Consider the following 576,716-nt stretch of genomic DNA (forward strand, 5'->3'; position numbering starts at 1 on the left):
CAAGAAGGCAAACGATCTCTTATAAAACTTGCTCTCAGGGTATGGATGCCAAAAGTCCCACGTTTTGCCAGGACAGTCCCAACACCCCGGGCTATGTCCCAGTAAATATCCCATCAGTAGCGCCAAGAGCTCCACCTGCGCGGAAATCTGCATTTATGGATTAAAGTTGGGCCGGTCAGCGGAAGAACGTGTCATCATCCACGTAACGTGGCCATTGCGTTGAAACATGCCCCATGTTGCTGTTCAAAAGAAGACAAGTAATCAGCTTCTATGATTCTCAACTCTGTGCCAAGCCAAGAACTGGCTGAGGATCCTGGGATTTATAGTCCAAGTGTTGAATATTTATTCTTTGACTAATAAATAAACGAGGGTTAATTTGCCACTTGTACTTAACCCAATAATGTTTGCCGTAAGAAGGAAGCAGAAGGCGTCTATCTCACCAAGGGGTCTGGAACACTCACCGCTGTACAAACACACAGCCGCAGGGTGTGTAATCTTGTGCAAATACCCTACGCAAATCTCTTCTCATCTTACAGCACGGCTGTCGGAACACACGTCCGTACAACTGGAAGCAGATCCGGGTAAACTCAATGGGCGTCCTGCCGACAATTCGTGCCGGCACAGAAACGGCCATCTACGGGCAACGCGTTTCGCAATGTATTCCATTTCACGTAGATGCCATTTAACGCAATTCTCCGCTCTGTTGTCACTTACTGCCTGCGCCAACACGGCCAGCAGATCCAGCCAGACCCGTAAGAGCCCACGCACGCTATACATGTAATGCACACGCGATGAGTTATTAACCTCAGCCATGAAGATGAAATTAAATAACAGAGGTTTTAGAAGAACACTGGATCTTGCGGAGAGGGATGTAATGCGACGTCCATGACGCTTCTGGACAGCGCATTGCAAAGCATTTTATTGGACGCCAAAAAGGAATTCTGCAAAGTTAGAAAAGGGTTGCTGCGGTATAAACAGCGGTATATTCTGGTCTAAATCAACCAGGTTTCAGGTGGCAACAGCCCCTCTGCCACATAGCCGGGGGCCAATGGCGTTTTGCACCTGGAAACTCTTCAGAGAAATTGCCGCTTCCCAGGAATAGCATTTAGCTGACAAAGTGCGGCCCTCGGCGCAGGCAGAAGTCACTCTGACCCCTGCTCGCCCTTCACATTATCTAATTTGGAAAGGAAAAGGGAAGAACATCCAATTCTGATTTAAATCAAACAAAAGCAGAGCCGACGGAAATCTGGTTTCAACAGCAAAAAAAACAAAACACAATATCCCGATCCAAACTCAAACTTACCGCTATGTCCTGGATGGTGGAAACATGGCTCTAATAATTGTTTATTAAAAGGCTTCCCCATCAAAAGTGACGCAGCTAGAAACGTGGTTCCTTAAATCGGCCAGGATAGAGATGGCGGAGGGACCCCACGAATGTGATACGTTTAAAATACGTCGGCAGTCAGCAATGGATGGAGGGATCGACAGTCCTGGCTGTCGCAAGCTACATTGTTGCAGCACGTGGCCAGATATCAGACACAGGCCCACGAGGCATAAGCCCACTGTGCCCGATGGCCAGTTAGTGGCAGTGTCAGCCCAAATAGGAAGTCATAACAGTTCCTGGAAGGCACAGCATCGGCAGGCGGCATTGTGGGCCAGAAAGTAAGTTAAAACATATGCCAAGGTAGCAACTAGTGGTATCTGGGAATCACAAACCACATCCATTCAATGCATCTCTCAACCAACAAAGCACTTGGAAGGCGGTGGCAAATACAGAGCTTGGGTGGCCAGCTTTATGCCGCAACACTGGGGGAGGGCATAAACTGGTCTATTTGCCTTATGCCTGCACAGTCTCTATAGCACAGTATCCATACCACTTGTCCTTAAAAGTCTGAGTGACAACATATGATGTCATAGCAGGAAGGGCACTGGGACAGAGGTGGATGATGGGGGCGAGGGTGGGGTTGCTGCCCAAATGGAGAGTTAGGACATCTTCTACACAGAACAGGTTACATGACATCATAGGCCTCGCCTTCCATACGAGGTAAAGGGTGAAACCTTGACTGGGCACAAAGCCTCCTTCCATCTATAGAAGTTATAAACCACGACGACGGAATGCTGATGACAGAAGACTCCCTGAACGTCCGCAGAACATGCGGGACCTGCAAACACAAAGCGCCTCCTGCAGAACCTGAAAAGTGACATTTTCCCCCCCAACAGGTCCGTCGGTAGAACGCAAGTCCCCAACGAAGCAAAAGCGACATCACATCCACACCGTGTAAGCCGGCAACTCATTAAAGGAGCTGCCGGTTTTGTGAAGAGAATGAAAAAGGGTCATCAGAGGAGGTCATGGCTTCATATTGTAGACTCAACGATCCTGGAGGACAGGGACCACAGCTGTCTAATGATTGTACAGAAGGGCTGGTACTTTGTGGTCTAGAGTGGCAAGCAATGCACCAGACAACAATGGGCCAGCCCGGGAGGACAATTGCCCCCGTGGCCCTTTTGAATTCATCTGAAGCACAATCTTTAAAATAAAAAAAATACTTAAATCACAAGAGGCTACTGGTGTGACGTAGCAGGTCAGGAGACATTTGGTATGCGAGATCACATGATAGAGATTTGGTTTGCAAGAAAAGGCGATGTCACAAGATCCGCACGGCGTTTCTACCCCAACCCCACCGCCCTGCTGGGCTTTTTGGATGGGATTACAATGTATAAACCCCCATCAGCTGACGGACCCGACAGCCCCAGATCTCCTCGTGTGCATCGCATGAGTTACCACAGAACCGATAAGGAGGAGAAATCTGTCATTTTTAGGACTCTTTCGGCCCGTCTCGTCCGCCCGGACTATTAGCCGGCACTTTACAAACATTTAGAAAGAGAGCGTGAAATGTCTGCACAAACAGCGGTGCCGCGATACAGCGACGAGTTCACACCCGCTTCAAAGTCAACATTACGTGACTCATCTAGACTAAAGAAAAGCATCGCATTCGTGTCAAACCCAATTTTATCACCCATAATCATACCCAGGATCTCAGGGGCAGATTCTGGGGGTCACACAGTGTGGATCTGACTCCTTCCTATTCTTCCCCCCGCTGTCATCAGATACAAGACTCCCAATTGGTGCTTTTGCTCCCAGTACGTTATGGTTGATATCCCTGCTTGAACGCAGGTGACTCAATTCAGTGTATCCTTAAATAATGAGAAGTCAAGGTTTCCACAAGGTCATTAGACACATTTAGCGAGTCTACGTAGAACCGTCACAACGGGCTATTAAAGAGTTAATATTTCAGGGGTCGCAGGGTCCCCCAGGTACCGTCATATTGTTAAAGAGCCACGCGCACCGTTAAAATTACTTTGGCTCCTAGATTGTGAGCTCATTTGAGCCGAGCCCTCCTCACCTTTATTGTTACTAATATTCGCCCGTTCCTGTGTTCGGTTCGGGCGAATATTCGTGTACATTCTTCATGTTCGTCTATTAATTAGTTTTTTGTAGAAGGGGTTAATATCCAACTCCCCCCCCATAAACTCCCTTTATCTGCAGATCTGGAGGCCGCCATTGCTGTCAGTCATGTGATATTTTGGGTGACTTTCCCGGCTCAAACACCACACTGAGCTGATGCTTTATGGCGATGCTAATGAAGTCCGTTTCCCTATAATCTTCATCATTTTCGTCATCCATTGTACAGCTAGTGATTAAGACTGAGCCATTCTATCATTTCCCACAGACAGTATGATAAGGAGTCGGGGGGGGGGGTTGTCTAGTAGATCGGGGCTCAGATAACAGAGCGAGAATGCAAATGGCTGATACGCGGGAGTCCCACAGTCTTCCAGCAGGTGTCCAACCGGGCCGTTGCTGCTACACACTCCAGATGTCTCATGTGAGACGACAGCAAATATTCCAAAAATCCTCTCCCGGTCAGGATCATAAAACTCATGATTTGCACAAGGCATTGCAGCCGGAGGAGCGGGCGAGTAGACGGGGGCCGAGTGGGGCCGACGTGCCGGCATATTATATGTAGGTGAAAAATACCAAAATAAATAAATAAATTGGAATGGTGCAATTTATTGTTCGCAATAACCTGGAAAATCTGCCGCAACCAACCCGTGCATTAACCCTTTCATTACATACAAATATTATTAGTAATACTTGGGTCGTCGTTCAGATAATACGGAGATCTTCCGCTGGTAAAATAGGATTTTCTTTTATTACTTTTACATCTATTCATTTAGCGCCCATTTACAGAACTGCCAGAAACGTCACTTTTTTTATTTGTACTAATGCCGCATTTCTTTTGTGTACATAAAACCAAAATAATTATATTTTTCACGAAAAAAAAATAAAAATAACAATGGATGAACAAAAATATAAAAGAATAGTAGTAATTATTTCCAAAATGGGGGTAAAGCTTCAAAAATAGTGTTTATATATAATCTATACAGATTACATGAAATTCTATACAGGATATTAAACTCTGTTAAATGTTTCCTGAAACCGGATAACACCTTAAAGCCAGGAATTAAAAACACAGCCCTGCGACGCGCATTTGTGGATATTATTTCCGGCAGTAATTTTTTTATTTTATACGAGAAAATCCTACGGAGTAGGATGTGATTTGCAGTAAAACACCCCAAAACAGCCATTCCTTCTCACACCCCGACTTCTTTTCATACTGCCTGTGAGGATCAATAGAATGGCTCGGTTTTATTCAACCAGCCAGACACTCTGACTAATGCAAGTCTATGGAGGAAGGGACTTGATTAGCATTGCCATAAAGCATCAGTTCAGTGTGGTGCTTGAGCATGAAAGTCAGCCCAAAATATCACATGACTGACAGCAATGGCGGCCTCCAGGTCTGGAGATAAAGGGAGTTTATTTGAACAAAAAGCCATGAGGGGGGGGGGCTTCCGTAGCCGATCTGAACTCCATCCTATCCCCCACGGCCCTCATCACAAGTAATGAGCTCCCCACCCGCATCCCGTGACTGAACCCCCAGAGACGAAAACCCACAGCTGAAAGACGCCGTTTTTTATAATTAGACACTACTTGCTTAGAACTGGTGAAATAAACAGCCGCGTAGCCCGCGGGTGAACTTGCCAGTCCCGGCCTGCAGACTCCCCGTCGATCCCATTTGTATAATTAACGGCAATGGCTGCCCAGCCGCAGGGAGGAGTTTATCCGTAAATTCTATTCATTAAATAAAAATTAAAAAAAGAAGAGCGATATCTCCAGACTACTGGGTGCATCCGTCTTCAGTGCCAGAACGGGGAGGACTAAGCAGCCCTGGCCCTGGAACCTTGACCTGTCATTATCTAAAGATACACTTAATTGAATCACCTGCATTCAAGCAGAGATATCAACCATCACATGCTGGGAGTCTTAGATAGGAGAACATCGGGGGTAGAATAGGAAGGCGTCGATCCTGAGAATCTGCCCCGAGACCTTGAGATTGGGGCAAAAACCCTGAGACTCCGGGACAAACCCCGAGACTTACTGGGTATGGGGACACCTAACCTGCGAACATACGCTGCAGCACCCGGCTGGCCACTAGAATGGCAGCCAGCAGTCCACCCGGTGCACCAGATGGCTAGTCCGGGGCCCGGGCATCTTACTCTGTAATAATACCCCGCAGCGTTACTCGTTACTTTTCATTTACAGCACGAAGAACAGGCAGACTAGACTTTAAATTAACACAAGCGCCATCATATTCCGCAGCGCTGTACAACCGGCAAACGGGACACCGGAAAGCAGCGAATAACTACTCAGACTTACAGAACCCCCCCCGAAAAAAGTGCAAAACATCCCTTAACCATTTGTGGACCAGATAGCCTCAGCTACAATTCACATTGTAATGAGAGAGAGAGAATGAGAGAGAGAGAAAGAGAGAGAGAAAGAGAGAGAGAAAGAGAGAGAGAGAGAAAGAGAGAGAGAGAAAAAGAAAGAGAGAAAAAGAAAGAGAGAAAAAGAAAGAGAGAAAGAAAGAAAGAAAGAAAGAAAGAAAGAAAGAAAGAAAGAAAGAAAGAAAGAAAGAAAGAAAGAAAGAGAAAGAGAGAGAGAGAGAAAGATTTAGAAACTTAGAAACAAAGTACAGGAGGGACGTTTATTTATAGGGGGAAGAAATGTTGGAACGAGAGGTTATAATCTAGAACTAGAGGGTCAGAGGCTTAGATGTAATGTAAGGAAGTTTTAAATTTACTGAGCGGGTGGTATCTCCCCGCAGATCAGCCTCCCAGCAGAAGCGGTAGAGGCTAATACAGTGAGGGAATTGAAACATGCGTGGGACTGCATAAATTGTTGATATTAATAATAATAAATAATAAAACACCAATGGCTCCTGAATCTATTTTTTCCCCCCAATTGCTCCTATAAAGTGCCCTTAAAATTATAGAAACTCGTGTAAAAAACACAAAAATACAGAAAAAACACACAAGAAGCAAACATTTTATCTAGAATATGCAAAAAAAGTAAAATATAACATTGTAGCCAACTAATGTAAGTCTGTGCAAATTATTATTTTAATTATTTTTTTTTTTGCCTGGTTTTACTGGAGAAACGAAAATTCCTGGAATTATGAAGAAAACAAATGAGAGAGAAATGGTTACTTTTGAATATAATGTTACAGATAAAGCCCAAGGGGATAACAAATCCGCACTGTCAGAATATTATAACAACACACACTGCGACACAGTGTGACAACAACGCAACAACAACAATAGAGTTACACAATAGATTACCCTGTATAAAATACCTATAATCTAATACTTGGCCTAGTAGGTGGAGGTTATTTGGGACCCCATTTACCCCCCAGTATATATATATATATATATATGGGAATAGGAAATAGCTGGGGTAATAAGCACACAAGGGGTAATTATGAAACTTTCTGAAATTCCCAATCACTGGTGAAAGGGTTAAGGGTTAAATACCAGGTTTTACCCTTAACCTACTGAGATCAACAGCACACAGTCCACTGCAACCCAGGGGAATTGTGCTCTGCATTAACCCCTTGTTTTACATTATACCCACTATTGTGGGGTAGTTAGGAACTTACCTTCTGGGGAGGGGTGCCTATGGAAAGCTCCAGGTAATAGCCCCTACCAGAGTCCCCCTCCAGATTGTCAATCATAGCCAAGAAGTTGATTTTGCCAGTGGGGTCAGAGGCAAAGGACAGCCCCAGGAACTCGTTGGGGGTCTGGGGGGTCACAGGCACAGTGTTCCTAACCTCTGCAGGGGAGATCCTTAAAGGGAAAGTAAACTTGGAGGAGGCACAGACAGCCCCCAAGACCAGGAGCAGGGGCAGAGTCTGCAGGGGGACCCTCATCTTGCAGCTTGCCAAGGAGATCAGATCAGAAATGCAGGGGATCCACTGTCCACATGTCCACTCCTAGAGCCATGAGAGATCCAGCAGGAAGGTCTTATTCCTCCCCAGCCTCCCAGGGGCAATAACCGAAAGCCTCGGCTCTGAAAAGAGCTGCTAAAGTAAAACCCCAGCCAGAGCCCAGCACTGGCCCGGGGCTAAACAAAAGGGAGAGGGCAGGGAGGGGTTTGGGAAAAACTTTTACTACAAGTCTTAAAGGAACAAAGTGCTGAGCAGGGGGAGAGGAGGGACAGAGCCTGGGAGGGCGACGCGCGCCCCCTGCCGGCCAAAGCAGGAACAACAAAACATAAAAAATAAATAATAAAACAATGAAAATATATCTGTGTGTGTAAAGAGTTAATTTATTGAAACATACAGAACATAGTGGTCAATGGGTCAATGTTTTGGGTTTATACATACATATGCAAAAATGAGTATTGCCAGTTGTGGTAATGCTTATTATTTTTATAGACATAATATTTTTCTATTATTATATTTATTTATTTATTTTTATTTCTAATATATATATATAGTTTTGCTCATACTCGTAATCATAATGTAAGCTGCGTAGAATCACCAGGCTATATTAGACTGGCGGGGAGAAAACAGCCGAGTGCCATTTATTTATATAAGTCTATATATATAGATATATACCGGTATATATATATATGGCTTCAGCAGCAGTAAAGGAACAGTCATGTAAACAGTGTTTGCTCTCACAATACGTGTCTTTCAGTTAAATGCCATTTATTTACTAAGGGCTGCGCAGGCACAGTGGAGATACTGGGTGCGTGACCGCATATGTACACACACTGCCAAAACATTCTCCTCTAGCCACAGGCCAAAGGGCCACATCATGACGCAGGCAGGTTTAACTGACTCTGTAGAGGTTCACATAGGGGTTTATTCACTAAAGGGAGAGTTGAGGCTTCCGCTCTCTGACTTCACTATTCATTATGGTTCCTCCAGCAAGCTGTATAGTGTATAATACAATGAGTTTGGAGACTATGGGGGGGAAATCTGAATAATTTATACATTATACAGGGCCAGCCAAGCATTTCCTGCAGCAGACAAATTAAGAGCACAATAGATTTAAAACAAAAGTAAAGGATTGTTCTTCATTGCTGTATAAATTGCGTATAGGAAGTGAGGCTTGTGCCTGCGCCAATCCCGCTCCCCTCCCCCACAAGAGTTGGGGGAATTTTGGGTTTTTCTTGCCCATACTGGGGGAAGTTAAACATCCTGCGCGGCTAGACTAAGGAGACCGGGGCGAGGAAGACAATGGAACTAATCATTTGTGTAAAGGAATTCCTTCAACAAAAGAGACAACCCAATGAAGCGGGCGTGAAGTCCCTGTTAACAGAGTGAACAGATGGTCCATTCTCTCCACTGTCCTGAAGAGGTCTCGTGGGACATCTCTATACCTGGGGACTGTCTAAGATGACCCCAGAGGCTCCAATGATTATTGAAACTCCTTGTGCAGCTCATTCTTCTCTGGGCGAGTGTATGGGGGGCATTCCATCTTCCCTACCCCCATCCCCTTTGTGATCTGGAACGGTTCTAAAGGAAAAAAGGAGAGTTCGAGGGGAGCCAGTCTGAGAGCGTCTTGTGGATGGGAATGGAATCATCAATGGAAGGTGATAGCTTCATTAGGTCATCTAAGCTTTGGAGGCCTCAGATGTCTCTTTTTCTGATAGAGAGGTCTTTCTTCCATTTGAAGAAGCTCTAAGGCTGCCAAAGTGTATGATACTCAGCTTTTTATTTCTCTGCAGCCAATGCAGCGCTGAGAGACAGTCCAAATATTAGAGCGCTAGGACGACAATCTATGAGCCGCGGCGCCACGATCTTGGCTCCGGTCGGGAACGGCTGTTCACGTTGCGGATTTGCCGTATAATTACAGCAGGGGGAGCCGGACAATCAGGAATTAACTAACAGGCAAGAAAAGTGTCGGCGACAATCATATAGGATTATTTTATAGGGTTTCATGCAAAACGCCCTGAGATAATATACCGGAAACCCTAAATAAGTCGCAAGGTCCTATAAGGTTATCACAAATACATAATGCAATTAAATTGATTCACCTGTACCATGCATTTGGAATAACGTCACTCCTTCTATGCTGTGTCCATGTTTATAATGTGTTGCCACAGACCAGATGTAATTTTCTCCATATAGCTGGTTCATTATATATTATATACATATATATATTACTCCATATAGACGGAATACCGAATCACACACAGCGTTTGCATCTAACGGCCCCGAGAAGGAGGCAGGGTATTAGTGTGAGCGGTTGCCCGGCCGGAGTTGCCCTGGCAACCATGAAACGGTGTCCTTTTATAGAGGAGAGCGCTCGAGGGTCAGCCGAATGACGACGAAATTGCCCAGACTGTTAAATTGTGAATAAAAGCACATTAATATAAATGGATGGAGACAGAAGATGGAAAGGTTGCAGAAATACCACAGAAAGCAAATATATGTTTTTCCAGTTGTTTATTTAACGGCCGACCCTTACGGTGCAAGTTTATTTTGCCGTACGGTGAATATTTCATCGTAGAATTGATCGTTTTGATTATTTTGGTACAGATTTGAGTTCAGGGATGTCCTCAAAGGCCATGAATCCCATGGATTTCTGGAAGGTTTAGAACTGGTTGCCCGGTGATATTAATTTATTGGAGTTAATTAGTGAGAACATGCAATTCCAGCAGGCACTACCAAGTTTTTCACATCATTTTCAAGTATTAATACTTTTTATTAGAGGGGTTCCTTACTGAGCAAGCACTGGCTGGGGTCATGGCTGCTGAGGGTGGAGATGGGATGGAGATGGGGTGGAGATGGGGTGGAGATGAGGTGGAGATGGGGTGGAGATGAGGTGGAGATGAGGTGGAGATGGGGTGGAGATGAGGTGGAGATGGGGTGGAGATGAGGTGGAGATGGGATGGAGATGCGGTGGAGATGGGGTGGAGATGAGGTGGAGATGGGATGGAGATGGGGTGGAGATGAGGTGGAGATGGGGTGGAGATGGGGTTACTTCGCAGTAACGTACGGGGGAGGGCAATCTCTGGGAAACTGCACTCACAGGGGACCCCTAGTCGTCTCAGACCAAGGGTCCAATTCTAGACGCTGTGATTTGCACAAAATACAGTTTCCACACTACATTTGCGGACCTCCCTTTTGCCCAGGCAATCAGCCCCAAACTGGTGACCTAGGATGGCGGTCCGGAGCATTCGTGCATTTTATTCTTAAGAGGTTTCACGGATGCACATTAAGTACTTCAATGTGCGTTCTATGTTTGTGAGGCTTTACGGGGCGTCAGACTGTCCTTTTAAGAGATATTTCATGGCAGATCGGGCTACAAATGTCCACTTTTGGTTCACGTCTGTGTTATTGTATTCCATCTACCAATCTCCCCCCCCTGACATTTCTGTGATCTCTGAAAAGATGAATGGAGCTGTCGTTACTAGGCAACTGCAACCCAGTAATATTTAACATTTCAGATATGTTATTAGCGGTATTGTACCGGCACACATTAAAGTGCTTCAGACACATCAACGGCTACAGTTTGATTAGCGGAATTACAAAACGGCTGATTTCTTCTTTTTTTTTTTTCCTGGAATAAGAAACGCGGTAAATCAGTTTTCTTTTGGATGAGCCACACCACAACATCACACCAGATTCATTCATGAGTTTTAATATTTTTAGAGAATGATATACACCGTGTGTTTTCCAATCTTTTACCGCTGACATAATACAAAGCAAGCAGGACCAGACTGGGGGAAGAAAAGCAGACCCGGCACTTTAAGGCCAGCAGCCGCTATGTTATGTGCATGCGACCAATGGCTGGATACCCACGGCCACACTCAATGATCTTACACTCAGTGAACCACCCAGGCCCGCACTGGCCATGTGGCACTCAGGGCAAATGCCCAGCGCGCCCCCTGATTGATACCATCAAATATTCACCAAATATTACCGCTGCTCTAAAAGTGGCACCTGAATGTGCTAGGGCCACCCGGCCATCACCAGTCCAGGCCTGGAACCAACAGATTTGCTGGAGCGGTACTAAAAGTTACTGTGTGCGGCTTTGGCCACCGGCCCACAAGACACTTGCCCGGCCAAACAGGGCCTGAAGGCAAGTATGAGCCATAAAGGCTGGCTAGCTCTCTGTATAAAAGGTGCAATTATCAGTCTGGCCACTAGGTGGACATCCTCGCTCCAAGTGCATGAACTGAAAATTAAATGCCCTGATAACCGATTATTAAACACAAAAATGAAACTTTCCTCCATCCCGACAGCAGCCGTTCTAACAACTTCCAGGCCGTTATGAAATATTTTGTGTGATTTTGCATATCTCTAACAAGAATAACCCTGATGTGTCTGTATGTGATAATGTGTGTTTGTTGCCTATGTGTTTATTGTACAGCGCTGTGTAATTTGTTGACAATCAATAGGTAATAATAATAAAATGACTAGTAATAGTAATAAGTGTAAATTAGCATAAAAGCACAAACATTAATGAATTATTCAAAAATGTTCCTGTTTGTATATTTTCCTTTTATCAAAAAGTTTATACTTATTTATGCATCCTGGGTGTCCCTATTTAAGAGGTCCAGTCCCTCTTTTAGGCCCAAATTCCAGTGTTTCCTCTTTATCCCGATGTCCTTCTTTACTAGGATATCACAGGATTCTACAGCCATAAAAGCCACAGTAATGCAGAAAATGTGTTTCCAAAATATGTGTAGATAAAATACATTTAGATACTTTATTTAGTTACATTAATTAAACACCTACTAATAAACTAATGTCACAAAGTCACATAAAAAGTCTCAGTAAAGTAATTGGCCCTATCCTATAAAGTGTCACTTTAACCACAATTTGTTCATAGACGTGGTTATGAAGACCACCCCGTAAACCCCCCCCCCATAAAACTCACTGCCTAAGCCAAAAATGTACTCCAGAAATCAGGAGATCGAGATCCTGGAGCTCAGCCTTTAATCAAGACGAGAGACCGAAGACAATATTAGAGCAGCAACCCAGCGGAGAGACTTTAGCATATGTTCAGCAAAGGATTACCGGGAGATAACCCAAATGTGAACGCTAGATTATTACAGATTATGCTTGTGCTGCAGACAGAATCTACTCACTCGCAAAAAGGTTATTGGCGATAAAATGCCCCATGTGGGGATCAGCTGGGGGTATATTGCTTTTCAAACCCCAATAGTTTAAAGGAAGATTTTTGGGTTTGCGGCCCTGGAGGTCTTTATTCCCGATCAGCCGTCCTTGGCCTCTGTCTTTGATGCAGGAGTCATATGCCTATCCCATGCAATTCTCTCACTGTATTAGTCTCTACCACTTCTGCTGGGAGGCTGTTCCACTTATCTACCACCCCCTCAGTAAAGTTTAGAATTTAGAACACGTATCTACTCTCACCCTACACCTCCCAACCTCTATCCTACCACTGCACTACTGCCGCCGTCCCTGATCCCGGTGGCCCCGTCGAGCTGTACCTCTGCCCCAAAAAGCGAGACAGACGTAGAGCTCAGCAGGATAGAGTGGCAAAATCAGCACAGTCCCTCACAAAGCGGGACAGTTGGGTGGCGTAGAACCCTCAACCTGCCCCAGAGGCCTGACTAGCAGCTGCCTCCTAGGGCAAATCTGATAAGATCTAAACGGCCGCTGGGTGCTGATGCTGCCGGCCGGCGCTACTTTAATACTTTTTTTTTAAATGTAATATGGCAAGCCGGATCGGCTATTAAATGAAAAAAAAAATTGTATTAAAGCAGCGCCGGCCGGCGGCATCAGCACCCAGCGGCCGTATGCGATGGCCGCCAAGTGATGGGAGCAGCGTGAGGGGTGAAAGCTCCGCCCCCTCGCACTCACCTTTCACCCCTCACGCTGCTCCCATCACTATGCGGCCATCAGATTGTTGGAAGTCGAATCTAAACGGCCGCTGGGTGCTGATGCTGCCGGCCGGCGCTACTTTAATACTTTATTTATTTATTTTTAATATGGCAAGCCGATCCGGCGTATTAAATAAATAAAAAAAAGGATTAAAGTAGCTCCGGCTGGTGGCATCAGCACCCAGCGGCCGTTTAGATCAGTTTTCCAGCAGTCTGATGGGCGCATAGTGATGGGAGCAGCGTGAGGGGTGAAAGGTGAGTGCGAGGGAGCGGGGCCACTTCACGTGACTTGCCCCCAGGCCTTAGGCTGCCAGCCCTCCCCTGGATAAGACCCATGTATTCAAGGCGATGAACCCATAACCCATTTGGCCCTACCCTGCGTGGATCAACAGCGCACCCCCCCCCTTATATTATATAGTAACACAAAAAATGTATTAATTTGTTGAGTTCGTGACAGCTTAAGTCATAAAAAGTAAACCTTTTGTGTATTACCCTCCATCCTTCCGCATGAGATGGTGTTAATTATAAACCTCCCCCCCTCGCCCGTAAGGAATTATATTTTTTTTTCCATTTACATGTAGTTTGAACGGCGTTCTCCGCAGATCCCCTGCTAATCCATTCTCCCGCAGCACATTAGTAAACCGTGCTAATAATAAATTGCTTTATCTAATGCGAGACGCGGTAATAAAGTGTATGCCATTAGCAGGCAAAATAAGAAAAAAAAACACACAAAAGACAATTAATGACTATTTCTGGATTGCTTGGCGTCCCATGCGGAGTTAATTTGTGATTTTCTTTCCGCATAAAGTAACCTCAATCAACTTTATAAAAATTCCATCCCAGCTCTGTTTCGTGATCACGTTTATTCATCGGGCGCTAAGGCTGTTTAACTAACGGGGAAGAACAACAACTCTTGGTCCTGGAGAATTCGTTCTCCATGTTTGGGACGCCCGAGAATGTATACTGCGCATGATTGTGCGCATGCACTGTAACGCTGCCGGTTTGAGTGACACTCTACCTTTCGCCAAGGGCAGAAGTTGGGCGGCATGCCATAGTATACATAAAGTTAGGTTTTCATACATAACCCATAGGCTACTGCCCATAGGTAGGCAGGAGAAGACCCTCCACCACATTTTTTGCCATCCTGTGAAGGGCAACAATCCCGGAAGAATGGCCCAGATCTGCCCCTTGAGGTCCGTGTCCTGTAGGGCTTACAGTCTATGCTTTGCCTAGTTCCAGGTGTGAAGAGGTGGGGGATGGGCTTACACCTTATGAGTAGTTTAGGGGCATTGCCAGCGGGCGACCCATCATCTGTTGGGTACTTCTGGTTAGTAGAACTTGACAGATCAAACAGAAGGATACTTCAGACACTTCAGACATAACATGCACTTGATTAATGCATGTGATAGGTGTGGTCCTTCCTGCAGACTCTCCCCAAATACATTTGCCCCCTTTCTCCCCCCCTGCGAGATAAATGCCCCCGCAAGACATGCACTCTACCCACTGCGCATGTGTAAGGTCTTCCCATTCATTTCGATGAGAGCTAGTTACTGTCACAGATTGGCTTCTTTAGCTGTCAATCAGTTACATGAAAGCCCTCCCATTGATTTTAACGGGAGTACTTCCCTGCCTCTGACTGACAGCTTCAAGCAGCCAATCAGTGGCAAGAAAAGTCAGACCATGGAGGAAGAATGAAGATTTCGCAGCGTGGCTTTATTTTTTTGTTTATTTTGGACGGTTTCGGGTTACTCCGAGTACTTTAATATCCATTCTTTCATAGTGGGGGTGAAATTAGACTGTCCCTTTAAAGTAATACACATTTTTTAAGACATTTCTATAATATTTTTTGCACACTTTGGCCTGAAATCACAGCTACAGTTTAACTTTGACACAATACGACATCTGCCGTTGCCAGAATAGAGAGTCTTTCAATCGCAGACCCAAGGTCTCAGCGCTCCAGCGACACAAAGGGCTTTTCTAAAGACAGGTGGATCGGACACACTTTCTCTTCCATACGTTATTAATTGTCCTATCGGGCGCAGTTATTATTCCTTACAGAGAGACGAGGCTTTTCTTATCGAACAATACCGCGTTACGTGGCATTAATAGAAGGTCCTGTCCGTTGAGTTGGGTTCCGGGAGCTCTATGGGGACGGAGTTTTATTTAATAGTGTTTTTTGGAACATACAATCCAGCATTGAGTTTTATAGAACCGTCTGCCTTAAACAGACTATGTTCTTCCTGAAGAATGAGACATCGTTCATTCTGCGCGGATGTCCTTGAATACTGAATGAACAAAAACTTATTGACTTCCCCCAAAGCTTGGCTTCCAGAAAGCATTATGGCTAAGGTAGAACTATATAATAAAATAGTAACAAGGCTCTGCAAATGTAACCTTATTATTTCCTTTCCGCATAACACGTGCCAAGGGGGCCAGGAGTGAACTTGACGGGCACCTGTGTATGCCAGATACCCCAGCTTTCTGGGTGAAAAAGGATAAAACAGGTGATCCGAGCAGCTCTCCATTCAAATCTAATTTGGTCTCGTCTTATGCCTATCCCATGCATGTATAAATTCCCTTGCTGTATTAACTTCCACCACTACTGCTGGAAGGCAGTTCCATGTACCTACTACCCTCTCAGTAAAGTAAACCTTCCTTAACATTCCGCCTAAGCCTCTGGCGCTCTTGTTCTAACGTCTCTTCTCCTTGTTATACCCCTTTCTGTATTTAAACGTGTCTATCACCCCCCCCCGCTCTTCTCTCCTCCAAGCCAGACGTATTAAGATAATTTATATCCTGCAAATCACCAAAAACCACGATCCTCGGAAAAGGCTCCTGAATGTCAATATCCTTCTGGAGATGGGGGTCTCCAGGACGGTACCCAATGCTCTAGGTGGGGTCTAACCAGAGATCCGTAAAGGGTCATGATGCGGCTTTAGATTTGGACGCATCGTTGAGCTTTCATCCCCTCGTTAGTCGATTTAAGGATTATTTGGTCCCCTTTAGTTCACTAAAAATGGTAACGAAGGGATTAAAACCGTAGCAAGAAATGTAAATCGTAAGACTCCAATCAGATACAAGAATATAATCTACGGGAAAGGGCGCACCGTCACCCGGCGTAACCTATAGACATGTAAAGCAGTCGGTCGACTCGATTAAATACAATAGCATATTCTTGGTGGAAAGAAGGTATTTAAAACATTTAAACTCAACGCAAGGCAGAGGAGGAAAAACAACTGTGAAAGCAATCCAATAGAGCTGAGCTGGCAAGGGGGGCAATAAATATCCTCAAAGGGACGGCCACATCATCATATGGGTTCATTTAACGCATTGAAATATATGAAGCCCCCATATAACGCTGTTGGGTAACGGAAGTATAATAGATTGCAAGCTTTTGAGACTATCCGGGTCACTTCTTCTGGCATATCGTAACGTACATTATTGAAATGTATATTGTCTGAAGGAGAGACCTAGTTGGTTCTAAAAGCTTGCAATCTATTACCTTTATTGGTATAATAGATTGCAAGCTAGGGGGCACATATCCCAGAGCTTAATTCTAATAATAATATCTAATATCTAATACCAATCTCTAATAGTACGGTAGATTCCTTCTCCAGGATTCCTAGGCTTTGTGACGCCTTTCCTTCATATTCTTTGGTTTCAGCTACTTATTATATGCTTTATTTTATTTGAAGCTGGATCACTGGCTACATCTTGGTCCAAAGCTGAAGGCCGCCATATTGCTTGGCGGGTCATCAGCAGCCCTTGAAACGACTCATTGTGGTAAATAATAGAATGGCTCGGTCTTAATCGCCCAGTCGGACACGCTGACTAATGAAAGTCCATGGCGGGAATTAAATGCTGGCAGCAAAAGCACCAGTTGGGCGTCATATATGATCAAATCGGGGAGAGAATAGGAAGGAGTCAGCTACAGACTTTGTGACCCGGAGAATATGCCCCTTCACCCTGAGACCCTGATATTGGGGCAGAAACCCTGAGAGTTCCCAGATATGATTATGGCTATAATGCAAACTTCATGATGTTGTGGCCTAGAATTCATTTATTTCTAGAGCGCTGAGTAAGTTCGGACTGCAGCCGAGACGGGCTGTATCCGTGCCACAGCGTAATTAAACCCAACTCCTAGGGAGGACGCCGGAGGACAACAGTGGGGAGGAATCGAAATAATGACCACAAAAATCCACAGTAACGTAGGTCAGTATTTACAAAAACTTTATCTCATTTCATTCAATAAGCATCTATTCTGCCTACACCTCTATGGGTACACCTCTATGGTTACACCTCTACGGGTACACCTCTATGGTTGGCATAAGATTCAGCCAAACATTTAAACAGTAACCATCCGTGACTGGATCCTTTTTGTGCTCCCTTTGTACACTTTTCTGTCCTTTATGCCCCATTTATTTTTGTTTGCTGCATAGGCTGAGCCAGGGTGGTTTTAGAAAATGTGACCAGGGTGATACATTCTGGGGAAAAAGTGGTTTGGGAAAAAGTGGTGTGGTCAGCATTCTTCTCAACCACCCCTATCATTCCAAAAGTAAGCACCCCTATAATAAATACCCCACCGCCAACACCTTCCTTCACCTTTCCACCCAACCTCAGAATTCATTCCTATGGTCCACTGCAAACATTGTTCCTACCACAATCAGCAGGTTCTTCACCGCCATCTTGAAATCCCACCACCATAATCCCTATGCCTCACCATCTCACCTCTGGCTATGTATTAGATATACCGGCAGACTATCCAGACTTCTGTTATATTCAGTGATGTATTTATGAGTCTCCAGTCTTTCCAGCCATCATCCTTGGACCTACCTCAAGGAGGGTCTCTTACTTGTGATGAACATCCTCTGTTATGATCATCAAGCATGATGTCATATCCCTGCCTCAGAAGGACACGCAAGGTATGATGTATTATGGAGGTCTGTGCCAGCCTTCCGTAGCCGACCCATTGAGCTAAAGCCCATCTGGGAGCTCTGTTACCCAATTAAGTAATGTGGTAATGAGGCTGCCACCCCACTCGCCTTAGTCTGCCATCATTGGATCATTGGTCTAAGCCAGAATATGATGATGATAATAATAATAATTATTATTCTCATCAGACGATGATGATGATGATTATTATTATTATTCCTATGTTCCAGGCAGATACTTCTGCTGTTCTGAAAAGGGTTAGAATTTGAGGTTCCCGCTCATGGACCTTGTTCCTGCGCAACGCTGATCTCCATCTTCCGCTACCCGCAGACACAAGTTTTATGTTGTTTGCAAATTGTCTTTGCCGAGGGCCGCCTGATATGCTTTACACTCGCTACGCAGCTGGTGTAACAGATGTCTCGAAATGGATCAGACATTTATCCCTTGTCTATGCCATATGGTAATAGCTGGAAAGAGGGTCTGGATGTTAGAAATGGTATTGTTTCTATCAGTCCTCACAAAATGTTAAACAGAATGCTTTATTCCACACAATGTGACAAAATGATTAGCAATCCGCTAATTATGAAATCAGCGTTTTTGTTGCGTAGTTACATGGAGTTTGATGAGATTGAAGATACAAGGTTGGCATGGCAAGAATACCTGAGAGCTTCCAGGAGAGGCTACCCAGAGCTCTCCATCTTTTGGGGGAGTGGCTTTATGAGGGGGCAGGGCTATATACATGTGGAGGCCGGCCTAGCCGTGTGTGGGGAGGGGCTAGTCCTAGACACTGGAAGTAGAAGGGAGGAGTGGGTGGAGACTGGGTGTGGCCAAATGCCACTCTCCTGCCTGGTGAAAACAGAACAGTGCTGGCAGGGGAGGCTGTCTGAGCGTATCGGGGAGTAGGATGCAGGTCCCCTGCACCGCTGCGGGGGATCTGTATCCTGACCCTGCTGCCTGCCCGGCGCCCGGAACTGCATGTCCCGGGTGTCGGGCTCTAGACCCCGAATATAGGCCGCACCCCCACTTTAAAGACTTAAAGTGGGGGGAAAAAGTGCGGCCTATATCCGGGCCAATACGGTATGTGTCTAATATGGGGCATTTGCCTGAGGACCTTTTGGCACCCAATTTTTTGACATATTGCTGACCAGCCCAGATAAAGCCCTGCCCTGCAGCATGTGGGATGTATAGACTCACGGAGGAAAACCAATCGCTCAGTTATATTGGGCAAAATGTAAAAATGATATGTGGCCCGGAAAACAGGCCAAATTGATCACCCTACCCAAGACCCTGAGAACCAAAGCTTCTATGAGCACCTTTTACCGTATCACTTCTAACATCAACACTGCATTTACATAATGATGATGACCAATAGCATTAACAATCCAACCATTTAATTTCTTCTTCAAGTATCGCATGGTTCAGTGGAATATTGAGTATTAAAAATGTTAACTTCTCTATTAAAGGGACACCCCAGTGTCCCAGGCAGAATTGTCTACATAAATTGCATATTAAAGTACTTACAAAGTATTAAAAGGCATTCTTCCAGCTAAAAAAAAAGAAGATAGAAGTACTTACCTTGAGGGGAAGCCCCAGAGCTCAGAGCTCCAACATTTAATGCGGGGACCACATGGAAATTTAAAGGGACCAATCAGCTGTCATATGCATTATAGTCCTTATAATGGCTGGAGTGTCGCTTTAAATATAACTACGTACCGACGGAATTAAAGAAGATGGATTGTATAAGGAAAATTTGAATAGGTTTGACCATCACCAGCATCCTTAACAAAAAACATTAAATCCACCCCCCCTGTACAGTCTGAATATGAATATTTTAACCAAATGTTAGAAGTTGTTGAATTGAATAATCTGTTGCTAAATGGTTTCCAAGGGGCACGGAACGTGATATTTCTTCCCTGATCAATGTTTTTTTTTTATATTTTCACTCAACATGGAGTCCATCCCTACGTCAGAAACCCCGTTTTATTAGATCCAGCCTTAGATTCAACAGAACGCGGCTGAGGCAGTCACAGGTGGCCCCTAATGGACCAATAATGATTTCCCAACGATCAAAGCTAATTTTTTTTTAATTAAAGGACCTTGACAATGTGTTCGTTCTCTTCGCTCCTAAACAGGTTTGACACCATTTCATGTGATATACAAAGAGCAGACATCTTCCATCTCTTGGTTATAAGCAATTAACCCTACCTTCCAAAGCGTATAAAACAGCACATAACTGTTACCCGGTCGGTTAGCGTTTACTGTCTTGTTTGATGTATAGAATATCTAAACAGCAAATACAAGTTCTAATTAACATATGGAATAGATATCAAAATTCTGGTGCTTTGTGGTTTTGCCCTGATTTAGCTAGATTTAAAGTCAAGAACCTGTCTGGGTTCACATCTTATGAATTGATCTGTTTGAGCTTAATGGGCTTTACGTCCTGGAGTTCCTTGCAGACTTGTTTATGAACTGTCTACTTATTTAAAGGAGCTCCCAGACCCTGTTTACAGGGCATATTGGATATCGGAGACCATCTTGTATGGGGAAAAAAACTTGGAATGTTCTGGGTTTGACCTGGAGTCTCCAGATGAAGCCCTGTTACCTGGGGTCTCCTGGTCAGTTTCTTCTTTCTCTGGACAGGGAGGCGGTGTTTGGCTGCCCGCCCACTTTTCTTTCATTCTCCACCCACTAAAGGCTGTCTGGGGCTAGCCACACCCCTTCAGGTGACTATCCCTGCTCATGTGTGAGGCAGAAGAGGGAGAGCGTCAGGTAGGTTACGCTGGACCCCATTTCATTTTACTGCATGCACATAGGTGTGCAAAAAAGTGTAACAGACTGGAATGAATATAATGATGCTGAAACAATATGTATATGTAAAATCGTATGCATTTATATACAATAATACCACCTACAGTTGATCGTGGAATATCTAGCAGGGGTGAAATTTCACGAACGGACAAAAGTGACATCATATCAGGAATTTGTATAAACCAGCATTTATCTGCTCTCATAGAAGAGAATCATTTATCTTCTGGCATTTTTATTTCTCTTCAGTTATGTATTGATCTAAACATGAAAGTCCTATAAACGACATCAATGTTCGAATTTCATTGGCCATTTTTTCCAGGACACATATACATTTTTTGCATTATTGCTGACTATGTAGCGTGCTGCCCCCTACAGTATTTAAGGTGTATAACAGAGAAACTGATCTTCAGTGAGTTTATACCCCCCACACACTGCAGGGGGCAGCACTTTACATTTGCTTGTTAGTGACAATGTGAAACGGATTTGCCTCGGAAAATGGCTTATTTGTCTCCCCGATCTAGAGCCTGAATAACATCATAAAAATCATTAAACCTTGGGTTTAGCTCTAACCCTCTTGCGCTTACAGTATATCAACACAAAACCACCCAAATACACAACCCCCCCCCCTTAATACGGAAGGAAATAGCCAACATAAAGAAATAGTTCATCTATGCAAAGACACACAATAAAAATGAACAATAACAACAAAAAACACACACACAGCTTCCTCCCCCTCCATTCAGATACACAGTGCATCTGCTCACACAAAAGTACACATGGAAGCAGGTGCACCCAGCAAATACCCCCTCTCGCACATACACAAACACACAAAGCACAAGCGAGGCACTATCCTACCACCTGGCGCTGGGGCAGCTACTATAACCCTGCCCGAACATGAAGAGCTCACACAGTTCTAGAAACACTCATAGTGACACATGAATCATTGTTCATTGATCTGGTTTTTATATAGTCTTTGCTCCTCTGAGTTACATAGAAACATATCATTTGATGACAGATAAGAACAAATACGTCCATCTAGTCTGCCCTTTTTTTTTGTAGATGATACAAAGGTCTGCAACATTTCTGGTGGAGCAAGCAAAACGGCAAATTAGAAGAATGGTGGAGAGTGTGGCAGCTGCAGTTTAACGTTGATAAATGTAAAATAACGCACTTGGGACGTAAAAAATCCCAAGGCAGAATCTAGCATTGGGGAAGCCGTTCGGTCAGTGATAATGGGAGAGAGGCTCTTGGGAGTAATTATTCCCGAGGACTTAAAGGTAAGCAGACAATGCAATAAAGCATCAGAAAAAGCAAGCGGGGTGCTGGGTTGTATGGTTAGTGGCATTAGTTGCAGAAAGAGGTGGTGGTTCTGCCACTTTACAGATCCCTGGTCAGACCCCACCTTGAGTGTTGGGTACATTCTTGAGACCCCCATCTCCAGAAGGATATTGGTAGAGGAGGGTGACTAAAATGGTAGAAACGTTTATCTACTTAAAGGGATTTAACGAAGTACAGGAAAGGAGTTTGTTTCAAAGGAGGAGAAATATGAGAGCAAAAAGCCATAATCTTAAACTAGATAGGTTTAGATGGTAGAGGATGGTAGATTATGGAGCAGCCTTCCTGCTGAGGTAGCAGGGGCTATTGCGTGACGGCATTTAAACATGCATGGGATAGACATATCGCTCCTGAATCTAAGACGAGACAAAGACTGATGAAGGTTTAAGTCTGTTAGGAAAAAGGCAGGTTAGAGGGGCTGAAGGGTTCTTAGCAGCCACCAAATTCTATGTTTCCATCCTACACATTGGTGGATCATGCCTTGTGCTGCTTCATTAGGTTTGACTATACCACTTCTAGAAGAACCCTTCAACGGAAGGTACCCAAAATGAGCAGAACACATGCACTCAGGGGCTCATTCACACTCAAGCTGCTGGCAGGATGCAGTCAAGTTCCATTTTTGAGCTGGACCCCGTCCCCAATTAAATAAATAATGAAATAAATATCTAAAGAAATGTGGCTCCCATGAGCATCCTATTAACCAAAAGGAAGTGCGGGGTGCCCTTGTAATCAGTGCAGTTATACCGTGGAGGACTAAAGCGACTTTTCTGCACAAAAACGGAAGCGTGCTGCAAAATGAAGTTGAATCCCAGCTGTCTGTATAGTGAAGACTGGCAAAGTACCCCAACAGCAAGGCTGAGGGGTACCCCAACAGCAAAGCACCCCAACGGCAAGGCTGAGGGGTACCCCAACAGCAAAGTACCCCAACAGCAAGGCTGAGGGGTACCCCAACAGCAAAGTACCCCAACAGCAAAGTACCCCAACAGCAACGCTGAGGGGTACCCCAACAGCAAAGTACTCCAACAGCAAGGCTGAGGGGGTACCCCAACAGCAAAGTACCCCAACAGCAAGGCTGAGGAGTACCCAAACAGCAAAGTACCCCAACAGCAAGGCTGAGGGTGCTGCCGCTGGTCCATAAATACATCATTGATTATGTGGGTCCAAAGATGCGAATCAACAGGGATATGCAGAAAAATGTGAAAGAGCATGTGTGAACGCATTCGGCCAGGTCTTGAGATGGGGGTCTGGTCTCCGAGGGGTCCTTTCTTGTGAATGTATAGCATTCTTCTTCTTCTTCTTCTCTTGTACGTGTGGCCTACTGAGTGGGTATCGTCTGTGTTGTGTGTTGTAGAGGTGGCATTCACATAACGAGGGGTTCTATTATTTTATCACACTGTATCTGTGTCTTATTGTGTTAATGCTGCTCACAATGTAGGATACAGGCAGCCGCTGGGATATTTTGGGCAGGAACATGTTATTCTCATGGCATCACAGAAATGGAGCAAGCAAAAAAAAAATGAATATGAAGTCCTTGGCCGTAGAACTTCTTATTTCTATATTTTTCTAAGGATTTTTTTTTAAATTATTTTTATTTTTTTATTTATTTTCTTATTTATTTATTTTTTTTCGGAATACATCCAACCTTTGAATGCTATTTAAATCTTTGCGTTGCTGTTTGGCGGATTTGTTGGGGGAGAAAAAAAATATATTTATAAGATACGGTGCTGTTCCACCAATTCCAATAAAATAAATGTAACATTTTTGTTACTTAATGCAACATTCCTAGTGCCGAATGTCCCAACTCTTCTGAGAAAAGTAATTACTCTTTAATGTAACATTTGTAACCTTTTGTAACGAGTAACATTTTCAATCATCTATATTTTTAAAGGGAATGCTTAATTGTCATAAGACACAAAAAGCAAACATTAATAGAGAGTTTCCATAGAAACTGAAACGGCAGAGTGTGCTAGGGATGGACAGAGGGCTTTCTCCACTAAAGCATGCCCCGACGAGTGAGTTCAACTCAGTGTATTTGCTATGCATTATGAAGGGCCCCTTCCTGGCTTGTTTGTTTCTTTCTGCAAGACAGGGTGAGCCCTCCCTGCATAATGCATAGTTCAATCACTACTATGGCTTTCAAGAAATCTCACTGGCACACACCAGTCATCATATGCCCCTGAATGTGTATAATATGTGAGTGTCCATTTATAGATTGCCTTTTTTATATGGAGGTACATAGAGGCATTTATCAAACTAATCATGACCCCCCCATCTATTGATCGTGGCTGGCGATTATATTCCATTGATCAGCACAGCGCATGATCGGATACTCAGGCATCTTGTTGCAGAATTTAATGTTTAGTGAAGCCATACTTGGGAATTCTTCGAGTCGCGGGAGCGGCGTTGAGGAATACCCCACTCCCTTCCTACCACTTTCAATGTTTAAGCATCAGCAAACCACCAGCTAATGTCAACAGATCAACCCCACCGACAACTGACATCAGTAGACCACCCATTGACATCAGTAGACCCGTCCGCCCTCCCGCATCGAGAAAAGGGAGAGCTCCTTGTAGATGGAGCCTGAATGTTCTCAGGGATGCCAGTGACGTAACGGGCAACTCACGCCTTCCTGCTGAACAAACCCCAGAGAGAAAGCTGGTCTCCTGCAGCACCTTGGACAGCTTCCTCATGACCAATGATAACGCGATACAGCACCATGGAGAGTTCCTTATAGACAGCGAAGGAGGACTACTAATCTATGGGGAAACCAGAAGATAAACCAATCACAGGTTATACAGCCGATCCCTACGATCAGACTGAAATAAAAATGCCACTAATTACATCACCCCGACCAGTTTAGTCGGAATTTCCAGCCTCATATTCAAATGAACTTGAATCGCGTCCAGGTCCCCTCATTAGAATGGCATTCTCAGCCAATCAACCGCTGTCCATTCTAGTGATCACAGAGACATGATGTCATATCTTAGTGCTCCAGAAAACTGTAAAGGTTACCCAAACACACCTACTTGACGTCGTTATTTTACTTTCAAATGTTGATAATAATAATTTAGTGGGCTATAGCCTTAAAGAGTGCCAGGGACACATCGCCAGTCCGGCCCTGTTTCTTGTACCTCTTGGCATTTGAGATGGATTTATCCTTATCGATACACCTGGGAACGTTTCACCCAGAGACCCCAGGTGAAGCTAGGTTTCCCCCAGGTCATCAGGTCAGTCCTTCTGGATGGAGAAATGGGGTTTGACGACACCCATTCCCTGCCTACTCTTTAAAGGCTGGGGTTAGCCTCCGTGCATGGCTAGCCTCATCCATACACACAAATACCCATACCCCTCCATGAAGCCACTTCCGGTGGCCTACACTGGTAAGCTTACTAAACAGTATATTGGTAAGGAGAAGATACACATCAAATGCGTGAAAATTACAGACACACAGAAAAGCTTTTCTTTTTCTTCCCTCGATGGTACTAGTGGAAGAGCATGATGGCTACAAGCTTTCTATCAATAATATGGTAATTTGCGCGTCTCTCAGTAGGCTTCTGGAAACTGCACGCCGCCTTCACGGAAATGGCTCTGTAGAATGGGTCAGACGACTGTGATATATCACATTCCGTTAACCTTTACTAAGAGGTGCAAAGCCGCATTATGCCCCTCTGTAATGGAAGGGAAAAAACAGCCTTCATTCATAAGCATGTTGTATAGAGAGGCGAGACTCGCATTGGGTTCAGCTGGAACCATTTATAAATAAAATAAACAAAATAAAACAGCTGGAAGAGTGATCTTTTATGGGACATTTGCGTGGGTTCTTATCTGCCATGGTTTGCATAGCCCAAAGTTTGTTATACTGTCGGTGTCCTTGATCTTGGAAGATTGAAGATCTTGAACTCCTCATTGTAGCAGGAACCTATTCATATGTGGGACCTTCTTAGAGCTATGGGTTCTCCCTCTGTCCCTCATTATAGGCGGCGAGAACAATGTGTGGCCACAAGGAGACAATACTATCCCCAAATTGAGAGGCGCTGGAAGTGATGGGACCCTAGTTTCTTCTGTTGTAATTGTACCCTGCCACGGATGGCCTTCATTAGTTATGTTCAGTAATGCTACTGTAGTCCACTGCTGACGGTGAAAGCTTGACTTTTGTTAATTACCATCGTCAGCACTTGTTACTTCTCCTGGAAGATTGCAGTTGTCCCATCGCCGTTCTTCGTTGCTCAGACATTGGCTTGTATTTCTTGCCCTTGGGAGATTTAGTGAATGATGCCTGTTACTTACCACATCGCTCACCACCTTTCCCTCTGGACTTCAATGTAGACCACATTTCCAACACTACAGGAGCCAACTGCATCCATAAAGAGCAGGCACAGACTGGCGGTTTTTAAGGCAGAATAATAATAAGAAAAAACCTTTAGTGGATATTCAATGATATTATATGTTATTATATATTATAATATACAATATTGTGGAATGTCGTTATATATGGGAGAGCACGGCTCATAATCGGTTATAAGGGTGCTCTGCATTTGGTGAGAGAAGTTGGAGGCCTTCAAAACTTTCAGGAGAACTTTCCTTTTGAACCATCCCGTACCAGATATAAGCTAGGATAAACATGTCTGAGGGCATACTGTAGGTCGTGAACATGGTTGTAAGGAGCCGGACCATTAGTGTGGGCAAAGTAAAAAGTGTCTACACATCACTGTTGAAACCCAGCCATGTCATACATATCGATATTACGCTGGTTCAAGTCGTTACCTTTTAAAGTTGGAGTAGAGGTTTTATGTTTGTAGAAACTTCTAGAAGGTGTGTATTTATTTTCCTTTGTGTCAATCTGTATATTTCTTCTGGGATTTTGTAAAGCTTTTGTGTAGGTCTGCCTGCAGCTGCTTGTATGCGGAATAAACGTTCATACATTCAACAAAGTCTGGTGCTCATCACAAATTTTGATTTCCACAACATTATTAACAGCATTCAGGCATCAGTCCAAATGAGTACTTAAAAAAAAAACCCAAACCAGGCTATTTTATTCCAAACTCTGCTTTACAACCAGATACGGCTCAGCTTTAGTGTTAATTGTGTATTTTTATTCTGTTGTTCGCGTTACAAACCACTGACAGCTGGCTGACACAAAACCAAAATTATTTCAATGCTGTCAGATGACTGCTGATTTTCATGGGGTTTTAAAGACCAGTGATTACGTTGATTAGTGGTTATTCCAAGAAAGCAAAGTGCAGCATGCTCCAAAATCCGTCTGATGTCTTTGTCATATTATTACACACTTGTAGAATTTTGACCTAAAAAAAGGCTCTGTTCCATGTTGAATGAACTGTTCTGTGAGCAGTTATGTACATTACTATATCATCCGGAAACATGCCAACTGTTCACGTTAAAGGGACAACGGCTATGCACATTACTATATCATTGGGAAACATGCCAACTCTTCACATTAAAGGGACATCAGCTATGTACATTACTATAGCATTCGGAAACGTGCCAACTCTCCACGTTAAAGGGACATCAGCTATGTACATTACTATATAACATGGAAACGTGCCAACTCTTCACGTTAAAGAAAAAGCGGCTATGTACATTACTATATCATTTGGAAACGTGCCAACTGTTGACATTAAAGGGACAGCGGATATGTACATTACTATATCATTCGGAAACGTGCCAACTCTCCTCGTTAAAGGGACAGCGCCTATGTACTTTACTATATCATTCGGAAACGTGCCAACTCTTCACATTAAAGGGACAGTGGCTATGTACTTTACTATATCATTTGGAAATGTGCCAACTGTTGACGTTAAAGGGACAGCGGCTATGTACTTTACTATATCATTCAGAAACATGCCAACTGGTCACGTTAAAGGGACAGCGGCTATGTACATTACTATATCATTCAGTAACATGCCAACTGGTCACGTTAAAGGGACAGCGGCTCTGCACATTACTATATCATTCGGAAACGTGCCAAGGGACAATAACTCCAGCCACCATATGCTTTTATAATGCATGTGACAACTGAATAGTACCTTTATTGGAGGTCTCGCCAAATGTTTCCCCCTGGGAGGAAGGGACATTTTCAAAGATTTACTGTTGTTTTAACTGGAAATCCCGGGAAAAGTTTTTGTTTTACTCGTGGAAAACTATATATTGGACTTTAAGACTAATTGGAAGTTACGCTTTTCATCTGTAAGTGAATTTTGCAATCGTGGGGCAAGATATAAAGTCTTCAGCACAAAAAAATGACATATTTTCAGACTACTTTATCTTGATTCAAATACATTTTTTATTCCAAGTAAATAAATAAAAGTATATATTTCCCAAACTATCGCATCAAGAGCGATAACACAAGAGCCAATTTATCTTTTTTTATTATTATTATTATTAATGAAGGGCGTTACAAACAACTTTAAAATATAAGGGTTTTGTTTGCAGATATAGCATTGGGATATATGGTTATGTATCTCTCTAATATTGGCTCAACCAAGGAAAAAATACATCATATATGAATCGCCAAGGTCTCCTGAATAACCCAATACCACATTTGTTACATCATATAATCACCGGGTCACAAGATGACATCACACTTACCCTTCTATGTGGACCAGCACAGAAAAAGGGCAAATGCATATGGGGGTATTAAGCAAAATTACCCCATGCATTCGCAAAAAGAAACACCACGAAAACGGACCACACAGCTATCACAGGCATTAAGGTGCATATGATGGCCGGAGTCTCTTATTAATCAATAAAACCTAATATAAATGTCTATATCAATTCTCTTGTGCTTAGAACATTTTTCCAGCATGCTGTGACAGCGCTCTCCCCAGTAGCCGGTCATTCAGCATCTATTTTTATTTGTAACGCATTTCATTATTGGCAGAGAGTGAATACTCAATAATACTTTCCTTGGGAGGTAGATTGACATCGCAAAAATAAACTTGACCTTAATAAGTAGAGTGTAAAAATAGTGTATTGAAATAACAGGGACCCACTACGCGGCATAGACCTCCATAGTTTCCTTCCGCATGGCGCGTCCTTTAAATATGACATCATATCCTGCCGCCCAGTAGTAAGAGGAGCGGGGAGGTAGGCCTAGGGAAATACGCCACTGCCCTTGGGACATATGCTTGCACTCACTATTAGTGAATCGGTAACAGAAGTGATATCACAATTCCAAGTCGTTTCATTTACAAATAATTTATAACCTTAAGCCGGCCGCCCTTAAATCAGAACGTGCACCGAGAGCAATCTCCGAGCTGACAAAATCATGAATCATGTATTGGTATTTTGCTGTATCAACATAATTTGTTAAACAGCTTTATGCTAATGTCGACTTGGCACAGTGCACTCGGGAGAAAAAAAACTGTCAAAGAATTTTTAATAAAATGCGTATCTTTTGGATATGATAACAAAAAATCTTGAACGCACTTCAGATTGATACGGTGAGTAAAAAATAAGCAATAATAACAGATTTAATTTTTCACTTCTACTTATCATTTAAGAAAAGGACCCACGGGGCCGACGGTCGGACCTAGAATTCCACGGAAACTATCCAGAGGCAGAAAAGTTTTTAGTCGTATTTGACTCTACTCGCCATGTATTTTGGGTCAGGGATCTGCATTCTACAACTCCTACCGCACAATTTGGAATGTGATGGGTTCCACACGTGTAATATTTATAAAACAATCAAATGATCAAATGTTAGTATTGGAAATCTTGTCTGTGATTCGGCCGATAGGATGAAGTGTGATCTGGCCCCCTAGATATATTGATATAGTATAACCGGAAAATTGCATTAAAAAAAATAATAATAATAACATTTTTATTTGTCTATTGAGGTCTATAGGCTAATTTTCTTCCCATTTAAAAATGCAGCTCCTTAAAGGGACACTCCAAACATCATTAATGCACTTTAATGCATATGATAGCCAGTCAGGGTGGCCAAGCTGACCCCCGTCCACTGCCGAAAGCGCCTACAATGGGCAGGTGAGTATAAGAACGGGACCGTGGAGCGATGGAAGAAGGTGGCCGGTCTGATGAATCATATTTTTTTTTACTTCATGTGGATGGCCGGGTGCGTCGCTTACCGTGGAGGCCGCACCTCGCAACTTACAGGACATAAAGGATCTGCTGCTAACGTCTCGGTGCAGATCCCACAGCGCGCCTTCAGAGATCTAGTGGAGTCCATGCCTTGATGGGTCAGGGCAGTTTTGGTGGCCAGACAGAACCCTGAGATAAGAGGGATCGCTGGGTCAGGAGGAGGAAACGAGACAGACATAAAAACCTCGCTCTTCATGGATGATGTCATAATTTTCCGCACAGATCGCCGTTTGGTAAGATCACTCGTCCAGATGTACAGGCAAAGGTCAAGTCAGAGACCATGCACGTTCTCTCTTCCAACATGCTACCTTTCACCATCGCTACATGTCCTCATCAACATCCTGGGGGTTTACATTGGCAGAGATGATATGGCCCTGAAAAGCTGGGAAGGCAGACTGGGCAAGGTCATACAGAAGACTATGTAGCCTCAGAGACATTACCAGTGTGAGGAAAGTCACCATCACCAGGACTTATCTCCCCTTTATCTGGGGTTCCAAAATGGACAAGTAAAGCACACAGTCATGTACAAGAACCCTCCCAAGGGTGGCAACGCAGTGCCCAATATACCAAGTTTACTGAGGGCCTCCTTCGTATGGAACTGTGTGCGTAGGACCCTACAAATGAAGAACACCAGCTGGAGGGAGCTGAACCGGACTTGTGGTCCCCTAGGGTGATCTATAAACTTATCAGATCAGTTGATGTGTGCGTTCTACTGTGTCGTATATAATGTATGTTAAGTGCTTGGATAAAATTTAGTCAAATAAATATCTATCAATAAAGGTGATCAGATTGTTTTGCGATTGGTATCCTGGATGTTTTTTTGTTATTTGTCCACAGAATAGGGACCTAAGACATAATTGATTTCTTTCATTATGGATAAATGTTTTTTTTTATCCTACCAAATAATGTATACCTCTGCTTGTTGCAATAATTGCTATTATTATATTATTAATAATACTGCTACTCATATTAATAAGACTCTTTATACTATTATTACACTATTATTATACTATTTTTTTTATTATTATTATATTATTTTAATTATTATTATTTTTCTTCTTCTTCTTCATTAATATATATTTGTGCCTTGATTTGTCCCCGGCTTACACTGTTTGGCCATATATAAATTGGGAGGTTTGCTTTATTAACCCTAATTTTTTAAATAAATAATAAAATAAAATCACACAATAACCCGTATTAAAGAGCAGATCTGTTTTTATATACATGTTTATTACATGCAGTATATGTACATGTAGTGTGTGTGAAACAATAATCATAGGAACAGATGGCTAATACCCTTTGTAACATTAATAGGGCCTTAAAAGAGTTCAAAGCTGATCCCTAGGCCCTAAAAAAAAACAGAATTTATTCATATTTTGGTAATTTTACCATTTGTAAAGCTTATTCGAGTAATAACATGAAATGCATATGTGTATCAGTAGCGTCGAGGTTTATTGAAGCAGAAAATGCTGATTGTGGTCCCAATCCTTGTTTTGGATATTGTATTTGCAGCCTGTTACTATGTAATAACAATAATAATAATAATAAAAATATATTATTATTTATAAAAAAACTAAAAAAACACAGGAGCGGCAGTCCTGGCTGAGGTTGTGTATAAAAGTCACACAATTGTGTGAGATCAGAGGGCGAGACACACAATGAACACGTGTCACCTGGCTGCCGGGGGAAGGGGGGGGCGCCTCGACACAGACTGTCAGTCAAACGTAATTGGCTTACACCCCCCCCCCCCCGCGGCCAGAGAGACCCTCATCACTCTGCATATAGACTACCCTCATTAGACGTCTTCATTAGGACTGTTACAAAGTCAGGAGATGGGGTGGATTTCCAAATGTACATATTAAACGGGCATTTAGTGTGGCGGGATATTAAATATCGCTTGTGCGTCGGGGTCTCCACCCAATCTACCGAATTCCTCTTATTCTGTCAGTTCTGGTTTTGTCAGACCCTTTGAATGACTTGACCTCTGGCACACAAAATTAGCGACTTTGCTCTTTCATTTTTACCTAGTTTTGCTTTTTTTTTTAAAAAAAAATAAGAACAAAATAAACACATCCAGCAGGGCAGTGACATTTCTTAATCTGCTCCAATAGGATACATATTCCCCATAGCTGCCAACAGTCCTGAGCTTGCAATTACATATGTAATAAAAAAAATAAATAAAATACAATTAAAAAAAATAAAATACTGTTCTAATTTTAAGCTCATTTGAACAGGCCGACAAGTCCTGTCAGGTGACCCAGTAAAAAAAAATGGATTGCTCACTCATTACTCTAGGTTACCCCGGTGGTTATATGTGGTATTGCACGTAAACCCCCCCAAAAAGGCTACGGAAATGGCAACAAATCTGAAAATCAGAGCACTCCAGGGGGTAATTACCCACCTCGCCCCCCCCCATTGATCCTGGTTTTGTTAAATAATTCAGGGTCCATTTTGCCCTTTTGTGAGAAATTCTGCAGAGATGGTCCTTCGTGTTTATCAAAAATCCATTCCACGGTGAAGCACGTTATGTGTGGTGGTGGTAGATAAGTAGAAGAGCCTCCCGGCAGAAGTAGCAGAGGCCAAAACAGAGAATTGAAACATGCATGGGAGAAGCATTAAGTCATCCTCAATATAAGACAAGACCAAGGACTGATTAAGATCTAAGTCTTTAAAGAAGGGGGGAAATGGGCAGACGAGACGGGCCGAATGGGTCTGATCAAACTCTATGTTTTATATGTGTAACGCTGCCCTCTTTAGCGAAGAACATGTCAGACCTCCCTTTAATTTCAAAATACGCCAAAAAAAAACAAAACCCAAGATCCGCCGTCAGAAAATGCAAACAGAAACACTGATGCTTTGCGACAACTGACACAAAACATTATTGGAGGCATCAATTTACTGCAAAAAAAAAAAAGAAAAGAAAATCTCCCCCGGATGCGTTTTCCAAAGAGCCCCTCCAATTCCATCTCTCCGCGTCGGACCTCGGCATTTCCACCAATCACAGGAGCCAGAACCTGGTCAGCGCCCAATTAACACCAGCGAGATTACGGGTGACCCTCGTGTGCGTGACGTGTCCGCAGCTGAAATGTCATTTAAATTCAGGTCTTTCCACCCTCACCTCCTACATTTGTTCCTCGCTGCTGGAAAACGATTGTTTTTTTGTTTTTTTTTTTAAATGAAAAAAATATATATTTTAAATTAATATATGCCGACATTACCCAAAATTCAAAAACCACTCACTTACACTTAAACTATTTTCTCAAAATATGTATATGTAGAGACTGATATAAAATGTTATATTGTCACGTATCATATCGGCACCGTTCCACGTCGTATTTGCGCAATTATAAGTCAATTGTATTTTATTTTTAGAATTTTGGGGGGAATTAAAAAAAAAAAATGCAATGAAATTATTTATATGAATTCTGCCTCTGCCTTATAAAAAAAACAAAAAAAAAACCTGCAGCGTGTCGCACCAATAAAAACGGACTAAGGACGGAGGGGAGGAAAAAAAAATGGAAAAAAAAACGCCTTTTTTTTTACCAATTGGATTCGTACTGTAAGACCGTCGACATTTGCGGAAAGTTCAGGAATCGCACACCGATTTCTCGTGGCGCTTGGCACGCTATGGATATCTTGAAAGCCGACGAGAGCTGCCATTGACAGAGGCGTATGAAAGGGTTAATACTTTTTTTTTTTTTTTTTTTTTCCTCCTCTCCTCTCCCTGTGTTCTGCTCAGAGGCAGAGAAGGTTAGCAGGGAGATCAATGTGATTAAAGCTGTAGCAGAGAAAAGATGTGCCTGCCTGCTTGCCTGCTGCCTGGGTCTGGTGGTTGAAGGTTGTGTGCATGCATAGAGAAGGCTCGATTTCTAAGCAGAATTTTTATTTTTTTAATTTTTTTTTATAAATAAATTTAAGCCGGAGCTGGACTGGATGCAACCAGGGACGACGACGACGACAACAACGGCGGCGACGATGATGATGATGACATATTTTCATTTAAGGATTTTTCACCTGTGCACCTGACCCGACGGCTATTTCCACCGGCTAAGATCGCACCTGGGCTTTAAAGCATCCACCTCCCTATTATTATTTTTATTTTTTTTTGTCTTCTTCTTCTTCGCAAGCTGCATCTCTGGAACGGGAAGCAACCGTGTCACCGGAGAACACAAGAACAGAGCGATCGTTTGCTTTTAAGGACAATCAGACGTATTTCCCCAAGCAGCAACGTAGCTACCGGCAACAGAAGCTGATCGGCTCGGCTCGGAGCATTAACCTTGCAGCTGAGAAATATATATATATATATATAAAAAAACAGAAGAGATTGGGGGAGACGAAGCTGTTAGCTGGAGGGACTGAACGGATTAAGGGAATGTGGATATTGGCTATCTTCTTGTTCCAGAGCATCTTGAATGGTGAGCCATGCAGCAATATTTGTGATTCACGGGTACGGGGTACGGCAGAATACGGCAGCTTAATTACCTCTCCAATGATGTATAGGAAAGAAATACCCCCCCCCCTTGTACAGTACCGGCTATTACTGCCGTGCATTCAAATCTGCTCTGTAATCATTAAGACCATCCATGTGCACATATATAACTTGTACCGATTAACTGCTGCCGTACCTGTGTTCTGGTTTTTTTTCTGGCTGAGATTAATTGGGTGTGATTGAAGCAGCGATCAGGTGTATATGGCATATATATATATATATATATATACATATATATATATATATAAAATACATTGTATTTTTATGAAATGTCTATGTGTGGGTGCAGCAGCGATCAGGTGTATATGGCATATTCATATATATATAATACATTATATATTTATTAAATAGCTGTGTGGGTGTTTATATACATATATATATATATATATGTGTGTGAATGCATACATATATATAATGTGTGTGCGTGGGCAGGGGTGTTATATGGTCCTATAGCATTTGCTACACCTGGCCCGTCGGTGATTTTTTTTTTTTTTTACATCTATCTCTTACATTTTGTCACTTTTACTATAATAGCAGAAAATAGTCGCTCGTGACACAATCAAACAGTTTTTTGGTGACGTTAATCATACTCATTCAGGGGGGAGGAGAGAAGAGGGGGGTGTTGGACTAAGATGCAGAGGTGCATGTGGGGTCTTTAATAGCGAAAAACTGCAGTGAGGGCTACGGACCGCCGCTTTTTTTTTTTTTTTTTTGAGCATAGGTGCGTCCATGATACTGTGTGCTCTGCCAGCGAGGGTTCGGAATTGTTGCATTTGAATACATAAAGGGTTAATGATATATATTTTTTTTTTTGGTTTGTGTATATTTCCAAGATTTAACTAATCATAGCTTTGAATTAATTGCTTAATTAACATCAGCGTGGATACGCGAACGATCAGGTGGGGGTGGGGGCTGCCTATTAACCCTGAATCAGGAAACTGGGCTTCGGGATCAGGCAGGAGGAGGGTTAATTATGCCAAAACCCCACCTGTTCTTTTTTTCCCCCCCAAAAGTCCTTTTTTTATGATACTTTCGCAGTACCGTGTCACCTGCAGCTCGAGTCGCCATAACGCATTGCAGGAGACGGGCCTTGGAGGGCGGGGGGGCTGATTAGATGGGTCCTCAACCCCTACCGTTTATACCCATCGTAACTAAAACGATACGCCAACATTCTAACGCACACAAACGTGTATATTATATGATATATTTTTTTTTACATTTTTTATTGGAAATTAGTAATTTACTTAGTAAACCGTGCTTCGTTATACCAGAGCAACAAGTTTCTGCACACAAGCAGCCTAATTTGTTCTTAAGCCCTGTTCTCCGGGGGGGTGTTTGATTATGCCGCCTCTGGATGGGGGCTACTTCTTGAGGGGGGGGGACCTTACTTTAATCTTAAATCTTATAAGAAGGACACCGATGGGCCTCAGAACGTTGCAGGCCTCTGCATTCCATTCACGCGTCGGCCATTTCTCTAATTAAATATAAAAAATATATAATAATAATAATATTATAAATAAATTATCAATTGAAAAATCATATTCTTAAATAAAAATATATAAAGCCCCAGGGAGCTCTATTTGCTCGGATATACGTGTTCCAAACAACATGTATGTTTACGTCCTCATGCCTCGGAGGCAGTAACAAGTTCTAATTATCTCTACATAGACCAGACTCGCCGGTTTCTTGATGCATCCAAACCAGATCTTTTTAATGCAATTTACAGTTAGCGTAACTGTCGTAATAAATAGGTTTGTTTTAAATGTAAATCTGCGTTTTGTTTTTTTGTCTTTTCTGGTTTGATTAAATAATATTGATTAAGTCATTTTCTTCCAGAAAGCTAGAGCGAGCACTTTGTATGATTGTGAGATTAATGGAGAACAGACCCCCGACCGACGGCGGGCTCGGGGTTCGCAGAGCCCAAAGCGGGTCGTCCTGGTTTCGGGTCACGTACGCAACGCAGACTAAGAGAGAAGGAAAAAAAATGGCTGCACGCCACTGTAATAGAGATTTAAATGGAACCTAGGAGAATGGGATAATGTTAAAAAAGGATAGATTACCCTAAAACACAACAGCGTAGAATTCTAATCCCATATACAATATGTGTGTGTGTGTATATATCTATATAATACAATGGAATGCCTGGCGTGGCTTTATTTCAGGCCGATTTCATATTTCTGATTTTTTTATTAAAAATAAAAATAAAAAAAAATATTTCAGATATGTATGCTATTAAGAATGCTATTAAGAATATGGGTGTTTTGGGGGCTTCTATCGGTTGCTTTCTTAGTAGCTCTGCGCATGTCTGTGAATATAGCACGGAGCTGCCCCTTTATCTCCCTATTGTTCATTTTTCTCCTTTTTCCTTTTTTTTCGATCCGAGGGTCACCAATGTGGCTCTTGTCGCTCGGTGTCCTCGGTGACTACGTGGTATGATTGCTAATCACATTGCAAGGAACATATCAGTGGACATGAGGCTTTTAAACGTTTACGGTAAAGCATACTGAATAAATAGGATTTAAGGCTTGCAGGAGATCAGTGAAGGAGGGCCTTAAGTGCCAAAGCTTGGACCAATAATGGCGCTTTTAAAAATAATTTTAATCCCGGCTCCGTAAATGCCTATATTAACTCCCCACTCTGAAAATTATCTTGGCGTAAAAATATACCGTAAAGCGAGCACGCTAGGTCGATGGGTAGAGAGACTTCCCTGACTTACCTAGTAAGCTCCAAAAAAGCATTTAAATAATTCACAAGGGTCAGTATATTTTACTCTAGGTCCTGTATATATAATATATATATATATATATATATATATATATATATATATATATATATATATATATATATGTATATTAATTAAAGGTATCCTATGGAATAAGCATATTGGTGACACCAAATGAGCATTTCCTAGTTGGAACTATTTAATAAAATGTTATGGGAATTTTTTTTGTATTTTTTTGTATAATTATTTTGTACAATCTTTTCATATATTTTAATATATTTTTACTGATCTATGTAGATATATGGATTTTTTTTTGTAGCGTTGTAACTTTTTATTTTTTTTATATATAAAGCACTCTCCATATCTATAGAGCTTTTCGAAAATGAATGTTGCGGTTTGTGGTATATTTTATAATTGGCGCAGAAATGAGGAAGGAAAAGCAGGTGTAGTCAAGGACCCCTTAATACTTCTACTCTGAAAAGTGCTGCAAAGTTTCAAAGATTTCGCAAGAAATATGTAATTTTTCTGTCTTGTGATTTCAATAAAACGTTTAAATTGTTATTCCAAATTTACCTTTTTCAAAGAAATCCTATTTTAATTGATTTTATTACTATATATATATATATATATATATATATATATATATATATATATATATATATATACAGGAAAACAAAACCATAATTTTAAAGTAAGTAATCACATTTGTTTTTATTACATTATATTTCACTTTTATTATTTATTATATACATTTATTTTTTTCTTGCTCAGTTCCCATACCGGTCCATATATTGTGCTGATGTGATGTCTCCTAAGTCTTGACCTTAGAGGTCACATCAATATTTGTTTCTCGGTCAATCCTTGGATTGGAATTGAATGTTTATTTCGCCTTTAATTATTGTTCAGGAATCTTGGCTTCTTTTATTCTTTTCGTAAGGCAATCTAGCACAATGAGCCATGACACGACCCAAGATCGTCTTTAAGTAATAATAACAGTTAAAGGGGCATGTGGTCCCCAAAAATAGTTTTTAATGAATATTACAGTTTATTTTGCATGATCTCCAAGGAATTTTACTGCATTGCAAATCTCCCCATGTATTCTTCAGAACTTATTTAACTCCTCCCCTAGCTGTCACCACGGAAACCAGGAAGTGCATACTTAAGTACACTTCTTACACATGCTATGTAGCACTACAATTCCATCAGTGGTAATAGCTATGTTTTCATCCCTCCTTGTTTTCAGACGTTTGTACAAAGTAACAAATTTGGGAAATTTTGTTTAAAATGAAAATTCGTATGTAAAGTTCTGATGCGTCGTGTCTCTCTCTGCGTTGTTTAAACAGACCTCTAACTCTCGAGATTGTTGTATTCATGCCGTTCCTTTGTAAAGCTATTATCACAAATATCTTAAGGCAAGGCTGCCATTTTTGTGGCAAGATATGGCATTCTCATCAAGATGGCAGTTTCCACAAACATACCAGAAATCAACAGCGACAATTTGCATAATAATTCCTTAATGTAATCGGGTTCTATCTATGTCATGGGTGCTTCATGCACAGGACCCCCTATTCAGCCCCCTTTTACATGTACAACGTCTAATGAATGGGACATTTGTCTGGACAGCCTTGATATAACCCTTGTTGGCAGGACTGTTCTGACGGATCTGAGGTTGTTGGTAGCGATGCATTAGATAGCGCGGCCTAGAGCTTTCAGTACCCTAGGTGAACTACATCCCTGACTCTTCTCTCTGGTATGCATTTTCTTTGTAACGTACAAGAGACCCCAATGAGGCTGCCATTGGGTGGCTTTTTTTCTTCAACAGATATTAAGTTTCGATTCCCATTCTTGAGTTGTAACAATCTTCGGTGATGTCCGTCTAGATTGTAAGCTCTGTAGGGCCCTCCTCACCTGTTCTTTCTGCAAGTCAAATAGTTACTTTATATACTACTTATGTCCTGTCTACCCATTGTACAGCGCTATGGAATATGATGGCGCTATATAAAACAATATATAATTAATAAAGAAAATATTTTTTTAAAGGGATCCTCCAGGCTACCGGTGATCACCATGAATCGTGATTGCGTAATATTACATTTCTATTGGGTTTTTTAATCACTAGTCAACGATGTTTTATGTTTTTATTAGCTGATTGTTAGAATCAGTTACAGTTCCAAAAATTGAGGAATGAATTCCCTACGTTTGGTTATATTTGGAACTGAAGACGCAGCCAATTTTAAGATCACGTTAAAAATAATAATAAAAAAAGGTGTTCTGGCATCGTCAATAAGTATAAAAATGAAGCATCTGATCTGTGAGGAGTGAAGCCGTGTGTTCTGCGTATGTCTGCATTTTTATGAGGGATATTTTTGTATGTATTTCTGAAGCTGCGAAAATGTTTCTCTGACTTCTGAAGCGGCGACACGAAAGTAATGCAAATCAGCAACGGGAAAGCCTCGTCTCTGATCGGAATATTACCGGTGGCTGAAGAAGTCCGTTGTAGTCAGCAATGCCGAGAAATCCAGATATCATTTCTGGATAACTCCTGGGCTCCCGTGATTGGCTGCTAAACAGACTGACCCGAGACTCACTCCTAGAGCTCTGAATCTCCTGATTCAAACACACTTTGGAAATCTCCACCATATATATATATATATATATATATATATATATATATATAATAATATAATATAGAAGTTAGAAGCAGATAAGGACCATTCAGCCCGTCTACTCTGCCCGTTTCTCCTGCCATAAAGACCTTAATCAGTCGTTGGTCTCGTCTTAGATTCAGGAGCCGTATGTCCATCCCATGCATGTTTAATACCCTCACTGTATTACCCTCTACCACTTCTACTTGGAGGCTGCTTTACTTATCTACCACCCTCTCAGTAAAGTTAAGCTTCCTTCCATTCCATCTAAGCCTCTGGCCCTCTAGTTTTTGACTATGGCCTCTTGATCTAACATTTCTCCACCAAGCGCTCTAGTGCTGCCCTGGAGCTTCGCTCATCAGCTCTGATTCCCTGAGCCTCCAGGCCAAACTCTGGAAGGCTGATCCAAGATATTTAATATGAAATATTTCTCTTTGAGGAGGACTCAGTAACACAAATATGTAGTGTTCCTCAGGGATTTGCACTTTAGGGACCCTCGTTGATTGAGTCGTGTCAATGCAAATTAGCCTGAAGTCTTCCTGTGAATACAAAATGCCCTGATTTCTAGAATTTTACAAAAATATTATTGTGTTCTCTAAAAATAAAATATTTTTTTTTTTGGGGGGGGGGGGGAATAATGAAAATGTGTGCATTCGCTACTTCCATGAAACCATAGCTACCATGTCTGTATTTAATGCTAACGTTTCAGAGCTCAGACTATATATAAGGAACAGTTATGATTTATGTGAATATTTCAAGGATTTATTATTTGAAATTCAGAAAATATTTTATTTTATGCATATTCCTGTGTGCCGCCATCTCGGGATGTTTTGGGGAATTAACTGCCCCCTTTCGCTTCCCTGGACACCATTAACGAGGCACCTGTTTGTTTTTAAGGCAGGGAGTTTAATTGTATACAATGGTAAACGGGGAGAATTCTGTATCATTCTATATAATTTTAGTGATATTATCAGGAAGTTGAGATCTGCTGATTTTAATATATTCCCTGAATTTTAAACCAAAAATCGCTATAACGATTTGGCAGGTAACAAATGTACTTTTGATCTGTCATTTATCACAAATCCTAATTGTTACAGTTCCATATGTCAAATAATCCTATGTAGAATTTTTTCCGGATTAATATAATCCACTTTATGTATATACATGGGGACGGCCCGGGGCAGGCTGGCCTAAGGGGGCGGGCAGGCAATTGTCTTCCCCGGTCCCATCCAAGGTTCTTCACAAAAGGCAGGTCCGACCTGAAGCGAGCCACACACGGCAAGAATCCAGGGGAGTCGCGTGATGTGATGTTGCGTGACCCTGTAATAAAAGTATGTATGCTAGAGTGAGAGTATGTGTATGTGTAAGTACGTGCCGGCATGAATGTGTATGTGGAAGTGTGTGTTAGCATGAGGGTGTGTTAATGCTGGAGTGAGTATGTGGAAGTGTCAGTGTATGTCTATGTTAGCATGAGTATGTATGTGTGTGTGTAAGCGTGAGTGTGTAGTTTGTGTGTGTAAATATGTATGCCAGTGCATATGTGAGTAAGCGAAGGGATGCAAGAGGCGCCTTTGGGCCAATAATTAAAATTAAATAATGTTAAAATGACGTACCATTTTCTTTCATTTGTTCCCTCTGCTCTGACTGGCTGACAATTTCTGGGATCAGAGAAGGGGCGTTTGATTCGAAGGCCTTTTAGTTTAAAGGATACTGGGAGTGGTTGTAGAAGGCCAGACTGCTACGATGTAAAACATAGAGGAGATCTTTGGAAGAAAGACATCACTCTATTGCTAGGCAGCTCTAGTAGCTCAAAAACACCTGTTAATGACGTTAACGGAGACAGGGAGTGTGTTGCATTTGATGTTCGAAATCTTTGAAGATGTATTGAACGTGTTTGTGAAATGACCATTGTGTGTGTTCTTTGCAGACCAATCACACTATGGTTGTTGTAATGTCATTTAAAATGGTTTGCCATAGGCTGTCCATATGGCAGAGAGGAAGACTGTATGTAGCATGCTGTTTCATTTCCGTGATAACTCGACAGCCTGTCAGGGGCGTAACGTGCAATTTGTGTTCTTGAATGCCGAGTTGTAACGTTTTAGATAAATGCAAGCATTTATAAAGTGTCGTTAAATGATGGTAGGGGGGACACCACTGGACCCAGCAGCTGCGCCATTAAACCCCCCACTCCAACAAACAGCATGCGGTGGATCTCTAGCCGGTCAAACACTAATTTGATTTCTGTCGGTAGCGCTTGCTTTTTAGCTTGCCATCTTTGCACTGTTTGTACCAACGGCACGTCTCGCAGTCAGGTGGAGATCGCAATGCGTTTTAGATTTAGTGGTTTGTGAACGGCTTGCAGTGATTAGAGTGGGTTTGTATTTGGGAAAAACTATAGAAGTCTATAATTCATCTGTATTGAGTGTTTGCTGAACCATGGAGAAGTGCAGTACCTATATATTGAGAGTGGCCTATTCAAGATGGTAACCAAGACTGAAACTACCAGTAATGCCCCAAATATCAGGCAATAGACTGAAATAGCAAGGGGTAAAGTCTGAAACGGACCTTGGTCAACGAATAGGGAGATTTCCGGATTTGTCTAGAATGATAACATAAGATGACAGGGAGCAGCCATCACCAAAAACAAGGTAAAAAGGGTTATTGGCTACAAACACCTGACAACATGCAGGAGGAAGCTTTGGATAATGCGTATTTTGGATCAAGAAAAGGAAGGTTAGGTAGAAGGGTTGAACTTGATGGACTTAGGTCTTTTTCAACCTTATGAACTATGTAAGTATGTATTAACACGTCATACAACATCCAAAATGGCCAAAAAGGGACACTTGTCCGCATTCGACCATCTGGATCAACAGCTTCTCATGGAAGACACATTATATGAGTGTGGCAGTCAGTGAGGATATTATAATGCCAATCATATGAATGGAATAAAGTTTCCTTGTTATGTTTATTAATGATATTGATATTTATGGGCACTCACGGGACTGTTTGAGGGGCGCCTTAATGCACTGTCCCTCTGGCACTCGGGGCTTTGAGCCATGACGCTGTAAACATCTCTCCATGACATTTTTTTACCAGCTGTAATAGCTTTAAATCCTACAAAATCATATTAATTATTAACACACGTGGAGAAAAAAAAAATACATTTAAAGCCTATTTGTTAAAACCAGTTGACAAGGCTGAATAATCTCATAGTGATGAATCAATGTGGAGAGAAATGTCACGGTACCAGCCAATGTTACCCAGGAGCAAAAATGGGCTGGCTGCGGTGATATACGGCGGCTTTGATGCATTATACTAAACACACGTGCACACAGACACACACTCTAACACACATCATCAATTACAGGAAGCACAGGGGCAACCAACCAGAAGGAGCCACTGACTCCACCTTCCATATAACCATGTGAGCCAATGAATACGCTGCTCACAGTCGACAGGTGCAGACGCCCTACTAGGCTCAGCCTGGCATGCTATATTTTTCATAGCCCAAGGTGCCACAGAGTCCTTAGGGAGGTCCAACCCGTATTTCCGGTGGTGGGGTATAGTGGTTAGTAAGTGTACCCTTAAGCGACGCTTTTGTAACCTTGCCCTCCTCCATCCACCAGCACCTTTTTATTTTTTCTTTGTATGTTTTATTTTTTTTTTTACTTTTGAAAGCTTTTTTATTTAAATAAATGTATTTGATTAAGAGTATGATTAATTTTTGGTAAGATATGTTCCAGAAAGGCCACAGTGGAGTGCTTGTCCTTTCCACTGTCCCCTCTGCTTAATGACATTGGTGGTCCCCATTCTCAGAAGGGCTTAGGGGGATCTGGCCCTCCGGCCTCGCTGGGATGGGGAGGGCATGCGAGTCCCTTACGGCTGAACAGTAACGTGCGAGACTCCCACGTTTCCACCGTAATGGAATCTCTCATCTAAGAACGGAGGAAAACGTTTAAAAGACAACAAACAGTCACGTGTGTGATTCTAATCGCGTCCGAGGGCAGACTTCCAGGGCTTTTTAACAAGCAGTCCCAATCGCTATCAAACAACTTGTTTATGGCCGTATCGCTTAATAGCCTCGTTTATGCATCTTCCTTCCATTTCCAAATCACTGGTTTTTAAAGCACTGGACGTAATTACTCTGCTAATTGGTTGCGATCTAGATTTGGTTTGGCTCTGATTAAGGAATGATTTCTCCCTTCTCGAGATAAATGTTGCAAAACAAGGTGCTTCTCGGCCCATCAGTTATCGGTGGTTATTATTTAACCCTTTTGTATCGTAATGGATGGGGCAACAAAAAAGTACCCCATGTAAAATACTTCTCATATATACTGTATGGGAATGATGACTGTGACCTTATACATCTTAAGCATCTCTGGTAATTAATGCTTAAGCTTTGCTGGGTACCCTTATATAGGTACATACTTGCCAACGGTTCTCCGGGACAGTCCCAAGATTTGAGAGCTTGTCCTGATACTCCGGTGTCCTGGGACATGTCCCGGGAGAACAGCAGTTGTGGGTGTAGGGCTGGTCGGGGAGATCACGGATCTCCCTCTAACTGGCCTGAAATTAAGGTGAGAAGGTGGAGTGATATGGATAAAGAGAAAGCGAGGGGGGAAAGAGTACGTTGAAAAGTGCGTGTATGTATGTTTTGAAAGTGCGTGTATGTTAGTGCAAGTGTGTCTTGTAAGTGTGAGTGTGTGTGTTAGTGATTGGACACGTGTGTGGTAGTGTGAGTGTTTGGGGGTCTCGTAGTGTGAGTGCCCCTCCCCAGGTTAGCTTCTGGGCCACTCCTGCCGCTGCCTTCGATCCTTGCCGTAGTATCTGTAGTTCATCGGTGTCGTTTAAGACGATGCAGCTGCCTAACTCTGTTATTCAATTGAATTACTGTACTTATTTGTAACTTCTTTAGTATAGAATCAGTCTTATTTTAATATTTAATTCATTGTATTAACTAGTGATATGCTGGTAATGTCCCTCTAGGTTATTCTAGGTTATTATTTGCATCTGCCCCTCCCCCATGGCAACTGCACTCCGTCCCACACTGATTATCTATGATTAATTTATTATCAGTTTTACTTGAATGGATATAATAATGTAACATATATGTTTCTTTTTTGCCGTATCAGTTTTTTTTGTCATTTGTTAGTATAAGTATTGGGTCTGGTTATATATAATCACACCTGGGACGTTTTGGGCTCCGGCTACCCAAAGCCTCCCCTTGCGGGACGCGGCCACGACTGCCCGTCAACGAAAAAAGGAGTCTTTCGTGGCCTGGACCTGCCCCTTGATGGCACATTAGCCTGTTGAGGCCAGACCGTTGCCTACAGGGTTTATGGCCATTGCAAGTCACTGGGTGCAGGGGCAAGTCACTGGGTGCAGGGGCAAGTCACTGGGTGCAGGGGCAAGTCATTTTGTGCGCTTGGTGACATAATCCGCACCATAATAACTAGGTGGAGCTAAATTATGCTAATATGCAGAATGGGCGGGGCTTTGGGGTACGCCAAGTAAGTAAATGTTGGTGGTGCCACAAAGTGTCTATGGAATTTTTTTAGGTTTTTTTCTAATTTACCTTTTTATATCACAATTATAGTCCAGTAACGTTGCTTTAACGTTGAATGTAAGCTTATATTCCGTATAAAGAGAATAATGGAATCCACGGATTCCCTGAAGATCTATAGATCTCTCCGGCTTCTTCGCAATACCAATAATTAATGCCGATTAATTAACGACCATGGTATTTATTTCTGTTTAATTCATAGCCTTCGCTGCAGACGGAAAATAAGAATTAAGAGAAAAGCTTCAGTAATATTTTTAGAAAGCCATAATTTCTACTGAATGTTTGATTGACGGAGTCCTTCAGCTATAGGATGGTTCGGTGCAGCGAGAAACACAAAATAGAATGAACTGAATTTCTGTGGGGAGGAATAACCAGTTTTCTTATTGGTGAAAGAAAAAAACCCCTGAATTTAGCACATTATTTAAACTAAAGATAGCAAACACGCGCCATCATCATGATGAACGTCCACGAAGGTGAACCAGTAAATTGTAAAGGGTTAATGGTGTCCGTGCCAAATGAGATTTTACCCCGGGCTGCTTTCTGCAGGAACCTGGCGAGATGAAAATTAATGAGAGGAGCTAAGGGCAGCGTTTGATAAAGCCTCGTTACAGTCTTGCGGACGTGGTCTGCATTCCGTATAGCCGGGTCTGAGCTTATGTTCCATAAAGAAAAGCTGTCTCTCCGACAATATAAGGCTGGAAATATTCAAGATTTGGGGGTTTTTTTTCCTGTGCATGCGCACCTCGTGGATTCATTATTGCGATAAGCCTCTATGAAGACTAGAAAGCAATCTTGATGAGAAGTGCTGCATGTTCCCTCCTTGATATTTTTAGCTTGTGTCGAGTTGATGTTGCTTAATAACCATTTAAATCTTCTCGTCGATTGCCTGCCGGGGCTGACACATTCTGTGAAGAGAAGCCTGTCCGCGGGACATGAGAAAAAGCCATTAGAGAAAGAGAGAGGTCCCCGTTGAAAGCTTTTTTTTTGGGGGGGGTAGCTCTCCCTTGTGTGTTGTTTTTAACTCTTTACGGGGAGAGGCGTGAATAAAACTCTCGACGGTTCTGATTTTTCGGCAAGTTGCGTTGGTGCTCATTCAAAGGTCGCAAGTGACGTGAAATTATTCCCACCCTGTAAACACATCTCGCCGCGTTTCCTTCCATCCTTTAATGAAGTTCCTCCTGGTGGATTTCTCATTTTATTTAGGCTAATTAGCCAATTTTTCTGTCCAGAGCACACATAAATTTAGATAGGTGCCCGTTAGGGATCACGCGGGGTCACCTGTTCTTGGGTGTAGGAACCAGGGATAGGAGGGAACCCGTTCCTCTGAAATTACTCCACCATAAACCAGAAGCAGAACTTCCATCCCAAGTGTTTTACCTCAACGTGAGACAAACAGAATTCTCAGGAACCAGACAATTCTTCACAAACGAGACAAGGCCCAACCTCCAAAAGACCTAAGTCCTATATAGTATTTAATGGGCAAATTATATATGGGATGGCAGAGGGTAACGGTTGGCAGCCCAACGTGTTTGAGAAGACCAAGAAGCCTTCTCCTTTGGAAAATGTCTAGTATTGGAATGAGAAGTCTCACAATGTGTGCCACCTGAAGCCCGCCGGTTGCCATCCTTAACCATTAAATTTCCCATTTCATTTTTGATAACTGATTTGATAACAGGAGGGTTATTGAGGTTGGTAATAGCACAAGAAGGAGTGGACTGGCCATCTGGCACATGGGCATATGCCCAATGGGCTCCTGACCTAAAGCTCTCCAGCAGTAGATTGGGTGCTGCCGTGTGCGGGGAATGGCCGGATACGCCTGGGCACACGCCACGTGAGTAAAGTGCCAAAGGCCACCTCGCCATCCCCGGTCCGGCCACGAACACAACCACCACAAGCTGAACAAGCGCAGAATTCCGTGACCTTCTACTGGAACAGCCATTGCTTGTTGAGGAACATTAAGGTTCCGGATATGTCCAACACGATCACAGGTGACGGTACAAAGGAGTCAAAGTCTACGTTAAAGCTTATAACCCATAGGTTATCGTAAAAGGTTTAAGTAGTTGACCCGCTTACAGAAAACCCATTTGGAATCGTGAATTATTAGCCATTGTTATTGTTTTATTGCCTGTAAAATACTATTTATTTTTTTAAACTTCTGTTGCCTGCGCGGATTTGTGCTTTGATCCCGGAATGCATATGTCCCAATAAAACATTAAAAGTCTCTCTCTTTAAAACGGAGAAGCGGCAGAAACCTTTAGATCGTAACGCTTCCGGCGACGCGATCCTGGGGGATGCACCCGGTTGACGCTCTCAATCAGATACAGATTGATGTGCATTGGAAAGTCAATTGGAAAGGAATTTTAGTTGCGCATATCCCGTGTTGACATCTTCACATGCCACTGAACACGCCAGATGCTGGCTTTTACGTGAAAGGATGGCGCTTAGATAATGGAAATCCAACGGGGCTTTTATTTGTCAACCCCCCCCCCTCCAGCACTAAAAAAACCCAAATCAATTCAACTGAAAAAATACCCGGAATATAAACTCTTTTATATACGCTATTTGCCTGTTTATGACTCCTTTCGCGGTCATTTAGACCTTAATGCGATGTCTTTTATGAGCTTGGTTAGCAACAAGCGATACATTCTAAAAACCTATATCTAGGAATTCCGCAAGAATAAATCCGATAAGTGAATCTACACACGTATGTTACATTACGTTCTGCCGGAATCCACCGCCGCTTGAGCGTAAATCTTGTAGTTTTGTCTTTTAGTATTTGTTTTCATAAGTCTTGTGATGGCCCAATGTTGTGAGCATGCCCTGCCGGCACGGTAACATGAATATTTTATATGTCAGCCGTGGGCGTCCTTGGCTTTGATGATGGGTCCTCCCAAAAGCCCTAATGATCAGGGAACAGAATGGTTCTTTGTGGCTCAGACTTCACCCATTACAGCGATTTCCACCAACACAATAGTAACAACCTGCATGCTGGCGGCAGATCTGTTGGATGTCAGCATGCAGGAACACTTGTGCGATCCCTCTCCTTCTCGATCTTGAATCTCTGTTCTCCTGGGTTAAGGCTTTTCTCTTTTCCTTTCCCCCCCCGTACCCCTGGAGCTCGCTTTTCACCCTACCTCTAGATATTCGTTGCTGCTACACTGAATATAACTATGAAAACTTGGCGGAAGGCGCTCAAAGGGTTAAACGGCTAAAAAAAATACAAATCTTTGTTGTGTAAAAAATAAAAATCACAATAAATCACAATGTATTGTAATGTAGGTTTTGCGCTGTATATTTAAGGGGTTAATCCTGTGTAATTGTCTAGCTTGTAATTCACTTGTAATTGTAAAAAACTATTTTTTTTGGCCCGTTTCTGCCCGCCGCTCAGGGCGCGCCAACGTTTCTCCATCCTGCCGCTTTCCCCTCCAGCGATTATGCTAATGAATGTTTGATCAGATGATTAAATTATAATTCGATTAATCCTTAGTGCTAAACGCTTCGAGCGCGCGTCGCTCTGCCCGGCTGCCTCGTGTTTAAGGAGATTCGCTCGCAGGCCTTTCGTTCCCGCGCCGAGGGATTTCTTTTTACTATTTGTTTACGCTGGATGTTTCGTCATTAATCACACGCGGCGTTCGCGACTTCCGGTTTCACGTTTTTTTGGTTTTTTTAACCAACTGTCCCGCTTTCCGCGGTACAGTCCCGATGTTGTCATTCTATCCCGTTGTCCCACTGTGCTCTACTTCTGTAGAATTTAAAAAAAAAAAATAATTGAGTTAAATATTTCAATATTTGTTTTAACCCCTTCATATCCAAGTGTTAACATTCTTTAAAACATAGCTTGCAAAGGAGAATAGAATAATAATAATAAAATAAAATCATTACCGTTAGAGGATGATGGAAGATGTCGACACCAAAGCTCATTGGTCCATTAAAAAGTAATAATAATTTAAATAAATGTATCTGTGTGTTTTATTTATTACATGGGGGGAGAGGTATGAGTTGAAGGGTATTTGTGATGTCATTGATCCCTGTGGGTCAAGTTTAGTGAGCACCAGGATATGACATCATGCGTCATCGACTCATCGCTGTCATTTTAAGGCCAAATGATGATGGCTTCTTCTATTTTTACCTAATTCTCAACTTTTTCTCACAAAATTTGTGCCATCAAATTCCATAGTGCTGGATATATTATTATTATATTTTTCCCTAATAATAATCTTTATATATCATTAGTGCGGGAAGAGGCTGTGATGGACAGAGGCCCCAAATCCATTTTATATAAAGAATGTATTATTTTATGAGTTTTGGATATGTTTAGTTTAATTACCGTATTGGCTCGAATATAGGCCGCACTTTTTTCCCCCACTTTAAGTTTTTATAGTGGGGGTGCGGCCTATATTCGGGCTCTAGCGCCCGACGCCCGGGACATGCAGTCCCGGGCGCCGGGCAGGCAGCGGGGTTAAGATACAGATCCCCCGCAGCGGTGCAGGGGACCTGCATCCTTCTCCCCGATACGCTCAGACAGCCTCCCCTGCCAGCACTTCCCACGGGGGGGGGGTGCCGGCACGGGAGGTTATCTAAGCGTTTTACCTCTGCCCACCCCCGACTTACCGGAGCAGACTCCCGGGTGTCTTGCGGGGCCGGCGGGAGACATTTACGCAATACGCGCATGCAACTTCCGGTACCGGTACCGGAAGTTGCATACGCGTATTGCGTAGATGTCCCTCGCCGGCCCCGCAAGACACCCGGGAGTCTGCTCCGGTAAGTCGAGGAGGGGGGGGCAGAGGAGGACAGCGGCAGCGTATCGCGGGGAGGGAGGACAGCGGCAGCATATCGCGGGGAGGGAGGACAGCGGCAGCGTATCGCGGGGAGGGAGGACAGCGGCAGCGTATCTCGGGGAGGGAGGACAGTGGCAGCATATCTCGGGGAGGGAGGACAGTGGCAGCATATCTCGGGGAGGGAGGACAGTGGCAGCATATCTCGGGGGGGGACAGAGTGGCAGCATGTTTTTTTTGGTGCTTTTTTAAAGAAAAAAAACTTTTTCTTTAAAAAAGCACCAAACTTTTAGGATGCGGCCTATATACGGGGGCGGCCTATATCCGAGCCAATACGGTAATTGCTGTTTTTTATAGAAGACATAGAGGTGCAATTCTTTAATTGCCATCTGTGCATTTTCCGCCCACCGACCATGATGGAATTCTAGCTGTCTTCCGAACGTACGGTACAATGACGTCAATCAGAATTCAGCTTTTATTTCATATGGTTTTTATTCTGTGTTTCTCTCCCGTACTCTTTTACCATCAAAAGAAACAGGAGACCAATCCATAGATTGTAACATTTACATATTAACCCTTTCTGGGAGCTATCATACAACAAATGTGTACATTACAGGTCCCACTGCATTTCATGCTTTATATGTAAGTTAAAAAACCAAAACCCTAGGGCTGTATACAGTAATAGCCCCCAGCGCTGTATACAGTAATAGCCCCCAGCGCTGTATACAGCAATAACCCCCAGTGCTGTGTACAGTAATATAACCCCCAGCGCTGTATACAGTAATATAACCCCCAGCGCTGTATACAGTGATATAACCCCCAGCGATGTATACAGTAATATAACCCCCCAGCGCTGTATACAGTAATATAATCCCCAGCACTGTATACAGTAATATAACCCCCAGCGCTGTATACAGTAATATAACCCCCCAGTGCTGTATACAGTAATATAACCCCCCAGCGCTGTATACAGTAATATAATCCCCAGCACTGTATACAGTAATATAACCCCCAGCGCTGTATACAGTAATATAACCCCCCAGTGCTGTATACAGTAATATAACCCCCCAGCGCTGTATACAGTAATATAATCCCCAGCACTGTATACAGTAATATAACCCCCCAGCGCTGTATACAGTAATATAATCCCCAGCACTGTATACAGTAATATAACCCCCAGCGCTGTATACAGTAATATAACCCCCCAGTGCTGTATACAGTAATATAACCCCCAGAGCTGTATACAGTAATATAACCCCCAGCACTGTATACAGTAATAACCCCCAGTGCTGTATACAATAATAACCTCCCCAGCGCTGTATACAGTAATAACCCCCAGCGCTGTATACAGCAATAACCCCCAGCGCTGTATACAGTAATAACCCCCAGCGCTGTATACAGCAATAACCCCCAGCGCTGTATACAGCAATATAACCCCCAGCACTGTACACAGCAATAACCCCCAGCGCTGTATACAGTAATATAACCCCCAGCGCTGTATACAGTAATATAAGCCCCAGCCCTGTATACAGTAATAACCCCCCAGCCCTGTATACAGCAATAACCCCCATGCTGTAAACAGTAATATAACCCCCAGCCCTGTATACAGTAATAACCCCCAGAGCTGTATACAGTAATATAACACCCCCAGCACTGTATTTAGTAATAACCCCCAGTGCTGTATACAGTAATATAACCCCCAGTGCTGTATACAGTAATAACCCCCAGCGCTGTATACAGCAATAACCCCCAGTGCTGTATACAGTAATAAAACCCCCAACGCTGTATACAGTAATAACCCCCAGCGCTGTATACAGTAATGTCGGTCAGCATTGCCAAAAACTCCTTTTATCTGCCGATCTGGAGGCCGCCATTGCTGTCAGTCATGTGATATTCTGGATGGATTTCTCTGCTCAAACACAACACTGAGCTGATGCTTTATGCCAATGCTAATGAAGTCCGTTCCTCCATAGACTTTCATTAGTCGGAGAGTCCTGCTGGGATATTAAGACCAAGCCATTCTATTGTTTCCCATAGGCAATATGATAAGGAATCGGGGTGTTTTCCTAGTAGATTGGGGCAAGAACTCATACAAATGGCTAATATGCAGCTGCCATAAAAAATATTATGGGGCACAAAAACTGAGTGCTTCAAAAAAGGCATTCCCCCTTCATGAGTGACAGATATGCTAAGGTTTATTTGCCTGACATACTGTTTTCTCTAATTGGAGCAAAACCCCCTTAAAACGTTTTGATAACCATCACCTTCAAAAACCAAGTCAGGTCTCTGCCTTCATCGGTAAGAACCGGCAGAGCCAGGAATGCATATTTTCTGTATGATTACAGCATTTTAGGCTCCCTGGGTTTCTACGAGTTATCTTTGTGTCTGTTTTCTGCATTGTGTTCTTTAGATTGCTCTAAGTTATATGTCGGAAATAATTATCCGTTGTGCGAATAACGCTGCCGGAAGGAGAAGCTCCTCGTTTGGGCCGTGCGCTGGTGTACGTCTCATACCAAGCTGTACAGACTAGTGCGCGGCGACTTGTCACAACGCGCTACAGGCTTCACCGAGCAGCTCAGATCCAAACAAACAGCCGGAGAATAATCCGCGGCAGCCTCCGACGGAAACCACGGAACCCAAAATAAATCTGTGTCGTTATCAGATAAAACATAACGAAGCCAAGCTTTGGATTCATTCAGCAAATTACCTCAAAGGAAGAGAAATGTGTATGTCAAAAGACAAGCCTCGCTCGCATTGTCTGAAGGTCATGGCTTTTAGCGTGTGTGTGTGTGCGTGTGTGTGTGCATGTGTGTGTGTGTGTGTGTATGTATATATATATATATATAATATATAGGGACTGATGAGTCAAACAGCTTATCGATGCCATCCTAAACCCCCTAACAGCCTGTTTTTGCCACCTTTGCCCTCAGCTTATGAGTGACCCCAAACAGCTTATCTGTGCCATCATGGCCCTCAAACAGCTTATCTGTGCCATCAGTGCAGTCCAGGTGGGAAGGGCCCTTTCTAAACTATTTTGAATAGTATGAGGAGACAGGAACAAGGGGTCGCAGGGGTCACCCAAAGTCACTGCAACCCCTGTAGTTACTCCACTGTATACCTGATATACTAGGTTTAACCCTTCCAGTGTCACAGGTAATATCGGCATAACTGGGGAAGTGGCTTTGTGAAAGGGGGTGTCTACACATAGGGTAGGGGCAGCTGTGCATATGTGTAGGACTAGCCCCATATAGCTTTTACTGGCTCAGATGTGGAAGTAGAGGAGTAGTGGAGTGCGGCCAAACGCTGCTCCCCTGCACAAAGAATAAGGAAACTGATCCAGAGACACAGGAAAACTGAGCTTTACACGGACACTCGGGGTCAAACCCCGAGAGTCGACTGGTATGAATATTGGGGGGGGTAATCGAGGTACCTAGCGGGTTTACATAAGATACAGCAGTAGTAGTGGGGCAGATAATGTAAGAGGGGGAGCGAGGCAGTGCTGTGTGAGCTGCACTGAAGTTGGGAAAGAAGGAGGAAAGTGAGAGGGTGTGTGTGTGTGTGTGTGGGTGTCAGCATATGTTGTTAAGAGTGAGTGGGACGAGCCTATGGTTGGCGGCACATGGGATGGAGAGATAGCGAGTGTATGTGTTTGTGTATAGCTTCATGGTGTTAGAGGGACTGTGTGGGTGTGGATGTTAGTGTAGTGGGTACTGAATCCCACCAGGGCTGACAGTACTGTATAGGGAACTTAATGACACCAGCCTGTAAGGGGCAGACATCTTTTGCTGCCCTGTGGATAGAGAGAGAAAAGACAATTTATTTAAATGCATCTAAAGCAGAAATATTAAGGTCCCATCACACTATATGTCCATACATCGTTAAGCATGCCACTACGTCAAAGTACCCCTAGGCAATTCTGTATGTGTTGGTTATCATGGAGCTGAATCAGTGGGACTGCAGTAGCAATAAAAAATGTAATGCTTCATTTAGAGTATCTTGTGTGTTTAAATATTTATGTATGTGTGTGTATATGTATGTATGTATGTGTATATGTATGTATGTATATGTGTGTGTGTATATATATATATATATAAACGGACATACGAAAAAATGCTACATTTCTGTATTTCGATGAAAATAAAAACAATTTAAAGGCTTTTACATTTTTAAAACCAAATATTTATTATTTATCGCCTCTGCACCTTCCACAATGCTTGGCTACTCACAGTCCCCCTTCGAGGATGCTGGTTAGGGATCATGAGATTTGTAGTTCAGAGCCGCTGCCAAGCTTATCATTTAACCTTTAGTTTATCATTTAACCTCATTTAATTTGCATTACTGTCATTTTATGACCTTTCTGACCTTTTATGGCCTTCTTGAAACGCAAATTGTAGATCCCCCCCCCCCAGTTCCCAAACATTTGGTCACGGTCATTATAACCCTTTTCACTAAACGCTCTTTGTGTTTTATTGAAATCTACTGCTGATAAAAAAACATTCTAATGTAAGAGGTTCTGTGGATACAGGGAGGTGTCCAAAAATATCCTGTAATAGCCTTCCGAGGCTTCCGCAAACACGTTACTGAAAGGAACCTTCTTTACCACCTGCTCCGGCAGCAAGTTCTATGCGCCGTGTGAAAGGTATTTATTTACCTTGTAATCCCAGAGTATTATTACTCCATTGGCTTTGTTGAAAGCCCCTTATTCAGTTTAAAGGTTCTATTGCACGCGGCCGAGCCATCATCTGACTGCCCGGACACGTTAAATAAATAAACGGAGCAGGTCCGTCATTTAACAGGAAACCAAAGCCGGGCGTGTTTCTTTGTACCAGGCTACATCTGATCCTTTTGTAACGGAATTGTTTACTTATATTATTAAAGCCGATCTATTACTCATCCCGAAAAGGTATCGACTTTTTTTTCCGAGCATCTGCATGATTATCCCTCCTGCTGTTAAGTTGCTGGTTGTTGTTGATTGGTTAAGGCAGCCCCGGTAAGGGTGGGGAGAGGAAGAGGAGTTCGGGACAGGAAGTTGATAGTTACACTGATTGACACACAAAATGCACTAGATTTTGTATAGGTGGCGTTAGTAAATAACAGTTGTTGACTATAAGTCGTCTTTAAGACACAATGTGGTCCTTACAGGCAGCGTCGTATTTACCTTAGCCCCCCTCCATAGTCGCCGCCCTTGCTGATGATGTCATAGCCGGGCGCACATAGTCTATGGAGTCCATAACTGTGCCATTGAGCAGCGGGTTACTGGGCAATTAATCACCCAAGCAGGCAGTCTGCCCTCCCCCTTGTTTTGCAACGTGGGGACTGCTGCCCCCCCCCACTTCTACCCCTGGTGCATCAGGACACTTGGGAGGTATTACTGAAACTGGCAGCGCACAATTTGGGGCATGCCCTGCTGATGATATACGGGTGCTGTGTGTATGGTGGGTGCCGTATAACTGATATAAAGGGCTTTGCTTGGATTTTGCGGTACAAAATAAGGGCCCACATTTAATGGAGCTCCTACGAGACAGTTTTTGAGGAAATGAGCAATTGTCAGAAATCTCATAAATCCTTACATATAAATGTCTGATCTCTCCACCCATCGCACGCTCTCAAACCCATCCCCAGCAGGGATTGCAGCTAAATTATTGTCATTTGGTTCAATAAACGGTTAGCAAAGTACGGTAAGTGGATATATATATCTCCGGAGATCTAAGTCATGAAACATGTAAAACTCGCTCACCCGTCTCAGATTAAGTACAATGCCTCCTTCCACGACACACATGCCTTACTAAGCAACGTGCCAAGAGCCTTCTTAATTATAAATGGGAGAAGTAAATAATTTAAAGGTATCGCTTATTTGCGCTTGAATACTTCAAAGCAGAAGAAATTAGACCAATTAGACTTTTCAGCTTGGTTTAGCCTTCGAGGTTTTAAGGGAATGTTGTGGAATGAAACTCAATTAGGCAAACAAACTCCGCCAGTAAAATGTATTCTAATGTTATGTGTGAGCTGTTACAATGTTGCATTTTAACTCGAAAAATGATTATTCTGCAATCTTGTCTTTGGAATCTAGAAGTGGATTTTTTTTAAATTATTATTATTATTTTAATTTTTTTTTACTTCTCTAACGTATCCCCAAATTTATTGGAATTTTTGTCGAGATTGTTACCAATAACAGGAATGGATATTTTTTCCTTTGATTTCTCACATATGTTTTTTTTTTAAAATATAGATTTTTTTTTTCTTTTTGTATTTTGTTTTAATTCTCTAATGTATCACCAAATTTATTGGAATTCCTGTTGAGATAATTAAAAAATATATATATTGTTACCAATAACAGGAATAGATATTTTTTTCCTTTTTATTTCTCAAAGATGTTATTTTATTTTAATATAGATTTTTTTTTTCTTTTTCCTTTTTGTATTTTGTTTTAATTCTCTAATGTATCCCCAAATGTATTGGAATTCCTGTCGAGCTAATAAAAAATATATATTACCAATATCTAAATAACAGTTAATTTGCCATACTAATAATTGGTGTAGGAAGAGGCCTGAGCTTATATTGTAGAATTTAAAAAAAGGACAAAAAATTTACAGGAATGAATTTTTTTTTTTTCCTTTGATTTCTCAGATGTGTTATTTTTTTATATATATAGATTTTTTTCTTTTTGTATTTTGTTTTGATTCTCTAATTTTGAATCACCAAATTTATTGTAACTCCTGTTGAGATAATAAAAAAAATAAAATAAAATAAAATAAAATAAAAAATAAATAAATATATATAATAACCAATATCTGAATAACATTTAATTTGCCATACTACTAAGTTGGTGTAGCAAGAGGCGTGAACTTGCGTTCTAGAATGAAAAAATGGCAAAAAAATAAGAGGAATGGGTATTTTTTTCCTTTGATTTCTCAGATATGTTATTTTTTAATATATAGATTTTTAAATTATTTAATTATTTATTTTAGAATTTTTGACTACCAATCTACATGGAATATTTCCAAGGAGTTAATTATTGTTGAGGGATAATACTGACAACATATGGGTTTAGGGTTCATTTTAGTGGTTTGGGATTTCATTCAGAGACAGGGAAGTAGAGCAGAAAATCAATCCCACAGTGAACCATCATGTATGGCATTTTAAATGCAGGGATGGGACATCAATGCCAAGAGACGGAGATGCCAGGAGTTAAACTATTCCAACTCAACGATGCCAAGCAATGCAAATAGCTATATTTCCCTTGGAAGAGCTTAACCCTTCTTTTGCCCGCGAGGGATACTGCAATTCAACCTTCTAGTGCTAAAAGGGTTAAGGATTTACCCCTCCACTCCCCTTTATGGTACTTGTGCATGATGCTTTGCTAGGTGATCTGTTCGCACCTTTGATTATTAAATGAAATGTTGCTATTATAATTGCGAAATCACACTACGATGGCGATGAACAGCAGACATAACAATGTTACGGTTTATTTTAGCGCAGCGTTACAGTTAAGAAGCTCTAGGAGGCTGATGAGCTCCTAATGAGACCTTCTGCGTAGATCTGGGAAGAGGCCGACCAAGATGCGATGAACTAAGGAGCCTCCAGAGCTTCCTGACCTTATATACCACGTTCCTCTCGCTCTGTTATATTGGTCGAGATTTTTCATGGAAACCCTGACGTAATCTTGGTGTTGGGACACATTGAACAATCTGGTGATTGCTGTAAATACAGTACATTCTCCAAAATGTTCTCCGATTTTGCCTTGATACATTTGGCCTCCTGACCGTAAGAGGTACAGAGGTTCTCTTGCTTTCCTGAAGCCTCTCCAGCTGTTGTATCAATCCTCTGGGAGTATTGGCAATCGCACACCGCTTCGACAGTTACAGCCCGCTGGTTTGGCACAGACTGCCACGAATCACATGGCCGTGGGCTGTCCGTGGTCCTGAACATCAATGCTACACATGGTCTGCGTTCTAAGTGTTAAGGCCATGCAACATGGTATTTTTCTATCCCTGCATCGCCTGCGCAGAAAATATTAAATTAAATTAAAATTCATATGGGGGGTTCTGCAGAACCCCTACGTGCCTGTTCAAGAGGAACGGCAAATTAAAGGGACCACATAGTTATCAAATGCATTAAAGTAGATACGGTGGCTGAAGTGAAAGAATGTGACTTGTCATGTAAAAGGGGTATAGCCCTAGCTGTACCATAACTCCTATAACTCTCAGCAAGGCACAAATATCAGTTTGTTGTTGCCAATATACTAATGAATGTTCCATTGTGCAGCGCTGTAGACTATGACGGCGCCATATAAATCAATAAATAATTAATAACGCGTATAACTGAATCAGACATGGGATCTACTGTTGATTTGTAGAATTTTAAGGCAAATAGTGCGTAAATAATCATTTTTGGAATATGTGATGGTCTTAATATCACAAAAATAAAATATATGTTGGTTTTTCTAAACACAATGGGGGTTATGTATAAAAAAATATCCAGGTGCACATAGTAGAAAGTGGTCTTACCAGAAGAGCCAATAGGATGGCTCGCTTAGCAGAAATATTCTATTAGTTGCTATGGTGATAAAACCACTTTTTTATACTTTGCACCAAAAAACATTTTTATCCATAATCACTGATGTCTTGGTCTGGAAATACCAGGGGGCCTAGCTGTGTTATACCTGGGAACTTTCTATACCAGCTGACCTGAGACCCCTGAAACATTAACCCTTTAATAGCCCGTTGCAAAGATTCTACGTAGTGACTCACCAAATGTGTTCCTCAAATGGCTCTAATACCGGTCCTCGTGGAAACCTTGACTTATCATTATTTAACGATGCACTTCATTGAGTCACCTACATTCAAGCAGGGATATCAACCATAACATACTGGGAGCTACTGTGAGTAGTGGGGTAGACTAGGAAGGAGTCAGTTTTAGACTGTGTGACCCTAAGAATCTGCCCCTGAGATTGGGGCAAAAACCCAGGTATGGGTATGCGAGTGGAGTGACTTAGGGAACACTCTGATATTTCTAAATAAAAGGTCAGCTAAACACGTTTTATAAAACAAGGGTAAAATACATGCAAGAAAATATATAGTTAACAGAAAGTTTTGCCGTTTCAGTCCTGCCCGGTATGCAAATGAACCGCTACAATAGTGAATAATTAATTAGAATTTGCACGGCAGAAAAACAAAGCGAGTGGAAAAAAACTTTTTAAAGTGATTCCCATCCCCCCAATATATAAATCAATTTTTCTGCTATTAAAGGATAATGTTTGTGCTTTAATAACCAAATGAGCCAAGCGAGGACAGACTAAGGAGCTTGGGCCCCTGCTGCACAAAAAGGGCCGAACTATTTCTCCATGCCAACACAAATAAAAGTAATATAAAATAAAACCAGCTGGCACAAAAATATCATACGGAGCATAACAGAATATTACATACATCACAACACTGGGGTGGAAAAAAACATGGCACTAAAGCTCCGCTACACTGACCTAGAGCTGCTACTCTTCTCTTCTCCTGATGTCCCTCCTGTCTAATAGATCAAATAATATTTCTAACAATAAAAATAATAAGAATACTTGCGTTAAAAGATAATGCTATCATTTTTCATCCTCCGGTTTTGAAAGAGTTAAAATGTGTCGCTGTCCAATTATCTAAATAGTGTTATCGATAATAACGTGTTCCACTTCTTTATCATTTTTAATTGCTTGGTAATAATATTTTTATTATTATTATTATTATTATTATTATTTATTGTGTTAAACAATAACGCTATCATTTTTTGCATCCTCTGGTACTCAAAGGGTTAAAATGCATCCCCTTCCAATTATCTAAATACAGTGTTATATCTGATCCACTTTTTTTTTTCGTTTCCACATCTTTGGGGGTATTGATCATTATTATTATTAGTAAATATAATCAGAATGGTGTTAAAAGATAACGCTATGACTTTGGCGTCCTCCGGTTCTCAAAGGGTTAAAATGTATCCCACCCCAATGATCTAAATACAGTGTTTATCTATTAGAACGCGGCCCACTTCTTTTTCGTTCTTAATTTCTTGGTAAGTGGGTTAAATACTATAGAGTTTCTCAAGGGACCTGGGCTACTTAAATGTTCTACCCGACGCAGTCCGTAAGTAGCCCAAGGCTTTAGAGTAACGCTTTTTGGTTTTTTTTTATGAAAAGTATAATGAACTCGTTTTTATCCTATATTTCTTTTAGTTTTTCTCCTTTTTTGTTATCATTTATCGTGCACCGAAATGTTCACTTGCCTGGATGGAGAGGGCTGTGAGAGGAGGATAAAGTGGTGACACAAGGGGCAGTGGATAAATGGAATGGCCTCCCAGCAGAAGTGGTAGAGTCTTTACAGCAGGAGAAACGAGCGACTAGACAGGGGCCTGGATGGGGCCAATCTGCTGGCAGATTCTATGTTTCTATATTGGTACGCAGACTGTTTGCCAATCAGATACAGTAGTTTTTGTTGGAATATATATTTTTTTAGGTTTGATTTAATAAATAAATCTACTATACAGCGTGCAGGTTGGAAATTATTATTTATAGTTTTATATAACGCCATTGTATTCCGTAGCGCTGTACAATGGGTGGACAGGACACAACAAGTAGTTTATAACATAACAATTTGAGGAGGGCCCGGCTCAAAGAGCTTACAATCTAAGCAATCTATATGTATTGGACACGTGTATGTATAATAAGGGAGCAGTCATATTAACTTCCTGTTCTCAGGATCCGCAGGATTAGAATTTTTTTCTGTTGTGGCGCTTGATTGGTTCAGACAGTTTTAGTTCAGTGAATCGGGACATTGGGGGGCGGAGCTTGGGAGGTAAAGTGTCACTCAAACCGGCAACGCTACTGTGCGCGATTCTGTGCAATTCTGCGCTGGTGCAGTATGCATTCTCCGGTGTCTGGGACTGCGGCATCGCGATGGTACCTGGGAGCTCTTTAAAGCACGGAAGCGTACCCGGGAGCTCTGGATCAGTTTCTTCTTTCTTCGGGAGGGGGAGTGGCTGGCGGCCATTACAGTCCCCGCCCACATTCTGCCTACTCCCTCCCCCCCGACTCAGTTTTCTCATATTACAGCTGCCTGGCTCTATGTGCGGCTGGCTCCTCCCCTACAAGATGCCACTCCCCCTGAAGATGGAAAGCTCCCGGTGGCCTACCCCGCGTAATTCCCCGGTAATCATGCCATAGCTGGGCATCCCCTTTAAATTTTCATGTAGCCCCTCTTGGAAATGCATAGAATCCTCCCATATACATTTACCGTGATTTCAGTGTAAGCGCTTTCCTGTCACTGATAAGCTGCAGCCAATCAGAGTGATCGCGGAACAGACGTTCTTCTGCAGATCTGGAGCTGCAGCTTCTTCTAAAGCTAAGTCAGAGTCCTTTTAATATGCATTGTTCGTTAGTGAGGCCGGATTCGCTGGATTCTCACATTCATCAGATCTTTGCTTTCTCTCCGACGGCTTCTGGAATCTTTTTTTTCTTTGCCGAGTAACACAGAATATATTTCAATAAAACATATAATTTATCAGACAGCTTAAAGAAGAGGGCCGATCTCTCCCTGTCACCGAATGATTTGTCTTTTTTTTTGCTTTCCTTTGTTCTTTTACACTTTTTTAAAACAAGGCGATTAAAGTGTAAGCGTGAAGCGTTAATATCTACATGTCGGCCGGCTTTAAAATGCAAGGAATGTTAATAAATGTGTATTTTAAAATGGGATCTTTCACCTAAATAACACATTAAGCGATAACTACACCCACCGTATGTCTATACCAAAGGAGGGGTCATTTTAACCTCGTGCTCTAAGCACAATTATTCCTCCCCAATAAGTGCATTAAGTTTCCATGATGGCCACTAGCATATTAACTCAAGACTGGGCGTGCAGTGTCCTTTGCACCCCCCCAGCAAGACAAATGTCAAGGATAAGGATAAATCTAACATTATTAAGGTCTATGTGTACTGTACTAAGAGCCCTGGCCAAAAAAGATAAATGGAGGTAGATAAATGGAACGGCCTCCCAGCAGAAGTGGTAGAGTACAGACACAGAAGCATTATGTATACGTCTCCCCCACACGCAACTCCCTTTGACACCGAGGGGCCGCCGTCCCCTTTAATAGCGTATAATATGTTCTTTGAAAGCGCTAGGCGCCCATTAATAGAAGCCCTGTGCTGGTGACTCGCGGAGTGGACGTCCTTCCGGAAGGATGCGCCGAAGCGGTGTGAATTGCCCTTAATGTGTGACTTGCCTATAGCGTTAGTGGCTTAACCCATTGAGTACCAGAGAGTCTCCGACCTAAACAACCGAGACTCTTTGTGTCTCTGCTTTAGCCAGTTTTCTTTGTTATTTTTTTTGGAACCGCACCATCCCACTTAAAAAAATTATAAAAAAGCAAAAAAATTTTGTGTTATGCAGCCCCCGGTGTAAGACCTCCATGGATTCCATACTCACCCCCCGCAGCGCTTTGCTACCTGCATTTCTTTGCGTGATAATGTTAGGGATATTGGATTGGTTTCGGCTTGTGAAGGGAGCGTGGCCGTATGTAAACGAGCCGACCCCGAGACTCTTGGAATATTAACCCTCTAATAGCCCGTTGCAAAAATCCCTTTATATAGTGACTCACCAAGTGTGTTAACCAACTGGCTCTAATACCGGTCCTCGCGGGAACGTTGACTTTTCATTATTTAAAGATACACTTCATTGGGTCACCTGCATTCAAGCAGAGATATCAACCATAACATACTGGGAGCAAAACCACCAATGCAGAGTCTTATATCTGATCACCAAGGAGGGGGGGGATAGGAAGGAGTCTGTGACCCTGAGAATCTGCCCCTTCACCCTGACATTGGGGTAAAAACACTGAGACTATGGGCCAAACCCTGTGACTTCCCAGGTATGGACATGGCTGGTCTCGCAGTTGATGGCATGTCATTGGCATATTTTGGGTAAACCGCAACTCAGGGTTGAACCCCAACGTGATCTCCTGCATTGAGGGGGCTAGAAATGAAGTCCTACAGTGATGTTCCGAGGTAGAATATCTCAGTTCTTTCTTTTTATGCATTCGGAGAAGTGGATGACTTTTTCTTTCTTACAGGGATCTTCTTACATGCGATCGCAGCCTAGTGCCTGACCCACGGTGTCGATGAACCATCTTTGTTCAGAAGTATTCGTTCAGCTCTAAGAAGATGGAGACCGTGTGCCTAGATTTGTCTGTCATTCCAAATGGTCCAAGTGGGCTTTCTCGGCGCTCCAAGTTACGTGGATCAGTTTGGGGGACAAAGTGTGGCAGCCCTTTTTCCATGGCTAGCATGTGGCCATCAAATGGGGAAAATCTGCATGCCACACATACCCCTAGGCCCTGTGGCCAAAAGATGGGTAGTCTTGCCACCAAGACTACTAAATCTTAAGCGCCATTGCCACAAATAGATGATATCTATATATAGATATATATTTCAATTAAATTAAATTCCACATCCTTCTGTGCTATTTCTAAGATAAACAGGGGTTAATGCCCGCACCATCCTGAACTATGGGCGAGTACAGAGGCAAGTGCTCGCATATCATCTATTTGTGGCAATGGCGCTTAAGATTTAGTAGTCTTGGTGGCAAGACTACCCATCTTTTGGCCACAGGGCCTAGGGGTATGTGTGGCATGCAGATTTTCCCCATTAGATGGCCACATGCTAGCCATGGAAAAAGGGCTGCCACACTTTGTCCCCCAAACTGATCCACGTAACTTGGAGCGCCGAGAAAGCCCATTGGACCATTTGGAATGACAGACAAATCTAGGCACACGGTCTCCATCTTCTTAGAGCTGAACTAATACTTCTGAACAAAGATGGTTCATCGACACCGTGGGTCAGGCACTAGGCTGCGATCGCATGTAAGAAGATCCCTGTAAGAAAGAAACAGTTTGGCTCAATATACCTTTTATGACATGCTTACATCTAATAACCAACAAATCAATCAGAAGGGGGGACAAAGCCTTCTATAAATACGATTTCTTGGGGGTGTTTGGAACGAAACACTTTTGTGTTTTTTTTAACAAAAAATCCAAAATGACCTTGAAAACTCAAAGATCGACACAATTAGGGCTGTGTTGTGTCAGTTAGTCCCTTGTAAGAAGACGATCCTTCCTCCAAGAAGGTGCAGGTGCAGTCGCTCTGAGACGTCCAATTCATTAAAGGTCCCAACGAACCTATTTATTAGGGTCGCGCTCTTTGTTTTTCATTCGCCACGTGCATCTTCCACAACCCATGGCGATAAATAAAAAACCTCAATGGTCTCTTTGTAAGCGACAAAGTATAACATTAACATATATTAAATTGAAAAATAAACAGGGATAACGAGTCAAAGAACTGATCGTTCCATCCAAGTGCTAATGAACCACTTGTTTTTATCTCTTCAAATGTAAATTGGGAAGCCGGGCTTTAAAATATAAAAAAGTTAAAAAAAAAAAAAAGCTATTCATACCAGGACCGAGGGAAAGGAGCGCTCAATAGAAAAAAAAAGATGGATTTTTTAAAAAAAAATTGGGCTTGAACAAAAATAAAACTTTGTATTTCTGTAAAATGATGAACATTTTAATTTTAAAAAAACAGCTGTGTGGAGGTTTTCAAATCTCAGATAATCAGAGCTTTCTATCGGCTGTAATCTGCATTCCCTGCCAGTTGGAAAAATCACCAATGTAAATTAAATAATTTTCTTCAAAACTGCAACAATTTATAATAATAATTTACTTTTTTATTTAATTTTTTTTTTACGTTTTTTTTTTCTAGACCACTATTTAGTCGACGTATTATTTAAGTCCAATATTTACTAGAGAATACTCCGGTTTCATCGGAATAATGAGAATTAAAACTTGATTCCTAACCCAAAATCGTTGTCAAAGAGAGAGAGACAAAAAATAGATTCGAGCAAATGTATTATTCCCCAATTGTTGCTTTTTTCTCATCTAAAAATATTCATATTTTGTATTATTAAAAACAGCCCATTGTGAAACTTATATTATATTCAATTAAAACCTGTAGTTTTTTTGTAAAATATTTGCTATTGGCCCAAAGCGTGGCTTAATACACAGAATGACTGCATTCTGTCCCTATTCATCCCGTTTCCATGTTTTCCACAGAATCATTCCTGCTTCCCAAAGAATAACATTTTCACTGAATATTTATAGCATTAATTATCTAATTAACTCCCGGTGGGGATAAATATCATGTAATACGGTATATTCTAATGATTTAAACTCTCTGTACCACGTATTTTGTTTGAAGAGGTTGTTCCGCAGATATGAGAAAAATCATTTGTTTAGGTAAAAAAATAATAATAATAAAAATAAAAAAAATATCTTTTTTCCATATTTTTATTTATTTGTAATTGGGTCCCGTCTTCATATAGTTCCAAAAATGGATGGAATTACAGAGGAAAATGGTGCTAGATAGAGTCTTGTGTCTTAAAGAGATAGTAACGTTTTTGAAACGGGATACACAAAATACGATGGCGAAAGTGTCCCTTTAAAGAGAAAGTGTTGGCTTCCCACATGAGCTGAGTTATGATACCTTTTAATTTGCTTTATTTTTAATAAATAACAGAGCTCCCGTCTCCTATCTCCACAATGGGGCTACTGCTAGGCGACCATATTGTCCATCAGGGCTTGAGGTCCTCTTGGCACAAACCTTATGGATTATCCAGCACTTCATCCGTGTTCAAGCCCATTCCCCCCTGGAATGCAGTAATGTAGCTCATGTAAAGGTTGCTGCAGTTGTTACAAAGTTACAAACCCATGGAAAAGCAGGGCAAGTTCCTCTGGGCCAGGATCTGGGGTAGCAACTTGGCCAACTTAGTCTTCTGATGTCTTCCCAGGACCATAATCTATGTGTAATGAGAAATATGATATACAAAGTATCTAATAAGGGCTGAAATGACTTAAAACATGTCTTCTGGACATAGGAAGGACTAGCGTCTCCCGGAGAAGAAGTTCTACAAGGTCTCTCATCCTCCGACCCGTGCAGGTCTCTTTATACAGGCTGAGAATTCTTGGATCGTAGACGGCCTATCTTGCGGTACAGCTAATGCGGTGGGATGAAATTTTGGGTCTTCTGTCCCGGAAACAATTTATCCAATTGGAAAAAGAAAATATGGAGTCGTGTTATTTCTGTCCAAATTCTATTCTTGGGGAGGATTCAGGGAAAGAAAATTCTCCGCTTCTCTCGCCTTACCGCGATTGGGGGAGGGGAGGTTACAGATTGAAAGAATGGTCCCAGTTTACTTAACAGTTGCTGCTCATGTGGGATCGCAGACAAGTCAATGTTAGAATGCATTAGCAGTTTGCTAATAACACGTCGCAATTATTGAGAAATTGTGTTAGCTGTTTGCTAATTTTGTGAAGCCTTATTAGCAAACGCATCGTGTAGCGCAGCGTTTCATTACAGCGTCACGCGATGGGAATTCACGGGCCGGACCTTCTAATACTTAGAGGGGTGAACATAGCAAATGCACTTAAGTAAGGAAGAGAATGATTAATCACAACCCAGAATGTAACATAGAACCTGCCGGTAGTTCGGCCCCATTCGGCCCCCGTCTAGTCTCCCGTTTTCTCCTGCTGTAAAGACTCAGACCTTAATCAGTCGTTGGTCTCGTCTTAGATTCTGGATATTTCGGTTCTCGGGATATTGTACCCGTAACCCTCGACAACATTCACACTATTTAGCGACAGACACAATGCACCTTCCGAAGGACAAGTTATCCGAGGACACGAGGAAGGCTTCGCTATACAATGCCATCTCATTTTGCTGCGGGGAAAAGCTTGGTGTCAAAATGATCTCATATTCCGTTTGACGGGACAGCTGACCTCCTGGACAAATATTAGATCTTTGGGAAAATATTATTTCAAATAAATTACATTCTGTTTATACTATTAAGGCAGAATTTAAGTAAAAAGGGCTTTGGTTTGGCTTTTTAATATACACACAATGCATGCCTAGGGTCCCTATGGGGGGCCTGGCCCTGCTATCAGGGACATAAGCTAATCTGAATAGGCATATCTTTTCATATCGGTGGTATGTGCTCCACCACCTTAATACATAATAATAATAAAAATAATATATTTAATAATAATTATATATTTAATAATAATAATATAATACTAATAATATATTATTATTATTTATAGGTCAAACTTGCTTTCCATCTGTAGGATCCAAGCTATGCTTAGACGACAGGTTAAGTCAAGCCCATCATTTATGCACATTATTCCGCCCCACAGTGCGTGAACAATCCAGAATACCCTCACTGAAAGGAACATTAATAATTTAACCGGCATTATGGATTCCCTGCGTTACTACGATGCATTTTTGTTGCGGCTTGCGTGATCTTGCTTGTGTTTATGGACAGAGACATGTCACAAAGAGTAGAACCAAACACATCCCTTATTCCCTATAGATACCCCGGCACCGGTCAAACCCCCCCCCATCTCTCTTGTAGAAATGCTAAAACCATAATATACGATCCTCGCTACCTTGAATGATTCAGGAGCACCGATTTACTCGCTTATTCTCATGAAGGTATCCAGCATACTCTTGAGGACAATAAACCATAAATGTATATTTATATTTATATATATTTTTTATAGGTAATCTTGCTAGCCATCGACACCACTCTATATTTATATATGTCATTATATATATATATATATATAAATAATACAATATACAGATTCCTATGAAAACTCTAGAACCCATCAAAATAGTAGCCCTGCGACAGAAGACACTTTGCTGATAAGGTCTCCATATTGGCTTTCTGATTGCATTATGAGTCAGTCCTTAAGAAGAAGCAAAAATCACAATCTACGTGGCCGGCATCTGGGACCCCGTAATTAGGGTGACCATGCGAGCTATGTTCTGGGTCACCTATACAATGCATGCCTTGCCGACTGGCAGATGTAGCGTCCTGGTGCGGGGCGGGAAGGTCGTACCTGACGCTGTAAAACAAGGCTAAGGATAAAATAATTTTTAGGTTTTTACGGACTAAGGGGTCTGAATGGTTCTTATATGCCGTCTAATGTTGATGTGCTACCCCAAATTCGACAACCTCAGTATTTCCAATTGCTGCAGTTGCCAAAGGCAGCCATTTCTTTCTCCTAGGAGACTGGGGCAGTACGGCCATAAACACAGTTTATTATATATATATTATATTTTTATTGGTTTGATGTATAAGCCACAAGGTCAAAAACATATCATATTAACTCGTTATATATTTTTGACCATGTAGATTATACGTCAAATCAATAAGAAGTAGTGTTATCAGAAAGCAGGTTTGTAATGTGAGGCAAAAACAAAATGGCTGCTCCCTCAAACCTTACATAGATTTTTATATATAAAAAGAAGAAGAATGGCTCGAGGACGTCATTTCCACCTGTGTTTTTTTTTCTTATACATTTTAATTCCTGACAGTTTGGGTGACATATTTCCACCTATATGAACATTTAGTACATGTAAAAAAGTGCAATTTATTTAAATGCTACTTTAAATGATCCATTTATCTTATTTTATAGCAGCCAAGAAGAAGCCAGGAACATTCCTCTTTAGTGTTTTCCTATAGATGAAATGACAAAACCGAGGCTATGGGGGAAAGTCATTTTTTATTTCAAAGCGACATCTGCTGAGTTTATTTGCTAATCTATAAAGCCTTTTTTCGGCCAAAAAATATATAAAGTTTAAAAGTTTGGGGGTTACTTCGCTCTTTTCCTAGAAAACAAGGGCATTTCTGACTATAACATAATTGCAAAAGGGTTTTCTAACCATCAATTAGCCTTTTAAACTTGGATCAGCGAACACAGTGTGCCATTGGAACACAGGAGTGATGGGAGTGATAAAGGGCCATTGGAACACAGGAGTGATGGGAGTGATAAAGGGCCATTGGAACACAGGAGTGATGGGAGTGATAAAGGGCCATTGCAACACAGGAGTGATGGGAGTGATAAAGGGCCATTGGAACACAGGAGTGATGGGAGTGATAGAGGGCCTTTGTACGCCAATGAAGATATTCCATTAACAATCAGCCGTTTCTGGCTACAATAGTCATTTACAACATTAACCCTGTCTGTGCTGGATTTCTCATCCATTTCATGTTATTTTAATTGACAAAATTAGCTTTTCTTTCAAAAACAAGGAAAGTTCTAGGTGACCCCAAACTTTTGAATGATAGCGTTTCTGTGTGTGTATATAAACTATAACCCTGTGTCTTGAGACTGAGTTCTAAAGATGACTACGTTAAAAACCATTCCCTTTTTTGGGGAAAATGTTAATATTGTCATTGCCGGTGGCGAGGCATCTGACCCGCTGTGGCATCGAGTCCGTCGGATCAACAAAGACCCAACTGATCTGACAAGGCGGATCACAATCTCTAATTTCAGGAAGCAGGTTCCTTGCTCTGTGTTTATTGCTGTTATTAATGGCTCCCTTACAGACAACTTATCAGAGAAAAGGGTGGAGGGGAGGAAAAAAAACAGGATATTTGATAATCAGTAGACCTTCCGGATCTAGAACGTTTCTCCTTGCTTTTCTGTAAGGGGGTCTTGCATTCCGTTTGTATAACAATGTCCGGACTTGATGATTTTCTAGGACCCCAGAATGTTTGCGGAGTATGAGGGTATCACAGGGTTCTACAGCCCTAAAATGTACACTCTTGATTAAGCCCTGCTTCCCTGCCGTTCCTCTGACTGCACCTCCTAAATTGTACAGCGCTGTGTAATTTGTTGGCGCTGAATAACTAAAAGGTACTGATGATAATAATACATGTTCCCCTCATTTGGTGAGAAGATGTCATTAACCCCTTCAGTCCCCTATGGACGTACTGGTACATCCGTAAAAAGCATCTCGAGAAACCCTAATGGACGTACAGGTACGTCCTGGCCTTCTTGCAGTGGCAGGGACACATCCTTGGCTCCCCTCTGTAAAGAATGATGTATACCTTATAGTATGTTTCCTATAAGTGCTGGGAAATTATGGAAATTCTATATCAATTAGGTATTTCTGAAATCTGTTTTCTAATTTTTACAAGTTTTTACTAAATTTCTCATCCTAAATTTTCAGCTAATTATCTCACTATGGAATCAAAAGAAAGCTCTATCTTTCTTTAAAAAAAACCATATATAGTTTACATGGGTACACCGTTCACAGGGAAAGAGAATAATCGCTGGACCAACATACCGCAAAAATGACAAGGTACCAAAAAACCCCTGGGACTGAAGGAGTTAAATTGTATGGTTTCTAACCTAAAAGTAGAGGATTAGAGGCTCAGATGTAACATAAGGAAGTGTTACTTTCTGGAGATGCTGGTATATAAGTGGAACAGCCTCCCAGTAGAAGTGGTAGAGGCTAATACAGTGAGGGAATTTAAACATGCGCGGGGTAGACATATGGCTTTTTTTTTAGAGAACTTGGCCTGTTTCGCTATAAATCACTGCTACATTTAACCCTAATCTTTCTTTTTTCCCCCCAGTTTCCAGTGAAGATCTACATTCCAGCCTATATTTTATCAATGCATCTTTGCAAGAGGTAGTATTTGCAAGCACCACGGGGACACTGGTGCCCTGTCCGGCAGGAGGGATCCCCCCTGTGACGCTCAGATGGTACCTAGCAACGGGCGAGGAGATCTATGATGTCCCCGGGATCCGCCACGTCCACCCCAATGGCACTCTCCAAATTTTCCCCTTCCCTCCTTCAAGCTTTAATAACTTAATCCACGATAATACTTACTATTGCACAGCTGAAAATCCTTCAGGGAAAATCAGGAGCCAAGATGTCCACATCAAGGCCGGTGAGTGTTTTTGGAAAATATATTTAAAATAAATATAACAAAATGTAAAAAAATATATTTTTTTTATTTTATTTTATAGGCGCCAATAATTTTTTTAATTATTTTTTTTTCCAGATTTTATTTTAATATTGATTTAACTACAGAAAATGGACAACAATAAAAATAAAAAAGTTCAGTTGATCTACAGAATATTTTTTTTTAATGGTTAACTCCCCCAAAAATTTAAATACACTTTATTTTCATAAGAAATTAATTGAAAAAGACTGGAAATACCAAGTTTCGTAATTCCACCAAATGATTTAAACAGTAGCATCTGGAGAAGGCTTAAGAGGTGTTCTTATCTCCATAGCAACCCATGGTATAATTCCTTCTGATTGGACCATTTCAGTGGTTGCTTTGGCGATAAGACCACCTTTCAAACTTTACCCATGTCTAATACGGTATATAACGCTAAATATTTACAGCTGGAGCTTTGATTTCTTAGTAGTCACCCTCCATAAATACATATGATCAGACGGTAAACCATATACGATGCCAACCGCTGGATCTGCATTGAAATGTAGATTAAGTTAAAATCCCTACTATTTCTTAATAATTTCTTGATTGTTATTATTATAATTAAAATAATAATAATAATTAATAAAAACTGAATGTTTTGGTTTGTAATATTGGTTTTATTGATTTTTCAGTTATTTATTCAATAAACAGAATTTTATTGGATTTTAGTAATATTTGGAGACCACATGGACAGACCTTCCACCAAGCCTATAAATGTACATTATGCTGGTATATTAACTGGTAGCTGGTGTCTTTAATGGGAAAACTTGTGACCAATCAGCATGCAGATCCATAATGAGGTCATACATACTACTTAATCATGTGAAGCTCGATTAAATGTTACGTAGAACCGTATGTCACTTTATTCTTTCATCTGAAGGTTTAATTAATTAAAAATAATGTACAATTTTTTTAAGAGACTGATATGGCAACAGCCTATGGGTGTCTACGTTTGTCCCAGAAATTATGAACGAGACACAATTTCACTTGATTTAATAATTATTTCCGGGAAGGGTCTGGGCATTGAACAGAACCAAAAAATGCCACATTTACTTCCGGAAGAGTAAGTAGAACGGCATATTTAAGCCAGACCTAAATGCGGTTGATTTTGACGGTCAGATTTACTAAGTACATCTATGTTACAACTTAAAATATGTTAAAAAATGGACTTCTAGCTTCCTGCCATTTTTTCTTTTTTAATGAAAACTGTAAGCGGTGATAATTTGAGATTGGCTGTTTGGCCAGATTTCCATGTAAAATGCATTTTTTTATGTGTGTGGCCCACGATCTGATAAGATCCTGGATTCCCTGTGTACCTATTATTAAATTCCAAACGCCCCAACCCCATTAACAAGCCATGAACAAAAGTAGCTAGAATCCCACCCTGTTTGTGGAAAAAGAGGGATCATTCCATTTAAAACGGAGATAAAAAATCACAAACTGATAAAAAATAGATATATTGACGCGTAGAAGGTACAATAAAATTCTTAATTTCATGTAGTTTTCACAATAAATTTCTCAGCAGCTTTCAGTAACTCCCAATGTATTTAATGTAGGATCATGGCTGAAAAGAAGGTGTTTTAGGTGTTTTTTTGTGCCCACAATCCTCCAACCCCAAGCACTCCGACATTCCATGTCTTTCTGACTAATAAGACCTTCTAAAGACCTTCAGCCATGGTGACCTCTGCTGAGTGCCTACCATCACATCTGCCTCGCATCATATCTGCCGTAGATAGTCTAATCTTTCTTTCAACAATGTAAATGTATCATTCTAGTGCCAACATTCTGCTGTTTCTTTCACCCAGTTTTACGGGAAGCTTACACGGTCCGTGTGGAAGACCAGAAAGCCATGAGAGGCAATGCAGTAGTTTTCAAGTGCATTATTTCCTCCCCCGTGGAGGCCTATGTCTCATGGGAGAAAGACACAGTCTCACTCGTCTCAGGTAAGTGACTGCTTTCTTCCTTTCTTCTGAGGGTTTATATACCTAATGGACAAATAAATTGCTTTTATGAAAAATAAAATGACCAGATGTGACGTTTCCTACGTATCGCCCTTCACTGGCTGATGCTGTTGGAAATGCTGCATCGTGTGATTAATCCCTTGCGGTTCCTCCGGGTTCTTTTCAAAGGTCACTGATGTTCCCGGTAACGACTATTCCGTTCTCTATTTCTGCTGAGTGTCTTCTTTTTTTTTTCCCCCCATGGTTTTAAAATGTTTTCTTATGCTAATAAAACGTGAATAACGATAATTGTTACACGGAAATTGGAAAATACCCAAGGATCTTGACATTTGAAGAACGGGCATAACGTTATTTACCATGACAATTCTTGCGATAATGCGATATACATTTTAATAGTTATGGTAAATAAACTATGGAAAGAAAAAAATATATATCTGCACAGACAATTGGGATTTAAAATTTGGCATTTAATTTTTATTATTTTTACAAAAATTTCATACGATAAAAATAAAATGGGGAAAAAAAACATGATTATGGGTTACCACCACGTCAATGGTGGACTCCAAAGGGTAATGACTGCTGGTGCTTGAATATGTTGAAAATCAATAGCTTTTTTAAATTTTTTGGCTAAACTCTTCTAGTTACAGATCCGTTAAATGGGGCGTACAAATAGAAATTATCAATTTTAAAAACATTGTGTACGCCGCTGTACTCTACGGTGAGGGCATGCGCACCTAGACATATGTGTCGGTTGATTGTGTGTCGATAACATAGACTTAAAGGTAGATTAAGGTCGCATCGTCCCTGAAATAGGAGTCCCGTCGGCTAAATACACTGAAGCATTTTTAATGTTCTAACGAGGTTGGTTTCCGGGGAAGTGGTCCCTGGTGGTCTATGATTGGAAAGAATTCTCATTATCTCCTGAGGTCAGCGTGGTGGGTGCCCGAAGGTGGTAGGATACAATGTTGCTTACGCCTTTCGATTTCTGCTTTTGAGGTCCTTCTGGAGAAGACACATGTGACCCAATGTAGACACAGCCGATACATTGTATATATATTTGTAAATCCACCAGGAGCTCGTGTCTCCGTTACACATCTGCAGAGGGGAAAAAAATAATCTCTTTCCAGCTGAGACCCTCGTTGCTAATGAAGTAATTATGATCCATTGTTTGCCAGATGCGATAAGGGCCATGGAAAATTAGAGAAGATCTTTCTAAATTGGCAGAATAATCTGATGTTTTGTTCCTTTCAGAGCAATAATAGATTTGACCTGACATTGTCCTTAAAATTACACGTTATGCAAAAATGTATTATTGTTCCTTGCACGCAGCTGTAACCCGCAGAATTATAAGCGCTGGTGACTGTAATCCAATATGGAGACACCCCAACAAAAAAATAGTCTGGACGATGTAGACAAATAAAGTCAAAACAAAGAAGAGGGAGCTTTCCCGAAACAATGTGTTTTCTGTAAAATGCAGACTTTAACTTAGCGTAATGTATATCAGTGAGATGACTATAAAACATTACCTATGCATTATACGGGGCGGAATCTGAATCGGTTCTCGGATACTGACTTCCCTTCATAGAATATTCCATGGATTTATGAAGTTCAATCATACTTTGCATTGTGACACAGTTGGTAGAAACCACACACATGTATGTTAGGTACATAAATATAAGACTTTTACTTCTCATCCACCTGGTATTCTCATAAAAACACGGGTAATTACGTGCCAACCCAGCCAGGCGTCTCTGTCACCCCTTGGGGGGGCTTTATATGTTTTTATGTGGGTTCTGATCAGTGTAGAGGACCAATTGTGACTTCTTCACAGAGGAGGTTATTTATAACAAGCAGGTGCGATGCAAATCTTTAACGCAGTTAATGGGATGGTCCGCTAAGCGCTGGTCGCTCTCGTCATAAGCGTACCTGGGAACTCTTCAGGCCAAGTGGCGCTTCTCCTGGTCTCTGGGTCACCGCGGAGAAACTACAGGTCACGGCATTTCCCGCTCATCGTCCACTTCTAATGATGGCGTCCTCCAGCGTGTGGGACGACCCCCACATACAATGCCAGCAGGGACCACTTACCGACCCGACCCGACCCAACAGCATCCCAAAAAAACAGGGTAGCTCTAGCTTGGAAGCTCCCAGGTACGGTTATAAGACAGGCATAGAGTGCATGCAGCTCTCGAAAGCAAGACCAAAGAACAATTGCACCTAAGTAGGGCTGTAACCCGGCTCTGTGGGAGCGCTGTGGCCATTTGGAACTTGCCTGGCCGATAGCGCCAACACTTAGTTGATCTGCCCCTCTTGTGGCCACACGGATATCATTCGGTAATCTGCCTTCTCTATTCCCAGTCCGGCCCTGGCAGTGAACACCCTACAAACTGTGACAAATACAACCCTCTTATATATCCTGAATTTTTTTTTTTTTGGAGAAAAATAACAGGACATGTTTTGTACACCTAGTATTTGGGAAAAATAAATAGCTGTGTCCATACGGAACAGAGAAAGGAGCATCTTTTTATGAATACTCGAGGCTACTCTCGTCTGTGCTTTTTATACATTGAATTTCCCCAAAATAATGGGGAAAAAAATCAAAACACCCGGGATTTTCCCAGGATCCTTCTAAGAGCCTGTTTGGCAAGTACCCTAACGTAGTCAGCCCATAAGCACCGAAGCCCCCCGCAGGGACTGTCCGGGGACTAGGCGTTCGCATGACGGGGGGGAGGGGAGCGCGATCCACCGAGACCTGTCAGCAAAAGCAGGTCAGCGTGATTGAGCGACGAGGAAAATCAATAAATCTTTGAATTAATCATGCTGCTGCCAGAGAGAATTATGGGAGCCCGGAATGAAACGACTAGGTGTGTGTCCATAGTAACGAGTCTCCGTTCTTGGCCGTAAACTGTGGCTCGCTGGGACGGGGCGATTCTTAACCCTTTGAATGCTGGAGGGTATGAGCGCATGGTTGAGCTGCCCCTCTGGCTCTCGGGGAAGTTACCCCTCACCTCCCTGGGGCCGTTGGGTGACGATAGGAGATAAGACAACCTGACCCGGGCCATGCGGCTGCCTGAAAAACTGCTGGATTCCTTCCAGCTTTGGTAAAAATCCAGTTTCCTGTTGCGTGCCCAGAGCCGATGCCCAATTTTTAATCAGAAAATAACTTTAGCTGCCAAAAGTAATTAAAAGAGTCTAAATCAATTAAAAATCAGCTGCCATGAGTGCATTCTAAACAAAATGCACTAAATACATATACATTCACTATATATATATATATATATATATATATATATATATATATATATATATATATATATAGATATAATCTCTTTCTCTCTCTTGGCTTTTTAGTTATCTGACTCTAAAATTTTTTTTTTTTTTACAAATACAATGTAATTTAATAAATGATATAAATCGGTTCCTTAAAGTATAAGCTCTCCTTATTTATGGCTCTATGCGTTAGCGTAAACCCGTCACATTTTACAATTCCAATTTGGAATCTTGCCATTGGTGACGAAAAGGTTAAAAACAGGCTTTTATCAGTTTATAAATAAAAGAGGGGTCTTCTCCAGGTTTAACGGCTCTAAGTGCTCCTAAATGCTTTAAAGAGATATATTTTGTATGTAAATAACGCAATATCTTTGGGACAGATTGTTATTTTAATGAAAATTATGATTTATACTTTTTTTTTATCCAAAAGCTGCCTCACTAGGGGCAAGAAGGAAACTCATTGTATCCCTTTGTGGCATAATATGTATATTTTCTACGCTGTAGGGTATTAAGGAAAAGTTATCCAGAAATGGCCCAATTATGTCAAAATCCGGTTTGAAGTGCCTCTCAGGCTCTGTATAACTGTCATTTTCAACAAAAAGATCTAAAAACAAGAAAAACTAATATCTCTTCGATGCGTCCATTATTATTACTTGTAACCAAATGCTTTAATATCTTCATCAAATTTACTGCCTCGTTAATCTTAAAATGCCAGATAAATCCGTCGATTGATGTTCTCAGGGCGGATTGGGGATAACGAGGTGGCCCTGGCGCTTTAAGGCCGGCGGCTGCCTAATGGTGTAAGCGCGACTGACGGCTGTGTCTACGCTTGCCGTTCTGCTCATGCTCAGTATGCCTTCTCCGGTGTCCCAGGCAGGACGGAGTTAGAGCTCGGTGGGACAGCAGGCAAGAGTCGCAAAATCGGGACTGTCCCACCCAAAGCGAGACAGTTGGGTGGCATGCAATCTGCAGCTCGAGCAGCAGATTGGGTGTATAAGGAGGCCTGGATGTTTTACTTAAAAAAAAAATCAATATTACTCTTAATCCAAATTTAAGCAACAGAAAATCTGAAATGTAATCTTTTTTTATTATAAATATATATATATTTAGGCCATTGGTGGCTTTTTACTGAAGCTCCTTGGAGATATACGCACCTGTAGACCATAAACACCAGAAATCTGAACATGCTGGGGTTTTTTTTTATATTGCTGGGTAAATTGAGTTATTTATAGCTGGATTTCTGAATTTCGCTTTGGAAATTAATTATTAATAAACTCTTTTCGAACGGTATGTTAGCGCTAACAGCATAATTCCTTGTGGAAATTTAACGAATCCTGCATTTGCATACATAAGCGAAACGGGTTCCAGACGTGGCGGTTTGAGAGGAACTCAACGGCCACGAAGCTGCTGGCTGGCTACAGATACCATACCTCCCAACAGTCCTGGTTTTCTGGAGGACAGTCCCAGTTTTCAGACACTGAGCTGAGTCGTTGCCCACATACCATTTTAAATATTTGGCCACTTGTTAGTGGCTCCGAATACTTGTCCTTATTAAGCTAGACATGGATTGAGGTCTTTTTTCATGGTGTCCAGCTGTCTCAATGTCTGTAAGGGTGTTTTATATTGAGACGTATCTATGGGATTTATTCACTAAATGAAGAGTTTGCAGGGTAGTTGTGGTTGCAGCTCCTTGACGGCTTTACACGTTATGAAGGACCAACCCCGGCGAGCTTCTGCTGCAGTAAGAGCTTGGCTGGGCCTGTGTAATATATAGATAAATCCGTGCGCCCATTGAACTATACATTATACAGGGCCAGCTCAGCTCTTCTACCTGAAGGAAGCTACCTTTAAAATATAATCAATACTAAAGTGTTAGTTAAAGGCCCATTGGTCGCCTCATTTAAATGCATGACGTTTCTTGTAAGTCACCTTGTCGATTGAACTATACATTATGCGGGGCCAGCTCAGCCCTTCATGCAGGAAGACAAGAAGCCGGGGACGGGCTTTTGTAATGAATATTGAATGCAGAGAATTGAAACAATAACTCTCCTGCCAACTCCCGCTTTAGTGAATAAAACAGGGAGATATAAATATGTTATATATTTAAGTGGCCAAGAAGGGGATGTATTTCTAGAAATAAAAAAAAAGCCGGGCCAGCCATAAAAAATGTTATGAGCCGCTGTAGATTCGGGATTTGGACTCGTCTGTCTAAACTTATCCAAAATATTAAAAACAGATTTAGTGAATACGTTGCGCAATATTCTCATGGCTCGGCAATGTGAATTTAAGTATAGAAAACTGTGCTTTCCCTAACGCCAGTTACATTGGTGATTTATAACTGGAGCGCCAAGTTTATAAAGGAAAAAAATTACAAATATTTTTCTGATTTCTGTATTCTTTAATAATTATGTTTTAAATCATTTATTCTCATAGAAATGTTAATTTGTGACGCAGTGTATTTGCTGAGCTATTATAATGGGGCCTTCGGACGTACGCTATTATTATTATTGCTGGTTGTCTTGGAATGTAGAACCATTGGTAAGGGCCAAGTAGGGTTAAGTGAACTTCCTGTTTGCGGTAGGTGTGCTGCTTCAATAACAGGAAGTGCGGCCTTCCTGTTCATGGAGAGCGATGCCCACACTCTGGCTGACCGGAGCCTTCGCTCTTTGGTTAGCCTGATGTCATCGGTGGGCGATGTTGACATCATAGGGGGGTAGGGCTAATGCCGTCTATGGGCGGGTCTAGCCCCAACCGCTTTATATTTATGGGAGCGGGAAACGTATCTAAACACCGCTCCCACGACCAGGACATTTCAGGCTGTGACCAGCAACGCTTCACCTGGAGTCTCCGGGGCAAAACTCGGAGGGTTCCCAATTATGGTGATGTCACTTCCTGTACATAGCGTAAGATGGTTTTCTACACAATTAAAATGGCTGGTGGAGTCACATGATCAGAAAGTCACATGATTAAAAAAGGGGGTCACCTTATGGTCATCAGACTGTGTATTAATGCAGTTTTTTCCCAAAACCTAACAAAAAAGGAAATAAAATGTTTAAAGCTTAAAGGCTTTGTGAACAAGGCAGTGCCCCAAGTGCCCCAAGCCATGGTATCTCGGATGCAGAAATAGCAATTACCCCCCAGCGTTGATGTTTTTTTGTATAATTTAGATGACATTAGGAATAGGAGCAGAGAAAAGGGCAAAATACTAGAAACGTGGTTTAGTGGCATCGAGTTAACCCTGTCTTTATTCAGCGAACGCACCGCAGGAACTGCCTTCTTCAGGGCAATCACGTTAAAGTGCCTTTTTACGACATCTTTCCAGCTGGCTTCATCTCATACAAATTACATTCTATCCGTGTTTTTCGTGTGACGTGAACCATGCAGTTCTGAAGCGTGATCGTTTTCACACAGTTCTGTCGTGATTGGCACAACTTTGCAAACCGGTGGTAATAGGATTAATAATGCGTTTTGGTTACAGAAAGAAATGTCGCCGGATTCATACAGTTAATTAGTTAAAGGGACACTCCAGGGCCCCGGGCAGCCTCCTCAACAACGAATGCGTATATGCGGGTCCGAAACGCATCTCCCGCGCTGCAAATAGCGGAAAATAGTGGAAAAACGGGGTAAATGCATATAGAGGAATATGCGGGATAACCCTATGCATTTATAAGGGGGGGGCACCACAAAAAAAAAGCCACCATACAATGGTGAAGACATCGAAGAGCATACAATGGCTGGAGTGTCCCTTTAAATATCCTGAAAATTAGGCAATTAAGAGCATAAACTAATAATTTTACTTTTACATATCAAAGTATTATTATTATGGGTAAAATTATTATTTTTTTATTTTAAAAGCTCACTTTTCCTAAAACCCGTATTTAAGTCACAAAAAAGAGTGTTATAAATGTAAAAAAAAAATAAATTCAGATTTGTAAACAATATTTTTAAAAATATTTTTAATAAATCTTTTATAATTGGCGAGAAATCATACCGAGGTGTAAAGCTTACCTTTATGAGTAGTTTAAGTTGACTGACCAATAATAATAATAATAATAATAATTTTTCCGTCCTGACAAGGTGGGAACTCTCGCTTTCTTTGCGATGTAACCAAAACAGAAGCATTTTCGGCATTTTACGGACTGGCAATTTTGTTCTAATTAAGTCTCATAAATATGAAGATTTGTAGAGTATTCCCAAGGCACCCGTGGTTGGATTTCGCAATAAAATTCTGTCTAAATTCATTGCAGTCTATTAGACTGTCGGTTTTATTCAGCAGTAACACTCTGATGATGCCTCACTGTTTACCAGATTAACCCCTTCATGACAAAGCCATGTACGGGCTCACTATTCATGGTTTTTAATGGGTTTAAGGACAAACCCATTGTCCTTGAGGGGTTAAAGACACTCCAGTTCCTTGTGCACCCCCACCAATGAAGAATGTATATTAAAGTAATTTAATACTTTAATTGGCATTCTTTAGCAGTAAAAAAAAAATAGCTAAAATGAAAATATATACGCAGTTGTGCCAGGGCTTAAAATTTCAGAAAAAAAGGAAAAATATTTTTGGAAAGGGACAGTTTAATGTCCTTGGCAACCCTCTTATAAAAAACAGGAGTACAGCCATCAGCGATGGAGAATTTAGGAGCTTGTCTGTTTGTTAGAAGACCGTACAAGTCCAAAGATGGCGGCTAATCTGCTCGTGCGTGTGATTAACCCATGTCCTCTGATTCCGGGACCTTGCCAAGACCTTTTCTAGGGTTGGTTTAATAACTATTGACAGCCGTTACTATAATTTCATTGTATGTAAATAAAATGTCATACTTGACTTTTTGAGACCGGATCGTTATGGACCCAGTAAGGCAACATCCTTAATGAGACCTGAGCATAATTACTTAAAGCCAGACTGATGACTCGGAAATTACATTTGGCGCTAAGCTCCGGTCTGATAGATAAAATAAAGAAGCAGATACAACACAAACAGCTCACATTTAAATACTAAAATAATGGCACTCTATGTCAACTTGATGATCGCCATCGCCCTATTTTGCAATGGGGCTCGCTGGCACTCCTCTTCCCCTTGGCTAGGTTGGGGAGATCTCCTTTGTACCTGGCCCATGTACACTACGGAGTACTGTGTGTATAGTGACCTCACTGCATGTCACACATGCAGCGCACAGGGATATGATGTCATACGCCGGCGCTCAGCATGGTAGACGGTGTCACCCGAAGTGCTGGGGAGCGGCTGGGGCGCTGTCTTCGGCCAGGTCTGTGGCAATGGCCAGCCGAGCTACGTCTCTGTTGCCAACAGTGTAACGATTTGGGTCCTAGTGATCCCGAAGTGATGTCCGGAAATCCAGATGCACAGAACTGATGCAATCCGTAAGACAAGATTTGATGGAATTCAGGTCTTACGTTTCCATTACGTTTATTTATATACAGATTCCGTGGCGCTGTTGTGGTGCTCGTGGATCGTTCGTGGATGTGCAGCTACCTGTTTTGTACATGAGCGGTCCTAATGATTGTGAAACTAGCTGGGATAGCCATACTTAAGCCTGGTTGTCGGGAGTGTCCCAGATCATTTGAGACTGTTGACAGCAATGATTCTTTCTAGCAAATGCATGAGTTTGAGAGGGTTTTCTATGTCTTTCTTTCTCCCTGTGTCTTGCGATAGATGGATGGATAGATAGATAGATAGATAGATAGATAGATAGATAGATAGGTGATAGATAGATAGATGATAGATTGATAGATAGATAGATAGATCGATAGATGATAGATAGATAGATAGATTGATAGGTGATAGATAGATAGATAGATAGATGATAGACAGGTGAGCCATAATGGGCACAAACTTAATGTCTGGCTTGACTCAACTCGTGAGGCATGGAGGAACGTGGGTCACTACCGAGCAAACTCAAACTTTTCCTCTTGCTTAGTAATTTGGTTATTGTGAATCCCACTACGGACGTTCAAGAGGCCTTCTCTTGTGGGGCAACTGCATCTGCCCTGCACACCACACCTGGAAACTCTCCGGGTTGACCCACAAATCCTCTGGGTCGCAGGAGCGGGGTCCTCCTCATCGCCCATTTCACCCTTAAATGGGGGTGCACCCTGGGACGTCAGCGGGACCGCCACAACGTCGGGGGGGCTTGTCCCAAGGGGGGCTGCTGGTAGCCGGAGCCTTAAAATTCCCAGGTATGCTGCTCACTCGTCTCTGGATTGGTTGACGGAATTATAATCTCAACTAGTTTTGGTTGCGCTTGAACTTTTTCTCGCTGTATCCATGCCTGATTCATATTCTAAACATATGCAGACCCCCTAAGGCTGCATTACAGCGATGGTAGCCGGACAAAGCTCGAAGGACGCATCATACCCTAGAATTTCAAACGCTGAGAACATCCGACTTTAGAAACAAAAAGCCCACTTGCTCTGCGAAGTCCTTTCCCGCAGGACGGCGAAAGCCCGGATTCTTTTCAGCTCTCGCTAAATTCATGTGTTTTTTTTCCCCGACACTTTTATTCATACGAATAATCCTTTGGAGCCGCTTTGGCAGCTGTACGGGACAGATAGGGAAATGCTGGAACATCGCGGACCCTGACGTGGAGGGGGTACTTCTCCAGAGAGACGCTAAAATCAAATTATTCTTTGCATAATCTTTCAAGATTTACCCAATTCCTTTAAATCTGCTTAACGTAACATGAAGAGAAGAAATCTCCTTTTAAATAGGACTTTATACGTTGCTACCCTCCTTTTTTTTATATTCATTTGGTAGATTCGTTTATTTTTGCAGCTCGGTTTTAATTTGCTTTCCTGCAGACCTGTCAGTGCTGATGTATTGAACGGATAGCGAAGTGTTGGAGCCGAAACAGGGTAACCGAGAGTTCAGCCCAGAGATGATTTAAAGACCTGGCTCCTTTAAATGCTGAATATGGAATTATGGTAAATGAAGCCCCCCCCCCGGCAGGTCTCGGACCCCATTCTTCATCCATTCTCTCTTTCTATCTGCCCCTGCTTCCATTTGCCTGTCTGCGGCCCTTTTGCGAGGTGCGGTGGGGTATTCTTAGAAGATTTTAATGCTGTCTGAGTCGACTTCTTCATTATGGAAAGCTGTGAGGCCTTTTTCAAGGACATTCTTTTTGATGGTCCAAGCTAATGCTACCAGATCTATAGGGTTAAATATGGTATTGCAAGTATACATAACGCTTGTGAAAGAAGAGTCTGCTTTAAGCTTGATGACATTGTGTTCGGAATCCCTTTTTTTGGGGATAACCTTGGTCTTCTCTCAATATAACGGCGGTGCTGTGATGTATGACATTATACGGCAGGAGTTGTGATGTCATATATTAGTATTTCATTCTATTTTTTTTCTTTGCATGCATGATGCCCTCATTTGGACATTGTGTTCATATTATCCATTATTGGGGCTTTTAGGGCTGTAGAACCATGTGATACCCTCACATGGGTATTTGTGAACGTCGGGCTGTTCTACATAATCTGTTGAATTAAATAGGATATTTGATACAGTAATTCTTGGCATCCTTATTCCGTAGATCACTTGTTCTATTTGTTAACATATTTTTTTGGCTCCTCTAAAGATTTGTGTAGCTGGGAGAGCCGTGTCTGTTCTCTACTTTGTAGTATAGCAGAGCGAGTGTGATAAAAAGTCCAGGACGTGCGGTGCGCATGATCAAAGACAACAGAACAAAGAGGAACTTGATCAAACAGTCTGCGGACGATAAAAGGTGCCCAATTGGCCGGAGGAACTGCCTTTATGAGCGCGGTCTAAGATTCTACAAGAATAAAAATAACCTGAAAACTGTACATTAAATTCTGCTGAGAACAGAGGTCACATGCAGGGGTCAGCCCATGCGACAGCCTTCTGCAGACCAAGACGGTTTGGACAATGCTATGCCTCCAACTTTGTGGGAACAGTTTGGGGAAGACCCGTCTCTATTCCAACATAACTTTGCTCCAGCAAGCTCCATAAAGACATGATTGGATGAGTTTGGGGAGGAAGAACTTGACCGGTCGTATAGAGCCCCAACCTCAACCCCACCGGACACCTTTGGGATGAATTGAGATTGTGAGCCGGGCGTCTCGTCCGACATCAGTGCCTGACCTCACAAACGCTCTACTGGATGAATAGGCAGAAAATCCCAGAAACCCACACAAAATGTCGTGGAAAGCCTTCCCAGAAGAGATGTTATATCCACAAAGGGGGGACCAGCTTCATATTAATGTCTATGTAATACGAATGTGATGTCCCTGTTGGTGTAATGGTCAAGTGTCCCAATACTTTTGTCCATATAGTGTATGTAAGTGTGTGCATGGTTAGCCCACGCCCATATCATGGCCACGCCTCATTTTGCCTCCTATAAAGAGAAGGAGAAGGCACGCTCTGGGCAGTCGACTCTGAGAGGTTCCAAGGTATGGAACGCATGAAACGTATGTATTTATTTCCCTATATAATAGATTCCTCCAAGTAATAACATCCTCGCCACAAAATCCCGGCCTTGATCTTAAACACCTTCTTGGAAGCGCTCTTATACTTCAAAGACAGAAGAAAGATTTATCACAGCCGGTGTTTGTGCGGATTAACGCTCGCTGTCTCCCCGCATTTATTCTGCTCTAATATCTTGAACTAGCAACCAAAACCCATCATTTGTAAAATGTACCTTTTATAGGACAACTCATTTATACCTCTTTCCGTTTTTGTTTTCCTGTTTTCTATTTGTTGGCTCTTTTCCCCTTCTGATCTCTCTTTCTATCGTGTTTCTATCGTATTTAAATACATCTCAGTGGGGGTTTTGTATGAAAAGTGATTTGGGAGCAAAGGTTGACAACTGGGCTTATCACCATAGCAACCAATGGGATGTTACTGCTGATTGGTCTCTGTGGTGACATCAGCAGAATCACCTTTTTTTTCCAATATGGAGTGGCATATTCTGGCGTAGGCCGACAAGGCCTGTCCGGGGGAGACAGCAGTCCCTCTCCTGTAAAGCTAGGGGGGCCGAGCATCCTGCTTAGTGGGCTGATTACAAAGGGGCTGCCGAGCCAGCACAGCCTCCATAACATGCATTAAAGGTTAAAAAACGTCATGATGCACAGAATATGACATCATATCCCAGGACTCAGCTGTGAGGAGGTTGGCCATGGACGGGAAGCTTCCAACATGTCCGCATTGTGCTAGTATTTCCCATAAGCAGGTCGATCCCTATAATTCACACATCTCAAAGATGGAGGCCGACTGATCCACCTAGTCTTATGAAAAGGGACAGTTTAATGTCCCGGACACGTCTACTATAGTAGACACAGAAGTTGAAGCCATGCTGCAAAAGATGTCTTCTTCCTCCATGATGTGACATTGCTTGCCACTGATTGGCTGCTTAAAGCTGTCAATCATTAGCAGGAAACTACTCCCATTGAAATGGACACACAGCGCATTGACCCACAGCGATCAGCGGAGCCAGCGCTGGCGGTCCGTACTCCACGTGCAGGGAGATGTACCCCCTGCAGGGCATTTAGCTGGGTGGAGAATTTTTGGAGAATTCTGCAGAATCCAGAGCTACGAAGGGTCCAACCTTTTCACCGCCAGTTAATCTGTATATTTTCACACCTTCAGCACCATTTAATATTAACGATGTGCTAATTTTGTTGATGTTGGGGATGACGGATGAGTACACAAAACGCGGCTAGTTAGTTATGGTTGCCCAAAAGACTTGAGAGCGTGTAACAGCGGGCGACAGGTGGGATGAGGATAAACTTCAGAACTCTCAAATATTTATACCCTAAATTACATAGCGTGAAAAGTGAGATGACGCGTGCCACGTCCCGACACAACAAATCGACGAGGGGGGCGCGTTTCTGATTCTCTATTCTATTCTTGGTCTATTTACATCAGTAACAAATGATTATAGTCAAAAACCCTGTTAACGATCCGCTTCCAGCTTCATTAAAATACGTAATCCATACCTTGTCACTTGGTCACCATATAAATGCAATATCTTATTAACGATAAAAATACATCTATTTATATATGTACGGTACACTATATGGACAAAAGTATTGGGACACCTGACTATTACACCAACGGGAACTTTGATGACATTTTAAATATATATTTGATGACATCACATTTTTAATACATAGACTTTAATATGAAGTTGGTCCCTGCTTTGCAGCTATAACGGCTTCCGCTCTTCTGGGAAGGATTTCCATGAGATTTTGGGGGGGGGTTCTGTTGGAATTGTTACCCGTTCACCCAGTAGAGTGTTTGTGAGACACTGATGTTGGACAAGACGCCCGGCTCACAATCTCCGTTCCAGTTCATCCCAAACGAGTTTGATGGGGTTGAGCTCTATACAATAAATAATACCCCCCAGTGAACCCCCCAGTGCTGTATACAGTAATAACCCCCAGCGCTGTATACAGTAATATAACCCCCCAGTGCTGTATACAGTAATAACCCCCAGCGCTGTATATATTAATAAATAACCCCCCGTGCTGTATACAGTAATATAACCCCCCAGTGCTGTATACAGTAATATAACCCCCCAGTGCTGTATACAGTAATGTCGGTTGGTTTTGAAAAAAAATTGGTTTCATCTCATTTTGCTGCAATCAACTCCCTTGGCCATTGTCAACGTGTGATATTTTGGGTGACTTTCCCTCAAACACCACACTGAGCTGATGCTTTATGGCAATGCTAATGAAGTCCATTTCCCCATAGACTTTAATTAGCCAGAATGTCCAGCTGGGTGATTAAGACTGAGTCATTTTATTGAACAGAACACATAAATGGCTAAAATTCAGCTGCCTGAAAACATTAGATTATTCGAAACACAATTCTGGAAAAAGGAAAAACAGCCCTAATAAAAATACCCCAGGCAGAATTCTATCCGGTCCTCTTTGAACATTAAAATGCAAAACGCACCAGAGCAATGCGGCTTCGACGGATTCTGCAGAATTCTGCCCTCTGCGGAAAACACTAGAACAATAACCCTTTTTACATAAAAAAAAAAATTCTCTGACCTGAAACTGCATCAGTAGATTGAGTTTTATTTGGGGTAATAGGTGTTCGCTGCGGCCGTGTAACACGAAATTCCTTAATCAAACATTAAGTTTGTCATCAACATACATTAGCATGTATTGATTTATAGATCGCGCTGATGGCTTGGGTTTCAGGAGCGAAATATTACGCTGCAAATTCTCTGCGCCCACAGCGAGCCGCGAAAAATCAATACCCTGGGACTTATGCCAAAACTTCCGAGCGACGGCCAAGAGAAGCCCGCCCGTCTCTCCTGCCGTAAAGACTCAGACCTTAATCAGTCGTTGGTCTCGTCTTACATTCAGGAGCCGTATGACTATCCCATGCATGTTTAAATTCCCTCGCTGTATTAGCCTCTACCGTTTCTGCTGGGAGGCTGTTCCGCTTATCTACCACCCTCTCAGTAAAGTAAAACTTCCGCCCAAGCCTCGGACTCTCTAGCTTTAGACTCTGGTCTAACGTTTCTATTCCTTTGAAATACATTTCCCTCCTGTACCCATCTGTAATGTATTGACGTGCAGCATGTTCTTGAATAGTTTAAAGTGTTATGTGTTGGATTACGATCTCTGTTTAAATACAAGAAAAAAAAAAAAAGAAAAATAACAAGGAATTGGAAAAAAATATTTTTATTTTCATCTTTTATATTTTATATCCGTTAATGGTCTTCAGTGCAAAATTCTTAGTGGCCTTATTGCTTCTTTTATATATATATATATATATATATATATATATATATATATATATATATATATATATATATATATATATATATATATATATATAATATATATATATTATATATATATTATTATTAATATATTATTTATATTATATATATATATATTATCATATTACAGATATATATATATATATATATATATATATAATACAATATATATACACACACAAAGATGGGAGACTCTTTTTAATAATTTTTTTTAACTGAAAATGTGTTTTGAAATCTATCACATTTAATGGGAGGTGCAGCTTACTGGGGAGGAAAAATCACACAAACCCTAACAAAAACCATTAACATGGACCTCTTACGCTATAATGTAGATAATTAATAAATTATAATGAAATAATTAATTTCACAATCTTGTCAGCAGTTATTATTATTAAATTTAATTTATTAAGTGCTAACAAATTATGCAGCGCCGTACAATTAAATTGGGGCAGTTAACACATACATAAAGATACACCAGGAGATGAGAACCCTGCCCGTGGCAAGAATGGTGGCCATCTGAGGGCCCCTCTTTTGAGCTCTAATCCCCATCACTCTCAGCCAAAAACACATAGGCTGGACGTATTTCTAAGAGCTCCAGATGCTAAGGAGGCCTTTGGCTTTCTGATGAGGATTGGGTATTTTGCAGCCTAATTCTCCCGGCGGTATTATTACTGTTCAATCCGCTTTTCTTGTGCCGATTCTTGGTGCTTGTGCCGATCAGGGCAATCCATTGTCGCTGGTGAGGGTCCAGAATCCATCCGGCCCCCGCTTCTCAGTAGCCAGCCTGTCGGGCGGTCGGCGCCTGCATCCGACTGATAACCGCTCCTTTGTGAATACCGTGGACTGGGTTTCAATGGGCTTTGGCATGCGGGGCGGTGCGAACAATCACTTGTTTGCCATCGCTCATTGTGTGTCGGTGTACACTGCACGTATTGTTCATTTATGTCTTTATAGCGCCCTTTACATTGGGACGTGGTGTCGGTGTCTGTGTGATTGGAGCAGGACAGGGAGTTTCATCTCTCGTTGGCGGAATTTATTTCTGATTACACAGTTTCTATGAGTTTCCTTTAGTTTTAGTGAACCTGCCTGCACAGTTTTATCCTACGTGTGCGTGGTATTTCCAATGCATACGTCGCTGTATTTGTGTGCATGTGTATGTATGTATGTGTATTACGGAATATTATATGTACGGAATTTGATGGCGCTATATAAAACAATAAATAATAAAATAATAATATTTATTTTATTATTATTTATTTTCTTTATCTCTTCTTCCTCTCTTTCATCTGTCTTCCTTTCTCTCTCTTTCCTTTTCTCTCTCTCTTTTTTCTCTCTCCCTCTCTATTTCTTCTCTTTACACACAACACTCTCCAGCAGCCCTTCACCCCACTCCTTGCACACAACACTATTTAGATCCCCCCCCCACTCCACACACAACATTATTTGGAAGTCCTTGGCACACAGCACAATCTGGAAGCCCCTCTCCTCTCCACACAACACCATTAGACCTTGTGTCAGCATACAAATTCTTGGTTGCTCTGGGCATTCAGCGACGGTCCAATCATAGTGCATTTCTCTTTCCGCTCTGTCCAATGTCACCGACGATTCCCCCGGTGATAAGCCATTCCGATGTCCTGTTTATACGGTACAGGATGTCTGACAGATCATCATAAGGATCCAAATTATTTTTTTTGCACGCGTAGTATATTGGTTGGTACGCTCATTTGGGATTGTTATATTGTTGCTAAACCATCAAGTAGAAATCTGAGATGTGGGAAATTGGATCTTTACGGTCCATGTATTTATTATTTAACCCTTTAAGGACTACTGGTGCCAACCCCCCCTGGCAGTCAGATAATGAGCAAGCAGTAGAAATGCCAGCCATTGCGCATGGAGCGCCAGCCTTTTGAATAACGGTAAACGGGTTCGTTAGGATGAGCGGTTTTGCGAACGGAGTGTGTAGGAATTATTTCTAGAATCCGTATTCATCTCTAATATGCCCCAAGCTGTGGCTGACCTTGGCTCGTTACTCGGCTCCAAAGCATTGGTGAAATCAATGGGAAAATAACTTAAAATGTTCATTTTAGCCGGGGTGTCAAACACGAGTTTTTTTTAATTATAAGCATAATTAAATCAATTGTGTATTTATTTATTAATTTTTTCCATTTATTTGACATAATCCGGGCTTTTCGTACGAATCTGATTTCTAATAATACCGTATTTGCTCGATTATAAGACGAGGTTTTTTCCAGAGCAAATGCTCTGAAAAATACCCCTCGTCTTATAATCGGGGTCGTCTTCTAATCAGACCCCAAAAAAATGGCTGGGGCCATGCTGCTTAACGGTTGCGAGCAGCGTCTCTTCCGTTAGAAGCAGGAGGACAGGAAGCTTGTAGCTTCCTCACAGAACTCTATCTCCCCCTCCCTCCTCTGGGGGCGGGGCCAGAGAAGTTGGGGGTACAGCCAGTCCCCTGCAGAAGTCTTCGAGTGAGAGATCTGCAGTTCAGGTAAGGGGGTGGGGGAGGGTTTTTGGGTAAGTATGTGTGATTAATGTGTGAAGTATGTGTGATTAATGGAATGAATGAGTATTTAAATGTTTGTGAATGTGTGTTTGTGTGTGATAGCATGGATGTGTAAGGGGGGTGGGGGTTGTAGCATGGCATAGGGAGGCTGTAATCCCACTACTATCATCCCCAGGTTCCAGCATGTACTGGCTGCCTTGGCTTGATAGGAGTGTGATTGCTGTTAGCAGCAATCACACTCCTATCAAGCCAAGGCAGCCAGTACATGCTGGGTTAAAAGGCATATCATGGGCCTCCAGAAATGCATTTTAACCCCCTATATACCACTCAGCCCCATGATATGCATATTTACCTCCAGAAATGCATTTTAACCCCCTATATGCCACTCAGCCCCATGATATGCCTTTTAACCCCCTAAATGCCAGAGTGGCATATAGGGGTATAAGGCATATCATGGGGCAGAGTGGCAAATAGGGGGGGTATAAAGCATTTCTGGGGGCAGAGTGGCATAACTGGGGGGGGGCAGGTTGGCAAATAAAAGGAAATTTAAAAAATATATTTACATGAATTAATATTTACTGGTAAAACTTTTTTTCCTATAGGGTCGTCTTATATTCAGGCTTTTTGTTTTTTTCCTAAATTAATATTTTGATTTTGGGGGGTCGTCTTATAATCGGGGTCGTCTTATAATCGAGCAAATACGGTAGTTAGAATCCAGGATGCCCCCCCCCAGTTGGCCGTGATGTCATTATATTGACATCATAGCTAACAGGACTATCCAGGCCCTCGAATGCTCCTACGCACAGGTCATTTTCTGGGAGAAGATGGTAAATTTGTGATCTACGGTATTTATTAAGGGAGAGTTGTGGGTTTTTTTACATCTCTCTATACATTATGAAGGGTCAACCCCAGTGAGCTGCTGCAGCAGGAAGAGCTTGGCTGGCCCTGTGTAATGTATAGTTAAATCTCATCTCCCATTGAATTATACATTATGCAGGGCCAGCTCAGGTTTTGATGCTGTGTGTTGCCAGTGTTGGTCTTTAATAATGATTAGCGAAGCGAAGGAGCTGAAACCACAACTCTCCTGCATAAGACCCTTTATATGTGACATTGCGGGAACCCCCCATTTAAAGGGAAAATGGGCGGGGAGTGGGGCGTGTCAGGACCCCACCTGTGCGGCCCGGAGGATTCAGGTATTGACCCGGAGTGTTCCCAGGTATGGATACTGGTGCGGAAACAGAAGAAGCTCTTCCCAGTCTATTCTCTAGACCTTAAGAGAATAAAATGATTATTTTGTTTTGATTTCTATGACATCATTGTGATGCACAATTAATTTTTTTGTAAATCAGCCTTTTTTTTTTTTTTCTAAAGCACCCTATTTTCACCGACTCTATCACAAAGCGTGCCGGCGGCCCCGTGGATTGAGCCGCGTTCCTCTACCGGTGAAGCTTTACTAATCCGGTATATTGATGAGGGTGCAGATAGCGTGCGGGATTTTCTCTGACTTTGCAGCGAGGAAAGGTTACGGGCTTACCTTGAAGGGATAAAGCCCTCGGTCGCGCACGTGCCTGCGATGAGCCGAGCGCCGCTTCCCGATTATTGCATTCAGCAAATAGGTGACCGTGCTCCGTGATCACGTGTTTCTGGTGCTACATACAACTTGGTAAAGTCTGAGAAGTGTTAAAGGGACAATCACGTGTCCCGGGGAACCCTCTAACCCTTCAATGCAAATGCAAGTAATTACATAGGCATTGTTCTTAGGGAGAAGCTGCAGCTGCAGCCCCCCGCCTCCTTTCCCATTGAAATCAGGAGCACGTGAGGATTTGTCGAGTCAGCGCTGGAGCCGGTATAAGACGGGCAAGGAAAATAGCTGAGGACGTGCAGATTCCCTCCCATGCATTTGCAAGCGGGATAACATGTACATTTAAAGGGACCTCTCAGCGGTCACACGCGTGTGCTGATAGCTTGGCTAAAATGTAACCAGAACCCAACGTCTAATTCTCCCCCATAACAGACTATAGGACCCGGGGGACCTACAACTGCAATGCATACTACACCTATAGAAGGTTTTACTGATCCAAGAATCTAAATTATAATTTTTTGTTGTTTTTAACAATTTTACCATTTTGATTGGATTATATATGTTTTTTTTTTTTTTTTAAGAAAGAAAGACTTGCATAGAGGTGTCAAAAGGGGGCATATTCTTAAAACCAGGTATTTGCAGATTCGGTGAATTGGACAAGAAGAACGGGGGGGGGGCGCTGGATAGAGCATAAATCAAGGGTGTCCAACCTGCGGCCCTCCAGCTGCCGCAGGACTACATCTCCCATACTCCTCAGCCAGCCCCTTAGCTGAAAGAGCATTATGGGAGATGTAGTCCTGCATCAGCTGGTGGGCCGCAGGTTGGACACCCCTGGCATTAATCAACGAGACGACTTTTAAATATGTCAGCTCAGCCCCTTCTTACAGCACAAGCTCGTAATGCCGCAGAGTGAAGTCTAAGCTCTCCGTTTAGTGAATAGAGCCCGCGGTTTCAGTCTGTCTTAATCTTTCAACACGAGAATCGGAATACACGATGAAAGACGACCAGTAGAAAGTAATGTTCTGTTTTCTCGGCTTTCAGCATATATCTGAATATTTTATCACCGCAGTAAATGGATGCAGGAAATCTGGGATGTATAGAAAGCCGTCGTAAAGAATAAATAAGGCATCCATAGCGTAGAATATATTTTATCTGCCGTGCCCGGTCAGCATGTTTTTTTATGCCTAATTTAGAGCGAATAGGACTTTCAGTATCATAGCTTCAGGCCCCATTGCTTCCAAATGTAGGCTAAGTATCTTCATGTTAGGATCTGGCTGCGCGGATCACAGGCGCAGGAAGTCATTAACGCCTAAACGGTGCGCATGGTCGTACTTGGCGGCTTTTGTCTGCATGTATGAAGCATGATTAGTGAGCATGGAACGGAAGAATGAAGCGCAAAATAGAGAAATCTTTGATAATTCAGCAAAGGAACTCTATATCTGCGCAATTGCATTTATCTAAATGTAAATGTTTCCACGTGGCATGTAACGTATGGAGGAAACTTAGGGTTGCCATATCAGCCATTTTTTCTCTCCAGTACCCATTTAATTTTTCGATGACATCCATATCTGAATTCTATCTGTAATACTTTGTTTAAAGAGAGCTATTAATAATAAATAAAGTATAAGTATTTACTGCTTTGTTGCATATAGAATGTGTAGGCGATATGTATAGAGGAGATCTCTGGCTGAGAATGATGGGAGTAGCAGCAGGGTCGAGGTGTGGTGGGTGCATCTCACTCAGGCGCACTTGTAACCAAGATATTATGTGACCCTGCCGTGTCAGAGTGAGCGTGTGCGCTAATGTATGGTGTTAGAGTGTGTGCGTGCTCTAACGTATGGTGTTAGAGTGTGCGTGCTCTAATGTATGGTGTTAGAGTGAGTGTGTGCTCTAATGTATGGTGTTAGAGTGTGTGTGCTCTAATGTATGGTGTTAGAGTGAGTGTGTGCTCTAATGTATGGTGTTAGAGCGAGTGTGTGCTCTAATGTATGGTGTTAGAGTGTGTGTGCTCTAATGTATGGTGTTAGAGCGAGTGTGTGCTCTAATGTATGGTGTTAGAGTGTGTGTGCTCTAATGTATGGTGTTAGAGTGAGTGTGTTCTCTAATGTATGGTGTTAGAGTGAGTGTGTGCTCTAATGTATGGTGCTAGAGTGAGTGTGTGCTCTAATGTATGGTGTTAGAGTGAGTGTGTGCTCTAATGTATAGTGTTAGAGTGAGCGTGTGCTCTAATGTACGGTGTAAGAGTGAGTGTGTGCTCTAATGTACAGTGTAAGAGTGAGTGTGTGCTCTAATGTATGGTGTTAGAGTGAGTGTGTGTTAGTGTATGGTATACTTAAATGGCATCAACCTATCAGTGTTTGATTGTGTGTGTCACATGACAATCAATCAAGGGTTATGGCATCCAGTTATACATGGTAATAAATTTCTAATGCTTCATTAAGTATTAAATTCAGCAGAATAAAAGGAACAGCACCCTTTACATGCTGGGAATTGTGGTCTCGGGCTGAGAGTGATGGGAGGTCACAGCAGCCACGGTGCCAGAGATTACACGCTTTTCTTTTTTGGTTAATTGTAGTTTTATCGCTAATGATGACAGTTTCGCTGGAGAACATGGCTGGTTGAGCGTTCCGGAACCTCCGCTTGCTTCTCCTCTCCTGAAACATTTCATCTCTTGGAATTCTCAGAGCTGTGATTTCGTGGCTAATGTTAAACAAACTGCCTTCGCTCGAATTTATTGAGAAGTTACCGTCATTCCCCGACCTAAACAAATAACATTGGCAGAGAAAAACCAGCTGCCCCCCCCCCGGATCATCTGCCGCCTGGAAATTTCACCGATACAAACCCCTCCTAAGAAGATTTATCGCATAATCCATGTTGATTGTTACACAATTGGGTTGTCTTACAATTAAGCACAGATGGTTCGAAGCGGTAATTCAGATAAACAGAACCGCTTAGGTCTTGTTTAATTTCCGGGTAGGATTTTTACATTTTTTTTGTGTGTGTAATCCTTGCCCAAAGCACGCAAAATCTATTTCATCTTCCACTTAATTCTCTCTTTATCCGTAATCACCTCAATATGTTTGCAATCGGCCTCTCGGTAAAATAATACCTATTATAACGTTAGAGTATTATATAGATTTCATATCATAAAGAGTGGGATGAAGCACGAGGCGGCATGAGACGCCGATAAACAGATCCTGGCAAAATATATTGAAATTTCCATGAGAAAAAGGGGGGAAAAAAGCTATTAGAATATTATTTGCATATTTTTGCATATGGGACTGCATTCAGTCATTTGGAATCCGTCCCTATGTTGGATTTTTTTTTTAATATGCAATACAGAAATACCGTATTTGCTCGATTATAAGACGACCCTGATTATAAGACGACCCCCCAAAATCTGAATATTAACTTAGGAAAAAAGAAAAAGCCTGAATATAAGACGACCCTAAAGGAAAAAAGTTTTACCAGTAAATGTTAATTCATGTAAACTATTTTTTTTAATAAAAGCTATGATTGAGAAAAATATTTTTTTTTGTTTTTATTTCTTGTATTTTCCAACCTGTCCCCCAGTTACGCACATCTGCCCCCAGGCTTGCCACACCAATATGGCACTGTGGCCCATGATATGCCTTTTAACCCTCTATATGCCACTGTGCCCCATGGTATGCCTTTTGACCCCCTATGTGCCACTCTGCCTCCAGAAATGCCTTATACCCCTATATCCCATTCTGGCATTTAGGGGGTTAAAATGCATATTATGGGGCAGAGTGGCATATAGGGAGGTATAAGGCATTCCAGGAGGCAGAGTGGCATTAAGGGAGTTAAAAGGCATTATATAGAGCACTCTGCCTCCAGAAATGCCTTATACCCCTATATGCCACTCTGGCATTTAGGGGGTTAAAAGGCATATTATGGGGCAGAGTGGCATATAGGGAGGTATAAGGCATTTCAGGAGGCAGAGTGCACTATTAAATGCCCCCTTAACGCCACTCTGCCTCCTGAAATGCCTTATACCTCCCTATATGCCACTCTGCCCCATAATATGCCTTTTAACCCCCTAAGTGCCAGAGTGGCATATAGGGGTGTAAGGCATTCCAGAAATGCCCTACACACACACACACACACACACACACACACACACACACACACACACACACACACACACACTCTTACTTACTTACCGGTGCTTCCAATTTCCTGCTGTATTGCCGGGGCAGCGGGTTGACGTCTCATTCCGCGGCAGCCGGAAGGAGGTGGAGTTGGCAGCGGGGGTTTGTATGCGTCCGTCGCAAATACCTTCCCCGGCTGTCAGAGATCAGGAACTCTGGAACTCTGGTCTCTGACAGTCGGGGAAGGTATTTGCGACGGACGCATACAAACCCCCGCTGCCAACTTCACCTCCGGAAGCACCGGTAAGTGTGTGTGGGGGGGGGGCGACGACAGGAGGATCCAGGTCCCCTGCAGCGGTGCGGGGGATCTGGATCTTAGTCTCCTAATCAGACCTCTATTTGAGGTCTGATTAGAAGACGACCCCGATTATAAGACGAGGGGTATTTTTCAGAGCATTTGCTCTGAAAAAAACCTCGTCTTATAATCGAGCAAATACGGTAATGATTTAGGTGCCATCTTTTGTGTCACATGATCCTTAAGCATTCCCAATAAAAATGATGAAATGAGATAAAAAGTGGACGTGATTAAAGAATGATTTTTGAGAAGGGTTTGGGCGATTAACAATATTAGTAATTATGTTTTTAATGATGTGCCCATTTACAAAAGTTCCATTGCTTAGTATGGGAGGTTGAAGGGGTGGAGCCAGGTCGAGTGGGCATGGCTAGCCACACATGATAACTCATTGACATTACAAAAGGTGGGAGGGCAATGGGCAGGACCAAGTGTGAAGTGGGCGGGGCTACTCACCCTCACCTAGACAATAAAAAGCTGCTCCATGGAGCCTGTAATCACCAGCGTTACCCGCAGCCTCCGAGGCAAACCAGATGTTCCACTGATCTATTAAACATTTCACTACAATTTAAAATGAATGAATTTAACCCCTTAAGGACAATGGGCGGTCCCTAAACCATTGAAAACAATGCATTTTGAGCCTGTGCATGTACGGCGTTTGTCATTAAGGGGTTAAAATGAATGAATTTAAAAGCTAATGTTGGGTGCCAGCAGATGCCGCCATATTTGTGGGCAGAATCCATACCTGGGAACTATCTGGGTTTGACCTGGAGTCTCTGAGCAATGGGCGCATCCTTAGGAACTCAAGAGGGCGGATAATTGAAACATCTTCATCATCTAAGCTATGCCTTTGCTGGCAAATTGACTAACGTGATGTACAAGAGGACTTTCACCTTCTATAAAGAGCCGCCATGTTCTTCTCAATCATAGGCTGATTTTATGGATGAATTTACTTAGTGTAATTGTTTGTTTTTGGCGGGGTCCCTTTAAATGCGCTGCGCCTTTGAAAACACATTATTCGTGGAACATGCTGAGGTTTTTATGCTCTCCTCGGGAACGCCGGTCGAAGAGCTCTGGAAGAACGAGTGAACAGGATTGATGTCTTGAAATATTCAGCACTGTTCTTATAAAAATTAAATCAGCTCCGGCAGGTGTATCCTCAGGGCTTCCAGCTAAAATATAACTCGATAAAGGAGAGGAACTGTAAATAACATAATAATGTTATTTTAGACAGAGTCTGAAGATTTATTACGTTCCCAGGCAATCTCATATCCTACTCACGATGTCTACCCCCCGCCGTTAAAAAATGCAGATCCAACCAAAATATATTGCAAACGGCATGTGTCCAAGTGTGACTCTCATGCGTTGTGTGTATGTAGCCGAATGTGCTTGGTGTATATAGCTGCCAACAGGCCCTATTTTGCCACAACAGTCTAGACAACTGCACCCTATGTTGTCTGTCCAGACAAATTTCACATATCTTGGGGCCTTAAGAGTTTTGCATGTGAATAAGAGAGCAGATGCGGGGTATTCCATAGGCATGTCTTCACAATGTCCCACGTACAGGAATGGGGGACCTTTTACATGTTGGGGACTCCTGACTATAAAGATAAGAGTTCCATCAGGAGTCAAATCGTCTTAAATGCCTCGTCTCATTCAGATTAAAGCCCCCCCCCTAGTGTCTGTAGAGGATGAGTCCACGTCGGGCTTAGATTGTGATGTGCATGGTGATCCCGTCACTAAAGAACGATCCTCGCGAAGTATATGCAGCGTAATGCAGTATAATCTCCCGCAGTCCTGCCTATCAGTCCTGGCCATATGTAAGACTTACATAAATATGTGTCTGAATGTGTGTCAGAGTGAAACTGTGCATAAGAGTAAGTGTGTGCGTATGAATGAGTCTCAGAGTGTCCGCGTGCATATGAATGAGTGTCAGAGTGTAAGTGTGCATATAAGTGAATGTCAGTGTAAGCGTGCATATGAGTGAGTGTCAGTCAGAGTGTAAGTGTGCTAGTTTTTGGAACACGTTTTGATGTTATACTTTGCAGATAATCTTTTTTGTTGGATGTTGTAACAATTAGACAATGTTTTATGGCAAAAACATGTGGTTTTGTGTTTTCCCCCATAGGGTCATCTTATATTCTTTATATATTTTCGTTCAATGAAATCCAAAGTTTGGGGGATCATCTTAAAATCAAGCAAATGCGGTATAACCCTCTGGCTTGTGGTCTTCTGATATATCCACATGGTTATAGGACACTGGCCCGTACCAGGCCATTGCACCAGGCCATGCCAATTATTTTAATAAAAAAACAATACAAAATTTGGATGTACTCAGGTTCACTGAAAAAAATCTATTAATACAAAATGTTACAAAAAAAATACTTTTTTATGCTTCATACCAGAATATATATATGTATATGTGTGTGTATATATATATATATATATATATATATATATATATATATATAAATAATGTATGTGTGTGTGTATATATATATATATATATATCTATATATCTATCTATCTATATATATATATATATATATCTATAAAATTTATGTGTATATATATATATATATAAATGTATATATAATTTATTTTATCGTGTAAATACGTGGATCTCGTGTATGTGTCTACTAGACTGTGTTTAATTGGAATTGAACATGGATTCCAGATAAATTACCCAGATGATTACCGGCTTGACCCGAATCGGATAATCCCCTCGCCTGATGGATGCAAATAATCTGAGATGCTGTGGAGTGTGTACGCGGCGTTTAGTTAGTTAAAGATCGCCACCGTGCTAAAGCCCCGCAGGAAGAACAGGCCTGTCGGGCCCCGTGGGGAGGGCAGTAATTAAACTTGGAAGGGAAGCGCTGATGTTAAGCTAAACGCTCATCTTTAAATAGTAATACGCTTGCGATGTAGAGCGCCGGGCCCTCGGGTGTCTGTTGACTCAGCGTCAGAAACTGGCACAATTTGTCGGAGTGAAGAAAAAAAAAAAAAAAGGAAATTGAAGGAAATGTTATGAACTCATCTGCATAAAGCAATATGATTCTGCCTCAGGGCTCGTGCAACAGGGAGCGATTAGCAAAATGGCTTTTTTTTTTTCTTTTTTTGCTACTTCGTTGCTTTGCTAACATGCCGAGAAATTCCAGACACCATATGCCAACCTGCGTTCTCAGACTCCCCTCCCCCCGTGCTGATCCCGTGCTATACCTACAGTACATTAAAGAAATAATAAGGAACATTCATCTTTAGACCGATGATGGAAGATAAGATTTTTTTAAAAAATACAAATTCCAAACAACAACAACAAAAAAAATGTGCCTAATTATTAAAATGTTATTGTTTGTTTTGTTAAACGCCTTGTCTGGACAGAAGGGGCATGCTGGTGGGTACAAAGTCATTGCAAGATGTATTTTTGTGTCACGATTAAAGGGCACGTCTGATTATTATGCAAAGGAACATCCAGGATCCAGCTAGCCGTAGCTCTCCCATTTCGGGATCCGCGTAGGCGGTCCCCGTTCACATTTGTAGGCGTTCCCACAGGAAGACGCAGTGGTTGGAAGGGAAGAAGGTGGGAAGTGGGGCTTTTTGCAGCCGCGCTCCCGTGACTCAGTGTTTTTCCACGGTGACCCGAGAAGTGCTGCTTCACCCAGAGTCTCCGGGCCAAACCCGGTGCTCATTAGCCTACTGTAAACAATAGAAAAATCTAATCAAACTTGTGAAGTCTCGAATTATACGGGGTCTGCCACTAGCTGCTAATTTCTGGGCAAGATGGAAACAGGCTCGGGTACGAATGGGGTCAACACAGTGAAATTGATACATTAGGGAAAAAGAGCCTGGCTCACAAAGCTTACAATCCAGAGAGTCGCCTACACACACATATATATATATATATATATATATATATATATTATACACATTAATACAAAGACATTTCAGGGGAATATATAGGCAACATCATAAAGATGCATTCAGTCGTTTAATGGCTACCCGGAACTGTTAAATATTTCTTGAAAACTGAAATTGTATAAAATCTTTAAAAGGCTCCAGCTGTGGACTTAAAGGAAGATTCCCTTAATGCATTCAGCGTTCTATCATAGAGACCTAATCTTTCTTGGGCTCCGTCGGAAGCTCTTGAAATCATGTAAGGTTGGCCCTAGATTTTCGGCGTCCTTGGGGTCCCCTCGCCTGCATGCCATTTCTTGTTTTTTTTTTATTGTCTGGGGGCTTCTGTTTTTTTTTTCTTTTTAAATCCAACCCAAGGTCACTTCAGGAAATGTTAAAAGAGCAAAGAATAACAATCTCATTTGTAATAAAATCTATCTTGGTTTAGAGGGCACAGCTTTGTTTTATTATCAACGATACATGAAAGAAAAGGGACTTTCTTATCCTGAAATTCAGCCTCGGCTCAAATAAATGCGGCCTCCTTATCTTCCCTTTGTTTTTGGTTTTGTTTTTTTTGTCTCTTTTTTGTCCACTTGCTTTACCCTGTGATGGTAATTATTACTGAAAAGGACATCTCCAGCAAGGCTTTTAAATGGAGCTTTTATCTTCTCCAGCAGCAGGCAGAGCTGTGTGTAATGATATTTGACATCCGACTGCGAGTTTGGAGAAAAACAAACATTTTTAAAATTAATCATGAAATCAATAATTAATTAACTTAACCCATGGCTGGCTTGATGCTTGTTTACGTGTGTCATCTGGCTCTATAATTTCCTAATATACAATGGAATAAACCAGTTTAATTTCTGGCTAGTACAATGGGCCGCTTACCATCAGATTGTAAATGGAAGGTACTTCCGGGTTGCCCTGGCGTGATGGGTGGCATTTAGATCGGCCCACTACCTGCTATCATATGCCAAGAGCCGCTCATGAGGAACATCATCCTCAACATCCCTTGTGACCATACCTGGGACCTTTCAGGCTCGCTCCTTGTGGGATGCGGGTAGGTGGGCTTGCTGATGTCACGGACGGGGCTTGCCACAAACGCCATTGTTGGAGGGGAAGTGGACAGAAAGTGGGGGACATGCCACAACGTCGCTCCCGAGACCCAGAGTTTCCCCATGGTGACCCAGAGAAGTGCGTCTTACACAGATGGGAGCAGCCATCTTCAATTGTGTTCTCGGGACCTACATGATATTTTTTCCTCCCCATTGAGCTATCCTTGGCATGCTGTACTTGTAGAGAGCTTCAGAACAGGAAATTCATCGGAAAACGCTGGACTTGCCACTGGCTGCCACCAGTCACTGCTTCCATTATCTTTTTAACTAGTTTATCTCCAGAAGCAATTGCCACTGAGGACGAGCTCTGGGACATTTTAATAAATGCACTGTCACAGGCTGTGGGGGCGACCGGATGGGTGTGTGCGCCTTTAAATGGGTCATATTTGAAAAATCTAAAGTATTTTTTTTCAAGCTGTGGACTTCATTGTGTTTCCCGAATACTCCCAGCAATTTCCTGCTGCCTCGGAGATAGAAAATTACTGTTCTTCTTCTTCGGGGACTGTGATTTTAAAAGACAAACTGCCGTATTATTACTATGAGATTTCAAGGCGCTTCTTGAAAATTCTATCATAGAGAAGACAAAAAAAAAAAATCCTGTGACTTCATAATCAGCATTTTGCTAACGAAGCCCAGAGTCAGAAATGAAGGTTTTTATTCTACGTGCCATTTTTTTTTTTGCTTATTCATCAGAGCAGCCGTGTAATCACAGGTTCCATGCGCTTAAAAGAATGTATAAATGGCATAAGGACACGGCATTAGAGAGAATAATAATAATTCTGAAGCTAATATGCTAAACATACATGTATGACGTTGGTTACAACCGTGTGTTGCTGGCACTTTAAGGCAGCAGCTGCCCGATGACGAAAGTGCGGCCGACGGCTGGATATGTCATGTAACGAGCCGCCGGGGATATCCAGCCGCTGGCAGCACCCTGCGGCTCCCGATCTCAAGGGCCAGTCAAGAGCCACGGGGTAGCAGGAAGGAAGGTGAAGGTTTATGGTGCTTCATAGAAATCTGGGCCTTTTCCCTTATTTCAGTACAGCACTTACTTTGGTGGAGCCCATTGTATGCTTGTCTGCACCAGGCCTAGACTGGCCATTAGGCAAGCAGGGTAAATGCCCAATGGGCTGGTGACCAATGTTACCTGCTGAGTACCTTTATTGCCACTGGTGTATCTGTGTGTTGGTCATTTTATCGGCCTCTGGTCTTAAAGGGCCAGGTTTGGTTTTAAGCCCCAGATCGGCCGTGCTGTCTACATTTATATCTCACTGGCCATCATCCACACCAAGAAAGCAGGACCAAAGACGGTAGTAAAGAGGCGTCTCTCCTGACCTCCAGTAGAACGCAGATGATTGTAGCCTGCTTGTGCCAATCTAATCTAAAACTAGACCGTCGGAGGCTTAGGTGTAATGTAATATAAATTTTACTTTATTGAAAGGGTGGTAGATAAGGGGAACAGCCTCCCAGCAGAAACAGTAGAGGCTAAAAAAGGACGCGAATGTAAACATGCATGGGATAGGCGAATGGCTCCTGAATCAAAGACGCGACCTCATTCACAATCCTAAACATGAATGTGCGCCATGAATCCCGAGTATATTTTGCATGGTATGGATAATCCAAATTATTATTTCATATATATACGGTTATATATGAAATCCTATAAATCCAGCTAACTGAATCACGGCTTTCAGATCTCCAGCTGCCCCTTCCCTCTGCTTCTCATCCGGACGCCTATACGGTATGACACATCAGGATGCAGAGTTATCCTGTTTCCATGGCGATACCAATTGGCATTCTGCAGGTGCAGCCACCGCCACCGAGGCTGCAGACCGAAGGAAGAAGCCTCTTGAAAGGCTCCGTTTGCCTCGCGAGCTATTTTTGGCCTAAGGCTCCGCTGCTACATGCGCCGCCACAAGCCTCTAGCGCAGAGACCGGGGGCCGTCCGGGGAGGGGCGCGTAAAGCCTTTTCATTCAGCGCCTTGATCTTAACGGGGAGATTAATCATTCATGCAGAATACTTGTTGGTGGATTGCTTAATATTTAGCAGCGCTTGAGTATTCATTATCGGATTCAATTACAGTTTTGTTTTGAAAACGCCAGCTGGAAAGTGTAATCGTGAATGGCGGCGTTAGGACGGCGTGATGAATCTGCGTGCTAATATTTATTCCCCCCCGGCTATTACCGTCTCGTGCCCGCATATCTGTCACCTGCCTTGGGTTTTCAGAAAGAGTCCTGCTTTTTCAACATGTATTTGTCATTCTTTTTTTTTCCCGCCTATGCACCAAGTAAAAAACTCTATATTAGGTTTGAGGTCGGTTTAATATTTCTGATCTTTTTTAAATACCGTATTTATCGGCGTATAACACGCACTTTTGATAACTAAAATAAGAAGAAAAACCCTACCTGCGTGTTATACGCCGATTAAAAATTTGCAGCCACGTCTCCCTCGCTTCCGGTCCGGGCGGGGGTGCGTGTTATACCCCGGTGCATGGTATGCGCCGATAAATACGGTAATTATTAGGTATGAAACGCTGGGCCAGATCTTATTCTGACATTGTTTATTATTCTGTATTTTCCTGAGATAGGATTAAAGGACATAATTTTAGCTCTTTTTTAGTATGTTTAAGGTCAGAGGCCTGGATGTAATGTAATGAAGTTTTACTTTACTGAGAGGGTGGTAGATATGTGGAACAGCCCCCAAGGAAGTGGTAGAGGGTAATACAGTGAGGGAATGAATGTAAACATGCATGGGATAGGCGTATGGCTCCTGAATCTAAGAGGATACCAGCGATTGATTCAGATTTCAGATTCCGGGCAGACTAGACGGGCGAATGTGTCTAATTTGCCAGAAAATTCTCTGTTTCTCTTATAATGATCCACGGCACATAGCGGACATAATAAGTGTCGATAAACACTGTAATGCGGGATGTTTCCGAGTAGGGTCTATATGGTAAAGTGCACAATGCATAGACATTGATTACTTTGGATTATTGAAAACACTCTATCTATGTTATGTACGTTAGAGTGTGGTGTTAGTGGGTGTGTTAGTGTTAGAGTGAGTGTATGTTAGAGTGCAGTGTTTATGTGTGTTAGACTGTGCCGTGTGAGTGTATGTTACAGTGTGGTTTAAGCGTGTGTTAATCAGTGTGTATGCTATTGTTTGTGTTAATTGCGGGAGTCGGTGGGGGGCATTTGGTTCAACTTACCCCCCCAGCCAGAAGGTGCTAGTCCTCCCCTGAAATGTATAGCTGTAAGGATCAGATTCCTAACCAGAACTAAATTTCATTAATATCTACGCATTTAATGTTGGAATATTGCAAATGGCATGGCATAGAGAGAGGCTCCTTCTGGTCTGATGTTTTAAACTTGCCCCCCAAACCGAGACCGTCAGAGAAGCAAATACCCCCCTGGGGGTCTCTCTGCGCATGCCCTGGCGCAGTCTGACCCTGCTGTGAATCTGCAATGCATCAAGTGGCGGGGGACGCGTCGAAACATTCTACAGAGCTATTTGCGATCCATTGTAACGCGCGTTATTTCCATGGGTGATAAAGCAAAACTGTTGTGCCATTTAAACCGTTATCAAGCGCTTTCCATCTTGTTCACACCATTACATATTACCGACGGCCATTAAAATCCGCATCAGTGCAAGCTGCTTGGTTTTTATTACTTCGGTAAATACCGACGCATGCTAGATGAAGCAGGGCTGTGTTGTGCGAAACCAAACCGTTCCATTCAACACCAAAAGTAATCGTCAACGTTCCGTCGCAGCTACGGAAGGTGAGATCAAATCGTGGCTTATCGGTGTGGGATTAATTGCCCAAGGAAACATTTTTTGGGGGGACGGATTAGTCATTAACCACTATTTTTAGGTTTTGGGTTAATAGATGCGGCTCTTGTAGCCCATTGGTCTCCTGGTTGAGCATTTATTACTAATAATCATAGAAACATAGTATCTGCCGGCAGATCAGACCCATTCGGCCCCCGTCTGGTCGCCCCTTTTTCTTGCTGTAAAAACCTTAATCAGTCGTTGGTCTCGTCTTAGATTCAGGAGCCGTATGCCCATCCCATGTATGTTTAAATCCTCTCACTGTATTAGCCTCTACCACCTTTGCTGGGAGGTTGTTCCACTTTTCTACCAGTAATATAAAAAAAAGCCATCCAAAAAAAACCACTTACCTGAGGTAGAAGCTGCAGCTGCCCACCTCGTCCATGGTGCGACGGAAGCGCTCCTATTGGCTGGAGTTGACTGGCGGTGTACGTCTTTCACGTGGAGGGCTGAACACATCTTCTGCAGGGAAAGTAGCCAGGGGGGGCAACTTATGGGGAACGGGGCCAATTTTTTTTTTACAATTGCCTCCACAACACAAGATATAACAGGTAAAATAAAACAATTTGTTATCTTACAGTCCAATTAACTGTAACCAGCGAGCGCTATTATATTTATCACAGATATGTTTGTTCTTTTACTCCGTCCTGTGATTGGTTGAGATTTTAACTACCTTATTTTATTAATAATATTATTATTTATTGTAATATTTATTGTATTGTCATATTCCGCAGCTCTGTAGCTTCTTTTATATATTTACTTTATCTTAAAAGCTGATGATTTAGTTTATTTTTATTTGTGATAGATTGTGCCTGTTGTGGATTATATTCTTCTTATTTTTTTATATCTATAGCGCCATCATATTCCACAGCGCTGTACAATGGGATACATTAATTTACATTTTAACGTAGCTCGTTCTAATTAAGTATATGTATCGCGCTCTGTTAAATGTTATCTTTCAGAACGAAGGCTGGTTTGATTGATCAGCACAGGCGTAAATCTTTTTTTTTTCCTTTTTCCATCCTATTGATATATTTTTTTCCCCCCAGTGTTTGCTGCTTTTATTGTAGAAGATGCTCTTTTTCGTTATTATTCTGCTCGGAAAGCGACATGACAGGTACAGTACCCGAAAAACGTCGGGAGGCTGGGGTCTGACAAGTCTGCGAGGGAATTAGCATGTGCTTGCTTGCATATTCTGCCGTTTCATGTCAGTGACAAAAGACTCGGTTCTCTGTTGTCAGGATTTATGATAATTGGCTTCGTTTGGTAGCCTAGGCTGGCGGGTGATGTTGCTAGGGGATGTCACAGTTTGCTTGGATAGGATCTGTTAGTTAAATTGGCAGGGAATGCCCCCCCCTTCTAGGATTGGTTTCCTGGGACCTGGAGTAACATTAATTTCTGTGTCTGAACCATAGTTTTTAATGTAACCCCTTACCCTGTATAGGTATTAAAGCATACTTGGGAAGACTTGAGTTTGACCCAGAGTCTCGGGAGAAATGCTCGGGGCTAACCTGGAGTCTCTGGGAGAAATACGGCTTCCTCTGGTCAATTTTCTAGCCCTTTTTAAGGCTTCCTAGGGTTAGCTCCACCCCTATACACAGCCATCCCCACCTACATGTGTGGTTAGCCCCACCCTAGAAGAGCCACTTTCCCCAGAAGAGGGGGGGTCTCAGGGTATGGTTCCCAGGTATGGTGACAATATGTCTACATTGCCTTAAGTCTAAAGAAATATTTCTTTATAAACAACCTTTTGGGTTAAATACCCTTGCAATAGTTAATGGCATTCTAAAAATTCCCACCAGGCCCTTAAAAGCTTAAGCTTTGTGGAATCCTATAAAAAAAAGTGTGTTCCATTGTGGTCTCTGTATGTTTGGGAAATGTAATGCAGGGACCTCAGCCTGCCTGTTAGGTTAATGTGCCATTGGCACTGACTGGCTACCACGGGGGAAGCTCATTGAATTGGAGCTTGTTTAAAAAGATCTCCTGTAGTTTGGCCCTCATGTGCATCTCTATACCTCTATTGTGCAAGGCGTTCCAGGCAAGTCAGCCTTGGCTTACTCATGGCTCAACGAGAGACACCCAGGGTCTGGCTTGGCCTTGGCTAGGCTTGTGCCATACCAGGCCTGATATTCCAAAGTAAATATGGATGCCAGATAAGTCATCAAACTCCATTCATTACTACAAGGGGAGAGTTTGCCTCCTGACACCTCTGCGCATGTACCGTGCGCACCAGAGACTAGTGAGGGATTTATGTGTCCGTTGGGCTTAGAACAGGTCCCATCACTGCCATAGGATGAATTTACGCAGAAATGAAGATTTTTTTCTCTCTGACGTTGTTCTTCCTGGCAGTGGACCCAGGATTCCTGTCCCATAAGACAGCTGTCTGCAGTACAGCCTCTGAATTATTTACGATAATGAATTATCAGAATCTTTCAGCCGTGATGACGGAATAAACAAGCAATTAGGAAAAACAAGCCTCAAAATCATTAGCCTTTGAAGGATGAATTTTTTTGGCATCCATCAGCCACGTTCCTAGTTAATGTTTTCAGCCATAATCTGGCCCATAATGCAGCTCTGATAAACACTGTTTAAAGTCCATGTTAAAGGGATAGTCATACACAATACATTGTTTGTATATGACATCACATGCACCGCTTAAGCTACCTGGGCAGCAGCGTGATGTCATGCAGAATTTAGAGAATTGAATGTCTCATTACAGTACAGTTTCGGGACAGACCAGGACTTTTGGCAGCTATGTATTTCACGAGAGGTGCTTACATGGGTAAAAATCTCTTACCATGATGTATGATGGAAGCGAAAGCCAAATTGCTGATTTTTTTAAGGGTGCCTGTGAGGTCCAAACCTGATAAATTTCAGACAATCAAAATTTACATTTATTAATTTAAAATGCATTTAAACTGTTAAATGAGCAAGAGCAGTGGCCCCTTTCCCCCGAAATATCCAAAATACCAGCTTTCCAATGTCCATAATGTGCATTATCACACACGGTGCGCAGTGTTGCTTTATCATACTGCTACACCTGGTTGTCAGGACTGCCGTGCCTTGTTTGGTATTGTTGGCAGCTACGCAATGACTAACGCTCTCTCTGAAGGAAGAATACATGCTGATAATAAATACACCAGACGTGGCTTAGGAGGTTAGAGAAATCCTGGCCCATCAGTTAGCATTAAAAGCTAAAGTGACCGTTCGTTATGAGCTGAAGGCTTCGTCGATGTGGGTTTGCTTGACCACAATAATATTAGTGGTTCTACAATTAACGGGACCGCAGGCCTTTAGGATGTTTCTCCACTTACAGACCTTTATGTTCAGCGTTGTATAAATCCCAGGAGCCAGGTAGCCATGGCTTCCAAAATGTAGTTCTGGCATCTAAAAAAAAAATCAAACTGGCTTCTAAAATGATGACGGACTTATTCATATCCTATTGTACATCTCTGCGGAATATGATGGTGCTGTATGAAACAATAAATAATAATAGTATACATGTCCCGATTTGTTCTAGATCCATTAAAATACGGCACACGGTCACATTAGTTTCCTGTGAAGTTTGCAGGGCTAATTTAAAGTCACTTAAGAAACAATTACTCTGATGGTGGGCATGTATGAGCCAGAGATGTCGACAGTCCTGAAATTGCTGGGACAGTCTTGACAACTGGGCTTTTGTCAGCTGGGAGGTCAGCAAATCTAGTGCATCCTGGAAAAGGTGAGTTGGATGGGGGTTCGGTGTGCAGAGATCGGCTTCATCTACGTAAGGATGAGCATGGCATGACATCATAACTCTGCCTACTTATTGAGTGCCCCACCAGGTGGCCACACTTTGAAGCCAGTTTCTAAGGAAAGCCACTCTCCAGGCTAAGGAAAGCCACTCTCCAGGGTCCAACGGTTGTTGAAAGGGATCTTCTACAAGGAAATACTCTATACAGGCTTTCGTAGGAGTTTAGTTCAATAAACCAACTGTTGACCTGGGTGCTCATTTCATAGAATCCGAGCAGAGCTCCCTATGATCACCCCAAGAAGCTTGGGTTCTTTGTCTTTTCAGTATCTTGGGGATTAGTGGAACATCGGCAGTAACTTGTCAGTTCCAACCTGGGATCCTCTGAGCTGCCAAACTGTAGACAAAAAAGATTAAGGGATGATGAGAATGACGCGGCAAGTGCGTAACTACCAACTTTCCCACCAGGGTATACCAGTGAGCTTGTGACGTCTTACATGACTTCATACATGGCTTACGCCGGCATCACCACATCGCTTACCTCCTTCTTCTCCCCTTTTCTACCATGTACTCTTTATGCACTGTTACAGCTAAAATGCCAGCAATCCCAATAAAGTCCAGAATCTCGGGACTGTCGGTAGCTATGCATTCTTCTCAAATGTCCCTGATTATGATGGACAATCCCTCTAGTCTTGTGTATTTACCAGTAATTATCATCAGGGGCAGACGTCTTGAGTATTTAATAAGCCACTTAAAACACAGCCATTAAGTTTTAGCTTTCTATAACCCCTCATCCTATTAACATATCACACGTTATAAGGATCAATTTATCTCCTTAACGCTCTTCTTGTTCTTTAACGCTGGAAAATAAAGGCGTAAATTGGTTGTAGTTTTTTCAAAGGCGTTACCGATTGTTCCGTCTCTTCTCGTGCGATCCGAATTGATTGCATTGGCACCTCACTTTCATATTAAGATTCGGGTTTTTCTGAGCTTGTTTGGGTGGAATCTGTTAATTTATCTAACTGTTCGGAAATCTGTTATTATGAGTTTTTGATGACTGTAATAATTGGACACGTAATGTCATTTTGTAACAAGAATGGCTTTAATGTTTTAAGTGTTGCCTGCTGGCTTTATGGAGCGTGAAGAATTCGTATTATTATGAAAATAATAATAATTATTATTATTATTTTGACAAATTATCACTTTCTCTGTGGTGCAATTTGGCAGCGGTGTATTTGCCCCCAGCCACCCCATCTACGGCTGACATCTTCACTACTGGGATATGACATCATATGCAGGCACCAAGCGGGCAATTTAACCGCAGGTTTTGCAGCAGGGGGGATTATGGCCTGGGCCAGGATATGTCAATGCTAATTGGCTGTTTACAGCATCCAATCAGCAGCAGCGAAGACCCACCGCAATGTTCTACTAGCCAGAGCTAGAGCTGCCTGACCACGTGTCAAGAAATGTGTGTCCGGCTGAACGCATCTCTTACATGGCAGATACCTGGGGGGCGGTGGGAAAAAAGAGGCAAATACCTGGGTAGATTACACCGAATACCCCCATGTAAGGCATCATATGCGTTAAACTGGACATATGTTGAAATACAATAAACCAATAATAACTATTATTTAACTCATTCAGTGCCCCACCGGTGAGCTACCTACTTCACATTGAAAGGATGAACTGCATGATGGGAACAAAAACAATGCATACTCTTTGACGTGGCAGTTTCATGCCCTCCCGATTAATGAAAAGTTTGATCGCTTTAAGGCAAAATTCTTCGAGCCCTGCATCTTGCTCAGTCTGGCTGAACGTAGAGCCAAAGCTGAGCCAGTGGAAACGTCTCCTGGTTTTTCAGTGCATGCGCAAAGACTTTACTTACGCAGCAGGGACGTTTGGTTGAGTTCAGGTACGGTCGGCGAACCAACTCTTACTTAGAGGGTCTTAAGGGATGCTACCTTGGCTAAGAATGATCCGGCAGACATGAATATCCACACATTTCCATGTATAATAGCAGTTATTAACCCAACACATACAGCATCCAAAAATTCCGAAAAAATTCTGTACAGTAGCTTTACATCGCTTTTCAATTATATTCGATGAATTATTTCTCTTAGGGGCGAATGTTGCATGCACACGCACACACAAATGCCTCTCTAGAGCCTAAAGTCACACGCACACGCCTCTAGAGCCTAAAGTCACACACACACGTGCCTTTCTAGAGCCTAAAGTCACACTCACACGCCTCTCTAGAGCCTAAAGTCACACACACACACGCCTCTCTAGAGCCTAAAGCCAGCCACACACACACACGCACGCACATGCACCTCTCTAGAGCCTACGAGACAGACACTCACCTTGTGACAGGAAGCACTCCCTGCAGACTCTCCAAACAGGAAGTGCCCATGGAACACACCATTTTCAGTGAGGAGGAGGTTTAATAAATTCTCTGCAGTTTTACCCAACATAATGCAGTCTCAATGCCTCTATCCAGCAAGGTCATTGAAAGAAAATCAACAAGGAAAGGGGTAGCTGGATATGGGCCCCTGAGGAAGCTTAGGCCCTGGGCAGCTAAGGGTATATTTAGACAGTAATGATTAATAACAGCTTCACGTCTCTTTAACATTTAGTGCAGAAGCCGTAATCTGATCATGTCGGCAGAGTTAAAATTTGGGTCGCTTTGTTCAGTTTTACAAGAAACGAAAACTGGTGAATTCCGCCGGTTCCTCGTCTGGCAAGTGTCCTAAAGAACGTGAAATACTTAGGGTGTAATGGAGCAGTGAGAAGAAGGAGATCTTTCTCTCCTCTCCACGCAGTCAGTAGCAGAGTCTTTTTTGCCTGGAGGATAGAAGCGAGGAAGACTCTTCCACTTGAATAACGTTTTGTGAAGTCAAGGGTGCCGGCTGTCTATGGAGAATACAGAATACTACATCGGAATTCCCCATCTGTCGCAGCCTAATGTTCACTGAAACCATTTCTCACTTTAACTGATGTGGAAATAAACTCTGATCATTATACTAAATCACTCACTTGTTTGTGTTCAACATTTTGCAAATGTCAACAAAGCCCCTTTAATGAGTGATTTGCATGGTATGGATTTACAAGCAGTTTATCGCACATGGGGCCACAGCTTGATGTTATCTTTCCCCCCCTGGGCTAATGCGCATTAATAAAAATCATACAATGTGACGGAATCACTTAGCAGTTATTAAGTGGAATTTGTGGGGAAAAAAAGAAAAAATGCTTTACTTCATTTATCAAAGCACAGGACTATATATATATATATATATATATATATATATATATATATATATATATATATATATATATATATATATATATATATATATATATAGACCCTGAATGGCCATTTGGCAAAACAGGTAAATGCCCGGTTGGCCGTCAGTGCCCCGTACAGACAGATCGGACGCCACTATCCATATAAACGTAACGTACGGCTGCGCCTATTGAGCCAACGGCGGAACTTACGTCATTATGCAGCTGCCGGCCTTAAAGCGCCAGTACCACATTTTTCTTCTTTTCCGCTTCTCCAAAACTTCCACTAAAATCGGATTCCCTTTTGATGTAATTGAGGAAGGCTGAACGTATCCTCGGGGTCACCAGTAGCTAGGACTTTACGTATGCATCTGTTTTTTTTACTGATACCACCTCTAAGGTGTCCTAAATGATCATAAAAAACCCAAAACCAAACCAAAGACCAATTAAGGTTTTTATAGAAAATGGGCAGAGTGGATGAGCCGAATGGGCCTGATCTGCCATCAAATTCTATGTTTCTATGTCCATGAACCCGTATTGTGTTCACCATATCGTGTCTACCAGGAACGCCCCATCCAACATGTCTTTTTATCAGCCTAATAAAATGTAACGCAGTCGGATGTAGACAGATGTTTTTGTTTTTAAAGGTATCATCACAGCTTTCCCCATAATTAAGTCTTTACGATCACGCAAGCATGTTATTGTATATCATTAGGATGCTTAATACCCTTTTTTTACCTATTATCGTCTCTTCTTCGAGCTCACATCTGTCAGACGGAAGCTGCGTTTCCAGGTCGCTTGTTTGCTTGCTGACTTACACATAAAACTCGCAGGCAGTTGTGATAACATTTATAAATATACGCAATCGTGAACAACCCAGGGAATCAACACAGGTGCTTCAGTATGGATACATTTAAGAGAAAAAGGGAGAAAATTCTATACTGTTTGTATAGCGCTGTCTGGTGTAGTAATTATTTGTGTTATTATTTATTGTATTATATAGTTCCATCATATTCTGCAGCGTTGTAGAATGGGGTTATTTTTGCTGTTATGGGTTTTCCAAGCTTTCCTAAAAACTGTTGCTTTTCTGGAATAAATTCTTTTTTGATAATATATATGTAAAGGGACCCTTCATCCATCATATGCATTTATCTATGGTGCATCTATGGATGCTGTGCTAAGCCGGCACAGCCTCGTTAAAGTAAATAGGTTGGTTGGCGTGATCAAAGATGTCCCTTGTAACCGGCCCATTGTTTCGCCCAAGAAGGCGATCCCCCCCCCCCTGCCCCCACGGTTTTGTATCAGGGGGACTACCACCCCCTAGACCTGCCATTCTAGGCCTGGATGCCTCACTGCCACCAGTCACCTCCAGCACTGGCTCAGGGAAGGCTGCGGACGGGAGTCTGGGGGTACTTGAGACCCCCATGCGCATGTGTGAAATGCCCTTCCAACCAGTTCACGACTTTCCCATCACAGAGATCCCACCCCTCCGCTGTACTCGCATATATCTGTATAAAGTAGCGGACATATGTGAACGAGGGAGCAAAAAAGTGAGTTTTGGGTGAGCCGTGGGGATAAAATCTCTCCCCTCCCTCTACATTGTGGATCTGGTGGGTTTCTCCTGCAAAAACGATTAAATTGGCCCTGCGTATATAATTTGGTGTGCGGTCTTGGGCAGAATATACATGGCTGTGTAAGAGCTTGAATGCAACACTCAGCTGGCCTTAAAGTGCCGGCACCTATTTAAATCCCCACTACTTACCACGTTCAATGAGGGGGGGGGTCGGTTTATGCAGATGTTTCCAAGTTTTACCTTAGTAGTTGTATTCTTAAAGTGCATTCAAAATATTGAAAAAGGTGATGGTGGTTTTGCGTCATACTAGAGATAAAGTAACGCCTTGAATACCATTTACCGTTAACGCTTTCTTTGCTCGTGCCTACCAAATCGTCCATTTTTCAACAAAGGGGCGCCTGTGAGATCCAAACTTGTCTAGATTTCCTACACACAATCTGCCTGTCTATGTGACGGCTTTGTAAAGGTAACAAAATTATAAAGTTTCACGTTGGTTTCAGGTATTCACCATCCACGATCTTGAGATGTAACAGTCCCTTTAAGATTCACATTTCACCTTCAGATTCTACGATGTTCATTCATCGTAACCATGGAGCCCAACGCAGGTTTAATTGTAAGTAATTAGTACAGAAGGGACGCTGCTTGTGATGTTTTCTTTTATCCGACACCCTCGGAGAGAGACGTCGAACGTTCCTCCCCCAGCCAATAAGAAAGCATCCTCAAGTAGTGGAAGCATGGGAGGTTTAAAGGGTGACAGTTGCTTAGCAACAGAGACCGGCTGTCTGTAGTACCCCAATTCTGATAATCTATCCTATAATGACAGCATGGAGAGATTAATTGAGTAAAATTAAGGTAAAAAAAGGTTCAGCCGTGGCCAGGAAATTAAAAATGTAACTATGGAGAAGTCCTGGAATAAGCGGAAACAACACGTCTTCGTTATTTAACCTGACGACTTCTGGAGGCTTTAAAAGGTTTCACCTGTTGGGACATCACATTTATGTATATAATATATATTTAAATTGTGAGGTGTATTTAGGCTTAATTCAACAAATATGGAAAGCTATGAACGGGTTAATATGTAGGCAGATCACTCATACAGAAAGAGTGCTATATGGAGCAATCACCATGGAAACCAATAACAGCCCCTTGTACATATGGCTCATCGGGGGCTATGTATTAAAAGTGTTTCTGATGCAAAGTATGAAAAAGAAGTCTTTATCTCCATAGTGAGTGAAAGTTTTGTGCTGATTGGACCATTCTCATGGTTGCTATGGTAATAAAAACATTTTTTTTTTAATGTTGCTCTTTATAAATCACTCCCATTGTGTTTTTGGAAGGACAGAAATGTACCGGTAATTTTCCAAACAGTATCATAAATCATCTCCATCGTGCAGGATTCAGGTCTTTGTAGAAATCAGCTTTAGTAGGGTAACATTTGCTCTTTCCGTCCAAAGAACGCCATCCAGGGCCAGAGATTGGGGTTGGCACGTGGGTTTTGGATGCTGTCGGTGAGATGTGATTTTTTTTAAACCCAGGACCGGACTAGCGATGACGGGAGTGACCCTGGCACTTTAAGACCGACGGCTGGATATAGGTGGCCGCATTCTATGGCCATTCGCCTGGCGTGCCATATGGCCAGTCCATGGCTGGATATTTGGGGCATTCTGCTGTGTTTTTATGCTCCCAAAAGTTGATAAAAATGAGACAAACGCGTATTCGGCCACTGTTGGGAATTCTCTTTCTCATCCAAATCTTTTTTCTTTACATCCAATAGACACATAACAGAAGACACACAAACCTTGACCTTCTTTCAGAAGAAAGCCACTGGACTTGGCCATACATAGACCATGGTGACATGATGCACATTGACGTCACGAGTTTCACCTAGCCTACCAATGCACCATTTAGTGAATGAGCCCCAAGTTCATTTGGAAAAATTCAAGATAATTAAAGTCGTAAATGCACAGACAAATACAGGAGACTGCAGCCATGCAAGGACTAATATAATTTAAACACGGATCTTGGGTAAAATGGCCAGGCTTTCTGAATACTATTTGACCCCTGTTGACTTGTAATTACTGGAGTCCTTCTGTGCCTCCAGGGTCCTCCGCGAAGAGCAGCCCTCATATCTCTGTACGCGGCTCGATTTGCATGATCACAAGGAACGGGTCAAATCCTCCCTCCCAACCTAATAAATTGGGTTTGCGGTTTCAATCAACCAATCACATTTAATTATTAAAAGCAGTTCTTGTGCGTCGGACGAATCAAATCCAGGTGCTTTCGACTGGAAGGGCTGAGAGCGATTTTTTGTGATAGCCGATTATTTTTTTTAAATGTAAATAGCAGAAAAAAATATTTTTTTTTATTTGTGTGTTTACTTGGAACATCAAAAACGGAATCAAAAAGAACATGATAAAGCCATATTGGTCCAGGAAAAGGAGTCTTTAGTGAAAGTTTATACCTTACTATGTAATATATATATATATCATTATTTTTTTTATTTTTTTTACTTAATACTGGATTTAAGTGATCCATTACATTAAAGCACCTAGCCAAAGCCATAAACGTCTCTCTCTCTCTCTAATGGGTACAGATGGGTTACATTCAGCAGCGTAGACATACCTGGGGACTCTCCGGGGTTTGCCCAGAGTCTGCGGGGGAAGCACTGCTTACCTGGGTCTCTTTCTCTGGTCAGGGGAGCAATATTTGGTCAGGACCACTCCCCTTCCTACTCTCCGCCCAATTAAAATTGTCTGAGGCACCTTTAAACAGACTCTCCATCCACAGTAAAACCTTTAACCCCTTAACGACAATCCCCGTACATGTACGGGGTTGCCGTGCAACGGGTTAACGACAATGCCCGTACATGTACGGGCTGCTAAAACAGCTTAGGAAGCGATCTGAATCGCTTCCTAAGCATAAATGGTGTTACTGACATGCCTCGATATCGAGGCATGTCAGCAACGCTACCCCCCGACCCCCGATCGCCTTGTGATTGCTCCGAAGAGCAACCACAAGTGCCATCCTGTGAATGACGTTGCCGTCATTCACAGGATGGCATCAACAATAAATATGAGTTCATAGAGGGTCTATCCAGACCCTCTTGTGAACTCTCGAGCTCCTCCTGCAGGTTGAATGCAGGTACTGCATCCAACCATGCAAGGTCAATGGAGCCCAGCTCACTAATGAGTGATTAGTAAAAAAAAAATTAAAAAAATTAAAAAAAAAAAAATTAAAAAATGTTTAAAAAAAAGAAAAATAATATGGTAACATATAAAAATCCCCACTGTCACCAAAAAAAAAATAAAAAAAATTAATAAGCAAGTCCTAAAATTCTTTATCTTTACAAAAATTCCAGCATGGAAAGAGTTAAAATATTGGCATTACAAATGCCCATAGGGTGTCTCGTATTAAAAAATGCATGAGTGGATGGGATAAATTGAATTGGCCGGGTTCAAAGGTGTCCCAAATATGGGACATGGGGGCAGTAGGATCAGATGTCTAAATGGCCAAAAAATACACACCTCACAAAGGCGGCCTTTTACCTCCCAAATAACCCAACAAACCCATGCATGTGGGGTATCACTGCGCTCAGGAGATGTTACTGAACACATATTGGGGTGTTGTTTGACAGGGACATATACCAGGAGCGATAAATTTATACCTGAAGTACAACGTGTGTGAAAAAAATACAAAAAAATGTACTACCATAAAGTTTCACAAAGGCTGGTGGTAAAATTAGTGCATGGAAAGGGTTAAATTGCCAGCATGTGAAATACCTTGGGGTGTCTAGTTTTTAAAAATATATGACTTGATGGGGTAAATTTCATTGGCCGGCTTCAAAGATACCCGAAATGGCACATGGGGGGAAGAATTACCAGATTTGGAAAAAAAGGTTTGGAAATAGCAAAACGCTACCTGTACTTATTGCCCCATAACGTGCAGAAAAAAGCAAAAAAACATAAAAACATTGGGTATTTCTAAACTCAGGACAAATAGTAGAATCTATTTAGCAGGTTTTTTCATTCGTTTTTGCAGATGAGTAAAAGTTTTTTGTTTAAAAAGTGAGAAAAAGTAATTTTTTAACAAAAAATCCCCATATTTTATCATTTTTTTTATAGTAAATTAGATGATATGATAAAATTAATGGTATCTAAAGAAAGCCCTGTTTGTCCTGAAAAAAACAATATATAATATGTGTGGGAGCACGAAATGAGAAAGAAGAAAATCACAGCTAAACAGCAACACCGAAAAATGTTAAAATAGCCATTGTCCCACAATATACTACGAGTAAAAACCCCTATTGTCCTTAAGGGGTTAAATATTGTTATTATTATTATTATTGTTGTTGTTTTGCCTCCCCGTCAGTTGCATTGCAGGAACCTGATGAGAGCGCGCATGCTCAAAATCCCTCGCGTTAATTTAAATATATATATTCTATACATTAGACAAGTTTGAAAAAGTGCAAACGTGATGAAAAGTATCATTTATGAAATGTGACAAATCTTTCATTTCCAATGTACGGTATATCAGCGTGTTATGGTGAATCCGATTGCCATCCTAAAGAAAGTTTAGCCGCCGAGGAAGTAAGTTGGCAAAATGCAGTATAAAAAAAATGTGCTTTAGATTGGAAAATCCAATAATATTTAAGTAAAAATGTCTTTTTTTCCTTTGCCTTGCAGGATCTAGATTTATCATTACATCCACGGGAGCCTTGTATATTACAGATGTACAGAATGAAGACGGATTAAATAATTATCGATGTACCATACGGCACAAATACACCGGAGAAACGCGGCAGAGCAACAGCGCAAGGCTGACAGTATCAGGTACTGGAAGCGTCCCTTTCCCCATCTCATTAATTCTTCTATTTATAGCCGCCTCGTGAATTGAGGCTTCGTCGTTTTAATCGTGCGTCTGGTACACGAAATATTTGTTCTTTCTGCCTGTCAGAAGAGGCGGACCAAAAATATGTCCTTGATTGACCACGAATCAGCGACACACACACATACTGTGTGGTTTTATATAGTTTATATATATATATATATATATATATATATATATATATACACAGTGTGTATATATATATATATATATATATAAATATAGATAATATATATGTGGTATATATATATTATACACCATAGTTATCTGTGGTCACTGACCCATTTTTAGAACTTTGGCCCAGAAACGCTTTAAAAAAATAGTCTGTTGTATGTCAGCCCATTTATTATTATTATTATTTATTTTTTTATTATTATTTTTATTATTATTATTATTATTATTATTATCTTTTATTGATAATGCGTCAACAGACTAAGATGGTATCCCATGTACACAGCACAGATTTGTGTCTAGGCGTCTGGGATGGAAGTATGTCCTTGTTGATGATCGGGTCTTTTAATTTTGTAAGGAAAGGCGCATAATCAGTTAAAACAAATGTAAAGACAGCAAGAAATGCACGGCCACACTCTACGTTTTTATACCCACGGGCACAGTGCAGCCGCCGGCCGACTGGTGCGTTTGCCTGCTGTGCCAGACGGCCAGTCCGGGTCTGTTCAGTCCTCCAAGTCAGCAGGACTAGTGGTAGCCGGTTACATGGATGGTAGCCGAATAGTCATGTGAACATACTGCAGGTGCTAATAAACAATGCTTAGGAAGTGTACTTAAATATACTTCCTGTTGCACTTCCTGGTTTCAGTAGAGCCATCCAAAGGAGGAGTTACACGAGCAGGAAGTTCATTTTTTTAACTCATTAAATGCCTTTCACATGCAGTAAAATGCATTGCAAATAAACATTATTAAATGAGTATTAAACCGATACTGAAACAGTCAACAGGTTACATTTATTTATATAGGGCCATGTTAACATCATCTGCAATGGTACATTTACCAAATACTTACCCGCAGTGTTGGGTCCCTCTATATCTGCGTGTCATTTAAAATGATGCAATGACGATCACCGTTAATTTATACATATTCCGTGTATTAACCGGGGCTTTTGATTTAAAAGCGATCGATTTATAAAGGTTTTAAAGGCAGTGGTTAACCTGATTCTCTGGAGCCGCTGTGACCTGGAATAACCTTATTTCCCACACAATATCCGTTACCCCATGACCGATTCTCCTTTTTTTATGCGTGCTAACAATATCCCCAGCGTGATTCATAAAATTCACATTCGTATGTAATCTTTGCGGTGTGTCGATAACGAGGACCCTGTACGGCTGTATGTATTATCGAGGTGATTTGGGGATGTTATATTCTGCATTCTAGACTTATGGATGTTCCGTGATTTTGGAGTCATTTTTAAGCTACAGAAAACATGAAGTTTTAAGCCTCTTTCAAGTTGGATCCTGAATATTAACCCCTGAAGAACCAGGGCTATTTTACGCTACAGGACCGAGCAATTATCTTGTTGTGTCTTTCCCTCTTTCTTAATTAGTGAACTCACGCAAATTATTATTTTTTCAGGACAAGCAGGGCTTTTTTTAAAACTCTATTCATATATGTAAGACATTACTTTTTAAGAATAAAGTATAAAAAAGGAAAAATATTTATTCACAAGGTTTTTTTTTGTTTCTCACTGTTCTCTCTTCAGCTCATGACCACAGAGAGAAAGGTAGTGCTTACAAAGATTGCCTTTGCCATCTGACTGTATCGGCGCATGCCCTTGGCTTTAGGAGCCTGTCATGGTCATAGATCAGTCAGCAAGAGTCGTGACCCCGTGATCACTGTAATTGCGTCAACACAGGACCATTTTTAACTGATGATGTACTAGGTACGTCATTGGTCCTGTATGGGCATCTTTTCATGACATAGGTCATTGGTTGCAAAAAGAGGGAGAATATAAGAAAGCAGACAATGGTAGCACAATGTATAGGTGAAATTAGACAAGTCAGGACTGGGCCCGGCTAAACAGCGCTCTCCTGTCTGAAGAAAGACAGTGACCTGGAGACCCAAGGAAGCAGCGCTTTACCCGGAGACTTAATGTTATCCGTGGAGAGTTCCCAGGTATGAAGATTAGGCAGAGTGAACGCTCCATGTTTTAATAGCCAATATCTCACGTGTTACAGGACATGGTGATATAAGACATGCCTGTTACTCTTTCTGCTTCATTCGTCTCACACAACTTGAACTGCCAACTCCAGGCTGCCTCTTAATAGAATATCATGAGAATATCATGAGAATATCTTACTATTTTTGATTTAAATGAATTCTATCAAATACGTATTCTTTTTACTCAATTTTTCCCCCTTCTGTTTTCAGATCCCGTTAATTCCGCGCCCACCATAATAGATGGATTCGAGCATCGGAAAGCTATGGCCGGACAAAGAGTGGAGCTTCCTTGTAAAGCATCCGGACACCCTATACCAAAGTACCGCTGGCTAAAGGATAATGTCCTCCTTGAGCCAGACAGCCGATTTCAGCAAACAGTCATTGGTTTACTTATTGAAAACACACGACCTTCCGATTCTGGCAGCTATGTGTGCGAAGTGTGGAACAACTACGGGAATGCTGAAGTTATAGGATCGTTGTATGTAAAACGTAAGTCGAGTGGAAAACTTGTTATAGGCCATCTACCAAAACTAACTCCAAACTCTAGAACCGCGTGCAAGGTCAAGCAGCAGCTGTAAAGGCTGTAAAGTGTCTTCTAGTGGCTCCCTTGCAGAGACCCCTAATATATTTAACCCCATGGACATATCGGATAACAATACTTCACCCCACGTTCAAAGCAGATAACAATATGCCACTTTTTATAATTAGAGGAGACGGGGTTCCCAGTAAGGGCTGTAAAGTTCTAGAATCCACTAATCGTATGTATTCCAGGTACACATGACTTGTTGATTTAGAGATGAACGGCTTCTGTGTTGGTATTTATGGATCTCTTGATATGTGTTTTATAACCTTACTAATTATGTTACTCTTATTTCGTTATTCCAAACATCTGATACATTTTATAATTTTTATGTATTTTATATAAAAAAAACACATTTTAAATGAATGGAATTACTATTTGAAGCTGAATTCCCCCAAAAGCCCTCATTTCTCCTGTAGCGCACACCCTATACTCTTATGGATAAACATTTTGCTTCTGTATCTTCTAGAACCACTGAAGGTCACCATCAGCCCACGGAAAGTGAAGACCAGTGTTGGAAGCCAGGTTTCATTATCGTGTAGCGTGACGGGAACAGACGACCCTGATCTCTCGTGGTACAGTAACGGTGAAATCCTGGTCCCCGGGAGTAACGTCCGGATCACAGGAGTTAACCGGGAAACGCTCATAATGGACGCCATGGCGAAGAGTGACAGCGGCGCTTACCAGTGTTTCGTGCGCAAGGATAAGATGTCCGCGCAGGATTACGTTCAAGTGGTGCTTGAAGGTGGGTCACGCAGTAACTGATCATACCGTGAATAAATGAATATATTTTCTGTACAAAAGCACAAATTAGGCCAAAATGTTAATAAAATGTGAAGCTCATACGAATCCGAATGCACAAGTCTGGTTTCCACTGAGGCTCTACTACTACATGTCGCCTTTCTTCAGATGATCAGGGGAAGTACAAGATACCCCGGCCTTCTAGAAAAATGGCAAAGAAAAGCTATTTTACCCCGTATACCACCCTGAGACCCATTAATGCCTCAAAACATTGCTATATATTTTGGGCATGTAATAAATAAAGAAATAAACTTGAATAAAGACTATTTCTTTATTTTGGCGTATGGTGGACATTATCTTTCTTGGTCCGTACATTTATATGGGTTACCCCACTTTGCCTGTGCTCCCCTGACTATATATTTTATTATTTTTTGGTGTGGACGTCTATTATATTTTCTATTGGAATGACAGATACCCCTGCGCTGTGTATCTTCTATAAAGGACTCCTCGAGCATCTGCGGTTTTGGGGCTGATTGTTGATTTCTGTATCTGTAAAGAAGAGCCAGACATCAGGTGTTCCAAAAATATAATTGTGCGCATGTTGACGTATAGCCGTATTATAAATCTGTGTTTGTTCGGGTATTCCCCGTTGCTCGCTGCGCAGTAATTATAGCGAATATGACATGCGGTAAGCCTGCCAGCTGATGCTGTTTTTCCTTCAGTTAATTACACGGCATCCATTTGTATTTAAAGAATAAAACACTCCCTTTGAGTATTTGAGAAAACCACAGAAAACTAACATAATGATATCCTCCTTATCCATTATTGATGGATTTCTCATATTCAGTACGAGGAATGCCCGTCCCGTTATTAGAGAAAAAAAAAGGTATTATTTATGCTCGTCCATTATGAGGTATCAAAATTACACCATATGCAGAAAAAATATTTGTTACATGTCGGTTTCCACAACTATATGTATATATAATGTGTGTGTGTGTATGTATGTGTGTGTGTGTGTATATACGGTGTATATATATATATATATATATATATATATATATATATATATATATATATATATACACATGTATATACCGGTATATGTGTGTGTGTATGTATATATATATATATATATATATATATATATATATATATATATATATATATATAATTTTATTATTTATTTATTTTGTAAATAAAATGTTAACACGATCGGTTCTCAGGGTAGTTTGGGAATTATACTCAAATTGGGCAAAAAAGTGGTCCCCACGCCCTATTATGCTTTTTTAAAAATCTATATCGGAAAAGGCTGTTTTCTGCATAAATATAGCCATACAGATGTATTTTACATTCATTATCTGTTTTGATGCATGTTATATTTATTGAATTCTTTTTATAGTTTCATTATTATTAAATGAAAAAATATTTCATGAAGTAAAAAAAATCTATAGATTTTTTCCCCATCAGCCCATCTTTATACATTTTGAGAAAGCACTGCTGGCTGAATTAAAATTTCTGATTTCCCCTGCAATGTTTTTTTTTTTTGCATTTGGTTTTCCTAAAATTCTAGTTATCGGTTTGATTCTGCAAATCATTTTTCTGGGTCATTTTGCCTGAAAGGACAATCGCAGCCCGGAAGCCTTGATTTCTATAGTGTCGCGGCTTAATGAAGGTGTAGTAGAGGCACGGCGCGGTCACTATTTTTAGCCCGTTTTGTAGAAAATGAAGAGATTACCTGCCTGGCCACTGTTGCCATGGCAACCATCTCTAGCGAGTCAGATGGCCTGAGGAGCGTATTGATAATCTATACACACGATGCGAGAGTGAAGCTTTTTTAACCCCTTCAGGACCGGGATTTTTAAGCTAGGGTGTCGCTAAAGGACCGGAGCCGTTTTTATGTTTTTGCCATGTCTTTCTTCAACTGTAATTTTTCTCTTATCAAGTGGTGCACCCACACAAATCATATATTGTTTTTTTCAGCACAAGTAGGGCTTTCATTTGAAACCATATTAAGCTGGGTAGTACATTGTTTTATTTGAAATAAACTGGAAAAAGTGGGGAAAAAATGAAAAAAATGCATTTTTTTACAGTTTTGTATACATACAAATTGTACACACATTGAACCAATGGGAAAAAATTATCCCAAATATATTCATTAAGTTGTCCTGATTTGGAAACCACCCAACATGGCCAGGATTTTTATCTATTTTGACCAGTATAGGGGAAAATATTGCAAGGCATGCATTACGTTTTTGAAATGTAATTTTTTTCAAATTTGGCATGGTAGTCTAACTGCAATAGTTGTCACAGATACTGATTATCCCCCCAAAATTATATGTTTATGAACAGTAGATAAATCAAGGTGTACAACTAGGGTCATTTTGACACTTTTCAAACAGGGATTTTATCGCCAATTGCTGCCAAATTTTGAGGTATTTTTATATTTTTATTTTTTTTTTTTGCATATGTTGCAATGTTGCTTTAGATTTTATATTATATTTTGTATAGAATATATGCAACTGCAGAAAAAAACACCAAATTGTGTTCACCAACATCCCCCGGTTCCAACAAGGCCTCACATGCATGGTTCATGCAATTTTTGAGGAAGCTATGAGGGCAAAACTGGAACATGCGCATTTTCGTTTTCACATTTGGAATTTTCAGAAATTGGTTTCCTGGGCCCATATCCCATTTGGGAGATTTTGGAAGCCCCCGCTGTAAATTACCCCATAAAAGTATATATTTATGAACAGTAGACAAGTCAAGGTGTTCAACTAGGGTAGTTTTGACAGTTTTCAGTTAGCCATTTCTTCACTGATGTCTGCCAAACTTCACAGGGAAATTATTTTATTGCGTTTTTAACGCATACATTTCAATGTTGCACTGAATTTCTTGCACACCATAAGTGCAACAGTGGAAGAAAACACCACATTTTGTTCACCAACATCCCATGAGTCCAACAAGGCCTCACATGCATGGTTCATGCATTATTTGAGGAAGCTATGAGGGCAAAACTGGAACATGTGCATTTACATTTTTTTAAATATTTTTTATCAGATTACTTGTAAGTGACAGGTTTAGGCCGCTGACATCAATCAGGGAGACCGATCAATAATCAGCGACTTAAAATGTCACCGACAAGTGATCAGGTAATAATTATGATTTTTTCATTTATTAATAATTTGTTTTTTCATAATTACCCTAGATGACCCCTCTCTCTTTGTAGAGCAGGGTCATCCGTGGGCTGCCATAATGATCCGATCACTCCTATTGGCCAGGAGCAATCTGATCAGCCCAGCATTTGACCTGGAAGCACCCTGGACTTTCAGGTCAGTGCTGTTATTTTTTTTATTATTATTATTATTTTATTAATTTTTTTAAATTAATTTATTTTTTAAAAAAAATTTATTATTATTTTTTACATTTTTTTTTTTAACTCTTTCAATGCTGATGCTCCATTGAAGCACAGCATTGACTGGTATTTAGTCCCCACAAGCTTGTGGGGACTAATATTAACCCTTGCAATGCTGCGATGGGGGTCATACACAATCGCAGCATTGAAGGGGTTAATTGAGGAAGAGGAGGGTAGGGGTTAACTGAGGAAGGGTGAGGGTGGGGGGGCTGGTCTCCACACTCATGTGGAGACCAAAGAACCCTGTCTCCCTGTCCCTGAAGCTGCCTCTGGCAGCTGGGACACAATCTCCAACAGACTGGAGATTGTAGGGGAGGAGTCTCTCTGATCAGTCCTACAGGACTGATCAGAGGACTTCTGGGGGCTCGTTTTTGCTGTTGCTGGTCTGCCTGGGTTTCCAGGCAGACCACCAGCAGCAGAGCCCCCTACAAAACGGGAATTAACCCCTTCAATGCCGCGATCGCGGCATTCAATGCCGCGATCGCGGCATTGAAGGGGTTAACGCTGCACTGACGCTCTCATGGAGCGATCAGGCAGCAGGGGGGTGTTGGGTCAGGTCCCCACACTTGTGTGGGGACCTATTCAACACCCCCACCCCTTCCCTGAAGCTGCCTGTGGCAGCTGAAACCGCGATTGCAGATCTTTCTGCAATCGCTGTTTCTGCCTACAAAATCACTCCGTGGGAGTGATCGTAGGCATGGGGGCGGGCTTAGACAGGCTGTGCTGTCTGCCCAGGAGTCCTGGGCAGACAGTAGCAGCAGCGCCTCCACGATCACCGCGATCGTGGTGATGTGGGGGCGTTTTTTGGAGGAGACGTACCTGGTACGTCCCGGTCTACCGGTGACCAGTAACCAGGAAGTACCAGGTACGTCCCGGTGCTGAAGGGGTTAACATGAAAGATAAAAAATAAATAATAATAAAAAAACATCGGTTTCCAGGAAAGCACCAAAATCTCACCAAATGTTGCAACATTATTTAGGTTTAAATGTTTTATAAAAACATAAAATTTGGTTGCAGATACGAACCAATAGGCCACCTAATCTGCCTGTTTTTACTAATTTAACCATGTAAGGACCAGGGCTATGTCTCTATTCTCAATTAATGTATCCACACCAATAATTATATATATATATTGTTTTTTTAAGCACATATTTATAAATGAAAGACATTAGTTTGTATAAATAGCATTTTTAAAAATTGCAAAAAAAATTGCATCCCTCCCTTGAAGCCCCTCTTTTCTAGGAGCTTGGAATGTTTGCTGGGTATGAGGGTATCGCAGGGTTCTACAGCCCTAAAAGCCCCGATAATGTGTATAGAAACAATGTTTTTAGTAAATAAACTGTAAATAAAATACAATTATTTTTATTGTGTCTATATATATAGAAATAAATAAGCCACAATAATAAGGTAAAGCCTAAAAACGTCCGGTAAAGGCTTCTCGGGAAATGACTTCACCAAGGGGAGGGGCTAGGCCTAGACAGCGGGAAGTGAGCAGGGAGTAGGCGGGGAGTGGGTGTGGCCAGGCTACGCTCTCCTGACCCCCCAGGTATGTGTGTGAATGATGTCACAGGGGATGTTCTGCAAGTTAAAAAACTAAAGTTTCATCTAGAGCTAGATCTAGAACCATTTTTAACCCCTTAATGACAAAGCCCGTACATGTACGGGCTCAAAATGCATTGTTTTCAATGGGTTTAGGGACCGCCCATTGTCCTTAAGGGGTTAATATTCTAAGGTGTCTCTTCAGAGCGGTCATATTTATATCTTGTTATTTTTTTTTAGATGGAACGCCAAAAATTATTTCAGCATTTAGCGAGAAAGTGGTGAGCCCTGGAGAGCCCGTATCGCTCATGTGCAACGTGAAGGGTACCCCGCTTCCTACAATCACCTGGACGCTGGACGATGACCCCATTATAAAGAACGGAAACCATCGTATCAGTCAAATAATCACCTCCGAGGGCAACGTGCTTAGTTACCTGAACATCACCAACACTCAGGTCCGGGACGGGGGAGTCTACCGCTGCACTGCTAATAACTCTGCGGGAGTCGTCCTGTACCAGGCTCGAATAAACGTAAGAGGTGCTTGTCAAATCAGCTCCTCGAAAACAATATTACAAAAATTTCACGCAATTCTTTCTAGTTACCATGGTTTCTGCATGCAAACAGGTGTATCCCGCTCTCACTTTTCCTTTTGCATAGAATTTTTTTTTATCTAGCACTGTACACATTTTCTAATAGCAAATTTATGATTTTTTTAAATATTTATATTCTCGTGCAATATTCTTCTTATTATTTGTATTATTATTATTATTATTATTATTATTATTATTTCTTTAGTGGATTCACTCTTCTGGCTTTTCTTTTCCAAGAAAAACTCATTTAAATATTTATTACGAAGCTAGGATTAATATAAAAAAGTTGTTTTGTTGTTATTATTATTATTATTATTCATTTTTCGCAAGGCCAGTCACTACTAGGAAATAATTGCATCTATTACTAGGAATTCATAGTAATAACAGCAGATCGGCCCCATTCGGCCCCCGTCTAGTTGCCCGTTTTTTTCCTGCTATAAAGACTCAGACCTTAATCAGTCGTTGGTCTCGTCTTAGATTCAGGAGCCGTATGTCTATCCCAAGCATGTTTAATACCCTCACTGTATTGGCCTCTACCACTTCAGCTGGGAGGCTGTTCCACTTATCTACCCTCCTTTTAATAAAGAAGCATGCATTTTTGTTTTCATCCCTTTTCAAGACATTTAATATATTATCAATGAAAAAAGGGTATTTTTTTATGTTTTTAACTGGTTATTTCTGTGGACAAAACTGACTAATAGCACCAATGCCCATCCCATCTATACATTGCTATGGGTGATATATTGATATGGGTGCTCGCATTTTCCTACTGAGCTCTTATATACGGGAACATTAATGGCGGGTTTCTACAAGGAGCTGAGGATTAATTACCCGTAGGTTAGGTTTCGGTTCTATACACCGTTGTGCACTTTTATGTTAGAACACTTTTTACATAACGATACATTTTTACTCTTTTACGGTTGAATGAGTGAATTTTCTATAGTTTTTGTTTGAATCATTATTTGAATTAGTTACGTGAACGCGCGTTGAATGATCACGCAGGTATGCTGGAATTATATTGCGCTTTCCCTGTGCTCTCCGTAGGCCCGGCGAGTATTCGTCCGATGAAAAATATCACAGCAATAGCAGGACGGGACACGTATATCCACTGCCGCGTCATCGGGTACCCCTACTACTCCATCAAGTGGTACAAGAACTCGAACCTCCTTCCGTTCAACCATCGCCAGGTGGCTTTCGAAAACAACGGCACCTTGAAGCTGTCCGACGTGCAGAAGGACGTGGACGAGGGGGAGTACACGTGCAACGTCCTCGTACAACCGCAGCTATCGACGAGCCAAAGTGTCCATGTCACCGTGAAAGGTGGGTTCTTTTGTCAAAGTTACCTTCATCTCCAATGTTTAGGCTTGGTAAATACGTCGGAGGAGAGGCCAGGTTGCCCAATTTGTTGCAGGTCTTGTTTCTCATCAGCAAGTCATTTTACTGCTGGGGTCAAGAGAATTATCTTGGCTTTTTTTTTTACCCCATTGTGTTCAGGGTCGTTCTGGGGATAGCCAGGCCGTCCTGGCACTTTAAGACCAGTGGCCGGTAAATGACGTCAGTGTGGACGTCCGCTGGATATGTGCAGCCCCAACGTTATGCGGGTATCCAGCCGGTGATTTTTAAATATTTGTTTGCATGCAGATACACTACCGTTCAAAAGTTTGGGGTCACTTAAAAATGTCCTTATTTTTTTAAAGAAAAGCAAATCTAGTCCATAAAAATAGCATTAATGGATCAGAAATCCAGCGCAGACGGGGTTAATGTTGTAAATGACTATTGAAGCTGGAAATGTCTGTTTTTTTAATGGAGTATCTTTATAGGCACACAGAGGCCCCTTATCACTCCCATCACTCCTGTGTTCCAATGGCCCTTTATCACTCCCATCACTCCTGTGTTCTAATGGCCCTTTATCACTCCCATCACTCCTGTGTTCTAATGGCCCTTTATCACTCCCATCACTCCTGTGTTCTAATGGCCCTTTATCACTCCCATCACTCCTGTGTTCTAATGGCCCTTTATCACTCCCATCACTCCTGTGTTCTAATGGCCCTTTATCACTCCCATCACTCCTGTGTTCTAATGGCCCTTTATCACTCCCATCACTCCTGTGTTCCAATGGCCCTTTATCACTCCCATCACTCCTGTGTTCTAATGGCACGCTGTGTTCGCTGATCCAAGTTTAAGTTTAAAAGGCTAATTGATGGTTAGAAACCCTTTTGCAATTATGTTACAGCCAGAAATGCCATTAAAAGTGACCCCAAATCTTTGAACGGTGGTGTAATTCTGAAAGTTAATAATTTAAACAGGAGTAACTGGTTAATACCACTGAACCTGACACGTAAGACTTGCTTTCTTCCTTAAATTTGTTGAGGAACACTTTGTAGATGTATCTTTTTTTTTTTTTGCAGTTCCCCCATTCATTCAGCCATTTGAATCCCAGCGATTCTCCATCGGTCAAAGAGTATTCATACCCTGCGTGGTGGTCTCTGGGGACCTTCCAATCACAATCACCTGGCAGAAGGATGGGCGGCCAATCCCAGCCAGCCTTGGGGTGACCATCGATAACATAGACTTCACTAGTTCTTTAAGGATATCCAACCTGTCTCTCATGCACAATGGTAATTACACGTGTATAGCCCGGAACGATGCAGCAGCCGTGCAACACCAAAGCCAATTAATTGTAAGAGGTAAGCTCGTGTACCAAAAAAAAGATTAAAAATGATATGAAGATCTCAGATTTCCATAAAATTGTCCGATCATGTTCCCAGGACCCATATTGTTACTTACAGATTAAAATAACTTTCCAAACCAGCGAGTTTAGCCGTCTTAACCGCTTGGAACCAGGTGCGCAAGATGGCGGCTCACCTTTAGTGGAAATTGATTGGATCTGCTGTGTCTTGTGAACAGATGGACGATTATTTCAGGGCAGGCACATAGTAACAAAGTCATTTAGGTTGAAAAAAGTCACAAGTCCGTTGAGGTCAGCCTCCCTTTTGACCTACGAGAAGGCAGGAGCGGTAGAAGAAGAAGATCCATCGTAAGAGTGGTGCAATGGAGAAGGGGGAGCGTTAGCAAGGCGGGGTGGGGCACGGGTGAAAAACCTATAGAAATGTCTGTCATTGGACGTAAAAGGTTTTGGAGTAGATGAGGAAGTTGAGGTGGAACCATTAGGAGATATGTTACAGCATGAACATGGGGTTTGACCAAGTCAAGAAGATAAAGAAAGGTGGGATAAGGAGGAAGGGAGGGAGAGCGACACCCCAGGGTATGGTGGGAAGGTTAGTGACAGAGAATAAATCAATGGTTCTAGGCAGGTCATGTCTGTGATGGCCACATACACTAGTAATAAATCATTTTGAATAGACAGATAGTTTATTCTCGCTGCGGTTAAAGGTTTCCCGTTAATGCAGATCTGTGCTCCATACCGGTAGACGTTTAAACTGCAGATCTATTGTCAGAATCCCAACGTGAATATGTGGGTGTCAGTCAAAAATAAATGCTTCCATTCTGACACGTTAGCGCCCCCTAGTGATGTAGGAATTTCATTCTTTTATTCACTAAACTGCGAGTTTGCAGGTGAGTTCAAGAAACGCTTCCTGTTCACTTACCCAACTTTGCCTTCCGTGAGTATATATACCCCACATACTCCAGGGGGCAGCACTTTACACATTCTGCTTAGTGATAAATAAAATGTATATATCTCCTGGGGAAAATGACACTGTTTGCCTTGAACTAGGATTCTATAAGTAGCTTAACAGAAAACAAATTATATACCGGTATATATATATATATATATATATATATATATATATATATCTATTGCAAAAAGAAAACCAAAGGGTTAAAAGAAAATCTCAAAAAGGGCGGCATACCGGATCCCTGCACCATCAAACTTTACGAAAAAGAAACGCCTTAAATAAATAAATAAAAATTTGCCCCAAAAAATTGCAAAAAAAGACAGAAATATTCCGTAGAATAACATTCCGTGAGCGTCTCCCCCCTTTGTAGCCTTTGTATCTTTTTGGCTTGTGTTCTTTTTCTTCCGGAGGGTATGGAAAGGTCATTGCTAAACCCTAAGGGAGGGTAAGCCATCATGGAAATGAAACTGGTTGCTTGGAGACAGCCAACCTTAGCTGGCTTATTTTCGTCTTGCCGCGGACTCGTCCTGACTGTATATTTGAGGGAAAAAAAATCCTGCGGCATCCACCATGTGTTTTAACTCCGTACCGACCGCACTGCCAGCTAACGGCACTAAGACGAGTGATTACCCTGCTCTGTAAACCTAATGAGCATTAAAGGGACCCTCCAGCCATTATATGAAAGCTTAGGGGTCCCTTTAAATTGACATGGTGTCCCTTTTGCAAGTAGGAGGGTCACGCAAAATCCCCCCTATACGCATTTGTCCCTTCCCTTCCTGTGCCGGAGAAGTGTTCTGGTTTGTGATTGGCAGAATTTGCACACCTGATCAAAACCAGTATTAGTATAAAATAATAATAATAATAATAATAATATATTATTGAGGCACAGGGATTCGGGTAAAATTCATGTGAGAATATGTATATCGGTTAAGGGAGGTATGGAGGAGGGATGGGGTAATAAAATGAGTGCTCACAGAAGTACATCATATAGAGTAATCCAGTATGATATATAATAATAGTATAGTTATAATAAAAATGTGTATTTTTATGTGTATACGGGTAAAGCATGGCTTAGATGTACGTTACAGGCTTACAAGTTTGTTCCCTTAACAGTAGGTTGTAACACATTGGGGTTTATTCAGTAGAGAAGGAGCTTCCAACCTAATAATGCATTATGAAGGACCAGCCCCAGGGAGCTTCACCTGTAAGAAGGGCTGCACTGGCCCTGTGTAATGTATAATTAATGTAGGGAGATTTCTTGGGCCAATGTATAGATTTAACTACACATTACCAAGCTCAGCCCTGAAACAGTTCCCTCCGAAAAGGGGAAGCGCACACAGGGGGTTAACTATAGACTGCCCTAGATGGAAATGGGGGTACATTTAGCTCCTGATATCAGGGGGGACCCAGCCCCCGTTGTACACATCCCTACCTTGGATATCACTGCACTGTTATCAAGGTACGACCCTTGTAACAAATCATGGGGATGAGCTGAGCTTCTTTAAAATGGGGCACCCTGAAAAAAAAAAAGGCTTTTCTGCCAGGAGAGTACCCTGGGGGCTAACGTGATGCTCCATGATGGGGTATTATAGTTTATAAGGGACTCAAAAATGACTGATGGCAGCCCTGTGGCATGTGTTGGGGATTCAGGGTGGTGTGCAGGGTGGGTAGAGAGGGCCGCCAAGGGACCCAACGTGTATAAAAAGTATGCAGTAGGGGTTTATATACGCATAGTCTTTTGTATATCGACACATAGACTATAAAATCTTAATGTACTTAAGTTTGGAGAACTCTCAGTCGGGTTGAGGTATGTTTTATTCTTGGATAAGTATGACCTGAGGTGGAGTAGTAATGGTGTTTTTGTCTTTAGTGTTCATAGTGGGTTATAATTTAAGAAGTATTCTTTTTTGGGGGCTGTGAATGCTACTGAAACACTCCGATCTCTCAAGTTCCTCCTAGATTTGTCGTCCAGCCCACCGATCAAGATGGGATTTACGGGAAAGCTGTGATTCTGAACTGCTCGGCGGAGGGTTACCCCGTGCCCACGATAGTGTGGAAATATTCCAAAGGTAATTCTCTCTTATATTCTTATATTTGCTGTTTGTTCATTTGAAACATTTGTTACTGACCTCTAAAAACATTTTATGGTTCATAGTAACTCTACTGCGTATTTGGTATTGTGAACCTTGCCGTAAAGTTTGTTGCACCTGCGCCTTTGTATCCGTTTTCATGTTGGCAGCGACTACCGTGCCAATTAATCCGGTCCCTTAGGAAATGGAATAAAAAAAGCTACCTCTGTAAACACGTTCAATAATATTCTGAAAACAAGAAAATGAACACGCGGAATTCGTATAAACCGCCATCTTGCTGTGTGTTATTTTTATTAATACGTAAAATGTTACTTGATTTGCATTATAATCACACAACCTTAATAACTGCAACTTAAGCAGGACCAAGCGACTCTTCCTGGTCAAACAGCAAAGAAAGCGCAGGTCCTGCGTTTTGAGGACACTTTGACCCTAATTAGAAAGCAAGTACAATACACCATGTTCCAAATGTTCCGAAATATTTTCTACCTACGCTCGGGGGGGAGGGCCGTCTTTCTTCGATTAATGGAGAAACAAAATAATATTATAATGGCAAATATAATAAACTATACAAATAACAAAACCAAGAGTGGGGAGAGTTTTTAAAGGAAGTGTCTAGTCCACAAAATTGTATTTTTTTTTTAATGTATGTCGTTGGAACCCAGACATTCTACTGCATGCTGTGTCACCAAAGCTCCACTAGAGGGAAGCAGTGGGCACCTTGTAAATTTTTCATGATAAATGCAACTAAATTGGGTTTGCACATATGAATTGTACGCATACATAACTAAACCATATTAGCTGTACTATATTTGCACAGCTGTATGCATCAAAATAGCCACATTATGTTTTTAGTAGTAAAATGAATAATGCCTTTGGACAGAAATTTTGGGCATAAAAAAAACACACTGAATGACCACATCAGACATCTGAACGAAATGTGCCAATTTTGTCGGATTTTCGTTTGCATTTCATTTACTTTTTCAACCTCACTCTCACAGACACTCACGCTCTCTCTCCCTAACTTCTCCGCCAACCACTTCTGTGTCCCCATCTCTTGCGCAACTCCTCTTCGTCTCTTGCCTCTTCTTGCTCTTCTTTCTCCACCCGATGTTCCCCGCTATCAGCTCCTTTAACCACGGGAAATGCGGGAGAGGCTGTCCCTGCGGAAATACTGCGAGAGGCCAGAATAAAGCAGGTGGATCTGCGTTATTCTGACCTTCTGCAGAAGCTCCAACCTTTTGCGGACGTGCTCCCGGAGGCCTGGTCAATGGAGCAGATAGCAGGGAGAAGAGGACCAAAAAAGAAGACAAAAGAATGAGAGGGAATAGAAGAAGAAGCGGAGCTGCGGAAAAGGAGATGGCGACACTGAAGCGGATGGAGAGAAGGAAGGGAGACCTTGAGGGAGAGCGTGAGAACGTTAGTGTGCCAGAGAGTGTGAGTGAGGGTGAGCGACTACAAACTGTGTTTCCGATTTGAAAAGCCCTCCAAATTGTATTTGAATTGAAAGAGCAGGACATGAAATTTGTTGTCCGAAAACAAATGGACCAAAATCTCTAAATAAATATATCTAGCTCGTCTTAGTATAATGTTTGAAACGTCATCCGCAGCCAAGATCCTACCAAGCTGACTCTCCTGAAATCAACCTGAACCGTAATTACTCCTAACTGTGCCTGACAAAGAAATAAAGAGCCTGGAAAGCATGAAAAATATGGAATTCTGGAATAATCAACCATATTGAATTTCGATGATCCCTCAAACTTGCTTTAGTTGTTGAATTTATTATTTTCACCATTTTTTGGCCGGCATGGAGTAATGGTCACATTGTCTTTCAGGTGCCGGAGTCCCCCAGTTCCAACCTATTGCTTTAAACGGTCGTATACAGCTTCTCGGTAACGGCTCGTTACTCATTAAGCATGTCCTGGAGGAAGATAGCGGATACTATCTCTGCAAGGTCAGCAATGATGTGGGAGCGGATGTCAGCAAGTCCATGTATCTCACGGTTAAAAGTAAGAGTTAAAATCCTTTACTTCTCTCCAGGCATTCATTCTTGTTGGAAAGGATCATGGGAATGTTGGCTACTTCCTTGCTTTTCTTTGGTTTTCTATATTTTTTAAAGAACGATTGTAATAACCTCGTTTTTTTTCCTTGCAGTCATTTATTTTGATCATTATAGGTTGCACTTTAATAATCTCTGAACTGTTGGAACTATATTGAAACAGAATCAATATGATCCATAGAAGTTGTGGTTTATGTTAACACCCTAAAATTCAAATCAAACGTGCATTTATGTATAAAACACAACTTATTTTACAACGAAATAACTCATAAATAAATGTGTTTATTACATAACAAATGTATGTATGCAAATTATGAGTGGGCTTTTACTATTAACTTTTGAAATCTAGACTCAAAGCTAACAGAGGATTGAAAGTTAACCCCTTCGTGATGAAGGACGTAATAGTACATCCTCAAATCCCGCCAGTTGGCACCAAAGGACGTACAATTATGTCCTGTTGCTTTAAGCAGTGCTAAATCACTACAGTCACCGGGGATCCCTTTACTGTCACGGACCGTTAATACCCTGATCGAGTGCTCTATCTGCACTTTACTACCAGAGGGAAGCCTTTCTAGTGATATCATCATGACATCACACGAGGTTCCCTGAAATTACCCAATATGGGGTCTCTATCTGTAGTGCGCTGCTTTCTTCTGGAGACCAGGGCAAAAAATTTAATAATAATATTTAAAAAAAAATAAAAAATGAAAAAAATACAAAAAAATTATCACCTGAACTACCCTGTATCCCTCCCCTAAAAAAATAAAATAAAAAAACCTATGAAATATACTGCACCTCACAAACAAAAATAGATAATATTGGCCTGTAGCATCCCCAAAGCATGTCAAACATATGTGGAGTATCGCTGTACTCAAGGAATGTTGCAGAAAAAAAAACATGACACCTATAACTGCGAAAATAAATGAAAATCCTAGGCATGTTGGGTATATCCAAACTCAGAGATATCGCGATCAACTTTGGGTTTTTATTTCTCATTTGCACCTGAAGGGGTTAAAAATATAATAACAGTAAAAAATATGGTTTTAAAAATAACCCTTGCACCACTGGAACTATTTATTGTATATTGAAGTGCTAGATACGTGCTTTAATATGTATTATTTACCTGTAAATAAATAAGCTCTAGAGCGTTCTAACGGGGAAAGTTGGTTAATGTCTTCTCTGTTGTCCTTTGGCCACAGCTTTGGCTGCTTCAGTAGCCGGCATTGGGGGTCTCTACTTGGACCCCCTCTGGAAATCTCATACAAGCCAGTGCTGGAGTTGCCTGGTGGTGAGTATACTCCACGTGCGCAGCCGAGGAACTCTGGATGGGAAACCATGCAAGCCCATAAGAGTGGATTCTGATAAAGAACGCGATACGGCAGCGAGAAGGCAGCTCCAGCGCACACTACTATAGAACATAACAGTAAAAGTAAAAAAAAACAATGAATGTAACATGCATGGACCTACTTTGCACACTTAGCGAGTCTATGTGCTTCTTCTGCACGCTGATAATCTCATGTAGACAATGTTGGCGGCAGTAGACTTGGGGGTCTGTGGATCCCCTCTGGATGAGATGGGATTACGTAATCCAGCTCCGAAAACCCCAACACATTTATACAAACAACACGAAATCGGAAAACTATCAAGGAGCCAACATCGACCTGCAAATCCAATACTTTTCATTAAACGCGCTACCAAACGCAAGTAACCATCACAATGCATATATTAATACTTTAATCGCTTAACTTTATTTTTGTGCTAATGATCCAGTTATTACGGTTTATTCCCTGCCCATTCCTGAAACCGTCTCTGCAGGAACATGATGCTTCTCGCACCGAGGCTTCTCTCCCGCACCGAGGCTTCTCTCTCTCTCGCACCGAGGCTTCTCTCTCTCTCGCACCGAGGCTTCTCTCTCGCACCGAGGCTTCTCTCTCGCACCGAGGCTTCTCTCTCGCACCGAGGCTTCTCTCTTTCGCACCGAGGCTTCTCTCTCTCGCACCGAGGCTTCTCTCTTGCACCGAGGCTTCTCTCTCTCGCACCGAGGCTTCTCTCTCGCACCTAGGCTTCTCTCTCGCACCGAGGCTTCTCTCTCGCACCGAGGCTTCTCTCTTTCGCACCGAGGCTTCTCTCTCGCACTGAGGCTTCTCTCTGGCACTGGCGGCTTCTCTCTCGCACTGGCGGCTTCTCTCTCACACTGAGGCTTCTCTCTCGCACTGAGGCTTCTCTCTCGCACTGGCGGCTTCTGTCTCGCACTGAGGCTTCTCTCTCGCACTGGCGGCCTCTCTCTCGCACTGAGGCTTCTCTCTCGCACTGAGGCTTCTCTCTTTCGCACCGAGGCTTCTCTCTCGCACCAAGGCTTCTCTCGCACTGAGGCTTCTCTCTGGCACTGGCGGCTTCTCTCTCTCGCACTGGCGGCTTCTCTCTCGCACTGAGGCTTCTCTCTCGCACTGGCGGCCTCTCTCTCGCACTGAGGCTTCTCTCTCGCACTGGCGGCTTCTCTCTCGCACTGGCGGCTTCTCTCTCGCACTGGCGGCTTCTCTCTCGCACTGGCGGCCTCTCTCTCGCACTGAGGCTTCTCTCTCTCGCACTGGCGGCTTCTCTCTCTCGCACTGGCGGCTTCTCTCTCTCGCACTGGCGGCTTCTCTCTCGCACTGGCGGCCTCTCTCTCGCACTGAGGCTTCTCTCTCGCACTGGCGGCTTCTCTCTCGCACTGGCGGCTTCTCTCTCGCACTGGCGGCTTCTCTCTCGCACTGGCGGCCTCTCTCTCGCACTGAGGCTTCTCTCTCGCACTGGCAGCTTCTCTCTCGCACTGGCGGCTTCTCTCTCTCGCACTGGCGGCTTCTCTCTCTCGCACTGGCGGCTTCTCTCTCTCGCACTGGCAGCTTCTCTCTCTCGCACTAGCAGCTTCTCTCTCTCGCACTGAGGCTTCTCTCTCGCACTGAGGCTTCTCTCTCTCTCACACTGGCGGCTTCTCTCTCTCACACTAGCAGCTTCTCTCTCGCGCACTGAGGCTTCTCTCTCTCACACTAGCGGCTTCTCTCTCGCGCACTGAGGCTTCTCTCGCGCACTGAGGCTTCTCTCGCGCACTGAGGCTTCTCTCTCTCACACTAGCGGCTTCTCTCTCACGCACTGAGGCTTCTCTCGCCCACTGAGGCTTCTCTCGCGCACTGAGGTTTCTCTCTCGCACTGAGGTTTCTCTCTCTCGCACTGAGGCTTCTCTCTCACACTGGCAGCTTCTCTCTCGCACTGCGGCTTCTCTCTCGCACTGAGGCTTCTCTCTCGCACTGGCGGCTTCTCTCTCGCACTGGCGGCTTCTCTCTCTCGCACTGGCAGTTTCTCTCTCGCACTGAGGCTTCTCTCTCGCACTGGCAGCTGAAAGCCTGCAGCACTCTACTAGAGAATCTCCCTCTGGTAGCCTCTAATTGATCCTGAATACAGCAAACCGTGCTCCACAAGGTCACCCGATATATCATGAAAACAAACTGCATGAGGGTTTCTAGCAGACTGAAAAATCCCCCTGTCTCACCAAAAAGGTGTCTTTAAAATGTTTGCAGATAGTGTGCAGAGTCTAAATGGAGTCCAGCAAATTCATTCATTTCTCACAATGCTTTCAGAAAGAAAATCATCGATGAGGCTATTGTTATATTATTATAACCAGAGCGGGGTAAGGGGAGACACCACAGGAGAGCCTAAAATATTGCACCCCAAAAGTGAGGAGTTAGTGAGCTGGAGGGCAAATGTGGATTTTGGTTTTCCCCATATTTACTTGTAGATGCATTGGATGTCTATATTATCCTTGGTGGTCTGGTGGTAAGACAAGGGAATATGGACCTCTGTAACTCCAGATGCCTTCTTCTGTTTAATACCATGCTGTACACACGGGGGACGATTAAAAACATGAGATAATCTGGCCTGATAGAGGCTTTTGTACCTGCCAGTTCCACCTTTAGACTTACAAGGAAACATCTTTTGGGGCACGTCAATATCTGGGGTGCATTGGCTCCACCACCTGCAACCTCAAATGTTACCCCAGTGGACAAAAAACATACTTACCACGTGACAACGTCTCCAAGAATTAACAAATGGAGAATCAATAACCTACAAATGTACAGAAAACAAGAAGAGGGACCACCAAGAGGATCCATTCAAGGTATTTGTAATGACATATGGTAGATCTACTATCAAATAAACAACGTCTACAATTCCAAGGGTGCTCAACCGACAGAAAATGAAGGTCTTGGGCTGGCTGACTTCCTGGGACTGGCCCGTTGAGTGCTTCCATCCCCTGCTCCTAGTAGGAGTCGCGGGGCGCTATGTGGAGGCTGAGCTACTACTCAAAGGGGCGGAGCTAGTCATAAAGAAGGTGGGGCCTGGTAAACATCGCCCGCCCACGCAGACATTTAACCCAGACGTCCAGTCACCGTTGGGGTAAATTTGGACGCTCCACTCTATGGTTAACGTGGGTTCTTTGAGATTTTGTGATAATTACTCAATTTCCCTTTTTTTTTTTCTCTACAACCAGCACAGTGCCAGGATTAAAAGAACCTATTTGTACATTTCAGATTGTAAACCTCCTTTCGATTTTATCCTTTGCTGGATAATAAGCGGTAGAAAATGAAATTCCTGTCCTTCCGCGGATATGAAGGAGAAAGTCTTCATTTCCCTGTTCCACATACTTTTCTTCTAATTAATCAGCAGATGTTTTCCTGCGTGAATACAGAGCAGCTCGGCCTGGAACCCAAGCAAGGTCACCCATCTTTCATATTAAATATTTAACGAGGTTTAGCTAAACTGACTGCACTCACTGGCGAATAACACAACAAAGAGACGCTTTGAAGTGGGAAGGCTGAGAAATACCATATTTTTCATTTTATTTTTTCGTGGAAGAACCAAGATTTTGATATTCGAAGATGTTACTTGTGGATTCTGGGTTATGTGAAGCCAACTTGCTTTAATCTTTTTTTTTAATCTGTATATTGTCAATGTTAATGTTATTTTTATTGCCCCTTTATCGTAATAGTGCTACAGAAAACATACAAAACAATCTTTTTTAATGAAATCAGGAAAATCAGAAATAACTTTCATGGGGCAAGACGGGCAGATGTACTACAAGGTGAGGGGCACACTTCAGCCGCTCATCAGCAATGCCCCTATTCCGGCCTAGGCCAACTAGTCCTAGGGCGGTTGGTCCAGGGGGAGGCCCCCCAGTGGGATTGGGGATAATCCAGATTGATGGATCCACCATGGATCAACCATATTTCCTCTCACTGCCACTCTGAATTTAGTGAATAAACCCATTTCAATGCCTGGGGGCCAGCAACACATTGCCTTGGCATGCAGAGGGTTAAATCGGCACCCACAGAAATCTTGTGCAGTAAATTGGGGCTGCGAACCGCATCCCCGCTTTCTTGGTTTTCCCTTTCTGAGAATGATAGGAGTTGGAGTCTAAAGATTCTAAAGCGTTCCAGCTTGTCCTCTTTGGTCTTCATTTGCTCATCACCTGGAAAAGGCTTTTACCCTCAAAACTCTAAGCCCGGGACGTTAAGATTACTTTGTATCGCGATCCTTCTCTGCGATCATAGACCAGACTTTGTCTTCTTACCATTTTTTGATCGTTTCAAAGAAAATATCAGAAAGAAAAATCTAAGAGAAATTGATGTGAACGGTTTATCCTTCCGCTTTTTTACACTTTGTATCAAAAGCGGAGGGAAAATTCCAGCCGTTGCCATGGTGACTAAGCAACATTTACTTAGTGTCATAATTGCTCTGATATTATTTTTGGTGACAAAGCAATGTCTTCGTTGAAAAGGCAATTTTTTTTATTATTATTTGGATTACTTTGTGATCTGACAACCATTTTCTGATTCCGTACCAATCCGGTCCGCCCTTCATCCCATAAACTGGGGAGAATCGGGATGAAATCCAGTTTTCCAAAGGCTTTGATTAAAAAGGACCTGTTTGCTGAATTGAGATCGTTAAGAGGATACATTCATTTACGATAAGTTGATGAATAATGTAACTGACCATGGCCTGGGCCCATTGGGTATACTGTCCTCCAATCAGCTCCAGCGCTGGCTCAGTGAGGGTCCCTGGGGAGAACCCCTGTGTGCCTGATTGGCTGCTTCAAGCAGCCAACCAGCAGCGTCAAAACAGGACCACGGAGCGTGTGTCGGACTCCAGTTCTGGAGCTGCAGCTTCTCCTAGAGCTATATGATTTTATTATAATGAAGATCCGTCCTTGGTGCGGCTGCACGGGGCTCTTTTTAGGGCTGGGGCTGTAATTCCGCACATACGTGTTCCTGGCTTCGCTGAGCGGCGGTTGGTGCTCATTCTCTGCCTGCGATTTTATGGCTGTAAGCGTCTGTTTCCAGCCCCACGTCTCCATTGTCTACGTTGAGCCATAATCCGGTTGCTATTTATAACTCGAGCCTCCGATGGGGTAATTGCTTAACAACAGAAGCCACTTAGCAAATAGCGAAAATAATCATTTTAAAATTGTACGCGTGTTCAGTTTTCAGAGCGAACAGCAGAAAACAAGAACATTGTAATAGAAGAACTGACGAGATTATGTATATTTTCTCCCCTTTGGGTTTTGGGAAGGTTTGCTATACCAGAAGGTGGGATATACACTTAAATCAAGGATTTACACTTAAAGGGGAGACTCCAGTGTCCTAAACAAACAATGCATAGAAAAGTCATTTTTAGTAAAATTCCTTCACATTAAACGTACAATTCGTGGCAGGGAGTACAGAGGAACCCCAATAGCAAGTCGGTCACGCCTAAAAATAATCCAGGGACTGTCCTAAACAAAAGAAAAAAATTAACAAAATAAAGCCCGACGCACGTATTTTAATAGATTCCGATAAAAGTTATGTTTTTATATATACAGGATTCTAGATATATTGTTTGTAAAGTTATAGACAATTAAAGGGACGTGCCACCCTTCATATACTCTTTAATACTCATTAACCACTAAGTGGCCCCTTTAAATTTCCCTTTGGGTCACCATCGCAAACCCCCCATCATATGCATTTGCCTCTTTCCCTGCCCCCCCAGCTTCAGTGGGCGCAAGAGTCGCAGGTGGTTTCAGGTGGTACTTCCCTGTTGCTGATTGGCTGCTTCCACAGAGGGGGTGGTGCACTACAGCTCTGGAACTGCAGCTTCCTCCAAAGGCAGTTATTTTTTTATCTCTTTACAGGTTGCAGAATGGAAATTAAAGTACTTTAATATCAAGTGCCTTATTTATCATTTTTGTCGGGAACATTCAATTGTCATGTGACATAAAGGCAGAGACTGATAGGTTAAAGCCTCTGCAAAGTTTTTGTGTTTTAATGTGAAGGAAAGAATAAAAAGGCAGTTATTTGGCTTAATAAATTCGATTAAAGAGAAACATCTTTAAGACTCTAAAGCTCTTGAGAATAAGTCGAGAATATTCGTTGGAATATCCTATAAAAAAATGATTTTGGAATATTTTTGCATTCCACATCTCAAAAACCCCAGTTCATAATAAATAAAATACATAAATTTTAGATGAAATTAATAATTAAAATGCAAAATAGATCAGCCAGTCACATTTCAAAGCAAATAGGATATAAACCCCAAACGCTCGTCAACTTTTCCCCGACACGAAGATGTGTCTTTTAATGCTTTACATCAAACGAAGCTCCTTATAATCAAAATAACTTTATCTGAGTGCGGTAACCCAAAACTCAAGGCATACATTATATATTTATATATACATTATATATATATATATATATATATATATATACACATATATACACATATATATATAATGCCATTTTATAACCAGTCAGCATTTCAGTTTGGGCTCTCTCCACCTAATGTATCGGTTTTTGGTAGTCTGTCAATTGTCATCTTGTCAAACCCCTTGAATATATGGATTGTATTAAAAGCTGCGTAAATTGTTGGCGCTATATAAATAAAAGATAATAATAATAATAATAAAAAAGTTCTTACACATATAAAGTATTCAGTGTATTTGCAAACAAAATATCGGCGTTCCTTATTTGAGCAGTTATTAAGACTTTTTGTTCTTAAGACCCTCCATCACATACAAGTAAAAGGGAAACAATAAAAAAGAATTACTGTATGAAATATGTAAATAATATCTAGGTAAATGTCTTGATACGTAATGTCTTCATATTCATAGATTCTAAGTCTTAATGTGGGTTAAACTACTTATTTATTTATTATAAAGATTTTATTGAGGTTTTGGTCGAGCACAAAAGGAGCGTACATATGTAACCAAGTATATGTATGGGGTAATCCAAGAAGCAAAGAAGCAAAGAAAAAGTAAGCTCTCATGGTTCCAACTGTTCCAACTGTTACTGTTCCAACTGTTACTCAAAATTCAAACATTACATAATAACGCAAGAAGCTGTATTAGGAAGATAAGAGAACGTCAGAAAAGAATGAGAGAGAAAAGAAGAATGGAAGAAGAGAGAGAGAGAGGTAGGGCCGATAGTCTGACCCGTCGCCCGGTATCAGGTGGAACGAAAGTAGAGATCCCGACTGAGGATATCCATGGATCCATGGATCCCGTATAAGGATATGCCAGATTTTGGCATTGACGTGTTGTATGGTCAGAGTATCGCTTTAGGTTATAACATTTTTAACACTGTTGTTCGCTTCCCCTCTCCCCTTATTGTAATAGCGCTACGGAATCTCCTGGCGCTCTGTTAGTATGTTCTGTAATACATTGTAACAGCATGTGCGATCGAAAACCCGATGTGCTCCATTTTGGTAGCTGGAAGAGGACACTTTTTTTGGCAGATTCCCTTTCCTGAGACATGTAATACCAGCTACCTGTCCAACAGGTGCTCTAGACAGCAGGTGCAACAAAAGTGTTGTCCTTGGGTCAGGGGAAAATCGCATCATATTCAGAATGGCTATAAAGGCACCGTGGCACATAAAAATGTGCTTGATTTTCAATAAAATTGGGACTGGCCATCTCCCAGCTGACATTCAGCTTTTGCTTGGAGACTACATGCTACCCAGCCTTGCTATAAGCAATTAAACAAGATCCATATCTTCTGTGCTGCGCAAGCATCTGGATTTTAGCCAAGTCCAGTCTACAGGAATCCGGAATAGATGTATACACTGTATATATACAGGGGCAAGAAAAAGAAAGTGAATTTCTGGTATTCATGTATAAATGTGTCTTAAAATATGATATGATCTTCATCCAAGTTACAATAATGAATAAACACAATCTGTTTTAACTAATAAAACCTGAATTATTATTGTTTATGTACATAATGAATACATCATTTAAACCTTCACATAGTGGGTTGGGAAAAGTATGTGAACCCCTTAGGCTAATCACTTCAACAAAAGCTACTTGGAGTCAGGAGTCAGCAAACCTGGAGTCCAACCAATGAAACGGGATTGAACAGGCATCGTTCGTGACAGGACACCATGGAGGAAGCTGCTGCTCTCCAAAAAACCATCGCTGTTTGCCTGACGTTTGCCAAAGAGGACATTGACACTCCACGGGGCTACTGGGAAAATGTTTTGTGGACTGATGAATCCAGGGTTGAACTGTTTGAGAAGAACACGGAGCACTATGTAAAAAGAACACCACTTACTCATATGAAAGCATCATCCCATTGGTGCCTGGACAGCATGCCACCAGGGCCTGGACAGCATGCCATCATCAATGGGACATTGGATTCCCAAGTTTATCGAGGTATCGTACAGGATAATGTCAGGTTTGTAAAAGTTGTGTGATGCAGCAGGACAATGACCCAAAACATCAAAGTTTCAAAACAGAAAATCCGCTTTTTGGAGTGGCCCAGTTAGAGCCCAGACCTTAACCCATTAGAGATGCTGTGGAATGACCTCAAGAGAGCCGTTCCCACCAGACACCTTAAGAACATGGCTGAGCTTAAGCAGTTCCGTAAGGAAGAATGGTCTAAACTTCCTTCTGAACGTTGTGCAGGTCGGATCTGCGGCTACCGGAAGGGCTTGTTTGAGGTTATTGAGGTTTGCCCATTTAATAAATCCAAAGGGTTCACTTACTCTTTTCCACCAGCGCTGTGAATGTGTAATGGGTGCGTTCAATAGACATGAAAGAATATTATTGTTTGTGTGCTAGTAGGTTAAGCAGGTTTCGTTTACTTCTTCTGGTGCTCCCCACGTACCTATATTGCCGCTAGTAGCCTGCCGCTGTATGTATTCAGCTGGTGGTCGCATGTATGTAATCTTATCAGCCACTGGCCTTAAAGTGCCAGGGTGTTTTTTAATCCCCACTCCAACCCTGTCCTAGATGTTTTATTTTTTTTTATTTTTTGGGGAATAATGGTATCCCAGGGTTCGACATCCCAAAAAGGCACAATGATTCCACGTTGACATGCATTTCACGTCCTAAACTCAACCTGAAAAGGTTATGCCACCAACCATTAGCATTTCTTAACGGCAGTTTTATTAATAATCTTGAAAATGTATGCCCGTGAGAAAGCAGAGACAGGTCTCGCATCTCTGTGAGGTTTCTCTGACCACTCAAGGTTAAGCAGCTGGAATTCTCTCAACCCAATCGAGACAGCTGGCAGCTATTGCTATGACAGAGATATTTTGGATGAGCCAACTGATTCTAGTTAATCGAGATGCATTTTGAGTATTCTGTGTATGGTTTTGTGTCCTTCTTTCTTATTTATGGCATTGAGGACCTCCATAAAGTTGTCTCCGTTCTAACTTGTCTTCTGTCTGTAGTTCCAGCGATGATCACGTCCTACCCGAACACCACGTTGGCCACGCAAGGTCAGAAGAAAGAAATGAGCTGCACGGCCCATGGAGAGAAGCCCATCATAGTCCGCTGGGAGAAGGAGGATCGAATGATTAATGTTCCCGAAATGTCCCGCTACTTAGTTTCCACCAAAGATGTGGGGGAGGAGGTGGTCTCAACCTTGCAGGTACCATAAATGACTGATGTCGTAGCTGAGCGAAGTCTACATGGCATATATTTTATTTCTGTATCCTTGTTACATTTGAACAAGGATACATTGTTACATTTTAACAAGGATACATTAGAGTAAGGACTTTACTACCTGCTCTGGGATATTCTGCACTTATCTGACAAACTGGTCCTAGAGGTTGCGAAGTATACTCGTGATATTCTCTAGTGTCAATGGGGTAAAATACCGGTTTACATAAATTCTCGAAATTAGGATATTTTTCCAGCTATTTTTTGTTGTTTTCAGATTTTGCCCACTGTTCGTGAAGATTCCGGATTTTTTTCATGCCACGCAATAAATTCATTTGGAGAGGATCGAGGGATCATTCAGCTAACAGTCCAAGGTTAGTCAATTTTGTTCTCGCCGAGCAGCAGAAGCAGACGGACTCCTGGTTTCCTCTCCTCGAATTACCGGAGTTATACGGTCAGCACAGTTTGACCTCATAATTCTTCCCCCCCTTTGCAAAACATGATGTATGTTTGGTTTACTCCGTTTTGGAAGCCTGTAGGACACTTTTATACGCTATTCACGATTAGTGGTACTTATTATGGCAGAAAACTCCCAAGGACAAGGTTTGGAGGGACAGGAGGTTCCAAATAAGATGTCCGTTCTTATCAAAGGTCCGTTTAACGTAGGGCAAAAGAGACAACTGCCCCCCTTTTGAGGCTTACCATAGTTACCTACAACAGCTGTCCCACGGACCTCCCTGTTGTCTTTCCTCTCAACCACCAAATAGATTGTAAGCTAGGACTGTATTCTCAATCTATACCCGTATGTTTAAGTTGTGTCATTTAAAATATGAAATAGGGTGAATGTTGGAGTGGGGTGATGACAGCAGATCCAAATGGGGTTAGGTGGAACACGCTAGCTGGCCTAGGGCTCTTCACCATTAACAAAAGGACTATAAAGGAATAATTACACTATTAAAACTAGTTTCCAAAAAAGATCAAAAGCTCAGACAAGTGATTACAGACCTGTGAGCCTGACACCACTTTTTGAATGCTTATTAAGAGATAATAATCTGGAATACTTTTTGATCAATACAATCTCTTGGAGCAGTCAACAAGGTTCTAAACATTTGATAAAGTTCCAGCAAAAGATTTACTGTGCATGTTTAAAGCGATAGACTTGGGGAACGTTACTTGTACTTGGACTGAAAACTGGCTGAAAGATAGAGATCAGAGCATTGTTGTTAACGGTAGATTCTTCAGCCGGAGCAGTAAGTGGGGGTCTGGGTTCAGTCTTGGGCCCCCTGTTACTTAATGTCTTTATTAATGACCCGGCAGCGGGTATAGAAAGACACAAAGATAGGTAACCATGTAGAAAACCGGCAGATGGAACAGTTAGTGAACGTTTTAGACTTTTACCTAAAAGACAAACCCAGTAAAGGTTGTGTTCTTTCCAGCCTAACAATGAGGTACTGTGAAGTGCGCCAACCGAGAATTGTTTTCTCAAGCTGATCATTTATATATATGCGGACTATTGAGATGGCATTGAGATATCATTTTGTGGCACTCACTTTGATTATGTATACTAGTTTATGTATCTTTTTTTCCCCCCCAGAGCCGCCAGATCCTCCTGAAATAGAGATCCGCGAAGTCAGAGCTCGGAGCATCGCCCTGAGGTGGACGATGGGATTCGACGGCAACAGTCCAATCACGGGCTACGATATTGAATGCAAAAACAAAACAGGTACCAATTGTATTTAAAAGGCAAACATTGGTCTATTTAATAACCATAAAACATATATATATATATCATATAATACGCTCACAGTACATCAAAGCTATCAGAACTGAGCTTGTATTGTACTCAGTGATAGATAGTATTACTTTGGCCCTCTTGGAAATGTGGCTCCGGTGGTGGGTAGTGACTGCTCACCTTAACGGCGGGGTGTAGGGGGGATTTATGGGGTTAATGCTTGGCCTTCCAAGCAGAGAACTGACTAAGCAGCAGAGGTACTCGGATAGCCGCAAGGGACAGGCCGGTGTCAACGAAAGAACACAAGGTAAGCAGATATATTCCTGCAGTCAGCATCTAACCACGTCGGCGTGCTGCGGAAGAGCCATGCCTCACGATGAGGGAACATGCGAGTATTTAAGATGAGGACTTTAGGGGCTGTAAAGTATGTAAGCTGTGCGGTTAACACCGCGCGAAACCACAAACTCTTAAAAGAGCCCGATAAATAGCGCTCGGCTCCGTAGGATCACTCGCCCCATGTAGCCACGCAGCGTTTCTTACTGGTTTTCAATCAATATAAACCAGTGAGTAGGCTATAGGGTTCCCAGGGGAGATCCATTAACAAAGGTCGGATAGTGGTCGCAGATATAACCCTAATCCTTACAAAGAAATGATATCATAAAGAAACAAAATAACAAAGCAGTGTTTCGCTGGGGCGAGACCAGAATCTCGAATCTTGGTTTTTATCTGCAGAATCCTAGGTAATTGTCAATATAATATTATTATAATTCTCCTAGATTCATGGGATTCAGTCCAGAGAACCAAAGATGTCTCCCCTCAACTTAACCAGGCGACCATCATCGATCTCCACCCATCTTCAACTTATAACATCCGGATGTACGCAAAAAATCGCATCGGCAAAAGTGACGCCAGCAATGAGCTTACCATCACAACCGAGGAAGCAGGTACAGGCGCGGATGGCGATATTCCACTAATTGCACTCTGTAATGTGCTAGGAGAATACACCTTCTATAGACCATGTCTATAGAAAATCAGTGTCCGCTTTTGTGTCACATGACAATAAAGTGTGCCCAGCGGAAATATTTCTGAGAAGGGTTACAGATATTTAGCAATACCAGGAATGATGTTTCCAACACTGCAATTAGCTACAGAAGTGTTATAGCTAACAGAGTGAGTGGAACAGCACCTTTAAGACGGTGTTAAAAACTTGACAGTACTCTTGGATGAGAATTATAATTCATGTTTCTTTGATTTCTGGGGTATTTTAATGGGGCAGTATTATAGTAATATAGGGATTAGCGTTAAAATCATCAGAAACATTGGTTGCTATGGTGATAAAAGCAAACGTTGACACGCACTGCTGTATATAAAAGTTACCTTGGCTGGTTATTTATGAACAATTTTGAATGAAATACACTACTGTGGATACTAGGGTGAGTGTAAGCTCATCAGAACACCACTTATGTGCTGGTTGCCCATTGTACAGCGCTGCAGAATATGATGGTGCTATATATATATAAATAATCCGTACTTCTTAAAAAGTCACCAAAAAGGTTTGATTTGCGATGGGAAAATAAGAAAGTAAAATCTTGCTACCAAGAGGCCCATAATGAGTAAAGGTTCGTTAAGAAGCCACCTTTAGATCTCAGGCGTTATTTCCTGGGTGCTGTTTATCGTATTGGGGTAATGCCAGCGAAGATCTTCTTAAATCTATTACCCTGGCTATTATAATATGGGTGACTGGTGGTCAGCAGTCAGCGTGCGTCTTTTATTAACCATTTCATTTACTAGCAATTGCCACACATTTAATTTCTCTCCGTTAAGCTGCAGGCGTGTATTTATTCATAGAAGGCTTCGTCTTAAACAATAACCATTATTGCTCTATCGTTCCATTTCACACCGGTGCCCCCTAGTGGATACAGTGGGAAGCGCATAGATTATTACCGGTATTTAGATTTGTGTCATTCATATTACAAACTCGCTGTGTGTCACTATATCTTCACCAGGTATAAACCCAACGTCAGTATAGCAGCTGACATTAAACTAAATAACCAAAAGTATCGGCTAACTTTCTACACAGTACTGGTTATTTTTCTTCAATTACTTGCACTGCTTTAATATCGCTGAAAAACTCACAAGAATTGTTGAAGCCCCCGGATACCACCCTTATAGCGCCTACTGTGACATTATATGCCTAGAAAACAATGAGACTGTTTGCAGGGGCGCACATACCCAAAGGGGTGGAACATTCTAGTAAGAAGGACCCCTGTAGAAGTATCTGATCAAACCGAGCTGCACATTCACCCCAGACTTCTCTAGGCCTGTAGATGGCTGGCACCTTCCCATCTTAAAATAAAGACGTTGCATGGCAGGCAGTGGCAGATCTGGGTTTAAGGAGGGTGACGCATGATCAAAATTGTTTGGCGCTTGGGGAAATGGGAAATAAATATACTGCCGCCTGACAGCTGGGCTGAGCATCAGACCCAACAGAGCATTATGCCTGCAACACCATCTAAATGGGTTAGTAATTAAAAGCCAATTCATTGGTATTCAAAAAAATAAATAGGTACAGAAAAGTTAATTATACGTGTATCATGCACAGCTCTTGGCTTGCATGTCAGTGCTGTTTCCCTGTATATTTTCCATAATTACATTTGCTTTTACTGCCTCTCATATACCCCATTGTACAGCACTGCAGAATATGATGGAGCTATATAAAGTATAATTATATATATATATATATAATTAAATTATAATACAAACTATAATCATCTATAGGTTTCCATATTTGGGGTATTATGTCAATAGCTGCAATAAGGAGGTAATCGAGGGACATCTAGTGGCCACCGGTTGCATTGCATGTTCTTTAAAGTCCTACAGAAATGTGTAGATTTTTTTCCTCTTTGTAATGATTTCATGTTTGATTACTATGAATAATGTACTTCGACAGCAGGGAGGCTAGGAAATTTAAGGCAGGTGTAGGTAGGGGGGGTTACCTGTCAGTTGGTTGGCTTTCCTGAAGAAGTTGGCATTAAAAGTAAAGACCTCCCAACATTTTTCTTATTTCTAGTATCAGATTTAAAAGGGTTTTTTTTAAAAAAATATATATATTATATCATCATGGCGATCTTTAGTTAGAGAGGTCTCAATCCACATTGAAGAGCATCAGGTAGAGAGTTGGAAAGCCAGATATGTACAAGCAGTTTAGGAACGTGGAGGTGAGAAGTAGAGAGCTGGCACTGCAGTCTTACATAGTTACATAGTTATATAGGCTGAAAAAAAGACATGCGTCCATCAAGTTCAGCCTTTCCTATATCTGTTAATTTGTTGCTGTTGATCCAAAAGAAGGCAAAAAACCCCGGTTTCGCTCTTTCCAATTATGCACTAACCAGGGAAAAAAATTCCTTCTTGACCCCAAAACGGCAGTCAGATTCCTCCTTGGATCAATAAGCTGTTTCCCCATAATTAAAGATTATATCCCCGAATATTATGTTTTTCCAGGTATCCATCCAGTTGCAGTTTAAACGTCTGTACAGACTCTGATAAAACTACCTCTGCAGGCAGAGAATTCCACATCCTTACTGCCCTTACTGTAAAAAACCCCTTTCCTCATAAATCGGCAATAGGGAGTTAATGTCGCTCTCTCCTTTCTTCTTAGCTCCTGATGGACCACCCCAAGAAGTTCAACTCGATCCTGTTTCTTCTCAAAGCATCAGGGTAACCTGGAAGGTACAGGATACTGATATTTTTTGCATTAGATTTTTCCTTTTAAAAAAAAAATATACAGAAAAAATATACACAACCTAAAACAGCATAAAAGGCATACACATTCAGATTCCTGGGCTGCTGATAGAATAATAATGCCCGATAAATACAAAGCAATAATTCAGTGCATACCCACGAATACCATAAAAAACTAAGGCATAAATATATATAAAAGAAGAATATTTTGGTTGGGGGAATTTGCTTTTTTATCTTCTATAAATTAGTATGGAACCCACTTATATTGAGCAAATTTTCTCTTATACTTTTTGGCGGATCTGCTGACTATTTTCATTATTTATTTTTAGGTGTAAAGTTTAAATCATCACAAATCATATAAGTATGTGCGGGTGGGTGGTTGGGGGGGATATTTATCCTGTAAATGAATGGATAAGAATGGTCTCCCCTAAAGCACCGCTTTTTGCATGACTTTGCTTACAGTTTTCTTTTTTCTGCTCAGGCCCCCAAAAAACATCTTCAGAACGGCATAATCCGAGGTTACCAGATTGGATTCCGAGAATATAGCACAGGTGGCAATTACCAATTCAATATCATCACCGTTGACACCACAGGGGATAGTGAGATTTACACTCTTGATAACCTTAAAAAATTCACACAGTATGGAGTGGTGGTGCAGGCTTGTAACCGGGCAGGGACAGGGCCATCTTCTCAGGAAATCATCACCACCACACTAGAGGACGGTAAGTTGTCGTTTTTCCAGACTCGCGTCTCGCATTGTACACGCACACTATCGCTGGTGAACTTGTTATGTTTTCTTTGTTTCTTAACGATCTGATCATGAAATTTTATCCCGGAGGAACAGATTTTCACAAAATACCATGGCTGAATATCTTTAGCCTTTGCCATTAAAGGTATGCGTCAGCCGGAAGAGTGATCAAAGGGTCTTGGAAGGACTACAGAATGACTCCTGTGTCTGTTGCCCTTACCATAGATTAATTTTGACTTTTAGGTCAGGAATGGACTGGGAAGAAAATACCCGGTCTGTCCCTTTAAGGCCAGCAGCCACATTCACCCGCTGGATACGCATCTATTTGTATCACTGACACCTTTATAGTAAGTAGACGGGTATCCTGAGGGCACCTGTCTCCAGCTCCTGGGTCTCTGCGCTATCACAAGCCAGTCACCCGGGACAGTTTAAGGTATCCGGTAAGGAAGCCAAACCTAAAAGAAGGTCAGGACTAGGTAGTGTGGCAGGTCCAGGTGGAGTACCAGGCCAAGCAGGTCAGCCTGCGACATTACCACACAGAACAGATAACTTAAACGGGCACTATTACTTAAGGACTGGTAAAAGGGCTAGAATAGCAGGTACAAGAATGAGGGCTAATAGTCACACCAAATGGCTATGAGATGTTTAGCTGCCACCATCCAAGGTGCCTCAATACAGACATCTAATTAGACAGCAGGAAGACAAACACAGAGCAACATGGAGCAGTCCAAGTGAAACTGAACAAACAGAGCAGCTAGGCAGGTTAAATATTTGGGGGCAGGTTAAATACTGGGGGGCAGGCACTAGAGGGGAACGCAGAACACCAGAACAAGACCAAAGCAAACAAAAACAGAACACTAGAACAGGGCTGAAGCAAACCAATACAAAACACCAGAACAAGACCAACGCAAACGATCACAGAACACCAAAACAAGACAAACGCAAACGATCACAGAACACCAAAATAAGGCTAAAGCAGACGAGCACAGGGAACTGGGTAAAAAGCACTGGGCTATACTGGGAGCTGGAGTCGGGTTCTTTATCGCAATGTCATCTGATAAAATTCAGAAATGCAGCCTACATGCAGCTATATTGTTCTTTCTCCATCTTGACCGAAGCAGAAAGTTAACAGCATGCCGAACACTCCAATGTTGGAATGGAATTACATTATGTTATAATAAATTACATTATAATTTAGCTCCACTTAAATGAAGTATATAATATATATGTTACCGGAAGTAGTGACTCAGATACGTTTCCATTTCAGTTCCCAGTCGACCACCTGAGAACGTCCAGGCAATCGCGACTTCCCCAGAGACCATATCCATATCTTGGTCTACACCTTCCAAAGAAGCCCTCAACGGCATCCTTCAGGGCTTCAGAGTTATTTTCTGGGCAAATCTTTTGGATGGAGGTACGTGAAATATTTACAAACAAACCAGCAGACGGCTGTAAGTTTTACGGGGCCATCATGATGCTGGTTAGCTGTAATAACCTAAGTTGATTTTTATTTGAAAACTCTGGACATCCTAATCAGCAATTGCCCCCCAGGCCGCCCGAAATATAATCTAAACGGCCGCTGGGTGCTGATGCCGCCGGCCAGCCGGCGCTACTTTAATACTTTTAAAAAAAATGTAATATGGCAAGCCGGATCGGCTATTAAATGGAAAAAAAAAATAGTATTACAGCAGCGCCGGCCGGCGGCATCAGCACCCAGCGGCCGTATGCGATGGCCACCTAGTGATGGGAGCAGCGTGAGGGGTGAAAGCTCCGCCCCCTCACACTCACCTTTCACCCCTCACGCTGCTCCCATCACTATGCGGCCATCAGATTGTTGGAAATCGAATCTAAACGGCCACTGGGTGCTGATGCTGCCGGCCGGCGCTATTTTAATACTTTATTTATTTATTTTTAATATGGCAAGCCGATCCGGCGTATTAAATAAATTAAAAAAAAGGATTAAAGTAGCTCCGGCCGGTGGCATCAGCACCCAGCGGCCGTTTAGATAAGTTTTCCAGCAGTCTGAAAGGTGAGGGGTGAAAGGTGAGTGCGAGGGGGCGGAGCCACTTCACGTGACTTGCCCCCCAGGCCTTAGGCTGCCAGCCATCCCCTGAGTATCGCCTATAAGTCGGTCTGAACGTATAATGTGTTTGGATGGATTCAGTAATCTGCTCCTGTGGCTTCATGGATCAGATCCCCCCTGTCTTTAACCCAGGGCTCGACAAATCCCAGGCGCCAGGTCGCCATGGCGACTGATAATTTTTTCCTGGCGCCTAGGTGTTTGTGAGCCAAACCTATAATTGGGTTTAGGATCCAGATTCCCCGCGGCGTTGCAGGGGACTTGGATCCTCCTTTCCGGCAGCAGCGGGGGTCTGTGCAATGCAGACAACCCCGCAGCTGCAGGCGGCTCCGCCCACCCTCCTCACTGAACGGAGCTGGCACCTCCCACGAAGGTCACTGAGTCGCGCTGGCCATCTGACTCAATTCTATTTCGGATCAACGGGGACGGCTTATTAAAATGCTGCCCCTGTCGATTCGAAATAGAAGTGAGTCAGCCGGCGCCACTCAATAACTTTCGCGGGCGGCACCAGCGCTGCTCAGTGACCTTTGTGGGCGGTGCCAGCCCTGTTCAGTGAGGAGGGTGGAGCCGCCGGCAGCAGCAGCGGGAATCCAACAGAGTGCACATCGGGGTCAGGTAAGTGGAAGTAACTGGGGGCATGCTTGGCAGTGGGAGGCTGGGACAAAGATGGCTATGGGAGACTGGGGGCAAAGGCAAACTCTGTCCCCAATTTCCTATAGGCATCTTTGTCACTAACCATGGGACTATAGGAAGCTATTTAGTGACAAAGATGCCTATAGGAAATTGGGGACAGAATTTGCCTTTGCCCCCAGTCTCCCATAGGCATCTGTCACTAAACATGAGATTATGGGAAGCTAAGGCAAATTCTGTCCCCAGTTTCCCATAGGCATCTTTGTCACTAAACATGGGACTATGGGAAGCTATTTAGTTACAAAGATGCCTATGGGAAACTGGGGACATAGTTAATTAATGGGATTAATTAATAGTAATTAAAAGTATGCACTGGTGCTTTTTAGTGTGGGCAAAGTGCTGGGGCAAAGTGTGAGTGCTGGGGCAAAGTGCTGGGGCAAAGTGTGAGTGCTGGGGCAAAGTTCTGGGGTAAAGTGAGGGCTAGGGTAAAGTGTGAGACTGTGAGTGCTGGGCAAAGTGTGGGTGCAGGGGTGAGTGCTGGGGAAAAGTGTGAGTGTAGGGCAAAAAAAAGTCCTGGCTCCTAACTTTTTTAGCTGGCTCCTAGATTTAAAAAAATTTGTCAAGCCCTGCTTTAACCAACAATTTAATTGAACATTAAAATCCCTCACTACTATTGACACGCTGTTTTCACTTTCCTTTTTTTTTTCCATATTCAGTGAAGAGTCAGAAATTTTACTGTTTTATACATTTTTTCCTTGTGTTTTCTAGAGCTTGGTGAAATAAAGAACGTTACCACAACACAGCCCTCGCTGGAACTAGATGGGCTAGAGAAGTACACGAATTACAGCATCCAGGTGCTGGCGTTCACCCGCGCCGGGGATGGCGTGCGCAGCGAGCAAATCTTCACCAGAACCAAAGAGGATGGTAAGGAGCTGAAGGCTCTCACGTACACATCAACAGAGTATACAGGGCAGCATATGCCTTACAGCAGGGTACCCAGAGCACATGGTTTAGGGGTGGCTCCCGTACTCATCATTCACATCTAAACAATCATGTTTAAGACATTAAACCGCGCCCATCGCAGGGCTATCCACGGCCGCATATATGGCTAGCCCTGGTCTCTCACAAAGCTACCCCCTCAGAAGACATACCTGGGAAGTTCCCTGGTATGTTTGTAATATATATATATATATATATATATATATATATATATCTATATATAAGCTGGGAGTATGATTCATACCACCTAGAGTAACCACATTGCCCATGTTTTCCCAGACAGATATACATTTCACAGTTTTTGAGATTTATAACTCGCATAGTAATTAGCGTTTATACATTGGAGTTTATACATCATCAGCATTTAATAAGTGAAGCTTTTATAGCATAAGCTTATGCATATTATAAATGACATCGTGTAACTAACTGGTGCGAATTAGTCTTCATGCAGAGGGGCTTTCTCTATCTGGTCACCCGATTCCTATCGATGTATTTATGTTCTTACTCTCCGATTCAGTTCCAGGTCCCACGGCTGGAGTGAAAGCTGCCGCAGCCTCTGCTTCCATCGTGTATGTGTCCTGGCTCCCCCCGCTGAAGTTAAATGGGATCATCCGGAAATACACCGTATTTTGTTCTCATCCCTACCCCACAGTAAGTGGCACAAAAAAAAGGATCACCCATCTCTTTGGGGAGATACAGTGAAACGTTTCAAAAGTTGTCTTATGATCTTAACAGCCAGTGGAACGTTACTGCGAGTTACATAGTTATTTAGTTTGAAAAAAGGTGCAAGTCCATCAAGTTCAACCTTTGAAAGACATCTCTACTCTGCGTTCATAAACCCATGTATTTTTTTGTTTTTTCTTATACATACACATTTGTAATGTGACATTTAGGCTGTAGAACACTGTGAGACCAGCAGACATTTTTAGGGCCATCAGGGGAGGAAAGAGAGACAGAGAGGGATTTGGATCCCAAAGATAGGTCTCCTAAAGATGGATGTTCGGGAGGTAGGCTGGAAAAATGCGATGACGTCTTAAAATAAAAAAACGATGGCGTATCGTACAGAATATACACGGGGGGGTGCACTGTGTTCAGCTGGAATATTTAGCTATGTTTATGACCATTCCTTATACCGTATGAATTATTCACTAAACGCTGAAGTTATGTAGCCAAACCATGGTAAACGTTCCGGGTTGGACTGAGCCGAAGTAGACTTATCCAGCGTTAAGAGCAGCCGCTCTTTGAGATCACAAAGGTCTCTGCAATAAGGTACCATGACCCATTTAACAAACAAGAGCTTACAATCCAAAGGGATGTGGGAACCTGAAGCACTAATGATTTACTGAAGGGAGAGCTGGCCGGGGAGTTGAAGTTTCAACTATATCACTTAGGGCTGAGCTGGCCCCCGTGAAATGTTTAATTCAATGGGTCAGTATGCATTAAAGAAATCTCACTGATTTATCTATACATTATACAGATCCAGCCAACCTCTTCCCGAAGCAAAAGCTTCCTGGGGGTGAAACTTCATAATGTATAGTGAATTAAAGGAGGTGAAACTACAACTCTCCTGCATACTCTCCCTTTGGTGTAGAATATATAGAAAATGAGTTGAGCTGAAGGCTGAATATATATATATATATATATATATATGTATATATGTATACCTACTATATATATATAATGTGTGTATTTATGTGTGTGTGGCACCAGGGGGCAGTATAGTTCTTTTCTGCCTTTTTCCCCTGGAAACACTTGTCGCCTACGCGTTTCAGCTTCCATCCTCTCTAATTCGTTGTCTGGGATCGCAATACACACGACAGACTCCGATTTGTGGATCTCAGAATGTCTGTGGGGTATCGATTTTAGTCGCCTTGTCTCTGTAACAACTCGTTCCCTGAAAGGGGGCATTTCTAATGTAATTTGGAGGAACATTTTTCTTTCTTCTGGAAACACGGTGTCCCTTAACCCTCCTGTGCCTTGCAGATATTTTTGATGTCAGTAAAGCAGACTGAGGATGATGCGGTGGCGCCGGTACTTTAAGGCCAGTGGCCACCAAATGACATAAGAGGGCTGGGTATGCATTACGTTTTTATACTCGTGCAGACGGGCATAAGAGGTGGCTGAGGGAGGCGTAAAGCCTGCAAAGACCGGCTAAGGGGCGCAGCAAAATTACCGTCAAATGCTGCTCGCTTTACCAAAAGACAAGGATCAGCGAAGCAAACACGGCTTGCTACCTTTTCATTAAGCGGCTATTGGAAAAGCCCCCTCGGTACTTTCCCTTCGCTCGCTGTCCTGCCGGCACCATCGTAACCCTGCGTGGCGCTTAGTAGGGGGCAAGAGCTTCGGGACAGGGAGCCGGATAACGTTTTAACCTAATGAAGTGTATTAATGAGAAGCTTAACCCACTTTTAATTGCTGGTTCCTGGCGTACTCAGAGAACCCCGTCTTTATATTCATCCTTTACGTGCTGGGATCACAATATATACACATAACTATTGGGTTTTAATTGTATGGTATGTGTGTGTGTATATATCTCACACACAATGTGTCCATTTGGTATTATTGCTAATACTATCTGATAGCGTTGCGTACATTTTTGGCGCTATATAAATAAAAGATGATAATAATAATAACAGAGAATGCTTTCTTTTGCTTTCTCGTGGATGTTGTGGGGCTGGAGGGGTTAAACAGATTTTGCACAGCATAGCAAATTTTCCAGCCATAGGAGAAAATGTCCCACGTTACATCTTTACAGCAGCCAGAAAGCACTCCTGCCCCTCTAGCTGTGTCTTGTATTTGTAAAGGGGAATAACCCCTACCTATCATGATCTACAAGTCACATAAAACATTCCGTTTTTAGTTAACATAATATTTCCAGTGAATTAACAGCGTGGCGTTTCATGACCCGTACACAGAAGCCCGGAGTGGTTCGGTTCAGGAGAGCGGACGGGTGGGAGGACGGTGCCCTCGGGAGATAAGAGGCAATATCAAGAACGATTCATGAATATACAGATTCATGGGGGTATATCCACTAAGGGGAGAGCTGTGGGCTCCGCGCCTTCGCTTCACTGTCCAACCCAAGTGAGCTTCTGCTGCAGGAAGCGCTTGGCTGGCCCTGTATAATGTATAGATAAATCAGTGAGATTTCTTCCATATCTGGTTATACATTATACAGGACCCTCCCTGCTGAAGAAATCTACCCGTGTCGTCCCTTCTTAATGAATAGCGAGGGCGCAGATACCGCGATGTTCCTGCTGACTCTCCCTTCAGGGAATAAACCCCGTAGCCCGCATGGAATTATCGCTGTCGCAGATCGCTTGCACGAAAGGCCACCGCTTTCAGCTGCCACCTAAACAGCGATGTCAAGTATCTGAATTCTATATATATCTATAGATACACCATATATTTATATATATCATAGAAGCTCTCAGATACGATTCTGTTTGATTTATTCTCTTTAGCGGTCATTAAAATAGCAAAATGTGATAATTGTGAGATTCTTTATTGAGTTCTTTGTGATCTTAGCTTAAGTGAAGTTTTCTTCTTTTGGGTCTCGCCACAAACCCGAAGTCATCTCCCCCGTCTGTGCGATGGAACAGGTAGGAGAGGATTTAAGCCCTTTGCGGGCGCAAACCGACCGCAGATTCACAGACACGCTATACAAAGTTAAGCATGCGCGCCGCTGGGTACAATGCTATGTATCTACATGTGTCTGGCGTTGCCTCCTAGGTGATCCGTCCAGCGGGGGGGAACGACACAATCCAGCCATCATAAGGCAAAGTGGTCCCTTTATGTGATTATGCTAAATCCCCCCATATGCATTTGCCCCTTCTTTACCTGCCCCCTGGCTATTTGGCTTGTAAGACGTGTGTTCGGCTTATATAGTCACCCCTAGGCACCTGGCTCAGCAGGAGTTGGCAGGGGGTCCCCATAGATTTCGCACGCCGCCTTTTTCGGGGCTCTTTTCGCTTTGGAATAATTTGTTTTACAGGCAGGAATACGGCTGATTATTTTTTTTCCTACCTGTCAATATATCTGTTTTTTTTTCTTAGCAGAGTAAGTGAAGGTTGGGGTTTTTAGCTCAGAGACGCGGGGAATCGATTCCTCGGCCCTGGACGGCACCCAGGCTTTTCCAGTAACCTCGTGCTGACGGTTTGCGTAATGCGATATCCGCCATCACCCGGACTACCGCGGGCAGCGAGATCCGAGCCAACGGCTGGGAATATTAACGCAGCGACTACTACTTTCTAAGAAAACCAAATCGGACAATTAAATATATTTATTACCGCTTAATGACGCGCTAAAAGATCCGGCGGGACGGGGTAAGGAGGTTTATTTGAGAATTGTGAGGATAAGAGACTAGAATCTAAAGCTAGAGGCTGAGATGGAATGTAAGGAAGTTTTACTTTACTGAGAGGCCGGTAGATAAGTGGAACAACCTCCCAGCAGAAGTGGCATAGGTTATATATGGTATACGGCTCCTGAATCTAAGACGAGACCGACGACTGATTCTAAGATTTGAAGAACATTCATCTACCCGGTCCATGTTCTATGATGCGCTGTATGTTTTTATTGTTTTATCGCTGTGTTCTTTACTTAAAAAGTGCCTGCTTCCTACTTTCTCATCTCGGAACGGTCGTCGCCCGTAGGCCGGGGAGAGAAAATTACCGAAGCACCTGCGAATCATCCGTTCTCATAAAAGCCGACCGCGCGCAACGCGCTTCTGTTTGCCGTTTAATTGGACTTTCGCCGATTGTCAGCTACATCTCTTAATTGCTCGAGCCCGGGCCGGGATATAAAGAAACTAATCGAATACAAGAATTAAATTAGAAATGTTTGCGCAGCTGTGCAATTTAAATACAATTTGCCGAAGCATATGGGTTCTTGGAACGGCAAATTTCTTTTTTTTTTTCTTTCCCCCCTCTCTTTTAACCCTTTGAGTGCCGCGCAGGTACACATGGCGCGAGAGGCCTTTTTTAAAGGGGACAGTTTAATGTAACATGCAGTTAATATGTAACAAGAAATATATGGGAAGGAGCTTGGCAAATCAGACTCGCTGCTAAGAAACCCGGCTCTGCCCCGATAAATGCCACGCGTTGTGATAACGGGCGACCGCTGGCTTCCCGCTGCATCCTGGGCCCAAGACGTCCCGTTCCCAAAAATTAGCCCCCGCGCTACAGATCAAAGCGTCTTTCTGGTTGTAAAACGCTTAGATTAAAAGCGAGCCGTGTGTTTTAAGCACTGGAGTTAGAGACGGGGGAGGGGGGTTTAACGCAGACGCTCCGTACTCGTTGGCAGCAGAAAATCGTTGAATGTATTCTTTTGCTGAAATGTTACATTTCTGGTTTCTCTGTGCAGCCCCATATGCAAATGAGCCAGTGAAGTGCAATGTATATAAAACCTTCCTCAAAATACACGACATCTCCACAAAGAGCGGCTTCCACTCCATTGCATGCCTCCCAACTGTCCTGCTTTGTGTGACACAGTCCTGATTTCGCAAATCTATCCCGCTCTCCCTCTGAGCTCTACCGCTGTCCCGGAAGAGATCGGTGGGATTTGGGACTGCAATCTCGCGGTGCGGATTTTATTCTCCGATGTTTGGGACACCCGAGAACGCGTATTGCGCGTGCGCAGAATTATGTGCATGCTCAGTAGCGCTGGCAGTTTGAGTGACACTCTTCTTCCCAAGCCCCGCTCCCAGAATCCTGATTCGCCGAGGGTAGAAGGTGGAGGGTATTCTCCAGACAGATGAGCGAGTAGGAAGGCACACTTATTGTACTGGGATCACACAGGGGCTCCTACAGAAAAACGCAAGGGGAGATTTTGCAGAAACGTTTCCTTTCAGCTTCTTGACTTCTCTATACATTATGAAGGGCCAATTCTAATGAGACCTGTCTGCAGACATATAATGTATGGATAAATCAGAGAGGCTTCTCCTCGACCATTAATACATTATATAGGGCCGACTCAACCCTCACTTCTGGAGAAACCTGCCAGCGTTGGCCCTTCCCGGTGACGTGAGGGAGCTGAAACCATAGCTCTCCCGCAGACTCTCCGTTTAGTTATTAAACCCATCTGCAGACCCCCAAAAACTTTCTTTTTGAGGGTTCTGAAAAATCATCTAATAAGTAAATTGTCAAATGTATTTAGATAATATTATTTTCCTCCCTTTCCAATAATGACCTTTCCTTCTAAAACCAGAGAAGACCCCCTTGTAGCGTAATACACGGTGTTATCATCCTCCCCGTCTAAAAAGAAGACTCGCTATCGTCAGAACTGTAATTACCCCTTTATTCCAGTTTTATAATCCCACTTTTATTTCCTTGGATATTTTTTTCTCTCTAATGAGCTCTTGTCCTTGTAGTGGGAGCCATATTGCTGCGGGCTCACGCAGTCTAATAAAAAGTGCGTGTTATGAGCGGAAGTTGTGACGAGCGCCAGGTTTTATTTCTCTTTAAACGTATCCTTTGGAAGATGAGGAATTTCTTAATATTCTAGTTGGCGATGAGCAGATATTGTCAGGTAACGCGATGATCGGTGAAGTTCGTTGCCGTTCCGAAATGACCCTTATATAGTGTTATATTTTATCAGTGAGTGTAACGGTCTCGTAGGGATTGTCTTTAATATTTCGTAAGCGTTTCACCTTGGCGGACCCCCGCCTTGTGTCCTATTGTGCCTTTTGTTGGACATTATAGGACATTGGCGCATGCGGAAGCTTTGCATTTAGTGGTCAAAAACATAATGATTAGAATGGAATGTGAGGTAAGTATGACTCTGCCATGATGGAATATGACATCACGTATAAAGTGGAGGCATGATGTAAGAGTGAATCGCTGAGTTGAGACACGGTACGGCCCTTGGGAGAGGCATGTGTAAGTTGTGTGTATGGGTCACTGGGACAGGAGGTCGGACCAATGCTCCATTCCCACTCCCACTGAAAGCTCATACCAGATTTTCACTCTGACCTGGCCTCGTTCTCTTTGAGGGATCTTGAGCACAGTCCTCTTGGTCAGTAAGGTCCAGGAACACTGATTGGCAGCAAAAACTGTGTGTGTTGTTTATAAGCACAAATAAAAAGCCACCAAATGAAAATCATGAAATAGCCCAGCTCTAAATCGGCACCCAGTGTGGCTAATACTTTGCAGGACCAGGTTGGCCAGCCCAACTATTAACTGGCTACGCCACCAGACACCCTCCCTACCTATATTGCCACATTTGGCTCGGTGGTCTTCTTCGGGGACTCTCCTTGTCCTGGGAGCACAGAGCAACCTGTATCTGATGCAAGCCTCATAGGAATCCCGGACTGGATCCTTCAGACTTCTATTCTCTGGCATGAACTTTTACCGGGAGCGGGAATGGAGCGTTCCCCACCGTGGTCTCCCATATACACAATTTATACATCATCCGCGCATAAAATCCGCACGAAGCACCTCCCTGCGCAGGGTCACGATGTATATGGTACTTCTGTCTTAATTTGTTGTAATTATTGTAACCAGGCTTCTTAACATACTGGACATTTTTTTTGCAGGTAATCAGTGAATTTGAAGCAGCCCCAGACACCTTTTTCTACCGAATACCAAATCTGAGCCGAAACCGACAGTACAGCGTGTGGGTGGTGGCGGTGACAGCGGCAGGAAGAGGAAACAGCAGCGACATCATCACCGTAGAACCAGTGGCCAAAGGTACAAATGGGACAGAATGTTACCTAAAAACAATCCTTTTTGGCGGATTAGAATGACTGGGGGGGGGGGATGTGACTGGGAATAGGTAATCGGGTTAGGTTGTGAGGAAGAGAAATGTTAGGGAAAGTTAGTTTTGTAGAGATAGGGAGGAGACGTTGAAACTGTATGGAGGGCATGTCAGGAAGGGGTACACAGTGTGGGGTATGGACAGGGGTCCAGTGCAAAAATCCACCCCCCCACCAAGCAACAAACAGCTTGTCTGTGCCATTGTAGCCCCCAAACAGCTTGTCTGTGCCATTGTAGCCCCCAAATAGCTTGTCTGTGCCATTGTAGCCCCCAAACAGCTTGTCTGTGCCATGTTAGCCACCAAACAGCTTGTCTGTGCCATGTTAGCCACCAAACAGCTTGTCTGTGCCATGTTAGTCCCCAAACAGCTTGTCTGTGGGCTAAAATGGCACAGAAAAGCTGTTTGGGGGCTAACATGGCACAGACAAGCTTCCTCACAAATAGCTTGCATGTGTCTCTCTCCCTTCATGAGGTAAACACATGCAATTTCACTTACTACCTGCTGGGTCAGACAGCGTGCAGGGAGAGAGTGTGAGAGATCTGATCATTCGATCTATACACTCTCCATGCCGCCAACTGCAGGTATTACCAACAGCTAGCAACTTTTAATGGGGCAGTAACCATGATTATTACACCTCTGGGTGTGGCAGGGTATTAATATTAATACACGGACTGTTCTCCACCGCATCAGCCTCACTGACACAAAGTCACACGGACCACTCTTCAGATTTCATGCTGAGAACCCGCTCCCGAAACAGACAGCTCCCTTACTCTGCTGCGGCCGGCACCGTGCCCGTGCTGATGGCTGGGGTTCGGCTCCAAGCCATGCGCGAGTCTTCCCCAGAGCCCGACTTATCCCATATCCATCACCACCTGCTCATTTCCCAGCCGCCGCAACCGGTTCTCCCGATCCTCCTCCTCTCCCTAGGGCTTCTGACTTCCGATAATTTCTTCTATTTCCTTCCACACGTTCTAATCGCTGCTATTAAACATGCGCAGAGTTTCCCTAAATGAAATTTTTTAACACGCCAGCCGCGTGGGAATATTAAAGAATACATCAAACCCGAGGGGAAGCGCAACGCCGATCCCAGCCCACGATGCAAGATCGCATCGGAGCACGGCGCCATTAACCACGGCAAATGAGGTTTGACTGAAGCGTCTTAATTCAGAGTTTCCCGCGTGAGAAGAGAATCATTTGTAATCCCTGAAATCTATTAATCCCGTAACCCAATCCGAAAGTCTTCATGACGGCAAAATTAATTTATTCCGGATCTTCTTAAAATACCTAAACAGAGAGGCTTATTGAATAAACTGTGGTTAAGAAGGGCTGAGCTGGCCCTGCACACCACGTAGGTCAATCGGTGTGTACATTATCACGCCTCCCAAATGTCTCGGTGTTCGTGGGACAGTCCTGATTGTTAGGGGCACCGTCCATCGTAGCTGCCCCGCTGTCCTGCTTTTGTGATCATAGAGGGGTTGAAGAGGACATCTGATCTCTGCTGACCAGCCCAAGAAGATGTGAAATCAATGGAGGCCTGTACCCTTACAGCACGGAACTCCCTTGCAGCTCCCACATGACAAGTGTGATGGCTCATCAGGTGTGATGGGCTCATCAGGTGTGATGGGCAGGTGTGATGGGCAGGTGGTTACGCCCTTGACCGATTTGGATACCTGAAATACCTGAGTATGCATTATATAGGGGCAGCCCAGCCTTTTTTCGTAGGAGAAGCTCCCCCCGCATGGGTCATTCATGCCCACAGTATACACTGCTTTGTACCAATATACAGATGAACATAAGATACACCGCTCTGTGCAAACGTATAAGATGCCCACAGTATACACTGCTTTGTACCAATATACAGATGAACATATGATACACCTCTCTGTGCAAACGTATAAGATGCCCACAGTATACGCTGCTCAGTTCAGCTATATAATATGACTGCTTGATGTACTGCTCTGTACCAATATATATGATGAACACAATATACTCTGCTCTATGCAGATAAGATGCCCTCAGTATACACTTCCCTGTATTTATGGGACAATACCTTTTATTGGTGAAGGGCCCTCCATTATGTCCCCTATATCGGCACGCGGCTCGTTCTACCGATATACTCATCTCAGCGACACCTAACGGGCCGTGAACACGATTGTTAGTTTTACATTAAAATAGTTTTGCCTGGATGCTGCTGCGCTTATTTCTTCGCGTTTTACGTCCCCCCCCCCCCCCGTTTCCCATCCGTTTTCCTCTCTCGCGGCCTAGAATTTCTTAACGGATCCTGCGCTCCCTCCCGGGCATGTTCTCGGCTCGAATACAATTAAGATGTTCGGCCCTTCTGAGCGCAGCGTAGCCTAGAACTCACTGTGTGTGGTACTAAAGCAAAAAAAACCCCGCGTTTTCAATAAATAAAACAAGTAAATTATGTTTTAATATCCTCGTAAATTTTTTTCTAGTACCGGTAGCCAGAGGCTATTGAGAAAGGGAAGAAAAAACCTTAATTTTTTTTGTGTTCTAAGCACGAGTTGCTCCATTTAGCTGCGGTAGTGAATGCTTACGGCAGGGAGCCTGTCACTAACATCAAATTCTCATTATTACCCTCATTATTTCCTCAGAAGACTAAAAGAAAGCGACTTCGGCAGAATGAAAGCTGAAATTCTCCCAGAAATGATTTACGTTTTTACGCACAGCGCACCGGCTTATACGCCATCATTTGATCCAACGTTTGTGATTTGGAAGGTCGGAATAAATGGTGTCGCGACAAAAACAAAAATTTCGGGAAAGGTGTTTAAAGGGACCCTGAGCGAGCCAAAAATGAAAGACCAGGATAGTACCCGTGAAGGAGGGAAAGCTTGATCCCTTGGTCCTCAGGCCGGGTAGATCTTGGAGCCCAAAGTTTGATCCACCAAGGTTCTTGGCATATAAGGGCACCTAGGGCTGGTGGGTAGAGGGTGGTTAGAGGGTGGGCCACCCTTTCGATGCAGGGGGGTCCGGTCCTCGTTAGGCTTTGGCCAAGGACGGAAGGAAGGGGCTTCCGATCCCCGTACGGTGAGTGCAGCCCCAGAAGAAGGAAGATCTGCTCTCCGCTGTGCTGTGAGGCATCACTCACGACCAAAGAGAACCAGAAGAGATTTAGGAGCCATGTGCCTACCCCGCGCATGTTTAAATCCCCTCGCTGTATTCTGGTCCTTGCTGGGACACATACACGCGTCTCCTGGCGAATCTCTTCCCTGGTGTTATTGCCAGTCAGCAGGGAGTCTTAATGTGCGCAGTTCCATAGCAAGGCAGATTAATGGCTTCCGAAGCGCTCGTGTATCTGGATTCTTCCCAGCGATGGAATGCGGGAAGGGCAGAGAAGATTGATGACCCCGCCGGGTTCTCCACGACATTCTGCACCTTCAGCCTTAACGGCGCCGCTCGCGGGGATCCTGGACGCTCTCATTAAGCAAACGCGAAGTCTCTGAGATAATTACCCCGTGTTTTCCCATCTCCGGAGGCTGTATTTCAAACCATTTTTCAGCCGGCTTGCACATCGATACATATTTTTCTTCTTAATGCAAAAGGATAATTCTGACCTGTCAACGATCCTAAACCCGGAACGGAAGAACCTGCAAGGTTTGCCATCTCTAGCTAAACGCTAAAGCGGCCATGACTTCAGTGCAGCATTAAACCGGTTAATAGGGGCTATCCTTTCATTATGGGTCTTAAATAATTACGCCAAGAAACACCTGAACACAACGACAACAAGAAACTTGAATGAACGAAGTCACTTCTTCTGAGGGTAACTTTTTTATGATTTAATCGCAGCTACGTCAGATGGCCACCGTCACAATGTGACACTTTGCGGACAAACCTAAACCTGATTAAAATCTCAACTGCCTGAAAACTAGACTCTTTTTTTAAAACTAGACTTTCTTCACTAGTTTAACTGGTAGAGGACTAGACTCCTTTCTTCTCTAATTTAAGTGACGGAGATCTAAACTCCTTTCTTAATTGCCAGAGAACTTGACTCCTTTCTTCGCTAGTTTAATTGGAAGAGGACTAGACTCCTTTCTTTACTTGTTTGGGTGAGAACAAGTCTCTTTTCTTAACTAGCTTAACTGGCTGAAAACTAGTCTCTTTTCTTCCCTAATTTAAGTGACAGAGATCAAGACTCCTTTCTTAATTGCCAGAGAACTTGACTCCCTTCTTCACTAGTTTAACTTGCTGAGAACTAGACTCCTTTCTTCACTAGCCTAAGTGGCTGAGAAGTTTACTCATTATTAAAGTAATGTAAGCAAATTCTATATGACACTTTGAATTAGTTTTATGGAGACATTTTAATGTAATTATTTTGCGCAGAGGCTATACCATTTGCACGATTAAGATGTAATTAATTGGTTTAGTAACTTAAACATCTCTTGTGACACAGGACAGGTTCTAGACCACATGAATACTCTTGGGTATTCTAGATAAGCATTAGTGTTAGTATAGTACTTTGATTAAATTATTCTGTGTTTTTGAGAGGGTGGTAGATAAGTGGAACAGCCTTCCAGCAGAGGTTAATGCAGTGAGGGAATTTAAACATGCATGGGGTAGACATACGGCTCCTGAATCTAAGACGAGACCAACGACTGATTTAAGGTCTGAGTCTTTACAGCAGGAAAAACGGGTGGCTAGACGGGGGCCGAATGGGGCCGATCTGCCTGCACAGAACGTTCTGATCCCTGGGACTGGGGGCTCTCGCTACTTCCCACCTGTCTCCCCAGAAAGAATACCCCACTCCCCCTCGACCCCATGATTCGGATGCCCTAGGGGTTTCCGGTTCTGATCCAAAAGAACATTATTTCTTATTGTTTTTTCCCCCCCAGATTTTACCAAAACATCAAGTCAGGAGATTTATTTTCCGGTTGAGTTGTGTTGGGATAGAACGAGCATTTGCTTTCCTTCTTCCTGCCCTCAAGGACGTCCTCGCGCAGAAAATCACCCTCCGGATAATAAAAGCAAATTTGGGTTGAGATAAATAGCTTAATAACGCGCTCGAGGTGGTTTGGGAGAAGTAGATTTAAATTGCCCTTTTCCAGTGCCCTGGCACCAATTATTTTCCATTACAGATTTGTTAAAATATGTAGCTTTTTAACCATTTCTTTTCAGATTACTGAAGCCGACAAACATTTAAAGAGGGTCGGTCGCTAAAATACAACAAAATGAAAATAGGCAATACGTAGATGTATTAGAAGCCAGCTCATGTCTATACCAGTGGAGCAGCCATCTTTTCTCCTGCATGATTATTCCTCCCCATTGAGTTCTCCTGCAGTTACGCTGCTGACCGTAGCTGATTGGTTCGGGCAGCCTTTGTAAGGTTTGGGACAGAAGTATTCATTAATGTCTCTGCCGCTCTTCCAGCTCCAGCCCGTATTCTGACTTTCAGTGGAACGGTGACCACTCCGTGGATGAGGGACATCGTGCTGCCGTGCAAAGCCGTCGGAGACCCGTCTCCTACTGTGAAATGGATGAAGGAAAGGTAACCAGCAACTCGGGTAGTTTGCTCCAACCAGTCATTGGCTTGGTTAGTTAAGCTGTAATACCCCTTTAGCCAGTCAAATACCAGTTCACCCACTCATTACTCCTAAGCTATTAATCATGAGGTAAAAAATATTCAAAATCATTCATTTTACAGCAGGCTTCAGGAGAAGCGGGCGACTAGACGGCCGTATGGGTCTCATCTGCCGGCAGATACTATGTTTCTATGTTAAGAATATGTCTGTATGAAACTTTTTTTAGAACATGATAGCCAAAAGTAACTCCTTTTGCGCGTACGTCTTCTTTAAATCAGCTGCTACACAGATGGGGCGATTCATCTGTTCCAGAGGTACGCTGCTGGTGAAGAACGAATTAGCGGAGAAGATGGATGGGCCGCATATGGCCGCTCTCCAGTCCAACTGCTAAATTAACCGGATCACTTACTGTAGCGCCTCGGATAGAGAGGGTGATTGCGCGGAGTCATGAATATTTAGAACTTTCTAGGACAGAAACTCGAATAATCAAATATTTAATAACTCAAAGCATGGTTTTAAGGTTTACGGTTTGTTAACCCTTTACAGACGAGGCAGTGAAAGAGTACGTAGGTCCATTTACAAGCATTTACCATCTCAAATCAAATGACTTTAGATTTAATTTTAGGTTAGCAGCTACAGCCTCTCCTCTGGCTCGGTTTCCAGCTGGAAAGTCTGCTGTCCCTGGTGGCCACCAGTAATCCAAGGTTCTAGTAACAGCTGAACAGTTACTGGTTTGTTCCGATGGGATGAATCAATGTCTTCTGACTCGGAAAGGGATTGTCTTTAAACATAAAGGGTCCCAGGCCAAGCTCCCCGTGGGCTTGCCACGGCTTCACTGTTGAGGGCCTCTGTGGTCTGTGTGCCACCTGCTTCTGGGTGCCAATATATGAGGTCATACCCCAGCCCAACGATGGATAGACCAAGTTGCTTTATCTTTTACCATGTTCTATGGAATGAGACGGAGGAAGCGTTAGGGGAAGTCTGTGTCGATAGATGCCCAAACCTCCATCAGACTACCTTGGCTCCTGAGGGGGCCCAAGGGACAGCTGCAGTGGGCCACTAAGGTGACTATGGGCCCAGGGCAGCTGCCTTTTGCCCCTTGTTCTTCTTCTAGAATGTGAAGAGGCTTATAAATAATCCCCATATTCTTCATTGTATTTTGAGCTGTTTTTAATTGTTGCTAAAAATTTGTGAAGTAGATCAGGGTTCTTAAAGGGGCAGTTTGCGGGTTAGCTGTACATTAACTCCCTGACTTTGTATCGTGAAGGGCTGACCCAGGCTTATTTCTTCTGCAAGATGGGCTGAACTGACCCCGTGAGATGTATAGCTAATATAATGGGTGACTGGATACATGTTGCAGACTTCACTATGCATTATGCAGGGCCAACCCTTAATGTCTTCCCCCGTCCTTGACTAATTTCGATTGTAATTCCTTTAATTTATGACTTTTGTTTCCTGTGAGGTAGTAACGGGACGCCCAGTCTTGTGATGATTGACGGGCGGAGAAGCATCTACAGCAACGGAAGTTTTATCATCCGGACGGTTAAAGCCGAGGATTCGGGGTACTATAGCTGTATCGCCACCAACAGCTGGGGGTCGGATGAAATTGTGCTGAATCTGCAAGTCCAAGGTAAGTGATGGATGGGCCAAGCGGCTTTAGCTTTTACCATTTTCTATGTTTTTATGAAATTTTCAGGTTTTTCCCCCCAAATCCACCATAAAATGTACACTTTAGCAATTATATAAATCATTACTGGTTTTTATTTCACCCCAATCATGCAATCGGCTTGCGGATTAGCGATTTGCAGACTTTTAAACAGTAACATGAATTTTTTCCTTTGAAGTCCCTCAAAACAGCGAGCTCATTTATATGATAATTGGAGCAAACTCTTTCTTTAATTGGCATAAACGTTTGAAACTCCAGGAAAATGTTATCCTCGTTATTGCGTGTTTATGTTTTAATATATATTGTTTTGCCAAAAGGTCAAGTCTAAGTCTTCATAGAAAAAAATATATTTTTAAGGTTTATTAGCTGTTTTTCTATAATTCCATTTATGTGGAAGTAGATTCCGTTCCTAATAATAATGGGAACTTTCATTTCTAGTTAACTATATCTAGTTATCAATAATTCTCTTGGAATTTTTTTTAATGCCACCAACGGCTGTTTCTGTGGTTCTCCTGTAATAATGGAGGGCAATGGCTGGGCCGGGGACAGACACGATGTAGAACTCTTCGGGGGGGGGGCTCTGTTCCTAGGAATCTCTCAGGTCTGCCATGTTTGTTTGTTGAAGCCGGCAAGCCGAGTGTCTCCGAGGAGCGACAATGTTTCTAGAACAGGAGGCATTCTGTAATGCCGAAATATTGCCACGTTTGGGGCATTGTGTCATTTTATATAAAATAAAAGATTTTTATAAAATAAAAATAATATAAATATGTTATAAAAAAATATATATATATATGTATATACTGTATATATTGTAAACTAAAATATTCTTATTATTTATTGTTTTATATAGCAGCATCATATTCTGCAGGGCTAAATCACCTTGCTATACAGAGTGTTTTTTTTAAAAACTGTGTTATGACGAAGTCATATCCCCCTATCTGTCATTCAAACAAAGGTGAATTTGTTCATTATACCCTAGCAAATATACAATATGGTGTCTTAAATGCAATTGTGAGATGTGTATGAAGTTGTGAAAAACATAAAGGTTTTATAAATCATTTAATTTTTTATCTAGTACCTCCTGACCAGCCTAGACTCACCGTGTCCAAGACCACTTCTTCATCCATTACTCTTTCCTGGATACCCGGAGACAACGGGGGAAGCTCCATCAGAGGTACGCTGGCCTGGGGACTACTTCTCTCTTTTTTTCGAACAAAAATAACAGATTTTCTATGTATGTGGGTAGCCAAGGAGGGCCAGTGGGTAGCCAAGGGGATCCGCTAATAATCAGCTGTTTTCCCCCAGCACTATAAACACATAAGGTTGTGAAGATTCTGAAGCACCTCCAGTTCCTATCAGATTTACATGTCGCGCATGATGGGTACTTCTTATCATCACTTTGTGTTGACAAAGTTCTGCTCACTCCACCTGTCCTGCGCGTTCTGTCCTCAAGACCTTTAGGAGGGTTTAACATTTGTAAAGTATTAAACATGTTGCCTAGTTGGAAAGTGTATTATTCACATTTGACCCACGTCCAATTTCTTGAAGGCCACCCCTCTCTGGAGGAGGTTTCTTTTCTCTCCTTGGTTCTCTGGTGGGGGTTCTTGATCCGGTTTACCTGCTGTTCATTCCCAGTCCCATCACAGTAAAGTTTCCATCCCTGTTCCTATCGAGGAAGCCTTAGTTTGACCACCAACCAATACGGTTGAATGACAGAGTCATCCAGAAACAGCCAAGTGCGTTGTCTATCTGCCAGCTTATCATCGATCCCAAAGTGTCCAACAGCCATGCGTCGGACGAGCTTGATGAAGCTTGATGGAGAAGTTGGCTTATGGTAATGCCTGCTTGCCTGTTGGGTTATTCAGTCCGTGATGCAATCAAGGAAGCAATGGACTCAAACCCAACCGAGATGGCACTTGGGTTATCTCCAGTCCAGAGAACCAGTTGTGTGAAGGTTCCTTTTCTCTTTAATGAATTGAGATCAAGCCCTTCGTCGTTGAGGAGTTCTTTGTATTGATTCCCTACGGGAGAACAGGACAGGTCTGGCTGCTGCAAACAACATGAATAAAATCATTATAGCATTTTCTTGTTTATGTTTCCCCAAGATAAAGTTGTGTATTTTTAGAGTAGATGTATACGCTGCCGTTATTTTTGTCCCGTTTGTCATGAGATCGGGGATATGATTTACAAGAGCCAAGCAGCATCAAAAGGAATCAGCGGTTTAGCGCGTGGTTTAATCTTGATGTGCTGTCTTTGGAACGTCAAGGCGTTCTAGCTGTCGCCGGCGCGAAGACACTTCCGAGGAACCCTGTGACTCCGACGGATGACAGCAGCTCTTTGATCTTATCTCTTTATATCGAAGCGTCAGATGTTGTTAAGCCGGTTCTGTCATTCTGTTTTGTGAGATTCGGGGTAGCCGTATGAAGCAGATGCAGTCCCTGGGCGGCTGGTGGGGCTTTAAATGTCCGTTACCCGGCTGAGTGCCTATTATGTGGGTTGTGCGTGAAGCCAATCTGCCCCTCAGGTTAAAAGGATCCTCTGTGTCGCGTTGGACCTCCTTGGTGCCCACTCTCCTTACTGTGTAATGAAGATGTTACAAGAAATACGTAATTTGGGGGCGAGGTATATTTTTGAGGCACTTTTCTATTTTATTATTAAAAAGTTTTGATAAGACTCTGTGAACTGCATTATATTTAATGACTGGAGGATATTATGACCAGCCTCGGACTGGCCACCAGGCAAACCATGATGGGCTGTTGCCCAATGTATACACTATATATATAATATATATATAATCAGAAAAAGTATGAGTTCTCGTTCTGTTATCTGATCCCCAATCTACTAGACAAACACCCCTACTCCTTATCATACTGCCTGTGGGAAATGATAGAATGGCTCAGTCTTAATCACCCAGCCAGATACTCTGACTAATGAACGTTAGCATCAGCTCAGTGTGGTGTTTGAGGGGGAAAGTCACCCAAAATATCACATGACTGACAACAAAGGTGATCTTCAGGCCTGCAGAAAAAGGGAGTTTATTGGAAGAAAATGAGATAAAACCAGGTTTTTGGCAATGCTGACCACCGACATTACTGTATACAGTCTGGGGGGGGTGTTATTACTGTATACAGCGCTGGGGGTTATTACTGTATACAGCGCTGCGTGTTATATTACTGTATACAGAGCTGGGGGTGATTACTGTATACAGTCTGGGGGGGTGTTATTACTGTATACAGCGCTGGGAGTGATTACTGTATACAGTCTGGGGGGTTATATTACTGTATACAGCGCTGGGAGTGATTACTGTATACAGTCTGGGGGGTGTTATTACTGTATACAGCGCTGGGGGTTATTACTGTATACAGTCTGGGGGGGTGTTATTACTGTATACAGCTCTGGGGTTTATGCTTAGGGAAAACTAAATTTTATTATTCCAGGGAACTTTCTCATGGATAAAAAGTTGTGCTTAGCGAATACAAAGAGAATGTTACCACTTATCGAATGTTAATAACCAGTAAGCAGGAGGGTCTTAGCAAGGATATGGAGGGGAACACATGGAGAAACTGATAATAACCAAGATATTTCATTATATTACACCACTATCATGTTTGTCACATCAACATACAGTGTGTTGCACCAGAGTTGGGGTATCATTTAATCCATACTTGACTTTAGAAGGAGGCGTTCTAAGTCTTTACTGTTTCTGCTCCCAAAGCAATCTCATCCCGGTATTGTAAGTGAAGTCAACGTTGTAGCAAATATCAGTTCCAAGCTGTCGTTCTTCAGTCTTTGTCGTCTCGTTTTATTTCTTGCAGGGTATATATTACAGTACTCGGAAGATAACAGCGAGCAGTGGGGCAGTTTCCCCATCAGCCCCAGCGAGCGCTCGTACCGGCTGGAAAACCTTAAATGTGGGACTTGGTACAAATTCACGCTGACGGCCCAGAACGGCGTGGGTCCCGGACGCATCAGTGAGATCATAGAAGCTAAAACCCTTGGGAAAGGTACTGGAGTCTTGTCCTGCACATCCAAAGCAGGAAGTAATTACAAGTTATCACGTTCTTTTTATTTTATCTTTTATTTTTAAACCCAAATTTAGCGCTTGCATTCAGTAAACCGATGATCTTCTGTCTGGTGAAGGAGGCGTCAGGGAGTGGGAATTGAGGTTATAAGGAGTGTTTTTAGAACTTTCTGGCTCAAAATATAACTCCCCCCCCCAGCTGTCCTTGCCCTTTTCTTAAGAAAACAAAATGGGAATGATAACCCTTCTATGCCAGGTGACCAGGGCCAGACTGGAAATGGCAAGGTGGCCTCGTCACTTTAAGGCTGGGGGCCGCCAAATGACGTAAGCGCTGTTGGCCGCGCACTCCAGAACCCAACCTGCTGCTGCAATGGCAGACCGGGTGAGCGTGGAGCGGTGTAAGCCAGTGGCCCTCCAGGCACTTGCCCGATGTGCCAAATGGCCAGTCCGTGTCTGTAAATAACACAGTGGGCAGGGCACCAATGATTTCAAATGCAACCTAGGAATACACATTATTGTCGCTAAGACCATTATTGCCATCGTCTCATCCTGCCGCTCGTTAAGCTTCGCCACATTATACTTTTAGATAAGGCGCCTGCACTTCATTGGGGATAATTGGGGGGAATTTTAGAGGTTTATTTTTATTTTTACTTTTTTGCCAATGACCCTAACAGAGCAAATTGCCCTCTCCGTGGGTTCTCCGTCCCGCTGTTCCCTATCGCCCTTCATTGCATGCTGCTAATCCAAAGGCTTTGCGTTTAAGCCGCTGTACTGCAGGTTACGGGGCCGCGTGTTCCATTTAATTGCATGAACACCGATACCATGGGGCATTTATCCATATTCCGGGCATCTATTGTGTTATAGAAAACCCGTCCAGGTATAATAATTCAGGTCACCGCTGCGTTCGAGATACAGATTTCCTTTCTGATAGGACTCGTAGTCTATACTTGGAGCTTTCAGCCTTATAAATATTTATTCGTTAAAGCTGTGTTGTTTTTTTTAATATAAATTAAGTATAGCATGACTTTTATACAACATATAGACTAAAAGATCAAAAGTTTGGGGTCGCTTAGAAATGTCCTTGCTTTTGAAACAAGAAACCCTTTGAATGTATGGACGGTAAGAAGCGCTGGCTTTAGCCCCTGGGATCCGCTCGCTGGTTGTTTGGGATTGGATAAGCGCTAAGTCGGTCTCTGGGATCTATTCCCTAATGAGAGAGCTGACAGGAGAGCTGTGTTTCAGCTCATGAAGCTCCAGCCTCATTGAGCTTGGCTGGCCCTGTGCAATGCATAATTAAATCAGATCTCTCAAGTCTCCTCACCTCTTTGATTATACATTGTACAGGGCCAGCTCAGCCCTTTTTTGCTGGAGAAACCTGCTGGTATGATCCTTCATAATGAATAGAGAAGCGGGAGAGCTCAAACCACAACTCTCCCGCAAACTCTCCCTTTAGTGAATTAGCCCCTCTCAATATGTATTATATGGATTCATTGAAAACCATTTATAATTTCAGTTTTATCCTCTTTTTGTGTTTCTAAGCATTTTATTTATTCGTTATTTTTCCTGCTAAATTTTGCTGCTTTGTCCCATAAACCGTGTAGTATGAATCAATGGCGTATCCATTACTCTTAACACTCTCTATGCGTATATATTGCTTTTATATGTATAGATATATATATATTTATATAGTTATATATATTAATACATATATAAATAAATATATTATTATATAGTTATTTAGAAATATATAACTATAATATATATATTTAATCCATTCCTAATTCTCAATGTGTCATTGAATGTGTAAAAACATTTTAGAAATCAGTAATTCTTCGTGTAAGTACTGGATCAGTAATTCTTCGTGTGAGTACTGGACTTTATTAGTCTTAAGTGACAATTAATATCTCCGTAGAACCGCAGTTTTCCAAAGAGCAAGACCTGTTCGCGAGCATCAACACCACCCGCGTGCGGCTGAACCTGATTGGCTGGAACGACGGAGGCTGTCCAATCACGTCATTTAACTTGGAGTACAGACCCTTTGGCACCCCGGTGTGGACTCTGGCGCAGAGGACCTCATTGTCCAAGTCCTACATACTCTATGATCTCCAGGAGGCCGTGTGGTACGAGCTCCAGATGAGAGTCTGCAACAGCGCGGGCTGCGCGGAGAAGCAAGCGAACTTCGCCACCCTGAACTACGATGGAAGTAAGTGCCTCGCTGGTCGTATCCATAAATAATGTGAGAAGTGTTCCTTGACTCCTGCTCCACCACACGCGCAAGCATTACTAGAGATGCTGAAATGGTACCTACTTCTGGGGTGGAGCAAAAGTCGAGAAAACCATTTCTTTTATTTATTGGTTATTTTTAGAGTTTTTGCAGATCCTGCTAGTCCGTGTGTTGACGGTGGAACAGCTATAGCCATGTTAGCCCAAGAGGACATAGAATCTTTAGATGAAGTTGATATCTTGTATTGGGCCGACACTGGCGGGGGATAGGATGTAACGTAACATAAGCTTGCGGGATCTCAGAGTTCTCTTATTCAGATGGAGATTGAGGCAAAAACCCAGAGAGTTCCCAGGTCCGATAATTCCTAGCCAGCTATTTCTCTCCGCCATATTGGTTGGGGCATTTTTTATTTTCCCCCAAGTAAATTCAGAAAGAAGGGGCTTGATCAGGCCTGTGACGTACATTCGGGGCTATGGCGCACCATATACAAAGTTTTTTCCGTGCTCCGTGAATTTAGTTTTTACGTAACCAATGACAGGTCCGCTGCGTAAGTAAACTTTTATCCTTCAACTGTACTTAAGGCACAATTTCTATTTGAAATTACATTTGGAATCTGCCATCTGATTATTTACTTTGAGGCTAAAATAAACAGTTTCCATTTTTTTATATATTTTTTTATTTATTTTTTCCCCATAAATCATATCAAATAATTGTATTTTCTAAATACAATTGAAGCACTTCAGGTGGGACGCGCACTTTTGTGTATAACCTCAGGTGGCTCTCGAATTAGCGCCCCAACCCCCACCAATAAAAAAAAAAAAACCCCCGTTGGATGCGCTTTGCATTAAGTTTTATTTGGCTTGGATTTTGACAGCGGAACACGAAGATTTATGATCGTGATTACTCCGTTTGATGCTCTTGTAAGGCTAATGGAGATCTATGTCTCGGATACCGCGGGGAGACGTAGATTGGGAATAACATCCCGCCTTCCAGAGTCTCAGCATTTCTTCAAAGTGCCGGCGAATTAAGTTTTATTATTGTTCCTGTTGGCACTCGGAATGTCTTGGGCTGTGATTTTAAGTCTATTTAAAGGGACAGGACCCGGTTAACACAAAACCGTAATTGGGGTACTTAGAAGAAAAAAAAACAGCAAATAAACTCCAGCTCCTTTCATTATACAATGTGATATACAATTATTTCCGTTTTAAATCACTTACCTTTGGGGGGGGGGATGTCGGCAACTCTTAGTTTTAAGGAAAAATTCGTTTTTTTGGGGGGGCGTTTGAGAGCTCATTCGCTGTAGTCAGGTAATAAAAAAAATAAATAAAAAACTAATAAAAACACTAAAAAAAATTCTACTGATTGCTACTGTAATTACATTGTTTGCCGGGCACTAATGATAACTTGGAAGACTATAATTAAGAAAAATAGATATCGTTCTGGGTGAGCTGACTTTTTTAAAAAAAAATTTATTCTAAAATTGTGGAAATTATTATTATTTATATATACAGCAAAAAACTAACCATCTGCAGCTTGAAGCCACGAGACAGCTGGAAAGGAAGGAGATATGTTTCCGAGCTCCTTAGTGAATAAGAATCGATTGCGGGTGTTACTGTCCCTTTAATTCACCTGTGTTCAAGCCAAGGAAACTTTACATCTTGAATTAGCTATGGAAGGTCTTCTAGTATAATTCACAATCAGTAGAATTGCTTGCAAGCGTTATACAGTGTATAAGGGGATATAAAAAGAAATCACCCAGTGACCCACCATCTAAAAACCCTAAAATAAGGCAAAAACTGTTGGTTTTACCTTAATAATTTGTTTCGGAGCCACTAAACTAAACAAAGCAGCTCTATAAATGAAAGAAATTGTAGCTAAAGCTATCAAAAGGCTGTCACAAAGAGCTTCAGCACACGGACAGACCACAAATGATTTATTCATCGCGCCTCGTCCCGTCGCTAATGACCAATTAATTGCCTCATAGATAAAGGCGGCGGAACTATAACTCCGAGCCGGCCCGGCGCATTGTTTTCCCCGTGACAATTAAATTGCAAAATGTCCTTTCCTTCAGCCGTTCCCCGCAACATTTAACTTTATTCACCATAAATAGAGCATTTTTAACATCTTCATAACGAGTATTGATGGTTTTATGTAAGCTTCTCCAGCAGAGCCCCCCCGACCTTTCTGTTTCTGTCAGGTTGTTATGAGATCCACTATTTGTTATGTTCCTGTTTTTTTACCCGTTGTACAGCGCTGCGGAATATGACGACGCTATATAACTGACTCCTTTCTATCAGGACCAGCAGTTTGAGCTGCAGCAGCTCGTCTGTTGGATTTGACCAAACGGGCCGCCTCCCCGGTGTATCAATGAGCCGCGCATGACCCTGTCGCCGGTTCATCGCTTTTCATTCCTTGAACCACTTTTGATCGGTACCGACCACTGCAGACCGGGAGACCCCCACAAGATCTGCAGTTTTGGAGACACTCAGACCCAGTCGGCTCGCCATCACAATTTGGCCCCCAGACTCGCTCAGATCCTTACGCTGCGCCTTTTTTCTGCTTCTAACATCAACTTTTGAGGATGAAATGTTAACTCGCTGCCCGATATATCCCCCCACACTGACAGGAGCCATGATAATGAGATTATCCACGTTTTTTACTTCACCCGTCAGTGCGCACAACGTTATGGCTGATCCGTGTATGTACAGCATATATATACACACACACACACACACACACACACACACACACACACACACACACACACACACACACTAGAGTTCAAAAATTTGTAACTTTATTTTTTTTTCTTGTTTTTGAAAGAAAGGCACATTTTGTCCATTAAAATAACATGAAATGGATGAGAAATCCAGCACAAACGGGGTTAATGCTGTAAATGATTATTGTAGCTGGAAACAGCTGATTTTTAATGGAATCTCTTCATAGGTGCCCAGAAGCCCTTTATCACTCCTATCACTCCTGTGTCCCAATGGCCCTTTATCACTCCCATCACACCTGTGTCCCAATGGCCCTTTATCACTCCCATCACACCTGTGTTCCAATAGCCCTTTATCACTCCTGTGTCCCAATGGCCCTTTATCACTCCCATCACTCCTGCGTTCCAATTGCCCTTTATCACTCCCATCACTCCTGTGTTCCAATGGCCCTTTATCACGCCCATCACTCCTGTGTTCCAATGGCCCTTTATCACGCCCATCACTCCTGTGTTCCAATGGCCATTTATCACTCCCATCACTCCTGTGTTCCAGTGGCCCTTTATCACTCCCATCACTCCTGTGTTCCAATGGCCCTTTATCACTCCCATCACTCCTGTGTTCCAATGGCCCTTTATCACTCCCATCACTCCTGTGTTCCAGTGGCCCTTTATTACTCCCATCACTCCTGTGTTCCAATGGCCCTTTATCACTCCCATCACTCCTGTGTTACAATGTCCCTTTATCACTCCCATCACTCCTGTGTTCCAATGGCCCTTTATCACTCCCATCACTCCTGTGTTACAATGTCCCTTTATCACTCCCATCACTCCTGTGTTCCCATGGCACGTTGTGTTCGCTGATCCAAGTTTAAGTTTAAAAGTCTAATTGATGGTTAGAAAACCCTTTTGTAATTATGTTACACCCAGAAATGTCCTTGTTTTCCACGAGAACAGCTAAGTGACCCCAAACTTTTGAACAGATATATGGAATTCCATAATAGAAAAGTTTGTAAATGATCAATAAAGTTTACTACCAAACCGTCTTCAGTGAAAAGTTTTCTGAAACTCATCTTTTTTTCCTTGAATAAAAGTTCCCTATCCAGAAACCCTTTGCATGCTCCGTGGCTGGCCCCGTTACAGATGGCTCCGGGGCTGATTTAATACAATAAACTAATTAGTCTGGTCCGGGTGCCCGCGGAGCCCCTCGTTCCGTGCCAGTTTTCCGCTGTTTTCCATTTTTCGGTGTTGGCAGAATGTAGTAGGAAAGCAGCTACCGAACCATCGACTCCCCTAATGTGCAGACGCAGCGCAACATCACCGATTTAATAAGTAAATAGGGAGGCGGCACGGCCCAGCGGGCTCTCTCCATCTAACGGACCACCGGACCGATAACACTAAAAAAGCAAGTAAAAATTATACATCACCGTGTATTATTGAGCGGTGGGAAAAAAACTTGGCGGCTCTAGATGGGCAATTATTGTAAATGCCTCTGTGAAGCTGGGAGAACAAAGGCATACACGCTGTGTTGTACAGCGCTGCAGAGTATGATGGCGCTATATAATTCAATAAATAATAATAGTAATGCGCAGAGAAACCCTTAAGGCCAGACTCCTCTACCATATATGTGATGTATGCAGATTCCTGGGTCCCTGAGCAGGTAGGGGCCCCGACCACCACATTATCTACCACGTTATTATTATTATTTATTGTTTTATATAGCACCATCATATTCCGTAGCGCTGTACAGTGGGTGGAGAGGACAAAACAAGTAGTATGTAACATAACAATTTGAGTTACAGAGACAACAGGTGAGGAGGGCCCTGGTCACAGGAGCTTACAATCTTAGAATATATATATATGCAAGAGGCAAGCATCAGAAGGAACATATAGTTGAGGCAAATTGAGACATTATTAGTGTGGATACTAAGGGCCTGTCTAAGAGAAACCATTTTTTATTTTTTTTATATTCCCGGTTTAAGCGACGTATGACTGATAGAACCCCCAATGCAGACCACCCACTTATATGGCTTTTAACCCCTTAATGACAAAGCCCGTACATGTACGGGCTCAAAATGCATTGTTTTCAATGGGTTTTGGGACCGCCGATTGTCCTTAAGGGGTTAACTTAATGAAAACTACCTATTTTTCTCCAATTCCTATCATTTTATGGACTATTTTATCTCAGCACAGCTGAATTCGTTGGCCTGTCCTGGATGGGGTCTCTATTTCCATGTCCACCAAACTGAGTCATGTGACCAGTTACTAAGACGGCTGCCGGCGTCCGCGAAAGATGCCTTTCCACTGCATTTTAACGCGTTAGAACTAATATCAGGCACCCAGCCGTCACTCACACTACCTGAGTGACCATTATAACGCCAGATGTTCTTTTGGTGGTAAATTCAGCCACGATGGTGGACGCCACAATTTGGGGATATTGAGTGAAAGAAGAAGAACTTTGCAAACTCTTTCCCCTTTAAACAAAACACTTTGGTTAGAAAAGTTACTCGTAAAAGATTTAATTATCCCCCCCGCGAACCCTCAAAAACGAATGAATTGAGCAGCTGTCGGTGGAGTAGGCGCTCTATTTAAAACAACTTTATTGTTCCAATTTATCATCGCGGGAAGAACATTTTCCGCCTCTCTATGAAGCATCAGCTTCGGGTGAATTGTATTCCAGATCAGAAGACAAATTGTTGCGTTCCCCGCCATCCTTCTTCGCCCGTTTTCCGGATTGGGCTGGAATGCTGTGTTTTGTTTAATGTAAGAAAAGTCTACAGCAGTTACAAAGTATTACGTTTTGTTTTTTTTGATCTTTTTTTAATAACCTATTTTTCGTAGGATCCTTCCAATGAAATGGAACATGTAATAAATTAACAGCCCTGCTTTATAACTTCATTTATAATGCTACATTTTATGGAAAGAACAAACGTGTGTCCTTATAAAGATTGGAACACAGGAGTGATGGGAGTGATAAAGGGCCATTGGAACACAGGAGTGATGGGAGTGATAAAGGGCCATTGGAACACAGGAGTGATGGGAGTGATTAAGGACCATTGGAACACAGGAGTGATGGGAGTGATTAAGGACCATTGGAACACAGGAGTGATGGGAGTGATAAAGGGCCATTGGAACACAGGAGTGATGGGAGTGATAAAGGGCCATTGGAACACAGGAGTGATGGGTGTGATAAAGGGCCATTGGAACACAGGAGTGATGGGAGTGATAAAGGGCCATTGGAACACAGGAGTGATGGGAGTGATAAAGGGCCATTGGAACACAGGAGTGATGGGAGTGATAAAGGGCCATTGGAACACAGGAGTGATGGGAGTGATAAAGGGCCTCTGTACGCCTATGAAGAGATTCCATTAAAAATCAGCCGTTTCCAGCAACAATAGTCATTTACAACATTAACCCTGTCTGCGCTGGATTCCTGATACGTTTCATGTTATTTTAATGGACAAAAATGCGTTTTTCTTTCCAAAACAAGAAAAAGTGACCCCAAACGATTGAAAATTAGCGTATATATTTGGTTCCAAAGATTCTGGTTTGACCAAGGCCGTCCATATGCTTTGGTCTAGATTTAAAAGTATTATTAATCTAGATCAACAGAACGGGCCACAACATCAGCAAACCCAACTGTATGAAGAAAAGGCTGCTGAATGCTGTCTCCGGATGGGGAAATGCGGTTCTGTTATCTAAAATATATTTAAAAAAACCTTGGGTATATTCAGAAGACGCTCTATGGATTTGTTCCGCGCTCATCAAATGGACGTCAGCCTCAAATTGAGGCCTTTATTTGTTGGGTTTCTTTTTTAATGATTGTTATGAAAGGAAATAGAAGGAAGACGCGATGAGTTTGATGTGTTGTGTTTTGTCGTTCTTTGCAGTTGTGATGTAATGTGACATCGTGCCCCTGCAATTCATGCATTTGTGTTACTCTTATAGGTACGATCCCACCGCTGATAAAGCCCATAGCGACAAGCGAAGAAGGGCTTTCCACCAACCGCGGGATCAAAATGCTCGTCACGATCTCCTGCATCCTGATCGGCGTTCTGCTCCTCTTTGCTCTGCTGCTGATCGTACGAAGACGGCGGAGAGAGCAAAGGTTGAAAAGACTGAGAGGTAAGAGATTTTGGTGACAAATCATAGCATTTTTACTGTGAATAGCTGCAAGAGGGGTAGTTTCACTCCCTGGCAAATAAGGGTTAACTGCTGGCATCATTCCCCATCATAGTTATGGTTTATGTACTCAAAGAGCCAAAGAAGAAAGAAGAAACGTATTTCTACATTGTTGCATATTTTTGACACTCAACTTTATGACAAAGGGCTTATCACAATGCATTGTTTTTCATGGGTTTAAGGACAACCCATTGTCCTTAAGGGGTTAAGACAATTACTTTAATCAGGTGCCTCTTGTAGTTATAAATAGGTTTTCAAACATGTGCTGTTTTCTTTAAAAAAAAAAAAAAAAAAAGTTGTAGTTTTTGCCCCATAATATGTTTTCAGGCAGCTGCATGTTAGCCGTTTGTATGATTCTCGCTCCGTTATCTGATCCCCAATCTACTAAACACCGCGACTCTTTATCATACTGCCTGTGGGGAACAATAGAATGGCTAGTACTAGCTGTACAATGACTAATAAAAGACTGCGGAGGAATGGACTTCATTAGCATTAGCATAAAGCATCATCTCTGTGTGGTCACCCAAAATATCACATGATTGACAACAATGGCGCCTCTGGGTCTACAGATAAAGGGAGTTTATTGGAAAAAATTAGATAAAACCAGGTTTTTGGCAGAGCGACCGAAATTACTGTATACAGCGCTGGGGGTTATTACTGTATACGGTGCTGGGGGGGTCATTACTGGATCAGTGTGGGGGGTTATATTACTGTATACAGCGCTTGGTGTTTTTACTGTATACAGCGCAGGGGGGTTATATTACTGTATACAGCACTGGGGGGATATTACTGTATACAGCGCTGGGGTTTTATATTACTGTATACAGAGCTGGGGGTTATTACTGTATACAGCGCAGGGGGGTTATATTACTGTATACAGCGCTGGGTGTTATTACTGTATACAGCGCTGGGTGTTATAAGTGTATACAGCGTAGGGGAGGTTATATTACTGTATACAGTGCAGGGGGGTTATATTACTGTATACAGCGCTGGGTGTTATTACTGTATACAGCACTGGGGGGTCATTACTGGATACAGTGCTGGGGGGGTTATGTTACTGTATACAGCGCTGGGTGTTATTACTGTATACAGTGGGGGGGTTATTACTGTATACAGCGCTGGGTGTTATTACTGTATACAGCGCAGGGGGGGTTATATTACTGTATACAGTGCAGAATCCCCCATGCATTTGCAAGGGGGACACCATGCAAATTTAAAGGGACCTCTCAGCTGTCGCATGCGTATGAATTGCATAAAATGCAATGGGTAGTAATCTAAGTAGAATTGGAGTGCCCCCTTAAGTGTTACTTGGATTCCTGCCCGTTGCGTTGTGTCGCGCGCTGTTCATTGAGTAAGTGTTACCCTGAAGAAGGCAATGCTGGCGGGGAGAACAGTAGAAAGGTGTCTTTCTGGAGCTCGGCTCTGACATCTATTATTTACATGCCTCTAAAAGTAGCCCGCTGCGCTGTATCTCTTATCCTGTATCATTTTCACCTCTCCTGCCCGATCGCTGCTAGCGTTCTAATGGCCGTAATGCGCTCCTTTATACGTTATCACCAAACACATAATCACCGGCCCGTCATCTTGGAAGAATAGCGTTTGTTGGCGCTGGATATCTGTCTCCTGGTTAAAGGAATGTTTGATGTTATTGGCAATCGAGTGACTGTTTATCTCTAGTGCGTAAGTGTTGAGATATAAGCTGTGGAGCCCACTCCCTACGTGTGCTACGTTCAGGCATTAGCCCTCCCGTAACCAGTAGCCCCCTGAGGGCTATAACGTGGCATAAGAGGACTGAGGCACGGCAGCCTCGCAGAGCGTCTCGCACACAAATGCTCTGCAGAGGATGGAGAGGCTGCGGGTACTTTGATAGAAGTCATTCAATTCAAAAACATTTTGACACGACTTTTGACACGACTTTTGACTTATTGTATACAACGGCACCTTTTTGTTACTTCGTTGGAGGTGACGTATTTTAATGGACCAACGTAGAAAAAAGATGTAAAGTTACATCGGCTTTCTGGATCTCAAGGGTCTCTTCTTGAGAAGGAGACCTCCGAGGTCCCAAAAGCTTGTGTGATTTTACATCTTTTTCTATTATGGCCCTATAAAACCTATCCCGTTTCATTAAAGTCTCCACTTTCTCTTGGGCTGACGTGGCTGTGTGCGTTTTTTATTTCTGTCTTTGGGGGTCAGAGCCCTCACCTTTCTAATGCCAGATGTGACGCATGGCTGAAAAACTGGGCAAAAAGTGACATTTTGCTCCTGTGGGAGTTTCTGTAAATATTGCAGAATTTCCCCCTTTTCCCGGGTAACTCTGTGGGGTAGCGAATTCCACATCTTTACTGCTCTTACTGTAAAGAACCCTTTTCTCTGCTTTAAGTGAATATTCCTTTCTTCGAGTCTGAATGGATGACCTCCTGCGGAGTCCATTAATGAACACTTCATCAGAGAGCGGCTGGTGTTCTACCCCCGTAGGTATTTGTATGATGACATCATATCCTCTCTAAGACGCCTTCTTTTTCCTAATATAAACAAACTCCACTTTCCTCGCCTTTCTTCTTTACTAAGGTGCTCCTTTCCTCCTATTAACTTTGTTCCCTCCTCTGCACTTCATCAAGCTGTAGACGGTTAAATACTTGTTGAAATGACACTCTTGTAGAGTTCTGTGCACACATTTATCACAGTTGTGTTTATTGCCGGGGAGGAAGATGTTCTTCTTCTCTGTAGGAACATGTTGCTTTTTATTACGTTGTTGCAAAAAAGAAATTTCATTGCCTGCCCAACTGGCGCTATAATTTCTCATTAAATGGCCTTTTTTTGTTATCCTCGCCCCCGCATGCTCCTGAACGTTGTCTGATATCATCATCTTTTTTTCAAGTGATCGTTCCAAATTCCCGTATATTTTATTTTTTTTTACAGATCATTGCATTTTTTATTGATATTTTTTACAATATGTCAATAGTACGTTTGTTTATTCAATACAAGCGATCGGCGTTATGCAGTAGAAGAAGAGGTAGATACGGGCTTGGTTAAGACATAGGTTTGGATAGGTGTTCTGATAACACGTGGGTCAGGGAACTCTTCCACCTATTCATCTGAGGAAACTTCTACCTTTTCTTCTGTGGATGGGTGTTGACACGAAAAGAAGAGGAAAAAGGTATAGGAAAGAGGAAGAGAAAAAAAGAGAAAAAGAAAGTAAAGAGTGGAGGAGAGATGGGGAGTACTTAAGCATTTCTTTGGATTTTGTTTGTTGGGTGGGATCAGGGCGGCCCGACAATGGGCCCCAAGGAGGCAACAGCTCCAGGCAGCACTTTTGAAGGCCCTTTTTTTTATTTTATTTTTTTAAAGCGAAAGAGAGAGAAAGGGGCGCCGAGTGGCTTTCGCTTACCAAGCTGTCAGTACCCACTCGGCGCCCCTCTCTCTGAGTGCCGGAGGTAATCTTCCGGCACTCAGCATTACAAGCCGGCACTGCGGCGAGTCTCCCTGTTCGGTCTCAGTGCCGGCTTGTAATGCTGAGTGCCGGAAGATTACCTCATTTCCGGCGCTCAGCATTACAAGCCGGCACCGAGACCGAACAGGGAGACTCGCCGCAGGACTGCTGAAAGGTAAGTACAAGGGGGGGGTAAGGGTAGATAATAGGGAAGGAGGGAGAGGAAGGGTAGATAATGGGGGGGGCGGCAGGGGGGGTAGGGGGCGGCATTTTAAAATTCGCCCCAGGCGGCATTTTGCCTTGGGCCGGCCCTGGGTGGGATGGAGTTGGTGTGCTGATGGTGGAGCGTGAAGGGTTCTCCGGGGTGGTCACATCATTTTGTGTTGAGGGGTAGAGGTGTTTATGGCTGCGGTCATAGGTTCCATTTCCATGCTGTAATAAATCAATCACCTCTTGGTATTTTGTTGTCTTATTTGTGGCTTGGAGAGACTTTGTCTGTGAAAATGTGTAATAATAGGTTCACGATCCTCTCTGGAAGTAGCGCCAACAACGCTTGTTCCGGGTTAATGGGCTGTAACTTGGGGGCAATCTTCTCGATTTCTTACATGGTTTGTGACCACGAGGGTTTGACGTAAGAACAAGACCACCAAATATGAAACATTGCCGGGGTCCCGCAGCTTCTCCAGTACCAAGTACCACCCCGCTAAGTACTATCTTCTTGTTCAGCTCCATATGGTTTGTGCCTGACGAGAACTTCGGAAGTAGTTTCAGAGCCTTGGACACATCGCATCTTGGTGCGGACTCCCTCCTCATCCTCTTTTTTTCCTGCTGGATGATACGCGGCAATATCTCCGGCTCCACCGAGGCCGATATTCCATTGTCGAATACTGAATCATATTTGGGTCCGGTCGTTGGTTTAATTGGCCTAATGATTGAGATTTTAACGACGGCTTCTTTTGTCTCTCGCCATTGGTTAGTAAGGGTCTCAGTTGCCGATATCTATAAAAGTCCTTCTTCCAGAGGCAGATTTTGCCACAAGTGTCTCGAATGAGGCCGGGATTCCATTTGAAAGCAAGCCTTGTAATGTTTTGGTGCCGTTAGTCATCCAGCTCTGTAAGGTCAGGTCTGGTATCATTTCCATGATTGATTCCCACAGTAGCTGTTTTTTTTTGTTTTTTTTTTGCTTTTGCTCAAATTGCCTCATTTTTTGTGACGCTTAACCCTTTGCATGTGTGAAACCCCCCACATGTTTTGTTTAGGCTTATGAAGAGTTGAGGGCACCATCCAAATTTTTGTTTTAAGGAGTGTGGCTAAAGAGCGTAACCATTAGCATGGGGCTTTACAAAGAATGTATAGGGGTCTTTCTATAGGCGGATAATATATTTTATTTATGTTTAAGCTTCCTGCTGTTTTTATACACGTTATTGATCGCTAAAAAACCTTAAATTTTTTTATCGGAAGACGTCGGACCTTCGTTCTCGATGCTTTGGTCACCCCCCTTATATGAACAGGTCTAGCTGTTATAATGAAAGTACTTTCTGTAACGAGTCATACATACTTTTTGTTAAACTATACATTTTTATTAAATATAATAATAAATATTGCTTGTCGCTATTATTTCCGGGGGAGAGATATTCACGCCGCACGTTGTGTCAGCACTGAACAATTCAACGTCACGCGTGTTCTGAAATGACAATGATCGTCCGCGTGTGAAATTAATTCTAAATATTAATCATTCAGGTGTACGGTAACACTGTTACACCAAACGCCCTACCGTGCGAGTTTTTATGGATCACTATTAATCCTGATACGTTCGCCCTGCCGTGAAAACATTTATTTAAAGAGTTTTTTTAGTAACATCAAAAAAGTTATTTTTTGTTGTTGCTGCACTTTGTCCCTTTTGCTAAAATCAACAGAATTGCAGGTATAGTAAAAATGTAATGTATTTGCACTGTAAGGGGGTGTTTGGTGTTAATGCTCTTGTATAAGAATGTTTTTAAGAGTTTTTGGGCATGTTATTGGTCTATGAGGTCATCTGCTATTAATTGTGGAGGAACCACGGGAGAAATCAAATTAAACATTGATTTGAACCTTGTCGTTATTCTGATTGGCTCTTGGTCAGCCAACCAGATTATAGAGGAGAATTCCAAAACGGCCGAAGGAAGAAGACGAAGAAACCCTGACTAGGCAGAGCTTCCCTTTTAATGAGAAATATATTCCAATAATCAAAATATTATTTTTTTATTCAATTTTATTGCGTTCCTAATATAATTAACGAATGTGAAAAATATATTTATATTATTATAAATAACACAATTTTTTTTACATGCCCTAAAAAACATTATTATTATTATTCATAGAAATAATAATAATAATAATTAATAATATTTTCCAATTGGTTTTGAGCTTTGTTTAAGCCCTTGTGTGAGTGGAATACAATATTTATATTTTAAATCAATTTCCCTTATTTTATGTTTTGACAAATACGACACAAAATGTTGGTTCTCTGTCAACGCTGAATTAATACGGATTATTCATGTATTGTAAATTGTTTCATTTTATGTGTATTATTTTCCAAATCAGATGACGGAATTATTTTACTATTTGATTTTAAATGTCCTAATATGTGTATTTATTTTTTATATATCTATATATATTTTTTTTATTCCAGATGCAAAAAGTTTAGCCGAGATGCTCATGAGGTAAGCGTTTACGAGTTCTTTGTACCAAACCTTTGTAAAGTAGACAGAATTCTGGCCCGTTTTCCTTCAGTAGAATTTGTTGGAACTCGCGCATGTATTTTTTCCCCCCCGCTGTTAGACGCTGTGAAATATAAATGAAGGCTTTTGTTAAAATAATTATATTTTCCCTCAAGCTAGTTCAGCGAGAGGCAAACCAAACACCCCGTCATTTAGTTTTGGCCTAACTGACAAAATGATTATCCAGTATTTGGTATTTTTATCTGCTCTATAAAAGGGCCGTGAAACCCATTTTGTTTTAGAAACAAATAAAAACAATTTACGTTTTTGATTGATTTAATAGTTTTCATCGAATTCTATTCTAGCTTCCCGATTAAGGTACCCAAGCTGCGTACATCCCAACTGGCCAGGGCCGAATTAAAGCCCCCACGACCCTAAAGATTGAGCTCTGGGGCTCAGTTCTCGCCCGTTTAGATGTAAATATCATGTAAATGCATGTAAATATACATAGATTAAACTTAATGCAGCTTGTGCATAGCACTGTACATAGGTGGCAGTGAGTGCCAGCCTTGCTCCAAAACATCTTGTCACTTGCTAGGGCCATCTTTATCTAAAAACAGCTTATGGGTTACATATTTATACCCACACATCTTATCGGTGTTATCTTTGACCCCAAACACCTTGTCTTTGCCGTCTGCATGCAACCATTTTTAAGTTAAATTAGGGTAAAGAACTATAAAAAAAAATATTTGGGAAAAGTGACATCGTATCTTAAACCGCATTGGTATCTGTACAGAGAGCAGCGTGCCTGCGCCGTTAGAAGACACTCAGGAGATGTGTAATATGGGGAAATATTTTATTTACTATGAGAATCTGCAGAATTGATGGTCCGAAGCCCAGTATGTTGGCAGGTTCCCAGCGCTCCATCCCTTTCATCTTCGTGATCGTGTCGCGGCTGGAGGTAGTGGCTTCTGGAGGTGCTCATTTCAGCGGCGTTTAGAATAGAGGAGGGTATAAATGATGATTTCTAATGGTGTTCACGACTGACCTTCTCATGCTGTGCCCCGAGGGGACTTCTCTAACACTAAAGAAGATAAGTGGATGCCTCCTACTACTCATCTGCCATTTTCCAAATGATTATTTTTAGCAAGTATTTCGTCTTCCATGCAGAAAATCGAAGCTGTGCCAGGTTCATAGCCCAACACGCTGCCTAAAACATCTTTTGGAGCAGATCAGCCGCATCTCACGAGCCCTACACGTTATGACACTATATAATCCTATGTAATAAGTATTTATGGGATAAGCAATGTATGTATTAGAAACCCAGCTTATTTGAACAGCCGCCTTAAAGCGTCACTCCAGCCATCGCATGCGCTGTAGACCTGGGACTGGACGCGCGAGGGGCAGGACTAGCTGCATAAGGGGTGTGGTTAGGTCCGAACGACTGTAAATTAATTTGGTAGGATGAGGAATTGGGCGTGGTCAAACACTACCCACCCACCCAGAGACTCCGGGTCAAACCTGGAGCATTCCCAGGTATGCCGATTATGTCCTACCTTTTTTGTGTACATATTAAGCAGAATTCTCTCCATATTTCGGCGCTTTCTCCATTCTAGGTCCTTGGCTTGCAGGAGTTTGTGTGGCCGAACATATCTCCTACTCTCAGTACTCAAAGCAAGCCAGATTCCGTGCTGGTTTTGTTTCTTACAAGACCCCCCGCGTGTCTTGACAAAAAACATGCCCTTTACTAGAAAGCACAATTTACAGGCAGTGTGGGGCATGGAAAAAAGGCTCACCAGGTTCTAGTATTTTACACTGTAATATGCAATGTTTGTTGGTGGGGCTGTATGACACACTAACTGCCCCGGCACCTGCATTAACTTGCATATCCCCTATTGTTAAGTTGCTGATTGTTGTTGATTGCTTTGGGCAGCCTTTGTTGGGGGGAGGGGAGAAGAGAAAGACCTTCAGGATGGGATACTTAGCCTGCTTTTTGAGTGAGTATCATAAAAATCGCTGCAATAATTCCTCGGGCAAACCGTAGAAATGTAGTAGCGTGTATCCAGCAGGCGGCCGCACATTCGTCATTTATCAGCTGTTGGCCTTAAATTTCCAGGGCCGAATTAAGGCCCCCACTGACCCTGAATGATTAGCAAGCGAAAAGCATGCATTTAGCTGTGCAGAAGCCCCCACGACGAGCGCCATGGCTTGTAAAGCTCTGTGCAGACCTCATCAGCTCCAAGAAAATAAAGAACAGAAAGTTCTAAAAATCCTTCCAATCCATTATTCTTCGGCTGAAAGTTTCATTGCAGCCTCAGTACGGAAAATGTGATTATTATTGAACTATATATATGGAGCTCCCAAAGAGGAAGGCAAAACCGATATCAATTATTAGCCACAAGAGTGATCTGTCCTTTGTGTTTCGGTAATTGGAGATAGAGGAGCACGACCGCAGGGCTGCGAAACATCTCACTTATTGGAGCTTAACAACTGATTATGACTTCCGACAGAAATATATCCTGTAGACGCTACTAAAAAGTAGAGCTGTGTTTAGTATTTTGCGATCGTTATTCATTTTCACAGCTCAGTATATCCTATAAAAGCAACAAAAAATAAAGAACAGCAGAGTTTGGCTGGCGGGACGTCATTTTGAAAACGTATAGAAGGAACACAAATAGGGATTTTAATAGATTTTTTAGATCCTGAGAGAACTAAATGGGAGTCGTTTTATCCCCCCCCCCCAAAAAAAATGGCAAGTAATAAATCTCTCATTCCTGCGTTCTGATAATAATTTGTCCTAGAGATTGAGAAGTACCTAAAGGGGACGGGTAGACTAATGATTCCATTAAGAGCAGCTTCACGGGAGAATATGCTAGAAGAAAAAAGTTCTTATACACTTCTCTATTAACTTTAACACAGAGGGCTTGTGGGTACAACTCTCAAAATGCTCAGCAAGCCAAGTGTGTAGGACAGAGCGCATTGTGGCCTTTTCACAATGTACCCTGGTATATGATGTCATATCCCAGCGCTACTACCTCAGCAGGGGTAAGGTAGGTGCCCCCTAGCCTTGCCCATATCCATATGTTAAATTGGCCCTTTTATAGATGTCAAGGGGGAGTGGCTTAATGATAGTACCACCCAAGCTGCTTCCCATACCCCGCCCACCTTTGGCACAGCTCCTCCCAGTCCCCCCTTATCCTCTGACCCCAAACGCCCTCTTGTTCATTTTATTTTTTAGCTCATATGGTGGAGTCCAGTAGCCGCTATTCCTTAAGCCACTTGGAATTAAATCCGGTCCTGGTTTTTCCATGGGATATGTGTAACTCTTCGTACGTGAATGTTATAGTGCAATGTTTATTATAACTTCTTTTTGTAGATATATATATTTGGTCCCATATAATTGCTGAGTGAACAGTCTGTTAATTAAAAGCTTTTAGTATTTAACTGGCACGAAATATAATTTCCCTTTTTGCAATTCTTCATTGGAAATTCCTCCCTATGTAATGTTTATTAATAAGAATTAATTGGGTGGTTTGGATAAAAAAACCACAATAATTCCTTATCCAGCTAAATTCCAACCACGATAACCTGTGTTGTTACATAGTGGGGTATTAGGTAGTCCCAGAATACTCTCCGTGAACCATTCTTCTGGCCATTCAAAGAACGTCAGTTGAACCCTAAATAAAAATATATTTCATGGCGCCTTTGAGCCCTAAATCAAGTATTGAACTCTATTACTGGGACGGTTACTAATGAGGACACTTGTAGTAATTATCTAGACCTGTTTTTCTGTCCCGTAAATAAGAAAAATGGACATATTGGCCATATTGGTCCGTAAGAAGATAAAAAAGGCTTACGGCCAAGGTGTATTGGGCCAATGATTGGGCAATAAAAGGTATCACTTTTGATTGAAGACTCCATCTGTCCTCTTAACTCCTTACATGCCCCCGGGAATCCAATTATAATTCTTTCTTTCAATCATAAGAAAATGGCCATCCAAAGACATAACCCAACTGATCAATGATATTTGGCTTCAGTACCATGTTGAGCATCTAGTAGATGTTCTGAAGGGAGACCATAAAGGTTCCACCTGGGTCGTGTTTGCGATAGGGTTATACCAGATTTACAGCCCAGTATTCCGCTGTAACCGGAGAAAATCCTCTGTGTTCCATAGCCCGCCATCCGTGATCAAGCAGGGCACTCACCTCTACACAACCCTGATTGGTGGCCCAAGATCAGATGACCCCTTACTGAAATCGACCCTGAATGTGATGATCCCATTGGTTCCCATTGGAATAAAACCCTACAAGTTGATAATTTTAACCTCGGCTGTATTATCAGACCAAGCCAGGACTTTATACGCAGAGACTTATGTGCAATGTTCCAGGTCTAAGTCATAGCTGCATACAGTTTGTCTTTCGATTTCTTCTGCCGTCATCGACGTTCTCTGTTTAACTCCTGAAATTCCAGATTATGAAACATATAACGTGCACGTCACAATAATACAGTAGAAATCAGCATAATATTATTTGTGATGATTCCAAGCATTTTCCTTTTTCTGCAGTAAAAATACGCGAACGTCGGACACGTTGAACAAACAGCAGACTCTCCGGATGCACATAGATATTCCACGAGCGCAGCTCCTTATAGAAGAGCGAGATACGATGGAGACAATCGGTACGGATTTATACTTTCTGTGTTTTTTTGTTTTGTTTTTTTTTATTTAATTCAAATATATAGTTCTGGCTTTAATTTGTTTTTTACTTTATGCTCATGTTTTCTTTATAATTTATCTGGTTTGCGGAAACGGCTCTTACAATCCTTTGCCCCATGCCTTCAATCACACGCTAGAGCCAGACGTGGCAGCTCGTCCGCAGACAATCTTTGTCCCTTACACCGTGGGCTCTTACTAATATCACCGCCGCGTTTGTTCTTGACAAGACGATGTGATATTTGGCATGGGAGGAAAAAAATGTCCTATCCGTTTACTTCTGACATTTCAAAACGCTCGTGTTCTTTGTAGTCCGCGGAGGATATCGGAGATGCGTCAGACCACAGTCTGAAGTGGAGGTCAGAAATGGGGTACGAACCAGCTGTCTGTCTGCCCAGGGACAAGCTGGCAATGCTTTATGTGTAAGAAAGTACAAAAACAGCTACATCTGATGACATTTATTGACTAGTACCATCTGGCACTCGCCGAATAAGGCTGCATAGAAGGAGCATAAAAAGGCCCCCAGCTGGACGAGAAACAGCACGTTAACTTCTTAGTATGTATTTCCCTAAAGCAGTGGTTCCCAACCCTGTCCTCAGCTGTGCAGGTCTTATGAGTCTCCCCATGGGAACAGAACGGGGTTATTGTTAAATCCTGCCGTGAGGACTGGGTGGAGGACATACAGTATCCGTGCGAACCCCCCCAAAAGGAGGACATACAGTATCCGAAGGAACTTGGTGGCCACTCATGTCCAGTACCAAGCATTTTTTTTATGCGTCTTACACAGAAATAAGGAACTTGGCCCATCTACCCTGTCCTCCTTCTTCTGTAAGACCAGAACCCTTAGTGGGTCCTGGTTCAGGAAAGCTCTATCCTGTCTGCACTCGAGTTTCCTCTTCTAGATTATTCCGCGATCATTGTTTTGGGCCGTTGGCTCAGGTCAAGCCAAACATTCGCTTTCATCGTGAGGATTAAGGCATTGTCTGGCTGTGTTACTGCCAGACTGTTATCCTTGAGGGCTGCTTTGAGTACAACGTCTGTACCAACCCGGCCTTTTAATAGATAAAAAATTGGCATGCGTTTTTTTTTATTTTTTTTTAATCTAAAAAAAAAAAACAACATATAAAAGCCTACCTGTAACTTGCATCATCCCCATTATGGACTTTTCCTTTAATTTTTTTTATTGGATTTTTTTAATTTTTTTTTTTTTTTTTTTTGCACTCCTCTGTTTCTGTGCCAAAGAAGAGGATTATTTCCTCGTAATTAAGTTGATCCATTGCCATGGTGAGATTTGTTTTGGAAATAGAATTTGAAGACCTCTCACGGGGCAAAAATATTAACGAGAAAAAAAGGAAGAAAAAAAAAATAATAATAAAAATTTTGCTTTGGAAAAATATTGTTCCAAAAAAGTCATTGATCCCATAAACTATTTGCTTAATCTGCTGCCGCGTATTATGAATACACAGCTCTCTTCTTATCTCACCGAGCTTCTAATGTTCCACCATAAAATGATTCAATTTATCACTGTCAGCACTATATGGGTTTTTTTTTTAACTATTACATTTCTAGATGCAATTTTTATTTTTATTTTTCATCCTCTATATAAACGACTTTGTATCACGGATGGAATGTTAATGATCGGCCGCTATGTTAAGAAGTAGCAGCTACGGGGTTAACGGACCCTCTGTGAATTTTTATACATCTCTTTGGAAGAAGATCAGACTCCTAACCTGCGGGGGATTTAAGCGCATTCTGTCCCGCTGCCTTGTTTGGGCAAAAAATGTGCACAATATGTCTTTGGGGGTTTTTTTTTTTTCTCTCCTCTCCTTGAAAAGCTCCGCTTGTCAAATCTTAGAGCTTAATGGGGAAGAGGAAGGTTTCCAGCCCCTCCGGGAAGCAAATTCGCTTATAGTGTTTAACTAATGCTGACTGTTTCTCGAAATCCCTTTTTCTGTTCGCATGTTCCGTGTTCATCTGTGTCACGGGCACAGGACATGGTATTCTGTTTTATCTCACAAACTGATCTCGTTTGCTCCTTGCCTGTAATAAAGACCTTATTTGGTGCAGCAGCCGCCCTCGCTCGTTCTGCGCGGTGACCGGAGACTTTCACCTAGGGGCATCGATGCAGCTCTGGGCCAATTCCGATCTTTTTCTGATCCATTATAGTAGATGGATGCCGCTGTAGTAGAACTCATAGTAAAAAATTCCAAGGCAGAACTGGAATAGTTCCAATTGTTAATAAACAGGAACATTCCGACTGATGGAACAGGTTTCTTTTTACTCTAAAAAGGAGTGATTTGGCTTTGGTAAATATAACATGCTCGAAGAGGATGGACATCTGCTGAATAGTGTGTCCCGGCTGTAGAGTATCTCAGATTTTAGCTCTGTGCCATAAATTTTAGATCCGGCCATAAAGGCAGTCCAGAAGCGGAAGATAAGGCAACGTTCCTCTGCACGAGGAACCTCAGATTTGGTACATTTTGGACTCCATATCATGGTTTTGTCAGCGGGGTGCGGTTGGTATCCCTCAAGTCACGAATGAACAAGGAGGTACATGTCTGGGTTCACCTTTACACTTGGGATGGACCCCAAGAGATCCTCAAAGGCCGGAATCACATACACATATGTTTGCAACAACTCCACTGAAGTTGAGTCCAGAAGTGGACCTCCTTACTTAGCCTAGAGCCCACTGACAAGGCCTATGAAGGGCAAAATGTACGTCTGGGGTTTGTTGGTTCCCTTTTGGAGGGGAGATTTTCTTCTTTGTGGCAGCATCAGACTCATATGATGACGGAGATCTTTACTCTGTAATGGCACAAGAGAGCTAAAGCTCAAGATGCTCCCAAGTGGGACCCAAGTGCACCGTAGGGCGCGCTATAAGGCGGCTGGTATTATTCTCAAGACAAAGTATCGGCTCTATATCCAGAATTAGAGAAGCAGCCAACCCCAACTATAAACTGACCATCAACCCTGGGCCATGGAGTTTACCAGAGGCTGCGTCCCTGTGTTCTATATACATGGGCTATCTCTACTAAGTTGGGCTAAAACTAGATCCTTTCCTTTTAGCTTCATGTTCCTCTACCACGCCGTTGTGTAGTTCATTCATATATATTGCAGAATTTCAGTAAATCTGGGTTTTATACACTTTTTTAAATATAAATTCAAACACACATTGCTTTGCTCGCCTTCCTGGTGCTTGGAGGGTTAACCCTGTCTGCCCTTTCCTAATTTCTGCTTTGTAAGCATTCAGGGTTTTTAATCTCTGCGAATGCCCCGTAAATCTTTCTTATAACATTAAATCTTCTCTTTGTTCAAGATGACCGATCCACCGTGCTACTGACGGACGCTGATTTCGGGGAGTCATCAAAACAGAAATCATTGACGGTAACTCACACGGTGCATTACCAGTCCGTCTCGCAGGCAACAGGGCCTTTGGTGGATGTCTCCGACGCTCGGCCAGGAACAAGTAAGCAAAAATGAGATGATTACCTTTTTTCCTCCATTATTTAATTTACTTAAACAAAAATTAACCCAATAAATCCCTACTTTATACACCTCTGAGGTCATCAATCTCCCTCTAGGTTACTTTTGCGAATTCAAATGACTGCAAAAAAAAAAAATACCTGCTTTTAATAAATGAAATTCTTTAAAATTTAAATAACTAGATTATTTCTTTGGCACCCTCGCTCGCGCATGTACTGAAATAAACCACTCTTAAGCCACCGATTGTGCACACCCTCTTACTTTTAGGAGGTGCTGAAGTCTGCCCGCCAGCTTGCCGGCAGGCGGAGAAAAGTGCATGGACTCTTCTCGAAATTACTCGTCCGATGGAGGGTTAGCTTAACTAAAAATAGGGCTTAAAATCCAAAATAAATGTTAAATGGATCACATATGCTACTTTTACCCTCATATAAGCTAAACCAGTTACGTTTACTCACATAGCCTGTGTTTTTGGCATGTCCGTTCCTCTAATAAAACATGAGAACAAAGTTGTATGAAACTCTGATCTCATCTCTCTTGTTTTCTGTAGATTACATTAATTTGCTAATTTAAAGCCTAATGAATTATTTGCATTCCTGTAATCAAGTGGAATTGTTTTTAATAATGAATTGGTTTAATTTCTAAAGCTTTAACTGTATATATTTTTTTTTATGATTCATTGTTTAAGCTTTTAAAGAAAATCCTTGCTTCTGCGGAACTGAATCAGAATTCGGCTAATTTGTTGGCCTTTAGAGTAATAACAACGAGCCGACATTGTGTAAAGCGCCGGGTATTTCCGCAGCACTCCTCCAATTCTAGTCTTGTCATATCCCTTGAATACATGTATTGTAAGAAGCGCTGCGTAAATATAAATGAAAGATAATAATAATAATAATAATAATAGTTCTATACTATAATCCCTGTTAATGCCCTCCAAGCATAGATCAGTGTCTCCCCCCATTTGGCCACGGCACCCAAGGAGTCCACGAGCAAACCTGCTAATATTGAATATGTTATGTCCCCTGCATTTATTTTTGTATACATTACTTGCAGGCTCAGCACTTTAGAGCTATACGTAGAGATGTCATATGATATTATAACCGGATAGCTCATGGCCCCACATCCACCCGGATCTCATGTCTCCTAAGGCCAATCACGTTTCCAAAGAGCATACTCCATAAGAAGAGTACTCCATACACTATAAAACCGGATTGGCAAAGATTCATTCTACACCCTTTAGGCTAAAACAGGGGTGGCAATGGTTTGGAATTCAGTGCTCAAAATGCATACATATACTCTGCTCTTACAAATGCCTGCTAATAAACACACACGCATACTCACATACACACGCATACACACTCACATGTGCCCTTGCCTTTACACACACAAATCCTGACTTACCCTAGCCGTGGCAGCCACACACCTACTTGCCCTTAGACTGACTTGTAACATACAAATACTTTCAAATCACACACACTATCCCCTTTCTCATTATCTCTCCCCATTTTCTTTTTTCTCTTTATCTCTCCCCATCTCTTTATCTCTCCCCATCTCTCTATCGCTCCCCATCTCTCTATCGCTCCCCATCTCTCTATCGCTCCCCATCTCTCTATCGCTCCCCATCTCTCTATCTCTCCCCATCTCTTTATCTCTCCCCATCTCTTTATCTCTCCCCATCTCTCTATCGCTCCCCATCTCTCTATCTCTCCCCATCACTCTATCTCTCCCCATCTCTTTATCTCTCCCCATCTCTTTATCTCTCCCCATCTCTCTATTGCTCCCATCTCTCTATCTCTCCCCATCTCTTTATCGCTCCCCATCTCTCTATCTATCCCCATCTCTCTCATGTCTCATAATTTCTCCCACTTTCTCATCATCTCTCTCCTTTATCCCCATCTTCTCTCCTCTTTTTTAGCATCATCTATTACCTTTCTCCCTCTCCTTTCCTGTCTTCTTGATTCCCGTTTTAGGGGCTTGAGGTGTCTCGGCCACCTGGTACTCAGGCCGGCCCTGTAGGAATGAACGCCGTAGAGGTCTTGGCCTGATTTCCATAGGAGAAAAAAACTATTTTTTTTGAAAGATTTTTGAAGATATTTCTATAAATAGAACAGTAGGGGGTTACGAAGTAGGAAGACTAACAAAAGGTGCCGTCTATTCAGAGGTTTCAAAGAGAGCAACCCTGTCTAGCCAGACTAAAAATATCCGTCTCGGTAGCAGCTCTCTGACATTTAAGAAAAACCGTAAGGGAATTCTCCGATCCAGAGGAGAAAATACTGCAGGAAACGGGCTTCTAGAAAAGGTGAGAAATGATGAAAAGTGTGTAGGGCAGCAGAGAGGCAATAATACTCAGCCCGTCTCCTAGACACAAACACTCAAGGTGCTCTGACGTTCTTACTTCCAAGTCCAGGAGTATCCATCGAGAATCGAGACGATAAAAAAGGGAGAAACGCCATCTGTGTACATCGCTAATTTAGTGCTAAACATTACAAGAACGCAAAGCGGTCGCATTAAATGGAGGCTTTATGTACTTATTCAAGTCATTCTGATTTGGAATTTGGAAGTAACGTTCTTGTCTGAGGGAAGCTTGGTTGGGTTCTGATTATAGGCAACACATTAGCTTTACGATTAATAAGCTTAGAAGAGCCAGATTCTGGTTTTCAAGGGTCTCAACCAGGTGATATGACTTTGGTACTAAGGCTTATTATATTATAGATTTTATTCATTAGGCCGAGAGTTTGAACACTTTAACTTCTCTATGCAATATGATGGGTCAACCCCAGTAAGCTACTACAAGAAAGACTGAGCTGGCACCGTATAATATTATATATATATACCATATATATATATATATATATATATACACCATATAATATTTATTACCATATAATATTATATATATATATACCATATAATATTATTTATTGCCATATATTATATATATATATATATATATATATATATATATACACCATATAATATTATATATATATATATATATATAACATATATTATTTATTACCATATAATATTATATATATATATATATATATATATACCATATAATATTATTTATTACCATATAATCTTTATTACCATATAATATACCATATAATAATAAATATATTAATTAAAACTCATGATTTAACTATGCATTATACAGGGCCAGCTCAGCCCATCTTGCTTCATAACGCAGAGTAATGTTGCTATTCCAAAAGATCGTTAAAAGCCAATAAATCCTCTGTAGATGATGCATTTTTTCTTTGGTAAGATAAAGCAGGCCTGTCGTTGAACGGCGGATACCTTTTAATAACCCGCGTGATGCCGTATGTCGAGACTTTAGAATAACGGTCTTTTTGTACCGTTGATCCCACTTTCTTGCTACATTGAAAAATAATTTGGTAAATATACCGAATAGATATTTTATACCATCTCGATGCCGTAGTGAACATGCAGGTACCATGAGAGGCTCTTGAGGTGTAGCAGCCTTCGTTGGTCTGCGTTTCGGGATAGATTTATCAGTCTGAATTATCTCCGTAGCCCTGGAAATACGTTTCTCTGTTACGATGGGGAGCCGGGGATGAGTCACAATCTTTTTCTTTTATTATTTTTCTTTTATTTTTATATATATTTTCAAATGAGAGAATTTAAACTTCGTTCTCTTGCAACCAATATTTTTTTTATACGCATATCTTATTTGTTTACTTATTAAATATTCATCTTCAGCGAACGGCACTGCCGTTCACCGTATCAAGAGCACGGCTCTGTCTGCTGAGGGCTATTTAATGGGGGAAAAAATCCAGATATTTTAATGTTTAAACAAACTAAAAATGATTTAGCCCTTCGATGTGCACTATGGGCACTATTTCAATTATATCACAGACATTCTGTGAGTGGTTTCAAAATAAGTCACATAATAGACCATGTTACATACTTCTCGGCTAATATAGATAGTGTTATTATCTTCTGTAGCTTCTTCTTTCACAAACTCTACATGGAATGTTTTAGTGTAAAATTACGGTAAATACAATAATAAAACAGGATGGTAAAGGAGATTAGAGCGGATAGTTCTGAGAATACTATCCACCAACTATCACGCAGTCCTCATGGGCCATTAAAAGTTTTGGATTTTATGTCATGTGCGGTCCGTTGACAGGAGGACGCTCCAAGGTCTTTGTTTCCAATGGAGTGTATCTGTCTTTCTGCTCTGTATTTTCATCTCCAACAGTACTAATTGAGGACGCCACATTATCGTATCAAAGCACTTTTTTTAGTATGGGGACCGCGAGAAGTTCTGATCTCGCTTGAGACCATGGAGACAATTATCGACAAAAGAGGACCATGTGGCTAAAGCCTGTAGGCGCCACTCCATGCAACTCAACCCATGCACCTCAGCCCATGCACCTCAACCCATGCACTCTTATTCCTGAAATGTTACGATCATCCAGGCCTAGAACTCGAACTCCCAAGTTGTTTTTTCTCTTTGGTTGGGTCCGGACACATAATGATAGGTCTTATCCCTGAGCATCAATGGGTCTTCTGCCTGTCTGGCACTGGAGACCATTGAGCACCTTTCATTTTATCTGTATGCCAACCTAATTTCAATCCCCCCCCCTCCCCACCGCAACGATTCAGTCGTAGACTTCACTCGTCGGAATATTACTCCTTGCAGGAGAATTGTCCATTTCTGTAACTCAAGTAAAGTTGAGTTTTAAGCCACCGGCCTTTACTTCACCTCGCTTACAGATGGTGAGTTAGTAGGTTACCCATGCCAGCGTGCTACTAAAGTGTTTTCTTTTGCTTCTTTTTCATGTAAACAGATCCGACCACGAGAAAAAATGCCAAAGCTGGTCCGGCAGCTCGGAACAGGTATGCCAGCCAATGGACGCTTAATCGACCCCATCCCACCATATCTGCCCACACTTTAACCACAGACTGGAGACTCCCGACGCCGCGGGCCGCAGGATCAGTGGATAAAGAAAGTGACAGCTACAGTGTGAGCCCCTCGCAAGATACAGGTAATTTTTAATTTTTTAAGTTGTTTTTCCTCCCCATTTCAAACCTTTGAGGAACGTAGAATTATACAGTGTGTTCTCCACCACTCGATCCTTGTTACAGCGCTACGGAATATGATGGCGCTATATAAAACTATAAATAATAATAATAATAACTAAAGCTGCCGGAAACAGGCTGAGGAGCGTCAGACCTTAGAACCCGGTGGCTTTTTTTTTTTAGAAAATGACCTAAATTACCACCAAAAAAATACCAAATAATGTTTAAGGCTTTCATAGCAATAAAAAAAAGAGACTTGATGGCCCAAACGGTTCTCATCTGCCATTAAATTCTATGTTTCTTTACATTTCACTCAATCTGACTTTTTCTCTTCAGACTTGTTAACCCGATGTTACTGTCCTTCGGAGGCCACTCCATCCCATTAGCACGCGCGCGCTGGGCTCGTAGCGAACTTAGTTTGAGTGGCCCTAATGTGTCTCTCGTACGAGTTCTTTGTTACGGAAAAAGCAATCCGTCCGCCGACAGAAAATCAGAAACATTGTTGGGAGAGAAAAAAAAAATCATTTCTCATTTTCCCAGCGCACATAAATTCCAGTTATACTGCGGTTCCTATGGTAACCTCGTTTATCAAGGACCGTAACAAAAGTAGATTAGAAAGACTGTTACTGGGAGAGAGGAGATTATATTTATGTACCTGAATTGCTCTGTCCGCTGCATTTTACATTAAATATCGTGCGACCAAAAATAGCAGATTTAATCTTTTTTTTTTTCTTTCTTTAATGGAATGTCGTGCTAAAAATGGATATTATGTTTTGCCTGTCTTATCATTATTTAGATTTAAGTAGGTAATAGATTTAAAGGTAAGTTTCATACATTTAGGCCCGTTACTTAAATATTGCGGGTTTTACTTTTACCGAAAAGACGAGATCTTTAAAGATAAAGCTTTAAGATCCTTGGATAAGAAAAATCCACAAGCTATACATTTAACAACCTATATAATTGTTCAATTTTTTTTTATCATTCTGGTTTGTTTTAATGCTAGTTGTGAAATCTTTGTTAATTGAGGTGCTGTCCCACTTAGACAAAACATTAATTGCGCTCCCCGGCGTGTTAAGTAAATGCACTTTATCAGATCTGTCGTTTTCTGATGTCCTCTGAAGGTTTAATCTCATAAAACAACAACAACAACAACAACACGGAACCTTTTATGAAGCCTTTTTCAGTTTCTATGGCAACAGTCTATCAGCGCCTGCTTTTGTTTTACACGACAATTAAGCGTTCTCAACAAAAATGATGCAAAATGTAACGTGATTAAAGATTTTCAGGGTTTGGGCTTTGTACAGCGCTAGAAATGACGTTTCCAGCACTGCGTTCAGTTTCTACAAGTTTTTAACTTTTCGCAGAGTAAGTGGAACAGCACCGTTAACATGGTGGGATCGACAAGGGGCCCGGCTATAAAAAAAAAAACACTGCTTAATTCTCACTATTTCCGTTGAGAAATGTATCGATATACACTATTCTAGGTTTTTTTTTCTGCAATTTAGATGTCCCCTCCAGGCATCTCGTGGGCTCTTTCCCATGGGGCCGCGGTTTAATGCTAATAGGGGGTCTCCCTTTACGGTGTGCTGTTCACTGGGCGGGGCCTAACTGCTGAGTGACATGTCAGGTGTCCTATTATCTCCACGTTTTCATGGTGGAAGTGGAGGGCTGCCGGTCCTCCAGGACCCCTCACTAATATCTAAAGCGACTGGTGTTAATTTCCTCCCCTTCATTATACCCCTAGTAATGCCCATCGGTTACCGGGTCTCTCATTCGATGCTTGGCAGGTCTGGAAAAAAAACCTGTTGAGCTCCGTAATTTAGTCTCGGCCAACTCTAGACACAAAGTGAGGTCTCCGTGCCGTCACAATGGGGGGGCATTGAATATCCGAAAATGGCAGCCCACGGGCAATTTTGCGGTAGGCCAATTGAATGCCCAGAATATAACACCACATTTTAATGTCCAATTAAATAAAAGAAATGTAAAGCTTTATTTTGGCGGGTTCTGTGCTTTTCATGTGTGGCTTTCTCTGCACCTAGACCGAGCGCGGAGCAGCATGGTCTCCACGGAAAGTGCCTCTTCTACCTACGAGGAGCTCGCCAGGGCGTACGAGCACGCCAAGATGGAGGAACAGCTGAGGCACGCCAAATTCACCATCACAGAATGCTTCATATCAGACACGTCGTCAGAACAGCTCACCGCGGGGACCAACGAGTACACCGACAGCCTGACCTCCAGCACGCCGTCAGAGTCGGGAATATGCAGGTTCACCGCATCGCCCCCAAAACCACTGGACGGAGGAAAGGTGCAAACTATGGCGGCTCCAAAGGCGCACAGGCCAGGTAAGAGAGCGCGCCTCATAATGGAGACTCCGTGCGGACGTGTTAATTATTAACCCTGGTCTGTCACTCCATGTAAGGCTTTACAGTTCTATACACTTAATGATGTGTCATGAAAGAGCGACGTGGCATATGCCACGAGACCAGCCATAGTCCTGGATGCCGATCTGCATTACTACTCCTCCAAACTCTCTCTGTTGTTGGGTTGCTCGTTGCTTTTGATTGGTTCAGGCAGTCTTTGGTGGGTGTGGAGAAGGGAGAGAGCGTCAGGACAGACAATTGATTGGATAATGCTGGCTCTGCCACAGACTGTCACCCATCTCGGCTTCCATAAGGGGAACTTCTAAATGACTGATCATGTTTGTACGTTTTGTCTTAAGCGGACCACCATTTTTTTGCTGGACAGTCCCAGTTTTCAGCAGGCAGCGGGGATCAAGGGCCAGTTGGGGAGATCCTCATAGTAGATAACGTATAGAACATTCCTTCATAATCTGCTATGTCCTATATGGATGTAATACCAAGAAAAGTCGGTATTTTATTCAGCCGCACAGGAAGAACTTGTTTTTGCTTCTTTGATCTCCTGTGAGCTGTTATGTTATAACTCTCCCTCCGAAGCGCCGAGCAATATTTATGTAGTGTGGTCTTCTTTTTATACGCGTTAATAAAACGAGAATTTTTATTTGATTCTGGAGCTGAGTCATTCAATGTTTTGGTTTTTCTTTTTAACGCTTACTGCTACGTAAACACCTCTAAAATTCTCCTAGAAAAAGCAATACGGACTCCGGATATTTGAACTTTCTTTTAATATTATTACATTTTAGAGTCCCGCGGGAAAATTCACAATTAATTCCCAATTAATTGTGAAAGGAACTCGATTATTTGAATTTAACTATACGTCAAGATTTAATGCTTTTTGCCCATCTTATATTCTGATTTTTAATTTAAACAAATTATTATATTTTATCTATATAGCGCCAACAATTTACGCAGCACCTCTTTCACTATATATATATATATATATATATATATATATATATATATATTCAAGGGGTCTGACGAGACGAGAATTGACAGACTAAGACAAACCGATACGTTAGGTGGATCGGCTCGGCTCGCAAGCTTACAATCCTTGAGGGAATGGGGTGAGAAACATAAGGCACAGAGAAAGGGCGAGAGGTAGTGGGGTGACAAGGAGGTTCTAGCAGTTAAGATGGTGCGGTTTCTCTGAAGAAGTGGGTTTTGAGAAGTTTCTTGAATGTCGGGAGGGAGGGTGAAGGCTGAAGGTTGGGAGGAAGTAGATTCCAGAGATATGGGGGCAGCCCGAGTGAAATCTTGTAGACGGGAAAAGGAAGAGATAAGTGAGGAGGAGAGCTTTAGCCCATGGGAAGAACATAAGGATCGAGTAAGAGAGTATTTGCTTATGAGGGCAGAAATCTATGGAGGAGCAGTGTTATGGGGGGTATTATTGGGGGGCAGTGTTATGGAGGAGCAATGTTATGGTGGGTATTATTGGGGGGCAGTGTTATGGAGGAGCAATGTTATGGTGGGTATTATTGGGGGGCAGTGTTATGAGGGGAGCAGTGTTAAAGGTGGTATTATTGGGGGGCAGTGTTATGTGTTAATTTAATTCTAAAGGTAATTGGGAGCCAGTGGAGGGTTTCACAGAGTGGGGAAGCAGAAGAGGAGCGGCGTGCAAGGAAGATAAGCCTAGCAGCGGCATTTAGGACAGACTGCAAGCGCCAGGATCTGGCGAGGGACTGAAAATGAGGGATGAAGGAGAGGTTTGAGTCAGGGATGACCCCAAAGCATCGGGCCTGGTTAGTAGGAGAGATAGTCGTGTTGTGGTGATAGAGAATTCAGGCAGTGGAGTGGAGGGAAGATAATGAGTTCAGTTTTAGAAAGATTAAGTTTCAGGTAGCGTTGTGACATCCATGAAGGAATAGACGACCAGCAGTTGGTAATACGGGACATGAGAGATGGAGAGAGACCAAGAAAAGACAAATATGAAACCCTATACAACAGGAAGAAATGAGCAGACGAGATGGACCAAATGGTTCTTATCGGCCATCATATTCTGTTTCTATGTTACCTATCGCAATTAGTGACGGAACATGAAAGAGTTTGAGCATAAACACAAAATTGATTGCTTTATGCTCAAATAAACATTCTATTTAGATTTTATCTTTCCATGTTGATCGTTATCCTCGCTCCCATAAACACAACGCGGATTCTTGGGGCCTTTGCTTAAGATCATCTAAGTTACTGATACAACGGGATGTCAAAATTCGGCATGTTGAGTAGCTGCCGAACGCTTCTGGTATTGAGGTATTGCTTCTCGTTTCCTTTTTCTTCATCTCAAAATGATCGCGTTGCCTCTTAATGACACGTGGTGCAAATTACAGCGTACTATGGAGGTTGTGATGGCGAGGCACAGTCCTCCATTTTGTCTCTGTGCTGCTTACAAGGGAGATCTGTGATCTGACCAACTGCCCCGTGGAGCACCGGAGAGCCTGATAGCCCAATAGAATGATTGGTCCATTAAGTTCTCTCGACGTTTCATCCAGAAGCTTCCAAACAATGAAAATCTCCCCTTCCCTCGTGACAATTCCCTCGCTCTCCTTGATGATCAGATACCTCTACTGTCACCATGACAACAGGTCCATCTTCGCGGCAGTCGCCTTCTCCCCTTCGGAGCTGCCGCCAATAATGAAAATTCCCTTTTTTTTTTTCCCCCTCTTCATTTGTACGCAGATGCCAGATAACAAAAAAACAACTCCATTTCGCATTGAAACAAGCTATTGGCAATCATCGGGCACGCTGATCCGATTATTAAAATATATCATAACGCCACACAGCTGGCATCACATTATTAATAAATAAAATCCATTTCTATTGAATTTTAAAACTGTTTTCAATTCAAAACCGTGTGCCGGGGGGATCGCCACTTTTAGCCAGGCCTGGGGATGATAAGCGGCCCTGGCACTTTAAGGCCAGTAGCCGCCCGTAAGCAGCATTGTCATGGACCACGTTTTTGGCCGAAAAAACGCCTACATGTGCCCGCTTATCAAAAAATAAAAACTTACATTAAAAAGAAGCTTAGCTTTTACTTGAATTACAACGTCCTGGGTAGTAATTTTCCTATTATACTGCATTTAAGTAGTAATAAGGCAGCCTAAGGAAAGCTTTATATACTTATCTAATGTCAATGTCTAGTAAGGCTCTATGAAGTCATTTAGATGTTATTATAAACTCCCGAGGTGACCCGCTGCTTCGGCGAACAGAAAGGCAGCATGCGCACCTCTTCAGGATAATGTGCCTGGCTTCGGATGGAAGATTGTGTAACGGATATTGTCAGCTCTTCGATGGCGTCGGAGATCGGGCATTACGTTCACAATGCGGGTTCCGTAGTTAATTTGCGGTATCGTGAAAGGGCCTTTTCAAAAGGCGAAGGAGCAATCAAACCCAAATGTCAACCCTGTTCTTTTCTTTGGTGTTCGAATAGAGGAAGAAGAGCGTGAAGCCGATGCGCTTTACAACGGACCCCCGTTACAATGAATTACTCAGCCATGCCACAAAGCAAAGATATACAATCCGATAGTCACAACAATGTGTGGCTTCCAAGCAACTGGTCGGGTTAACATGTCAGGTTAATGTGTCTGGGTTCACTGTCCAGATGACGGATTGTATTGAGGGCTTCTCCCTCTTGCCTTCCTTACATGCCCCCCAGATAGACATGCATATGTTTCTATGCATATTTAGCATGATTTATTTACCTGTTATCACAAAACCCTGGGTTCCACCATATCGAATATCCATATCATGACCCTTCATGCTATATATTCAGTTAAAAATTGAAAGCTTTGATGATCGTAGTACGGTACAAAAGAGTGATGGGGCAGCCGGGAGGAAAAGAGATTCCCAGCTCGGTTCACCGTACTGATACATAATCAGGCGACAATCTCTATAATAAGTCAGACTTGGGTAACTAGGTGCGTAACGCAGTCATTGCATTGTTTTCAAACAGAAGTGCTAGGTTAGCTTTTTAAAGCCAAATAAACCGCAAAATAATATAATTGATAACCAGTATTAAAAAAAATATATATATATATTGTGTATATATTTTGTTTTTTCGCAATTCAGTGGGTCGAGGAAGCTGGAGCCGGCAGCAACTTCATCCAGTATACATAACATGAAATTTAAGGGGCGTTATGGTGAATTTGTTTAACTATTCCAAGTACCTGGCTGTGAAGCGGCCTGTTATACAGAACTCTGTGTGGAGTCCTTGGCTTGCAGGGTTCCATAAACTGTTTTATATATATATATATATATATATATATATATATACTTGTTTAAAATTATTTTGTTGGAGTTGTCTTAATTCTAGCAAATTTTTATCATTTTTTTCCAATCATATTTTAGTTTTTTGAGCTCGATAGAACCCGAAATACATCCCAACAATGCTGCTCCGCTTTGTTTAGCAGAACAAACGCTTTTTGACAAAATCTAGCGTTCCAAATGATTCAGTTTCTTTTTAATGTTTCAATCCGGATTTTTTTTTTTTTTTTTTAATCGTGTAAATTATCGTGGAGACTTCATAATTATAACGGTACTCAGCGGCACAAAGAAAACTCACTGAATGCGGCTGAAAAGCTCCCCTAGAACCAAAACACTTAAATGTATCTGCAGGATCAAAATGATAAGGAAAGACTAACGGGATCTCCGTGCGGCTCGGAGGGGAGAAGAGGAGAGAGGGAGAGACATTTAAATACATAAAGGGGGGGGGTGTTTATTTGAAAGGATGAGAGGCCGTAATTTAACACTAGAGGTTCAGTTTTAATTTACTGAGAGGGTGGTAGATAAGTGGAACAGCCTCCCAGCAGAAGTGGTAGAGGGTAATACAGCGAGGGTATTAAACATGTATGGGATAGACATACGGCTCCTGAATCCAAGACGAGATCAACGACTGAAGGAAAGGAGGAAAACTGGTAGACTTGATGGGCTGAAAGGTGTTTGAAAGCCATCAATCCCTCGGTAAAGCACCCTTTTGGTACAGAAGAGGTTAATTGTTACCAGCATGCCTTTAGGGTAGAGATATAGCTGTGTTCATGCGCATCCTGGCACAGCGCGTCGTGTTACATGCCCAATACAACCGACGGCAAAGGAAGAAAGAAATGATTGCGGTAATAGCGAGCGCAGAGTACATTTACAGTTCCATATCCTCTTTCCTAGAGCTTTACTTTCCCTATAAAGGGAAATCTTATAGTGTTTGTCTTGTTGTTTATTTTGTCATACCTGCCAACTGTCCCAGATTTGTTAACAATAACCTGCTATCTGGGTTATTCCGCTATCACTATCATGCTTCTCTGGTAAAAATGTGTCTATTTTCCACAATATTTTCTGCTGTAGGCTGATGTGCGACATCATAGCTGTCTCATGTGAGTCCTCGCGCGTCCCCGTGCTCCCAGGCCACGATGTATCCAAACCTGCAAGGGCCGGACTCAACGAACTCCTCGTCATAAAATCTATTCACAAAATCATTCCGCTCAGATTAGAAATTGCTTTTATATAATTAGTGCTGTAATTGTAGGGCTTTATTATGTTATTATGTTACCAGACGATTTACACGGAACGCTGGGGGTTAAACAACATTCTTTCCAAGTGCTCCCAGGCGCGGAGTGATGTTGAGTTGAGTTGCCCAGGCGCTGAGTGACGGCGAGTTGAGTTGCCCAGGCGCGGAGTGACGGCGAGTTGCCCAGGCCGGGCTGAAATATGTGGCACTGTGACTGTATATAAAAGTCGGTTTAGTCGCCCATTAGTCGAGATTTGACGCTGACTTGGTTGGGTTCACTGGCAGCGTGCAGCAAGTCACCGGGGAACTCGTCTGTTCACAGAAAGCTGACAGTCAGGTTGAGGATTGGTTTGAGCGTCACCCAAACAAAGACCAGCGAGACCCCTTTATGGAGAACTCACTCCAGAGTTATTTAACCCCAGTAGGACTCCTAGGCCTGGTCTGGAAATTGTCTGACTTTGTAGTAGGAATGGATGGAAGAGACGCGATAGCAGGTGGAGCATTAACCTCCTCCATTGTCTTCCCATGGTGCTGATAGAAAGCTGTGCTACAGATACACGCCTACAGATACATGCCTACAGATACATGCCAACAGATAGATACACGCCTACAGATACACCCCCACAGATACACGCCTACAGATACACGGCTACAGATACACCCCCACAGATACACGGCTACAGATACACGCTTACAGATACATGGCTACAGATACACCCCCACAGATACACGCCTACAGATACACCCCCACAGATACACGCCTACGGATACATGCCTACAGATATACACCGCTACATTTATACACCCCTACAGATATACAACCCTACAGATATACACCGCTACAGATATACACCGCTACAGATACACCCCTACAGATATAAACCGCTACAGATATACACCGCTACAGATACACCCCTACAGATATACACGCCTACAATAGATACATGCTACAGATACACCCCCACAGATACACGCCTACAGATGCTGCTTCTAGCATCAAGAAACAGTCCTGTTAAGATGATCAGATGCTGGCTGAGTGTGATAGGTTCACATGGAGGCCAGATTGAAACAAGAACAAAAAGGAATGTGTCATTTTTTTTGTTCCAGTCCAAATGTTTGCCTTTCTTCCATGCAAAAAATGCATCTTGAGTTATCGTTCCTCTGTTTCTGTGACATGTATGTAATAACTGTAATATCTGCTCATGTAATAACTGCTGATTAGGCCCCATAGCCGGTTTCCAATACTGGATCTTAGTGCCGTGTCCGTGTGGGGGGGGGGAATGTCTTCTACATCAAATAAAAATATTATCCTATTAAATATACGCTAGGTAACGGGTAGGAAATATTTAAGGCACGGCACCTTTCCTGAGATAATTATTAGACTTCAGCATCCGGAATGTCAGTTGGTTCTTTTCTTTTTCTTCAAAGAACATGTTGTCACAGAATTAAGATGGCATTCGTTCAGATACCCTGCGAGCCAATCGATTTCTGCCCGCACAGGCATTTGGCAAGCGGAGCCCTATTTTCAATACACAGGCCTTTTGTTCACATTTTCCACGCCTGGATGTGGCTTATGTTGTACTGTGCCTGAAAATATTTATTTTCTGTATTACTTAGGCCTGTTCCGATACGGGGGAGTTTAACCCGTATCTTCTGTATTAATCTTACGAGAGAAATCCTCCCGTTTAGCCAAATATAGTTTATAACGTGATTGGCACCTATAGGACTGACTGAAGCATCTCAATGTGTCCGGCTCGGAGGAGAGAAGGGAGAGGAGAGAAACAACCGGCCATCATCTAAAACTAGAGGGTCAGAGGCTGAGATGGAATGTAAGGAAGTTTTACTTTACTGAGAGGGTGGTAGATAAGTGGAACATCCTCCCAGCAGAAGTGGTAGAGATTAATACAGCGAGGGGATTTAAACATGCATGGGATAGGCATATGGTTCCTGAATCTAAGACGAGACCAACGACTGATTAAGGTCTGAGTCTTTACGGCAGGAGAAACGGGGAGACTAGACGGGCCGAAAGGGGCCGATCTGCAGGGAGAGTCTATGTTTCTGTATTTCAACACGAGGAATAATAAAGTTTCATAGAGAGCAAACATTTATATTATATGAATCTAAATGTTTAGATGGTAAAAAAAATCATCATTTATTGTTAGAAACATTGTGCTAGCAGGATGGCAGATGTATAGATCAAGAGACAGGTAGGTTTGAGAAACGTCTGTGTTGTCTATCATTTATGACATCATAACGCGGGCAAATTATATAAAATGGGTCGTACAATTTTCCTTCTCTATTTAGGTTTGATTTTTTTGCGGGGGGGGGGGGATTATCTTAAAATAACCTTTTTATATATCATATGGACAGATATGATATCTGTTGGAGCTGCTTGCAACCTACATATCCGGGATCCAGAGGCATATTGCTTCTGGATCCGGGACTCGGACATGTAGGTTGCAAGCAGCTCCTTGTAATGGAGTCTTTGGTTTTGTGCGGAGAGGAGTCAAGTGATCGTGTTTGTTTCTCATAACTCACTGATTAGTAAGAAGATCGTTATCTCACATCGTTAAAAATATATGAACAGGAGCCAAGGGTGGAAACCCAACGCCACCCCAACTCTTTGTTTCCATCGCCGCGTAATAATTAATTCACGACCGTTCCGTGTTGAGGTGCAGACCGCCGCTCGTCCTGTATCGGTTATCCGCGCGATAGAACGCTTTCTAGGGTAGCTGAAGGGATTATAAAATAATAAAGGCTGGAGACCTCAATTAAAACGGTTTTCAGGTCTTTTTGACCTATTGTAGAGTTTCAGAACACAATCTCTTCTATGGAGATTGTCAGACATCATCCTGGATTAAAAGGCCAACTCCAGCGCCATGAAACGTTCTTCGACCCGCATAGAATTCCAGGCAAAGCCCGGGGTTCTGGAAGACATTGTTAGCTCTGCAGCAGTTTCTATTCACTAGGAACATAAATTAATGACCGTGTCTACGGAACGGGAGCGTTAATAACGAGAGAGACGGAAGAGGTTAGGGTGACCTCTTGGTGGTGATGCGTAGGATTAATGGGAAACATTGTAAACTTTTAGGGAAAGAATATAAACCTAATGTCGTTGACCTTCTTCAACAATCATTTTTGGGAATTCCTACCGGCGCTGTTTATTCTTCTATATATACAATTTTACTGATACCCAGCAGCATATTCTGTGGCGGCCCCTCTGCTGTGTAATGACCGGGGCCCTTGTACCCGTTTGCCGAGTTCAGCGATACATTATAATTGTTTTCCTAATTTCAGTAATCGTGCAGATCCTGAGATCGGGATGTAAACATGGCGGCTCCCGTAGTATACACATAGGGTGTGTGATAATAGGTATATATTGCTTAAACACAACTATAGAGTGTATAGAGCTGTAAAATATGGGACGTGATACAGTGATGATCTGACTGGTTATTGCACGGTTGCTTTTGAGGACCTTGTTGCTTTTTAGCGCACAAACAACTGTTTTGATATTTCGAGTGCGTGCCCGGCAGTCCTGGAAGCCTTCCACGTGGAATTTGTTTCCGATCGCTTGGAATAATTCATTATCTGTTACAGCTTGCTGGCTCATTTACCCATCTGACACGCAGATCCTGAAATCCAACTAATCATAAACAGATCAAATGTATTCTTTGATAAAATCTCTGTCTTGTGTACTGTGCAATCCCTTGTTTGTATACTGAATTTTAGAGCCACAGCCATATTTTATATATATATATATATATATATATATATATATATATATACCATTCTACTATTGAATTTTGTCCAGCACTGATGGGGTTAATGTTGTAAATGACTATTGTAGCTGGAAACGGCAGATTTTTAATGGAATCTCTTCATAAGCGTACAGAGGCCCTTTATCACTCCCATCACTCCTGTGTTCCAATGGCCCTTTATCACTCCCATCACTCCTGTGTTCCAATGGCCCTTTATCACTCCCATCACTCCTGTGTTCCAATGGCCCTTTATCACTCCCATCACTCCTGTGTTCCAGTGGCCCTTTATCACTCCCATCACTCCTGTGTTCCAATGGCCCTTTATCACTCCCATCACTCCTGTGTTCCAATGGCCCTTTATCACTCCCATCACTCCTGTGTTCCAATGGCCCTTTATCACTCCCATCACTCCTGTGTTCCAGTGGCCCTTTATCACTCCCATCACTCCTGTGTTCCAATGGCCCTTTATCACTCCCATCACTCCTGTGTTCCAATGGCATGTTGTGTTCGCTGATCCAAGTTTAAGTTTAAAAGGGCAATTGATGGTTAGAGAACCCTTTTGTTACCGCTAGAAATTTCTAGTGGCCCTATGGGGCCTGATTGGCCAGTTGGGTAATAATCCTCCTGGGTATGTGTGCCTAGTCTCCCTTGGTGTTCATTATATCTGTTATTGGCACCAGATCTGGGGATTAAAATCTGCTCCGGCATTTTAAGGTGAACAGGCTTACACGTGTATGAAGTACACGGCTACATGTATGAAGTCTGTGTCCGAGTGCTATATAGGCGATAAAGGTATGTAAGAGGTGCTATTAGACAACAGCCCCGCCAGGCATTTGCCTGATGGCCGGTCCTGGCCCGCTTGGTGTAACAGGGCTACATCGTGGTGCAGGTCACTTATTCCAGGTCATACAGTCAGTGACAAATAACACCGAGCCACAGGAGAGAACCCAAAGCTTGTGTTTAATCTTTTCTGCATTAGAAGGAATTTTCCTTCATAAACAGCCAAACCGCATATTTTTCCCATCATTAATCCAAACCGTGGCTCAGGCTGACAGCAAATGAGTTTAGAGTAAAACCTTTTACATGATCTAAACTTACAGGAACGTTAAACATGTTAATATCAACACAAGAGAAATAATCCGACGCAAAGCCGCCCAAGCAGCCGTCACATGTAGGAATCACAGATACTCGTTACTGAATATCACGCGTGGACAGGATCAGTACCGGTGTGCGAGAAAACTATTTTCCTTGTTTTTTAAAAGAAAAGCAAATTTTGTCCAGTAAAATGGATCAGAAATCCAGCGCAGACGGGGTTAATGACTATTGTAGCTGGAAATGGCTGATTTTTTATGGAATCTCTTCATAGGTGCCCAGAGGCCCTTTATCACTCCCATCACTCCTGTGTCCCAACGGCCCTTTATCGCTCCCATCACTCCTGTGTTCCAATGGCCCTTTATCACTCCCATCACTCCTGTGTTCCAATGGCCCTTTATCACTCCCATCACTCCTGTGTCCCAATGGCCCTTTATCGCTCCCATCGCTCCTGTGTTCCAACGGCCCTTTATCACTCCCATCACTCCTGTGTTCCAATGGCCCTTTATCACTCCCATCACTCCTGGGTCCCAATGGCCCTTTATCACTCCCATCACTCCTGTGTTCCAACGGCCCTTTATCACTCCCATCACTCCTGTGTTCCAACGGCCCTTTATCACTTCCATCACTCCTGTGTTCCAATGGCCCTTTATCACTCCCATCACTCCTGTGTTCCAATGGCCCTTTATCACTCCCATCACTCCTGTGTTCCAATGGCCCTTTATCACTCCCATCACTCCTGGGTCCCAATGGCCCTTTATCACTCCCATCACTCCTGTGTTCCAATGGCCCTTTATCACTCCCATCACTCCTGTGCTCCAGTGGCCCTTTATCACTCCCATCACTCCTCTGCTCCAGTGGCCCTTTATCACTCCCATCACTCCTGTGTTCCAATCACCCTTTATCACTCCCATCACTCCTGTGTTCCAATGGCACGTTGTGTTCGCTGATCCAAGATTACATTTAAAAGGCTAATTGATGGTTAGAAACCCCTTTGTAATTATGTTGCAGCCAGAAATGTCCTTGTTTTCCATGAAAACAGCAAAGTAACCCCAAACTTTTAAACTCTCTCTCTCTATATATATATATTTATATATACACACAAATTTTTGTTGGTTTAAAAATATTAGGAAGCCTTAAAGTGTATCTTACATTTAGGATTTAGCAGCAACCCCCCCCATACACTCGCAAAAGCAACACCACAAAAAATTAAAGGGACCACACAGCTATCTAATGCATTAAAGCAGCAGAGATCCCGGACGGAAAAGCTCTTTTATCCTTCTTGTTGCTAATTTGTTTTTACTTTGTTTGTTTTTTTAAACACTTTAAATAATTTAAAGTTCTTTCAACGCAGAATTCAGACCGTTGATAAATTTAATCTCCTGTTAATAAGATGCCCACGATACGAAGAAAAAAAAAAGGTAATTAGAGCTCGGGGCCGATGAACCGTGCCACGCGCTGATTAACGTTCTGCAAGGAGAGCGACGTCGCTCAGCCTCATTGTGCTCTAACAAATTGGCGGCTGAAAGAGACAACAAAATCCCATTTTATTCCGGAAGACGAGAAGCGACTGGGAGCCGCCGTCCTTTCTTCTCTGCTTTCAACATCGACTGATACAATAAACCTCGTATTTTTTTTTTTCGGCACAAAAAAAAACACTTAATGGCACTTAAATGGAAATCCAATTGAAACGAGGAAGAAGTCATTTTCTGAGAATGTTTTATAGGTTATAAGACAAACAGTTTACCGGCTGGATCTGCAGCCAAGGTCACGGTAAAGTGCCTCGGGATGCGAAAATAACCGCTCTTACGGCGTGTGATGGATTACAGCTGTCTAAACAGTTATTTTAGGTTAAATGCTGCAAAAAAACTCACATCCAACATCTACAAGTAACGGTCATGTGGTACATAAGGTTAAAAATTAGGCTGGAGATGAGCATTTAATGACGGAGCAACCCAAATAATCCCAATATACCTCTATAAACACTCAATGCCACGACTAAAACATTCAGAACGGGCATTTGCCTAAATGTGGCTGATTGTAAGCTCTTGAGCCGAGCTCTCAATACCTAATGTATCGCTTCGTTTTAGTCTGTTCTGGTTTCGTCAGACCCTTTGAACGTAGGGACTGTAAGAAGCGGCACAGGAATTGTTGGCACTATATAAATAAAAGGAAATAATGTGGCATTGCCAGTTGGTACACAAAGGCTAGAGATTGCCCCAAAACAGGGAGATCTAAAAAAAAAAAAAAAAATGAAATTAAAAATGGTTTACTGTTCCTTTAAGATGAATTATAACTTTATTTAAATTGCGTGTTTGTCCACGAAATGATCCGATTCCTTACTCCGTTACATTTCAGTTGTCGCTAAATAAAACAAAAATCACTCAAAAAAAAAAATATATGGAAAAAATATATATTTAATTTATATGAGAAAGGAGAATAAGACCGCGCGTGCCTTTTGTTGACGGCTTTTAATACAAGACATGCCATTTTTTAGATATTTGAACGTTTCTGCCTAATTGTTGGCAAAACTTAATTTAAATTGCGGAAAGCGGGCGTTTGACATCATTTCCTGTTTCCTGCTACAGCAGCCAATCTGGAAGTGGAGCGGAGAACGCCATGCTGCTTCCCAACATAAGAGGATAAGGCAATTTTTTTTAAAAAATTGCAAAATATCTTACAAATTAAGTATTATTTAAAAAATAATTAGAATAAAGATAATTGCATTACTTTTGGTAATTTCATTTTTTTTCCCATTGTAATGCAGATGTGACAGAAAAAAATCATATTTTTGCAGGTTTTTCAGCATATTTTTTATGAAACCGTTTTGAATTCTGTTTATTTGCGGATAGATGCGATCACTTAAGTCATGTTTCAGAATTCACCCAAATTTTACAATTCTGAGGATCCTGAGATTTGCTGACCTCTTTGGAATTATACAAGGACATAAATCATACGTCGCTTATTACCCAGCCTCTTCTGTTTCTCAATCAAATAGATATGTGTATTTTTAACTGTAACTCGCTTTAACCGGACTCAGGAGTCCAAATCCATAGAAATATTGGGCTATTTTGTTCAGAATGATTGTGTTCCGTTTTAGCAGCAATTACCATTAACTCCAGCCGCACTTTACCGCATACAATAGCCGAGTATCCCCTTTACATTAAATCATCTCTCTCTGTGTACAAATGCACAGCGGGATTTATGTGCATTGACGCTCCTTCCCTGCCCCCGACGATTTGCGTCGCAGGAGGTGCATGCGCGCGTACTCACCCGCAGCCAGCTCCGACGCTGGTTAGTGTGAGCGTTTCAGGGGGTCTAATGAGATCCCCCACGTGCTGAAAGCCACAGCTGGCACAAAGAGTGCATGTAATAATGGCTGCTCTGCAGGTAAGTGGCTTCATGGATGCAGTTTAATACTGACTGGGAACCGAGGCTGCATCATTGATGATATTAATATAATGCTCCCTATCATAACAATAGGTTTGTTCAGCCACTGGTGGTATACTCAACGAGAGTATAAGAGCAGCCATTCATATCCAGCCATGGCTGCAAGTCCCATGGATGCGTTTCGGCCCCTATCAGGCCCTGCTAGACATGATCTGAGTAGTGGACATGCCCTTAGGCCTCTCATCAATGGAATACTTTTCATGTCTTGAATATAATTCTAACAATGTTTTATTTCCCCCCCTCCCCCATTGTCTTTTGAAGGTGATGTGATGAACTTGCCGCCGTATCTTAGGATGGACTTTTTATTAAACCGAGGTGCTTCAGGAACTAACAGAGACTTGGGATTAGGGCAGGCTTGCTTGGAACCTCAGAAAAGTCGAACCCTGAAGCGGCCAACGGTCATGGAACCGATACCCATGGAAAACCCATCGGCACGGGAAGTACAGTCATGGCAGCCTAGCGCCGTGGCGCCTTTACCTCCGCGGGAGGGAACAGAGCTAGGACAGGCAGCTAAAATAAGCAGTTCGCAAGAATCCCTGCTGGACTCCCGGGGTCATTTAAAAGGAAACAATCCATATACAAAATCATACACCCTGGTATAACAAAAAAAAAAGGTTGTAAATACTAACAACTAAAACAAAATGCAAATCAAAAGCTACCTTTTTCTACTGAATACCAACATTTATAATTTAAAGGAAAAAAAAATAAATAAAAGGATTGCCAAAACATTTAAAAAGAAGAATTTACAGACAGTGCAAAGACTCGACACTTTTTTTTTTTCTTTTGTTCAGCTATGAAATATTCATCTTCCTGGATGTCAAACTCTTAAAAAAAAAATAAAATAAAAAAATTCTGCCACATTTTTAATAATTTTCTACATAATGGTGCATGAGGACATATTACTTGAATTCCAGCACACCCAGGCAAGGAGTACAATTGATGCGGAATCGTAAAACGGCAGTTACCTGGAGAAGTTATCTTTGCACTTTTTTTTTTTTTTTTTCATTTTTTTTTTATTAATCATTTTGTGTCCTCTTCTTTTGTTACATAGAGCGCTATCAGAGAAGATAGACTGTTTCTATTTAATTTTTTTTTATTATTATTTTAAGTTATATTGATGACATACTGCATTTTGTCTATAAGAAATAAAGGGTCTTTTGCCTTCTGATGTGACGCCTGCTTTGATTTGCTGGCTCAGTTAGGTAGAAAATGCACTATACTGAGGCTTTAATGCTTTGATTTCCCCCCTCCCCCCCATGGTGCTCCAAATATTACACACACAAAAATAAAAACACGGATTAAATGTCCAATTTATTTTTTACATATTATCCATGAAGCTGTTTGAATAATACCTCCTTTTCATTTATCAGGTCTGATTACCAGCGCTGCTTTCAATGTGAAGTTAAGTATGAAATATGATAAGGGCTGTCTTTAAAAGAAAAAAAAAATGTCTCTTTTTAACCAAATTCCCCATGCTGGTTTTCTTTGGTATTCTACGTTGTGCGGGTTCAAATTGGTTCTTTACAATTTAATGGAAATTCATCATACCTGAACGCAAACGCTTTATCTGAAGTTAAAAATACTTTCTATGCATCCTCCATAACAAACTGTTAGGGTCATGTCTCACGTGTAACTATTTACCCCTTCCTCCTAGCCTTACTATGGGTAAAGGAGATGCCAAAAAATAAAAAACATAAAAAATAAAATTGAACAGTCCGACCCAAAAGATCCTACGATCATTCATTAATTAGCGCCTTAATAGAGACGCCCAATATATGTATGCTAAGCGCATACATCAGTTATTATATTACCTTAATTCCCCTACAGGTATTCGCAGCATTTCAAAGGAAGAAGAGTTCTTAAAATTAAAAAATATATATATTTTTTCTTAAAACAAGGTTATCTGGGCTAAAAATAGACTTACTGATAGAAATAATCCGTTCATGGCTTGATAAAGTTATAAATTATGTTTACAGAATATTTTGCGCTGACAAAGTTTAATGAACCAATAGGAGATGGAGCCTGTGCCCTGTGTCTATGCCATTGGCTGAACAGTGTTCTAATTTGGAATGCATATGCATATAAATGATATGTTAATAGACACATAACCTTTATGATACTATAGCCACAAAAACTATTTAAATTGTGTAAACATTGCAGTTGCCGCGTTGTATTGTGTGAATTTCCATTGAATTGACATACAAAAGATCGATTTTGGGGGGGAATGCCCTTGAATTCTTTAAGAGTGAAATGTGATTGTAAAGAATAATTATAGCCCCGATCAGATATTTTGGTGTCTGTACCAAAGTACAACTTAATACCTATAGCCCGGTTGGCCTAAGGTAAGATGGAGTACTCGGTGGATGGTGATACTCTTTGCTGGGCCAATGTAGAAGAAGATGGAAGCTTGTATCTGAAGAAGACTTCTCTTAAGGTCCCAGAAGCTCATGTCATTCTACATCATTGGTCCATCAAAAGCTATCACCGTGATCTTAAGGACAAGGAGTATTCCTTTGGCTCTGTAAGAATTAATAGTAACCGATGTAATATTGTGATATCTTATTACGAGGAGTCCCGGGTCAGTGATTGATTGGAATTGGAAAGTTCACCAAGAAAATTAGGGTTACCATCTTTATCCTGTTTTGAGTGATTGAAAACACCTGCCATGAATCTTAACTATGGACCTGTTGTAAAGAAGAAATATATAATTTGTGAGTTTTAATGTTTCTCTGTTGAACGCACCCAATAATACCTCTTCTCAGGAGAACATCCATTATGGAAGCCTCAATAATGGGTAACGGTGAATTTAAAGGGCTACACACCATGGCTGAGATGTAGTTTGTTGTACTAAATCCTTAAGCCCTCGAATGATGCATTGTTACCCCAAAAACAATTAAGCCCCGTAACTTTTATGGGGCAAGAAGGGGGCGGCTTCCCCAGGTGCTGCAAGCTGAAGGACACACATGATCTACACCTGGGGCAGGTAATCAAATGCTGCCCCGGGTGCCAAGAGCGCTAGTTACGGCTCTGAGGTCTGAATGCTATTTAGTGATTCAGACACAACTAACATGAATACCTTTTGAGTCTTCTGTGGGATGTTCTCATGAGCAGTTGTCGTGTTAATGCTTTCAAATATTGTGCTAGATCTACAAAAAGAGTTAATTATATTTATTGGTACCCTTTTACACAGTTTATATTATCAGTTTATTTTAATACGGGGAAAATTGGATGGCAAACCTTTTAAATGATTTGAGAAAACCATGAAATCCTCGATGGACATTAATAATATTTTTTTTTTCCAAAAAAAAATATTATTTTTTTCAACTAAACGGAACAATTATTTAAAATATATATATATATTTTATTCCATGTGATGTCACTTTTTTTCATACTTTAATTTTGCTGTAAAATGTAAAAAAAAAAAAAAAAAAAAGTTGTAGAATTACTGCATCCTTTAATATGACAATTAATGCTGTGAAATGAAATTATAATTCCCAAATTTCGACGTGAGAAATATCTTTGTAATGTCATCATATGCTGTATGATTGTATACAGATATATATATGTCGAGCCTTCGATTGTTTAACCCTTGGAGTGTTGGAGGGGTCCACAAAGTGGCATTAGAGGCCAAAACTCACGTTGGACTAAATATGGAGACAATATTTACTGTGATCTTTAGCGGAGTCTGTAGCGTTAATTATTGCTACTTTGTTTCATTAAGTGAAGTATATTTTTGTAGCCAAGTAGATTTCCAATTTATATTTTTTTCAGGGAAAAAAATAAACTTTTATTTCGAATATTGTCCCAGCAGAAAAAAAAAACCAAGATGAAATGTAGTCTGTTCCCATAGAAATGTGGTAAATATGTATGTCATACATTATATTATAATTATAAAATATTAATTATAAATAAAAGGTAATAATAATATTCCAGCACGGATAACATCTAAAAATCTTTAAAAAAAAATCTCTAAAGGCCCGCCATTATTCTTATATTCATTCCTTCCGTACGGGCCTCTAGGTAGCAATTTTACGGCCTATTTAAACAGAACTGGAGCATTGGTGTAGAGAGAACTAATATTAATAATTTTACAAGCAGGAATAAAAATTAAAAATGTATTCAAATTAAATTACGAGGGTTTTCTCCACCTTTGCTGTCTTAAAAAAAATTATATATATATATATCTATATATATATAAAAAATGGGGTTGATATTTGGGTTGAGCTCAATAGCCTTTTTTTCAACCTAAATTACTATAAATATAATTCACAAAATAATATTATTCACTAAACTCACAATATTCACTATTTTGGTAGCAGGCTGGGAAGACATTTGGTTAATTGTTTTACTTCCTTGTCACAAAATAAGTAAAGTACACCTAAGAGAAGTCTCTAGAAAAATAAGATTTTTAGAAAGTAAACACATTTTTAACTTTTATGTTACCAAACCCACATATTTTAATTTTTTTTTCGCTGTAGATTTTGAGTGCCACGGGATAAATGATAAAATGATTGCACCTTAGAAAATCATGACATTAAAAAAAATAAAGGGTTTATTTTATATTTTGAGTTAACCATTCGGACGTAAATTTTATTCCGCACTGTGTATCCGAATCCTTTTTCTTTTATTAAAATGGCGTCTGTGCCTGTTGGGAAATTACTTTTCTCCCTTAGAAATATCGGAATGGAATAAAACTGTGAGATAAGAATTGTACTCGACTATACACACGTCCTAGCTGTTAATCTGTCTGTTATTCACAATCCCGATCGCTGTTATCTTAGATTTGCACCGAAGATTTGAAATTCCTGTATGTTAACTTAATTTTTTGTGTTACGGGTAATATCAGAAATCCAGTTTAAATCCCAGTATAATCCCAGTATAATCCAAGCATCCATCATCAATGTTTAGTTCATTGGAGACTTTTATTTCACAATATTTGATGCCCCAACCATAGAAACATTGAATTTAAGGGCAAATTAGCCCGATTCAGCCCATCTAGTCTGGGGTAAAACCTTAATCAGTCCTTGGACTCGTTTTAGGCCCAAATGGACGGGTCTAATATCAGCCAGGCTTAAATATGGTGTTTGGCAAATAGGAGTCCTGCCCTGCTCCGGGGTTTGGGGTATGATCATGCTAATGCTAAAATTCAATAGTTTTGTTGTATTTTCCCATTTAAATGTAAATTTCTGGAAAAAAATAATAAAAAGACCTCAATTTAACTAAATTTTTTTAACCCACTGTATGTAAAGTACACCATTGCGTCAAGGTTTTAATAACCCATTTGGAGGGGGGTATGATTGACCTGTAACGATGACATCATGGATATTGTGCGGAACAAATAAGTGTACGTATATATATTTTTTTTTAATATGAAAATTGAATTTTCAGATTCTTTGCCTATTTATTTCTGTTCGAAAAACAAATGTGTTGTTAAAGAATGGTTTAAAGGTTGTGTGGGGAAGAAATACAAAAAAAGATGAGAATTGCCAAGTTTTTGTAAAAATACTGCACAATTAAAATAAAAAAAATCTGCTTTTTTTTATTATTTATGAGCAAATTATTGATTTTCTTTACATTGCTCAGAAATGAAAAAAAAAACCTTTTTGTTTTTAATGTTTTATTTTAAATTTCATGTATGACGGTACGCACCTGTCCCTGTATATTCCGTGATGTCATTCCGCCGCTGTTTGCTGTGAAGCCTTGTACTCTGTTGGGGCATCTGAAAAGTTGATGGTGATACCGAATTTAATGGCGGCAGAGAGAGCGCAAAGATGCCTTTTTCATGTTTCAATAATTTGTTTTAACCTTTTCAGGTTCAGGAGGGGAATGCCCTTCCCCCACTGGGATTTAACACTCACTATGCACTATACGCTTACAGATTTCTTTTTAAATATAGCAATTTATTATTGAAAAAACAGCCATCTCCCCCATAACGATATCTGCATTTTTATTTTTTTTGGGATTTTTATTATTACCCGTCACTGTGTGTTTGGATAATAGGTATTAGATGCGGCGGGGTGTGTAGGATGTTGGATTTTTGATATTTGATCTGATCCGGTGTTTCACTATAAACAAATTCTCACCCGTCTTTGCCTCGGTTTTTCCAGTTACGATTAAGTTAATAATTAAAAGATTCTCACTTGCACCATGTGTCCTGGCTTCTTATTTCCATATCATTTATTTTCTCGTGAATATTTGCAGGAATGATAAAATGTGCTGAAAAGTCCTACAAGTTTATGGGCGGCCTTGGACCTCAAAGCTCAGAAGTCTCGGGGAATCACAGGAGATTACAGAGCATCTGGGGCAATACTTTATTCTCTGGATGTGGGCAACAATATGGAGTCCCTTCACCCGCTTTGTGGCTTTCGACAGGATTTTGGGGGCTTTCTGTGGGATGTTTTGCCCGTTCATCCAGTAGAGCGTTTGTGAGGTCAGGTGCTGATATTGGACGAGTCGCCTGTCTCACAATCTCCGCTCCAGTTCATCCCAAAGGTGTTTGATGGGTTAAATGTCAGGGCTCTGTGAAATCTCCAGAGTCCAGGTGAGGTGGCTTTACCCCACTCCAGCCATCGCTTGGCATTGTGCACAGTGATCTTCAACTTGTGTGCAGCAGCTCAGCCATGGAAACCCATTTCATGAAGCTCCCGACGCACAGAGCTTGAGCCGATGTCTCTTCCGGAGGCAGTTTGGATCTCTGTATTGAGAGATGCTTTAGAGGACAGATTTTTACACACTCAACGGCCCCACTCAGTGAGTGTGTGTGACGTAATGCTCCTAGATACTTCCATCTTATAATAATAGCACTTACAGTGGACAGATCTAGAAGGGTAGAAACTTCACAAACTGACTTGTGGTAAAGGTGGCATCCAATGACGGCGCCGCGCTTAAAGCCACCAAGCTTATGGGTACGACCCGTTCTCCCACTAACATCTGCCTACGGGCAGTTTATATACCCCTGTTAGTAACGGGTACGGCTGAAACACCTAAACTACATAATCAGGACGGGGGTCCAGGATTTGTGTTTGGCTGAATGCATGTCCGGCAAGCCTAGGAACTGGGGAGGGGGGTAGGGTAAGTGCATGGGTAATTCTGCAGAATCCATATATCCATATTCAAGGGGTCAAAACTGTAATTTAAGGGGGACACAAATGTTTAAAGCCCAAAATTTTGAGAAGTGTTTTATATCTTCACCCACCGCATACAACTGATTAATACATCGTCCTATGAAGGCATCAAAGCTTACTTAAGACAGATACTTTGAGACCAGTCGGACAGTCGGGGCGATCACTCACTGCACTCCTGGAGCTTTTCTTGTAATTATAGGAATGTCTCCGTTCGGATGAATGTCTCCCTCGTCATTATTAAGTTTTCATGTATTCTGCAGAAGGATGCGGACAGGAGCTCAATATTTAAATAGGGCAGAACTAATACGTTTCAGTACGCGTGCGATAGCTGAGAATAAAAGCAGTAAAGTACATTTTTGTGCTTAAATAACTTGTTTTAATTAAATAATGTTAATCAAATCTCCTTCTCTATTAAACTGTCATTGTTTGAAGACGCAAGGAACATTATGTAAAAGTGATGTTATATCCACTCTACGGAATTTAAAGGTACGTTTTAATGCACATTTTAAGTTTTCAAGCAGCCAATCAGTGGCGAGAACTGTCAGACCACAGAGAAGGGCAGCTGCAGGGCTGCAGCTTCTACCTTGGGTAAGTGATTTTTTTTTTTATTTTTTGTAAAATGCATTGAACTGTCCCTTTAGCACTTCAACAGCAGCGTCATCATTCCTAAAACCCTTACCAGTAAAAATGTCTTTATACATTTTCATAAATGTGTCGCCATGTGACAAAAATTCAGTTTCTGATAGGTTGTTGACAGAAAAACAGAAAAGGCTTCTCAAAGGTTTCTGTATTTTTTATATGATAAAACACCCAGAGGTGGATTAAAACACCAGGTCTGCTATGGTTATTTTGCTTAACGTACTGATGAACTTAATTTTTTGCCCTATGTGGACAAACTTTAAATAAAAATAAATATATATTTTTTTTTAAAAAAAATTAAATATTTAAATAATATATTAAATATATATATATAAATATAATATTAAATACGGACACTTTGCCTCATCCCGGGGCATTTACTGAGCAAGCACTGGAGCAAGATGTCCCCAGCCTGGGGGGAGGGGAAAGAGGCAAATGCATATAGGGGGATTCTGCAGGATTGCAAGGGGGGGGACACCATGTAAAGTTAAAAGGACTTCTCCGCTTTTACCATGTAAAGTTAAAAGGACTTCTCCGCTTTTATTAAACTCCATTTGATGGCTGGAGTGTCCCTTTAATGATCAAAATCCAGAATATGACACATTTTTTTACCGAATCGTAAAACCGCTCAACCACGCATTTTGCAGTTTCTCTGTTCTGAATTAATAATCAACCTTATTTGTTTACAGTTATAAATGTGCCGCCTCGGCGGATCTGCTACCCTTCACGGACTAGTGACTTATTTTTTTTCCTGCCAGCTGGTACATCTAAGGGATATATTTCAGATATAGTCTGTACACTGTGTGTTTATTTATATGTCTTCACTACTAACCCTTATTTATGTTTCCTAAAGATCTACTATTTGAATTTATTAACGTCTTAATTTAAAAAAAATCTTTATATTACACGAAGCATATTGAAAAGCCCTGACGGACGGGCTATCGATCGCCGGCTGGCACTTAGGTGCGGTGACTCTAATGATCTTTTGCTATCACCGGCGATTGATGTTCAAATCAATAAAAACACGCTTCTTAATTTAGAGATAGCTGACTGCTTGCGATTTAACTTGAAAACAGCTGTCTGTGTACTTATTTCTAATTTAACCATTTTGGATCTCCGTGGATCTTATCCCCTTAAGGACAATGGGCGGTCCCTAAACCCAGTGAAAACGATGCATTTTGAGACTGTACATGTACGTGCTTTGTCATTAAGGGGTTATTCTCCCAAGGATCGACGTGATGTTTGTTTGTAGGTCCGTTTAGTTAAAACTCGACCACCAATATGTAAAAACTGAAAGAAATGATTCCATTCAAGTCGTATTACACCATAAAGACCGTGCGGCCATGTTTTTGGTCACAACCACCACTTGGACCTTCGCTGGTCTTCTACTTCATTAACGTGCCGATTGACGAAACGGCACAGAAGGGTTGCTGGCCAATAGCCCCTCCATAGTTACGAGATTTGCCGCTGGGGTCCTTCAGTGTGGGGGCCGCTGGCTGGATACAAGCCGCCATTGCCCTGCCGGTGTCTCTTGGTCATCCCTGGTAACATCCCATTGTTGTGTTAAATAATTGTATAAATGGTTTACGAGAGAATAATAATCATAGCAGTTGGTTGGTCAGTATCTGGTGGGGCCATTGGGGCCCCTTTGCCTCATTGTTGATGAGATAAAGTTCTCTAAAAAGTATATTTTGCTGAATTCGTAATGTAACGGTTATGAACGGGTTAATTGCTCCTGCTGAGTTGAAAGGGACTGAAGGGGTTAAGCACCATTACTAGGTTGGCTTGAATTCTCGGCTTATTCTGAGGCCCTGTGCGTTTTCGGCTTATTGATCTCCTGTCTGATAGCTCCCTGGCCCTTGAAGGCCAGTATTTGGACTTTCTGAGGCCCTCCATAAAAGTTCTGGCACCGCAGGCCTTGCCGCTGCCCCCATTATCCTCTTTTCCGCTGCCGAGGCTTTTGCTGGCCGTGTTATCCAATTAAGGTGGACAAAAAAAAGCTATTGACTGATTGGCCTTCATCAATACCTCTTCCGATCCAATATACTCTTGGATAATTAGTACTTTGTGAACATACAATTAGAAAGACCACTGCATTCTCTTTGCAATTCCCGCAAACACATAAATATCGCCCGGGAGCCGCCCGATCTAGAGAAACACACGGAAAAAGGAAGCAGAAACGCTGATAATGTTTCAGTCCGGCGAAGTTTATAGAGATCCTTGGTCAAAGGATTACGTTTGAAACTTTTAAGCTTAAAGGGACAATTTAAATGCCCCTGGTAGCCTCACCAAAAAATAATGCATATTATGAGTGCATATTATGAGCACTTCAAAAACACTTCATCAGGGAGAAGCTGCAGCTCCAGAGCCTCCTCTGTGGTTTGACGACTCAATCATCTTTATACCCCTTGTAATTTAGTCAATCCCTTTATAACTTTTTAAGGGAATGACGCCTCTTGTATCTTGGAATATTTTGCAGCCTCGGTTATTCCGGAGGGTGACTTTGTAGTCATTTTTCAGCTGTCAGGAATATAACCGAAACAAAGATAATTAGAATAGTGTTAGCGAGATAAGCATGTGCTGATCCTTGCAGCGAGTATCTACAGTCCTTGTGTTAAGAGAGATGGGGTTGTTAATCATTATGTTAATGTACAGTAAATACACGATGGACTGCTGACTCCAAGAATAATGTTGTTCTAGACGGCCATATTGCCCCCCCCCAACTAATTAGCTTTAAACAAAGTGAATGAATGTAAGAATATACTAAAGTTCTAAACTCGAATATGAGACTGGCATTAACCTCCGCCAGATCCTTTAGTTAGAAGAGGATGTGTCTGAAATTCCTGACTTATTTCTTGCGTCATGGACACATCGCGTGGATATAGACAGGGCCCGTCTTAGTTCCAGGCATTCTAGGCAGTTGTCTGGGGTGGCTGAATCTTGGGGGGGGCGCAGGTAGAGAAACCAGCCTGCGAGTGCATATTTGCTTCTACTTTCTTTCCAGCTCCACCCTTTTTTTCTGATTGACAGCTCTTTCCCACAGCAATTCCATCCCTAACTCATCCCCATCCATCTGCAGCGAGCACATCCTTCCCAGGTGGACTCCGCGTGTTATGCCGTCTCTCTCCTGTAGGGGGAGCCATGTAATGCCTGCTGCTCTGAGATAACGCCACGAAATCCCACCTTTTCAGGGAAGCCGGTCACCTGACGGATTACCTCCTTTCCTCTCACCTGCCTCTGCCTCACCTTTCCTAAACTCACTCTTGCTACATACGTCTAGATTTCTCATTTATTTTAATGTCTGGATTAGAATAAATCAATGATTAAATAATAACTTTTTAAGAAAGTTCAGATTATTGTCAATTAGTTTAAAGTTCACTCAAAGCAACTAAGATCCGGCTACGTTATTACGTTAATTCTCGTCTCATCTGCCCTCATTCCCTTTATCCATGAGAGTCGTGGTGGTCAGACTGGCAAAGATCTGGAACTCAAATGGTTAACACAACTTTATTTTATGCCCCAAAGGCAGAAAGCTCTAGACAAACGTATAACTCTAACGCAGCGTCTTGTAAATTATTCCAGAAGAAAAGATTAGATGGCTGTGCAGATAATGTACAAAACCGGAAAAAAAGCTCTAATTTTATAATAAGCTAGATATTTTTTAGGGAAAAAAACCCTACGTTAATGAATGCAAATGATCATCCGAGGAAAGCTAATTGCACATTCGGAATCGTCGCAATATGTCCCAGAAAGTAGATGTTGCACTTTCTACACACATCCGCGCATGACACGCAGATGCAACTCCCTGGGTGATATCTTCGGTGACGATCATTAGCGCTCGATAATAAAGATTTTTCGGGAAAGCAGCTTTTGCTTTTCTGGTAGAATTTTATGGGGAGTTGTACGAAAAAGGCACTTAACTTTCTTGGCATCTTCAAAATGATATTTGTGACCGCATACGGTTTGATGATTACGGTAGTTACAATATTTTTCTTCTAAATTAGAGTTGTTGTAATTTTGTGAATATAGAAGAAAGCAATACCCATATCGATCCGTTTCCTAACATAACATTTATCGTTCCACTTTGGTCCAATTTGTGTTTAGGCTACAAATTTCACTTCCTGCCATTTTGGTTCAGACAAATTTCATTAATTTTTCTCTCTATCTCTCTCCTTTTCTCTCTCCTTCTCCTCGTTCATTCTTCTTTCCTCTTTAGAGCGCTTCCCCAACACTCGAGGGAGAGATCGTCCCAGGGGTCTGCATGGAGGCTCTGAAGTGAGGGAATGATGCACACAGGGCAGCAGAGAAGAATGAAAAGTGTTGTGGAAGGTGGGGTGAGAGTGAATGAAAGAGGGAGAGCAAAGAATAACACATTTCTTAAGGAAATTCAGCGTGTCCTTTGTTTTTATTTGCTTTATGGGGGTCCCTCTTTGACAAAATTTCACGATTTTTTTAAATTTGTATGAATCCAGATCTATATATTTATATTATGATGTCTTGACTTTGTTTATAACTATCTTATAAGTTATTTATATATTAATGACATAACTCAATAAACAAATCTTCCATTCAAATTTATACGATGATATTAACAATGGTAGAAACAGCTTATGGCATTTAACCCCTTAATGACAAAGCCCGTACGGGCACTAAATGCATTGTTTTTAATGGGTTTAGGGACCGCCCATTGTTCTTAAGGGGTTAATGTAGAACAAAGCCCGATCTATTGCTCTGTATAGTGCTACAGAATTTGATGGCGCTATATTAAACAATAAATAATAATAATAATATTAGACAGAGGATGATCAGTGTTCTATTGTTACAATGTAATAGGAAATAAATTAATGTATAGACATTCTGGGGAGATCTGGGTGTTAAGTGTTTTTAACAGATATAAATCCGTCGCTGGATACATTTACTAAACAAATACACAGAAGGAGGGAAATAAAAGTATATATTTAAGCACCAGGGTTGTAATAACAGAGATATAGAAGAATACTATTGTTGGGGATCAGCCATTGACTTGCTGCTGATCTGGTGATTTTCCAACAATAACTAAACAGAGTAATCGCTAAAATGCATAATTTTTATGACCTCAGCGGCTGAACGTGGATCTCCATGTCGGGTAAATATGGCAAAGTTTGATGTTAATGACTGTTGTAGCTTCGATCTTCCGGGCTAGGCTTACTCCCCCCTTAAAAACCCCAATAATGACACCACACCATAGAATATGGATAAGAAAAGGCCACAGCCAATTTTATTTATTAGAGTCATTGTCACGCCAAAACCTGAAACAAAACATAGGTGCGTTAACAAGGACAATGACTCAAACACCAACATGTAAATATTTACAATAAACACTCAAGCTTGCCAAGCAATCCAGGTAGCATAACCCAATACCACTTAAGGAAGGGACATACCGAGATGCCCCCACCCTGACCTGAGGTTCCCAGCACTGACAGCCAAGAACCTACCACCAGATGTTACCAACCATTCACTTACCACCACATTAACCCCCTGGATACCTGGCAAGCTGCCGCCCCACAGGCTGTGACAAACGACACCAACCCACAAACAAAAGAAAAAAGGGGAGGGAGGGTGGGACACGCAACCAGGTAAGCTAACCACAAAAATGGTTCCTGAGCCCGGGAAAGCAGGCACTTATATAATCTACCCCTAACTCCACCCCCGAAATTCCCGCCAAAAAAGCCTACCCCTCCTCCGCACAACAGTCAAGGCCCACTATAGCCCATGCTGGCCCCCCCGTGGGCATCATTCTATGAGTTGCTGTTGCTTAGAGTTAGCCCAAATTCCATATAATTCTCTTCTTTATAACTAGATTTTTTTTAAAGTCCCTCCGATAGAAGGACCCCATAAATATTTTCCTATAATACTTACTGTATATCTCCATACGCATGTCCAAACGTGCCTGGGACCCTGGGGCAAATGGAGCTTTAATCCACCCATGGTTAATATTCTTTGAAGCTCGGTAACTAATATTTACCAAAATTAATTAATTAATTCTGAAAGTCTTTATAGTGGAAATTAAAAAGGCATATGGAAATATAATAAGGGTAACAAAAACTCCAAAAACTCACATGAACTAATCCGTTTTAAAGGCTCGTGTAGGAGTCTAATACCAAAAAAATTACTAAAGTGAAAGAAAACAATAACCCCCAAGGACTGAAATTAAAAATATTTTATAATGTGGGTAATTATGTGATAAACATATAACAATGGCTGAATAATTAACAGTCCTATCTGAGTCAGGTTTAGCTTTGGTGCTTCAGAATGTATACCTCATTGAGTCTAATGTATATTTTATTAACTGGCTTTTCATGTATATTTTATGTGCTCACTAATGAGTTTAACCCTTTGTGTAGCGCGCTCAGTGACCCGCACAGGGCTCTGGCGCGTGTCCTGCCGGACAGTTCTGATTTTCGTGGCGCTGCCCCGCGTAGCTGCCGCTTTTTTTGTGGTCAGTGGGGATCATGAGCTGGTTGGGGAGATCAGAAAACCGGGCTTTTGCATGAAAGGGACAAATAAACGCGTGAACAATGAAACAATCCAATGTAGGGTTTTCACGTTGTATATAGCCGCGTAAGATGCTTCTGGTAATCAGCCCAAAACGAACCTGCAGAGAAAATACATAACATTTTAAAAACATTGTCATGACCAATAGCCACCTATTTCTGTGTTGGCATGGTGACTGTAAAGGCTACTTGACCACTGAGGCTTATACTTATTGACACACCACACTCCCCGCCCATTTCCCTTTGAAATGGGGGTGTTTCCTGCGATATCAGCGGGCACACCCACTGACATCAGCGGGACCACCCACTGACGTCATCGGGCAGTCTTGGCCGCGTCCTGCAAGGCAAGGTTCCGGGTAGCCGGAGCTCAGAAGTTCCCAGGTATGGTAATGTGTCTATATAAAAAGTATCCTGCCCTCGCTCGCTGAGTATCCTGCCCTCGCTCGCTGAGTATCCTGCCCTCACTTGCTGAGTATCCTGCCCTCACTCGCTGATCTGCATCTGAAACGGGCATGTCACAAAGCAGACAGCCTTTCTAATACCTATGAGACGGATTTACACCCTGTCACAGGAAGCACTCCCTGCACACAGTCCAGACAGGAAGTGCCCATGGAACAAACCACTTAAGGTGTGTGGAGGTTGTAGCATCTATTCAGTTTAGGTTTACCTAATGTTCCCTGCAGTTTCTCTGCCTCTGTTTCCACCCTGACAGTGAATCAGGAAAGGGGAAGCTGCGTATGTGGCCCTAAGAATTTCTGGGCTCTGGTCAGCTTCCGCTATTGACCCCTGATAGAGGCGATCCTGGGCAAAAGGGGCAAAGGGAAAACCAGCGGAAATTCATGAAATTCAAGAGAAAAGCAAAAAAAAAATAGTTTGCTTTCTGCGTTGTTACCGTAAACACGTTTAGTAGACTGCCTACACTCCGCACTGCCCCATTAAACATTTATATATTAGAATGTTCTTAAAGAAATCATTACCTCCCGCTCCTATTTATGAGTTTAATAAGATTAGTGAGAGAAAATATTATTTCTTTTTAATTGTCTATTTCGCTCTCCTGCTGGAGAACATTTGTCACGTATGTAAGAGGTAATTTCATTCTCCCCCCGCTAATTGCAGCTTCGCGTTACACCCTCTCCCCGCGCAAGGGAGTCAAATTCAATTACTCCGTGCAAATAATATTATAGCGCTAGTTAAAGGGCACAAATTAACCAACATGAAATAGTTTGGACGTGATTTGTGTGCTTCGGTATTCACCAATATCATGAATTTCTGCTCTTAATTTCTAAATGGTAAATACCTGCATTGCGTTAAAGCGCCAATAATAGTCAGAGGCTTACTTTACTGAGAGGGTGGTAGATAAGTGGAACGGCCTCCCAGCGGAAGTTTTAGAGGTTAAAACAGTCGAGGGGATTTAAAAATGCATGGGATCGGCTTACGGCTCCTAAATCAAAGACGAGCCCAACGACTGATTAAGCAGGGAAAAGGTTGGACTAGATGGAGGGGAGCGGGGCTGATCTGCCATTGCATTCAGTGTTTCTTGATTCTATCGATTCTATGCACATGCCTAGCCTACCATTTGGAGAACCTGTCCATGGGGGTTTAATAAAACCGGGTTCTTTTTCTTTCATGCTTGTGGACACGACAGCGCATGTCATGGGGCCATCTTTTTGGGTGCCAATATCCTGATGGGGATTGTTCCACCTAAACATTTCAGTTGACGAGATCTTATCCGTGGCTAACGTGTGGCCTTCTGCAAGGGGTTACTAATAGGTAATAGGTATGATACTGAGCTGGGACCAGGGCCGGCGCCACCTTAAGGCAAAGTAGGCGTGGCTCGCGGTCACTATAGGGAGAGGTGGAGTATAAGTGGGTGTGGTAAAAGAGGAGGGGCTTGTGGGGGTGGAGCCAGGGGGCAAAATTATGTTTTGCCTAGGGTGGCAAAAATCCTTGCACCAGCCCACATGTGCTTATATATCATTAAAAGAAGGATCGCCTTAGAGGTCTTCTAAGCCCCCAAATCCAAACCAAATGTGGCGCGGGGGTTTAAGAATCACTCAACAGTAAAATTAATTTATATTAATTAATTAATTAATACAATCTGTGGCAGCCATGGGGTATGACTGACTCCAGCTTGCTTGCCTAAAATAAAAATGGCTTCTCATCTGAATACAATAAATGTAACCTCGAAAAAAATATGATATTTTGTGTGTTCAGAACACTGCGAAGTTTTAGTCACCCATCATTGTTCCCGGGAACCAGGTCATTTCCTCAGTTAATGGAACTGAATAATTAGTTCTAATTATCCCCGGGCTACTTTTATTTAGCCAAAAACTTTCCAATTATCCTACTGTGAAATTGTTACTTTGCTGCATTAGTTATAATGAGGTTTCTTTTTGCTTGTTTGGTGTTTATGCCTAAATCCAGCCACACGGACGCAACATACAATGACGTCTACCCTCCGCTTTGTCACGCTTACATATTAACACGAAGGTGTCTCGGATCTCTGACAGATCGGAACAAATAAAAAAAAAATACAAAAAAGTGGAGGAGAATTATTAAAAAATATTCTAAAATACAGTTTTTGATGAAAATGCTGACGGTGCAGATTTCTAAGGGGGGTGAGCAGTACATTAGTGAAGTTCACGATTTTAAATGGATCGTTCATGTGGACGACAAGGCGGGAAATAAAATTTATGTCTTGCGTTATCAAGAATTTGGCTTTTAACCTTGTCTGCAAAAAAGGGACAAAATGAAAATCCAAAAGGGTCTTACAGCTATTATTTGCATTAAAGAGCAGAATATGATAGGACGGCAGGTCCAGGGGGGCCAAAGTCTCCCTGCTGCATAACTAGGGGACAGATCGCCGTCTTGAGAGATCAGGACCACCAATGTCCTGCCGTTCAATGGGCCAGTTACAAGGGAGAACTTTGACCAGGCCAACCATCCCATTTACACAACGACCGTGCCAGCCTCTGCTGACTCCAGTAGAAGGTGCCGGGCGCCTTAAATACATGGACCCCATTCAGGGATGCCCACCAAAACATTTGGGTCTTCAGTTCCTTAGCCCCCTTCGTTGAACACATTTTATCAATGGCCTCGCTCTAGGGCTGGTTGTTGAGATCATCTGGAGAGATTTGATTAGTTTGCTTGTTTCTACAATCTCGCGATGACCGGTTTTCTTTGGCCAGGAGAATGACGGGAGAATTAATCGCTCCTTTGTGACAAAAACGAAAATGAAATAGAACCAAACTCAAACTGTTCCCTGCGTCCGTAAGCGTAGAGTGCAGAATCCATCATCCGGACCAAGCTTCTGGCAGGTGAAGTACTTTTCTGTATACATTTCTAAAGTAACTTCTCACCCCTTAGTTTTGATGTTGGGTTAATATAAAATAGTTTAACTTGGTATTTAAAAAAAATAATAATAATAATAATAATAATAAAAAAAAATATATATATATATAATAATAATAATAAATCTATATATATAAGTTTGGGGCCACTTAGAAATATCCTTGTTTCTACTTTGTCCATTAAAATAACATGAAATAGGTCAGAAATCCAGCACAGACGGGGTTAATGTTGTAAATAACTATTGTAGCTGTAGATAAATATTAATAAACAAACAGATAAACATGTTTTCTCTGTTAAATGAGAACATTTGGAAAAAAAATATCCGAGACCAGCAGAGTGGCGCGACGCCGTACTGTTATATCAGCGAAACGTTTTCCCGATGCCGGCGTTCTTCACCGTGGTCACGTGGCAGAACAGATGCTTCCTTTGTCCCAATTTTTTTTGTTAACACACAGGGTGTTTCTTCCTTTAAATCGGACAGGGCTTCTTGAAATGAAATAATCGCCTCCGCGAATCTGAATGCGGTAACAAGCAAAAGTCTGTAACCTTGGCCTCGCATCACACTTAACGGCCATCACTCCTGACAGCAGAACAAGATAATGGATCCACGGCAAAACTGAGCAGGCGATGGTAACCTTCCAAAAACAAGACACTCCAGTCATTTTCTACGTATTTAAGTGACAAGAGCAGTTAGTCTCTCCAATCTTTGCTGTTTTTACTTGTGACAGTAGAGAGGTCACCATAAAGGGGGGAAATATTGTGCCCCGAAGGGCAACTGCAAAAAGCCCACTAGTATATCAGAAAATAATATGACTATTCATAAAAAAAACTATAGAAAATATCCAGTTGTGCAGCCGCTCCAGGAACCCCCTGTGTCCAAAAGTGAAAATATCATATTTTTAACTATTGTGTAATAAACCCTAAATACCTCTAGATTGTAAGCTCTGTTGAGCAGGGCCCTCCTCGCCAAGAGCCAGTTTTTGGTACACTGAGGTCTGCAACTTTGGGGAAAGTTTAATGCAGAAAACGTAGCACAAAAGCATTCGCTATCACTGATGTAGAATATAAAAAGGGATATGTGTACGGGGTATTACTGTAATCAGGGAATGTCGCAGAAGGTAAATTGGGTCATTGTTCAGGGTTGTTGGCACCTACTGTGTAGAAGGATTCCTAGGCAGAATTGCAATTTCTTTTTTCTATTTCAGTAAAGGTTTCATAGTTATTACGTTTTGTGTGTTTTTTATAGCTTCAGATGAAAGCTCAACATGTTCTGGAAAAAAAAAAAGAACGTCTAATTGGTGTTGGTGAATCAAACAGGGGAAAGGGGAAGATTGATTAAACCAACATATGCTAAAAATGGCAAAACAATCTTGTATCTGTGGTACTAAAACACTAGGTAATGTGCAGGCTTAGTGTGTAACCAGGTATGTAGATCGCATGTAACCGGATAAAGGCATATTTTCCCCCGTTCTGTTACTTTGCTCTTGGGGCTTGGTATACACCGGGAAAAACCTTCCGGTGCTCAGTCATAGAAGCCCCCAGAGGAGATTACCAGAGAGGAGGATCCAGGTCCCCTGCAGCGCTCTTTTCATAGTCTTATAGTCAGACCTCTATTTGAGGAATGCTGTAGCATTAACATTACCCTTCGCTGGAACTAAGGGGACTTGTCCATCAGACTTCCAGAAAGTCTGTAGCCTGACTCACACTCACATGAACAAAGACTGTGGTTCTCCTTGTGTGAGTAGGCTGGTCCAAGTTGCCCGGTCCAGGCCGGTTTGAAACATTGTTGACTGGCCCAGAGGGCAATTGCCCCATGATCCCCGTGGCTAGTCTGCACCTGGAATTATCTGTTCCTGTAAAGAAGTGCTTGAGATGTTCCACACAGAGAATTGATTTCACCGCTTATTTTGTCTATAATAATGTTATTTTGTTAAATGGATAGACGTCACTGTACCTTCAGACGCTCTGTGTTTACATTACCGTGATTAAAGTTCATTGATCTTTATTCAAAGGAAGCCTTTGCTTAAATAACCACATTTCTCCCAAAATTGATTTTGCTTAATATAATTTACTTTGGCTACATTCATACATATTCATATAACCCATAGTTTTTTTGGGGGGGGACAGTAATGCAATAAGGTAATTGGAGCCAGACACGTAGCGTAGAATAATTTCCATTCAACATGAGGAATAGCTACAGCCATTACGGTCATAAGAATTCATAGCATAGCAAACAGAACATAAACGATTAAAAATAAACCATTACTAATGGAAATAAATAAAAAAATATGAAAAAATATTATATTTTTACTAGTTCAGTTAAGTGTTCAAACCCTTCCCAGAAATAATTCTTTATTTATTTAACATTTTGACTCACTCATAGTTTTTCAGGGAATGCTTAATTGTCATGTGATACAGAAGAAGGCAGTGATAGGCTGTTCCCATATAAACTAAAGGATAAAAGTTTTTTTTTATGTGTTTAAATCTTTAGAGGAAAGAAGCTGCTCTCTTGCATCTGTTTTTTTGCCCCATAGTATGTGAAATTAGAAGAAGCTCAGTCTACATTAATGGTGCCTCAAAAACTTACTTAAAGAAACAGAACTGAAAAAATTGCTAAAACATGTGAATGATTTAATGAAAAGAGGTCTTATTTTGAGTGAGAAAACATAAATATCTGTATATACATCTGTATAAATATCTATTTTATGAGATAGATAGTCAGTGGAGAATAGAAACACCCGGAAGTCTATAATTATTCTAATCCATAAAAATCGCAAAATAAGTGTCCTAAATATTTTTTGAGGGCAAGTTCTCCATAACTGAGGTCCTGAGAGCTCAAAGAACCAGGGATTAACCCCTTAAGGGTGTTGACGTGAGCAGTCATAAGACTGCTGTAGCGCTGTACAAAGGGGCAAACATGACATAACAAGTAGTAAATAACATTCAATTTACAGAAACGAGGGGTAAGGAGGTCCTTGCTCAAAGAGCTTACAATCTAGAAGGAGTTGGGGTGTATCGCACAATAGGTAAAAGTGCGACTGTTAGGGATGGACCAGCCACGCTAGTATAAGTATAGAGTCTCTTCCAAGAATCTGTCCATTCACCCTGAAACTCAATGGCTGACCCCAAAATTCCCCAAAAAATAAATATCATTTGTTTAGTGGGTTTTTTTTTATATATTAGTCAAATCTAATTTAAGATTGAATTCAGATGTTACCACTCCTGGATTATCTGCCAGAATCCAACATGCGGTTTTCTTTTTTTTTTTCTTTAAAGCCAATACCTCTAATTAATTATAAACAGGATATAATGTTGCTGAATGTGTCAGTTGAGGTTGATGAGAAAGTGTCAGACTACGACTTCAGTTAATGAAACAATTCTAACACTTCACCAAAATCACTTCCTGGCCTCTATTCTACCGCCAGACCCCTTCCACTCTCTTCGGAACGTCTCAATAGACACGGTTGACATTTTGGCGAGAGTTCAGAAACAGCGACTAAAATGATGAATGGTTTGCAGGATAAAAATGATCAGGAAAGGCCAAGAGATCTCAATATGTATAACTTGGAGGAGAGAAGAGAGAGTGCTGAAAAATAATGGTGGCCACACAAAATATTGACACTTTGGGCCCAGTTTGGACATTTCCACGTAGGGGTGTACTCACTTTTGTTGCCGAGGTGTTAGACCTTAATGGCTGTGTGTTGAGTTATTTTTTGGGGGTACAGTAAAGTTACTCTGTTATACAGGCTGTACACTCACTACTTTAGCAGAGCGTCATTTCTTCAGTGTTGTCTCGTGAAAAGATAATAAAATATCTACAAAAATGTGAGGGGTGCAGTGGCGGAACTACCGGGGTCGCAGGGGTCGCGACTGCGACCGGGCCCCGGCGGCAGGGGGGCTCAAGCCAAGGGGCCGCCCGAAATCGGGCAGGGGCGTCCAACATGCGGCCCGCGAGACCTCGAGGTGCGGCCCGCGTAAGATCGGCAGCCATGGCAACCGATCTTACGCGAGCCGCACCTCAAGCCCTGCTACTTACTTGTGGGAGGGTCTTCTGGACTGCACAGAGGAAGCGGAGTTCACGTGACATCCTACTTCCTCTGTGCTTTAACAGAGAAGGCAGAGGGAGGCCGCGCCCCCTGCTGAAGTCTGTGAGCGGCATCGAGGAGCTGCATAGCAGGTAAGAGGGTGGGGAGGGTGTTTGAATGAGTGTGTGTGATTGAGGGATTGAATCTGTGAATGAATGATTATATGAATAAATGAGTGTGTGTGTGTGATAGCATGGATGTGTAAGTGCTGGAACCTAGGCATGATGGGACTGTGATTGCTGTTAGCATTCACACTCCTATCATGCCAAGTCAGCCAGTACATGCTGAAACCTGGCCAGCTGCCCCCCTTGTGTAGTGATGCTGCCAGCAGTATGGGGTCTGCACTTACAGCCACCCTGTACCAGCATGTACTGGCTGACTTGGCATGATAGGAGTGTGATTGCTAACAGCAATCACAGTCCCATAATGCCTAGGTTCCAGCATTTACTGGATGGATGTGTAAGTGCTGGAACCTAGGCATGATGGGACTGTGATTGCTGTTAGCAATCACACCCCTATTATGCCAAGTCAGCCAGTACATGCTGAAACCTGGCTAGCTGCCCCCCTTGTGTATTGAGGCTGCCAACAGTATGGGGTCTGCACATCACTTACAGCCACTCTGTACCAGCGTGTATTGGCTGACTTGGCATGATAGGAGTGTGATTGCTAACAGCAATCACAGTCCCATCATGCCTAGGTTCCAGCATTTACTGAATGGATGTGTAAGTGCTGGAACCTAGGCATGATGGGACTGTGACTACTGTTAGCAATCACACTCCTATCATGCCAAGTTAGCCAGTACATGCTGAAACCTAGCTAGCTGCCCCCCTTGTGTAGTGATGCTGCCAGCAGTATGGGGTCTGCACATCACTTACAGCCACCCTGTACCAGCATGTACTGGCTGACTTGGCATGATAGGAGTGTGATTGCTAACAGCAATCACAGCGAGCACAGTCCCATCATGCCTAGGTACCAGCATTTACTGGTTGCCTGGGTATGATAGGAGTGTGATTGCTGTTAGCAATCACACTCCTATCATGCCAAGTCATATTGCTAATTTTGTCCAATTGTGTGTTACCTACTTTTATTAAAAATGTGAGTTTTTATTATTATTTTTAAAGGTGGGGGTCATTTTCGGTTTTGGCTAAGTGAACCCTGAATGTTTTGGTCCAGAATTTTCATTTTAGTTCATCCCTAGAATAAATCTAGGGAATCCTGAATTTGTAGTCGCAATACTTTCTAGGCCCAGAAATCAGTGAGAGGAAGAGTAAAGGTTTTGTGTCATTTTACTTTATTTTAATCTGCATATTTTATTAAAGGCCATATTTTTTGTCACAGTGAAAAATGAGTGCGGCCCGCGCACGTATACAATTCTGATGAAGTGGCCCACTGCAGAAAAAACTTGGACACCCCTGGATTATGCCCTTTGTACATGCGCCCCTTTTTCTTTGATTTTTTTACAGATATGATTCAATATGTAAATTGAATTTGTTGAAAAAAAATTGTTGGGTAAAAATCATGTTTTTTTGGGGGGGGTGAGGGGGTGGGGGGGCCCTTAACAGATTCTCGCACCCGGGCCCTGAGGCGTCTAGTTACGCCCCTGGAGGGGTGTACTCACTTTTGTGAGATACTGTGTATGTATGCATACTGAATCTAGCCCTATACATAATATATATGAGATGCCCCGCTATTATCACATCCTCAGCACTGCCTCAGTGTTCCATTGCGCTCTATTTGTTTTATTGCAAAGGATTCATTAAATAGATCACAAACCCTTATCTTATCTTATGCTTCTTTATGTTATTGTTAATTTTATACATTAAGTTGAATATTATTGTTTTTTTTATTCTCCCTTTATTGTAATGGTGCCAAGGTATCTGTTGGCACTCTATAAATAATATGTAATAATTGAAGAAGCTCCAGGTTTGATCACAATAACAAAACTCCCAGTTAGGGTGACCGGTGGTGTTTCACCAGGCACTAGCGAGGCCGATAACTCCTTTTTTCTATTTTTTATTTTAAAAATGCCCCTTCTGTGTATTCAACGTGTGCCCAACTCTTCAATGATCTGTTGCAGCAATCCTGTGATTTGCAGGCAGGATGATATCTTTCAGTTGTCTTTCTTCTCTTGAGAAATTGTGATGTCATTATCAAGCCTTTTCCAGTTTATGAAGGCTTCGTGTCTCCCCAGCTGGGCAACACATAGATAAGTGGGAACTTGTAAAAAGATGTGTTAATGAACAGATTAAAAATACTTTTTCAAAAATAACAGTTCTAGTTTTAGCAGAATATAATGTCAAGCAGCTGCATATTAGCCATTTGTCTTCTAGCGCCTTATAATATTTTAACTGCCTTGCAGTAAACAATAGAATGGCTCATTGTTATTCACCCAGTCAGACACGCTAACTAATGAAAGTCTATAGAGGAACAGACTTCATTGGTGTTGCCATAAAAAATCAGCTTAGTGTGGTGTTTAAGTAGGGAAAGTCGTCCAAAGCATCACATGGCTACAGCAATGGCAGCCTCCAAAGGGTGCCACCGGTTAAACAGAAAATAGTCACTTAGATTTGTAAGGACCCATACAGCAATGATCATCAAAGCCCTGGCTTTGGTATAAAAGGATTTTTTTTAAATGCAGTGGGGGTTGTAATTTTGTGAGTTACAGGAGAGGACATGTAAATACATTAAACTTGCATGCCCTCACATGTAACTTTAAAAAACATTAAACTCACATGCACTCGCATGCCCTCACAAGCAACCTGCAGAATAGTAGATCTCTAAAATGTTAAACATTTTTTGTAAAATATATATTTAAATACCAAGTGTATGCAAATCAGGGGTAAACAGGAGTAAGGAATCAAAAAGTGCCATACATGGTTTCCTTGTGTACATTTCCTAGACGTCCGTATTGGTGTAAGCCAATTTTATTTTGCTTGTTGTATCTGACATTAAAATCAAAACTCACCCAAAAAATGCCTTTATTAATAATGTGTAGATAAATTACAGAGTTAATGATCAGTAATGATAATATCTTTGTTGTTTGAGACAATAATAGCAAACTGAAGTGCCTAATGGTATTAATGTATATAAAAGACGGGAGAGCAGGTATTGGAGAAGTGCGAGCAGGAGCCGAGGCAGCCGGTACTCAGTATGGGATTTTGGTCCAGTTCAGCTTCAATGTAACTTTGAGCCATACCTAGTAATGTCAATCTATTATTTGCACATTTAGGTAATAATGCTTTAATAATCAAAAAACAAACCATGAATAGACTAGTCAGGAATCTGAATATCCCAAGAAGAATACACATAAAATCTGAAGATGTGAAACACGATAAAAATGACAAACAAATGAATTAGGCAAACAGTAAAAGTATGTCACCAGCAGGAGTATCAATAAAACATGAAGAAATAAAATAAAGCAAAAAAAAAATGACAATTAAAAATTGCATTAGGAAAACAAAAATTGTTCCCGGCACACAATAAAAATGAGAAATAAATTATTTGCACAAGAATGTGGAATAAAATAGAAAGAAAGAATCATGAAATAATATCTAAAGGTTCGTAGCTTAAATATATTGTAGTCCAACTGGTTCAGCTCCTCATGTATGATTGGAATCTGTGGATATAAGTATATTATTCACATTTAAATAAATACAAGTAATGTGCCCTGCGTTTTGGATCCCCTAACCGGAACTTTACTGCTTATTTGGATTGAGATTGTTGGGGCGGCCATATGGACCCCATCTGCTCGATATGCTGTGTGCCCTCCCTCTACCCCCCCCGGTCCCATTGGCATATCATCCTTGGGTTCCCATTTGCCTGGCACGGCTAGTGCCCCTTGACCCCTACCCTCTGTGGGCCTGTCTCTTGGTCCTTCCATTCTTATCTCAGATTTTATGCTCCATCAACATATTATCAATCCAATGTCAACGTCATTTCAGAATCAAGAAGACCGGACAGCTAGAAAACATTTGAGTCTATTGCAGTGTTGAAAGTTTGAACATTGGTTTCCATAAATCACATTTAACTCAACTGAAGAGTCGCAGTTAGAGTTCGTTATCCAGTGTCCGGGCGAGTTTTCAGTTTCGTGATCACACATTCGTGATCGCACTCACACTAAATCAAACATCAAACATTGGCAGGTCCTAAGGCTATAACCCAGGCCCGGACTGGGACAAAAAATAGGCCCGGGCATTTAAGCCCGAGCAGCCCATTTTTATTTATTTATTTATTTATTGTTAAAGCTCACCCTTCATGTACCATCTTTGCATTTACTCATTTACACATTCATTAATGCAGTCTCACAAATCATATAAGCAATTCATCCATACATGAATTCATTAATTGTCATATGCATTCACACTACCCCCTCTCCCCATCTTATCTGCCCCTTCTCACTATGTTCCCCCTTTTCACTATGTACCCCCTCTCCCCATTTCTCACTATCTAACCCCCCTCTGCCCCCTTCTCACTGCACCCCCCTCCCTCACCCTACTTACCTTGTTGCCGGAGCAAGCAGCAACTGCGGCCGGGCCCGCGGCAGGACCGGACTGACTGGGCCTCTGCGGCCTCTACGGCCGCATTAACGCAGGGCATAAGGGGTACCCGCCCCTTAAGCCCGCCGCAACTGCGACCGGGTCTGCCCCACCAGGGCCGGCCTTAGGGGTCTGCGGCCGCACAGGGCTTACATTAAAACATCGGGGTTTTTTTTTTTTAACTTTATTTAACATCCTCCATGTTAAATAAAGTTAACAAAAACTTTATTTAACATGGAGGATGTTAAATAAAGTAAAAAAAAAAACCCCGATGTTTTAATTTAAACCCTGTGCGGCCGCACACCCATAAAGCCGGCCCTGATGGGGTCTTCCCGACCCCTTAGAGTGGCGGACCCGGTCGCAGTTGCGGCAGGCTTAAGGGGCAGGTGCCCCTTATGCCCTGCGTTAATGCGGCCGTAGAGGCCGCATAGGCCCAGTCAGTTCGGTCCTGACTGGGCCTATTTTAAGGTAGGGGCCTGGAGCTGCAGCTCCATCAGCCCTTAAGTCAATCCGGCCCTGCCGTGGCCCAGCCCACCGGGCAAATGCCCGGTTTGCCCGATGGCCAGTCCGGGCCTGCTATAACCTCACACACATAACATGTTCAGGAAGCTATTGAAAATACCTAGACTTTCATTAGTCAGAGTGTCTGGCTGGTGATTAAGTCTGAGCCTTTCTATTGTTTACCACCATTATTAAAATATTTACTTAAAGATTGGCAAACGTTATTAATTCCTGCTTCTGTTTTTTTGTTACGTGAGACACTAAATTTCGATCTCACATGGAGAAGGACATAGTTTGGGGCTTATGAAATCAGATTGTGACGAGGAACTCTAACCTTATTCTATGTCTGAATGAGCCTGGCCAAGATTCCTATTACCGAAAATGCTGACACGTGCACTAACGTGATGCCATTCTCGCCTGCGATAACAAAATGCAAGCGGCAGCTGCTTGAAAGGCTCTGTCCCTTCAAATTCTTTTAACTCGTTGCCCTAAATTCACTTCAATCCCACTTCTCAGTAAAAAAAAAAAAAGATATCGCAATTACTTTTCGTATCTAATACTTTTGAAAAAAACCCAAAAACTAAATTTTTTTACATGAGATTTATAACATTATTTGCCATTTGAAAATCTTTTTTTTTTTTTGAGCAAATCGTGTATTTTCAGATATTCAGATTAGATTTACTGTATATTTAGGCTTTTGCTATAACGAATGATTGTTTAATCCCTTACCGGTTTTAACAATTTTTTTTTTAATAAAAACTAAAAAGAATATTTTTTATTCTATTGTTTTAGATTTAACTAAATATAACATTCCAGACAGCGTTCTGCGCATAATATCTCGATATTTGGCATCTTTCATATTTTCTAAGGGAATGCTCAATTATAGCCTGCAGTCATGTGAAGTAAAAAGAGGGCACTGATAGGCTGAAATTCTTTGTTGCCAAAGGAATGCAAATTCCAGTGTTGCTGTTTTTATTTTTTGTGTCTTTATATGAGAAAGGGAATGGTTTAAACAGCATCTAGCGGCTTTTTGATTTTTTTCCTTGGTGCGGGAAGCTTGAAATGACTCTACACTTGTTCCGGCAGTTAATTTAACGACATAATTAAGTTCCAGGTAAATGCCGTCTTCGTCTGATCTGTATCCCCGGCCGGTTAAATACCGAGCAGAAATGCTTCATGTGTTGTTTGTTTTAAGAATTGAAGACCCAGATCTACAGCCTGGAGCAGCCGTTAATCTAACTCTGTCTATTTAGCGTATTTTCATCAAGGAGCCGCAGGCTGGCTGGATTCAGAGAGCTTCAGTCCAAAAAGAACCTCTGCCAACAAACTACAAATCCCATGATTCTCAGGCAGACAATGCAGGGACAGAGTTGAGTTTGAAGCGCCATTGGGAAGATGCAAGAAACTAAAGCCAGGCTCCATATTTATTTTGGATGTCATTGAGCTCCAGGAGATCATGTGCCTAGCAAAGTCCCATGCTGTGTCTATGGGATCTTTTTACTGCCTACGATCAGTACTGTACCCGTTTCTGCTATTGGTAGTCCAGATACGTGGGACATTAGCCCAGTTGTAGGGACTGTTCTGGCAAATATAACACTGATTGGAGGTATGATAGTCTAGAGTGACCAGCGCCCGTCCACGCACTCCCAACTCATTCTGCCACAGTGTCTGGGTCATCACCGTCGTCCTGCTAATCAGGACTGGTGCACCATGGACAGGAGAGGTGCCAAGTATTTCTGCAAAGGTATATTCATATATTTTTATACACATTTTCATACCTGGGGGCTATCGGGAATGGCTTACCCTGAGATTCCTCCCCAAAAATGTGTTTGATATGGCCACATACTTAATGCATGTCATAAAACAATATTGATCGCCAGGGTATGGCATTAGACTGGCTGTGTATGTGTGCGTATTTATGTAAGTGTATGGTGTTAGAGTGGCTGTGTGTGCATCTATGTCTGAGGTGTTAGTGTGTGTGTGATTGTATGTATGTGTAAATGTAGAGCTGTCCCTCATCATCAAAATGCATTCTAGCCCCCCACACGTTATCCGCCAACCACTATCTTCATACCCCGCGCCATCATCACCATATTGATTTTCACCATCATTTCCATCCCCTACCATTATCAGCCCATTTTGCTCCCTAGTCATTCCCCTCCATTGTCATAACATAATCGGCTTGAAGAAAAGTGCTCAGCATGACCAACAATTCACACCCAGATCCAGTGTGATCTGTTGCATGTAGGTAGCACCTGGTGGATGGGTATGGTGTGGTGGGAGAGAGGACCTGCCAGGTAGGATTGTGGGGAGAGGGGGAGAGGAAAGGCCTGTCTGGTTTTGTGGCCTGCAGGGTTGTGTGGTTGGAGGGAATGGCTGCTGGACAGTATTTGATGTTTGTGTGTGTGTGGGGGAGAGGGGCTATTGTTGAAGGAGCATTAAAAAATAGGAAAGAAAGAGGAAAGTGAAAGAAGGGAAAAGAAAATGGAGAGAAAGTAAATAGAGAGAGAGGGAAAGAGAATAAAGAGAAAATAAATGTACATCATTTTAATGAGAAACGCACACACTTGTTCTGATCAATTTGTTTGGATTTCTTTGAATTTGTATAATCTGTTCTGCTGGACAAGTCTGGAGCCGCCAGTAGTGAATTAAATATTTTAAAATTCACAGATAATAAGAAGTGAAAATGTAAAAACTCCACTGGGTGCACAACAGAGTGTACGAAATGAAATTAACTCAAAAATATGCCATGTCTTTCTACCAAATTGACGATATATACAGTGTAATACCAAAGCAAAAATAACCTATTGAGTGATTAATTCAATATATGATATCATTTCTCCCCGATGCTTAGGTTTTGGGGAAGAAAACCTACTAATCTTTCCATTGTGAATTTTAAACTTGTCACATAGTAGATAAAATATATTTTAATCTAGCTTTTAACCCGGCTGTTGTTTGTGATTTTTATTAAATATTTTACATTTTTCTTATTTTTGTTCCATGCTAATTTTTTTTAGCTTTTAACTCGGCTGTTGTTTGTGATTTTTATTAAATATTTAAAATTTTTCTTATTTTTGTTCCATGCTAATTTTTTTAGCTTTTAACCCGGCTGTTGTTTGTGATTTTTATTAAATATTTTAAATTTTTCTTATTTTTGTTCCATGCTAATTTTTTTAGCTTTTAACCCAGCTGTTGTTTGTGATTTTTATTAAATATTTTAATTTTTTTTTATTTTTGTTCCATGCTAATTTTTTTAGCTTTTAACCCGGCTGTCGTTTGCGATTTTTATTCAAATATTTTCTAATTTTTCTTATTTTTGTTCCATGCTAATTTTTTTCCGTTTTCCATGATATCTATCTAACGATTGCACTAGAATCCTGCAGGAAAAAAAAATGAACTATTACTCTAAGCGTCGGATTGGAGATGGAATGAATTTCTTTTAAATATCTGCAGCACTCAGCAAAATCTTTTTTTACGAGTAAAACCCATTTAAATTTTGCAACGCTCTATTAAAGTTCCAAAAAAGATTGCCGAGATTGTATTGATTTTTCTTAGAGCTCTCAAGTTTAGAATTCTTTGGATTTTGACCAGTAACAAGTATCTTATAGATACGGTTAATTTTCATAATTAGTTTTTTTTTTTTTTAATAAAATTAAAAACACGGTGTTTTATTTAGCATATTAGCATGTTTTATTAGAACATCACATAAAATAGAAGGGTACGGGTCGAATGGGTTTCTGAGATAAACATACCGCAGACAGCAAAAACACTGAAGTTCTCATTGGTTATATATTTGCTTGACGAAGCTACGTATAATGGGAACCTCTGTACATGCATCCTAGATTTTCTTAGTTTCCTGATAAATCATTCTATATAATTATTATTGTTATTATTATGTTCAATCTGACAGTTATTCTATAGGAAGAGGTAGGCACTACGAGTCTTCTGTTGTTTGCTTTTTCTTCTGGAATTTTCTGAACTGGGATTGTATCGCCACGGCTGCCCGTTCTGTCTCTGGGGCATCCATGTCTATATCAAAGTCCTCTTGGACTTTCTTCTGGTCATCTGAGGAAAGAAACAAACAGTATAAGAACGGGTTAAAAAAATTAAAAAAAAAAAGCTAAAAAAGATCCACATAATCAGTTTCAATCTGCCGAGAGAACGATCACATTCACGCATGGAATTATTATAACGCAGACCTCATTCTATTACACAGAAGAGTTTGTTGTTACATTGTAACTCATTCTTTCTTCGCTCTGGTCTACCCAACCACAAAACGTGTGCAGAAAGACAGACGACGGGGCAGAAGACAGAAGAACCTGAATACGTATAACAGCGGTGTCGGAAGCAGGCAGAGGTTTGTATAGGCATAAGGCCTATTAAAGTTGACCACAGGCAGCTGTTTGGCCATATTATTCAAGAATTACATACTACCCCCCATTATTATCTTTATGGGGCGTCTCCGGTAAACCGGGCAAGCTAGCTACATCCCTCCTTTCTACATAGCCACTCCTTGCTGACTTTCCTGGGCGTCACAATATATATTAATTATCTGTTTGTGTTGGTAGCATACGTATGATTGGCTGCTGATTTACATGTGAGCTCAGCTACCATTGACTTCAATAGGAGTGCCACAGAGTGCTTACACGTCCTGGTCTCAGAAGAGACAGGCGGAGGACGAGTTTAATGAGACAGAAATCTAATTCCATGAAAAAAAAGACTCCAATGTGCATTAGAAAAATGAAAAAAAAATTATTTCTTCTAGACTATTCCTTTAGTTTTGACTGATTTGGTTGATACTCTGTTAAAGGGACATCTCCAGCCGCAATAACGCATAATGCAGTCTGTTTTCCAAACACATGGAGGGGGCTCTGCAGAATGCATTTCCCCCCCCACCCCAGCTAAATGCCCTGCATAAGGTGCATTTGGCCGAATACATCTCTCAAATGATGGCTCTGGCGAACGCCGGACTGCGCGTGTAAAGTTCTCCCATTGATTTCGATTGGAACGCTTTCCTGCCACTGAGCTTCAGCTGTACCGTACAACATCTAAACCAACTGCTTTGGGACCCCCTCGATATGTGGGTCTGCCATCAGTATAGGTTGAGGAGAGATCAGTGTGTGGATTTAGTATACACCGACATCACGCTAATGTCATCTGTTTTAAAACAACAAGCCGTAGCACTTGATTATACACTTGGTATATCATTACACGAGCGCTGCGTGTTTAGGATGCATACAGTGAATATGCGGTATTAAGAATGACTAAAATCTAGATTATCCCACAAAAAATATTCAGAATGAATAGTGTACCTAAAGCACCACAGAGATAAATACCTACGATTTAAACATATTTTTTACAAATTGATGTTTCTCTATAATCTTGCATATATCCACAATAATGAAACGTCTCATGCTGCCGTCTGCACTGCACCAGTAAAAAAATCATTCTTGAAAAAAATTACAGTCACCCAAGTGTTTTTCCTGCCCTGCTGATGTGAGAAGGATGAGAGGAACGCGCAATCCCCATCGGGCAACATGGCAACGTATTCCTAAATGAGGTTCCTCAAGGAACACAACTAACATACCCTAGTGTTAGGAGTGTCGGGGTGGGTCCAAAAAAATCTGAAGCTCAGGTCCTTTATCACAAATACACCATTCCTGAGTCCACACAACCATAACTGCTGTTAAAAAATAATAAATTCCAGTCTCAAAAGGTTTTCTGAATATAGAAGCGGCATAGAACCTCACCAAAGACCTTGGGTTCTAGGTATGCTTGGAGACCTCATCATTTTCCAGAGCTGATTGTTTATATAAAAATAAAGGAAAAAATATATAGATCGTTCTCTTTTATTCGTTCTTTTAACATTTTTTAACATTTTGTTGGGAAGTGTTCAGTAAGATTCCGGAGCTATTTCTTACACACGTCCTCCTAGAAACTCATGTGGCTTAGCATTTTCGCATTTAGAGTCAAAATGAACAATGACGCAGCAAGAGAATTCTGAACACAACAAAAAATATTTTGTTTAATTTGGCAAGGCTCTCGTGTGCTCCAAACCCCACCGTAAGGCCACAATTCCAAAGAATACACGCAGACATCTGACTGAATTTGTTGCCTTTTGCTTCAAACGTTTTTTTTGAAGATGGAACTATATATTTATGTTCTTCGGATGAGTGGTGGGTATGTAGAAGACCCCGGCACAGTAACGGATGTCGGGGGACTTATTTTTCTTATCTTAGATTTTGGATAGCTTTGTGCCTATGCCATGGTACCATTAAAAGAAGGGAAAATACTTGCAATTAACAATTGTTCATTGGATTTAATATTTCAAATGAAGAAAATGAAATACATTCAATTTAGCTTATTGTATATGGCGATCTACTCTCTCAAATCAAAAAACACTTTTATATAAAAGGAAATGCTCTTGTTCTGTTTAAAAATCTATTCCTATTTTTCTAATAATACTGCCTGCTGCCGTGTATACTCAGGAACTCCATAAGGACACAAGTATCGTGTGTCATCTTTTATTTTAGAACACAAAATACATTTTGTAAAGTTAAATATTTAGTCAGGTGAAGGTCAGTTCTAAATTATCGATGCTTTTCCATTTCAGTTCTTATTATTTTCTGGAAAGTGGAAAGATACACATTACAGGTGATTCATATCGCTTTGTTCTTGTTAACGTCACCTATTTTTTATTCGTTGTAAAAGTTGATGCACATACATCACCGCAAACAAAAAGGCTCTTTGAGCATTTTATTACTGAAAGTAGTGACTTGGCCTGGTCTGTGCCATCATTGCCCCCAAACAACTTGTCTGTGCCTTCTTTGCCCCTTGTCCCCCTTCCAACATGCATGCTGGCACATATATAGACACACTTACACAAATGACACTTACTCATTCTTACTAAAACACACGTACACATTCATTCTAACACACACTCCATCTCATCCCACTTACACATCCATGCTCACACACACAATTACACATCCATGCTCACACACACACATCTACACATTGTAGCTACAACGCCTGTAATTACGCCAGTGGCCCTGTATAATGCATAGATAACCTTGTTAGATGAAGAAATAACTTCCTATGAATAAGTGTCCTTTGAAGCAAGAAGCGCACATTTACAGCTGAACAAATAGTCTGATGGTATCCTTGGACTAGGTATGTTGTATGGCATGTTCTACCACCTCTGCCTTTTTTATTTGTTCTTTCGTTGAAGTGGTTTCTATAAGCCTCGATCTACTGATTGCTTTACATACCCGAGGGAAGGACAAGAGCTGCACCAAATGAAAGGCAACTATTAAGGAATCCATTGAGAAATAACTGTGCGTTATCCAAGGCCAGGACCCCCTGTCTAGTAGGAGAAATTCACACGCATTGGTCCTTCATAATACAACCAACAGCTGGTGAGCTGAAATATAGCAGATCCCCTGCAAACTGATGGTTTAGTGAATAATCCCAAATTAGCAGATTAAAAAAAAGGAATTTATGATCTATCCCAAGTAAGAAAATCTAACAACCGAGAGGAGTCCTATAATCAAGGGATAAAATTACTCTAGGATCACTACTTATAGAGATATTGGGTCATCCAGAGAGGTTATAGCTTTAGCCATTTCACCATTTAACTCCTGTATGACTGGAAAACCTCCCTGTAAAGCTCCCATCACCTGAAGCAGAAGGATCTGTAGTGAATGCCCAACTAGACCGTTAGACGTTTCCGTAAAGTAATGGACAATGTCGTCCAGAGAATACATTGTAACAGCTACAGGTAGGATCCAGGTCTGACACTGCTTCCAGCACCCCAGGAGAACCAGGTCATAGAACATAGAACGTGGAGTCGGTAACGGCCTCCTCAATGTCACTGGGGGTGCCTAGGTCACCCATATGGTAGCACCGATCGGACTTATTATTAGTATTTGTATCAGGTTTGTGGAACACACACAGCGTTAGAATGCTTTGGAAAAAAAACTACACAAATGATTTTAATCTTACATTTGATCCATGATTGGTTTGATAAATGATTTAAAATCTAATAATTCACTAATCACATGTCCCATGATCAATGATAAGGACCGAGATACTTTTTTACACTTTGTACATTAGCTAAACCTGTCGTTTGATTTAATGATTCAAAAAAAAAGGAATGTTTGAAGACATCTGGGGAAAAAAAATAAAAATGGGAAATGTTCCCGCTGGCGGTTGGACGATCAGTCTTCTATCATCCAGAGATGATGGATGCCAACATATAGCAATAAATTGGAAAAAAAAAAAGACTTTAGTTCGAAATTGATGGATATCCTTAAACAAGCGTGACAAGGGACCAAACACAAAACCAAGGCTCCGGGATATCAGAGGAAATGATGATAAATTAGGCAATAACCCAAATGCATCATGAGTTCCTCTCTTGTGATAATGATAGTTCATAAAGAATTTAATATTGCAATATTTTTTTTTAAATCCGCTCACAGAGGGATTAGCTCCAACAGAGACCCAAGTCCTAGGGGTCCAGCAGCACCACATCCTCCTATGACCCCTGTCTCTGAGCAAGAGAAGATCTGCTCTACATTGGACCACCAGGGACTTGGCGGCCGTAGACAGCAAGTCTGGAGTGGCCATTGTGCAAACCAGATGTTTTGCCCATTGGCCCAGTGCCATTAGCCAATACTGCCAATAGCACAATAGATGGTGGGTGGCCACTGGCTGAATACACTTGCCCACATGCTGCAAAAGTGCAAGAGCAAAGTGCGTGGCAAGGAGTATCCAGCAGGCGACCCCATGTTATCAGCCATACAGTGCCAGGGGCCAGGTCCCCAGTACAGACCTGCTAGACCTCTCTAGTTGTGTAGTAAGAATGTTTGCTTTTATATTTCTACTAATGGTATTCTTTATGCAGTAATACAAAAAAGTGCGTAGGTATGTGTGTTGTTGTGTGTATTAGTATATGTTTGTTAGTATGTTTGTTAGTGTGTTAATGTGTGTGTAAGTATGTTACTGTGTGTGTAAAATGTACTGTACGGTATGTGTATACAGCATATAGTTCATTATAGGTAAGAAATATATACATGAAATAAGGTATCTTTAAACAACAACACACAAAACAAGGTTATGTATTGATTGATTGCCGACGAAAATCAATCTCACCGTGACACTTCAACATATCTTCAAATATATCATTTCAACATATATATTACATTATGCACAAAACACACGATGCAAACTAACGCATTTAACTTATAAACCTTAGCTGGCTTAGTGTTTATATACACGGCCCAAACGCGGCCAATAACGAGAATTTACCGTATAGATTCCCCCAACCTCCACGCTTCTAAACTGCAACTTTCACAGATTTTGAAAGATTTTAATGGAAATGCACAAAAATTAGCTGAACTCGTGACACAATGTTGAAAACTTAGCAGGAACTTTCCATTTGTTGCTATGGTGACTGCATCGCATTTAACCCCAAACATACTTTTTGACACATAACTCCCCAAAACTACAACTACTCTTTATTATCTATATTGTTTTGCCTTTTTTTCCCATTAACATAGCCCTAGAAGTTGTTTTTCATTATGATCCATGACTTCCGTCACCTCCTATCGGACGCGTCTCTATGATACATAATATATCCGTAAGCTTTCTCCCCCGTATCCGTATTAATGCAGTCATTTAACTTCCTGATGTATTTAACAGCAGTTTGTGGCCAGCAACCTATCCGAGCTGTTGGATTATCGTAATAAAAGTCCTCTGGAAAGATCCATTACCCAATAAATTGATCATTTTAAATGAGTGATCTATTATTAATGCTCACATTTATATGCATTCCGTTACGTAGACTGGTTTATAAACTTGGTGCGGATGTGAAGGGGACCAGCCTCCCAAGCTAATCAGTATATATATATATATGTGTGTGTGTGTATATATACTGAATATATATATATAATAAATATATATATATATATATAATGTGTGTATATACTGAATATATATATATAATAAATATATATATATATATATATAATGTGTGTATATACTATATATATATATATATATGTGTGTATATGCTGAATATATATATATAATAAATATATATATATATATATAATGTGTGTATATACTGAATATATATATATAATAAATATATATATATATAAAATGTGTGTATATACTATATATATATATATGTGTGTGTATATACTGAATATATATATATAATAAATATATATATATATAATGTGTGTATATACTGAATATATATATATATATATCTTCAAGCACAGTACTAGTCTCCCAGACTTTTAAATATTTATATCACCGACGTGAGGCCATTTAATATTTTTTAATTTTTAATACATCCCTGGCCTATTTCCTCCTGCAACATGAAAACGTCCATAATTATCGGAACATTACGCTGACGGTTTTTATTTAAGATAATACTTGCGGCTCATCATTTGTTGAGAATCGCGTATTATCGAGGTTTATTTTCTGAGCTCCCGGCTAAATCAACGGCATTTTACTATAGAGATAATGTGTGTGTGAAGCTCAGCAGCTCGTGTTTCTCTCCGGCTAGACAAGTCTTGGTGCTTAAATCTTTTTAGTGGTATTTAGGGGAACGCGTTGTATGAGGCATGGCTCGAAAGTAAATATAAACTTTTAATGAAGGTTTAAGAGATAAGGATAATCTGCGTATTTTGTCAGAGTAAACCCATTTATTTAAATGTAGACGTTGTTAAGAGGTTATGTGCTTCGCCTACCTTCATTAAAGGTGCTCTTCCACCTACTTAACTAAATGCAGTGCTAGAGTCGTCACTCCTAGCTCTGTTGAATGTCTAGACCGTTCCAATAAATAGTTATTTAATCAAGTAAAATGTCACTTTTTTCTTAATTTCTGCCAGGAACACTTAATTGTAATGTGACGCAAACGCAGGCACTGATAGGCTGTTGCCATAGAAGCTGTAAAAGCTTCGCAGACCTGTTTGTGCTCTTTGTATGTGTTTAACATACCTGGGAACTTCCCCTTGTGAAGGGGGCAGGGTTAGCCACGCACAAGGGTGAGACGAGCCAATGGGAGTGGTGCGGTTAGCTGTGGGAGGGGCTGGGTGGGGAGCGGACGCTGCTCTCCTGCCCATAAGAAAGAAGAAAGTGACCCGAAGACCTGGGGACGCAGCGAGTCACCCGGAGACTCCGGATCTAACCCAGAGAGTTCCCAGATATGGTGAATAAACCTCCAAAGAATAAAATCCCTGATCCACTAAGACTTACTGATTTCATATATTGAGCCAAGAAGAACAAATTGAAGTAAGGGATTTAAAAATATTTTTTTTGCATTTCATGTCAACTAGCCAATGACGAAACGGAATTATTTCAACGCTGAAAGTAGCTTCTCCGGCACTGATTCGGAGCCTCCTGCAATTGCTGATCGTGTGAAAGAATTTGACGAACCAAGAAGGCAGAGAGCGGATTGCAGGAATGGGTAAAGAAATGAGGTCCAGGAAATCTTTCGGCTCTAACAGACATTAAACTTGCTCAGCAAGTCAGCCGTCTACTTGCGCACGCATGAAAAATATTCATTAAGGCGGGACGCTGGGATCCAAGCCAGTAAAGCGCATCAGGCTATGCAGAGCGAAGTCGTTTCCCCTTAAAGTTTAGAGGAAAAGAAAATGAGAGTATCTGGTTGTATGTGATTTCTTTGAGACATTAGTTCAATTGAAAGTACCCTTTTTAATATGTCGCAGAGGAGAAGAACAACTCTCATTGTGAACGGAATGAAGCCCATGGAGCAGCACAGCTTAGGCGGAGTGGGCCTTGACAGAGCTAGGTGGTGTGCAAAAAGGAATGATTTAATTTAATTGGTTCAGAGTTGTTATGGGTGGGGTTATTAATAAGGTATATAAGTGGCAACCATTTTGTAAACTGTCACTTAACTGCTTATCCAAATCCTGGTTGTCCCACCCTCCCTCCCTCCCTTTAAGGTGGGTTGTGGGGGGTGACTACCCCGTTTTGTCACAGCGGCGGGGATAGTTGGGGATTATTGCCTAATACGGTGTTCTGTTATGCGTTTTGGTTAATAATTTGACTTGGTTCAAGTTATTGGTGTAGGTTTCGAGCTGGCCTGTGGCTCAGAACCTGGGGTGGTGTAGGGGTGTCTCGGTATGCCCCTGCATTGGTGTGTGGTTAAATTGGTGGTGTGGGGGTGTCTCGGTATGCCCCTGCAGTGGTAGTTTGGTTAAATCGGTGGTGTAGGGGTGTCTCGGTATGCCCCTACATAGTTATAATTTGGTTAAACGGTCTGGTAGGGGTGTCTCGGTACATCCCTATTGTGGTCAATATGTTAATATGTTAATGTGGAGGCACCTGGTATGTGTTGGTGCCATTGTTATATGGTTAATTTATTGGTTATGTGAGGTCATTGTCAGTGTTAATAAGATGTAAACTGTTAATTATGTTAACCGGGGTGGCTGGGTTGACAATGACCTCTAAATATTGTATATATGTTAATAAAGCTGTGGACAAAATATTTTGCATCCAAATAAAGTGTCTGAGTTATTATTTGGGTATGGGGTACGGTCTTCCTGGGGCACAAACTCAACTATGTGCTTGTCATGTTCTTTTCTATGCGTTAGTGCCAAAAAAAGTAAAAGTGCATCTGGACAGAGGTAATAGATTTTAACGTATAGTTATTAAGGTTAATGCGGATATATTCTACTAAAAATGTATAAGAAAAACAAATGGAAACCATCCAGGTTCTTATAGAATTTGATGACAGCTAAGAACCATTTGGCTCATCTAGTTTGCCTGCTGCAAAGACTCGGTTCTCGATCTTGCCTTCAGGAGCCGTATGTCTATCCCACCAATGTTTAAACCCCCTCACTGATATTAGCCTCTACTACCTCGGTTGGGAGATTGCTCCATATATCTATCACCCTGTAGCAATTACACATTTAAAAAATGAAGAAAGAAGAGTTATGGATGTTTGCGTTGTCTTATGGGGCAGTTGGGTTTGTCCCTGTAGACTGCATCCTTTCAGAAAATAAATGGAAAAACTGTTTTCTTATATATATAAACTACGGGCCTAGTCCTGGACCTCATTAGCAAGGACAGATCTGCACAAGATGCCCTCATTGGTCCTCTTTGAAGTCTTTTGGATTCCATCAATATTCCATTTTTTCCCCCCAGCTGTTTATTTGGTTGTTAACTAATGGACTTGGGTTTAACATGTTTTAATCCATAGTGTTGCCAGCATGAAGACTTCATATTACTTTGGTAGGATGTAAAATCTCCAGAAAGGAGATAACCTCAACAAGATCTCATGAACTCAACGGTAAAAGCATTCCACCATACCATGGGGTCAACTCGGATTCAGTTATACTCGACTACAGCACCACAACGGACTTATGATAACGCAAAGTATTAATGACACCTCTAGCTCTTAATTGTGCACTTATAGCGTAAGGACATATGTCTCCTTGAGATTAGTTTGTCTCGCAGGTACCTGAAAGAAACAGATCTCTCTCTCAGAACGCTTACAGAACCCAAGTCCTTGCTTGAGCACATTCCTTTTCTATTCATAAGCATTGACTAGCGAACACAATACATAGGAAAAGACCTGTGGGTGAAACATTAATAACACAAGTAATAGCCTAGAACTTTGATTTCAGAACACGTACAAGTAACACCTAGCACATGCATAATTACTCCGCTATTGACTACATAATGATATATGCTGCAGAAGAAGCATTGTCTCCGATTGATTCTTCCAGCACCTCATTGGGAAAGATGCCAGTCCAGTTCTACATCTTCTCTGGTTGATCCCAGTCCAGGTCGCATGTCTCATTTAGTGATGATGGATGTTCTAAAGAGCTAAACTATTCTGCCACAACCATCACGGTTGTCCAAGGGAACTTGTGCTTAGCATTATATTTCGACTTCCAAAGGATCAGATTTTTTTTTAACCCTACAGTAATTTAATAAGACCATCACGGTTCCTTCCTTTTACAATCCTTTAGTCCCATTTAATTATTTATGGCTTTTAGTTTTTCACAAAAATAATGGGTCATCAATGAGAACGTTTGTCATGAACACACTTCGGTTGAAAGACTATTGTTTGCATCTTGATTGGCCGGTTCACTCCATCAATCCCACAATGGTCCATTTCAGCCTAAAAGGGACATTCCAGTCAAGCAGCCAACCAGTGATGGGATAGTGCTCCCATCCATCGTGTCCCCATGTAATTGTATTGATGGAAACCCATGCTTTAAATTGTCCTGGTCTGATACCATTATCAAGGTAAATACCCTTGGTGGTGCCACTAGGAAGACAGAAATGGTGTTTTCTATAACACATAATTTGACCATGGAAACGCAACTCATGATGTATAATATCTGGACTTCTATCTGCTGCAACAAGTAATTCAGTAACCAAACCTCTCATTAATAGAAGGCATTGTCATGTTTTGTTCATTTAGATGCTTAGATTAACCCCTTAAGGTCAATGGGCGGTCCCTAAACCCATTGAAAACAATGCATTTTGTCATTAAGGGGTTAATGTAAGGACATTTTACGTTACTCAGAGGGTGGTAGATAAGTGGGACAGCCCCCCCCCAGGAGAATTGGTAAATTATAACACACTAAGGGAATTTAAACATGTATGGGATAGACATACGGCTTCTGAATCTAAGACGAGACCAACGACTGATTAGGGTTTGAGTCTTTAAAGCATACAAAAGGGCAGACTAGACGGCCACATGGGTCTGATCTGCCGCGATATTCCATTTTTCTATTTGAAACCTGTTTTTCTATTATGAATTTGGTTCTTTTTTCCTCCCTTTGTGTCTCCGGTCCTCTCATCAGTAAGTTTCCCCATATTATTTAAGATCACCTCCTTACATGCGAAGAGTAAAAGGCATTACCTTGAACATTCTATGGAAGCGCTCGCTGATGTGATGTAGGTGTTAATAGGAAAACTCAAGTCTGTTTCGTGTACTGTATCTAACAATGGAGAGGAACATCGATTGTTCTCCTTCCAAGGTTAGAAAAGATCTTCTAATTCGCCAGAATGCCGACAATAATTGAATGGGACAGAAGTGACCTTGGGAGCTGAACTCAGTCCAAGCTCAGTACTAAAAGCAGGAAAGCAGATGAAATCATATCCCATGCGCTTACATCATAACCTTATATGTTACATTACAACAATACTGGATTTATTTTCTAAATAACACAGATGCCACGAAAAGCATTGTCTTAAAGGAACGTCTAGGTTTTAATTATAAACAACTCCTTTACCACCTGTTTACCAGGTAATTCACCAGGTACTTGAGTAATTTCTATTCCTGCCAGTAATACGGCCATATATCTCAGTAATAGCAAATCTCATCGTAACAGTATATCTCATTAATAGTGAATAGGGAATCTCGGGTGCTTGGGGTCATACAGTCTGATTTAATGATAACCGAGCATCCCAGATGGGTGTCACTGCTATAGTCAGGGAAGGGGACCTTCTGGCCGAGGGGGGGGCAGGTACAGCTGAGTGGCCCCTGGGCCACTTCCCCTAGTAACATGCACACGCTTATATACATACTCACTCTAATACACACACTTACACCTTAACACACACATATTCAATCACATTAGTGCACACATATGCACTCACATTAACACGCATACACACACATCCTCTCACACACACTAACACTAAAACCTACCCACACTTTACTTTGCCTTTGCTTGTGCAGTATGTGAGCAGCCATGATATTAGGGCAAGTTATGTCACCCACACCCCTACCATTGGGGCAGCTCAACTTTTGCTCCCCGAGCCATTCAACCCCTGGCGATAGCACAGCTTAGCTATAGGTGACTTAATTCAGAATATTTTTACTGTCTGACATAAGGACCATTATTAGATGGGTTTCCATTAGCAAGTCATTACAATAAGATCTTGCAAATGATGAATAAGTGCAACCATCATAATTACGTCCATGCGCATCATGAGCTGTTGTTATTTGTCATCTCATGAAAATAGCTTTTAAACAAGATAAGTCAACGGATGCTACATTTCTACATCACAAATACCAAGGGTTAGGGTTATTTTGAAAGCCAAGCTGGATCATTTAGAGGCAAATTGGGGTCTATCCGAGGTTTTTTTTTTTTTTAAAAACCCATAATTTTGTTTTTTCTCCTTCAAAGCATAAAGTTCCTCTTGTTTTGTGACATCTATGGATGAAAGTTATTTTATGTAACGATATATATGTTATGAGCAGCTATTCTTCTATATATATATATCAGAGGATAGAACAACAACTTACCATTCCCATCGGATTTCTTGTCCTTCCCGCTTGTTGCTCCAGAACTTTGTCTCTGGAATTGAAATAAAATAAGAAAAAACATAATGAGAAAAAAGTAAAACACAAGATGGACAGACGTACTTTTTAATTATTTTGTGAAAGAATACTATCATAGTTATATTATACATTGTTTACAAGGACACTATAAGCTTCTTTTTTTAAAAAAAATAAATTATACTATCTAAAGGAATAGCAAAACCATTTTTTGTACCTTTATTGCTTTTATCACAAGTCAAATTATTGTAGAGACTTCTAGATCAGCTTTAGATACATTGTTTAGAGTTATAGATTTAAGCTGTTTCTCAAAAACAAACACAACTCAATTTCATCCATATTTCTACACATTTCTTCACCGAAAACCTTATGCCTGTCTACTCATAATAAGATAAAACAATGACGTGTTTCCCTTCGCATTTCCCCTTTTGCAGGAAGACTTTTTCCTGTAGGCTCTATATTGTTTCATATCCATGCCACTCCGGGGAAGCAAGAACGTGTCTCAATTTACATACTTCATATCATACTTTAGTATAGTCAACACCAACGGCCCCGCACAATGCATGGTCAAATCAGGTGATAAGAAATCATGCGTAGATCAGCTCCAGAAATAACTTTAAAGGATAGAAGGGAGAGAGAGAAAAACCCCAAACTGAGATTTATCTATAAAGGCTCCCAAAATAAATAAATAAATAAATGCTCTCAAAGAGAAGAACGCAATGCAGCTTATAGTAGCACCAAAAACAGGTAGGGCTTCTACACAATGTATACATTCAACATTACGATTTATTAGTGAAACATAAATAGTACGATTGTTATAAAATGCAGTTATGGTTAAAACTTGATATTCAAAGTTTTTTTTAAATTCAGGTTTGTACACACTGATTGCAGATAACGCGTTTCGCCTGATGGCTTCTTCAGAGCTATATGTATAACATAGAAATGAACGTAAATTTTTTATACTTAAAACCCAATTAGATTTGATTTGATTTGTGTGAGCTCCAATTCCTAATTATCAATGTTTGTCACTCGCCGTGTCAGTTCAGCATGAATGATTTGAATTTATTTCAGCGATAAATCGTAACTCTGAACATATAGATTATATAGAAGTCCTACCTCATGACATCTACTTTGACTTTAAAGAAGTCTCCCTCCATGTTCTTCAACAATACGGAAAACCGTAGAGGAGCAAACACAGGACCGGCTCATCCTTTCTTGCGCGCGTTTTTACTAACAGCTCGTGCGATAAAAGATTCGGACTATTAGAAGAAAATATCGACTCCCCGCACTCCCGCGGTCTCGTGGAACGGTTTGTTTTTATTAATGGCTCAGAACTGAATGGCCTATTTTTACATTGACTTCAATTTGGAAAATCCATCTTCTGTATATAGCTGACTACACACAGTAACTGGGTAGTTGACTGTGAGGTGTTACCATGGCAACCAGGTTCAACAAGTGATTCAATAAGCAGTTCAACCAAGAATGTCTGAAATGCCTTCTTACTGTATATTCAAGTAAGTATATATTAAGATAAATATAATAGACAATAAGAAATACAAACCCCACTTCTGACTGGCGGATAGGAGTGCGTATAAACGTAATTTACTCACTTGGCACATAATTTACGTTATTAGTAATTACGCTCATTGGGATTTTGACTTTTAAAATATGCTTCTTGAGCGAATTAATACGACTGTCTCATGAGTGGATTTTATCTAAACATATTAAAGATTTTTTTTTTAATAGTTCAGACTATCTTTTTTTAAACTAAATACTTTTAAAAAAAAGAAGAGAAAAAGGGCAAAAAAATGAAAAAATTAAATAATTTTTTTTAATGTAAAAAGGAAAATATTTTTTTTTCTTCATTTATGTTCTTCTTATCCCTTTTATTCATAATACAATTAGGTCGTGAGACATAAAAAGTAGAAAAATATTTATAGGCCATATCTTTGATATGCCAAATATTAAAAGAAACTAAGACAGCCGCCCACTATATTGTAGGAGCGAATAAACCAAGTTTAAACACACATAAGTAACCCCACTGTGTACGGCACTGGTTTTCCGCAGTCCAATTGCATTTGGAGCCAGCATCGATGACGTATAATTGACAGGTTAATCTGAGTACCAGGTTTCCCGTGGGCCATATCAGGGACTTGTCTGCAGACCTGGAGGCCGCCATTGTTGTTAGTCATGTGATATTTTGATTGACTTTCCCGGCTCAAACACCACACTGAGCTGATGCTTTATGGCGATGCTAATGAAGTCCGTTCCTCCATAGACTTTCATCAGTCTGAAAGTCTGTCCGGGTGAATAAGACTAAGCCATTCTATTGTTTCCCACAGGCAGTATGATAAGGAGTCGGGGTGTTTAGTAGATCGGGGCTCAGATAACAGAGCGAGAAATCATACAAACGGCTGATATGCAGCTGCCTGAAAACATTATATTATGCATAAAATAATTATTTTTAATCTGATACTAGTAATAAAAAAATGGTTGGTGTTGTCTTTTAACAATAGCATACCCAGAACCCAGGAGGGATCAATGTTCAAAGGTTTGCACTTTTTCCATGCAGATATATCCAAAAACATGAGATGTCAACCAAAATACTTATATAACAGCAGCAAAACAGCAATTTATCTAGATAATGCTGTTTTTTCACAGTGCTGGTACTCTGTTTCAAGATAGGACCATCAAAATAAGTTATAGATACAATACGTCAGGATTCCCCGTTAAGGCGCCACGCTGCAGTAATAATGAGAATTTATGAAATCATGGATTGATAGGTATTCTCTTTCTCCAATCCCAAAGCACAAAAAGACGAAGAACATAAATGCGTTTATGGGGAATGAGGTGCAACTCACAGGATAAGTTAACCTGGCAGCAAGCTTCAATATTTAATGGTCTCTGTTCTGGTTTTATACATGTGAGTGAGGTAGGTAAGACTCAGGCTGAGTAAGGGAACACTACAGCACGAGGCAGGGCCGGACAGGAGCTGGCGCGGCAGCCCTGACACTTTAACCTGATGACATTGGTGCGGCCGACAGCTGGATACCCCCTGCTACATTTTTATGTTCACATAAACTACAGCCGGGCAAATCCAAGCGCTGGCCAGCAGCCCACCATGCATTTGCTTGGTGAGCCGGATAGCCCGTCCGGACCTGGCATGAGGTCCTACTAGAATTTATCTGACGTCCCACTAATCTCAAACCTAATAACTACTTTTTTTTTTTTATCCCAGCCTTTCTCCACTGTTTACAATTCTCCACATCCAACCTTTCCTCCCTTCTCTCTTCTTTTCTAAACTTTTAGCCTCTCTCTCACACTCTTGTTCCTTACTTCACAACCATCCCATGGCTGGGCTTTCTGGATTTTTCCTGTCTGTACCCATTTGCTTTTTTAATTCTTCTCTTATTAACACTTTGATTCTTCTCTTCTCGCTACTAACCCTATCCTTTCTCCCAAAGTGTGTAAGTAAGAGGTGGCTCCTTCCGGATGGTGCAGGGGGTGAAGCAACTGGAGATCTTCCACCACCTCCGATCTGAGTGACCTGCACCTGGTGCCCGGTGGAAGCCATTAATAAAACAAACTGAATCAGCCAAGGTTCTACAGATTTCTTTTGCAGAGTTCTAGGGAATTGCAGAAAGTTCACTTTAATGACACCAGACCACAAAAAGTTGATGTTCCACAAAAGTCCAAGATGGATGGAGATGTTCATTGTTGCAGTTGAACAGGAACCTTGTGATGTTATTTAGGTTTCTGGTAACCAAGCACTCTAGCTTTGCACTTTTATTCATATTATTGACTAGAAGGCAATCCATGGCTTAAGATTCATCAAATCATTTCTGGAGAGAGATGGAGCAACACTCCGACAGGTGTACGGAGGGTGGGCATCTGTGTTTGTATTCTTCCAAGGATCGTTTCAAACGCCAAGAAGAAACACAGCTCCCATTATGAAGACTGCCAATAGAAGTAATTTCCACAGGGGGCCGTTAGAAAAGGATAAACAGTGTTGTTGCTGTGTAGGAGGGGAGGCTTTGTGCGTTTCCTGCTTAGAGGCGTATTAATGTTTAATAGCGTGCTTTAACACAGTTTGAGAAGGTCCTGGAAAAAAATATGGAATCTACTAGTTTATTTTTAGAGTAGAGTGTTTGTTCTTTTATAAATAGATTCCTATCCAAATGTCATCTCTTTCTTCTATAACCCCAATAAATGTTGCGCAGAAGAAGAAGATTCTAAACAAGAGTATAAGGGAATGGATAGGAGCAAAGAGGGTCAATTCTTCTACGGTATTGGCCACCCCCGAAATATAACAAATGATATATAACAAATTGGTCCTGTAACTTTTACCATAAACGATACGTGAATCCATATTACTGTGGATCGTGTCCTCCAAGCTGTCTTATCTCACGATAACACGATTTTTAAACTTGGATTACAATCGCTAGTGGTCTGGCTGAATAAGAGATATCTAGCAGTGTTACTATATGACATCATAGCCTCATTACCTTCGATAGCAAGTAGGCGCGGAAGCATCTAGTAGCGTTGTAAAAAAGAAAAAAAGGAATGTAATAGGAGATCTGTCCACCAAGGCAAAGATGTGGGTTGCTTCTTCTTGACAAATGATGTTCTGTGACAAAGTATCAATTTAATGATCTTCGCAATTATCTAGGAATTGCATCCATTTATAAACCTCCTCTTTTCTGCATCATCCCTGGTGGCATCTCTTCTTTGCATGGGGGGGGCATAAAACTATCCTGAATCAGACAAGATCATCGACTTATTAAGGTTTGAGTCTTTACATCAGGAAAAATGAGCAACTAGACGAACGAATATCTCTAACCGGCTGTCAAAGTTCTACAATATAGGCAGACTGGGGCTCCGAACTGGTAGGGCTGCCGCCATGACGTTCTTCCCCATTTTAGCAAGAAATGGCTTGGCTAGAGCACCAAAAAAAGCTAAAAATCCTAGCGTTTGCCCTAACTAGAAGTACGGCAGCCAGTCTTAAGTCTTTTTGGAATAGATGCAATGGAGGACGGCATGCCACATTATTATTATTATCTTAAGCCTGGATGTAATGTATCTTTACCAACCTCAACGGGTGTCTTCTAGTGACACAACCAGTTCGAGAAGCACACTACCTGTATGTTTGGGACCGAATTTCACTCGAAAGCCGTAGTGTTAGGCTTATTTCCTGGCTTGTTGATATCTATTCAGGACTATTGATTATTGGTTTTCTCTTCTCAACTTTGAACCTGTGCTGCCTTATCCCAAAACTATACAAACTTTATATATTTGATCTCCTTTTATTACCCTGCCTTTGACATTGGTCATGGAGCATGTGACAGAAATATAATAATCCAACAACCTTTCCATTAGTTTTAATTGAACATATTTTAGCAGTGCAAAAAATTGCGACCGGTCCCCCTATAGAAGAAAGAACTGGGCCAATATTTCGAGTGGCTTTTTCCTAGAAAAATACAGAGGCGTTTAAAAAAGGTCTAAATATTAAAACAGCGATCGAGTTTAAAAAAAAGGTGAATTAGCCCAGAGAGCGCGGCTTTGGTTTTTCTCGCCGTGGGGCTGTGTTTAGTGTTCTGTATCATTGTTCTCATACTGTTTCCTTACATTTAGTTACAGCGGGAGGTGGCGTTTGTAATTTTAATACAAAGTTTTCTTTTTTTCACCGACTGGGTATACGAACGCTGATGCGTAGAGTATGTCAGAAGAATCCATGCTGCTGGATAATTTAGTATTATTGTGCATTTTTGTCGTATCCACGGGAAGCTACGACTTCCATTTGCCTGTTCTCAAACACTCTACAAGCACTTTAAATGATGAGGGCGTTCGCTAGCAGTCGGCATGTACAAAGAACCGAGGAACCGTGAAATTTGGCAATTAACTTTCCCGTGGCCAAGAAGAACTTGCAGTTCTCATATAATCTAAAAGAGATACAATGATACAGTCTGCCGTATTATTGCTAGGGGCATTTTGGGCACACAGCTAACCATCTAACCTATATGACGTTTTATTTAACCCATGAAAATATGTTGAGTGGTCCTGAAGTTTATTTGACAAATAGTTACCTGAATATACCTGTAGTACGAGGATACACGATATACATTATAATATATCCTTGTAGAATGGTGGAATATTATTTATTTAGTTAATGGCTATAAATTAATTATGTTTGCATGTTTTTTTCACCCCACGTCTTCGTAAACGGGAAAAAATTCAATAGCATAGTAAGTTTATTAACTAGAATTATGTTTGAATAAATCCTAAACCAGCATCTTCTACCTCCCAAGTGCAGAGCGCCCAAGTGTTCCTCTTTAGGAGGGATAGTCCCTCTTTTGGACTCAAATACCCCGTCCTTTTTTTCTCCGCTGATGCCCTTCTTTTCTAGGAGCTCAGAATGTCCGGTGGGTATGAGGGTATCACCGGGTTCTACAGACCTAAACGTAACAATAATGTGTATTAAACAGCAGGAAAGTGGGTTTTTAACTTAAATGGTATAAATTAAATACACTATTGTTCTTCTCAATGCCTCACTCAGAAGCCAGATCTGTAACAACACTTCCTAAAATGAAGGTGTCTTCTTTGGCCATTAGAGATGTTTGGAGGTATTCGAGTGTTCCAGTTTAAGAGGGAAAGTCCTGCCCTGGTTTCACTTTTTTTCCTGGGAGGTCGGACAAGGAAAAGCTGGGAAAGGGGGCAGAGAGCATCTGCCTGGGTTGAAGGTTTCCAATAGGGCTGGCCTGTGGATCAATAGGTGGCTCTGGCACTTTAAGGCCAACAGCGGTCAGCTGTAGTACATGACCTACTGCTGGAGTGGTGGGTTGGGTAAGTATGGGCTGCTAAGACCCAGAGGTCCACTAGTAGGGTTACCACCTTTTTTCCCCGAAAAATACCGACCATAGTTGTTGGCAGGTGAGGGTGGAGCCACAAAATGGGTGGGGCCTTAAAAGGGTGGAGCCACAAAAAGGGGCAGAGGTATAAAAGGGTGGAGCCACAAAAAATGGCAAAGCCCTTATCAATTCCCTTATCAATACAAATGCCCCAAAAACTCAAGGATCCCCCCCAAAAAGAATCAACGCCAGTAAACTACCATTTCATTTTACTCTCTAAGGTGCAATGAAAGACAGATATAGATAAATGAGGAATAAGCGTAATAACCATCCATAATTGTTCTCTGTCCTTTCAAGCTATAAACATTAAACCGAAATATAATTTGTAAGACAAGGACTCCGCAGTGAGTCCGCACCTGCTTATTATGGATAACAAGATTATTAATGCCTAAGCCTTGAAATACAAAATAGTTTTGTGCTAAGCATATTGATTACTAAACATCTCATGCAGCAAGATCTACCCTTGTGTATCTAAGCCGAAAGAAATGAGTTTCTATTTATATCCAAGCACACAGAGTAATAAATACCGAAAAAAACTGGAATTCCTACATTTGGATACCTTCTGTATTTTAAAGGGACACCCCCATCAATCCTATGCACTTTAATGCTTATGCTAGAAGAGAGGTTAGTAGCAGGGTTACAGAATATTGTTAAAAGAAGCTAAGATTTGTTTTTGGCTGGATGAAAGCATTTTTTTATTAGGTTGGTTACTTGCCTCCTTCTCTGCTGAGATCTCTTACAATTGGTGGCAGCAGTGGGATTGCAATTGGGTAGTAGGGGCTACATTAAGAAAATGAACATGGAGCAACTTCTGAAGACGTTCTAGCCCGTTATACCATCACACAACCCCACAGTATCCTTGGATAAGATGACAACAGCTAATCGGTTAATAATCTGTTGGCATTTGAGAAAGTGGCCGCTGGACACGGCTTGGCCACGCATCATTGGGCCCAGGCAGCTTGCCAAGCTCTCTCCATGGAGCAAGCGCTAGATTAGCATCAAGGCAGGGTCTGCAAGAACATTGAGTTTTAAAAGACTTGGTGCCCACTGAGCCATTGACTACTGTATTGAATCTATTCATGGGGACACTCTGTGTTACCCAACTGCCCCGATGACAGTGTTTCAATTGGCCCATACAGGGCCATAGGGACGGTACCTAGGCAGGGAAAAAACTACACAGAATATCGCTTCTTTTGGCCAGTGGTCTACTCTGTCACATAGCATTTTATTGCACTACTTTAACACGCGTTCTTCATTGGTGCAGCTGTATGGGGCATTAGCCTCCATAAACTGTAAGAGGAATAATATTATCATTCTTAGAATGTCTAACCCCCCCCCCCATTTACCTTTCAATAGATGTCAGCAACAAAAATTCTATACACAAGAAGTTAATAAATAAAAGAAGCTTCAAATCATGAATATCATCACGTCATTAATCTTCAGAGGTTAAAACATAAATCAGAAACAATACCAGACGCCCGATCGCACCCTCTCACTCACGGTAATGTAGCTGACGAGTGGAAGTCCTCATTTATCATGGTATTCCAGTACATTAATCACAGGGTGGCAGTGTTATTATATTAATCTGAGCAGGGCACACATTGTCGTTAAAACATTGCCTATTAACGGGAGTCAAACATATGCTTAACCAGACACTTCCATTAGGAAAATCACTCATTTCTGAGAATCCCGATGATGAATCGTTCACCCGCAGAGGCAAGCGTTCCAAGTTTTTCACTAGTTAGACAACTTCTTCTGTGTGACGCTACACATACTACTCAACATTTCAGGGACACTTTTGTTTGGAGAGCATGGTTAGAGGGTCAGGACCACCTTGTGGTGCATTTCAGGAGGCCATGTGGGTTAGGGTCAGAAAAATTATCATAAGTGCTGGATTAGTATCTTATCTCTGACCAGCGCCCTCAGAATTTGGCACACCAAAAGCCTAGGGCTAGTGGAGCCCGAGTGAAATATTTATTTGATGTCCCCATTCCCCCACCCATAATCATAAAACTCGCACATATCATATGGGCCTGTCTGCATATGGGCCTGTGGAGGAGATCAAAACATTGAGCAGGACACCAGGGGGCCTGATCGCCCAGGAGGCCTAGATGGCCTAGGCAAGGACACGTCACACACACACACACACTCATGCTAACACCATACATTAACATATACACCATATAGTAACATGCATACACATGCTTTTAGTATACACTCATACATGCTAACACCATATACACGCTCCAATACCTTACATTAACTCATGCCAACAGCATATACATACACGTTCTCTCTAACACCGTACACTTACACATACTGTTCATACACACACACACTCCCTCTCTAATTATCCATGCAGCTCGCACTCTCTGCGTGAGCTTCTGCCACCCTACTACAGCGTGGTCATGTCACACACGTTACTCGACCTCTGGTAGATCTAATGAAGCAATAACTTCCGAAATGTTGCCATATTGATAGTTTTGAACAAATTTAATTTTAAATCTTATTCACAGATATTCTTTACTAAGTTTGCATAGAACAATTGCTTAGTTAGTTAGTTTCTTCACTAAAGGGTGAGTATGCAGAGAAGCTGAAGCTTCAACTTGCCAACCTCATTATGAAGTAAGAGGTCCCACCTCTGCCAAGTCTCTCCTTCAAGGAACGGTAGCCATACCTACTACACCAGGCATCTGTATGGTAAGTTTTAAGAACTATCATTTATATAACTATGCATTATACAGGGCCACCCAAACTCTTCCTGCAGGAGATGTTCACTGGGGTCGGCCCTTTGTAATGAATAGTGAAGTCAGGGAGTGGAAAAGTTCAACGCTCCCACAATCTTCCAGTTCATTTGACCATTAATAAAATGACTTTCTGAAAACCCTGACCTCGAGACTCAAATATTAACCCTTTAGTCCATTGTATTGTAGTGACCGGCTAATGAAAATAACATCGCTTTTGAAAACCATGACTTGGCAGGAGGTAAAGATATTCTGAATATGATAAAGCATTGAGGAAAGCATCATGGAATACTCCAGACACCATTAACCCCTTAAGGACAATGAGCGGTCCCTAAACCCATTGAAAACAATGCATTTAGGGGTTAAACCCGAGTAGAATATGAAGTGGCCAGGTCCTTGAGAATTCACTCATTCATCTGAGATTGGGGTAAAAATCCTTGGTTTTAGAGTCAGACCCTGGTGGTTCCAAGGAGTGATAGTAAACATGCGCCAGTCATCGTATGTGGTCCTGAAATCAATAATTCAAAAGGCCGTTTTGGTCAGAAACAGGCAAATCTTAAAAGGTGGCTTCCAGAACGTCCTCATCACTCAAAGCCATATCAGCCAAGACCAAACAAATAATACTCAAACCTGCCTCTGTCTAAATAACACTATTTTTATCCTTTTCACAAAATATTGTAAAATCCCCCCCCCCACTCTACGGACAACAATAGATACAACTGTTTGTATCTAGTGAGCTTATAAACAATGTCATAGAATCCAGAAGCTTTTGAAGATGTCACTAGCAAATTAACTAATTTGTTATATATATATAATAAAAGGGGGACTCCCGAAAGCTTGTCAATTATTTTAAATACTGTTAGTCCAATAAAAAAAAGGTATTACAAGATGCTGCAATATTCTGTTTTTTGGAATTCTTATATTTATATATATTATTATTATTATTATATTATTATCTCATTATCTGTATGAATAAGAACTGAACGCTGATAATACTCCGTGAAGCCCATTCCCCGTTACTCCCACTCCCCTAAGCCGACAGCTGTCACATAGCAGCTCTTAAGGGACATTGGGCCACTCCGACCGGAACCGCGTCTTTACTCTGCACTAAACAGGATTAGCCGAGCCAAATCTCACCACGGGCATTTGTTATCCTCCCACAAATTATTAACAAAAGACAATGGTATTAATCAATTCGGCTTAAAGACTTTCCATGTGCTGTATTGATTGTTATTATTAATACCGATAAAATCTTTTTTCTTGCTTGCCTACTTTTGATCATTTTAACTCTACGCATCACGTGCCATAATATAATTCACCAGGACGCACTTGTACTGCTTCTGCTTCTGATTGGCTGCTCACATGGCTATTATTTAAAGGGACTCTGTACATTGTATATATATTATAAATATATATATAATATATACATTGTATCAGAAAAGCAAAAAAATATGTAGATCAAAATAAAAATGGGTTTGATGTTATTCCTCATTAATGGCGTTCCCATTAAAAATTAATTAATGAAATGGAGGTTAATCAATCTTTATATTATGCACCATCGTGATGCTACAAATGTAACCATTCCCCCCCCCCGATTTATTATTTTATACAAATCTGTTTGCAACTCAGCTACAGAACTGTAAAGATTGTCTGTACAACATCAAGATGACCTTTCAAATAATGTCTGATAAATACTCAAGGATTGCACGGGGAACACGAGTAACAGTAAAAATACTTAAAAAAACAAACAAACAAAAAATAGTCATATATTGCTGCTGAAGACACAATTGCTCTTAAAAAAAAGTTTAATCTAATGTAAATTCATCCCAAAACCATATTTTATTTGTTGCAAAACATATTTACATTTAAGGTTTCCAAGCCAACTCTTCTTGCGCAGGTGAGGGCATGCAAGGAACGTCAACTCTCTCCCCCGTCCGTGCTGAATGTCGTCCCACCCGCCATGAATGTCATCCCTCTGCTAAGGACCTGATAAGTGCTGCAATAAGCTGCTCCACGTCTCCAAAGGCTGCCTATTGTCTTGTGGAACGCGGACTCGCGTGGCCTCTGGCCTGGCTTTTCCTGGGAGATAAACCTGTAAGCCCAGGTCTTACCTCTTTATTCCAGGTTTCACTTGGACATTTGGCAGCGATACTGGGGGGGGGGGAGACCTTGTAAGGTCCCATGTAGGCTTTTCATCATGGCAACCAGTGGAACGTTCTTGCTAATTCGCCTATTCCCTTGGTTGCCATGTCCTGGTTGCACCAGAATGACTTCTACAATTTTGGCTCAAATGACTTAAAAGTAGTCAAGTATCACAGTAACACCATGTCATGAAATGAGAGCAACTGTCACAAAACTGGTGTCTACCAACACTTTCTAAGGCCACCACACGTAATCAATATTTGAGTTCCACTCACAAAAGAGAAGAAGTGTTCCCAAAATATGCTCGGTGCAATATACATTTATGGTGAAATATGGCACAATGACATCATATACTTCATATGACGCAAAAACGCCAGAACAACAACGCAGAACAGCAGAAAAGTAGACACAACATGAGATCCCTCAAGGTTTCGGAAGCTTATGGTCCATTTCTTGTTTTGTGCCCCAGTCTATGTTCACGCAGAATCTGCCGGCAGATCGGCCCCAGTCGGCCCCCTTCTAGTCGGCTCGTATCTCCTGCTGTAAAGACCAGTCGTTGGTCTCGTCTTGGATTCAGGAGCCGTATGTCTATCCCGCGCATCTTTAAACCCCCTCGCTGTATCCACCTCTCCACACATTGTAATACTCCAAATTGCTTAGCCGGGGAAGATGTATTTGTGATTAAATGTTCGGTATCATTACCGTAATGTGTAATTAGTTGATTGATCTCCTCATCGGATAAATAGCAGTTCAAGCTCTCTCCTAAATGACTGCCCCGATGTAGGCGCACGTCCCCACTTCAACGTCTACCTAATCTAGTTAAATATGAATTATATCCGTACCGCTTGGCACGTCCTCTGACATCACGTTCTACCTAATTACTCGGAAATGCTGTGGTAGGCTTGGATGTATATCACTGACGAGTCTAGTAATTCATTCTACGTGAAATAAATCATTCCACTCCATTCCATATTCGATACGTCAGGAGGGAGAAGGATACGTCATTGAGGGATAGAAACATAGAGTATGATGGCAGGTTAGACCCATATGGTCCATCTAGATTCAGGAGCCATATGCCTATCCCATGTATGTTTAAATTCCCTCGTTGTATTAACCTCTACTGCTTGTGCTGGGAGGCTGTTCCACTTATCTACTGCCCTCTCAGTAAAGTTCAAAATGGCCCCTGAGGGTAAAAGACATTTCCCTGGAAGCAGCACCACTACTCAACATGAGCTTCCATGTTCCACAAGGTGTCATAACCGGTAATGGTCTACAATATGTCCTCTTTTGTTGATGCCGGAGGAACGGAACTTGACTCTGTTTTGATGAACTCAGTCTTTGAGATTAAAAGTTATTTTTATCCCAGTAAATAACGGTGACCTCCGTATAAAGATTTTCCATCACCGTCTGCTTTGTTTGTGGAGATGCAGAGAAGCCACCGCGGCCCAGGGACGTGGGTACAGAATCATGAAGGTGACCGCGACCTTAGATGAAATGAGGATTTGAGAAGAATAGTGTCCAAGTAAAATACTAAGTGAGTGATGTAATAGATTACATTCAACTGGAAACATGACATCAAATGCGATGTATTCAAGGTATCCCTAAATGGATTTAGATGGGAAAAAAAAACCTTTTACGTAAATGACATTAAATTAATTATTAGCAGAGACAATAATCCCTGGAAGAAACTGATTAAATTAGGATGTGTACCCCCCTCCTCCCCCCAAATTATCTTTCTTTACTTAAAAAAAACTATCCAGGCTATAAGGTCTAAAAGCCTCCACAAGACAAAAAGGTCCATCCATTTGAAGTAATTTCCAGAACTTATTTATATTTATTATTAATATGTCTAACATTAAATGCCTAACTAATATTAATTGGATATTTTAATTAAATCGTATAAGTAATGTACATTCTTGGATACACAGAAGTGGTGTATTTTTGCATCACGCTCCGCCCACATTACTTAATAATTCCAAACCGCAAAATATTTTAATATTATCATTATTACTAATATTTTTGGAATCCTCTGAATTTAGAAACTGATTCTTTTTTTCCATAATGTCTCTATCTATATTTTTTTTAGATTTTTTATCTACTTTTATCCTTTCGGTCTTCCTGGTTTAGTGTTGTTTCTGTATAATATGCTTTTTGTTTGTTTTTTTTTAACAAAAAGTGACTCAGATGTAATTTTTTTTGTTTGTCTTCATATGGATTTTAAGGATCTTCTCTTCAAAGGGTCAAATGACAGTCATTTTTTTTTTTTGGTGTTTCAGGTTTTACACTAAAAACCTGTATATTTTAGAAAAGTGGGAACTCAACCCCAAGTTTTCCATTGTATCAAATTCTTAGATGTGATGTAAGGAAGTTTTACTTAGGGTGGCAGATAAGTGGAACAGCCTCCAAGCAGAAGTGGTAGAGGTCAATACAGTAAGGGAATTTAACCATTTAAAGACGAGACCAATGACTGATTACGGTTTGAGACTTTACAGCAGGAAAAACAGGCAACTAGACGGGGGCCGAATGGAGCTGATTCTGTCTTTAAGACTGATGTTGCTATAGGATGCTATTGCATGTTAGCAAAAAAGCACTATATATATATATTTTTTTATATATATATATATATTTTTTTTTATTATTTTTTTTTTATTTTTTTTTATTTTTATTTTTTATTTTTTTTTTATTTTTTTTATTTTTTTTTTGTAAATGATGAGCTCCCAGCAAACTAGCAGGAATACCCACTGGTGAAAAATGTCTTGCTTTGTCTTGAAATATTCCACTGATAATCTTGACAGTTTTTCCCCTTGAAGAATAGCACAATAAACCCAGACCGTGCCTCGCGTTGACGGATTGCTACAGTATGGAAAATGCTATGGAAATGACATTCAAGAGTTTCCAAAAATCCACAGACGCTAATTGAATTTTATGGAAATGGCTTCGGCTGATTTGAATAAAGCACTTTTTATATTCAAAACAAAATTTGCATTGGAAATGCTTGAAGGATTAATAGCTGTATCTAAAAATATTTCTGTAGCTTTCTGCAGACTCCTTACCTACAGGAGGTGTCGGGGTTTTTTTTTATGCCCTATGATTTTATTTGAATTTTTTGTTTCATTTCCACCACTTATTAAAGAAACCTTTAATTATTAAGCTTCATTTTGTCAATCTGTTGTCAGGCTACTATGTGCCAGAAAATAATTGGATTTATTGTGCCATAATTTCGCGTTTCCCATAATTTATCATCGTAAAGCCCGGCTGGGTGACAACCAGGGGTTGGTCAGTAACATTCTTTGGGAAGGGCATTTGATTAAATGCCCCATAAGCAACAATGACTTTCACAAGCCTTGTCACGGACACCGGTGTCTGGGTATGGACACTTGGGGACAATTTTTGAGGTTTCTTCACATGGGTTGATGGGTCGATCAACGTCCCCAACATTCTAAATAAACCACCTATAGACACACAAGGAGATCCTTAAAAACTCTACTGTTGGGTGTACTTGAGGATAGATCTTAGGGAACTCTGTCTTCATCTAGGACATGAAGGTAGCCTGAGAGTTGGATCTAGGGATCATGTCAATGAAATATGGATGCCCACACTCTGGTAGATCCCAAATAGTGACGAATAATGCCTTCTATTAACAGATCTGCCTGCATCTGTTGCCTAGGTTCCTTCAAATAGACCCTGAAACCCATAGGGATGGGAGTTGGCGAGAATCGGTTACCTAGAGAGCATAATTACCAATGATTCCCAAAAGGTTCCACCAGAAATCAACAGGATTTCATATCCATGTCCCTAATTTGGGTATTAAATATTGCATTTGCTGTATGGATGATACATGTAACCCATTATTCACAAGAAGTATATGTCTAGACATGTGGCAGACAGTCCAAAGAGTTAAATAAGTGAAACGGATAATTTACTGTTACTGTGGCTACCAGATATTTCAAATAAATGTGATTTCCAGGATATTTATGTGTTTTACATCTACAGTATAGTCAATTACCATATAAGGCTTGCAATGCTGTGTTCCAAGTTAATGACATCACATATTAAGGCATTAATGGGAATGTATGGCAAACATATGCCCAGAGGGGTAATTGACATTCTGTAGCCTCTGAAGCAGAAAATAAACTCATTAATTTCCAGCAGTCCCCTGCGAAATGATTAAATATTCATAATGAACTGTGTTTTGTACCTATTTATGAAAAATACTTGATACCTGTAGGTGACACGGCTGTTATTAGTAAATATTTACACATCAAATTTACACATCTCCTATGTAATAAGCGCTGTGTAAATTGCTGGCGCTATATAATGACATGATATTAATAATAATAATAATAATGTATACAGCAGATGCTGAAAAATCACATGCTTATATTTTTTATTATTATTTTCTTTTTTTTTTAACTTTTTCATCAAACTGTTAAATGCATCTTTTTAAGTACCACAAGGCTAAGATCAAGAAATTTTAATTGATACATCGCCTACCATCTGTTTTCTAGACTAGATCAACACACAATCAACAATAGCACCCCTAGGAGAAAATGACACTAGCGCTATATAAAAATATACATCTGCTTTATATCATAGACTGGAGAGTTAAGTAAAAATGTATGGTCCTCCCTATGCACAGGAATTTGTCAGCATGATGTTTTTGCCATAGTTTTAGACCCTTGCAATTGTAAAAATAATCATTCTTCATCATTCATCCCATACAATGTAGCAGACTCAGACTGGAGCACCCACTCACCTCACTCATAGTTTTGCTTTGAGATGGCAATCCTCTGGTCTTTACTTCCTTTTGCACAGGAGGATTTACACAAACACAGATCTAAAGTACTAAGCTTTTCTCTTTAAAGGGGGCTACCCTGTGGCATCACTATCACAGTGAGCCAATAGGAACCCTGCAGCTCCCAAACATTTTAGCATCAGCAGCATAACATTCTAGGGTAGGTAGAGACACCTACTGGCCAACTAGGGAACTGCACATGGGAAAGAACATAAGGATTTTTTTTGGAACTGCATTAGACATTCCCTTAGAGACATAATTATTATAATATAATAATAAATCTTAATTACATATAAGAGGGACAATCACACTTTAATGCATATGATAGCTGCGCGGTCCCTTTAAATTTTAGTGATGTCTCCTTTGCAAACGCATGGAGGATTCTGCAGAATGCCCCCCATAGGCATTTTCCCCTTTACCCACCAACTATATGTTTTCTGTGTTCCGGCGTACGTGCGCACGTGTAGAAAGTGCTCCCAATTATTTCAATAAAGTGTGTCTTTAACGCTCAAGTTCCATCTAGGTCATCTGTACAGCACACGGTTCTTTTGACCTAGGGGCTCAGCTTTGGACAACTTGAGATGATGGTATAGCCCGTGGCTACCCGCATTATGGGGTATGTATGGCTGACGGCAGGATATGCGCGGCTGCACGTTACATTTTTATGTCCACAGATGGCCAATTTGGTCCTGTATCTATGTCCTAGACTGGAGAAAAGAGTGTTGTTGTCTTCCATTTTTTTTTAGGTAAAAACCCCGGTATGTAAAGGTGACCAGTGGTCAATAAAACGTGCTTCTGGTGCTAATAACATATTGAGATCAGCATTCTATGGACTTCCATTCCAATGAGCTGCAGCTGCCACCAAACTCATTCACCTAATGGTTGGCCTCAGGTGCTGGAATGCTGGGTTTGCATATCCTATTCCAACATGTAGTAAGAGTAGTTTGCATGTCCAGCCACAGACTGCATTTCGTTTAAGAGGCTTACTGTCAGTCTCGGGTATCATTATGATATGGAAAACTTGTCGTAGGTACCTATGACATCATCATGTGTATAAGTATTAGGGGTGGAATAAGACGTGAAATATGCAGCGTACAATGACTGAGAACTGCCTTACTGAGCTATCGATTTACTTAAAAATGCCAAAATTATGGGGAAAAGTAAAACGTGTGCGGTAAGGGTGGGACGGCTCACCTATCTTACCCAAAGAGCCAGCTTGTGGCATTGGTTGGTTGGATGCGGCCAGGTGTGCCAGATAGCCAGTCCGGGCCTGTTACGAGGTTACCGCTCAGAATCAGGGTTTATTCACCTTTAGTGAATCACTAACCACTAACATTTCACCAGTAAAGCCACTTTTACTGCTGCGATGCCCGATGTGCCGCTGGCCATTGGCGCCCATTCTCTCCCACTCCAGGGGCAGATCGGGTGCTGCGTTGTGTGGCTGGTGGCTGGATATGCCCAAAAAATCCAACGTGTGACCGAGCATTTCCAGCCCTTGTCATCAAGTGGCCGACGGCCTTAAAGTGCCTGCGTTGCCTCGCCGTCGCCGCACACTATGTAAATTTTGTACCTTCTATATTTTTTTTTCTGTACAATATGATCTTTATGTTTCCCAATAGAGTCATAGCCCTTTTCAAAATGGATTTTCTAGAAAGTAGACTTGATGAATGTAAAATGACCCTGTTTTTGGCAAGACTCGTCCGCTATATCAATGTGTGCTCGATAAGACCGTGCCAAGAAATACTTCAAAGAATTGCATTACTTACACTTTTTTTTCCCCTTTATGCCTGAATAGTTTCTTTTTGCTGCTCATGCATAAAGCGGCCAATATGTAAATCACCTTCCTGAAGAGGCATACACTGTATTTTATATTGATTGATTTTTTTATTTTTTTATTTTTTTCGTACGCCTAAATTTGCTCACTACAGAGAAAAGAATGACAAGCTTTCTTTTTTTTTAAGTAAGGCTAAATAAAACCTATCATATTCTACAGCCCTGAATAAAAGGCATAGGTGTGACGTCTGGCACGGAGCCGCTTTAATCTGTTTTATATCATTAGCGTGAAAAGTACTTCAATGGCACTTGGAATGTGTCCACCTTCGATACCATCTCTCATGTCAATGATTAAAAAAGGATTTTTTTCCCACTCTAATTAAAGGAATTCTATGGTTTTAAAGACACACTTTTAATATATTACTCTTTAAAAACAATACCGTCTCGTGGCTGGTCCAGTGAGTTATTGTGGCCTAGGCTGACAACGCCAAGATGGCAGATCCAGAGGGAGCAGGTTCATTTTAAGTCACAGAGCACCAGGATATGATGTCCATACCCTATGGCGCTTCACAGTAAAAATGGCGGCCATGATGGGGATGGCTAAGCTGCTCTGGGCCAAGCCTAGGGCAGCGCCATAGGTACTATATACACGTCACTGGACCTGTCAGTGAGTTGTGGATGGTATCCCCTAGGCACAATGAGCAATGAGGTCTATCTAGGGTTGGGCCCAGAGTTTCGGGTGCCCTAGGGGCCAAGGAGTGAGATGGAGTCCTGTAAGATGCCCACATAGACCAGGGCCGGTTGGGTTTTTTTCCCCACCCTAATTTTTTTCTGACATTTTTACTATATTTGGTGCCACTGATAAAAAAGAACAAACCCTGATTTACAGTCAATAATGTAACAATAACAATATTCCCCAATTAGAAAAAATCTCTTTTTTTTTTTTAATAAGGGAGAAAACCACTCCTTTATATAATACATTATTTTCTGCTACTTTTTTACTTTCAGGTTGTGAGGCAAGATTAATTTTTTTTAATTTATATTTCTTTATTACTTATTTTAAAATCTTAAAGCTTCTTTTTATTTATAATTTTTTTAAACATTTTGTGGAGAGTTGGTCTCAAAAATAAGGCCTCTCTAGGCATGGACGTATTCAAAGTGCTCTTACGCACAAAAACTTCAAATTTACAAAATAAATGAGCTTGCGAGACACATATGCCGACAGTAAGGGGGCATCACAAGCTAATTGGGGTATAAATTGAAGATTTGCATGTAATTACGTTCACTCACAACCATTGATAAGTTGTCCTGTTAAAAAAAACACCCCAGTATAACATTACACATCAATCTAATTATATATTCGTTTTGACATCACCTATAGCTTTTACAATCATAAAATAAATTATAAAAAAAGCAATTAGCCTTTATAAATCGTTTTTAAAACATACCGATTCTCAGAAATTCCCCAAAGTCTTTTCTTTCCGCTCCAAACGCCAAAGTAACATTAACCGAATCCATTTTCTAGACGCAGGTCAACCTATACGTTGATACATACATCCTGAAACGTGAATGCTGGAAAACATATGACCATTCCAATCATCATAAAGCACTTACACGGTAACATTATAGCATAGAACTTTAACCCTTTATACAAGCCCCACGTGTTCCGCTAACTATAAAACGTATTAAATCATTATTTACATTTGGTCTTACTTTAAGCGGTCTCCTTAACCACTGTATATATATATATATATATATATATATATATATATATATATATATACAGTACATATAAATATATACATATACATACATACATACATATATATCATTAAAACGTAGTGCTTGCAGAAGTCCTCGTGTGCCCATTTTAATCAGCAATTGCCTTAAAACTTGAGAGAAGGCTTTCCAAGGTCACTGGCATTCAGTTTCGAAATCTCTAAAATATTAAAGTACTTTAGGATTTAAAGTTTCAGCATCTGAAATGTTAATGTTGTTATAAAATTTCATGTAGATGGCATTTCGTGATATTCAAGATGAGTGTTTGATGACATCCACTTTATTCATGGAAGTGCGGTAACATGTTGACACGGTCCTTTAGTGCAAATTGTCATTAATTATATATATATATATATATATACGGTCTTACAGATTTACGCAACTTTATATCTTCCGGGGAAATGTTACAAATGGCTCACCTTCAAATCTGTTTAGATAACGAGGCGCTAAGTAAAAAAAAAAATATGAAACTTTGTGAGTTTTCTTTTTCTGGAAGGTTTATCAGTGACCTGAAGACCTCCTCATCATGGAACTAATGACTCCTTTTCCAGGTATGGTTATAACCATGAATGGATTCCAGGGCCTACGTTCTAACTTTGTCCTTGTTCGGTTGCATGATGAGATCCTCGATCTGTAAGAACCCGGGTTATTCTTTTGCCCTAGTGGCAACTAAAATAGATGTAGGCAGATGTGACACCCTTTCGAGGGGTTGTCTGGGTCTAAACTAATAATATTCCGTGTGCATGGGTGCCGGGACTCGCGTGTGCACTCTCAAATGACGCACATGGCGTGTCTACGGTTCCAGATCAGCGTGGGGAGATCCCATAGGTCCCCAGGGATCAGCCAATCACACGCTCCCTCAACAATGGGGGCGTTCCTGGCTACTATGGCCTTTAAAGCCCAGACAGACCATTGATTCCATGCTTTTATTCTCCCACCTTGTACACAGAGACGAACCATTCTAACCCTGCTCCTGTTACCCATATAATCGGACTCCCTGGCTTTTTACCCTTGGCTTCCTCTCCTGACCTGGCATCTCTGCTGCCTACCCTGACCTCGGATTGGACTGGCCACGATTTTCCTTACGCCAGGGGCGTCCAACCTGCGGCCCTCCAGCTGCTGCAGGACTACATCTCCCATCCTCCTCGGCCAGCCCCTTAGCTGAAAGAGCATTATGGGAGATGTAGTCCTGCAGCAGCTGGAGGGCCGCAGGTTGGACGCCCCTGCCTTACGCCCTTGTCTGTTACCGCGTTCCGGACTTTATTATTTATTTGGTTCTCTGCCACTCGGTTTCCACTCCTAGAGGAGCCTCCTCTTCCCATTACGTGGGCTTAATTTAACAAAAACATGGGGGAGGTGTTCAAAAACGCATTCTGATTTTGAATTCTCATATCCAATTATTTTTATTAGTATTGTTGTAATATTTCTAAAAATTAAACAAAAAATATTCACTTGGAACTGAATAGTAGCTGTTTCATTATTTTACCCCCGACTTCAGGGGAGGGCTGGCAGCCTAAGGCCTGGGGGGGCAAGTCACGTGAAGTGGCTCCGCCCCCTCGCACTCACCTTTCACCCCTCACCTTTCAGACTACTGGAAAACTTATCTAAACGGCCGCTGGGTGCTGATGCCACCGGTTGGAGCTACTTTAATCCTTTTATTTAATATGCCGGATCGGCTTGCCATATTAAAAATAAATAAATAAAGTATTAAAATAGCGCCGGCCGGCAGCATCAGCACCCAGCGGCCGTTTAGATTTGATTTCCAACAATCTGATGGCCGCATAGTGATGGGAGCAGCGTGAGGGGTGAAAGGTGAGTGCGAGGAGGCGGAGCTTTCACCCCTCACGCTGCTCCCATCACTTGGCGGCCATCGCATACGGCCGCTGGGTGCTGATGCCGCCGGCCGGCGCTGCTTTAATACTATTTTTTTTTTCCATTTAATAGCCGATCCGGCTTGCCATATTAAATTTAAATTTTTTTTTTAAAAAAAGCATTAAAGTAGCGCCGGCTGGCAGCATCAGCACCCAGTGGCCGTTTAGATTATATTGCCCCCCTGCCCCCCGGCCCAGCCCGCCCCTGCCCGACTTAATGACTGGCTCAGCGAAGCACCACAAAATGGAAAGCCCACAAAATTCAATGGTATTGGATCGGTACTGGCTTCCCGTCTCTATAAAGGATATTTTCAGCAATACTTTCATATTTCAATCACGCCGTGTTGTAATATTTTCGGGAAACCCTTCCTAAAAGTTTGCTCCGCGTATCATGAGCTCTGAACAGACGCGATAAACAACCCTCAACAAGGTCATGTCAGCTGACACGCCGCCAACACCTCCAGTCTCCGATCCTTTCTCTAGCTATCTGTCCTCAGTGATACTTTTAATGAGTTAAAAGATAATACTGTCGTATGAATCATTATTTTTTATGACCGTGATTTATACAACTTTGTACTTTGTTGTAGGTGCCAAGAAAAGTTGGCGAAGGAAGCGCAATATAATGAAAAAAGAATTATTAGATCGTGTTTTATTGTTTGGACACAAAAATCTGGAGTTATTCACGTAACGTTATTGGTTTGCTGTTAAATTATTGTAAGATAATATACCGCAGATGGTTATACCCAGAGCTTGGTCCAAGGCATTTCTGCTGATGTTATAATTAATGAACAGTTTTCTTAGGCGCTATAAGCAGGTTTATAGTTAACGATATAATAAAACGCACAAAGGGTTCATTTTTATAATAAGTCAGGTTTATGGCATTCAAGCACCTTCTCCATCCGTATAAATGGGTTTTTTTTTCTTGGATTGGTTTATTGCGTGTTTTGGTGGGAAAAAGTTTCTTAAATTAACTACTTTGTGACGAAGGATGTTCAATGTCGTGTTGACCGAACCTCTGTCAAATAAAATGGCCCCTTTGATATCCAACCCCTCATCTGACACACATTGTATGTATTAGACTGTGTACTTTTATCTTACTCTTGGGAATTTTTTGGAGGTTTTGGTGATTGAGTCGAGAGGCCATAGTCTTAGGTTGACGTTACTTCCAAGGGGTTAGAGAGGCTCCTGCCTCAAGGCGCTCTTGAGATATCTGGGGGAATGCCATGATTATTGTCACTGAGCTCTTCTCTACGACCCGCACAGACTGCCAATGTCTGCCTATGGAGATGGCTGCCTATGTGCTTAGCTTTATACACCTGTTGGTAATGGTTGTGGCTGAAGACATGGCCTTTCCTACGAGCAGGGTCCCAACAGCGAGCTGGGCTGAAAGTCCGATCCACCTACGGTAAATTATGGCTTGTGGGCAGTGTCCGTACATCTCTAACCGATCCTGGAGTGGGGACTAGATGTGGTATCAAGTTAAATAACAAAAGCAGAATTGCGTGTAACTTCCTCATGGTTATCTTAAGGAATGAGGAAAGTCAGTTTTTACATATAGTTGCGTGAAGTGGTGGGTGTCACATGTCATAAAGTTGAACATGTATTTAAATTGTGTGTGTGATATCGAATGAGTGCTGTGGCCCTTCCAAAAGTTGTGCCTGGAGTCTTATTTTGGAGGAAGAGGGATTGTTTGAAGGTATTGATCAGTTGACTATCTATTCATCCATCTTTTTATCTGTCTGCCTGTCGAGCCATCTGTAGCATCAATACAGCAAATCCCCATTTCTTTTTTATCACGTGTACACACCAATTCAGGTTAATGCATAATGCATTTAGTTGGCTTAGGCGTACATTACACATGGTGGAAACACTATACATGCGGCACACCGGCGTAAGATCACGCTACATAATGAAGATCAATCCATAATATGATACTTGTTAGAACATCCAGCAGATGAATGTGTGTCAGACGTATCAGATGGAAACGCGATGGGTGCCTCTGTGGAATGAATACTCCAGTGTCTTATTTGGGGTAGACTGCTAACCATTTTACAATATGTTTCCTGCTGTGTATCTACAATAAGTTTGTGACTGCTAATTTATTTATTTATTTATTTAATTTTCAACCTTAATTTTAATAAAAAAAAGAGTAGATGTGTTTGCAATGCATTACCCTTCTACTTGGTATTCATAGAATTCAATTCAGGTTATTTTACGTTTGAGTAATCCTGAATTTTACATTTTGGTTAAAAAGCTGTATGTCCTCTTATTAAACAAGGCAAGGGGGGGGAGTTTTTTTGAATAAATAACTTGAGAGAAAAATGGTTATAAACCAATGATCATCATTAAACAGGGCTAATAATAAAAAAAACCCCAACTAATTAGGTTGTAAGACTTTACAGGATGGAATCATGTTAGAGTTGCCTTTACAGAGGCTTTGGCTGCAAATTATCTTGGGCTCCCCTTGTGGCGATACTTGGAAATGCATGGATGAACACTAAAATGCTGAAGTTTCTTTTTTTTTTCTTCTTTTCCTTCTCTTGTGAGCTCACCAATGTCTTTCATTTTTTTTCAGAGAATGAGCGTCAGGGAATATAATAACTGCTACTCCTGACTTTTTGGTTCTGTTAGGCTGTGATACTCTAGGCTTAGGCTCAGCAGACCCTGCAAATTGACCCAGAAATGTTCTCTGGGGAAAGCACAAAATAGACTAGCCAGAAATTGTTTTCGGACAATTAATTCCGCGTTCAGCCCATTTATTAAGGACGAAAATTGGGGTGGCACAGAATTTGTTGTCCAACTCTCACATTTACTCTCCAGTTGGGGGAGAGGACGTCACCAGCAGCTCTGTCATTTTGACAGAAGTTCCCCGGGAGATTATCTTAGGGTAAATGGTGGTACTTCCGGTGACATCCTCTCCCACAACCCTCCAATCGCCAGGCGGTCATGTCAGCGAAGATGATGCAGAAGTGGACCTGCGAGACACGGAAGCAGGAGTGTGACAGAAAGAGAGTGAATGTGGGAGTGAAAGAATGTGGATGAGAGTGGGAGTGAGAGAACCAGTGAATTTCTGATGAAAATTGTGAGCTTTTTGCTTTGTTTTCGTCAATTTTGAGGGAGGTCTGGCCCTCATTTTCAGAGATTCGTAGGAATAGCCTGAAAAACACACATTTAATGGGGAAGACGTAAGACCACCTGGTATACATGCTACATACATGATCTTTTTCTTGGTATACTTCTTGTTTATTTTGTAAATAAACTAATATCCACAACCTTTTAAGTACAATCATCCTAACAGTTTGGTAGAGAAATGTCTGCCTTATGTTTCCTTTTATTATCTGCACCCTGGTTACACATTATTATTTTGTAAAATAAAAGTAAAAATGAATGTTTTATGGCACTTTACAGATCTCTGGTCAGACCTCTCCTAGTTCCGAAGACTCCATCTCCAGAAGAATATTGAGATTTTGGAGGGCAACAAAAAGGATGAATGGTTTGCAGGATCAAAATTCAGGAAGGGCAAAAGGATCTCGATATGTACGACTTGGAGGAGAGAGCAGAGAGAATGTGATGAAAACACTTAGGATTTAACAAAGTAAAGGAGGGAGGTTAATTTTAAAGGAGAAGAAATGTTGGAACAAGAAATCATAATCTAAAACTAGAGTCAGAGGCTTAGACGTAATATAAGGAATTTTTACTTTACTGAGAGGGTGGTAGATAAGTACAACAGCCTCCCAGCAAAAGTGGCAGAGGATAATAGAGTGAAGGAATCTAAACATGCATGGGATAGACACACGGCTCCTGAATCTAAGACGAGACCAACGACTGTTTGAGCAGGAGAAACGGGCGACTAGACGGGGGCCGAATGGGCCTTATCTGTCACGATAATGAGTCATGAACAGGTATTTAAGAAAAAAACACAACTGAAGCAGGAATCCATGGCACACTTTTTGAAGCTGTGTAAACACGCAGAATCCAATTTTCCCCTGCACCGTTGGTTTTTGAAGCTATATACCCTCAGGGGGTTCGATGAGTTGCCCACACTCGCAGCTAAATCCAAATTCTTCAGAACAAAGTAACAGCAGGCTTAAGGATCTCAGGAAACCAATTTAGCCTTTTTTTCTCTCAAAAGAAATCTTAAAGGCCGTTTTTCACCTTCACATGTTTTTAATGAACACAAGATTTCTGTTATGCAACATAAACGGAGAAACTGGAGAAACGGTAACTGTGATTATAGTTGTTAAGTAAATGTTTTCATAATCAGGGGGAAAAAAAGGTTGGTTTTATCCAAATTTTGTCCACGCCATGCAGTTTTAATTATTATTTACAAAGTTCCAACATATTCCTAATTAAGGAAACTGTAAAATGAATTGTAAAACCATACACGACATTAACATTTTTAATAATCACAATTATTACTCATTTCTTTGCTCAGCAGGTCCAGAGGGGGGGCAGCACTTGTGCCACATAACAGGGAGCCTGGTTGCCCTATTGGACCATCAGGCTCTCTATAACCCCACTAGTCAATGGGCCAGTTAAAGTGGAGATGTCAGGATCAAGGTGAGGAAAGGTACTGTATTGATATAGGATATCACCAGGAAGTAAAGGCAGTAGTCTCTAGGCAGGATGCCCACTGGCAGGGCTGACGGTTACGGAGGCCCACTGGGTGGGCTAACAGCAGGAAGCCCACTGGCAGGGCTGACTGGTACGGAGGCCCACTGGGTGGGCTGACGGCAGGAAGCCCACTGGCAGGGCTGACGGGTACGGAGGCCCACTGGGTGGGCTGACGGCAGGAAGCTCAGGTACAAGACACGGGTAGCTCACGGTACAGGGCCAAAGCAGAGCGGTCCATGCACTTCAATGCAAAGGCCCTGACTACAGGGCAGGGCAGGTTAATAAAGGCCAGGTACTACTCAGGTGATCAGACCCAGCTGACCTGGTAATCTGATCCTGAGCACTCCAGAGAGAGGGAGAGGGTGGCCACTAGTGGTAGCAGCCGGACGTAACGGCAAAAATAATCATACATGGTCCGGGCTAGCAGGGTGGAATCCTGACAGGAGATCACCATACCTGGGAACTTTTTAGCCTCGGCTACCTGGAGCCCCCCTTGCAGGTCCTGCTGATTTCGGTGGGCGGTTCTGCTGATGTTGCGGGGCAATTCCGCTGACGTTGCGGGGCAATTTCACTGACATTGCGGGCGATTCAGCCGATGTCAGTAGGCGGTCACAATGACGTCGCCTATGGCAGCGCGGCAGGCCATCCCATAGCACTCACACTTTTTGGGTCTATTCACTAAAATGTTGAGTGGTCAGTCAAGTTAATGGTCAACTTGGCTGCCCAGACATGACTGAGGTTGCAAAACAACTTGCATATTCACTAAAAAAAATTTGCGAGTGCAAGTGCTTGTGGCTGAATTTTACGAGTTGCTGGTGAGGGGATGCGAGTTGAATGAAAACTTTCATATCTTACCAAATTTGACTTGCCAAAAACATCAACAACCCCTCCTGCAATACATTAAAATATTTGTTTAAAAAAGTAAGAGAAAGAAAGAAAGAGAACGAACGACCGGACTCCCTATTACATGGGAAAGCAGAGGTTAACAAATCTGGAAGATGCTTGCTTTTTTTCCAACTCAAATTGGATCTCCCCTATCTCCCCTCTACCACCCCCACACAAATCATGGATGGCTTTAATATCTCAAACAACAAGCACTCTTCTCCTGCTGCCAATAAACTGTTCTCTTTCGCATGCTGAACCCACTAATAATTACGGCTACAATGGAGCTACTACACCCTCTTTTCACCCCTCCTTTTGTTTCAACTACCCCTACGGCTCCCTTAGATTGTAAGCTCACAATAGGGGGGCCCTTATCGCCAAGAACGTTGTGTAAAAGTACCATAAAGCTAGATGGCAACCTCACCGGCAGGGTTCTCCACACCCAATGTGTCTGTATGTTTTTGTGTATATGTGTTACGTAAGCGTTAACTGCCCCACTTAAATTGTACAGCGCTGCGTAATTTGTTAGTGCCTAATAAATAAAAGGTAACAATAACGATAGAAATAATATTCCCTCACCTTCTCGTTTAATCTCTTGCAGTGGGCCACCTCCCAACGACTGAGGAAAATTGGGTAATAATACAGCAATTTAATAACGGAAAAATAAAATAAAGGTTCCGCCTCGTTTTGACATTGACACGGAATGTGATGAGAGAGACACATTTGAAGGTACGATCTCCAGAGGAAGAACGAGTTTAATTTGAGCTTCTGGCATTTTCTGACAGGAAGTTCACAGAGAGCTGGATGTGCTTACTGTAGCTGTTTACTTCTGCCGAATCTATTTCAAATCCGTGTCCCATATCGCAAGCAAAAAAACCCTTTGCTTGTAAATATAGATCTTGGTCCCTTGTCGTATTCTGTCAAAGTCTTTCATATCATCTTTGGTGGCCTGTAGACGATCGAGAAGCATTCTACTTCCAGCTCAGCGTCAGTATTTCTGTGTTCCTATTTAATTGCTTGTGTAAGGGTAAGTGTGTGTGTGTGTGCAGTATGCGTAACTTGACAGGCTATTGATTAATACTGTTTTGGGCCTAGAAATAATATAATGATTAATTACCTATAATTATTATTTAACATTGTTTTAAATAATGTCCCAGATGAACCATTTCCATGCCTATCCCTGGTCGTAAAGCTCAAGTGCTTGTGACGCCTAGAAGATTCCACGCTGCACCGTTTCTAATGTTGTTGGTCACGTGACACTGCGCTGCAGGTTGCTTAAATAATTTTTCGAGGGGGCATTAGGTGCGGTAGGTACACCACTGGCGGTAATAATTCACAAGCATAGAATAGTGCAAGTGCTGGGGTTATATAGGCTCAGGAGGTGAGGGCCCCACCTCCCATGGCTGTCCCTGCCTCCCTGTGGGGGGAGCAAGGCTCAGTAACCAATAGGGAGGCAGCTTTGGGCAAGAAGATGCCCCTCCCCCCTGCTGGCAGGAGAGCAGTGCCGCTGTAGTCCTCGCTCCCATTAAAATCCCTATAATTGTGACCCCAAATTCTTACCCTACATGTTATCCATGTGTAAATGGGAATATTGTGTTTTATATATACAGTTGCCATTATAGGCATATTATTGAGGGACACATAAACATATATGTAAACTTCTCCGGGTCACAAAGGGGAAGATGAGACCAACGACTGATTCAGGTGACATCAGGCTGATTCAGCTGTTTCTATTTGATTGGCCACTTTTCGGCCAGCTGTGGTCATCTCAACCCTCCTAGCAGATGGAGTTCTTGGGGTTGAACCTCTAATAATGAAGAGTGAAGATGGTGAGTTTTAAGAATTTCAGCCAACCTGCAAACTCACACCTTAGTGAATAAAGCCTGCACTTGTGCGGTGATATTAATTTTCCTGTGTACCTCTTGTTTGGAGAATGTAAATTCTTTTACGAATGGCTTCATTAGACTGATATATGGCCTATATTACTGGAAATAACAGCCTGAAAATCGTCACGCCATGGCCATTTATAAGGTTACAGAGGCTGACGAACATTGCGTAGACCTGGCAGCTTTTCGTGACTCAGAGAGTGACTATAATATTCCAAACGAAGAAGGATATTGCCTCATAAAATATTAAAGTGCCACAAAATTTCGATTGCGCTCATTTTTCCTGTTTTTACCTTAGATCAAGTGGCGCTGCAAATTATTTTTCTTTCATACTCTATATGAGTTTTTTTATTAATATAATTTTTAAGAACTACTACTAAATTTTTGGAGTGGGAAATCTTACATTTGCTCCATAAAAGACGTTCAAGTATATTTTATTAATTGGTGTTCTCATTACTAATAGCAAAATAGAAGAAAAAATAGAAAAAAAGAAGAGTTGAAGGCGTTATAGCCACAGAAGGGTATGATGGTCAGGTGTCCACATACTTTTGGTCATCAATATATTATTATTATATGTTTATTTGCTCTACAGAACTGTAAAATGTTTAATAGAGAACATGGAAAAACTGACAGATCCGCTCTAATTAAACAAAGGCTAAGGAATATCCCATTTTAATGACTAAAATTTGTTTAACCCCTTAAGGGCAATGGGCGGTCCCTAAACCCATTGAAAACAATACATTTTGAGTCCGTACATGTACGGGCTTTGTCATTAAGGGGTTAAAAACAGACACCAGGAGTTACAGAACAAAGCAATATATTTTCTTTTCGTTAGTTTTTCTTTAGGGCATTTCACAAACGACATGCTTTATGGATTTGTAGTTTTTTTTTTCGGTGGAAACAATGCAAAGAATTGTCGATTGTGGTCTGGGTATTAAATATTCTTTGGCTAAGTTGCTTATTTGATTTTTTTCTACGAAATGACCTTTTTACGTGAAAAGCGGGAGATGACAGGAGAACACAACAGAGAATTCACTCACGGGGTCTGGCTGACCATCTCAAAATATAATCCTTGTGACTAAAACACACGCGATTTAGTCGAGATAAAAACTGGTATTTCCATAGCTTTTTTGACTGTAACATGAAAATGTTTATTTCACACCCAAAAAAGACCTAAATATAATATTGATAAAGAGGTTTATAAGGTCTAATTAAAATATTAATTCAAGGTGTTTCTATAAATAATAATTATAAATAATGCTAAATATTTCTATCCCAGGACAGAATTTGATAACAATTGGAAATAACGTGCATTTCAACACAGAAAAATGTTATGCTTTGCATTTGGGGAGAAAAACAAGCATGCGTAATTATATATTGAACGTCTGCTTATTGGAGAAATCCTGTTAATAGCCTTTCCAAGGCAGTTGCTGCGAACGTTATCCTGTCTTAAAAGGCAAAATAATGTAAAGGGCGAGAAATAAAAAATTGCCTTTTTCTATATATTTGATAAAAAAAATACTTTGAATATGCAGTTTGGTTTTGGGAACCAATTTGTAAAAAAAACGAATTATCGGTGGCCTTAAATGTATCTAACGCTGCACTTCTTGCTTATTTGGTTTCCAACTTTATAGGTGTTCTTAAATAACATAACTTTTAATAACATAATTCCACTTTAACCCCTTAAGAACAATGGGCGGTCCCTAAACCCATTGAAAGCCATGCATTTTGAGCCCGTACATGTACGGGCTTTGTCATTAAGGGGTTAAGGTTTTGAAGACAGGTATAAATAGATGATAAATGAGTCCATCCCTGGTCCAAGGCATTATTGTGTTAAAAGAAAATGAAGCACAATAGATGCATCGCGCAGTCATTATTTATCATCAACCGACAGGCTGAAGTCATTAGAAAATGCTTAAACCTTAATAAATATCTGACCTTGTTTTGAAAGATTTCCAGTAGGACTTTTTTTTTTTCCTTTCTATCAGCCAGAATTAGTAATTAACTTTTAACTGCTTTTGCGGTCTGAGAGCCAACGTGTTCAGCTATTTGATGCTAAAATATTTAACCATTTTCCATTGTATGAAATTAAATCTTGATTTATTTAATTATTGAACTTTCCTCGTCAGCGAAAACTTGAGAGTGACTTGAAATGCTGCCGTAAAAGTGTTATTGTTTAAAGGGGGGGTTACCCCAAAAAAAGCTTTAGTGGTTTTTTTCTTTAAATTTTACATCCTAGTATCCAAATTTAACCGTTTTCACTGTCAACAATGAACATGGTAGGTGGCTGGCAAGGTGCAACCAGAATGCCAACCATGTATATTATCTTTTGTATGGTTTATATACAAAATACTAAAATGAATGTGTTTTGCCTTTTATAAAAACCACTTCTGTTGTTGTTATGGTAATATAGATCTTCCAAATGTTAAATTGCATTTTGACAAATGCTGCCTCAGCCCTAAAATATTTGCGATTAGATGTTATAAAAGAAAAGCAACATTTGAAACAATGTGTCAGCTTAGAGGTTTATATATTTTCTTTCTTTATTATTGAAAATGCGATGGTCTAAAGTCTCCAGCTCCACTTCTGGGGGTCACAGTCAGCAAAAGGGATAATCAACAATTTCTTTTCCTCCCTGACCAAAGGACCCAAAGAAGGGCCAGATCTTTTTGGTCGGGGGGGGGGGGCTTGTATATAGTGTCATTAAAGAATGGAGAATTATGGAAGTTTCCATGCTTGTGTCTTTTGAGGTTGTATGTCAGGTATATTCACACCATTTCTGGTTAAGGATACTTCTTTCCATGTTTAAATAACTAATGAATGGATCTCTATTTACAATGGTCCTGACCATGTCCATGGTGGTCCTGCGCGTCCTACATGTGTCCTAGAACTTCCTATTTTGGCTGATGAGATCCCAATCTCGCCTTCTTTAAGGAATCATGGCATATATTTGAAAATTTGCACAGAAAAAGAAAAAATATCATAGGCTAAGTCAAAATTTGTTAAATGTACATATTGACCATTTTAGCAGCATCACAAAAGCTATATATATTGTTCTGCTTGCAAGGTAAGCACAGAACAGCCCTGGAATTAAGAGTTCATGTCAGGACGGCATGACGGTGAATGGAATGGTCATTAATTATGTGTAGCCAGTTATTAGTTTTAGGACAGGAGACATTAGAGTAGAGCTTACAAGGTAGACTTCAATAAAAATCTGTATCGGTGCACCGTAGGATAGACAGTGTGAGGAGCAGGCAGGCACGAAGCTTAGAACAGCCCAGTAAGCAGCATTAATAAAGGGCATTATTGTATCTGAATTATTTCCAGGTAAGTGTGATGTTTCTGGGTAGGTAGAACTTGTGTATGGCATTAAACGGCCCAGGAGGTAGCATTAACAGGTCGGCTTGGAGGATGGGAATCCATTAAGAAACAGAGTCAAAGGTTCAGGGAGTTTTTGGGGCACTAGAGTTTGGATCATAGCCAATCATTCAGCATTAGCAAGGGGGGCTTGACTGGACATGGTATATCATTTACATCGATAGTGCCCAGGGTTCAGGACAGTGTGGAGCTGGACAAGCATATGTTACCCTCGCTCCTTTCTTTTATTATTATTATTTGTTGTTTTATATAGCGCCATCAAATTCCGTAGCGCTGGAATTTCGGGTCAAAATCTGCACCGGCAGGGTCCCTGACGACCGGCATCAGTGTATAACTTTAGGTGGCACTAACACTAGTAACAAGACTAGCCGTGGGCTGAATCCCTAGTGAGTGTCGACCATGCGGGAGATGTTACCTCTAGTTGAGTACTCTCTGAGACCCCAACCCGTCTTCAAGATCAGTTATCAAGTTATCTTACATGTTCTCGTCATTAATAAAGGAGAACCTCAGTGGGTTTGAAGGGACTGGTTCTTCTACATGGAAGGCAATGCAGTCATATTAGGATTAAATGTGACTCACCGCAATTAGGGTACTTGTCATTGTGTGCTAAGCAATATACGGTCATACAGAGTGACCGAATCCCCAGGGTTTTTTAATAGCATTTATAGAATTCGCTTTTCCTACATAGTATTTACACTGTCTGTACTAATTCCCCATTTTGTAGTAATTATTGGTTATTTTAGCAGCACGACCAAAACATTTTTTTTTATGTCATTGGTGAATATCAGAGCTGGAAAATATAACTCTCAATAATTTTCATTATTAAATTAACTTAAACACATTGATGTAAGAACACAGTTAAATGATATGTACTACATGTACTACTATACCATGATGCTACATAAATGGCAGCCGTATCGCTAGGGCAATTTCAATATTTTTAATTCATTATTTTAATCAAATTTCCACAAATTCTATTTTGGATGTTAATGTTTGTGCGATAATTTCCAAGACTATTTAATGTTGGGTGATCTACACTATATAGACAAAAGTATTGGGACACCTGACTATTAAACCAACTGGGACTTTGGTGACATCGCATTTAAAATTGGTGTATTGGTCAGGTGTCCCAATACTTTTGTCCAGTTAGTGGATATCACTATTCAAAAAACCCATGCTACTGCACTTAAAGATTAATAATATAAATATTTATTGCCATATTAATAATTTAAACCATACATAAAAGACATACAGTACAGCTGATAATGTAAATTTATATTTGTAAAGAAATACAATATTTACAACATTATTATTAAACTATACATTTCTTTGAGCTGGTATTTTTTTAAAAAAAAAAACATTTAAAATTAGAAATAATTGTATTCTTCTGACACCCATACAGACATATCCATGCAAATCCATGTGGGCTATAAGTACATATAATATATAGAACATTCACAGGATTAAAATTATCATAATATAAAAAAATATTACTAGTGAAATATTGATATTATTTATTTTATCTGCATTGAATTATTATTACATTCTTTATACAATTCTAAAGTATGTGAATAGAAAAATAAATTCCTTCTTTAATCTAAAATAAACTCAAATACAATCATATCATATTATTATCATATTATTAACTTAAATCAGTACCCCTAGAGAAAGATGGTGTTAAGTATTTTTAGCCAAAATGTTTGTTTTAAATATTGATTGAGTGTGGATGTGTTTTTTTTTTTTGAATAATTTATTAAATGCAAAAACTCTACAAATTATAAATGCAACCAAAAGTAATGTATTTATGAGTGTAAAAAGTGTTCCATCTATTTATACTACAGTTTATCAAAGTCTTCCACTGCATGTTAATTCATGCATTTTTAATATGCAATTTTCAACATAACTTGGTGTCTAAAGCAACATTTATAAAAAAATCTATTTCGAATTTTTCTATACATATTGAATTAATATTTTTTTTCTTCAATACCTATCTGAAAATGTGATTTCTGTCCTAGTTATTTAAATGCCATTTGTAGTGATTATGTGTGCTCTGATCCTCAAAATATGGGCTATAATAAGATTTGGGTTCTGATGAAGGTTTGTTGCTTGTTATTGCTGCTAGGAAAGAAACAAAAACCTTTGGATTGCATTAAAACCTGTAACATATTAAAAATGATAATGTGTTTGAGATTTATTAACCCCTTAAGGGCAATGGGCGGTCCCTAAACCCATTGAAAACAATGCATTTTGAGCCTGTACATGTATGGGCTTTGTCATTAAGGGGTTAATAAATTCCCCAATATGTATTATACATCTCAGGATCTCAGTTACAATAAAGAAGTAACATATTATCCAAAGTTGAAATCCTTCAGTTCTATTTACATCTGAAATAACTCTTTTTTTTTAAAGATATCCATTAAAGAACCAAGTGTTGGTTTCTTTCAGCCAAGTCAAATGGCTTAGAACATGTTTTATAGACATTTTGCTACCAGTGCACTGTTGACGTCCAACTCTGCTCACAAACGTTGACTGTTTAGAAGGAGCATAGAAGGAATCTGTTAATAGTGAAAAGACTTCCCAGTGTTCTTATTCCACTCGACCCCCAGTGGCCATATGTGGAACTGCAAACAGAACACAAAAAATAGTCTTCTTATTGGAGCATCACTGGAACCTCAGTCTTCTGGTGTTCCCTTTGTTGGGTGATGGCTAAGGTTCACAATATCCATGGTATTTCAAAGTCAACTAGACATGTGTTACATGCCTGATCTTCCTAGAAATTGTATCAGTTTGCCCTTGTACAGGAACCTGAAGAAAAGATAAATTCAAATCCCTATTAGAAGCAGACTCTTTTATTTGTTTGTGTGTATATATGTGTGTGTGTATATATATATGTATATATATATATATATATATATATATATATATATATATATATATATAGTTTTCAAATATTAATTTAATAAAACTGTTCTACATTTAAAAAAAAATATATTTATTACTAATATTTACATAGATAAATAGAATAATTAATGGCTCCTCTCAGAAGCTCTGCAGAAGTAATCTCATAAACTCAGACCTGTTCAGGTGATATGAAGATTCCAGTCATCAAAAAACTTTTAACAAAACTATAAACTTTAAGTCTTGTTCTTCTGATACCAATTCGTTTACGCTACAGACCAGGATACATAAATTCAGGATCTTTGTTTCTAATTAAGGTTCGTCTTTTATATACATGAGAAATTACCTGTGCCGTAGACGTCCTGTTGGATATTGTGTCTGAATCAAACGAGTTGTTCCATTTAGAAGAAACTCCTGGTGAAAAACATATTATTTATAAAGTCATTTATGCAACGAAGTCATCTGCAAGCTAAGAGTTTCCATCGTAATAATCAAGCATAATTTTTACATCAGAAATCAAAAGATTAAAGCAGTTTATAATTTGCATTCTGGGATTTACTAAAACAAAAACGCTTTAGTGTAACTATAAGCAAATTATTTAGTAAATTGTAAATGAAGAAATGCTTGTTAAACTTTAATTAGGAGTGATTTTTGAAAGCAAGCAAGCAGTGTCATTGTTGGTATGGATAGGGTTGTCAGATAAACCCTGAGATTGTCCTTGTTATTGATAGTTTGAAGTCATCTTAGAGTTTGAAGATAATTTGAAAATGAACATCCAGATGATTGATCCTTTCCAATAAAAAAACAGTGGGCTTAGCAACTAAACATTAGTCACCAGAACATAAAAATGTTTGATTAATTAATACAGTTAAGGACTTATATTTTCTTGTTGGAGTGTCGTATTTGTTTTGCTTGATATTTTATCTTCTGGGGATCTCTTACTCCAAGTGAAAAGGTGGATCCAGATGTGGACCTCCTTGATCTCTGGTGCCTAGAGGAATACCACCCGTGCCCCACTAATGAGGCCAATGAAGGCCAAAACGTACATCTGGGGTTTGTTGGTTCCCTCGTGCAGAGGACTTTGGCCTCATGTTTTGGATCTGGACTGCCCTTTGGGCAGGATCACTCTGATATGATGGAGATTTTTACTCTGTAACGGCACAAGAGAGCTAAGAGTCGAGATTCTTCCAAGCGGGGACCCACCATAGGAGAGGCTATGATTCTTGGATGAGCTTCTTATATTTGTTTTGCTTGATAAAGATTATTTTTTATAAATATTTTATATATAAACGTTATATATATATATATATATATATATATATATATATATATATACATATGGCATTACCAGTCCAGTGGATACAATGTTATCACTTGATAACATTCATATGGCTTCATTTTAGCATTTCGGCTTACGGGAAAATTTAGTTGGAAAATCATTTATACTTTGGTGTAATCACAATTTTGTATGTTTTTTCCCCCTGTTTTGCGCATGTGGTGTCTTTATACACAACCCCTGTGTCTGCATAGGTTTGTGTGAACTTCTGGACAGGGAATGAGGAAGGGAATTCACAGCATTCTTGAAATCCTAAGCTATGTCAAGATCGGCCCGGCTGGAGGAGCTTCGTAGGGCCCCAAGGAACACGGTGGACATTCTTAGGCAATCATAAGGGATTTTAAGGAAGGCAAATGAATGAAGTGAGGTTCCAAATATTATATAGTTAACCAGCGTTGTTAAAAACAGTACTTTACCCAAAAGACAACATCAATGCCCAACAAGAATGAACAAATATAATTGTTACAGAAAAATCTTACTTGGCACAGGCGGAGGATCTGGCAGATAGGCCAAGTTACTTTCCCCATTACTCCTTATCCCCGTAGTTCTCAAATATTCATCTGACTTTATTGATGTATTCCTAGAAATGGAAAATTGGTAAAATAAGAACAATAAAAGGGACACTTCTTAAACATATTCTCAATATTTCACCGTATTGTTTGTAGTACAATTAGAGGCACAGTGACGATTATTATTATTATTATTATTATTATTACTATTATCTGTCCTATGAGGCCATGATTGCATTGATTCTTATGAATGTGAGGCTAGTATTACAATGTATCAGACCAACATTGGGTTAATTGCAAATTTCAAGTAGGATCATTGCGTTCTGTGAATAAATGTATTTGGAATAGAACTGAAGTATATTGATTTGATTTCGAGGGTCAGTTTAATGTCCTTGATAGCCCCAGTAAAAAAAAAATAAAGCAAATAAAAAGTACTTTATGGAAATAAAAATTCTGTCATCCAACGCTTCTTGCCACTGATTGGGTGCCACAATGGCTCGGGAACCAAATGTGTTGCCTGAAAATCAACGCGGCAAAAAAGGAAACAAATTTTTTTTCCAAACCGATTTTGCTCGCCGTGCACAAGTCTACTTTAAACACATGGGCACGCGGGATGTGAACATTTAAATCGACCTGGCTAGAGAGCCCCTTTAAACTCGTGTCTCATACAATTTTGGCAATAAATAGTTATTCGATTACATGATTTCTCTTTTTACAAACTTGAAGTTTGACTTACTGTGTTTTACTTTGATACCTGGGGCCTAGAAAAAACAAAACAAAACAAAAAAAACCAGAAGACGTGAATGAATGATCATAATTCATAGACATGACATAGTTCTAAAAAAATGGGTGAGCATGATAGGGATTAAAGCCCAACTACATCTGTAAGCCACCGTTGTAATACCTCTATTGATGATGTATCCCAGCATGCACCTGAACCCATCCTTCCTGATATTTTTATCTAATTTAATAGAATTTTAAATATTTATCGTGTTTTCTAACAGGGAGAAGAAAGGCTTGGATGAGCGTCAAGGTGCTTATTAAGCAAAAAAGTATAGAAATCTCTTTTTCCCAAAAAATTATAATAAAAGCTGCTATATTTTTATTAGTTAACACGACATATAGGCATTTTATTTTTTTTTTGCGATCTCTTGATTCATGTCCATTTTATGTTTAGCGATTTACTTTAATTGTGCCTTGAGAACACAAAAATGATTAATAAAAGTCATCAAGGGCACAAACATTCGAGCAGCGTCCTTGTTTAAAGTATTATTTCCGTGTGGTATGAAAGTGCCTCTTTATGTCCCTCCTCGGCTCCTGCGCTGTAATGAATTTTACGGTATGAATTTTGCATGAAAGCCTCTGTTCCATTACAGCTAATGGATTTCCCAAAATAATCCTCCAAATTTGATCGCGGGATCGAAATCCCTAGAATATAATGATATCGTCCGCCAAACGAACGTTCGCCCGTACCTTTTTTCTTCTTTTTGCAACAGCACACCACAACGACAACGATAATAATCAGAAGGAGCAAGCAGCCGACGGACACGGTAACCGCGATAATTATAATCTTTGTGTTATCCGTTTTGGCTCCTAATGGGGGAAAAACAAAGTAAAAATATGTTACACAAAAATCATTAACACACACACACTGTAGAAACATTATATCCTGTTGATATATATTTTTTTGTGTAAAATATAAGATTTCAGGGAGGCAAAGAGGCCATTGTCGCACAATGAGGACAATTAGAGCATGACGAGAAGATACTACAGGAGCCCTGTACAAAGTATGGCTGGGGGGACAGAACGCTCCTAAATACTTTACTGATGGGAGCAGCAATCTTAACTTCCTGTTCCCAAGTCACTGCTCTTTTGCTGGCAGCTGATTGGCTGTGGTTGCTTTAAGGGATGAGGCTGGAAAAGGGAGATAGGAGAACGACAGGTGCTGTTTTCAATGGCGTATTTTCCTTGAGTATATGATGTTATACCCCACCGATACTTGTCTTAAAGTTGTAATGGAGGGTGTGCGTAAATGGACTGGTTGGGGAGATCTGGTTTGTAACTGACCCAATGAGCAGTGGCAGAGTGGAGAGGGGTGACCCGTCACTCTTTTTTAGTTAGTTTATTGCATGCATAGAATTGTGACATGTTGAGTTTGAGAAAAATGATGGAAAGAAAGAAGGAGAGAGAAGGAGAGAGAGAGGGAAAAGAGAGAGGGAGGAAAGAGAGAGAGAGAGAAAATAGAGAGGGAAAGAGAGAGAGGGAAGAAAGAGGGGGAGAGAGAGAGAGAGAGAGAGAGGGAAAAAGAAAGAGGGGGAAGAGAGAGAGGGGGAGAGAGAGAGAGAGAAAAGAGAGAGACAGAAAAGAGAGAGGGGGAAAGAGAGAGAGGGAAAGAGAGAGAGAGAGAAGGAGAGAGGGAAAAGAGAGAGAGGGAAAAGAGAGGGGGGAGAGATAGAGAGAGAGAGGGGGAGAGAGAGAGGGAAAAGAGAAAAAGTGAAAAAGAAGGAAGGGAGGAAGGAAAAGAGAGAAAGAAAGAGAAAAAAGAAAGAAAGACATATAAAGAAAGTGGCTGAAATATTCACCTGAAATATTTTCCTTTACAACTATTTCCACGGATGTAGATTGGGGTTTGGGTAGCGTTTCTATGCTCGCTAAACAGGTTACAGTCACTTTATCCTGAGGACGCAGTGTCAAGACACTCGTTCCATTGACTAACCCATCCTTCCCAGTGACAAAGTCAACCACGTAGTCCAAGCTACTTGCTAAAGTATTGTTTATCTCCCAGGTGATGCGAGGCATTGGATACCACTTCAGGAATGTACAGAAAAGGTCTATGGTGATATTCGATGGCACTGTGAGGCTGCCATTGGTTATCTTCAATGATCCATTAACTGTGGAAAGAACAACCACATACTACATCAATGAAATCCTATATATATATATATATATACAGATTATAGGAAATTATACTTTTATGCTAATTTTTATGGCTACTCTATAATTATGACAAGTAATATTTTAGTTAAAGTCCTTTTAAAATGTAATTCTTATAATAATTAAAAACCCAAGCATTTGTCTTTATTTGCAGAAAATGTCAGCCTCCCCTAGGGGCAGATCGAGTACTCCTGTGTACTTCAATGTGCGGCGGCCCACTGGATATGCCTGGTCGCATGCTATGTGAGCCACATGTGGCCTCGTAACCAGCCATAACAAGTCATTTGGCGGCAGCTGGCCTTAAAGTGCCAGAGCAGCCTAATCCTCCCCAGCTCGACCCTATTTATAGATATATAAATGTATATTTTAATTGTTTCTTGACACCTATCTACAGTTGAGAAGCAATTGTGAAACAATGTATCAATAGTTGTCACTTTTTTCTTGCCATACAGATCACCAGAATAAAACCTTTATGTTGTGAGCATCATTTAAAGATATTACAGACCTTGTACGGATAGAAAGGCTTCTTTAGGCTCTGAAGATAAGCTTTGGCACTGGACCATCCCCGAGTTACTGTAATTGACGTTTCGAACGGTCATCTCGGACGTGAATTCCCCCGTAATTATGTTTGTGCTGTTTCGCACCGTAATTTGGTTGCTGTCCACAACGGCCCCAGACGTGGATGTGATACTGACGGCAAAAACTCCATTAAAAATCCAGGAGAGACTCTTCCAGCCGGCAGCCACGGTGCAAAGAAAGCTGGCGTCGGAACCTGTGAGCGCCGTGACGTTACTGGGGCCTTCTACGATAACCGAGCATGATCCACAACCTGTTACAGATGAACTGGAAATAGTAAGAATGACATCACATACCTGCCAGCGAGAGGTCCTGGTAATACCTGGGGACCTTCTAACCGAACCGACCCCAAGACTCTCGAAATATTAACCCTTAACTAGCCCATCATGAAGATTTTATTTAGCTCTAATTCCCGGTCCTTATGGAAAGTGGTCATTTCTTAACCCCTTAAGGACAATGGGCGGCCCCTAGACCCATTGAAAACAATGCATTTTGAGCCCGTACATGTAGGGTCTTTGTCATTAAGGGGTTAAAGATGACGCTTAATTGAGCGAATTGTTTTCAAGCAGGAACATACTGGTAGGAAAAACACCAACTGGGGGTATTTACAGCATTCTTTTAGAATTACAAATTTGAATTCAATCAAATAATAATTTTTAATGAGTTTGAAAAAATATATATTTAATGGAAAACTAACAGATATTATGAAAACTAAAATATCTAGGTATAAACTGCTTTATAATGCACTGCAACACAAACTTTGAATGTTAATGCAATATTATTGCCCTGAATTTCCAAACTTTTTTTGTTTAATTTCTATTTTCTTTATCAATTCGTGCATTGGTGATATACATTTTCCTATTATTTGATAAAAAAATGTAATTTTTCTTTTTCTTTTTTTTTTTTTTTTAAGCTAGAACTCTGAGTTTTATCACAATGTCATTTCATTGCTAGCTAGAGGGAAGCTTGCAGTGTATTCAGAGCAAATACATCAATGTCACACCAAAAAAAAAATACTAATGGGGTTTAAAGCACCGAAAGTTATTACTATTCATGAAACTTTAACCCCAAATAGCTCATCTCCAGTCCAGCAAACAAAACACCCGACGATATACGTAGAGATGGTTTTAAACCAATAGTTATTGATTTCCTTCCGGAAATGTGAAATATTTTTATCTGTCAAAAAAAGTTTTAGAGACAGCCCCACTCCGCCAGTGCTGCTCAATGGGACTTTTTGGAAGGTTAACCCTTTAATAGCCAATCGTGCGGAATCTAAATAGTGTCTCCCTAAATGTGTTACCCAACCGACTGTAATACCAGTCCTCGTAGAAGCCTTTGCTTGTCATTATTTAAAGATACACTTAATTGAGTCACCTGTATTCAAGCAGGGATGTATTAGTCATAATGTACTGGCAGCAGAAGCACCCGTCGGAAGTCTTATAAATGATCACAACAGGGTAAAATAGGAAGGAGTCAGCTCCAGACTGTGTGACCCTGAAAATCTGCTGGCCAAGTTGCGGCACCAGGATTTTAAAAGTCTGTTCGAGCGACTCTATTGGTTGCCAGCAGGGGGCTCGTCTGCCATCAACCAATGAAGTACAGGTGTACTTCATTGGTTGATGGCAGAGGAGGGTTGATGCAGGCGACCAATAGCGTTGCTCGTACGGACATTTAAACTCCTGGCGCCAAAGCTGCTGCATAGTCTGTACCGCGTTAACCCCGTATTAACCCCTTCTACAAAAATCAGTTCTTATCTGCCGTCAAACTCTATGTTTCTATGTATGGGCATATCACTCTCATGTCATGCCTATGTGTATTCAGGGTTCATTGCATCTTATTCTTGTTTTTGTTTACAGAAACTCACAATATCTTGGAATTTTTAAAAAAATGCACATTATACACAATGGTTTCGCATTATTTGTCCATGACGCGAGAGGGAACTGTACGAGGACAGAATGAGGTCCAAAGGTTCATCTGTTTAGGGAAGTCTACGGGCGGTCGAGCCAGTAACAAAGTATCGATGACCTACACAATCATTAACCCTTTCTACTGTGCATTTCACGTACAGAGCAATATCAGAAACCTTAAGAAAGAAAATAACAAAATGAAGAATATTCTTTTCATTTTATGACGTAGATTGCGACAGATTTAATGTATGGAAAGAAAAAAAGTGGTGAAAAATTGAAAGGAATTTTAGCAATTCAAATACCGGTAGTTACTGATTTACCTAATTATGGGCTTCGTTCTGATTATAAGATGATTTATAAAGTACAAACTTAGTTCAGCGGACAGAATTACTTTACAATTACTTTACAAGACACACATTACGCGTGGTAGAACTAAAGGTGAGCTCTGGGTTGTAAAATCTTTGTTTGATCCTAAACTACTACACACTATTCATTTCTATGGAAGCTCTATCCTGCCTTTGATTGGCTGCTTCAAGCACCCTAACCTATCGGTTCCTGGCTGTGCGTCACATGATTAGAGTCCCCAGTAAAAAATTATAATTAATTAATAATTCAATTTTAAATGATTAAAAAGTCTTATTTCTGGGAAGGTGTTCCCAGCAGAGTAGATGATCAGCATACATGTTAAACGGCTAATAACCGGTTATTAATGGCTTACAGAGCAGGAAATAAATTGAAGCCACATATAATACGAAGGGCCGTCTGTCTCCTTCCATGAGCTTGAGTCTGACCCGTTGGTTCTGAAACAAACAAAAAAAAAAAGCTTTTAATGGGTTTTCTATTATGATTATAGATAACATACCGTACTTGCCTGCGTATAACACGCACCCTCCGCAGGACCGGAAGTGAGGGAGACGTCGCTGCAAATCGTGAAGCTCTAGGATTTATCGGCGTATAACACGCAGGTAGGGTTTTAACTTCGTATTTTGGTTTAAAAAGTGCGTGTTATACGCCGATAAATACGGTACTTATAGTCCAGTATAGGGAAATATTTAAGGACACAATACCTATAACATTGCCCAGAGCTCTACTTTATTTAGGATGCCACGAGAGACGGGTTCACGTTGCCAATGACCAGTCGAGTTGCTAATGACACAAACATTTTCAGGTACTGTTACCCCCTCCAACAAATGGGCGGCATGTCTGGGCCACACTGTGGGGGGCAGCCTGACATTTTTTGAAAGGGTAGTAGGGACAAGCAGGGCTATTCATATACAGGGGATGGCCCTCTGGACCCCCTGTTTTTGTTAGAAGACACCAGAGGCAAAGCAGTTAAGCTGACCAGTGGCAACCTTTCACAAATCCCACCCTCCCCCTTTTTTCCTTCTTTCTTTTTTCTTTTTTTCCTTTTTCTTCCTTTTTTCCTCATGGCTGCTGTCATTTGCCGGGTTTTCTGGTTAGAGGAAGGGCGATCGTTGCTTTGGTGGAGAGGTCATCGATGGATGAGAGGCAGCGGTCTGGCGCGTGTATAATGTTTGGTGATGTTGCCCAGGGGCAGGCTGGTTTATGTTGGGAGCACTATTTATATATTGTTTATTTTACGTTAAATAATGTTATATAACAGGTTTATGACGAGTTTAGAATGCTTGACAATTCGTGTCATGTGGTTTTACATTGTTGGCGTGTCTTTATTTGAAGCAAATCCATTAAGTAGTGCACGGTCCAAGTGGTGGTAAAGGGCAGCATGTTCTATGGCCCCAGAGGAAGGTTTGGCAGAGGGGCAAATTACTCTGCTATTATCTGATTAAGGATCATTCTTTTACTTTTTACATATAGCCACCAGGGCTATCACAAGTGAAACAAGGGCTGCAGGCAGCATTTACACCCTGACTGTATCCTTTGTATGCTCTCTTTCTGCTGTCTATTTTGACAAACATGCATTGGGCAGGGCATTATTGTGCACATTGAGGGTTGTTACCCTTGGCGTTAGCAACCAAACATTTTTTAATCCTCTATTATTGGGCCTCTGACTTTGGTTTGCCCCCTGGGCTGAATGGTGCCGGTCCTATAGCCACAGTCCTCACTGCAGGGCCGGACTGGGACTGAAAAGCAGCCCTGGAAAAATTTGGAGACCAGCCCAATATAGTTTATCTCACGGTCGCGCTCTTTAACCACACGCACCCCTTATACACACCCGAGTCACACTATGTGCCATTCTTTTTATCTCATTATTTGTATTAAAATGCCAGAAAGCAAAAGTGTTAAAAGGCCCTAATAAATGAAATACATTACACATAATGAGATCAAAACATTTACTACTGCGAACATTTTTAGATGAAAAAGTTCAGTGGAACAAAACAGTGATCACATTATTCTTCACGATATTCTGGTAAGAAACTTTTATTTCTTTATTAATTTATGTAGACTATTTTTTTCCATATTTAATATAAGCTATGATTGAGACATGTTTGTTTTTTTTCCTTTTATTTGCCAACCTACCCCCGAGTTATGCACATCTGCCCCCAGGCTTAACACTCTGCCCCCCTGATATGCCTTCTAACCCCCTATATGCCACTCTGCCTCCAGAAATGCCTTATACCCCCTATATGCCACTCTGTCCCATGATATGCCTTTTAACCCCCTGTATGCCACTCTGCCATATAGGGGTCAAAAGGCATATCATGGGACAGAGCGGCATATAGGGGGTATAAGGCATTCCTGGAGGCAGAGTGGCATAAAGGGGGTTAAAAGGCATATCATGGGGCACTCTGCCTCCAGAAAAGCCTTATGCCCTCCTATATGCCACTCTGCCTCCCCGATATGCTTTATACCCTCCTATATGCCACTCTGCCCCATGATATGCCTTTTAATCCCCTATATGCCACTCTGCCTCCCTGATATGCCTCAATGCTCCTATATGCCCCTCTGCCCCGTGATATGCCTTTTAACCCCCCTTTTGCCACTATACCTCCAGATATGCCTTTTGACCTCCTATATGTCACTCTGCCTCCAGAAATGCCTTATACCCCTATATGCCACTCTGTCTCATGATATGCTTTCTAACCTCCTATATGCCACTCTGCCATATAGGGGGTTAAAAGGCATATCATGGGACAGAGTGGCATATAGGGGGGTATAAGGCATTTCTGGAGGCAGAGTGGCATAAAGGGGGTTAAAAGGCATATCATGGGGCACTCTGCCTCCAGAAAAGCCTTATGCCTCCCTATATGCCACTCTGTCCCATGATATGCCTTTTAACCCCCATATGCCACTCTGCCTCCCTGATATGCCTAAACCCTCCTATATGCCCCTCTGCCCCGTGATATGCCTTTAACCCCCTTTTTGCCACTATACCTCCAGATATGCCTTTTGACCTCCTATATGTCACTCTGCATCCAGAAATGCCTTATACCCCTATATGCCACTCTGTCCCATGATATGCCTTTTAACCCCCTATATGGCAGAGTGGCATATAGGGGGTTAGAAGGCATATCTGCACTCTGCCTCCAAAAAAGCCTTATGTTCCCCTATATGCCACTCTGTCCCATCATATGCCTTTTAATCCCCTATATGTCACTCTGCATCCAGAAATGCCTTATACCCATATATGCCACTCTGGCATATAGGGGGTTAAAAGGCATGTCATGGGACAGAGTGGCATATAGGGGGCTAAAAGGCATTTCTGGAGGCAGAGTGGCATATAGGGGGACACACTTACATACACACACATGCTGATTTTTTTGTTTTTAACACATTCAAAAAAATATTATACATTTTGTACAAAAAAATACATTACTTTACTCACCTTCTACTTCTCTTGACTTCCGTCCTCTGGTAGCTGCACACTGTTCTCCTCTATGCTGACAGGATGTCACTGACCTGACATCCGGTGCTGCAGCAGTCTGAGTGCGAGGGGGCGGAGCTTCCACCCCTCACGCTGCTCCCATCACTATGCAGCCATCAGACTGCTGGGAATGTAATCTGAACGGCCGGTGCGTGCTGATGCCGCCGGCCGGAGCTACGTTAACACTTTTTATTTAATTTATATGGTAAGCTGGATCGGCTCGCCATATAAAGTAAAAAAAAAGTATTAAAGCAGAGCCGGCCGGCGGCATCAGCACGCATCGGCCGTTCAGATTACATTCCCAGCAATCTGACGGCCGCATAGTGATGGGAGCAGCGTGAGGGGTGAAAGATCAGTGCGAGGGGGCGGAGCTTTCACCCCTCACGCTGCTCCCATCACTAGGCGGCCATCGCACGCGGCTGCTGGGTGCCGATGCGGCCGGCCGGCGATACTGTAATACATTTTTAAAATTTAATATGGCAAGCCGGACCAGCTTGCCATATTAAATTAAGAAAAAAGTATTATAGTAGCGCCGGCCGGCCCCATCAGCACCCAGCGGCCGCTCAGATTACCGTATTTGCTCGATTATAAGACGAGGTTTTTTTCAGAGCAAATGCTCTGAAAAATACCCCTCGTCTTCTAATCGGGGTCGTCTTCTAATCAGACCTCAAATAGATTAAAGATGCAGATCCCCCGCACCGCTGCAGGGGACCTGGATCCTCCTGTCTAATCCACCCCCCCCCATCATACACACACTTACCGGTGCTTCCTGCTGTGTTGCCGGGGCAGCGGGTTGACGTCTACGCGATCTGCGTAGACAACGTCCGCTGCAGCCGGAAGGAGGTGTGGCTAGCAGCGGGGGTTGTCTGCGTCCGTCGCGTAGACCTTCCCCGACTGTCAAGAGATCAGAGCTCCCCGCACCGGTGCGGGGAACTCTGATCTCTGACAGCCGGGGAAAGTATACGCGACGGACGCATACAAACCCCCGCTGCCAACTCCACCTCCTTCCGGCTGCCGCGGAAGGCGACGTCAACCCGCTACCCCGGCTGGAAGCACCGGTAAGAGAGGGCTGAGAGGGGAGAGAGAGGGGTGAGAGAGAGAGAGTGTGTGTGTTAGTTAAATGGGGGGTATAGGGTGTGTGTGTGTGTGTGTTAAATGGGGGCATAGGGCATTTCTGGAGTGGCGTTAAGGGGGCATTTAATAGAGCACTCTGCCTCCTGAAATGCCTTTTAACCCCCTAAATGCCAGAGTGGCATATAGGGGTATAAGGCATTTCTGGAGGCAGATTGCTCTATACAATGCCTTTTAACTCCCTTAATGCCACTCTGCCTCCTGAAATGCCTTATACCTCCCTATATTCCACTCTGCCCCATAAAATGCATTTTAACCCCCTGAATGCCAGAATGGGATATAGGGGTATAAGGCATTTCTGGAGGCAGAGTAGCACATAGGGGGTCAAAAGGCATACCATGGGGCACAGTGGCATATAGAGGGTTAAAAGGCATATCATGGGCCACAGTGCCATATTGGAGTGGCAAGCCTGGGGGCAGATGTGCGTAACTGGGGGACAGGTTGGAAAATACAAGATATAAAAACAAAAAAAATATTTTTCTCAATCATAGCTTTTATTAAAAAAAATAGTTTACATGAATTAACATTTACTGGTAAAACTTTTTTCCTTTGGGGTCGTCTTATATTCAGGTTTTTTCTTTTTTTCCTAAGTTAATATTCAGATTTTGGGGAATCGTCTTATAATCAGGGTCGTCTTATAATCGAGCAAATACGGTAGATTTCGGGCAGCCTGGGGGGCAATTGCCCCCCTGCCCAGCCCGCCCCTGGTCCCAGCCCACGGACCTGCCGGCCCACCGGGAAATTTCCCGGTATCCCGGTGGGCCAGTCCAGCCCTGCCTCACTACTATCTCAGTGACCGGTGTGGTGGTAGCCATGAGGTATACCTGGCCGAGTTACATTAATATTGGCCCTTAGGAGGAGTGTTGCAGGTCCAATAAGGGTTTTTATGGAAAGCCTAGAGTCATTGTGATCGGTAGTTGGAGGATATTATAAACTCAAACTGACAAAAGTGATAAAAGAAATGCAGGAACCGTGCTGGGTGTGAAGAGTTAATAAAGCCGAATACTAAGATTTCAGCTTCAATCTAGTTACCTATCAGAACATGATTGATCAGAGTCACATTTAAGACATTACATACAGCTTGTTGATTCATCCTTGGTCAATAACTATTAAGAACTCTACCGTTCCATTGAATGATGCGACCCTCATTAACACCTAGTTACTCTTCAGACCCATTCACTGTCCACGTATTACGCTAACTTTTTTCTTGAGGGACTGTAGATGTGCTTGTTTCTTCCGCATTGCGATCTGCCGTCCTAAAATAATCAATACTTTGTGATATTTGGAGTAAGATTGAATGCAAAAAAAAAAAATAACCGAAGAATTCTCCGACAGAATCGCACTTTTAAGCGTTCTGTCATCTCTGATCAGTTATGAGTTTTCTGTCCCTGAAACACTGGCTGTGAAAGTGACCTTCCCGAGATCACAGACCCAATGCTGGGCTTTGATCCAAGGTCTTGAGCTTCAAAGAATAGCGCAGGGTAATTGGTTCCTTCGTGCTAACACCGCAATAGTAATGGCGACAGCGAGCGACGATAGCGGTCACTTGTTTGCGGCTGAATTCATTCAATAGCATTGAGAGACAATAAAGGTGAACAGAAAAGAAAGATGCCTTTTTTTTGTTTTGATAATCCTTAAAAAATTAATTAATAATACATTATTTTTATATAGAAAAGTGAGAGTGCGGAGTAAGCCAGAAAAAATAAAATCTAAGGATTGATTTTTACAGTAAAGTCTGGTATTATTATAATGCATTGTTAAGGCTGGTGAAATTCTCAGTTTTAGAAAGTCTCAACGGTGACTTTGGCAACAAATTCTGTTTCTTAAGAAATTTGCTAGAACGATACAGACTGGGACTGGCCTTTGGGCAGTCCACATAATCCCCCCCCCCAGGTAAGAAGAGCCGCCATGAGAAGTTCACATGTCCAGGTCCATGGTGCCCTCTGTGCTAACCCCCCCCAAAAAAAAAGATACCCCACCCAAAAAGTAAAAAGTACCCTTTCTGCTCTACTTGTTCCAGACACATCGGTACACTAATGGGCTTATAAGAAGAGAAAATGACAGATTTTAACCCCTTAATGACAAAGCCCGTACATGTACGGGCTCAAAATGCATTGTTTTCAATGGGTTTAGGGACCGCCCATTGTCCTTAAGGGGTTAATATTTGTGTTAGTTTAGCTTGTGTGATTAAAATGATTATATGTGTTATATGTATTATTATTATATGTATAAGTGTTGCCAAAGGGAGTATTGGAGCACAGAGCCATCTAGTGGGAATAACGGATTGAGATTTAATAAACTATACTCCAGGTGTTCACCAAAAACACTGAAATAGATGGTGTCCAAAAGTGGAGCTGCAAGCAAATGTTATATTCTACAAATCAGAGGAGTTATTGCCAGCTTTTCTTCTGGAATTATAATTTGGACTAAATCAACCCCAAATGGGGTCTGTTTTCCTCCGCAGTATGCAAAAGTATTTTAATTTATCAAACCATCGCAACGTATTGGATGGAGGATGAAGAATGCAGATATACGTACCTAAGACTCAGAGAATTCTATATGACAGAAAGGGCATTAACGTCACATTAAAGGAACTTTGTGCTCCGTATATTATGTTATATGCTTGTTATGTCCTTCCTACCCATTGTGTAGAGCTACGGAATATAATGGCACTATATAATAATACTTATAATATAATAATAATAATAATAATAATAATAAATAAAATAAATAATATATGTATATGAATAATAATATAAAAAATAACACTAAAAAAAAAGTAAAAAAAAAATAAAAATAAAAGTTTTTTTGAGGGACTCTGGAAATCATGGCCATTTTGAAATTGCTTAAGAACCAACCTCGAAGACATCTGTCAGCCTGTTCTAAAACATTTATATACCAGCTAATTCTCATCTTATCAGCCAGTGAATACTCTGTAAACATGTAAATATTTGTATCCTTCGGTTATTCTGTTCTATTGACACAATTCAACGATTTTGCAGAAGTTCTAATATCTTTTTTTCTCCCCTGATTCCCGTAGCACATATTTTTGCATAGACTTCCCCTGTTTTCTAACGTACCAGACTTGAACAAGTTCATTTTTATTAAATTATTTGGACCTCCGGGTCCTTCCGCAACCAGAAGCTCATTGAGATGTTCAAGATATGATTTCAAAAGCAGGGTTGGAACAATAGGGGTGCAGCTGGTGAGGGAGATCATAGGATCTCCATTTAATGGCCCCACTTGGGTAACAAAGATCCCTGTGTCCCAGGGGCCCACTGTCAAGTGGGGCCCCCCAGCACCAGCGCTCAACCCCCCCTCCTGCCGGGCCAGGCATAATGTAACAGTAATGCGCGAAGGACAATGAGAGAGCTGTCAGCAAAGGTAAGGATGTGTGGATGTATGTTAGCGTGTGTATGTAAGTATATTAGCGTGTGTGTGTATGAAAGTATGTAAAATAAGATAAGTTAAAAAAAAGAATATGTATACAAATAGATACAAATTTTCATGTGAACGGGATTAAAGGTGTGTTTTTATATGTGTGTATATATGTGAGTATGTCTGTATGTGTGTGTCTGATTGTGTATATTAGAAGGAGTGTGTAGATACATGTAAGTGTATAAAATAATGTAAGCAAGTGTAAAAAAAAATCATATTGGGGCTGGGGGGCAATACAGGGTCTGAGGGGACAATGCTTGTTCAATGTTTATAACTTATTTTTTAATTAAATAAATTGCATTTGTATTTGTTGTTTAATCTCATTTATTTATAATTGTGTTTATTGCAAAAAAAATTAAAAAAATTGGGAGAGGGTACACGCTATCTTGCACCAGGGCCCTTAGTTCACCAATTTTGCCATTTTTTTTCTCCAAAAACGTAGCTATTTTAAAACTATATTTTTCCAATTTTTTTTTTTTTGACAAAGGGTATCGTTTTGCGAAACAAATATTTGCGTGCAAATGAAGAATCATGAGCTATAAAAGAAAAACACTCTTAGAATCTGATGAATCTCTGAACAACTGCACAAAATTCATATTCAAGTAATAGAAAAAATAGCATTTTTATGGAAATGTAAAGATAGTCAATTTCACAGTTTCATTTTCAGCATTTTTAAAGCATTTCATTGTCAAACTATATGAGATTTATGTATTAAACTTTGGGTTAGCTGAACTATTTGAAATAGTCGACTTTTAAACTCTAGTACATGGTTACATGCTACATATTAGAAGCTTCGTGTCACGTTAAGGCTGTCCTTCATGTGGCAGATAAAGAAGAAACCACCGGCCACCACGGCCACAGGTCACTGACCAACATGTCACAGAGTGAACTTTTCAGAGGCTTAGAACTTGTCCAGCTAACACTCATGCGTTGATACCACCTGCAAAGATGTATGAGACTGACTAACATCGATGTGTCGGCAATAAATAGTTTGTTGTACGCTCATCTGGACAAGTCTCCAATTGTTGCCCACTTTAGCCGTCACAAGAGAAAAGTCATTATAGTCAACATCATTCCCAACAAGAACAATGGTCGATTCTATTCTTGAAATAGGTTTTGTATCTGACCTAGGACGGCGTCCTCAGAGCTACTGTGATGTCATACACCGCATTAGGTGACAACGAAGGCTTTCTGCACAAACCTCTGCAGGATAATTGGCTTGTTTGAGGGAAGATCTCCCCAAATGGCCCATTGAGACATATGGCACTCTAGGGAGACTAACCGCCTAATAGGGGCCGACTCGGTTCCTAGTTTTTCTTGCCCAGGACTGTTTCTATCTCTGAAGATGCTCAGCCAATAGGCCAACTCGGTTCCTAGTAATTTGGCCCAGGGCTGTTTCTATCTCTGAAGACGCTCGGCCAATAGGCCGACTCGGTTAATAGTGATTCGGACCAGGGCTGTTTTTATCTCTGAAGATACTCAGCCAATAGGCCGACTCGGTTCCTAGTGATTCGGCCCAGGGCTGTTTCTATCTCTGAAGATGCCTATGACTTATTAGCTTAGCATAGAAGACCACAAATGTAGTTCCTTTGTCCTCATATGAATGTATTGTAGGTTCCCTTGATTGATTTGCCATTATTTACAGTAGAGAGATAACAAAGGAATCTCCCTATTTTTCCCAGCAATACCGTTTCTACCTATATCTGGGCAAAATATTTCCCCTTACACCAAAATTAGGTAGTCCCGTCCAGCATCCCTTTAAAACTCTAACAATTATTTTTCTGCTGGTTTCCAAGCAGTTTCCCAGGTGTTTGCTTTCCCGTGGGAAGGAACAAAGTCGCAAATAACATTACATTTCAGGAATTTAACATTTTAACAAATCAGGCTTATAAAATATCATTTTTTCCACCTGAAAGTTCTCGCTAAACAATACAAAATTAATAAAATACTCTTGCAAAATTAACTGTATGATTTTTTTACAGTAACCCTTAACACCAGCAGTTCTTTCATGCCAAATACGATAATTTTTGAGATAACACAACTTTAAAGCACAAACATATAGAAATAAAGTATTTCAATTGAGATACAGAACCAAAAATAATCCTGCTTTTGGTTCATTGTATCCGTTTAATCAGAAAGTGTTAAAATCTTGCCCGGCTTACCATGTGAAAGGGTTTCCGATTGCTATTTCAACAGGACGGAAGCGCTGAACATTCATATTTTCCCCGAAACTCTCCAGGTAGCCGATTGATTCTTTTCATACTATCTTTCGGACCATAAATTGTACATTTTTTTTAAAAAAAAACAAAAAACGTAATTAATCCAGGAAATATTTTTCTGATCTTTCAAGCGAGTCGGTGAACTTGGCCGTTCTGTGTTGACTACCTAGTTAGATAAGGGTAGAGTCCACAGCTTTTTGCACTCAACAATCATTAACCTATGGAGAGAGAACACGTATCTAAGGGCGTTGCTTCACACAGTATCGACGGTCTTTATTCTCAGACCTATAGTCTGTATAAACTAGGTGCGGAATATGATTAGATATTTTTAGAGCTCAAATGTAATAGGTATTGGCCTCTTAAGAGTTTTAACACATTCAGGATCAAGGGTTATTATTCCCTAAAACCAGGTTTTTTTGGTGATATTTACTGCATGTTTGTTAAATCATGATTCCCCTTTTCAGATAACATATCATAAAAGTGATCATTTACCATAAAAGTGAATAAATGAAATGCTGCGCAATCTTCAATAAAATGAATATATCCATTGTTTCAATGTAACACTAATGTGAATAAAGTTAATTGAAAAAAAAAAACTTAAATTCAAATTGTGTCTTCTGAGAGACAAATGAATTAGGGGTAACGACAAATGAGAAAGATTTGGGAATTGTTATAGACAACAAACTAGGCCTCAATGTGCAATGTCAGTCAGCAGTGGCTAAGGCCAGTAAGGTGTTGTCGTGTATAAAAAGGGGCATCCATTCGCGGGATAAAAATATAATTTTGCCTCTGTATAAATCAATGGTAAGGCCGCACCTTGAATATGCTGTGCAATTTTGGGCACCTATTCTAAAGCAGGATATCATAGCACTAGAGAGGGTGCAGAGGCGGGCTACAAAATTAACAAAAGGAATGGAGCACTATAGTTATGAAGAAAGGTTAACTAATTTAAATCTGTTTAGTTTAGAGAAACGTCGCCTCAGAGGGGATATGATAACGTTATATAAATATATTCGGGGCCAATACAAACCATTGTGTGGAAATCTGTTCATAAACAGGACTATGCATAGGACACGTGGTCATGCATTTAGACTGGAAGAAAGGAGATTTCGTCTAAAGCAGAGGAAAGGGTTTTTTACAGTAAGGGCAGTAAGGATGTGGAATTCTCTGCCTTCAGAGGTAGTTTTATCGGAGTCTGTACAGACGTTTAAACAGCAACTGGATGGATACTTGGAAAAACATAATATTCGGGGACATAATCTTTAATTATGGGGAAACGGCTTATTGATCCAAGGAGAAATCTGACTGAAATTCCCTGGTTAGAGCCAAACTGGGGGGTTTTGCCTTCTTTTGGATCAACAGCAACAAATTAACAGCTATAGGAAAGGCTGAACTTGATGGACGCGTGTCTTTTGTCAGCCTATATAACTATGTAACGACCCAGTTTGTTCAAACTGAAAAACGTTTTTTAAAGTAACAGAAAGTTCGATGTAATCTCCGCTGTTTGTGGCATCCACATCCTCTGACAAAAGGGTTCCGTTCAGTTTTGTGATAGCTTCTTCATGAGCATCAGCTCAGGATATACAGGAATCGAATAGAAGAGGAGATGTTTTAACGATTTATTAAAAAATAGAAAACAATATGCTCGCATAGATCATCGGCGTTCAAAGCTCTGTCTGTGTAGTCCGTGCTACTTCCAGGTGGGCATAACGCGTTTCGCCCAATCAGACTTCCTCCGTATATATATATATACAGGGCTGGTTGTAGCGTCAGGTGAGTCAGGCTGCTGCCAGGACCATTGAGCTGCCACTCACCCCAGAAAGTGCTCCCAAAGGTAGATGTCAAACTGGAACCTGACAAGGGTGCAATGGAAGCCTCCACAATGCATGGGCGACGGGCGCATCTTTCACTCTGTTCTGAAGATGGGGCAATGAAAGGTGCAGATAAACATTGAGACAGTTGAAAAGGTGTACTTGGTCAACTGATATGCAGACAAAACATTTCAGCTCAATGTAAACTTTCTAAAAACATCCAACCAGGTTTTTAATAAAAATGCATTAATAGTCAATGCTTTCATCTTCAACAATGTGCATTATAGTTTGTGGACACTAGATGGCAGTAACTAGTAAAAAATATAGTAACCATATTTATAGTGGTTACCTTGAGGCGTTAGAACTCAATGTTCTTTACCCCTTAAGGACCAGACTGTTTTTTTTTTTACCTTTTGTACCCTTTGGGACCGAGGCTGTTTTAAACTTCTTACTCACAATAAAATATATATTACATAATATATTCCATACATTCACCATTCCCTATTATTTTAACAGAGGAGGGCAGGTAATTATTACTGGGTAACTACAACATGTGAGGCCTGTTCTCTCAGATCTACCTTCTACTTGAGATCTTCAGATCACCTTTTTCCCACTAAAAAAACCTCTCTCCCGCCAGTGTTTTTACTTTACAGTAGGGGATAATCCCTGCTTGTCCTCCAGAAAGAAAGTGAGGTGTGTGATGTGCCATTGCTTGCACAGACTTCCATATAACAGTTAACATATAACATATACAAGTTTCTAAGAAGACCTAACAAATGAGTGACAAACATTACAAATTAAGTACTGGCTAAGCAGCTAAAGACACTATAAACTAAAAAAAAATCTGATATTATAATCAGGAGTCACCATAACATTGTTCTCTTTTTATTTAAGCATTTGCATATATAGTGGTGTTGCCATGTCGACTCATGATTATATCTACCATATGAACCAGACACTGACTGTGGTATAGCATGACACCTATCACTATATACTGAGCCAGGCAGTGACGGTGGTACAGCATAATGCCTATCACTCTATACTGAGACAGACATTGACGGTGGTGCAGCTTAAGTAATTTCATTATATATTGAGGCAAACATTACAGTGAAACAGCATAACTCCTATCACTATACACTGAGCCAGATACTACAGTGGAACAGCATAACACCTATCACTATAACTGAGCCAGATATTGATGATGGTACAGCATAACCGCTATCTTTATATACTGAGCTAGACACTTATAGTAGTACAACATAACTATCATTATACACTGAGGCAGACATTGACAGTTGTGCAGCACAACTGCTATCATTATATACTGAGACACGCGCTGACAGTAGTACAACATAACTGTTTCCATTATATACTGAGGCACGCGCTGACGGTGGTACAACATAACTGTTAATATATACTGAGGCCCACATTGCCGGTGATACAGGATAACACCTATCACTTTATAGTGAGCACACATTGACGGTGGGGCAGCGTAATCCATATCACTATACACTGAGCCTGACATTTACAATAATGCAGCATAACCCATATCACTATATACAAAGCCATTGATGTGGTGTAGGCCTACCACTTCAGTGTCTGGCTTAGTATATAGTGGTAGGGGTTATGCTGCATTATTGTAAATGTCTAGATCGATGTATAGTGATAGGGATTATGTTGTACTGCCCTCAACTGCAGATCAGGGGAAGACTGTGAGAGTCAGTACAGCCTTCCCTTCTTCTGACTGCACCGTGACATTGGGAGGTCCTCTCCCCGTAATCATCCCCAGAGTCCATTTGTCCCCTACGTCACTAAACCACAACTCTCTTTTAATTACTCCCTGTAGTTCAGGTATAGATCAAATAAACAACACATGGAAACAGCACGTGCAACTGAATAAGACATAAATATCCTGTATTTACAGGTATACATAAATAATGTATGGAAACATAGCATTGCAGGTATAAATCAACAGAACACACAAACCCAGCATTGCAGGTATAGATCAACTGGAAATCACTCAGCACTGAAGGTATAGATCAAATAAACAACACATGGAAACAGCACCCCAGGTATTGATCAACTGAATAAGACATACAAATCCTGTATTTGCTGGTAAACATAAATAATGTATAGAAACATAGCATAGCAGATATAGACCAACACATTAACACACAAACCCAGCTTTTCAGGTATTGATCAATTGGAATTCACATAAAAACTCAGCATTAAAGTTATAGATAAAACACCCTAAATTACAGGCATAGATCACAGATTGCACACCCCAAAGCCAGCGTCCACATTGCCCACATAGAACCTGACCAGCACCCTGCGGTGGGGGTGCAAGGCCTCTGTCTCCCAGCATTGCCACTGTACGGAACAGTATAGAGTGATGGGAGTTATGATGTACTTTAGAGCATAATTATAATGAAAAAGACATTGGAAATGGTACAGCATAACACCCATCACTCTCACACATTTACCAATCAACACTTACCAATCCACAGATTCCACACATACCAATCCACAGATTCCACACATACCAATCCACAGATTCCACACATACTAATCCACACATATACCAATCCACACATATACCAATCCACAGATTCCACACATACCAATCCACTCTCACTGTCACTCAGTCTTAATGAATGATTTCCTACCTTCTTTTCTACTTCTTTTCTTCTTACAGCAGTCTTATCTTTTTACAGCAGTCTTCCTCTTCGCTCCTCTTCTTCTGTCTTCTTCCGGGTCAGAGGGCACTGTGGGCGCGGCTTCAGTGCCGCCGGGGTTTGTTGTCAGATCCCGGCGGCACTGAAGCCGCGCCCACAGTGCCCTCTTCAAGGGAACCGGCTTAAAATCACTCAAGGGAGCCGGAAGTCTGTTAAAGACCTCCGATACCGCTCTCTTGCGAGCCTGCTCCTCCAGCGGCGGACATTACTGTCCGTCTCTGGAGGGGTGCCGGGTGCCGGCAAGTTGGCACCCTCCTGATGAGCGGCACCCGGTGCGGACCGCCCCCTCCGCCCCCCGCTAGGTACGCTACTGCATATAACAGCACTGTTCACTCATGTGGGTTGGTTGGAGACTTCTGTCTTCTTAAATACATACTCTGAAGCATGCCGCCTAGTGGCACCTACCGTAAGTGCAATGAATCCAGTAATTTAACTTACAAAGTTATGTATTCTGACCTAGGACTAGGGTGGAGGTACCTCTACCCCAAAACTGGAACTGCTGCTTAATGAGCTAGTTACCAGGAGGATCTCTGATGAGCATATTAAGGAGACACGTATCTCTATGTTAATCTGACCTTTTTGTGACTACACCTACACAGAACACAGGTGAGAAAGCTTATAAATAATGCATCTAAGGATCCAAGAAAAACAAGTTATATGGCCTCTTCTTCTCCTCCTCCTCAGAAAACTAGTGTTTTGGTCAGGTTTTGCAAATCTAAACAAATAAAGGAGTAGGATACACAAGTTGACCAAAAATGTAGATTTAGATTCATGCTGAGCTTATTTAGTTACCTGCGTCATAGGATGCCATCACTGATCTTTAACGGCAATTAATCTAGAAATGTAGAACGATTGGCCCATCTAGTCTTTGCATTAATCTTATTTTCTGTGAGTTTATTCATCAAACATACTGTAGGGGGCAACACGTTGTTAGTCTTGGTTATACCTACCCCATGTGATTTGACGGCTTTGTTACTTTATTTACATTGTTGGCATTAATGTTCTGCGCTGATTTATTAATCTCTATTCAGAATAAACAGGGCAGATAGCTGACTTGTGTACAGTAGTAATTCATGCATTAAAAAAGTGGTAAAATTAATCCTTACAATGTTTTTCTTTACTTTACAACTGGTTTTATGATGAGAGGGATTTAGAGCAGGCAGTCCCATTAAATAATGATTAAACCCACAATAGGAGAACATAGTTTAACCCCTAACAGTTCATAAATTAGCTTTTTAGACACCTTAATCGCATGGACATACTTTTTGTTACTCTATTAGTAATGGTTATACGTTATAAGCTGCCTTTTTGTTCTTCGGGACATGAGATTTGGTAAAATAAAAACAGCAAGATTCTAAAATCCTAGCGTGAGTATACTTGTCATTAACCCTTTAAGGACAGAGCTGTTTTTTAAAAAAAGATGTGTAACCTTCGTGACAATGGCTGTTTTTAACATTTCTGTGGTGCTCGTGCTTAGCTGTAATTTTCTTCTTTCCCGTTTACTGAACCCACACAAGTTATATATTGTTTTCCACAGGACAAGAAGGGCTACCATCTTTTTTTTTTATCATATCACCTAATTTAAAAAAATATATAAAATCTGGTGAAAAAAATTTGACTTGTATTTTTAGTTTTTTTTGCACATTATATTACAAGCAGTGTTTTGCTATTTCAAAATCATTCTTTTCAAAACTGGTCATTCTGCCCCATGTCCTATTTGGGACATCTTTGAAGTCGGTGAGTTCAAATTACCCCCATCAAACCATTTATGCTTGAATGCTAGACACCCCCAGGGTATTTCATATGTAAGTGTTTTAGCTCTTTCAGTGATACCAAACATCATGCATAGATTTGTCAGGATGTTAGGGGGCCAAAGGGCCACATTTGGAAGATCTGCATATTTTTTTGGAATTTTGAAACTTAATAGCTTATTTTGGAAATGCTCATAAAAGTTATGACTTTTTATAAAAACATAAAAACAATCTGACAGCAGATAAAAAGTTAATTCTGACAATCTTGCCTTCCAGTGTTTCTATTTGGCCTTGTGAGATGCCCAGGTCAGACAACCAATGTATGCTTGACTTCCCTCACTATATTTACCCTATTTTCCTCCCACCCTATTATTTCCTTACTAGTATCAAAACAAGTTTCTGATGCCTTTTAGGGGGTAGACATTCAGATAAGACTACACATAAGCTTCCACCTGAAGAAGGGACCTCTAAGGTTTTTTATTATTATTGACAAATAATGGGCAATTTTAATTATACCATTTTATATACATTTTTGCATTTTCGTTTTGTAAATATTGTCAATTTCATTGACAATTTTTTTTAAAAAAAATAGCATGATACTTATTTATGAACAGTGGGCATTCGTCTGATGCCATATTAGTCACGGCATCGGGAAAGTTTCCCAATTAACTGTTTAGTTGTGTAGAGATCCATAACATCAGGGTGAAACAAACTCATATTGTTTTCTTTGCCAACTATTATTCCTGCTTAACCAACTAATCATTTCAAATGGCAGGACTTTGAAACTATAAATTCCAAAGGAATAAGATTATAAAGTATATCAACGTGGGAGGCAGAGACGGTCTGGGTACCACATCCCTTGGACAAGCCCCAAAGTATGACTACAAAAGACATCAATTTTCAATATAAATAAATCTGCATTTAATATGAATACTGCTGCTTATCCTACTGGTTGCCATGGGCCACAAATAAGCACCTGGTGTACCGCCAATGGCACAGTGCTGTATTAGACAAACACCTTGATTCCCCTTTATAATGCTCTGTGAAGTATGGCCTAGTCTTAATCACCCAGCTGGACACAAGTTTTTTGGTTCGTTTTTGACCCATTCGTTTTTTTTTTTGAAAATTAAATTCCATTTTCTGCCCGTTGGTTTCGGATACAAAATTGGGTGCCTATTTTACTTTGGGGAAAAAAAATTGTTGTCTGCTGTCCGCATTTACTCTCAGTCACTCACTCAGACTCTCATTCTCTCACATTTTCATTTTCGTTCACTCTCTCAAGCTCTCTTAATGTCTACCTACCTTCTCTTCAGCCGACCACTTCAACTTCCGTGTCGGGAGAGAGAAGATAGAAGAGAGAAGAACAAGAAGATGCGAGACATGGAAACGGAAGTGGTCGGCAGAGAATATAGGGAGACATTCAGAGAGTGTGAGTGAATGAGACTGCAAATTTCAGACAAATTCTTTTTTGCTTCATTTTCGGAGAGTTCGTACAAATTGATGAAATACGAAAACAAAAGTCTATCTATTAGCATTGCCAGAAAAATCCACTTAGTATGGAAAGTCACCCAAAATATGATTGATAACAGTGGCGGTCTCCAGGTCCTCCAGGAAGTTTATTGGAGCAGAATGAGATAACATCAGGTTTCTCTCATCCAGCGCTGGAGTTTATTCTCAAGGACAGAAATACTTTATTCCATGGGACTTCACGTTTAAACAGAGAAATGAATTCCTCACTGAGGGTTACAGCAGGTACTGTGAAGGTTTTTAAGAATTACCCGGACTCTGACAAGGAAGGGATTTGCGGGTACATATTTTATTTTAATGTTGTTGATTCAGGTATTTTTCTTACCTATGGATTTTTTTTTATATATATATATATTGTGACAAACCACCGCGAAGACTGACGTGGCGTCTGGTATTTTGATTTAGCCGCAGATGCTTGTTTTATTTGCACACTCCTTGACATGGTTACATAAACACAAATAAACAAATTAAAAAGAAATTCCTGCTCTTCTTAGCACTTACTTCACGCTGTTGTTTTTCAAGGCAAGCCAGTCTAGCCGGCTCTTTATAGCCCTTAATAGGCCACAGGTGGCCCCAATCAAATTTCCAGCTACCTTAGTCACAGTCCAACTGTGCTCTTCTGGATACTCCACCCCAGGAACCCAAATTATTACTATACAGGGCAGAAAAGGTAATATTCCGGGTCCTAAATACACACCGCACCTCTCAATCTATCACAATATATATATATATGTGTCAGGGTCCACTCTCTGCCGCCTGAACCATGGCTGAATTATACTTCAGGCTAATACATCTGCTTCCACTAGTGGCCACCCTCCACCCTCTGGAGTGATCTGAACCTGATTATCAGGAACAGCTGCGCCTCATGAACTGAGTGTAGCCCTGCCTTTAAAAGACCTGCCCTGCCCTTCAGTCAGGGCCTTGGCATTGACGTAAGGACTGCTTTGCTCTGAGCCGCTACCGAACCCGTGCCTGAACCCGTGCCCGTGCCTGAACCCGTGCCCGTGCCTGAACCCGTGCCCGAACCCGTGCCCGAACCCGTGCCTGAGCCGTTCCCGTCCGCCCTGCCAGTGGGCCTCCGTTCCCGTCCGCCCTGCCAGTGGGCCTCCGTTCCCGTCCGCCCTGCCAGTGGGCCTCCGTTCCCGTCCGCCCTGCCAGTGGGCCTCCGTTCCCATCCGCCCTGCCAGTGGGCCTTGCCAGTGCCTGAACCTATACCTGGACCCGTACCTGAACCTGCCTGTGGGCTTACCTGCCAGTGGGCCCGCACCCGAGCCTGGACCCGTACCTGAACTTGCCTGTGGGCTTACCTGCCAGTGGGCCCGCACCCAAGCCTGTACCTGTGCCTGAACCTGCCTGTGGGCTTACCTGCCAGTGGGCGCGCACCCGAGCCTGTACTTGTACCTGCACCCGAGCCTGTACCTGCACCCGAGCCTGTACCTGCACCCGAGCCTGTACCTGCCTCAGCTCCCGTCTCTCTGCCTCAACTCCCGAGCCTGTACCTGCCTCAGCTCCCGTCTCTCTGCCTCAGCTCCCGAGCCTGTACCTGCCTCAGCTCCTGTCTCTCTGCCCCAGCTCCCGAGCCTGTACCTGCCTCAGCTCCTGTCTCTCGTCCTTTCCAGTCCTGCTACTCTGTCTGTACCAATCTCAGTGTCACCATGCATAAAGGGGTACAGACAGAGTTTCCCGTATCCCCTGCACATGGACTCCTACCTGACCTGCTCGCCCGGGTCCTGACAGAATGCCAAGGCCATACAAAGGAGTCCGCGGGGATGACTGCAGTTCTTGAGGTACTGGCGGAGTGTGTTCTGCAGCTGTGCTTATCTGTGAGGTCTGTGTTGGAAAGCGATCGCACTAAACAAAAGCCTATGACCAAGACCAAGGGCAAGAAAGCTCCACAGAAGAGCTGTAAGCGCGAGCCTCTCACCAAAGAAGAGAAACAAAAACGGCGAGAGGACAGCTTGTGTTATTATTGCGGTGAGACCGGTCATAGGATAACATATTGTCCGTGGAAACCTGCTAAGCCACCCGCAACCCACACAGACCAACCCCGTGCCCAGGAACCAGTATATGACACCAGCAACCTGTCACAGCTGGAGCACACCCCGTCTCCTCAGCCCGGTGAACCTGAGGCTTCTCATGTCACAGCACCAGGAGAACCTACTCCATCTGAAGCTATGTCAGAGGATCTCCAGACCATGTCGGACGACCCTGACTGGTCTGACATGGACGACGTTTCGTCTGAAGCTGATATGGCATACACATCCGAGCTCAAAAACGCCACGGGTGTTTGTGCGGTTGGAACCACCACTCCCATCACTCCTAGGAATAAGAACAAGGAACCCCAAACTGCAAGACACTCCCTTGGGGCTCCCGGTAATGTCCTGGCATCCGATGGGACAATTGTGCACAGGAAAGACCTTAACCGGTACAAACAACTTCTCCACGATCAGAGATCTGGTACGCTTTCCTCCGTTCCTGCCTCCACCCAGTCCAGTCCCGGTATTAGCCAACACCTCTCAGAGGGACTCTGTGTACAGGGGGAATTCCTATCCCCTGGCGAATGCAGAAATCGGACAAGGCAAACACTTACCGGGACAGTCACATCTGTGCAACCAGTGCTAACGTCCATAACACCCAGGCCAGTGCACCTAAGGCCATGTCATCAGAGTGTGTGGTGGCGTCTAATGGGGGACATACTAAAACGAATGACAAAATGGAATGCCCATAGACTATAATGGGGAGGAATGCCCATAGACTATAAGGGAAGGGAAAAGAATAATTGATTTTGAAATAAAAGCTTAAGAAATAGCATTTAGATCTTTGGCACACATACTCCCCTAGCACACACATGTGATCTAAAACTCAGATTACATTGGATTATAGCTGTTTTCTATGGAATGACAGGTGAATGACAGTATTGATGGAATGCCCATAGGATATAATGGGAGAAAAATCAAACCTGTTTTTCAGACAAAACCCTCTGAAATATCATATAGATCTTTGGCACACATACTCCTCTAGTACAGAGACAGGATCTAAAACTCATATTATGTGGGATTATAGCTGTTTTCTATGGAATGACAGGTGAATGGCAGTATTGATGGAATGCCCATAGGATATAATGGGAGAAAAATCAAACTTGTTTTTTAGAGAAAACCCTCTGACATATCATATAGATCTTTGTCATGTATACTCCCCTAGTACAGTTATAGGTTCCAAACCTCATATTAAGTGGAATTATAGCTGTGTTCTATGCAGTGGCGACTCTAGAAACAATATATAGGGGGGGCACACAAGATACCACAGTCAAACTGGGGGGCATTAATAATTTCCACCATTAAATCATACCACTGAAAAAACACACATATAAATATATTGCCAAAAGTAATGTGCTATGGAATGATACTTTTGTTATTGGACAATACAATACTTGATCATTTAACATGGGAAGCCTGAAGCCACAATTTAGTACGACTAATCCTTGAAATCCTTTAAACAACACAATACCTTAACTTTTGCACTAAATGATTTCAGGTCCTAATATTAGATCCTGCTGCTGATATATATATATATATATATATTAGCCCCTGCTGCCCATATATATTAATATTAGCCCCAGTTGCCGATATATATTAATATTAGTCCCTGCTGACGATATATATATATATATAAATATATATATATAAATATTAGACCCTGCTGCCGATAGCAGGTATAGATCAACACATTAACACACAAACCCAGCTTTGCATGTATAGATCAATTTAAATTCACTTGTGATCTCAGCACTGAAGGTATATATCAAATAAACAGAATCAGACATACAAATCCTGTATTTGCAGGTATACAATAATAATATATGAAACGTAGCATCGCAGGTATAGATCAAATAAATACATGGAAACAGCATTGCAGGTATTAATCAACTGAACAAGACATACAAACCCTGTATTTGCAGGTATACATAAATAATGTATGGAAACATAGCATACCAGATATGGATCTACAGAATAACACAGAAACCCAGCTTTGCAGGTACAGATCAATTGGAATTCACATAAAAACACAGCATTAAAGGTATATTTAAAACCCCCTAAATTACAGGTATAGATCACAGGTTGCACACCCCAAAGTAAGCCCTGGCATCCACACTGCCCACATAGAACCTGGCCAGCACCCAGATAACACACATACGATTTGCCATCTTTGTCCCATATACACCAGGCCTGTGCCATCTCGGTCCCCAAGGCTCAAACATCCTGCTAGTGCCATCTTTGCCCTTCCACAATTATACATCTATGATAAACACAAACACATTAACTCATGCTCTCCCTCATTCAGACAATTCATCCACACATTAACTCATGCTCTCCCTCAGTCAGACAATTCATCCATTTTAAGAAACTACGCCCCTTGGAGCTTCAAATGAGGGGCTACATGTATTTCTAGGACAAAAGTTGAGTGCACAAATAATGATGGAATATGTCGCTTTGGCTAGAAAATGTTTTTTCTATCCATAGCGACATGTTCATTTGTTTCTAGCGCACTCCAGGTTTGTACTAGAAACACATACAGCCCCTCATTTGATGCGCCAAGGGGTGTAGTTCTTGCAAATGTGTACTTTTTGTGCCATAATTTAACTTCCTACATGAGCAGTAATGCCACGTCAAGGCTTCAACCCTAATTACTGATCATTCACACGCCTTTCATATCTCCACTCACTCGCAGAAGCACACACCATACTTTCCATACATTCACTCACAGAAGCACACACACCATTCTTTCCCCTTACAATCCCAAAGAAATCATGGTAAAGGGAGAAAAAAAATCACTTTTACAGCAAAAATAAGTTTTGCAGTAAAAATGCAAGGCGCTGCAGGGATGAGATGGTTACTCACGTACAGCACAGGCTAAATGGCTGATTTTAATAATATTTGCAGTTCATCAGGATTTCAAAAATTGCCTCCCTCTACCGTTGGCTAAATTTAACCCCATGATCAAAGAAATCATGGGATTAAAAATTAGTATCGGCCATTTTTAAAAAGGGAATGTGACTTTTTATAGCTATATGATCGCTGTGGTAACATTGGCTACCACAGTGATCATTTAGCTAGAATACTTAAAACTTTTTTTTTTTTTTTTTTAAAGTTTAACTACTTAATGTTTAAATCATTTTGTTTTACATATTTTTAACGTAATTTTTTTAAATTCTTTACAAGCTATATACCGTTGGAAAGGTGAGATAATTACGTTTCAAACGGTATATGTTGGAGGTCTGTAGCTGCTTAGATGCCTAAGATACAGGCATCTAAGCAGCATGCCCCCATACCGCTTTAACTGACAATTGTCAGTTATTAATAAAGTTGCGCGGTGACGTCATCGCGTCATTGCGCGTGCCGTCACCGGCCGGATCGGGTGGCCCCGGTGATGCCCTTCAGTGTGAGGGGCAGATCGCCGGGGTAGGTGGTGATGGGGGTCCACAGACCTCCATCAAGGTAAGATAGTGCTAGTGACGGCATGGTGCCGTCGTTAGCACCCGACTGGGACTGCTAGCGACGGCACCATGCCGTTGTTAGCAGTCAAGGGGACTGTCCTGGGTGGCTCCAAATTCGGCGGGGGGGGGCAACAGGGGGGGCAAGGAATATCCTAGGGGGGCAATTGCCCCCCCTTGCCCCCCTGTAGCGACGCCACTGGTTCTATGGAATGACAGGTGAATGGCAGTATTGATGGAATGCCCATAGGATATAATGGGAGAAAGATCAAACCTGTTTTTCAGACAAAACCCTCAGACATATCATATACATCTTTGTCATGTATACTCCCCTAGTACAGAGACAGGATCTAAAACTCATATTATGTGGGATTATAGCTGTTTTCTATGGAATGACAGGTGAATGACAGTAGTGATGGAGAAATCCATCTGACATATCATATAGATTTTTGTCATTTTGAACACTGGTGACACTTGTAATATGTTGGTCACCAGAATGAGGAATCTGCACACACACCAAAGGATCTCTGGTGCTTAACTGTGCCAGGAAGGGCCAGCTCCCCAGTAGATCAAAATAAATAAAGGCTCCAGGCACTCAAGGGTTCCAGCTCAGGCAGATTGATGAAAGGAAGACAGCAACAACGTTTCAACCTTACAATGAGGTCTTTATCAATTTGATAAAACTGTTATTTTGTTGAATTGAGTCCTCACACAAGTATGCCTTCCACTCTTCTCTGATAAATCATAAGTTTGCCAGTTGGTAACAAGCAGCTGCAATAGACAATAATCTGTCACAATTTTCTTTTGCTCTTTCTTTTTCCTTCATGGAATCTATGACTATCACCTCCCTGGTATTAAAAAGGACTACACCAAGGCACCAGTGCTGTCCGGAGCCCCAGGAATCCGTGTTAAAAGGAACCAACAAAACGTCTTTGTTTAAGGCGACATTTTCCCCCAAGAAGCTGTAGAAAATGTCTGCTCTTCCTCGCACCAAACTTTGGTAAATGTAGGTGGGGCACATCAAATTTTTTTTCTGTAAGATTTCTCTGGCAGATGAAGTTGCTTATGGCTTCTTCAATAGCTTCATCGCAAAGCCATTGTCCGGGATCCAGTGTTTTCAAAATCTGTTCTTTTACTGTTTCTAGCAATTTGTTATCTGAATCTGTTGGTGGCAGGTTCCAGGGGGTTAAGTCATCCCATGCAACGAGTTCATTCATTTCATGCCCATCCTTCTTTGGCGTTGAGTGTTTAGGCAGTTGGCCCAAGGATTTGATGGAAATAACAAACTCAATTATGGCTATATGACTATGTGGCCAGTATAACTGAGCTGCAAAAGCAAATTCTGCATTTCTCACCACTAACTAAAGTAAACCATCTCATACTTACAGGCAATAGGAAGCAACTTCGAATAAAGTAAACATTGCCCTAATAAATTAGATAAATGGTTTAAATGTTATAATGAGGCTTAAAGTGATATTTATTAATTAAAATAAACTGAGATAGTGGATTCTATCCAATTATGTGAGATAAATCAGTTATTGTTTTTTTGACTAAATAGGTTGTATTTCCGTCTATGGTATTCAATGAGCTGAGATAGATTAATTTAAGCCTCTGAATAGAGCTGGATATTTCAATATGCTGATTTAGACATGTGTTAAGATAGACCAAACTAGGCTTATTCGGCTGTTAAAACATTTCAAAATTAGCCCAGCATAATACATAATTAAATTGGTAACATTTATTTAAAGGATGTGATTAACCCCAGCGTCTATTTTACAATGCTTTCCAAAAAACTACCAGATAAATTTCCACCTTTATTCATCTATAATTTCCTACCAACTCATTCAGTGCATCCCCACAAATTATATATTGAGTTTTTAGAGGACAAGTAGGATCTTATATACACAAACCATTTAATATTGAAAACAAATTCGAAAAAATAACATTCTTTTCACAGTTGCTTCTATTAAAAAATATACATAGCCAGTGTAAAGTAAGTAGAATAAAAAATCTAACTTTATTTAGGTATTTACCTTGATTTTGGAAACACCTCCTATGCCTAATATTTATATTTATTTTGGTAGTTACTGGGCAAAATATGAAAGATGTGCATCACTGTTTTCAAACATATATATATATATTATAGTTTGGCCCCAAAAGTATAGAAAAAGCTATGTTTCCATTGATAGTTTACATTTTTTAGTACATCTGGGTGACTTGGAATAGGAAGTTGTTCAACCATGACTTCCTGTTTCACAGGGGTATAAATATTAGGTAACACATAGGCCAAATTCCCTTAGTCATTGATCATAATGGGTAAAACCAAAAAATATGGCTGTGATGTGGGGCAAAAGATTGTTGAGCTTCACAAAATGGGAAATATTTTTTATTAGTGATATTGTGGATGGAAAGGGATGTCTTTTTGCAGATGACAAAAGTTTGCAACAGGGTTTATGTTCCTGGAGGGATAAGCCAAATGGCAAATGATTTAGATAAACTGGAAAAATGGTCAGAGCTGTGGCATTGATAAATGCAAAGTAATGCACCAGTGCAAAACAACCCAAGGGCAGAGTATAGAATATTTGATACGGTCCTAACCTCAACGTGTGAGGAAAGGGATTTAGGGGTAATTATTTCAGAGGATATGATTTAAGTTTTTAAATACTTAAAGGGAGTTTATTTAAAAGGAGAAACATCAGAAAATATTTCTTAACTGAAAGGGTAGTGACTTCATGGAAGAGCCTTCCATCAGAAGTGGTAGATGTTAATACAGAGAAGGTGTTTAAGAAAGCATAGGATAGGCATAAGGTTAAGCTAGATATAAGATAAGGCCAGGTACTAAGGAAAGTTTTAAGATGTTGGGCAGACTGGATGAGGCGAATGGTTGTTATCTGCCGTCACTTTCTATAAGTGGCTTTAAGAAAATGGCAAAAGCACTGAAAATGCCTACTTCCACCACCAGTGAAATAATTAAGGAGTTCCAGTCAACTGGAAATGTTATGAATTAAGGAACCTGGAAGGAAGAGTATGTGTGTCTATATTGTCTCAAAGCACTGTGAAGAGGATGGTTCTAGTCGCAAAAAAAATCTCCAAGGATCACAGCTGAAGAATTGCAGAAATAAGTTGTGTCTTGGGGTCAGAAAATCTTCAAAACTACAATCCAACGTCACCTACATCACCACAAGTTGTTTGAAAAAAGTTTCTACTCTCATCCAAAAACAAACTCAACTGGCTTCAGTTCGCCAGACACTACTACAACTTCAGATAGGATCGGGTTCTATGGTTGTGTGAAACCAAGAAGAGTTTTCTTGCCAATAAACACCAGTAGTGGGTTTAGCGCACACAGAGAGGTAGCCATATGGAAAAGGACCACATGCCCACAGTTAAATATGGTGGTAGCTTTTTAATGTTTTGGGGCTGATAAAATCCACGTCCTACTATGGCCATCGCTGTCCCCTGATTTGAACTCCGTAGAAAACATGTGGACAGTCCACTAGCATCGACCTTGAAATTTAAAAGATGGGGAGAGATTTTGTATGGAGGAATCTGAGATCCCTCGCCATGTATTCTCCAACCTCATCGGGCATTATAGAAGACTTAGAGCTGTTATCTTGGCAAAGGGAGGTAAGCACAAAGTATTAACTAAAAGGGTGCCGATAATTCTGCCACACATATATTTCATTTTTATTTTTATTTTTTTTAAAAACCTGTGTTTGCAATTGTTTGATATCCATGATAGCAGAGCATTTCTGTGGGTTATTTGAAGAAAAGATGAAAGGGTTAAACAATAAAGACAAATTTTCACAGCATTTTTAGCTCATTTTAAACCAAGGGTGCCTATGTTCGTGGAGGGCACTGTATACCTTTATACAGCAGTATAGCTTTTTCTGGCCACTTTTGTGGGTTAAATATTATATATATATCCCAGTAACCCAGTTTAGCCCAGTAACTACCAAAATAAATACCAGCCATATGAGGTGTTTCCAAAATCAAGGCAAATACCTAAATACAAGATCCTACTTGTCTTCTAAAAACACAATGTATAATTTGTAGGGATGGACTGAGTTGGCAGGAAATGGAGTTGGCAGGAAATCATAGTTGAATAAAGATGGAAATGTATCTGATATTTTTTTGGAAAGCATTGAAAAAAAAAAAAACCTGGTCATTAACCGGTTTAAATAGCCTTAAATAAATGTTACCAATTTAATTATGTATTATGCTGGGCTAATTTGGAAATGTTTTAACAGCCGAATAAGCCTAGTTTGGTCTATCTTAACACATGTCTAAATCAGCATATTGAAATATCCAGCTCTATTCAGAGGCTTAAATTAATCTATCTCAGCTCATTGAATACCATAGACGGAAATACAACCTATTTAGTCAAAAAAACAATAACTGATTTATCTCACATAATTGGATAGAACCCACTATCTCAGTTTATTTTAATTAATAAATATCACTTTAAGCCTCATTATAACATTTAAACCATTTATCTAATTTATTAGGGCAATGTTTACTTTATTCGAAGTTGCTTCCTATTGCCTGTAAGTATGAGTTGGTTTACTTTAGTTAGTGGTGAGAAATGCAGAATTTGCTTTTGCAGCTCAGTTATACTGGCCACATAGTCATATAGCCATAATTGAGTTTGTTATTTCCATCAAATCCTTGGGCCAACTGCCTAAACACTCAACGCCAAAGAAGGATGGGCATGAAATGAATGAACTTGTTGCATGGGATGACTTAACCCCCTGGAACCTGCCACCAACAGATTCAGATAACAAATTGCTAGAAACAGTAAAAGAACAGATTTTGAAAACACTGGATCACGGACAATGGCTTTGCGATGAAGCTATTGAAGAAGCCATAAGCAACTTCGTCTGCCAGAGAAATCTTACAGAAAAGATTTTGATGTGCCCCACCTGCATTTACCAAAGTTTGGTGCGAGGAAGAGCAGACATTTTCTACAGCTTCTTGGGGGAAAATGTCGCCTTAAGCAAAGACGTTTTGTTGGTTCCTTTTAACACGGATTCCTGGGGCTCCGGACAGCACTGGTGCCTTGGTGTAGTCCTTTTTAATACCAGGGAGGTGATAGTCATAGATTCCATGAAGGAAAAAGAAAGAGCAAAAGAAAATTGTGACAGATTATTGTCTATTGCAGCTGCTTGTTACCAACTGGCAAACTTATGTTTTATCATAGAAGAGTGGAAGGCATACTTGTGTGAGGACTCAATTCAACAAAATAACAGTTTTATCAACTTGATAAAGACCTCATTGTAAGGTTGAAACGTTGTTGCTGTCTTCCTTTAATAAATCTGCCTGAGCTGGAACCCTTGAGTGCCTGGAGCCTTTATTTATTTTGATCTACTGGGGAGCTGGCCCTTCCTGGCACAGTTAAGCACCAGAGTTCCTTTGGTGTGTGTGCAGATTCCTCATTCTGGTGACCAACATATTACAAGTGTCACCAGTGTTCAAAATGACAAAAATCTATATGATATGTCAGATGGATTTCTCTGATTTTCCTCCCATTATATCCTATGGGCATTCCATCAATGCCGTCATTCACCTGTCATTCCATAGAAAACCGCTATAATTCCACATAATATGAGGTTTAGAACCTATACCTGTACTAGACGAGTATGTGTGCCAAAGATCGATATGATATTTCAGAGGGTTTTGTCTGAAGAACAGGTTTGAATTTTCTCCCATTATATCCTATGGGCATTCCATCACTACTGTCATTCACCTGTCATTCCATAGAAAACAGCTATAATCCAACATAATATGAGTTTTAGATCCTGCCTCTGTACTAGGGGAGTATATGTGCCAAAGATCTATATGATATGTCAGAGGGTTTTCTCTAAAAAACAAGTTTCATTTTTCTCCCATTATATCCTATGGGCATTCCCTCAAAACTGTCATTCACCTGTCATTCCATAGAACACAGCTATAATTCCACTTAATATGAGGTTTGGAACCTATAACTGTACTAGGGGAGTATACATGACAAAGATCTATATGATATGTCTGAGGGTTTTGTCTGAAAAACAGGTTTGATTTTTCTCCCATTATATCCTATGGGCATTCCATCAATACTGCCATTCACCTGTCATTCCATAGAAAACAGCTATAATCCCACATAATAGGAGTTTTAGATCCTGTCTCTGTACCAGGGGAGTATATGTGCCAAAGATCGATATGATATTTCAGAGGGTTTTGTCTGAAAAACAGGTTTGATTTTTCTCCCATTATATCCTATGGGCATTGCATCAATACTGTCATTCCATAGAAAACAGCTATAAACCCACTTAATATGAGGTTTGGAACCTATAACTGAACTAGAGGAGTATACATGACAAAGATCTATATGATATGTCACAGGGTTTTCTCTAAAAAACAAGTTTAATTTTTCTCCCATTATATCCTATGGGCATTCACTCAAAACTGTCATTCACCTGTCATTCCATAGAAAACAGCTATAATCTCACATAATATGAGTTTTAGATCCTGCCTCTGTACTAGGGGAGTATATGTGCCAAAGATCTATATGATATTTCAGAGGGTTTTGTCTGAAAAACAGGTTTGGTTTTTCTCCCATTATATCCTATGGGCATTCCATCAATACTGCCATTCACCTGTCATTCCATAGAAAACAGCTATAATCCCACTATGGGCATTCCTCCCCATTAAAGTCTATGGGCATTCCATTTTGTCATTCGTTTTAGTATGTCCCGTCTAATGGGACTGTCGTACGTCGTGGTGACCTGCAGGTTTTTGAAAACGTTCTACGTGCGAGAAGAGCTTTCAGCACCATTGGCTACTGCCACGCCACTATCCTAGGAACGCCCGGAGGCCGCTCCTTGAGGGGGGGGCACTGTCAGGGTCCACTCTCTGCCGCCTGAGCCATGGCTGAATTATACTTCAGGCTAATACATCTGCTTCCACTAGTGGCCACCCTCATGGGAGGGCTGGCAGCCTAAGGCCTGGGGGGCAAGTCAAGTCAAGTGGCCCTTTGCACCACCGAATCAGCCCACCATACATGTCCATCTTTTCCTGATTTTCTAACGCATATTGATGTAATAAAGCAAGACGAATGTGGTTTAACATATTTAAATTTAACACTCAAGCTACCTACAACACTAGGCCACCAAATAAATAACCAAATTAGACAGCGTTTTTCATAGTTAAACTGCATTCGAAAATTTTAATACTTAGATCACACATGTGAAGTATAAAAATAAAGCATTTAATAAATCTTGAAGTATTAAATAGAAACAATAAATGCAATCAATGCAACTAAAACATACAACAAACCCATAAAAAAGGGGGAGATAGACATTGATGGTGGTATAACTCTCATCATTACATTGTGAGCAAGACACTGACTTGTGTACAGTATAACTCCCACCATTATAGACTGAGCCAGAGACACATGGTGGTACAGCATAATTCCCATCATCATTATACCGTGAGCCAAACACTGACAGTACAGCATTACTCCTATCATTATAGACTGAGTCAGACACAAACAGTAGTACAGCATAAATATCTAGTGAGCCAGACAAATGCAGTAGAGTTTGCAGTGTAACTTCCAATACATACTGCTGCAATGGACTGCACTCCATAATACAAAGCCAGCATCATGAAAGACTTGGCTGGCTGGGCATAAAGAGGTCTGCAGTCAATACCAGATGAACATGGTGACTTCAAGTCCCATTATGCTCAGGCAGGAAAGTCTCCCATTTTGCCAGATGAGCATCATGGGAAGTGTGGTCAAATAGCAGTAGGAAGGTATTTACTTTTTTAAAAAAAATCAGCCATAAGTAATAACATAGCAATAACATAGCAAAGCTGCCATCGCTATACAGAGTATAGGCCTCCCCATCACTATACATACACAGCAATGTGGACTACACTCCCCAAGATGCTCAGCCAGCATTATTTACATTTTTTGGTGAATGTTTATCATGGGAGATGTAGGTCACAGCTAACATTCACAGCTGTCACATTCCAAATATAAATTCCATGGAAGGGCTGACTGGGGACAGAGGTGGCACTGGGGAGCTGAATGTGGACAGTAATGACATGGGGGGCTGAATGGGGACAGAGGTGACACTGGAGAGCTGAATGGTGACAGTAATGACATGGGGGGCTGAATGGGGACAGAGGTGACACTGGAAGGGGCGGATTGGGGACAGAGGTGACACTGGAGAGCTGAATGGGGACAGTAATGACATGGAGGGGCTGATTGGGGACAGAGGTGACACTGGTTGGGGCTGATGGTGGGGGACATCAATGATATGGGGAGCTGAAAGGGGACAGAGGTGACACTGGAAGGTTCTGATTGGGGACAGAGGTGACACTACCGTTTTTTTTTTTTGCTTTTTTTAACGAATACAAAAAAATATTTTATAATGTACAAAAATACATTTGTTTAATGACCTTGTACTTTGTTCCACTTTTTCGTGTAGACCTCCGTCCCCTGGTAGCTGCAGACTGCCGTTTTCCACGTTGTCTCACTGACATCCGGTTCCCCAGCAGTCTGAGTGCGAGGGGGCGGAGCTTTCACCCCTGACGCTGCTAGCCTGCTCCAATCACTATGCGGCCAATCTAATCTAAACGGCCGATGCGTGCTGCTGATGCCGCGGCCGGAGCCAATCCGGCTTGCCATATTAAATTTTAAAAAAAAATAAAGTATCGCCGGCCGGCGGCATCAGCAGCACGCATCGGCCGTTTAGATTGGATTGGCCGCATTGTGATGGGAGCAGGCTAGCAGCGTCAGGGGTGAAAGCTCCGTGCGAGGAGGCGGAGCTTTCACCCCTCATGCTGGCACTGCTCCCATCACTAGGCGGCCATCGCACACGGCCGCTGGGTGCTGATTCTGCCGCTGCTTTCATACTTTTTTTAAATGTAAGTAAAAAAAAAAAAAAGTATGATAGTAGCGCCGGCCGGCGGCATCAGCACCCAGCGGCCGTTTAGAATAGATTTCGGGCGGCCTGGGGGGCAATTGCCCCCTGCCCCCCGGCCCAGCCCGCCCCTGGCCACCCTCTACCCTCTGGAGTGATCTGAACCTGATTATCAGGAACAGCTGCGCCTCATGAACTGAGTGTAGCCCTGCCTTTAAAAGACCTGCCCTGCCCTTCAGTCAGGGCCTTGGCATTGACGTAAGGACTGCTTTGCTCTGAGCCGCTACCGAACCCGTGCCCGTGCCCGTGCCTGTGCCTGAACCCGTACCTGTGCCTGAACCCGTGCCTGTGCCTGAACCCCTGCCTGTGCCTGAACCCGTGCCTGTGCCCGAACCCGTGCCTGTGCCCGAACCGTGCCTGTGCCTGAACCGTGCCTGTGCCTGAACCCGTGCCTGTGCCCGAACCGTGTCTGTGCCTGAACCCGTGCCTGTGCCCGAACCCGTGCCTGTGCCTGGATCCGTGCCGTGCCCGAACCCGTGCCTGAGCCGTTCCCGTCCGCCCTGCCAGTGGGCCTCCGTTCCCGTCCGCTTTGCCAGTGGGCCTCCGTTCCCGTCCGCCCTGCCAGTGGGCCTCCGTTCCCGTCCGCCCTGCCAGTGGGCCTCCGTTCCCGTCCGCCCTGCCAGTGGGCCTCCGTTCCCATCCGCCCTGCCAGTGGGCCTTGCCTGTACCTGAACCTGCCTGTGGGCTAACCTGCCAGTGGGCCCGCACCCGAGCCTGGACCCGTACCTGAACTTGCCTGTGGGCTTACCTGCCAGTGGGCCCGCACCCAAGCCTGTACCTGTGCCTGAACCTGCCTGTGGGCTTACCTGCCAGTGGGCCCGCACCCGAGCCTGTACTTGTACCTGCACCCGAGCCTGTACCTGCACCCGAGCCTGTACCTGCACCCGAGCCTGTACCTGCACCCGAGCCTGTACCTGCCTCAGCTCCCGTCTCTCTGCCTCAACTCCCGAGCCTGTACCTGCCTCAGCTCCCGTCTCTCTGCCTCAGCTCCCGAGCCTGTACCTGCCTCAGCTCCTGTCTCTCTGCCCCAGCTCCCGAGCCTGTACCTGCCTCAGCTCCTGTCTCTCGTCCTTTCCAGTCCTGCTACTCTGTCTGTACCTATCTCAGTGTCGCCATGCGTAAAGGGGTACAGACAGAGTTCCCCGTATCCCCTGCACATGGACTCCTACCCGACCTGCTCGCCCGGGTCCTGACAATATATGTCTTGTCAATATAAACTGTATCTGCCAAGACGTGTGATGTATGCAGATATATGTGTGAGCATGTACCTGCATCGTACGTGTATGTGTGCGTGAGGATGTATATGTATGTGTCTGTGTATGAGTATGTATGTGTATGTGTGTGTATATGTGAGCATGTATGTGTATATGAATGTGTGTGTGTGTGAGGATGTATGTGTGTGTGTATGAGCATGTATGTGTGTATGAGCATGTATGTGTATGAGCATGTATGTGTGTATATGTGAGCATGTATGTGTTTCTTGCTCTAACTGAAACCTGGCTAACCTCTTCTAACACTGCTTCTCCTGCTGCTCTCTCCTATGGTGGTCTACACCTCACCCACACTCCCAGACCTGATGACAAGAAGGGTGGAGGGGTAGGCTTCCTACTCTCCCCTACTTGTACTTTTCAACCTATTCCCTCTGCCCCATCACTCTCTTTCTCCTCATTTGAAGTCCATGCTATCCAACTATTTCATCCCATCTCCATACGCATTGCTGTTATATATCGCCCCCCTGGCCCAGCTAACATCTTTCTTGATCACTTCTCCTCATGGCTCCATCTCTTCCTCTCCTCTGATGTTCCTTCTGTTGATTTTAACATCTCAGTTGACACCCCATTGAGTCCCATGGCTTCAAAATTTATTTCTATCATCTCCTCTTTTGATCCCCAACAACATATTAACTCCCCTACTCATGATGATGGTAACCTTATTTTTTCTAGCATGTGCTCTCTCACTAACCTTTCTATTTCCCCTTTCCCCCTCTCTGACCACCACTTCCTTTCCTGCTCTCTAATCTTGCCTCATACTCGCCCCCTTGCACCCCAACTCCGCCTAACCAGAGACCTCCGCTCTATTAACCTTCAGGACTTCTCAATCAATTTACTCCCTCTCCTCTCTCCAATCTCAAACATGTCATGCCCTAACAACGCTACCTCTGTCTATAACTCCACTCTCACATCTGCTCTTGAGCACGTAGCACCAGCTACTACTACCCACTGACCTCTTCTCCCCTCACTACATTAACTCATTTCTCTGCTGTCACTGAAGATGTACATGCTCTTCTTTACTCTTGTCCAACCACATGCCCCCTTGACCCCATCCCTTCCCATCTCACCCAGTCTCTTTCATCTACCCTTGTCCCTACTCTAACTCATATCTTCAACCTCTCCCTCAAGACCCACTTCTCTAAGGATGCGTACAACATAGCACACTAACGCCCTCCCATATTCCTTTAGCTCATCTTTCCTACTGCCTCTCCTGCGATACTTTTACTAGTGTGGCTGTTCCGTCCCTAACAACAGCACTTTTACCTATTGCGTAATACAACCCAACTCCCTCTAGAGTGTAAGCTCGTTTGATCAGGGCCCTCCTCACCTGTTGTCTCTGTTAGTCAATTTGTAATGTTATATACTACTTGTTATGTCCTGTCCACCCATTGTACAGCGCTACGGAATTTGATGGTGCTATATAAAACAATAAATAATAATAATAATAATGCCAGGCAGGAACATTCTACTGGAGTAAATCCTGCTTTGATCTTCATATCAGAAAATTAAATTGGACTTGTGTATAACCGTGTGCTCTACTGCCCACTCGTCCTCATTATCGTAATCTGCCACCAATTTAATCTCAGACTGGGAGCTCTGCTGAAATATTAAACTGGCACGTCGATGGGGTTTTGTGTTTAATGACTTTGATGTTAAAGATAATAAGAAAAAAAAAGGAGAAAAAAAAAAAATTCATGCCAAAACCCAATTAGCAAATAACCTCCTGGTAACCTTTACAATTTTCATTAAAAATGATACGCCTGTAACCAAATGTTCACTGGACGAGCCCGGGAAAAGTTAATTAACTGCAAAACTCTACAGGCAACTAAGGCAATAGTGACTTAAATGAGCCAGATCTTCTTTTTGCGTTCTGGTTTTAGGTTTGGTGGGTGACAAGGCTCCCAAGTGACCCTCTTTAGGCTAAAGAGTCCCAATTTTGGACAGGACTCCCTAGGTTCCTCTTTCCTCCGCTGATGCCCCTCTGTTCTAGGAGCTCGGAATGTTTGCTGGGTACGAGGGTATCACCGGGTTCTACAGCCCTAAAAGCCCTTATAATGTCTGTAGAAACAGCATTAATGGGTTTATTTACATTAAATTATTTAAAATGTAGCAATTTCATGATACATTATGAATGTCCAACAGTGGTGAACTTTTGCTTCGAGGAGAGCTTGGTTGGCCCCATACAGCTAAATCAGTGAGACTTCTTGAAAGTCACCTTACTTATTGAACTATACATTGTGCTCAGCCTTTTTGTCCCATTTGCAGGAGCATCTTGCTAGTGATTAAGACCGAGCCATTCTATATTTTACCACAAGGCCTTATGAGAAGGAGTTGGGGTGTTTATCTAGTAGTGCAACCTAGGAGGCCACCAAAATGAGTCTGAAAAGCAGGTCATACTCAATATAGAATTCTATTATTAAAAAATGCATTTTTACAAACAATATATTCATGATTATTTACTCTACATCACCTTTATGGGTTTTACTTAGAAAATGATGTAAATAATTTAAATTTGGTTTCTTACGAACAATAATATATCATTTATGTTTTTACTTCCAATTATTTTTATAAAAAAAAAATGCTAAAAACTCCAAATCGCCTAATTTTTTTTCTCTGTCCACACAAGCAAGTTGAAAAACATATGTCTAAATTTAACAATTTGTGTCCATTGGTGTAATGCCCAAAATATGTTGATCTAGATATGTATTAAGATTGAACAGGGTAACCACTACAGGATACAAAGTAATGATAGATTTTTGATTAAATTTAAAATACTTAGAGTAGTGAGATCACAAAAGACATTATGCATGGTAGAATCTGAGCGTAAACAGAGGTAGAGGGCAAATTTAATAATTATATTACAGTTTCATAATTAAATTGAGAAAATGAAATCATAAAATCAAGACATCTTATCCAGTCAGTTTTTAAATTATTTTGTAAGCAAAGAAAAAGAGAAAAAAAAATATTATTAAAATGTATTTACCGTTATGTATAATACAATATAAAAATATATCATTTTTTTCCTTCCCCGTGTAATAATACATTCATATCAATACAATTAGAAATATATAAAAATGTTACAATTTCCTTATGTTTCACCCCAGAACCAGCCTATCGTATTGTCGGATTAAAAAAAAGTAATATAAAGGATATGAAAAAGCGATGTCTCATTTTTGGGGTATATATGCCTTAATCAATAACCCAACTTACCCCATCTTACCCAGTTAACCTGAAACAGCACAAAAAGGCAACAGTGGTTCAAGAAAAAAGTACTTGAATACTTCGTTCTAATGCTGGATCAAGACATTCATAGTTAAATAAAATTACATTTTTGTACTACTCTTCATAGTTAGTGAAATACATGGGAGTGTACGTGGCCTTCTCAGACGGTGTCAGACAGCTGACAGCCTGTAACGGTCCACACTGCATACCTTCCAAAAGTCCCTGTTTAGGGGGACAGTCCCTCGTTATAGCCATACCTGGGAACTTTTGGGCTCTGGCTACCCGGGGCCTACCCTTGTGGGACGCGGACATTGGTGGAATGTCCCGATGACGAGGGGGCTGTTCCTGATGATGTCAGAGGGCATTCTAAAGCTGGTATGGTAGGAAAGAAGAATTAACCCATGACTATACCCGCTCAGCTCCACATGACAATATAGTGCATACGTCTAGTAGTATGGAGGGTTGAGGAGGAATGAGTACCCGTCCCTTCCTATACCCTTCCTATAGAGGTATGTCCAGGGCATGACTGGGGATGACATACGTGTGACCACGACCACAAATTACATTTTTATGCTCTTCCAGTGTGCACCTTTTTTAAAAGGATAAACGTGTTCCTGGTTTGACTTTGCAAAGAGAAGGGTGTTTTCTACTAGTCTAATCTCCCCTCTAACAGTAGATGAGGCATAGCTGGCTCCTTGCTGTCAGACACAATGTATCAGCTCACACAGGGCAGGCAGCCTCCCCTCCCAGCAGAACAGACACATAATGTAGCAGTTGATACATTGTAACTAACACTCCCAGCACCGCTAAACAGTAACCTCTCCTGGTTAAGCCTGCCCCTGTACTCTGGAGTAAGCTGGAGTGCGAGAACACAAACGACGTGTGCCAGATTGATGGGTGGATGTGTGGCACCATGGCTGCGATGTAGCTTGTTTTTATTACTTTAATAGTAGGTCTCAGAGTAGATCCTTGGCTTCTGATGATCTGCCAAGGCATTTCTGCTCCATCAGCAGCTAATAACGTACATAGGCGTGCTATTTATTACAGTGTCTTCTTCTTCTATTTATATTTTGAGCATTTTTATATTAAGTAAGTATGAGGCCCTACTGGCCATCGGCACCCCTTCGTTTTTTTTAACCCCATTATACATAATGACAATCTTGACTGGCCACAATATTAAAAGATAGCCCTGCATACCTTTTAAAAGAAAAAAAAAGACACATTTATAAAAAAAAAAACCCAAATCATAGAAAACCAACGTTTTGACACCTTGTATAATGGACAATAAAAAATAATAGTGGCCTTGACCCTATTACACAAAAAGGTCCAAATGTCAATGCTGTGTGGGCTAGTTGTTTTTTTTTTTAAAACCACAGAGTTTTTCTTATGAATTAGTTTATTAGTTTATTATTATTAGTTTTTTATTATTATTTTTAACCATCCCAGTCATCTTAGGATGCATATCCAGCCATGGCTGAAAGTAATGGAGAGTTCTTTACAAGTAGAACGATTACCTAGCTAAGCTTACATGTGTCAAATCATGGCACATTAAAGGTGCAGTTCCACCTACCCTGCTTAGTTTAACACTTTTGTAACATTGGAAGTGTAGCATTGCAGGCATAACTGCTTGCGCTGTTGAATGTCCAGAACCCTCTAATAAATAATTTGTTAATCATGTGAAAATGTGTCTCATTCCTAGTTTTTGCCAGGAACACTTAATTGTCACGTGACACATAAGCCGGTACTGCTAAACTTTCAGTGGAAAAAAAATAATGCTAATGATTATTTGTTGACATACTACAGAGATAGAGAGAAAGCTAATTTGGTGAAGATGATACCGTTATTGGCTAACTGACGTATAATAGATTGCAAGCTTTTGAGACGATCTAGGTCTCTTCTTCAGGCATATTATCAGGTATATTATTGATTGAAGAGACCTAGAGAGTAAGGGCAGGAAAACGACAGAAATCTCAATGTATCCTTGCTAGTGAAATACTTAATTAATAAATAAACCATTTCAGAAATGTAGCAATCAGTCTCTTTGATCCTTCTCCACGCTGTGGTGGTATCCGTTTTCAACAATCTGTGGTTGAATGGAAGGAAATCATCGTGCGTACTGCAAAGACCACGCTTTCACAATGAACTCACGATATAAAACGGCTCAAAAAAAAGTATGAAGGAAGGCGGGTATGGGTCCCTCCTACCGACAATGGCCGTCACCGAATTGCAAACACCCCCCCCCCCAGATACTACACATGTGAAAATATCAGACGACTTGCAGTACACGCTATGCTTTCCCCACATTAACCCACATATTGCGAAAACGGATACTGTTACCATCGCCGTGCGGAGGACGATCAAACAGACCGATTGCTGCATTTTGAAATGATTTAACGACTGTTAGGCGGTTGCCTTACCGCATCTCATCCACCTGCTTACTGTTTAACTATTTAATATCATATTAGATCTTTGTCGTGCGATTTATGGGGTCACGGGTATTTTTTGCTGCAGCGACATTACTTTTATTTCCCCCTCTGTAGTGTAATGGATTGCAAGCTTTCAACACTAAGTCTCTTCAATCAATAATATTCCTGATAATATATAATTTTCTGTGATATATTTGTTGCCACTTTTTTTTTCCAATTCATGTCCCTTGAGTTTTTCTCCCCAGTTCTTTTTTTTTTGGGGGGGGCATCATAATTTTCTAATGATATTTTAAGTCGAACAGTTCCAGCATTGTGTGGCAAAAAAAGCCAAACCTCAATAATATCCAATGGAGGCTGTTCTCGTTCTCATTTTCTGTTAATTCCCCCCGAAAGCTATCGTATGGGCCTTATTAAAAGTCTCGTTGTTACTGCAGAAGGCTGATTTTTTTATTATTATTATTATTAGCATTTTTCACCTTTTGACCTCTCCAGGCCTTCCCAATAAATAACCATCTCGGTGGGACTTACTCCGTGTGACGTTACAATGCTTTGATATCCGCACACCGAGAAAGGCTTTTTCCACGGGAAAAAAGTTTGTTGCGTGTGAAGCTCCTGTACAGTTATTTGAAGTTTGTCCAAACACAACCCTACGTAGACATCCTCCAGTTTGAAGAACGGGACAGAATCCATGATATCGTGGATCTTCAGGGCGACGTCTACAGAGAAGACGTACCCAGTCCCGGAACAAAATGGCGGATAGTCCTCGGCCGGGTATTCACTTTGGCTTATGTACCATTTGCTAAATGAATTCCGTACGGGGTGATCGTTCATTTTTAGGAAACCAGTAAAGAAGTCTGAGGTTACATTTTTTTGGATAAGTAAATCGACGAGATAGGGCGTGTTGACAAACACGTCCGTGTCAGTTTTCATCGCAAAGCTCGTCTGCGGGCAAAAATGGTGGATCCACTCGATGCCCATGAGTGTTTTAATGGTTAGGTTGTAGTATACGTCTCTGAAGCTTCCCTGAATAATGTCTTTATAAACGTTACTTTCCTCCATAAGGCTGGCTTGTCCCGCCTTGTCTTCTTTTTGACTCGCGCCCAGAAGGAATAAGGTCTCCACGCGTTTGCCTTTTATCATTCCAGCTTTGCCCCACGTGTTTCGGATCGCCATGCGGGCAACTTTTTGGTTATGGGTGGTCGTTACCAGCAGCAGCAAGAAAGGAGGGCTTTCCTGGCAGTTTATTTTTGGCAAAACGATAATTGAATTGTTTGTTTGATTGAGTGGGGGGGTAAATGATACTTCTCTCGGGTAGCAAAAAGTACAAAACTGCAAGAACTGCACCTCTATGAAAATCCCCAAAACTCCCATGCAGGCGAGAAATAACCCCGTTCCTACAATCACTTTTTGTCTTGTCGTCTGAAAAAAAAAAATAAAACGAAAAAAATATATATTAAGATTTAATATAGAATAAATACAAATAGGGTGGAGCTGGCAAGAGGGGCAAGGGGGCAATTGCCTCCTGGACTGCTTTGATTTGCAGATTTTGGACCAGAGGTATCTGTGTTTAAATTGTAATTCACCATATAGCCACTAGGATTTCTATCTTAACAGGGGCTTCAGACAGAGGTTACACTACAACTGGATCCTTACTGGCTTATTTTTTTATGATTTTCTTTTTCTGGGCTGCATGCGGCCCCTGCTACTCTACTCATCACACCCGGAGGAATCACGGTATTTACTCCCTACCCACAAACTTTATCCTCATTGCTACAATAAAAAAAAAGACAAGAAACCATTTTTCTTGCTATGCGATTTTATTAATTTTATAATTACGTTATACTCACCATTTTTAATGAAGGATATACTTCCAATACTGGCTGGACCACAGTGTATGCCTGTATGTAAGTAAATACATAAATAAATACATTAAATAAATAAGCAAGCAAACAGATAAACCTAAAATATAAATAAATATTAATAATATAAAGCGATGCCAAAGTCCAACATTTAGTATGAATACTGCATGAAAATGCTTTATTTTATTTATTTTACTATCATAAAGGTCCCCAGATCAGTTCAGTTAACGAAAATGCCAAAAAATATGTCAATGTAAGTGTCTTGAATGTCAAAAACCCCAACATGCATAGGTTTTGTTGTTTTTTTTTGGAAGTTACGGGACACAAAATGGAACATGCCTGTTCTCTTATCCAAACTCTTCAAATTTTGTTACTGCAACGCCTATGTTTCATTTCAGACTGTTTAGCAGCCCACCAGCACAAAATACACACTCAAAAGTATATATTTTTAGAAAGAAGTGTTTCACTAGGAGCATTTGGACACGAATCGTGCACCAATCCCTGACAACGAGAGCACTAACGTTGATTTTTGTTGCTTTTTTCCACCAATCTTTTATTTTATTTTTTAACGTTTCTTTACTTTTTTTATGGCATAGTAGCAGGCAGCCATTGTGCCCGTTCCGTGCAATGATCGCAGCACGTGGCTGTGCATTTGGTCTTGTGGCCGCACGTCCAACAGGCGGCCGCTGGCCTTAAAGTGACAGGGCCGCTTGATATTCCCCAGTCCGGCCCTGCCGTACGGTCAAGTCCATGACATTTCCTTGTTCCATTCTATCGGCTTGAATCTAATTGAGGGTCATTATCTCTAGTTCCACTGAATTTGGGTAAATAGAGAGGGACCTGAACTAAAAATCAGCATAATAAGTGCGGTGAAAGCTGAGGGGGAGAAAAGGAAGACGACTCCTGCCATAAAGTATTTCCCATACTGTGCTTCTTAAGGAAATTCTTAAAAAGTTACTTTTTAATTGTTTTTTTTTTGTATTCCACGTTACGCTGTATCATTTTATCTACTATGTATGAGAGAGGTTCCTCAAACATTTCACCTAGACCCTAAAAGACACCTAGATGCCTCCAGCAAGGGTTGACGGCATGAAGGCTGTTTCTCTTTATCCGTCTGGTTGTTTCCATAGCAACTGGCGTAACGATGTCTGCATTTCCCAAAGCGCATTCCTCCGGGGCAGACGGGCGATGTTTATATGAGCGCATTACATGTAACGTTGACGTTCATACCTCTCACTCCATGGAGGATTCAAAAGGAAGAGATGTCCTTGGAACATTATTTATCGCTGGTAAAACTTCCAGTCCGGGCGTCGGTAATGGTTTCCGTATCCATCTCGGTCTTCGGAAGCTGAAGTGATTTACGAGAATCTATCCGAGAGATCAAAAGAGAAATAACTGGAAGATAAAATATAGAAATAATAATAATAACTACAAGGCTTGGCCCTTTCGAAAACCACTGCAATATATAATCCAGTTACTCTAAGACTCTAGAGTAGCGCTCTAATACCTAAGTGGAAACCTCATGGAAACCTTGACTTGTCTTAAACGAGTCACCTGCGTTCAAGCAGGGATATCAACCATAACATACTAGTGGCAAAAGCACCCATTGGGAGTCTTAAATATGATCACAGCGGTGTAGAATGTGAAGGAGTCCGCTCCACACTGTGTGACTCTTCTCTATCCATTACCCATTTTCATTTCCATTTTTTTGCTTTACTACGCGGATAGACCCATTATTACTCAGTAGTGTAGTTACTACGTAACACAAAAACATAAATACAGTAGCACTGTATATATATATATATGTATTATTCCCCCTTCACAACCCGTGGAAAACACCCACATTGAAATACTAGCCCAATCGGTCTGCTGTTTATTATTTATTATTCCACCTCCAACCTGCATACTGCATACTTAGGACACTAAAAATGATTGTACCATGTACCAACAAGTGTGAAAAAAAGTGTTTTGCATCTCACTGCAACTGAAAATGTTTCTGTACATTAATTATACAATGTCAGCCTTTACTCCTTTTCTCTTGTTTTTCTTACTCCTTTCTTCTTGTTTACAGGATAGTATTGTTTTCTCATTCTACAGCTACAGCTACTATTCCCATAGCAACCGACTAGCAATGTTGGATGCTCACCATCATGGGAGTTGCAGTCAATAAAGGTTAATGTTGTGTAGTGTAGCATTCTAAGGGGATTACAAAAAGAGGGCAGTAAAAAGGGGAACCAGAAAGGGACACTTGGTAGTTTTGCAGATTTGTGGCTAATATTTGGCACTCGTTTCTCATCATGTTCAGCCAACCAAATGGATGGTCCACAAATTCTCGTGATGCTTAACATACCAGACTGGCTGAGAGTCATGGAAAATGTAGTCTCAACAGCTGGCGTATGAACTCAGCCTAGCTGTAACGCATGTTTGAAATAATTCACCTTGTGCCTGCAGCCTGCAAACTGTGTCTCTGCCCAGGCGGGGACTCTGTGCCTGTGGAGGAGCAGCTGCCAGAGCGAAGGGAAGGAGACCAGCTAGAAGGAGAGGAATAGTGCAAATGAATATATTTAGTGTTACTCGTTGCACCTTCTATCTTGTTTTATCAAGAATTTATCAAAATGTCTTGATCTAAATAGTTGCCCCCGCTTTTATTTGAAGTCATTCTCTAGAAGTAAACATTCCTAAGTGCACCTTAATCTTGCATAGTGGAAAAAAGACAAAGGCCATCAAATTCATAGAAACATAGAATTTGATAGCACATCAGATGAATTTGACCCAAATTAGTCCTTGACCTTAATTAGTCCTTGGTCTTGTCTTTGATTCAGGATAATGTAATACCTGTCCCATTACAGCTTCTCAAGATATTCCAAATTCAATTCATCCCATGAAGGAACAAAAAAAACCTTTAACCTCAATCCAATTTTTCCCAGAAAGTAAAAAAAAAAACAAAAAACATATATCAATCCATGGACAGTAATAACAAATCAACAATAAAACCACATTAAAGCCATTTCAAATTGTGCCCTAAAAAAATCCCTCTTATCTCCTTAGCATATAAATCCCATTGTCTTGCCAATACATTTTATCGGACCTTCCCCCAGTAACGTTTCCTAAACAATATAACAACGCTGAAATTCGACGGTTCCCTACTAGAGACGCTCATATTTCATTATTTTGAAAAATCCATGACATTGATACCTAGCAACATAAAGCTTACAAAAGTCCACAAACCTTGCCCCCCCCCCAAAAAAAAACAGAAGCCACAAAAGAAACGACTTAAAAGGAGGCATGGAATGGATCACGCATGAAAATATTTTAGGTGTGGAGTTACAGTATTTAGTTTGAATGAGACGAGCGTAACAATAAACTTCTCCTTATGAGTTTATACTTCGCATTTCTGGGCTCTTGTTAAAAGGTCGGACCACCCAGGTCAGCGTGCAGTGGTATTTATCACCGTCTCTTTCTTCAGGACAATGTTCTTCAAATAGATTAGAACGGTGGCTCCAAAAAGAGGTTTTTTTTTTTTTTTTCGGTGACTGACAGCGAAGCCAAAGCCATATTCTACCCATTGTACAGCACTATGGAATTTGATGGCGCTATATAAAACAATAAATAATAATAATAATTCTGGAGACTGCTAAGGGGGGCTACATCTGAAGCCATGGCTTCCGCACGATACACCTGCATACATGCACGGGCTATGATAGAATCTGTATGATGGATTAACAGATGCTTCACAGTCCTGGAGACAGTAATTTAGCAAAAAGGAAAAGAAGTAACTTAAATGGAGAGGAACATTCATGCAGATCCGGAAAAGAAAATATTATCTGGGACCGAAAAAAACAAAAATGCATTAAATGGTAAGATGAAGCAATAGAATCATTTCTTCAAAAGTATTGGTACTGTAGACAGAGATAGGACAAGGACAACACTGTCCGTGGCAAGGTATATATATATATATATATATATATATATATATATACACAGTATATATACACACACATCTAAATGTGGGTATATATATATGTATATATATTTACTTATTTACTCACTATATATATATATATATATATATATATATATATACACATCTGCACAAAAGTATTGGGACACCTGACCATTAGGAAAGGTCACCCACACCAAATTAAATAAAAATGCTATACTTAACCAATGCAATGCCAGAGATACTGAAAAAGCATATTTCAGATCACTCTAAAATTAAACTTTTTAATTGTACCTGATGGTGCAAAGATGAGGAAACGTAAAGAAGGACTGTTCCGCGGTCCTCAAGTTATTTCTACTGGGAGGCTGTTCCACTTCCCCTGTGTTGTTTTTTTGTATGGAGGGTTACACTGTCTCGCATACTGACCCCCCTCCTCCCCGCTCCCTCTCAGCCTGGTCTCTGGAGATAAGAAGATGATAAGTGAGCAGACGAGGGGGTCAGATCCAAGACAGGGGGAAGCTGCATGGTCACAGACAGCCCTAGAGGACAGAGAGAGAGATGTCTTTTTGGCTCCATTGTTTCCGAGTTAATAAAAGCCCCAGAATGTTTTCAAATGAGTAAAAACACAAAAAGAAAAAATTGTCCGAAATGATTTTGGAACTCATGCACAAGTCTATTATCTACCTTAATGTCTAATGACATCGACACATTCTAAAACAACTCTAGATTAAGAATAACTTCTCCGTTGGATAATGCGCCCATATGGCTGTATTCACTACTCCAGGTGTTAGGGAACCTTTTCGGACCCTTTCTCCACATTATTCTACAGGGATCAGGACAGGCAGGGCGGCTTAAGCTTTGTTATAAATAGCTGCCCGATGCTGATCCCAGGGACACCTGCTGGGTACCTGCACTCCAGAAAGCCCCAGGGGCCAAAAATGAACAGAGGGGCTGCATGACCGGGGCAAGCCGAAGTGAACAGCCCATCCTTAAAAACCGTGTGGTGTAGTGGAGGCAGGGAATGGGTAACAGGAAGGGTTGGTACAAAGGGATTATTATATAAGCAGGACGCCCTCCCTCTGTTCCTGGCACTTTGTTGGTGGTCAGCAGGAGTGGTATGCCTCAGTAAGTTGGTGTATTGTTTTCCCTAGGGCAGGGTGATGTGATTTACGGCGGTCCGCCTGCTAGTGTAGGGTCACGGCAGGCGGGAGTAATGTCGCCATTGGTTACAGTGGCTTGTTGCCGTATGTCTTATGAATATTTTAAGGCGGTCTTAGGACCAAAAGTTTATTGTTGTTTACAAGGTGTATTGCTTGACATAGATAGCGTCAGGCGGTGTTTGACGAGTATTAACATTTTGAATGCCGTTTTGTCACAGTGTGCAATAAAAGATCCATGACACAGAATTCCACTTATTGTGTTTATGAAAAATACTTCAAGCTTATGTTGTTGCTCTTTTCGATCGGTGTAACCATTAATGCTGCAAGAAATACCGTATTTGCCCGAATATAGGCCGCACTTTTTTTCCCCGCTTTAAGTCTTTAAAGTGGGGGTGCGGCCTATATTCGAGGTTTAGCGCCCGACGCTCGGGACATGCAGTTCTGGGCGCCGGGCAGGCAGCGGGGTTAGGATACAGATCCCCCGCAGCGGTGCAGGGGACCTGCATCCTACTCTCCGATACGCTGAGACAGCCTCCCCTGCCAGCACTTTCAATGGGGGGAGTGCCGGCACGGGAGATTGTCTAAGCGCATCGTGCAGACGTGCCAGCAGGGAGAAGTTGTTAACGCTTGCATCGCCGTAGCCGGTGAACGTCTGCGCGATGTACGCTAACAATCTTCCTTGCCGGCACTTCCCACGGCGGAAGTGCCAGCACCGGAAGTTGAATACACGTAGCTGTCCCCCGCCGGCCCTGCAAGACCCCGGGGAGTCTGCACCGGTAAGTCTGGGGGGGGGCCTCTTGGGGGCAGAGTGGCAGCATATCTCAGGGGGGATAGAGTGGCAACATATCTCGGGGGGGCAGAGTGGCAGCATGTCTGGGGAGGGCAGAGTGGCAGTATATCTGTTCCACTAAGTGTTTTTTTTTTTACTAAGAAATTTTTTTCTTTAAAAAAGCACCTAACTTTTAGGGTGCGGCCTATATTCGGGTGCGGCCTATATCCGAGCCAATCCGGTATTAGCATTATCGAGTAAAAAGAAGGCAATTGTTTGAATGTATAATTTCATATTTTTTTGGTTCAGAAGCTCCCCAAAAAAGGAAGTTAAATGCCTCTAAGGGGCCTGGTGAGACCCCTGCGGTCTCTTCTTCCCGTCTCTTTGTACCGGTTCAAACCGCACCGATCAGGTAGGAAAGATCCTTTCTAAACTAGTTTGAACCGGCACAGGGTGTCACAGGGGGCCCAAATCTAGCAAATACCATCACATTGAGTTATTTAGAGAAATAAACTAATATTGGCATATCCGATATATATATATATATATATATATATATGTATGTGTGTGTGTGTGTGAGTATGGATGTGTAATTGTGTAAGTGGGGTGAGATGTAGTGTGTTAGTAAGTAGGAGTAAGTGTGTGTGATTTGTGTAAGTGTGTTTAAATATGTTGTATGTTGTATGTTGTATGGGGGCAAAGAAGGCACAGACTAGTTGCGTGGGGGCGATAATGGCACAGAATAGCTGTTGAAGTTGAGGGGCCCGAGCAATTTTTTGCACCAGGGCCCCATGGTTTCTAGTTACACCCCTGTCATATATATGTATAGACATTGCTCTTCGAGTGGGGTAAGGTTGTATAATATCCTGCTCTCCATCTGCCTTTTCAGAATACTGTAACTGGGAACTTTCTAAATGAGCTCCTAAAATATTAACCCTTTAACACCCCATGGTGAAGATACTTTGTAGTGTCTCAATCGGAATCGCTTCCTAAGCATAAACTGTCTTCCTGACATGCCTCAGTATCGAGGCATGCCAGTAACACTTCCCCCCCTACCCCGATTGCCTTGTGATTGCTCCGAGGAGCAACCACAAGTGCCATCCTGTGAATGACGTTGCCGTCATTCACAGGATGGCATTAACAATAGATCTGAGTTCACAGAGGGTCTATCCAGACCCTCTTGAGAACTCTCGAGCTCCTCCTGCAGGTTGAATGCAGGTACTGCATCCAACCATGCAAGGTCAATGGAGCCCAGCTCACTAATGAGAGTGACTAGTAATAAAAAAATAAATAAATAAAAAATGGTCAAAAACGTTTAAAAATTTTTTAAAAAAATATGGTAACATGTAAAAATCCCCACTGTCACCAAAAAAAAAAAAAGTTTTTAATAAGCAAGTCCTAAAATTCTTTATCTTTACAAAAATTCCAGCATGGAAAGAGTTAAAATATTGGCATTACAAATGCCCATAGGGTGTCTAGTATTAAAAAATATATGAGTTGATGAGGTAAATTGAATTGGCCGGGTTCAAAGATGTCCCAAATATGGGACATGGGGCAGATGTCTAAATGGCAAAAAAATACACACCTCACAAAGGCGGCATTTTACCTCCCAAATAACCCTACAAACCCATGCATGGGGGATATCACTGCGCTCAGGAGATGTTACTGAACACATATTGGGGTGTCGTTTGACACGGACATACACCAGGAGCGATAAATTTATACCTAAAGTACAACATGTGTGAAAAAAATACAAAAACAATTTACTACCATAAAGTTTCACTAAGTGTGGTGGTAAAATTAGTGCATGGAAAGGGTTAAAATACCAGCATTTCAGATACCTTTGGGTGTCTAGTTTTTAAAAATATATGATTTGATGGGGTAAATTGCATTGGCTGGCTTCAAAGATACCCGAAATGGCACATGGGGGGAAGAATTACCAGATTTGGAAAAAAAGGTTTTGAAATGGCAAAACACTACCTGTACTTATTGCCCCATAACGTGCAGAAAAAAGCAAAAAAACATAAAAACACTGGGTATTTCTAAACTCAGGACAAATAGTAGAATCTATTTAGCAGGTTTTTTCATTAGTTTTTGCAGATGAGTAAAAGTTTTCTGTTTAAAAAGTGAGAAAAGGTAATTTTTTAACAAAAAATCCCCATATTTTTTCATTTTTTTTATAGTAAATTAGATGATATGATAAAATGAATGGTATCTAAAGAAAGCCCTGTTAGTCCTGGAAAAAACAATATATAATATGTGTGGAAGCACGAAATGAGAAAGAAGAAAATCACAGCTAAACAGTAACACTGAAAAACGTTAAAAGAGCCATTGTCCCGCAATATACTACGAGTAAAAACCCCTATTGTCCTTAAGGGGTTAAGGAAGCTATAGGCTTTCCCTATACAATAACAGAAGCAGCTTTTTGTACAGAGCACTATGTACTGTGTACGGTATCCATGTGAATTGGGTGTATCTTCCCTTGTGGCTATACATTATCTCTCTCTTTTAACACTCTGCTGGGCCCTTCTCACCTGTTAAGTCAAATTGTTATGTTATATACTACTTATTATACCCCTTGTACAGCGCTACAGAATATGCTGGCGCTATATAAAACAATAAGTAATAATAATAATATACAATGCATTTCATTAAACTCTCCATACGTCCCAGCGATTATCACGCATCCAGATGTCCAAATACAGATAGATGCATGCGGGGTCTTGTCACAACAATTCTTCCATATAAATGTGCCCCCCATATCACCTTACATCAATATCATATACCCTATACCAGGGGCGTCCAACCTGCGGCCCTCCAGCTGCTGCAAGACTACATCTCCCATCCTCCTCAGCCAGCCCCTTAGCTGAAAGAGCAATATGGGAGATGTAGTCCGGAAGCAGCTGGAGGGCCGCAGGTTGGACGCCCCTGCCCTATACCATATACACAAGTAACACAACCCACACAAAAATACTTACGTTACATCGGAGGCTTAAATGTAACGCAATGAAGTTTTAATTCTACTGAGAGGGTAGAACTGCCTCCCAGCAGAAGTGGTAGAGGTGAGGAAATTTAAACATGCGTGGGACTGAATCTAAGACAGGACCGACGACTGATTAAATTCCTTGGGTCATGATAGACTAGATGTCCCCCATGGTTCTTATCTGCTGTTACATTCTCTTTTTGGTGTTTGTATGAATAAAAATGAATGGGAAAAAAACAAAGTATCCAATAGAGAAAAGTTAGTTTTTTTTCTGAGATATAAACATAACTGATCTAACCGACTCAATATTATTATATTTAAGGTATTAATCAAGGTATTCAATAAAAAAAAAAACATGGCTGTTGTGATTTTTTTATTATACCATTTACTCCTGTAAAACAATAAACAAGGCTGATAAGGGACTACTGTATGTAGTAGATTATCCTGAACCAAGACCTAGATAGGCTACAAGGTAAATAAATAATAATAATAAAAAAATAATAATAAAATATATATATATATATTGTAGCAGGATCGCCCGATCAAAACAAGAAACTCCGAACACCAGCAGAATAAAAGCAAGATGTGGTTTATTGCAGATTTGTACAGTCCACAGCGATGCACTTCATAGTGTAAATAAACCAAAACAAATCCTTTTGATACAGTCTGAGGGCCTCTGGCTTGCCTGCCTCTCACCCTATTTCCAGACAACTAATGCCTCTAACGGCCGCCCCTTTAAGCACAGGTTAATTGGTGCAGGTTAATTGGCTCCACCTTGCTGACCTCCAGCAATTAACCCTCCCCATGCTGGGAATAATGAGCGTTCCAATCTGCCACTTATGTAGACAGACTCCATTATTTTGCCACATACCCTCCCCCTCAGCTTAACACAGGTGTGTGAAGCGGCCTTCGACAAGAAACTGTGCACCCTAGACAATGCATCTGCATTGGCATGCAATAGCCCAGCCCTATGCTTCACAACAAATTTAAACCGTTGCAAAGAGAGGAACCAACGTGTGACTTTAGTATTCTTGTCTTTGTTGTTCCGCATCCATTGTAGTGGAGCATGGATCTGCCCAACAAATAATATTTTAATGTTTCAGTTGCCCACTTAATGGGCAAACATTCCTTCTCTACAGTAGCATACTTCTGCTCCCTTGGCAACAACTTACGACTTAAAAACAACACAGGATGTTCTTCCTCTCCTATCATCTGAGATAATACCGCCCCCAGGCCCACATCAGAAGCATCAGTTTGCAAAAAGAAATGTTCCTTAAAACCCGGGGCTACTAAAACAGGGTGCCTGCATAAAGCTGTACGCAAGTCTGCAAAAGCTTTTTCTGCATCATCATTCCATCTCACTGTATCTGGTGCCTTTGCTTTAATCAAATCAGTGAGAGGTGCAGCTCGAGTGGCAAAGTGGGGTATGAAGCGTCTATAATAGCCAACTATTCCTAGGAAAGCTTTGGCCTATTTCTTTCTTAGAGGGCGTGGCCAATGTTCAATAGCCTCAGGTTTTACCAGACCTCTCCCTACAGTATAACCAAGATATTTGGCTTCCATACATCCAATAGAACATTTGGCAGGATTAGCAGTAAGACCAGCTTTCCGAATACTATTTAAAACCGCTTCTGCCTTTCCCAAATGGGAGTCCCAGTCTCGGCTATAGACGACTACATCATCTAAGTATGCCGAAGCATAATTGGAGTGAGGTCTTAGAAGTTTATTCATTAACCTCTGAAAGGTTGCTGGGGCTCCATGAAGCCCAAATGGCAAAACTGTATATTGGTACAGGCCTTCAGGGGTCACAAATGCAGTTTTTTCTTTAGCGGTTTCTGTCAATGGGATCTGCCAATAACCCTTTGTAAGGTCTAATACACTTAGGAATCTGGCCTGTGCCAGTTTTTCAATGAGTTCATCAATACTTGAAGCAATTCTTTCGCTATGGTTTTGGAGGCAGTATTGCGGAGGGGAATAGCTTCTGGGTAGCGTGTAGCATAATCCAATATGACCAGAATATATTGATTACCCTTAGCCGATTTTTCTATTGGTCCCATCAAATCCATAGCAATTCGCTCAAAAGGGGTTTCAATAATTGGCAATGGGATTAGGGGTGCTCTTAGATGAGGTTTTGGGGTCGCTAGCTGGCAGTCTGGGCATGAGGCACAGTACCGCTTTACCTCTTCATATACCCCAGGCCAAAAAAAATCGCCTTAAAACCCTTTCCTGAGTTTTTTCTACCCCCAAATGTCCCCCAAACAAATGAGAATGGGCCAATTCCAACACCTTCCTCCTGAAGGACCTTGGTACTAAGAGCTGTTCAAGTTCTTGCCCCTCCTCTGTGATCACTCTATAAAGTAAGTCATTTCTAAGAATGAAATGAGGATACCTGTCTCTGGATTGCCCATCGACCATGGTCCCATTAACTTCTACAATTTGGTTACGGGCATTTTGCAATGTTAAATCATTGACTTGGAACCAACGTGTGACTTTAGTATTCTTGTCTTTGTTGTTCTGCATCCATTGTAGTGGAGCATGGTCAGTGATGAGGGTAAAAGATCTGCCCAACAAATAATATTTTAATGTTTCAGTTGCCCACTTAATGGCCAAACATTCCTTCTCTACAGTAGCATACTTCTGCTCCCTTGGCAACAACTTACGACTTAAAAACAACACAGGATGTTCTTCCTCTCCTATCATCTGAGATAATACCGCCCCCAGGCCCACATCAGAAGCATCAGTTTGCAAAAAGAAATGTTCCTTAAAATCCGGGGCTACTAAAACAGGGGGCCTGCATAAAGCTGTACGCAAGTCTGCAAAAGCTTTTTCTGCATCATCATTCCATCTCACTGTATCTGGTGCCTTTGCTTTAATCAAATCAGTGAGAGGTGCAGCTCGAGTGGCAAAGTGGGGTATGAAGCGTCTATAATAGCCAACCATTCCTAGGAAAGCTTTGACCTGTTTCTTTCTTAGAGGGCGTGGCCAATGTTCATTAGCCTCGGGTTTTACCAGACCTCTCCCTACAGTATAACCAAGATATTTGGCTTCCATACATCCAATAGAACATTTGGCAGGATTAGCAGTAAGACCAGCTTTCCGAATACTATTTAAAACCGCTTCTACCTTTCCCAAATGGGAGTTCCAGTCTCGGCTATAGACGACTACATCATCTAAGTATGCAGAAGCATAATTGGAGTGAGGTCTTAGAAGTTTATTCATTAACCTCTGAAAGGTTGCTGGGGCTCCATGAAGCCCAAATGGCAAAACTGTATATTGGTACAGGCCTTCAGGGGTCACAAATGCAGTTTTTTTCTTTAGCGGTTTCTGTCAATGGGATCTGCCAATAACCCTTTGTAAGGTCTAATACACTTAGGAATCTGGCCTGGGCCAGTTTCTCAATGAGTTCATCAACCCGAGGCATAGGATATGCATCAAATTTAGAGCATTCATTAAGTTTTCTAAAATCATTGCAAAAACGAACTGACCCATCTGGCTTAGGTACTAGAACTATGGGGCTAGACCATTGGCTATGTGATTCCTCAATGACTCCCAGTTCTAACATTTTTGCTACTTCTGTTTGTATTGCACTCCTTTTTGCCTCGGGAACTCTATAGGGCTTTACTTTTACTGTAACTCCTGGTTCTGTGATAATATCATGGCAGATTTCACTAGTTCTGCCAGGAATACTAGAAAAGACATCTTTATGTCTTGATATCATTTCTTTAACTTCCTTCTGCTGTTCAGGGGTGAGATCAGCAGATATTTTAACATCTGGGTCTGGGGATTTATCTATAGCAACCATACTACTTTCTCTATCCTTCCAGGGTTTTAGCAGGTTTATATGGTAAATCTGTTCGACTTTCCTGCGATCAGGCTGTCGAACTTTATAGTTTACAGGGCCTACTTGTTCAATAATCTCATATGGGCCCTGCCAATGAGACAAGAGTTTGCTTTCGGCAGTGGGAACAAGGACCATAACTCGGTCCCCAGGTTGGAAAGAACGTACTGCTGCCTGGCGGTTGTAAATAACCTGTTGGCTTCTTTGAGCTTCCTCCAGATATTGTCTGACCAGGGCCGGCCTTTGGGGTGTGCGACCTGTGCGACCGCACAGGGCGCCACACTCCAGGGGGCGCCGCCGCAGGGTCCGCCGCCGCCGCGGAGTCCTCCTCCGCCGCGGCTGCCGCCGCTGCCACGGGGTCCTCCTCCGCTGCCGCCGCCGCGGGGTCCGCTGCCGCCCCTTCTGTACCTAAATCCCGGGCAGGGGCGCCGAGCGGTTGCTCGTGAAGTTCTCAGCAACCGCTCGATGCCCCTTACTCTCCGTGACTCCGTCGCGGTGCCGGGATCTCATGTTGAGCGCCGGACTATTCCGACGCTCAACATGAAATGCCGGAAGGACTCCTCAAGGTAAGTTAGGATAAGGAGGGGGGGGATATTTTGAAGGAAGGGGCAGAGGGGGGGGGGGTAGTTTGAAGGGGCAGAGGGGGGGTAGTTTGAAGGGGCAGAGGGGGGGTAGTTTGAAGGGGCAGATGGGGGGTAGTTTGAAGGGGCAGAGGGGGGGTAGTTTAAAGGGGCAGGGGGGTAGTTTGAAGGGGCAGAGGGGGGTAGTTTGAAGGGACAGGGGGGGTAGTCTGAAGAGGCAGAGGGGGGTAGTTTGAAGGGGCAGGGGGGGTAGCTTGAAGGGGCGGGGGGGTAGTTTGAAGGGGCAGGGGGGGTAGTTTGAAGGGGCAGGGGGGGTAGTTTCAAGGGCTAGAGGGGGGTAGTTTGAAGGCACAGGGGGGTAGTTTGAAGGGGCAGAGGGGGGTTAGTGAGGGGGGGCGCCAGAGGAGTAGTTCGCACAGGGCGCCGGAACACCTAAGGCCGGCTCTGTGTCTGACTATGGGAGAAATTTGTGTAATGCACCCCTTGAGTTGCTCCACATATTGAATGACATTCTGTCCTGGTACCGTTTGTTCTTCCCACTCCTCCTTCGCTATATCTAATAAACCTCTTGGATGCCTACCATAAAGGAGCTCAAAAGGTGAAAACCCTACAGAAGATTGGGGAACCTCCCGAATAGCAAACAGTAAGTACGGTAGGAGAGTGTCCCAATTTTTCCCATCTCTATCAACCACTTTACGTAACATGTGTTTCAGGGTCCTATTGAATCTTTCAACTAACCCATCTGTTTGAGGATGGTACACAGATGTCCTCAAAGCTTTTATTTGTAACAAATGACACAACTCTTTCATTAGTCGGGACATAAAAGGGGTACCTTGGTCAGTTAAAATTTCTTTTGGTAACCCTACCCGAGAAAATACTTGAAGCAATTCTTTCGCTATGGTTTTGGAGGCAGTATTGCGGAGGGGAATAGCTTCTGGGTAGCGTGTAGCATATTCCAATATGACCAGAATATATTGATTACCCTTAGCCGATTTTTCTATTGGTCCCACCAAATCCATAGCAATTCGCTCAAAAGGGGTTTCAATAATTGGCAATGGGATTAGGGGTGCTCTTAGACGAGGTTTTGGGGTCGCTAGCTGGCAGTCTGGGCATGAGGCACAGTACCGCTTTACCTCTTCATATACCCCAGGCCAAAAAAAGCAAAAGGTCACTTCTCCATTACTATTGGATCTTTCTGCTGCTTTTGATACTGTTGATCACCACCTTCTTCTTCTTGACTCGCTTGCTTCTACTGGGGTAGATACAGCTCTCTCCTGGATCTCCTCATATCTGTCTAACCGTTCCTTCTCTGTCAGCTTCTCTTGCAAGACATCATCACCCCTTCCACTTTCCGTTGGACTCCCCCAAGGTTCAGTCCTTGGCCCTCTGCTGTTCTCGCTTTATACTGTTTTCTCGCTTTATACTTCATCTCTTGGCCCGATGCCTTGTGGTCATCCCTGACTCAAACCTCTCCTTCATCCGTCACATTCAGTCCCTTGCCAGATCCTGCCGCTTGCACCTAAAAAACATCTCTCGCATCCGCCCATTCCTCACCCAAAAATCAACAAAAACTCTGGTTCATTCACTTATCATTTCCCATCTGGACTACTGCAACACTCTTCTGGTTGGTATTCCACTGTCTCTGCTCTAAGAACACCACGGGAAAGGCTTCTAGAGTACAAAAAAGGGATAACACAAGCAGGATCCCTCTGGTGGTTACCTACAACCCAACTCTTGAAGAAATACACAAAATTATTAAAGAACTACAGCCAGTACTCTCAGAGGACCGCATAGTGAAAAAAATATTCCCTCAGCCCCCGATACTGGCATTTAAACAACCACCAAACTTGAGGAAAAGATTGGTCAGCAACAAACTGGCCCCAGAACAGGAACATACACAGAATGGCACTGTACCATGCAACAAATCCCGCTGGAATCTTTGTCAACATATATGTGACAGCAACACAGCCAGTGACAACAACAAAACATACATCATCAAAGATTCATACTCATGTACATCTGCAAACGTGGTGTACATGATACAATGTTCTGCATGTGACAAAGGGTGCTACACTGGGGGAAACGGGGACTTAAGCTGCAGCTGCACCGAATGAACCTAGAATAGTCACTCTATCCAAAACCTGAAAATTAAAATACTCAAGGGGAATTTTAAAGGCTCTCAGGAAAGGACATATTTGAGATAAAAACGATAACGTATTTCAACACCATAAAAGAGGTTCTTAATGTGGATTCTGGTTTCCTGACACTACCAGAACGTCATATGACATTCATCTTAATGTCCAAGCTCTGTCTAATTGTTGTTATGTATTTAATTGCTGTAATGTCTCTGGTGTGTTAATGTGTTTGTTTCCCTAGGTTTATTTGTTCTGTCCTTTGGTTATCTCTCTCCCTCTCTGCATTTTTCACCTCCTGGCTAATTATTTATGACCCCACTCAACCCCCCCCCACACCTTGTTTTAAGTTATAACCTATGAAACCTAAGAAAGGATAACTCTCAAAAGCTTGTCTTTTAAATATTATGTTAGTCCAATGAAAAAAGGTATCACCGCATACTCTGCAATACTGTTTTTTTTGACATTGTGTCTGCTGGACTATTTATATATATCCCCTAGGTTAGGTGTTAGGTGTAAAATAAATGCTACTACTGTATAGTATAAATATATATTATATTGTTGAATGGCAAAAGACGTTTGTATATATGTGTAAGCATATGTGAAAATAAAGGCCATGTGATGGATTGGAAAATGTTCCACTAATACAAAAAATATTTGCATACCCGGTTTATATTTGCAAAAAAAAAAAGACATAATACATTATGTCTATCTAATGAGGACTGGGTGGAAAAACAGAGTAACTGTTGTTCTAATGCCACTTTCTGGTCGTCATGAAAAGGGTTAAAACCCACAGAACAGAGTAAGAAGTCTCAGCATATGACAATGTGCTTTTTTTTCTCTTCTTATTACCTAGTATTATAAGCAGTTATCCAAACCCTAAAGTTCAACATATGGCATGAATGAAAATAAATAAATAAATAAATAAATAAAAAGAATAAAAGGAAAAAAAATACACATTAAAAATATTAAAAGAAAAAAGAAATACATATCACTTAGCATAGCACATGGTATGGATACCTAAACAACTTCACGAAAGGGTATTCGTTTTTGAGGCATATCATTCACTCGCAATTACATGTAGGGGAATGACATAGCAAAATCATTCACAAGCTATCACAATGATTCTTATTTTATTTTAATATTTAATGTATGAATTAATCCTGGAGTATAATGTCAGTTGGCAGGATCACACAACACACAGCAGCAGGCATGAGACCAGCCTGTACTGTTTCTGATGATCACAGACATCTCTGTTACATTGAAAACAATCTTTAAACTGTATTTTTGTGAGATATTGGTACTCTAGCTGTATAGCTCATAGGGACATCCCAGTGAGCACCTGTTAAGGCAGCAGATTGATACAGTATCACTGAATGACATGCTGCTTTATCTACTGTAATGTTTATAAATAGAATGTACCTTTCAGATCTGGTTGATTCCAAGTAGATCTAGTAAGATGCTGCCCTTGGTGTGGATTTGATCATCAGAAGAACAATAAATAAAATAAAGGAGCAAAGCTTGCTGGAGGAGACACAGTTCCAGGTACAGTGAATGGGCAGCACAGAGCTGCTGGTGTAAGGAGGAGAAAAAGGGGATGGTCTGAAAAGTGTCAATCAATGAGAAAGGTACCGCCCAGAGAAGGGAGTGGGAGATTCTGCCTTCAGCACCACAATGGCATTCATAGGCAATGCAGGGAGCTGATCACAGATGCTCTTTTTTTCTTCCATCACTTCTTTCTTTCTTTCTTTTTCTTGGATCATTATTCTCTTCCATCTGAAGAAGAGACTTCTGAGGTCATCTAAACATTTGTAGCTTTACATTTCTTTCTGTGTTGGTCCAATAAATGTCTATGCATTTGTTCTTCATAGTGGGGGGACACTGACTTAACCCATTGTTGGTAAAGTTGCAGGCAGTGGGTTAGTTGGATAGAAGTGCTTATGAACTCCAGGGGAATTCTACTATTTAGCATTTTAACGTCTCTGTTTTTTCTTTAGTGAGGTGAGAATAGATTTTTTCAATGGTTTCCCGGTCTCATAAGCCTTTGAGGTAGTTAAAAGCTTTATAAAAAATATAAAAATGGGCGACCATGGACAGGCTGACCCTGGGCATACAAAATGTGTCACAAAGAAGAGGCAGGGACACCGCAGGAGGCAATTTTGTGACCCCGCAAGAATAGTGAGGATGTTTGCTAGAAAGAATGCTCTGGGCAAAACAAAGGGGTAAGGGATTGAGGGAGCATTAGGGTGTAAGGGAGTGTATATGTATGAATAAAATACATGTTAGAGTAAGTGTGTATGGGTGTGTTAGTGTGAGTATGTGTGTGTGCGTGTGTATGTTTTCTAGCAGGAGTGTGTACACTTGTGTAAGTGTGTGCAAATATGTGTCCCAGTGTTAGTTAAGGGGGCTTATAGACCTCTGGGTTTCTTTTGTCCCCAGGGACAGAAGATACCAGCCCTTCCTTGGGGCGATTTAAGTTTTTTGGGGGCCCAATCTATGGCTCCCCATCCTAAAAAACGAATTCTCCCATTGATGCTTAAGGATCACCGCTTTCTTATTGGCTAGCACCCTCTGTCCTTGTATCACCGTGGGCAGTAAGGTACCCTTTGCTGCAGTGAATCGATGGCAAATGAACATTACAATTACCTGCTTGAAACCTTGGAAATAGGGGGAGATATTCTATAAGCATCCATAATACAAAAAAAAATCCCAAAACCTTTCCCCACTATCCTCCAATCAGTGTAAACCAAATAATCAAGAAAACGAAAAAAAGAATAAATATGTTTTATTATCATCCTTAGTTAAGTGCATCACATATTAACGGTTCTACTGATATCCTGCCCCCATGATGACCCTTTGTAGGGGACAGTGCATATTACCCCATTAAAAAAAGAATAATAGTAACCTGCAGTATATATCAGATTTCACCCACATAACATATATTTGTCCATCTCCGTCTCCAGTTCGGAAATCCCATTCGTCTGTCCGGTTGCCATGGAAAACAAGAAATAAATGCGTAGAAGAAGTTGAATTAAAGGACAACTGCAGTGGGTGTGTGTGTGGGGTGTTTCTTTAAATCCTTTAAACTTTAATTACATCCGAGCTGCTGCCAAACTCACCCGCTCAGCTGTATGTATCTAAGATTCAATTAAAAACATGGGTGCCGGTGCAATTTATGGAGGTGCAAAGCGGGTGCAGTGGCAAGTCCATGGTTTTGCAATATGGGTGCAAAGTGGGTGCAATGCCAAGTCATTTTTTTCATTATGGGTGCAGTCCAATGTTGCATTCATTCATTATTTGGGCGAATGGACGGAACGGTAAAATTCGGCACGAAGACACAGTTTGGGCAAAAGAAATTTACATATTATTGTATTTTAAATGAAAGGAATGTCATTTATCTGTATCTCACGTTATGGTAAAGTCATTTAACTATTGTCATGTCTATGAGAGAGCAAATCACGTCGTCATGCTTTATTGCCCTCTTCTTTTTTAACCATAAAGAGGGTTTTATGGAGACCGGGGGAACATTTACAGGCAAGCCGTGCAAATATTTCCTTATATAACTTTATGGAATTGTTGCACAAGTTGTTATATAGATGGCGTATGCGCCAACTGATGGATGCTTTAAAGGGGATTTGTAGGATTGTAGCAAAACTGGTGACACTTCTTTCAGTAGCTAGAAGATAGAAAGCCCCCCCCCATCACAGGGTCTTAACCTAGGGCAGCGCCATCCGCATATGACATCAAATGAATCCTGTGGAGACTATGCCGATTCGGAATGGCCGTCCATAACGTACATCTAATGGGCCAGTTGAGGAGAAACCCAAGAGAACGATCTCCCCCCTGGCCCGTGGCTGTATAGATGTGTTAAATGCTACATGACATATAAAAATACTAATAAACTATACAAGGACATCTCTTACCATTTGCAGAATAGATGCAACCCCTTTGAGAAAATGTGGTCAAGGTGGTCTTATTATTCTGCCTATAGGGGGGGTGTGAGGGGACTCCATCTAATGTGGGATTCAATCATTTCATAACACACACCTTTCATAACACACACCTTTCCTAACACACACCTTTGGATGTATATTTGTTCCCCATATGATTCATAAACAACTTCATATGTTTATTGGTTACTGCGATCTCATTGTCAAGGCCATTTATATTTACTCTTATGATGTCACAGATACATTATGGAACTTCCTGTTTACTTTTCTTTTACTCATATCTTTACCTGATGTTGTCATATGTGATTTGAACAAACATATATTAGTAAAACATTAATTAAAATCCATAATTAAACATTTGCATCAGCATATATATATATAGTAAGAGTCAAGGGCACTTGAATTTCTAATTGTTTTGAAACTTCCCATATTCCGTTAAAGATTAAGAGAGAATTTCTTTTTTTTTTTACTCAAACCTTAAATGTGTTCAGCAAAGAGTTATTGGAACGCTCACACCTATTTCTTGTGTGCCTACTTCTTAGTCTTCCATGTTTTGTATGTAAAATACTCTGAGCTACTGCTAACCCTTATAAATGGCCCATAGAGCAGGGGCAGACTGATAGTCTAAGAAAGCAATCTGTCCCCCCCTAAATTGGACCTGCCGCTCTAAATCGTTGGGCCACTGGGTTCTCCTCAGTTTGCTTTAGTGATCCCTGGAAAAAAAGTCACGAGTGTTCCTTTTTAGTTTTGCTTTAAACCCATAAATACATTGCAATGTAATATAATTTATGATTATATCCGTTTTTAGGGGGTGGAAGGGGCTTTTGGGCCACACTAGAGCTACTATATGCTTCTGCCACCGGTTCCCGTCCTGTTGCACCGGTAATAACTCTCAGATCAGTATGATGGCTGGGGACATGGCTGGGACTCCTTGATAAAGCCCCTCTTCTTTTTAAAGTGGTTCAGAAAGCATCTATTCAGCGTGGTCAGTTGGGCATACCCCTCAGGTGCCGAAATGAGGACATCTGTGTGGACACCCAGCAACCTTATGTAAAAAGCCACCTAGCGGGCACTCAGCTTCAGAGCGCTGTGAGGAGGCCACATGGAAGCTGCAATGGAGGTCGCAGATATCAACAACACAGACTCAACACTCAATTGATTTCAGACGTCCCCGGGCCGGTCACGGGAGTGCAGAGGATCTCACCAACCAGCCCATGATCCTCACTGCCAGGCCAATGCCCTAAAATGGGGACATCTTGGGGAGTCATCTCTAGAATGTGTGATATAAACAGTCCTGCCATTCAACCAGAGGTCTACCGGGGGCATATTCTGTTTTGTGGGACAAGGGAAAACTCTGATTTCCCCAACTGGCCCCTTTACAATATGGAGGACTGCACACAGGATGACCTACTTGTGGACATTTGTATTTTCTACCTATATTTGGTTTCGCCAGCATGGTTATTGAATTTAACCCCTTCCTATGTGTGCCTAAACCAATTTAAGATGTGTCACCTACATCGGCTGCATGTGCAATCTACTTATATCTACGGTTGAAACCTGTAACGCTTCACCATGCGCTGGCTGGACTTGTTTATTCTTTGCCTTATTCATTTCATGTTTCCAGCCACTAGTGGCAGCCCTTGCCATTCAGAACCTCTCAGACTAATTATCAGGTCCAGCTGCAGTTGATCTCATGATCAAGTCAGCCTTTATAAACCTGCCCAGCCCTGCAGTCTGGGCCTTGTCATTGAAGTTGGAGGACTACCTGTTTGGTTCCTGATTTGTTCCAGTACCTTGCCTTGTTCCAGTACCTTGCCTTGTTCCAGTACCTTGCCTTGTTCCAGTACCTTGCCTTGTTCCAGTACCTTGCCTTGTTCCAGTACCTTGCCTTGTTCCAGTACCTTGCCTTGTTCCAGTACCTTGCCTTGTTCCAGTACCTTGCCTTGTTCCAGTACCTTGCCTTGTTCCAGTACCTTGCCTTGTTCCAGTACCTTGCCTTGTTCCAGTACCTTGCCTTGTTCCTGAGTTGCGGCCAGCGCCCCACTAGTGGACTCCCAAGAGGAGTGCCCTGCATTGCGACTCCCAGGATGACTGCCCACTAGCGGACTACCCTGGTTGAGTGCCCTGCAAGTGGGCAACCTGCCGTGTGCCCTGCAAGTGGGCAATCTGCCGTGTTCCTGAGTTGCGGCCAGCGCCCCACTAAGTGGACTCCAAAGCTGAGTGCCCTGCAAGTGGGCAACCTGCCGTGTGCCCTGCAAGTGGGCAACCTGCCGTGTGCCCTGCAAGTGGGCAACCTGCCGTGTGCCCTGCAAGTGGGCAACCTGCCGTGTGCCCTGCAAGTGGGCAACCTGCCGTGTGCCCTGCAAGTGGGCAACCTGCCGTGTGCCCTGCAAGTGGGCAACCTGCCGTGTTCCTGAGTTGCGGCCAGCGCCCCACTAAGTGGACTCCAAAGCTGAGTACCCTGCAAGTGGGCAACCTGCCGTGTGCCCTGCAAGTGGGCAATCTGCCGTGTTCCTGAGTTGCGGCCTGCGCCCCACTAAGTGGACTCCCAAGTAGAGTACCCTGCAATTGGGCTTCCTGCCGTGTGCCCTGCAATTGGGCTTCCTGCCGTGTGCCCTGCAATTGGGCTTCCTGCCGTGTGCCCTGCAATTGGGCTTCCTGCCGTGTGCCCTGCAATAGGGCTTCCAGCCAAGAGACATTCCTTGCTTAAGTTCTGCTTCCCTTATGAGGTTTGCCCCATCCGGTAGTCCAAAGGTATGTCTCTGTGTTATGATTACATGTCTGGCTTGTTCCGTATCTCTGTCATGCAGGGATTAGCGTTAGGACCCACCGTCATTGGAGTACTTTGGCGTAGTGGTGGGCTAAGCATACTATGGCCATAAGATGTGACGGAATCTCCAATAATTATCAATAGTCCTAGGCTAGTTTCTGTATAGTGTGTCCTGTCTTGTTCATATATGTTGTATCCCCTGCACCTGGGCTCCTTATCAACCTGTGTCCTCGGTTCGTGACAAAACCAAACCACTGTTTATTCCAGTGATGGCGAACCTATGACACGCGTGTCAGTGCTGACACGCATAGCCATTTGGGGTGACGCGCAGGATTTCATCCTCGGCTCCTGCACGGCCGCCGAGGATGAAATAATCTGTGCTGGAGGAACGGGGGGGGGGGCGGGACGTGCAGTAGCGTACCTAGCGGGGGAGCGGTCCGCACCGGGTGCCGCTCATCAGGGGGGTGCCAACTTGCCGGCACCCCTCCAGAGACAGACAGTAATGTCCGCCGCTGGAGGAGCAGGCTCGCAAGGGAGCGGTATCGGAGGTCTTTAACAGACCACCGGCTCCCTTGAGTGATTTTAAGCCGGTTCAAGGATCTCCCTTGAACCCGGCTTAAAATCACTCAAGGGAGCCGGAGGTCTGTTAAAGACCTCCGATACCGCTCCCTTGCGATCCGCGCGGCAACAGCTGTTGTGCGCCGGGGTTTGTTGTCAGATCCCGGCGCACAGCACTGAAGCCGCGCCCACCGCTGTCCGTGCCCTCTGAACCCCGTGCCCTCGGAAGAAGAACTGAAGAAGAAGAGGAGCGAAGAGCAGGAAAAGGAGCTGTAAGGAGGAAAGGTAGGAAAGCATACAGTGAGAGTGGATTGGTGTATGTGTGTGTGGATTGGTGTGTGTGTGTGTGGATTGGTGTGTGTGTGTGTGTGTGTGTGGATTGGGGTGTGTGTGTGTGGATTGGTGTATGTGTGTGGATTGGTATATCAAGGGCAACATACGAAATCGACTGATGAACAAAGAAGTTACTAAGCAGGTATGTTAAATTTGTTTTTGGTTTATTAAATACAATTATATATTGCAATTATACATTTTTGTAGTTTAAACTATAAATTGCGCAAAATTATGTATTTTTTTGTCGAAGTGACACACCACGCGAGTAATGCTGTTTTTTTTTTTGACGCACCACGCCAAAAAGGTTGCCCATCACTGGTTTATTCCATTTCTGTTACTATTTGGTTTGGATTTGTGATATGATGATATTTGTCTCTAATTGCATGTAGACGGTTTCAGCCAGTTGAAAGTGGCAGCGGTTTTGTTGAATTACCAGCAGTTTTGGCTAAAGCATAGTGTTATTTCCTGCCTTCTATTGTAAAGCGTGTATAAGCATTTCATAAGGAGGAGTAAAGCAGAGATCATGTTATACATCCTGTCTGTGCATCTGATTTCTCTCAAACCGCTCGATGAAGATATCTATATACCGTATTTGCTCGATTATAAGACGACCCTGATTATAAGACGACCCCCCAAAATCTGAATATTAACTTAGGAAAAAAAGAAAAAGCCTGAATATAAGACGACCCTAAAGGAAAAAAGTTTTACCAATAAATGTTAATTCATCTAAACTATGTGAACGATTGTTTGTTAATAAAAGCTATGATTGAGAAAAATATTTTTTTTTTGTTTTTATTTCTTTTATATTTTCTATTGTATTTTCCAACCTGTCCCCCAGTTACGCACATCTGCCCCCAGGCTTGCCACACCAATATGGCACTGTGGCCCATGATATGCCTTTTAACCCTCTATATGCCACTGTGCCCCATGGTATGCCTTTTGACCCCCTATGTGCCACTCTGCCTCCAGAAATGCCTTATACCCCTATATCCCATTCTGGCATTTAGGGGGTTAAAATGCATATTATGGGGCAGAGTGGCATATAGGGATGTATAAGGCATTCCAGGAGGCAGAGTGGCATTAAGGGAGTTAAAAGGCATTATATAGAGCACTCTGCCTCCAGAAATGCCTTATACCCCTATATGCCACTCTGGCATTTAGGGGGTTAAAAGGCATATTATGGGGCAGAGTGGCATATAGGGAGGTATAAGGCATTTCAGGAGGCAGAGTGCACTATTAAATGCCCCCTTAACGCCACTCTGCCTCCTGAAATGCCTTATACCTCCCTATATGCCACTCTGCCCCATAATATGCCTTTTAACCCCCTAAGTGCCAGAGTGGCATATAGGGGTGTAAGGCATTCCAGAAATGCCCTACACACACACACACACACACACACTTACTTACTTACCGGTGCTTCCAATTTCCTGGTGTATTGCCGGGGCAGCGGGTTGACGTCTCATTCCGCGGCAGCCGGAAGGAGGTGGAGTTGGCAGCGGGGGTTTGTATGCGTCCGTCGCAAATACCTTCCCCGGCTGTCAGAGATCAGGAACTCTGGAACAATGATCTCTGACAGTCGGGGAAGGTATTTGCGACGGACGCATACAAACCCCCGCTGCCAACTTCACCTCCGGAAGCACCGGTAAGTGTGTGTGTGTGTGTGTGGGGGGGGCGATGACAGGAGGATCCAGGTCCCCTGCAGCGGTGCGGGGGATCTGGATCTTAGTCTCCTAATCAGACCTCTATTTGAGGTCTGATTAGAAGACGACCCCGATTATAAGACGAGGGGTATTTTTCAGAGCATTTGCTCTGAAAAAAACCTCGTCTTATAATCGAGCAAATACGGTAATTTGGAGCCCCAAGGTATAGAAGTTCTCGGAAGTTCTCCGACACACGTGCACATTCATTCTAACATATAGTCCATCTCACGCCGCTTACACGTCCATGCTCACACACAGAATTACACGTCCATGCTCACACACCCACACAGAATTACACGTCCATGCTCACACACCCACACAGAATTACACGTCCATGCTCACACACACACACACGTGCATATCCATGCTTTCTTACACACTCACAATTACACATCCATTCTCACACACACATGTACATATCCATACTCACACATACAGTTATACATCCATGCTCACATACATATATACAAACACATATCCATACATTACCACCTCCCGGCCACCTCTGCTTACCTAGCTCTAGCCGCTTGCCCTCCGGCTGTCCTCCGCGGGGGTCACATGATGTAATGTTATTAGGGAAATTCAGTCCTGCTCCACAGGTCCAGTGCCCTATTACTGCGGCACCTCTTTGACCGCCCTTACTCCAAGGAAATATTTTTTTTTGTAACTTTCTATAAAGGGGAGTCCAGAAGGTGTAATGGACATCTCTTTGAGAAGGCCCCCCACGAATGTCGTTCCGAATCAAAAAAGGTCTCCAAATTTCATCAGAAACCAACGGCTGAGAAACGAAATTTGTTGTCCGAGAACGTCGGAACAGCTCTGGAGTTGCAGCTTCCTCTAAAGTCGAGTCATTTTTGAATACAGGTTAAATAATGCACACTAAACAAGTTTAATATTCATTGCCCATTGTTGGGGTTGTATGGGATACAAACTCTCTCTCTTTGAGAGTTTGCAAGAATAATTTGTGTTTTTTTTTTTTAGATGTCAATGTTATCTTTTTTTTTTTTTTTTTTTTTTGTGGCATTTTAAAATTAATTGCATGAGAACAGGCGACTGCTATTTATACACAGATACGGTAAACTAAACGTTCATCTGGCAAATCCTTTATGTAAACTCTCTTAATATCATAAACAAATTAAGCAGTAGGCATCCTATTTCCTTGCCTTCGGATTATGACCATGAAGAATGCGTGCAGGATTTGAGCTGACCAGATTTTTATTTTAAATGAAATCTATGATCAGATTTTTAAAAAAATTTCCAGCAAGTTATAGGCAAAAAGGAGCGGGGTGAGGCACGGCTTAAGGATCCCGTTTAAGGATGTTCCGGGTTTGTCCCTTTTCTAGGAATTTGAAATCTGCGCTCCTTTATCCTCATGACGTGACTGCAAAGTTAGGGAAGGAGGTTGAATTGGGGCGAAAAAGTATTGACAAAAAAGCAGGAGAGGGGCTAGGAAAGGCGAGCTTGTGGTAGACGGGAAGAAGGGAGTTAATGTGTATGTTTATAGGCATGAAACTTATACAATTGTAGGAGGCAGGGCCGGCCTTAGGGGTGTGTGCGACCTGTGTGGCTGCACAGGGCGCCATGGCAGCAGGGGCGCCTGCCCGGGACTTAAATTAAAACATGTTTTTTTTTAAAAAAAAAAAAAAACTTTATTTAACATCCTTCATGTTAAATAAAGTTTAAAAAAAAAACCAATGCTTTAATTCAAGTCTCGGGCAGGGGCGCCGAACGGCAGGGTCTTTTCAGCAGATACTGGAATGTTCCAGCATATGAATGTTCCAGCACATTCTTTAGCGTATACGGTATGTAACTGCCGCTATATACATGAAACTGCCCATATGTGCAAATAGGGAAGCCTGAGCTTTTTAAGATAAAGATAGAAATGGTTCAAGAAAAGGTTTATGTTTACAGCCTGCATATCACTGGTATGTTAGCTGCACGTTCTCTTTGCGAATGAATGTTCTTCCTCTTTTACCAAAAGTTCACTCATCGTCTATCGCACTTTATTACGGAACGAGGAGTCAGACAGTTTTGCGAACACAAGCACAGAGGAGCGCACAACCTAAAAAACATAAAAGGCCTAACAATTCTGAATTCTGAGTTGCTTCTAAATTAATAAATGACCGATAAGTATCCAGACTGAAGCAGGTCAAGTACAGAGTACGAGTCAAGGAACTTAGTTGGTTGTGTATACAAGTCATTGAAGAAGTTTGGAGGCGAGGAGAAGTAGAGAGATGGGAATTGAAAGCGCAAGCTGCCTAAGCGGCGCGCTAATTGTCCATTGCTGGACAATTAGTTATATAATTAGGGTCACTAAAAGGTCAGGATAGTTAAGGCATAAAGTTTTGGCGGGCTAGGCTAGCTAAATCTAATTCTAGGTTACTGGGCAGACAGTTTATTTAGCGCAGCTGATTGGTTTATCAGCTGTGCTGCAGCACGAGGTTTTATTGGGCATTCTGTGCGGCGGGAAAAATAAGCACAGCTGATTGGTGCAGTCAGCTGTGCTTACAGCGTGAGGCAACTGTAAAATAAATAGCTGCGCGCAGGGAGATTAAATTCACCTCAAGAAAAATCTTCAAGGAGCTGTTGCTGAGCAAGCGTCCCACCCCCCCTCCCTTTTGTTTTAAATGTAAGGTATGTAATATGTTATATTGTCGTAGTTTTATAAGGGGTAAAGGTCGCCTCTGTGTTGAGGTGGACAGAGGCTTGGTGTTACACAATCTGGCTGAGAAAGGGGCGGATTGTATTTGATGTATTATTTATAAGAAGTTATTTGGTTATTACGTTAAATGGTTTGTGTTGTTAATGCCTCTTATACCCTTTTAAATAAAGCTACGGCCAATTTTATCCAATTTACAATTCTGTGTCTGTGGTTATTTTATTGATTTGTTAGAGGTTAATATGTACATGCAATGGACAAGTAGTTGGACAGATTGGTGGGGTCCAGGGGTGACTTTTTTTGACATGATAGCATATTTTTGGAGTATGGGATGTATCCAGTAGAAAAAGTAGAGATTAACTAGATGTGATTTAGTGTAGGGACAAGAGTAGATGAGAGAGACTAGGTAGGATGAGTGGGTATAGGATTGTGTGTCTTTACTGACAAGAAAGAACTGGTTTAATATAGAAGAGGAAGAAGAGTTCAGTGTATGGGAGAGCAGAGGTAGGAGGGGGTGGCAAAGCCAGAGACAATAAAGTTAGTGGAAGGGTAGTTGTGACAGAGCGAAGAAGGGAATTGAAAGTATTGATAAGGTGTTTAGGTGTTTGTGTCAAGGAAGAGATAAGGGAGGTGAAATATAATTTCTTAGCAAGGGTGAGCGTAGAATAATAAGACCGTTGCAGGAAATCAGTCGTTAGCCAACCATGTTCAGCAGTATGGGACGTCAGGTTAGTGCCAGGGTCAGAAGTGTGAGCTTCTCTCTTTTCTCCCCCCCCTTTGTTTTTTTTTTTTGCTCTTCTCTACTTCCCTTTTTTCTCTCCTTTAGCTCTTACCATTCTCATCAACTATCTCTCTTTTCTGCTGTAGTTTCTATTTGTCTCCTCTCTTCCTTTTCTCTCCATTCCAACATTATCCTTTCTCTTGTTGCATTTATTTTGTCATCTGTCTTTCTCCTTTATTTTCTTACGCCTCTTAAAGGGGCAGCCATGCCTCGCTGTCTGTAGGACTCTAGGTGATGCCCGACATCCTCTCTGCTCTCCCCTTCTTTCCCTTATTTGTCTCATTTGGTCCATTCAACGCTTTGCCTTTTCTGCCCTTCGTTATCCTCTCTCTCCTTACATTGCACTTGTGTATCCCCTGTCCCTTCTCTTTCCTCTTTCCAGTCTTTTCTGTCTTCTGTCCTTTCTCTCTACTAAACATTTTAGCCGCAATCGATGCCCATGGTCAGTATAAAAAACAAATGCATAGAGAGTTACCGGACCATCCACACGCTGGATGAGTATTATGGGAGCTGCAAAGGTAAAAGTGAAATGTAAGCTGCAGAGCTGGCCTACCTGCATTATTTGCCTCATGAGCCTGACTGCCAAAATCCTAGATCCATCAATCCAGGAATTATATTTATGAGCCAAGTTGGCCTAAAACAATCACAACAAGGGAACGTTCTTTGCCTTAGGCCAGTGATGGACAACCTTTTTGGCGTGGTGTGTCAAAAATCGGCAAAAAATCGAGCATAACTCGCGTGGTGTGTCACTTCGACAAAAAAACATAATTTTGCGCAATTTATAGTTTAAACTACAAAAATGTATAATTGCAATATATAATTGTATTTAATAAACCAAAAACAAATTATTTAACATACCTGCTTAGTAACTACTTACCTTTCAGGAGTCCTGCGGTGGGGGTGCAAGGCCTCTGTCTCCCAGCTCTGCCACTGTATGGAACAGTATAGAGTGATGGGAGTTATGATGTACTTTAGAGCATAATTAGATCATGAAAAATACATTGGAAATGGTACAGCATAACACCCATGACTCTCACACACTTACCAATCCACACATATATACCAATCCACACGTATACCAATCCACACGTATACCAATCCACACACATACACCAATCCACACACATACACCAATCCACACACACATACCAATCCACACACACATACCAATCCACACACATACCAATCCACACACACACCAATCCACACACACACCAATCCACACACACACCAATCCACACACATACCAATCCACACACACATACCAATCCACACACACATACCAATCCACACACACATACCAATCCACACACACACACACCAATCCACACACACCAATCCACACACACACACCAATCCACACACACACACCAATCCACACACACACACACCAATCCACACACACCAATCCACACACATACACCAATCCACACACATACACTAATCCACACACATACACCAATCCACTCTCACTGTATGCTTTCCTACCTTTCCTCTTTTCTCCTTACAGCTCCTTTTCCTGCTCTTCGCTCCTCTTCTTCTTCAGTTCTTCTTCCGAGGGCACGGGGGTCAGAGGGCACGGACAGCGGTGGGCGCGGCTTCAGTGTTGTGCGCCGGGATCTGACAACAAACCCCGGCGCACAACAGCTGTTGCCGCGCGGATCGCAAGGGAGCGGTATCGGAGGTCCTTGAACCGGCTTAAAATCACTCAAGGGAGCCGGTGGTCTGTTAAAGACCTCCGATACCGCTCCCTTGCGAGCCTGCTCCTCCACCTCCCCGCCCCCCGCTAGGTACGCTACGGCACGTTCCGCCCCCCCTTTTTTGGGGGGTGACACGCGCAGGATTTCCTGCGATTCATCCTCGGCTCCTGCACGGCCGCCATAAAAAACGCCAAGGCAATAAACCCACATGGCTTTTTCAGGCTTGGTTTCCATTGGGTTTTTTTTTTGCTAAAAACGCCTATAAAAACGCCAATAGCGCCACCTGGCGTTTTTTTGTGAAAAACGCATGCAGCCAGATGTTAGCTGTAATTCAATAGGAAATCGCAAAATGCCATTTCCACTTGGCGTTTTTCTGTTTGGCGTTTTTTCAGTCCTCTTTGGCGTTTTTCTGCTTTTTTGGGCTCTGTGGCAGTTTTTCAAAACTGCAGCATGTTGACACTCTGGCGTTTTTTGCAAGAAATCTTGGCTTTTTTTCTCCAATAGAAGTCTATGGGAGAGAAAAAACGCCATGAAAAAGCCATGTGGGTTTATTGCCTTGGCGTTTTTTATGGCGTTTTTTCCACAGTTACAATGCAGAGGATGGACCCAGTATCTGTGTGTCCTACGAGAAATAGGCTGAAAACAAACAGTTTCACACAAAACAAAGTCCTGGACTGGTTCATATTGAATTTTACACCATTTGGAACAAACATGCCATTACAAACAAACATACGCGACCGGATCCTGCGTGCCAAAAGCAACAGCAAACAATTTGCACCATCATTTGGGGCCAATCTTCCCAGAGGAGCAGACATTCGAAATAAAGCATGCCTTACAAACCACAGAAAAGAGACAAAAGGGTCTACCAAGTAAATGACATCAGGAGAGGGCAGATACTTGCCATTTATCCTAATCCCTTTTAGCTGGGTGAAACTTCTAACTTGTAAAGGCTGGAAAAACTGCCTAAGGTCAAAAAAAGCAATTTCCACAGAAAGGCTAAAACGCCAGAAAAAACTGCAGAAAAAATGCCAAAACGCAGGTAAATGCAGTGGCAGTTTTCTTGGCAGTTTTCCTGGCGTTTTTCATCAAGAAAAAAACGCCGGACAAAAACCCAAGTGGAAACCTAGCCTCATGGCGTTTTTTCTCTCCCATAGACTTCTATTGGAGAAAAAAAGCCAAGATTTCTTGCAAAAAACGCCAGAGTGTCAACATGCTGCAGTTTTGAAAAACTGCCACAGAGCCCAAAAAAGCAGAAAAACGCCAAAGAGGACTGAAAAAACGCCAAACAGAAAAACGCCAAGTGGAAATGGCATTTTGCGATTTCCCATTGAATTACAGCTAACATCTGGCTGCATGCGTTTTTCACAAAAAAACGCCAGGTGGCGCTATTGGCGTTTTTATAGGCGTTTTTAGCAAAAAAAAACCCAATGGAAACCAAGCCTAAGGCTAGGTTTCCACTTGGGTTTTTGTCCGGCGTTTTTTTCTTGATGAAAAACGCCAGGAAAACTGCCAAGAAAACTGCCACTGCATTTACCTGCGTTTTGGCGTTTTTTCTGCAGTTTTTTCTGGCGTTTTAGCCTTTCTGTGGAAATTGCTTTTTTTGACCTTAGGCAGTTTTTCCAGCCTTTACAAGTTAGAAGTTTCACCCAGCTAAAAGGGATTAGGATAAATGGCAAGTATCTGCCCTCTCCTGATGTCATTTACTTGGTAGACCCTTTTGTCTCTTTTCTGTGGTTTGTAAGGCATGCTTTATTTCGAATGTCTGCTCCTCTGGGAAGATTGGCCCCAAATGATGGTGCAAATTGTTTGCTGTTGCTTTTGGCACGCAGGATCCGGTCGCGTATGTTTGTTTGTAATGGCATGTTTGTTCCAAATGGTGTAAAATTCAATATGAACTAGTCCAGGACTTTGTTTTGTGTGAAACTGTTTGTTTTCAGCCTATTTCTCGTAGGACACACAGATACTGGGTCCATCCTCTGCATTGTAACTGTGGAAAAAACGCCATAAAAAACGCCAAGGCAATAAACCCACATGGCTTTTTCATGGCGTTTTTTCTCTCCCATAGACTTCTATTGGAGAAAAAAAGCCAAGATTTCTTGCAAAAAACGCCAGAGTGTCAACATGCTGCAGTTTTGAAAAACTGCCACAGAGCCCAAAAAAGCAGAAAAACGCCAAAGAGGACTGAAAAAACGCCAGACAGAAAAACGCCAAGTGGATATTGCATTTTGCGATTTCCTATTGAATTACAGCTAACATCTGGCTGCAGGCGTTTTTCACAAAAAAACGCCAGGTGGCGCTATTGGCGTTTTTATAGGCGTTTTTAGCAAAAAAAACCCCAATGGAAACCAAGCCTAAGGCTAGATTTCCACTTGTTTTTTTTTTTGCTAAAAACGCCTATAAAAACGCCAATAGCGCCACCTGGCGTTTTTTGTGTGAAAAACGGCTGCAGCCAGATGTTAGCTGTTCTTCAATAGGAAATCGCAAAATGCCATTTCCACTTGGCGTTTTTTCAGTCCTCTTTGGCGTTTTTCTGCTTTTTTGGGCTCTGTGGCAGTTTTTCAAAATCGCAGCATGTTCACACTCTGGCGTTTTTTGCAAGAAATCTTGGCGTTTTTTCTCCAATAGAAGTCTATGGGAGAGAAAAAACGCCATGAAAAAGCCATGTGGGTTTATTGCCTTGGCGTTTTTTATGGTGTTTTTTTCCACAGTTACAATGCAGAGGATGGACCCAGTATCTGTGTGTCCTACGAGAAATAGGCTGAAAACAAACAGTTTCACACAAAACAAAGTCCTGGATTGGTTCATATTGAATTTTACACCATTTGGAACAAACATGCCATTACAAACAAACATACCCAACGCATCAACTGGATCCTGCGTGCCAAAAGCAACAGCAAACAATTTGCACCATCATTTGGGGCCAATCTTCCCAGAGGAGCAGACATTCGGAATAAAGCATGCCTTAGGCTAGGTTTCCACTTGGGTTTTTGTCCGGCGTTTTTTTCTTGATGAAAAACGCCAGGAAAACTGCCAGGAAAACTGCCAAGAAAACTGCCGCTGCATTTACCTGCGTTTTGGCGTTTTTTCTGCAGTTTTTTCTGGCGTTTTAGCATTTCTGTGGAAATTGCTTTTTTTGACCTTAGGCAGTTTTTCCAGCCTTTACAAGTTAGAAGTTTCACCCAGCTAAAAGGGATTAGGATAAATGGCAAGTATCTGCCCCCTCCTGATGTCATTTACTTGGTAGACCCTTTTGTCTCTTTTCTGTGGTTTGTAAGGCATGCTTTATTCTGAATGTCTGCTCCTCTAGGAAGATTGGCCCCAAATGATGGTGCAAATTGTTTGCTGTTGCTTTTGGCACGCAGAATCCAGTTGGGTATGTTTGTTTGTAATGGCATGTTTGTTCCAAATGGTGTAAAATTCAATATGAACCAGTCCAGGACTTTGTTTTGTGTGAAACTGTTTGTTTTCAGCCTATTTCTCGTAGGACACACAGATACTGGGTCCATCCTCTGCATTGTAACTGTGGAAAAAACGCCATAAAAAACGCCAAGGCAATAAACCCACATGGCTTTTTCATGGCGTCTTTTCTCTCCCATAGACTTCTATTGGAGAAAAACGCCAAGATTTCCTTGCAAAAAACGCCAGAGTGTCAACATGCTGCGATTTTGAAAAACTGCCACAGAGCCCAAAAAAGCAGAAAAACGCCAAAGAGGACTGAAAAAACGCCAAACAGAAAAACTCCAAGTGGAAATGGCATTTTGCGATTTCCTATTGAATTACAGCTAACATCTGGCTGCAGCCGTTTTTCACAAAACAAACGCCAGTTGGCGCTATTGGCGTTTTTATGGGCGTTTTTAGCAAAAAAAAAACCAAGTGGAAACCTAGCCTCATGGCGTTTTTTCTCTCCCATAGACTTCTATTGGAGGAAAAACGCCAAGATTTCTTGCAAAAAACTTGGTTTTTTTTTGCTAAAAACGCCCATAAAAACGCCAATAGCGCCACCTAGCGTTTTTTTTGTGAAAAACGGCTGCAGCCAGATGTTAGCTGTTCTTCAATAGGAAATCGCAAAATGCCATTTCCACTTGGCGTTTTTCTGTCTGGCGTTTTTCTGTCTGGCGTTTTTCTGTCTGGCGTTTTTTCAGTCCTCTTTGGCGTTTTTCTGCTTTTTTGGGCTCTGTGGCAGTTTTTCAAAATCGCAGCATGTTGACACTCTGGCGTTTTTTGCAAGAAATCTTGGCGTTTTTCTCCAATAGAAGTCTATGGGAGAGAAAAAACGCCATGAAAAAGCCATGTGGGTTTATTGCCTTGGCGTTTTTTATGGCGTTTTTTCCACAGTTACAATGCAGAGGATGGACCCAGTATCTGTGTGTCCTACGAGAAATAGGCTGGAAACAAACAGTTTCACACAAAACAAAGTCCTGGACTGGTTCATATTGAATTTTACACCATTTGGAACAAACATGCCATTACAAACAAACATACCCGACGCATCAACTGGATCCTGCGTGCCAAAAGCAACAGCAAACAATTTGCACCATCATTTGGGGCCAATCTTCCCAGAGGAGCAGACATTCGGAATAAAGCATGCCTTACAAACCACAGAAAAGAGACAAAAGGGTCTACCAAGTAAATGACATCAGGAGAGGGCAGATACTTGCCATTTATCCTAATCCCTTTTAGCTGGGTGAAACTTCTAACTTGTAAAGGCTGGAAAAACTGCCTAAGGTCAAAAAAAGCAATTTCCACAGAAAGGCTAAAACGCCAGAAAAAACTGCAGAAAAAACGCCAAAACGCAGGTAAATGCAGTGGCAGTTTTCTTGGCAGTTTTCCTGGCGTTTTTCATCAAGAAAAAACCGCCGGACAAAAACCCAAGTGGAAACCTAGCCTAATGTGTTTAAGAGTTCCGTTAAAAGACAGATGCCTCATGTTTACTCTGAAACACGAGGCTCCATCTGGGGAGAACAGACACCTGATGATCCACCTGTGTTGCACGGTTTGCCCTGTATCCGTGAACATCTTATCTTGTCCTGGAAAAAAAACAATATAAGTTTCCTTAGTTAAGTTATTTCAAAGTTATCACCTAACGATAGCAAAAAATACTAAAAATTTTCCAGCTTGCCAAGGTGAGGCATTTAAAAGGTTAAAGTCCAAAAAGAAAACTCGGTTCAGGAAATATAGTGTAAATAAACGTCAATTAACTCGCAAATCTAATTCGGTGCGTCACAATTTTTCACGAGAAAGGTAAAGTAAATCAACATTTTTGTCCCATTCTGTAACCTTTGTCGAGATAACCAAATAGTGCAAATACAAAGCCATATCGTGAAATAAGAGAACTGGTTATCAGTGAAGGCCTGAAAGGGGAACTGACCTCTGAATATTTTGCTAACAATTTCACATATGTTTTAATTTTTCTTCATTCCTTTGTAAGATAACACATAGGGGCTTGGCCAGAAACCACGGGGCCCTGGTGTAAAAATTGCCCCGGGCCCCCCCAACTTCAACAGCTAGTCTGTGCTATCACTGCCCCTACACCACTGGTCTGTGCCTTTTTTTTTTGCTCCTTGCCCCCCCCCCCCCTCCCATTTTCGGGATGGTTGCCAGTAATTACAAGATGTTACTTTTTCTGGGTCAGACAGGGTTAAACAAGTTATTGTCAGGAAACAATCAGGATGCAAGAGGTTACATACAGCAAAAAATAAAAAAAGAAGAAGCTGTAGTTAACCATTACAATACCAGAGATATCACTACTGAAAAAAAACTCCTACATCATTTCACTCTCAAACTAAGCTTTTAATAATTTCGCTGCGTAAATTGTTGGCGCTATATCAATAAAAGATAATAATAAATAATAATAAAAATCTCAAATTAGATGCAAAGGTAAGGAAAATAAAAATCTCTGCGGACCTCAAGCTACTTCTGCTGGGAGACTGTTCTACATACCCACCACCTCTCAGTAAGGTAAATCTTCTTTGCGTTGAGTAAGGCTTTATTTCATGAAATAAAGGTGCAAATATCCGCGGGGTCCTGTGGACCTCAAACTTCTTCTGCTGGTAGGCTGTTACACATATCCACCACACCGTTCCACCTATTTTTGTCTCTGCACTGCCCTCTACAGTATCAGAGAGTTACTAGCCATGTCCGTACGAATGTATGCCAATGCCGATGCATCATGTAGTGCCAATGCGGAGATGGAATGTAGGTCGCTGGTCCTGTTGGACCTGTTTTGTATGCCGTACCTGGTTTGGCACCAGCTTCAAATGGGCTACGTTACTTTAGAAACAGAATATGGTAACTTAGCTTATAGCAGCCAAACTTTCCTGACCATTGTTTCAAAAAAAGACATATCTGTGGTGTTTACAATAAATTATGACTCTGGTGAATAAATGAGTATAGATGGCAATAATGAGATTATCACTAAAATATACTCCATAAATGGTTCATTTGGCATAGGAAGCTGACACAATATTGTTAATGACATCATTATGCAGAACATGGAGAAGGTTTGATGTTTTCTAATCTATACAACAACAATGGCTGACAAGTAAAGGGACAAGTAAAGTAAAGCTCAGCGGCCCCCTGGCACCTTGTAAAGCTCAGTGGCCCCTCATGCCCCCAGGTAAATGACATACACACTTACACAAGCACCTACATAAAAAATCTATAAACAGACCCCAGTGATGTGAACTCATAAGAGGAAACCGCCTGGTTCTCTGAGGTCTTTAAAGGGATCTGCAGTCAAAAAAAGTGTAAAAAGTAACATTAATAATAAATATATAAAAAAGGGATAAAAAAATTTAAAATGTAAAAAAAAAAATGGTGCCCACAAAACCTATAACCTTCCTACTAGGAAATAGAAATGTAAAAAAATCTCTTCCCTGCCCCCAAACCCTAAAATTAAAAAAATAAGAAATAATACCGTAGTACATAATGAACCATTTTATTTCTATCTTATCAAATTATTTATTATTTCATAACATATATATTACCTTATTTTAAATATTTAAGTAAAATTGACAATAAATTAATCATATATATTCAATATGGTAGGGAGTGAAGTTTGCCCAAATATACACTATGCATATATTTTTTCCAGTAGAATCAGGGCTTCCATTTGAAACCACATACATCCATATTATACAATATTTATTGGCACAAATATATGTACATTGGGAATTTTGCTTCAAATTTAGAAATACCCAATTTATGGTGAGCAATGGTGAGCCTGCTTTTTTATTATTATGTGTTTTAATGTTACTATTTAGTCCCTAAATTGTATCAAATCTGTTACCGGTGTTAGAAAATTAGACTTCTGGTTCATTTAAATCCTCGTCTGGCTGAAAGCATTAGTATCAAACTTTTTGCACTAAGTAGCGCTTCCCCCACTAGTCACAAAGGCAGCAGCCAATCAGAGCTAAACTAGCAATGCATGAGTGTTCTCAAAGCATTCATGTGATTGGCTGGTGTCATTCACATTGACTAGAATAGGAATTCTACATTTAGGACTACATGAAATTGGCCTACCATTGGGGGGAAAAGTCCCCATACTCAAAGGGTTAAATAACACAGTATAGGTAATGGAGATTAAAAACTCAGCCTCTTTGTATCAATTTGTATCAATTCTCATATTTAGTTTCACATTTGTACCACTAGAGGCCGCTGTATGCCCGCGCACAGAGCCCCGGACAGACAGGGCATTCAGTTATACATCAGGATGCCCAGGAATGAGAAGATGCCAAGGAACCATCAAACTTCATAAATTGGATAACATTTCCCTAAAAAAAATTGCAGTTCTTGACGATTCTGATGCTTTAGTAATAAACTTGAAGATATCGTCTATTTCTCTTCTAGGAGTCTGTGGTCGCCGGTAACTCTTACAAGGTCATACGAGGGTTGATAATCTAAAACAAAAGGTGCCATCGCTTACCGCCGAGTTGGCTTTGGGCCCTGCGTGCTCACTGGTATTCCAGGTACTGGCGATGACGAGGCGACCCTGGCGCTTTAAGGCCAGCAGCCACTTAATGATGTAAGAGTGCAACGGCTGGATATGCGCAACACTTTTATGCTCACACAGTATGCAGCTGGGCTACCGGGGCTGAAAATCCGCTTTGGATATATAACTATAAATTTGTTTTCACTCTCAATACAGAAGCACGCCTTAAAGCGATCCTTTATCGATAGCGATCAGAAGCCCCCTCTCTTTGGACCAGAAATTACCCACCCCTAACACATTAAATGAACTTTACAAGAAATAAAACACAGGGAGCTCCGTTTTACTATAATAGTTTCCATTTTTTTCTTTTTGGAAAAAGAATATTTAGATGTTTGTAGGTCTGACATGGAATCCGCAGCACACAGCCCATCACAGGGGGGGTGTTATAATAACTTCCCCACCAGAAATGATAGAAAGTGACCAGGTTCTTAAAAGGAGATAAAACCTGAACTGGATCCAGTGTCTAAAACCTTCTTATTATTTTTTTATATATATTTAATATTTTTATTTAATGTGTGGTATTTTTTAAGCAAATAATCAGTATATTATTCCGATTTATTGCCAGGGTTTATTATGGAAATATTAAATCCAGGCTGTAGACTCACCTGCTCCAGCAGAAGATCAGCTCGGGAGGTCCTCTTCTCCCACCTTTTCCCGTTCCAAGCCGTCCTCAACACTGAGGCTGGACTAACCTTTCTCTGTTACCGTTCCTCATCAGCCACTCCAATCGCTCCACTGGCTCCCCATACCCTCCAGAATCAAATTCAAACTTCTTACCCTGACCTACAGAGGTACCAACTCTGCACCCCCATATATCTCTACCCTACCCTACCACAAAAAAGCGCACACTGCAGTATGACATGTTATACCACAATTAGGAGATTAGAGCTTGGGGTTCCAACTAAGATTGTAGTCCATGACAAGCCTGGCATCTCCATACTTGGCAGGTTGGCATGCTTCTATTACAGTTCTACGTGTGTGTGTCTGGCAAAGAGTTTTGAAGATTAATGAGCATTATGTCCCCGAGTCATCAAATCCCAACGAGATTCTTCTTCTCGTGGTTTGTTATTCTTGAACTTTACAATGGTTTAAAAGCCTCAGCAAGCCAATGCATGGAAAACTCTTATAGATACACTGACATATGGACTAATGGTGCTCGAAGAACAAGTTTGGTATAGAAGATGTCAGTTTTGTATATTGTCAGTTTTAATGTTATTGTTAATGCTATGGAATCTGCTTGCACTCTGTAAATAAAATGTAATCTATCATTATATTGTGCAGCATAATAATCTCTATATCCTATGCGATGGATACTGTCAGGAACAGTACCCTCGTCACCAAAAGGAAGCTCCGGGACTGCTGAAATATCCCATGGAGCTGTCACCCCTACCTGTTTGTAACACACCTGAGTATTCTGGGTCATTGTTGAGGCATTGTCGTCCTAGAACTTCCTTGTTGGTTCCTGGTTGCTTGAGATTATTTCATCCTGATTCTAAACCTTGGCTTTGGAATTTTTACTTGCCCTATTTATAACTTGCCTCAACCTGCTTGAATATCTGGTCTTATACCCGGTTTGGACTTTGACTTGATTGCTGTTTGCTCCCTTGGTGCCTTATTTTGATCTATGGTTATCCGTCTCTTAAGCTTGGACCATACTTTCTTTATGCTGTGCCTTATCGTCTATTGCCGTGTTGTAGCCAGATTGCGTATGACTGTCCTGAACCTGATTTGTCTGCCACAGACCTCCGGTCATCTGCGAGATCTCTCCTCAGTCTCTTATTTGCTCTTGGCCTTGTCTGTAGATGGAGCCCAAAAAAAGAAGACAAAGGCTGCAGTAGACAGCTGTCTGCAGAGACTCCAGAATCAGAAACCACCTGAACCAGCACCATCAATGGTGACACGTTCACTGGCCACACAATTAGTCACAATTATTGGAGGGTGGTTTCATGATAAGGTCCCCAAAGAAAACAGTAAAGACCATAACTAGTACCCATCTCCCACCTTTGAAGTCCTTCTATCTCTAAACACTTCATCTCCTGTAAGAATGGATGAATGCTGTGCCCTGATCAATGCCTTCTCCATAAAGGACGGTCTCATCATTACCAAGTTCTACAGCCATCAATGGAGGGATCCAATGGATGTGAACAGCATTGTGTGGGGCATAGAATGTTGGAGATGAGCTGTGTGATCGTGGTATGTCCGAGGCCTCTCATAAGGTCTCCTTTTAATGCTTATTTACTATAATCATGTTTGTCAATGGCTGCTTTTCCCAGGGAAATAATAACCCGGGCAAAAGGGGCTTCTTTATCATTTCAAGCGAAATTAAGATCTAAAGTGGGTTTATTTGCCACATGAGCCAAAAAAGTGTACTTTGTAATATGTATCGTTGGTATTCTCATTGTAAAGACACCAAGGGATATCTCCTCAGAGGCAGACTTAAAAAGAATACAATGTTTATTTCCAACTTTCTTACAAACTGTGTACACAATATGCTGTTTGGAACGGATCCTACTGAAATGCAGTGCAAGGTCAAACCCGCACGTGAAGACCTCTTCTTGGGGGCAGAAGTACCAAAAAAAGAGACAGCTGAGAATAATTCGTAGTCCTTCAGTAGCAAATCGTCCTTAAGAATTGTGGAGAATAATTGCAATGAGGTGACTTAGTGCAGTTCATTTGTGTGGCAAGAATCACGTTCTGGAAACCTAGGAAAGGAAAAGAAAAAAAAGGATTAGAAATCGTAGCGAGGGGAACAATACTTGAAACTTAACTTGGGAGGTAGGGCCACCTTCGTAATGTTCTCCAAATATAAATTTATATAGAATGCATATTCAAGCGCTTAAAAAGTAGGTTAATATTCAATCTTCATTGGTGGGGCAGCGGCCAACGACACATCCTACGTACCTTCATCGCTGTTTGTGCAGCCGATCCCATCCTTAACTGTGTGGCCATCAGCCCAGCACTGATGTAGAATATGAAATACCCCAGCAAGCGCTTGATTGATTTTATATATATATATTTTAAATAGTCACATTTTGTATATTAGTAAAATATAAAGGTTTCTGGACTTTCTAATATGTCAGCACAACATTCAGAAAGCATCCACTATGTAGAGGACGATGCAATTTCTGTAGCAGCCACACGAGGGCAGTCTTACCCCCGACACTATATCCCGTGGCAATTGTTATCTGAAACCGGTGTAATCTATTAAAGGTTCCCAACAGACACAATGTACAGTTTCTTATAACCACTCCTTTCTCCAAATAGCTTTTTTATTCGCTGATTCTAGTAGTACATGATGATGTTCCATCAGCAGTTAAAGCAGCATGGCGTTACCCACTAACATTGCAAGTGTTCAAGTTAACTCCTGTCATGGGGGTGGCAACAGGTGGGCTACCAGTTGACCTCCATTGATCACACAGCTCCCTGCATAAGATCCTCTCCAACTAGCCCATGATCCGCACTGCCCGCAAAAGTGGGACAATGGGGCAACTTCCGAAGACAATGAAACAGTAAGGGCTGTCCCATAAAAACCTGAAAAGCTGGGAGGCATGGGTAAGCAAGTAGGTAAACAGTTATCCAATCCACCTCTTCCCTACCAGGGGCATGGGCGTAGGAACCCCTAAAAATCTGGGGGGGATAGCATTTTACTGGTAGGGTATACCTGACCATTTCACCAACAGGGACTTTATGACATCACATTATAAATACATAGACATTAATATGTAGTTGGTCCCCCTTTGCATCAATAACGGCTTCCACTCTTCTGGGAACGATTTCCACAAGATTTTGGAGAGTTTCTGTGGGGAATTTTTGCAACCATGCCTTTATGGACGTGGTTTTGTACACTGGGGCACAGTCATGATGGAATAGAAAAGGACCGTCCCCAAAACTGTTCCCACAAAGTTAGAAGCATAGTGCTGTCCAAAAAGGTATATCACCTTCACCTCATAAAACGTTCTACTAGATGAATGGGAGAAAATTCCCACAGAAACAGAAAAATCTTACAACCACAGATGGACCGCACTGGACACAGCCACAGAGACTACTATGATGTATTGAAGGATCCATCTAAGACTCCTAACACGTCATGCACACAGGAACATATCCACACACTTAAACACTTGAATAACATACACACACACACAATAATACACCCCAAAACATTCCCACCCTAATATACCTAAACACATGCCCACTATAACACACCTGGAAACAGACTAACATACCCATAAAAACAGATGTGCACAATAACAGACCCACAAACATACGCTATCACACCCAGACACGCATTCAAACACATCCTTCACTTACTAACACGTGGCGCTTTGTATTAGTGATGCCCTAGACCAAGTGTCCAAATGCTACATACAGTGACACACACTCATTTTAAACAGAAATAGGCCTGGATTTAACCCTAGGTGCCCCTGAGTTAAACATGTGTTACAGGGAATCATTCTCTTCCCTTTAAGTACGACATGCCTGCTCATACACACACACATATGCACTGCTCTTACGCATGCCTGCCCACAAAAACACACGTATACGCTGCAATTGCCTGCACATACACACTTGCCAGTACTCACACATATGCACTACCCTTATACACGCCTGCCCAAACATACATAAACTGCTCACACACACACACACAAATGCCTCCCCATAAATATACACTGCCCTTGCACATACTTACAGACGTATACACTATAAGACAAATACACTCCTTATATACACACATATACACTGCCCATACAGACGTACACATATACACTGCCCATACAGACGTACACATATACACTGCCCATACACACACATATACACTGCCCATACAGACGTACACATATACACTGCCCATACACACACACATATACACTGCCCATACAGACGTACACATATACACTGCCCATACACACACACATATACACTGCCCATACAGACGTACACATATACACTGCCCATACACACACACATATACACTGCCCATACAGACGTACACATATACACTGCCCATACACACACACATATACACTGCCCATACAGACGTACACATATACACTGCCCATACACACACACATATACACTGCCCATACACACACACATATACACTGCCCATACAGACGTACACATATACACTGCCCATACACACACACATATACACTGCCCATACACACGTACGCATATACATTGCCCATACACACGTACACATATACACTGCCCATACACACGTACACATATACACTGCCCATACACACACACATATACACTGCCCATACACACACACATATACACTGCCCATACACACACACATATACACTGCCCATACACACACACATATACACTGCCCATACACACACATATATGCACATCAGACCCCCCCTCCGTTTTGCACATCAGACCCCCCCCTCCGTTTTGCACATCAGACCCCCCCCCTCCGTTTTGCACATCAGACCCCCCCCCCTCCGTTTTGCACATCAGACCCCCCCTCCGTTTTGTACATCAGACCCCCCCTCCGTTTTGCACATCAGACCCCCCCCTCCGTTTTGCACATCAGACCCCCCCCCTCCGTTTTGCACATCAGACCCCCCCCCTCCGTTTTGCACATCAGACCCCCCCTCCGTTTTGCACATCAGACCCCCCCCCTCCGTTTTGCACATCAGACCCCCCCTCCGTTTTGCACATCAGACCCCCCCTCCGTTTTGCACATCAGACCCCCCCCCTCCGTTTTGCACATCAGACCCCCCCCCTCCGTTTTGCACATCAGACCCCCCCCTCCGTTTTGCACATCAGACCCCCCCCTCCGTTTTGCACATCAGACCCCCCCCCCTCCGTTTTGCACATCAGACCCCCCCCTCCGTTTTGCACATCAGACCCCCCCCCCCTCCGTTTTGCACATCAGACCCCCCCCTCCGTTTTGCACATCAGACCCCCCCCCCCTCCGTTTTGCACATCAGACCCCCCCCTCCGTTTTGCACATCAGACCCCCCCCCTCCGTTTTGCACATCAGACCCCCCCCCCTCCGTTTTGCACATCAGACCCCCCCCCCTCCGTTTTGCACATCAGACCCCCCCCCCTCCGTTTTGCACATCAGACCCCCCCCCCTCCGTTTTGCACATCAGACCCCCCCCTCCGTTTTGCACATCAGACCCCCCCCTCGTTTTGCACATCAGACCCCCCCCCCGTTTTGCACATCAGACCCCCCCCTCCGTTTTGCACATCAGACCCCCCCCTCCGTTTTGCACATCTCTTACCTTTCTCTTCCTCCTTTCCCTCTGGTTTGCCGCTGAATCTCAATGCAGTGCGGCTGCGCACAGCTGTTTCTGCTGAGCGCCGGGGCTGGGATATAAACGTCATATCCCATCGCCCGGCGCTCAGACAGTGACAGAGAGCACACCGGTAAGTGTTGGACTGGTTAGGGAAATCCGTGATCTCCCCAACCAGTCCTGCACGCTGCAGCTGCTGATCGGGCAGCTGTGCACCGAGGGCACTCAACTCACACAGCCCTGGGGGGGATTTCTCTATTATCGGTCCCCCCCACATGATTTCCTGGGGGGGATCCATCCCCCCCGTCCCCCCCGGTTCCTACGCCCCTGACCAGGGGTAATCATTTTACCCTTTTGATCATAATTGAGTATTATCCAACCGACTATTCCTTAGGGATGGTCTAAGCTTCTATACTGAAGGGGTTGTACAACTATAACAATTATTTGCCAGTTGGCATCATTAGTGAACTTTATTGACTTTGGCTTCATTGATGCTTCGTTCTTTCCCCAATGCTGTGTTTTTGATTGGATAATGCTGAATTCCCACAACGCCAAAATAAACCTATAGATGATCTCTTTCAAATAAGCCCACAAAGGCTAACCAATGTATAACGTGATCTGGCATGGGTACCTCTGTGATAACACATCAGATCCCTAGGACTCTTCCTCCTCCTCTGCTTCCTCTTCAGCTTCTTCTTCCTCTGCACCTTCTTCTTCTTCCCCTTCTTCCTTGGCTGCTTCTTCTTCATTTACTGCCTCTGCTTCCTCCTGACCAAAAGGGAGAAATCATGAGCTGATATTTTTGTGTGTGCGAGAGAGAAACTATGAAGAGGCCCCTAAAATCATATGTGCCTAGGGACCCTTAAGGGACCTAATCTTGCACTGGCAACTGATAAAAAGTTTCCTTCTGAATCTTCTACTTTTATGAATTACACCAGGCTTTGTAAACAACGAAAGAAAAAATCTTACATTATTATGACATCATGCGAAAGCAGTGTCATCAAATTAACGAGAGGTACAAGAAATGTTATTGACTTGACTCATAAACGTACCGAGTGCACAGTTCGGTTCTATAATGTGCACCGGGGACACAGCGGGATGCTTGACATTTTTTGTTTACCAGATTCCATTGCTTTTATTAGATAAATGCATTAAATTGTTATTCCACCTGCTACAAAAATAGACAATGAGCAAGCCTGGCTTTTCCATTGTGCGGATGAAACATATCTGTGTTGCCAATCAATTTATTCACTAAAGGGATAATTGTCAGGAGATTAGCGGTTTTAACTCTCCAACACCAGGAGGCTCCCCCAGTGAGCTGGCCCTGGGCCACACTGGCAATGATGAGGGGGCCCTGGCACTTTAAGGTCAGCATCTGCCTGATGATGAGTCCCGTCGGCAGCTGGATATGTGCGGCCACGCAATAGGTTTTTAATGCTTACGCAGTCCGTGGCCAGGCATATCAAGCCACTGACCACTCACACTACATCACCTGATCTGCTACTAGAGCCAGAGGTCCACTGGGCAAGACTCAGTGGGTCAGGAGACTTTCAAGAGACCTCACTGATTTACAATAACTATACAGAGCGTGCCAAGCTCTTCTTACAGCAGAAGCTCACTGAGTAGGACGTTCACAAAGCCGACAAAATCCAAAGGCGAGAAGGGGAACACCTGCCATGGCTGATATTGACCCACCACTCTTTAGATACGGGTCCCTCATGTATCATGTCATTTTGCAAAATGGGAGATTATATCAGAATACAAAACTATAATGTTAGCTCTGCTGTATTTCATCACAAGCCCCAGCTACCCTCGGGTGAAATAGTCAATTGCGGTTAAATCCAATTGTTTCAAAACACTTAAAAAAAAATAAAAAATATAAAAAAGCTCATAAAGGAATTTAGTTCCACCGGAAGCTGTAAAGGCGGCCATTCCCCTTTAAACGGTAGAAGTTGTGGGTTTTATTACACTAGTAAAAAGGTGGCTATGATGTCATTATACAACTACATACAGGGAAAGCACCCTGTTCATTAATAGGACCTGGAAAGAAAAAGAGGTCATCATCTATTTTGGAGTCAAGATACATATTTACGGCTTTTGGAAATCGGCTCAACATGGGAGGCTTTTTTTTGTCTTCAACACCAAGGTTGAACTTGATGGACAGGTCTTTTAACCCTTAATTACTATGACGTCCAGAAACTACACCAGCATTAATTAATCTCCAAAATTTGCCCTGAAGCTCTTGAAGTCTGTTACGCAGACATAAAATCACTGTCATTATTTATTAAAGTTATTAAATTATTAGCTCCTTTCAGACCCCATGCACCCCAAGATGGCCAAACCTGCTTTTCTTCAGCGGAAGTTACTCCTTCTTCCTGGTTTTCATCCAAAGTGTCTTTTTCTTCAGTTACTGGAGCGCTATCGCTGACCTAATCAAAGAAAAATCTGGATTAGTAGCTGTATAGCCTGTTTTTACACAAAAAGACCAAATAGGACACGATGTCTACTGTACTGATATCGTTTTGGGTGGTCTATGATATGACAGACACGTGAGGTTCTGCGGGGGAGCCCAAGCTAAGGAAGCACGCGATGAGATACAGGCCTGCAATCACCCGCACCGATCGCTGCTCTGTGAGGCTCTGCCGGAGGGATCACAGATAGAGACTAGTGACGTACCTTATATACATATGGAGAGACAGCAGATAGAGAGAGTTGAAAACACAAGTTTCTAGCAAACTCTCCTGCCAACCCCTACTTTAATGAATAAGCAGATCCTACATGCAGATGGAAAGACCAACCCTGGACACATACATTTAATTATATTATTATTTTTAACTAACAATCCAATTTCGCTTGTGGTTAATTTCCATACACCGGTAGATAGTGTGAGTAGATAATGTTATTAAAATAAAAAGTTGGGGTTTTTTTTGGTAAATACATAAGCACATTTTTTAGCAAATCCATTCGGACAATTTTTTAAATTAATAAAAATGGGAGTGCCAGGTATTCTTCAAGTGGTGAGGTTTGCGTCGCAGCTTGGCGTGACACATAAGGAAACCATTAGACGGGCACAGCTGTGTATCATAAAAATAATTAGCTCATGTAATCGGAGCCCGGAGAAGTTCCGTTGTAGGTTCTAGAATCTGGGTGTAAGCGTGTGGTCATTCTTCTCCGATACACAGAGCGACACTCCACAAAGAAACTTAAAAAACAAATAGACGTATATATTTAACTTTCTTCTCTGTGTGTGTATATATTGTAACATAATGTATGGCATTTTCTTTTATGAGTAAATTGTGTATTTTGGGTCTCTGGAGTGGAGCGTTTGGAGAGTAGGGAGAGCCAGTGCAAGAGAGGAGTCCAGTCCAGAAGTTCCAATGGTTTCTAATTTTGCTCACCTGCATCTACTAATTAATGGAGGGTAGTTGTGAACTAAGGTAGGCAGATCATTCTGTCCCCTTAGAACACAAGGGGAGAGCGGCGAGAGCGGGGAGAGCATGGGGAGAGAGAGAGAGAGAGAGAGCATGGGGAGAGAGAATGGGAAGAGCGGAGAGAGAGAGCATGGGGAGAGGGGGGAGAGACAGCATGGGGAGAGCACGGGTAGAGATGGGGAGAGCACATGGAGAGCACGGGTAGAGCGTGGGGAGAGAGCAGGGAGAGCACGGGGAGAGCGCGGGGAGAGCAACCCTAAACCAACATCAGAATTCTTTTACCCGATTCATTTAATCAAGAAATGTGTCCATTCATTATATGAGTATATTAATCAGATCTATTATTCTATGCTTTAATTAATGTACGTCCATGAATATAGGACATAAGAAATGTATGGATCAAAAACATTAAAACTTAAAATAGTCACGTCTCGTAATAATAATTTATAATTTAATCTGGAGATTATACTCATCAACATAGATATAATATCTGGTGGTTAGATCAGATTCCTCACATTATTGGGCTTTGAGAAATGATTTGCCCATTACGTGAGATATTGGTAACATTCCAAGAAACACACATAGCAACCAATTAGATTATTGCGTGTTAATATCACACTCTTATTGGTTCGTAGTCACATGACGACTCTGGGATTTATTCACTAAAGCAGGAGTTTGTAGAAAATGTGCACATTTAAACATTTTGGAGTTAGTCAGTAAAGGGGGAGTTCCCAGGAGAGTTCTTGCTTTACTTTTCTCATTCACTTTTTTCATAATAGAAATAGGTTTCTCTAGCAAAAGACCCTGTATAATGTATAAGTGAAAGAATGAAGCAAACTCGTTGATTTAACTATACATTACACAGGACCAGCCCCTGACCCTGTCCTCAAAAAGACCTGGTCCAGCTTCAACCAGCCCACTCACGGAGGTGGGAATGCAGTGGCTTCACTTAACGAGATGTTAACGAGCTGTGGGTAAATGAGTGAGTGAGAGAGTAAGAGAGTTAGAGTGTTAGGGAGTTAGTATGTATGTATGTGTGTGTATGTTTATATGTGAGAATGTTTGTGTAAGTGTGTGTTAGCATGAGTGTGTACCTGTGAGTGTGTGTGTTAGAATATATGTATAATGGATGTATATGTGTAAGTGTGTGTTATATGAGGGAGTGTGTGTTAATGTGCCTGTTAGTGTGAGAGTGAGTGTAAGTATGTGTAAGTATGTGTGCCAGTGCGTATGTTAGTTACCTGGAGGGGCAAGGGGCCGATGGGGCCACTTGGCTTTACCTGCCCCCTGGGCCAGAAGGTGCCAGCCCTCTTCTGAACACAACCCTCCTGCAAACTCTCCTGACAACTCTCCCTTTAGTGAATAGGCCCCTTTAACGATGCATTTCACAGCACACGCTCAGCTTTCTTGCAGAACATATATAATTATAATGTATAGTGAAGTCAGCTGGAACTTTCAATTCTCCCGCAAACTCATGCTTTAGTAGACCCTAATATTAGCGTAACCGTTTCGGATGGAAACCATCTCAATATCTACGGCGTGTAAGTATGCAAACTGAAACCCGGTTCCGATTTGTGGGTTAAAGAAAACAGGTTAGGCATTAAAAACGTATTTCCCCCATAATTACATCGTTCTCTTCCGCTGGAACTTCACCATTTTGAAGATCAGAGGGTATCTCCGATTCCTGCACCAAAGTCAAGAGATGTGACTTAAAAGGGATCACCTTGGGTGAATTTTAAGCAGGGCAAACCTGAGATCCTGCCCCTTCAATACAACTCAAGCCAAGCGTAGTTTATAGTATTCCTTCTAAAGGGACCCTTCCAGTACTGAAACAGTTAAATAGAAGACTTCTCAAAAAAACATTTGCTGAGTAAGCAACCTATTTACTACTTTTTAAAACTGATGCACAAAGGCGTAATTGCCGCTAAGGCAAAAGATTATAATGCTGGAAGCACATTGGTCAGAGCTGAGCCAATCAGACCACATGACGGCGTCCATCTGTTCGCACAGACACACGCACTAACATCTAGCATGTCTATGGATCTTATATCCTATTCCTACACATTCCGAAATCCTCCCTAATACTTTTTTTATGTTTTTTTTTTTTTTGAAAATGAATTTATTCTCATATTTTGCCATTTTATGACAATCAGACTAGATTGTAAGCCTGAGAGCCGGGCCCTCCTCACCTAATTTGTCAGCTCATCTTCCATCTTCCAATTCTATTTTTCTCAGACTCTTCGAACTAAGTTAAATTTGTGCGTCTCAAGAAAAATTTGTGTCTGTTACGTCGTTATTCTAAAAAGCCCAGCGATCATAACTGATATCCCCCAGGCTGGTGGTGACTCCCAGTCCCCTCTCCCTTCCAGCCAGCTGGCACCGACAGTTATTTGGGTCATATTACACAAATAGAGCGCCGACACACCCTCGGGTTCTCCGATAAGACAAGTGACTGATCCATACAATCCCGACTCACTGGGAATCAGGCGTAAGGTATTTACAGCCAACCACATGAAGATTATGGAGATCTGTAGGACGTTCACGGCAAGCTGAACTGCGGAAAACGTGCATCGAACCCATTACACGATGAAGAATTATTTGAATAGTGTGCCTTCTGGCTTATTTATCAAAGATTTAACTATATGTGACCTCAATTCCAAGATGTCCAACGAGCCTTCCCTGTATCCCATGTAACGTTGGTCTTGGGATTGAGGCTCGCTTTATGTTGAGGCCATAGTCCTACATCTCCACCCGAGCAGACGTTTTTCCTGTTCGGTGAGTGCTAGTGAATCTCTTGAAGTTTGTCCAGGAGTCACATGTGTTTTTGTGTTTTGGGGCTTCTATATTAAGGGGACATTTGAAGTGCAACTAAGCTGAAAGTCACAAGATGTCCCTTGCTGCGTGACATCCATACCTTTGAGGTCGGTGGTGAGGCCAGCCCAAGAAACACATAAATTTCATTTCCTTCTTTCGCATTAAAAAACGAATCAAAGTCCTGGGGGGAAAAAAATAATAATATGTAAAATACATTTTTTTTTCTCAATTAATAAGGACTCATTTTTCAAGCCAGCTGAAATTAACATTTCTTAATCAAAAATTCAGATTAGTTATTTAACTATAAGAGATACATCACAGGTGTCCCTCAGTCTGTCCTTATATGTCTGTCCTTATCAGTATGGCACAAATGTGACCATGTGACTGCTTCTTCAACTTAAGTGTATTCATATACACTTCAGCCATTATATGCGCTTAAAAGAATATGCTAGCTGAGAGGTCCTTTTAAATGTACATGGTGCAGAAGGTCCCCATATGCATTTGGCCCTGTTCCTGCTCACTTGGCTATTTTCCATGTAGGCATCTGCATGGAGGGGTGATGTCTTACGAGTGGACATGTGCAGAAAGTGCTTCCATTAACTTTAATGGGGGTGCCTTCATGCCATTGATTGGCAGCTTGAAGCAGCCAATCGGAGATGAGAGTCGTTGGGCCACAGAAGAGACAGGGGGTGCAGCTTCTCCCAAAGATAAGCCTTTTATTTATTTTAACATAAGTTAACTTTCTAAGTTGTGATTAGAGGTGAGGCAAGGGGCAAAGCTTTATAAAAAGCTACTTATGTAATTAAAGTTTTTTTAAGAAGAATTGATTTTATTTGCACAATTTAATTCTTAAACACAATTTCTGCTTTCTATACACATTTGTACCTCCCACCATTTCAAACGGGAGAGACACTTTTGCTTCACGTGGTATGGTTGGACTTTCCATGTCATGACCTACTGACTGGGCTAAATAAGTAGTGTTTAAGAAAAATCATGTATTTTCCTTACAAAATATAATATCTAGACACATTTTCTTTTGTTTATATACATATTATTGTGAGTCTTAGGGCTATACAAGACTCATATCCACCAAATATTTGGAGCTCCTAGAAAACAGGGACATGAGGTCAACAAAGGGTGCCAGAGGGATTTGAGGCCCAAAGAGGACCTGTCCATCCTTAAAAGGGACACTTGGGAAGTATATACATGTTTGTGGGTTATACCCTCATATCCTCCTACAAAGGAGGAACATCAAAGGAGGAAAGAGAGGCAATGGAATCTAATAGGGACTGTCTCACCAAAAAAGGGACGCTTGTGAGGAATGGGGGAGCCCCACAAAAGTTGGTTATTGGGAATTTTATGATGTAGCGGTTTTGAAGTTCCACGGTGAGTTGGAGAATCGAAATGTTTCTCCTCTTTCCAAACAAATCTTAAAGTGATTTTACTGCACAGATATGCGGAGGGTAAATTATTTGTTTTATAGAACAGTAGAGTTGATATTCCTCCCCTTACCCCGCAGTACTGCTCCTCGTTGAAGATCTGGGGAGGAAGAGGGATCCCATTTTGTGGCTTTTTCTCCCCGGGAACATTGTCCCTCATCCATTGCCGATTGTCTTCATTGCAAGCAATGTCTTTTTCTTCAAAGTCAATCCTATTGGCTTCCAGAAATCCAACCACCTCCTGTTGTTTCTTTTTTATCTGTTCATAGGGGAAAAACATGTATAAGAGTAACATTTTTATTTGTTTCTATGGACACTGCTAACATTTTCTGCTGAATTTGTGCTATATATATATATATATTTATAGTCTATCATTTAATATGTGAATTAAAAAATAATTATTTGGGAGGTTCCCAAATAATTCGCTTGGCTTATTATGGCAAACAGACATCTGACGAAATGGATATTTTTTTGCATAGACTGATTTTTTTTGACTGGTAATCAAGGAATGGGAAAAAATGTATTAATCATCCTGGTAATTTTTCCCAGACCAGTATCAGCAGGAAAACCAAGTAAATCACATTTACATAAGTGTTCTGATATTATGTGAAAACCCAGTCTGGCGTTAAAAAAACTAACATGCCTGGAAGTAAAGATATCCTAACCTGAATTACCTTTTCCAAGTAGATTTCTCATTACATTCCTCTCACCTAAAGGACCATCCTTATACCATAGTATACAACACTCGTTGACAGTATTTAACAGCATTGCCAAGACATGGACCTAGAGATCTTGGTAAATCTCCCTGTGACCACAAGGTCATGGTCCTTTTCGTGTTATCATTTTCCATCTTTTTGCCCACATTAGCCTAAATTTTCCCTCCTGCGTCTGCAGGTCAGATGGCAAAGAATCTAGAGCAAGGAATCAGGTTAAGAGAGGGGCACGCCATTGCTTTAATTTACCATTTAAATCTTGAATATGGTAGGGGCACAAGGCCCAGGAGGTAAAGCTTAGGTTGGGTTGCCAAATTCAAAAACCAAAGAACTGTCCACAACCCAGCATTAGCGCCCCAGCACCCTGCATCCCAGCCATGGTTCCACTTAACCACTTATAAGTTTGGTACATTGATGACATTATGCCCTCACACCCATAGGTCTACGGTTCAGTATTGAAGAGGTTAAATAGGCACAGACGTTATGCAATCCCACACAGCAAAGGTTAACTACATGAAGTGTTGCACTCCGGAAGTTATGTGGTTAACTACCCACACATGAAAATGGCACTTCAGCTCTAGAGACGTTAAGGACAAGTATATGCAGGTTTAGGACTCCTGACTTAAAAGTTAACCACAAAGAGGAACAGACTGAAAAGGCAGAGCTTCTGCTCAGTAACTAACTGCAGGGGTTAGTTACAAAGCATTTGTTACATTGTGTCCAGCCTGCTGGGAGGCTGCCTGCCCTGTGTGAGCTGATACATTGCGTCTGACAGCAAGGAGCCAGCTATGCATTTTCTAATGTCAGTGAGGGGACCAGGCTATCATAAAATATAATTCTCACTGCAAAAACTGTCTCTTGAATGAGACTGGTCAAACCAGTCAAATATTAGCCACTTGGCAACATTACTTGTCGGCCCTTAAATATAAGGATAGAAGGATAGCTGTAAACCACAATATCCCCAGACAGTCCATAGAGAAATAGATGTCATGACTGGATGAGAGTTTCCGGGTGACGGCAGGCAGGAGGACAGTGCTGCTGAGGAGGTAGTGCCCCCCGTGGGTTCCTGCTACCCAGACCAATGCTCGTGATGGCTGAGTGCAGTGCACATCCATGCACCATGAGCGGGGGTGTAGGTAGCAGGGCGCTGAGTAGGGCAGGTTGGGGAAATCTCAGTCTCCCTGGCCCAACATTAAGGAGCGTGCAGGTCTGTCACTTCAGACCTCACTTCTGTGCTCCCTAATCACTGCAGGAAATGAATGCAGAGTGCCGGGATATGACATCATATATATTTATCACTAGGCCACTAGATCAAAATTCTTGCTAAAGCCCTTTCCCTTAGTATACCTATTTTACAGACTACTTATGGGTAGAAATAAGTGACTTTAGGTGAAGCGCTAAACAAACGTCATAAGTGCTGCTGAATGCCACTCTGGCATATAGGGGGTTAAAAGGCATAACATGGGACATTGTGGCATATAGGGGGTTAAAAGGAATAACATGGGGCAAAGTGGCATATAGGGGGACACTTACACACCCAGACACTAATATACCCACTTACATACCCACTCTGACACTTACATACCCAGACCCTAATATACACTCAAGCAACTAAGGCACTTCACTCACTGTGATGCCTCAGCAGGCGCTTACTGCAGCTCCCACGGGATCACACACAATGACGCTGTGTGACCCCACTAGGCCCTGCCTCCTCCAGAAAATTACCGGATCCGCCGATGACTTTGGGACGGCCAGTGGGTCTCTCCGACCAGCTCTGCTTCCCCGGCAGTGGGTGGGCTATCCCGGCAGTGAGAAGGTACGCACATATGCAACCTCCGCTGCTGTCCGCGCTTTCGCCGGCGCTCGGTAATAGCCGGTGGAAGTGCCGGCAGCAGCTGAGGTTATCAGACAGGAGGATCCAGGTCCCCTGCAGCGCTGCAGGGGGTCTGGATCTTAGTCTCATAGTCAGACCTCTATTTGAGGTCTGATTAGAAGACGACCCCGATTATAAGACGAGGGGTATTTTTCAGAGCAAATACGGTACTTTCTTTTCCCCGCTCCTCTTCTCTCCCAGGAACCAAAACCTAAGCTGACAACCGGACCCTCTTACTTATAAAAACCAGTGGATGGAGTGCATATCTATGTTTTAGTTACCAATTCAGATGAAAAAATACCGTGGGCTCCCTAGGCATTAAAGGGACATCCCAATACCAACATTTTTATATCCTCAATTGGCCCCATCAATGTCAAATGAACTGAATTAGCCGTAGCATTTACCAAACCGGGGGCTAATCAGACAAAGACAGATTTGTGATCTCTGGTCCTACAGCCGCTTGTTAAAAATGAAAAGAACAATTTGGGAAACCGGTGAACGTCTCAGCAGATATTGCAGTTGCAAAAGAGAAAGAAAAACCAACATTATGGTATTTAGATGCTAGGAAGTATAGAGAGAGACATATTGAGAAATAACTTAATGTTGATTTTCTTTTAATAAAAGTATTGAAACTTGGAATGCTAGAAAGTTGCAGTAATAATTTCAAATCAGGGCTGGAAAAAGTTATATTTTTGCAGTTTTGCCTCTGAAAGCAAAGCGAAGAGAATTACACAGAATTGCACAGAGAATTCTCTGGCAGGAGTGCAGGGAGGTCCAGCTCAGAGACCGTAACATCTGCCGTCTCCAGGCTGAGGAGACATCATGGTGACCGCGCAGCCAAAAGGACTTCCCAGTCTGCAGTAGACGTTACCTGGAATGTTACTTACAAAAGTATACAAATATAGGAAGTTACCTTTTGTCACATTGTTATACTGAGCAATACATGTGCAGGCAACCTGTATTTTGTAGCTTTTGAGGAGAAGGATCAGATAGAGTCCATTATTTGACTTGGAGGACCAAGTTGAGAGTAAATTGGAACCAAGCTGGCTAAATGTCCCCCCTTACAGTTTTGAGTATTCTTGTGTGTCTGAAAAGATTTCAGCATCTGGACATCTTATGCCCTAACAGAAACAAAGTATAGCGATAGGGGGTCACAAGGTAAACATATAGCAGGAGAAGCAGGGGTGTCCATCTTGCGGCCCTCCAGCTGCTGCAGGACTACATCCCCCATAATGCTCTTTCAGCTAAGGGGCTGGCTGAGGAGTATGGGAGATGTAGTCCTGCAGCAACTGGAGGGCCGCAGGTTGGACACCCCTGAGGAGAAGTCTACAGGCAATGGTCCAGCTGGGGGGAAGGTTGTAGGGGGCCCAGTGCATTGCTTTGCCCAGGGCTTATAATGGTGTTAAGGCAGCCCTTAACATACTACCATACTTACACACGCTAACACAGTAGCACAATTACACATACAGTATATTTGCATACACATTAACATACTAAGACACACATACCTTTCTTGGCTCAGGTGACAGCTTTCTGCTCCCTCACCGTCCTCACACGCTGCTTTGGCTGAGTGCTGGGAAATAATGTCATAACCTGGCACTCAGACTCTGGGGGAGGTTGGAGGAGCTGACGGACAGGGGCCCCTACAATGTGGGGGCTGTGGAAGGCCTCTGTTACACCAATGTATTTGTTGGTGCTATCTTAATAAAATATAATAATGATGATAACTGCATAAACCTCATCTAAATTTAGCTTGTTGTTTCACACAAACTTTCTCTGATTTTGAAACTCAAATTTTGGTAAATCAGCACTAAAAAAAAAAAAATAACCACAAGAGTAAAAAAATGTGGGGCAGAAATAGAATCTTCTACATTTATTTAATCTTGTAATAGAATTTGAGGGAGTTTTTTAAGACAAATTCTGTTGTCAATCTGAAAAAGGACCTTATTGACAATGACCCAAATGACCCAATCAGCAGGGACATAACATTGGTTGCCATGATGATAAGGTTCCATCAACAACATTCAAGCTTGAAAAAAAGGTCTTATCACCATAGCAACCAATGAAATATCTCAGCTGATTGCACCCTCGCCATGGTGACAAGACCACTTCTCAAACTTTTTATGTGCGCCTTTAACGCGTCTCAGGCACGTCTATCCATCTTACATTGTTTGCGCGTCCTGTGCAATGTATGGATCAAATTCAAAGATTCACACTTCACAAGTAATTATAAGATCTGTGAAAATGCTACCATATACTTTTCTTCAAAATATTCTCATTAGCTATAGTCAAACAGGTTTTTTTTTTACTAACCATGCCAAATGTATAAAAATATCAAATAAAACAACTTCTTTTTTAAAAAAATGTGCTGTATTAACAAAAATGATTAGCAAAAACTGACTATAATGCCAAAACCAGACAATTTTTTCCAGGTACCAAATAATTGAAATCCCATATTTTTTGTCTATTTTAATTTAGTCTGTGAATGTTTATCACGCAACCTAAAAAGTGAAATGTAGTCATTTTTAATAATTAACCAAATCAAATTGAATTTGAGCAGTCTTCGTTCAGATTGAGTGGAAGTCGGTATCTGGAACTTTCGTTAAGGTTCCTGGCATTCTTGCAGTACCATCTAAACAAGATAAGAACGATCTTTGGTACTTGTCAGATACAAGGCTCTAATTCAACTGAGATCATCTGTCACCCAGGGATATATAAAGAAACTCTCTCCCGTCTCCCATCCCCCTTCCACCCAGTCCACTTAACGTACCATAAATATTAACTACATATATTCTCCTGCGAGTTTCTCCTAAGTCTCTTTTCAGGGGTTTGTTATTATTTGTATGAAATAATCAAAAAGCACATACGACGTGTCTAATTTTAAATACTAAAAAAAAAAATACATTACTACCCATTTAAGAACTTGAGTTGCTAAAAATCACACATACAACAGAAAATTGGGATGTCAAATCACACAACCACATACATATATTTAGAACCCCCAAATTCCCAAATGAAAGTAAATTTTAAAATAGTGTGCGATGTAGAAATTTGTATATATATATATTTTTTGGAAATGCAGCTTTTTGATAAAGAATTTTTTTTAAACTTACCGCGGTGGACCCTGCAACGGTGGCTACGAAAACTTTAATAACCATTTCGGCTGCAGAAAAGGGGAGAACCCTATTAATACGTAACAGGGATCCAGAGTGCGTTTCGAGCAGACGGTAACCCAACACACTGCCTGTAAGCCTCTAAAGCACTCAGGGCCATGCACGTTGCAACCTAATCATTGGATCCAAGATATTTTGGGAACTGGCAGCTGACAAAATCATTGGTCCTCGAAGACATCTGTTGTGACCACGCTAGTAGCTACATGCTATCAGTTTAGGTTGGCCCTGGTAATCCCTAAAAGGCAAAGTATAACAATAGACCAATCAGAATGCTTCTAAAACTAACTATTGCTTTATCTTTGAACCCTGCTTTGTGCACTGGGGTGAAGTCAAGCTGAGGCAGGAAAGGGTCTTCCCCACACTGTTGCCAGTTCCGGTGAAGGTTAATGTTATAGATATTGTAGGCAATTGTATGCTTCCAACTTTGTGGCCCCAGTTTGGGGAAGACCCTTTCCTGTCCCAGCTTGGCTTTGCCCCAGTGCACAAAGAAACCTCCATAAAGACATGGTTGGATGAGTTTGGTTTGGAACAGGGGAGGGCTGGCAGCCTAAGGCCTGGGGGGCAAGTCTAGTAAACTGGCCCATTGCACCATCAAAGCGGCTGCGAGCGACATTGAAAGCGGCCGTCGTGCGGCAGTCACTCCACCAGTGCCTAATGAAATTAAAGTGGCCGGCGTGCAAACACCGCATGCCTCAGCTCTTCATCACACCCCTTTTAAGACGTGGGAAGAGGAGCTGAGGCATGGCCATTGGGTCTGACAGCCGTATGATGCAGGGGCGTACCTAGAGTATTTGGCACCTGTGGCAGACCCTGTATGTGGCACCCCCCCCATACACACTTTAAAACTGCATAGTTTCTATGGTTAGGCAAACATTGACAGGGGTCAGAGCCGGCCTTAGGCGTTGTGGCGCCCTGTGCGGACTACTCCTCTGGCGCCCCCCCCTCACTACCCCCCCTCTCTGCCCCTTCAAACTACCCGCCCTCTCTGCCCCTTTAAACTACCCCCCCTCAAACTACCCCTCCCCTCTGCCCCTTCAAACTACCCCTCCCCTCTGCCCCTTCAAACTACCCCCCCTCTGCCCCTTCAAACTACCCCCCCCTCTGCCCCTTCAAACTACCCCCCCCTCTGCCCCTTCAAACTACCCCCCCCACTTACCTTGTTGCCGGAGTCCTGCGGTAAGAGCGGGAGGCATCCGTCTTCTCGCTCTGCCGGCATTTCATGTTGAGCGCCGGTATAGTCCGGTGCTCAACATGAGATGCTGGCACCGCGACGGAGTCACGGAGAGTAAGGGGCGCCGAGCGGTTGCCGAGAGCTTCACGAGCAACCGCTCGGCGCCCCTGACCGGGACTTAGATTAAAGCATCGTTTTTTTTTTTAAACTTTATTTAACATCAATGATGTTAAATAAAGTTTAAAAAAAAAACCGATGCTTTAATCTAAGTCCCGGTCAGGCGCCCCTGCAACCATGGCGCCCTGTGCGGTCGCACAGGTCGCACACCCCTAAGGCCGGCCCTGACAGGGGTACAGCATATTTGTTATCATTATATGCTTAGTGATTATGCGGTACCACCGTCAATGTGTGCCTATACACGGAGCCAGACACCGACAACCCCTATCACTATATACTAAGCCAAACATTGATGTGGTGTAGGTTTACCACTTTAGTGACTGGCATAGTATATAGTAGGGATGCACCGAAATGAAAATTCTGGACTGAAACTAAAAATTCAGCATTCACTTGGCCAAAACTGAAAAAAAAAACAAAAAAAAAACTTTAAAATACTTTATTAAAAGTAACACCAAAATTAGACAAAAAAATCAACAATAATATTAACACACACATATATATATATATATATATATATATATACACATATACATATATATAACAACAATCGAAATCCTATCATGCCCAGGTTCTAGCATGTGCTGGCTGACTTAGCATGATAGGAGTGTGATTGCTGTTTGCAATTATATATATCAATATATATATATATATATATATATATATATATATAATACTGTCATTGAATTATTCTGTCCAATAAAAGTGTTAACACACCGAAGTTGGACCAAAAAATAATTTATAACAGCAATCACACTCCTATCATGCATAGGCAGCCACTACATGCTGGAATCTGGGCATGAAAGGAATGCCCACCCCCCTCCCTCCCCCGCCAGGTACGCATGATGGCCGCATTCAATCCTGCTCGCGGCTGCTTAGTTTTTAACTTTGCGGCCGCAGCCGCATTGAATGCCTGTCTGCCGGTCGTCTGTCCGGCCCACCGGCCCGGATTTAGGGCGGCCTGGGGGGCAATTGCCCCCCTGCCCCCCGGCCCAGCCCGCCCCTGGTTTGGAGGATCTCCAAGTGACCTGCGCAGAGCCCTGACCTCAAGCCCGTCGAACACCTTTGGAATTAATTGAACACAAACAAGACTTTTCTCGTCCAACATCAATGCCTGACTTCACAAATGCTCTTTGACACAAATTCCCACAGATACACTCCAAAATATTGTGGAAAGCCTTCCTAGGAGAGTGGATGCTGTAATAGCCACAACGGGAAGGCCAACTCTATATTAATGCCCGTGGTTTGGGAATGGGATGCCCAACAAGCTCACATAGGTGTGATGGTCAGGTGTCCACATACTTTTGGTCATATTATGTATGTTGAATTGGTTTTTGAAGCATAACTATGTAACTTTGTAACTATGTTCAATAGTCATTTGTCAAACTGAGAGCAAGTATTTGTAGTAGTCAACCCTGTTGGCAGCAAGAAGTGACTCCTTCTCAGGCTACTTCAATGTATTTTGTCTCAGAGACTGGACTATCTAAAATTCTTATCGGCAAGCCTCTGTTGTCGGGCCCCACACATATGTTTTATGCATTTATTATTATTTATTGTTTTATATAGCGCCATGTGCTATATAATGGGCTTGAGGGGCTAATACATGCCCATGTGGTGGCATTTATAGGGAAACCCAGTCTCATTAATATTAAGGCAAGTATACTGCCTCCATTTGTACATTAAATAAAGGTAGCCTCTCCAGTGCCTTTGAGGATATCATGCCCTGTAGCTTATTAGATCATGTATGGACCCTTGGAAGCTGCCGCTTTTGTCCTACTGACTGTAGACCTACGGACTGTTAGGGGCCTATACTGCCAACACAACCAATGATTAAATTAGGGTAGGCTACAGTGGCGTATTCTGGCCTAGGCCGACGAGTTCCAGGTGATGGCACCCTGTCTGTCCCATAATCGATGACGATTGCCCTATTGATCAGTGATCAATCTCCTTTGTGCACCACTGCTCCATGGGCCTTTTGAGATCAGAGATCCTTCATTGTGAACTTCACTCCACGAAACGCAAAGCACCAGGATATGATGTCGTTTCCTAGCATTCCCTATAGAAAATGGTGGACACGGAGGTAAGTGGTGAGGGGTAAATGGGGTGCTGCCCAGCCAAATTACAGATCTCTGGGCAGGCCTCACCTAGAGTATCGTGACCTCATCTCCAGAAGGATACTGACATTATGGAAAGAGTTCAGAGGAAGGCAACTAAAATGGTGAATGGTTTTGAGGATAACAATGATCAGGAAAGACTAAAGAATCTCAGTATGTACGGCTTGGAGGAAAAGAGAGAGAGGATGCGATAGAAACATTTAAATACAAAGTACAGGAAGAAGATACATTGACAAGAGGTCATCACCAAAAGATTGAACCTACCGCATCCATTTTTGAGCATAAACTACCAAATCTCAACTATAATGTGCCCACAAAAATAATAATTTTACTTTTTGTTTGAGGGAGTGTCGCTCGTGGCAGCTGAGGATGGATAAGAAATTCCAGACAAGTTTGCAATTTCTGTTTATTTGCTAATTTACACATGCGCAAAACGGGATACATGGATGGAGAAGGGGTCCTCAACACAGCTTTGCAGGGGTGCAGCGGTATTTTGTGCTACGTCATTGAATCAGTCTTGAATCCACCTGAAATCAGCATCTTAATTTTATTTGGGTGGAATGTACAAAAGCTAAATGAAGAGACGCACTGCTTATATTATAGACAGATAACAATGATAGTATCGGAGGAATTCAAATTACTCACCGTGTTTACGTTAAATATATATGATAATGTGGCAAAACCTTTACCCAAGCCACTGGGCAATAGCATCTCCTAGTGGAAACTATGGAGATTGACCTCATTTATATTGTTTTGACATTGTTTTTCAAAAACTCATTCAATCACAAGCTTCTCAGAATGAAGAATCCAATCTCCTTCATAAATCAGTTGATTCAAATGATAAAAGACGATAAAAGGTGGATTTCAGTATTATGCAAATCAAGGCCGGACTAGCGATGGAGGGACCTTCCTGGCACTTTAAGGCCAAGAGCCACCTGGTGACAGCATGTTTTTATGATCCTGTAACATGTGGCCCTGCCCTGGGTACAACATGGTTGGCCCGCATCCCACCGCCCATTTGCCCTGTGTGCAAGATCAGCAGTCCAGGTCTGCAAATTAGATTTCAACTAACAGATCTTTGGCCACTTCTCTGACCTGTCTGTTTATGGATCCCTCTGGTCTTACTTAAATCAAATTTGTTACTTGCCCATATATTACTATATATGTCCATGTAATCTTTACGCTCTCTTTCTTCTCTCCTCTCTCATTTTCATTTTTTCTCTATCGCTCCCCCAACACACAACACTATCCAGCAGCTCCACCCTCTGCACATTAAACTCTATCCAAAAGACTTATACATCTGGATTTGTGTGAGTGTCATTTTAACAAATGTTGCCGAATTCACGTGTTGGTACGGAACTCTGAAAACGAGGAGGGACCAGCAATGAAACAAATGAAAACGAACGTTAAACCTCTGAATTTCCGTTAGAATTTGTTCATTCTTTTGTCCGATTAGACGTCATTCTAATCCGTAGGTATAAATAAATATTTCACTGGCCATCTGTCACAAGCTTGCAAACCCAGTGATGTTGGAAATATGCACCTGCTAGTAATGAATAGTAAAAAGCTATAAATGGTTCATTCATTCACCTTACAAATTGAGAGTTCCTGCTAACAATTCTAACAAGCTTCACTGTTATTACTGTTTATGAGTCGAGCATCTCTATTCATTAGGAGAGGGCGACCAAACCTAACCTTTAACTTGGACAATATAAAATGCATCATCATAGAAACCATTCGGCCCCATCTAGTCTCCCTAATTTTCCTGCTGTAAAGACTCAGACATTAATCAGGCTTTGGACTCATTTTAGGGGCCATAAACCTAACTCTGTGCATTTTTTAAATACCCTTACCGCAGGGCTTGACAAATTTGTTGTGAATCTAGGCGCCAGGTAAAAAAGTTAGGAGCCAGGATTTTTTTAAACTAACAGTTGGTCAGGAGGGATCCGATCATCATCAGCCCACTTACTAAACTCACAGCGTTTGACCTGGAAGCACCCTGGACTTTCAGGTCAGTGCTGTTTGGTTTTTTTTTTAATTAATTTTTTTCATTTTTTTAACTCTTTCGGTGCTGATGTTCCATTGGAGCACAGCATTGACAGATATTTAGTCCCCACAAGCTTGTGGGGACAAATGTTAACCCCTGCAATGCCACGAATGTGTCATACACAATTGTGGCATTGAAGGGGTTAACGCTGCACTGTCGCTCTCATGGAGCGATCAGGCAGCAGGGGGGTGTTGGGGCTGGTCTCCACACTCATGTGGAGACCGAAGAACCCTCTCACCCTGTCCCTGAAGCTGCCTCTGGCAGCTGGGACTCAATTGCTGGTCTATGGACCAGCCATTGCAGAGGGAGTCTCTTTGATGACTGCTGTAGGCTTCCATACCTACAGGAGTCATCAAAGGGCTTGTGGGGGCTCGTTTTTGCTGTTGCTGGTCTGCCTGGGCTTCCAGGCAGACCACCAGCAGCAAAGCCCCCAAAACGGGAATTAACCCCTAAATGCCGCGATCGCGTCATTGAAGGGGTTAACGGTGCGCTGTCGCTCCCATGGAGCGATCAGGCAGCTGGGGGGTGTTGGGTGAGGTCCCCAGACTTGTGTGGGGACCCAATCAACACACAAACCCCTTTCCTGAGGCTGCCTGTGGCAGCTGAAAACACGAGTGCTGCTTTTCCAGCAACCGCGTTTTCAGCCTACAGGATCACTCCGTGGGAGTGATCTCAGGCTCGGGGGCGGGCTCGGAGTGGCTGTGCTGTCTGCCCAGACTCCTGGGCAGACAGCTGCAGTGCCCCCGTGTGGTGACTCAGCCTCTTACATCCACAATTTTTTCTGGATGCAAGAGGATGACAAAACCTAGGCGCCAGGGCAAAATTCTCTGTCGCCATGGCGACCTGGCGCCTGGGATTTGTCGAGCCCTGCCTTACCGTATTAACCTCTACCACCTCGGCTGGGAGGCTGTTCCATTTATCGACCATCTCAATAAAGTAAAACATCCTTACATTACAACTAAGTCCCTAACTTTCTGGTTTTACATAATAAATTCTTGTCCTGATATCCCCCCCCTTTGAAATATACCTCCCTCCTGTACTTTGTTAACCCTTCATGATCAAGAGTCTTCCTGTCTTAAAGACCTGAGATTTGTTTAGGTGGGGTTGCCTTTTTTTACCATTTTTTATTATGAAATCATGGCTTCTGTTTTCCATGTTTTAATACTTTCAGGTTTGAAGGCAGCATTTTTTGTTCCTAATTTTCTGCTTTTAGTACTTCTAGTAGCAGGAGAACAGGATATTGGGGCACATTTTTATAGATTTTGTTGCTTTATTTTTTTTATTTCCCCTCTCTATTGTATCTTATGGGTTCTAATAAGTACGACTTTTTTCTTATATTATTTTTTATTATTATTATATTATAATTTTTTTTACATTTTAACTGCATTTATTGGAGTTTATTACAATGTTTTTGTTTTCGTATTTTTTTCATCTATGATCTCCGTTGTACTGATCACACGAAGCAGGGCTCAATAGGCCTGAATTGCTGGTTGCAGTACCTATGATCAGCCAGCAGGGGTCTTTTCAGTTTTTCCTGTCCGTGTCCTGTGCAGACGCGGGGGACTCCAGTCTCTCTACAATAAGCCAGAGATATCTCAATGTATGTGGGGACAACCACTCCGTCCTATTGTCTTGTCTCTAGTGAATCTGAAGGAAAGCCGTGGCCCCAGAGGCACAGATATCAAGTATCCAGCATAGGGGCTCCAGGGATTACTGTCAATACATAACTAAGCAATGGGGGGTCCTTGTTCGACTGTAATTTCCCTCTTTCTCATTAAGCGTACCCACACAAATTTTATACTGGGGGCTTTTTTAAAACCATATAAGACTATATATATATATGATTTGATGTGAAAGAATGTACTTAAAAATTGGAATATTTTGGGGAGAAAACATCATTTTATGGTTTTACTTGTCATAAATTGTAGGCAGGTAGTCCAAAAGAGAGATTATGCATGTGCTGAGTTTGGATACCCCTCATACGCCTAGGATTTTCCTTTATTTTGGCAATCGTAGGATAAATATTTAAAGACGCGCAACATTTTTTTTCAAATTGGGTATTTTGAGTCTCTAGCTTCAATAGCGCCCAGAGATCTAAAAACCCAGAAAAGTGAAAAATGAAAAGTAGACAAGCCAGGGTATCACACTATGATAATTCTGACCTATTCCATGCACCCATTCCCCCAAAATTGGGGAAATATTCCCCGAGTACAGCGATGCCCCACATGCCTAGGTTCGGCATGTTTTGGTGGAGCTACTGGGCCAGAATTGGAACCTATACCCATTTTTTTTTTGTAGCGAGGGGCAGTATTTTTTTTAACAGTTTTTATTTTTTAAGGGGGAGGGGCACAGGGTGGTGCAGGGGATTATTTTTGTGGGGGTTTTTTACACTTTTTATTTTTTTCAAACTTTTTAAAATATGTTCTTTTCAAATAAATATTTATTTTCTTTTAATATTTTTCCATTTTTTTTTACAATACAAGGGCTGGGGGTCCATTACAGGGGCTGTAGGAGACAATACAGGGGCTGGGGAGCAATACGACAAGGGGCCTGAAGGACAGGCTTATGACAAGGGGTAGGGTATCTGAGAGCAAGGTGGGATTTTTTCATGAGACTGGGTATATGACAGGGGCAAGTGATTTAATGGGGGGGGGTAAAGGGCATTGATGGGAACAAAAAAGGGGGGCAGCAGTTTACATGTGCTGGTCACATGTGAAATGTACGTGTCCTGGGAAAAAATGGCCGATGTGGTCACCCTACCTCAAAAAAAAAATAAAATATATAATATCGCATATATATATGATCGCAAAATCCAAATAAAACATGTCCCTGTGGTTCTACAATATCGTTATACAATATACATTAAATACTTAAAGGGAAGAGAGTTTATTTAAAATAAGAATTATTACCATAACAAGAGCTAGAGGAGCAAAGGTTTAAAAGTAATATCAGGAAATATTACTTTCAGGAGTAGTGGATGTGGGGAATGGTCTTCCAGCAGAAGTGGCAGAGGTTAATACATTGAAGGAGTTTAAGCAAGCATGGGATAGACATAAGGCTAAGCTAGATATAGGAGAAGGCCAGGGACTAAGGAGTGCAAAAAATAAAAGTGCCTCTATGGCGCAATACTTTTGAAAACTTGATACCTGTAATTCAAAAAATGACCTGAGTTGCCCATTAGTTACCTTTCTTGGAAGACGATCCCATGGAAAGGACATGCCAATGTTACAATGACACTTTAGAAAAGAAATCCAGGTGGTAGATGCACAGATCAGCCTCCCATCAGATTTGGTAGAGGCTAATACGGTGAGGGTATTTGAACATACATGGGTTAGGTAAATGGCTCCTGAATCTAAGGCGAGAGCAAAAGGCTACTTTAAGTAGAAACCGGTTGCCGTGTGCTGGAGTAAAATGCCCGTGACCTGAGATTTAATGAAATAAAAGTTTTCAAAGCGAAAAAACAAACACGAAACAAAATTTCCGGACACGCTGAATGCAAATAGTCTCAGCTTTTATGCAAATACATGAAACGCAAGCGAATGATGTAATGCAGGCCTCAGCATGAATTGCGCTGTGTTACTCCAAAATATATCATATATAATAATATATAATATCACGCGTGCAATGACGTGTCCAGACACAGAGTCATTAAGGACCAAAACGAGGTACGTACACGGTGGGGGCATGTGTTGTGTGTGAGTGGCCATCCTAGTACAGAGGGGGTCACATAACGTGGCCTCCCGTCTCTGCAAGATGGCCACGCTGACCTTCTTTGAAGAAGTTTGGACCAGCCTGCAGGGTAATTGCCCCCCTGGGTCAGACTGCCACTGCCCACGACCAAGTGGAAACCAGTCCATCTTCACAGCAAAGTCATAAAGCAACCCAAACACATTTCTAAGACAACACGACATGCCCACGATGTCCATTATCCGGACGCATGCAGATATAGTTTAAGAAAGAGTATATAAACCCAGAGAAACACAGAAAGGATCCAGTCCCCATATAAATACTACCCAATGTGTTCAGATAGTGGCCAAAAATCTTTCATTCAAAGCTGTCCAGGGGGCAATTGCCCCTGTCCCCCTTTACCAGCCATCCTCTCTCTCTCTCTCTCTATATATATATATATATATATATCCTTTCATTGACCAGCAGCACATATCCAGCTGTCGGCCGGACTGACGCTATCAGGCCTTAAAGTGCCATGATCAAGGCACTAGATACATTTGTGGGTCATGTGGAGAGTGTATGTTCAATAAATAACGACAGACACCAAATTGGATTTTGAAAGGCCACAGTTTTATTTATGAAATACTGTGACACGTAAAAAACTTTATTCAAACTTTAAAACATACATTTTCTTAAACTTGTGTAACCTCCAACATTAGCGTACGAACCGCCAGACTTAACCCTTTAGAATCAAGGAGGTTACAACCACCAACCGTGCGACAACTAAGTGCTTAACATCGATACCTCAACACAGGTAACTCACACCAACATGTTGCCGCGTACACCAACCACAAGCCGTAAAGCTGCACTAGCTCGTGGTGTAAACTAAGGCCCTCCCTTTCCCATGGGACCCTGCCCGTGGAAAAAAGGCCCACCATAACTCACAATAACCACGGATTCCATACCTCGGATGAAAACCGCGACAATTTCACCCCGTACCATGAATAAACCGACCATAAAACCTGACGGGAACCTCAGTTCCCCGCCACACCAAAAACCTTCAGAAAAACACAAGGGAGGGTGGGAGGGAAACGCTTCTCACTGCCTCTCCTTCCTGTTAAAAGAAAATGGTAGAGGGTCAGAGAAAACAGCCACTTTTAAAGACCCCTAATCCCACCCCCACCATAAACTTTTGACCTATGGCAACCTAGCCATGAGGTGATCATGCCCCCCTAGCATGATCCAGGCCTGATCATGCGGCCCCTTCTTTGATGTTTGTGTCTCCGGGGCCCACTGTTCCACTACTTAATTCAAACTGCGCGATGTCCGCACGATCGCTGTGCTTATAAACTTTATTTTATAAAATAATCTAGCATTTTCCAATCGCAGCCTTTGTCCCGCTTTGTGCTGTTGAATTGCGATCATTCCCTGCTACAGAATTTCGACTGCCGTGAAGGAAACTCTCGTGATTCCAATATACCTTCCACCCCTTTACTGTTATGAAAAGTCTAGCACCCATAAAATTGGGTTATAAATTCCCCTGTGTAATCTGACGGATAGAACATATTCCGACGCCACACGAAAAACCCTAAATAAAAATGTAACACACAAAAAAAAAAACTAAAAAGTCACTAAGTCTCCAACATTCTGCATTAATGTACAAAAAACACGTCCCTCCTAGCGGCTTAAATTGGCACATAGGAAGAAGCAATAAGGTATCAGCAACAGTAATTATGATAGGAAGGTAATTAGGCTCGGATTCAGCCTTCCATCCTAGAGACACTTTTATTTTTAGCAGGGTATAATCGCGTTCCATGCCGTAGGCGAGAGGGACAGCTCTTGTCTTTTCGGTGCAATAGAGAGAGAGTGTCTGTATTACATTTCCAGCACTAGAAATGATTTCTGGCCCATGAAGGATGATCTGAAATCCCGTTATGATTCGCTGCGGCCGGATCGCGTCGGTTTAGAACGGAGCAATTTTTCAATGTTTGTTCTCTGTCGTTGGCTGGAACAGACTCCACATGACACCATGATGTCTTTGCCTGTAAAAAAAAAAACTAACACTGGTGCAATGCAGATTTTGGGTTTATCCTTCTTTTCTATTTTTTTTTTATTCATCAGACACAGGTAACATTACATGATAACGCAGCCACATTGCCAGGACCAAGACGTGCGTGAAATCAATTTTGCAATATATATATATATACACACACAGTCGTGTAAAAAAGAAAGTACACCGTCCTTGAATTCTATAGGTTCACATATCAGGATATAATATCAATAATCTTTTCCTTAGCAGATCTAAAAAATAGGTAAATACAACCTCAGATGAACAACACATGACATATTATACCGTGTCATGATTTATTCAACAAAGATAAAGCCAAAATGGAGAAGCCATGTGTGAAAATCTAAGTATATCTTATGATTCAATAGCTGGTAGAACCACCTTTAGCAGTAATAACTTGTAGTAATTGTATTTTGTATGACTTTATCAGTCTCTCACTTTTTGGCCCACTCTGCTTTACAACGTTGCTTCAGTTCATTGAGGTTTGCGGGCAGCTCTCTTAAGGTCCCACTACAGCATTTCAATCGTGTTGAGGTCTGGTCTTTGACCAGGCCATTGGAACACCTTCATTCTTTTCTTTTTCAGCCATTCTGTTGTACATTTGCCGGTGTGCTTGCGATCATTGTCCTGCTGCATGACCCAATTTCGGCCAAGCTGTCGGTATACAGAGGGGTTCGTGGTTGACTCAATGACTGCAAGGTTCTCAGGTCCTGTGGCTGCAAAACAAGCCCGAATCATCACCCCTCCAACACCGTGCTTGATAGTTGGTATGAGGTGTTTGTGCTGAGATGCTGTGCTTGGTTTTCGCCAAACATGGCGCTGGGCATTATGGCCAAACATCTCCACTTTGGTCTCGTCTCTCCATAGGACATTATTCCAGAAGTCTTGTGGTTTGTTCAGATAAAACTTTGCAAAACTAAGCTGTGCTGCCATGTTCTTTTTAGAGAGGAGAGGCGTTCTCCTGGCAACCCTTTTAAACAAACCATACTTGCTCAGTCTTTTTCTAATTCTACTGTCTTGAACTTTAACATTTAACATGCTAACTGAGGCCTGTAGAGTCTGAGGGGCGCACTCAGTCCACTCCTGTGAAGATTGGAAACTGTCTTGAATGTTTTCCACTTTTGAACAATCTTTCTTATTGTAGAATGCTGGACTTAACATTAGTAGAAAGTTTTTCACATGTGGCTTCTCCATTTTGGCTTTATTTTTGTTGAATAAATCATGACACGTGTTTTTGTTCATCTGAGGTTCTATTTACCTATTTTTAGACTTGCTAAGTCTAAATATATATATATATATATATATATATATTGTAGAAATTGGTTTTATACATGTCTTTTCCTGGCAATGAGGTTGTGTTGTGTTATCCCATCATGTAATGTTACCTGTATCTGATGAATATGAAAAAAATAGAAAAGAATGAAAATCTCCATTGCACCAGTGTAGAACTTGGTGTCTGGAGAAGGATCCAAGTAGATTTGGGTTAATATCAGCACCACACAGTTTATAACAAGTATCCAATTTTAGCCAGTTTCATTTATTTATTATCTTTTATTTATATAACAACTTACGCAGAGCTTAATACAAAATATATATTCAAGGGGTCTGACAAGACGACAATTGACAGACTAAGACAAACTGTCACGGTCCGCGTCACGGACCGCAACGTAGCAGTTCCCCCGAGTACCCGCGGCTAGCGGGTACTCGAAACTCACCTCTCCCGCAGCTCCGGGACCTTGCTTCGAGGTGCCAGCAGCCAGCAAGCACCCGGGGCAGGTCCTGCAAGATATCCCCATCGCAAATGATGGGCGGTACGTACGGGGGCGAACCACGCCCCCTCTCTTATAGCTTGCCTCCCTGGAGACGACGTAACGTAACTAACGTTACGTCACCTGCTGGGGGCGGAGCCTGGTCTGAGCGGCAGATTCAAAAGCCGAGCACTGACTTCTATTCAGTGCTCGGTTATTGTTCCTGCTGAGTAGTTGTTAAGAAGTTATACTTACCTGATTGCCTCTCCGTTGCTGACCTGTGCCTGTTCTTGACTTTGCTGCCTTCTATACTCCTACCCGGCTTGTATGATAACCATCTCCGTTGCTGACCTGTGCCTGTTCCTGACTTCGATACCTTCTCCACTCCTGACCTGGCTTGTTTGACGATTCTTGATACTTCTGTGCCTTCCTGCATTCTGGGTTCCTCACACAAGAACTTTGTGACACAAACCGATACAGAGAAAGGGTGAGAGTTAGTGTGGTGGTTGTATCATTGACAAGGAGGTTATGGCGCGGTTTCTCTGAAGAAGTGGGTTTTGAGAAGTTTCTTGAATGTCGGGAGGGAGGGTGAAGGCTGAAGGTTCCTTGGGAGTAGATTCCAGAGATATGGGGGCAGCTCAAGTGAAATCTTGTAGACGGGAAAAGGGAGAGGTGATGAGTGAGGAGGAGAGCCTTAGGCCATGGGAAGAACGTAGGGATTGAGTAGGAGAGTATTTGCTTATGGCAGAAATGTATGGGGGGAGCAGTGTTATGGAGGGGGGAGCAGTGTTATGGGGGGTATTATTGGGGGGCAGTGTTATGGAGGGCCTTATATGTTAGTAGCAGGATTTTAAATGTAATTCTAAAGGTAATTGGGAGCCAGTGGAGGGTTTCACAGAGGGGGAAGCAGAAGAGGAGGGACGTGCAGGGAAGATAAGCCTAGCAGCGGCATTTAGGACAGACTGTAGAGGAGAGTCGAGACAGTGGAATGCCAACCAGAAGAGTGTTGCAGTAGTCCATACGGGAAATGAAAGTTTTTTTGGATTCTTGGGCGAGGAATGGGCGGATGCGAGAGATGTTTTTTAGGTGCAAGCGGCAGGATCTGGCGAGGAACTGAATGTGAGGGATGAAGGAGAGGTTTGAGTCAGGGATGACCCCAAGGCATCGGGCCTGGTCAGTAGGAGAGATAGTCGTGTTGTGGTGATAGAGAATTCAGGCAGTGGAGTGGAGGGAAGATAATGAGTTCAGTTTTATAAAGATTACGTTTCAGGTAGCGTTGTGACATCCTGTCTGATTTACAAAAAAATAAGTGGATGTCACTATTCGGCTGCAAAATGATTATTATTCATCCTCCAAGCCTAAAGGTAAAATATATCACAAAATCAACTTTATCTCATATTTTAGTTGGGCAAGCTGCAAGTATGGCTTTTCCCATAGAGTTTTTATAATGGGGAAGAATACACTCTGTAGCTCTATTACAATTACACTAATTAATTAATGTAAATTAACAATAATAACACTAACATGAGACATACCGGTTCAGAAGGAATAACTCCTCTTTTTGTGAGCTTACAGTCTATTATGATGAGACAGAAGGTAAGAGACTGCTTGGCCGAGGATGATTTGATTGTAACGAAGGTGGGGGAACAGATGGTTTCTCTCCAGAATACAGGACATGGGGTAATAAAATGATTCTGCGAACAGGTGGAATTTTACTGAGCTTTGAAAGGCAGAATAAATAGAGAAGAGCCTAAGAGAACGAGGTAGGGGGTTTCAGAGAAGAAGTAGGATGGGGGAAATCATGGAGGTGGTAGCAGGAAGAAGTGAGAACAGTTAAGAGAATGACGCCGTAAGAAGAGACCCAAGTTGAGGGAAGAGTAAGAATGGGGCAAGAAGAGCATTTAGAGATAAGAGCAAAGATATAGGAGGGACCTGTGAGTAAGGATCAGGAGCGTAACGTTTAGTATGGAGTGTATGGGGAGCCAGTGGAGGACCTGGCAAAGTCTCCAGAGGTGAATCCAGGGCAAGTCTGGCAATGACAGGATGGCCCTGGCACTTTAAGGCCAGTGGCCACCTGATGATGAAGATTTGCCACAAGACGTGCTGGGAGCCAAAATGTACGACCGCTTCTCCTACCAAAAAGATGAACCTTCTGGGATCAGGGTCCAATCTATGGCATTTTCAGTGTCAGTGTCGGCAGATATGGTGCATCCAAAAAAAAATCACACGAAAAAAGGATTTTCCTCCTCCGCCAGCCAAGAAGGCCTAGGGGTAGGTGAAAAAAGTAGTGATGGTCATAGTGCTTCCAGTACGCTTACCAGCAGCCGCGTAGCTGTTTATATAACCAAGGAAGGCATTTAGAAGTTTTATTTACCTAATTTAATTTACACAGCCACATTGCTTCTATCCACAAGTTTTGGGGCCATAAACCCATGTGATACCCTCATACCCAGCAAGCTTTCTCCTAGAAAAGAGGGATGTCAGGGTAAGAGTGATTTTGGTCCCAAAGAGGGACTGTCCCTTTAACAGAGGGACAATTGGGAGGAATTCTATGTAAGTTGGTGAAAGGTGATTGGTTCCTGTTGTTTGTAAAGACGAGGATACCAGCATAGTTCTAGTTCTGCCCCTTTTTGCCACGGAGCTTATCTTCCTGGATGTAGATATGGGTAAAATAGATCTTTACTATTAAATGAAATATCTGCCAAATATTGATTTATGCCCGCTGGCCTTAAAGTGCCGGGGCTGCCATGTGATCGCCAGAGATCCCCAGGAGATCCAGAGTGACCACAAACCTCTTTAACTTGGGAGGCATTGCTACACTACACCAGGGCAGATTTTCAAAAGTGGAAATCTTTACCCCCCCCCCACCTCTGTGGCAAATATCTTCAGCTACCTACTATTTATATATATATATATATATATATATATATATATATATATATACGGACATTTCTGCACCCAACAGAATCCTTCTGCAGATAATGAAGACAACCATTTTGTTCTCAGGACACTGGAATTGTTGCCAGGAAGTAGCGATAACAAAGATTATGATGTCAGAGGAATCCCTTCTTGATACAATGAAGATGTGTAGTATGTGGGATACAATGTTAATATATTATTAATTGTATCATTTCCTATACAAATAATCCCGTAGGAAACTTTTTCTTTTTTTTTTTTCTTCTAAAGGTAAATCGGGAGCAGCGGAAATGCTTAAACGTGAATAAAATATGGGTCACTTGGAGAAATCAGACCATCGGATCTCCGTTGGCTATTGTTCTGGAGCGGGATCCGAGGCTACATCTGCCAGCAATACACAAAATTGCCTTATTAACCCCTCCTTGGCTAAAACCGTAGGGCACGGCGACACACACACACACACCGTGGAATCTATTTGTCTTAATTCTGATGAACTGCGGAATGTGCAAAAAGAGAGCCAGTTGCCTTGCGCCGTGCCACGGGCCGTTAGATTTAACCCTTTGACCAAGATGACTAGTTATTTCTCTTTAAAGTTAACATTATACGTGATTTAAGAAAATTGCAATAAAATAGAAAAAAAACCATATTGCAAATATTGTTTTATTTTTTTATCACTGCTAAAGCCACAGATGGATCTTTTTTTTGGAGGGGGGGGAGGGGGTGTCAGACTCAAATGCAAAAAAAACCACACGCGTACACACTAAACAGCTGCTAGGTTTCAGCTGTGTTTTATTCCTGCATTTTGTGTCTGTGTATCTCCCGAGCCTCTAATGAGAACAGCGCCGAGCCCCCCCCCTTCCTTTCCGCCAATTGGCGGATCCATTGTGTGTGTGTTTAACTGTTCCCTGGAAGCCTCGCAATCCCGGCTTTAAAATGGACGTTTGGAAAAAAAGAAGAAGAAGAAGAAAAAAAAAAAAAGAAAAGAAAAGAAAGAAAAGAGCCGGTACATTATGATAATCAGAAATGGCAAGCCAGTTTAATGTACCGGCTCCATGAAACGGCTATGAAGCTTTAGTGTAGGTTTTGTTAACCGTTCTCTGCAAAATATTACGAATTTATATCAAGGACCCTTTCTGGATTTATTTATTTTTTTAAGATTTCATATTCATGCGCATCTGTAATTTTAACAATCGCTATTTGCCACATTCCGTAGCCAAACACTTTCACGCATTCTACGGTCCTTCTGTTTTTCAGTTTTCTTTTTTTTTTTTTTTCAATTTTCAATCCAAAGCTTAATTTCTCTGGAAACGTACCATACAATAGCACACTTTGGACATAAAACATTTGTTCATTTTACGGCACTTGTGTTGGTGTGCCCCCCCCACAAGAAAACGCTTGTTCTGTTTTTGTAACTCTCACCATTTGTGGTCTACGGTCTTTATCCAATTTTACCATTTGTCGTGTCCTTGTCTTGTTAATTGCATTTATCCGGAAGGACGAACCCTCTAACAGACCGATTAGGCTTTTTTTTTTCTTCTTCTTCATGAATTGGAAGGTTTATATGAACAGATTTCACACAAAAAAATAAAAAATATAAAAAAAATCCTAAAAGAAAAGTATAGAATTAAGGAAACAGATAATAATCATATCACAGTACAGATTTTTATAGAATTCTAGCTGATTCCGCAGTGCTATTACAAGAACTAACGCATGATAAAGAATACCGGTGCAGAAGGAGAAGAGGGCCCGGCTCCCACAAGCTTACAATCTATTAGATGTTATTATTAATAACCTTTAAGTGTGATCGGAAGGATCTTAATGGTTCCTTTGCAGCTGGATCTAGAGTTAAGAATGAGTGTGATTTATTCGGGATATAAATGAAAAGACAGCGTCTGAAAAGAAATCTGCATTCCTGAAATGTTCCAAAATCATTTATATTACCATACGGATGGATGTCTGCACGTCGGAGCAATCACGCCTGTCAGCGATTCTGAAGAGTGCATCCTTTAGTTTAGAAAAAGGCAGTAGTGCTACAATGTATCTTTAAAAACGGTTTACGTCAATGGTTATCGGTGTTTTCTTTGTGATTTTTCAGTGTTGTCGGAATATTTTGCTCTCGGACATCTATCTAATCTCTTCTTGCACTTCAGGATTCAATTGAAAAGCCCGACTCCCACCTACAAAGCTCTCCACAGCGGTTCCTCTACCTACATCTTCTCACTTGCCGCCAAATACACTCCTAGCCGGTCCCGCCGCTCGTCTGATGATCTCTGCCTGTCCACTGTTCTGATTTCTACGTCTCATACAAGCCTACAAGACCTGTCCCTGTCCTTTGGAACGCCTGGTCCTTGCCTACACGCCTGTCTACAGTCCTTCAAAAATACCTTTCTCCCAGCTACCTCCGCCTCACCTTTCCTAGCCTTATTCACCTAAAAGTGGCAATTTCCCCCCGATCTCCTTCTAGACGGCTCTCAGGTGTCTAATTTTCACCGTGGCGGCCGGTAATGGGAACAGGGAGGTATATAAAGTAATGTAACCAGCTATACATTAGCAAGCTATTTTAGCGAAACACATATAGATCTTAGATACGGGACTTGCTTTAAATATGTAGATGTTCTAAAGTCATGATAAACACATTATTTAGCAGAGAACGCCGTCTGTTTTCATAAAAATAATAAAATAATAAAATAGCCAAAAATGGAGTCTTTAGCTAAGCGGATACTTTTTATTGGGCCAGCATGAAGTTACATAGGTTTTTGGAACCTCAGTTCTTTTCTCCAGATGGATTCCAAATAATCGATCCAGATTAGCTTTATGCAGGGTCCTTACACGCAGATGTCGTCTCATAACGCCCATCTTCTCCTTTTTGTACCAGCTTGTTATTGTATGCGACTTTAAATGATCCCACTGCGCTACAGAATCTGCAGGCGCTATATAAATAAATGTAATGTACGTAATGTAAATAATGCGGAAAGATTAGTTGTAAGCTCGTTTGAGCCGGGCCCTCCTCACCTGTTGTCTCTGTAAGTCAATTTGTTATGTTACATACTACTTGTTATGTCCTGCCCACCCATTGTACAGCGCTATGGAATTTGATGGCGCTATATAAAACAATAAATAATAATAATTAGCTAAAACTCTCCTTCAAACTTTAGAATCAGGGAATACACCCGAAGATACACATATTCATCGAACTGATGATAGCCGAGGCTCTGACCAGAGGACTCATCTACAGTTCACAGACACCCACTGCTGCCTTCACGGAGTATATTATTATTAGGGTAATGATGTAAATACATATATGAGACATTATTTTATGCCCTACCAAACTCACCAGGCGGATGAGCAGGAAAGATTTTCTAAATGTCAGTGAAGTTGTCAAAATCATTCTCACACTAAACTTAACTGGGAGCAAAAATAATACTTAATACTTAATACAGTCCCTGGCAATGTGCTGTCTCTGTCACCACTCTCTCTTATTAGAGAGTGCATATTTATATTATTGCGCGGATTCATCCAAATTGCAAATTTACCGAATTTGGGTAAATTCTGCCATTCGTGTGAAGCCCCGAAAATGAGGCCAGATCCCCACGAATCGGACGAAAACTAAGCAAAAAGCTCAGAATTTACATCCGAAATGCATGAGTCCACATTCACTCACACTCTCATTCCCTCTCACACTCTCTAAATGTTTCCCTACCTTCTCTGCCGACCAATTCCGCATCTGCATCTTCTTCTATCTTCTCCCTTCTATCTTCAATCCTTATTTCTTCGCCCACATCTCCGCAGACCTAAACGGGCAACTTCTGCCAAAATGGCGGCGCCGCGTCATATTGCCGCCATATTGCCCTCAGCTCAACAGAGAGAAGAGAAGGGAGAAAATGCGGAAGCGGTCGAGCTGAAGAGTGTGAGTGAATGTGGGCACGGAGCAACGAATTTTGTTCCTGAATTAAAAATGCTCCCGAATTTTCCGCCGAACCGAACGGGCAGGGTCCGAAAACCGTTGCCTTAAAACAAATGGACCAAAAACGAACCGAAAAATTTGTCTGGTTTTTGGCCCAGTGGCACGTGTCAAATATATATATATATACGTTATATTGTCAGTGTAACTGTGAAAAGGCAAGTAGCTAACGTTAAATACCCTTCATATGGCAAATTAAAATATACATTTATCACCAAAAACAGGAAATAAAAAATAAAGATTTTGCCCAAAGATGCAGTAATACAGATAATGTAATATGAATGTGCGATCCTTTTTTTTGTGTTGCCGATACACACTTTCACTTATGGATTATTATAAAGAGAGGGGCAGCGGACCCCACTAAATGAGTAACAGGAATAGTTTACGTTTTAAAAAAACAAAAAAAAACCATTGAGCTTTGGAATATCCATGCGCTAATTTAATTCACGCACACAAAACATGCATATAATATTCACTTGATGACGAGATCTAAACAGCGCTGATTTTCTCAGCTATCTAGTGTATTTATCGCATCGCAGGCCTCAGATTCCTTTAATCCATTTAAATAAATAACAAATAATGTAAACAAAGTGTAAAGCAGCTGCTTGCTACATCGTCGCGTTCTGACCGCATGCGCGGGGCTGCGTTCATGGAATGTCGCGTTGTCAGCGCGTCGTCCATCTTAACTGATAGGATAGAGCATGATAGCCACAACTTTGTTGCAAACTACGAGCCAACACGTGATTCCGACACCACCTGGAACGAGAAAATGTTACATTTAATAGAACGATTCGGGAAAATGTTTTATTTTCTCTCTAAATTTTACACAATCACTGTTTATTCTGTGGGATAATATATTTCCTCTTAAATTATCTACTATATGGTAGTTATTTATGAAACAGATTCGGCATATTATCAAACTTCTAAACTAACTATACTCTGCCTACTACTTCGAAGAATTCCAGGACGCTCAGCATGCTTCGTTTAAAATGGGTCATAATTAAGAAAGAAAATAGAGATAACTAAGGAAACACTGAAACTGTAGTAGAACATCCAAAAACATACTAGGAGATATTTTAAAACCTTCATATGCAAGAGAAATGAGACATAACAGAATCCTGTAAGTACATTAGGGAATAGAAAACATTCAAAAGAAAAAGAAATACCCTTAAAAAGTTTGGGGTCACTTATAAACTCCCTTGTTTTTGAAGGAAAAGCACATTTTGTCCATTAAAATAACATGAAATAGATCACAAATCCAGCGCAAACAGGGTTAATGTACATAACTATTGTAGCTGGAATCGGCTGATTTTTAGTTCCAATGGCCCTTTATCACTCCCATCTCTCCTGTGTCCCAATGGCCCTTTATCACTCCCATCATTCCTGTGTTCCAATGGCCCTTTATCACTCCCATCACTCCTGTGTTCCAATGGCCCTTTATCACTCCCATCACTCCTGTGTTCCAATGGCCCTTTATCACTCCCATCAATCCCATCACTCCTGTGTCCCAATGGCCCTTTATCACTCCCATCTCTCCTGTGTTCCAATGGCCCTTTATCACTCCCATCACTCCTGGGTTCCAATGGCCCTTTATCACTCCCATCACTCCTGGGTTCCAATGGCCCTTTATCACTCCCATCTCTCCTGTGTTCCAATGGCCCTTTATCACTCCCATCACTCCTGGGTTCCAATGGCCCTTTATCACTCCCATCACTCCTGTGTCCCAATGGCCCTTTATCACTCCCATCGCTCCTGGGTTCCAATGGCCCTTTATCACTCCCATCGCTCCTGGGTTCCAATGGCCCTTTATCACTCCCATCGCTCCTGGGTTCCAATGGCACGGTGTGTTCGCTGATCCAAGTTTAAGTTTAAAAGGCTAATGAATTGTTAGAAAACCCCTTTGCAATTATGTTACAGCCAGAAATCTCCTTGTTTTCCATGAAAACAGCTAAACGACCCCAAACTTTTGAACGTATATCAAATTAAAGTTTAGACTGATAGGGCATTGAAGATATGGCTTTTTGGACACCCACTAGAAGACTGTCAAACACTTCAAAAATAGTGCACTGTTCTTTTTTCCGATGGGCGTAAAATATTCCAAAAATGAATATCCGGTCACTCTAGAAAAGCGGCCCGGGCATTTTAAAGTTAGCAGCCCCTGAATGATGTACGGGGGACCCCCCAGTGGGCGGGTGATGTGCCACTTCCCAGGGTCTCTGGGTCATCGCTGAGAAACTCTGGCTCGTGGGAGAGGCAGCACTCCCCACTCCTTGCCCACGTTCCCTGCAACCGCGGCCAGCCTTCCTGCGTGAGGGGCCAGCCCCGCAGGCAACGTCAGTGCGACAGAGGGCCACAAACCTACTGGAGTCACCAATCTCCTGTCATACTATTATCTCCCTGGTCATCAAAGTTCATCACTGAGCGTCACGTTACTTATCGCTGTAAATTAAAGGCAGGATCGGACTGTGCTTGATTCATCAGGAGACGACGTTAGTTATACAATATATTATTAGATCACACCTTTAGTTGTATGCTAATGTATGACATCAATAAGAATAGAAGAAGAATAGAAGAAGGTATTAGACCACACCGATTCTCAAAGTTTAAGCTTAATTGCATTATAACTACCGTATTTGCTCGATTATAAGACGACCCCGATTATAAGACGACCCCCCAAAATCAAAATATTAATTTAGGAAAAAAACAAAAAGCCTGAATATAAGACGACCCTATAGGAAAAAAGTTTTACCAGTAAATATTAATTCATGTAAATTATTTTTTCATGTTTAATAAAAGCTATGATTGAGAAAAATATATTTTTTAAATTTCCTTTTATTTGCCAACCTGCCCCCCCCAGTTATGCCACTCTGCCCCCAGAAATGCTTTATACCCCCCTATTTGCCACTCTGCCCCATGATATGCCTTATACCCCTATATGCCACTCTGGCATATAGGGGGTTAAAAGGCATATCATGGGGCTGAGTGGCATATAGGGGGTTAAAATGCATTTCTGGAGGTATATAGGCATATCATGGGGCTGAGTGGCATATAGGGGGTTAAAATGCATTTCTGGAGGTCCAGAAATGCATTTTAACCCCCTATATGCCACTCAGCCCCATGATATGCCTTTTAACCCAGCATGTACTGGCTGCCTTGGCTTGATAGGAGTGTGATTGCTGTTAGCAGTTTGATATAGATATATATACCGTATTGGCTCGGATATAGGCCGCCCCCGTATATAGGCCGCACCCTAAAAGTTTGGTGCTTTTTTAAAGAAAAAGTTTTTTTTCTTTAAAAAAGCACCAAAAAAAACATGCTGCCACTCTGTCTCCCCCCCCCGAGATACGCTGCCGCTGTCCTCCCTCCCCGCGATACGCTGCCCTCCCTCCCCGCGATACGCTGCCGCTGTCCTCCCTCCCCGAGATCCGCTGCCGCTGTCCTCCCTCCCCGAGATCCGCTGCCGCTGTCCTCCCTCACCGCGATCCGCTGTCCTCCCTCACCGCGATCCGCTGCCGCTGTCCTCCCTCCCCGCGATCCGCTGCCGCTGTCCTCCCTCCCCGCGATCCGCTGCCGCTGTCCTCCCTCCCCGCGATCCGCTGCCGCTGTCCTCCTCTGCCCCCCCTCCTCGACTTACCGGAGCAGACTCCCGGGTGTCTTGCGGGGCCGGCGAGGGACATCTACGCAATACGCGTATGCAACTTCCGGTACCGGAAGTTGCATGCGCGTATTGCGTAAATGTCTCCCGCCGGCCCCGCAAGACACCCGGGAGTCTGCTCCGGTAAGTCGGGGGTGGGCAGAGGTAAAACGCTTAGATAACCTCCCGTGCCGGCACCCCCCCCGTGGGAAGTGCTGGCAGGGGAGGCTGTCTGAGCGTATCGGGGAGAAGGATGCAGGTCCCCTGCACCGCTGCGGGGGATCTGTATCTTAACCCCGCTGCCTGCCCGGCGCCCGGGACTGCATGTCCCGGGCGTCGGGCGCTAGAGCCCGAATATAGGCCGCACCCCCACTTTAAAAACTTAAAGTGGGGGAAAAAAGTGCGGCCTATATTCGAGCCAATACGGTATATATATATCTATATCAAACTGCTAACAGCAATTACACTCCTATCAAGCCAAGGCAGCCAGTACATGCTGGAACCTGGGGATGATAGTAGTGGGATTACAGCCTCCCTATGCCATGCTACAACCCCCACCCCCCTTACACATCCATGCTATCACACACAAACACATTTAAATACTCATTCATTCCATTAATCACACATACTTCACACATTAAACACACATTAATCACACATACTTACCCAAAAACCCTCCCCCACCCCCTTACCTGAACTGCAGATCTCTCACTCGAAGACTTCTGCAGGGGACCGGCTGTAGAGCAACTTCTCTGGCCCCGCCCCCAGAGGAGGGAGGGGGAGATAGAGCTCTGTGAGGACGCTGCAAGCTTCCTGTCCTCCTGCTTCTAACAGAAGAGACGCTGTTCGCGACCGGTAAGCAGCATGGCCCCAGCAGACATTTTTTGGGGGGTCTGAGAAGACGACCCCGATTATAAGACGAGGGGTATTTTTCAGAGCATTTGCTCTGGAAAAAACCTCGTCTTATAATCGAGCAAATACGGTATATGTAAACGGTTGAAACTTCAGGTGACTAACAATGATATATTTTTATTTTATTATATATATCATGATGCGGCTAAATAACTCTGATGATGCAGCTCTGCCCTTCCTGCAGGGGACACTTTGGAAGGTCCTTCATAATGCATTGTTGGAACTGCAACTGTCCTACAAAGCCCCTGGTACCCCATTCACTATTCCGTAGGAATGGGATCTCTGTATTTTAGGATTGGTATTATCCTCAGCATCGTCTTGGAATCCCAGTTGCATAATTTAGTATCGGTGTTTATTAGAATTGCTCTCCGGAAGGCCTGGTTAACAGAGGAGCGGAAGATGAAAGAAGACAGCAGAAAGAAGAGGCGAGACAAGGAGCGGAGCTGCGGAGAAGTAGACGGGGACATGGGAGCGGTTGGAGGAGAATGAAGAGATTTTTTATTTTATTTTTTGTTTTGATTTTTTCGCATACCCACACTGAATAACATTAAAGCCATAATTTGGCTGTTATTAACCTTACCTGCAATCCCTGTTGGAAAGGCTACCAGACGCTCCAAAGGTGCGATCCATTTACTGGGTAGCACAGTCACCGGTTCAGAGTAATACTTCCATATTAAAGAGATCATCAAGACCGCCTGGAAAAATCAAAAGCACAAGATATCTTGTATAAACGTCTGCCATCTGGGGTTTCACATTGCTCCCGGTCATACATACAGAGCCCTGAACAATAATTCAACCAATAAGGCGATAAATGACATTGGTTGGATACACAGAGTCCCTCAACATCACCAAGCAAGGCAAAGGTGGCCCCGCCCTTCCTTTGCCCCAAACTGGTTGTGAGCGTCTTTGGCCCAAGCAGTTTATCCAAGCCATTCTAACCCCCCAAACAGGACTGTGCCATCTCTACCCCAGTTTGTCAATGCCTCCAAACAGCTTACCTGTGCCATCCTTGCCCTAAACAGCTTACCTGTGCCATCCTTGCCTCGAAACAAATTGTCTGTGTCTTCTTTGCCCCTTGGCCCTCCTGTCAACATACACTCTGGTACACATATGTAGACACACTTACACAAGTGACACACACTTACACATTCATTCTAACACTCCATCTCACCCCACTTATACATCTATGCGCGCACACTAACACCTACACATCCATGCTCATTCACACTCACACAATTACACATTCATGCTCACACACACAATTACACATCCGTGCTCTCACGCACACACAATTATACATCCATGTTCACACACACACAATTATACATCCATGTTCACACACACACAATTATACATCCATGTTCACACACACACAATTATACATCCATGCTCACACACACAATTATACATCCATGCTCACACACACAATTATCTCTCACCACTATAGCAGCTTTCTCTTCGATATGTTCCTGTCTCCCTGTGCTGGTTCAAAATAGTTTATAAAGTGCCCTTCCGACCTGGACTGGTGCGGTCTAAGTCAGAAGGCCCCTTTCTATACAATTCTGAACCGGTTAGAGAAGACAGGAAGAAGGGGTCGCAGGGGTCGCCGGCTACAACCCCTCTAGTTACGCCACTGCATACACTACACTCTTGTTTGTGGCTGTGTGCGTTCAGACTAAAGGAGCAGATCTGCTGCTCAGTCTTAATCACCCAGTCGGACACTCTGACTAATGAAAGTCTATGGAGGAACTGACTTTGTTAGCACTGCCATAAAGCATCAGCTCAGTGTGGTGTTTGAGCCGGAAAAGTCGCTCAAAATATCACATGACTGACAACAATGGCCGCCTCCAGGTCTGCAGATAAAGGGAGTTTATTGGAGCAAAATAAAATAAACCTCATTTTTCTTTAGGACTAAACTATATCACAGTACACTTAGGTTTCATGTCATCACAAAAGTAATCAGCTTTAAAGGGTTGCTGAAGGGTTAATGCTAAAACAAAAATCTGCATCTTTCCACAGGACTTTAGTATTTGTTTCCTCTCCTCTGTGTACTCGGAGAGGGAATAATGTTTTTAGTTTTTGTAATCGAACTCCCAAGATCGCATCTTATTTTTCAGTCCGGCCGACGTCATGCACTTAAGCAAAGAAAAGTCTCCAAGGTGATCACCGTAAGAAGGGGTCATGCACCACTCACCCCTTAAAGTGGGACTGCCGTCTACATAGCTTTTAGCCTCAATGAATTTATTTATCAAAAAGAAACAACTATAGTCTGAGCTTTTTGCCCTTTAATTCGTCTTCTTGTTACTTTATTTCCACTCAAGATAAATTCCGCCTTAAATTCAACAAACGGCCGATGTTTCCTCTGCTGCATCTCGTGATGAATGATTAAGTAAAGCTAGTATTCACCTTCTGGCGTTACCCGGTGAGGAAATTCCACTGGGTGTAAACAATTGGCAAGGCGGCGAACCATATTGTATAAATACCTCCATTAACCCCTAATGTGCCGGTACGGCGAACCCCTAATGTGCCAGTACGGCGAACCCCTAATGTGCCAGTACGGCGAACCCCTAATGTGCCAGTAGGGCGAACCATTAATGTGCCAGTAGGGGGAACCCCTTATGTGCCAGTAGGGGGAACCCCTACTGTGCCAGTACGGCGAGCCCCTAATGTGCCAGTACGGCGAACCCCTAATGTGCCAGATGGGGGGGAACCATTAATGTGCCAGTAGGGGGAACCCCTTATGTGCCAGTAGGGGGAACCCCTAATGTGCCAGTAGGGCGAACCATTAATGTGCCAGTAGGGGGAACCCCTTATGTGCCAGTAGGGGGAAACCCTAATGTGCCAGTAGGGCGAACCCCTAATGTGCCAGTAGGGGAAACCCCTTATATGTCAGTAGGGGGAACCTCTAATGTGCCAGTAGGGGGAACCCCTAATGTGCCAGGATGAACCCTTAATGTGCCAGTAGGACGAACCCCTAATGTGCCGATAGGGAGAACCCCTAATATGCCGGTAGGATGAACTCCTAAATTGCGGAGGACTTTTTCTTCTGGTGAAAACGCAGCACTTTTTTAAAAAATTTATTTTTATTTTATTTATTTTTTTGGGCGATACTACGAAGGTCTTAAACGAAATTGTGAACTTGAGGTTTTAAAAAATGCAGGTGTGTGTCTATACCAAGAATGTAAAGAAATGAAACCTTGGCATGAAATGCTCAGACTCCACCAACGGAACAGAAGAAGTCTGAAAGCCAGGTTTCGCCGGGGGCAAAAATCTCAACCGCCTTTTTTTTTTCCTGCTCGAATTATTTAACATTAGGGAGGGGCAGAAGCCTGAGCATACGCTTCAATACAGCGAGGGAAATATATGCGATATCCTCCGCGTACAAACAAACACGCTGGGTGTGACAGCGCTAGCATGACAACACTAGAATAGACAGACTAAGGTAAAGAGCTTACAATCTAGAGCGCATAAGGTATTCGAATGCCCTTGAAATTATGTTTATATATTACATCAGAGGATGACTTAATAAAATAACTGGTAACGTTAACAGATCGTTTCCATGGAAACCGAATACAAACCAAACAGACTGTGAGAGGTGTAGCCCCACATCCATGCCTACTCCTTAGGAGCGCATTTACACGAGAATGTGATCTTTATTTTTAAAGTAGCATAGTAATTTGGGTATTTAATAATAATAATAATTTATATAATTAATATAAAATATAATAAGTAATATAATATATTTAATGTTATATGTTTTATATATCTTGTGCGCTACAAGAAGCAGGGTTCCAACATTTTTATAATTTTTATTAATAAATTTGATTATTATATATTTTTATAATTACACACACAGCAGAAAACGATTGATAGCCACCAATTCACTATATGGGCATTTTGGGCACTCACGATATCCTGTTATCAGGCTACATTTATTTTAAAAAGGGATGAAGCAGACAGCCAAGAAGATAAGGACGGGTAAATGTTGAGGGATCAAAATACAAGAAAACGTGAGCTGCTCTGAGATCTCGTAATTTCTAAAGTAATAAAAAAAAAAATATATGAACAATTTTCATGCTGTGCTGGATAATTAATGCTTGTACTTTATAAAAACTAATGTTTGCCTTACTCTGTCAGTTCTGGTTTAGTCAGACCCCTTGTATATTGGTATTGTAAGAAGCGCTGCGTAAATCGATGGCGCTATATAAATAAAGGATAATAATACCGGTATTAATGATAATAATAATATTATTATTATTATTGGCGTTTCAGAATATGATGTCACTACATAAAAAATAATAATATTATTGTTGATAATAATAATTCAAACTAAAACGTTTGGGGAAAAAATGTACTTTTCAAGTTCCATCTTATTTTCGGTCGCCGAATGTCTAAGAGGTGTGATGGCGTCCACCACCTCCACACTCAAACACAAATTTCTCGGTTTCTGACTTCCAATCTATAAATCACCAATCAAGCCAATAGTCAAAGACTGATTTTGAGTGAGCAGCAGCGTGTAACATACATTTTGGGTAAAGAAGCTATGGCGGGCAGCTGCATCCATTATGTTCTATAAGTGGCAAAGGGGTTCGGTTTGGAGACCATATATGAGGGCATCATGGCTTATGATGGAGAAGTTAGAGCTTTGGTTCCATCTTGTCTGGTAAGGGACACATGGAAAATTTTTTTTTGCTAAGTAGGCTGGATGTGGAGAATGAACGAGACTTGGGACTAATTATGTCCGTTCTTCTTCAATCAGAGGCCAGGCATCCACTCATAGAGGAGAGGCATTCCATGACATAGTCCACAGGTGCAGCAGAAAGATTGGAAGAAGAAAAGTCCGTCGATGGCATACCTTTATTACCGGAGTACAAAGGGCACTGAAATCTAATTTACTCTTTTTATTTTATTTTCTCAGTTTGCCATATGAACCAATGTAAAACTGAATACAAAGCGGAGGACTCGGAACGGAACCTTGTGGAACACTAACTAAAAGAAGGAGAACAAGGGCCAAACTTATGAATAAGGTGGAATGGAAGTGGGTGGTCGGAGGTTACATACTACTAAATACTCGGATTTCATAGAACAAAACCTGCGAGATCTGCAGAAAGTAACTGTGGTCAGGTCATTGTGGGTATAGACAAGAACAGGGGTTAGACTAATCAATTAAAAAATTAGGCGACAACAACATTTTGAGAGCCACAAAGGGCAACATTCATAAAGATTAATATCAACATTCATAAAACGTAAGGTGCAAGCTAAAAAAATTACAGGAGTCATGGCTACCTGGCTCTTGAGATTTATTAGCTTCTGGGCAACACACTAGGGATCCCTGGAAGCAAAGGGGAGGACATAAATGTTGAGCCCAAAGGAGGCTTTGTTAAGTAATGATCAAACAAGAGTGGTTCAAAGAGACCAAATGAGACTCAACCGAAACGACAAGCGAGGAGTGGGAGCTTTAAGGGAGTCAGAAAGCTCCTCATTTGTAACGAACATCTCCGTAGACAAAGTGACCGTATGGCACACATTGGATGAATGTGACAAGATATCCTGCCTTTTTACATCAAAATTGACTTTTATTACAGTATTATCTGGGGAGTAACAAAATTATATAAACAGCGGTCAAAATATTCCTCCCAGCTACGGCTGCCTCGGAATGAAATCTTTGTAGGCAGTGAGTTTGGGGTTTATGATAACCAAATCTTAGCAAGTCAGGTGTGTGTGTGAGCAGCTCCAAAGAAGGCTCTGGGAAAAGGTACGAGGTAAAGGAATTAGGGAGGGGGAATGAGAGGGTAAGGGAGTCAGGTAGGATTGAGCATGCACATATGTGTGTATGTATGTATGTATGTATGTTCAAATGAGTGTGTATGTGTTAATGTGTATGTATGTATGTTAGAATGAGTGTGTATGTACTAGCATAAATGTGTATGTGTTAGCATGAGTATATGTGTTAGCATGAGTGTATAAGTGTTAGCATGAGTGTGTATGTGTTAGCATGAGTGTGTATGTGTTAGCATGAGTGTGTGTGTGTTAGCATGAGTGTGTGTGTGTTAGCATGAGTGAGTGTGTGTGTGTTAGCATGAGTGTATATGTGTTAGCATGAGTGTATAAGTGTTAGCATGAGTGTGTAGCGCAATTGTATGTTAGTGTGAGTGTTTATATGTGGTAGCATAAGTGTGTACGTTTGTATGAGTGAGTGTGTATGTTAGTTACTAGAGGGTTAAAGGGGTCAATGGGGCCACTTTGCCAGAAGGTGCCAGCACTCCCTGCATACATACATATGCTTAATAGGCTCAATCCTATGCATTCATACACAGATATCCCCACATAAAAGCATACACACCTGCATATACAGTGGAAAGAAAAAGTAAGTGAACCTTTTGGAATTACCGGCATTTATGTATAAATTTGTCTTAAAATATGGTATGATCTTCAAAGTTACAATAATGAAAAAAACATAATATCTAATAACACACAAATGATTGTATTGTTCTTGTCCATATTGAATGCATCATTCAAACATACAGTGGGTTGGAGAAAGTAGGCGAACATCTATCACTTCAACAAAAGCTAATTGGAGTCAGGAGTCAGCAAACCTGGAGTCCAACCAATGAAACAGGATTGGAGGTGTCTTTAGAGCTACTTTGACATAAAAAAACACAAACAAAAACATTTTTTGTTTGCTATTCTCAAGAAGCATTGGCTGATGTGAACCACACCTCGCAAAAAAAAGAAACCTCAGCAGACCTACAATCAAGAATTGCTGACTTGCATAAAGCTACAAAGTAATCTCAAAGAGTTTACATATTCATTAGTCCACAGTTACACAAATTGTTCATAAATAGAGACGGTTCAGTGCTGTGGCTACTCTCCCTAGAAGTAAGGCGCCCAGCCATGATGACTCAAAGGCACAACGCAGAATGCTGAATGAGGTGAAAAAAAGAACCCTAGAGTAACAGCTAAAGTCTTGAAGGAATCATTGGAGCCGGTTAACATCTCTGTTCACGAGTCAACCACAACATCGAACAGGCATAGAGTTCATGACAGGACACCACGGAGGAAGCCGCTGCTCTTTCCTTTTACTCATCAATTATTTTGTAGATAAAAAGGGGCTTAAAAGGGGCTATTTTACCTTAATGAAGCTGGGTTGTGTGACAGTTGGGGGCAAAACCCAAATATCTAATTGCCACCCTGCCCTGACCTTATGTCCATTCCAACCAACAAAGCGGAGGAGTAACTTAATGGGACGAATAACCATTCTTGCCGAACTCTTCCTCTGTTCTGATTTTCAGGACTCTAACTCCCAATCTCCACGCCACGGCATCCCACCATTTACATTATGGAGGATACCGTGAAAGCAACTGCGTGCCTTTATGACACGTAGCGCAGGGATATGACATCATATACGATCGCTATACGGTGATGATGGCAGCCGAGGAGGAGCCCCTTTGGATGATACGCAAAGGGACAGTTTAATGTAAATGAACTTTGACGCCCCTAACTATCTCTTCTTCTGCTATTGACATGCTATGTGGAGTGTTTCTCCACGAAAGGCTCTGCAGCACTTCTTGGGTATGCCCCTTCATCTATGGCAGGGGTGTCCAACCGGTGGCCCTCCAGCTGCTGCGGGACTACATCTCCCATCCTCCTCAGTCAGCCCCTTAGCTGAAAGAGCATTATGGGAGATGTAGTCCTGCAGCAGCTGGAGGGCCGCAGGTTGGGTAACAATATTTGCTTCAAAGATTCCAAATTGGGGAATACAAAATAAACAGACATGACGGACGCTCTTAGGGGGATCTATTAAGAGCATTTCAGCCCCCCAATCGGTACCTTTTTAAACAGGGATATTGTGATTCGATTAGCCAGCCGAGTGTTATATTTTGATGTCATAAAACATTACAGGCAGGTGTAGATAATTCCCTCCCCACCCCACATGCCCCAAAACTGTTTAGAACACAGAATTCACTTACCTGTAGAACATAAAATACAATGCTGACGACCCACTTGATTTTCGCAAGCTGAGCAGTTCTGGCCTTAACTGTAAAAGAAATCCCGGTTAGTGAACAAGAAGGGGAGGTAAGTAAAGAGTTAAACTGGTTAGACCGTACGACTAATGCAGAGCAAAAGCAAAGTCAAAGACTGAGCAGTCTCTGTGCGTCCGGAGAGGGCTAGATGCTTAGATGATACGTAAAGAAGTTTTACTTTAATGGGTGGGTGGGTGGTAGATAAGTGGAACAGCCTCCCAGCAGAAGTGGTAGAGGGTAATACAGTGAGGAAAAACAACTACTTTACAAGCATAAAAACATTACTTTAATAGTCAATGTTGTTGTAAAAAACAAGCATATAAAAATGAAGAATTGTACGGTTCCGATGACATATATGACGGTTTGTATGTCTCTGAATTTATTATGTTCCGGCACCAAAATAAATGGTGTTGCGGATGACCCGACGCGTTTCACCGATTCCGGCTTCTTCACAGGTAAGCGGTTGTCCAATGGAACGTAAAGAGACTTTCTTGTTTAATAGATAAGTCTATCGCTGTGTGGCCCTGGGACGCTCCCGATATGATTAAAAACGATAGTTGTCGGTTCTGATGTAAAATGCGTTGGCAGAACAGCGCGGAGGATGATTCCCGAGGGGCGGGATGAGTGATTAGCTTGTTAGGGACGCTGGAAGCGAATATTAAAATTGTTTTTATACTACCGCTGTTCATTAGTTAAACTAGCGCTCACTCCAACACACCACTACTATCCCTCCTCTTAGTTTCTTCTTGGAATGGGGTGGGGGGGTTTGTAAGGGGCTTTGAGTGCTGGGTTATGATGTCATAATACATTTAATGACGTAAAAAAAAACAACCCATAAAAAATCTTGTTAAAAATTCTACTTATAGGCACATTGCCAAAGCATACACACGTTTATTGCAGCAACCACGGGTGGCTTAACCACTTCAGGAAAAAATGTGTAACCGCCAAATTGGGGGCAGAAGCCATTCCCACCCTCACCCTCGCTATGGTAATTAAAAAAAAAAGCTTAACTTGGATCTGATTGGTGGGAAACTTTGCAAATTTGCTATAATCAAGGGCAGAGATCAGGCCTGGCTGCAAATTGAAAGACTTTGTTAAAATGACACGTGTGAATAAAGCCAAAATCTGCACCTTGGAGTTGCAAGTAGGAGACCCTAAAATATCTGGGACGCCTATGGCCATTAAGGCCAAATATTACAGCACTGATATATCTATATATACACCGTGTGTATATATATATATATATATATACTGTATATAGACACTGTATATAGACACTGTATATAGACACTGTATATAGACCTCAACCCCATCGAACACCTCTGGGATGACCTGGAGCGTAGCTTGTGAGCCGGGCGTCTCGTCCAACATCAGTGCCGGACCAAACAAACGCTCTACTGGATGAACGGGTAACAATTCCAACAGAAACCCCCCAAAATCTCCTGGAAATCCTTATATATATATAATATATATATATATACACACACACACTCACATATATAATATTGATGAATTGTCTTGTTTTATGTCATGGTTGGCTGTATAAGAGTTTAATCTCGGAAGATTAGAGTGCTGTAAGACCTAGCGATAAGTAGACAGATTTGTGTGTCTGTCACCGATTAACCCCTTAGTAACCAGGGGGTTTCCGCATCCTTACATCAGCTATCCTTAAGATGGGGGACGTCTCGGCAATGGGCGCCGGGGTAGAAACCCTCCTGCCGAAAACCGGACGAGGGGTATTTTTTTTTTCTCTTCTCTCTCCCACGATGTTTTTTTTATAATTTTTATGTAAAAGGACGTCGCCCCTCCCCTCGTTGCGCTTGGTATAATACAAATGTTTCTTTTTGAACATAAACCCATCTTTTTCTCTAGCCTGAGGATTTCCCTCTAATAATCCCTAATTTCCTAACGAGCACCTAAATACAGATTTCGGGGTGCTGCTGACGTGACCAATATCTGCATACAACCAGGTGAGGAACCAGGGAACAGCCAGAAAATCCTATTTAACCCCTTCATGACAAAGCCCGTATTTGTACGGGCTCACAACGCGTGGCCCCCTTTAAATTCTGGTGATACCGCAGAAGCCCCCCATATGCATTTTCTCCACCCCTCGGCTATTTTCCGTGCAGGTGATGTGTTTGGCTGAACAAATCTCCGTGCGCGCAATATACGCACACCCCCCCCCGCGCCAGCGACGGCATGCGCGGAAAACGCTCCCATTGATTTCAGGTAGGAGGCAAGTATCTTCTCATGGAGGAGGAGGGCAGCTTAATCTGTCACGTGACAAATTTAGTGCCTAAACCGTAGCAATACATAATATTTAAGAAATAAACTAATAAATATAATAAATAAATAGATGTGAACGGAATAAACGGAATCTCATATTTTTCAACTGAAAAAACGCGCACCTTTAACGTATATTAATGTGTGCCCGTCATTTCAACATATTATAAAAATACTAAAAAATATTTGGACGTGCTTTCAAAATTTCGGAAAAGTTTAAAAATATTTGGACACAAAACATGCAAATTATGCAGGATTCCTTTAATAAAGGAATATTTTATTATTTTCCCCCAAATATACCATATTTTACAGAAGAAAAAAAAAAAATCCTCCGAGCCCTTCAGCCGCTTACTGCAGCCCCCCGGACATATTATACATGCGCTCGCCTGCACTCAAAGACATGCCAACATGCAAATCTTTGTGGACTACATATCCCATGATCCTCGGTACAAGATTTTGCACGCCTATGGATTAAATGACCACTCCACATTACTAACCCCACCAGTTCTACCCCCTACACTATTGTACATAAATGTCTTTACCCCATAGGCTCGTCTTATATTGAGGCCTTTTTTACCCCTCTTTCTTTGACTAAAAACCTGTGTGTTACAGCTAAATATACGGTAAAAATTGACCTTTTTTTCTTTGTGATGATGCTCCTGTACCTTTAATAGAAAGAAGTCGTCCAAGCGATTGGTGGAATTTACATTTTGTGGATATAACGCGTCAGTAACCAGAGGTGGAAGTCAGACTAAACAAACAAACACTCAATTTCGTGCGTATGGTTGGAGCCGGGGTAAACGCCAGCTTAGCTGCCCCGTTTAGAAATTCCATTATGGTGCTAATGGCCTCCATCGGCCTTTTGGATCTAGGAAGTGAGGGAGGAACCCGCAGGTCTTGCATTTGATTACTGGAAACCGGTTAGTCCGTCTGGAGATAACGGAGTTAAGGTGTTTTATGCGGGGTGCCTTTCAAAATTTTGGGGTCACTAAGCTGTTTTTCATGGAAAACAAGGACATTTCTGCCTGTAACATAATTGTAAAAGGGTTTCTAACCATCAATTCGCCTTTGAAACTTAAACTTGGATCAGTGAACACAACGTGCCATTGGGACACAGGAGTGATGGGAGTGATAAAGGGCCATTGGAACACAGGAGTAATGGGAGTGATAAAGGGCTGTTGGAGCACAGGAGTGATGGGAGTGATAAAGGGCCATTGGGACACAGGAGTGATGGGAGTGATAAAGGGCCATTGGAACACAGGAGTGATGGGAGTGATAAAGGGCCATTGGAACACAGGAGTGATGGGAGTGATAAAGGGCCATTGGGACACAGGAGTGATGGGAGTGATAAAGGACCATTGGAACACAGGAGTGATGGGAGTGATAAAGGGCCATTGGAACACAGGAGTGATGGGAGTGATAAAGGGCCATTGGAACCCAGGAGTGATGGGAGTGATAAAGAGCCTCTGTACGCCTATGAAGAGATTCCATTAAAAATCAGCCTTTTCCGGCCACAATAGTCATTTAACCCCGTCTGTGTTGGATTTCTGATCCATTTCATGTTATCTTAATGGACAAAATGTGCTCCCCCCCAACAAGGAAATGTCTAAGTGACCCCAAACTTTTGATTCATCTTCAGTTGGAGAAGGGCTGTTTATTTACTTTTATCACGTAATCTAAATGCAAAAGTGGCGAGATAATAACGGACCCCCGGTGTGTCGCCCGCCCCGCTTCGTATGCATTTACATGAGCAAAGAGAGAACCGCGTGTAGCCGTTTAGTTTCATGCATGTGAATGTCTTTGTCCCCAGCGACCAAACACCTACAGAAAGCAAACGGATAACAAAGCTGGGTTTTCGGGGCTCCTGCTAGGCTGCCTCATCCATCTGAAAAAGACCGTTTACACCTACGGCCGAGCCATTGATAAAGATGAAGGCGCCCTGCTGCGCAGGTACATCCCCGCGAGACCCACCGCACAGAAAAACATGAATAAACACAAACATACATCAAATAAAAGCATAGAAACCATGGCGCAATCAATGGGCGCAATCAACGGCACACGGTGTGTTCACTCCATGCTTGTTACGCTGGCCGCCATCGCACATCGTCATCTTTTTTTGTCCAGCAATTAACCATCTCAACAAAGAACAGTGATATTTTAGTGAGAAAAGATAAAAACACAGAATTGGACAGCAGATAAGAACCATTCGCTCTGCCTGTCCGTCTATACCTTAATCAGTTGTCGGTCTCATCTTGGATTCAGGAGCCATATGCCTATCCTGTGCATGTTTAAAGACCCTCTACCACATCTGCTGGGAGCTGCGCCATTTATCTACCACCCTTTCAGTAAAGTAGAACTTCCTTACATTACATCTAATGTCCCTCTAGTTTAGATTCATTCTGGACTAGCCCGGCAGGCCCGGGAGGCAGCAATCTGGGGAGATCAGACTCCCCGGTGTCATGCTGCTCGACGGGCCGGTTAGAAGGGAGATCTTTGATCTCCCCAACCGGCCCATTTACACCATGGAGGCTGTGCCGTTACAGCGCAGCCCCCCGTAGGCTGCATTAGAAGGTGCCGCGTGGCGTTTAGACGCCAAGTGCCCAGATATGACGTCTTACGCTGGGGCTCCGTGTCTTAAAGTCTCAATCTCCTGGAAGACCCTATATAATGCATAGCTAAATCCCCCCCCCATTGCCTTCCGTTAATTTAATCAGGTTCAATAAACCAGCTCGTGCATAAATCTATGTATAAACCGATAAACCCCCCACTGACCCGCTGACATGACCCCTAAAGACCCACCACCTTATGCAGAACATCCTGGTGACTATCGCTCGATGGCGTCCTTCAAAGCCTGGACTTCCATAACTCGGGGAAATAAATATCTCAGCAGCCATTATTTTTTCTCACTGATCCCTACATGGAGCAAATTTACAAAATATTGACGTATAGATCAAAAAGCGACAATAGAGCTAAAGGGGGGTAGAGGACGTCACGTATGGGTTTTTTAGGGCGGAATTACCAGCCTTAATTATTGAGAGCTGTGCCTACTGATGACATCGACACAAGAATGACTAATATGGCTGAAGGTGGGCAGCACACGACCCCCGCAGCGTGACGATCGCGGGTACACGTTGCCCATCGAGCAGCCATATTTGCAGTTTGGCTCCGAACCATTGCGGCCATACATTTCCTAGCCAATCGGCTAGAGCGACGTATCGGTAACGTGGCCTTTAAAGCGCCATCATGAATCGTTTTTTTGGGGGGGTTTTCGATGAGAGGCACCTAGATGTATCCGGCCAGCGAAGCTTGCAATCGTTACCGTGGGTTTTGAGCTTGTCCGTCATCTTGTTGATTTTGCGCTCCAGTCTGGCGTATCTGGCAAACTCGTCCATCATGCTGATGTTGGAGAGCTCCTGCCTCATCCCCTGGATCTCAGACCTCATCTGATATTCCTGCTCCGCATCCGTCTGCAACAAGCGAGACAGCTGAAGAAATGAAAGAAAAAGGGAAAAAAAAAAAAAAGGAATTTATTTATTTATTCCCTCCATCCACAGCAACCTCTGGCTCTCCCGCTGCTTAGGAGATGCAGCCCACAGGTGCTAGAAGGGCGAGGAGGTGATAACGGGTGATACCTAAACAAGAAGCTTTCACGGTCCGTGTATCTCGTAACGTGGCCCTTGACTGCCTTTTGAAAAATCAATCATATCGACAATAAAAATAATATGAGCTTGCGCGGTATTTTGTGTAGACGCTCTAGATTGCAAGCTCTTTAGGGCCCTCCTCGCCTGTTGTGTCTGAAAGTCAAATTGTTATATAGTATTTGTCCTGTTTACACATTGTACTGCGCTGTGGAGTATGATGGCGCTGTATAATACGATAAATAATAATAATGGTGCCTGGGGGTAAAGAGGTTTTAGTGCTTTTCATGTGAAATCACTCCTATCACACGGACGCATGCCCAACAAAGGAAGGTAGCCATGGCTCCCAAAAATGTAACTTAGCCTGATCAGTAATGATCGCTGACACATATCGGCACATATACGGTATATATAATAATATACATATATACAGTATGTAGTATGTATACTGTTAGTCAGTGTGTGTGTGTATGTATATATATATATATATATATATAGTATGTATACTGTTAGTCAGTGTGTGTATATATATATATATATATATATACAGTATATAGTAAGTATAGAGTTAGCCAGTGTATATATTATATATATATATATATATATATATATATATATATAGTGTATGTATAGTGTTAGTCAGCATATATATATATATATATATATATATATATACAGTATATAGTATTAGTGTATATATATATATATATATATACAATATATAGTATGTATAGTGTTAGTATATATATATCTACACACAATATATAGTATGTATAGTATATTGTTAGTCAGTATATATATATATATATATATATATATATATATATATATATATATATATATATAGTATTGGGACAATAAAACATCTATCTTTATCAATACAATCCCTGTATTGTATTCTACAATCAATACAATCTGGGTAATATTGGGAAGCTAAAAATGTCAATTCTAGTCTTGTCCTAACCCCTGAATATCTGCACTGTAACGAGCGCTGCGTGCATTGTTGTTGCAATAATAATAATAAATAATAATAAATGAAATTATTAATAACACAGGGGCTTCACTATATTTCCACTTCCATGGGGAAGTTTGCAACAATGTAGAAAAAAAATCTTAAAATTACTTTTCAGGTAAAACAAAGTTTAGTAACCATGGTTACTGTAACCCCCTGCCCCGAGTTGGGTGGTATAATGGTGCCTGAAACCCACTGCCGGTGCGTGTCTGCCGCAGGGGATCGGTGATGCCCGGTAAGGCACCTTTCCTGACCCTGTCCAGATGGCCACGGAGGGGATTATAGGTCCTGCGCGCCGTTTGGTTGTGCGGGGCTGTGAGGAGCACGCGTGGAGTGTTTTCCATTTTAACGCACTGGGGTTACGTGAGGTGAAACCGAATCCAAACAGCGCGCGAGGAACATGGCAGCTAATTCATCGCGAAGGGCCGGGATTCCACGAATCCGGTGTTCGCTTTCTAAAGCTACATTGCATCACTGTGAACTATAAACAAAGAACGTGGGTAACGGGACCGGAACCGATCCCCGCGCTACACCTCCCGTCTGAGGCTCCTAATTCATAGATCTACCGCCCCTTTATCATTCGTGGAAGTGATCTGCCTCCGTGGGGTCACTTAAAGCGTCCCTCTGCTTACTTACTATTGAGGAAAAGGAAGGAAGCAGGATTTTAAAGAGATTGCACAAAAACACAGTGCTCAGCACTAGCAACCACGCACAGCTCTCCGCCATGTTCCCCGCTTTACGGTCACATCACACAATAGCAATAACCAAACTCCACCCCTCGGGGGCCTCGGATGTGAAACCCGGGTTATGTTATTCCCTCGCACCGGGGCACGGAAAGCCACGCACTTCTTTTCTAATCGTTTCTGACTTTGACTTTAATTTAATAAATACATTTTTTTAAAAAGGGTACAGTCGCCATACTGTAACGCCCCACCCCCCTCCGTCCTCTTTGGAACATTGGGATATGGGATGGAACGTTTAAACATATGTTTGGAACGCTGAGGATGATGACGTTTCATCCACCATGGCGCGCTCTAGCCAATCAGCGCGCTTCGTTCTATTTACCACCAGCGATTCAAACAAACGTGAAAAAGCCTCCCCGATGGAGGGAAAAAAATTACCTAAAGCCGATTTACTACACAACCCCCCCCCCGCCTTCCTTCTAGATACCCCCCGTCTCACCCCCCCTTACATTGTGGCGCAGGGAGGGGGGCACATGACTGACAGGCTAACCTACCCAGACAGGTGCCCGTGTTATGGTTTGAAAGGCGCTCTATAGAAGAGACGAACCAATCCCAGGGGTAGGTGGGCGGGATAAAGGTAACGTCCCTCCCCCCTGCCCCCAGCAGGTTGGAGCGGTGAATAGATAAAGAGGCGGAGGGATCCTATCCGGTTTGAACTAGTTCTGTGGCTGGCATATTAACCGCTTGCAAGCGCTAGGGAGCGAGGTATTCTTTGTGAGGACTCCATCTGCAGGAGGAAAGGGATTGCTTTTCAGGCGTCCATTAGTGTTTGGAGCTGCAAGCCGCGGAGACTTGTTTTTTTCGCTCTTTTTTTTGTTTTTACGCGCTTTCTCCAAATCGGGATTTTTTTGTAATTTATTTTTTTAATTTTTAGCGTTTGAAGCACAAACTCTTCGCCATGCCCAAGAGAAAGGTAAGACGGCTCGGGGACATTATGTTGCAGAGTGGGAGATGTGGAGAGCTCAAGGACGAGCCGTGTTTATGAGGCGCAGGCGATCCCGCGCTGCTTTCCTGTCAGAGAGCGCCTTCCTGCACCGCTTTCCTCGTGCACCTGGTCCGCCTGGTGAATTTCTGTTTTGCCGCCAAATTCTTGGCGAGTACTCTCGCTCTATTGTTCTCCTTCGGTGTCTTTAATTCGCGTGATTCCTCTGCGAAGTATCCCGCGCTCCGCATCGCTGCACACCATTTCTCATTATTTACCTCAGATTTCACGATTTATTTATTTTTTAATTTTCTATGCAGCGTGCTAATTGCACCGAGCTGCGTGACGCTTTTATTACCGAGTTTTATTTTAGTTGCACGGAGTTCGGTGGTGGGATTTTTTTTTTTAATCTTTTTTTTTTAATTTGCTTTGTCTGCGTTGTTTACGTTGGGTTCTGTGTAAAAAGGAGGGTGCGTATGTTGACTGAAAGAGGGGGGTCGGATAGAAGAGCAATGGCGCGCACTTGGATTGGGAGCAAAAGCTGCTTTCTTCCTCCTCCCCTCAGCCTGAGCCATTCCTGCCCCCCACCCCCCCTCGGTGGCGGGTTCTCCTCAGCTCTCGAGAGTCCGTACTGGTCAGCGTGCGGCGGGGAGGTCCGGGCGTTCTAGAACGTTCAGGCTACCCGCAGCCAATGGGCATGCGAATAAGAGAGCAGGTGACTGACGTCACGAGTCATCGAGTCCCTAGTGTTTTGTGTATGTGTGTAATTGACCCGGCGCAGGGGGAGAGCACATCCTCTGCCTCTCCACAGACGGGGCATGATCCACGCTCCGGGGGAGGAGGGGTGGGCTAGTGAGATTACATGCACATGCTATGGGTGCTTGTTTGTCTGAGGCAGCGTGAGTGCTTCTGTCACACCCCCCTGCTGTCCAACTTGGTCTAACCACAGAGGGAAATAGTCTTGCCTCTGTATCCGAAAGCTTGGCGCCCTCTGCAGGTTTAATATCATTGGAGGACCAACTACCTGTTGCAAATAGCTGTCTTGTCCAAGGTCAGGCTTATTGTCGTAAGATGCGTATTGCCATTTGCTTAATATACATCAGCAAGCATGTTATATATGTAGTATATTAAGTTTATTTTTATTTTTTTCTAGAAAAGCCTCCTTAATGTGCATTGTTTTTATTATAGGTCAATGCAGCTGAAGCTGGGGATGCAAAAGATGAGGTAAGGATTTGGTATCTTTTTGCCATTTTATAGATGTATATACATATATTTCTATTTTAATAGTTCTGTAGTCTAATATTCTCATATGTAAATTATTTTCCCCAGCCCAAGAGAAGATCGGCACGGTTGTCAGCTGTAAGTATGCATTTTATGTGTATTAACTTTTTTATGTACATAACAAGCAATTTTTTTTGCTTGCCTTCAATATAGTTTGACTGTTTTTTTAAATATTCTGTATTTTGCTTTTTTAACAGAAACCAGCACCACCAAAGGCTGAACCAAAGGCCAAAAAAGAGAAGGCCCCAGTAAAGGTATGTACGCGATTTGCTTCTCTACTAGACTTGTTCTTGTCAGTGGCTGCAGGTTCTGACAGGATTAAGCGCGTTGCAGGCATGACTTTGATTTCATGTGTAATGCTGGTCCGGTTCTGGGGGGTTAGACAGAGTTCACTTTTTCCACTTAATACATTAATTGTATTTGTAAGTACGTTAAACAAATATAACTTGGCAGACCTGTCCTCTAATTTTCTCTAAGCCGCAGCCCTTATTCCTCATGTTTCTGCCACATGATTTCAGTGCCTGCTTTAGTGTCAAACATTGAAGTGTTCCCAGCAGAAAAGCTAGATGTGGCAAATTAAATTTGTTTATGCGTTTTTCAGTACTAAAATATTCTAATGCTGTATTAAACTAATGTTAAACTGCTCATTGATTTTAACACTAATGCTTCATGCAAAGTCATCGAAGTTTATAATTAAGGAAAATGCATAAGTGTAGCAGAACTGCGTCAACGTAAACTCCCCCATAAGGCTGGAAATACCAGTTCTTGGCATTGTAGCATTACATAAGTTCCCCAATGTAGGGTCTATACTTGCAACCTAAGCAGTTGCATTGATGCCATCCTCGACTTGTCTTGTGTGTATTTCCTGGTATACTGTTGGCCCTATTGTGCAACAAGCTGGTGATGCGCTGGTGTAACTTGTGTTCCTTCAGTAATCTGAGGCTTGCACAGTATTAGATGAGTGTATTGAGCAACACTAAGCATCCGTTGGCTGTTGTGGTAGACTTAACACTTATGACATACCAAGTAGCCTTGTATAGAAGGTGCTTACACAGCAGACGGAAGTGGACGTTACAATGGCTTTAACTGTGTTGGCAGATAGGTTTATGCTTCTAGACTGCACCTGCTTTTCCTTGATAAGACTCGCTGTCAGTTTGGCCAAGCTGTGAATGTTAAATGTTTCCATATATTTTCCTTGCAGGAAAAGGCTGAAGAGAAAAAAGTCCCAGCTAAAGGAAAGAAGGGAGCCAAAGGCAAACAGACTGAGGATGCTAACAAAGAGGAAACCAAGGAAGATCTGCCCTCTGAAAATGGGGAGACAAAAAGTGATGAGGTTAGTAGCTTCTATTGCTGAAAAGATAACTTTTTATTAACATTAGCTGTTATTAAGCAGGATTAGTTAATTGCGGCAGCAGTCTGGTAAAGTAATGTGTAGCTTCTGACTAGAATTGTTGTTGATTTGTATCGCACAATCATATCGAGCAGCGCTGTGCATTAATGGTAAGCTAAGGAATGATCCTTTTTAATAAACTTCTATAACTTATTACAATGACCTGAAGCCCATGTATCTCTCCTTATTTCACACTTGTCATTCTAACCTTGACTCTTCTCTCTCTCTAGGCCCCAGCTTCTGATGGAGGAGACAAGGAAACAAAGTCTGAATAACCCACATCTTGTACCAAGTCTTTTATCAGTGGTTCCTGTACCTCCCTTGTACAATTCAGAGGAATATTTTTATCAACTATTTTGTAAATTCAAGTTTTTTAGTAGTTTAATTCTAGAAAACACATTTTTAAAATAGGAGGGAATCCCACCGCATTTTTTCCATATTTCTTTTTTTCTCCCCATATAATTTTATTGTCCATTTGGATGGAGTTGCAATGCCTGTGTTTAATAGGACGAGTAGTAATTGCATACCGGTTTTCCGCCGTCGGAAAATATTGCATGAAATTGTTATGCTTGAGGAAGTGTAGGTCTTGGGCTGACTAATGTCCTAGCTGCCGGTGACCACGACGGCTTAAGAATCTGTCTCTTGTATGACAAGATAGCAACTGATGTAACCTGTGAGCTCAGACGGCTGCCTCCCGGCTAAGACTGGCACCTGACTGGTTCAAACAAATCTGCATTTTCAAATGTCTTAAAACATTTTTATCTGTTCTGTACCCATGTCTTGCGTACAATTTTACAACTTAATAAAACTCCCCTGGTGACGGATCTCCCTCTAAGAATTGTGTACTATCTGTGACATTGTTTTTATTTTTTTTTCTGGGTAGTGGTATTTTATTTTCAGTAACTTTTGTAAAAGTGCTGTGACTCTCTCTCCGGGGAAACTTCCTTGCGTGTGTAGTGTGTGATGTGACGTACTGGATAGGAGAACGTGGCGGATCCAACGTCAACCTTTTGCCCCTTTTTTTTTTTTATTTTTTTTAAAGAATTTTGGCGGATGAAATTCGGTTTTGCCTCCTTGGGGAAAGAACGGGGTTGTATTTATCGCATCAAAGATGCTGGTACGAGGGGTGCTAGATTTTCTACAAAACAAGTTGTCTTTAACTTTAAGATGGGGGGAGGAGAAGCCGCTAGAGTAATGATTTCAACTACATGTTTTTATTTTCCTAGATTTCCACTCTAACTAGAGTTTAAGAGTTAAAAAATGTACAGATTGTTGATAGTGTCTGTGTACTTATCACCAAACCAATAAAACCTGGTTGAAAATTTACCTGGATTTTGTTGGACTGTAATTGTCGGTTTTGTGTCTGTGTAAAAAAAAAAAAAAAACTTTATTTATCCTAATAGGTTCAACTTTTGATAAGATGGGTGGGGGGGGGTTATCAGTATCTGAACTTGCGTCTGTGCCCTTCCATGCCACTATCTGCCTGTGCATGAATTTTAAAATTAAGCTTTGCGTACAACACTGGCTTAGTGGTATGTAACATTACAGCACACGTATGTAAAGCTCAAGGTCCCCTTCATACTTGCTCTACACCCCCCCAACACCAGAAGGACCCATACTCAGGCTTTGCCAGCCATGTTTAGTGTGTAGCTCATGACCTTGGTATGTTACCAGTGAGTTTTACCAGAAGATTAATTTCCCCTCACTAGCTAGAATACACCCATCTTGTTTAGTTTAACCCCTTAATGACAAAGCCTGTACATGTACAGGCTCAAAATGCATTGTTTTCAATGGGTTTTGGGACCGCCCATTGTCCTTAAGGGGTTAAAGCCACAAAGAGTCAATGAGGTGGTGGCTTGCAGTACATCAATCAGCTTTGCTGAAAAGTAATCATTAAAGGGACTTGTGGTTTCAGCCATGACTTTTATACATTATGGAGGGCCAGGCCTGACTTTTATACATTATGGAGGGCCAGGCCCTATGAGCTTCTGCAGAACGCTTGTCTGGTCCTGTATTATGTATAGTTAAATCGGATTTCTTCAATGGCTCCATTAAATTATACGTAATACATGTCCTCAGTCATTCATACTGGAGCAACCTGGGTTTTGGCCCTTCATACTGTATACCGCATGTAAAACTACACCTCTTCCTCCTAATGAATAAACTTCAACGCATAGCTCCCTGTGATCTGAATCGTGGTGTAGCTGTTGGTTATAAAGCATTCTTGTTACCCTCTCCTGTCTTACCTTCTTTATGCCTTTCTCGTCCTAGTTAAATAACCACAATCCAAACGCATGGTGTGATCATTCTAATGACGATGCCGCTATTCACTTACTGATATATATATATTTTTTATTAATGTTCTTCAAACAGTTTGTGCTGACATCTTACAAAGAAAAAGCCGATTAAATCTATGATGTCATTGTCTTGTGTTCCAACGTGCTAAATGATGTAATTAAACAGTTATCCAGAATAAACCTGACATGTCTCGCTATCCGTGTTTACTGTTGAAGTCCCACTAAGGAACCTGTATGTCCATTAAATAGTGCTGTATACGGTAATGTCGTTATGCATTGTGCTTACACTTCCTTTTAACCCCTTAATGACAGCCCATACATGTAGGGCTCAAAATGCATTATTTTCAATGGGTTTTGGGACTGCCCATTGTCCTTAAGGGGTTAATAAATCTAGTATGATGATCCTTTCTGAAACAAGACTGCTGAGCTATGATGGGGTAAACGCTTAGACTAATGCATGAAAGTGGACCTCCTATAGCTATATATATATATATATATATATATATATATATATATATATATATATACACACACACATAATATATAATGCGTGTGTATGTTACCCCTTGTGTTAACGGGGGCGAGGAAACATTTGTTGGGTCCGGAGCAAAAAGATGCAATGGCTACAACTTTAACACAACCTTGCATGTCAAACACTAAGAAATCGGGAAAACATTATCCTTAAGATGGTCTCTAAAATCTTGGTCTCCCGATTCCCCTTTTCCTTAGTGACCCACATTATGTTTTTTGGGGGGTTTTTTGCAGTGAAACAATTTTTTTTTTTAATTTTTTTTTTGGACCATCTCGGAATCTCTCATCTTTGATTTTTCCTTCCTGAGCGTTTGGCCCCATAGGTGGTATAATCCCACGAGCCTAATGCGTCTGTTAATATTAGGATCCTTGCATATTTTTTTTGATTCATTGTTACAATTTGTTCATAAAAATCATTTTAGTTTTAGTAGCTTAGTGCAAATTTTGCACGATGTTTCGATGATAGTCGGTGGAAATTGTGAGAGATGAATCTCGGTTTCTTTTTCATCATGAGGGCCGCACCTCGCAGCTTACAGGATTTAAAGGATCTGCTGCTAACATCTCGGCGCCAGATCCCACAGCGCAGCTTCGGAGGGCTAGTGGAGTCCGCGCCTCAACGGGTCAAAAGGGGGACCGACACGATATTACGCAGGTGGTCATAATGTTACGGCTGATTGGCGTATATTCATTGGTGGATTTTTTATTACTCTTTGCCTAAGTATCAATAAAATGTACTCATTGATCTGAGCTGTGTGTAGAAGCTGCCGTCGCTGCAAGTTTTTTTTTTACAAGAAGAATTGCTTATTTGCAAACAAATCAGCATCCGAAGGAAGTTTATTTCAGGGGAGAAATGTTAGAACAATGTAATTAAGTTTTATTTTATTGGGAGGGTGGTTGATAAGAGGAACAGCCTCCCATTAGAAGTGGTAGAGGCTAATACAGTGAGGGTATTAAACATGCATGGGATAGACATACGGCTCCTGAATCTAAGACGAGACCAACAACTGATTAAAGTTTGAGTCTTTACAGCAGAAGAAATGGCCGACTAGACGGGGGCCGAATGGGGCCGATCTGCCGGCGGATTCTACGTTTCTATGTAAGAAAACAAGCAGGGAACGTTACAAGTAAAATACAAATGGAGGGAACCAATTGGGGAAATTAAACCTAACGATGAAACCAGATCCATCCGTGAGTTTTGAAATTTTGATTTCACGCGATTTTTCTGCTGCAGGAAGACTAAACAAAAAAAGGAAGTAGTTAGATATTTTAACTTCCTGCGTTTTATTAAAAAAACAGGTAATTAAATCAAGTTATTACTGCAAAAAAAAAAACCATAAAAGAAGAACCAGTCATTTTCTATACACGTATCCTTTATGTTTGTGCAATTCTATTCTATACAAACGCCTTTGGTTACTCGTTAATTGGCGCAATAATTACTACAGACACCGCGATGGCGGACTTGCCATTATTACTCCACATTTATTATCACACTAGAAGTACATAATCTGCTCGTAGGCATAATCTCTCGCACTATTAAATCATAAATGTTTCACTAAAATGTCATTCTGTGTGAGATTTTAAAGCACTGAAATTCCTAATCACTTACTGTAAGGTTACATTGCTTTAATATCGAGTTATTTTTATTAAGAAAAAATAAATAAAAATATGTTGCTTAAATAAGTTTTTGATCCCGAGCTCGTGAAAGGAATTGCCCTAATGAGGACGTCGTTACCTCATCATTGGCCTCCGCCTGTGATTAAAGTTGCGGAATGAGGATCTGAAGAAACACGAAGACCAAAGAACGTTCTATAGAAGCTAGAGCTAAGGAACACCGTGAGGGCGCACAATCATATCCAAGTGTATTCCAGGGATACCAGCTGGATCTATAATCGGGAAGTGGAAGCTGCGTCGTGAACTTATGAGAAAAGGATGTTCCTTCAAACTCAGCCCTCAAACAAAGAGAATTGTGAGAGAAGCCAAAGACAGTCCATCAATCGCCATGAAGGACCTACAAAGTAATGGCGTCCACCTTCTGAAGAGCTCTGCACAAAACTGATTAGAAGCTCCGGCTGTATGTGAAGGTGGCAAGTAAGATGCGGCTCAAAAAGTATCATATGATAACTTGAGCGGTGATGCTGGATTAAGCTTTTGAGGTTAGGTATGACCAAGGGACATCCTATTGGTCAAAAGTCATAAGTTGGTGCAAACCTAACACTGCCCGTGCCTCACAGTATGGTGGCCTAAGAACAAAAAAGGTTGAATTATCCCAGAGTGACCAAGTCAGTGTCCTGATCTTAAAAACCTGTGGCACTATTTGAAGACTCCAGTCCACTAGCGACATCCACTCAACTTGGAGCAAATCTGCCAGGAAGAATGGACTCGAATCTTCCAACATTCTGTCCAAAGACTGTTATGGCAGCTAAAGATGCTCTACCAAATAATTGAGTATTCATTATTAATAAATGATAACAGCTGGAATCAGTTAGTGGGGCATATAGTAGAAATTCAAGACATTTGGAGATCCGAGGAAGTAGAAGGATTGGGGCGGTCGTTTCACCAGCTTACTCAATAAACGTTGGTCCGCTATAAGGCATCGCTGACTTCTTTGGTTTATCGTTCCTAAGACAAATACAACAATATCCCTTTTCTGCAACCTTGTCTCTGGATTGTTCCACATTTCTATTCTTTCTCTACATTACATGGTGGAATTAATGAGGATATCCCAAAATATAAACTCCACAAAAAATGTTATAACTAGGACCCTGCCGAGCGCAGGTCATCTAAGGAAACACAGCGATCACGTAAGGAGGGCATTGGTCACATCAGGGGCCGAGACGTCAACGGTAAGTATGAGGGAACTTACGAGATCCACGACCGAGATGGAGAGAGAAAGGACTGCTGAACGTCTGGACTAAACGTGACTTCCCTGCCAGGAGATTTGTTCAGATTGGAGCACTGGACAACCAAGTAGCAGGTGAGATTTAATGTTGACAAATGCAAAGTTATGCATTTTTTGGAAAATAAATCAATGTTTAAATTACACTTGAAACAGGAATGTGCTAAAGAAATGATTAAACTGAAAAGGACTTGGGAATAATGGTAGACAATACATTTGGCAACAGTGTTTACTATCAGGCAGCTTCTGCGAGAGACTGTCGGATATTGGCATGTATAAAAAGAGATATTGGCTCATGAGATTGAAATCTAGGTTTGCCTCTGTATAAGACAATGGTAAGATCCCACATGCAATATGCAAAAGAACATCATGGAGCTTGAAAAAGCACAGAGGGGGGGGGACATAGTTAATAAGAGGAATGGAACACTTAAGTTATGAAGAAAGGCGAGGAAAGTTGAATTTGCTTATATTATTGTAAAAAAGGTCTTAGAATGGATTTAATGTCATCATACAAATACCTATGAGGTATAACACCAGCTACTCTCTGATGACGTGTTCATTACAAGTACCGTATTTGCTCAATTAAAAGACGAGTTTTTTCAGATCAAATGCTCTGAAAAATACCCCTCGTCTTATAATCAAGGTTGTCTTATAATCAGACCTCAAATAGAGGTCTGACTATGAGACTAAGATCCAGATCCCCCGCAGCGCTGCGTCAGACCTGGATCCTCAACCTCCACTGCTCCCGGCACTTCTGCCGGGGCTTTTATGACGGCGCGCCGGTGCCACATGACCTTCCGGTGCTCCATCATAGAAGCCCCGGTGGAAGTACCAGCCGGCAGCAGCGGAGGTTGTCAGTGCGCAAACGTCACTTCGCTGCGAGAGACGAGGATCCCCTGCAGCGATGCAGGAGACCTGGATCATCAGCTCAGTCTTAGAAGCCCCAGCAGAAGTCCCGGGTAGCAGCGGAGGTTGTCTGCCCTCACTTGACACCAAGGAGTCTGGAGCATGGGGGACAAGTCAAGGGATGCATCGGTAAGTTGGGGGGGGTAAGGCATATCAGGGGGGCAGTGGTAAATAGGGGGGTATAAGGCATATCAGGGGGACCAAGTGGCATATAGGGTGTATAAGGCATATGAGGGGCAGAGTGTCATGTAGGGGGTATAAAGCATATGAGGGGGCCAATTGGCATATAGGTCGTATAAGGCATATCAAGGAGGCAGAGTGGCACATCAGGGGGGCAGAGTAGCAAGCCGTGGGGCAGATGTGCATAACTAGGGGACAGAAAAATGCATTTTTCTCAATCATAGTTTATTATGAACCCCTTAAGGACCAGGCTGTTTTTTACCTTTTGTACCCTTTGGGACCGGGGCTGTTTTAACACTTTTGCGGTGCTCGTGTTTAGATGTAATTTTCTCCTCCCTCATTTCGGGTACCCACACAAGTTATAAATTGTTTTTTGATCATTTTATCTAGTTTCCCATAAAGAATTATACAATATGATGGAAAAATTGGAAAAAAACACATTTTCTGACTTTTACCCGAAAAATCTTTTACTCATCCAAAAAAAGCTCATGAAAAAAACTGCTAAATAGATTCTACTATTTGTCCTGAGTTTAGAAATACCCAATGTTTTTATGTTTTTTTGCTTTTTTCTGCAAGTTGTTGCAACTTGTTTCTGCAAGTACAAGTAGCGTTTTGCTATTTTAAAACCATTTTTTCCAAAGCTGGTCATAGCCCCATGTGCTATTTCGGGTATCTTTGAAGCCGGCCAATGCAATTTACCCCATCAAACCATATATTTTTGAAAACTAGACACTTACAGTGATACACCCCATGCATGGGTTTTTTGGGTTTGTTTGGGAGGTAAAATGCCACATTTAGGAAGAGCGCATTTTTTAACTTGGAACTTTTACATCTGGTCCTACTGCCCTCATGTCCTAATAGGGCCGTCTTTGAAGCTGGACAATTTAATTTACCCCATCAAACCCTATATTTTTTTTGAAAACTAGACACCCCAAGGTATTTTAAATGGTAGTATTTAACCCTTTCCATACATGAGATTCTACCACCAGCCTTTGCCAAAGTTTGTGGTAGTAATGTTTTTTTTAAAAAAAATCACACCAATTTTACTTTGGGTATAAATTTATAGCTCCAGGTATACATCACTTTCAAACAACACTCGAATATGTGTTCAGGAACATCTCCCAAATACAGTGATACCACCCATGCATGGGTTTGTCTGGTGTTTGGGTTTAAAAGGCCACATTTTGGAAGTGTGTGCTTTTTTCTTTGAACCTGGCCACTCCAATTTACCCCATCAAAGCATTTGTTATTTTTTAATTAGACACCCCTTCGGTATTTGAAATGCTTTTACTTTAACTCTTTCCATGTCAAGATTTTTGGGAAGCTACAGTGCTAATTTTAGCACTTGCGCATAATAAACTATTTATTTTATTCTTTTTGGACTTTTTTTTTACATTTTGCTGGAACTGGATGGTTCCTCTGATGCATAATTATTTTTGAATGTTACCACTTTTTTAAGCTTGTTTTTTGCCATATTTTTTAAATTATTTTTTTAAATATTTTACTAATCACATTGTGATTAGCAAGGTGGGCTCCATTGACTTGCAAGGTTGAATGCAGTACCTGTATTCAACCTGCAAGTGGAGCCAGAGTTCTCTAGAGGGTCTGAAAACTAGACACCCCAGGGTATTTCAGATGCTGATAGTTTAACCCTTTCCATGCACTAATCCTACCACCAGCCCTTGTCAAAGTTTGTGATAGTAATTGTTTTTGGTGTTTTTTTCACACACTTTGTACTTCAGGTGTGAATTTACGGCTCCTGGCACATGTCACTGTCACACAACACCCCGATATGTGTTCAGCAACATCTCCTGAGAACAGTGATACCCCACATTTGTCAGATTGTTTGGGGGCAAAGGGGCCACATTTGGAACATGAGCAATTCAGTTTTTCAACTTGGAAGTTTTACATCTGGGTAAAGAAAAATGCTTTTACCCAACTATCAGTAGGGGCAGGTTACAAGAAAGCCTGGTGGAGCAAATAAAACCTACAAAACAGTAAATGTAAAAAAAAGAAAAAAAATTAAAAAAAATGTGTGATACATTTTAAAATTAAAATGGGTAGCCCCAATTCTGCTTGCTCCCATCACCACTTGGGAACCAGGTGCACCCCGGTACAAGATACCTGAAATTACTTGGAGCTGAAACTGCAAAAAAGACAGTTTCAGCTTTTTTGTGCAACAAAAAAGCGTTATAGGTTGCAATTTGCATGAGATAAATTGCAACCTTCTTGTACCAGGCCTTTGTCTTCCTCATAATGAGGTAGGGCTGTAGGAGTTGATCTGACAGATCAACCCCATCCATGTTCTTATTATAGGCCCTGATGCACACTGGCTTTCTAGTGACGGACAGAAACCTCCACAGTCCTCTCTTCGTGGATGGTGCTCAGCATGCACCAGAGGCGTATCTACTGAAAATAGCGCCTATGGCAAGCACTGAAATTGCGCCCCTGTCCAAATATCTAAAACCCATTTACTAGCCCCTGCTGTCCATATATATATATATATATATATATATATATATAAATATTAGTCCCTGCTGCCGATAGCGGGTATAGATCAACACACAAACCCAGATCAATTGAAATTCACTTGTGATCTCAGCACTGAAGGTATATATCAAATAAACAGAATCAGACATCCAAGTCCTGTATTTGCAGGTATACAATAATAATATATGAAACGTAGCATCGCAGGTATAGATCAACTGAATAAGTCATATTAACCCTGTATTTGCAGGTACACATAAATAATGTATGGAAACATAGCATAGCAGATATGGATCTACAGAATAACACAAAAACCCAGCTTTTAACACGGCATTAAAGGTATATTTAAAGCCCCCTAAATTACAGGCATAGATCACAGGTTGCACACCCCAAAGCCAGCCCTGGCGTCCACACTGCCCACATAGAACCTGACCAGCACCCAGATTACACACATAAAATTTGCAATCTTTGTCCCCAAATAGCCCAGCACAAGTCAACTTTGTCCCCAAACAGTCTGGCCAGTGCCATCTTTGTCCCATATACACCCTGCCTGTGCCATCGTGGTCCAAGGCTCAAACCTCCTGCTAGTGCCATCTTTTCCCTTCCACAATTATACATCTATTATACACAAACACTTTTACAGTCACTCACTAATTCACACTTTAATTCAGACAACTCATCCACACATTAACTCATGCTCTCCCTCATTCAGACAATTCATCCACACATTAACTCATGCTCTCCCTCATTCAGACAATACATTCACATATTAACTCATGCTCTCCCTCATTCAGACAGCTCATCAACACATTAACTCATGCTCTCCCTCATTCAGACAATACATTCACATATTAACTCATGCTGTCTCTCATTCACTCAATGCATCCACACATTAATGCACAATCTTTACTTATATCTACCCCCTCTCCCTCCCCTATCACTTTCTACCCCCCTCTCCCTCCCCTATCACTTTTTAACCCCCTCCCTCCCTTATCACTTTTAACTCCCTCCCTCCCTTATCACTTTTTAACCCCCTCCCTCCCTTATCACTTTTTAACCCCCTCCCTTATCACTTTTTAACTCCCCCCCCTCCCTTATCACTTTTTAACCCCCTCCCTCCCTACTTATTATTTTTTTAACTCCCTCCCTTCCTTATCACTTTTTAACCCCCTCCCTCATCACTTTTTAACTCCCTCCCTCATAACTTTTTAACTCCCTCTCCCCCCCTCCTCTCACCTTGAAGTCCAGCGACGGGAGGACGATTCTGCTGTCTTCCTGCACCGCTCGCTGGTGCCCGCTGCTTCACTGCTGAGCGCCGTAATATGACGTCATATTTCGGCGCCCAGCAGTGAAGCAGCGGGCACCAGCGAGCGGCTTTTAAACGCTTTTTTTTGATCCGGGGAGAACGAGGGGCACCGAGCCTTTGCTAGGCGCCCCTCTCTCTCCTCCGCATCAGTGTTTAAAAGCCGCTCGCTGGTGCCGGCATTTCATGCAGAGTGGCGCTCTGCATGAAATGCCGGCACCGGGACGGGGGTAGAGGGCTCGTGGAGGAGAATGAGGGGCGCCGAGCGGTTGCTAGGCGCCCCTCTCTCTCCTCCGCATCAAAAAAAAAAAAAAAAATGCCGGTGAGCGGCATTTAAAAGCCACTCACCGGCGCCCCCCTTGAGATGGCGCCCATAGCACGTGCCATGGCTGCCATACCCTATATACGCCTCTGGCATGCACACTTCTTTTCTGTCCCTGAACTTCAATGCCAAGAGCTCCTCTTGACGTAGAGCTGAGGTCTCCCCCTTTTCCTAGCCGGGTTCGTGCCAGATGTTGTGGGAAACTCAAGTGGTTCTTTTTTATAGTACCGCAAGCTACCATATCGAGACAATACAGCAGCTTGAACAAAGGGATGGTTGTATAGAAGTTATCTACACACAAGTGGTAGCCTTTGTTCATAAGGGGGAATATTAGGTCCCAAAAAAACTTGGCACTGGTGCCCAGATGTTCTGGGCAACCTGGAGGGTCAAGGTGGCTATCCCTACCCTCGTATACCCGGAAGGCATGAGTATACCCAGTCTCGCTCTCGCAGAGCTTATACACCTTCACTCCCTACCTAGAGCGCTTGGAAGGAATATACTGCTTCAATCCCAACCTTCCTTTATATTTCATCAGGGATTCATCCACGCAGATATCCCTTCCAGGTGTATAAGCCTCTGGAAACCTGGCAGCAAGATGGGTAATCAGGGGGCGGGTTTTATAGAGCCTATCAAACTGGGGGTGCTCCTTAGGGGGGCACAGGCTGTTGTCGTTAAAATGCATGAAATGAAGAATGGGGGTGCTACAGATGGGGCTGGTGCTCCAATAGGAGCGGATCGAGGGCTTTTTTATAATACCCATTAACATTGTGAGTGCCCAGAATTTAAGAAATTCTGACACGTCAATGGGAGTCCATGGCTGTTTTGCCCAAAAAGAATTAGGGCTAGCACGGTGCTGCTGGGCATAAAGGTTAGTTTGTGAGACAATGTCTCCCAAGACATCATCTCCAAAAACAACCTGTGTACTGACCAACGTCAAAATCTGACGCTGTATCAGTGGCCTCAGAATCTGTGGCCAAAAAGGCAAACGCCTCCTCAGCCGTATACCTGCGCTGCATGGTTAAAATAAAAAAATTGCAGGAAGCAAAAATAGTGGGGAAGGAAAGGGTTAATGGCTCTAATAAATGACAGTGGAAAAAAACCCAAAAAACTAACACCTAAAAAAGTAAAAAAAATAAATAAAAAATTAACCCCAAAAACAATTGCCACTATGCAAGACCACTGTTTATGCAGTGATCAATGGCAATGAAGGGGTTAATATCGAATGGGTGGCTCTTATAAGAGCCTTTGGATCAATATATATTTATATAATTTTTATTGAAAATACCTGTCACACAACGATCTGTCTCTCTCCCTCACTAAAAGCAAGTGAAGGCGTGAGGCAGATCCAATACTGGTCAGCAAATCATGACCACTCTTCTGAGTCCATGACATCCAGCAACACCCCCCCCGGATTGCTGGGCGCCGCCCCCCGGATTGTGTTTCGAAGACACTGGTACCCGGAAGGTAAGTAAAACATTTAGGAAGCGATCGCGAGTTGTTTCCTTTGCGAGACAGGTGTTAAAATGCCTCGCTACTGAGGCATCTTAGCAACACTAGCTAAGCGAAGGAAAGCGATTCTCGATCGCTTCCTAAACTCGTTTGTCAGCGGCTGGCGCCGCCATATTTTGAAAGACGTCTTTCAAATTAGCTATTTTATTCGCTCCTAGGAGTGATCGTACGGGGCCCAGAACTTTATTTTGTGTTGCTCAATGCCTCGATGTCGAGGAATTAGAGCAACATCGTTTGAGTGAAGAAATCAATCACAGATCGATTTTTAACCCATTTTAAGAAATGACGGTCCTGGCACGTCAATTGTCGTAAACGACTTGTTTTTCCGTGACGTGCCCGGACCGGCAATTGTCATCAAGGGGTCCGCCGCCATACAGTGTTGACACCCCGGGGAGGGGCCAGACATGGTCCCTGATGCCGATCTCGGTGTTGCTGAATGCCTCGTTATGGTAGATTACTTTCTAAGCTTGTTTAATGAAATTACGTGTCAGGCACATCATTGGTCGTTAAGTGACGTGCCTGACCTGTCAATGGACGTTAAGGTGTTAAATATGAAAAATTGTTTACATGTGAATTAATATTTACTGGTAAAACTTTTTTCTTATAGTGTAGTCTTATATTCAGGCTTTTTCTTTTTTTCTAAATTAATATTCAAATTTTGGGGGGTCGTCTTATAATCAGGATCATCTTATAATTGAACAGATACAGTAATTACTGCTAACAGAACAGTGCCCCCAATGCTACATTGTGCCTTGGGATTTTTACATCCCAACTGCCTTACTTTACATTTACCAACATTAAACTGCAGCCATTCATTCGCCATTTGACTTGTTCCACCTGGAAGGTCTACCCGGTTGCAGACCTTTGTATCATCTGAAAAAGACCTCACCATTAAAAACTTGTGTAATAATAAAAAAGTATGGGTCTGAATACTGGTCCCTGAGGTACCCTATTAGAAAGTCCATGAAGATTTGCTTGTTAGGGCTTCATGCCAGAAGTCTGTCAATCTTTATTAGTGTAACCATCTTGTACTTAAAGGGGGCACTCCAGCCTTCATATGCACTTTAATGGATACAATAGCCAGGGCCGGATTGAGAATGAAAAGCAGCCCTGGAAACATTTGGAGACCAGCCCCATATAGTTTATCTCACGGTTGAGCTCTTGTACCCACACGCACCCCCAGAGTCGGCCTTAAATGTTCTGGCACCCTGTGCGCTCTACTCCTCTGGCGCCCCTTCTCACTACCCCCCCTGCCCCTTCTCGCTACCCCCCCTGCCCCTTCTCACTACCTCCCCCCACCTGCCCCTTCTCACAACCCCCCCCTTCTCACTATCTACTCCCTCTCCCTACTTCTCATTATCCTCACTTACCTTGTTGCCGGAGTCCTGCGATGGGAGGCATCCGTCTTCTCGCTCTGCCGGCATTTCATGTTAAGCGTCAGAATATGATGTCATATTCCAGCGCTCAACATGAAATGCCGGCACCGCAACGGAGTCACGGAGAGTGAGGGGCGCAAAGGGGTTGCTGAAAACTTCACGGCGTCCCTCCCCGGGACATAAATTAAAGCATAGTTTTTTGGCTTTTTTTAACTTTATTTAACATGAAGGATGTTCTGGGTCGCGGCTGTTCTGCCATGCCGGCCGGGATTGGAGACTGGAGAGCGGGCGTACCGCCCTCCTCACGTCCACAGAGCTCAGACACAACCCCTCCGAGCCCTCTTGCAAAAGTGGGTTTACAGAATAAAATACTCCGCAGAGACTGCGATTTGTAAATCCGGCTTCAACGGAAATCGCTAATGGTTTCTGCAGTTTTAGCGCCCCCTCCTGGCGTGACAGAGGTATCTTAGCAACAACGTTTTTTGTTCGCGTTGTGCATAGTAGTTATGCTTGAAAAAAAAAAAAAAGATTTTACAACTGCACGAATTAACGCGTGTATTTTACCCCTGTCAACACTCGTGTGGAAAGGGCCATGTCACCGAGGGTCACGCGTGTATCAATTTTATCTTTAACATATATACTGCAAATGTACAGATTGTACGGGTGAGGGGACGGATTGGAGGCATTGGGGTTTTTGTGAAGTGAGGGGGGGATGAGTGACAGGCGCTCAATTTAATCCCTTAAAGACCAGGCTGTTTTTTATTTTTTGTACCCTTTCGTGTTTAGCTGTGGTCCCCCCCCCATTTAGTATTCCCACACAAATAATATATTGTTTTTTTTCCAGGATTATCTTGAACTTTTTTGTTTAATCATATTATCTAATTCCCTGTAAAAAAAAAAAAAAAAGATAAATAATGGAAAAGCTAATTAAATAAACCCTGCTAAATAAATTCTACTATTTGTCCAGAGTTTAGAAAAACCCAATGTTTTTATGTTTTTTTTTTTTTGCTTTTTTCCGCATGTTATGGGGCAATAAGTACAATAAGTAGAGTTTTTCCAAATCTAGTAATTCTGCCCCTAAGGCTAGGTTTCCACTTGGGTTTTTGTCCTGCATTTTTTTCTTGATGAAAAACGCCAGGAAAACTGCCAAGAAAACTGCCACTGCATTTACCTGCGTTTTGGTGTTTTTTCTGCAGTTTTTTCTGGCGTTTTAGCCTTTCTGTGGAAATTGCTTTTTTTGACCTTAGGCAGTTTTTCCAGCCTTTACAAGTTAGAAGTTTCACCCAGCTAAAAGGGATTAGGATAAATGGCAAGTATCTGCCCTCTCCTGATGTCATTTACTTGGTAGACCCTTTTGTCTCTTTTCTGTGGTTTGTAAGGCATGCTTTATTCCGAATGTCTGCTCCTCTGGGAAGATTGGCCCCAAATGATGGTGCAAATTGTTTGCTGTTGCTTTTGGCACGCAGGATCCAGTTGATGCGTTGGGTATGTTTGTTTGTAATGGCATGTTTGTTCCAAATGGTGTAAAATTCAATATGAACCAGTCCAGGACTTTGTTTTGTGTGAAACTGTTTGTTTTCAGCCTATTTCTCGTAGGACACACAGATACTGGGTCCATCCTCTGCATTGTAACTGTGGAAAAAACGCCATAAAAAACGCCAAGGCAATAAACCCACATGGCTTTTTCATGGCGTTTTTTCTCCCCCATAGACTTCTATTGGAGAAAAACGCCAAGATTTCTTGCAAAAAACGCCAGAGTGTCAACATGCTGCGATTTTGAAAAACTGCCACAGATCCCAAAAAAGCAGAAAAACGCCAAAGAGGACTGAAAAAACGCCAAGTGGAAATGGCATTTTGCGATTTCCTATTGAAGAACAGCTAACATCTGGCTGCAGCCGTTTTTCACTAAAAAAACGCCAGGTGGCGCTATTGGCGTTTTTATGGGCGTTTTTAGCAAAAAAAACCAAGTGGAAATCTAGCCTAAGTGCGATTTCGGGTATCTTTGAAGCTGTTAAAACCATTGATTTTTTTAAGTAGACACACCTTGGGTATTTTAAATGCTAGTATTTTAACTCTTTCCGTGTCAGGATTTTTGGGAAGATACAGAACTAATTTTAGCAGTTGCTCATAATAATAAACGTTTGTGTCCTGGGGTGGGTGTTTGTTGTCGCTGAATGCCTCGCTATCGAGGGATTTCAGCAACACCATTGAAACCATTTAAAAACATATTTATTATATATATATATATATATATATATATGTAGTTATTTTTATAAATACACTTTAGGAGCGCTCGCAGGACTTCATATTAAAGTACAAAAATGTATATTAATTTAGGTCATATCGATTGTTCGGTCTCCTACACGGGCATACCATAGAAAAAATGTGAACACAAATGCCAATTTATACAAAAAACACCATCCCGTAAGTGAATAACCCCCCGCCCCAATTAAGATAATAGGCACACCTGTGTGAAAGGATCATTACAAAACACAAAGAAGGAGCCCACAAAGGTTAATTTTCTAGTAAAAGATACTTGCATCTGCTTGACCTATGCATGTATGAAGCAGTATTAGACATTACTGTCAATGCTAAATAAATGCAGCGATGCATTGTGTAAAATGCATCGGCCAGGCCTTGTTTATATTTCCATCACTCCTGGTTCCTCTTTTATAAGGCAGGGTATAAGCAGGGCATGAGGTGGCCCCTTCAGCATGGCGCGCATGTGCACACGGAACAGAGCGTGTACGCCACTTCCCCATACAAGGAACAGGTAACAAAGAGTAAGAATGCACAAAATGTCATGTTTGACCCTATAAAAGTGCACCAAGTAAATTCATCATTGCTTGCTTATACCAGCTCCCCGGTGCTTGCGCCTTCCCGTCCTCTGTTCCCCTTTACCCGTATCCTTATACTGTTCCGCTTTGTTACTGGTTACCTACGGTGGGGTTAAACAAATTTGTTGAAATAAATGGCATCAATATGTACCAATAGGAAGCAACATCCCTGATCAGGTTTGAGGAACAGAAGGTTGTATTAACCCCTTCAGGACCGGGATTTTGATACTAACGTGTCGCTAAAGGACCGGAGCCGTTTTTGTGTTTTTGCCATGTCTTTCTTCAACTGTAATTTCTCTCTTATTAATTGGTGCACCCACACAAATCATATATTGTTTTTTTTAGGACAAGTAGGGCTTTCATTTGAAACCATATTAAGCTGGGTAGTACATTGTTTTGTTTGAAATAAACTGGAAAAAGTGGTGAAAAAATGAAACAAACGCATTTTTTTACAGTTTTGTATACATACTAATTGTACACACATTGAACCAATGGGAAAAAATTATCCCAAATATATTCATTGAGTTGTCCTGATTTGGAAACCACCCAACATGGCCAGGATTTTCATCTATTTTGACCAGTATAGGGCAAATATTGCTAGGCATGCATCGTGTTTTTGAAATGTAATTTTTTGCAAATTTGGCATGGTAGTCTAATAACTGCAATAGTTGTCACAGATACTGATTATCCCCCCAAAATTATATGTTTATGAAAAGTAGATAAGTCAAGGTGTACAACTAGGGTCATTTTGACACTTTTCAAACAGGGATTTTATCGCCAGTTGCTGCCAAATTTTGAGGTATTTTTATATTTTTTTGGGTTTTTTTGCATATGTTGCAATGTTGCTTTAGATTTTATATTATTTTTGTATAGAATTTGTGCAACTGCAGAAAAAAACACCAAATTGTGTTCACCAACATCCCCCGGTTCCAACAAGGCCTCACATGCATGGTTCATGCATTTTTTGAGGAAGCTATGAGGGCAAAACTGGAACATGCGCATTTTCGTTTTCACATTTGGAATTTTCAGAAATTGGTTTCCTGGGCCCATATCCCATTTGGGACATTTTGGAAGCCCCTCACGGTAAATTACCCCATAAAAGTATATATTTATGAACAGTAGACAAGTCAAGGTGTTCAACTAGGGTAGTTTTGACAGTTTTCAGCTAGCCATTTCTTCACTCGTTTCTGCCAAACTTCACAGGGAAATTATTTTATTGCGTTTTTAACGCATACATTTCAATGTTGCACTGAATTTCTTGCACACCATAAGTGCAACAGTGGAAGAAAACACCACATTTTGTTCACCAAGATCCCCTGATTCCAACAAGGCCTCACATGCATGGTTCATGCATTTTTTGAGGAAGCTATGAGGGCAAAACTGGAACATGTGCATCTACATTTTTTTAAATATTTTTTTTATCAGATTGCTTGTAAGTGACAGGTTTAGGCCGCTGACATCAATCAGGGAGACCGATCAATAATCAGCGACTTAAAATGTCACCGACAAGTGATCAGGTAATAATTATGATTATTTCATTTATTAATAATTTGTGTTTTTTCATAATTACCCTAGATGACCCCTCTCTCTTTGTAGAGCAGGGTCATCCGTGGGCTGCCATAATGATCCGATCACTCCTATTGGCCAGGAGCGATCTGATCAGCCCAGCATTTGACCTGGAAGCACCCTGGACTTTCAGGTCAGTGCTGGTATTTTTTTTATTATTATTTTTATTATTTTTTTATTATTTTTTTTATTTATTATTTTATTAGTATTTTTTTTAAAAAAATTATTTTTTAATTTTTTTTTTTTTAACTCTTTCAATGCTGATGCTCCATTGAAGCACAGCATTGATTGATATTTAGTCCCCACAAGCTTGTGGGGACTAATATTAACCCCTGCAATGCTGCGATGGGGGTCATAAACAATCGCAGCATTGAAGGGGTTAATTGAGGAAGAGGGGGGGGTAGGGGTTAACTATGGGGGGTGGGGGTGGGGGGGCTGGTCTCCATACTAATGTGGAGACCAAAGAGCCCTGTCTCCCTGTCCCTGAAGCTGCCTCTGGCAGCTGGGACACAATCTCCAGTGGACTGGAGATTGTGGGAGAGGAGTCTCTCTGATCAGCCCTACAGGGCTGATCAGAGGACTTCTGGGGGTTCGTTTTTGCTGCTGGAGGTCTGCCTGGGCTTCCAGGCAGACCACCAGTAGCAGAACCCCCTAAAAAACGGGAATTAACCCCTTCAATGCCGCGATCGCGAACGGGAATCCGATATCAAGTACATCATATATAATATAAATATAAATATTAAAAAACATAATCATATTAATTCATATATAATGATTTTAGAAGACTGGTTTTAAAAGAGTTTAAATAAAATTTGTTCAAAGAGCATAGAGTTAAATCTAAAGTGCATATTAAATACCATCATACAGATAACAATTGTATAGCAGATAGAGTATTTCAGATTCATTTAAAGTATTATAAATATTTTAAATAATTTTAAATAATCTTAAAATGCACAAATAGATACCCATCATTATTGCCACCAATAAAAATATATAGAAAAGTAGATAAAAACATTTTATTAACATTTTAAAAAAATATATTTTTTTAAAATGTTACAATTTTGGTGAATTTTATATCTTTAAATTGTGTTTATTTTTATTTTTTATTTATTTTTTCCTTTTTTGCGCGACACTTTATATATTTATTTATTTTTTGGGTATAGGGGGTATACCTTTAGTGCTCGCAGCATCCACTTATTCTTTTGAGTAGTATTTACATTTTTTTGGAGCTATATATACTTGTATACTTTAGCGCTTGATCACTATATAAATTATCTGTAGCTGAGGAAACTTACCAACAACCGTCCTGAATCTGAGTAAAACAGCACGCTTGTCCAGAGTCAAAAGACCCGATGTACAAGCTGGCATCTGAACGGTTGAAGCCCTACAGAGCAAGTGCCAGTCATTTTTTTTTAAAATCACGTATTTAATCAAATAATATTCCTGCATCAAGAAATTTCTCATCGGAGAGAATCAAATAAGTGGCGCCGATTCTCGCCAGCCTGTTCTTCCGTTACTTCCCGTTCTGCGTCTCCCATCAATCATCGATGCAGCGTTTCCTTTTCGGGTCACGCAACGGAGCGCTGAGTTTCCGCTTTAAGTTGTTACGTGGATTCCAATCGGAAAGGGAAGAATCCGATTCGGCGAGTCCTCGGCCAGTACCAGCGGGTGATGGAGAACGAGGACGTTCGCTTCTTGGTTTTTTCACGGAAGGAACACAAGTATCCGAATCGCTGCTACTGAAATCATCCTCAGTTTGAGCGTCGTCCAGAAGCCAAAGCTGGCCCTGCATAATGCATTTATGTTGGTCCTTTTTAGCAGGAGAACCTTACCACAATACAATTATTAGGCTGCAGAGTTCAAATGTTTAATTTAGCCTGTACATCGTTGATAAATCCTACTGTGTTTTCTTTACCTATGTGCTAACGTACAGCTAGTAGGTTCCACTTAAGCTGTTTCTTTTTAATTTAAAAGGGACAAATATTAGCAAAGTAACCATATGAAGAAACAAATAAAAAAGACTCACACACTAGGAAACAGCAACTCAAGTTAATTAATCTAAAACAAACCCGCAGAGCATTTACCTGAGTCAGAGGGCCATTGTCCAGACTCCTCTTGGCTGCATTTGCTGGACGCTGTGGCTGCGTTATCAGGTGAAGCTCCGCGGGGACTCTCTTCAGAGGAGCTGCTGGAACTGTCCTCGCTGGAGAAAAGGATTTGCCGGGTTGAGGCGCGTCGTAGCGAAGAAGATGCTGGTGAAAAATCGCTTTCTTCATCGGATGAGCTCCATTGCTGGTTAGAGCTGCGGAAGGGGGGGTAATATTGAAAATGGGGAGATACTGCTGAATCCTTTCATGCATTTGCAATAGAAACATTAATAGTTTAAAAGGAATAATGAGGTCTCCGATGCATTAAAGTGCATATGATGGCTGGACTCTCCCTTTAAAAATGTAAATTGTACTGGATGTCACTTAAACGGTGCAGTAAAGCCTTTGTGCATTCAGCATAAGGGCAACTCACATACAAAGCAATAACTAGGACACTTTTATGTCATAATGCTGTATATAGGTGTCATACGTGTTTAAGCACCATGGGAATTGCTATAATACACTACTACTTCCAACAAACCTGATTAAAGATTACAAAATAACATGACTCTTGCACTGCCCATACCCAGGAGGTTCCCCATTTCCCAAACCCGAAATAAAAGACAGACACCAGCAGGATTGGATTTAGAAAAGGCCGAGACATTGTCTCGATAAAACTTTATTTAACATCTTATAAATTATTGTAAAAAAACACTTTAATAATAATTTCTGTATAAATACTATACAGTCTTCTGTACACCTGTGTACAAACAGCTGAGGGTTCCCAACCTAAACACAGACAATGGCTTCACACTACCCCTTCCGCCGGATACCACAATCGTCCAAACGACCGCGGGTCGCATAGGGGAGCTCCACCTTAAGTTTTTGATTAATCCTGTACAGGGAGGGCATTAACTCTAACCTCTAACCCAGGCATGTCCAAACTTTTTTGAAGAGTGCCAGATTTGATGAAGTGAGCATGTGCGAGGGCCGACCATTTTGCCTGACATTCTTTGAACCATTAAAATTAAATGCAAATTAACTATTTTATGCAAAGTTTATTGAAAACGGCATACTTTTCATTTTGTGACTTGGATGACAAATCTAAGCAGGTGTTAAATCACTCTGCCTTTAATAAAGGTTGTCTGTCAACTTTTAAGTTCAAAAAATGTGAACAGGAACATAACACCAACTATACGTGTTCAAATATATTTATAACTGATTTAGACCAACTGACATTAACTGAGATTTTACAATGGATTCATCTCAAGGTGTCTTGTCCTCGGCTAGCGGCACACCAAACCGCCTCATAACAAAACGTAGCGTTTCCAACAACACCAAACAAACTGACGTATTCCTTGGACCCACACATAAAAAATCATCCAAATAATGAACCAGCGAATTGACACCCGCAATACGCTTGATCACCCGCTCCAGGAAACAACTAAACGTCTCAAAATGCGCACAGGAAATCGCGCAACCCATGGGCAAGCCATGGTCCACATAAAAGGAACCCGCCCAATGGCAACCAAGCAACCGAAAACACTCAGGATGTACAGGCAAGAGCCGAAAGGCCACATCAGCCTTAGCCGTCAAGGCACCCGGCCCAGCCTCCCGAACCAAACGTATGGCAGCATCAAAAGAAGTGTACAAAACCCTACATAGCTCCCTGTCAATGCCGTCATTCACCGACCTGCCCTTAGGGTAAGATAGGTGATGAATCAAACGAAATTTTTCCCTTCTCCTTCTTGGACACCCAGCGGCGAAACCATCAAATCAGCTAACGGCAATTCAGAAAAGGGGCCCGCTATTCGCCCCAACTCAACCTCCTTATTAATCTTGTCCGTGACAACCTGAGGATGCAAAAGTGCCGACTTCAAATTCATAGCAGCAAAGCCTTTAGAATCACCAGAAAAAGGGATTTTAAAACCAAATGAAAAACCCTGCTCAAGCAAAACAGCCGCATCCCTATCAGGGAAGCATCGCGCCCACGATCACCGGAGACACCCCCTTTACCAGCAGATCCCGGCTTGGGCTGCTTATCCTTCTTATAGCACTTGGAGTAAGGGTGGCTGCCGCTACATCCGGTACATTCGTGCCGGAATTTGCACGCATTGCCCCACAAGCATTGCCTGTCATTAAACTGCCAGCAGGTGCCTTTTTTGGCAGCAACAGCCCCCGACGTGGAGGCGCCACTCCGAAAGGGCTGGGAACCAGACCTAGAGGGGGTCATAACCTTCAACCACAAAGCAATCTCCTTCTCCTTCTGATCCCAGCGCAAAGACGGACGAACAGCCTTCCGCTGCCGAAATTACTCGTCATAGCATAACCAACCAACATCCCCATACATCCTGTAAGCCTCACCAATGCTATCCTGATAACAAAACAAAGCCGAGCAATTTTCCAGCACCTTCTCACCAATTACGCTAGCCAAAATTGCAAAAGCCTGCAACCAATTACTTAAAGTACATGGGATAATCCGGTGTCTAAGTTTTTCCTCCTTCTCAATCTTCTTGCCATCCTCACCCTTCAACGGTTTATCCAAATTAAAAAGCTCTAAAGGAAGCAAGGAAAAAATCTCAACGTATTCACCTTTCCATATCTTTTCCCTCATGTCACTCTTCAGATGGGCCCCCAGCGGCCCTTCATAACAGACATATAACTTACCCTTGGCAAAATCCGACAAATGCTCAATCTCAGAATCCTTAACTACCGACTCAACCGGAACCACGGGAGCAGCGACAGCGGACGTATCCCCCACTGACGCCACAGAAGCTGCAACTGGAACAGGGGCAGCCGCCGCCAGCGGCCCCGAACCCGCCGATACATCCCACACCTGAGATGGCAACTGAGGACCAACAGCACCGGTATTATGACCTGACCCACCCTCAAATAACCTAATAAACTGTCGCAAACCTTCCAACACATCCACCCGAACCTCACCCCTATCACTCCCAGCCAACCCCAAAGCCGAACCAGCACCCACCGTTAACCCTGAAATAGCTTGAGAAGGAAGAGAAAAAAGAGAAGGGGAGAAAACTGACCCTTGCTGGGTTAACCCTTTCCTGCCCTAATACCATGTGCACCATCCTGTAGTGCTGGCAGGGTCATGTTTCCCTTTCGCCTATGACTCCAGGGTTTCTGGTATTATTATGGCTCATCATACAACCTTGCATTAGTTTCATTTGTGTGTTCCTCCTCCTCATCTTCTTCCTCCTCTGACACTGATGGACTTGAGATGTTGCTTGGTTCGTCTAACTGTATAATAAAAAAAAAGGAAAAGAAATGTACAAAAGAAAGAACAAATGGGATCTCATACATAAAAGGAGCAATACATTCTAAAGCATTCTTTACATTATCATTCAACTTACTGACATCAAATACAAACCACACGGAAGGTTGGAAACCTATGACTGATTTACCAGGCTTAAGGGTAGGCGAGTAGACCCAGCGGCACGGCACAAGCCAGACACCAGGATTAACTACATGAAGCACTCAGCGGCGGCACAAGGAAAACCCAAAGACCGAAATATTAAAGGGACAGAAGGCATTTTCACACTCCTTCATTCTTCACAAGCCAGGCCCAGCTATAATCGAGCTGAAGAAAGCCTTAATACGAGATAAAGATTTACTTTTTTGTTTTGTTCTTTTTCCATTGTTTTATTTTCCCCAGCAGAGTGTACGGAATATATGAATACATCCCAATGGAACATCCCAATGGAAGTGTCTAAAGCTCTGTTGTAATTGATATTTTAAACGTCATTGCATATAACAAAAAGCAAAATGATGCATGCGATGTTTATAGTAAGAAAATCCTCACTGCTAACGTCGTCGCTGGAGTAGACATCAATGTCCATTTGCGAGTCGTTGCAGGCCATGGTTAGGAGAAATCCTATCTCGATAAACTACTGTAACCCTAAATGCTACTAATAGTACTAGCAATGGTTAGCTGCTTATATCATTAAAAAATAAAAGAGATGTATTTTCTTTCAAAAATAATATTTTGATTGGCCTAATTCTGATTATATGTATATATCTGGCATGCTCAGATTAACCTTTGTCTCTGCAATAAAAGCCAACGGGCTGAAAGAAAGATCGACTATTACTGGTATTAAAAATAAAAATTGCTAAAAAAAGGTTTTCATTCTTACCTTATCAGGTGGTAGATATTTATCAAAGTCCCCTTTCTCATGGTCTCCTTTGGCAGTTCTGTATTGCTCCTGCTTTCTGTAATGGAGATAGGCATATATTTTTTTAGAAAATGTATGAAATTTAAATGCATTCACAAATAAAGCAGAAGGTGAACATTTCACCTGCATTGAAAAGAGCTTGGGGGGGGTAGGGCAAAGGGCCACAACGGGAATTTAAAGGGACCTCTCAATACAAAATCTAATATATTATCATTAAATCTGTAAGCCACCTTTGGGTTTGTAGTTGCTGCCATTCCTTTAAAAAGTGTATTTGGTCGGAGGTCTCTTTGTAAGAAACAAATCAGAAAGAACCCCATTGGGCACTAAAAGATATCGTATTTGTACTCCGCGCTGGGGAAAGCTGGTGTTACAACGCGATTTTTCCAAGCAAACCGCTCTGGCACAGGGGAACTCCTAGACCCTAAAAAAGCAGAAGGATCCCACAGAAAGTTAAAATTCTGAATTTTAGATCGTGGAATAATACACGCTTTTATTTCTCAGAGCGAAATGTATCTACGCGCAGCAGGACATAACAAACCTCTTTGCTGTAGCAAGGCACAAAACACACATAAATCGAAGCGTTGTCTAATTACATGTTTAGATTACATGGTTTATATAGCATCTTTTCTACTTCTAATAATATATATATTCTGATTGGTTGCTTTTCAAACAGGTAACGCCTCTTAAGCTGCATAATTAAGTATGGCCTATACTTGAACCTTTGCGTAGATATATATAGAAAAAGCATAGAGTAGACGTCTTGCTATTGTACTCCACCAGAAAAGGACCGATTCGAAACCTGCAGCAAATTGGTTTCGGGCTTTGAACTCATTTGGAACTCCTTGTGGTACTCCAATTTCATCAATATATATTCGATCATCAAACGATCCTTGCGGTTGTATTGATCGTTTCAGCCTAGAATTTGGTTCCTTCCGTGAAGTTAATAGGTTCAAAGGTATGATGAGTTGTATTTTAGCATATTTTCCTTTTCCTCTTGGATCGATGAAAGGTCTTATTTTTTGGTCTCCGCACAACCACCAAATATCTGCTCTCATCAGGGTTGGCTGCCGAAGTCCTGTGGAAAAAGTCTCGACACATGGTGAATTAGGCAAATCCTCAGGGCCGGCCCGACAATGGAGCCGAGTGGGGCAACCGCTCCCATGTTGGTTGAATTAATGGTCGAATTCTCCTCAGAAAGAGTTCTTTTTTAGATCATGCGCATAATCGAGACAAGGCACACAACACACATAAATCGAAGCGTTGTCTAATTACATGTTTAGATTACATGGTTTATATAGCATCTTGTAAAAAAGAGAAAATCACCAATTCAGTGAGTGAAAAAAGAAATTAAATATATAAGTGATAATTAAAGATCTCCTACACGTTCTGCAGCACCCAACGAAAAAACACTCCTCATAAATGTTCAAAACAGGATAAACTTCACGGGATTGGGGCGCAAGTACATGTGGAGAAAAATAAAAAACAACAATAGTGCAGCAGAAAGTGAACACTAAATAGTGTAAATGTGCGATGCACTCACAAAAGTTGTAGTATTGGGAGCTCTTCAAAAAAGAAACCAACAGGCTTAAGATCTTCTTTCAGTCTGGAAGCATACAAACCAGAAACCCAAATGGTGCAGAATCTTTATATCCAATATTTTTAATAAAGTAGAATAAAACTTACAAGACTGGTGGCATAACTCAAATGACGTTATGCTAGATAGACCATATATTGTGGAAATCCTGAGAGTGGGACCGGAGATCAAGCATCCACAGGTGAATCAGGATCCAAGAGTAGCAGCATACAAAGCCATATACTCACATACAATATAGTACAATGAAATAAAATAAAATAAAACAAGTTCTCAACGCGTTTCGCCGTGTAAAAACGGCTTCCTCAGGAGAAAAAATAAAGTAAATAAAATCCAGAACAAGGTCCGTTATATGGGCACTTCCTGCTAGCGTGGTGGCGTCATTCCGTTTCTTTTTTGAAGAGCTCCCAATACTACAACTTTTGTGAGTGCATCGCACATTTACACTATTTAGTGTTCACTTTCTGCTGCACTATTGTTGTTGTTTTTTTATTTTTCTCCACATGTACTTGCGCCCCAATCCCGTTAAGTTTATATGGCATCTTATCTACTTCTAATATTATATATATTCGGATTGGTTGCTTTTCAAGCAGGTAACCAGGGCCGGACTGGGAATGAAAAGCAGCCCTGCTTCTCGAGGCAGTCGGTTATATATTGGGTTAAAATGCATTTCTAGAGGCAGAGTAGCATGAAGGGGGTTAAAAAGCATATCACGGGGTACTCTGCCTCCAGAAAAGCCTTAAGCCCCCATATAACACCCCCTCTTTCCCAACTTACCACTGCTTCTGGTGTCTGGTGGGGGCAGCGGGTGGAGGCCGGCATTCATGAAGTTAAAGGGGCCGATGTTCGCACACCGCAACGCCCAATGGTCGTACCTCAGCTCTTCGTCCCACCGGGAAATTTCCCGGTATCCCGGTGGGCCAGTTCGGCCCTGACAATAGCTGTGTAGCTCCTCTACATTTTTGTGTGCAAGTGCATGGGGAGATTCTGCCTCTTCACCCATCCCCCATCTTAATGCCCCGCAAGAGATATGTTCGGCCAAAAACATCTCCACACACATGATGAACTCACCTCCAGCAATGGCTTGGTGAACGCTGTGTATGGGGGGTCTGTTCAAACCCCAGTGTGCATGAATGAAAGTCCTGTTAATTTGAATTGAAGTACAGCTCCAAGCAACCAATCAGTGGCAAGAAATATAAGATGGTGCAGGAAGACAACAGCTTTTACAGCTTTATTTTACGTTTTCTTTTGGTGCTCACAGAGGGTTCGGGTTGCTCATACTCTATGAGTTTCTATGTACCCCCTTTACATAAAGCAGGATTATCTAGTAATGTACGTGAATATCCTTCCGTCCCTCTTTCTTCCCCTGATGCCCTTCTTTTCTAGGAGGCCAATGTTTGCTTGGTATGAGGGTATCGCAGGGTTCTACAGCCCTAAAAGCCCCAATAATGTGTATAGAAGAATAAAATATAGTATTCTTCTTCTAGATGCTTTTCTTGGTTATATCAAAAGCTATCAAAATGTTATGGAAATCCAGAACACAAGCTATTTCTTCACTTATCATAGTTCGGTGATTTATTGTCCCTCTGTCGGCACGGTAAATTGGGTAATGGATCGCCAAACCAGGAACAAACTCTCCTTACAGAAACCGTAGTCAGAGCAGTCTAGAATGTGGAAAGACCACTTAAGGAGCAGCAGCATCATGGACTCTAAACACAGCACAGAGGGGAATAGCCTGAAGACTGGTCAGACGGTCCAGAGATCGAGGGCAGGCGGCAACAATCCCGTAAACCTTCAGACAGGCACAGGGCAGCGTACGGTAAATGGCTTAAATGGTTAATTGTCTTATGCTCTACAGAGTCCCAAGTATCTTTAACTTATTTTGCCCATGTTTAAGCCCCGCTCCACGTGGGTGTAGGGAGGGAAAGTGCAGGATTTTGGAGCCATAGCTGGTCATTAGGGGTTGGACTCTGTAGGGTAATGCCACTCTCCTCCCGGGAACAAAAGCCCCTCCAAAGACAATTAGCCTCATGCCCTGCTTATACCCTGCCTTATAAAAGAGGAACCAGGAGTGATGGAAATATAAACAAGGCCTGGCCGACGCATTTTACACAATGCATCGCTGCATTTATTTAGCATTCACAGTAATGTCTAACACTGCTTTATACATGCAAAGGTCAAGCAGATGCAATTATCGCTTGCTAGAAAGTTAACCTTTATGGGCTCCTTCTTTGTGTTTTTTAATGATCCCTTTACATAGGTGTGCCTATTATCTTAATGGGGGGGGGTTATTCACTTACGGGATGGTGTTTTTTTGTATAAATTGGCATTTGTGTTCACATTTTTTCTATGGTATGCCCGTGTAGGAGACCGAACAATCGATATGACCTAAATTAATAAACATTTTTGTACTTTAATATGAAGTCCTCCGAGTGCTCCTAAAGTGTATTTATAAAAATAACTACACATATATATATAAATAAATGTTTTTAAATGGTTTCAATGGTGTTGCTGAAATCCCTCGAGGCATTCGGCGACAACGAACACCCACCCCAGGACGCGCTGTGACCCGCAAAACGTAAAAAAAAGTCCAAAAATAATAAAATAAAAAATAACTTTTATTATTATGAGCAACTTCTAAAATTAGCGCTGTATATTTCCAAAAAACCTGACACAAAAAGAGTTAAAATACTAGCATTTAAAATACCCGAGGGGTGTCAATGGTTTTGACAGCTTCAAAGATACCCGAAATAGCACATAGGGGCAGAATTACTAGATTTGGAAAAACTCTACTTGTACTTATTGCCCCATAACATGCAGAAAAAAGCTAAACTCCGGACACATAGTAGAATTTATTTAGTAGGGTTTTTTTTAATTAGCTTTTCCATTATTTATCTTTTTTTATATAGGGGATAAGATGATATGATTAAACAAAAATAAAAGCTCTTGATAATCCTGGAAAAAAACCGATATATTATTTGTATGGGTACACTAAATGGGAGGGGGGAGGAGAGAAAACCACAGCTAAACACGAAAGGGTACAAAAAATAAAAACAAAAACAGCCTGGTCCTTAAGGGGTTAAATTGAGCGCCTGTCACTCATCCCCCCCTCACCTCACAAAAACCCCAATGCCTCTTCGGGACCTCCAATCCGTCCCTCCACCCGTACAATCTGTACATTTGCAATATAGATGTTAAAGATAAAATTGATACACGCGTGACCCTCCGTGACATGACCCCTTCCACACGAGTGTTGACCGGGGTAAAATACACGCGTTAATTCGTGCAGTTGTAAAATATCTTTTTTTTTTTTTTTCTTCAAGCATAACTACTACGCACAACGCGAACAAAATACGTTGTCTGTCACCGAACAGGAGGGGACGCTAAAACTGCAGAAAACCGTTAGTGATTTCGGTTACAGGCAGCTGTACGGTTCGCAGACTCTGTGCTGTGGACTACTTTATTTTATATTTGTAAAGCCAGCATCGCAAGAGGGCTCGGAGGAAGGGATGGAGCCTGAGGACGTGAGGAGGGCGGTACGCCTGCTGTCCAATCCCGGCCAGCATGTCAGAACAGCCGGGACCCAGCCACCCTGCGGACACGGGACCGTTCCTGGGAGCTGGAAGATCACTGGAGCTGCCAGAAAGCGGTAATTAGATAAGGCTGACTCAATGAGTGACTGACTCACCCTCAGAGCTTAGGGCGCAACAGCTGCTTAACTGGCACTCGTCGCCCCCCCCCCCCGTCTGTCTGTCTGTCTGTCTGTCTGACTGACTGACACACACTCTTGTGGTTGATGTAAAATACATTGTTTTGCAGGATATTTAAAGTTCTGCTAAAATGTCCTTTTTCTTTATATAGTTCACTGGAACAGTCAGTGGAACAGCCGTAAACTGGCCGCTCTCCGTGGAGGAAAATCCTTCAAGATGCCTCTTAATATCAAATGTCCGCCAAACGTTGGTATGTACGGCGCTGTAATTCTGTTCGTTTTGGGCGCTCGTGTTTATTAATGTAATCTGAACATTCTCATGTTGCGTGTTTACAGAGGAGGTACATCGCAGCAAACACTTAACCGGCGCTCTCAACTTCAATGCCGCCGTTCCTGTGAGCATGTACAACCGCCTGGCGATGCAGAAGAAGGGCACGTCTCTGCCGTGTACTGCGGTGCGTTTGACCGCACCGGAAGACGAATAATCACCGTGAGTACACCGGGAAGTACAAGTTTAATGATGGGGGGGCTCATAAATGTTTAATTTCAAAGCACAATCAACGCATATTTAAATACATCAGGATTTTTTATGTACTTTCTGATTTGAAGTAATCGGACAGAGATGCTACAGCTCAAGGAATAAATATACAAACACATTAGTAAAATGATTGTAGTAATAATTTAACAAGAATCGTCGTATGAATTGGATGCTTTTTTTCTGCAGGTCTTCTCTGATCTCGCTGCTACTAGGCTTATAGAATTAATGTATTAAGAGAATCGCTCGAGTTTCCTGAGTGTCCCAATTTGTCCTAGGGTTCCGATGACTACCTGCTGAAGATCTGGTCGGCGACGGACGGACGCCTCATTGCGACTTTAAGGGGACATTCTGCTGAAATCTCTGAGATTGCTGTTAACTACGAGAACACCCTCATCGCATCAACCAGCTGCGAAAACATCATCAGAGTTTGGTCCCTCAGGACTTGCTCCCCGGTCGCTGTACTTCAGGGTCATTCAGCTTCTATAAATGCACTTCTCGTAAGTATAGCTTTTTTTATTAATATCATTAGAATACAGGACTTCCTGATTGCCTGTTCTTTACATTTGGGATACTCAACATATGGACTATGGGTGCACTATGGTGCAAAGTCAGGGCTCAGTATATTAAATATTCCTGGGGGTGGATAAAGTAGCTAGGTATGGAGAAATGGGCCGATAAATGAAAGGTTATTTCAACCAATGGGGTTTGATGTTAGGGTGTATATGTGCTGTCAATGAATAGAAGTCGTGAATACAGTGGTAGATTTCCTATCCCTTTTACCTACCTTTCCGATAAAGTATTTATAACTTGCTTAATTATGTCTTTATTAACTTTATTATAATTTGATGTTTCATTGTTTGTCTTAATTATACTTGATCAACGTGCTGGTCCGCCCAAACAAAACGTTGTTTGCATGTTCAATGAATAAACCTTTTCCGGTCTCTCTGAATATGTAACCACATCGGCGCTTTTCAGTTGCTATGGCAACCTGCTATCCGTGGCGTTTTTTTGTGGTATTTGACAATTAAGTGATCCTGGCAAAAAATAGAGGCCAAAGTTTACATGATTAAATATTTATGTTTTATGATTTTGACACATTCGATAGATTATCTCTAATTCCTCAAATTTTTTTTTTAGTTCAGCCCCTTGGTGAAAGGCTCAGTCAGATACCTGGTGTCTGCCGGGGCCGATGCGACAATCCAGTCCGCATCCTTTGAAATTGATTGAAAGATCTGGACCAGGAGCCAAAATCACGTGGGCAAAATCGGGGAGCTATACCTGATAGGTGGTCTACAGTTGTGCAAAAAACTGTTTCTTAGCAGGACCAAAAATTAAATGTCTCACGTTTTTCTCCATTTCGGCTTTATTTTTATTTTCTAATTTATTAGCGCTAAAAATACTAGGCTGTTGAAAATCACAATTAAAAGATTGCACCAATTTATGATTTTTTATTTTTTTTCCCCAGGGTCACCAAAATGACGTTTATGTGCTGGAGCCTCATCCGAATGATGAACGTATTTTGTTATCAGCTGGGCATGACGGAAACGTGTTTTTATGGGACATTGAAAAGGGTGTGACGGCCAAACGCTACTTTAACGAGGTAAGAACCGTTTAGGGCAGGGGTGGGCAATTAATTTTCCCATGGGGCCACATGAGAAATTGGAATGGTTTTAGAGGGCCAGACCTCTACAAACTACAAACTCCGAAGCCTTGTCCATTTTGTTAACTTATGTGCTGTTTAATAAAGTTATTCAAGCCTACGTCATTGGTAGAGGTGCTTGAATAAGTAAGGCCTGAATAACTATTAGCACAGCACAGAAGTGAACAAAATGAACAAGGCTTCGGAGTGCATACCGTATTTTTCGCTCTATAAGACGCACCTGCTGATAAGACGCACCTAGATTTTAGAGGAGAAAAAAAAGGAAAAAATATTTTGAGCTAAAAAATGGGCTAAAATATTTATTACAATAACTGAATAAACTATGAACACAGTAAGACACACGCAGTAAGACACACACAGACACAGTAAGACACACACAGACACAGTAAGACACACACAGACACAGTGAGACACACACAGACACAGTAAGATACACACACAGACACAGTGAGACACACACAGACACAGTGAGACACACACAGACACAGTGAGACACACACAGACACAGTAAGACACACACAGACACAGTGAGACACACACAGACACAGTAAGATACACACACACACACAGTAAGACACACACACACAAACACAGTAAGACACACACACACAGTAAGACCTCCCTCCCTAACCCCCCTTCTCAGTATCTCCCCTCTAACTCCCTAACCCCCCCTTCTCAGGATCTCCCCTCTAACTCCCTAACCCCCCCTTCTCAGGATCTCCCCCCCCGCCCCGGTCACTTACCTTAAACTCCTGTGTTGGAAGCGTGAGGCGTTTGTCTCGGGTGCCGGCGCTTCACTGCTGATCGCCGGCGTCTGACGTCATATGCCGGCGCCCAGCGTAAAGCGCCGGCACCCGAGACAAACGCTTCCAACACAGGAGTTTAAGGTAAGTGACCGGGGCGGGGGGGGACACCGGACTCATTGGTGAGTCACCAGGACACTCTTTGCGGGCCGGTCCGAGCTATTCAGCGGGCCGGATGTGGCCCGCGGGCCGTGCTTTGCCCAGGTCTGGTTTAGGGCCTATTGCTTTTCAAGACAACTCCTAATTTTTTTTTTTCTTTTTTTTTTTTTTTTGCCAAAGGTTCACGGTTTAGCTGATGCTCTTAAACATATGAAATTCTGATTCGCTAGCCTTATTCTTTGTCCCCCCATTAGCAAACAAAATTAAAATAAACTATAACGACGTGTTAACCTTTTAACCCTACATCTTATTTTCATATTCAAGAAGAAGACGACGGCTTCGGAGCCATATTAGATTGTAAATTTTCTCCTGACGGACAATACTTAGCCGATGGGGACTCGCATGGACGCGTCCTGTTTTTGGCCTTTGGTTGCAATTCACCGTACGCAAAGGTAGTGTGTTTTTGTTTTCAATTTCAGGGTTTAAAGGCACACAGGGTTTAAAGAAAGCAGTTGATTCAGAATGATAACTCCAATAGTTTATTCTACAGTAAACAGATGAACGCTCTTTTCTTATCACAGGTTCCGGATCAAATGTTTTTTCATACCGACTATCGCCCGCTATGTCAAGACGACAGGAACTTTGTCCTCGATGAGCAGACCCAGCTGGCTCCCCATCTTATGCCACCACCATTCCTTGTGGATCTGGACGGAAATCCCTACTCACCATCACTTCAGCGCCTGGTACCTGGCCGGGAAAACTGTGTAGAGGAGCATTTGGTCCCCTTGATGGGATATGTTGAAACACATAAGGATTGTGACTTCTGTTTAACCTTAACGATAACTGTAATCATCATCAGGAAGGTAGCTTTTTTTTTTTTTTTTTTTACTGCTGAATGTCTGAAACTCTGTTAGAAATATTTATTTAATCATGTAAAGTTGTCTTGTCTTTAATTTTTACTTTGTAGAAGATGTTATTGTCACTCGTGTCACTCGTGTGAGAATCAGGCACCCATAGTGGAACAACACCTTTAAAAAAAAAAGATTAGAGTAATACACAGGTGGTTTTCTGTGGTGTGTAGTTGGCGTTTTCCAGCATGGAGTCTTACTTTATAGAACCGAGCCTTGTGTCTGCAGCTAAGCCGTGTCTAAATGCTTTATTTTCTTAGTCTAAATGTGTTTTTTAAAAAAAAATATTTATTTTGTTTTATTCTGTGAAGGCTCTGGGGAGATAGCGGAACAAGTTGTCGACCAGCCGATGCAAAGAGGTTTGTTATGTCCTGCTGCACGTAGATACAGTTCGCTCTGAGAAATAAAAGCGTGTATTATTCCACGATCTAAAATTCAGAATTTTAACTTTCTTTGGGATCCTTCTGCTTTCTGTGCCGGAGCGCATTGCAATACCACCATTACCGAGCGCCCGAAAACAAGTACGATATGTTTTAGTACCTAATGGGGTTCTTTCTGATTTGCTTCTTACAAAAAGACCCCCGACCAAATACACTTTTTAAAGGAATGGCAGCAACTACAAATCCAAAGGTGGCTTACAGATTTAATGATAATATATTAGATTTTGTATTGAGAGGTCCCTTTAAATTCCCATTGTGTACATTTGCTCTACCCCCCCAAGCTCTTTTCAGTGCAGGTGAAATGTTCACCTTCTGCTTTATTTGTGAATGCATTTAAATGTCATACATTTTCTAAAAAAAATATATGCCTATCTCCATTACAGAAAGCAGGAGCAATACAGAACTGCCAAAGGAGACCATGAGAAAGTGGACTTTGAAAAACACCTGATAAGGTAAGAATGAAAACATTTTTTAGCAATTTTTATTTTTAATACCAGTTATAGTCGATCTTTCTTTCAGCCCGTTGGCTTTTATTGCAGAGACAAAGGTTAATCTGAGCATGCCAGATATATATACATATAATCAGAATTAGGCCGATCAAAATATATTTTTTGAAAGAAAATACATATCTTAATACTCTTTTATTTGTTAATGATATAAGCAGCTAACCATTGCTAGTACTATTAGTAGCATTTAGGGTTACAGTAGTTTATCGAGATAGGGTTTCTCCTAACCATGGCCTGCAACAACTCGCAAATGGACATTAATGTCTACTCCAGCGACGACGTTAGCAGTGAGGATGAGGCAAGTGTCTTACTGGAAACATCGCATTAGGGCTGCAACTAACGATTATTTTAATAATCGATTAGTTGGCCGATTATTTTTTCGATTAATCGATTAATCGGATAAAAAAAACAATATGCAAATTTTTCGTTTATTTAAAAGAATTTAATGAACTGGATGTTAAAAAACAACTTAAAATTTACATTAACATTCTTATTTTGTTATGATGTAATAAAAAACAATATTTTCAAAGTACAAGAACCCAAACACAATATTTATGAAACAAAATAACCCCAAACATTCTGAAAAGAGGTGGACTATTACTGTTCAAGAAACTTTGCCCCAGCACTTTGCACTTTGCACCCAGCACTTTGCACCCAGCACTTTGCACCCAGCACTTTGCACCCAGCCCTGGCACTTTGCACCCAGCACTTTGCACCCAGCACTTTGCCCCAGCCCTGGCACTTTGCATCCAGCACTTTGCACCCAGCATTCAGCACTTTGCACCAGCACTTTGCACTTTGCACCCAGCCCTGGCACTCAGCACCCAGCACTTTGCCCCAGCCCTGGCACTTTGCATCCAGCACTTTGCACCCAGCACTTTGCACCAGCACTTTGCACTTTGCACCCAGCACTTTGTACCCAGCACTCAGCACTTTGCGCCCAGCACTTTGCCCCAGCCCTGGCACTTTGCACCCAGCACTTTGCACCCAGCCCTGGCACTTTACACCCAGCACTTTGCACCCAGCCCTGGCACTTTGCACCCAGCACTGGCACTTTGCACCCAGCACTTTGCACTGTGCCCCTGCACCCAGTCTCCAACTCTGCCCTGCACCCAGCCCTGCCCCCACATTCTGCCCTGCCCCCACACTCACACTCTGCCCTGCACCCACTCTGCCCTGCACCCACTCTGCCCTGCACCCACACTCACACCCTGCCCTGCATCCCCACCCCCACTCTGCCCTGCACCCAGTCTCCTGCCCTGCACCCCCCACCCCCACTCTGCCCTGCACCCCCCACCCCCACTCTGCCCTGCACCCCCACCCCCACTCTGCCCTGCACCCACACTCACGAACCGCTCTGTGCGAATGGAGCCACTCGCACAGAGCGAACCGCTCTGTGCGAATGGAGCCACTCGCACAGAGCGAACCGCTCTGTGCGAGTGGAGCCACTCGCACAGAGCGAACCGCTCTGTGCGAGTGGCTCCATTCGCACAGAGCGATTCGCTCTGTGCGAGTGGCTCTGTGCGATCCGTGCACATAGACATGAAGAATACTTACCTCCGGAACGCGTCACATCCGTCACGTAGCTAAAAGAAGGCGGAGACTGCAGAGCGTGTAGCAGAAGCGGGGAACGCTCGCGGAGGTAAGTAAAAGGAGCCGAGTGCTCCAACAACGAATTGATCACTCGATTAATCGATAACGGAAATCGTCGACAACGATTTCCGTTATCGATTATCGATTTTATCGATTCGTTGTTTCAGCTCTACATCGCATGCATCGTTTTGCTGTTTGTTATATGCAATGACACGAAAATATCAATTAGAACAGAGCTTTAGACACTTCCGTTGGGATGTTCCATTGGGATGTATTCATATATTCCGTATACTCTGCTGGGGGACAAAAACAATGGAAAAAGAACAAAACTCTTAATGTGAGAAAAGTAAATCTTTATCTCGTATTAAGGCTTTCTTCAGCTCGATTATAGCTGGGCCTGGCTTGTGAAGAATGAAGGAGTGTGAAAACGCCTTCTGTCCCTTTAATATTTCAGTCTTTGGGTTTTCCTTGTGCCGCTACTGAGTGCTTCATGTAGTTACTCCTGGTGTCTGGTATTTGTTTCCTCATATGGTTACTTTGCTAATATTTGTCCCTTTTAAAAAGAAACAGCCTAAGTGGAACCTACTAGCTGTACGTTAGCACATAGGTAAAGAAAACACAGTAGGATTTATCAACGATGTGCAGGCTAAATTAAACATTTGAACTCAGCAACCTAATAATTATATTATGGCAAGGTTCTCCTTCTAAAAAGGACCAACATAAATGCATTATGCAGGGCCAGCTTTGGCCCTTATTGCAGGAAGAAATAAACTTGCCAGCCTTTAGGTCCTATTTATAATGTATGGTTAAAGCTAATCTCCCAAATCCTACAATGAGAACTTCCATCAAATAAATAAACCTGCATATTGAAATAAGCTTTAAGTTTGGATGTTGATGTCGCCGTCAGATAATCAGCGATTAGATAATGCTGGCTCTGCCACGCTTGGTTTATATAATGGAGAGGCTGGTCGTAAATTTCATGTGTCTGTTAACGTAATTTGGGGTTTCATCTACCTCCGATTCTGCCAATTTCTCGCTCTCGTCGTCTTCCGCCAGTACCAGCTCCGGAAACAGTGACAAGGGATCCAAAACCAAGAAAAATAGACGTACCAGCAATAAAACCGGTATGTCGCCTCGCAAGACATGTCGCCGAAATGTTCCACTCACCAACACATTGTTGCCCGAGTTTATTAATCCCTTTCGCACCGATCTCTCTTAATGGTTTTGATATAATGTAAAAGAAGTTTAATATTCGTCTTTTCTTTTTCTTTGACATACAGCATCTCAGGCCAAAACCAAGAAGCAAAAGAAATCTTGGAAGAAATCTAGTGATTGTTCCGATGCCTCTGTGTCCCCCGGCAAAGTCTGCAAACAGACCAAAGGAAGTCCAAAAAAAACTCTGCGAAAAAGTGCAGCTCTGGCCGCTAATAAGATCAAATGCATGAGTGACGGAGACGGCGCTTCCAGTTCAGATGGCAAGGAAAGCAACACTTTTAGGACTGTACCTCTCCGTACGGCTGCAGCCGTAGCCATGAAACGCCTCTGTGACCTTGAGCAAGAGGAGAGCACAAAGAGCGACAGCGAGTCGGACGTCGGGACTCTGGAGGATGTTGGCGAACCACCGTCAGAAATGTCAGAAAGCACGGCGTCGAAGAGAGAGAATACTCCTTTAGTCATCTCTGATGAAGACTCTTCCCAAAGTCCAACCTACACCGAGCCTCGGCAGTCTCGTGGAAATAATATCTACTCAGAGTCAGAGTCTGATTCCGAGCCTGTTGTAAATTCCAAGAGACAGAGGAAAGCGCTTCAACAACTAAGCGATTCCACCTCCGACTCAGAAAGTGACTGGAGCGCTTCTTCTAAGTCTTCTGAGTCTGCAGAGAAGGCCTCCGAAACGGACGAATCCCAAAGCCGTTCGGACTCCGAGTCGGATGATAACTCTGACAGCAAAACAAATGGAAAACTGCGCACTAAATTAAAAAAGCTGAAAATGGTCATTTGGTACGACGACGATGACGACGACACCACAGATCGTGGGCAAGACAAGAAACACACTCAGTCTTCTGAGAACCAAGGTAAGACCATTGTTAGACGCAGCGGCAGTGTGTTTGATCGATGCAAGGAGGACGGTTCACAAGTTCTGTTCGTCTAAATTATCTTTTTTAACCATTTATAACTGCCTATTAGAATCTTGGCGCTATGCGTGTTGGGTTACAAAACCGTAAAACCTTGGGTATAAATAATCATTTCGACCATCCAGGACAGATCAAAGTTCATTATTTTGTTGTTTTAATGGAATAATTAAGTTATTTATTTTTCTATTTAATAATAAAAGCTGTGAATGCATTAATTTGATGCATTTGGATTTATTCTCTATGGTTAGGTTTGTTAGCTCCTGCTTCCTATTAGATATTGATGGCTTAATTGCAGAACCTGCTGTGTTCGCAGACTTCTCTACAATTTGAAGGCATTTTTTGGGCAAAGTCCTGTGCATAGTTTTAGTCTTCAGTGAAAGTACCTGAAACCATTACACAGCATAGTGAAAGCATAGAATATTCAGTTCATCATTTTAAAAACTGTAACCGTCTCTTTTCTTTTTTTTTATGCAGAAGGAAAAATCTGAATCCTTCTGCCTCGTACGGCTTCGACAAAAGCTAAGAAGAGGCTCGTGGATGACGCTCAAACTGAGGATGATTCCAGTAGCAGCGATTCAGATACTTGCGTTCCTTCCGTGAAAAAACCAAGAAGCGAACGTCCTCGTTCTCCATCACCAGCTGGTACTGGCCGAGGACTCGCCGAATCGGATTCTTCCCTTTCCGATTGGAATCCACGTAACAACTTAAAGTGGAAACTCAGCGCTCCGTCGCGTGACCCGAAAAGGAAACGCTGCATCGATGATTGATGGGAGACGCAGAACGGGAAGTAACGGAAGAACAGGCTGGCGAGAATCGGCGCCACTTATTCGATTCTCTCGGATGAGAAATTTCTTGATGCAGGAATATTATTTGATTAAATACTTGATTTAAAAAAAAAAAGTGACTTGCACTTGCTCTGTAGGGCTTCAACCGTTCAGATGCCAGCTTGTATATCGGGTCTTTCGACTCTGGACAAGCGTGCTGTTTTACTCAGATTCAGGACGTTTGTTGGTAAGGTTCCTCAGCTACCTATAAATACTAAAAAAAACAACAACAACAAAGCCTCATTTAACTGCTGGGAATATTAGCCATTGAACACAAATTTGCGCAAATGTACTTTATTTACAGACTTCTCTTAACGTTGAGGTAATTTGTAGGGTTCAAATTATATAAAAAAGAAATGTATGCATTCCGGAGACGTTTAATACAACCTTCTGTTCCTCAAACCTGATCAAGGATGTTGCTTCCTATTGGTACATATTGATGGCAATTATTTCAACAAATGTGTTTAACCCCCCTCTATTTATAATGTTTGTGTATAATACATTTAATATAAAATGAAAATGCTTAATATATTATTTTTGTTGCTAATCCAACAAGCTGCTTTCCAGGTTCAGTAGGTCAAAATCATAAAGCCGTTCAGAATGTGTCCTTAAAGAGAGAAAGATGTAACGTAAACTTCATCCTTTATTTGAAATGCGTCAGCGATTGTAGATATTTATTATTATTATTTTGTAATAACAGATTTATTTATCCTAGACGTGCCTTAACGTATCTTGAACTTTAATATACATTACTTTTTCGAGGCGCGTATGTGATAAATACCTCTTTTTAAGGGCATGTTTCAGCTTTAATGGCTTTAAAGTCTATGCATTTCCATATAGAAAACAAAACCAGGTTCAGGTAAACCCTTTAATTTATTTATTTACACCGATTTAAGCGCTGTCTTTTGTGGGCAGATGTATTTTTTGTTGTCGCGTGGTTTAATGTAAATTTAAACTTGAAATTGTGATATGTACATTTCTCAATAAAAGTACATAGGATAAACAGGATAAATGCAGCACAGGTATGTCTGCAAAAAACAAACAAAAATAATTTTTAAAAAATCCAAATTTGAAGAAGAAAATGTATGATGAGTCCAGGACATGATAAAGTGAGTGAATGTCGCTAAAATGGGGGGAGCTGCATGGACAATAGGAGAGGAAGGGTGTGTGTGTAGTGCTGGAACCGGAGGAGACAGAAAACCCGCAGGGCTGACCTGTGTCTAAGTAGGAGAACCGAACGTCTTCCTAGCATGGAAAGAGATCAACATACATAGTGTATGTATGTGTCATGTGTCAAGGGAGTTTACACAGATTGTATGGATAAGTTATTATATAGCAGTATTGCCAACCAATCATTGAATTTGTTTAATATAACCTTATTCCACATAAATGTAGCAAAGTGCTATCTGGTGCCAATTCGTATGCAACAATGTATCTCCTTACAAGATTTTCTATTATATTTCTTTTATATACACAAAGGGATGTCTTTCTTTAACCCCTTAATGACAAAGCCCGTACACGTACGGGCTCAAAATGCATTGTTTTCAATGGGTTTAGGGACCGCCCATTGTCCTTAAGGGGTTAAAAACCCCCCAAAAAACTGTGTTATTGAAGTCATCGTTAACGCATATCAAACAGCCTACAAAAAAAAATCATTTATTATCCTTTACAGTAAACAGCACGGTATACAAAATATATGCATCCCAGTCACATCGCGCCCCGGACTATATGTAGAGGTTGCTCTGAACTTCAAGGTCTTTTACGATTTTCTTCAACGCTTCTTTACTCTTTGCAGGATCCTGGAGAAAAGAGAAAAAAATTAATAAATTGGCCAAAAAGTTGGAAAGTATATACGAATTACCATAACAAAAGGGAAATAAAGAGGGGATCTCTAATAACCTATACATCTCATGGTTCGGAAACCATATGTGGATGATCACAAACGCTTCTGTGTTCTTAAATTAACTGTACTCAGGGTCTGCGAGGGTCTTTGAGGGTTACACCGAGGAAGGAATACAATGATTGATCTACTAGATGCTATTTGCTCAACGTACCCAGAAGGGTCATTATTATGTGAGCGGGACGTATAAACCCTTTTTATATGTAACCTTAAACCCTTTCCACTCATCCCACCAGATTCACGAACGTCTCACCGCTGCCAGGCGACTCATGTTGGGACCGGACAGCAGAGGACAGAAAGCTTCAATGGTGACCGTATCCAGCTTAATGATGTCCGTGTAGCACTGGTAAAGCACAGCCGGTATCTCCCAAACCTGACAGTACGTCAACACTGCGAAGAAAATAATAAAAGAGAATCACGCTCCGGGGAAAATGTATATTAATAGCTATTATTGTATATATTATATTCATTTCATATTATAGGAACGACTAGCTGCTTCTGGACACCAGGAAATATCAGTCCATGATACAGTCCAGGGGTTCTCAAACTGCGGCCCTCCAGTTGCTGCAGGACTACATCAGCCCCTTAGCTGAAGGAGCATTATGGGAGATGTAGTCCTGCAGCAGCTGGAGGGCTGCAGTTTGAGAACCCCTGATATAGTCTATATTAACTAATAATTTAATCGTAAAATAGGTCCTCCTTCACTAAGTGACGTTTGCAGATGTTATATGAATATCATATGTATCAAAGCTCTGAATATGATTCATGCCTGAGATATTGCGATGATAAAGAAAAAGATACTAGAAGGAAAAAAAAATACTAAGAATAAATAATGATATAAATTCTACACCTTTGGTTATATAGGTTGCTCTATAGGATCATGGGAACACTAAGTAATTAGGGTTCTACGATCACGGGGCAGAATGGTAAATAAACATGGTGGAAATACCCCCAACACAAGTTCTCCTAGTCCCTATTTCATTTCTTTGTTTCCAACTGTGCGGCAAAACCAAAAGAAAGCATGCGCTACTCATCAACCCAGCTCTACCTGCCACCCGGTGTTACCACAATACGCAATAAACGTCCGGTCACGGTAAGGAACGCGGACCACCGGTGTACGGGTCTCCTACCTGCAGCAGGTAGACCATCCACGATATTGGGCTGCTCCATCATAGAACACGGTATGGTCTCCTGGTAGCGGTTTGTCTTTAAAGCTTTCAGGAAGGGAACGGGCAGGTTGTACGTGGACTCGGTCGTTTTGTAGTCAGACACCGGGCAGGTGGAGAGCACAGTGACTTTCAAATTGTTCTTCTGTAGACCTTTAAACACCTTAACGTAAGAAAAAAAAGGGGTTTGAGTAGTTTGTAAATACTATCGCCCTCAAGCCTTCCTAAAAAAGTCACAGGTTTACGGTGGAACAAAGAAGGGTTCTAGACGTTCTTAAATTCTCCAATGCTTCTAGAATCTCGGGGACTTACCTCCTCGCACCATTGGAACAGCTGGTCTTCTGCAACGTGGCAGCTACACTGGCAAAGCATCGTCTGGAGTAAAGGAAGGTCACTGTTAGCAGTTTAATACGATACAAAGTTACTTTGCAGGCATTCCACGTCGGCGAGGATAGATGGGACACTCGAGGGATCTGTACCGGCGGCGGCCATATTTCAGCTCTTGTCCAGCAGACCCCGTGCCAACCCGCTTACCTCGCCTGCGCTCGACCGATAGAAGGTGCAGGATGACTGAGAGGGAAGACCATCATTTCTGGAATCTCTGCATCTCTCGTTCCATATTCTGACGGAGCCACAAACCTCCCAACGCCCAGAACTCAAGATATAGGAAGCCACGAAACCTAAAAAAAAGAAAAGCGTTGGCCGGAAATATAGAGCAAGAAGAACAACCAATGACCAGACCGGACACAGCGGCGCATTCACTCCCAACACCTTCAGCAAACCAAAGCTGGAACTACGGCCAACACCCTGACCATATGGACCATATAGACTTCATAACTTTATTCTAATGATTATTTATTGATTTATATAGCGCCATCATATTCTGCAGCGCTGTACAGCGTGCATCACGTAACACGTTGGCTTACAGGAACAAACGTCGAGAAGCCGCTCAACGGAGCTTACAATCTAGAAGCTCATCAGCAGTTGACCTAATTGAGTTGACGTCGCGAAACGGCTGCGGTTATCGATGGACATCAGTACGCGGCTTCGGAGCAGGTGAAATAAAAGGCTTCGGTGGGGGAGGGGAATCTAAAGCCTCATTTTATTTATTTCCAGTATTTGAATGATCTAAGACTGCCTTCCAGAAACATTGATGGAGGTCTGTAAATAAGGAAACTCTAGAAAAACCCTATTCCTGAAACATATGAAACACCCCAGGAGAGGGACGAGGAGAGATCCTGAAATAAAGTGCAGGAGGGGAATTTATTTCAAGGGAGGAGAAATGTCAGAACAAGATACCATCCTCTAACATGAGAGGGTCAGAATGGATGGACATTTTACTTTACTGAGAGGGCGGTAGATAAGTGGAACAGCCTCCCAGCAGAAGCGGTAGAAGGTAATACAGTGAGGGTATTAAACATGCATGGGATAAGCATATGGCTCCTGAATCTAAGACGAGACCAACGACTGATTAAGGTATTTACAGGAGGAAAATCAGGCGGACTAGACGGGGGCCGGATGGGGTCGATGTTTCTGTTGACCCCTGGGGTTCTGCTGCAGGGATGGCAAATAGGGATCTCCCAACATGCAGCCCGTTGTACAGCGCTGTGGAACACGATGGTGCTATATATATATATATATATATATCCAACAATAAACAATAATAATTAAACGCCCCTGATGCTCCATAATCCATATTACGGCTGAGCGTTATGGGAGCTGCTCGCACGGCAGACTCACCTGCAGCGTTGGATCCAGTGGCCAGTATAAAATGACAGCAAGGAAGCTTCTTGTCGGGGGATTCTTCTAGAGCAGCAGCGATGGGGGGATTCCAGGAGACGTGGACCTCTCTGCAACGAGAACGCCTTGCAATGATTTTCCTCATCGACTAAACGGCGCCAATCGGTTGCTCAGACGATTATTCCAGCTTCACGGAATGGGTTTGGATGCGCGGGGTCCCCAAAAACAGGGATATAACCCCCTGCCACGTCTCTCAAACAGCCAGAGGGGCACTTGTTTAGGAGCGCGCGGCTTGAGGTGGCATCCATCAAACAATCAGAGGGTTTTGAGTCCGAAAGAGGGACTGTCCCTCATAAAAAGGGAGACTTGGGAGCCATGCCCTCACTCACACACTGATTGGTTGATAAATAATATTTATAATAAAAATAATAATATAATTCTGGGGATGGATGGAATTGATACGCAGCTAGGAAGCTACACTGTGAAATAAACATACGGTATTCCCCCCCGCCCCCGGCTCTGGGGGTATCCAGGCTTTACTGTGGAGAGTGGAGACTGAGCTTGTCCGCATAGCTTACACTCTAAGTGGTAATAAGAGGCCGCATGCCCCTGGAGGGGTAGTATGATTACTGGAGGTTACCTGCGGGGTACGAACGGGTTAATTGCAGCTTTTACCTTTTCTTTTCTAACTCCCTCCTGATCTCTCTATCCTCCTCTTCTTCCTCCTCCTCCTCTTCTTCTTCGTCGTCTTCTACTGCCCGGGAGAAAACCGATAACACCTCCCCGAAAAACGTGGCCATCGCAGCCAGATGATCCCTGAGCGGCCGGTAGCTTCCTGGTCTCTCCGAGGAAAGTGCTGTGTAAGCGGGATGACACAGGTACCCGCCTCCCAGGCTGCTGCAGGCCGCAATGTGCAAGGGGTGGACGGGCTCAGCATGCAGTGCGCGACAGCGGCCACCAGGTGGCGACAACGATTCTCTATCATAGACCTAACAGGAGACTGTAATATCCGATTACCGCCAGCAGAGGGAGATCACTCCACACTACAAAACAGAGGGGAGTTGCGGAAATAGTCTGTTGGTTTCCATGGCGATTTTTTTGTTTCCCATTTTAATGTTTGCCCCGGAATACCGCAACTATAGTAAAAAAAAATGTATCATTATAGTTTATAGACTAGAATAAGGCCATTTTACAGCTGCAGAATATGATGAAGACCCCCAACTTGACCAAGCAACATATCCCACCGTGCCACCTTTGGCACCGTCCCACCAAATAGTACGGTTTATCAGACAGGGTTCTTTCTTCTCAAACAGTTTATCGGCTAGCAGGGTTTTTTTTGCACACAGTGATCCCATCTCTTGTCTGGTATTTAGTAGAGCCATTTGTGTTTTGTGCTAAAGTTGTTCCCAACATGAACACTAGGCGGCAGTACTGATCAAGGCCATAGGTTACAGCCATAGCTCAGCAGAGTCATAAAGTAGGAAAGAGGTTCACTTTTCTAAATAATGTGTCATTGTATGGACGTGTGATAGAGAGAAAAAATCACCTTTTGAAATTGTGCGTTTAGTGTGTGTGAACTGTGAAGGTAGTCAAAATCAAGCAGAAGTGACGACGGAGATTATTCTGGACTCTCGGTTCCAGGGACGAGTACTTAATGCCCAATAATGCATTAAAATGAGAACAAGCAGAAATTAAGACATAGTTCTGGAAATTCCATTACTTAATCTTTTTTTTTTATCTCACTGGGGATCACTTTTAAAAAGTATTACTTGGGCATTTGGATGTGTACGAAATTTCCCAATTTTGTCAATTCGTACAAATCTTCAAAAACGAGAAGGGACCTCCAATGAAACAAACTAAAACAAGCTCTGAATTTCGTTGGTTCTTTTACTCCCACTCTTACCCACTCTCTCTCACACTCTCATTCATGTTCTCTCACACTCTCTCTGAATGTCTCCCTACCGCAGCCCAGGGCCGGCTTTAGGGGTGTGAGACCTGTGCGACCTGTGCACCATGGCAGCAGGTAGTGAGAAGGGGCCGGGGGGGGTAGTGAGAATGAGCAGGGGGGGGGAGTGAGAAGGGGGCACCAGAGGAGTAGTCCGCACAGGGCGCCAGAACACTTAAGGCCGGCTCTGCCGCAGCCGATTCTGTGCCATGCCTCCTTCCAGCAAAGTCCCGCATCTTCTTGTTCTTCTGTCTCCTTTCTTCATCCGCTTGTGTCTCCTTTGTTCGTACGAAGAGGATGCAAGAAGATGCAAGAGAAGAAGCAGAGCTGTGCAGTAAGTACTCAGGGACATGGATGTAGTCAGCGGAGAAGGTAGGGAGACATTCAGAGACAGCATGAAAGAGAGTGAATGAGAGTATAAGAGAATGTGAATGAGAGTGTGAGAGAGTGAATGAAGTGTGAAAGAGACTATTTACTTTTGTAAAGACAATCCAACATTGCATGGGAGTAAGACATGGGTGAGATTTTAAGTCAATTGGCATTATCAGTACAATCCCAGCCTGTTGGTAAACTCTATACACTTTACATTACATGTGCTTGTGAGCTTACAATCTATTAGATTCCCTTTGTCATAGGACATCATTGTTTTCATAGGCAATGGAGGTATCGCGTCTCCATCCGCCTTTACATTAATATAACTCTGGATTAACAGGTTTACATTTCCTGGACCAAGTTAACCCTTGTGACTTCATCCTCTTTGGTGTCTCATTTACTCCGTGTCAGACATTTCTTAGAAAAAGAAAAAAGAAAGAGACCAGTAATTGCCAGAATCATTTTAACTGCTATAAGAGTCCTCTGGGGCATTGTACTAACAGAAATAACCCCCATCATACTAATATAAAACACACTCCACAAAAAGAGATCCAGTAAAGTAAGTTTCTCCTCGGAGGTGTTGACATATGGCTGCCAGACTGTGAAGCCATGTACATAAAACTTTAAAAACCGATACATTATATTAAAAAAATAGCAAGCTTTGATTATAAACCATATTTTAATAAGCGGGCCACCTGCGGAATATCCTAAAGATTTCAAAATATAAATCTGGAGATCCTCACTGTCTTTATGTGCAGCAGATGGGCCACTTTCTGGCACTTTATTAAAGGAGCATCACTCGAAAGTATCTGGAATGGCCCTGGATATGGAAAAAAAACCCTGAAATCTAACCAAAAAGCTCCCGATTTTTTTTTATTTTTTTTTTAGGAGCATGTTGTTTGTTTGCTTTTCAAAATCACTTTCATAAATTATTTTTTTTCATATTGCTTAGAAAAAGTTGCAAAAAAATATTCAAAAAAAAAAAAAAAAACTTGTGCTGCTTACCGATGGCATGGAGGCAGCTTTTCATAGACAAGGCGTATTTAAACCTGGCAGCCAGGCGGTATTTTTTCCCATAGTGTAAATGGGATAATCGGGGGGGGGGGGAGCAGTAAGCAGAGCCGCATGATCTGCTTCTGGGTTTGCGGCAGAGGAGCTGACGCTCCAGATCAGCCGCCCTAAGCCTTGGACACAATATTGTGCTTTATAGATCTTTACAAATCTTTTGAAATTCTACACACCTCATACAACCCCCCCCCAAATAGTCAGGACAGGTAACATCTTGTTCTACAGTTCCAATAATGTTATATTTTTAGCAGATATGCTCGCTGTTCTCCCTGCTGTCATTTATTTGTCCCGCAGTAAATCTATTGCCCGCTGTTATGTAGCACATATGGTTTGCAAGTGAAATTTATGTTGCTGTAAATACCCCCCCCCCTCCAAATCAATCTGACCTGCAGGTCCCCGCTAATAAATTCTGGATTGTATTTCTTTCCAGGCCATGTTTTCCAGTTTCAAGCTGGCTCTGTTTCAGAACAATCAGAACCTGACCGGATGAAACCTCAACTGTACGTGTTCAGATTCCATTCTGCGTTACGGAGAGGAAGCTCGAACTATTTTAATAGGCAGCGATGTTAAAGGCGATAAAGAGCAGACCTATGCGCTTTCACTTAAGCAACATCACCCCCCCCCCAAAAATGCAGCTACTCAGATTACCCCAATGTATTTAAATGCCAAGAAAAACAAAAAAAACTGCTTTAACGGGAGGGGGAGTAATGTTCTCTTGGGCTCCTATGAGAGCTAACAAATTGTCCGCAGTAAAGACTTCCTTCAGTGTTGCTTGGATTTTTTTTAGCGTTTAAAAATGTCTCTTTAGGCAAAATGTGCTCGAACTTCTGTCCTACTAACGTATGTCTTATCTAAACATGTTATAGGGAAAGCCTCATGAACAAAAATATATATTTTTCTCCTTGAGCATAAACCCAGGCGCTGTGTACAATAATGTAGGTCGGCTTTGACATAAAACCTGGATTTATCTCATTTCGACCAATAAACTCCCTTTATCTGCAGACCTGGAGGCGGCCATTGTTGTCAGTCATGTGATATTTTGGGTGATTTTCGTGCTCAAACACCACACTGAGCTTTACAGTCCTCAACATCATGGAAGGATAGTATTAGGGATAAGGAGTCGGGGGGGGTGGTTGTCTAGTAGATTGGGATTCAGATAACAGTCCGAGAAATTATACAAGTGGCTAATATGCAGCTGCCTGAAAACATTATATTATGGGGCAAAAACGCAACATATTTTTGAAAACCTGATACTAATAATAAAAACATGGTGGGAGTTAGCGAAGGATATTGACCTTATTTTCAGTGGAGCTGCAGCTTCTCCTAAAGGTCAAAGAATGCATATTTAAGTTCTTACAAATGCAGTCTTCATTAGTGCGGCTTCATGGGACAGTAACTGCCCCTTTTTAGCATTTTGGTTTTCCGCACAAGCAGTGCTCCAGAATATTAAGCCCTTATTCCTTATTTTTTCTACCTACATGTCGGGGGTTTTCCCGACGGAATTAAACCCATAAGGGGAAAATTACTATTTTTGGGCATTGAAACAATTATATTACATCCCTTGGCTTTGCTGCAATATAAAACCTAAAACCACTTAATATTTCCCATCGAGTACCTACTAAAAAAAAAAAGAAAATAGTTGGAGACATATTTTACGCGAGGCAGACAGTTTAATAGCTGCGGTGAGCTTGTCAGACATGTTGGGGAAACCTTGGCTGCTGTATTAATCCATTCAAAATCTGCAGAAATAGATTTTAATTCACAAAATAATTTTTTAGCTAACCACCCCCAGCACGGAACCTCAAATGAAATTTCAGAAATTGTCAAAGCTAATTGAAAAGAACCATAAGTGACGGATTTTTTATTATTATTGTTATTATTATTATTATTTGTTGTTTTAGCCATTATTATAGCCGTATCCTGGTTTGTTTAGTGGCATTAGATTCAGTGTATTTTTGTTTAATAATAATAAGGTTATTGGCAGTCTAGATGTGCCGAGTAGTTTCTTATATGCCATTGAGTATATTGTTTGGTAAACGGCATTGCTACTTGACTTAAGTCCTCATGGGTGTAAATTTAGAGTAACTCCCAATGTACTCATTAAAGAAAGAAAACATGCTCTATGTATCGTTAAACCCATATGGGATCTAACATGCTCGCTTCGGCAGATCCCTATTGTCTGGTGATATAGTGTTTCCCAATGAGACACCCATTGACGTCAACGGGAAGGCCAGCACCGTCACCGGGAATGCCCACCGACTCCCGGGACGGCAGTGAGACCGCCCAGGGTAGGCTCCGGGTAGCCGGAGCCAACAAGTTCCCAGCTATGCTAATGGAATACGTAGCTACATTTTCCTTTTGCTCCCATTTCTCTCATTAATTCAGTAAATTCTCCTTCTATACCTTTCATTTCCTATTTTCAGCTTTTTTTGCTATATTCTCTCCCCAGTGTACTAATTTTTGTGAATTAACGTCTGTTCTGTGGTGTAGACACGGCTCTGTTTGAAACCATAGGTGCAACCTAGCTGCGTGGCAGTCCTTCCAGTTAGATCTCGGTTAAATACGGGATCATTGAGCTGCGCCGGATTCATTTGGGGTATATCTGATTCGCCGCGTTGGGGGCGCGATTTGCAGCCAGCTAATTTGGAGAAGACAAATGACCCTTTAAGAAGTTTGTTTATCTCTACTGCGTTCCGATTGGAGTGTTATGTTTCTTTGCTCTCATTAAAACACACAGCGGTGCTGATTAAAGCGCTTATGAAAATCCAGTCGGCCCCCGTGTGTTCGTTTGTTCAAAATTATTCCACCGGTTACCCATGCAGATGCTTGAAAAATTTACAAGGTATAACATATCCTGAATAAAATAAAAACATTTAACCATAAAACTGGGTTGGTTTGTTTGTTTGTTTGGGGTTATGTCTCCCCTGTAAGAGTATTGTCCGCATTCTTTATACTTTCCAGTAGAGGGCGCAATGTTTCTGTGAAATATGTGTTAAAAACTCAAGGCCAGCCATAAGCAATTTGCTTAACTAGCTTTACAGCAACTAGATTTGAAATATGGGGGCGGGGGGGGGATCATTTTTTTTCATCAAAAGGTTAATGAACTTGGGTGCAAAGTGTTTTTTTGATGGTCAACAGATTCATGACGAGTTTATTAAAACGCCCTTGGATATTCGGGTATATAGCGGCAGTTATCAAGTGGTCTCAAAGGAAGGAGCCAGTTAAGTAAAACGTTTCCAAAATGTCATGTAAATCACTTAGAATAACCCCACTTACTTAAAGTTCTCATTAAAAAGTTTCACGAAAGGATGTTGATTGTGTCTAAAAATTTAAAAGGGGAAGTCCCATGGACATATTGTTCTCTTCGAGCATAACCACCAGCGCTGTATACAGTAATAACCCCCCAGCGCTGTATACAGTAATATAACCCCCAGCACTGTAAACAGTAATATAACCACCAGCGCTGTATACAGTAATATAACCCCCCCAGCGCTGTCGACAGTAATATAAACACCAGTGCTCTATACAGTAATGTAACCCCCAGCACTGTATACAGTAATATAACCCCCAGCACTGTAAACAGTAATAACCCCCAGCGCTGTATACAGTAATAACCCCCAGCACTGTAAACAGTAATAACCCCCAGCGCTGTATACAGTAATATAACCCCAGCACTGTAAACAGTAATAACCCCCAGCGCTGTATACAGTAATAACCCCCCAGCGCTGTATACAGTAATAACCCCCAGCACTGTAAACAGTAATAACCCCCAGCTCTGTATACAGTAATAACCCCCAGCTTTGTATACAGTAATAACCCCCCAGCGCTGTATACAGTAATAACCCCCAGCACTGTAAACAGTAATAACCCCCAGTGCTGTATACAGTAATAACCCCCCAGCGCTGTATACAGTAATATAACCCCCACTGCTGTATACAGTAATAACCCCCCCAGCGTTGTATACAGTAATATAACCCCCAGGGCTGTATACAGTAATATAACCCCCAGCACTGTATACAGTAATAACCCCCCAGCGCTGTATACAGTAATATCCCCCAGCACTGTAAACATTAATAACCCCCAGTGCAATATACAGTAATATAACCCCCAGCGCTGTATACAGTAATATCCCCCAGCACTGTAAACATTAATAACCCCCAGTGCAATATACAGTAATATAACCCCCAGCGCTGTATACAGTAATAACCCCCAGCGCTGTATACAGTAATAACCCCCCAGTGCTGTATACAGTAATATAACCCCCAGCACTGTTTACAGTAATAACCCCCCCAGAGCTGTATACAGTAGTAACCCCCAGTGCTGTGTACAGTGATAACCCCCAATGCTGTGTACGGTAAAACCCCACCAGTGCTGTGTACAGTGATAACCCCAAGCGCTGTATACAGTAATAACCCCCCAGCGCTGTATACAGTAATAACCCCCCAGCGCTGTATACAGTAGTAACCCCCAGTGCTGTGTACAGTAAAACCCCCCCAGTGTTGTGTACAGTGATAAACCCCAGTGCTGTGTACGGTAACCCCCCCCCAGCGCTGTATACAGTAATAACTCGTCCTCTGGAAAAAAACGTTGGTATTCCACCAATATCCGCCCCTTGTTCGTTTTGTTTTGGCGCCAGCATTTTAAAGGTCTGAAGCTATTGGTCGCCGGCAGGGGCCTCCTCTGGCATCAACCAATGAAGGGCAGCCGTTCTTTATTAGTTGAAGCCAGGCGAGCCCCCTTTTTAGGGGGTTACAAGAATTTGGATAAATAGAAGTTCCTGAATGGAAAGGTAGCCACCACAGCTATAAATGCCAGAGGGCCAGTAAAGGAGGCAAAACCCTGATATGGCCAGTTAGAAATGTATATTGGTAGAAGTTAATATAGAGAGGGAATATAAACACGGGAAAGACATACGGCTCCTGAATCTAGGACGAGACCAACGACTGATTAAGGTCTGAGTCTTTACAGCAGGAAAAGCGAGCGACAAGACGAGGGCCGAATCGGTCTGATCTGCCGTCTAAATTCAATGTTTCTATATAGTTATGTAACTGACCTGATTGCTCATTTTCGAACTTCTCCTCTATTCCTCCTGAAATTGCCATTAAAACGTTCTTTGGATATGTGGTTGACTTTATGTTAGGGGCTGCTTAAAAGACCACACACAAAGTACAGGTGATTGGTAGAAGAGTTGCCAAACCAGTTTTTGTTCTTTAGGGTAATATAAAACTAGAACTATTTAATTTTTTTTTTATTTAAGCAGAAGAGAAACCGTATACGCTCAATTAAGCTGTTAAATAATTGTTTGGATGGATTCCAATGCAAAAAGGTGATTTTACCGATAAAATATGTGCTGCGTCTGTGTGACCCGGGGTGACAACTTCTTCTTTTCGGGAGATACTGAATTTTGGGGGACACAAAAACAATGTTTCTTCTACTTTTGTTGTGTCCTCTTTGCAATCACTCAGTGTAGCAGAACTGCCCTCAGGGTTTGCACGACCCAGGCCAAGAAGGGTTTGTGCATTCTTTAAAAAGGGGCAATGCTTGTGGACTCTGCATTGCTATGTAAGAGTAGGCCTGGGATATGATGTCATATCTTAGAGCTCTGATCCATGATGTAGAGACCATGAGTGTTAGAGTGAGGGAGTGAGGGAGAGGTGGGTTAGAAGCAGCAGTGCGGGACAGAGCCCAGGGTACGAACCCCACTTGCCCCAGCCTAATGGTGTTGGCATTGTGTAGGATTATGGTCCCTGCTTCTTCATGATGTCCATCACGCTGTAAAGTATAGATGGGAGAACTTGTTCCCGAGAAAGTTACAGTGGAAACCTCATGTTTTCATCCCTTTCCGCCTTACAAAATGGCATCAGACGGCAATCAACACTTCCTCAATTGTCAACTGCGTCTTGACTTAAAGAGCGGTCACTTGATGTAAATGTCTACTTTTTCTGGATAATGATTTCTAACAGCTGCACCGAGAAGCCTATCTCAGTCTATAGGTGGGTAGTTGGGATGTCCGCCAGTTACAGCTGTAGCCCGGTTTGGCCTCTTGGGGAGGGCTGGCAACATTAAAACTTGAGGGGAAACCAGGGAACACAGTAATACGGCCTAATTCTGAGACCGCAGAGAGCTCCGCACGGGCGCTCCGCTCCTCTGTGCTCCATTTGAGCTTCAAGCTGACTGTTGACAAACCCAGACTACAATTTTGTGTATTAAACTACCCCCAATAAATAGGGACATTACACATTCATATTATTCACCCCTCTGAAGAGGCCAAAAGGCGAAACGCGTTAATCATATTTAGTGTGTCCTCTTTATTGCAAATAAAATTGTAATTTTATTGCCTATCCATGGTGCTGGTACCTTCTGTACCTATAGCTGTATTCAGGGCCGGCCGAAGACTTAACGCCGCCTGGGGCGAAGTTTAAAACGCCGCCCCCCCCGCCGACGTCGGGGGGGGCATTTTAAACTTCGCCGACGCCATAATCTACGATCCCCCCCCCGGTACTTACCTTTAAACAGTCCTGCGGCGAGTCTCCCTGCTCTGCCACGGTGCCGGCTTGTAATGCTGAGCGCCGGAAATTGACGTCACTTCCGGCGCTCTGCATTACAAGCCGGCACCGAGACCGAGCAGGGAGACTCGCCGCAGAGGAGAGAGAGAGAGGGGCGCCGAGCGGGTAAGCGAAAACCACTCGGCGCCCCTCTCTCTCTCCTCCGCTTCAAAAAAAAAAACAAAAAAAAGCGCTTGGGGCGGCAAAGTGCCGCCCCTTCTAAAGTGCCGCCTGGGGCAATTGCCCCAGTCTGCCCCATTATAGGGCCGGCCCTGGCTGTATTGTTATCTTGGGGGCACATGGGAACAGCCCCAACTGGTATTCAGCTGCCTTTTCCCTCTTTTTTTTCCCCTTTTTTTTCTTCTTTTCCTTTTTCTTTATTGTCTCTTTCTTCTGTAGCTGCTGTACCCACTCTGGTCCAGGCCGACACACATTTCCTCAATAAGTCATTTGGTAAACTAAACACTCACATGTTCCTTGTAAGAATTACTGCAGAAAGGGCCATTTTTTTCTCCCCCAGCAACATCAAGTGAGAAAGTTTCCTGAATGGGACTATTCCGAGCAGTAATGACGAATTATATTACGCAAATGACAGCAGAACCTCTGGGTTTGGCTGGAAATTTTTCTACCTCCGCCAGCACTGCAACAACAACTCCCTAGGTGGGCACTACTCTGCCCAGGGGGCAAGCCGAAGCTAGAGACCCATTAATATTATTGTGTCCCTAACCATTTATATTGCCATGGCAAAGGGCAACAGTGCCCAATGTGCACTATATTGTATAAAGACGACATAAAAGGAGCACAGAAAGGATATAGTCAGTGTGTAAATACCGCCAAAAGCCCTTGTTATTCTAGTGGCTATATGTGGAACTGCAAGTAAAATGATGGCCGCGGGGGCCAGCATGGCCAGAGTGTGCCCTGACTGGGCCAGGCTTTGGTGCCAGTTTTGGTAGGTTTGGGGTAGGATTTAGGGGGAAGTTACTGAAGGGGCTGCGTCCCCTTACCTTGTTGGCCCCTGACCCAGCCCTGTCAGGACCCCCTATAGCCCATTCTGCCCCCCCTATAGCCCATTCTGGCCCCCCCTATAGCCCATTCTGGCCCCCCATAGCCCATTCTGGCCCCCATGGGCTTCATTATACTGTTCATCAGAATCTTACTTTACAGAAACGGAAAAGGACAGAAGCAAAGTGTGTCAGCAGGATTTCCTGTCCGCGAAATCCGGTCCCGTTACAAAAATAGGTCAGGTCTAAATTTAAAATAGCTTTTTCTCTAGAATAATGCAAAAAGGCTTACAGGAAAAAAAAACCTAATAATCCTGGCCAGAGAGAGAATAAACAAACACTTGTTTTATTTTTATCTGAGGAAATAATCCTGTTGAATCGAATTACTTTTTAAAGCAGACCGGACAGATCACACATTGAACAGCAGTCTGTGCGTTTATGCTTAACTTTGGGGTGATTCACCAATTTAAGTCGCCCTGGCAATATAGTCACGTTTGAATTTTTTTTTCCCTCCAAGGGCATTTTGAATACTTTTTTTTAAAGTGAGATGCATTTAAAGTGGAACTCCCATCATGCAAGCCGTGTATTGTTACAAAAAAAACCTAAAAAAATACCCTGGCGTCACATTTTTTTAGCCATGTACCGCCACCTCTTTCCTAGGTGGGCGCAGTCCGCCCCGGGTGCCAGGGTGCCTGTTGCCGTGGGGAGTAACGCCGTAATAATGATGGTTGTGGAGAGTTATTAATTAATCGTTATTATTTTTATTAAAATGTCATCACAACCGTATTAGAACATTGGCCACGGTGCGCAGGAAAAAATGGGAGTTTTACATATTTTTTTGGGGGGAAAAAAGCTCTGTTACCAGCTGACAATACAAAAATGCCCCATACAGGGGAAAAAAAGTCGGCGACGGTCGGGCCTTTTTGGTCGTTATTGGAAGCACCGAAGTATTAAAGCAGTATTACGGCAGATGCTTCCAAGTAGCTCAATGGCTACTTAAACCCCAAAAAGAAATACAATTAGTACGGTATATAAAATGTATTTTAATAAATTCACAATGTGTGCAGTCATTAAATGTAATTACCTATTTAATATCATTTAAAAAAAAATAATCACTAGTATCTTTCGCTAATTCTTGTAAATTCCTACGATAATATATATGTGTATGTATGTATATGTATATATATATATATATATATATATATATATATACATATATATATATATACATATACATATATATATATATATATATATATATATATACATATATATATATACACACACCATGGGAGCAGCCAATGGGGAAACGCCAATACAGAAAATTAGAAATAATGTTAGCCACAAGTAGGTAAATCTGTACCTTTAATATGCATAAACTATACAAAAATAATAATAATATAATAAAAATAATAAAATAATGTAAAAACCTGTGCATACTGCTGCGGATGCAATACTTCAGGTTTGGCAGATCTTTTTTTTTTGGTCTTCTTTTTTGACACGGAAGGCAAACCGCTTCTGTGGTTTGGTTTTTGTGCCGTGACTCCAAAAACATTTTTTATATATTTTTTAAAGATTTATATGTTTTTATCTTCGTTTTCCTGCAACACTTTTATTAACCTATCCCCGTGATGACCGACACGTACACGCTGACAAATATTTACGACAATTTTATCAACCATGAGAGGTGATCGATCAGCAAATCAGACATCTTCTCTGTTTCAACATTTTATTAATGATACGAAAGTGCAAAAAACAAGGATGACCCCGAAAGCTGATTCGGTGAGAGATTAGTAAAATCCAGCTTCCTGAATTCTTGATTTGTAACCGCTCTGATGTTTGGTCTGTTTCCTCCTGATCGCGATCCTTGACTCTCCCGCATCCTTCCAGCGTCTGTTTGCTTACGTTGAGACATGAGCATAAATTAAAAAGCATTATCTCAGCAGTCCACGGAGCATCTCGTACCCCCGGGGTAACCCTCATCACAACACATTCTTGAGAATAATCCCGCAGGAAAATATGTCTGCATCAACATTCCAATCTTTCGTTGACCTTGATACCTTTTTTCGGATAGTAAAACAATGTAAACGTATACAAGTTTGATGGACCTCAGAGGTCTCCTGTTCATATGATCTCTTACTTTTTCCATCCGAAAAGAAAGAGACCTGAGGTCAAGAAAAGTTGTCTATGTTGGCCCAATAAAAGGTATCAACGCCGACTAAAAACCTTATTATCTGTTGGGGTAATGTGGCTTTATCCAGTGATTTTAACCAGCCATAAAACTGAAAGTCTGCATGTATCGCGGTGATAATATATTCTTAAATGACACTTCTTTTATCTAAATAGGAATAGTTTAGATATTTTTTTATCACAATTCACTAACTTAGTTACTATAAGAGACACCAGTATATCGGTTTCTATGAAATTGTTATCATTTTTTTTCATCATTTTCTTATTTTTTATGTGAAAACAGAAACCGTCAGGAACAAACTGTTGGGGAAAAAAAATGTTAGTACAAAAAAGAGTTAATCTCCCTTAAAACAATGAGGGACCTTTATTTCCGCTACACACTCCACTCAGGCCCGGACTGGCCATCTGGTGGGCCGCTGGCCATGAGCGCCATATTCTCACCTGATCTGCCTGCTTCTAATTCAATGGGTGAGGAGACAGAGTTTATCTCATTCGCTTACCTATACATTCTAAAAGCCCTATACACCTATACATTATTCTACAGCAAAGCAGCAGAAGGTCACTGGGGTTGGCCTTTTTATAATGCATAGTTGAAGCGAAGGAGTTAAAATCCCAGCTCTCCTGCAAGTTCTCCTTTTGGCAAATTAACCCTTAAAGGTCAGACTACTCAGTTAGGGATCTTAGAGTTGGGATATTGCCAACCAAGCAACAATTGTTGCCCTAAGCCCCAACACCATGACCTAGTCCCCCTTGGGCATTGTACCCTTTTAATGGGATGGCATGTCTGATGCTTGGTGTCGTCTACCTCCGGCTGTGTCATTGTTATTTATTGTTTTATATAGCGCCATCAAATTCCGTAGCCCTGTACAATGGGTCACCTGCATTAATTATATAATGGGGCTTTATAATAAGGAAATGGCCTGGCTGCTATCTTTAGGGTTTAGCGGTCTGTAAGGAGAGGTACACCAAGCTGCTGCTTTATACACCGCCAATAACAGATCAAGGCTCTAATCTAATCGTGTAATTCCCCATGCTGGAATGATTGCAGTACTGAAAATATAAGACGGGTTCCAGAAGCTGAAAGGCGCTTTATTTCTATTACTTTTTATTATTAAAAAAAATATATATATACCGGTATATTACAAGCTGTATTTCACCACGACCCGGCACACATTTCAGATTACAGATTTTATCTGCTAAACTGAATGAACTTGATCTGAGATATTCATTCTGGGGTGAAAACCTACACATTGTCACCTTGGTTACTCCCCGTAATATAGTTTGGGCCAAAGTTAGTCTTGTGGGTCCCTCAGCACCTGCGTTATATGCTATCCTGAGTCGCTAACAGGTGGAAAGTAGGAAAGGGAATTCCGAGTCTCACTCGAGGTTGTAGGCAATATTTCACACGGTTTGCTATTCCATTGTCTGAAGTGATGTGTAATGATATTGAATATTTCTACTATAACTTAAGGATACTTTTTGTATGAACAGGTATGTATTGGATACTTTATCAGTTGCTGATTAAGTAAAATTACATTTTGGGTTAAATTGCAGGCAAATCTGTTCATTCATATGTTTTTTTTTTTAGCCTAAGTCTCATTTTCCTCCTACCCGCTTCCATTGAATCGGAGAGTGTACTTAAGTACTCAGCCCGCTAATGTGCTTTAGTGTATTCTAGCGCAACTTATAGAAAGCAACCTACACGCTTGTGTGTTGAGCAGAAGCCACTCACTAGTTTGTTTATCCAGCTGTATCCTAAAGGGGGCTATTCGAATAAACGGATACAAGAATGTTCTATTCCAAGACTTGCGGATCGTCCAAGAATTGTGCCGATGGCTTGCATTTTGATGGACCCAAAGGCAGATATATATACTGTGCCACCTTCGCACCTGGCTCCAAACGTTCTTTCCTCTACTGGAATTTCCAGGAAAAGGTCCACTCAGCTTGTTTACGGTCGGATCTCATTCCTGCCAGTCATTTGCCTGTTTCCTCTTAAACCGAAGGCACCGGAGAGCCGTCATCAGCAGTTTTACCAACCCTTCTAACCTAGAACTAATACAGCTTTCAATCCAAAATAGCAAAAAAACATTCTTGACGAGTGATGGATCTCATGGTTGAAAGATTCCAAGTCTTGGAATACTTTCTTGTAACAAAGTCGCAAAGTGAAAAGCTATGATCTCTGTCTGTTATCTTTGGCGCGCTTGAATTTCTAATTTTTAAAATTTTGAACTGAACTCTTGAATTTTCAAAGGGTTGCTGTGTGGCATTATTTATCGTAGGTGAGTGGTACATTTTTGAAGCTTGGATATATTGGTTTCTTTATGCATGTGGTTGATACAAAATATTTTTTTTTCTCATTGCTGGAAACACTAATGGCTTTCTCATAACAGACCGTGAAGTCAATTTCGTGGTGTTTGTCAGCTGGGTTACGACTGCATATTTTTTTTTCCCCCCACAATGGGGTTATTCAAAACTCCACTTTAAGTTTAATTGATTGCAGACCCTCTGGAAAACTCCACTCTGCGGGTCTGGAAATATTCCAGTCTGGTTTCTATTTAGCCCGTTAAAAAAAAAAATAATTGGCAAAGGAAAACTAGGTGATTTTACCAGCTTTGTAAAATTTTGGAGGACAACATCAATAATAGTTACTGAAAATGTAATAATCTTCTCAAATAATTCAGGATTGGTGGTTATTAGAGAACAAATAGAGTCCATCTAAAAATCCAACTCTTGATACATATACAGTAGTCTGCCATTCAACAAATGCATTATCACCAGCAAATATTTAAGAATATCACATAGCAAATAGGCACTTGTCAATATTTGGGAACTGTTTAGGGTGTGAAATGTCTTTGTTGACCAAGGGATAGACCTGAAGGTCGGACATACAGACTGAAAAGTCAACAAGCAGGTTCTCAAGACGACAAAAGGACCTGGCAATGTCTCTGGTTATTGGTTGCCTTTAGGGCTTTCCTCTAGTGAAGAACAGACTAATTAAGGACAGGGATTAAGGCAAGACCTGTCAGATCTCAATGGAAGCAGGGGCAAAGTTCAGACCTGAAAGAATTACAACAAGCAGGAGTCAGGTTCTGAGGCATCAGGGCCAGAGATGATGTTAGACCTTTCAAGGGTCAGGCCAAGCAGGAGTCCCAGGCAGACTTGCCAAGGGTCAGACCAGACAGAAACGTCAAATCAGACAAGAGTAATGGTTGAAGCAATTTGAAGTCAAAAGTGACAGGGACACAACAGGTACAAGGTCAGACGTGCCAAGACTTGGGGCAAGGATTGGTTGAGGTCAGACCTGCCAGGTGTCAAGACAGGAGGAAGTCTAAGCCATACTTACCAGGCGGCAGAACAAGCAGGAATCACGATCGTGGCCAAGACTGTCAAAAACAGGGTTGTGAAAAACAGGATTCAATGTGAAACATGCGAAGGATTTAAACCAGTAGGACTTGGGGTCAGACCTGTCAATGGTCGTGAAAGGCAGCAGCCAACAATTTGGACAAACTCGAGTTGAGGAGGAATCTGCTACGAATTCTATCTATTTTATTTAATTGTTCACTTTCCAATGATGTTGCTAGGCTTGTACCAGGTCCAGGGTTTAAGCTTATACTAGCTTTAACAGAACTTTAAAAACTATTGCCATATACACCAAAAAGAAACACTAGACAAACCCCAAAACACACATATATATACACATTCCGCACACAAATATAAACCTCATGAATAAATCATACTATTTTCCCCTCCAGTAAAAGTATTCTTCCATTGTCCTACTGAATTAAGCATTCTATCATTTACACTCCAGATAAAATCACTTTTTTTGAACTTTGCACCAGAATCACTTTTAGATCCAACCCCCTTAAGGTATTATAAACAATTAGCTTTCCAGACATGAAGAAAAATACCATCCTTCAATTACTGCGACAAGAACCGTTCTAGATTTCAACGATCATCATTTTGGAAAACAGGGGAAGTTAAAGATCTGTCCGTTTGATAAGAATGAGATATGGAAGACTGCAACCATATGAGAAAGAGAAGGTTGGCGGGGTCTCACATTTACATCGTAGAAAAAAATACCAACACTGATTGAAAGAAGTAATTATTAGATGAATTCCATCAATCTTTTTGGAGATTTCACTGTTAGATATAGTATCGGCCGCCATTTTCAGATCAACCGTTAAGTATGTTTTTTAGTGGTAGCTTCACATTCATGTCATGGGAATTAGTAATATCTGTGATGGTGGTTATTTTTTTTCCTATGGCTCTTTAGTGCTCAAAACAGTTATTCTTACTCCTTGGTGTTCTCCTTGGCGGCCTTTCCAGTCCTAGACTGCTCTTCACTGTCTCATACTATCTATCCGATGGTTTATATATAAGCTGGTAACGTATGTAACATACACTATATGACCATCACACCTATGTGAGATTGTTGGACATCCCATCGTCAAACCATGGGCATTAATATGTAGTAGTCCCCACTTCTTCTGGGAAGGCTTTGCACAAGATCTTGGAGTGTGTCTATGGGTATCAGCAACCATTTAGCCAAAAAAGCATTTTGTGAGGTCAGGCACCGGTGTCAGACGAGAAGGCCTGGCTCCCAATCCGTGTTCCAACTCATTGCGTATAGTGATACTAGGCTTTTGTGTAGCTGCTCGGCCATGGAAACCCACTTCATGAAGCTCCCGACACACAGCGCTTGTGCCGATGTTGCTTCTAGAAAGTTTGGATCTCTGTAGTGAGTAATACTACAAAGGACAGGCAATTTTATGCAGTTCAGTACTCATCTATGAGTGCGCGTGGTCTACCATTTCGTAGTTGAGTTGTTGTTACTTCAGGACGCTTCCACTTCACAATAATAGCACTTACAGTGGACTGAGGGCAGATCTGGCTGGGCAGAACTGACTTGCGGCAAATGTTGTATACTATGACAGCGCCACGTTTAAAGTCACTGAGCTCTTCAGTACGACCCGTTATACCGCCAATATCCGTCTATGGAGATGGCTGCCTATGGGCCCGATTTTATACACCTGAGTGCGGCTAAAACATTTAAGCTCAGAGGAGGAGTGTCCATATACTTTTGGCCACGTCGTGAATTTCAAATTAATGTTTCTTTGGCTTAGCGTTCCGGATTCCCATGGCTATGTAATATTCAGTCGAACTTATTTCTAGGATGTTTTATCGCAGCAAATACTTTGGAAGTCCACAGTTGATCCGATTTCTGCTGATGTCTGCTTTTGAGATTATGTTTCCCAAAATCCACTCTGCGTACTAAATATAGTGTAAGCCGAGGCTAAATAAAGCCTTTCGGTATAACACACACTTCAGTTTCCTTTTTACATAAAACACAAGCTTTCTGAGATTACCAGTCCCTGAAGGATTTGCGACGCACAATTTTCCGGGCTTTTAAATTAAAAAAGTAATGCAAAGCTACCTATTATTGTTTAGAAGACAACGTATTTACTATTTTATGTATATATTTGAAAGTCTTTTCCTATAACCTGGTCTTACTGAGCTAGTTTTTTCATTTTAAATTTTTTTTTTATTTTTGTTCCTAGCATCGATTTGTCTTTTTTTTTTTGAAAAACATTATAAAAAATATTTTATTGGGAATAAAAATAAAATTAATTTCTGGAGTTATATAGATTTTAGATATCTAATCTAATTTTTGAAGGACTTTTTGGGAACGGATTTTCCTCTGTAAATACACTCTAGAGTCTCTTCAAAAGTATAAAGGTCAAGTAAGAAACTGCAAACAGAAAACTTTGAAAAAAGCAGAAAAAATAATAAAATACATTTTCTTTTTTCTTTCCAATGAAAGCATGGTGAAAAGTAGTCTGGATGCTAGAAGAGGTTTAAATGTTAAATATAGAAAATTATTTTTATTCTTTTAATATATTTCTCATTGATATTTAAGGTTATTTGATTTCACACATATATATATATATCTATATATATATAGTAGCCATTTTTAATAGTCTGTTGGCTCATCCATACTGGAAAAAAAACCCATATCTTTTCCAGGCCTTGCATATATTTATGGTTATGACATCAAGTTGACGAGGGACTATGACCGAGAGCACATTACTATTTTCAGCAACCCCTCATTAAAGCTCGGAACATTATCTGTACTTAGATAATATGGACTTTATAAAAATGAGCATCATTCATTAGCCTTCTTTTTTATAGGAATAGAATAAAAGTAACATTCATACCTCCAAAAAGGGACACTATTCTTTGGGGGGGGGGGTGGTGGTTAGAAAAATGGCTTGGGATGGGAGGTGGGGGAAGGTTGGCAACATCCATCATGGGGGGCAGGCAAAGCCAAGGGGCCCACATGCTCATTCACTCACTTACTCATTCACCACAGTAGTACATACATAGAGCTGCATGTTTCGCCACGACCCCACTGAGCTCCCACTTCAAAACAGTGGGCTTACTTTTAAGAAATCCTCCCACGTTAGCATTATTCAGGGACCGATGAACCCTTCTTGGAGATGGTGGACCCATCGTGATACATGGAACTTGAAATGGGCAATGGGTCCCAAAATAAGGAAAAATCCTAAAGAAAACATTAGTTAGATATTCTATAAGATAATGTATAAGTCAACGTCTTCAGTGGTCTTTTTAACAGGGAATTCTAGAATTAAATCAACAGGAAGAAGTTGAAGTGAAGAATGGGGCTTAATAAGTTCATGGAACAAATATTAACATCGGCCATCAGCCGTGGTGGATCCTCACGTCTTAGACGATTAGAGCAGTGGGTGGAATATATTAAAATATTGCTGAAATAACAGTAAACTTTACCATTCAGACTGTCCTCAGTGACGAGAGATCCCTCAATAAGGGGAGACTTTTTATGGTCCTTCCACTAGAGGTCAGTCAAAACATAACCATTCTGTTCTTCCTTCATTGAACTTTAGTTCGACAATGGATTTATCTGTTGGTCCCAAAAATATGGAGTCTTTAGTTGAACGTGATACCTTTTATTGGGACAATACAGAAAAGATGTAGAGTCACATAAGCGTTTAGGACCTCAGAGGTCTCTTTTTCAGGGCCATTTCATCTAAAGAAGAGACCTCTAAGGTCCCAAAAGGATATGTATGCGTTGGTCCAAGACTGAAATTCCAAGCTGGCCTTTTGTAACTATAATAGCGTGGTATGTTTACATTTTTAGTCAATATGGTGTTGGACTGTTGTCATAAACAAGAATTATACGTGGGTTGGATTTATGTATCACAGTAAAGAGGAACATGAAAATAAGAAGGGGGGAAAAAAGACGATCAAACAGCTTTATCATAAGGGGTCAACAGTGGTTGGATGTAGCATTATTCACTTTATTGTCTCTTTGGTATCATGGTGTAAAGAGAATAAGAGCCAACACTGTCACATGTATGTAGATATTTGTGAACGTTACGGGCCGGGCTGACATTAAATATTTCTTGTACATATAGAGAAAATACAACTTTTTGCCTATACGTATCTGCTACAAATAAAAACATTGGAAAAATACAATTTTATTATATGTCCAATATAAAATCTGCATAAAGGAGTTTTTTTCAACAACTGTGCGTAATTTAACACTTTAATAACTAAATTGTATTGGTTGTCTACACGGATATCTCAGTTCCATTGAATCTTTTTTTATGCGGCCTTCACGAGAATAAATACTGTTTCTGGTTGGATACGCTGCCAAAAACCTTTCCAGGCAGTAATGACCAAACACCTAAGATATTTGCCGATTCGCACTCTTTCCAGAGGCGAATGAAAGTGTAGGCTGAAATAAACAAGCCCGACGAGTTACCTGTCTATCTGCGTTTTCCAGTAAGACTCTCCCATGGGAGCCACACCTTTCACTTAACATAATATATTTCCGCGTCGAAAAAGAACCAGATCGCTGCGGTTCCATTATTTAACGAACACGCGTGTAACAAGCTCAGATGACTTATCTTATCTCTTCCTTTGACCATATATGGTAGTAGGCAGATTATTGACTACATGGCTGATACATACTGAAACATAATCACAATACATCCGTGCCTCCACTGAGGACTAGTTTGTTACGGAAAACAATATGCTCAGACGTCCTGATGCAGAAAAAAATCCTAATTTAGGGGGAAAAAAATAAAATTTGATCTCTTTTATGTACGATACCACAGTTCGGGTCTCTTTTATTAACCCTAGTATGCAACCTTGTACTGGACCATCAGTGAGAGAGAAAAGGAGGTATCTTAGAATTCTCATTTCTTTCTTTTTTGGGTTTTAGTTTTTCCAATTTTTAACCGCCTGTAATATTCTTTATTTGATCCTTTTTCCATCTATTTTCAGAAAATGTTTAAGGTACAAAGTGTTTTTTTTTTTAATGATTTTCAAAACTAAATTGTATGGGAGATCACCAAGAGGGCACCGGTCACATTGAACACGCAGAACAGTCCCTACCTGGTCTAGGATATCTTCATGAGGTCTGGGCAGAAAACCATTGGTTAAAAAATTAAAAAGGGTATTTTTTTTTATATCATTTAAAAAAATGTAGAGGTGTCATCCTTAGTGAAATCATATAGTAGTCACCTGTAGGCTTATAAACTGATTTTACATAAAAAACTAATATTGAGTGAATAGTCTATTGGTCGCTTTAACAATGTTACATTGTAAGTGTATAGTTCAAATTTTGATACAAAAGCTATATCTAGTTAATGTGCTTTACTTTTTCACGCTTTGGTCTTCACTGCTTTGGAGGATTTAAATCCGTGCCAAAAATTATTACATCAGTATCAATAAAAAATACCACCAGATAAGTATTTTTTAACATATAACATAGTATTACGCATTTAATGTAATGCATTTATATCAGTTCAGGGATTTTTCATTAATTATGCATCATACAGGGCTGTAGCTTTTTTAATAAGGACCAGCGGGGGGGGGCACACAATCAGTTTAAACTGTAGAAGAAAATTAAAAGGTTTCCACCTTAATTCACGCATAATAGATCCACGAGGTGTGTGTGTCTGGATAGTACACATAATTATGATCTTTAAATGCAGGACTTGGGAACACAGGGTGTGGAAAACGTACATATCCCCTAAAGGAAAGCATTTTTGGTATCCACGTCATAAGCGAGTACCCATGGGAAAAATGCTACCGGAGCAAAAGACTTTGCCAAGGAACCAGAAATTAAAAAAAAAAAACACACAATTAATTAAAGATTCACTAAATACTTCAATTATTCGTGTATTTTTTCAGTCCACATTAACAATTATTGAAGACGACTGGATTATTTGTTTCATTTGGTAAGCAGGAATGTTGCCTCTCCCCGTGGGAGTCATGAGACGGCGGGGCTAACAATCTGTGGAGGGGGCTTGCCAAGTTTGGGGCTATCTATGAAAGGGTATGGCTGGCCCCAGACGGTATTAATTGGGTGGGGAGCAGGAGGGGAACCAGAGATCCGTGGAAGCAACAGTTCACCTGGAGACTCCGGGTCAATCCTGGAGAGTTCCCAGGAATGAAAACGATCGGTATAGATGATAAATCCACATCAAACAGACATATTTATTTTATTTAAAACATCATTGGCGAACAACGTGCAAAAGTCGGAATCGTCACCCAAATCGTCTTCTGTAAAGCAATGAGGCCATTTTGAATTAGAACGTCCTTTGAGACACCTGTCACCGATAATGAATGTGACCCTGAGAATGTTCATTAATCACCACACGGGGAGTGTTTTCCTTTAAACGAGACATGCGGCTGCGTTCCGTAAAAAAAAGGTCCATTACTCATTGCTGCGTTAATCGTGGATCTGCCGATCAAGGCGCGCCACGCAAGCGAATAAACGCGATAACATCTCCGAGCTCACCTGTATGAATTGTTTGCATGTTCAGCTTTAATGACGGCAGGTTGGGCAATAAGGTTGTATTTCAGATCGCGGATTCTACGCTAAACTGCCGGCTATGATCTTTGTGCGCTTTTATTGCCCCTGGTGAGATATTGCATACGCTTAATTAGTTGTGTTACTTGCTGTTAGATAAATCGTAGTCAGATCAGATAAGGGACAGATGTCAGCTGTGTGTTTTACACACAATAAAGTTTATGGTATGGAAGCTGAGAAAACTATTGAATTAACCTTTTTTCTTTTAAATAAAGGACCGATGTCATATAGGCGTTAAAAAAAAATCACCAGCTGCATTGAGGGGCCGGCCCGACCCCCCATGTATGTATCCTTCTTAGGATCAGTTTCAAAGGACCTACTTCTGCATCAAGAAAGCTTGGGGGTCTTCTAAGACATAGGGTCCCTCCTGCGCCAGAGGGACTCAAAGTAGGGTATATAGCTATTGTTTGGAATGTTACTTGGGAAACAAAGAGTTAATGTAGGACATTATCAGAATGAAAGAAGACATGAGACCTGAAAGAAGCTCCAAAGGTCTATCATATAAGCGCATTTTAAAAGTGGAGTGAACTGTGATGTATAAATAATGGAAACCCCCCAAAAATCTAAAAGATGAGAGAAGCAGGTACCCCTCCCCCCCGCATACTCGTTACATACAAATAACATTTTCATTTCTTGATATTCTGAAGTGGTGATCATTACATATATTTTTATTTTAAATGTATGTTTGTTGTAAATCCTATAGACAGGACTGGACTGTAGAGGTAGGATCGGCCCTGACTCTTTAAGGTCCACGGAGACCCGGTGTCCCCGACATCCAGTCTGGACCTCGGAATGCTCCTATTTTTTTTAATTAATGCTAGAACACTATCGATTTGTATCTGATCGTATATGAAAACAGAACCTGTTCATTTAATATAGTTACACTTAATAATAATAATAATAATATTAATATACCGTATTTTATTCAGACATTAGGTAATGAGGACTCTGCTCGGAAGCTTACACTCTAGAGGTGATGTATAGAAAGACAGAAGAGATGGAGATTATGGGTATAGATACGTTGTGTTAGTGGCAGATACGTTCTAGCTGCACGGATTGTAAGCTTCTCTGAAGAAGTGGCTTTTGAGGCTTTTCTTGCATATTGAGAGGGAGGGTGGAAGCCGGAGCTTCGATGAAAGTGAGTTCCGGAGGTATAGGGCAGATTTATCAAGCACAGACTGGATTTTAGAAAGGTATTTGGATTTAATACCATTCTTTTTTTTGCACCACTGGTTAACATTTAGGTGCGTCGTTGAATCTATTCCCGTAAAAGCCACGAGGTTCAAAAAGGTGTTAATTATCCAGGGCTCGACTGGGCAGACAAGCGTCATGTTTTTGGGGGAAATAAATAATATCTCCCCCATTTTTTCCCCCTCCTACCCCAATACCTCCTCTACCTTTATTGGCCCCAAAGAGGGGTAAGCCATGACTACCCCAGTCTATAATCCCTATGGTGTTCAGCCAGTAACGGCTGACTGTATATCACGGGAGCCGCAGCTAGTTCGTAGCGTCGGCCACCACATCCCCAGTCTGTAACTACAACTCCCATGAAGTTCAGCCAGCAATACGGCTGCAGAATATTATTGTAGCCGTGGCCAAAAAAAGAAGTGAAGACTCAGTGTAGCCCCCGACCCATTCTACAGTTACAGCTATTGTTCACATCAACTAGCAATGTTGCTGCTCAGAGTCATGGGAGTTGCCGTAGTGTAGCATTCTGAGCTATTACCAAAAAAAGGTAGTCAGAGGGCATAAAGGTTTGGAACCAAAACAGGACACTTGGTGGTTTTGCAGCAGTTGGGGTAACATTTGGGAGTCAAAGTGCTGTTATTACATTACTCAAGATATTGAGCCAACCACATGGATGGCTGAGGATCATGAGATCCCGTTTCCCTCTTCTTTCTCCATGCATTGCTTTCTCCTAGAAGGAGCACGGCCGCTACCTTTGCGCAATGCCGTGTCTGTCGGCCGGGACACTTTACAATGACTTGTTTACTCGTAAACCCAATAACCCACGTTGGCGCCTCTCCAGCCTTAAATGATACGTTGTTACTCAGCATTAGGTGCACCCAGTTAATAACGTCAGAGCAACTGCCTGAGGTTTTTCTCGTGTCTCTTCAATTTACACACTTAATAACTTGCAGATGTTGGCAGTTACTTCTATTGCCCGAGTCTTTATACAGTTGCCAAACCGCAAAAGATAATTTTTACATTTTATGATTCCTGGAACCCGAAAGATACTTAAAGACAATAAACAGAATACTGTATCTTTCTCTGACGGGCAATCCGCAGCCTGCACTTTACTGCTACGTGAGCAAACAAAGGTCTGCAGCAGGTTTCTTCACAGCGGCCAATAAATGGTCTTATTCATTCTAGAACTTCGAGACTTGCCGTAAATGTTGAACGTTCTTTATGTGATGGGTAGAGTAGAGACGTGAGGGATTATGGAATTGTGATGCGCAACCGTTAAAAGCGATCCAATCCCCATAGCAACCAGTGGAATGCTCGACACTTACTACATACGGAATATGCATATATATGGAACCCTTAGAATATATCGGCCAATCAGAGCTCCTCCATCGATGTCTGCTTGTATCTATCCACATTTTGCATGGGAATCACTTTTTATATATGTTTTGTTAAGCATTTGCTGAGAGCCGGGCCGGAATGCTGTTGATGAGGCAGCCCCGGCACTTTAAGGCCAGTGGCCGCCTGATGACGTGCATGGGGCCGATGGCTGGATATGCCAAGCCGCTCGCTGTGTTTTTGTGGTCACATTGTATGGACGGCCATATCCAGTCGCTGCAGCACCTGATCTGCCGCTGGAGCAGGGCAGGTGAACGTGTGTGGAACTGGCGGCCAGCGGCCCAAAGGGGATTTGCCTGGGATGCCGGGTGCCGACTGCGTCTTACAAACCAGCCAATGACTGCTCAGACTCACAAGGCAATTGCCAATAACCAACAAACACATAGCCCTGTGAAATATGAATCTTACCAGCCCTGTGCTTGAGACTTGGCTCGCCGTGTATAAAATAACAAAATCTTCTAAAAAATAAAAAAACAAAAACAAAACACATTTATAGAAACGTCTTGGCCAACATTCCTAATCCTGAAATGAACTGTCTCCTTCCACGCAGCTCTGAAACTTTCCTCCTCCGGGGTAGAGGCCAGGCTGAAGATATCTTTCTGCAGAGCGGGGTCACAGCTGTGATGGATTAACTCCGGCCAGCAAAGAACATAAAAAAATGGCTTGTAATAATGTTTTATCCAACACAATAAGTGCAGGCATCAATCTGCGGGACAGCTGTACTTTCTGAAGATGTCGTGATCAGTCTTAGATACATTCTGGTTAGTTTTAAGTCTGTTGAAGGGGAAACAGAAGACTAATGTGACTTCATTTCCCACCGAGAAAAAAATGTTAATGCGGATAGCAGAGCCGCAGTTAAGAATATCGCCTAAATTATTCAAATTATTCACATAAGGAGCCCCCCCATGTAGGCTGTGTCGAGGGGCCCCCCTCAATGAATGGGCCTTGCATGGCTCTGTCTTGGAACATGTCACTGTGAGTGTGTGAATTCCCCGCTCGCTTATATTATTGAGCGAATAAATGCAATACCAAGGCCTGAATAACGTTGTACATCGGGGAAAACCACTGGCAGACTGGATGAATGGTTCCTATCTGCCGTCAAATTCTGCGCGAGTATTTTAGGACTCCAGACGTTACATGGAATACATCACAATGACGTTAATCTCAATAATTCAATATACCGGGCTGATGACCAGATCTTAAAGTCCAAAGATGACAGTCTAGGAACAAAAACTTGTTTCAGTTTTATTAAAAACATATATTTAAATGTCAGCACTTTGAAGAAAGCCAATCCTGGGCGAAACGCGCCAGCGCATGCACAAACGGGAGTGTATTACTTGTAGGAACGGACAACCCCATAATATAATGGAAAGACGAAGGAGGACCTCTATGGGGCTGCCATCTTTCGATCTCCAGCTGAGACACACAATTCCCACGAGATGTTTAGCTCTTGACTTTTAAAAAGTTCTAAAGTAAGCCTCGGTGTATAGGGGCCAGGAAGAGTTATCATTTTTTACGCTATGTCCGGTTTCCATATCTCTTTTCTTCACTGGCAAAACTACACAACATCATGCTTATCCTATCCTGATGGAATTAATTTAACAAAATTGATAAGAAATATATCCTATCCTGACCGTGCAAGATACCTCACATTGCACTTGAGGCTTTTGTAACATGGGATCTTGGTGAGCAATCTACACAGGGAGAACTTCCCACGTTAGGCTCCCTGGAGCTCCCCATCTGTTGCGGAGTGGATCCATAATGGCTAGCTGCACATAGAGTGGGGGCGGGGAAACGGGTGGAGAGAAGGTGTGAAGTGGGCAGGGAGTGGGCGTGGTCAAATGTGCCCCCTGCCTAGAGAAACAAGAAAGTGACCCGGAGACCCAGGGAAGGAGAGCTTCACTCAGAGACTCCGGGTCAGGCACAGAGATTTCCGAAAGGTCCCAAGCCCACAGCTATGATAAGGCCTTTAGTAAAATTAAGCTGTATTCCATGCAACCAAAAAAGTGGCTTTGAGGCAAAACTGCATCAGTAACAAAAATAAATGGAAAAACAAATGTATTGTGTCTGCCCTAACAAGATAAATAATTACATAGAATTTTAACCCCTTAAGGACAATGGGCGGTCCTTAAACCCATTGAAAACAATGCATTTTGAGCCCGTACATGTACGGGCTTTGTCATTAAGGGGTTAAATGCAGAGTTCGCTGGTTAGAGATAGCATTGCGTCGCTGTACCGGGCAGTAATTGGATTTCCTAAATTGTATTAGAACATAAAAATAGTGAGTTTGTACGAATTAAGAATAAAATTTGGTAACCCTTTCATACCAAACCCTTTAAATATAAGATTTTACTATGTTGCATGTAAAGCCTTATAACACTTCGGTAAACTATATTAAAAGGCAGGGTACACATTAAATTAAAGTAGAGCTTATAACGGCAGCGTTATATTCCCTGCAATATTTACCAGAGGAAATTAAGTTACTTAGTAACCCTTTACTATCTTGGGTCTTTGCAGAAGAGATCAACAAGACACTTCGAAATGTTATACGATCTAGCAACATGGATACTAAATCAAAGGATTTTTATTATTATTATTATTATTATTATTATTATTATTATCTTATATTTATATAGTGCCAACAATTTACATAGCGCTTATTTACATTCGGAAACTAAATTCATAAAGTCATTTACCCTCATTGGCTCTCTCAAGCTGTTTCACTCTCTCTCTCACTCATGCTTTTTCACACTCTCACACTTTCATTCACATTCACTCACACTCTGAGTTACTATCTCTGAATGTCTCAATCCCCCCCCCGACCGCTTCTTTGTCGCTGTCTCCTTGCCGCGCAGCTCAGCTTCTTCTCTTGCATCTTCATGTTCTTCTGTCTTCTTTCATCGTCCGCCCCTCCAAAAAGTCTTCTTTCTTTGTCCGCGAGGAGCGGAGCCTCTGGGCTCACCCTCTCCCTCCGTTGGTGGAATGGAGGAGAGGCTGTCCCCGTAGCCACATCGAGACCAGACGAATGCAGCTCGATTTGCCAATAGGGTTATCAGCCTGGTGTGACCCTTGGGATAATCAACACTCAGGAGGTGCTTTCCATAAAACTCCCACTGGAAAGCCCAAGAAAGCACTCTGTGAGTAACCCTAACCATCTATAAATACTTTACACGGCCCTCAAAAACAAAATAAAAAAAATAAAACAAAAGCACTTATCTAAGATAGTAGCTGCAGCTCTGCAGCTCTCCTCCTACCGAAAAACAAAAACTAGTCCTTCCTTAAACACAAGCAGGATGGCGTTTTTAGACTGTGACGATATACATTTTTTCATGCCCACTCACCAAAGCATTAGCCAGGTGCTTTTACATATACAGAAGGAAAGGCTACATTTGGTATAATAGCTAATTATTTACATTTCTGCTATGCAGTTAAATACAGTAAAGGAAAATATAAACAAGAAATCCATCATGGGGGTTCAAGAAGACATGGAAATTCTGTGTGTACTTAATGCACGTTTGGAAATCTGTACACAACCTATACATTTATAGCAGCTAGATTCCTAAAATGGAATAAAATATTCTGCTCTACTAAATGCCTGACTTCGTGACAGAAATAACTGTTAATAGGTTACAAAAATGTCCCTCTTTGGAAATTTTCAGGGTGAGCTAGGCATGATGATTGGCATGATGGTTGGCATGATGGTTGGCATGATGATTGGCATGATGGTTGGCATTTAATAAATGATGATGAATGGTCTTTAATGAGCAAATGGGCAAAACAGACAAGGAAATAATATGTTCCGCTTTCAAATTTCTCTATCCCACAAAAACAGCTCGCTGGCTGTGGCTTGAGATGATCGCTGCCCAAGTGGTGAAGCCCGTCCGCTACATAGAAACATAGTATCTGCCGGTAGATCAGGCCCATTCGGCCCGTCCATGACCATTGGGAAGTGATGTCATATTCCGTCGCTCATACTCACAGGCCCGGCCTAGCTGTACCGGGGGAAGCAGATGCTAGAGGCCCTCAGGGACCTACCATTACGTTTGGTGGGGGGGTCTGCGAGAGAGGCCAGTACCGCTTGTACCCCCCGATGGTGGACTTGACTGAAATCTTGAAGAACGCTTGCCAAGAATTTGTAATCGTATATTTTCATGCTTTTAGAAATTTTGATAGAATTTATCTTTTTCTACTTAGAGGTATAATACATTTAATACATTTAGTTTTTATACTTCCGATCCATTTCAAGAAGACCCAAGCAGCTCATTATTGTTAGTAATGAGAGCGGCCTATATTGTGCTGTGAAGTTCACTTATTACTAAACTTGGTTAAATGATTTGACTTTGTTTAAATGTCATGGAAATAGTGCCGTTCGTTATCCAAAGTACTTGGTTATGAAGGCGGTTCTGAACATAATGGCAGCTCGCTAAATTTATAGCCTGTTTTGCTCAGTAACGTAAACTCGTACAGTAAAATATTTAGAAACCGGTATCCATGCTATCTAGATCTTAAAGGGAAACAGTTACTAAATAAGAACACGCCGTTTGATGTTAAAAAAAAAATATATATATTTAATTATTATGGATTACCGGGAGATTAAAAGGAACGCTGTAATAAAGAACCATTTGAGAAAATACATTCCAGTTCCATCTCGATTGGGATCACAGTAGAAGCAAAACTCAATCTGGAACCCATAAGAGAGGAATGAGTAACATTCTTTCTTAGTTGAGTTAGATCGCTGCAATTAGTGAAGGAAGTTGGCCAGATTTATATATATAAAAAAAAAAGGTTGTGTTTTGATATACTGGAAATTTTTTTTTTGTTATTTATGATTTTATTTAAAAGATACTTTAATTGCTATTAAAGGAGCCAGAAAATATATTAAGAGAAACAGTTTAATAAAAGTGATGCATGCGTACGAGAGACCCAAATATCAAGCCCCTTTTTCCTGCTCGATGCCCCCCCCTTTTTAGGGGATTTCGGCTCCCGTTAACCCCTGCAATGCTGTGTAGATAAGGTAGGCTAGATGGGGAAGGGACCAGAGAGATCAGTAGACAAAAAAGAACACGAAGATTCCTCATGTTGTGTGTCTTTGTCTTTGCCTACATTTTGCCGTTGCCATGCTCGGTATTCGGGCTGAACAACGAAAAAACGCACCCTTTGTGTTCGTTTTCATGTTTACCCGAATACGAATGCACAAGTCTAGTTTTTACGTCCCAAGTGCATGACTTTACATTTATCAACATTAAACAGCAGCTGTCACTCATTCAACCATTCACTTATCTGTCTGTCTGTCTATCTATCTATCTATTTATCTCTATCTATCTATTTATCTACTATCTATCTATCTATCTATCTATCTATATCTATCTGTCTATCTATCTATCTCTATCTATCTATCTATCTATCTATCTATCTATCTATCTATCTATCTATCTATCTATCTATCTACCTATCTATTTCTATCTATCTATCTATCTATCTATCTATCTATCTATCTATCTATCTATCTGTCTGTCTGTCTGTCTGTCTGTCTATCTATCTATCTACCATCTATCTATCTATCTATCTATCTATCTATCTATCTATCTATCTATCTATCTATCTATCTATCTATCTATCTATCTATCGTAAGTTTGAATGAATATTATTTTATAAATAGTGCAATCATTTGACACCTAGCTTTTGATTGCTGCAGCTAAATTTTGTGTTCCAATTTACGTTACCAGTTCCTTCAACGTTTCTTGTAAATTAGGTAGGAACAGAATTCCAAAAAAAGATAAAAATATATATTTACTCAATTTTGCACGTTTCCACCTAAAAAGACTCCTCTAATACTTTGTGAGCTATTAGCTAGATAGTGATGACATAGGTAGGATGAAAAAGAGTATGTTACAGCAGGAAAGATAAATAAAGACTAGATAGGCGGAATGGTTCTTATCAGCTTCTATAAAGATACAATTAATTGCATGCGGTCTGTTTAAATAAATAATTTGTGACGGAGACAGGTCAGCTTTAAAGAGATGAAGGTTCAAAGCTTGACCCCATGGTACGGCGACTTGTGTTTGTTGCCGAAAATATCATATTTTTTGGATTCTCTTTTGATTTTTCTGGCCAAATGTTTTCCTTTGGCCCCCGTATCCTTTGGTTTGTATTTTATAATAATGAACTTAATAATTAACTTTTCTTTTTTTGTTTTGGACAGCCTGCTTCCAGATGGTCTGGATTTGGTGCTCTGATTTTTTTTTTGTGTTTTCTTGTTGAATGTTTGAATTAACTATAAAAAAAAAAATATATAATAACATCCTCCAGCAATCAGAAGCTTTGCTGGTCCTTCCAGCTGTTTCGAAATGTTCTTTGCCTTACAGATGTGTATTTAAATTCCTGCTTTCAACCATGTCCTTTGTAAACATTATTGATTGTTGTTTTTTTTGGGCTAGATATTACTTAACCCCTTAATGACAAAGCCCGTACATGTACGGGCTCAAAATTCATTGTTTTCAATGGGTTTAGGGACTGCCCATTGTCCTTAAGGGGTTAAATGAATTATGCTCCGGGAGAAACAAATTTTCTGCTTGTCAAAGCTGAACTAACGAAGAAAATAGCACAACATGCAGAAACTTTGCACCGGCAGCTGAGTTGCTAACAGTTTCCAAAAGTAAGGCAGACTTCATTTGCCCCTTTAACCCTTTGGACAGCAGCTACGTTGTACATTGCGGAACCAGAAGGGCTAGAAGGCCAACTACCTACCACATTATGTAGTGGCACTTTGGGGTCCTCTCTCTGTGACAGAGGCGTAGGGGAGGCTGCTGATTGGTTCCTGAGCTGACCGGCATACCTGGAAACTAGGTAGTCAACCTTAAGTTAGTTTTACTATTTAGGTTGGAATTTATGGGAAAATAATAAGGATTTTTTTTCTACTGATATATCATGTGACAGGATACATAGTTTACTCTAAAACTACCGTAGATTCCTATCAATATCTTGCCTGTGGTAGAAAAATAGAATAGCTCAGTCTAAATCACCCAGTCGGACACTCTGACTAATAAAAATCTACGGAGGAATGGACTCCTTTAGCATTTTCATAAAGAATCAGCTCGGTGTGGTGTTTGGGCAGGGAAAGTCACCCAAAATATCACATGACCGACATCAATGGCGGCCTCCAGGTCTGCAGATAAACGGAGTAGGTTGGCAACGGAGATTTGCCAACCTACATTACCTTATACAGCACGGGAATTTATGCTCATATATCCTATGGGACTATTTTATGGTATAAAGGACCCACCCAAGCAGAAAGGGCTCTCAGATGATGAACGATATTAAACACAGGTGTATATGATCATAGTTCAAGACAAGATTCCAACACAGGAGGGTCAGCCAGGAATACTTTCTATTGGAAGAACATGTATTTGGAAGCCTTCACGTAGCAATTACGCTTTGTTTCAGGAGATGAAGTCCTGGTGGATAGCGAAGACATAAATTATGTGGACTTTACTTGTCCTAGACAGGTGGTGTTCACCATAATACAGCCAAACTGCTATCACATCTCTTGACAACAACATAAAAAAGGTTATTCATCAGTATAATGCTGGTTATTTGTTTCCATTCATAGAGAATTCCACTGAATATATTGCCCAGAAGACTCATGCAGGACCAGACCTTTCTCCCGTAATGTAATTAGGCGTATCAGGAGAAAAAACTCACTAGGAAGGCTTGAAAGAGGTTTTGGAATGGGGTCATATCTTCTGTAGGACATCAAACCATACTTGGTCTTTGGCTTTGCTTTGTTTATTTTCAGGATGCCCTTAGTTCCTACTCGTCTGCTTGGAATGACCAAATTATATCAATATGTGGAAAAAAGGAAAGGGTTATTTAACTAGTTTGTCTTGGCATAAACACGACAAACTAGTTTTTCTACCAGAATGATGTTTTAATGAAGACCTCAGCCACTTGAAAATGTGAATGACATGATGAAGAGACTTCTTATCTGATGGCTCTATGGCTAGACCCTCACAAAGCTAAGTACTGTCTCTTAAAAGAGATGATAGCTGGCAGATGGAGTTATTTCACACTCGTTTTCCCCATGAAACGGAAGAAAATAATGAATGATTTCAGAAGATGTATGCTGATAACCGCATGGTTTAGCCAAAGATAATTTGGAATTTCAGGAGCACGGGATTCTGCTTGTATGTTTTGTTTTCTTCCCCCAAACCATTTAGAGTTTCCATCAAAGCTGTGGTCTTATTACATATGAAATGATCAGCGCCACATCCCAGATCCCCATTACTTGCGGACGGATCCTCAGCGAGCGTTACATAAATTCTATAAGGTTAGCAGATACCGGGATAACAGCCATCTGGACTCCAATCAGCTTCACAGCAACTTCATGTCAGCTTTGTTTAAACTCGGTAGTCTCAGCACACGGAAAATGCGGTAAAAAGAATTTTTGATTTATATTTTTACGCCAAATGGCTAAACACAAATCCATCCTCTGGGTGATCTTTTCCAGAAGGAATATTTATGTTGCGTTATGCAACCAGTCTTGGAAGGACATTTTGTAGTTACATATAAAAAATGACATTGATAGACGTAGCACTAGATGCTAGAATAGTACAGGAGTAGTGATTGGACGACATCTTTTTCTGTATTCCAGGGGGTGCTCTGATTATAGGTAGTTATGGCATCTCTGCCTTCCTCCCTCACTTTCACCTAACCAATATTCTTAATGAAAGGTTGTTTACAAGCTGCAATAACACCATTTAGACAATCATGCCCACTCAACCAGTATACCCTTCCAAAAATGTAGCCTGTTGCTAACTACAGAAATCCTGTCCCAGATTCCCTAGGAGAATAGGGGTTCACTTAGAAAGGTGAGACGGATATTTCCATTCGCAGATAGGCCGATCCTTAAAATTTCAAGCAAACTATAATTAAAACTGTGTAACCCGTGAATAAGCCATTCGTGAAAATGTAAACATGCACCTAGACACTTACACATGCATACGGACTCTCACACACCCAGACACACAAACACTAATATACACAGACACATTAAGCCTCAGCCGGTCGTCTATGCTACGTAGTGCAGACTTCCGTGCTACTAATGCTGGGTCACCTAACATTACGTGAGCCCTAATGTGTCTTTCTTCTCTCCCAACTGGACGGGTTTACATCGCAGACCCCATAACTCCAAAATCATTCCGCAGACAGCCATAGGGCCTGTCTCCTTAGCACCGACTTATTTTGGTTCAAGGCCAGAACTGTTTTAAGTAACAAAGATATTTAAAAAAATGTAGGGGAGGCAGGGAAAATTCAAACAAGGAGCCATGTGGTCTAGAACCAGACCTGGAGTCATTACTACAATTTTACCAATCAGTACTTGTTAACAACACTGAGAAGCAAGTTAGACTTTGGGATCATTATGTATAGAAACTAGACTTGTACACATGGACCAAAAATAATTCAGACACATTTTTTGTTTTGCTTTTTTTGGTCCATTCACTCTGAGTTTCATTTCTTTCTCTTTTGGTTCCGACGAAACTAGGAGGGCTTTTTCTATTCGGAAAGCGAATTCCTTATCACTCACTCTCGCTCTCTCCTACCCAACCACTTCCGTGTACCTGCCTCCTTTTCTGAAACTCTGCCTATTGTCTTGCCTCTTCTGGTTTTCCCGCATTCTTTCCTCTGTCTTCTTTCTTGGTCTGCTTCTTGGCGATTTATTATTCTTGGCGCAAGTTATTATTATTATTTATTGTTTTATATAGCGCCGTCAAGTTCCGTAGCGCTGTACAATGGGTCTAACGTACCGAGAGCTAATAAAATACGGTGAAATGAAAAGTTTTCACAACTTTAGTGAATGAAGCTCTTGATTACAACAGTGAGCCCCTGGGGCGCTTACCGCTAACACAGGTCTAATTATTATTGGTTACGTTGATAAACCATGTTCGTGGTAAAGTGGTTTGGGATGGGAAGCCAATAACATAAATACAGCTGTTTCCAATGTTAACATGTAGTCTATTGTTTCACAGTTTCGTGAGCGCGTTCACGATTCAAAATAAAAAGGAAGGCAATAATGCAATAAGCCTTATTTTCCATCGTTCCTTTTGGGTTCCGATAAGTTCTTGAGTTGTATGTTTCCATATACGATAAGCTAGGTAAAGCACAGTTAATCGGATAGCCTTCATAGTGGGTTTCAATAATCCTTCTAAACACATGGCCGTAGCTAAATTATCTATCTCTATATATAATATGGTAATTTAGCTACTCTCCTTATGTCACATGATACCTCTAAATATGACCCTACCAGCAAATATAAACTAAAAGAAAGTTGAAAAAAACTTTACACTGGGTCATATGATGTTTTATCGCTTCTCGGCCTTTTGGCTAAGATCGGGTGAGTACCTGTGAGAGAGGGAAAGCTTGGCCCTCGCTGGGGATGGCGTCAGAGAGCCTGAGGTGTTATAGGGTCCCCTAGCATGGATCCGCTGGGGCACTCGGCACTGTGAGGAGTGTGTGGGGGGCACACTTTTTTTTCACTTCACATGGGTTGATAAGCACGTTGTATTCACCTTGGATCCCCCCATGATGCACCTTTTTTGTACCCACTCTTAAATTGCCCCGGCCACTGGTTTTGATGACTTTCCTGATTTCAAGGAACAGTCGCACATCTTCCACGGTCCATGGGGACGTTTATGTAGATGTTTCCTAAGGGGTACGATCAGTATTAACCCCTAGAAGTACCCTTTAAAGGGGCTGTTCCACTCTTTAGCATGTTAAACCCCAGCAATTGTTTAATTTTTTTAAAGCAACAAATAAACGTTTATGAATCGTTCATGGCTTCTCTGCCAACCACCTATCAGTGCATACTTTTGTGTCACATGACAATAAAGCATTTCAGGAAAAATACAAACAAGGCTATATTTTACATGATTAAGGGTTTTTATTCTATGAAAGCTTCGGACATTGAATGGTTCCAGGAATTATGTTTATAATGCTGTATTTAGTTATAAACTTTTAATCCGCCAGAAATATATATATATATTTTTTATCATTTTTGACTATTCAAGTTGTAACTGCTGAAATTAAAAAAAAGTCCTTTTTTGGCAGGTTACCTAATACTTGATTGGAACAATGTAATGAATGTAATGAGTATTTCTTATATTTTAAAATCTGACATTTAAATTGAACAGTTTTGATTAAAAAAAGGACAATTCTTAATGAGTGGAATTGATCCGATATTTCCAGCGCTTGACATTTTCTTTATTATTCTGTCAGAAATTCAAAGCTACCATAGGGCAATATTAGGAAGACGCACAAATCATACCTCTGACTCACTCCCGTGTTACATTTACTGTCAGGAAGACACCCTTTTCTAAGCACCATTTTGCAATATTCTCTCACATAACCAAATAAATAAATGTGCATATCGTGTGTGACGATCAGTCAGATACTTCAAACACTACTTAAAAGCTGGTTAAAATATTAACTCAACAATTCAAATAAAATTATATTAATGGCTTCTTTTGCGCGTGGCCAGCGGCTGGATATGCGCGGCTGCACGCTAAGCCTTTATTGGACATTCAAATTGGTACGAATTCATCAAATTCCTTAATTCGTACGAATGTCTGAAAATGAGAAACAAACGAATGAAAACGAAGCAGGAGGTCTCCGAATTTTCGTTAGCATTTTGTTGCTTTTTCATTCTCTCGCTCAAACTTTCTCACACTCTCATTCACGTTATCTTACGCTCTCTCTTCTGTCTCCACGGATCACTTTCGTGTCTCTGTCTCCTTTTTCCGCAGCTCTTCTTCTCAGTGGGAATAATGTAATGGTGGAGGATAATTATGCGAATCCTGAGAACAGGAAATTATAATTGCTGCTCCCATGGTACATGCTTGGCTTTCTTACTTTTATATGCATATCCATGCAGGGCTGGTGGCCATGTTAGTCCACATTTGACAGTGGAGGGGACTGGGCAGGCTTTGGACAATTGAAAGGTATTGTGAATGTGTGTGTGGGGTCCCTGATGTCTCCCCATTATCTCTCCTTTCACTTAGCTCCCATTCTTTCTCTTTTTTCTTCCTTCTCTCTCTCTCTCTCATTTCCTTTCTCCCTTTTAAACCAAATATTTTAGTTGTTAATGGTAAAGGAACGTTCATGGTCACACAATGATTGTGCCCCAGCCACGGCTCGGCCACACCACTCGATAAGTGTCCAGGAACCATCTCAGAAAAAGGTGTCAACCCTAATATACGCTACATCCATAGCTCAGAACTCTCCCGGTTTAATTCAGAGTCACTAGGTGAAAGCCCTGCCTCTCCGGGTCTCTGGATCAGTTTTCCGGCCTAGGTAGCAGTGGTAGGGCAGGTCCACTCCCTCCTTACTTCCCTCTTGCCCTCCACTCACTCTATTATTTATAGAGCACTAGCGGGTTCTGTAGCGCTATGGAATTAAACATATTGTTACACAAGGAGAAGAGGGCTCTGCTCTTGTGAGCTTGCAATCTAGTAGGTGGTTGGGGAGGAAGAATGTGACAGCCAAAGCCAAAATGTAAAAAATAATTATTCCTATAAGCTTCGGATGGAATGCTGGTGGAAAAATTATCCAGAACTAATCTCCAAGGTTACAAATTGCAAGAATGTATTTCTTAGCATTGTAAGACTTGTTCCTGCTCTTTTGGTGACCCTTGGCAAGGAAGAACGTTCTCGTGTTTTATAATTAATGGCGAATGCTTCAGTCTTTGATGTGCCAAGCCGTGTGTCTTCCGTACAGTAATAAAGACACGACGGAAGAGTGACAGGTAGAACGATATCAATTAATAAGAGTCTGGAGGATTTAGCTCAGAAAGCCGCACATAAAGTTCTTGTTAAGAAGACATTATTATAAATGTTCCATTATTATAAACGCTTATTATGCTGTAGACTGCAAATGCTTAAAATAGATCAGTCGTCCACAGATAACCGAGTCTGCTTTGTGGAAACAACATGTTCTTTCTGCTTCTAAAAAATAAGAGTTTATAAATTGAATGATATTTATGTTTATGGCCTCAAGCAGGCATATTCAGGTCTAATTTTATACATGTTGCTGACCACTACCTATAATACGCTTCCCTGCAGTATGTAGGATGTATAAACTCACAAAAAGAAATCAGTTTACTTCATTAAGTTTATGGATCCCCATTATATTGCTCTTTATATGTGGTAATCAATCTATTCATTTTTGTAGTACAGTACGTTTTTAATGCTGACTTGATACATAATATATATATAAACAAGTTTGGGGTCACTTCTGTGTTTTCATGGAAATCAAGGAAATTTCTGGCTGTTACATAATTGCAAACGGGGTTTTCTAACAATCAATTAGCCTTTTAAACTGAAACTTCAGCAATCAGCAAACACAACGTGCCATTGGAACACAGGAGTGATGGGAGTGATAAAGGGCCATTGGAACACAGGAGTGATGGGAGTGATAAAGGGCCATTGGAACACAGGAGTGATGGGAGTGATAAAGGGCCATTGGAACACAGGAGTGATGGGAGTGATAAAGGGCCATTGGAACCCAGGAGTGATGGGAGTGATAAAGGGCCTCTATACGGCTTTGAAGAGATTCCATTAACAATCAGCCCTTTTCAGCCACAATAGTCATTTACAACATTAACCCCGTCTGCGTTCCACTAGCCATCATATGCACTTTAAAGTAGAGCGTTCCCTTTAAATGACGGTTTTATCCGGTGCGTGGCGGGATTCAGTAGAATCATCAAGATTGTGAGCGTCTCTGAGCAGGGCCCACCTTTTCTTTAAGTAAAATTGTTATGTTATATGCTTTTTTTATGTGCGGTTTACCCGTTGTACAGCACTGAGGACTATGATGGCGCTATATAAATCAATAAATAATAATAATAATAATAATTAACATTTAACCTGCCCCCCCCCCAGCTCCCTGGCTTGCAGCAGATGCATTTGGATGATAAGGGACACTAGACTTTCCATTTAAATGCGGTGAAAAAACATCATTTTTAAGCAAGTTAGAAAATTTTAAAAATCCTAATAATTTATCTTATAAGCAGTGATCACCTTTACGATAGAACGGGTGAGTAGCAGAGAAAAGGAGCTCTGACGTCTCTGCAGGAATAAAACTATTTTAAAGGTTAAAGCTGCTTTGCTCATTTTAACCCTTTTATAGCTAATGCAGGATTAGAAAATACCTCTTCAGAAATATTTTTAATCATAAATTTTGCTTTTGTCTAGAATTGTTTAGGGGATGCGTAATTGTCACGTGCATGCCTGGGGACTCTGCTTCTCCGGGTCACCACAGGGAAACTCCGGGTCACGGGAGCGTTGCTGCGGCACGGCACCCCCCCCCCTGACAATGCGTGTGTCCTGTGACATCAGCGGGACCTCCTACCCGCATCCCACAAAGGGGGGTTCCAGGTAGCCAGAAATAGAAAGCTTACAGGTATGGTCATGTGACAAAAAAGCCAAAACAGGTTGTTTCCCTGGAAAACGAAGAGGGTTCTTTAAAAGTATCGTCCATAAAGTGGAGTGCGGACAAACAAGGAGTTTCATTTTAGTCTCACCTATTACCAGTTATACCCTGCTCCCCTTTCTTTTGATCTATGGGTCACACTCTGTGGTATTTCATGTGTCAAATTCTATGTTTCTATGTCCAAACCAGGACTGTCTTGCAAAAGCAGGACAGTAAGTAAGCTTGCCGTCAAAGTGGGACAGTGCCTTAAAACAGGCAGAATACAGAGCTGTTGGGGGTTGGGAGCCAATAGCCCTTGTGGGCCGTTAGATGACCCTGGGGATGACTTGCGGGGGACTAGTGTGCCAGATATGTGGGCTCTGAGCTGTTTGTCGGCCGCACATGTGCAGCAGCAGTTCAAATCAATTTTATTCTATTTTCTGGAAAGGTGAAGCAGCAGCAGCAGCCGCCCAACATCTGGCCCTGGGAACCTAAATGAGGGTCACCTGGCATAGAAAATCTGGGTTCTCTGATTATGCAAGTAAATCCAGGTGGCGCAGCCTGCGAGCAGTTAATTCTTCCCATGTTATGGTTTAAGGCCAAAGTTCTTGTTAAAGATGATACGGATCATGAAGCAGAGCTGAACTTTTGTTCTCTCAACAACACCTACGTATCGGGCACTGCGCCAAAAGCTGCACCCACGTGGAAGCGAGCCAACCCTACGGCAGGTAAATCACTCCTCACAATAATGCAAGCCTTCTGTTTTAACTCCTTGCTCCCCGGAAGGATCTGCTGCACTTTGCAGGTTTAACAGTCCTGCTAATCAATCGTCCCAAGAACAGCTGCCCTAATGTCCAATCAAATAGGACCCACAAATAAGAACTAAAATTATTGTTGCACGTAATGAATGTGTTAATTCTGGGCCTGGACAGCCATGACATATAAAAGGTCCCTGCGGCTCTCTGCCTTTGTTTTTTTTAGTCACTTTTCAAAAACCTATAGAAATGTTATTCAGCCCCTATATGTATTATTTATAATACACAGAATATGCATAAATTACACTTAATTTAGAAATATGAGTTTAAGTATGATTGCAATCTCATTCAATATGGCGCAATGTGTTAACATTCGATGGACATCCATATATCGGGTCAATAAAGCGGTTTATTCGGTTAATTTTCTACAGATGTTAGGTAACGCTACCATATATGGTTACATTGTATCCTATACTGCTGACTGGCACGTGTAAAGTGCTGCCCCCTGCAGTATGTGGGATGTATAACCTCCCAGAAGGGACAAGGTTATACATCCCACATGGTGCAGGGCCACACCAGGAAAAATGGCTGATGTGGTTACTTTACTGTTCAGCATTGGCTGGTATGTTCTGCTACACATATCCCTTGTTTATTACTTGTGACTAATATATGACATGGTGTCCTCTCTGAGCGCTGAGTCCTAAAGAGTCCTAAATCCTTAAGGTATCAGTAATCAGGCCCGGACTGGCCATATGGCACGACCGCTGGCCAGCAGTGCTCTATAGTCACTGGACACTGCATTTCATCCCCCAACAGAGCGGATCGACGATCTCAAAAGGTTCTTCCCAGAGATTATCAGGCAAAAGTCTGACGTTTCAAAAAATATTATTTTTTTTATTAATGGTTGCCGTTTCTCACACCTTTTAGATTTGCTGTGCTGCTTCCCTAAAATAATAATAATAAAAAAAGCTTCAGATCATTCCCTTAAATTTGAAGTGGAGAAAATGTTTGAAACAGCAGAAATATACCGTATATGCACAAAAATATTTGATCTATACATGTGCTTAGAATTAATTCAACAAAACAATTGATCAAAATAATGTCTCTCTTTTTACCAGAAGCTATTTCATTGGATTCTTTATTATTCTTATTATTCTCATTATTATTTTAATAATTATAAAAGTCTACTGCTTTTAAGGAAGCATTTTTGTTAATGATTTTCAAAATTGGTTAAATATTTGTGACTGTGCTTGTAGAAGAGTTCTCCGTGATGTTTCATGTTAACAATTGTGCGATACTTTGTATCAGATCGTAACAGGCATGAAATGATAATAAAAAATAAATAAATTATTCTATGCGATGTTCAAAATTTTACCCCTGGGCCAATATCGTTCAGCAATTATTTACTCAGCGATATATATATTTTTTTTTTACAATTTATTTGATTTGCCCACTCTAATCTTCTTTTGAAATCGTGCTATTTGAGGTGTGTCTTCTTTATAGTTTATAACGTTTGCTACTATGTTGTAAATTGTAATTGTTAACTTGTGCATACAGAGCGTTTATTCTGATGATGCAATTCGTGAATGTTCAGTGCTTTGCCGGCTGTGTAATCACTGCTTACATCATCATACCCCACAGCTTCGGAGAGAGCGGAGTTTTCCAGTAACCGAGGCTTGTGTTTTGAACGCACCCTTATTTATGCAAATCTTATTTTACTACTCACTTCGAACCCTTTTTTTTTCTTGCATGTTACGTCAATAGTGTCCTTACAAGTCACATAATGCCGAGGTCCGTGCGTTAAATCAACTATTTAATAGGTTTTGGGAAGGGACAATGTGTCTGCAGCTGCCAAAATACATCTGGAAGCCGCTTTGGGCTTTATTCACTAAAGGGAGAGTTGTGGTTTCAGCTCCCTCGCTTCACTATTCATTATGAAGGGCCATCACTAGCAAGTGTCTCCAACAAAAAGGGCTGAGCTGACCCTGTTTACTGTATAATACAATGGGTAATGAGACTAGAAATCTCGCTGATTTAACTACACATTATACAGGGCCAGCCAAGCCCTTCCTACAGCAGAAGCTCCCTGGGATTGGACCTTCATAATGTAAAGGGAGGTCAAGGAGGTGAACGCACAACTCTCCTGCAAAATGTATTGTCAACGCTCTATTTAGTGAATAAGGACCATGTATAGGAGTAGTGTGATGTATGCCTCAGACAAAAAGAAGGGACCCATGGACTGGGGATTAAACCAGCCCTGTAAATAATTGAATACCACCCCCAACTGTGCATGTTGGGTTCTGGACCCAATATTTTTTGTTTAGAATAGGGACAAGCCCTGCCTTTTAAATTATATATGAAAAACACATATAAAACACTTAGTTCCTAATATTACCGTGGGCCATGATATTGTATAATAGGCTGGGACCAACTGAGACAGCACCGATATAGTTCGAATAATGCGGGGGAATAAACAAGACACAAAAGAATGAAATTAACTGTTTTCAAATGTATTAAGTTTATTAGAAACATTGCAAATAAACGTGCAACTAACTTAAAAAATGTGTGAGAGAGGCTGGGGAGGGGGACATGTGTGAGCTGCATGGAGTGTATGGTTTTAGCTTGTGTGTGCGTGCATGTATGTTTAAGTGTATTGTGCATGCGTGTATGAATGTATGTTTATATGTGTATGGCATTAGGGGAGATGTGTGTGTGTGTGTGTAAGTGTTTGAAGTTAGAGAGGTGTATGTGTGTATATGTAAGTGTATGGTGTTAGAGTAGCTGTGTGTATGTGTTTGTATAAGCGTTAGACAGGTGTATGCGTGTATATGTAAGTGTATGGTGTTAGAGTAGCTGTGTGTATGTGTTAGTGTACAGCTGCCTCTGATCATCATTATACCCCCAACCTCTTAATTAATACCCAACCTCAATCATTATCCCTGAATTACTATATTCGTATACTCCATCATCATATTCCTCCCCACCACGGTGTGTGTATATATTGAAGTGTATGGTGTTAGAGTCAGTGTGTGCATGGTAGTGTCTGGGTGTTAGAAGAAACAAAGACACAAGTCTGTAGTCGGTGGCATAATTATCTGCCCCTTTACCAGCTGCACAGGGCACTACAGAGGCACAGACACCCAGGTACTCCTGCAGGCTGTCCGTGGCACGTCTCTGATACCCGGAAGGAAGCCACAAGCACTTAACTTTTATGATAAGCATCTGGGTAAAGGTACATGGGGCAATCTATCAATACCAATTTCATTTAATATGTACTATTACATGATAGGAATCGCATAAAAGGAGCAGTGGTTTTATGATGAGGGCCCTGCAGAAGTCGTTTGTTCTTTCACACAAAAAATATATAAAAACATGAATGAAACAAAATTACAAGAATTACTTCCGGGAAGGGTTTTGGGCAATTTAACAACTCGGAGGAATAACCATGCAGATCCTAGGAATAGAAAGTCAAGGTGGCTGCTCCTATGATGTACACATCAGGTGGCCCTATAATACCTTTAGTTTATCATCATCTGTTATGCCGCTCATAGAAGATGCACCCAAGGGTTAAATATCTTGTTATATCAATTAATTCCATGTTAACACCGCAACTCTCTCTAGCCTCAAGTTACTATACTCAGCAACTCTTCAGAAGAAAGACAGCGCATTGTCAGAAAAATGCTATTTTCATAATACTGCAGATCTTACGTCAGCCGAACTTCCCCTTAAAAGTAGTTTCTTGGAAACAACACATTCCACATAGCACATTCCACGCCACATTCCTCCACCCATAGCTTAATCCTCACCTACAAAGAGCAAGTTAAAGAAAGTTTAGTACATTTCACAGAGCGGTTTGTACAATACGGTCCTTCTTATTCACACGGAGAGAGAACTTCTGTCTGCATGCGTCTGGAGAAGGAATACAAATGCATTCAGTTTCTTGAGTTCATGTAGCATTGTTTTGGGACGTATCGATACGGACATGAATGAAATAGAATGAGACGGCTGATCGGACCCATTCGGCACATCTAGCCTGCTCATTATTTCTGCTGTAAAGAATCAAACCTTAATCAGGCCTTGTTCTTGTCTTATAATCAATATAGATTTACACCTAACAGGGTAGGGTTGGCACTTTCTGGCCAGGGGGGCACATAAAGCAAAGTGCCCCCATTAGCCACTTGCCCCCACTTAAGCACTCACGCTTATACATACACACATTAACACACTTACACATATTTACTCTCAAACTAACACACACATGCATACACTTATACTAACACATACACTTACACACTCATGCTAACACTCCACTTAACACACACTTACACATACACTTACTCTAATATACATACATACAAACATACTTACTCCCTCCATAACTCCTTTACTCCTCTCACTCTCTTACTCCCTCCTTTACTCCCTTCCTCATTCCCTTAATCACTTAACCCTTTGCCAGAGCCTTGCTGATATGGTTAATATGTCCCTTTAACAAATATCCTCACCTACACCAACTAATGGAAATGTCTACTGATAATTCTTCTCGGGTCCTCAGACTCCACTGGTCTTCTTTACCGTGATATTTAGAATTAAGTTGTAGTGAAGTAGTCTGAGAGTTTAGCCGTCAAGTATCCCAAAACTTGTTTCCGAGACATGAAATCACCACAAGACAGCACAATTAGAGAAATACCAGGTTATGCAACAGCTGAAATGTATTAAAATATATATTAAAAAAAAAAAAAACAGCAGCTGATGAATAATTTGTGGATGAACGTGTGGTTATTGTCAAATGCGTATGTTGAAAAGAAAGATAACCTTGCCAGAAGGAAAATGAAAAACAAAAATATATTAAGTCAAGTAATGGTAACACTGGAGCAACTAATCGCAGCTGCCGAAGACGCTTCCGACATGTCAGCCTTAGTGTCTGCCAAATATTTTCACGATAGACACCTGTGGGAGAATCTCTGAAGGAGGCTTGAAGGCCAGAAGATCATTCCACTGAAGACCTAAAGCTGCAGCTTCTACTGAATGTCAACCAAGAGTCGGTGCTGGATTACGTTCATGCGCCAGCAGCTGGAAACTTTGATTATGGAACTATACAGAGAAAAAATGGTAAAGCTATTAAAATATTAGTAATGGGGCACAGGGAGCCCCTTGAATTAGTAATGGGGCAAGTAGACATACACCATTGGCAGCTTGTAGCCGTGCTTGTATATAAATACATAGTACCCAAGAGGAGCACCAACATGTGTTGACCTACAGGACCATTTCAATTCGGGATGAGGTGGGACACGGGGGCAGTTGCCCCCAGGGCCGGTCCAAAATTCTTCAAACAGGGCCATTCTTGGGTGTTTACATCGCCCAGCTAGACTTATGGAGTCAAAAGCATCGCAGTAAAGCTTTGGATAGGAGAAAAAAGGCACCAGCCCAGCGGGCATCTACCAGACAGGCTTGAAGTTTGATAACAAATGAAGAGTGGCATGACTACCTGCAAGCAGAAATATGACATCTTGCATATCGTAACGCTGAGAGGGCTCCATCGTCTTCTTTTCACATATTCACCCAGTTTTAATGAACATACTGAACGACCTTCACTGATAACACACAGTTGTATTTCATTCTCGATGTGTTCACTCCTGCGTACAGTTAATCGGAAGAGATATGTTTTTTTTTGTGGTGTTATCAGCATTTGTAAAAAGAAAGAAAAAAAAAGACAAGCTGTCCTGCCAGGTTCCGCAGACTAGTAACGGCTTGAATCTACCTCGTTACATTTCATGCGGTTCTAGACAAGTAAAGACAGGGCGAGCGTACAGACCGTGCCGTACGTGAATGGAAAATTCCCCCGGCTTAAAGGTATATGGAGCTAGAAAACGACACACTGAGTTGCCCTCATCCATGTGTAATTTGCAACTAGGATCTGAAGAAGATACAGATACCTTTCAACGGGCTAAGACAGTCACGGCAAGACTTAATGTCATATAAGCTTTGAAGACCTTAGAAGTCCCATCTTCAAATTGGATATGACTGAAGTCCAACATATGATCGCACCCATGATAGTCCAACATATGATCGCACCCATGATAGCCCAACAAATGTGAAGCCCAGATTCTAAACAATGTAAAAAGTCTGTGAAATGTCTGGCTTATAGTCATGACCGTTTCGCGCAAAATAAAGTATTTGTACAATTGTCACGGTTTGGAAACTCTCAAGCCCGATTTTGTTTGAGACCGTCAGTATCTTTCAACCAATAGAATTGCAGGAAGATATGGAAGACTGAAGACATTCTAAACCCTTAAAACTAACAAACTGAATATAAAGAAAATGTGAAGTCCTAATAATAATAAAATGGTCCTCGACATCACTGAAACAATGTTTCAAGATAAGTATTTCAAAAAAAGTGTACAATCCATTGAATCATCCCTAATGAAAACGATACATAGAAAATGTGGAGCCCTTAGACAATAAAGTGGTTCCAAACATTAGTCAACGATGAAGCAGAGCTGGAAGATGACCTCATAAGAGTCTAAATCTTCCAGAAAGGCTGTACTGTACAATGTTGACAAGAGGAGAAGTTCTTTAATCTGAGCTTAGATATTCAGATTTTGGGTAAGAGTGTAGCTCTGGTTTATGCATTCATTTTCCCTTATTTAGATGTGAGATTGTCGTTTATTTAATACAATATACCTACAATGACATAGACTGAAAGGGTCTCCACATACTTTTGGTTAAATGGTATATGCAAAAATGTGAAAATAAAGAAAATTGGTTGGCAGGATGCTAGGGGAGAAAAAATGTGTGTGGGGGGGGAGAGAAACGGAGGAAAATAGGAAAGTGAAATGGGAAAAAGAGCTTGGGGAACAGGCTGGGGTAAAAAAGAAAAAGACACTTATAACTACAGGTGTGGGCAGTAGTGTTCAGCTAGTATTAACTGGAATGAAATGCTACTGAAAAAGGCCGGGACTGGCCAGCTGGCACGGCGGGTAAATGCCTGGATGGCTGCTGGCCAACCTTGCCACATTCTCACCCTACAGTGTGGGACCTCTGGCTGGATATGCCTGGCCACGCGAAACGTAAGAATAAAAACAAAAAGTGCAGCAGGGCATATCTAGCCATCAGCCGCACTTATGTCATCAGGAGGCCGCTAGCCTGCCCCTGCTACTGAGCATGTGCAAGAAGTGTACATACAAATGCTTCCTGGTTTCAGTAGAGGCAGCTGGGGGGAGGAGTTAAATCAGACATAAGTCTATTTTTCTAACTCGGAAGGCATTGGAGTCAATACAAAATCCACATTAAACATTAATTCAACATGAAAATAGGGCTGGAATGGATTTTTTAACTAAACCATGCCTTTTCAGGAAAATAAAGAATGTGCCACTTTAAATTATACTAATATTTAATGAAACGGCCCTAAAAAAAATCATTAGAAGAGAGCGTTCCCAGCATTGGAGTTACAGCTACTGGAAGACTAGAGGCTCTATATCCCAGACACATGTATATTCCGCATAATAATAAATTTGCAAAGACGGGAATCTTGCTTTTGATGCTTTTTTCTTAAATCTGAGAAATAAATATGTAATTCTAGAAATAATTTTGAGTTTCATAGTGATTCTTTTATTGAGTGTATTTCATTTTCTTGATATTTCAGTAACTTCCTACTGTGCTCCGGACTACTACGGTACGTCAGCAATTCCAATGAAACGAAGCAAAATAAGTTTAACGATAATTTAATAAGCCACGGGATGCTAGATCACAAGATAGTTGGAGCAAAAACTCTGTTGCATTTGATCTTTCTAAAACACGGAGTTCAATTTTTAATTAAACTATTAGGTACAGGGGTATAGTTTTCATGGGAGATTGATTTAGGATTTGAGATTCCAAAAAAAGTCTAGTTTCGGATGGCCCTCATATAACAGTGAATTTTTTTCATAGGAACTGGTGGTATTTCACTTAGACGGCAGGCAACGTCTTTGGGTCTAGGAGATGATGAGCAGAGGCGTTGGGGATGCACCCCCAAGCCATTGGAGCCACGCTTCCATTGAACCCTATGTGGACTCTTCTGTGCCAATGGCACACTATGGAACAGCTTGGGTGTACGATACATTTAATATAGAGAGAATTACACAATATTGGTATACAGCACTGTTAGAGGTTTTAGGCAGGTTTTGGAAAAAATTTACATGTTAATAGTTTATTTTTATCATTTAAGAAAACGTAAAGCGAGTGAAGAGAAGAAAAACCTAAATCAAAACAATATTAGGTGTAATCACACTGACTTCAAAACATCACTTTTTCTAGGTAGACTCGCACAATGTCAGGGATTTTGTAGGCATATATAGTTTGGTTTAATTGTTTAATCATCCACCTAACGGGTGATAATGATCACCAATTTAATATGTAGGTTGAAAGACAATCATTAACCGAAACAAACTGTGTAGGAGGAATAAAAGGTGAGGTTGCTGAAGACAGTTTAATGTGAAAAGTCATACAGCGTGGCAAGACTGAGCACAGCAACAACACACAAGGCAGACAAGGGTTTACAGATAGCCAAGCTCTATTGAAGAAACGCTAAGAAACTGGCAATGCAGAGGAACGTGGACGCAGTGGTCAGACTGTGGGCAAACCCGGAGCGTTCCCAGGTATGCTCATGATGTTATGGGGCACACCGGTCACATTTCGCGAGCATATCCAAAAGTTCGTAAGCCGAAACCCCTTTTATGGTACGATGACTACCTTTTATTCGGTCTAATGTGTCATGCTTTCGTCGATGAGCAGTATATCAATCTAAAATGTTTGGCACCACACACGCTCCTCTGTATGGATACAATGTGGCGGGGCTGCCAATCTTTGATAACCACAGCAGAACCCAAATATCAGACTTGATGAAGACAACTCCTACTATTACTCTTCCTCAATGTGCATGCAGCGTCCACGGACCATTACATCTAGGTCTATACTTCATCTTGTGACCTCTACCTTTCGCTGCTGCAAGTTCCATTTAACCCAAGTGCCGATTCTTCCAAAATTATACTAGCCATGTTTCAGGTAATTGGTGCCTCTCTGCAACGGGGCTGCAAACAGTTAAGAGATCTACATATCGTGTCTGAAGTTAGACAGGAACGTATATAAAACTACTGCTCGATGTATAGTCCAGAAAGTTAAACACATGCACTATAAATTTAACAAGAAAACAATTCAAAAAAATTAAATAAAAAAAAAACACTAGATTTGCTTTGGTCAGAAGATATTTTAATCATAAATTTGATTCATTTGTTTAGAATATGAACTCATTTACTTTATACAGAAATATAGGCTTAAAATGTACAAGGCACTTTCTTGAAACAAAATAAAAAATTTCAAACACCATTTTTGCAGTTAAAATAGCTGCTACAGACATTCCTCCTAGACCATGCAGAGGAGGTTTATATTTAAAAATTACAAAGTCTATATAAAAATCAAAACTGCAATAATAATAATAAAAAAAAAAAAAAAACATTTTTGAACCAGACTATATACACATCCTTGCAAAAAAAATAAAAAAAAAATAAAAGTGTACGAAGATGTGAGATATTCTAAACAAATTCTGTCCAAGAGGGGAATTGCTCTTAAAAATGCATTTTTTTTTTCACTTTTTTTTTATTTTTTTTAGATGACTTGGTTAATGAAAATCTAAAAAAAAAAAAAATACATTTTTTTTTGATAATTTTCATTAACCAAGTCATGTTCTATTCATTAACTTTCACACCCTGAGACATGGTATAACTTTAAATATTAAGGGCTACAAGACGGAGCACCTAATGGCCAAAACATTAGCATTTAGAAATATATACAAAATGTACACATCCCTTATGGAATAAAATAATTAAATATGGAAAAACAAAAATCCCAATGATTTATTTACAACTTGAAATGATTAGATTAAAGTTAGAAGCCCAACTTATTTTCCATTTAAAAAAAAATTTTTAAAAAAATTGTGCATACAAAACAAGAAAAGTGCAGTCCTAATTAAAACACCTTTGGGGGGGGGTAGCAAAAGGTCAGCTCAATAACTTTCTATGAGGTCACAGAAAATACAGCAAACGGCACCTCGCTCCCGACCTTCCTTTATAATTTATAATGTGTCCTATGTATACCTGGGACAGTCAAAGAGTTTCATTATTTGGGGGATCCGATTGGTCCCCGCTACAGTTGTTTTAGAACTTTGCCCCAGAATTCCTCTTTAGAAAAACGAACGGTCTACAGAATTCTAAGAAAACAGAATTGCTTATCTTATTTTGCTTCCACCTTAACTAACTTTTCTTTGGTTAAGCAAAGACACAATTGTTCCCTTTTTTTTGTTTAATAACCATGCAGTCCTTCTAATATGTGCAATTATCTTGAAGTTAGGACTGTGTTCCAACTAAAGACTTCCATCGAGCCCCAACACCGGGCGGCAGGACAAGAGAAGAAAGTTCCTCTGGAAAATAAGATGTGCGTCCTGTTCACGCGACTTCGGACGCCTCAAAAGAGGTTGGAGGTCACGAATGGCCCATCAACACTGGCCAAACGTGGCCATTTTCACAGTACAGTTGTGCATTTCTTTCACATAAAATGTTTGGCTCATAACGAGTCTCATTCATCGTTGTCTGGTTGCACACCAAGCATGGCATGTAGATCCTCTGCTGTGTAGCCCAGAAGATTGTGAAGGTCACACACGAACCGGTACACGTATCTCTTGCCGGAGGTTTTGTGGATAATGTTCTTATCGTAGTAATATCTCAGTCCACGGCTCAGCTTCTCGTAGTTCATTTTGGGTTTATTTTTCCTTTTACCCCAACGACGGGCAACCTGGAAAATCATAAAACAGGCAAGTTAAAAAAAATAAAAAAATAAAAAGATGTAAAAATAAATAAATAATAATAAAAAAAAAAACGAACAAATGGCCAATATTGGCAAATGTGACTTTTTATGGCACATTAGATAATCTGAGCTTTTAATTGTTGGTGTTAAAATCTCTATGCAGTGGCCAAAAAGGGAATAATTGATTATATGCATACCTCATCAGGGTCAGTAAGTTTAAACTCCCATCCATCGCCCGTCCAGCTGATAAATGGTTGACAGGACTTATCCGTTAATAATTCCAGTAAAAACTGCCATAGCTGAATAGGTCCGCTGCCTATAAAAACAAAGGACAGAAGGTTACTTATTAAAAATTGAAAAAAAAATATATTTTTTTAATATATATTCAAACTCAACTTCAAGACAGAGTAAAATTGATGTTTATTGTATTGTTAATAGGGGGTTTACGGTAAAACTGGAATATAAATACCATTCGTTAGATCTTTGAATGTCTTAAAGATAAGTGAGTGGGTGGAGAGAAGAAATGATGACTACTACGTATAGAAATGTTCCCATATCTCACCTGTAAAGCCAGCGAGAACAGCTGCCGGTATAACTGGTTTCCCCTGTTCCATTGGCTCGTTTCTGTCTTGAATGTAATCTTTGAAGGACATGGTCGGCTTATTAACACAGAACGCCTGGCTGCCGTCTTCTTCAAAGCTGTCGTAAGAAGGCACGCGTTGCATGTCTACCAGCGACGACTGGCTGGTCCAAGACTGCAGCAAGGAATCGGTGCTTTCAAAGCTCTCCGCACCGCTGTCTGTTGAATCGTGGTCAATGGATTTTCCTAGAGAATAATAAGCGAGATGTTAGTTTTTCTCATAGAATAAAATAAGTTTACAAAAAAAAAAAAAAAAAGCAGCAACCTACCAGAATTTAATGAGTTCAAGAGAACATTGAGGCCGTTGTTTCGGAAGTCATGGTTAACAGAGGCATAGTTTGCTCCCATGGACTTTAAGCAAGGGTATGGCTGGAACTCCTGCTTGGCATTGGGAATATTTGGTCCAGTAGACGCCTGGCACATTTCATTGTACATCGTTGCTTTGGGGTAGCTGTTCACCTGTGATCCATATTGCAAAGGATCTAAATTGAAATCTAGAAGAGAAGATGGCAATGTCAGACCCCATAGCTCAATTTCAAAATTCCATTTTCTAACCCAAAAGGCGCTCGATTTCCATGGGACAAAATTTACAATATCTGAAAGGAGAAATCAGGAAACGAAATACAACAACAGCTACTTACATAGAGAGTCTGTGGTGTTTATCCATTGAGAAAAAGAACTGTTTTGGGAGTTGTCAGAATAATGGTCGTGTACCTTTTCTTGATGCTCTATAAAATAAGATAAAAACACATTGGCATGTAAAAAAAAAAAAAAAAAAAAAAAAAAAAAAAAAAATTGCATTCCGGCAGGGAGTATATATCTATATCTTTAATTCATATTATCGGGAACAAGTATGGTAAAGATTCGTGCCATTCCTTAATGTAATTGCTCCGGCTTTCCAAATCCAAAATTACCTTTCATCATCTGATCCAGATGTTCCCATAGAATATCACCCACGAAATCTGGAGCCAATTCTAGAAACTGTTCTTTTCCAAGATTGCACAAGTTCCCGCCAGTCATGACAAACTTCTGAAAATTGACGTTCTCCAAAGAGAACTCCTTAACGGCCCACATCAGCCACTGACACACTTGGTTTTGATTCCAAAGCCATGGATCTACATAGAACAGAACACTTACAGATTATCATTTCATAAACACCAAAAGTGAATAATGCATCTGAAGCCAGCCCTTGATCGAAGAGAACTATCCCAAGCAAAAAACGAAAAACCACCATGAATACTTCTATTCCCATAATCCTACAACAAGCCTCAATCTGTAGTCCTTTTTTCCGGCGTTCTTATTATACAGCCAAAAAGTTACACATTAGATAAGTAATGCCGAAACAAAATAGCTTCTTGTTCTTTATAGAATGCATTTCGGGTGACTAACGTTCGGGAAAGTTTCATAAATGAAAAGTCCCTTTTAACGTTTTGTTTTAAGTCTAAATTAATTCATAGTGAAGCTGCCTACAGCTTCTGGAATGTCATAAGTGTCCATTTCTGTTCTACTGTAAATTAGACTTTTGTAAATTATTATTTTTTTAAAAAAAAATTAAAAAAAATAAATAATAATAAAAAAAATAAAAAATAAAAAAATGTATTGCCACCGGAGTGATGAGGACTCGTGATTGGTTTCATCCGTTCCACTACTACCGCCAGCGTACATATTTAAATCAGAGTGAATTTAAAACGGACTTACTGGTGGGAATTCCTAGTCTCCGCTGCTCCTTCTTGAATCCGTTAAAAGTGGCTTTCAACGCCTGGCTCATCACGGCTTTGCTGCACGGCGTTAGAAGCGGAAACTCACAGCTGTTGGAATCTGAAAACACAATCATAGGATAGCGGGAGTCAGAAATAAGGTGGACACCGGTGCTTGGGGCTACAAGTATGCATTGGCCTTGGAGGCTTGGATCAGATAGTCCATAAGGTGGCCATGGCACATGCGCAGAGAACAACTGTTTCTATATATTGTAGGATGTATAAATTGGAAGGATGGGGAGGGATTAGGATCTCCTTCCAGTTATTTGGCATGCCTACAAAGTACCCCGGTGTTGGGGGCAGCATTTATATGCAACAATAGGTTATTGAAGATGGGGTTTTTTTAATACTCGTTAGTCCAAAATGACGGTGGTCGATATCCAAGTCTTTATCAGCTATTAACGTCGCAATCACGTGTACGGGGAGTTCACATAAATATCCATAATTATTTCAAGAAAATACTAGTAACAATAAGCGGTCAGCAGAAAAAAATAAAATAAATAAAAATAAAAAACACCATTTACCATGGGGTAGAGAGTCCAGCCCTGTGGGTACAGCCTGTTCATCTTCATACGCGGAAAATAACCCAGTGTAGACCGAGGCAGAAAGGTTTACATTGTCAAAAGCCAACTGGCGCTAGAAGAGTGGAAAGTCAGAAAAAAGTCAGATTTTATTGATCATTTTTAAAAACGTTGAACAAAAAACACCGTTATTTAAAAAAAAATATTTAAAGAAAAAAAAATAAAAAAGTTATCCATTATATTTTCACGGTGCAAGCGTGGGATAAAATTAGGAAGAATATCAGTTTTTTTCCCTATTATATACACAGAAAATGGACCCGTCGCAGTAAACGTGGATTCCGACACAAATAAAAGACGTTTCCACAAGACTATAATTAAAACTTCCTCACAAAAAGAAAATCATGTCGGAGGCGATTACTTTTACGACGACACCCCAGCGATTTATGTAGAGAGATGCGGGTTTAATGCATTCCTGCTGCACGGATCACACTGTGTGGGACTCGTTAAGGGCAGGTGAACACGGCACCATTCATTAGCCATAAATTATATTGGGGCTTACTAAAAATAAAGCACATGCAACCACATTATTATATCATTAATTCAAGGCGGCCACACCTAGAAAGGAAATAGAATAACTCCCGTCAGCATAGGCTGCCGATAACTCAAGGGAGAACATTGTGGAGAAATAAAAACAAAAACACACACATACACTAACACACACTAACACCAACATTACGTTAAAATTCCAGATTTAAAGTACACGAAGGCCATAAATAATTCAGAAACCTGATGTCTAGACCTTAGCCGAGAGTCACATGCAATTAAGACACACAAAGAAGTGACTCAGCTGCTATCTCAAACATCACAGTGGTCCCACCTCAGTGCCCCCTCCTTTGAATGGCTGCGTGTAAATATTTGGGGTAGATTCGGTGATAAGGAACAATGAGACCTGCAAAGCTATACAATCGGTTTTAAGCCAGAAGTGTGTTTGCCTAACACAGGAAAAAAAAACCCAGGGATCACACAAAACCTTTGTGTACAGAAAGTCAGTGCTCTTTAAAAAAGACAAGGGTGCCATTTAAGCCTCTTAACCCATAAGTGACCGCACACGTCAAAAGTTAGAGAAAAGTTCTGTATCGTTAAAGGCATGGCTTTAACCAATCAAAGCTGGGCATTTGTTAACCGCTTATTGTAACACATATTTGACCTATACAGCAGCAACGATGATTGGAGCAAACGATAGGTCATCTGGGATACTTTGTGGGTCTATGTGTAATATCATCAATTATTAATATATATTTTTTTTTTTCTGCAGTCTGCCAGGACAAGAACAAAATTCTAACTTTTTTAACGTATGGAAGTATTATTCATCAAAGCAATTTAGGATTTTTGTTCTTTTAGTCTATTGGTATCATTGTGAAGAAGGCGTCTGGTGATAACATGCAGTTTTTTTCTTTTATTCATAGAGCTCAAAACAATAGCGACTAGAGTGAATATTCTCTTTAAAGCCAAAAACCACAATACTCATATTTTGATATGTAAATGAAATATATTACAATTCAAATTTTTTTTTTTTTTAATGTAAATCTTGCCAGACAAGAAAAAAAAAAAAAAAAAAAATATATATATATATATATATATATATATATATATATATATATATATATATATATATATATATATATATATATATATATATATATATATATATATATATATATATATATATATATATATATATATTTATAAATATATAAATAAGAGTAGCAGATGGGAATATTACCTTAAGCATTCCTCTGTGCATGTTATAAACCGGTGCAACTTGGTCCATGTTTCTGATGCCAAATTCTGTCATTATTTCTGAAAAAGACAAAGTACAATTAGTTAAAACATTCTTTTTTTTCCTCCCCTGGGGTGTATAGGATGTTTTCAATACATATGCATTCCCACAGGAATGTGCCTTTAACTTTGCAGGGGGTGGGGAAGGGGGGTAATTTGTACAATTTCTCAGCACATGACTCATTCCACCCCGCGCATGTGAAAAGCGGCCCGCCAGAGGGCCGGGACCGTCCTTTGATGTCATTTAGGCCATAAACACAGCTCTGCTGTCAGATACCTGTTCCCGGGCCAATATTTACACATACGGTTTCACGAGGCGATGTACGGCCCGCAGCATTCAACGTGCGGTGTTATAGCTTTCAGGTTTTGTTACGGAAATAAGATTCCCTGGACAGACGGACGGACGCGGGGAACGGGCGAGACTCGATTCCTAAACAACCTTATTACGTTTCAAACTCACATTTATGAAAGCGACAGATGCGGATATGCAGAAACAGGCCGCTATATAGCCACAGCTGACACCCATCATCCCCAGGAAGGATAATTAGCATAGCAGTCAATTTGTTGAGAAGTTATTTGTTCCTTACAATAGCATGAGCAAAACCAGACGCAGGAAGAGAATTTGTGGATTTCATGGCAAAGCAGAATTTTAGAAGTTATAATGGAGCCAAAATTGTGTGTGTGTGTGTGTGTGTGTGTGTGTGTGTGTGTGTATGTATGTATATATATATATGTATATATATATATATATATATATATATATATATATATATATATATATATATATATATATATATATATATATATATATATATGTGTGTGTATCAAAAGGGATTGGGGGTGTTAGGCCAAATACAGCTACAAAAAACATCCCTAGGAAGGGGCAGCTTGCCCTCTGAGGATGCCCTGTGCCTCGGGGGTCAGGAAACCAGGGCTGTAAAGAGTCCTCAGTAATTACATAAAAAAAATCCTTATTGCATTTACTGCAAGGCAACACAAATTAACCCTTATGCCCCCATACTAGGAAAGCACAGGCCTCACACACGAGCGGTTAACGTCTCCATTGACAGAAGCCTTAAAGTGGGCTGTTGCTCAGTAACAAGCTTAGGGCCTTTTGGTAAGCAAAAAAAAACAAGGTTAACGTAAAAAAAACCCCCCAAACTCAATAGCATTTAACCCTTTCCGTGCCGGTAAAATAGATTCCCACAATACGAGAACCTATTTTAAAAATCCCTTTTCTGGTTCTAGATACAACTTTCTTAAATCTTTTAATTCCAAAAATTTGCAGGGACTCCCATCGCACTTGGCAACTAGAATTTTTTTTGTTTTTTTGTTTTTGGCATTCCTGTCAGGATACTTCCACCTATTCTGACATCATGAGTAGTGCCAACTAATCCTTTTTATGTAATAAGTTTGCCTAGAAAATGCAAAAAAACGAATCCAGGTAATACCGTAACACACTATAACACACTATAACACACTATAACACACTATAACACACACTCACGGGAGAGCGGAGACAATAAATGAGCCAAGAGCCCAAAACAATTCAACGAAGACGGTGCGAGTTTAAGTTGGAGGGAACGTTAGCCGGTAACACCAGTCTGGTTGTGCATTTTGACAAAAAGTCTCATCGGGACTCGCTCCCGGTTATTTTTATGGCTAACACAGAACCGCTTTCCTTTTCAAACATGGGCCGTGTCATTCTAAGCGTGCCCAGGAAAATTCTAAGGGATTGTACATCGCTACAGACTAAGATGGCGAGATATATATAAATAAAATATCCAATGTCACCAAAAAGAACAAAATAAGCACAACTCGTCCAGATACACAGATTTAGGAGGCCAAACAGGCTTTTGATTTTAGGTTTTGCTGGCGGAACAATCAAAACACACGGGCAGCGCCACAGGCGGGATGGATGCGGCGTTGCTCAAGTCCTGTTTGGTAACCTGAGCTATACGGAGATTAAGGACTTTGCACAGAGTGATGAAACCAGACTCACACCTGTGTGTATTGAGGTCAGACGGCAGACAAACAGCCACCACACCTTATTGCCACGTGACCCACGGAGAACACACAACACGGCCTGCATTCCACCGACACGCTTACGCTAGCACGCAGATAGGAATATTAATGTATTTACTCTGGGAGTAAATACACAAAACTAGACAAGACTCTCGTTTTAGAGCTTCATACTAAAATACCACAAAAAATTAGATAGATAGGTTTTTTTTTTTTTAAATTAAATTACAAGCTTTTGAGACATTTTGGTCAGATTTGTGGCCTGGTCACTAGTCGGTAAGGCTGTTTTGGCTAATAATGATAATATTTGTACAATATTGGACATGTATTTATTTATCCAATGGTTTCATTGATAATGAATATTTTTTTCAACTCCCCTCCCCCACCCTCTTCTCTTTAGATGGTTGACCACAGTACAGAGCACAACATTTTAAGCCAAACAATAAAAATCACACCTTTTAACTTCAGCGTAAATTTACATTTCAACAGAAAATGCAAGAACACCTTTTTTGCATATTTTCAGTGTTTTCACTGTCATAAATAGCCTAAAACGCATTCTACAAAAGAAACTAAACCTGGTATCCTCAGATATTATGTACAATGAGATGCCGTTCATATGCAAGAGTATTGATTGTTTAAAGTATGATTGCGATTATAATGCACATTAGTAACTTTAAGGTGCGGGAATGGAGCGTAAGCTCAGATGAGGCTACTGCGAATGAATAACGGAGGCTCCTAGTAGCACCGAATGGCAAACGTCGCCTTTGATTTGTAAAGTTCCAGGTAAAACTAGCTATTTAAATGGAAATTTGCAGCGATACCCAGTAAATGTGGAAGCGTCTTTCAGGCTTCCTGTACATTCAGAAAAGCCTCGGCTAACCCCAGGACATCTGCATTATGTTAGCCTACTGTCAGCATCAACACAATACCAATGTCAAAACCACAGACACCACCGCTGATATTATCAACCTCCAGAAGAATTCATAGATTCAAAAATAAATGAATCCGGGTATTTTGCCTTTGATTTGAGAAGGTAGTAGATTAAGGGACAGCTTCCCAGCAGAAGTGGTAGAGGGTGATGCAGCGAGAACGAAAACATGCATGGGATAGGCATATGGCTCCTGAATCTAAGACAAGGCCGATGACTGACTAAAAAGGTCTTTACAGCAGATTAGATGGTCCGAACGGGTCTGATCTGCCTGACTTTCAAAACCCAGGGGAGGGAGAGACCCAATTCATTTGACATTAACATTACGCATGCCCAGCAACTGAATCAAATTCTGCCTTTCCCTTAAAAATTCAAAGGGCTGTCCAATTTTTCTCCTGCTGTAAACCATAATCAGTCGTTGGTCTCGTCTTAGATTCAGGAGCCATATGTCTATCCCATACATGTTTAAATTCTCTTACTGTATTACCCTCTACCACGTCTGCTGGAAGACTGTTCCATTTATCTACCACCCTCCCTTTAAAATAAAACTTCCTTACATGCCATCTAAGCCTCCGACCCTCTGGTATTAGATGATGGCTGCTTGATCTGTACAATATGAAACAGTTACAATGTGAACAGTCTAGGTTTTCCTTTATAAAAGAGGATATACAGTTTCCATCAACAAAAACAAACATGGATTCCCCATTATACCTTAACCCCTTCAGAGCCAACGTGGCCATTCCATAAGTCCTCTGGTCCTTAATACTCAATGGGCTTTCTATACATCAGGCTTCCGATAGCCGTAACACATTAACGTAAATTATTTTTAGACGATGGGCCGGCGTATTGTAAATGTAATTAGGAACTTTGGGGATTGACAAGGATTTAGCCAAATAAGCACACGCCTGCAGTAAACTGAAGCTTTGATAGCCATTCATTTATTCTACAAACATGCCACCTCTGGCCACACGGCATGACTAAGCCGCCAAGGCCAAAATAAAAAATTAATAAGAATAATAATATGTGGGTGGCAGGAATTCACAGAACAGGTATTACAAGGTCCACGAAACATATCACGTGTAAGAAGAAGTCTTAAAACATGTCCTTCTGAATACATGGTGAGCAGGCAAAGGAGAAAAAAAAAAATATATATATATATATATATATATATATTTATATATTATTAATATATTAAATTCAGTTATACATCTACTCTAGTCATCACATAGAAGTGCAGGTAAGGAAACACCCCCACACCCCCCAATTAATGACAAGAATGTAAAGGCAGATGCCCTATAAATTAAAAATCAATAGAGAAATATTGACAAAAAAAAAATGATAGAATGTTCACAGATTCCAGAATCTATTGTAAATCGCACAATGTACAGCAAGGAAGAAGTTATTCTGACCAGGCATGGGGTGATTCGTGTGATTCAATTCCACTTCAGCACATCTCATGGGATTAAAGGCAGCAGCCTCCATCACCCTCTGCAAAACGCTCATCTGGATGAGGATGATGGGAGTCAGAGGCCAATAATAATATGAGGGTGAGATTGGCTTGCTCTGGAGGTTTTGATGGGGGGGGAATAGCATGAAAGTTTAGTATAATGTAATGATTTATGGAAGAGTAGACAGGGGGGAGAGGGTCAGAAATGATTGTAGGGATCACCCACGCAGAAGAAGCGAGAAAGGTCGGCTGTGATCAGCGTGGGGTGTGGGGTACTGAACACGGAGCGCTGTACAAACAAGCTACCGAGACCCATCACCCAGGGTATCTGATCAGCCCCGGGGCACATGATTAACCCCAAACAGATGTGCACCAGAAGCCCTCCCCCGGCATAGAAAAGTTACAAAATATCACTGTTTCGCCTTAAATAAACCCTTTTACTCGTGGTCCACTCAACAGCCACACACACCCATCCGTAAGGGGTTAAACGCTACATTGCTGACAAGGGGAGCACCAAGCGCCCATTTAAAAAGCCAGCGCGGCTGCAAAGGTTAACCCTTAGATCCCCAGCCGATCTTCTAACATAAGAGCATTTCGTGGACTTATCCTTACCTGTTGTGACGGTGTCCTCTCCAAACACAACGCGGATCCTCCCCCCTTCAACACCAAATACTGCCTGTAACAGGCAGATCCACTCCGCAGAAGCTCCAATGGGAAATGAGATTGTATTCCAATAGATCGCAGGATCGTGTAACTCCTTCGGTGCCGGCCGGTGGGCTATAGTCCTCGCGCGCGCACAGCCTGAGTGTATCTGCTCAACGAGGGAAGTCGTGCTGGGAAAGCAGTCCCGAAAGGGGCGGGAGTGTAGTCTCAGGAGGGGGAGGAGCCTCGATCTGCCCTGCCCCCCCCGAACCTAGTAGGTAAGGCACTCACACGGTCACGCGTTCCTCTGGTTCATTTACCCGAATCTCTCAAGGTGTTAAAGCCTCCTGGAGGGGGTATCAGTGCAATCAGCGCTGAGCAGCGGGGATCTCACAAGGAGCTCACTGCGGGGTTCTCACCCGGTTTACAAGGTGACAGAACACATAAAGTGCTCCCGATGATAACACCTGGACAGCCGCACTCTAATACCCCCCCCCCCCCGCATCTACAATGGAAATCGCTGGTTCGTTTAGCACCAGGACAACAATACATCAGAGCGGGCCATAAAAGTTGGGAGTGCAGCAGATAAAGGTGCTGCTGCATGGTGATCACAGTATGTGCCCCCCCCCCCAAATAAATAATCAAAGAGGTTCTTTTAACCTGATGACTTTGGTCTAGTTCTGGCTTTACAGGTATGGATATATTTTCAGGATACATAGAACACCGCAGGGTCCCCCCCCCCCAAATATATTAAGAATATCACATGGAGCAGATTTGGGTTTCTCAATCGGAATCCAGCCCGGTTAATGTCTTTCACCCCATATACTCTCTCTGTGTGCCGGGGAGAGGAAATAATGCATGGATGGGGTTTGAGAATGGAAGATGTGATTATTGATGCAGAGGGACTGGAGAGAAGATATCGGGAACGCTGTCGGATAGATGAATGGAGTGTCCTCCGTAAACCGCGTGAGAAAGGATGTGTTCGTGTCCAGTGGAAAAAATTGAGCGAGCGTCGTAAAAGCTTTCAATTGAGTGATTTTACGATAACTTGCCCAAATATTGTCTGAGTGCTCTGCTGCGGGCAGAATGCCGGGTATATTGGGTTAACTAGGCGTTTGGGATGTTTAAAGGGACACTCCAGTCATCATGTATATTTAAATGCCTATGATTGCTGAGGGGTCCCTTTAAATTTTCATCCTGTACCCCTTGCAAATTTATGGGGTCATTTCACAGAATCCCTCCATATCCATTTGCCCCCCCCGCTACTTTCTGCGCAAGAAATGTGTTCAGCGATATACTTTCCGCCAGTCAACTCCAGCGCTGGTTACTGGGTATGCCAGCTATGGCTCCCCAATGCACCCTGCCCCATCGTAACTACATATTTATCACAAAATACCAAAAAAAATAAAATAGCAGTAACTCTCTATGCCTGCCTTTGTGTAGAATATTTACACTTTCGCGCAGGGATCTCACTAAATCTCTACATTAAAGCCCACTAGGCACTTTTTTTTTCCACCATTTAACTATTACATGGACAAAAAGGGGTTAAATTGAAAAAAAAATGCCCTAGCAAATTCTTTACTGCAATTCGTCATTCTTTGACCAAATCTACATGTAATCCCAAAACATGCCATTTTAAAAATGTTCATTCATTAAAATATAGATTTTTTTTTTTATTGTAGCAGGGTCTTGATAAGCAAAAGCCACCCGCGTAACCCTTTCAGTGCCAGAAGAGAAGAGCGCTGTGAGTTTCACGCTTCCGGCACTTAAAGGGTTGATGGCGAAACCGACAAAATAAAAAAACGCGAGGAACATGTTGTGCTTTGAGATACCGAGCTATGATGTAAGAGCGGTGAAACCCCCAGGAGACGCCGTAACGTTACTCCGTGAAAATACGGCATAAGCAGAGTGGAAGTCATTAGGATCGTATTTCTGGATAAACGAGCTGATTCAGCATGACAAATTTCTGCTTAAAAGGGAAAAGTCACCTGCAAGACCTTTACATAAATCAATACTGCGTACTTTTGCTTTTTCGCATTAATTTTAATAATACAAATCTTCTAGCATTACCTGGCCTTCCACAACCTCACTGAACCATTTAACATCTTATTAATATGATTTATTCAAATATATTTATTTATTTATATATAGTGTGTATATATATATTTATATAAGTATTTATATATATATATATATATATATATAATATATATATATTACATTGTGTATATATATATATATATATATATATATATATATACACACACACATCGGTATATATATATATATATATATATATATATATATTTATATATATATATATATATATATATATATATATATATATATATATAGTATAAATTACAGCCTTAACATTGCCCTATACATTGTGGAGGCCTCGTTGCATCCATCGCAGGTACCAGACCAACTTCTACACATTGCATTGTACAGCGCTACGGCATTTGATGCCAGACTCGTCCAGGCACCCCAGGCACCCGCCTCGCTCTCCTGGCACTAAGGCTTTTTGGTTCAATGCGACCTTAATATTAAACTTGTTGATTATTAGATAATTTTGGTTTGTGGTGGGGACATGGTTGTGACACAGTCAGCTGTTGTGCAATTTGTATCTTATGCAAACCTTTTCCCGCTCACCAATAAATGGGGGGAAAATAAATACACAACAATACAATGTGAAATTGTGTGTAATAAGACCGCACCGATGGCTCCAATTATTGTTATTTGGTATCGTCCCACAAACTCTACCCGGATCAGACAGGATTGCCATGAATAGTCTGCGTGTGATGACAATGTCACAAAAATATACATTCTTCGAAATATGTGGTATTTATTTTAAAGTGAAAATTTCATTATGAAAATCATATTTTTATAAAACTTTTCCACCTAGTTTCCATGGAATCGGAATTTCTGCTGATTTCTCCACCAGTTACAAAATTTATTACAAACATATAAAAAATGAATAGCCAATCAAAGAAAAGCAACCAGGTGGATGATGGCAATAGTATGTTCATACGAGACCGGCGGTGTAAGTGCAAAAGCACTAATTTGCATTTAAAATGTTGACACATATAGTTTTTAGGCTTTAATGATAGGTATTTTTTTTTTCCTCCTGGTCTGTTTTCAGTTACAATGCAAAGGACACGTACGTACCTGTAATATTTACTGTAATATGCATTATTGAAAACTGAAAAATTATCTCAAGGAGAAGCTGCAGCACCAGAGCTGCAGCAGAATGCCTCCTCTGTGGTCCTACGTTCCGAGCCACTGATTGCTGATTGGCTGCTTGAAGCGGCCACTCAATGGCAGGAAAGTGCACAAAAATCAATGGAAGCACTTCTAATCGTGTATACGGGGGGGGGGGCAGGGGGGGCAGTAAGTATATCATGCAATAGATGTATAGGCGGGGGAGGGGAGGTCATGCATTTGCATTTGGCCATCACATGCATTACAGTTATTATGACAGCTTAAGAGTCACGTTAAGGTTGTCTTGTTTCCAGGGGGGTAAATGAATCACATTTTTTTTATATATTTTTTTTTTACATATTTTTTTATTTATTTAGGGTTATTTTGTTACATTCTATTAAAACGATCTTATAACCTTTTTAAAATGTCATTCATCCGGGAAACTGAGCGCCAAATTCCCGGCTCCCTCCCTGCCCCGAGGAACTCCAATCACTTTAGTAAAAGCTTGCTCTGTAAATGGAGACATTATGGCGTAAGGACTAAAAGGTGTCAAATTGTGTTAAAACCGCTCAGCATGTGAAAACGACGCGCAGCGCCAAGAATGCGATTCACAAAGTGTGTTTTCCCGAGAGCTGATGGAGTCTCCAGATAGGAAAGTCGGCTTTTAAATGCATGCTTTGTCTCTCACAGGCACCCGGAAAATATGTTCCATTTACACTTACAGAGATTTCTGGCCATGGACTTCACGTGTTTCTCAAAGTAAAAGGGCATTTTAAACAGTTTGTACACACACACACACACACACACACACACACATACACACACACACACACACACACATACACACACACATACACACACACATACACACACACACACACACACATACACACACACACACACACACATACACACACACACATACACACACATATACACACATATACACACATATACACACACACACACACACATATACACACATACGCGCACATATACACATATACATACACACATATATATACATACACATATACACACAAATATACACATATACATATACACACACACACAGGTTCAAACGTTTGGGGTCACTTAGCAATTTTCTTGTTTTTGAAAGAAAAGCAAATTTTGCCCATTAAAATAACATGAAATGGATCAGAAATCCAGCGCAGACGGGGTTAATGTTGTAAATTGTAACTGGATGATTTTTAATGGAATCTCTTCATAGGCGTACAGAGACCCTTTATCACTCCCATCACTCCTGTGTTCCAATGGCCCTTTAATTGATGGTTAGAAAACCCTTTTGTAATTATGTAACAGCCAGAAATGTCTTTGTTTTCCATGAAGTCATCTAAAGAACCCTTAGTCAGATGATAGTTATCAGAACTGTCCCTTCGCATGACTGTTACCGATTTGATTGCTTAGCAGCTATCTTCCCATTATCCTCCATCATCACGCGGGGGAGGGGTGTATTCTTCATCATTCATAACACATCAATGTATTTTTAATATATATTTAGCTACATACAGTATACTCGGCACTGAAACGCTGATAACTCCATTGTGGACCTAAATCACTCGGAACATCTTTGTAGAATGCGAATTAGAATCAGAATGTTGCTTCATAGAGCGAGAAATAGTTGGATGGACCAACAGTACGTTTAGGTAACGTAACCAATGATGCAACCGTCTGCAATCGCTTTGCGCAATAAACCGTTTTGCATAAATTGCAAACTAATATATATTGTTGGGAAGAATTTTCAGGCTGCTTTCCGTGAAATAAAAGCAGAGAGGAGCCGTCGGTCCGCAGTTACTTCTCTCGCTGGCTTTGCGGCTGATAGCGAGAGGCTAAAATCTTTTGTTTATGTATTTTTTAATCATTTCTGAGGTTACCATGGTAATAATATTAATAATTTTACTTAAAGAGACCCCCCACTCGTGTCAGATGAAAAATACGTTTTTACTGAGCTTTTTTTGGATAATGTTTTCAGGCAGCTGCATATTAGCCGTTTTTTTGAGTTCTCACTGAGTTATCTGATCTCTGATCTACTAAACACCCCGACTCCTTATCATACTGCTTGTAAACAATAGAACGGCTCGGTCTCAATCGCCTACTTGGACACTCTGACTAATGAACGTCTGTGGAGGAACGGACTTCATTAGCATTGCCATAAAGAATTGGTTCAGTGTGGTGATTCTACAGAGAAAGCGACCCAAAATATCACATGAATGACAACAACGGCGGCCTCCGGGTCTGCAGATAAAGGATAGTGGAACAAAATGAGATAAAACCAGGTTTCTGTCAATGCTGACATTACTGTATACAGTGCTGGGGGTTATATTACTGTATACAGTGCTGGGGGTTCTTACTGTATACAGAGCTGGGGTTATATTACTGTATACAGCGCTGGGGGTTATATTACTGTATACAGCGCTGGGGGGTTATTACTGTATACAGCACTGGGGGGCTATTACTGTATACAGCGCTTGGGGTTATATTACTGTATACAGCACTGGGGGTTATTACTGTATACAGTGCTGGGGGGTTATATTTCTGTATATAGCACTGGGGGTTATATTACTGTACACAGTGCTGGGGGTTATATTACTGTATACAGTGCTGGGGGGTTATATTTCTGTATACAGCGCTGGGGGTTATATTACTGTATACAGCACTGGGGGGTTATATTACTGTATACAGCACTGGGGGGTTATATTACTGTATACAGCACTGGGGGGTTATATTACTGTATACAGCACGGGGGGTTATTTATTACTATATACAGAGCTGGGGGGCTATATTACTGTATACAGTGCTGGGGGTTATATTACTGTATACAGTGCTGGGGGGTTACTGTATACAGCACTGGGGGGTTATATTACTGTATACAGCGCTGGGGGTTATATTACTGTATACAGCGCTGGGGGTTATATTACTGTATACAGCGCTGGGGGTTATATTACTGTATACAGCGCTGGGGGTTATATTACTGTATACAGCACTGGGGGGTTATATTACTGTATACAGTGCTGGGGGTTATATTACTGTATACAGCACTGGGGGTTATATTACTGTATACAGCGCTGGGGGTTATATTACTGTATACAGCACTGGGGGTTATATTACTGTATACAGCGCTGGGGGGTTATATTACTGTATATAGCACTGGGGGTTATATTACTGTATACAGCACTGGGGGGTTATATTACTGTATACAGTGCTGGGGGTTATATTACTGTATACAGCGCTGGGGGTTATATTACTGTATACAGCGCTGGGGGTTATATTACTGTATACAGCACTGGGGGGTTATATTACTGTATACAGCGCTGGGGGTTATATTACTGTATATAGCACTGGGGGTTATATTACTGTATACAGTGCTGGGGGTTATATTACTGTATACAGCGCTGGGGGTTATATTACTGTATACAGCACTGGGGGTTATTACTGTATACAGTGCTGGGGGTTATATTACTGTATACAGCACTGGGGGGTTATATTACTGTATACAGTGCTGGGGGTTATATTACTGTATACAGTGCTGGGGGTTATATTACTGTATACAGCACTGGGGGTTATTACTGTATACAGTGCTGGGGGTTATATTACTGTATACAGCGCTGTGGGTTATATTACTGTATATAGCACTGGGGGTTATTACTGTATACAGCGCTGGGGGTTATATTACTGTATACAGTGCTGGGGGTTATATTACTGTATATAGCACTGGGGGTTATTACTGTATACAGCGCTGGGGGGTTATGTTACTGTATACAGCGCTGGGGGGTTATATTACTGTATAGCACTGGGGTTATATTACTGTATACAGTGCTGGGGGGTATATTACTGTATACAGCGCTGGGGGTTATATTACTGTATACAGCGCTGGGGGTTATATTACTGTATACAGTGCTGGGGGGTTATATTACTGTATACAGCGCTGGGGGTTATATTACTGTATACAGTGCTGGGGGGTTATATTACTGTATACAGTGCTGGGGATTATATTACTGTATATAGCACTGGGAGTTATATTACTGTATACAGCGCTGGGGGTTATATTACTGTATACAGCGCTGGGGGTTATATTACTGTATACAGTGCTGGGGGTTATATTACTGTATACAGCGCTGGGGTTATATTACTGTATACAGCGCTGGGGGTTATATTACTGTATACAGCGCTGTGGGTTATATTACTGTATACAGCGCTGTGGGTTATATTACTGTATACAGCACTGGGGGTTATTACTGTATATAGCACTGGGGCTTATTACTGTATACAGCGCTGGGGGTTATATTACTGTATATAGCACTGGGGGTTATTACTGTATACAGCGCTGGGGGTTATATTACTGTATATAGCACTGGGGGTTATTACTGTATACAGTGCTGGGGTTTAAATCTATTGTCCTCTCTTAAATCACATCACAGCATGTGAAATGTTAGATGAGATAAAGGTGATCAGTTCAGCATGAAGCCTGGATTTGTCCAGAGTACATCATCTGTCAACCATCGCCTCTTGTATCCAGCACCCAGTCTGTAAGCCGCTGAGTATACCCCCACCGGGCAGATCATCTCGGTGACTATAGAGCTGCGGAGCTGTGACTCTCGCTGTGCTAAGAGCAACTTAACAAAGGACTCGCCAAGTTATATCTGACAACCCAAAGACGGACTTAGTAGTTAGACTCCATAAAGTTTAATGAAAAATATGTTTCCTCGAATGCATTCTCCCAATCGCCACATAATATCTGCGTATTATATAGGGTTAGATACTAAGAGGAACAATTAATATGGGCCTATTTAATATAATTTATTTGCAGGGTATCAAATATGAATATGCTTTTTTTTTAAACAAAAAATTGCTTTTATACCTATTTTATATATAAAATATATATATTTTAATTTATACCTATGTTATATATATATATATATATATTATGTATTTTTCATTTGTGCTGTTACTTCTTCCTCTAGGACAAGTATTATGTGTAAAAAAATAAATAAAATAAAAAAACCCAATAAATGACATTGTTATATGTTTCCTACAAAGTTCTGTTTTTGTTTAGTGTTCAGAATTGCTGAGTCTCGTCCTTTGTCCCCGTCTGCCCTTCCTGACCTTGTTTTCTTCCTGTATGTTCCTCGCATGCGTCGTATCCTCGCCTATTTGATTTGAATAAATGGGGCGTCTGCGGCCGTCACCGCTCCAAGTCGGGACATAATTGATGATGATGATGATGATGATGATGATGGTCGGTGTAATCTAATACTTTCCATATTCAATAAAGTGACATCTGCTACTTTACTGATTTCGTTACGGGCAACCCCAATGGCTGCAATAAAAATATTGCGTTGGATGTCATGCGCGACGCACAAAACCCAGGACAAACACACAACAGAGAAGTAGCTGACTATGGCGTCGAAACATTGTGATGTTTGTCGATAATTTAGCTTTTATAGGGGTTATTATCTTGACTTTGCAAACAGTTTCCAGGTATATGTTAGAACATTGTGTAGTGACTTCAATAAATAGTATCATTCCAGCAATAAAAAATTACAGAGGGGGTTAAAAATGATAAGTCCCCCCCCCCAAGCAGAAATTGTACCTCCCATAGGGCCGACAAATATATCCAGATATGTGCAAATATTATGTAAAATACTCCCAACTCGTGCTTTTTCATCCAGTATGTTAGGGTTGATAGCTCTGCTTGAAAGCAGGGGACTCAATTAAGTCAAGGTTTCCATGACGATCGGTATTAGAGCCATTTGGGTAACTACGTAGAATCTTTACAACGGGCCATTAAAGGGTTAATATTTCCAGAGTTTTAATGTCAGCTCATTTAGAAAGTTCCCAGGTATTGTCATCTATTTGTACAAGAGGTAATGTCTGGCGACGTATATGTAATGCGTAGTCCAGTGTATTATAGATTTGGAAAGACCCTATATCTGTCTAAGTGATTTCACGCGCCTGATGGCACCTGCATCGTCTTCTGTTGGCCTAGTCGGAAGCAATATAATTATACATTCTACAGGGCCAGCCAGGATCTCCCTGCAGCAGAAGCTCAACAGGGCTGGACCTATATATAAAGATAAGTGAAGTTGCAGAGACACAGCTCTCCTGCACACTCTCTCTTTTAGTGAATAACCCTATTGTGTTTATACTCTGCACAGGACAGTGTTAAGCGTCTTGTGACATGGATCTTGCAGCCTAAGTGTTGCTCTTAGAAGCCAACATTGCTGAGATGACCCCTCTCGCACACATTTTGATTTCGCGATTAAGTGAATAATGGCCAACACCTTTAAATGGTGAATTGTGAAATTGCCTTAAAATGGACAGTATTTCTGTTAAAGTCTTTGTGCGCATGGTGAGGAATGGTTATACGAGTCTGTGTTGGTTACTAGTCATAGCCATTAAACCCAGCTCACAGACTATAAGTCACATATAAAGCAGTCCATAAAACAAACTAATCCTAACCCTTGTATCTGCGCATGAACCTCTGGTGCTGCAGATTGTTTACAACTATGCAACGTTACTACCGGAAACGTTAACGCTCTATTTTGTATTTTTACTTGCAATTCCTTATACAACCACCAGGGCATTACAATGCCCTTAGACAACAATCAGACCGCGACTGGATCCTTTCTGTGTTTCTTTTCGTGAGTTTGCCACATGGTCCCTCTTGGCCAATGTGTGTTGACACATGTAGCCTATTAATATGCGTGATTAAGCATGGATTAGTACGGCTGTCCTTAAGATTGCTCGGTGAATCACATTCACATATGAAAGTACACTGAAAGTTCAAAATAAAAAGGGCAACTACCTTAGGAAAAAAACTGCAGCTGCAGAGCTGCTGCTTCCCATCCCTCCTTGGTCCAGTATTTTGTGCCACTGATTGGCTGCTTGAAGCAACCAATGGGTGGCAGGAAAGCTATTTCCGCGCATGTGCAAGTGTTTGCCAAGCCAGCTCTGGAGCCGACTGGCATTGAATCTATGACGGGCTTTGTAAATAGCTAGCAGGCGGACAAATGGGGCAAATGCAAACGGGGGGATTCTGTGCTAGCTAGGGGGGCACTACGTAGATTTAAGGGGATCTCCCAGCCATCATGCATTAAAGTGCGTATGATGCCTGCAGTGTCCCTTTAAACATTTATAAACACAGTCATTGCAACACAGTCTTTCTTTTTTCTGTGCTAGTTCTACAAACATGCGAGCCAACCGGGACTTCTGAGAAATATTAACACCCCAAGACCCTCACTATGTACAAAACAGCGTTAATAAAATACCTCGCAAGCCGCAGAACCATTCATTATTTCTATACAAAAAGACTTTTCCGAAATGTCAGCACCACGTGTCATTTCAGCTTTACCTGCCCTCCTTATATTTAAATCCCGAGATAATTAGTTGTCTGGAATGTTATTGGATAAACCTTGGCATCACACATTGATTAATCATATCGCTCTCCGTGGGACCATCGTGTAAAGGCTTATCTTAGTCATTCTGTAGATACACGTGAATCATCTCGGGATTAAGGACGTTCCGTTTTAGGAGGTCGAGCCGGCAGCGCAGTCTGTGGCTGTCATTACGATATTGGAGCAAAAACCCCCCAAAATCCTTCCGGCTTAAACCATCTGTGAATATTTGGAAGTCGCGGCGCGATCTTAAAAGCGTAACGCATCTCCACGCGCACCAGTATGGTATTTATAGTCATCTTTTATGAAAAAGGCTAGCAAGAGTTTCTTTTTAAGATAGGTGACCTCATTTTATGGTTAGTTTGCTGACATTTTTACACTTATCGGAAATCCATGACGCTAACTCGGCCACAGGATAAATTTTTTTGCTGCTATCCGCAGTCCACAGCCCATGCCTTCAGCCGATGGCCAGTGGCCCATGGGCCATTTTCCCAGTGTGCCAAATGGCCAGTCATGGAATGTAGAGAAGCAGTAGGCACGGAGAAAGAGGGAGAGGGAAAGATTTTTACTTGAAGAAGCAGGCCTCGCCCCGGACTCAGTATATGCTGAAAGGTGCTGTTCGCGTAGCTACAGGTGATGAAAGTTAACCCTTGCTGCCTGTCTTATGCGTGCAGGTGGCTCGTATTAAATGTGGTAGTGGTCTTCCTGCCTGTATCCCAATTGATTGACATTGTTGTGTTAAAATTGGTTATCCGTTCCCCTTCTGATTAGCCTTCTGTTTGATTCCGTATCTACGCTAATTGGGGCTTTGTGTTTACATTGCCCTGTCCCCCATCTCAATAAACTCTTATCTACTTATTGGATGGGATTCATTTCATAAAAGAGATATTCTTTACTCGCTCCGCTACCTGGAGGCTCTGGACCTTATGTTGGACTGGAAAGCAGCAGTGATGACGACACGGGATCCCAAAGCCTCCATAGAACTCCATCTGGGCACCATAAAAAATATCTGCTAATATGGCTCTAAGATTACCAAAAATGTAAAATATTATGCTGGATTTCTGAAACCGCAGCAGCTATGGGTAAATAATCATTGGTTTCATTAAAATTATCTTTTTACCAGTTGGCCGTTGGGAACGCAAGGCAAATTCCTTAACCCCTTAATGACAAAGCCCGTACATGTACAGGCTCAAAATGCATTGTTTTCAATGGGTTTAGGGACCGCCCGTTGTCCTTCAGGGGTTAACTCAACTTTACAGTGAGGATAGGATACATTGTATTTTTGCCCTACTACTCACATCCCTCCTGAATTGAACACAAGACATATTAATGCAACAACGTAGATCGTTCATATGATCGATTAGATTAAGTCGGGTACAAGCGATAGTACATGAATACCCAAGGAAGAAAATTGAGAAAACAACTAGTTTCTATTCAAACTTTCTATTTTCAAAGTGGGAAGAAAAATATATGAATCTGTTTTTTTAAATTTGATGAATACAAATAAAAAAATTATATTTTTCTAACTACACATAATCAAAAAGTAACACTTAATAGACAAAACAGCAAGAATAACAAGTTATTAAACAATGCATTTATATATCTCATCATTCCGTATGATTTTTAATTTTATTCATTTGTATGTTTTTAGTATTAAATATTTCATTTTATCATTTTTGGGGTTTGCAAACAAAAATCATACCAAAAACCAAAAAAATAGAAAAAATAATGTTATAGTGAAAAATCTTTTAAATGCAAAGAATAAAAAAAAATCTTAATGTTCGGGTTGGCCTGAGTTGTATTTTCTCTGAACTCGCACCAGATTCAAGTAGTTCTTTCCAGTAAACGGCAATAGATTTCCAAGTCCTGTTCAAACACATGAAAATATTTCGAGCCCCGGGGCATAAGTACGCCGTGCTGTGACCTATTCGCTTGCCATATCTTTAAAGTTGGCTTCGTAGTGGCTGCTTTAAAAAGAGACTCCCGCTGAAACAGTTAATTTATTAATTTATGATTTCCGTCAGCGAAGGCTGTCACGTAAGGGTCCGAAGTGCTATCGGGCAAACCGAAGGCAAAGAAAGCTGCCAAGGCTTGGCTGGAAATATGTTTTTTTCCGATGTATATATTCTGCCTTGGGATTTTTATCTCCCAAGTGCATTATCTTACATTTATCAACATTAAACTGCAGCTGCCACACATTCAACCATTCTTTTAATTTACTTAAATCACATGCCGGTAATTTCTTCCACCCAAAATGTATACCATGTAGCAGATCTTTGTTACGTTTGCAAAAAGACATACCTGACCATTAAGATCGTCTTATATATATCGAAAATAATGGCGCGTTGATGGCGCGATATTGATGGCGCGATATTTTATCAAATAAAGACATTTAAAGGCTTTCTTTTGTATTACACAAGTAAAAGTTTATATCTAGAATAAAAAGTGGGTTTAGTAAAACGTAAGCAAGATTTATAAAGTTACTATGACTATAACATTAATATATAATTAAATAAATAAATATCACCCATGTGTTTTCCCAGGGTTTGGTACTTAGCCCTGTCTACCCTTTTTGGGTAAAAAAAATAAATAAATTTATTTGCACAGTAAATATAAATGCTGTCGGGCTAATCTTTTCTGGCACATGTAAGCGTCTCTAAGTCTAACGGTGATAATAATTCACTATTTGATTTCTCCAAGTATCAATATGCCAGAGCTGGCTGCTGGCCGTTCGTAAATAGGTTTGCCGCATCCACATCACCGCCTGTTCTTAGGCTTATTTCATTGATTTCTGGAACTAGACGCTTAATGACACCCTACAGACCGGTAAACAGTGACTTGGTATGAATGTGGTGTATTGTGAACACAGAATTACTCATGCTTTTATCAATCGGTTTAAGCAGCACTCCTTGTGAGTCACTCTGACATACACCTGTGTGATAAATGGTAAATAAAGCACAACGTGTCCTTGTGTTTCTGAACGTTCATCATTGAGGTGCCCCCTCGATAACCTCGGAGCGCAGGTTGTGTATGTAGAATATTTAGATTAGTTGTGTTCTGTGTTCTGTGCGCGTCACCTTCAGTGTTCTTCTTTAGGAGCTGCATTCCATGTTAGGGACCCAAATACCTCTGTCCCCAATTCCTCCTCTGACCTCCCTAGGAGTTCAGAATGTTTGCTGACTAAGAGGGTATCGTAGTTTGGGACATTCCCAGTGTAGGCTTCCCAGAATCGACTCTCATAAGTGGGAGTGGCTTCATGAGGGGGCAGGGCTAGAGTTACGCAGAGGTAGGGCTAGCCATGTGTGGGGTGGGGCTAGCCACACATAGGGTCACGGCTAGCCCTTTAAGTGGGCAGGAAATGGTCACGGCCAAGCACTACTCCATACATGGAGAAGAAAGCGACCCAGAGACCCAAAGAAGCAGAGCTTCACCCGGAGACCCAGAGAATCCCCGGGTATGTATACAGTGTCCTAAAGACTTAAAGATTACAATAATGTGGACAGAAATAACAGAATATATGTTTAGAAAATAAATTGTATAAAGAAAATGCAGTATTCTTCCTGAAAATACCTCAGCTACTAATAAATGGCCAAGTAAAGCACTGTTCCACTTATCCACATCTCTAACCATCTCTAACCACTAATCAAGTACTCTGAGATAAATCCTGAGTATAAACGCGTAGCTCGCAGCCACTGGCCACATGCTTCAGCCCTCATATAGCACCACCATGTTCCGCAGCGGTGTACAATAGATCCCGAAGGTTTAGGGTAGTCTGTTAAACACATGGGTTACTCTGGGTCTAGACTAGACATGTTTTCATAATGTGAGGGCACGGGCTTCACGGACATTGAAAAGTTCAGAGTTCAATATAAAATGGCACATAGGAGAAGGGTTGTAGATGCGAGAGCAGAGGACGAAGAAAGACATATCCCAACAGCTTATTTTAGGAGAAATGGCCGAAACCTTCAACGGTTGGATCAAATTTCCAATTTTGTTTCTCATTTTCTTGGAATTAAGCTCTAGACAAGGATATTGCCCGCACTCAATCTTATCGGTGGCTGGAAGGACATACATATTTAGCTATTTTTTTTTTTATAATTTAGTGATTTGTGACCTTAGCTCAATCTGCTAGACAAACACCCTAACTCCGTAGCACACTGTCTGCGGTAATGAAGAATGCCTCCGTCTTAATCATCCAGCTGGACTAAAAAAAAAGTCTGTGGAAGAATGGACCTTTATTAGTACAGTGTGGTGTTTGAGTAGGGAAAGTCACCCAAAATATCACATGAATGACAACAATGGCGGCCTCTAGGTCTGCAGATTTTTGGAATTAAACACTGAGGGGGTAATTACTGTATACAGTGCTGGGGTTATGTCTGTAGAAAGCACTGAGGGTTATTACTGCATACAGCGCTGTGGGTTATATTACTGTATACAGCACTGGGGGGTTATTACTGTATACAGCACTGGGGGTTATATTACTGTATACAGTGCTAGGGGTTATTACTGTATACAGTACTGTGGGAATATTACTGTATACAGCACTGGGTTATTACTGTATACAGCGCTGGGTTATTACTGTATACAGCGCTGTGGGTTATATTACTGTATACAGCACTGGGGGTTATTACTGTATACAGCACTGGGGGGATATTACTGTATACAGCGCTGGGGGTTATTACTGTATACAGCACTGGGGGGGATATTACTGTATACAATGTTTGGATGTTATTACTGCATACAGTGTTGGGGGTTATTACAAGACTTGGGCGCCGGCCAACTCTTCGTGTTCGTCTTCATGGGGAAAAAAATCTTCGTAGTCCTGTGTTTGGTTCGGGCGGATATTCGTGTACATTGTTCGTATTGGTTCTTTTATTTGTTTTTTGTAGAAGGGGTTAATACAGGGTTAACGCGGTACGCACTGCGCAGCAGCGTTGGCGCCAGGATTTTAAAGGTCTGTGCAAGCAACTCTATTGGTCGCCGGCAGGGGCCTCCTCTGCCATCAACCAATGAAGTGCAGATTGATGTCAGACGGGCCCCCTGCCGGCTACCAATAGAGTTGCTCGTACGGATCCTAGCGGCGAAACTTGGCCTGCGGAGACCCCGCTCCAGGAGTTAAAGGTCCGTACAAGCGACCAATAGAGTCACTCGTACAGACCTTTAACTACTGACGGCGGAACTTAGCCTTCGGAGGTTTCTAGTCTAGTTATTGCTGCATACAGTGTTGGGGGTTATTACTGTATACCGTTCTAGGAGAATTTATATTTCGGTAATTACAGAAAGCTATTTCATTTACTGAAATCTTTCTCTATATTGAATAAAGGACAGGGAACCTGACAGCGGGCTATTGATACAGATTAATGGCTAATTGCTTTTACTATACCTACTTGCTCTCAGTTTTAATCTATAGCTACTAATTTATTTATCTCCTTAAAACTTTACTGCCTTCTGCTAATGCACAGTCTTGTCTCGCTTATCAAACTCTATCTAAAGCTGTAAACCAGTTTTATAAAGTGGTGAGAGAGTGAGATGGTTTGGGCTAATTGATGTCTGGAAATTAGCATTACTGAGTACTGAGACGGGCCTTTGATGTTTGTGATAATGGCTATGAACCGGGTCCAGCCAACGACTCCCACGACGGCCACAAAGGACCTGGCTGTTTGGGCCATAGCGTGGTTAAGAAAAATTAACATCAGAGACATAATCTATTATTTATTATCACTACTGACAGAATTTGGAAATGTTTAAGAAAACCTTATATTTGCAAAAATAATATTAGATATACGCTACCATTCAAAAGTTTGGGGTCACTTAGAAATTTCCTTGTTTTTGAATGAAAAGCAAATGTTCCCCATTAAGATAACATGAAATGGATCAGAAATCCAGTGCAGACGGGGTTAATGTTGTAAATGACTATTGAGGCTTGAAACGGCCCTTTATCACTCCCATCACTCCTGTGTTTCAATGGCCCTTTATCACTCCCATCACTCCTGTGTTCCAATGGCCCTTTATCACTCCCATCACTCCTGTGTTCCAATGGCCCTTTATCACTCCCATCACTCCTGTGTTCCAATGGCCCTTTATCACTCCCATCACTCCTGTGTTCCAATGGCACATTGTGTTCGCTGACCCAAGTTTAAGTTGAAAAAGCTAATTGATCGTTTGAAAACCTACTTACAGCCAGAAATGTCCTTGCTTTCCATGGAAACAGCTAAGTGACCCCCTTTTGAAAAGTAGCGTATATCTATCCATTTATATATGTCTGCAGTGTATATATATATATATATATATATATATATATATACAGGTGTTCACTTGCTCAGATTTTCTAGGAAAAACACGAAATTGCATATTATTATAACAGCCGCTCTCTCTGCAGGTTAGATGCACCCCGGGAATTTGCAAGCGAGTTGAACTTTTATCTCTCTGATCTCATACTGAATACACCCTTCTAATAGTGGGTGAAAATGTTCAATTTACCTAAAAACTCCCAGATTATTAAATAAACCCATAGACTGCCATCTGAAGTCATTTTGCCAAACCGATCAATATATTCAAAAACCGTTTGGATATTTTTCTAGATATGAAATGCATGCCGGGTCATAACTGTCTCAGTGGGTTCTTTGCCTTCTTCTGTCTTAACTAATATGGGTTTATGGAACGCTAGAACTCGGTGGACTTTGGCTTTTTTCAAATGAATTTACTATGTACAGTAACTATGTAACCCCTTATTTGGTTGGATCTGAATGTCTATACTATCATAAAAGGTCTTGGGTACACTAGGTAGACTCCGGTGACCCATAGAAAGGAAACTAAGCAACCGACAACTAGGTTTGGACACTGCTGGCAGCTGTACTGTCGGCGACCAGCTCGGCCACCAGGACAGAGAGAGGGCAAACCTTAGAAAGTGAGAATCCGAAGGTGAATTATTATATGCCCATTTGGCCCCAAAGCTTTCCATCAGTATTGCCACAATGAAAGTTGCCCATCTGGAACATTGGCGCACGATGAATATTTATAAACGCGGCCCATGCTATTATACAAAATGTGCATAAAAATATATGATTAGGAAAAAAAAACACGTTCTGCTCTATACTTCTTTAAATTCAAAGCTCTTGCAGGTAAGAGTAAGGACGGGCAGATAAAGGCTTTGTTGTGTTGCTATAAATGCCCTCGACAGCGTTTCATGTACATGTTTAATGTGTTCTGTCCCCAATGTGATATCCCAGGCGTGAAGACTACAAAGAGCTCGAACACCTCTATTATAGTCTAACATCAAGGTGCGATCCTCCTGTCTGAGTGCGGCGCTAACAACCATCACAACAATGGCCCATGGGACGGTCCGGCATATGTCCTGCAGCGGTGACCGGGCACAGGGTCTCTTTCTTTAAGTTAAAATCGATGGATACCTGGAGCCCACAACATAAAAGAAAATAATGAAAAAAGATGCAAAAAATATAGTTTTTAATATAAATTTCTAATTCTAGAACATTTAGTCCATGTTGCTCTGTGATGATTAAAGGAACACTTTCAATTTTATAAGCTATGCAGTTATTGATTACATAAATAAATTATTGGACAGAGCTTGATTTTGAAAAGAAAATAATAATAATAATAATAATAATAATAATAAAAAATACAAATAAAAACAAAACAAAATGTAAAAAAATATAAAAAAATAAAATAAAATGGCACCTAACAAAACCAAACTCTGCAATAGAGGGTATAAAAATCCCATAAATATCTATAAATCTGAATGGATCAATGAATAGATAAATAGAAACAACCCTTACCCACAGAGAGGATTTTTGCCTGGCTAGGACACGTTTCGAAACAATGTTTCTTCTTCAGCTGTAAAAGGCGTCTCTATAGCACGTAACTAAATGTAATTATTACAACGACAGATAACTTGTGCTTTTATTATTATTATTGGAGATATTTCGTTTAGACGTTAGCCTCATGAAAGCAGGGATCAGTGGCAGATTGTGGCAGACCCAGACTAATATATTTACCGGGCTCGGACTTCTTTCCAATTGGACTTAACCCACTCACAGCAATCGGCAACTTGACAACAGGAGAGTGCGAGTCATGCAGGGTTTGTAACGAGAAGCTGACACTTTCCATTTGGAGAAAAAATTGCACTAATTACAACGAGGAATGTGTTGTGTTACTTAAGGCTCACAAACAAGTCAACGTCAAGGACCAAGCGTCCGTGGGAACATTCTCTGTAAAAGTCATATGCAGGCGATTATTAGTGGAAGTTCTCGAAACAAGAACCTGAGTGTTTTTGGCACCCATTCACGCTTTGAACGTCTCCTATATAAAAAAAAAAAACAAGAAAAAAACCCAAACAGCTGGAAAGCGAATGGTTGTGAAAAATGCTATTTGCTTGTTTGTTTAGTGACCGTCATAGACTTATAAAATGCCTTTGAAGAAATAACCGCCCAGAAAACAGTCCCGAGATCCGTGTTTTTAAGAGGTTATATAGGTAAGTGCTTGCTTATACTTTTGTTTTCGCTTCTTATATCCCAGCTGTTAATGGCTTGATGTGGTGAGAACCTTGAAAGAAAAAAGCATTTGCAATAAACCCATTCCTCGAGGTCTCATTACAGCGCGTTAGACGGCTATGCTAAGGGGGTTTTGCCTTAACTCTTTGAGTGTCAGATGTATGGCAGATAATAACGATTCTTCTCCCCCTTTCTGACTACCTGGTATGAAGCCATACTTTCTTAACTTGAGCCGATGTACCTGGGTATTTATACCGGTTCTATGGTTGTATATAATGATCATGTGTGCAGGAAATATGTTCAGAAGAATAATGCAAAAGCAGAATTCCAGAATGAGAACCAGGCCAACTGGACATGTAGGACACGGGACGAATGCTCCGCATGCACCTGATCTGCAGACTGGGTGCTGAAGTGTGTGGATATACCCGGTCATGCGCAGTGTGAACATAAAAACATAACATGGGCCTGTCATACCTAGCCATCGGCCATGCTTACGTCATTAGGTGGCCGTCAGCCTTAAAGTGCTTTGAACCCGGCCAGGCCCTGAGGAGCATGTTGTAAACATTATAAAATATTGACATTTCAGATCTGTCAAACTCGAACCAACCTCCAGCTTCTCCCTTAATTCTTTGTGGGCATGATGGACACTTACCCTGTCCATGATTGGTATGGAACCCAACTGGGAACATCATTTCATGGTAAAAAAATACTTGGGAATACCCCACTTTATTTACACAATAAATTGTCTTAGAGGTTTTACCCCAATCTCAGGTTGCAAAGGGTAGATTTTTTATATCTATGACATATTATATATTATATGGACCGTTACTAGGACGAACTTTTAGAAAAGGCCCAAGGTATAATGTCAGGTTATTGCTTCCATGATCCTCTTTAGTCTGGGCCCTCAGCAGGGCCCAAAAGAAATGCATTATTCTCAATGAACCCACAAAAGAGACAAGTGATCACAGTTTATTACTTACACGGCAAGCATCATGTCTCATGGAAAAAAATAAACAAATGATGGTATTTCAATGAACGGAATTAGCAGGCACGTGATTTTTTCTGTATTACAGTCGATTTACGTAAAGCCCAATTGCGAAACGCGGTAATGTTTCGTGCCTGAGTGGCCGTTGCTTCCATGAATCAGTTATGTGTTACTCATTGGTGAGCCCTCAGAAGCAGCTCCAGGCAAGTGATACGAGGTTAGCGCTCGCGGGGCTCCGGGGTGGGATATGATGCCATGGTTGTTAACTTTTCTAAAATGCCCCATTTTCGCAAGTCCCATCCACCGTTACAACAGCGAGTCCCCACCTGCCCTCCCAATGCTCTGGAATGTGGGAAGGTTTGTTTGTCTTATCACTTAGACAGCTGTTTTATACGTTTGGGACAGTTCTGTAAACTAAGTCAATACAAAATAAAGAATGGCTGGTCTACGACTTTTGGACGGTAGAAAGGAAAATGATTTACTTGGTCTGTTCTTCTATCCATCTGAGAGCAATTTCTTCATATATATTTGCATTCCTTATGTTGGGTCTGTCGCTTCCCAAATGCTGCATCTTATAATCATGGTTGACCCAACTATAATACCTGGGCTGGTCTACCTGGAGCTCCAGAAGAAGAAGGGCTAACCAGACATAATGACGTGGTTAGCTACATGTAGAGGTTGGGCTAGCCCCAGACGGTCGTTTATCAGGTGGGGAAATGGGGTGAAGTGACCTGGAGACCTAAGAAAGCAGAGCATGACCTGGAGACTCCGAACCTTAAACCATAAAGTTCCTGGAAATGCCCACCATAGAGGCAACGAGCAGCTGCCTAGGGTGCCAAGTTGGCGGAGGGCGTCCCATCAGGATGTATATAACCAGGTGCATAGTTTACCTAAACTCCTAGAAATCATAGTTAAAATGTTAAATACTACTTGTTATGTCCTGTTCACCCATTTACAGCACTGCGAAATATGATGGCGCTATATAAAACAAATAATAATTTAATTTAATAAAACTTAACGGAGAACCTCATTATTTTTTACTAAATTTGTATTGTTGCATTATAACTTTCTTGTTTTAAAAAAAAGGCCTAATACGAGTAGAAAGTTCAAAGGAATAATTCCTCCCCCCAGTCTGGAAAGAAAACATGTGTAATTAGGTTTGTGTGCGTATATGGTTTTGTATCGCACCATTATATACCGCAGCATTATACAATGAATGAATATATATATATATATATATAGATACATACACATACATACATATAGTATAGCCTTTTATACCTGTTTGTTTACCATTATTCT

The 576,716-nt window shown here is 41.6% G+C and overlaps 11 protein-coding genes across 17 annotated transcripts in view; 4 read left to right on the top strand and 7 right to left on the bottom strand.

Moving 5' to 3' along the window:
• Positions 1-7,534, bottom strand: part of BACE2 (beta-secretase 2) — a 24,663-nt gene extending 17,129 nt beyond the window's left edge. Inside the window, exon 1 of the mRNA XM_053456792.1 lies at positions 7,056-7,534. Within this exon, the coding sequence (XP_053312767.1) occupies positions 7,056-7,325 (270 nt within the window). The 5' untranslated portion in view covers positions 7,326-7,534. The remainder of the gene's footprint in view (positions 1-7,055) is intronic.
• A 26,903-nt stretch (positions 7,535-34,437) lies between these two features.
• Positions 34,438-73,886, top strand: LOC128473513 (cell adhesion molecule DSCAM-like). The gene is made up of 3 exons (XM_053455754.1): positions 34,438-34,869; positions 71,150-71,467; positions 73,330-73,886. The coding sequence occupies exons 1-3, from the start codon at positions 34,827-34,829 to the stop codon at positions 73,473-73,475; spliced, it is 507 nt and encodes a 168-aa protein (XP_053311729.1). The 5' UTR covers positions 34,438-34,826; the 3' UTR covers positions 73,476-73,886.
• Positions 73,887-121,815: 47,929 nt separating this feature from the next.
• On the top strand, positions 121,816-221,501 carry DSCAM (DS cell adhesion molecule). The gene is made up of 29 exons (XM_053455755.1): positions 121,816-122,058; positions 122,619-122,894; positions 128,082-128,378; positions 129,476-129,751; positions 130,840-131,118; positions 134,019-134,138; positions 135,992-136,165; positions 146,950-147,149; positions 147,438-147,534; positions 148,755-148,883; positions 149,669-149,836; positions 152,551-152,621; positions 153,115-153,355; positions 154,649-154,795; positions 156,860-157,015; positions 157,608-157,741; positions 164,619-164,772; positions 170,225-170,342; positions 171,843-172,006; positions 173,118-173,216; positions 175,858-176,046; positions 177,976-178,266; positions 184,949-185,125; positions 191,284-191,314; positions 195,876-195,988; positions 199,339-199,488; positions 204,320-204,517; positions 206,591-206,893; positions 221,021-221,501. Exons 1-29 carry the CDS (start codon positions 121,833-121,835, stop codon positions 221,359-221,361), a joined length of 5,319 nt encoding a protein of 1,772 aa, XP_053311730.1. The 5' UTR covers positions 121,816-121,832; the 3' UTR covers positions 221,362-221,501.
• SH3BGR (SH3 domain binding glutamate rich protein) lies at positions 158,293-406,143 on the bottom strand. Of its 5 annotated transcripts, XR_008346284.1 has the most exons (8): positions 405,971-406,140; positions 400,345-400,530; positions 398,933-399,013; positions 397,646-397,702; positions 394,930-395,016; positions 393,219-393,355; positions 388,902-389,032; positions 158,293-158,303 (listed from the first exon to the last, which is right to left on the bottom strand). XR_008346284.1 is itself a non-coding variant. In XM_053455749.1 (7 exons), exons 1-6 carry the CDS (start codon positions 406,013-406,015, stop codon positions 393,242-393,244), a joined length of 567 nt encoding a protein of 188 aa, XP_053311724.1. In that variant the 5' UTR covers positions 406,016-406,143; the 3' UTR covers positions 388,767-389,032; positions 393,219-393,241. The 5 variants fall into 5 exon arrangements, 4 of the variants coding, with proteins under 4 accessions (XP_053311724.1, XP_053311723.1, XP_053311726.1 ...); XM_053455749.1 differs by lacking the exon at positions 158,293-158,303 and having other exon boundaries at positions 388,767-389,032; positions 393,219-393,352; positions 405,971-406,143; XM_053455748.1 differs by lacking the exon at positions 158,293-158,303 and having other exon boundaries at positions 388,767-389,032.
• Positions 302,562-317,496, bottom strand: IGSF5 (immunoglobulin superfamily member 5). Its single transcript, XM_053455744.1, has 5 exons — positions 317,374-317,496; positions 307,517-307,598; positions 304,821-305,144; positions 303,964-304,272; positions 302,562-302,974 (listed from the first exon to the last, which is right to left on the bottom strand). The coding sequence occupies exons 1-5, from the start codon at positions 317,374-317,376 to the stop codon at positions 302,643-302,645; spliced, it is 1,050 nt and encodes a 349-aa protein (XP_053311719.1). The 5' UTR covers positions 317,377-317,496; the 3' UTR covers positions 302,562-302,642.
• On the bottom strand, positions 346,773-365,445 carry B3GALT5 (beta-1,3-galactosyltransferase 5). Of its 2 annotated transcripts, none has more exons than XM_053455747.1 (4): positions 365,312-365,445; positions 349,717-349,854; positions 348,475-348,525; positions 346,773-348,046 (listed from the first exon to the last, which is right to left on the bottom strand). In XM_053455747.1, the coding sequence occupies exons 3-4, from the start codon at positions 348,475-348,477 to the stop codon at positions 347,090-347,092; spliced, it is 960 nt and encodes a 319-aa protein (XP_053311722.1). In that variant the 5' UTR covers positions 348,478-348,525; positions 349,717-349,854; positions 365,312-365,445; the 3' UTR covers positions 346,773-347,089. The 2 variants fall into 2 exon arrangements, with proteins under 2 accessions (XP_053311722.1, XP_053311721.1); XM_053455746.1 differs by having other exon boundaries at positions 349,717-349,881.
• Positions 406,144-426,315: 20,172 nt separating the features above from the next.
• GET1 (guided entry of tail-anchored proteins factor 1) lies at positions 426,316-446,709 on the bottom strand. Of its 2 annotated transcripts, none has more exons than XM_053455753.1 (5): positions 446,639-446,709; positions 444,071-444,236; positions 438,415-438,482; positions 431,025-431,139; positions 426,316-426,654 (listed from the first exon to the last, which is right to left on the bottom strand). In XM_053455753.1, exons 2-5 carry the CDS (start codon positions 444,192-444,194, stop codon positions 426,581-426,583), a joined length of 381 nt encoding a protein of 126 aa, XP_053311728.1. In that variant the 5' UTR covers positions 444,195-444,236; positions 446,639-446,709; the 3' UTR covers positions 426,316-426,580. The 2 variants fall into 2 exon arrangements, with proteins under 2 accessions (XP_053311728.1, XP_053311727.1); XM_053455752.1 differs by lacking the exon at positions 446,639-446,709 and adding an exon at positions 446,038-446,176.
• Positions 446,710-446,802: 93 nt separating this feature from the next.
• Positions 446,803-451,063, top strand: HMGN1 (high mobility group nucleosome binding domain 1). The gene is made up of 6 exons (XM_053455756.1): positions 446,803-447,057; positions 448,255-448,290; positions 448,396-448,425; positions 448,545-448,601; positions 449,549-449,680; positions 449,968-451,063. Exons 1-6 carry the CDS (start codon positions 447,043-447,045, stop codon positions 450,010-450,012), a joined length of 315 nt encoding a protein of 104 aa, XP_053311731.1. The 5' UTR covers positions 446,803-447,042; the 3' UTR covers positions 450,013-451,063.
• Positions 451,064-487,082: 36,019 nt separating this feature from the next.
• On the top strand, positions 487,083-489,326 carry LOC128474507 (clumping factor A-like). The gene is made up of 3 exons (XM_053456857.1): positions 487,083-487,195; positions 487,352-488,146; positions 488,681-489,326. Exons 2-3 carry the CDS (start codon positions 487,513-487,515, stop codon positions 488,692-488,694), a joined length of 648 nt encoding a protein of 215 aa, XP_053312832.1. The 5' UTR covers positions 487,083-487,195; positions 487,352-487,512; the 3' UTR covers positions 488,695-489,326.
• A 1,334-nt stretch (positions 489,327-490,660) lies between these two features.
• PSMG1 (proteasome assembly chaperone 1) lies at positions 490,661-494,753 on the bottom strand. The gene is made up of 7 exons (XM_053455920.1): positions 494,512-494,753; positions 493,837-493,946; positions 492,631-492,776; positions 492,409-492,471; positions 492,061-492,259; positions 491,184-491,320; positions 490,661-490,829 (listed from the first exon to the last, which is right to left on the bottom strand). The coding sequence occupies exons 1-7, from the start codon at positions 494,634-494,636 to the stop codon at positions 490,755-490,757; spliced, it is 855 nt and encodes a 284-aa protein (XP_053311895.1). The 5' UTR covers positions 494,637-494,753; the 3' UTR covers positions 490,661-490,754.
• Positions 494,754-544,915: 50,162 nt separating this feature from the next.
• Positions 544,916-555,459, bottom strand: ETS2 (ETS proto-oncogene 2, transcription factor). Its single transcript, XM_053455921.1, has 10 exons — positions 555,277-555,459; positions 550,212-550,288; positions 548,432-548,543; positions 547,849-547,968; positions 547,065-547,265; positions 546,792-546,878; positions 546,420-546,644; positions 546,073-546,336; positions 545,708-545,826; positions 544,916-545,498 (listed from the first exon to the last, which is right to left on the bottom strand). The coding sequence occupies exons 2-10, from the start codon at positions 550,281-550,283 to the stop codon at positions 545,283-545,285; spliced, it is 1,416 nt and encodes a 471-aa protein (XP_053311896.1). The 5' UTR covers positions 550,284-550,288; positions 555,277-555,459; the 3' UTR covers positions 544,916-545,282.
• Positions 555,460-576,716: the final 21,257 nt, after the last annotated feature.

This window comes from Spea bombifrons, chromosome 2, assembly GCF_027358695.1.
Source record: "Spea bombifrons isolate aSpeBom1 chromosome 2, aSpeBom1.2.pri, whole genome shotgun sequence".
Lineage (NCBI taxonomy): Eukaryota > Metazoa > Chordata > Amphibia > Anura > Pelobatidae > Spea > Spea bombifrons.

Bases quoted from the DNA above. Each gene is read 5' to 3' on its own strand.
- GET1 (XM_053455752.1), bottom strand. From the start codon at position 446,127: ATGGCGGAGAGCTGTGCGTGGTTGCTAGTGCTGAGCACTGTGTTTTTG. The intron at 444,237-446,037 runs GTAAGTAAGCAG...TCATTTCTTCAG, and splicing joins TTCCTTCCTTTTCCTCAATA to CTGTCTCGCTTGTTGCAGAC. The intron at 431,140-438,414 runs GTAAGTGAATTC...TGATTTTTCCAG, and splicing joins TTGTATTTTATGTTCTACAG to GCGGTCTTGATGATCTCTTT.
- PSMG1 (XM_053455920.1), bottom strand. From the start codon at position 494,636: ATGGCCACGTTTTTCGGGGAGGTGTTATCGGTTTTCTCCCGGGCAGTA. The intron at 492,472-492,630 runs GTAAGCGGGTTG...CCTTTACTCCAG, and splicing joins ATCGGTCGAGCGCAGGCGAG to ACGATGCTTTGCCAGTGTAG. The intron at 492,260-492,408 runs GTAAGTCCCCGA...TCTTACGTTAAG, and splicing joins TGTTCCAATGGTGCGAGGAG to GTGTTTAAAGGTCTACAGAA.
- ETS2 (XM_053455921.1), bottom strand. From the start codon at position 550,283: ATGACAGAATTTGGCATCAGAAACATGGACCAAGTTGCACCGGTTTAT. The intron at 546,645-546,791 runs GTAAGTAGCTGT...CTTCTCTTCTAG, and splicing joins AAACACCACAGACTCTCTAT to ATTTCAATTTAGATCCTTTG. The intron at 545,499-545,707 runs GTATGCATATAA...ATGATTTTCCAG, and splicing joins AACTTACTGACCCTGATGAG to GTTGCCCGTCGTTGGGGTAA.
- SH3BGR (XM_053455748.1), bottom strand. From the start codon at position 406,015: ATGGTTATTAAAGTTTTCGTAGCCACCGTTGCAGGGTCCACCGCG. The intron at 399,014-400,344 runs GTAAGGGGAGGA...TTTTCCCCCCAG, and splicing joins ACGAGGAGCAGTACTGCGGG to GACTTTGATTCGTTTTTTAA. The intron at 395,017-397,645 runs GTAATTATGGGG...TTCTTTGATTAG, and splicing joins TTCCAGCGGAAGAGAACGAT to GTCAGCGATAGCGCTCCAGT.
- LOC128473513 (XM_053455754.1), top strand. From the start codon at position 34,827: ATGTGGATATTGGCTATCTTCTTGTTCCAGAGCATCTTGAATG. The intron at 34,870-71,149 runs GTGAGCCATGCA...TTTTCCCCCCAG, and splicing joins GTTCCAGAGCATCTTGAATG to TTTCCAGTGAAGATCTACAT. The intron at 71,468-73,329 runs GTGAGTGTTTTT...TCTTTCACCCAG, and splicing joins AGATGTCCACATCAAGGCCG to TTTTACGGGAAGCTTACACG.
- IGSF5 (XM_053455744.1), bottom strand. The intron at 305,145-307,516 runs GTAAGCCATTAA...CATCTGTAACAG, and splicing joins TTCAATTTATTTCCTGCTCT to GTTGTGGATCATGCTCGGTT. The intron at 302,975-303,963 runs GTGAATATTTCA...TTCCCCCATTAG, and splicing joins TGTAAAGGAAAATATTTCAG to GAGCCAAAACGGATAACACA.
- DSCAM (XM_053455755.1), top strand. From the start codon at position 121,833: ATGGCCGGACAAAGAGTGGAGCTTCCTTGTAAAGCATCCGGACACCCT. The intron at 149,837-152,550 runs GTACAGGCGCGG...CTTTCTTCTTAG, and splicing joins CATCACAACCGAGGAAGCAG to CTCCTGATGGACCACCCCAA. The intron at 204,518-206,590 runs GTAATTTTTAAT...CTCTGCACCTAG, and splicing joins GAGCCCCTCGCAAGATACAG to ACCGAGCGCGGAGCAGCATG.
- HMGN1 (XM_053455756.1), top strand. The intron at 448,291-448,395 runs GTAAGGATTTGG...TATTTTCCCCAG, and splicing joins CTGGGGATGCAAAAGATGAG to CCCAAGAGAAGATCGGCACG. The intron at 448,602-449,548 runs GTATGTACGCGA...TTTTCCTTGCAG, and splicing joins AAGAGAAGGCCCCAGTAAAG to GAAAAGGCTGAAGAGAAAAA.
- LOC128474507 (XM_053456857.1), top strand. From the start codon at position 487,513: ATGAGTGACGGAGACGGCGCTTCCAGTTCAGATGGCAAGGAAAGCAAC.